This window comes from Indicator indicator, chromosome 26 (assembly GCF_027791375.1).
Source record: "Indicator indicator isolate 239-I01 chromosome 26, UM_Iind_1.1, whole genome shotgun sequence".
In the NCBI taxonomy this organism is placed as follows: domain Eukaryota; kingdom Metazoa; phylum Chordata; class Aves; order Piciformes; family Indicatoridae; genus Indicator; species Indicator indicator.
This window is the reverse complement of record NC_072035.1, coordinates 12,184,098-12,707,352: the sequence shown is the minus strand read 5'-3', so window position 1 is coordinate 12,707,352 and position 523,255 is coordinate 12,184,098. Positions and strand designations below refer to the sequence as shown.

The 523,255-nt window shown below is 44.4% G+C and overlaps 16 protein-coding genes and 2 non-coding genes across 23 annotated transcripts; 8 read left to right on the top strand and 10 right to left on the bottom strand.

Annotated features, from left to right (window-relative positions):
• Window positions 1-8,065: 8,065 nt before the first annotated feature.
• HSPB8 (heat shock protein family B (small) member 8) lies at window positions 8,066-11,518 on the top strand. Its single transcript, XM_054392756.1, has 3 exons — window positions 8,066-8,444; window positions 9,522-9,585; window positions 10,751-11,518. Exons 1-3 carry the CDS (start codon window positions 8,066-8,068, stop codon window positions 10,908-10,910), a joined length of 603 nt encoding a protein of 200 aa, XP_054248731.1. The 3' UTR covers window positions 10,911-11,518.
• A 92,487-nt stretch (window positions 11,519-104,005) lies between these two features.
• TMEM233 (transmembrane protein 233) lies at window positions 104,006-111,789 on the top strand. The gene is made up of 3 exons (XM_054392570.1): window positions 104,006-104,194; window positions 111,232-111,366; window positions 111,706-111,789. The coding sequence occupies exons 1-3, from the start codon at window positions 104,006-104,008 to the stop codon at window positions 111,787-111,789; spliced, it is 408 nt and encodes a 135-aa protein (XP_054248545.1).
• A 15,102-nt stretch (window positions 111,790-126,891) lies between these two features.
• On the top strand, window positions 126,892-135,653 carry PRKAB1 (protein kinase AMP-activated non-catalytic subunit beta 1). The gene is made up of 8 exons (XM_054392677.1): window positions 126,892-126,907; window positions 128,371-128,545; window positions 130,007-130,173; window positions 131,885-131,978; window positions 132,908-133,022; window positions 134,283-134,416; window positions 134,897-134,965; window positions 135,048-135,653. The coding sequence occupies exons 2-8, from the start codon at window positions 128,381-128,383 to the stop codon at window positions 135,123-135,125; spliced, it is 822 nt and encodes a 273-aa protein (XP_054248652.1). The 5' UTR covers window positions 126,892-126,907; window positions 128,371-128,380; the 3' UTR covers window positions 135,126-135,653.
• Window positions 135,654-141,777: 6,124 nt separating this feature from the next.
• CIT (citron rho-interacting serine/threonine kinase) lies at window positions 141,778-211,150 on the bottom strand. 2 transcript variants are annotated; one of them, XM_054392506.1, is made up of 47 exons: window positions 211,055-211,150; window positions 210,164-210,305; window positions 208,772-208,947; window positions 207,328-207,429; window positions 206,979-207,121; window positions 205,967-206,060; window positions 205,170-205,373; window positions 204,109-204,262; window positions 197,049-197,229; window positions 189,586-189,691; window positions 188,563-188,706; window positions 187,095-187,214; window positions 183,393-183,563; window positions 183,072-183,125; window positions 182,507-182,560; window positions 181,211-181,351; window positions 180,703-180,828; window positions 177,657-177,752; window positions 175,855-175,971; window positions 175,302-175,411; window positions 172,173-172,347; window positions 170,561-170,758; window positions 168,315-168,368; window positions 159,999-160,196; window positions 159,321-159,514; window positions 158,678-158,813; window positions 158,158-158,262; window positions 156,662-156,802; window positions 156,364-156,471; window positions 155,501-155,663; window positions 155,091-155,255; window positions 153,729-153,866; window positions 153,271-153,451; window positions 152,983-153,074; window positions 152,576-152,680; window positions 151,534-151,703; window positions 150,376-150,456; window positions 150,051-150,186; window positions 148,840-148,979; window positions 147,886-147,978; window positions 145,564-145,672; window positions 145,310-145,438; window positions 144,418-144,498; window positions 143,738-143,816; window positions 143,435-143,626; window positions 142,299-142,602; window positions 141,778-141,801 (listed from the first exon to the last, which is right to left on the bottom strand). In XM_054392506.1, the coding sequence occupies exons 1-47, from the start codon at window positions 211,148-211,150 to the stop codon at window positions 141,778-141,780; spliced, it is 6,222 nt and encodes a 2,073-aa protein (XP_054248481.1). The 2 variants fall into 2 exon arrangements, with proteins under 2 accessions (XP_054248481.1, XP_054248482.1); XM_054392507.1 differs by lacking the exon at window positions 180,703-180,828.
• A 20,474-nt stretch (window positions 211,151-231,624) lies between these two features.
• On the top strand, window positions 231,625-279,429 carry BICDL1 (BICD family like cargo adaptor 1). Its single transcript, XM_054392802.1, has 11 exons — window positions 231,625-232,065; window positions 236,830-237,045; window positions 263,401-263,517; window positions 264,199-264,210; window positions 265,554-265,700; window positions 266,667-266,846; window positions 267,172-267,390; window positions 268,908-269,051; window positions 272,169-272,299; window positions 274,630-274,750; window positions 279,229-279,429. The coding sequence occupies exons 1-11, from the start codon at window positions 231,724-231,726 to the stop codon at window positions 279,427-279,429; spliced, it is 1,830 nt and encodes a 609-aa protein (XP_054248777.1). The 5' UTR covers window positions 231,625-231,723.
• Window positions 279,430-285,089: 5,660 nt separating this feature from the next.
• RAB35 (RAB35, member RAS oncogene family) lies at window positions 285,090-299,387 on the bottom strand. Its single transcript, XM_054392468.1, has 6 exons — window positions 299,297-299,387; window positions 295,517-295,567; window positions 294,667-294,790; window positions 287,803-287,927; window positions 287,585-287,709; window positions 285,090-287,038 (listed from the first exon to the last, which is right to left on the bottom strand). The coding sequence occupies exons 1-6, from the start codon at window positions 299,346-299,348 to the stop codon at window positions 286,910-286,912; spliced, it is 606 nt and encodes a 201-aa protein (XP_054248443.1). The 5' UTR covers window positions 299,349-299,387; the 3' UTR covers window positions 285,090-286,909.
• A 6,238-nt stretch (window positions 299,388-305,625) lies between these two features.
• On the bottom strand, window positions 305,626-348,968 carry GCN1 (GCN1 activator of EIF2AK4). Its single transcript, XM_054392996.1, has 58 exons — window positions 348,951-348,968; window positions 346,373-346,475; window positions 345,710-345,773; window positions 345,024-345,155; window positions 343,794-343,902; window positions 343,000-343,098; window positions 342,786-342,920; window positions 342,229-342,297; window positions 342,036-342,144; window positions 341,509-341,583; window positions 341,122-341,250; window positions 340,856-340,906; window positions 340,364-340,462; window positions 339,944-340,117; window positions 338,317-338,469; window positions 337,481-337,573; window positions 335,842-335,917; window positions 335,511-335,670; window positions 334,446-334,635; window positions 334,207-334,331; window positions 333,719-333,897; window positions 333,456-333,549; window positions 332,592-332,705; window positions 332,198-332,396; window positions 331,541-331,696; window positions 328,145-328,326; window positions 327,815-327,895; window positions 326,787-326,930; window positions 325,985-326,112; window positions 325,637-325,826; window positions 325,191-325,261; window positions 324,229-324,394; window positions 323,123-323,317; window positions 322,687-322,933; window positions 321,944-322,065; window positions 321,527-321,641; window positions 320,886-321,065; window positions 320,338-320,558; window positions 319,554-319,622; window positions 319,266-319,404; window positions 318,944-319,140; window positions 318,455-318,597; window positions 317,581-317,698; window positions 317,208-317,423; window positions 316,744-316,908; window positions 316,164-316,325; window positions 315,614-315,706; window positions 315,238-315,381; window positions 314,032-314,301; window positions 313,651-313,764; window positions 312,922-313,152; window positions 312,165-312,358; window positions 311,493-311,607; window positions 310,292-310,388; window positions 309,246-309,394; window positions 308,575-308,679; window positions 306,878-307,096; window positions 305,626-306,296 (listed from the first exon to the last, which is right to left on the bottom strand). Exons 1-58 carry the CDS (start codon window positions 348,966-348,968, stop codon window positions 306,171-306,173), a joined length of 8,013 nt encoding a protein of 2,670 aa, XP_054248971.1. The 3' UTR covers window positions 305,626-306,170.
• A 354-nt stretch (window positions 348,969-349,322) lies between these two features.
• Window positions 349,323-352,559, bottom strand: RPLP0 (ribosomal protein lateral stalk subunit P0). The gene is made up of 8 exons (XM_054392618.1): window positions 352,540-352,559; window positions 352,233-352,336; window positions 351,603-351,778; window positions 351,418-351,505; window positions 351,005-351,151; window positions 350,392-350,577; window positions 349,913-350,053; window positions 349,323-349,547 (listed from the first exon to the last, which is right to left on the bottom strand). Exons 2-8 carry the CDS (start codon window positions 352,284-352,286, stop codon window positions 349,383-349,385), a joined length of 957 nt encoding a protein of 318 aa, XP_054248593.1. The 5' UTR covers window positions 352,287-352,336; window positions 352,540-352,559; the 3' UTR covers window positions 349,323-349,382.
• A 3,570-nt stretch (window positions 352,560-356,129) lies between these two features.
• PXN (paxillin) lies at window positions 356,130-400,146 on the bottom strand. The gene is made up of 11 exons (XM_054392490.1): window positions 400,117-400,146; window positions 374,560-374,786; window positions 373,959-374,074; window positions 371,931-372,070; window positions 371,391-371,592; window positions 370,747-370,882; window positions 360,481-360,651; window positions 359,961-360,134; window positions 359,333-359,414; window positions 358,846-358,994; window positions 356,130-356,483 (listed from the first exon to the last, which is right to left on the bottom strand). Exons 1-11 carry the CDS (start codon window positions 400,127-400,129, stop codon window positions 356,217-356,219), a joined length of 1,677 nt encoding a protein of 558 aa, XP_054248465.1. The 5' UTR covers window positions 400,130-400,146; the 3' UTR covers window positions 356,130-356,216.
• Window positions 400,147-404,543: 4,397 nt separating this feature from the next.
• On the bottom strand, window positions 404,544-404,684 carry LOC128975909 (U4 spliceosomal RNA). The gene has a single exon (XR_008489364.1). It is a non-coding gene; the product is annotated as a U4 spliceosomal RNA (small nuclear RNA).
• A 638-nt stretch (window positions 404,685-405,322) lies between these two features.
• Window positions 405,323-405,463, bottom strand: LOC128975907 (U4 spliceosomal RNA). The gene has a single exon (XR_008489362.1). It is a non-coding gene; the product is annotated as a U4 spliceosomal RNA (small nuclear RNA).
• A 4,534-nt stretch (window positions 405,464-409,997) lies between these two features.
• On the top strand, window positions 409,998-412,787 carry SIRT4 (sirtuin 4). Its single transcript, XM_054392797.1, has 3 exons — window positions 409,998-410,497; window positions 411,177-411,471; window positions 412,623-412,787. The coding sequence occupies exons 1-3, from the start codon at window positions 409,998-410,000 to the stop codon at window positions 412,785-412,787; spliced, it is 960 nt and encodes a 319-aa protein (XP_054248772.1).
• Window positions 412,788-420,259: 7,472 nt separating this feature from the next.
• Window positions 420,260-422,214, bottom strand: PLA2G1B (phospholipase A2 group IB). Of its 2 annotated transcripts, none has more exons than XM_054392836.1 (4): window positions 422,181-422,214; window positions 421,854-422,013; window positions 420,991-421,118; window positions 420,260-420,381 (listed from the first exon to the last, which is right to left on the bottom strand). In XM_054392836.1, the coding sequence occupies exons 1-4, from the start codon at window positions 422,212-422,214 to the stop codon at window positions 420,260-420,262; spliced, it is 444 nt and encodes a 147-aa protein (XP_054248811.1). The 2 variants fall into 2 exon arrangements, with proteins under 2 accessions (XP_054248811.1, XP_054248812.1); XM_054392837.1 differs by having other exon boundaries at window positions 421,854-422,010.
• A 5,591-nt stretch (window positions 422,215-427,805) lies between these two features.
• Window positions 427,806-455,413, bottom strand: MSI1 (musashi RNA binding protein 1). 4 transcript variants are annotated; one of them, XM_054392561.1, is made up of 14 exons: window positions 455,355-455,413; window positions 455,042-455,082; window positions 454,823-454,904; window positions 454,625-454,709; window positions 449,946-449,987; window positions 448,101-448,193; window positions 437,401-437,449; window positions 435,352-435,434; window positions 434,590-434,707; window positions 432,913-432,993; window positions 431,580-431,636; window positions 428,626-428,694; window positions 428,346-428,500; window positions 427,806-427,847 (listed from the first exon to the last, which is right to left on the bottom strand). In XM_054392561.1, exons 1-14 carry the CDS (start codon window positions 455,411-455,413, stop codon window positions 427,806-427,808), a joined length of 1,056 nt encoding a protein of 351 aa, XP_054248536.1. The 4 variants fall into 4 exon arrangements, with proteins under 4 accessions (XP_054248536.1, XP_054248535.1, XP_054248538.1 ...); XM_054392560.1 differs by having other exon boundaries at window positions 428,346-428,561; window positions 428,639-428,694; XM_054392563.1 differs by lacking the exon at window positions 431,580-431,636.
• A 47,588-nt stretch (window positions 455,414-503,001) lies between these two features.
• On the top strand, window positions 503,002-504,374 carry LOC128975739 (cytochrome c oxidase subunit 6A1, mitochondrial). The gene is made up of 3 exons (XM_054392761.1): window positions 503,002-503,142; window positions 503,484-503,623; window positions 504,111-504,374. Exons 1-3 carry the CDS (start codon window positions 503,040-503,042, stop codon window positions 504,195-504,197), a joined length of 330 nt encoding a protein of 109 aa, XP_054248736.1. The 5' UTR covers window positions 503,002-503,039; the 3' UTR covers window positions 504,198-504,374.
• A 1,791-nt stretch (window positions 504,375-506,165) lies between these two features.
• TRIAP1 (TP53 regulated inhibitor of apoptosis 1) lies at window positions 506,166-507,563 on the bottom strand. The gene is made up of 2 exons (XM_054392800.1): window positions 507,417-507,563; window positions 506,166-506,841 (listed from the first exon to the last, which is right to left on the bottom strand). The coding sequence occupies exons 1-2, from the start codon at window positions 507,561-507,563 to the stop codon at window positions 506,758-506,760; spliced, it is 231 nt and encodes a 76-aa protein (XP_054248775.1). The 3' UTR covers window positions 506,166-506,757.
• A 127-nt stretch (window positions 507,564-507,690) lies between these two features.
• On the top strand, window positions 507,691-510,130 carry GATC (glutamyl-tRNA amidotransferase subunit C). The gene is made up of 4 exons (XM_054392569.1): window positions 507,691-507,876; window positions 508,239-508,405; window positions 508,805-508,908; window positions 509,320-510,130. The coding sequence occupies exons 1-4, from the start codon at window positions 507,691-507,693 to the stop codon at window positions 509,373-509,375; spliced, it is 513 nt and encodes a 170-aa protein (XP_054248544.1). The 3' UTR covers window positions 509,376-510,130.
• A 5,034-nt stretch (window positions 510,131-515,164) lies between these two features.
• Window positions 515,165-517,409, top strand: LOC128975634 (dynein light chain 1, cytoplasmic). Its single transcript, XM_054392616.1, has 3 exons — window positions 515,165-515,191; window positions 515,870-516,012; window positions 517,121-517,409. Exons 2-3 carry the CDS (start codon window positions 515,881-515,883, stop codon window positions 517,256-517,258), a joined length of 270 nt encoding a protein of 89 aa, XP_054248591.1. The 5' UTR covers window positions 515,165-515,191; window positions 515,870-515,880; the 3' UTR covers window positions 517,259-517,409.
• Window positions 517,410-523,255: the final 5,846 nt, after the last annotated feature.

Here is a 523,255-nt window from a genome sequence, read left to right as displayed (position 1 = left end):
AATTCCTGGGAAACAAAATGGCCATTCCCACTCTTTCTCCCACCCTTTCCTACTGGGCATGCATCATCTCTCACAGGGTGGTTTCCTCTCCTCCTCAGCTTGCAAACGAACTGCTGAGGGCTGAAGCAGTTGTGGGGCTAGTGGGATATGTGGCAGAGGGGAGCAGGTGCTGTAGTGTGCTCTAAGGGACAGACCACAGTGTGGGAGATGGGGCCATGGGGTTCCCTTCTTGGAGGAACCCCCTTGCAGTTGGGGTTTAGGTTTATCTAAAGGGAGCCTTGCCCTTGGAATGCAGTGCTGGTGGGACTCTAAGGAGATGTGAAGATAGCCCAGCAGTGGGGTGGTGAGAACACACGAGGTTCAAAGGGCATTGCACAAGTGAGGGGACCCCAATGCCTCTTCCTCACAACAGGCAGAGGTTTTAAGAGGTGCCAGGAAGATTTCAGGATCTCCTTGGGACCCTGAGGCTCCCCCGAGGCAGGATCAGCAGCCCCATGGTGGGGGAGGACAGAGCAGTGCAGGGGCACTCAAGGGGCCCCTCGCTAATTGCCTGTTTTCCCGAGGAGCCGCAGGCAGCGGCAGGAGGGCCCTGCCTGCCCGGGCAGCCCTGGGCCCTGGGGTTTTGTTTCCCTGCCAGCCCAGCTGCCTGCGCAACTGCTGTGTTTTGCAGGGCAACAAAGGCTTCTCCCAGCACAGGCTGGGCTGGTGCTGAGGAGCTTCTGTCTCTTACAACACCTGGGTGCATAGAGACGCTAATTTGGGCTTAAGACTTCCCGCCCTCCCTTTTTCCATCCCCTCCCCTTCCATTCTGCATGATTATTAACAAGTTTGGGCTTAATGAGTCAAGGAGGTGTGTCACTTCAGCGTCACAGAAAAGGGCTGAGCGGAGCCAGCCTTTGCTGGAGGAGGAGAGGGGGTAGAAAGAAGTGCAACCCCCTCCCCAGAGAGGAGTTACTGATAGTCCCCCAGCCGCACTGGCAGCAGGTGAAGGGCCAAGCAGGGGAAGGCCAGGTGGATCTGGTGTTCTGGTGGGGCTGGATGATCACCTTGGCAAGCACACAGACCTGTTAGCTGTGGGAAGGTACTGCAGCACAGGGTGTATTTACTACCTGAGTGGTAGAAGGGGAAGTTTTATGCCAGGGGTCCTCGTTTCCCAGTATCTTTCCTACTGCTCATCCCCCTTGTCCTGTGCCTTCAACCCCCAAACCCCATCCTTTTCCCAGTCACCCTTCCCCTGCCTTGCTATCTGCAGGTAATGTGAGGATGAGGATGGCTGAGGCAGAGAGCTGGGCACTGGTGTGGTCAGTGGCTTGGTGGGGACATGTGTCTGTCTCCTGAGAGGCCACTTTCTAGTTCACAGAAAAAACATTCCTGGTAAGGCTGAGCAAATGCTTCAGGGCTGTGGCTGAGGGATCAAAGATGGGATGGTCTTGCAGTGGGGTGCCTCTGCCTTCCCTCCTGCACTGGCCCTGGCAGTGGCCCCTTGGCCATCTTCTGCAGTGAACTCCCTTCCTGTAAAGGGCTGAAAACCTCACACTTCTTCCCCAAAGAGTCTCTCCTAGTTTGATGATGAAATGCCCTCTCCTTCTGCTCACCCCTGAAGACCCAAAGGCAGCAATGGGAGCCCAAACTCCAGGTTTGAGTAGCCTGCTGCCCCTGACCAGCCCCAAACACACACAAGCATCTGTAGCAAGGAAGCAGGGAGCTGGGAGGTCAAACACTAGGCAAGAAAAGATTTGAGCAACTGGTGTAAATACCAAACTCAACACTGACTTGAGTTCCTGGTGGCTGGGGACAGATGACCAAAGCACCACACCAGGGTCAGCAACACCCACCAACCATGGGACAGGAGATGACTCTGGGGGCTGCATGGGGTTGGTGGCAGCTCTCATACCCATCCAGTGGCTCCAATGACTGCCTCTGCCTGTACAGTCCACAGCAGCTACACACTCCTGGGTTTTCCCAAGCAGACTTGTGTTGGAGCAAACCTCCTGGTTTATTTATTTATTTATTATTTATTTTTATCCTATTTTTAATTGTATGTCAGAATGGATGCAGGTGGTCACTGTTACCAGTATTTATTTATTTCTAATTATTATTATTAATGGATGATTTTTTTTACCATTAATTTATTTTTGGATCTCTTTGTTTGTTTGAATGTATCTATGCCACTGTTGTCATGTAGAGGTCTACAGTGCTGACCCTTCTCAGTGAGGGTGGCTGGAGGAGTGATGGTCACTCCTGCTGGTCACTCCTGCTGCCAGCATGTCCCGTTGTCTGCGCTCTCCAGAGCAGGGAGGAGAGTGTGTGACGGACAGAGGGGTGCAGGACAGAGATGTTCGTCTGTTTTCATGTTAAAAACTAGGAGTTCTCATTAGATTCGTGAAGGTGCACGATGGACATGACCACAGAAACAGGTCTGGGACCTCACGGAGGTGACGCCGCGGATCTGCTGGCCGAGCAGCCGGCTGTTTGCGGTGCTGCGAGGGGAAGTCTCACCCTCGGGCCGTGCTCTCGCCGGCCAGGAGCCAGCTGGCCAGCGCCGCTGTTTCCCTTGGCTCGGCAGGCAGCGCACAACCCGAAACCGAGCAGCTCTGCGGAGGCACCGCTGGTTTCCCTGGGAGGATGCCGTCGCTAGGGCTCCCCTGCCCTGTTTATCGCCACGTGGTGACCCACCCATGGAAAAAGCAGAGAAATGAGACCGTGAGAGAGTGATCCGTGCTGAGGAGGCTTGCAAAATCCAGCCTCTGGTGACAGGACCTAACCAAGTCTCTCTCTCTGTGTCTATGTACATGAGCACAGGAACTTCCCTCAGTGGTGATATTTATTTTTTAACTTATTTAAGGCTTTGAGTACAACCTGGAACATCACCCTCCTGTCAGTGAGTTTCCATCAGTTTGCAAGAAGCCCATAAGCTTTTCTGTCTCTGTGCCTTTTTGCCACTGCTTCTTTTTGTTTGTTTTTGTTCCATGTTGTTTTGCTCATTTACTGCTTTTAAGGACTTTTGCCCCATGTCTGTTACCTCACATTGCTGCTGGTGCTCTGCAAAGAGCAGCCTTTAGCTAGTGAAAAGGCAACCTGGTCATTCTGGTGCTGGCAAACATGGTCTTTCCCACCCGTGATTTTGTTTCCATCCTGCAGACACCCCGGTTGCTTTTCCCTGGCAAAGAGCATGTCACAGTACCTGCTCCCAAATGTCCCCCTGACCCTTGAGTCATACCATTGGCTTTCCCCATTCCCTGGATCTGCCTTGGCTCTGGGTTTGTCACACTGAGCAAGGCAAAGGGAAGGGGTATTTCAAAGCTCTGTGGAGTTCCTTCCAGTCCTTCACAGGTTACAGCACTTGCTTTATGTTGCTTTATGTGGACCACAACTTTTCTCGGTGCTTTTGTTGTTTTGGGGGACTGAACTTGTACCAAATTTGTCTGCAACAGCCAATCCCTGTTATTTTGCTATGCACTGTACATATGTTGAACAGGCTGAGAGGACTTAGCCTCTATTTAATATTTATTTCTTCTATTTATTGAGCATTACTTTTTAAAAAAGCTGTTTGGGTCTTGCTGTTGGGTCCATGAAGGTGAGAGCCTCTGAAGTGTTGCTATATACATTGGAAAGAGGTTGTCAGATAGGTGAATTACTCAGGCTGGCACCTGCTGGCATGGAGGCATCTGACAGACAAATCAGACTCATTTGGAGCTCAACCACCAGTGGTTTAGGCCTGAACCTCCTTTAGATGGAGATGAAAAGGCAAGGGAAAATCCTTCAGCTTCTGGGACCAGCTTCTGCTGACAAATCAAAACCCCCTGGAAAGGTGCTGGGCGTTCAGAGGTGACAGGCCAGCTGTGGTGGAGGAATAAATCTGCTCCTCCTCCTCCATGCTATGTAGAGCTGCTAGGATTGCCAGAGATCCCCAGAGATCTCTGATCTCTCACCACTGACCCACTCTGGGCTTTCAGTGGTTACTGGGGGACATGGAGACTTACTGCTCTTTCATCAATGTGAGAAAGAGGTGAGTGTTTAAGTGAGTTGCTGTGGTCTCTGCTAGGAAGCAAGAATGTCCACCCTGCCCCATCCTGAGACCCTCATCCTCGTGCCATGTCCTACTTGGCCCCCTTCCTTGGGCTTTTTGCCAGAACCAGTAGCTTTGCCCAAATACAAGCTTGGGAAAGGTGACCAGGCCAGGCCAGGGGAGATCTCTCCTGTCATCTCTGACAGGAGCCAGAGCTTGCTGCAGGCATCTTAGCATGGGGTGTGCTAGAAATCATGACCTGCTCATGCTCTCCACCAATGCCGTAGCCATTGTCCTCTTCACCTGAATGGGAGGTGTTGGTGTTCTGTGGGCAGAGGTTCCCAGAGGGTGGGCAGAGGGTGGATGTGAATCTGGTGTTGGCAGACAAGTGCCACAGAGTGGCAGGGAACTGCAGGGTGCTGAGCCTTGGGGATGTGTTTGAGAAAGGGTTCAGGTGCCTAAGTGCAGGCGTTGCCCTTGGCCAGCAGGGCTGTATTACCTCTGCAGCAGAGAGTAACTCACTCTTGTGACTCCTGCTGCTACCTGGAAGTTTGCACATGACCAGAAGGGTCTCCAAAGCACTGGTACCTCCACTGTTGTAGCAACAGCTTCATCATCAGCTGTTGAGCTGTTGCCTAGAGAACAACACCCCCGAACGTCACCAGCCCAGGGGCAGCTCTCCACCTTCCAAACCCAGGAAATGAGAAAGTTTAGAACAAAAGCCAAGGCATGAGCAAAGCAGCAAGGGAAATGGTGTCTCAGTTTTCTCCACTCTGGATCGAATCCTCACCAAATGACACAGGCAGATCTGTTGGTTTGACTTGGTTGTAAAACTCCCTTTGCTCTCCATCCTGTATTCTTTAGTCTTCCTGGGGTGTTTGAGTTGTTAGCCTGGATAGAAAAGGGTTCCAATAAAGTTCGGGCAGTATTTCCTTCTCATACAGCCTTCTTTGTCATGTTCCTTTTGGGTCTGGCTGCATGTGGTGGGATATTTTGGGTTGTTTCAGCTGCTCCACAGGGAAGGGCATGTGCCTCTGCTCCCAGCTGCCAAGGCCTGGCTCCTCAGGGCACTGGCTGAAACGAAAAAAGATGTGGGCCAGTATTTCTGGCAACTGTCCTTTCCCTGCTGGGCTGGGCTTTCGCTGCCATTTGCCAGGCAGTTTGGATCCCCCTGTCCTGCTCAGGCATGGGTAGCTCAAGCCAGATATGTGGACACCTCACCGTGGAGGTCACCACTTGGGCTCACCAGTGCTTTCCTTGGGGACATGCCCTTCCCTGCCTGCAGAGCCCTCATGCCAAACCCTGCATGGTGCTCCCGCATCACAGGGGCCTGCTGTGCTTATCTCCTCTGCTGTCTCTACAGGAGCCAGGGTGATCCCTTGTGAGTAACTGGGTGGTGAGGATTCTCCAGCACCCCAGATCATATCCCTCAGCCTGGGGGTGCTCTCTTGGACTGTCTGAAAAACTCCACAGTGGGACAGTAGCACTGGATCAGGTCCCCATGCTGTTCCCAGCAGGGCTCAGGACCCAGGAAGGGCCTGGCTGCAGCATGGACAGATCCTGGGGACACAGGGTGGCATCCCCAGGTCAGTCAGAGGAGAAGAGAGGCTGAGAGGCTGCTTGGTGCTCCCCAGAGCTGATGTTGTGGGGCCAGCTCCACAGTGGGAGGCAGCTGGGAGATGTGGAGTGACAACAGGAGCTAAATTGGGATGGCCCAGAGAGGGTGAGAGCTGGCAGGAGAGGACGTGTGACTAATGGGGATAAACAAGGCGACAGGGAAGATTCCTGGCTGGGGAGGGAGGATGGCCCAGAGCTATGCAGGGAAATGCAGACTGGAGATGTTGGGAGGCTCCTGGAAACATGGCAGGATTGTGGGGCTGCCCAAAACCTCTTCAGGGCTTGTGCCACTCTCCCTATGGGCCAGTGTTTGCCTGAACAGGTGCTGGGTGCTGGGTTGATCCTGCTTCCCAGCCAAAGCAACAGGTGCCCAGGTGACCTCAGGCTTGGTACGTGGCATTGTCCCACAGGACACACTGCTGTCACCTCTGGGCAGCAGGAGCCATTGGGGGGACAGAGGCAGCCAGGCAGGACAAGTGGACAGAGGGAGATTAGGGAGATGCTCTGCCACTCCACTGGCAGCTGCCTCCCTGCACCCAGGGGTGCTCAGCAAGCACCTGGGCCCTCCCCAGACATCTCCAGGGAGACCCACACGACGCCCAGCTGTCTTCACACATGGTGAGAGGTAAAGGAACTGAGCAGAGGGAGCAGCCCTGCCCCATACCAAGAAGAGGCAGCTCCTTCCCCCAGCGATGCCACATCAGAGCAGTGTGATTAATGCTGCCAGAGTGACCAGTGGCTGAATTGCTGCTCGGCCTGTGCTGCATACAAGTCTTCCTGCTGTAATTAGTTCCATCAAGTCTATTAGAAAAATTGCAGATGCTGAGGAGAGGGAGCATGAGGCAGAGCCAGAAGGGAAGATGCAGCACGAGGAAGTGGTCCCGCAGCAAACACAACCCTCATGAAAGTCATCCCATCCCCCGGCACATCCCATCCCCCGGCACATTTCATTCTCCAGCACATCCCACCGTCCAGCCAAGACGTGCCTGGACCAGCTCCATGGGGAGCCCCTCATGGCCTCCAGCCACTCGCTGCTCACATGGTCACGGCTGTGTCGGGCGGGTGGATGCTCGCTGGGGGCTCAGCCTCCGTCGCCGCCTCGCCTCTTCCCACGGCGCGCTGCCCGCTCCCCGCTCCCCGCACTGCCCTGTAATTAGCTCCGCCGCCGCGCGGCTGTGATTACCGCCTCGCCCTGCCCGCTCTCCGTGATTGCGGCAGGGCTGGGGCATGCAGTGGGGCGAGGAGGAGGAGGCAGAGGCTGAGCGGTGCTGTGAGGATCCTGCCTGCCTGCCTGCTGCCCGGGGTCCATCTGCTAGAAAGTAGTTAGGGGACATTTCTCCAGGCCGGTAAAGGTGGCTGAGGAAGTAGGGCTGGAGAAGGACATTCCTTTTATCATGGCCTTCCTCCTGCATCCCACAGTCCCACTCACACCCGAGATTTGTGGGCAGCCCCAGGTGGTGGAGATGCTCCATGTTCCTGGCCACAAAAGGGTTCTGTACCCTGCCCCAGAATCCCTCAAACACCCACCTGTGGGGTCCATTTGCCCTCACAGTGCTGATCTAGGGGTGCCCCCAGTGACCCATTTCCCAGTACAGTGGGCTGTTTGGTGGCAGGGACACATAGCTTTACAGTGAGGGGAGCGGCATGGCCCAGGGTATTTTTAACAGGTGACACCGGGGTGAAAGCAGCCGACCCTGAGCCTGGGGTCTATTTTGAGCGAGTGGACTGGGCGTAGGGTGGCAGGAGGGGGCAGCGGGGACCAGGGCAGCTGCCGAAGTGCCGAAGTGCCACGGCCCTGTGGCAGTCAGGATTCTCAGGCCAGTCGAAGAGGTCAGCTGCCACAGCCCAGATTCTCCACGGCTGTTTCATCCTCTCCAAAATACTCGGCTGACAGGGCAGGAATTGCAAAACACACCCCCCCTCCTCCCAAATCCATATAAATAGCACTCGCCCGACGGCTGGAAGGTTAGAGAAGTTTCTCGGCTCCAAGCTCAGGCATTTATTGCAGCTTTCAGCCAGGAGCAGCAGGGAAAGTTACACATAAAGTGCCGGGGAGCAAGAGGGGAGAGAGAAGCTTTTTCATCTTGGGATATTTTATTATTTATTTTTTTCTCTCTCTTGTGCTGAGAAGTTTTATTTTCCTCTCCCCGGTCCCTGGGATCCTAGCCAGACAGGAAGCGTTTTCTCACGGCCAGCGAGCTCCCTCCGTCCTTCCTGCGGCTCCCAGTGATTCAGCTCTGAATTGATTTTCTCCGTCATCCTTCACCTGGTGCTGAGAAGGAAAGGACCACTCCCGCAGCACCCACCAGCAGCCGCACAACCGCATCCCGCCCGGGGTGGATGCTCCCCAGGGAAGTTCACAGCCAGGAGCGGCCACACAGAGGCTGAGGCTCTGTGGGAGAACCCCAGAGACACACTCGGACCCCTCCAAAGGAAGCCATGGCCGACAGCCAGATGCCTTTCTCCTGCCATTACCCCGGCAGGCGCAGTGTCCGCGACCCTTTCCGGGAGCCCGGCTTGACCTCGCGCCTGCTGGACGATGACTTCGGCATCTCACCCTTCCCCGGGGACCTGACGGCGGACTGGCCTGACTGGGCTCGGCCCCGGCTCACCACCACCTGGCCGGGTCCCCTGCGCTCTGGCATGACCCGCGCCTCCACCATGGCCCCCAGCTATGGCACCCGCTTCGGGGGGTACCCCGAGAGCCGCAGCCCCGCGCCCTTTCCCCGCGAGCCCTGGAAGGTGTGCGTCAACGTGCACAGCTTCAAACCTGAGGAGCTGACGGTCAAAACGAAGGATGGCTACGTCGAAGTGTCAGGTCAGAGCAAGGGGGAGGAGGAGGATGGGGCATGAAAAGCAGCCAGGCCTGCTCAGCCTGTGCTGGCTCAAGAAACTGCTGTAAAATGCAAAAATGCCCTTTATTTTGAGCTTGGGAACAGGGCGAAGCCTAAAGCAGGGCTTCAGGACAGATCCATGGGCAGTTTGGGGGTGCTGCTGGGGGATCTGGCTCACAAGCCATAGTGGTTTGCTGCAAAAAGGAAAAGGACAAGCTTCCTTTGGGGTAAATCTCCCAGCTTTCTGCCCAAGCTAGCGAGGGAGGCACTGCTACGGGCAGCAGCACCCTGCAGTGAGCTGCCAAGAGGGGCCCCAGCTTGGCTCGGGTAACAGGGTGAGGCTGGCATCAAGGGAGATTCCCTTTAAAGGGGCCAAGAGAGAGACAACTTTGGTGCTTAGAAGTGGGGGGCAGCTGCCCTGCATCCCCCACTTCAGTCCAGCCCAGAAAGGCCCCAGCCTGGGCACATGCTGGCCAGAAGCACTTCCCTAAAACTTCAGTTAATGGTGTGGATGGTGGGTGCAGGGTGCACCGTATCTGGGGTGCCCACAGACACCCAGCCCCAGGCATCCCTTTGGCCTGGCAGCAACATTGTCCCCAGGGGAGGAACATGGCATGGCCTTGAGTATTTATTTGGGGTACATGGTATCAGATTGAGGGGGTCTGGGCAATGACTAGCGTGGTTTTAACTTCAGAGGTCCTCCAGGCACAGGGACCCCAGTCTGACGGTGCAGTGAGTGTGGCCCAGCCTGAGCAGAGGGACAAGGGCAAACAATGTCACCTCCAAAGGTTTTATTAGGGCTGGAGGCTTTTTCTTAAGCCCCAGCTCTTGTGGGCCAGTGAGACCCAAGGCTCTGACTAGGAGTATGGGTGCTCTGTGTCCACCATTTCCTTCCCCACATAGAAGAGGCTCCCTGATCCTTCTCCAGAGAGAAGGATTTGCACTGGGGAAAGGAAACATCTCCTGTGCAAATTGTCATGTTGGGTTTTGTTGTTGTTTATTGGGGGAAAAAAATAACCTCCTGGTGAGGTGGTGATGTGGGGTATTGCCCTTCCCTGCAGGCAAACACGAGGAGCAGCAGGTGGAAGGAGGGATCGTCTCCAAGAACTTCACCAAGAAAATCCAGTAGGTACCAGTCAGCCCTGGAGTGTTCCCCTGCTGAAAAGGCTGGGGCATGGAGGGGCTGCCACATCCCCTTGAGCAGCATCCAAATGTCACCAGCCTGCTGTGGGACCCTGTCCCTGTGACTGTGCAGGGATGGCACTGGCAGCAAAGGGCTGAGCTTTGCCAGTCCCCATGCCCCAGCTCATATATGCAGAGACTCCTGCACCTGTGGTCACCCCAAAATTTGCCCTTTTGCAGCACACAACTGGCTGGTTGGGACCACATGGTGATTTCCCAAGGGAGGCCTTTATCTGGGTATACTTTGCCGGCCTCTTCCAGGCCTGGGGCTGTGATTTGAGCCAGCTGGGGTGCAGGGAGCAGGAGGGGTGTGAGGAGCTGCACTCCGAGTGCCAGCACATCCCCGGGGCACAGCAGGGCACCACGGGCTGACACCATCACCAGCCCCGAAATCCATCCCCGTGCCTGAATGCGTGTGAGCTATGCGGGTGATGTCAGTCAGATCCCTATCGCGTTGACTCACCGCCGTGGCTCACTTTGGCAGCAATAACAACGGGCCGGGGCTGGCAGGGAAGGCAGGTCCCAAGGCGGGCAAGCTCCAGCCGCGGTGCTGCGCACATGTTTGGGGCAGGCCCCCAGCCACAGGGCTTGCAGGGTTTGCAGGGAGAAGCAGCCCAGGACATGGGAAGAGTTTCCTCAGGTGGCAGCTTTGCTTTTGCATCCTGAAGGAGCCCTGTACATCCCAACTCCCACAGGGTCGCTGGGGCTCGGCACTCCTGCTCGGCAGCCGGCAGCTGCGGCGGCTCCTTTTACGGGCAAGGCCTGCGGCTGCCGCGGAGGGCGATGATTTACTCCGGCTCTGCCGCAGCCTGGGCAGCGCAAGCGGCGGGTGACATCCCGTCAAACACATCTGCCGCGGAGATTAAACAGAGCCCGGAGGGGCCAGGCCGGCCAGGAAGCTGCTTTAAATATCCCCCGCACATTCCCAGGCACTACAGAAATGACGCAGGCTTTGCTGAGCCCCGCGGGGCTGCTGGCTCAGTATCGGTGGTTCCCCCCACGGGGGGTCCTGTGTGGCTTCCCAAGGGTCAATGTCCACCAGGGATGTGGCATGTTCTGAGCCTGGTCTCAGCTCCTAAACCGTGTCACCTTTCCTTCTCCCCTGCAGGCTGCCTTACGAGGTGGACCCCATCACGGTCTTCGCCTCCTTGTCACCAGAGGGTCTGCTGATCATCGAGGCACCCCAGATCCCTCCCTACCAGCAGTATGGTGAGGGTGGCTGTGGCAGTGAGATCCCCGTTGAGAGCCAAGAGGCCACCTGTGCCTGAGCGTCCACCCACATCCCTTCTGCACCCCAGCATCCCTCCTCCCTTCTCCCTGCTCCCCTTGGATCCCCACTCCCCAGTCCCGTGCAGCGTGGCATCCAACGAGGGTGATGGGTGCTGCTCGCAGGGACGGCATCACTTGCCACCCCACGGGAGCCCAGCTGAGAGCTGGGGTATGTGTGCAGAGTGCTGGGCCACCATCCTTGAGGGCTTGTAGCTGCCTGAGGTGCCAGTAGAGATGTTGTGCCCATGAGGCTGAGCAGAACGGATGTTCTCATGATGGCTATTTTCTGTGCTGAGTTGCTCAGATGGGATATTTATAACAATAGCAGAAAAGGGCCCTTTTTTTCTCTAGATCTGAGGTGGAATCCCATAGCCCTGTGCCTTTTCCTCCTCCGTGGGTTGGGCTTTTTTTAAGCTACATCTCTGCAAAGGACACACGTCCGGCAGCGGAGCTTGACGGCACAGCCTCTGTCCTGAGAAACGCAAACTGTCCGCGTGTTTTGAACATTCGGGTTTGGGTGGTTTTTTTTTCTTGTTTTGTGTTTGTTTTGTTTTGTTTTTTTCCAAAGACAATTTGTGCTTTTACTTGTCAGACCTGAGGAATAAAACCCAGTCGATGTTCTTAGCCTCTGCTTGTCTCAGCTGAGCCTGGTGGGGTGGGCAGCAGGGAAGAGGGGAGATGCCACTGTATGCCCCCTCCTAGCTGTGCACAGGGTCCTTCCCATGGGGGAAGGAGAAGAGAGTTAACTGGGGATGCTTGCACTGCTGGGTGGCTGAAGCATTTGCTTGAACCTTTTCTGCAGCTTATAAATGCCAAGTCCCAGCTAACACTGTGCCAGGGAAGCACTGAGCCTGGCAAGGACTATGGGCTTATCCTTTCCTTACTCACTTGAGGGGATGCAAATATTTTTTTTCTGCTTGGAGATGCTCAATGAGCCTCTGAGGTGGGAAAGTTGGGCTTGTACCATCCCCATTTCCATCTCAACCTGGCAGCTCCCCACCAGCAGCTCTCCCAGGAAGCACTTCCCATATAATACCCCTTGGATGTACCAGCAAATGGTTTGTGCTGGGCTCTGAACAAAGCCTTAGAACCATGCCCAAGGGTGAAGCACAGGATAAGATTTGTTAACATGCCCCAGTGCCTGGTCAGCAAAGATGAGGTGCTGATGGGAGGCAGGAGTTTTTCCACTGATCTGTGGGCACCTGGACCAGGCACCCAGTTTTCCATGTCACCAGGATCTCAGAGTTAAAAATAACCCCTCACATGCTCTGCTCTGGCTCATTCAGGATGTGGTTACCAACAACAGCCCATCACATGCTGTAAACCCCAGCACCCGGGGTTTACAGAACTGGCACCTGTACTCCAGGTCACAGAGAGGAACCTGGGAGCTCTCACCTCGGATTTATAGTATTATGTTTAATTTTCAGTGGTTGTTACAGAGCCTGGAGCCCCAGGTGTGCTGACCGCCCCTACAGCCCACAGCAGGAGCCAGCCTGGGCTCAGCCCTTACAGCTCTGCTAGGCTTGGCCATGAGCACCATAATTTTTATGAATAAAATCCTTAAAATCTAATACGATCACCAGGATGGAAAGTGAAAAATCATGAGTCACAGCTCCAGCCCCATGTCCTTCTGCCACGTGAATGTGCCATGTCCTCAAGGGTGCCACCTCTCCAGCACAAACTGTCCCTCCTCTTCCTCATGCCTTCAAATAATTTTTTTTTCCAGTATTTTGAAAAAAACATCCCCAAGCCCAATTTTGTCCCCAGCACCCAATTCCCCTAAAGCACTTTTCATGGGAAGGACCCCAGGTGAAGTGTCCATGGAGCACTCACCCTCAGGCTCCAGCACCCTATAATGAGTGTCTGGATGTGCCCTCCCAGCAACCCTGACCTTTCATCCAATGAGCTGAAGATGACAGCTCCCCAAGCAGGGCTGCAGCTGCAGGGAACTAGCTGCAACTCTGCTGGGGCTGTTGGGGGAAATGAGCCACATCTGAGTCCCTCTCCCACCCCAGGCTATATAATGAGGTCCCAGGCTGCAGTTACACCAGTGCTGGAGTAAAGGGAACCTCAGGCTCAACCCTGGGGCTTCACTGTAGGTAAGAGCTGCTGCAGCTGGATGATGGCTCCCAGCTTTGATCCTGCAGTTTCAGAGAGGATTATTTATTTTTTTTTAAATAATTTTCTGGTTTATTTGGTTCTGCTTTCTGATTAATTCCTTCACAACATCTTACAAAGACGCATTAGCAATTCTTTCTGGGTAGCTGAGGCTGCCATTGGCATTTAGTGTTGTGGACCTCTCGTACATGCAGTGTGTTGGACCTGTGGAGCCAGCAGCTTCTTAAGCTATTTGATTGTCTGGAGGATCATGTACTAATGGATTAACTGTAAGTGCAGATCTGCTTGTTTTTTAAAGCCATAACCTGATCACTGAAGTGAAAGATGAGTAGTTCCTACTGGTGTTCCTGCAAATGGAAAAATACATTTGGAAACACTGGGGTACTTCCGTCTCACCATCTCCCCCTGTGCCTGTGGGGGATGGGGTGGGAAATGTGCATTTCTGGGGTGCTGGGGTGCTGCAGAGCTGGTGCCAGTGGGGAGTGGGAGCTGTCTGCCCATCCTCAGCCTGTGTGTGATGTAGCAGCTTGAAGCCATTAGACTCCTAACACATCACTCTCATGGCCACACCACCAATTACACCACATTTCATGGGTTTATGGCAATTAGACTGCACAGGCTGGTGTCACAACACATTATGGGTTATAGCTTCATATTGGCTCTAGCAGGGAGCTGCCATGTGCAGGACATGGCTGTGGCTGGGAAGGAGCAGGCTTCCTGCAGATATGACCCTGGGGCTGGCTGAGGGTGCTTGGGAGGTTGTGGTTTGGAACCCCTGTCACACATGGGAGAAGGGGCAGGATTGTTTTCATCAGCAATGCTGATCAGGGTGGTTTTCTTCCCCCTCTACTCTGCATTGGTGAGGCCTCACATGGAGTACTGTGTCTAGTTCTGGGCACCCCAGCTCAAGAAGGACAAAGAACTACTGGAGGGAGTCCAGGTCAGGGTCACTAAGATGATTAGGGACTGGAGCATCTCTCATATGAGGAAAGTCTGAGAGACATGGGGCTGTTTAGCTTGGACAAGAGGAAGCCAAGGGGGGATCTGATCAATGCTTACAATTATCTAAGCAAGATGGGGCCAGGCTCTTCTCAGTGATGCCCGGTGACTGACAAGAGGTAATGGGCACAAACTTGAACATAGGAAGTTACATCTAAACATGAGGAGCAACTTCTTCGAGGGTGGCAGAACACCCAGAGAGATGGCGGAGTCTCCATCTATGGAGACTTTCAAGGCCTGCCTGGATGTGTGGCCTAATGTGGGTGATCCTGCTCTGGCAAAAGGATGGGACCTGGTCTTCAGAGGTCCCTTCGAACCCCTACCATTCTGTTTCAGTTCTGTGACTCTGAATGTCTCTCACATGGGGCACCTCTCCACTGCTGCTGCTTGAATCCTTTCAGGCTCCCTTATTTCTCCTTCTGGAGCAGTGCTAGACTTTTAAATATCCAAATCATTCAAGGTCAAGTGACTTTTCCTGCTGAAGGAGGTAGAGGAGCCATCCTAGCAATGTCTTTCCAATCCTGCTCTAGGAGTAATGTTGCTGTCAGCACAAGGCTGTGCCCTGGCCAAGGAGGGGACGGGAGCAGGTGTTTGAAACATTTAAATTTTTAGCTTCTAAGAAGTCAGGTCTGATAAAGTAGACAACCACATCTGAAAGGGGCTGGTATAGTTAAGTAGTCAGATGCTGAGCAATTTGCAATAGGCCCCTTGTTGCCACCTGTGCCAGCACTGCACAGGCAGCAGCCAGAACAGTGGGGACTGTGCCTGCTCCAGAGACAGGAGATGCTGGGATTGAGGATAAACTTGGGAATCCAGTAGCTCTTGATGCATCTCAGGAACATGAGCTTTCAAGCTTGGCTCTAAACCCCAGCATAGCTCTCCTGGGTAGCCGAAGGGAAATGGGGGTGGTTCGTGCAGCCTTTTTGGCTTGGGAAAGGTTTTCCTAGCATCTTTGCAGCCGTGACCCCTCCTGCAGCAGAAGTGGTGCAGACACGGAGCTGGGATGGGCTGCTGGGCAGGGCTCGGTGCTGGGAGTGCAGTACCGTGAGATAACGGGCTGCGTCATGGGAAACCGGCCTCGGGGGACCTGCTGCTGAACCAGCCGCTGCAGATGGGCTGAAGGACACGAGGAGATAAGGATAAGGTCACCCAAGCCCCGGGAGAGCTCTCTGGACGGCTCGGCAGTGCGCGGCTCAAGCAGCAGGACGCTCGGTTTGCAGGAGGCTGAATAAACCTCTCAGCTGTGTCCTGCCGTCTGTCCTGAGCCGCTGAGGAAGTCACGGGTGCTCCACCAGCACCACCAGCCCTCAGCAAGGCAGGGCCAAGGGCTACTGGGGCTGAGCAGGTTCTGAGCACTAGTTTACACCCCAGCAGGGCCGGGCTGGGTGAGCACGTGGCTCCTTGCAGGGCACCAGCTCCCAGCCTGTCCCAGAGGATTTATTTTCCTAAAATGGAAGCAAAAGCTGAATTGATTTATTTTGGTTGGCAGCATGCAGAGCAGGGTAAATAATCCCCAAGAAGCTCTAGAGCTGTCCAGATACACCAGACATCTCCAGAGTTCTGGTTTCTTCTCCTGGAAGAACTGGGTTGGTCCTATTTTCTGACTCCCCATCTCCTGTGGCAGGAGCTGGCTTGTGCCTGGGCAGAGCCATGGCTGGAGGCTGTCACAGTAGCTCTCAAAGCTGTATCTGGCTCTGCTCTGGACAAGCATCATTCTTACATCCATGTGTGCCCCATGGCTCACCCCAGAGAAATGCCCTTGCTATCTCTCACTTGCTCCTGGCACGTTGTTAGATCATTGCAGGGTCCTCAGGTGGCCACAGAGACCCTTTTGTTGGCTGAGGAGGATGTTGGTGCCTTCCAGTTGCTCTAGGAGCCTCTCTGCAGAGCTCTGAGCCATGTGTGCTGCATGAGTGTGCAGGAGCTCAGCCTGTTCTTCTCCAGTGTCCTCTTCCTCAGTCCCCCATGCTGCAGCCCTCCCCTGAGCCCCTCCAAGTGATGTGCACCTCTCCAGGCTCTCACTTGGCAGCTGGTTCTTATTCCTACAGATGATCTGTCTGGGCTTGCCCAGGGGACCTCATCCAACACTTCTGGATGTTTTTCCTTCCCAGAAGCCTCTGGAGCATTCCTGGTTCCCCGAGGGTTCCTCACTAATTCTCACACAAACCCAGGCCCCTTCAGTACAAGCCAGTCCCTCTTCCCCAGGGAAAAGTCCCTTCCTGTAACCATCGAAGTGGTCTTCCACTGAAGTCAAGGCCATTTGGGGGTTTCATGTATCTCTTTGGGAGTTTCTATTCTGTTGGAGATTTTGGTTTGCTGCTGTTTTGGTCTCTGGTTGCAATGCAAATCTCACTTGCTTTACTCTGGATGTCTCCAATGATAAGATTTTGCCACATGATGGCCATGGGGACAGAGAAGCAAGAACTTTCATTTTCTCTAATGAAAAAACCCAATGTCATAGAAATAATCTACCCTGACCAGACAGCCTTTTGGTCTCTCTCTTAAGCCAGACTGGGAATTTTGGCAAGAGCTCCTGGCCATGAAATGGCACAGCCACCCTGGGGTATAGACCAAGAACATCCTGAAACTTTGACAATCACAGCAGAGTGGAAGAGAGGCCTCCATAGATGGAGCAGTGTTGATGGGGTGTTAAGCATTGTGTCTTGAATGCTTCTGCCCATCTTTGGGGGGATCTGAGTGTGTTTTGAAGCTCAAGCTGGTGAGCCCCACCAGCAGCATGAGCTCTCATGGGTGAACAGTGTGTGTTCACCGTGGCATTAAGCACCAGTTACCCCTTCATGGAGCTGTAGGTGCCTCTGAGCACCATAACATCTCACAGCCACGAGTTCCTTCCTCAAAGAATGAGCTGCAGTGGGGGGGAGGAAACTCTTCTACTACTCATTTTCTTTTGTCAGTCTTTAAAGGTAGTTGCAAATGTTGTTGGTAATTAAAGGCCATCTTGCCATTTGGATGATGCTCCCAGCCAGGGGCTCCCCAGCAAACCCATCCTGGAAGGGAGGAAAATTTCTTCTTCATTTTCTTCTATCATATTGCACAAAAAAAAAAAAATCTTCCTATCCAAGGCAGCCTTGGAAACCTCTCCTTATTAAAAGACCTCCTTGAAACATATTACAGCAGCTGAGGAGGGTGGTTATGAAGCACAAAAAGGCTGCAGAAGAGCTCATTAAAACAATAAATTACAACTAATTAGAATAAATCAAGCTAAATCATCTCCAGCGTGAAGGTAAAATGAGGTGTGAGTGAGTGTTTTTAATAAGGCTGCTGCTAATCCCAGGCTCCTCTTTAAAGTGATGCTGAGTCCTGCCACAGAGATGATCCCACTGCTGGGATCGGGGTGGAAAAGAGACCCGGACAAAAGCAAGGGGGAAGTGGGGCTAATGAGATTTTTAATTGTTTCCCAACCTGAGCTGCCTGTCCCTAATTGCAGTGGGTTTGGGGATAGTGCAGCATCCACCATGGCTCACAGAGGGGTGAGCTTGGATTTGCTCAGTTTGGGTTTTTTTTTCCTCTTTGATTTGTGATGTACAGCAGGGCTGAGGGGTTCTGTTCCTCTCTCGTATCGCTTCATCATGCCCAGCCACAGCTAAACGACTTCTTTCATAATTAGCAGTGAGATCATCACAACTGCCTTGGCTCAGAGTCATTTCTCCTCTGGGCTCTAAAGGGCTGCTCAAAACAAGAGAGAGGAGGGAGGTGCAGGGGGAGGCAGTGGGATGGGTGCCCTGCCTGCACCCAGGCAGCAGCAGAGACAGGTGCTGGAGTGGGACACTTCAGGGACACCTTGGATCCCTGCTCCCCCCCTGCAGCTGAGGGAGGTTTGGGAGATCTCACTGTACTCCTTGATACCTTTAACACTCGAGCCAAAGGTCTGAAGAAGCAAAGGACAGGAGCACCAGCAGGATGCTGGGAAAAACCTTCTGTGATGTGTTAAATGCCCACGTAGGACATAATTGACCAGAAGGTTTTTGAGCTGCTAAAACAAAATGTCTTCTGCTGAAAGGATTGAATTGATTCTGAAAGCACCTGGAGGTAGGCTCAGCTCCCAGTCCAGAGCCAGCACTGGTGCCATGGCCAGGGTCAGCAGAGATGCTGCTGAGACACCATAGCCTGAGCCTTCCTGGCTGCTGCTTCCCTCGAAGGGATGAGCATTGCTGCCAGTGCTGGAGAAATGTATTGGTTTCATTAAGCTTAAATGATTAGCTCCAGGCCTTGATAATGACACTTAATGGATCTAATATTTTTTTGGCGATTATGCTGTTGTATATAGTGGTGTCTATCATTAATAACCTTCTTTAAACCTCCTTGCTTTCACTGTCACTAATTATATTCAAGCCCTTCTTATGCCTAAGCCCAATTAGCTGCCTATAAAGAGGCTTTACCCCATGAAGAATGCCTGGCTGTGCTGGGAGGCAGACACTGATGTCTTAGGTTGCTGGGCAGGAAGTTGTCTGGATTTGGCTGCAGGAGTCATAGACCAGATCCCACAGGGTGGTCAGGGCAGCTGTGATGGGTGCTGCTTTCTGCAGGAGGTGGTCCAGGGCAGTCCACTCTGTACAAAACTCTTTTCCCACTCACCCCTGAGTTTTGCAAGGGTGTTAACACCAGCTCAAGTTGCTCCCTGTCTTGGGTTTTGTCAGCTATTCATGTCCAAAGGGAGATGATGGGCAGTAGGTGAGGACAGTGGAGTCAAACACTGTTGACTGTTTTTCCCAGGGAGTGATAAGGAATGCATCAAGGATTCAGAGTTTGCTCAGGGAAAGTATGTGTAAGCTGAGGACTCACCTGCTGTTGCTAGATCAGACCCATGAGCTCCCTATGCTGGATGCAGCCAGGTGGAACAAGGAGCACTTTCACCATCTCCAAGCTTTCCTGAAACTTGCTGTCACCTTTGGGAGCTGCGACCAGGCTTGGCTGCTTCTCTGCTCCTCCTCATCCATGCCTCCTTCCCATCCCTCTGCGAGTTGATTAATCCATTAGGATTAACCTCTCTTTAACTCCTTGATTAGCTGCATTTAAAACCTCCATTTGTTTTCCTTTTTACATCAAGCCAGAGCCAAAAAAAGAGGCCAATTTGCAGCACTACTGATTCACTGCAATTTCTGGGAATCAGGGCGAGCACGGGGAAGGCGTGCTCAGCATTCCAACTCCTCCCCAGCAGGAGCCAGCTCTGGGAAGAGCACCATGGACCCAGCATCCACCTCACTTCCCAGGGATGGTTGTTGATGGTATCAGTGCAAACCAGGAAGATGCATCCTGCGTTTCAGAACTGAAAATATACCCTGGGGAAACTGAGGCCCTCATGAAGTGTCATGTGTGGGGTAGCAAGGCTGATCCTCAGCTCTTAAGTGTTCTTCTGGTCCTTCAGGGACAGCCATTTCTCTGCTGCAAATGACCTTGACTTCTCTGAACTGCACACAGCAGGAATTACTCAAGGTTGGACTGCATGCTTGAAGATCACACGGGGTGGTAGGGTCATGGTTTGGGCTCCTACAGGCCTGACTTGCCAGGAGTAGGAGCAGCACTTTCCTGGCTTTAATCCCAGCTCTGCACCCTATGGCTTCACCCCCTGGGGGAGAAATGAGTGCAGCTCTGCTAGCACACCCTGCCCCTACATGGGGAGGAGCAGCCAGTCCCATCCCTAGCTGGACACAGCTCATCCCCTTGATGAACTGGCTGCTCCAGAGTCACTCCTGCCACATTTATGTGATCATTAAGCTGTAAGGCAACTGACATTAACCACTTGCTGACCTGTGCTAACCTTTAATTCATCCTTCAGTCACTTCCTCTGGCTGTGAATCAATGTCTGAGAACCCAGAGGCAGTCGATGGGGGGGCTGGAGGGGCCAGCACATCAGGACACATAGATGCTCTGCCTCTTCCTGTGCTGAGGAGGGACAGGGCCAAACAGCTTGCACGGGGCTGCAGAAATGGGCTGAGCTGTGTATCTGTTGGTTGTAAGAGGTTTGTCCCATGATGAGGGAATCTATTTGTGTGAGCAAGCATTGAGGCTTTGGTCCAGAGCTCAGCAAACCCTAGAGCTGGGGTCTGGGGTATACTTCTCACCTGGCTAATGGCTGGGACCAAGAGCTGGGGGTCTCCTCTGGAGCCAGGGCACTGAAGGAGATGGCTTGTGCTGGTACCAAAGCCTCTGACCTATGGAGGTGTAGTTTGGGGTTGGCTGCTGGCAGGGAGCAGCTTTCTCTGGGGGTGTGTAAGAAAGGCTGAGTGCAGCTGGGACATCACTTGAGCCCTTCTCTTTCAGGCTGCCAACATATAAGACATTTCTAAAGACCTCTGATATTTTTCTAAGGTTTTGGAGTGGCTCAAGATGTTTCTAAACTCTTTTGGGGCATACAAGTGGGAAATACAAGTCACAAACATATGGACCTAGGTGCATCCATATGCAATAGCCTGTGGGTTTGAGTGCTTGGACAAACTGGTTCAGAGCTCTGCAAGGGAATCTTCTTCCCATTGCTGAAGTAAAATAAGGCAAAACCAAACAGAGAGTTTTGCCTCCTGGGACTGCAGCACCCGAATCTGAGCTCCTCTGCATGGGTGGTGTTGGAACTGGGGAAGTCTTTTGGGAGCCATCTGTAAGCTGTCAAAATATATTATAAGCTGCAGTTGAGGTTTAAAAAGCTTCACATTGATGCACAATTTGGGGAAAGCATCTTGCATTTCCATAGCTGTACAACAAGATTTTCTGAAATTGCAATGATATGAGAAAATGTCTTTTAAAGTGGCACCCAGATGGCAGGGGGAAATGGTGTTGTTTGAATTTTCTTCTGATAAATTGAAGCTAAAGGGATGTTAAACATTTTATAGGTTTTTTCCCTGATTCCACCACCTGCTACTGAAATGACACAGGAGGAGTCATCAAAAGGAGCAAGTGAGATCCTTATGGTGCATCACTTAGGAAATGGCCTCATCTCCATCCTGCATCTGATGGTAATGAACATGGAGAGGTCCTGAATCTGGCAGAGTCAGGTCTGGGCTCCTCGCTCCTCCTCCACGGAGGTTGAGGTGTACGTGGGGAGCAGAAGGGGTTGAAGGATTCAGGTTCCTTGTGGCCTTTGCATGGCCATGCTGTGAGCCTGGAGTGATGGGGAGAGGCTGTTGGATCCTGCAGAGTGACAGCTCTGAGGGTGTGTGCTCCTCAGGATCAGCCCCAGAGGAAGCCTCCCCATAAAATTAGAGCCCAAGTCACAGAATCACAGAATGGTGGGGGTTGGAAGGGACCTCTAGAGGTCATCTAGTCCAACCTCCCTGCTAAAGCAGGTTCACCTAGACCAGGTTATAATGATGCAGGCAATATTTGTGCTAACAAAGCTCCCCAGCCACTCCCTAGGAAGGTGGCTCTCAGGCCTGGGATTTGTTGCTGGGGCAGAGGTTGCCCAAACTTATTTCTAAGGAAAGAGAAGGAGATGTAGGCAAACCCCAGATGTCAGAGCTCAGCCTTGGGATCTGCAGCACGAGCAAGGTGCAACAACTGGAGATGTAATTCTCCTTGGAAAGTCATCTGATGTAGGATGCAGAGGCCCCCCCTAGTTGCAAGAACAGAACATTTGGCTCTAAATCACCCTAACACCAGCATGCCCTGAGTCATGCTGCTTGAGGGACAGGCTCCTGGGGACAGACGATAATAGTAATACACCTTGGCTTTGAGACAACACTGCACAGCCCCCCACCCCAGGCTCACTCTGAGGGGCACCAGGCACTTCCCTCACAGATTTTATTTCTTTTCCTTGCTCCTTGGCATCCACAAGCAGCATTTTCACTCCTGAGCTAAATCTGTCACTTTGTCTTGTAGCGGCTGCCAGGTTTTGAGACGCTGGCAACTTGCGAAAGCAGCAAGAGGACAAATGCCAATAGTTACACAGCCTCCTTTACTCAGAGAAGCAGAACAGGCCTTTGTGGCTTTTTGTTTTTGTTTTGAAAGTAAAATGAACGTGTTTACCCAGTGGTTTACTTAAGCTGTTAGTCATGGCAAAAGAAACGTGTGCGGGCTGGTTTGTCTCCTCTGACAGGTCTCACTTCCCCAGGGTGGGCTGGGGTGCTCAGAGGGTGAGCAATAGCAGCAAATATGCAAGCCTTGGTTGTGTTGCCTCCCAGGAAGATGATCTGGGGGTGATGGGTGAGTGGCCCTGGGGCTCCAGGGAAGCCTTTCCCTGCTCCATCAGTGTCAGCAAACACTGATATGGCAAGCAGCCCCAGTGCCTGGGTACCATCTGCACCCAGAGTCTTCTGACCCTCTGCTGGGTCAGCAACTGCTGCTGCTGCTTCCAACTCCATTCAAGCCTGGGGCATGTGGGACAGCCCCTTCAGCCCACCTGTAGGCAAGCTTTTTGCAGTCTACTTAAAAAAAAAAATCTTTCCAGTGTCATCAGATTCATTAAAGCAGATGGGTCCATCCGGCAGGCAGGGTGACACTCTCAATGGCTGGTGAGATCTCTCTGTGCTTAATACAAAATGGAGGTCACTGGGGGGAGAGTGTTGCTGCGGGTTTTTTTTCCAGCACACAGAGCATTTCGCAGCTGGGAGCTGGCTTGAGTTTTGGGAAGAGATCCTGGGTGAGATCCCAGCCGTTATTTCAGTGGACTGAGCCCGCAGGGAGTACCTGCTCAGCAGCAGCGTGGGCTTTCCGACACCCAGCAGAGCTGCAGAAAGCCACGAGGGCTGAGGCTAGATATTTTTAAACAACCTTGGCTGGGCAAGCTTTGCCAGAGCTCTGCCTTTTCCTGTTATCTCTTCCTGCAATTATGGAATGATTCAGTGGCAGCTGTCCTGTGGTTTAATGCAAGAAGCTTCCTGCAGGTACAGTGTGTGTAGCACACAGCCGGGTTCCCTGGGACCACACACCACTGTCTTGTGTTATCTCAGCTAGAGGTGTTCAGCAAATACTCCAAATCTTCCCTTTAAACACCAGGTTGTTTTGGAGGGGGGTACTCATGTTATCTATTATACTCCCAAACCCAGATAATAATAGTAATACCATTTGGTGGAGTGCTGTTAATGCAACAAGGCTGTCACTTGTCACCACGAATGTGGCAGCCTATTAAAAAAAAAGTCAAAACAAGGCTGGCAGGAGCCAGGCTGAGCACATTGCCCTCGCTGCTGGGGTTCTGTGAGCATGATCGTGTTTCCCCCACACCACAGCCACCGAGGATGTTCTGTACTGCAGAGCTATGCTGGCTTGGCTGGTGAAGCCCATGATGTGCTCACTAGCAGGGCAGCAGTGATGTCCCACCATGCTGTGGCTTGTAGGGACACCAACAGCACTGCCCCAGGTCTCATGTTCATGGGACATCTTGGTTTCAGCAGAGATGCTTGCCCTGTGTTGGGCTGAGCCTGCCCTTGCTGCCTGCCTCACTGCCTGAGCTCACCCCCTACCAAATCCACATGCTGCTTTGAGACTGGTCTTGCCCAGTGGATCCTGTTGGAGTCAGTGGGTGCTAAATGCATCCTGTGGGATGTGCAGGGTGCAGGAGGAGATGCAGCTGTGTGAGCCCTTTGGCTGCTCACCCCACAGATGAGCAGACGCTGCAGTTCCCTGATGCCTAGGCTAAGCCAAGGTCTCACAGCCCAGGCAACATTGGCTTGTGGCTGGCAGTAGCAGCTACTCATGCTTCTCTTCCCTTTTTCCTTTAAAAAAGATATTTCAAGCATAAAAGCAACGTGAAGGCAAGCACTTAAACATCTGTAAATGTTTTGTGATTGTAATAAGGGTATGAGAAGGTTTCTGTAGGAATTCATCTCCACTGAATTTGCTCCTCAGAGAGACACAAACTTTCCCGTGTCACAAAAGTCTCTTGAGTTTTACTCTTGAGGGATTGCAGCACAAACCCTCAGTCGACACTTCCCCCCAAGTTGCCACCCTGTCCACTGGGAGCTTCAACACCCTGTGCATAAGAGGATGCTCACTGCATCCACAAGAGCCAAGGCAAACCCCTCAAACCTCAGCAACCTCAGCGTTTTCTTTTCATAACAGAACGGAGAACGGAAAGCTCTGCAGAAGTGAAATGTCTCTCTCAAATCATCAGGTTATTTTTTACGTGATCTATATTTTCTTGTGTGTGTGTAAATACCTCCCCCACACACATACTTTGATCTCAAGGAGTGAAATAAAAATAGCTGGCAATTGAAAGGGGAGCAGGCGAGGGGGTGGCTGCGCTTTTTGGAAGAATCTCTTCAAGGCTGGGAAACAGCAAAGCCATGGTGATAACGTGAGCTGACAAAACCTCAGCTTCTCCAGGGCTGTGAGGAACGGTGCTAATGAAAGAGATCTTAATGACTTTCCCTCTACATTTCAATTTATTCTGACAAGCTGCAGCCAGGAGCGCACTCAGTGTTGCACTTGAGGAAGTTTTGACAAGCTCCGAGGAGCTCGCTGCGTGCGTGCTGGGAATTGCTGCTTGGGGGCTCGGCAAAACAATCTGCACCTGCTGGGATGGCATGGAGGGATGTCCTGCCTCTCCAGGATGACAGCAGTGCCCTCTTTGACCTCTCCAGCCATGGAGCCTGGATGATTTCCCATGACAAGCCACACTGCTCTCCCCAGCCCTCCTGCTCTGCAAGCCTGAGCTGGGTGAGTCGCAGAGGGGCATGCTGCATGGTACTGGAGAAGAAGAACGTGCTGCAGCTTGATACAGATGTTGTACACGCTCTTATTTCATTTTTTCTCCCCCTGTAAGTAGGACAGCAGAAAGGAGAGATTTCTGAGAGCTTGAGCTCTGCAAAAAGGGGATGAAATTTCCCTTGGGAATGCAAAACGAGGAGGGTTATGTGATCTGGCAAAGCCCTGCACAACCCAGAGCCTCATGTGTCCCAGCTTAGGATCATTTATCACCATTGCTTCTCTTATTATTTTTAATGGTAACAAAAGGAGGGTTATGAAATACTTTGCTGTGGGTAGTTGCATGGCTGAGTGGTGGCATGAAGGGGACACAGTGATTGCTGGAGTGTTTGTGCAGGGACGGGACATGACCAGTGCCCATTGTGGCATTGGAGGTCAAACTGCACCAGCTGAACTTGGCTGAAACACAGCCCTCAGAAATAAAACCATCAGGTCTAATAATACCCAGGCTGCAACCCACTCCCAACAAGCCTCTGCCAGCTGCTGCAGCTGGCTGGGACAGAATGGTGTCACAAGCCACCGAGACACAGTGTTGTGCAAAGTCACTGTCCCAGTCCTGGCTGGTGGAGGCCAGGTCTTGTGGAACACACAAGTTCCCTCTCCCAGCGCTCCCTTAGGGGCCCTGTAGGGGTGGGAGAAACCTAGGTCAGCATGAGCAAAGCTGCCTCCTCCTCCACTTTGGGGAAGAGCTGGGGGGATTTCCAAATGCCTCTGCTTGGCAGCTAATCCCCAACTGTCCCAGTAACATGCTGGAAGTCAATCTGAAGAAAGCTCAAGGCATGTGTCCCTGTAAATTGTATTGCTGGTTGTCTTCCCCCTGTACAGCATCTCTCAGCTGCTGACAATGTCCAATTCATTAATTCCCAGCAAGGCTGATGCTGGATGACGGTGGGAGATGATGTGTCAAGAAAAGCTGAACAAATTATCATTCTTTTTTTCTTGTAACCTTCCTGGCTCCCATGACACCTGTGCTGTGATCTGCCACAGCTAGCATGGGGACTTGAACTACCCCCAAATGGCTTCTGCAAGTACTTGTCCCTTCGGTGCTCCACGCACAGGCCTGTGCACTGGGGCAGCTCACAGGTAACGTCTGGCAGAGGCTCGCTGGGTTTGCAGCCAGCTCCTGGGGGGTTGGCAATGTCCCATGGGCATCTTGCTGAGCAAGTTCCTGGCAGCCACAGAGGCGGGACTGCATGGTGAGGGGCAGCATGGCCATTGGTAGAAGAGCATTGTCCTGCTGCATGTTCTGTGTATTTGCTTGGTGCATTAAATTTCAGAGCTGCTTTTGATCTGGAGCAGGTCAGGCTATGGCCAAGCCGCCAGGCGCAGTTTGGGTGGTGGCCTCTCCCTCTTGGTGGTTAGAGCTGTTCCCTCTGTACAAAGTTGTCGGCCTTGCAAATTGAAGTAATTTAGGGTTTTGTTGTTTTTTTTTTTTTTTTGCAAAACCCCTCATTCTCAGCAACACTTTATCCCATGGCAAAGGGTGAAGCTCTGACATGGGGAGGAACTCGAGTGGCAGGCTGGTTTCATCTGTTTCAGGGAGTGGCAGCAGCCCCTCTCCTCACCCACATTGCATCAGTGCTGTGAAGAGACTTCTGACTGAAATGGTGTGTGCCCACAGCTCCTCTGAGTCATGCTTGTTAGCAGAGAGCTTGTAACTCTTCATTTTTTTCAAGTACAAAAGTCTTTGGAAAAGGGCATTAAATAAAACACTTGACTGAGGTCCCAGTGGTGACTAATTCCCATGGTACGCCCCACTCCAGCATTGATCCTGCTGAGCTCACTGCAGGCTGGGGGGTTTGCAGGGAGCCTTGCCAGCAGAGGAGCAAGGAAAAAGCTGAATGTTGCATGAGAAGAGCTCAAAAGGGAAAGGCATGAGCTGTGGTGGTGACACAGTGGGGGCAAGCTCCAGTGTGCTCCTCCTGGTGCTGCCATTCCCTGGGGAATGCTTTAGTGTGAGCTGCGTGCTCGGTCTGAAGCAGGGGTACAGCCCAAAGCATGAGGTGTATCAAAACCTAAGGCTTCTGCCCAAACATTGCTGGAAAGGTTGGAGGAGGGAAAAATTGCTCTCTATGGGAGAGCTGGCATGGGATTTTTTTCTGCCCCAGCTGGGACAGTCTCTGTCAAGGAGATGGCAGCTTGGAGGACTCCAGCAAGGTAAATCTGTATTTGTAAACACGCTGTCTCCCACCAAATAAAAGCTGGCAAACCCAGAGCTCTGCTGAACAATTAACCCTCCCAAGAACTCCCCTTGAGCACTCTGTGAATACCCAGACCACACCAAAATGCCTGGGATGTGGCAGCAACGCTGGGGAGAACCTGTAACCCCCCAAGAATAACATTGCTGAACCACAGGCCCCAGCAAACCTTCCCTGTGGGTCCCTTTGGGCCTGGAGGAGATGGATGAGTGCAGATCTCCCCAGGGCCAGCACAAAACTCTTGCTGGGACAGATCTTGCCACACAGCCTGGGCCAAGTGCTGCTGTTGCTCCATGCCAGATGGCATTGCATGGCCAGCTCTACAAAACAGCCCTGCCTTTGTTTGCTGCTTGGGTACCAGTTGAAAACACGACCCTTGTAGGGGACTCCTGCAAGATGAAGCAGCTCTTCCCCAGCTTTGCTCTCCCCCTTTTTACTTCAAAAGCCCCTGGAGCTGCAAAGCAGGAGGCAGCCTGCATGCACCGACGAGATGGCTGCAGGACTGGGCATAACTAATTAGAGTCTCTATAAAATTACATCTATTTCCACAGACGGGAAGCTGCTTCCCCTTTTTATGGCTGCTTCAGTTAATTAGTTATCTCAGAGGTTGCATTTGCATTCCCAGCTTTGTGAAATACCCTTTTGTTAACTACTTTTCATATATTTTTATGAAGTCGGCCACTGAAACGGACTCATTTATCTCACCAGTGACAGGCTGAGAGGCTTGCCCAGAGCTGCGTGCCAGATGCTGGGATTGTAAAGTAATGTTTGGCTTGTCTGGTGTTTGGAAAGGAGACAGAAGGTGCAGGGCTGTGAAAGGAAAGTCCCAAGCTGCTAAAGCCAAGGTCTGGTTCTTGACAACATCTACAATAATGTCCGGCCCGTTGCTTTTGGGCAGCTTGCAGGAGTTGGAAAGGATGGTCGAGTTGGAAAGGATGGTCTTGTTGTCAGCCCTGGGCTTGGATGTCTCCATCCTCATCTGATGGGTGTGGAGTGTAAGCATTCAACCTCCTCAAGCTTCATTTACTGCAACCCTCTCTAGCAACACTGGATTCATGTGTGTCCCTGTGGGCAGGGAAGGCTTCTGGGGAGGCCCTGGAGTGCTTGGGGACATCCAAAACTGCCTCTTCAGGCATGCTGCACGTTTATCTTCCATTAGTGACATCATGAGCAAGAGCAATCGATCACTGTTGTTATTGCTAGGAAATGTTTGAAAAATCACTGTTTCCTCTGCAGCAACCAGGGCTGTTGTTGGTTGGCTGTTTTTCAGGCACATTTCCACCATGAGCTGTGGAAAAAGCTGGATAACTGCAAAGTACAATGCAACAGATTTCCTTACTCCTGGCAGCACAGCTGCCTTCTCCCTCTGCAAGGCTCTGCAAATGCTCAAAGCCACCCAGTGTGCTCAGGTGTGTGCTGCCATATGGGTGTGGGGGGATAAAACCTTGCCAGGCCACTGTTTAGGGAGCATGTGGGATGCCCAGGGATGTTATTGGAGGTGATATTTCCATTTGCGATCCCCTTGCACATATTGCTCAAGGTGCTGCTAGTCTCCCTGCTGCTCCACACCTGCAAAGCATGAACATTGCTGAATGCCCAAAATGGGGCAGAACAATGGGGCATGTGCTGCTGGTAGTGCTGGATTTGTGCTTTCAGCAGGCTTTGGAGCTTTATGCATTGTGGTCCGCTGGCCTGGGACACAAATACCTATGCCAGGGGACAGGAATGAGTGGGTCTGGCTGCCCCAGGGTATTTTGCAGGGACCCCTAAGGGAAATTATGTGGAGAAAAGGGCATTCTACCATGGGTTCAGCCATCCCTCCATTCCAGGAGAAGTGGTGACAAGAAACTATTCCTTTAAACTCCAACTTTGAAAATTCAGATCACAGCCCAATTGTTGGGGGGAGGGAAATAAAGTCCAGAATACGTAAATCTCTCTATTTTCTGCACCACTGAGTTTGTATTGGCCTGTTAGTTGACGCACCTCAAGGTATCCACTGGGATGCAACTATTATACATCCAAACTGTCACAAATGGAAACGCTGCTTTGAAAGACAAAGGGTAATTTATTGAGAAAAGGGTGTCATTTAGGTGGAAGGACAGAAAGAAGAGAGCCAGTTGCTGCAGAACTGCCAAAAGAAAATACCAGATCTGCTGATAGTCAGGGAACAGCTTTGAATTTCCAAGGCTGCCCTTGAGGGATAAGAAAATAAAAGCTAAGGACACACACACACACACAAAAAAAAGAAGTCTTAAATACACTGACAGCAGAAACCTGAAGGATCACAGTGAAAGATGGGACTTTCTCCTCTCTAACAATAAGCAAGAAAAAGATAGGAATGTAATTTGTAAAAGCTGTTAAATTGCCACCAAAAATGTAAGCTGGATGGAGAAATGACACAGAAGGAGAAAAGAAACAAATGCATACTTGTTGTTCCTGGATTATTGCTTGAAAATGGGGCTAGACAATGAGCAGGGTAGAGGAGAAATGAAGTTGAGGAAGGGGTAGAGCTGGGAGAACCCACCTGGCTGGGTGACTGGAGCTGATCACCATGATAACTTTACCTGTGAGACTCTGTGAGAGGAAGTGGGTTTGTGTGTCTCCAAAACTTCAAGCCTATAGAACCATCTTTTTTGTTTGTTTCTGAATAATACATCATCCATTTCTGTCTTGCTGGGAGCTTTTATACATGGAAATGGCAATAAGGAGCCAGGCTTGCTTCTCTCTGCGCTCAGGGCTCCAGAAGGAACTTCTTGCTAGGAAGGAGTTTCCAGGATGGGTTCTCAGTGACAAACTTTGGGGGAAAAGTTTGCAAACAGCCTGGAAAAATGTGTGATGGGCTTGTGAAGAACAGCCAGGGTGAAAAGACTCAGATTGCATTGGGTAGGAAGGGATGCTCAAAGGTCATCTTACCCAACCACCCTCCCGTCAGCAGGGACATCTCCTACTAGATCAGGTTGCCCAAGACCACATCAATCTGGAATGTCTCCAGGGATGGGGCCTCAACCACATCCCTGGGCAGCCTGTTCCAATATTTACCACTCTCATTGCAAAGACCTTGCCCCAAGCTGCTCATGGGGTGCAGGTACCCATGCCAGTCGGACGGGGAAGCTGGGTTCAAGAAGATGGGTGGGGGCACCAGGAGAGATGGGGTGTCCCCTCTGGGCCCTTCCCAGTCCAACTAGCCCCTGAGCATCTTGACAAAGCCAAATAACACTTTGGTTAATTCAAGGCCATTAAAAAATGGATCCACCATGGAAGCAGAGTGTGTTTCGGGCACAGCTCCAAAGCATTACAGCATTAAAGGCTGCAGGGTGGGGGAAAGCTCTCACATGCCCACCCTGATCTTCAGCAGCACGCTGCAGCATCTGGACTGACTCGAGTTAAATTACGAGAGGGTGCTGAGGGTGACATATCTCATCTGACATCCTCCCTTCTAGGACCTGGAGCTCCTGGCAGGTCTCAACCTGCTGCCACTAAAGGTCGAGCTGATGATTCTTCAGGTGCAAACCCATCAGCAAAACCAATCAAGCACCATTTTCTGATGCAAAAGCTGTGGCTCTAGGAGCACATTTTTAGGCATGAAAGTGGCTTCAAAATGCCACTTTGATATTTTACACCTGGTGATTGTCTAGCAGATATTTCCCTTAAGTCCCTGGAGCTGAAACCCTTGTGCTAGATGAGATGTCACCATTTGTATTTGGGAAGTCTCTGAAATTGGTTCTTTTCTAAATGTTTTAGTTGAAAACATGCTCATATGCCCAGGTACAACAAAAGCAGGGCTGTCATTACTAAATCGTGATATTTCTTGTGGCTATCTCAAACACTGGGTGCAGGAATATTTCTTTTCAGCTTGAAACATCCATGATTAACATGAAAAGTATCAAAAATTGTATTTCCAGCTCCACTATTGAGCATGTCTGTATGCAAGCACCTCTGGCACAGCTGCATGGCTAGGAAGTTTCTCCTGAAAAACAAAGCAGTGCAAGACAAGGAGTTTTGAGGAGCAATTCAGCTCGCAGAAGATATAAAGCTGAGGAGGAAAATGAGGTGGGGTGAGGGAACCTTCCCAGGTGCAAATGTGCCCCATGTCCTCCTAAAGCCCTGGGGCTGTGCAGCCCCACAGGCCTCCTCATGCTGCAGCTTCCTGCTTCTGCCCTCTCATGTTTGGTCGTCATTCTAAATCAAAAGCTGTAATTGTACAGAAGTGTTGGACAGATAAAAATGCAGGGAAATAATAGCAAGGGTGACTTTTTTTCAGGGTTGATAGGAAAGGTGGGGAGGAGGGAAGGAGGAGGTATTTCCAGATACCCCATCCCTTTAGAGAGCTCAGAGGATTCAAATGGTTGGAGTGATCTTGACAGGCTAAAAACCCAATCTGCTGGAAATCATATACCTCAAATAATGTGCTATTGCTGCTGATTGTCCATGTATTTTAAGGCTGAATAGATACAGTATTAAATTCATCTCGAGCTCTCATTTGCCATCAGTTACTGCTTGTTTGACAAGGTTTGAGTGAAATTTGAAAGGCTTTTACTGCAAACGGTTGTAGGAGGAATGAGATTTGATGGGTTTTCTCCAGGGCTGAGCAGAATCTGCCTGAGGCCCTCATGTGCCAGGGGGCTGGGGTTGTTCGGGCATGCACCCCAAGCTGCCCTGTGAGGGGAGAAGCCAAGGGCTATAGATAGTTAATTGTAATACTGATGAGTGTTAACCTTCACTGTTACAATGACATTCAGGTCTCCTGCTTCCCAGTACTTTAACCACTGAGCCTTCCCACAATTTTAGGAAGTTTTAAGGTTTTATTTATTGAAAGGCACAAGTTTTAGTGTCCCTTAAGCTCAGGTGAACAATTTAGCTTGTCCCTCAGCTGAAAGACAGGTGAAAAGAAAATCCATCTCCATAGAATTGTTTTGGTTGGAAAAGACCTTTGAGATCATTGAGTCCAACCATTAATGAAGAACATAGAAACTGGCGATGTCCTTGAAGAAACCTCAAGCTAGCTGCTGCCTTCTGGTGACCCCCAGTGTGGGTTTTGCAAGAAGAATCCCTTTGCAACTCTCACTCTGGCACCCCAGGGCTGAAGCAAGGCTAGGGTGGCACAGCCACACCACTGCACAGCCTCATCTCTAAGGGCAAGCCAGCAACCTTGTGGGCATAGGGCACCCATGCATGAACTCTCCTGCAAGTCTGGAGAACAGGTGGCTTCAAGTTACACCAAGGGAAGCTCAGGTTGGGTAGTAGGAAGAATTTTGTCCCTGAAAGGGTTATCAGGCATTGCAACAGCTTGCCTAGGGAGGTGGTGGAGTTCCCAGCCCTGGAGGTTTTAGAGTTGTGTAGATGTGGTGTTGATATGGCACTTGTCAGTGTTAGGCTAATGATTGGACTTGTTGATCTTAAAGGTCTTTTCCAATCTAGACAATTCTGTGATTCTGTAGCAGGTCCTATGGGGAGCAGCTAAGGGAAACTGGGACTGTTTAGTCTGGAGAAAAACAAAAACAAAATAAACAAAAACCCCAACAACCAACCGACCAAAACCAAAGAGACACAGGGGAGACCTCACTGCTCTCTACAACTCCCTGAAAGGTGGTTGGTGTGAGGTGGGGGTCGGTCTCTTCTCCCTAGTAGCAAGTGATAGGACGCGAGGAAATGACCTCAAGTCGCACCAGAGGAGGCTTCGGTTGCACATTAGAGGAAGCCTCTGCACTGAAAAAGTTCTCAGACACCAGAACAGGCTCCACAGGGAGGTGGTTGAATTCCCATCCCTGAAGGTGTTTCAAAGAAGCAGAGGTGCTGAGGGTGCTTTAGCACCAGACTTGGCAGGGTTACATAACGGTTGGACTCGACGATCTTAAAACTCTTCTCCAACCGAAACGACTCCATGAGTCTATGACTGCAACTACAGCTCCCCGCGCAGGCGCGAGGGTTCCCTGGCAACGCAGGGGACGCGCGGCCGGGCTGGGCCGACAGGGTCAGGGTCGGGCGGCGCTAGGCGGGAAGGCGCCGTCCCCTGAGGAGTTGAGCAGCGGGCCCGGGGCTTGGGGAACGAAGTAGGGGGAGCTGAGGCTGGTCCCCAGAGTTTGGGCGTTGGCAGGCCCTTGAGTGAGGAATGCGGGCAGGGGAGGTTGTGCTGCTGCTAAAAATAGGTGTAAGGGACGTTTACCCTTCAGAGGGAAGCGCTCTGGGTGTTTCCCGAGGGACTGCTTAGGTTTTAGGTGTCCCGGCCCCTTCAGGATTTAGTTCTGTTGTTTGAAGGGCTGCTAAGAGGAATGAGACTTCAGGTGGTGTTAGGTAGCAGCAGGTTCTCCTGCTGGGCTACCCTGTAGAAAATTGACAAGGCTTGTTTCAGAGTTTGGGCAGCAGACTGGGAAACTAGAGCTTTTAATAACCTGAGGAGTATAGCTATCAAGATTGCCGTTCTAGAACAATGCCAGCATCTAAAAACAGCAGAGCTGAGGCAAATGCAGATAGGAGCAAGAAACTCAAGGCACCTGTGGTATCAGATCCACCTAAGACCAGCAGAATGAAGCTGCAGGGAGCCATTAAAGTGTTGAATCCTCGACATTTTGTATGCATTCAGGCTTTGCCTGACTCTGCTCAGAGGGATGGAAAGGTCTTGGCCAGAACCAGAACAATTTACAGAAGCAGTGGACCTCCAAGAGAACAAGTGTTCTGGGAAGACTATCGTAGGAGGCAAAAGCAACTCACTCAGGGACACTTCACCCCCACTGGGAAGCCTTACCAGGAGCTTGGTGAGGTTCTCTACGCAGACCCGAGGAAACTCACCCTCTACGCTCTGGGGCAGCTCACAGAGGTAGGCCTGGCTTTCCTGGTTTTGCTTTAAATAGGTAAAGCAAGGAGGCTTCTAGGTACAGCACAATCCCCTGTTTCCCAGGAAAGGAATCATGATTTCTGTTTAAAGAGCTGTTTGAAACAGTATTCCCTGCCTTCCTGTGCATAGTCACCGTCTGATGTATAGTGTTTGATGACTGCACAGAGTGTTTGTTGTTAAAGCGGCGCTGCTTTGGTGTGTGTGTTGTGGTTTGGGAGCTGGCTTTTGAAACGGATCTCTAATGTTCTCAATGAGAGTGCTAAATGGAGCAGAGACAATAGCAGGCTAATGAATGAAAAGGAAAACATGAGATAATGAGAATGTGCTTAAGGGAGAATACTCAGGGAAAAGTAACAAGTTGTGAAAATAGAAGGAGGGAAAAGATGAGTTAGAAAGCAGAAGTGACTAATGGTGGCAGTTAAGGGATGGGTAAAAATCTCAAACGTTGAGCACAAGAATGGTATAGAAAGTAAAGTGTTTGTAATACAACTCTCATAAGCAGGGATGGCTTTGGAGGTAGTGGATTAATTATTTTGTGGTTTACTTTGCACCTGTACTGGGCTTCAGGAAGGTGTAAGAGGATTAGCCAGGAGTGTCTGTGATTTTGTGTGGCTATTATTTCCCAGTTTCCTTAAGCACTGCATACTACTAACTTCATGGGTCTTCAACTGTCTCAAGTTGCTTTTAATTTTTGAACTGTTTAAAGTCACATTTAAGTCACTCTTCAATCATCAAACCACAGAGACAAGAGCTCTGACACCAGCTCTCAGTATTCTGCCATTTGTTTTCTTTTCCTCAATGCTGTTGGCTCCCACAAGGACATCTGAAGCTCTCTGGATTTTCTGTGCCATTTGGTGCAGAGAGCAGCTTCCCTCCTGGAAGCAGAGCAAAGTCTCCAGCCTATCTGTATCATCAGTCTGCATGACTTTAAGCCTACACTTTGCTGTGAGCTTTCTCATGGAGTGCCCAAGGGGTAGTCTCTGACAGTGGCAGCAGAAGCAAGTGTGGTTATCATCCAAGGTAGGCAGAAAAGATTCTGTCCACCCACCACTTAATTTTCTGCTCTGATTGTGTGTGTTGCATTCAGAGCTCATAGTTCTACATCAAATATTTTAAGCTCTATGTAGTCAATAGGTGGTGGCATTTACTTTGTGTACATACTACTAGAAGTAGCATCTTGCTCACTGTCTTCATTCAGAGGCTTGTTTCTGTAAATTGGTCCATGTCCAGCAAGTGTTGCCAGTGTAATTTCTAAACCATCTTTCCTTCTGAATATTAGAAGTTGCTTTAGCAATGATTTTTCTGCTGCAGATATGCTATTTAACATTGTGACAATCCTGACAGTGTTGGTTTATTTGTGGTGGTGGTTGCTTTAATGTTGAAAAATTACGTCAGCTTCTTAACCTGACCAAATTGAAAGTATACAACTTACACAGAAAATAAACTCTATGTAGGCCACACAATGTGTGGTTGTGGCTTATTCTTTAGATTCCTGAAGCAAGCAGAGGGGATGTAGTCACACTTGAAGTTCCTTTTTGTAGCTGAAAGCACTGCATAGTTATGAAAATCTCAGACTAATCAGGTTTAACTTCTGACAACAAGCCTGACCTGTCTTCTGCTTCCCTCCATCCTCACAAACTGGGGAAGGCCCATGGATTTTGTGCTGCTCTTGCACCAGCTCTCACTATTTAAGCTGCCAGTTTGCTCTGCAGAAATCTGTGTTTTTCTGAGATATTACAACAGAAATGTATTTCTATAGCCTAATTTTAAAAATGCTTTGTATTACCTGTATTTTTGCTTTGAGTTATTTACGCTATTCGAAGTCACACTTAGCAGTCCCCATAGTATTTTGAATAACTGAAAGACTGTCAATACTGGATATATCTAATTGTAGGTGTCTGAGAATATAACATCCCTGGTAGTGAAACCCATGATCTCTGATTAATGCATTTGCACTCATTTGTGCTTTCTGAGTTAGTATTTACTTCTGCTGATGATTTGTAATGATGAATGACAGTAAAATGTGTCAACAGCAAGATGATAAAAGCCCCGTGAACTCAACAGGACTCAAGTATACAAATATCTAACAGAAAAATGCTACTTTCTAAACTGATATTATTAACACCCCCAGATTTTAAGAGCTAAAAACATTTGAGTAAGTATGCTGGAATGGTTATACAAAATTATATGGGCATAGCATATTCTATGTAATAATTGCACCTTTAGGATGCTTTTTTGTATACTTGATTGCAGCAGATGAGTTCAGAAAAGCTTGTGTTCGGGGATGCTTTTTTGTATCATTAAGTAAATTCTACATCTGAAAATACAGATCTGATGCTGGACTGTTGTCACTGTTGTGCTGGAACTGCTGGTCTGTGGTCATGCAGAGAATGTGGGCATCTGCCTTACAGGGAAACACTAAGTAAAGCTGGACCAATGTAATGGAAGAATTACATTCCGCTACAAACCCCACGGACAAAATAAACCCCATTCAAACTACTAGCAGTACTGGTGAGGGATGGGGGAAACTCAGGAAGTGTAGCATTTGTGGTTAATAAAACCCTCAACCAAACAACAGCCTCTCCCTACAAAACCCCACGAACCAACCCCCAGTAAGGAGTAGGGTTTTACCCATCCCATATGGTCTTATCCAAACATAACTGAGTGGCCAGCTTTCACAGCAGTGTGGATTTTGTGACCCTTTATGTGGCTTTAGAGTGCCAGTTATCCCAACTTCTATCCCCAGCAGTGTCTCAGTGTTTTCAGATGTGCTCCGTGTGGTGGCTTTCTATGTGTGCTACCTGCTCCCTGCCACTGGCTTTACGAGAAGAATCCTGAGAAGTTGAATGAGCCATGTATTTTAACCACAGCAGCTACACCAAGCATCTTCCCAAGGGATTTCAGGTTCATGTCTTTTCAAAAGGGGGGTGAGAGAGGAGGCTCCCTTTGGGATTGCCTTGTTCTGTGTTGTGTTAATACCAGTCCATACCCATACCATGAAACCGAGCCCTTCAAGATTCCATTACAGAGTTGGAAGTTACTTTGTTCGGTCAGAGGCTTTTTTCCCCTCTCTCAAAGGTCAGGTGCGTGTTGCAGACAGCACCAATTCATTGAAAGTCAAAGAATGTAGCTACCCAGACAGTATTTTTTATTTCCTAAGTGTGCAGAGCCATGTGTTAAAGGTCTCTTTCTTATTCCTTAATGTAACACTGCATGGTGATGTTAGTCACCTTCTATCATGTTTATATGGCTTCTTTCCCTTAATAGCTATGACAAATTCATTTGCAAACCCTCTGAGATAGCTTGTTTGTATAAAAGAAAGGTGGCTTTTCTGAGCAAGCCTTAAAACAATTCAAGTACAAAAAATCTTGAGTATTATTAGTGTTAAAGCCTGCTCTGTACTGGTCACAAAATTCTGTTCTGTAATTCTCTGCTGTGGGTAAGTGGGTCACTAGATAAGATTGACAACAGCATCAGCAATGAAAGGTTTTAAGCTGGAAACCAGAGAAGAAAGCGGGGCAGCTTCTTTCAAGAGAAATGACACTGATGTTATTTGTTATTGCTGCAGTTAAAGATCTGTCAAGGTTTCCAATTTGAGTCCTCGCTTTCCAGAAGACTAAAACCATGTATTTCAAGACAGACTTTAAAATGCAAATAACTTTTTTCCTGCCCAGCTGTTTGATGTGAAGGTCAGTCGTAATTACTTGTTTTCCTGCTCTTCCCAGAATAATATTAGTGGTAGGTTGTCTTCCTAGTTTCTCTAAAATGGAGGAACTGGCTAGGCCAGACTGCACAGGAGTGGTGACATTCATAATGCTTTCCAACTTGATTAACTAATACTGTCATTGATCAGCCCCAATCTCACACCTGCATCTAAGAAGAGCTATTCCTGAGCAATTATTTACAAAAATAAACAGCTTTATTATGGATTTAGAAGAAACTTCAGAAGTACTTTGAAACTTCCTATTTGAAGAATGTGACGTTTCAACAAAATGCAAGTGAGAAAGAGGAGAGCACAATAGTTCTTTAACTACTCACCTGGCTTTGAAAGTGAAAAGCTACAAAATACTTTCTGGAGTACATTTTCCCATATTAGTTATATAAGATAGGACATAAGAGCGAGTTATCATTGGGCTGGCATTCAGAAGTGCCAAAGCAACGAGAGGGGTGTTCAGACTCAAGTGTCTCTTGGAGTATTTTGGTAGATTGTTGTCTGGTGAAACCAGACTCTCCCTCATCTTTCTGCTGCTTGCTGGAGACAGTTTCCAAGTCTTTTTTGCTAAATGCTTGAGTATCTCTTTAACCATTAAAAACACATATTGGCAGCATGGAATTAAGATCTGGGAGATGTGCTTTGTTTGCAAGGGCTAATTCATATTTAATTTGAGGTTGGTTGGTTTTTTTTTCTTGCTTGTACTGTTTTGCCAGGCTCTTCGTGTCATGACAGTCTGTCAGCTCAGGAATTAGTGTTTATATGGGTTGGTGTTCTGGACAGAAAAGGGAACAGGGACAGAAACAGGAAGGGTGCAGAAGAGATTGTAGCAGTGGGAGTCATGCTTTCAGCTTCCCCAATGATCCGAATTTATCTTGTTTGAGCATTTCTGATGGAAAATTGGGAGTGAAGATACAAAGCACAACATTTTTTTCTTTTATTTTTTTAAGCTGTGATCGCAGTGTGTGACCCCATATGAAAACTGGGGTGAAAATGAAAAGCTTCTGCAAACCCCAGGTTGCCTTTACCCTTCTATTGAATAGCTATACAGATTGTGTCATGGCTTGCATTATCTTGGTTATCTCTTGCAGATCATGAAAAAAATACATTTCCTGAGTGCAATACACTTAAAAGTGAGAAACTTCCGATTTTCAAAAAATTACTTCCTTCTTGTTTTGCTTTTTCTTGTTTTCTAAAGTCACAACTATTGGCAGCTGGCCATAAGCCTACATGCTAGAAATGCTCCAGGATAGGGGAGACACAAACAGGTCATGCAAGAAAAGTCAGTAGCTGGAAACCTGCTCTTTATCAATTAATCATAGTTATCCCCTTGCTATTGCCAAAACATATTAGTGATGTTAAATGCAGTTCATGTAACACAAGAGAAGCAGGTGCAAGCACAGTGACACTGTGATCACCATATCAGAGTTCATAGTGTCACACTGTAAGACAGATTCCACTGCTCATTATGGAAATGAAAGGGTGCATCATTCTGTGCCTCTGCAGCCTGGCTGGGTGCATGCTAAGGAATGTCTGACAGACTTTGTCAGCAGTGTGTGATGCCTCCTTTTGAAAGCCTACCACACCTGGGTATGCAGGTATGCCTGACTTAGGTTTCCATGGAGATTTCTTGTACCTAATTAACAGTTTCTCTTTGGCTAACATTCTCTAGTTTCCTTATCCTGCTTTTAATAGGTAAAAGGGTGTTTGGGGGTGTCTGTTGGGTTGGTGTGGGTTTTTTGTGTGTATGGCTTGGGTTTTTTGGGTTTGTTCTTTTTTTTTTTTCTCTGTTAAAAGTTGTTAGGTGTTTGGGTTTTCCTTCTTTCTGGAGTGGCCATACAGGGAAGTAGCCATTCTGCTCTGAGTGTGGGGTAGAACTGATTGGGGGTGTTACACCAATGACTTTTCCTACAAGCTTCATAACCTCTGTCAATAACTTGGTGTGCAAGCTCTCAGCATGGTGATCATCAGGGAAGACAGAATTCATGCACATTAACCCTCTGAGGTGGCATCTTTGCTTCACTTACCGTGATGAAAGCTGAGGCACGCTTGCAGCTTTCACCAGGGTCACCACTAGCAGCAAGCAGGGGAGTCTCTGGTTATAGCTATCATATGGATAATGTCAACTTCCAGTAAATAGAATGAGTTGCTCACATGTTTTTTTAATTGTCTTGTCTTCTATAGCCTTTAATGAAGTTAAAGTGCAAGCATAACACTACACTTCTTTTTTTAAAAAAATAGTAAAAGATTAATTTCTTGTACCAAAAGACAAACTCAGAACATGTTTAGAAACAGCCTCATGGCATCTCTCTTTTATATAGGTGACTTTCTTCTCACCCATCCAAGGAGGCCCTGACCCACCAGACATTTGCAGTGTAATGATTGCGTGCCATTATATTGCTGCTTTTATGAACATGTTATTAAATGTTAGTAAGCCTGAATGCATAAGGTTTGGGGGCAGATTAGAAACTGGTGAATAAGCAGACTGTGGATAATTTGGCTGTGAAATAGCAGCACAGGGTATAGCTGCAGGTGACTGAACTGGTGGTCTGGAGCAGTCTGCTACATGAGAGTGGCACTGAAAGGAGTAATGGAATGAAAGATAAAGAGGAGCTGTGAAGTGAGGTGATAGATAATACTGTCATCACAGAACCAGAACAGCACAAATATGCAATAAAGAAAGTTCAACTTTAGACATATTTTATTAAATTTGGATATATGCCTAAACTGCAAGAGCAGATAGTTGTCTGCCTCCTTCTGTTGGTTTTACTAATGAAGCTCATTTCCCTGTGTTAGCCTGAACCATAAATATGTTTCCTTTAACTTGGGTTTAATTTTAAAGAGTCCTTACAAAACATTTGAAAAATGTCAGTCACACCATTATTGATGAACTCAAATTCTTACTTGCACCTGTCCATGGTCAAAACAGGGTAATATTACATCATCCTGCAGCAATTCTAAGAGGAAACCAACGCTGCCAACCAAGTATTTGAGGTTATTTAGCAGGCATAGTGAAGCTGTTGTTTATGCAGAAGTTCTAAAGTTTTTATTCTTTTCTTAGATCTACTCTGTCACTGTAGGCATGTGTCTGCTGGAAATACTTGGCTATATTAGAAGAGCAGCAGTCCTTCAGTGCTGCAGTAGCTGGGTTTATTACTGTTAGCTATAACATTTAAGCATTCATATACTCAGAGTTTTGCTGAAGTGTTTCTCTTCATGGCCTGTGAGACTGACAATGATTACCTTTCTTGTACCTTTGGAGAAAGTCACTTAGAAAGTGAACTGTCCTAGCTAATTGCCTATGCAAAGTATAAACCTGGCATTTAAATTAAGAACTTTCTGATCCTGAGCTCTTGGGTTTTCCTGCAGGTGTTCTTGCTTTGTCTTTTAGAGTGTGAAATAAAAATAGTGATGTAAACGAGGCTAGAGATAGGGCAGGTGTTCACAGAACTGTTTTTAAGATCTGACTTTCTTAATTTGGTTCAGTGTTAGTTTTACTTTCTAAGATGAATATTAAATGTCAGGTGGTACTCCTGACCTGAGACTAACTACATGAAAATGTTATGTTCTATAAAAATGATTGCTAAATTAGTTTGACAGATCTCCAGAGGAGCAGCTAACCAGTAAGGTCCACAAAATCTTCATGCTATGAGGTTCAAAATAGTCTAATCAATATTGAAAGTTCAATTTCTATTCTGAAAGGCTGGATCTGTAATGAATGAAAGGAAGCATATAAAATGTAATAATGCATTGTTATTAAGAGTTTAGTAAACTTGCCAAATGTCAGGCTGCCGATACAGTCATGGTGTGTTACACTTCTGTGATTACAGCTTGAGCTGGCACTGCAGAGAATTGCATAGCTCACCTAGCTTTGAGAATCAATCTGCAGTATCGTGCCTGGGGCAGGACTGCCTTACAAAGGTTGCACTTTACAGTGAATATTCAAAACATTACATTTTAAGCAGGTTTCATGTTTGCTTCTCTTAAATCATGCATACAAATACTCTGCAGGTTACACAATGAAATAGACTTTTCCTTGTATTTGAAGAACCTGGTGTTCCCCTGGCTGCCGGGTGGCTGGTAAATGACTTTTGATAACAGAAGATGTTTTGCCAAATGGCTCCTTTGGAGAGACAATGAGGAAAAAAACACTGTGTTGATGTTTGACTGAAAATGCTGTGTAAGAAATAAAATGCTTGTTACTGTTTATGAGTATGATCAGTTTACAACTTGTGCTGGACAGCAAGGTTAACACTCCTTGTAATTCATAGAAGAATTTCTGGTTCCTGTTCTTTTGTATCACTCTGACAGCACAAAGGAATGTTAATGCTGATCTTAGCAGACGCTGGTGGATTTCTCTAATGTCATGTTCAATAGAGTTAATGTATGCAGAAATGTAAGAAAATGTTTCAGGTGGGAAAGCCAAGTTCTTCTGCGTCATGGGACTTAGGAACCTCTCAGTGAATGTGATCACTAATAGGAAGCAGTAGATATTTAATTAGGGGTGCAGGGCAACATGAGCAATGTGGAGATTTTTGTATTCATATGAAGGAAAAAAAATTATCAGAACTGATGTAGAAATGCAGGAGTAGATCTGTAGGTAGGTTGGGTTGTTTTTAGGAAGAGTAATGTATTTATAGATTAGTTTTACTCCAAATGATGCCAAAAGAACTTTGCAGACTGAATGTGGAGGTCATATTATTCCCTGGTTAACTGTGGTCAACAGACCAGAGCAATACTACCTGAGAGCTTAGGACAGAAAGTGATGACAACTAATGAATCCACTGAAAAAGGAGACCTGAACTTCAGTGAGCAGGGAGCAATTGAAGCAAGTTGAATTTTAGCCAGCAGGCTGCCTTCATCCTCTAAACACTGCATGGCAGAGGAGGAATCTTCCTTCTCATACAGAAAATAACAATTGCAGGGCAAGTTGATCTGTATGCAAGAACTTTGAAACCTGTTTTTAAATAGACAGGCAAAGTGAATGAAAGCATTCAGCACTGAGGGGCAAAAAGCGTAATAATTAAAGGTTACGTTTGACTTGCAGAAGGAAAACCATTTGTGTAGAACCAGATTCGTAGGGTTTTGCTTTTCTTGAGACTAGAATAATGTGTCTTAAATTGCAAGCAGTAGAAGGCAGCGCATTCCATGGCTAGAGCAGGTTTTCATTATTCATGAAATGCCTATAGAAAAACCACTGAATGCACAACAGCAATGGGGGGAGGGCTGTAAGCAGGGAGAGGGAGAACATAATGGAATGTTGCTGCATTCATTGTAGTATAATGTGACCTTGCCATTAAATTAACATTATGCTGTTTGCACAGAAGGAGAGCTAAGATATAAAGTATTTTGGGGGGACAATAGCCAAGTTAATTAGACAGCTATATAACTGTCAGTCTTTACATGAAGAGCTTGAAAGCAAGGCATGGGGGGGGGAAGGGAGTTGGTATCTATAATGTTAGTTTGGATTCTTTTAATTTGGAAAATTAGTTATTTGTGTTATTTGTGAAAACTAGGCTGTGACATTGTTTTCAGCCTGGACTGCTGTAGTATTGTATTAAGAGGGAAGTTCTAACTTAATTCCTCAATGACTTACTGATTAAAAGTTTGTGTCCCCTCTGCCAATCTAAGCAAGTATAAATGACAGATTCAACAGCCTTTATTGGTGTGGGTGGAATACTCAGATGTTTTGTATGCCTGTCTATCAACCTCAGGGAAGTAATCGTGGAGTAAGGCACAATTCTTCAAGTGAAATACTGCTAGATTTTTGTTCTGCAAAAATTTTACTTCCTACACACCTGCACAATTTCATTTAAGGGTCAAAAGATGCTTCATAAAGCAATTGTGATGTATTTAAATTTGTAATCGCTCATTCATACACCACATCTATTACAAATCTTACCTTTTAGAAAGATTCTTGACTTTTTAGTAACTTTCCTTATTCATAAAATGTAAACTCTAGCTGTATTACACTGGGCTTCAGAAAACAATCCGTATGCTTGAAATAACCCTAAGACCTTTGCAGTCTCCTTATTTGTATTTTCTGCTGCAGTTAAAATTGCAATAGGTTACAGAACCCACTGAAGCCTCGGGCCAATCCTAGTCACTGTGAGTGCACCCTGCTGTGTCTTTGGCCTTGAGCTAATGCCTGTAGCACTTCTGGGAGGGTGAAATCACGTCATTCCTCATCAGTTAGAGCAGTCCTTGGACTGCAGTACTGCAGTCTCAAATGTGTTTGCTTGAATAGTGTTTGCCTCTGTGCTTCATTTCTCTCTTGCAGGTACAACCAATGGTTTGCAGTGATCAGATAACCTCATTTGTCTTGCACACTGAGGATCCCAATCTATCCAGGATTCCTAGGTGGCATCATTTGGTCCCACTGTGTGTCTTGAACTCTGTTTCATTTGATTCCTCTCTTTCCCCTCAAAGTCATTCTTCAAGCACTTGGTCCCAGGGGAGCTATTTAATTTAAGAATAAATTCTTTTCTTTCATAACTATGGCCTAAAAATAAAAGGCAAACATTACCTTTTTCACTGGTGAGTTAATGGCAGAAAGTCAAACCTGTCACGTCTGACAGTTTTAGAATGAGGCTTATACATATGGATAAATTCCCCCTTGCCATTAGGCTGATACCTTGTGTATTTGTGATCCTGTCTGACCCCAGCTGCAAGGTGCTACCAATCATCTTCACCTGTGGTCTGCCAGCTGGCTGTGTTGGATGTGTCAGGCTGAGACACAATACTACAGGTAGTGAATATTATCTTGTGGAACCTATGTGCAAAACACTCCCTGCTAGAAATCATACCTGAGATCCCAGCAGCAGTGTTCCCCTCCTGTCTCATAACTATGCCAGACAAATGCCTGAGTAGAGGAGAGTAAGAAGTAGTAAAGGTCTAGAGGTCTGCTCGTTAGTGACTCCTAGACCTACAATGGTAATTCTAATGATATTGGTAGGGCTGTTGGCTGGCTGGCAAAGAATAGTGTGACTGTCATTGGTTCACAAGGGCCAAGTGTGACAACTTTAAGCCACAACATAGTGGCAGTTTGCTGCTGACATATTTGTGCAGAGAATGGGCTGAAAGAGATAGATTGTGATCCATCTACAACATAAAAGCAGCCTAAATGTAGGACTGATTTTACTCCCTTCCTAAACGATTCCCAAAGCTAGTATTTACTACTCCGTTTAGTGTTGACTGGTTATGCCAGAGCTAGAATTTCATTCAGTGCTTTTATTACATTGACAAAATAATTGAAAATCTATAACAACTGTCTTATAATTAAACCCCAAATATTTTCTGGTATAATTTCATGGTGATGGTTTTAAAAACTTGGAAACCGATCTTCCTCCAGTTCTGAAGCCATTTTCCAAAGTGAGCAGATTGTTCAAATAAAGGATCTGTTCAGCTGTATGGACAAAACCTGTTCTCTGAGGAAGCTTCTCAAATATGTAGGACCAACACAGTATTAGCTTAGAGTACATGATTAAAATATTGTCCTTTGTGCTGCTCTCTCATTCATACTTTCTGTCTTAAAGTTATATATTTATGCATTCAAGAAACTAAGAGCCTTTGTGCTGTGAGAGAAACACATTTAACCTTTCTGCTAAAATCTGCAGCACGTGATAGAATCACAGAATCAGTCAGGGTTGGAAGGGACCACAAGGATCATCCAGTTCCAACCCCCCTGCCATGGGCAGGGACACCTCACACTACATCAGGCTGGCCAGAGCCTCATCCAGCCTGGCCTTAAACACCCCCAGGGATGGGGCCTCAACCACCTCCCTGGACAACCCATTCCAGGCTCTCACCACTCTCATGGGGAAGAACTTCCTCACATCCAGCCTGAATCTCCCCACTTCCAGCTTTATTCCATTCCCCTAGTCCTATCACTACCTGATAGCCTAAAAAGTCCCTCCCCAGCTTTCTTGTAGGCCCCCTTCAGATACTGGAAGGCCACAATAGGTGGCCACAGATAGGTTATCTACAGATCTCTACCATATACTGCTTCTGGTGTTTTGTTTTGTGGGGGTTTTGTTTGTTTGTTTGTGGGGTGGGGTTTTTTTGTTTGGGTTTTGGTTGGTTGGTTGGGGTTTTTGTGTTTTGGGGCTTTTTTGTTATTAGGTTACCCTGAAATGTTAGAAATTAATTCCTGGAGTCAGTGTCAGCTAAACTGACAGTGGATCAAAGCTGTGAGACAAATTGCTCATTACAGTTGAGGGAGCTGACTCCTCTGTGCAGACAGCTGTGCCATCACTGGAGGCTTCTTGGGCACTTCACCTGTAAGCTCTGCCTCCACAAATGCTGCCATTGCTAGTGAAGCTCATAGCTGGATCTCTGCAAAATGAGCTCATTTCATTCTCCCATCAGAAGCATTACCCTGTCTTGGAATCATTATTTGTTTGGTTAGGTTTGTTTCTTGTCACCCTGTTTAGAGCTTGTGTCACTATGCAACAGCCTGAACTATAAACAATGATGTTAATCCATGAAAAATGAGAAATTAAACCTTGGCAGGATCCTAGTGATCCCTATCCAGGTTCACTGGATGAAAGCTTTTATTCTTTTCCTGGGTTTTTCTGAAAGTTCAGCAGCACAGAATCTGTTCAACTTTGCTATCTGACCATCAGAAGTCACACTTGTTGACAGTGAGCTCACTTCAGCTTTTAATGAAAGCAGATAAAAACAGATTAAAAGATAACCCAACAAACCCTTTCCAAAATGTCGCTTTGCCATTTCCATTAGCTCATCAGAAATGTCTAAATTCTTCCCCTTTAAGAAAGCTGTGTTTGTCTTTTTTCTTTCAGGAATTTCACTTTCAGGTGTTTTGCTAAGTTACTGCTAGCTTGTATTAGTTAGGTGAGACCTGAATCAGTGCATGGCAATAATTGGCAAGGCAGAGCAAGATGGCTGTGGAAGAGAGAGGCTTTTGGAGGGCGGCTTTCCAGCACCTATTGGCTTTAACAGCAAATTGTATCAATGTTCATCTTTGTGCTGTTTTACTCTGAGGTCAGCTGGAAGACACTATTGCTTGCAAACAGTGATTTAATGACAGTATGACGTACAGCCTTAAAACTAATGGAATACAAAATAGGAACTCAAAACAAAGACAGTGCTTAAGGAGAATGGATCGCAGATGTATTGCAGTCTGTGTGTGCAGCTGGCACGGCTGTCACAAACCCTGCTGAAAATAGCTGTCCTGTGGAAAGCTGGGGCTTATTCCCTTCTTTGTGTATCAGACGTTAACAATCTGGATGGAACTTCTTTCACAAGAAGTGGAGAGTGGTTGCTAAATATTAATACTTTCTACTTTAAGTCAGATAAAATGGTATTTGGCTTTATTTGCAGATAACCTAGTCAAAGCTTCACTAACATGCTAGCTAACTTAACCAGCCTACGCTAGGTACAAATAAGGGGGATGTGTGCATAGTGTGAACTATGAATGGATAACAAAAAAGAATATTTTTCAGTATGTTAAATCCAAAACCCGTGCAGAGCTGTTTGCTAGATCCTTGTTGTGGATATAAGGGGTGTTTTGGACTCTGTATCAGCATTAAAGCATAGTCTGTAATCTTGCATAAACCAGCCACTAAAATCCTTTTCTTGACATGTTCATCCGTCTCATGTTTATCATGGGTGAAGGTGGTGCCAGCCAGTCCGTGGATGCGCATTCGTTCTGCTGTTGCATTGTGGGTCACATTCGTCCCTGTCAAAACAGGAGTTTGGTTAGGATCAGTATTCCAGCAGGGAACTGGACCCTGTAACAAAGATATGCTTGAGAGAAATTAAATGGTGGTTCAGAATTTGATTTCCTTTTTGTTTGCAGACTTTGTCTTTGCAGTTTGCCTGAGGAGAATGTGCATTTATACAGCAACCATTATATACTCTTTTTTTTCCTTTTCATTCAGTGTTATTATAAAATATTTTAATATACAGTTAAGCATTTTAATTATCTTAGTCTTCAACTTGCGTCTAAAAACACATCTTTGTTTTAGGGAAGCAACAGGAGTGGCTGTCTTGAAAATAGCAATGTAACTGTCAGTCCCATATTGTGACGTGCATGTGCTGAAAAGATGACTTCTTTAGGGCTGGCAGATGCACTCTGTTCATTTTACAGGTCATTAAATTTCTCATTACACAAAGTCATTCATCTGAGTTTTTAAAATATGATTTAGAATATCCAAAAGATTAGTAGACAGTGTGCAAGACAAATGCAGAAGTTTAAATTTTGAAAGACAAAACATAATTTGAACAAATGATGGATAAATTCCATAATGATCCTGCTGTATTATTCCCATTGTCTAGCTACACCATATGGAAGGTTACTTTCTGACCTTAGATATATCACTGCATGCAGAGTGACACCAAATAAAACTCCTGTATTTGTCAGTCTGTTTAGAGATTCTGATTAATCTCTGCTCTTAGAGGAGAGAATGTAGCAGTAATTTGTGCACTAGGATATTATCTATCTTGATGTGGCTAGGAAACTGCATCCTTCTAAAAATGCTTTCAAGTGCTGTGATGATGGAAGAGAATAACTGTCACTGAACTTTTCTATCATTTCTTTGCAGAAATCTGGTTTTCCTAATCACTGAGGTTTAGTTGTCTTTGGAAGAAAACCTTTCCTCCCTCCCTCCTCCCTGAACTGGGTGGGATGTTTGTTTGTCAAAAGCTTGAGATCTGCAGATAACAGCTGCCACTTGAAAAATGGTTAGTTTTAGTAAGTGTTTGACCTGAGTAATAATTCGTTTGGATTTCATACTTAGCAGAGCTCTCCTCTGCAGAAGTTCTCCTAGGAAAGCCATAGATGGGAGGAAGTGATGTTTCATCAGCTGAGCTTTCTGTTAATATTGGCTTTCCATTTATTTTCTTCCACAGAAACCTGAGTCCCAGAATAACAATATTGAGTGCCATTAGTGAGCTGGGAAGATACAAATGAATCAATTGCTCTAACAAGTTCAGGCTTAACCTTTCCCTATACATTCAACATTCTCTTCTCCAAACAATATTGCTGTCAAGCCTTTCCAACACCTTCAGGCTGCTATTACATGAGGTTTAGATATTACTCAGCAAAAAACAAAGCTATGAAGCAGAGCACATTAGCTTTAGCATTTATCCTAAGCCTCACACACTGCTATTTCACTAGAATGTGCCATAGTCCCACAGCTAATTCTAGATTATCCATACGAGTTGTCCAGAAATGAGATTCTGAACAGATTCTTAAGCTTTTTTCAGACATTTAAATAAAGTAAGTATAATCTTTCACACTGATTACTATGCTAAACTTTATAGCTTCTTATGAAACCAGGTATATGGACCAAATTAATCGTCTACTGCAACAGGGCTTTGGTGTATGTATGTTGATGTGATTGCATGCTTTTTAGTTTAGTTCCAAGTAAATAAAAAGATCTGTAATTGGAGAAGTCCAGGACGGATTTTGTCCTGAATAGGCAATCCTTAGGTTTCAGCATAGGAAGAACGTTACTCGCTAAGAGCTCTTTTAAAGTTTTGCTGTGGAGGTGGTTCAGGAATGTCTGTTCTTTTTTACTTTGCCAAGGTGTAAAGCCTAGGATGGAAAGTAAGATTATTTTTTTTTCTTCCCCTGATGTCCTGTGAGTGTAAAAATACAAGCGAAAATCACCATGGCTATTCCAGTTATTCACAGCTGTGAATCATGGAAAAACACGTTGCAGCATATTCCTTGTAAGCAAATAGGTTCTTGCAATCTGTAATGACAATCTCCTGGACTGCTTTATATCTCTGTTGATAACAAGTCTAGTTCATGAGTTCTCCCCACATTTATTCTACCATCATCTGAGAGTACTCCATTTTAATCATGAATGAGTGCATTTTATACCACTTTTAGTACCTTATATCAAAAGAAATGTTTGACTGTAAAGTTTGAAGTTTTGAGCAACCAGTGTCAAAGAGCACTGGAAACCAAAACACTTAATCAAAATCATGTGGTTTTCCATAGTATTTCCCAGGCTCCCTTGGTGATGCCCATGCTCTTTAAGAACTGTTTCTGAATATCACCTTGGCCTTATGTGCAGAACATGAACCACTTCTAGATCTGCCTGCCAGATATTGCAACTCAGTCCATTATGAGGTTTCTAGCAGCTCATTGTTATATCAGATGGTTTTCAGACTTCGACTTGGTACTTTCTAGACTGAGACTTTCTAGAAATACATACTGGGCAGACATAAAGCTACCTCATGAGGAGCTGAACATCCACTAACTTGACTCTAACTACCAGGAACATTCTCTAAGCCCTTTCTATTTTTTAGTTTGTTGTTGTTTTTGTTTGTTTGTTTGTTTGTTTGATTTGTTGGGGTATTTTGTTGTTTTGGGTTTGTTTTGGTTTGGGCTTTTGGAGGTTTGTTTTGGTTTGTTGACTTTTTGTGGGGGGTTTGGTGGTTGTGTTTTGGGGTTTTTTGTTTGGTTGTTTTTTTAATACTCAAATACAGGTAGATGGCAATGAATTCCAATAAACCTTACTAACATAAGTTATGAGGTGTTCCGAGACATCAATAAAGCAAAATTACCCACATAAAGCTCATAAACCTCTAGTTTCTTACACAAAAGAAGCTTTCTAAAAGAAGTTATGAATGTAACTGTCTTGGAGTTTGACATAGAAACACTTGGGACTGATCCACTGTGCAATTCTATTCACGAGGCCAAGCTGGAGTTGCTTATGCCTTCCCAGTTCCTTCCAGAGGTGAGTTTAACCCTAATTAGTTGCTCATTCTACCGATGGTTTTCCTGTCCCGATATGCCAAGCAAGAAGATTTACTGTTTCTTAAGATCAGTGGAGTTCTGAGATCTAGTTTGTTTGAAGTAGCATCCTTTAGAAAGCACAGCCAGCTCTTTCCTGCAAGTCTGGCATACTTGGCCAGCTGTTATTTGAGAAAATGGTGCCAGGAAGCCTGTCATATTGTGGGTTTTAATATGTTTTTCTGTGTTGTTGGGGTTTAAGATGCTTTTAGAACTTCTGAAAAATGCTCGCTTAACAGTCTTTGTGGAATGAGCTGTTCTGTTTATCAACAAAACCAGGAGGAGTGGTGCATCTTTGCTCCCAGGACCTCTCAGAGAATGCATTTTGTTGGGAATGGATGAGGTGATGGCTAATGGTATTGGCCCCAAAACCTCTTACTTGCTAAGTGGGATACAGCAACTTATAAGAAAGAAAAAAACAAAACCAAACCCAAAAAAAGCTGACTCCAAAGACAGACTCGTTTACCTCAGGCTATAGAGCGTATCTCACTGCATTGTCTGCATTATGTTGTCACTTGACATTTTTTTCCATTGTAGGTCTGACAGTGAAATAGGAAGCAGCTATCTTTCTGAGATATTTACTTTTTTCTGGGCCAGTGATGGTACTTTTAGTAGAAGTCAGCTCCATTCCACTAAATGTAAAATGCACTTTAAAAAGTGCATGTCTGCACTTTTTAAAGACCTATTCAAAAGCTGTAAGACATGTATTCCTGGGGGGGGGGGGGGGGGGGAGATTGGGTTGTAATATTGAATTTTCAGTAATATTGAAATTCTAGCTAATGTGACTGTGGTTTTAGAGATCAAAGGTACTATGTTTGCTAGAGTGATCCTTCGTCACCATCCTGTCTCTTCTGTCTCGCTGTGCAGAGGTTACACATAATCGGTGTTGGCAGGACTGGAATGACACTGCCCTGTGTGAAGGGCTTGCTCTGCATGTGAATTTAAGGTACAAGCTGGGCAGGAGAGGACAGAAAGAATTAGATATTGCTAGGGAAGCAGTGTATCTCAAAGGCGCTTTAAAAATCAGTGAGATATTGCCATCTTCCTAAATCACCTAATTTCTTTACCTTTGACCATTTGTTTTTAAGGCCTCTAGTTTTGCTAATTCTAAATGTATTTCTGTGAAATATTCAAGCTATTCAGACACACAAAGTGGTGTGAAGACTATTACGAGTGGTTTGGCTTCTCAGCTAGTTTAGCATTTGCAGTCCTTTGCCAGCTGAAGTAACTTCTGACTAAGGGCCTATGAGAGAGAATCATAGAATTGTCTGAGTTGGAAGTGACCTGCAAAGGTCATCTAGTCCAACCTCCTCTGAGTTAAGCAGGGGCATCCTCAACTATATTAGGTTGCCCAGACCCCTGTCAAGCCTCACCTTGGAAGCAGAACAATATCCTAGAAAAATTAGTGGTTAGCTACAGGTTGCCTTGATACTGCTTCCTTTGTGCTAGTTTCTACTAGACAATAGAATTTCATCTCGTGCTCAATCAGGTCTGCTGTGTAGCAGGATAAAGCAGATAATCACTGTCAGACACCCTGGGGAGAGTTCTCTAATGGGTCAGTTGAGCCAATCATCTCAGCATGTTTGCTATGAATCTGGATGAGGAATTCTGAGAATGGGAAATGCTTGCTCTTCTTCCCTCCAAGAACAAATCCAAGATAAGGTCACATAAGAGTGAAATTTCTTTTACTCAGTCCATAAAATAAATAGATCGTCCTGCTCACAAAGAAATGCCAAGACTTTTAAAGGAACTCTTTGAAACTGAAGATCTCAAGGTCTATGAGGAGTTGTGATAAGACAGAGAAAAAGGCAGAGGGCAATGTGTCAACAGCACATCTGAAATCCACTTTAACTTCAGTGCTCTGCATCTGCGTGAAGAACTGTTTTGGAATGTTAAACTGAAACATGGCTGAGGAGAAAGGAGGAAGTTCAGAAATTTGTCTCCTTTAACCTTCTTCAGTGACAGTGACAAATGCTGTAAGATTCAGTCAGGCTGTGGGAGGAGATCTGGGACTTCCCAACTAAGATGTAAGCTTTTGGCTTCACAGACCAGTCTTCACTTTCCTGCTCTTTCTCTATACGTTGTATGTGACCAGGGACAAGTCACTTATCTTCATTCTTCATATATCCGAAGAGGATAATATCACACTCCTACCTGGCAAGAATGTTGTGAGGATTAATGTCTTAAAGGTGGTGAACTGCTGAACTACTGTAGTGATGGGGGCCATGTGAGCATTACAGACAGGCTTTGGAATCTTCCCTGCTACTGGATGATGTTGTAGCCCCTGTAGTCCCTCCATTTCTGCCTAGCCAGAAGATTGGCTCATCCATCACACTGAGAGCCAGCCGTGCTTAGCTACACATTTGTGACCTCCAGATGTATTTACTACTCGTATCTGGGAATAAAGCCAAAGGAGAGGTAAGATCTTGCTCCGCTTTAATAACAAACTGACAAGAATAAGTGCTGTGCCTTAAACTTAAATAATTCCTACAGTGGTTTTTAGTAAATAAAAGCCGGCATGGGAATAACATAGAAGATCAGAGGAAAACAAGAGCTCTTGGGGTTTGGTGTTCTGAGTTTGGGTTTTTTTTTTCTGATCCCTAACTAATAACAAGACAACTCAACATTCAACCAACATAGTGAAGAGTTACACCTTCACAGCTGAAAAGAGTGAGCAGCAACCAAACCCAACCAGTAACTTCTGTATGCACTGCTTGTTTATTTAACTAATATCCTTCTTCCTTTTTTGTCTTGGTTTGAGTTTCTTTGTTTTTGTAAGAGAAGTTCATTGGTTGTTCTTAACACAGCTGTGTTTTAGTTTTGTGGTAATTTTCAGCTTTGGTGTTTTGTCCTCTACCAGGTGGCAGCCATCATGCTTTTTTATTCCATGGGGTTTATTGATTTGGTCAAAAGTAATTAAAGAGATAATTTGTTCTCAATTACATTTCCTTGAATTTCCTGAGGCTGGTAACTCTGCTCTCCAGCTGTGTCTGCCCCTTTCCCTCCCCTCCCCCCCTCTTCTCAAATTAACTTTATTTTCACTGTGAAATAAACCAGAATAGCATGTTCTTCTTTTGTTTGTAGCTTTGGGATTGAATAGTGACTCTGTGCTGTAGCAGATATCGATCTGATAATTTTGTTAGGTACTCCTGCCTTGGTTCATGAACTTTCATGGTTTTAGCATAGCATTCCAATGAGAAAGCAAGCAGAAGAAACTAAATTTTGGGGGGTGTTTATAGCTGTTTCTGCTTTCCGAGTCTTCTTTGTACCTCAAGGGTTCCTTCCAGCACTTTTGTAATCTGTTTTAAACTCTACTAAACGCACAAAGGAAGGGAGCAATATGGTGCAAAAGGATTTACTTCTTTCAGTTTAACACAGCTTACATTCATTTCTTGTAGAATGGGGGTTTAAGTGACCCAAAATGTCTTTGAGGCTTTTCTTCTGAAAGAGATTTGGCAAGAACATTTGTAGTTTTGATTTAAGTAGAGAAAAATACCTAGGAAGCATTAGCTAAGGCTAAGTAATAGTATCATTGCCAGGATGCAACCAAAAATGTGAATAAAAGGCTTTGTGAGTGTTGCATGTACCTGAATTACTGTTACATTCACAGAATCAATAAGGATAGAAAAGACCTCAAGGATCATCAAAGTCCAACCTGTCACCCAAGACCTCATGACTACTAAACCATGTCACCAAGTGCCATATTGCCCAGTAAATGGCAGAAAAGGAAGTCAGAAATATAAGCAGTATGGAGAGATGTAATTCAGAAGTAATAACATTTTTTGATGGCTTATTTGCATTGACTTCCAAGGATACATTTCAACATTCTCAAATTGTTTGAGTGAGCAGAGTTTATGGAGACTGTAAATATGGCAGCTCAAATAATGAAGTCGCTTAAGGGGTTAAAAATAACTGTAGGGTAAATGCAATGACCACAATGGTATTGCAACCAAGATTAATTGCATCCAGTTATTTTACAAATCTTACCAAGCTAATTAGAATTAAGTAAATAGTCATTGGAGACAAGAAAATAAACATAATTTCCCAAGGAATATGAGAAACAGAAGAAATCATTCAAATAAAGAATACCAAACTATTCAAGCTGGTTTTCTTAAGAAAACACCAGGTTTTCTGCACACAGGTTTTCCATCACTATAATATCTGGATACTTCATAGAAGCTAATGAAAGAGGAGTGTTATTTTTTCCCATTTCAGACACAGGGCGTAGGGACACAATGAGATCTGGGGTTTGTACTAAAATTCATTGTAGTCAAGGAGAAAAAGGCTTCTGCTAGCTGGGATAAGGTGTTAAATGTTTTATTTAGGATGTCAGAGGAAATTTCTGACAGAGGTGAAATTGAATCTACTTATTTCAAATCTCATTCTCATGCTTTCACTAGCAGACAACCTTTCTCTCGCTTTTCAGCTGTCTCCTTCCATTTTCCTGATATGTCTATATTGACAGTAATGTGTTCACTGGAGTGCAGATGGAGACCTAACAGGACTGGAACTCCCTCACTCATTAAAACTACCCGTGGTAAAACAGTGGGATGAGTGCCCCTGTCCATCGATATCAGGAGTGTTTCTGAGCAGAGACCAAGAATGGAAGCTGCCGCAACAGCTCTTATCAAGAGCTCCCCTTGGCAACAGAGATTCTCAACTGCAAAGTGCTTTGCATTATTGATATGGTACAGTACAAGCTTAACAAATCATGTGTCTTTGATACTGAGATATATCTGCAGATTTAGATGTGGGTGGGGGATTTTGGTTTTTTTTTTTTTAAAGCTGAAACACTAGAATAGCATTACTCAAAGGAATCTTAATTTTCTGCAATATATTCCTAATGAAGCCCTTTGCTTCCATGACTCTTCCATTTAATTGAAAATTCTCTTTTGGGCCTGATGCCTGTTCATGTTCCCACATTCTAGTGAAGGGCAGAAAGGGTCATCATTTGAGCAGCAGCAGTGAAAGAAGAAATAGGGAAATAAACCCTCTAGAGTACCTGGCTAGAATAGTGCCTGTAAAATTCAACATTTAGAATCCCACCTGCAGAACAGCAGCAGTCACCACCCTGTGGTGCTTCACTAAAGCTTTTGAGACAGGTCTGGAAAATTAAAAATTCTATTTCACCAGGTTTATCCTGGATGACTAAATGTTGGCTTGTGATGAGGTTGTGCTGCTTTATTCCCATCCAAACACATTTGCCATTTGCAAATGTAATGTTCCTATTCAAGTGATGTATGAGAAGGAAGAAGAGTGCAATAGGTGTGTCAGTCTGCTGGGTTTGACAATACCGTAACAATGAAATGAGTTAACCATAATGACAAAACTTCATGAGCTGCAAATGAAATGGGTTCTCTCACCAGCTTAAGTAAAACAAAGAAAACATACAGCCTAACAGCACAGTTCTCCAGCTATAGCTACAACATACACCACCAACTTGGGCTATTTCCATAAAAAGATCTGGAGAAGAAAGCTGGAAATTCTCAAAACTTGCACAACGGCATCTGCAAAGATGACAGGCATGTGAAATGGAGACAGCATTTAATAAAAGGAAGGATTTGCCAAAGCTGAACATTTTTTTAAATCTCCAGAATTATTTAGAAGTGGAACTATTTGGGAATTGTTAGGATGAATTCTAGAGTCATCAGGTGGTGGTTCTCAACTGAAATGTGCTATTCAAAAGAATTTGTTCATCCAAAAATACATTAACAGCCTTAAGTTTTCTTTCTAAGGATGAGGAGGATACACAAAGAGCTGTCTGAGGCAATAAGCAGGAATGCCAGGGCTTCCTGTGTGCCACCAACCACCTCTGGCAGCCCTGAAAATGTCTCCTCCAGGTCCACATGAGCGGAGCTATAGACAATGAGATGGCATCGAGCTCCACCTACTGCAGTACTGCTGTAGTTCACCTACAGCTGCTGGAGGTGAGCTCACGAAAAATTACTGTAACCATTTCCCTGGAAAACTTTTGTGTCATTTCCTCATGTGCTCTTACTTTAAGCTGATGTTTCATATATTTTTTTGTTGTTTGTTTGTTTTTTAAAATTTGGTTCTTACATGTGGAGTTGTACGAGATTTTTGTTACTTTACTATAATGAGAGCAGGAAATTATCACTGAAACAGGCCTTTGATGGTTTAAAGCAAATTAACTGAACTATAATGAAAGTCTTCATAAGCTGAAAACACTGGGAAAAAAACCCCAACACTCAAATTCCAAAGACTGTTCCAATTATTATATATTGCTGAGTTTAACAAAGTAGACATATCACCAGTATTGTTTCCTCTCAGGTTTTTATATCTGCACTGCAAATTAAAAAGAGAGAGCTCTGCTGTTTTGCAATTATGTACTGCTACCATTTTAAGCTCAGACTGCACCTTTTCAATACAAGACATTGTAATGAAAGATAATGTAGAAAAGGAAGCTATTCCCTTCTGCTTTCTGAGATAAGGCTCATTGAATCACATTATCAGTGCCTGAGTGGAGAGTGTGCTGTATGTGTTACCTCCTTCCCTGAGCAGTTTTGCCAAGGTTAGGTAGGTTCACAGCTCTTTCCTTTCCTCATGAGCTGGTAGGTAGGATACTGGGAAATGTTGCACTTGAGAAAAGTCTTCTTCAGTGCTCTGTGGAATTAGATGCTTGAATTTCATATGGCTAAATGGCTCCAGAGTCTGTACCAGCGATTGCTGTACTAGTGCTTTTAAAGCCATTGAAACCTTCAGGCTACATTCCACCACTCTTCCTTCCTCTGAGTACTAAGTTATTGAGAGATACTCAATTGAATTTATCATACCATTGAAGGTATCACCAGCTGTAAAAGCAATAGTACTTGGCTGTTCTGTAGTGTCAGGAGCAAAGCTGACTGGAAAGTCTGCTGTTCCTGGATTTGTAAGATGCTTCTGCTCCAAGTTCAAATCACATTTCCTCTAGCTTTGCCAAATATTGAAGAAGAAATTTATGTAATGATAAACATTTAATTTTTATTTTCTCTACAGTTTGGTGTAACAGACTCTCCATACTGAACTTGTACTCATCCCCAGTAATCTCTGATGAGCACTGTGATAGGTGCCCACTCAGGCTGTAAAATGATTCCTCTCCTGTTTGGTGGGTGAATGAGGCTTTCTTAGTCACTGAGGGGCTTTCAGGATCACTGGTAGCTCTGAAAGATTTGTACTCCTGAGCATTGTCATTTTACCATGTCTCTGCTGACCAGTCTTGGTGAAATACACCTCAATTGCACCAAATACCATAGCCTTCAGGTTTCTCTTTGACATTTTGTTAGTTCATCCTTGCACTCTGGCTGCGGAAAATCTTTTTTCTGTTCCAGATACTTTGCTCTTAGTACCCTTTCTGGGTTTGGGTTTGCTACCCATTCCTGCATAATTTTCTGCTTGTCTGTGGCTTGCCTCAGTCATTATATTAGAGCACTGGTGTTTGCAGTTATCCAGTGAGTGAAGACACTGTTCCTTACACTTCAAACCTCTGTTCTTCTGAAATATTACATAGAGACATAAATTAGGAAATATTTTTGTGCCTTCTCCAAGATTCCAACAAGCAGAATGATCTGCTTTTAATTTTTTCTTCTTTTTTTTTTAACTTGACTATTTCCAGGCTTTGCTGCATTTTGCAAAAGCCACGCAACAAGGATTTAATCCTCAGCTCTGAGTCTGCTCTGCAGCCTGTTGTACCTCAGCTCTACCCTAACTGCACAGGTGTGACTTGCTAGGGCCTCCAGCTTGGTTTTGCTTTGCCTGGAATTGATAAATGAGCTCTTTGATCTAAAACTAGCTCAGAAAGGAATTACTGTTTTCATATCCTTTTAGCCTGAGTACAATACACTGAGTCATCTAAAGTCTTTTATTAATCTGCCTATACAGTGTTTTTAATCAGAGGGAATAATGTCTTGCTTCCAGTTGAATAAACTGATAGCTGAAGGAGTTCTAAAGTGTGCTTGTGTTTGACTTCAGGGCTTTGTTTGAGTCTGTGCCTTCCTTGAGGGTGAAAGCACAGACCCAAGAGTAGTGGTCTATCACAGTGTGTATCTTCAGGCAAGAGCAATTACAGGTAAGTAATTTCCTATCCATGATTTTGGAAATTGGATTTTCTTTTTATGTTAGACACAGTAACTTATATATAACGGTCTTCCAAGAGCAAAGTTTGATTTTTATTTTTTTTTTTAAGCATTTCAAGTATAGCAATTCAGAAAGCATGTTTGCATTTTGCACAGTAGGTTGTCAGCTGGTACTTCATATGAAAATCGATGTGCTACAATTACTAAAGGACATTTGAAGTTTTTGTATGATAGACTGCCATTAATCTTGCTTTAATTTAAATCTCTGGAGGAAAACTAATTTGCACTACTTAAATTTGAAAATTATGACTGTATGGGTAACCAGCTGTATTTCAAAGATGTTTATATAGATTCTTAACTTTTTAGGCTGTGCAGGAAAAGGCTGTGCAGGAAAAACCATCTGAAGAAGTGGCTGAGGTTACCTCTAGGAAGTATTCCTCCAACTCAGAGGTGAGATTGCTAGTGAAGCCATGATTTGAGATGGAGTTAAAGAAGGCAACAAACAGACCTCATGTTTTAATTATTCATCTAGGTATCTGTTCCCTGAATTTAAGGTTTAAAGCCTTCTTCTGACTGGTGGGTTTATCTCGTAAACATCCTTCTGAAGGTACTGATAAAAAATGACTGATGAGCTGTAGGGTTCCATTATAATTTGGTAAAAACAGTGTTCTGAAAATTCAGTTTAGCTGTGCTAGTTATTCCATGTGTCAATTCTAGAAGACTGACCATTGAACTATATTACAGTTTAGCCCAGAAATGGTTAATACACTCCAAATTACTTTATTTCCAAAATTTGTATTTTATTAAAGTGTACATTGAAGATGAAGGAGATCTTCCTTTGGGTGTTGGAACCCATGTACACACAGGCATGCACAGTAGTAAGTCTTGTTTACATGCTTGCAAAATGACACAGTGCTGTCCTAGATGACCTCAGAGAATATTTAGTGATTCAAACTGAACCCTGTGACTGCACAAACCATCTCTATGCTAAGAGGCTCTTAATTAATACTGTAATATTTCTTTTCAATTTGATCCCTTTCAGTCTGATCCACCAGAAAAAGCAAAGAGACTCTCCTCATTCAGAGAAACAGGAGAGGAGCTGAGGACTCTGAGTGACGCTCTCGCTCGCTCAAGGTGAGGGAATCCAGAGCACAGAAATGGGCCACTTGAAGGTGTCTTTGATTCTGTGGTGGCAGCAGGTGGATTATAGGCAAAATAATCAACTGTACTATCAGCTTAGAAAAGATAGTTTACAATTCTTCCTTGATAGGCTTTATATGTACTCAAAATGTTAATGCAGTATGAGGAATGATTGTTTGAAAGCTCTGACTATATCAATACTGTGTTTTATATAAAAATGATTTTACTTCCCTGCAGTCTTTTGCATGACACTGTGCTGGGCCAACGTTTGTTAATACAGGAGTAAAAAATGAGCAATGTTAGGACATACAATGGCCACTATGTGATAGAAAATATAGTGAAAGATAGAAAATAGTGAAAATATCTACAACACCTGCATGGATTCATTTGGATATACATCTTGAGGCTTGGGCAGATGCTGACATGGAGAGAATAGACTTTTTGCCCTTTATCTGATGTGTAGTGAGATGTTGTAGCATGACATAGATTTGGGATCCTATATATACAGCAACCATTGTTTTATGGGACTGACCATGGGAAGTAGCTGGCTGTGCATGCTTTTCCATCAGTGTGTCTTCTATTGCCATAACAATAATAAACATCATAAACTTCTGTCTCAGCAGGGCATTTCTTATGGACTCATTTAAACAAAACGAAAACCAGGGAGGCCTGTTTTTTGCACGTTGGCAATACACTTCAGCAAAGAGTGCTCTTCCATTTAGGCATTCCTACTCTTAAATGTACTCGGGTTGTGTTGTCACCCATGTTTCACTGTTGTCCCTGCAGGTGCTGCTTAAATTGACAAGACTGAGGCTTCACTATGCTTTTCTGTGGCAATCACACATTCTGATTGCACTCCAAACATGCCTTCAGAGATCATTCATTCGATTTGCTCAGGATTAGCTTAAACAGTTGCTAAACTGCACAATAAGCCCTGCAGTAGGTGACTCTAGGGTTTTTGCAATTTTCTTGGAACCTTCTCGTTTTCTTGATGTGAGTTAAACTAAGAAATGAGATTCATTTGCAACTGAAACAGCAAGCAGTACTACAAAAAGATGATTTACATCTGGCAAGGTTTAGTTGCAGCCTGATGCAAATAAAAGTGATAAATTACCACTGCCAGCCCCAGCAGGGTACCGATTACACAAGTGTTTACAAGGTTCCTAGACTTTAAGTCTTTGAAGAGTGTTTACTTGATAAAAATCATTGAATTAAAGCAAGCATCAATAAGATAGGCATCCATATAAAAATAATCAGGTTAAGTCTGAGGAAAATATGTCAGTCAAGAGGGCACTTGATGTTCTATTAGCATCATATATTGAAGGCAAATTAGGCTCCTGCATTGTCTGGCTGAGGTAGTAACTGCATAGAACTCCAGAAAATTAGAGAAAAGTAGCTTCTTTGCATGTAGTACTGTAGAGGAATCCAAACTTTACATTTCACACTAAAGGAGTGGTTTTAATATTCCCAAATTTTTCTGCAGGATCAGTTTCTACATTTTATTCTAGTTACTTGTGGTAACATTCAATCCCACATTCTTCCTTTTTATCTTTCTCTGCTCCCCATGATTACTGTTGTTCATTTCATTAATTTACTTCTCATGAAATCCCTTGAAAAACTTGGTCAAAAATAGTAATAAACTCCAAGCAAAATAGTAAGTGCTGTGTGCTTTGAAGGCTGGGTAAGCCATGTGAGTAAAGCATAACTTGATTTTGCCACAAATACACTGTTGGTTGTGTTTGACTGTCCATGTTCATTGTTCCTTGCTAAACTTCAGTGGGATCATTGTCTCAAGGTCAAGTTAAAGTTCTTTTGATGATAACCTGCCACAGATTAGTTTACTTCTTCCTTGTGAGTTGCAGGTGCTTTTGGTTACTTTACATTCTTTGTTATCAGATGAGTAGAACAAAAAACACTTGCAGTGTTCTGTCAGATGAAAACTACCATTACCGTTGGTACTAAAAGGATTGATCTTTTAAGAGGTTAGCAACTAGATTTGTAGACTTTTGGATGAAGGAAGCTGGGCCACTCATTTCATTACAATTTATGGTTTGCATAAATGAAGTGTCAAGTTATTGATCCTAACTCTTGGCTGAGCAGCTAACTTCTATGTACCTTTGTGCAAATCACTTCACCCCTCTGCTGCTCTCAAGTAAATTGTAAATTAGAAACTAGGCAATGCATCTGAACTCAACTTACTGCATAAACATAGAGCTTGTGAATTGATACGGGTGTCAGAGTTTGAATGAGGGTTGCTGTTGTTACTGAAAGGAAAAAACAATTTTTTTTATTTATTTGGGTTTTTTACATATATGGCAGACTTTTCTTATAATTGCAATTAAAAAAAAATCATTAAATTTATTCCCACTATGTTTTAATCATAACTTTGATAAATCTTACAATGCCTAGCACTCAAGTATATGCAAGAATTGCCTTCCTCCTCTCTGCGAAACTACTAGGTATTAGGTGGATAAATATTACTTATCACCAGTAAATTATGAAAGTCAAATCGGGGATGTAAGGTTAATCATTGGAACAGCTACAATTGGAACTCAGGTGTCTCCATTAAGTAAATGCCTTACTTATCCTTCTAGACCTCAGTGATGCCTCTGTTTGTCTCATTTTGGGTTTTATTTTCAAAATTGGCCTACTCACAGGCTGCAGGAAAAGATTTAAGAGATCCAGCCCATTACTCTGGGTGAGTGAAGTTGTTTCCTTTAACCGATGAAGTGTTTAGACTAGCTTACTTTTAACTGAAGACATTTCTGTTTCCTGTACCACGTTATGATAAATGCAGATTTGCCTTCCACTGAATTTTTAATGGAAATGCAATCTGAGAAATTATATTAAATGTAGATTTTTAGTGATGTGAATAGATTCGATCCTAATGTGTTTTGATGTCGTATTTTTTTCTCTCTGAGTGATTAAAACCACAGATTGTAGTTTTTCATCACTCTCACCTCTGAAGCTGAGGGGACAAATAAGATTATATTCCTTTACATACATTATCAGCAGAATTGTCTGTTACATCCTGATCACTTGTACCTGCACCATACTTGTAGAGAACACTGACATTGTGCAATTTTTCTTAAATATCTAACCTGGCTCACAGAATCCTTTTTATCACTGATGTGAAAGATGGAAAGAACCCAACTCCGCTTTAATACCCCAAGCAGAGTTTGAAGTGCCAGTAAGTAAAAATAATACCTGCCTGTTAAAACGTCTCCAATTCTGCCATCTTATTCTAGTCCCACAAATTTAATTTGCAGTCAAAACTCTGAAAAAGCTTCACTTGCTTTCATGTGCCTGGCTGGAAATATTCAACTGAAACAGAGACAAGGTGAAGAAAGGGAAGACTCTTTTGCAGTAGGCAGGTCAATGCCTGTTTACTTTTTGCATTTACTGAGCAGTAATTTTTAATTTTTTTTTTTTTTTTAGATCATGTTTAGTATGGTGAGGGATTAGTTAAAGCTGCTTTAGTACACTCAGGAGGAATGTCCTTTTTGATCTTGTGTAGGCAGTGATCACTTTAATAATAGTTTCTGGAAAGCCCTGTTGTCCGAATAAACGCTCAGATGAAGTTTACCTGTCCAATCTTGTAATACCAAACATTCTTTATGCTGTTATCTGAGTACTGATCCTGTAACACAATAGAATGGTTCTGTTTACTGTGGCAATTAAATCATGAATCCCACATACATTATTTAAGAAGAAAACTATTACATGAGCTATAATGGCCGTGGAGAAATTTGCTTGAGAAAAATAATTTTTTTAAATATGAATTTTTCCTATTGCTTTCTGAAAGGTACAGTAGCCAAATGACCCAGGATGTAGAAAAATATTCAACAGACTTAACTGGAAATCAAAGGTATACCTTAACTGTTTTTTAAATTTGTATTGTGCTGTGTAAGCCTGGAAATTTTGTAAGTGTCATTGTATGACCTTTTAATACTGGAAACGTGCTAGCCTTTTATCTAGGGTGATTGTATGATGTTACTTTGACTAAATATACATGTAGAAGAATGGTTAAGAAGAACAAAGACATCAAACCCACAGATTTTTTTAACCAGATACTGAGATGTGAAGTTGCAGGAAAAGACGATTTCAAGTGAGAATGACTGCTCTGCTGGTTTGGACCAAAGGATGTGTTAGCAATACTTCTTAGTAACAATTTCAAACTATGGAAAATGAACTTTTTTTTTAGATTAAAATAAAGCAGAATGGAAAATGAAAGAAAGAAAGAAGAAAACTTGTTTTCTTCTCCAGGACAGCAACTTTTAATTTCAATTACAGCAGTCAGGCTAGCAAAGCAGCATACTAATACAGGGAGTCAGTGAATACAAATGACCTTTGTGGATTTGGTTTTTGCTGCTTTTCCACCTCCTGATTGAAAAGGAACACCCAGCAGTTGTCTTAATTGGACGTTAATTGATACATATTCACAGGAAGCAGTGCCTGTGATCTTGCAGCTTGTTTGTATGAAAGACTGTAATGGAAAAAACTGTGAGGAAGGTTTTAATGATCACAGTGTCGTAGCACAGCAGTATGAATTTTAAAATTATCTCCAAAATGTTTGAAGAGTCATTACTAGAACAGACTTAGCTGCATTCATAAAGCTTTACTATTCTACCTTACACATTCAAAGCATAATTACACTGAAGACAAACCTTATAATTATGACCTCATACCTCCTCTCAGTAACATTGTCTGATATTTTCTTGAGTCCTCGTGATGATATAAGAGAGGATGATGACAGAACACAGAGCTTGCTCAAACTACTCATCTTTCAAAACTATCAGTTGCTGATCCCAGGTATAAAGTCATAGCAGCTCTTCCCTCCTGATGAGTTGTGCCCAGTCACTTTAGGGAGTCACTCATCAGCTCTCAGATGCCATTTTACTTAAATGCAGCATTAAAATATAGGAAGGAATTTGCTTAACTTTGTGCAGCATAAAATGCAAAACCATGTGGGAAATGTCTAGATAATGATCATTCCTCTTCCTTTGTAGATCAATATATCTTATTTCCTGTGGAGGTTGCCCATGTAGTCAAAAAGCATCTCTGACTTGACTAAGTACTTCCCAATGTTAGATTCTGTTGGTGGAATACAGTATGGCAGAAAAGTCAACAGCTTTGTCCTTGAACATTCAAATATCTTTACCTTTGAGCTAAGAGTTATGTTCTCATTTCTATTCTTACTAAAATTAACAAATGCAAGAAGCACAGCCCCTTTGAAATGACATTCACCTCTGAGGGAGAATGTTTCTGATTGCTTTGTTCCAATCATGGGATTGGAAATGGGATCCAGAAGTAATGTTAAATAACCCACATTTGAATGAGAACCAAGAAAGTAGAAGTCTTTATAACTAACAAATTGTAGCAAGATGTAGCAACAACTAGACAGCAAAAGAGATTACCAAAGCCTTAGAAGCTCATAGTTATTAATCTCTAAAAGCAGGTTGCTGTAAATCACTTCCATAGACTGACTCAGCCCACCAAGTATGTACTGGAAATACTCCTGTTCTTAAACATCACAACAGAAACTAACACTTAAAAATAAGCACATTGCTTCAACGAGACTACTGAAAATACTCATTGTGTAAAAATGAGGTAGGAAAGGTGATAGAACCTGGAAACTGCAGTGACAGTTATCCAAGCGTAGGTGCCTGTGTCAAAATGACAAGTTGTCATCCCCAGCAGATGATGTCTGGTACTCCACAGATGTGAGCTGGGAGCTCAAAGGGGAAGTGTCCCTGCCATTCCATGAGCCAGTCAAGCCTTTACTTGCACAAAGGGCATGCTAAACCTCTGTGTTGCTTTTCCCATATCTTGAAGAAAATGGTTCCTGTGCATTATTTAACTACTCTGCTAGTTAAATCAAACTAAATGTCAAACTGCTGGCAGTTTAACAGTACTCAACTGGCTGCTTTTTATGTTTTAAATTAGAAAATGGAATGCTCTTTAAAATGGTTCAAGTTTCCTGAAGGCAGATCTCTAAAAGTCACTCTGCATGCAGAAAGCCCAGCCTCTACTAATGCATTCTTTATGCCTGCAACAACACTTAGACTGACTATACCCAAGAGCACTTTCTTCTACTTCTTTTCCTGCTGGTGGCTGTGTAGCTGAAGTTAATACAAAACCATTTAAATTTTGTGATAGAAATGGCAGTTCCTACCTCAAGATTTTATGGCAAGAAATGTGTTATATTTGTAGTTTTAGTTATGACCTTGTTTGTCCTTACCTGGAAATCTATACCAATACATGCAGACTAATAGGTGCCCTGGGAGGTAGTTGAAGCCCCATCCCTGGAGGTATTCAAGGTGAGGCTTTACAGGGCTCTGGGCAACCTGATCTAGTTGAGGATGCCCCTGCTGAGTGCAGAGGGGGTTGAACTAGATGACCTGTGGAAGTTACTTCCAAGCCAGACCATTCTGTGATTCTGTAAAAAAGATGTTAGTGTTTAGAGATGATGATAAACTGGCATTCCTTAATGCATACAGTTTACTGGATGATACAGGGGAGCCTGTAAAAGAAGGGAGGAGAGGCAAGGCAGAGTTAAGCCAAGAAGAGGCTGAGGCATTCCTAAGTGAGAAGGTGAAATGTTTATCTGCCAATATTAGTTTCCAGTGTGTTTAATACTTCATAATGTCAGTTGCTTGGAAACCAGTGGTTTGTGCCCTTTTGCAGCTTGGCAGAAATCACTCTAATTGGCATGTTTCTAGCACTGTCAATGCTGGCAGTTTGCAGTATTTTTTTTTTTTTTTTTTAAATCCAGAAGCTAAAATTTTCTATTACCTGAATGATGACTTGTATTAATTAAACAGCAATCACAGGCAAAGACAGCTATTTAAATATATGGATGTGTGAATCATTATCTCTATCATCAATCACTAAAAGACTGCTATTCCCAACAACATTTCTGCCTTCCCAGACTACTCATTTGAGTCTCAAATCTCCTTTCCTTTTGTACAAATATGTTTATCTTTGAAATGCCATAAGTGGAAATAGATTTTACTTATTAGATTTTTCCTATCTAGCTAAACACAGCAGTCTAATCCCGTGTATTAGGATACAAAAATGACACGTTGTCACTGAAGGTTTGAACAAAGCTAACATTTAAAATAGTTTTTCCATTATTTAGTAGTAAAATGTCATTGCTCTGTAGAAATATCTTTGTGGTAAGGCAAGACATTAGATTGTGGGGAGAGTTCTATATTCACATGAAAATCTTGACTACCCAGCATTGTTTCCTGGTAGAGGACCAGGGACCTCAGTGAAGTTCCACTTAAGCAGTGAATTTTTCAGTGAACAATATGAGCGTGAAGTTCTTATTGTACATTCTTACAGTCAAAAATAGCCCAGAAATATTTTTTTTTCATTGAAGTTTTAGTAATAGTTTCTTAACAGCTTTTGGAGAAGAATTTAAAGTAACAGCTTGAAATCTCACAGATTTATTTTTCTGCCCTTTATCAGTACAAAGCTGTATTCTCTGTGCTGCTCTAGAAGTCCTTCTGCCACTCACCTTTGTTTAGGTACCTCTCTAGCAACACCAAGAACTGGAAACCTAAATATGCCTAGCCCAAAGAAAACTTTTGTCTGAGGACCAGCAGGACTGGGAGTTACAGCATGGCACAAGTGGAGGGGTTTTGTGTGCATGTGCTTGTGTTCTGGGACTTCTTAAAAGAGAAAATGCTGCCCTCTATTCTTTCTAGGTTGAGAGTACATCTGCAACTAAAAATAAGCCTTTTTTTTTTCTTCTTTTCTGGACCTCCAGATAGCCAAATACTTTTGTGCTTCTTGGATAACCTCTCCTGATTTCCCAAATAGAGATTCTGCCTCATTTAACAGTGGAAGCAGCATCTTCTGTATTCTAATGTTCTAATGTCTCTGTAGTTAATTGAAAACCACTCTGAGACATCTTTAGCTATTCAGTAAGACAATAATACAGTCACCTGGTGACATCTTTTATAACAGCATGGGGGGCTGTTTTGACTTTTGAACATCCTTATTTCCTGCTGCACAACCTTCTGTGAAAATACCACAAAATTACTCATGTCTTATTTTAACTTTGTTTCTTGACTGGCTTCATGGTCAGATTTTCGTGTGACAATGTGCATCTTTCCATTATGTAGATCTCAGTTTTGGTTTTGTTGGTTTGTTTTTGGTTTTGTTGGATTTTTTTTTTAAGTAGACATTTGAGTACAGAAATTTTTACTCAGCTGCAGGAGAACATGGGAATCTAGACCTCAAAAATGTGGATGTTTCAGATTGTTGTTGCGATGTATTTGACTACTCAAGACTGATGTTGATGTGGCACTACTTTTGTTCCTTTCCAGAATGGTTAATGCTTCGGTATGGTAAATGATCACATATACCTGAGTTTCTGTGGCTTAGTAGCTACATTTAATAGATTTTCATGTTGTTATTGTCTGGTCTTCACTGAATTTAAGACCAGATGTATGAATATTTACCCATTTGGTTCTTACTGTGTAATTACTCAGCCATTAAACAGGTGTAGGAACCAGTGTGTTCCTGATTCTCCATTGTTTTATGTGTATGTTTGCATCTCTAACATGGCTGTAAACACTATCAAACTGGAATTTGTAATTAATTTGCACTAGCACCTACCTATTAATTGTGAATACTTGGAAGGTTTTTCTCATCTGCTTGCTAAGCTTTCAGGATATGACTCAAATGCAGAGCTCAATATGAAGACTTGCTAGCTTCCATCACTCAGGAAATGTGTGAAATAGTCTTAATGTAAATAAATTTGAAACATATTGGCATAGACCATGATGCTGAATGTAAGGCACCAAAGAACTGAGAGGAACAGTCAGCAGCTCCAGTATTCACTGATAAGAGAACAGAACAGATTCTCCACTAGGATAAATCAGTATCAGTGTTGGCAATTTACAAGAAATGCGGTTTGCTCTCCTATAGTTCTGTGTGTGCCTTTCAAATAAGAAAAGCACTGTGTGTATATGGATTTTCTTTTATCTTGGCGTTTCCTGCTGGTTCACAATTATTAGCTAGTTAGGTGGTACAGCACCTTGTCAGAAAGGATAAGAATTACTGCAGTAACAGCTGAGATGGAGTCTGGTGTGTCTTAATGTGCATACACAGAACATAGTATTCTGGGGGACTGGACTGGTAAAAATAAGTGTTCTATTCCAACTGAAGTAATGTTTAATCAACTGAAATCCAATGAAAACGCAGGCACTAACACTTGTGCTCCTACAGAGATTAGTGTAGTAATCTTAATAGCTTCAGCTTGTCAGAACATCCATTTTATTAGGTGTTCAAAAAGACAGACCCTCCAGTACCACAGTCCCCCTAAAACAGGGCAAGGGCAAAGATTTCAAGTTTAATGCCAATGAAACAGGCTTGCTGCTCTCACCATTTCCTTCAGTGGATATTTATTTGAGTTCTTCAGGAGCCAAATACTCATCAGCCTCATTTGAGATCTGCAATGGGATCACAGCTCATAATGGCATGGCTACAAATAAAGCCAAGTGTTCCTTTACAAGAATTATACTGGCCTTTAATTCACAGGTTCAGTCTGTAGTGTTCAGAATCCAGCTTAGCTGTATTTACTGTAGTTTCAAAGTTATTGCCTCCTGTGCTTTCTGGTTTATAAAGAAATGGGTTGTTGTTTGTATCGCTTTCTATGCTGTAGAAAATATTTACTCAAAATGCTCTTAAGTGGTTGTGTGCATAAAACTGTACTTGCTTTTCACCTGGGAAGCCTTAGTTCATACTCAGGTTGTCACTGGTACAGCAAGTTAAGCAGTTGATGCTTGCCTTGCAGCATCCTCAGCAGGATCTGGCCTTGTGCCCGCAGAGGAGCTTTTTCTGGTCTAGTCAGGGAGTTGTTGCAGATGCAGACTGAAATGCTTTTATGAAAATAAAGGAAATGACATTTAGAAAACCTGTGCTCTTAGTGGCTTTCAGAGCAATGCCAGGTTGGTTTTGCTTATGTTTACAAATGGCTATAAACCTCTGGAAAAAGCTGAATTCTTTCTGTGTAGCATCTGGGGCAGGAGATGTTCTGTCATCAGCTTTATTCATATAAAGCTTGAATCCATTAACGTAAGGAAATTGAATAAGCCATTTATGAAACTGTGGCTAACAATTGGCATGATCAGAGAAATATGGATATAGTTGTTTGATAGATACATAGTCACTTTATTTTCAGCTCACACTTTTTGTTCACCATGATCATAATATAATGCTCAGCCTTAGACTAGAGAGTCAAGTTGGTAGAAGCCGACTGCAGCGTCTGTGCACCTCAGGGACTGGGGCAGAGGGAGATTAGCAGGAAGAGATAATGAGACTGAAGCACCTGGGTAACACCCCCTATTGCACTCAATACAGTTCCTCAGCAGAGCAACAGCCACATGGGTGTGCAGCCTTCTGCCCATCTTTCTAGCAGTTCTGGTCAGGCTGAGCAAGGATTTGGCATCGTGTTCAGGAGTAAACCATTTCCCACTGAATTTGTTTATGTACAAAGTTGGATGTGAGGTAGTTGACTGCAAAATTTGATCTGTTGGGACAAATACATCTTCAGTATGATTCCTTTCAAATTTAGTGGAGATGAACCAATGTACTTAAGCTGTATCTAAACAGAAGGTAAAAAACCCTGGTAAATATCTACCTTGTCTTTACTCTGATACAAAGGTTTCTGACATTATTATTATAGCTTCTTAATGTTTTTCTAGCACCTAAATTATAATTAAGACAAATTTTTGACTTATGTTTATTTTTGCAAGTCATTTCTTACTCCAAGTAAGACACCAAGAGTCTTAAACCTTAGCAGTAAAAATTCAGTTCCTCAACGCTTTGATGGACATGTATTACAATTAACTGATGATCTCAAGTCCCTAAAGGATATAAAAGTAATTTAATAAGTATATCATTATATCAAGCACTAAAAATACACTTGTTTCTGTATGTGTAAAGCACTGCTAGGTCACTTCTTTGCACGTCATTGACCCCTATCTATATCTACACTATTTCATTTCTGTGGTAAAAGTATTCTGTTATTACTGCTCAGGAAACTCTTCTAATGTTCATGCTGATAAAGATTTTAACTTAGAAAAATAAGACAAATCCTTTTGCCTGAATGGCATTTGAAAATCTGTGTTGTGACTGCAGCTGACTGAAGCTCAATGACTCTAAGAAACGTATTCCAAATTTAATCTCAATTACATTTGCATTTTAATAAATTACTCTCACCTACTTGTCAAATCAACAACCCAGCTCAATTTATTAAGTTACTTTGTAAACAGGGTATTGTTATGCCAGAGTTTAAATGGAGAACTATTTGTTGTCCTATTCCAGCAATATACTATTAATTTACAGTGTAGAAAAGTACATTGGTCACCTCCGTATTTTCTGTTTGGCTTTATTTTACTGATTTCCTGCTACTTTGCGGTGAGGGTGACGGAACACTGGAGTAGGCTGCCCAGAGAGGCTGTGGAATCTCTTTCTCTGGAGACTTTCAAAACCCACCTGGATACATTCCTGTGTGCCCTGCCCTAGGTGATCCTGCCCTGGCAGAGGGGTTGGACTTAATGGTCTCTGGAAGTCACTTCCAACCGCTAACATTCTGTGATTCTGTGAAGAGTCCATAGACCTTTAAAGTCATTCATAAATATCCCAGAAATACATCTGTGGAACTATGAGAAGATTTTTTTTTTTTTTTTTGCTGTTGTTGTTTAAATCAGGTAGCTATTATGGCTTTTTTCATATGCTTAATTTTTGTTAATTTAATTTTATTTCTTTTTCCATACTTGGAGACTGTAGAGCTGCTTTTCGTAATACCTGGGTCTTCAAGGAACTCTTAAGACTAAAAACGTTCACTCACAATCATGTGTGATGTTTTCTAATCCATTGGATACATGAGAGTGAATGCTGAATTTGGTATACACATTAAAGCCTTCTGTATTAGATAACCTAAAGAAAAGCACTGAATGTACTTATCAGTTGTGCATCTTACCCCAATACTACTGGTTATGGCTGTTAGTATCAAAGAACTGTTATCATTATCTATGTCTCCCACTTGTCTTTGATTCATGTAACAACCTATTCACTATTTGTGGCACTATAAAACACAGCTACAGCAGGGGGGTTGATCTTTAAGAAGGAATTCTGCATTTACTTCAGTGCATACAGAAATGTAGCAAAAGCACTCTAAAGGGGAGGAAGTATTTTTACGCACAAATATCTTGATAGCTGACAGAAAAGAGAGAGAAAACTACTGGAAAAAGGCATTAAGCAAGAATTTGAGGCCACTAAATGATTTCTAGTGTTCAAAGAAGTGTGTTATGGAGAATACTAGGTTCTTATGAAAAACAGGGACATCTTTTCTTTTCTCTTTTATTTTCTTCCTAAAGTTAGTATAGAAATACCCAGCAGACAAATTATCTACATGAACTGAAAAATTTTTAGGTTTATGTTTGTAACTAGTGGATTAAAAAATTATGTCAACAAATACAAAACCCAATCCCCCAAACTATTAAAAAAGGCAAGTGCTTTTTTATGAAGGGAAGCAAGGAGGGAGTAAACTACTCCTCTTGAGACTAGTGAATTTGGTGCCTGAAATTTGCACCCTCTGTGACTTTCAGGTACTTTAATACATGTCTAGTAAGAAAAGAGAGTTATTTCTTGTCAGTAAAATGAATGAAGCCCAGCTTTCAAGCCTAGATTGTGTTTGAGAGAATCAATACAGCCTGATGACACTTGATTCTAAAGTCAGCAGCACATTAACTTAAAGGGATGTGGCCTCTGTCTGGATAGTCTGACTCGGATCAGCTGCTGCATTCTTGCTAACATTTTAATCAAAGGCTTTAGAGTAATTGAGTGCCATTTCCCTTTCACCTTTTCTTCTTTTTTTTTTTTTTAACCTCTGTTACCCTCCTGCAGAAGTAGGTATGGTTTCTTCCTTATTTTCTTCTCCTGCAGTTCAACCCTGCCTGTTGTCTTCAGCTCACTCGCAGGCTTCACTGGCACCTTCCTTTTACTAACAATGCAACCTTCTGACAGCAACTGGAATTTAGCAGCTAACAGGTAGCTTCAGGGCAGCTCCTGTCAGGCTGTGACAAGTGAGTTAAGACAGTGAGGGGCCCAGTGGTCAGTTGGCTGCTCTAAATTAGAATTAGTTTTAAAATCAAGTAGTGGACAAAGTGATGATGAGTTCAAGACATCCAGAAGTTAACCTGTGTGGTGCTGAAAGGGAAAGCTCTCCCAGTTCATGCTGGGGAATTGTTGTCCTTTGTTGTCATATTGTGGAAGGAAATACTAATGTTGGATTCTTGAGTATTGAAGAATGTGAAATCTCTGTTAAAAATTAAATTGGTGGGTAACAGTGAAATTCATTAGTGTGTCTTCAGTATAGTGACCAACTTGGGATGACTTTTGGCAGGCGTCACATCAATTCCATGAAGCAAGGTGGAGAATACTTTCATATACTTCGCCAAGAATCAGCTGAGAGGAAGAATGTGGTGGAAGAAGCCCAGCAGGCTCAGGGCATGAGAATTGAATTCCAGACACCCAAATCCACCTCTGATGCAGAGGACTCAGAGAAAGAAACGGCCATGTAAGTCAGCTCAGAGGGCTTTTGGTGGTCTGAGGGCAGAGGTTTTATAAAAGGACAATTTCCAGTTTCTGTCATTTCTTGGTATTGAGGCAGAATATCACTGCTTGTGTGAACTAGAGAGAGAAAATGCTTAAAATCTGGGTGAGCAGCTGTAAACTTACTTAAAGCATGGAAAAAAATCCTTGAAGTGCTGTTTAAAAAGGAGAAGTTTAGAAGGCAGAAGGTTAGTGAACACAGGGGAAGTTTCATGGCCAACTGAGAACTGATTCTCTGAGGAGAAACAGGAGGCCTGGTGAGTTTTTGTGACATACTTTTGTTCCCACAGTGGGATCACAGCATTAAGAATAAAAAAGATTTGCATTCAGCAGAATAAGCAGTTTAGCTTGCAGAGTGGATTTCTTTGCTAGCTCAGACCTACCTTCTTCAGGTTTTCTCTCCCTTTGGTCATTGTCATCTTCAGTCCTTTGGCTCATGCTGATCTTTTCAGTGCATCTCTAATGCCTGTGGTAACGCTGTAATTGTCTTCCGTTTGTCAACCCTCATGAGGTGATGGGATGATTAAATACTTGCTCAGCAGGACAGAGTAGCTATTCTAGAGGTTACACACCTTTGGTGCCTTATTGCATCAAGAACTCATCCGTCTCTAACAGTCTCTTCTCATCAATTTGCTGTCTTTTTTCACTCCCAGGTACCAGCTTCCTTTCATTCACCTTTTTTTTGTGTGAACTGACTCTCAACATGGAAAATTCAGTCTCCAGAGTCATCTGAGATACAATCACACCCTAGTCATAAAGGAGGACAACAATATATAGCCATGATAAGAAAATAAGAAATAAAACTTCTCCTGTTAGTGTGAAGCCCAGACTAAAAAGCAATCAAGTAGCACAGACAGGCAGAGAGATTCTGAAAAGTATATATACTATAGTAACATTCAGCATTTTAAAATGTCACTAACTGAATAGCTAGAAAAAGTGAGAAAGGAAAGAGAGTATTACTGAGAGATAATACTATGGAAGGAGAAAAGGTATTGAGGTATTCGTGAATTTTGGAATCCTGGACTCTGTTTGCATCATCTAAAACTTTCTCCTTACTTAAGTCACCTACAGCTGTGCTACTTAAGTGGCACTACAAAACACTTTGATCTTAGGTTAATGAAGGCCACATGAATATTTTAGGTTAAAACGATTATTTAATTAAAAAAATTATATATAATTTGAATAAGAGCCTCTATGAAAGCTTTTTTAAACTCCATGCTTATTATTCTTTTTGATATGTAGCTGTTCTGTCTACCCAGAACTCAGCTAATATACCTTTATTGCAGACAAATAATGTGTTACATATATGGAAAATAACATTGTCTTCATTATCATGACCATTCAAGTTATTGAAGTAATTTATCCTCTTCTGTAAGGAAAAGCTTTTCCCTTCAGCAAGGCTGACCTCAGAAGTTTTAATATTTGTCTTTTCTTTATGAAGTTTACTTGCATGGGCAGAATTCTCTTCATTTAGTCACAGCTTCTCTTACCAGTAAAAGAGCTTTTAGTGGTGCAGAGTATACCAGGCCTGTGGGTGAATACTGACAAAGCCACTTTAATCCTTCACCTGCACCAGGATTTTTACCAGCTGTAATAATTCATTTCAAAATCTTAAAACTAACCTAAAAATCTACTCTAGCAACAATTGCTAATATTAACTAGTAGTATAAATATGCAAGTAGAAATAGTACCATATTTATGAAGTGCCATAAACTTATTAGAAATAAATATTAATTATATATCCTGGATAAATATGAACACCAGGCTTGTAATATTAATAAATTACAACAAATGCAGTAAGTAACAAATTTAGAAACGTATCTAAATTGTTTGGGGTTTTATTTAATGTAAGGAGGAGAAGAGAGAGTATGGTGATGTTAACACAATAAACAGTTCTATCAGCAATGTCTTCATTTCACATGCCCCTGTTTTTAACTTCAGTCTTTGTCCTTTCCCACAGCTGCTCCCTAAAAGAAGGTAACCAACTGACGCTGTTAGGGATGAAGAAGGTGACCTTACGCACTTTTACTTCTGTTCATAGCAGTGTCTTGATTCCGAGCCCCACTGGAGCAAAAAGGTGTGTTTGAAGGCAGATTTATGTCCTGCCCTCCTTGGTAGCACATATGCAAAATTCACAGCAACGCAGACCTGTAACACATATACCTAGAGAGATATGAGAGCACTGAGCACAACACCAAGTCCATTGAAAATGTGACATCCCAAAATATGCTCAGGATTCACAGTTATGCATCAATGTTACAAAAGCCTCAAGAGGTGTCTACAACTCTCTGGGACAGCTAAAAACATCATCTGCTTAGAGTTTCAGTTTGTTTCCTCGACTCCAGAGTGTAACACATTTGTTTCTTCTCTCTGCAGTGAACATCTTTTCCGACAGCTGTGTGCCATCCACTGGCTTTTGGAAGCTTTGACTCTGGAACCCAACAGCTCGATGCATTCCATATTCACCTGCTGGAATTCAAAGTCAGTGTGGAAAGCATGACAGTTGGTGGAATGAGGAGTTTGAGATATTTTGTCTTTTATATATTGTTGTTTCTCTTCTTTCAAGTGATAACTGAGTGAAATGTCATTAATTCTGTGCCACTCACTGTAAACAAATTTTGCATCAACTTTGCCCCTATGCAGTCAGCATGAGTTGTGCAGTCAAATACATAGCACAGCATTGTTCTCTGTTACTGCAGCTTGCAGAACCAGGAGAAAACTCTGAGCTATCCCAAGCAAATTGTGTTTTCTTTCCTTTTTCTCTTTTGGTTAATAATTATGCAAATTAAATGCATGTAGTAATAGATGTATGTGCATTCCCACAGTCATCCCTTGGAGGGTTAGCCCAGTGAACTCAACAGAAATTCCATATACATTGTAATTAGAGAACAAAGCAGGTATTAAATGACACTTAGTAGCTGCATTTATTCTGTCAGTTACATATGACAGGATGGGTACTTGTAAAAGATGTATTGCTTCTGAACTTTTATACTGTTAAAAGTAAATATTAATTTAAGATTCCAACATTTTTAGTCAATGTAATTATGTTGACATAACATGTATTTAAATTATTCATGAGTGTTTGATAAAGCAGTGAACAGTTTATGCTCTGATTTGCAGGGCAGAGCTCTTCAGAGCTGTTCTATTCTTTCTCTGTATTCACAGTGAAGGCAAACTATGCCTATTTATAACAGAAGTGACAGTGTAGCATTATATAGAATTAGCCTGACAAATTGAAGGGGACAATCAGTCAAAAGTGTATTGTGGATGAGTTTTCACCCCTTTACGTGTGAGGTGCAAATAGACTGGGATAAAAGAAACAGTTTGTGAGTTTCACAGACACAGGCTGACAGAAAAGTATAAATCCATAAAGCTTTGGATTAATTTCTAGGTCCCGAAGTAGTGTAATCTCGTGTTGTATACATCCTACTCTTCTCTGTTGCTGTCTCTAACCATCACTCATAGAATCATAGACTGGGTTGGATTGGAAGGGACCTTAAAGATCATTTACTTCCAGCCCCCTGCCATGGTCAGGGACACCTTCCACTATACCAAGTTGCTCGAAGACCCACCCAACCTGGCCTTGAAAAACTCCATAGAAGTGAAGAACTTCTTCCTTAAATCTAACCTAAACCTACCCTCTTTCAGTTTAAATCCATCAACCCTTGCCATATGACTACAAGCCCTTGTAAAAAGTCCTTTTCCAGCTTTCATGAAGGCTATGAGGTCTCCCCTAGAGCCTTGCCTTCTCTAGGCTGAACAATTCCAGTTCTCTCGTCCTGTCTTTGTAAGAGAGGCTCTCCAGCCCTTTGATCGTCTTCGTGGCACTCCTCTGGACTTGCTCCAACAGGACCATGTCCTTTTTATGCTGGGAGCCTCAAAGCTGAATGGTCTAGAGAGTCACACAAGAGCAGAGGGACAGAATCACGTCCCACAACCTGCTGGCCGTGCTTCTATTGATGCTGCCAAGGATACAGTTGGTTTTCTGGGCTGCAAGCACACATTGCTGGGTGGCTTCTCATCAACACACACCTCCTCCAAGTCCTTCTCTACAGAGTGGCTCTCAATCCATGGTCCAACATGATGTAACATTTTAAGTTTCAGACCTGTCTAGGTCTTCATTTAACCAACAGCATGGAAAAAGCAAACTTGTATGAACCTGCTGTCACTTCTATCCATAAAATCTTGCTGTGTTGGATGAAATTGTTCAGTGCTTGCACAGAGGAAGCTGAGAGCATCACCTGGCCCAGTATGTGCATGGTAGTTAGTAGAATGACTGTGTTTCTTTAGGTTCTTCTTCACTTCTGACTCTAACTTGCTGATGGCTTCTACACCCTGCATTACTTTTCCATTTCTTATGAGCAAGACACACATCACAGTAGTGGTCAGCTGCCTTTTACTCTCTACTGCATTTATTAAAAGAACTTATGATAAAAGCAAGACTGTCAAAAATGGAAAACTAATTAAGTTGTTTTCACTTAGGGACCCTGGTGGCTGTAAAAAAACAGTGGAAGAAATAGAAGAAGAAAAGTTAGCAAAATGCATGCAGGAGCTCTTTATTACAAGCACAAAGGTAACTTCATTGTCAGTTTCTTCCCTGGGACCTAATCCAACTTCCCAAGCTTTTGTTTTGTTGCTTAATTGAACTCAACGATACCACATTTTCTGCTCTGGCTCTTGTAACTGCAGACTATTTGTCTCCCTAGGTTTTGAAGAATCACTATTTGATACTAGGCAATAGGAAGAACAGTAGGTAGCTGATTGAAACTGTGGCTTGACCTGAGTGCTAAGTACTGATGTGGGAAAAGTTTAATACTCAGCTAAAACAAAACTAGCCTCTTGTTTGCAGTTGCCCCTTTTTTTATGACCCAGAGCCACGTAGCAGTACTTGTTCACACAAACAGGTCTTTTTCAGTCCAGTGGGGATTTCAGACTGGTATCCTGGATGTCTTATTCTAGTAAGTTCCAGCCATGGTTTGTTTGGTTGCCTTTTTACACAGAATTTAAAGCTAAACTCAGAAACTATTGCTGAATGTTGAGGCCTTTAAAGAAAGCAAGATTCACTTGCCACATTTGAAACAAGCCAAGGAAAGGAGAAAACAAGCAATTCAAATGCAAGCCTTTTAAAATAAAAATAAAGTTAATACCAGAGAGGAAACTGAACACTAGAATATTATCTGTAACATTTGCTAACTAAATTCTGAAATCACAGAAAGACTTTTCTTTTTGGAACTGTTGAAATAACCAGAGGAAAATGGGGAATGAGTGATGCTTAGGAGTATAATCAGGAGAACTCAATAAAGAACCAGTGGATTTCTCAGACTGTAGGTTGATCTTCAGCAGTCTGCTAAAGCTTTTATTTCTTTTTGTCCCCTGTAAGGCAAAATTAAACAAGGTTTGTGAAGTGCTTTTAGAACCCCAGGTGAGGCACTCTTAGAAATATGAGCTGTTGTTACATGCAGGCTATTTGCTCTTATTTGTCAACACCTGCAGCTCTTACCCTCATGACATAATAAAGTGATTCAATAAAAGATTCCTGATGGGAAAGAAGCAGCAAAAGTTGTGAAACTTTTAAAAGACAAAGATTGTGGATTTATGCAAACACTCTGCCTTCTGTTAGCAAACAGAGAGGGAAAGTCAGCAAGTCTCATAAATAACAGAGCTGTTTCTAAAGATGAGGCTTTCTGATTTTTTCCATACAATTTTAGCAGTTCTCTAAAGTCAGGTCCAAAGCAACATGAGCTGAAGAAACCAAAGTGCACGTCAGTCTTGATGTGTCTTTTAGCATTTACATTGCTGAGACTTTTTTTTTCTTCCTCTTTGTATTAATCACAAATCCCTTTCATTTATATTAATACTACTTGAAGACTGCTTTTCATATTCGGTGTGAAACTTCTCATGGAAATACCAGGTTCCTCCAGGGGCTCTTGCTTTATAATACATATTGTTCTGATTATCAGTCCTACACAATTCAGTCTTCAGTTTTACATTCCTGACACAGGAAATTCATTTGATAGGTTTTTGGGTCCTGGGAGGAGACCCAAGCATTTATCAAACCATTTTGACCTACTCTTTTCTGTGCATGAGGAAGTTCCTCTGTTACCAACACTCTGCAGCTGCAGTGTTATTCACTTACTCACTTACAAAACAGCTTAATCTGTTTGCATTAATGCTAGGGCAGAGGAGTATTGAAGAAAGATACCAAAATGAAGGAGGTAGGTCCTACTCAAGAAATCACTAGCTTGATTGAAGCCACTAGAAGAAAATATATGAAGTTACAGTAGGATCAGAAGGATCTAATATTAGAATAGTTACAGAAATATGATTCTTCATTGTCAAATTGCTATAGAAACACCCTCTTTTTCTGTATTTTTTTTTTCTTTGTACAGAAACGCACCTGGAAAGCACAGTGCATTCTGCTTGCCAGGAAGATAAACAAGACATCTACACCAGGTATCTCTCAGATTAGCAGTCTGTCGTCTCTCCAGGGTCAAACCCCTCGTGGAAGCGAAACTTCCATTGCAGTTTTCTCTGAAGACAATAGCAAGATTAATTTGGCTTCATCTGATGCTGTGAGTGAGTCAGCACAAGCTAAAGAACAGCCATCTCTTTTCCCCTGTAAGTTACCTTTCTTGACTGCCAATATCAAATGGATTTGCTTTGGGTGTTACTAGGGAGAACCTACATCAAAGACACTGCTAGATGCAGTAGTGGATTTCTCTCAAGGCACATGGCACTTTGTACAAGTCTCTGTACCCTCCTTGGTAGCAAATTTGTTTAAAGACAATATAATCCCATGTGAATATTAAGGAAGAGTTAAGTAAGATCTTCAGTTACAGCAGTGGCATATTCAGGCATCCTTCACATCTATAAGGTCCAAAAGGTGGTGAAAACAGTGAAGCTGTTCTCTGCCATAACCAACTGATCCACTGAATATCTGTAACTAGAGGGGTTCTGTTTAACTTAGATTTCCTATTCCATGGTCCTCATACTGATCTAACAGTGACTATCTGCACTTGATATACCTGACAGAATATCTCATTAGCTCTGCAATGCATTTGTGTACAGAGCTAGATAATATTAACTTTTTTCCCTTTCTTCCAAGTAAAGCTGGGTCAGAAAAACACGTTAGCATTTAGTGCTGCTTATTACCTTTTAATTGACATTTATATTCTCATTATTAGGCTGATAGCATGCTGTGCTAGACTCTAAATTTCCCTTTAGGAATGAGCTGTTGGGAGTCATTTAGGATAGTTCTGTGAATGTTCAGTAGCTATCAAACAGGCAGAATGAAGTGGAAGACACAGCAGAAAACATTTTATGCAAAAATACAAATATTTGGTGTGTGCTTCTTCAGTACCAGTCATTCCAGTTCAGACAGGCTGGTATCAGAAGTAGGAAAGTTTAATGGAAAAAAGGTGATGGGGTATGTTAGAGATAGAGAACATCTTCCAGATAAGGAGCAGTTAAATAGACTAGGGCTCTTCAGTGCAGAAAAGAAATGGCTGAACACAAGGTTATGACAGATCTCAGTAACATCGTGAAGTGCATGGGGAAAAAAAAGGTGATTAGAGAGTGGTTATTCACAAGTTCCCCTGACACTAGATTTATGACCCACCAAATTAAATTATCTGGCAGAAAATTTAAAGCAGTGGGAAGTGTTTTTATGCAGTACATGATTAAACTTGGGAATTCATCGTTACAATATATTACTGGAGGTATATTCAAGTCTAGATGCAATTTAAATCAATAGCAGTAAAAACAATTAATTGCTCTTAACTGTAAAGAAATGGACACATTCTCTGGGTCTGAAAGATCTCTAGGTTCATGCTGCCAGAAGCTAGCTGGATATATAGGGAAGTTTGCACTAGTATCACAACCTAACCTATACAGCTGCTGCTGTCCATGCCTTCCATCACAGATGAATGAGAGTAGTGGAGAATTCGAAGCTGTAATTTCAATCAGTTTGTTTACAAATGTAGGTTAACAATTGGTTTATGTGTGAGATGAGATTGGAAAATAATCTTGAGAGCTGTAACAGCTGGGAGCCTGTGTTTGCTGTGGGGCATAAATCTCCTGTGGTATGTGTGATGTATGGGAAGTATGTTCGGTTCAAACTCTGGAACAACATTTATCGCATGATTGCCTGTGATTTCAGGGGACTGGCCTGAGTTACCCGTCTGGTTCTCTTGAGGATTATATTCCTAGCCCTAAAAAATACGGGAAGCTAGTTTCTGCAGGGCAGTTCTGTAGCAAAGATTGAATTTTGTAATGAGTTCTGAAGCTGCCAGAATCATGTTTAATCCAGGATTTTGATTACAGAATGCTTCATGGACAAATCAGAAATGGATTACAAGTACAGCTGTATACCCTACGTTCACAAAGCTTCGTGTAACTCATACAGGCATAATTTTGAGAGCACAGACAACCCTAACCCCCATGTGTACATCTATATGCTGCAGACATGAGAAGGAGATTCTGTAGCAGGTAGTAGATTCAGCTGAGTGTAACTCTTACAGGGAAAAAAAAAAAGATTTCTTTTAAGGAAAGACTTCATATCTCAATAGAAAGCCTTTTTTTTTCCAACTGTAATTTAGATGCTGCTGTTTGGGGACTGCTGCTGTGGAATGTCTGCTTATACAACTTTGATTTTTTCAGTGCTGCTGGCTGATTGAGGAGCTAGACCTAAAGTTTAAATGTTACATCATGTTGACAAAGGTAAATGCGGAAGCTGCAGTCCTTGTAGCTGTGGTTACAACAGCAGGTCACTGGTGAGGTAGCCTCATTTATCATTCAGTCACCAGCTAATCAAAGGCTTTACAAAGCAGATTATGTCCTGAGCTTGCTTCCTTCACCACATTTTAAAACATTCTCTTTTTGTGCAGACAGAGACTATATGATCTAAATGTAAAGTTAAGCCTCATTTTTTATGGTTCCTGTGTCATGAGGAGGTGGAGCTTAATATTTCAAAAATATTATGAATGTGGACAAGCTCAAGTATTTGTTTTCCCAGTATCTCCAAATGGAGAATTGGAACAGGTCCTAATGCTGCAAAATGGAGAGCAGAGAGTTATTGCACCCTCTGTTTCTGTTGATCAACCAAAAAAATGAGCTCTATCTTCATGGCATTAGTCCTTATTTGCTTCCTGTCATCTGCCTCCAGAATCTGCCCACAGGACTGCTTTCTGCACTACTTTTCAACTGGTTCTTGCAGAAAATACCAAACACAACCACTGCTTAGTATGGCCCTCCTCCCCCAAAACATCATCTGCGGAGTCTGTGAGTTTCAGATATCCAGCCACTCACTTTGCACAAGTGGTAACCAGAAATAGAAAAGACTGGGCTCTTCTAAGGAGGGTTCTGACACTGCATGCCAAGAACAGAGACTCTCTGCCCATATTGATGTCAGGTTCCAGACCCTGGGGGGTCAGCCTGTGCGTTCAAACTGCTCTAGAAGGTCCAGTAGTGTGCCAGCACCTTACAGGCTTGCACTGAGGGTAGTAAAGGTCACAGGGGAGCCATCATTAGAACCAATCAATGCCAGAACATAGGAATTTCTGACTGAGACCTTGGCACTCTTGACACTCACCTGGCCACAGCTAATAGAGGATCTTCATTATAAGCATAATGCTTAAAATTCTAGCCCATTAGCTGGTGCACAGCAACTTGTTTCATCCATGCCTTGCATTTATAAATTCACAGTATTATATTCAAGTCTGTACTTCTAACAAAAGTTAATCCCTAAAAATAGCTTGTGCTGCTATTTAACACAGTCAGCATTCAGAAGTCATTTTTATTACACTGTGTGTGGTATTTCACTAAAATGTAGGAAAAAGGCCTTTTGAATTCAGAGATTAAAACTTCAAGGTGTTGAGTGCTTAGTAAAATGTCACTTATTACCATGTAGGACGTGGTGAGCACCTCAGAGGATGACTTAGAGTTTGATAGCTGACACTGGGATTTTTAATAACAAGAGTGACAGTTGTTTTACTGCATGAGTGATTGGAAGGAATAATGCAGAGAAAATGGCTGCCTCAGTGTTTCTCCAGGGATTTGACATCAAAGCAGGAATGAAACAGTAGTGGGAAAGAAAACAAAGATGTGGATTTGAAGGAAAATGGTGAGTTAAATAGGCTTTCCAGGTATTCAAGGGAGAGGAGGATATAAGCATTCTCACTACAGTGGCAGGCTGAGAGAGAGTAAAGGCTGTTATTAGTGTAAGACCTGCTCAGAGGTGGATAATCTGGAGTATGATATTATGCTATAGGCAATGCCTGAAGTTTTAGTGGATACTTATAAGGAGGCAGAGAGGTAATCAGGAACCTGTTGATGTTAAATGCATTAAATTCCATATGCCATTTAAAAGAAGAATGGCAAAGTGATATGGTAGACTTAGAAATTCAGAAGACTTGACAGTTTATGCCAGTAGAATGCTGACAGCATAGCACAGGAACTGAAAATAGACTTTTTGCATAGTTCAAATCTACCTCTTTTTTTTTTTTTAGTGTTCCACTTTTATAAGCATCTAATGGAAAAATATGTACTATCTTCTACTTGATAGAGGTTTTTTTCACAGCTGGAAGAACAAAGCTTATATTTTCAAAAGGGATTAATGAATTGGGTGCTTTCATATTTGGGTACCTATCTTGAAATCTCTTTCAAAAGCTGGGCTTTTCTGAAGAAACTTGAACTTTTATTAACACTAAATAACATATTTCTTTGGGGTGTCTCTTTCAGGCCAGCATTTATGGCATCCCCTCTGCAAGGAAGAGAGGAATGCACTATTCAGTTGGCGTGTTTTTACAGATTTGTTTGTTTGTTTGTTTTGTTATCAGCCTTGCAGAAAACGATCCAGATAACACATGAAGCCATGTCCAAAGATTGCCATAAACGAGGAGAGATGGTTAAGAAGACTGGACTGCAGCGGTATGTTACCCAGTGGGTTTCAGACTATCTAGGAGAAGCAGCTCATCAGGACACTTTGTTTGGTTTGGTTTGGTTTGGTTTTTTCTTTTTGTTTTCCCCCAAACAACTACAATCAGCATTCAGTGAATTCAGATGATGTTTATGTTTGTTGGCACAGGTGGCAGAATAGCTCATTTTATCACTGTGCAGACAGTATGTATTTTCTGAAAAGCCATCCTATGAATCTTGCCTTTTAACACAGAAGAGATTTTTCTGACTTATTCTGTAGAATTGTTTTCATTTCTACCCTTGCATTTTTCAGTAGTCTCTCTATAACAATTCCAGCTAAGCTTACATTTGATGTGTTTCCCTCATTACTCACCTCTGTGGTTGTTTCCACAACTGTAAGATCAACATAACAAACCATTCCTACAATTAGATTTTGCTGAAGCATTTTTCACCTTGAGCTGAGGTGAAGGGAAATTAATCTTATACCTGGATAGCTCCAGCAAGTCTGCAATATTAACTGTGTTTTATCAGCACCTGCAGAATGTATCATGTTCTGGAGAAGGCATTATGTACACTATTTCAGACCTTGCTGTGTCTTGCAGTGGGCTGCCAGTGGCTCAGAAGAACTACAGAGTAAATAAGGATGAAGAAGGGAAGCAGAAGCCCATAAGGTAAGGGCACAAATCAGATTTTTGAAGCACATTGTATGGTGTATAAACTCAAGTCTATGTGTGAAAGGCATTTGGCATGCAAATATCAAAAAGCATTTTATTACATGAGACCAAAGCCAGCCAGTGAAACCTTGCAGCATATTTAGTGCATTTCAGTGCAATGTGAGGGCACTTTCCTGGAAGAATGGGACTGGAAAGATGGTAACAATTCAAATGTAATTATTTCATAAATTTGATTAATTAAAAACCCCTGTAAATGATACTACATTTGGATTTTTACTGAGAATAAGGAGATCTCAAAATTTACATGGGCTGACATCGTTATATGTTCTGAGCAACGTAGGTGCTTGCCACAAAATGTTTACCACAAGGAGCTAATTCCAGTTTTCTGTGTTGTTTTCGTCACAGCTGCCACATCAGCTCCTTCATTAAAAGCAAATCGAACTTGTGTGCTGATCTGAGGCAAAAGTTCACAGCAGTGCATGAAGAAGCAGCTTCTTATTTACATGATACCCTGGTAAGACTTGAGAGGTAGGAAGAGACTGTTTTCTGTATACTCTTAAAGCACTGCACACCTTGTTTCCAACCTTTCAAAGATGCATTCATATTGGGTTATATTAAGAATATATGGATGATGATAGAAAGTTTTATGAGTGTCTACAAAAAAATGTAGTACAGGTTAAATATTTATAGCAGTGTTTTGGGGTATTTCTGAACTATTTTCCTGGAGATAGTTTTGCTAAGACATTGGATACACTTACTTTAGACATTGTAGTCCTTTTCACCCAAAGAGAGAACAGTAAGTTTAGCCCACAGGCAGTCTGTCTTACTGTCTTGTGTTTCCAGTTCAGAGATCACTCTATGTTACTTTGACTCTTCTCCTAGTAACAGTTGCAATGTCCCCTCTCAAGGCCTTTTCCCAGATCGGTGATGTTTCTACCTTGTTGAGGAACCAAAGCCTGTCATCCTGTTCCTTCCACCCACATCACACACGTCGCATTCATCTGTGATGTTTGTGCAAATTCTTTTTTCTCTGTAAGCATCAGACCTGAGATCCTGCCCTGCACTGCTGTTCTGAAGGTTGTTATAGGCATAGTTTTCTTTCACCTTCTCACTTTCTTCTTTCCATTCTTCTGTTCCGTTTTGTACATAGATTTTGTTTGTCCCCAGAGCTTTCCTTACCTGGACCTGGGTCCTTGTTTTCTTCCCTAAGCAGCTGCTGTGACTGCAGAAGGAGCTAATAATTCCAGCATCCTGCAGTAAGAAGGACAAATCAGATGAAAACTTACTACTTGCAGCTATTTTACCTTTCTCCATACAGCCAAACAAGCATATTCTATCTGATCAGCATTTGGAGCTGAAACCTCAGTTTGGCAGGATACAGCATAAATAATTTATTGAAAAGAAAAGCAGATGTTTGTTTGTGTTATAACACAGTAGTTCTTTTTGCAGGATTGCATACATGAGCCCAGTATCTGTGTCAAAATTCTCGCTCAAGTCACTCTGTTCCACCTCTCTTCTGCCATATTTTAAATATCATCTCACTCTAAAACACTGCACAGTGTTCTCTTTGGTTTCAAGCAGTAGATATATGATAGAAAGTGGAGGTTGACTTTCGGTTTAAATGCTTCAATTATGAAGTTTATTTCTTTCCAACAGCCTAGAGTTAATATAAAACATAAACACTTTTTAATCTGTTTGTAGAAATATGAATGCATACAGAACACTGCAGAAGCAAAAGATGTTACTGGTGTACACAGACTGAACATGCAGTGTGTCCTTCACATTCATTGTTTTCTGCCTTGCCTAGTATGTGACCTGTTAACTATGCAGAATTATGGTCATGTTTGAAACACAGCTCTAACTTTGATGTTGTGATTTTTTTGGTTTTGTTTTGTTTTGGTTTTTTTTGTTTGTTTTTTTTTGTTTTGTTTTTTTGTAGGAGGCAGGAAGAACGATGCTATCAAAAATACCAGGCTTTGAAAGAATTGAAGTGTTTCAGAAAAGACATGGAAAGAATGAGACAGCTGAGCATGAGAGACAAAAGAGAACGTGAGGAAGATGGACTAAACTGGTGAGGAGGCATGGAAACCCTCAGTTCAAATGAGATGGTCAGGGTCATAGAATCCTGTCTTTGGTACAAAAAGCTTGCTTTCTTTCAGTTTTGTTTTGTTTTCTCCACAGAGCAATATATCACTAGAAACCATTGGATCAGTTGCTGGAAATGCAGGCTTTTCAAACTGTTAGCAACAAAAATACAGATATAATCTCTAAGAGCAGATCTCAGCCTGCTCAGCAAATAGATTAATTAGAAACAGCATGAAAGGAGCTAACAGAGAGTTCCTTTCCAGTGATGTCAGGCAAAAAGCACTGAGTCTTTGCATTCACACACCCTCCCCAGAGTGCTGCTTTACAGGAGGCTTCTTCCAGCAGGAACTGTGTAAAACACTGTACCGCAAAGATGATAGATACTGTATGAAAATTAGATGGGTTAGACTCAACTCTTTACTGAACTGAACATTCCCAGTACTAAAGCTGATGGCACAGGGGACTTTGGCTCTAGCTGCCTATACACATTAAAAAGAAAAATTTCCCTGCCTTTGTTTGAGCTGCACATGGATTATACTGCAACACTTACAAGGGCAAGTGTAATCACCTATATACTTCCCAGTATATTGCTCATGCAATTCTGCAGATTACTAGTAGTTTATGTTTGAAAGGATATTAGCTATATCCATTGATCAGCTTCCAGATACACACTAGAAATAGCCTACTGGAATAGCTCAGCAAGCTCACAGTGTGTTCTCTACTGCCCTGTCTGTGAGAACTTCTTGGACACGGGACTGTAGAGTATTCAAACTACATGGAAGGTTTTTTTTTTCCAACCTACTCTCTTTTGCTTTCCTTGCTAGTGAGCCTTCTGTCCTTCATCATCTGAGATAACAAAAAGTCCATTTCCAATATCAGGTCCAAAATGCAGGCGGGCTGGGAGACATAAACCACATATCAGTCATGCATTAATAAATACACCTAATCTTGGCCTGCCAAGCAGAACTAGATTTAACATGTATGTTTGGCTGTTAATTGTCAAACATAAGTGTTTCAGCTGTCCCCCAAATTTACAATTCAACATGTAAATAAGTTCTGGCACTGGAGTAGATGTGATTTTGCTTTTATATTTATAGTTCTGCTAGAGGAAGCCTTAATTTGGGAAAAGTGCTGTCAGTATAAAGGAGACCATGCTATTATGGCTTTTTACTTTTTCCCTCTGCAAGAACAGCACTGCTGCCCTTCATAGTGAGGGAACTGTCTCGTTTTGACTGTACCAGCACAGTTAGATGAGCCATAGCTTTCTGTGCCAGGCCTGTTCTGCAAAGCACCATCCATGAGAGGCATGAAGAGTGAAATCTCTGACAAGGCTGGACAACCCCCTTGTGGAGATACAAGTCATGAGAGAGATTGCTTTCATCATACCTCTTGTTTCATTTACAACAGGGCTGTTTTTATCCAATACTCTTGCAAACACTGGCTTGCCAAGAAAGCTGAATCACAGCAGAAACACTTCAGTAGTATATGCTGTCAGTCTACTTTTCTCATCTCTCTCACACAGTGAGAAAACTAAAAAATAGTATAAAATATGAACACTGCAATGTAAGAGTATGCTAAGCACAGCTTCCTTTCTCAAACAAAATATTGTAATGCATGGGTGGGTTATAAAAGGCCTGTGATACAGATATGGTATCCTGGGTAATCTAGCCAGTGTTAATGAGTTGGCTATGTACCAACAGTGTACTAATGAGTGTAGAACTGGCCACAGTGAAGACAGCATCCTACATGTTTCCTTTTCATCTGGTTTAAATAAGAAATTCCTCCCCCCTCTCCTGCTGTCCCAGAAACATGTATCCTAAATTGTAGGGAGGCAGCACTTCCCACTGATGTGTTTCCCAAGCCTCACCCCTTTGCAATGAAAGCTCCAGCACACCCCAGTCATGCACAGTAATAGTAGTTTTGGAACATCAGTCTCCAGGACTGTCAAAGCAGCACTACAGAATTTATACAGAACATTAAAAACAAAGGCAGTCTTTTCACAAGAGTTTTATTTTTATTGTAATGTGTAATTCTCCTGAATCTCTGTATTCAGAGTGAAATGGTAAAGACTGTGTGTAACACTGCACTTAGACCAGAGAGATTTATTTCATCACATAGAGAGAGAAGAATGATGATAGCAGAGGGAAAAGGGATAGTAAAGAGAATCAGAAAGCGTGTCAGATCAGGCACTGATTGCACTGGAAAATCCATAGAGGCTAAAAATAATAAATAGAGAAAAGATAAAGAGGACAAATCTGTAGTAAAAATGGAAACATTTGTTAGGATTTTATTATTTCCTTTCATACTCAAGTTTATCGTCCAAAATTTAAATGAACAACAAAGATGCATCCTTGCAAAGGGAATTGGTGCACAAGTCCAATAAAGTAAAGCTCTTCTGCATTATTCACTCAGAATTACGCTGAATATTGCATTCTCCAGAGAGCCACTTTTTCTGTCAAAGTTATGGAGGTGGTGAAGTGGCAGAAATGCCAGGCAAACCCAGAGTTATTAATCAGATCTGCATTTGTTCCCACGGCTTCTCTTTTATTGCTGTTCTTCTCTCTGTTAAAGGTTTCCTGTATTACTTGCCAGGCTCCCAGAGTCTGTTAAGAGTGACCATAAAGTACAGAAAATCTTAAAGAAACTTGAAAAATATGGCAAGACTCCTGGATTGAAAATTCATCCAGACACCTTTCTTAAGGTTCTGGCTGACCTGCAGGTGTGGGAGCTGTGTTGTCCAGAAATTGCTGCAGCTGTGGAGGTGAGATGATTCCAGGTTTTGATGCTTTGTGTGATGAGGGTGAGGAGAATAGGAATCTATGGGTGAAATTCATACAGTGGAAAGTGACCAGATGAAATCATTTAGGATCTCATTAAATGTCTTAAGATGCTACTGTTCATCTTTTATGAGGCACTTTGAACTCCTCAAAAGAAAGATGTTATGACAAGCATTGGATTATTAATCAGTATCATTTTATTATGTCATTGTTGATTTATTTACTTCAACAATGAAAGTGACATCTGTCATAATTTGTCAGGGCACTTGAAAAGAAACATTAGCTTGTGCCCTGAAAAGGCCTGTCATTCCCAGTAGTTACATCCATGAGCTGTTCAAGTAATGTGTTACATCACTCACCTAAGAACTGTGCAGATATCTTTTTGTTTTGCTTTAGCAACGTTAAAAAATAGCTGCTTCTCGAGATCTTAAGTTGGACTCAGCTCTTGTAATTCTTCTCCTTCTGCCAATTGCTTATAAGACACAAGAAAGGGAAGAAAACACACTCAGAATGTACACTGCTATGTTGGCTAAACAGGTACCTAGCTTACAAAAAATGGCAACGGTGCCACCTTGTGTCTCTAGCTCTCATCACAGTTGTTTCCCTTAATCTGCAAGACCAACAGAAACCTGAGAGGCTGCAGGTTACAGCACACCTTACATAAATCGAGTGTTAGCATGCCTTACAAAGGCAAAGGTTTAACACCCAACGTGTCCAGGTCACACACCTGTGTTTGCTGAGTGTCTTAGGAAACCTGCCCAGTTGTCTTGTGCCCTTATTCACATAGTTGCTAACCAGAGAAGGCAGCCTTGCCCTAATGCTCAATGTCTCTGTTCCTTGCTGGGTTTAGGTCTGATTTTTTGCTATTTGCTTTCCATCCCCTTTACATTTTGATCTCTCGTATTAGAGAAAAACACATTAGCATAGCTGAATCTCCTGTCTGCTTATGTATACATCTTTCAACAGCCACAGAGGAGAAGGACCTTGGTGGTCATTCTGACTGGAATAGATAAAGGAAACTGTCACATTTTAGAAGCAATAAAAGCATCACTGAATATGACCTGGCTGATACTGACAGTAATTCCAGACAAAATTCTTATTTAACTTCAAGTTGCTTTAATGTATACACTGCAGTGGTAGGTGGAAGACAGCTGCAAGTGTAAAACACAGAGACTCAACTTGGAAGGATTCAGGATATAAATTGCAATAAAGATGATAGAGTTTTCCTTTTACTTCAGTTTAGAGCATACCCATCTGTTCTGAAAGTTGCATTAAAAGCATTTGGAGGATATAAAGCACTGTACCAACTGTTTGCAAATGCCATTACATTTGTTTTGTTGTCACAATGGTCATTTTTTCCCCATGTTATCTCCATCTTACACATAAATCAAAAATTCAGGAAAGAACCTTCTTGTGTTTCAGTTTGTACGTGAAAGTATTGTGCAGATGCCAGAAGAGGACTTCAACGAGTGGTTCCAGGCAAGAGTACCCCACCTCAGTGCCCAGTCCTTCACCATTTAATCAGCTAGATGAGGTGGTTTTCCAGCTACAGCTGTCTTCAAGTGGAAAACTACTGCCTGTTGGATCTGGCTCAAGGAAGACTAGAGAAGAGGAGCTAACTGACTGGCCACTCCTGTGCAACTGAAATTTGTCCTTCTACAGTGCACCATAGAAAATAAAAGCTAAATACTGTCCCTCCTTCCTGTATGATGTCTTGGACACACCATCGTATTTCACCCCCAACTAACCATGTAGGATGAATTTCTAATCCCAGGTCAGGTCATTTCTTCAGACATTCATCTAATAATACCTCCAGTACAACAGCTATCCACTCAGTGCAGATACAATGATTTCCAAAACTAAATGGCCTTGTCCCTGTTTGCTCTTTATTTTAGCTCTTCTCTATAAATAATATCCCAAGCACAGGGTAGTTATAAGCTTAAAGACATTTCTTATTTTACATTAATCCTTTTTTGTAATTCAGATGATTTATTTTTGCATTGAGTTTATTCTGTGGTTATTATGTGATTATGGATTAATTCTTGCCTCATTAAAATCTATATTGAATACCAAAGCATCCTTAGATGCATTTTTCAGGTTTTCACCTGAAGGTGTTTTCCTCTGATTGCTCCAGCATGTTTTTGCCATTACTGTGCTGCTAACAGTATGATGACAGCCCTGAACTCACAGACAGGGATAAAGACATGACCTTTGTGAACCTGTCTGGCCTTAAGTGTGTATTCCATAGTGGGTCAAAATTGCTGGGTGGTGGAATCAGTGATGCAGTGACCTTCTAAGCTGATGATGGTAATGAGCTGCTTGCCAGCCTGTCAAAGCTTCCAGAGGACCTATTTCAATGGGAGAAATGCTGTTGACTCTTCAGCTGCAATGAGGGGAAACAATGCCTGCTTAGGGTCCAGGTGAGTACAGTGGCCATTGGCATGTAAAATGTTAATAATGGATAGCTTTATTTTGTCCCCTCCTCACTATCCAGAGACAGATGTTTTTAAAAGAAAGGAGCCAAGAACACAGATTTCTTTGACTTACAGCTATGAGATAAAGGTAAGCTCCTGAAGTTCTGTTGTGCTCCCACTTTTATGTGGTGATAAACTAGCATTGGTACAGCTAGCAAAGCCATTATTTTCCTCTCTCCATGATTTTCTTTGACTGCTTCTCAAAATCCAGTGACAAACTTCCCTCCAAAACTCTTAGGACTGCTCTAGTGCCCAGTGAAATTAGTGGCAGTGCCTCTGCCACATCAGCAGCGTGAGGTCTCATTCTGACCTGTGAGACCGCAACTCCACTCTTCATTGTGTCCTTCCATTCCTTTCAACTTCCTTGCAGCACTCTGAGTCTTGAGAAACCCCAGTTCTGCTGTTCCTTTGGAATCATTTCCCCATGATCCGAGTCAAACTTCATTGTCAGTGCTGTTGTCTTACCCAGTGTCAAACAAAAACAAATCTTGGAGCTTGGGAGTTCCTGGTTGAACTGTGGAAACCTTCATCTTGATCCTTCCTCACTAGATGGAACTACAGAAATAAGATTGTGAGAATTAAGAAATGGAAACAATGGAGCCTGTCCTCATCTGGAGGACAGAAGACGTGCTGCCAAAATCAAAACTTGATCCCAAAATCAAAATTTGATCCCACCCAAGCATATGACCTAATGTGCCTGCCTGTAAGATGAGATGATTGTGTCCAATGTAATAAGCTAATGTCTTGGGCAGCTCTTTTTGCTCCCAAAGCAGAATACCAATACTGAATGTTAGGATTCTCCAGTGTTGTGAGGTGATGAAATATGTATGTTTTGTTTGACAGTGGCTCTTCTCTCTCCTATTGCCACCAGGTAACAAAAGGGACTCCTCCTCTGAAAAGAAAATGGACTCTCTTCCAGCACCAGCCTAATGAAAAAAGTTCTGCATCTTTGAGGCAGAGAAAAGCTCCTCTGGAACAAAACAGCATGTACAATTTTGCTGCTTCCTGACAAACCTAAGTTTCTTCAGGCAAGTTCCTCAATTCAAGTGTTTGTTTGCTGGGTTAAATGACCAAAACAATGCAAAGTGGCTAGAGATCCATACCCAGATAAAAGAAGGCTTAGAGAGTTTAAAATTCTGGGGTTTTCCCTGCGGTTATCTTAAATTCACCTAAATGCTGCCATGAACAATCTCACAATCTATGACTTGCTTCAGCAGACCCCTTGCAAGGTAGGTTCATGGTAACCCATTTAACACCTTGGAGATAGATGCACCGAGAGCCCAAGCAATTTACTAAAGGTTAGCAGAGTGTGTTAGAGATGCATGGATTGGTGTTCTGTCTGCTCACCCTGCCTCCCATTCTGTTCTGGTCCTTTACAGTTTCAGCTAACAGGCCAGTCATTCATGAATTCCATTAGCCAAAACAAACCATGCAAGCTTGGGTTGGTTGCTTGCTTCATGCACTGGAGGGATGCTTGTGGGGTTCAGACATTGAACTCACAGAGAATCCCGTTTCCTGCTGTCTGATGTGTTCCCAGTGTCCTCCAAACCCCACTCTCCTCAGATCACACCTCTGTGAAACTGAGATCAGAACGTTTTCCTGGGTCTCACCAGGAGTAAGAGGCAGAAAGTTACTCTTGCCTGAGAATTGTTTGGATATTAGGCTGGCAATGTTACAGGAAAACTCATCAACTAAAATAGGAAGTAATGCCTCTTTCACCATTCACCCTTCCCTTCCACTTCACAAGTGTTCTGAAACTGTTGTCTCTACTCTCTTTTTGTAGGAAAGCTTTCACCCTGGTAGAAAATAAGCCAACCATCCTATTATATCAACAGCAATACTCCTGCTGCAGTGGCTTATAAATAGGGAGGCTAAAATAAACATCTCTATCTTTCTTGGAGATAGATTGATTTATTGTAAATAAATATCACACATCATAGGGGTGTTCAGAAATCAGGGTACATCTTCCTAATTGGGATTTCAGCTTTATGTATCACCACACTCTTCTGCTGTCTGGTAAATTAATGGCACCATGCCAACATGTTAAAGAGATGCAGCTATATTTGGGCTCACACATTAATAACAGCAACTCCTTTTGCTGCATTTTAATAAATATTGCTTTTGTAGCATTGCAGAAGATAAAAGCTCAGGCTAACAAACCCCAGGATATTTGGGACCAGCTCCAGCTCCTATTAAGGTCAATGGAAAGGTTCTTATCCACCCTGTTGAATATTGATTTCTATGAAATCAGAATAGGTTGTTATGGCAAGTGCAACAACTGATCTTGTAACCAGCCAGTTAATCTTTTATTCAAGGCACTAACTGAGTGGTTTTACTCGTGCTTTTTGCTATGCATAAAGCCTACACAAAGCAAAAACAAACAAAAAAAAAACCCAAACCCTACTTCCCAATAGGAAAGCTGACCAACCACCAAAAGAGTCTATCCTCCTCCTGAAAAAGATCATAAACAGCTGACCATCACAAGAAGCTAGAAGGACACATCAGGGCCTGACACACCTCGAAGCTGCCATTTCTTGTATTCTTAATCATCTGTCATTGACCAATGTCAAAGATGAGATGGAGATGAATTTTGTTTTACTCAAAGCTTGGTAGTTTATGACAAAATTAGAGACTAAAGGAATTAGCTAGAACTGTTGGTTAACAGTGCAACACACCAGTGTCACTGTAGCATGTTTTATTTATCTATTGTTATTTATTGTTATTTATCTACTGTTAACTTATATAAATAAGTTGTATTTATCTATTCATAAGGTTAACAGGAAGCAGAGAGGATATTCATTCAGGACTCCTTTCAACAGTGAGAAGGAAGGAATGCTCTTTTGTGCCATGCTAGAAGGGCAGGGAAGTGGCAGCATTCACTACACAACCAGCACCAAGTTCCATGTTTTGAGGATGCCACCACAGCTGACTGTGACTCTCCTCCTCTTTGTGGTAAGTGGCCATTTCCATAACGAAGTGCAGTCTTAAGGAATAAAAGGCAGATACTAGACTTTTCTGCAGTCAGGAAGGGAAATAAAGGATATATTCCACTGTGAGAGAAAGAATTTACCCTTGCACAAATCAAAGTAACTCTTTCCCATCAAAATATGCCCCCTGGAGGAGCTGGCATACTACAGCTACACAATCTCCTGTGTAGCTGGAGTGCTGACTACTGCATCAGCCCCATACAATTACACACTTTTCAATGGTGTTAGTCCTGATTAACAATGCCAGCCTTCAAGATTATGATTTTCTATTGTTAAACTAGACTTTTGCAGTGCACTTCACAGGGACAAGAGTAGATCCTAAAGCAGGAAAAAGTTGGAGGTGGGGGAGGGGAGAAAAAGCCTTTTCTCTTTAACACGTCTCTCCTTTTTTTTTTTCTCCCCCCCTCCCTGGCAAATGATTGTTTCTTTTCTCTTTGATTTATGTAGCTTTTTATTAGGGTGGCTATGTTTTAGTACATTACGTTGTAAATTACACCCAACTATCTATGATGGATTTAGTCATTGGGCTATAAATTGCAGTGGATTTTTAAAAGAACCCATCATGGTTGACAACTGGAGCATCTAATTTATTTCTAGTGCCAGATTACTGTAACAGTCATCAAAACATTGTCTTGCACAGCTTATTAGAACATTTCTCAGAATGTTCTAACAAATACTTGCCTTTGGTTCTTCAAACCATGTTTACAAAGTAGGGCAAGTTGCAAATAAGGAAAATACATATGGTCTGCAATGAAAACTTTGCAGAAAAAGTGTGGAGGGAAGATTACAATGTTGGAAAAGAGGAAGAACTGTGACCCATATAATCTAAGTGGCTGAGATAAAAATGACCAAAAAGCAAGCTTTTGCCATTGGTAAAAAAGACTTGATTACTGCTAGCTTATAAAATGAATCCAGGATATGAGCATGGGCTGAAGGAATATTGTGCAACTCTTTTTAAAGCCCTCTCCAGATCCACAAGAGATGAACCAGATTTTCCCGTGGATGAAGTGTAGAAAGAAAATGCTGGGATTACTAAACAAAACAATCATTTGGTATGAAAACTGTGTGGGGATGAGCAGTATGCAGTCAGATTCCTCAGTCACAGGCAAGGACCATTAGCTAGCTAGTCTTTCTGTAGAATTACAGTCACCTCCATAGCAAATGGGGATGAGAAGCTCTTCACCCACACAGAAATCCAGAGCCCAGTTCATATATTGTGGATTGTCACCATTTCTGGAGAAGTTCTCTTGTGTGTTAACTGTAGAGGGGGCTAAGAGAAATCACCTGGCCAGAGATGTGTAGCTAAAGCTCAATTTTCTGAGTATCCCTCCTTCAAGGAGCATTTTTTCTGTGGTAGTATTGCACCTGGATTTTTGACACCATGGAGCACCTCATGGCAGTTCTTTCCCAAAACAGAATATTTGCCCAATATCAGTCCAATGTGTTGGTGGCTACTCCATTAGTAGCTGTATCTGTACTACAACTTGACATCATAGAACAAAAGTGGACACTGAGTTTATACATTTGAACAGGTTGGGGTTTTTTTAAACAATGTTAAAAGTAATGTTTAAATTAGGTAGAAGAATCATGTCCTGTTATGTCTACAGCCAGATTCCTTTCGTATCCCAGAAACAGTGTCTCAGTGGCTTTTTTCCCATTAAATGGTCTCCTGAAGTAATAGTTAAATGAGTTCTGGGCCACATTCACCAATGCACCCTAGGCCACTGCAATTACACTAAAATAAAGCTGGAGTGGCATTGATCAGTGAGATCCAAATTTGATAACGTTTCTAATTACTGTATTTGGGAATCCTTAATGAAAGAAGAGGACATGTGTATTTGTGTGAAAGAATGAGAGATGGTTCCTATGGGATGATACACAATGAAAAAGTGCTAAGTATATTAATTATTGATAAAACAATTAGTATTCAGCTTATCCCACAAGCTCAGATCAGAGTCCAGATCCAAACTTTCTCTAATGGGTGCACTTAGACTTTTGGCTCAGGCCTACTTGTAGCATAACTGACCCAGTCCAACCACGGAACAAAACACACAGCCAGGCCTGTGGTTTGCTCTTGTAGGTGTTGTGTGAAGCTGGAGGTGATCTGGAGAAATCTAGGAAGAGATTCCAGACTGCCTGTGGGGTGAGTGAGAACTGATTAGATTCCTTGTCTGCATCAAATGCCTTAAGAGAATATGAAATAATATTAAATGATCCTGAAGTGCTTTCACAAGCATTTTAACTTACGAAAATTACTCAAAACAGCAATTTTCAGTTATTTGCTAGTACCAATTAGTCTGCAATTTCTTTGATAATACAAATACCACTAAAGTTGCAAAACTTGTTCAAATTCATAAACTAACAGGTCTGTCTCAGAATATTATCTCTCTTTAGTCAAAGAGCACGTCCCAGTCCCTGATCACTCAAAATTAACAGAGCAATGCTGCTCTTGGTCTTTGCCTAGCTGTGAAACAGCAGGTGTCAACCAACATGCAAGTGTACCAGCTGCACCCAGTCATCCACTGTTCCAGACAGGCCCATAGTATCCAGGGACAAGCCCACCTGAGGAATAGCCCCCTGCCCCAAGAAGAAAGGTAGTGAGGACATGTAAGGCATATACAATAAATTCCTTCATTAGTGAAGTCTTGAATGGTTTGGTTTGGTTTGTTTTGTGAGGGCTCTAAAACTGCTTCTATTCCGCACAGCCTAAATCTAGCTTTTCAAGCATGCTACAGAAGGCAGCTGCTAAAACACTTCTTACCACTGCAATGGACTCAAAATGTGCTTTAGAAGTTACTTATAAACAAAATTTCTGCCTGGGATTCATCTCCCCTACCCTCTAATCCCAAGGTATGCAAGTTTACTTCTGGTTCATTCTCCTCCACATGCATCCTAAAGGAAATTTGATTTAGCTGAGCTGTGATGCTCTGTTTTCAGGTGGTTAAAGTGAGGTAAGATAAATCTTGCTCTTTCAGTGCTACAAAAGGACTGCTACAACAGACTGTCTTGTCAGTCACATGGAGAAAAACTTCCAAGAACATGAACTCATTTGCAGGGAAAAGAAACACTGAGATAAAACAAGGTCTCTTCACAGCATATCACAGGTCACTCAGCACTGAACAGATGCCCGTTGCTGTCTGAGCTAGCGTAACATGTTGATACGTGACTAAATCAGGCAGGTCAGGAGTCAGGAGGTAGAATGGAAAAGGATAGATCATTAAAAACATCTGAAGACACCCTCTGATGTTTAAACACTAGCAGGCTTGCAGTCAGCTTATTCATTGGCTTCAACTGATGATAGTACTTTAGAAGGTTATCAGTGAATGAAAAAAACAATTTCAGACTGTGAAGGAAACTTTTCATTTTTGTCTGAACATTCCCCTCTTCACATATTTATTTACCATGAGGAATTTACCAGAGTTAACGGTTCACCATGGATGTTTGCAAAGCCACAGCTCACAGTTACATTCCACAGTGAGAAAATAAGAGCATACAGCTACAAGGGTAAAACTGCAATGTTAAGTTTAAGAATGGCATTTTTCTCACAACACCTATTGCAACATCAGCATCCACTGATCCCAGTGGCAGAATAATGCATCAGCCCCACAGACACTGCTGTCTCAGCAATACCCATGGAAATACAATGGCAAAATGAGTCCTGATCCATCATTTTTAAGGAAGGGAACATGCATCCTTCTTGCCATTACACTCTTTACTATTTAATACGCCACATATTTAATATGTGTTCTGCCCACTTCAAAAGCAGAAAAATGAGACATGCCCCTCCTGTGCCCTAACTGGTTATATACTAAAAGAAAGAATGACAGTGATATGGAACAGAGTGAGGGAAAGGTCTAAATTAATTATTGAAGTGTAATGTAATGCAACTATATTAAAGTTGGGGATGGGGGAGGAAAGCAGCCAACAAGAATTTTGCCTTTGATTCCTGAATGTTTATGTTTACTTATGGCAGATAGACTTCTTAATTCAACATTTGCTGCTAGCAAGTTATAAAGAAATCTGTGTCATACAAGCAGCTATTGGAGGGGAATGATTCCATGTCTGACTGTTATGTTTCTTTTCTGAGAATTATTTCTTTTCTGTAAGTTGTCTCTGTCTCCTTTATAAGTCCACCCATTACTGTGCCTCCCATGAGAAAACACCTCCAACATTAGTTCTGTAACTTACTGACTACGGTATTCAGTTAAATAATACAGCAGCTCCCTGCCCTAGGAAAAATATAACTGTGTGAATGTTTAATGTGTATGAAAAATAGTGAACTACCTATCTGATTCAACAGCATAAATTAATAACACCTTTGCTAGGTTCCCACTGAATCAACTGAAATTTAAGGGCCTTCAAGTAAGCTGTTTCTGTCTTCTGGATAAAGGGGGTTTCGTTTGTCATTATCCAGCATGACCTGAACTGAATTTATGAACTGTCAACAGAAAAACTTTCAAAGCCAGAAGCAACTGTCTCTATGATAGCTTATTACAACAGTTTCCTTTGTGTAATGTTGACAGAGAGTTTGATCTAAATATTCATTTTGAATCACTAAATGATAGGTAAAAATAAGGAGCCTTAAGCAGCCTCCCAAATCTATCCCTCCTCACTACTTTTCATGGTTAAATAAGTTTAGTGCTTTCAACACGCCTGTACAAATTTACTTCTATCTACAAGCTCCACTATACAAACAATATAATCACCCAAACAGCAGCCAGGAGATACCTAAACAACTAAACCCAAAAGTATAATGTCTACTTTCTAAAGCCTGCCAGTAAACCTTCATGATGTAGCTGTGTTGAAATTAACACAACAAATTGCTAGAGATTTCTTTCATTTTGCACTTCTTGAAACTGTAATTAACTTGCATCCCTTATTAGTATTGCTTAATCATTTGCCATCCCTCTTTTAGTTATTAACATAATCTCCATTTTTATCCATTTTTTTTTCTGCCATCACACTGAGGCTCCTTCTTTATTCCTTGTTCTGAGTCCAGGACGAAATGTTACACTGACATAAACATTCTGCATTTGTAATAAGAAGTTTCCTAGGAGCCAACCATATAAGGTCAGAACTTCTGTCCAAAGCTAACTGCAAGACAGAATCAAATTATGACTTCTCTCTTAACAGATAAGCACCAGGCATATAGTTCTGATACAAAACTTGAAAATTCCAAACTGTTGGAGGTATGTGGGTTTAACCTCAAAAAGATGAAAAAAAGTATAGAATGTTTTCTGCACTTGAAGTTCAGGCAGAAGTGAAGACAGCTCACCTCAGTTCACTATAAATAGAGGCTTCTAAGCAAAGACCTAACAGTGCAATGCAAATTTGGACACTGAGCTGTACAAAACGTACAGAAGAAAGGACTGATTTAGCAGTAAGCCTGGTTTGCTTAAAGCAAAGAAGAAAAGTTGGAGACTATGGAGACACTGGTTCACATGGCATTGCTGACTGGGAATGGACATGGAGTCATTTCCCTCCAATAGCTGCTTTGGGAATGCAGATTTCTCTATAATTTGCCAGCAACAGGAACCAACTACGCCATTCTGTCTTTGTTGCTTCATAGCTGTGGTCTCTGAGTTTGAGAAGTGTTGCTAATTAGGCTGACAGTCATGAGAACGAAGAGCAAGCAGAGTAGGGATGTTCCCATCTACTTGTCAAGACCAGAATGGCTAGATACAGAATTATCTTTAAAAATAAAAGGGCTGGGGGAGTTTTCCCTTGCTTCCCTATAGAGGAGCAAACTGAAATAGTGCTGTTCAGAATGTGGGAGGCCTCCATCCAATCCTGTGTGTCCCATCTCCAGAAGATCCCCTTTTGAGGGGGGGGGAGAGTCAGAGCACTGCGCTAGATGACAGAAGTAAGGCCACTTTGGTGACAGACTGCCACATTGTTCCAGCAAGAACTGTGATCTGGAAATGCCTCTCTCACCTCACACTGAGCTGAGGAAGCCAAGCCCAACTGACCAGTCTCTCAGGCCAGTACAAGGTCCCACCAGCTCCTTCTGACATGACTCTACACTTGAGAGGAGTTCATAGTGCTCAGGATTTGCAGAGACCCTGCTCTCCTCGTGCTGTGGAGAACCAGTGAGGATGCTTCTTGTATCATGATGTCTGGGTGTATGTGTCAGTCCCAAACTACAGCTTCTGTTTTTTCTGTGGCTTTTGTGTGTGCAAACACTGGAACTTCTTTCCAGAACAACTGTGAGCCATGCACATACCTTTGAGGAGAGTCCCACCAGTGAAGTGTGGTGAAGAGACCATATTCTGCCTTACAACAAATCCTGTCAAGCTTTGGCACCCCTTGAAATCAGGGGAAGATGACCTTTAAAAAAAAAAAAAAAAAAGTCTTGAAACCATCATCTCTCTAGCCCATCTGCTTTGGCCAATCATAAGCCATTTACCCAGCATCTTGTCCTACTCCTATCACTGGGAAGATCTCCACTCTGTACGGAGCGATCAGTTTCTTTTTCAAGACTCAGCTTGAAGTGCAAGGTTGTAAGCAAGAATGTTGGGTACTCTGACTCATTCTCTTGGAGGGCTATTTTTGTGATTGTTCTCCATGCAACTACATCTTAAAACTCTCAGTTAATGTTCTTAATTTTCACAGTTTTCTGCTGAGCCATCTCAGCACTGTGTTTCTTCCCTCTGCGGTAAGAACTTTTCCCAGGTTCTGAGAAATATAACTGCCCTCCATCACTGTAGGCTGTGAAACCAAAATGTTGGCTCGATATCTCAGTTTTCTTTACTTCCGTAAATGGCTACAAGTTGGTGCCATTTAAAATTTAATCAGTCTTGTCCTGACAGGATATACTTCTTGGATTTTAACCCATCTTCTAGATAAAACAAACCACTAAATTCAGCGAGGGTAACTGCCTCATGACAGAACCTTCGTCTCAAGAACCTCTTAATGAGCTCTCATTATCACAAATTGCCCTGAATATCTGTAATATCTTTGGTAACTCCACACATCTCACCACTTCCTGTCTCCTGCTTTCTTTGCAATCCATTAACAACCCTTAGCAGCCTCGTTTGAACAATTAAACTTTACTGTTTCTAGAAATGCACAAGGAACCCCAGGCTCTACTGCTAGCTCTGTGACTTTGAGAGACCTAGGAAAGGATTCACGTACTCCAACTTAACAGAGCCTGGAGTCCTCTGAGAAAGATTTGGTGCAGGCTGTTGACCTGTGTGACTGGTAAGTCTGCCAGTCTCTGAATCATCCTCTTGGAGATCCCCCATAGAGGCACTTTGACTGTCTGACCTTAGACAGTAAGAATCTACATGCTTTCAAGTTTCAAGTCTCCCTGGCTCATCTCTGCACACAACTTTGCCTTTGCTATAGAGCTAATGTGCCAGCAGCTTTGTATTGTACTTATGTTCAACACAAATGACTCAAGCTGCCCCATGTGAACTGGACGTTCTTGTGCACATGCCTGGTAATAGGTTCTTATTTACCTGTGGGTGTTTGAACTACAGACAAACTCAAGCTCATTCAGCCATTACAGTGTTTTCCTGAAAGTGTTCTCATGGATTAAAGGCTTGAATGCCCCTGGAAGATGCTGATCCCTTGCAGGGAGTACATCCATGGTCTCCATCCCTACTGAAATCAATTCTTAAAGTAATTGTGTGGTGTGATGTGAACTGTTTCCTGAGCTTGTCTGGTGACTGTGTTTAAAGTCCCCTGAGAGCAAACATATCAGATTTTACAGCCTCATAGAGCTTGTGCCTGCATGCTAATGGGTACATTGGCAAGCAGCTGTAACTTGGTATTTCTTACTCTTCCGTAAAGATACAGAACCTTTCTTTTGACATTTGGATAGATCAGTAGACTCTTATTCCACATTATATTCCAGGCATACAGCTGAGAGATGATTAATGTCTATGAAAGTAAAAATATTGCGCCTATATTTCTTATGTCCTTACTGTGATGACTGTGTTTTATCTTGTAGGATGACACCAGAAACTGGAAGCTGTGGCTCCACTCAAGTCAATTGTAAAACTCCCCATGATAAAAGCAGTCCATTCATAAAGCTCTGAACACCCCTCACTGCTTTCTGGAACTTTAATTATTGAAAGCCCATCAGGGGAAGCCAGCCAGAGCAAAATACCAGCTCCAATCTTCATCTGATCAGAAGGTCCTCCATTCTCCTGATGCTCCATGCAGGTAGAAAGTTCTTTTTTCTTATATCACATGGCAGAAACAGAACCAGTTCCTCTCTGGGTGCAGTCTGTCATACTTTTCCTCACCAACTTCAAAACTATGATGGAAGCAGAACATTATTTATTTGGTTTGTGGTTTATTTCTATATGGGGGTTTTTGGAAATGATAAAGATTCATTTCCTTGTTCCTCTTCGTCCATCCCCCAAAGCAGATTTCACCTTTATGTTCAGTAAGGACTGAATCACTTGCTAAAATCTGGCCAAAATTCTCTGGGCCCGAGCCACCACAATGCTTTAAGCCGGTTGTTTTCTACCAATCTTGAAGGTTTTTGCTAAGTCTGGCAGATAATTTGCGTTAGGAGATAGTTGCTGAGGAAGTGGCTGACACGGGGAATGGGAGTGAAGAGCACAGAGAAGTTCTCTCCGGGGCAACGCACACTCAGTTAAAGTCGTTTAACTGCAAACAGTTTAAAAGCTTCCGAGACCCCCAGAACAGCCGAAGGAGCCGTGGCTCCAGACCCGCCGTGCCAGAGGCAGGGGAAGCTGCTGGGGGCCAGGACAGGGGCAGCCGGGGAGGCCCGCTCCCCTTCCCCCCGCTGCCCCCCGGCTCGTCTCCAGCCAGCGGCAGCCGAGACACGGCGCTGGAAACCCTCAACGGCGTTCGTTTGCGTGTCTCTTTTCCCTTTCCTCCCGTGAATTCGCATTCAGCAGAAGGGGCGCTGCCGGTCCCAGCCCCCCCACCCCGCCCCGCAGCACTGCCGGTGCAGTCCCGGGGAGGCGCCCCGCCGTGCCGTGCCGGGCGGCTCCCTTGGCTCGGCGCCGCGCCGGGTCACGCCTGCCCGGTGCGCGGCGCTGGGCTCTTCCAGCCGCCCGCCGCGCCGCACCGCAGCCCCATGTCCGCGCTCCCCCCCGGTACCGACATCAAGAGGGCTCTGGATAACAGCCCCGAGACCAACATCGAAGATGAGTTGCCCGACGGACCGCCGCAGCCGCGGCCCAAGAACTACCTGCTCCTCAGCATCCTCTCCTGCTTCTGTCCCGCCTATCCCGTCAACATCGTCGCCTTCGTTTTTGCAGTCATGGTGAGTAGCTCCCCGCCGAGTCCCCAGGCGACCTTCGCCTTGGGGTTGAGCGTTCGGTGGAACGACCTCCTGCTCCCCGCACCGGCCGGGCTGCAGCTGCCGCGCTCCCACCCGCGACTCGCAGGAGCAAAGCGGGGCTGAAGGAGCTGTCAGGGTAATGGACATCCTTTTAACTTGTCCCGGGCGGCTGTGGGGAAAGCTTGGCGAAGCAGCGAGCCCTGGAGCATCAGCAGCCACAGTGTGTCCACTTAGCAGAGGATACAAGCTGTGAGGGCAGTTCAAATTTTCAGTATCAGGGAGATAAATTTGTTACATCAACAGACTGAAGTGGATACAGTAGCTCCATGTGAAAGTGGTAGTTGAGGGGCAGAAGCCAGATTTGCAACAAAGCAGATGTGGTTTCTACTTCAACTAGTTAAATATGACAGAAGTGCCTTTTTTTCCCAGTAAACAGGTTCTTTAGCCTGTACTACTTGCTAGAATAATACACGCAATAATGATTGTAGATTGTTAGCAAAAAACCCATACAAAATTGTGTATTGAGTACATTGAGAGAACAGCCTCACTCCTGCTACCTGACATTGTTTTGTATAGTCCTGTTAATAATAATCCAGCAGCCCTGTTAATTGCAAAAAGACTGTTAGAAGGCAATCTTCTCTGAATCAAAAGTTGCAGTCAGATCCAGACTTTTCTAATAGCATCCATGATCAGTAATATTGCAACATATTTCTGTTGTTTAGGAGCTGAAAAGGGTTTAAAACATGTAGTGTAGTTTCATCCTTTTCTCTGACAGCCAGGCTGAAAAGGTAAGTAAAAATATAATTGTTTCTTTTGCAATTAGGTATAAGAATAATTATCTATATCTAAAATACACTAAAGCACACCTTTTAAAACTAGGAAGATTGTTCAGAAATCACACTTGACTATTGGGATAAATACTTAAGGTTGAAAAATTACTTAAAGGAGCTATTCCAAAGCCATCTTCACAGCCTTCACAAGTATTAGCTGTCACTTTCTTTTTTTATGTTTGTTTGTTGTTAACTTCACAATATGCTTTTTTCTTTGATTGAGAAGATTTGGTTCTGCTGTGGTACTGAGAATCCTTTCTGTCTGTGGACACTTAGGGTGCTATATAAAGTAATGAGAGCTGATGATCTGGGGCTGTGAGCATCTGTTCACTCTGACAGTCCTTTCACCAAAGCAATAGGGCTGCACAGAAGTTAACTGTCAAGGGCAGAATTTGGCCTCTAAAGATTTTTACACCCCATATGGAGAAATCTACACCTACGCCCTAGGTGAAGTTCAGTCAGGCTTTTGGAGTCGGGCTTAAGTAACTGTCACCAGGGGATAGGTAGAAACCAGGGTGGGAAGAGCACTTCCTGAATGCTAAACAGTCTGTGCAGGTCTCAGCTGCCCAGTCCCCTAAAGGAGGGAGACAAAAACCAAATCAATAAAGTCCACTGTATGCAAATCCCTTCTGTTTCAATATTGTTCTTACCTAAAACCTCTCCTTGCCCATGAAAATAACATCCAACTTCTTTTCTATAGCCTGACTCCCCTGCAGTTTAGGTCTGCAGCCTTTAATTGCTCCATTAATATCAACCCCAGGTTCTGGCATTTTAACCTATGCTGGTTTTATTTCTGCTTCTGCTGGGATCTACATCTTCTCTCTCTTTCCTCAGCTTGTTTCCTAGACTTGATAAGGGTTAACACTGAGGTTCAAGAGAGGGCTTTTTATTTTCTTACAGAAGATGCCTTTGTAGCCTGCAAAACTTGCCTGAGGTCTTGTGTCAGAAAACATGAAGACCCATAAAACTGTTCTGCATAAACTTCCTCTGCCTAGCATGGGTCTGGAGGGAAACATCCTGTTGGCTTCTAGAGTGGCATGGTTCAGCACCCTGTTAGCTTGTGTCATGTCCTCCTTAAGCGCTCTGAATTCAGACAATGATTCCACTCTAAAAGTAGAGTTCTAACACACCCCCCAATTAAATGACAGATATGTCTTCAGTCTCTTCTGCTGCCCCATTTACAACTCCAGCACTAGTTTCCTCACTTCTTTCTCACCTTTGGGGGCACAAGCCTTCCCATTTCAGATCTTACCTCCTAGGCTATATTTTTAGAATCAACCTCTTCCAAGTTCTCCCTTTTGCAGTAATAACCTATTCTTGTTCCTTACCTCCTTTGTGAAAGAGAGCTCTTTCTCATGATAAGTGTAAGAGGATAGCGAGTAGGATGGAGAGATTTAATGGCATCATCATGTTGATACAGTGGCATTACAAGAGCAGCCCCCTCAAACTAGCCTCTGGTCACTTGCAGGTGTGAGGATTGCTTGGTATTTTTAGCCAATGGAGATCTGAATTCCTCATGGTCCTGGCCAGGATTCCTGGCTGCAGGATTACTGTTTTCCTCAGTACTCTTCTGCAGTTCCAACCAGATGCCATCAGTTCTCCTGCTTCCTGTTGCTTTCAGCAGCTATGTCATGTTGTGGTACCATTAGCTGGCTCTCTCAACCTCAGAGGTGCTTCACTCAGACTCTCTCTATTCTGTCTCATGTAGGTGAAACCACAGGCATTGGGGCAGGAGCACAGGGTGCAGGTACCAAGTCAGGATGCTGATAAGACAGAAGAGACTTCTCTGGTGGAAGGCAGTGTGCCACTGAGCTCTTTGGCTCCTTATCTGCAGTGGTGTCTTTTCTCCCTCTTGTGTACCCAGAGAACGCTGATCTGGCAGTGAATTGCCAGTTGTATCTGAGAGTCGGCTCTGGTGAACTGGCTGTATCTGACTCATGGAATCAGAGCTAGAAGGATGCTGAGGGACAACTCAAAAAATTAATCATATATATCTAACACCAGCACTGAGGTCTGATAGTTGAACAAACTTTCATGGCCATTTCTAGTACAGCACCTTTGTTTATCTTTATTTCAAAGATCTGTATGTCAGACTAGTCATCTAATTCCATAGTAGCAACTAATTTTATCAGTAGCAACTTCAAAACAGACTCTTAAAAGCTGTTTCTCCCTGATTGTTTGCTCCTAACTCCCTCTTTATGTTGACACATTTCTGTTTAATCATTTGCATGTTTCAAACAACATATGTGGTCAAGCTGTGACAATCTTGGCTCATCTGCCTCTGACAGTAACAAGTTATTCAACTGCATTTGTTACTCTTGGATTCAGATGTCTTGTCCATGTATTAGTTTCCCTCTGCAGACACAAGCAGCAAGAGAGTGGTAGAACAAAGAGTAAAACTTCCTTTCTGAGGGCGTCACCTCTTCTATTTGAGATCCCAACGAGCATGTTGGCTTTGGTCATGTCAATGACTTAGCACAGTGACCAGTGTTCCTGTACAGTTATACTTCTCTTTATGTAGAAAGTTTATTTGGAAGACTTTTTTATTATTTATACAACTCTTTTAAAGTAGCTCGTAGATACTTAGACATCTAACATCATACAGAAAAGCCTGCCTTTACTTCAGGGGTATTAAACAAAACTCAGCAGCTGTTCTTAAGCACTTTTGCATGGTCCTTATTTTTGCAAACTGGTAAGCTTTTCCTCTGCAACATCACTTTCACTCTGTCCCCAGAGACGCAGAAGTCCAGGGCTTGTTTGCATGCCACTGTACAGCCTGCAGAGCAAACTCCCCTCATAGTGTCCTGCTCATCAACTGCCAGCCCCATTTGGTTAAAAGTAGACATCAAGCCTGGTTCTGAATTGCTCTCTGAGTGGTGTCCCCCCCCATCCTTTTCTCTTTCCCTGTAAGTTGTGCTCATAGTGAGGAGTCATAGTGAGCCAGCATGTCTCATTCTTCCTTTGCTCTGAACTGGAGTGTCTCATTGTCAGGGAGAGCCAGATAAGGTTTGTCACAGCCTGGCTCATGGAAAACCTAGAAAATGTTGATCTGAGAACCTCAGTCTGGTCTGCCTAGATTTGTAAGAGATGTAGAGCAGGATTTCTGAAGTCATTCAGTATTCTTTCTGCTTTTGCCAACAGTACCTTGAGAATGTGAAACAGAAAATGCACATTAAAAGGGATTAATAGTTTGTAGCTAATTCAGCAAATTTCTGTTCATATGAGGTTAAATCACTTCATTGTTAAACTGAGAATATTTTTTATAAATAGATGTGTGTGAACCTGATGAAGTCACTGAGGTTGCTCAAGTAAATAAGCAGCTGCAGAACTCTGGCTTTAATTTAGTTTATGACTTCATAGTGAGCGAGGTAGCAGAAACCTGAGAAATCGTATGGTATTAGGGTGAAAATGACTGAAACTTAAAAGCTGGACAGGCCAAATGTAGAACACTTGCTGTGTTCTGTATACATTGCCTAGCTCCTGGAAATTAACAGATGTAACATTTAAGACTTTGACAGTTAATGTTGTCCATCTAAGGTGGTAAACTGGAAACTTCATTCAAGGGCCCTTTGAAGCAGGTGGAAGTAAATTAATTTCAAAGAGCTTTGCATCAGACCCCAACCACTCCCCCAAACCTCTTATTTTTCCTTGAATGCTGTTTATGCCATTTAATTTAAACCTCTTAATAAAGAAACTTGTCTCCTTCCTGTCTCTCCCAAATCCTCTTATCATTAATGCTATTTTCCCTCTCTTCATCATGACATTATTTATTGAAGTGCACAGAGTGAATTATTTATTCAGGACTTGCAGAAATCACATGGACATTCTCCAGACTTCCTAAATACCTTAGTAAAATTGCACAGAAATGCAGGCAGTGCTGCCAAGTGTTACTTACAAATGTCTCAGTCTTGAGACCACGTGGGGGGAACTGAGTCTAGGGTGTTTGCAGGACTACTCTCTAGATGTCATGCAAAGTGAGCTCTTTGCTGGATGGGAAGGGCAAAGTCAGGGCTGGGGTGTTAGTGACGTTTCTCTGTGTTTCTCTATATACCCACACTCACATTTGTAGTTGCTACCAGAAGCAGCAGGAAAAATCAGCTTCCTCAAGACCAATCCAAGCCATGTTTCTCTGATATGATTTCTTTCTATGTACCTTCCCAAATGTATTTTGACCAAACCTCAGAAAGATCTTCTTCTGTAGACAGGACTGCTGAAAACCATGGAGTAACTTAGGTGAGAAGAACTCTGCCAGCCACCCTTTGTAATAGGAGGCCACACCAGTGGAGAAGCAGAGGTGACATCACCTTATTTATGTGTTTGTGTCTGTCTCTCATTCCCATCTCTTCCACTTTCTCCTCTATATCCTTTAAGTCCACTACCCAGCCTCAAAAAAATTTGACAGCAGAGCGTAGGTAATTGCAATATTCTTTAGGGAAATGAAACAGAGAAATGTTTAGGTATGTAGGCTTCCAGGAAGAAAAGAAATGTATCAGTACTCTCTTTAAGGGCAAGAGTGCATCAGCAGCTCAGCCTTTCTTAAGACACCAGAGAATAAAGTACCTGCACTTACCCTTGAGATGCAGTTCCAGCAATACAGGCTTCATTGCTTTGGGACTGTCTTGGCACGAGCAACCTTACTGCAGTGCTAACAGCAAGGCTGCATCTAAGCCATTAACTTCTGTGTGCTCACTAATCGACAGAACACACACAGATAATGTCCCTAATTATTTTTATGCTCAGTCTACAACAAGACTTATATCCTCTGAAGTTCATTCCTTTCCTGCTCTCCACAGTCTCAGATCTTCTGTTGAATTAGCCACTCTGTCTTTGCTACAAAAAGTGATTCAGAACTAAAGCACTTTTTTGTAATAGCTGATTCCCAAGGAATTGTGCTGAGATAGCTCAATAGTGCAATCTGATAAAGAAATCTGGACTCGGTATCATAGCTTATGAACTCAAACTCTCCTATCTTACAAAATAGTTCTCAGTAATAATGCTCCTTCTAAAAGTTCTTTGATAGCATCTTATTCTTGGGAAGAAGTTGTTACAAACTTTACCAGACTCATATTCTAGAATACTTCAGTGCTCCTTCACTGAATCTTTCCTTTTAAAAAAATCTGGTCTGGTTAAACCAAAAATTAAGTCAGAAAAACCCTCACAGTCTGACTCACAAAAGACCTGAAGATCAGAGTGGTCCTATCACACTTTGCAATCTCTGTATGTAATGAATACAAAACACCTGCCAAATCATGGGTGGCTAGAGATAAACTCAAATATGTTGAGGTAATATCTGTATGTCTGATGCATACCACAGGATGTGTACAATAATAATTATCAGTGTGCTCCAAAAATTCAAGGGGACAGAATTTCAAGCCCACAAAGATGGCATTCAGAAGTTTTGTTCAGATAATATAGATTTGTCTTTTTACCACCATCAGCAAACTACCTACTACTTCTTCAAACTTTGTTTGGAACCGGCTGCCTAGGGAAGTGATACAATCACCATCCGTGGAGGTGTTCAAGAAATGTGTGGACATGGCACTTTCAGACATGGTTTAATGGCCATGGTGGTGTTAGGTTGATGGTTGGACTCAATGATCTTACAGGTCTTTTCCAACTGAAAAAAATTCTATGATTCCACATTTTGAAAAGTGAAATGCTGGAAAAAAAAAAAAAAACAAACAAGTAAGCTTTTTATAAGAAGTTTTCCTGAGGCTTTCTGTGAAAATGCAGCCTAGTTGTGCTCCTTTCCATGCTTGTGATCCTACAAAACACGAGCATTTATTTCACTGGTCATGAAGTGGCCAACTAACAGTTCATGTATACAGTCTTTGCAGAGGTAAAAGCTACTGTTAAATGAAGGTAGGTGGATTAGAGCTGGTTTGACAGCTTTTATGGTGATGTGGTCAAGAAAACTCACCATATGAACGGAGCCTTACCACTGACAATAAGAGAGTTGTAACTGCAATGAAATGTACTGACAATGATCAGAGTAGAAGACTGCCCTGCCTGCTCACCTTGGACTGCTCGTAGTGGATGTTTACTTCTAAAAGGCAAGTGACCATTCACTGAAGTCCTTTCTACAGCACCTAAGTGTAGAGCTCACTTAGTTCAAAGCAGTCCTTTTGGTTTGGGTACAGATTTCTGTGAATTAAAAAAAGTCACAAGCTCTCTGTTTTCCTTCCCCAGGCTTTAAACAGTTACAATCAAGGAGATATAGAAGGGTCAAAAAGACTGGGTCGCAATGCGCTCTGGGTGGCTGTGGCGTCAATTATCATTGGTCTTGTCGTCATTGGAATCTATTGCGCAGTTCATTTCACAACGGTAAGCAAAACGCTGCTAGTTATGATGCAAGCAGTTCTGCTCTGTGCCCAAGCTTCAGAATGTAAAGCTAAAGACTGTAACAACTATCTACTGATGTTAAAATTGAGAGATGCATGCATGTTTGCCAAAAGAGCGATTCTTGCTTCTTTTGCAATTTAGAAATTCTGTTGTCTGTGGTTAAATGCAAACGAGTGTGCCTTAGCAGCAGTGGTTTTTCTAGAAACTCTTGTAGCTCCCATAGGATTTTCCAATTCAGGCCAGATGCTTTTTGGGTTTTTTTTCCTGACCATCAGTTTCACTATCTGCTAGATCATATACATAGAGAATTTGAGATTTCAGGTAACAGAGTCCCCAAGTGCCACTTTTCACTCTCATAATCTGTTCAATGTATCTTCAGCAATCAATTACTATTTTATTGTTTGATATTCAGATGAACATAACTATATCAAAAGTGACCACAAATGTAATTTTGACCTGGCTTCCTGTGAGGTAAGGTATTTCACTCTCCATGCCATGTAACTGATTTTGGACACCTGGAACAACAGTGGAGCAACTCAACAAATTAATCTCTATATACACAGTGTTTGCCCAGGTGGATTATAAACTGGTCTGGACAAGAGGACAAAAGTAATTAGGATATTGATATCTGTTCTTAAGGTTGTGCAACAATGTGTTCTTTTCCCCATAGTAATATGCAAGTCCCAGTAAAATTTAGTTTGCTTTATTGTTAGCTGGTTTGTTTGCAGAATCTTTGTGTGCTGTACAAACGTATGTATAACCTATAAACAGAGATCATCTCATCCACCACTGAAATGCAAATGTCTCCAGGGAGCAGAGTGGAGTAGCTGGTTCAACATGCAAGACACTGTCAGGCAAAAACTTGGAGTACCCCACACTGAACTGCAGGGAAGGTAGTGGAGATGGGGGTCCGTTTCTGTAGCTATTAGTGGATGGTGCCACAGAATCCAAAGCTTACTGTATATCCCTTAATTTCCCATGCATTTTGCAAACATTGAATCTCTTTGGTTCAGCTTGTGTTTGGTTTGCTCAGCTCTCACAGACTGAAAACCAAGTCACCTCAGGCAGGATGTGCCAAGTCTTGTAATTGACAGCAGCAATAAATTCCTCTGCTTGCCTCTACCACCTTACTCATCATTTCTCAGACAAGGATAGCAGCTCAGTATTTTTTTTTTTAAGTAGGAGGAAAGAAGGGCACCACGAGGAGTGGCAGACAACACTGACCTGAAGCATTCACATTAACTAGGGCATGCTACCTATGTCTAGTTGCAGTCAGCATTTCACTTCTGCTACAGTAGGACCATGTGTGCTGAATGTGCCTGCTTCTTTGTGCCCACTGTCAGCTATTGGTGGTACTTAGCACTTCACATATACCTAGTATTTGTAAGCACCTTCTCCCTCTCCTACCCTCAAGGAAGTAAGCATCAGTAAATCAGTATAATACAACTTCATAGTGTTTTCTTAAGTTCTGTCTTTCAAGGATTTTTAAAATCAGTTCAGTGCTTTTTTCAAGAGAAAAATCTCTTGTGTTAGATGGAAACATGGCCAGATGCCTGGCAACCCTCACCACACTGCTGGGATATCAATTTCTGTATTTCTATGGAAACAAGTCATTCTTGGCCAACTGTTACTTAGAGTCTGGTGAGGACTCAAGGTTTACTGGATTCTCCCTGCACTCTGACTTTTCAATCTTTGTACTACTTTTCTCCATCTCACCTGTCACCCTCCAAAGAGCCTGTGCTTCTAGGAAAGTGTATGATGGCAGCAACAATCTTCTTTATTCTTCTGATGTGAGAATGAGTGAATAGGGGCACTTAACTGGCCTTTGCACCCTCTGTGCCTACCCAAGTCCCCATTATTGCCTTACTCTTGGACATTTATATTTCATACTAAAGTGCCTTTGAGTTTGACATGCCACCAGTGTGGATGGCATGGCGTGACCCATGCAGTTCTCTCACCCCCATTTGTATCCTGGTCATGGATATTTAATGACAGTCACTTTGCACTCTGCTAATGTGAAGTGATTGTAAATTACCTGTATTCTAACTTTACTATATATGCTTCAGTGTTAGTAAGGTAGTACAAAATAGCCTTAACAGAATCATGTGACAGTCAGTCTTGTAACTAATTTGGTTACCATTAGGCATAGAACTGATGCTTCCATGACCTGCACATGCATTTCTCCTGGAAGTTAGGCTTCAGCAATACATATGAAAAGCTTGACTCTTCCAGGATTCATTATTGTGGTGTTTATCCACATGAAATTCATCAGCTACCATATTATCCGGTTGCTGACAGTCCTGTGACTTCTTTTGATCTTCAAAGGATAACAAGTCTCACTGCAAATTACCATCAGGAGTACAACCTTTTATTCTCCTCCTATGTTCTTATGTATCTCTCCCTAGAGCTTATTGCTTACTATTCTGCCATCCCGTTTCTAATCTGTTAGTCCTTTATCTGTTCTCCCATGACTGCTAGAGCTTCTCATAGAGGGTGCTACTTGAGTATTCATAAAGCCTCTGATAAATTTCACTAGCTCATTCTGATTTATCTATGCTCCTGCTGATGGTACCAAAGATGCAAGGTGTAATGAGTTTGAGCGCTGGATGCGCCTTGGGACTTCCTCCACAGCATCCCAAGTCGGAGCTTCTCAAAAGCAACAAACCTGAGACATCCAAGTCAGGTTGGCAGGAGGGAGTTTCTGTAAGTTGTTATACAACGTTTCCTCTTGGTACAGAAACTTGGTTCAGGCTCACCTGGCTCTGAAGTCTTTTAACCTTCTCCCATGGGGCTGGGTTACACATGTACTGGAAGATCTGCAGGCCAAGAAGGACCCTATTGCATCCTGCCAAAAGTCACAAACTTCAGGCCTTCCCCTTCATGGAAGTCTCCATTCAGCTCTTTTCAAGTGTGGTCTTCAGTTGTTCACTCTTTGCTTTGTACAGGTCAGGCACTCTCCTCTGCAGAGTCTCTGTGAAGACCTTGTTGGTCTCCTGTTTGTACCCTGATGATCTGCAGTCTGCTCTTCTCCTCCTTAAGCCCTTATCCCTGGAGACACAGTGCTCCAGACAGAGTACAACTCTCACCAGACAGGCCTTCAACATCTCAGCCCCAAAGACAGGCAGCGGTCAGTCCCCATAGCTGCAACCTGGACAGCTGCATTCTCTTTCTGAAGCTCCATCTTGGTCAAGGCTTCCAATATGCCAAGCAGTTGCTCCAAGTAGTTTTGGGGTGAGTGCTCTGTGGCCTACCACCACCACTGTTACACAGTCCCAAGCAGTCCTTTGCTGCCTTCAACAGTTTCTATGTTTCCTTCTGTGCAAGCTCACAACTTAATTGCTAAAAACCCTCTTTGCCACTTCTGAGCATCTCTCATTGAAAACACTGTGAATTGAGTCCTGAAACATTTCTTCATCTGGATGCAGATTCCTTCAGCATTCACTGGAAAGTGATTTCCTTTCTATGAATTTCTAGAAGACCAATTCAATGAGGTCAGTGCCTAGCATGCTGAATTTCAGTAGCCTCTGATCATCAAAACCACATAGAATCATAGAATCAGTCAGGGTTGGAAGGGACCACAAGGATCATGTAGTTCCAACCCCCCTGCCATGGGCAGGGACACCTCACACTAGATCATGCCTATTAAAAATTCCAACCAAAGTTGCCATTTGTTCCCACATCTCCTCTTCTGGCTTTTCAGTACCCAAACCTACTATACATACCATCTGTGCTATAAGTATAGTTGAGGAGGACTCCCATGGTACTCCACATACCTCAGCCCGGAGAAAAATGTTTAGTCAGGGGTGTTGAGGGTAGAAATGGTTGAAGCTGCTGAGAGATGAAGTGCAAGAAATTCCTGCTTTGAACAAACAGTGACATTATACCCCTGATAATACCCCCAGTTAAACCCACAATAATACTGGTAGACTTGGGAAGAGGGAAGACTTTCACTTCTCAGAAAATTCCCACCCCTGAGCCATGAGCTTCATTCCATGACTTCTTTGGTTCATTCAGTTGCAGACCAACAGTAGCACAGGAATAACAGCAGGTGCCACCTACATCTGTGTGGAAGAATCAGCCTTGACTTTGTATTTGGAAGATTTACTAAGTGCTATGCCAGCTTGGGGCTTCTGCTGCTGCCTCGGAGAGCCTCATTTGTCTTTAACACTGGCATGTTATCTTTAGCAAACATGTATTAAGATATTTAGTGATACATATATAAATACATGCACACACATATGTATATATATATATATCCTGGAACAGGGCTCACCAACACTTGGGAGCTGTCTACCTTCTGTGGTCATGACCCAGAATGCAAGCAAAGGGAAGATGTTGCTTGCATCACTGGAGTTAACCCAGCAATAAAACTCATCTGTCTTCATCAATGTAAACTGGTGTGTTCCTCATTATGCTGAGGAATCACTGAGGGTCAGGCTGTGGTGTGTGCTGAATCAGGGCTGTTCCTCATTCCACAGTAGGCCAAATTTGTTTACTCCATTCTGTAACATGGACTCTCTCCTGTCAGCTTCTCCTCCACTCCTACCCCACCAGTCCTTAACATGGAATTAATTTTCACTGCTTGCTTGGATGATACTTAAACTGGTATTGGTGTCACCACTGTGTCTAGCCCTGCACATGTGCCCACAGGCATGTTGTCCATCAGGAAGTGCAGTGAGAAAAGGAACATATTTGTCTTCCATAAGGAGATATCGCTACAAACTGGAACAGTGCAGAGCTGTGTGCCATAACCTGTGTGTGGCCTTAATTGTCGCTAATATTCCCAGTTAGAGAGTGAATGGCAAGATAGGTAGTGACAGGGGACACTCAGCTGCAAGCCAAATCCTGAATCCTGCCTCTAGTTCTGACGCCCTTGTCTTAAGAAAGATATGTTACATACACAAAAAGAGAGAGACCGCAGTGTATGAAAAAAACCTTTATATGTGGACAGACAAAACAGCCACAATCTCTTTGGCTTGGAAAAGAACGACTTAGGAATCTAAGGCAGTGAAATAAAGAGTGAAACAAAGAGGTACTGCTCCGTGTGATGTACAATGCAGCTGTTGGACTTATTCTTTCTGGTTGCTGTGGATACAAAAAATATAAAAGATTTGAAACAGCAATGAGTGAAGTTACCAGAAAAATCTTAAATGCAAAGATGCAGATATAATCTCGGGCTCAGAAAGATGCAGATTTCCAGAGCAGGAGGACAGAAAAGGGAGAAATATCACCCTGAACATAGCAAAGGGAGAAATACCACCCTGGACATAGTAAAGGGAGAAATATCACCCTTGTTCCATTGCTAGGTTTGCTGCACAACCTGTTAGTACTCTGAAACAGTCTGCAGCTTCTTACAGCACATACGTTTTTAGACTCTCTAGTGTCTGAGTGACACTTGGCAACGCTGCTCAGGGCAGAAGTAGAGCTCACACAAGTTTGGTTTTTTTCCCAAGTGGGCCACAAAGTGTATTATATAAAATCCATGCCTTTTGTGCACCTCACTGGTTCTCTTCAGTCTAGGCCAATGGGAGTGAGTCAAGTAGAAACACAGAGAACTAGTAAGAGATATGAGAGTGAAGTAAAGACAGAAGTTTTTCTTTAGAGCTCTGATTGAGCCACAGTTTTGGTATGAGGAAAGGTAGCCAAAGCACTGAAGGGAAGGAATACAAAAAACTCCCATCAACAGACCAGTGTCCTACACCTGTAATTCATGTCATAAGTTCATTGTCTATTTGGAACCTCAGGGCCACAGGCAGGGTAATGACTGACATTGGGGAGGGTAATTGTGTTCCTTGACTCTGGAATTTCATGCAAACCATTATGATATTTTAATGCTTTTGTAGTGTGAATTTCTAACCCCTTCTATAACCTCACTTGAGCTAGAACTTCACCCCAGGGAAGCTACAGAAATACCACCTGTCAGCAAGGCTTCAAAGGAAGACAGACAGACAGGCTGTACAGAAAGTATTGGTTTATACTGTTTCATAATCAGTAGATTCTTAATTCAAGCATATGTGCAGTAATGCAGCATTGGTAATTACTGGGAGAAGGAAAAGGAGTAAGCTTTTAGTCTGGTCACTTAGAAATAATTATTCAAAGGAAAAGACATGCAGAATTATTTTTAACATCTCTGCTGTCCTCTTTCTGAGACCATTGCAGACATTTCACTGACTCTCTCAGAGACAGAATAAACTGAGTGCCAGTAAAATGACCAGAACTACACAGCCAGCCTGCAGATCTTTACACTGCCACTCCTGTCCTCTGTGCCTCACCACAGGAAAAAAGTCAAGGAACACTACCTGCCTTTCACTGCAGGGACTGATCTGCCAGTAACTGGCACACACCCTTGTCTTTTACCCACATTAATTCTTGGTTCCTTCTGCTGCTTTTCTATCAGTAAGGGCCCTGACTTGATACTCTACTTCTTTTTACTGGATTTGTAAAAATGTAAGAGCTGCAAGTCCTCCGTCTGCGTATCAAAGGTGTTTGGTCATCTTCGAGGCTGAGTAGTGGTCAGTAGATGCCCAGAGGCAATGCGATTACATTTCCTTGTAATTCCATGAGCTTCATTTCCTCAGCAAACCACATTAAAAATTCTGGCCCAGTTGTTTCATTTGTGCATGGAGGAAATGTCCCCACAATAGGTTCTGCCCACTGGAGTCCTGAGTAGCATCCAAGAGAGAGTCAACAAAAGAGTTATGCTCTCTGCAGGATATAGTTACTGTTTAGTGCTTCATGTCCTAAATCCCTCTTTAAGGAGCTGCTGAAAGGTAGAAGGTATTTCCAACACCAGCAGAGAGCCTAGCACCCAGGGCCAAGCCAGTGAGATCAGTACACCTATGGGTAATGTCCGAAACCTCCTTCCAACACAAGAATTCGAGGGATCTTTCCTAATGCAGAAGCATAAGAGGGATTACTGAGTGTTTTTTAAACAGCAGTTATGTCTTGCTGTTGTATTTACTGAGCTTTTGTATTTACTACTGCTGAAAGTATTGTTTGTGGCTGTTGTATGCACCACTTCAAGGAAGCAGAGATGCTGTTGGCCTCATGAATCTTTGTCAAATCAGAGCCCATTGTATTGGCTTAGGTAACCCAGTTAAAAATTGAGTTCAGATTGACAGATGACCAGTGCCATTAGAAGCTTAGCTCTTTGATTTCAAACTGTATTGAACCACTAATCTAGAGGAATGTTTGTTAAGAGAACAAGTGCTACTAATGTGGCATAATGTATCCATTAGATCTGTAGGATTAATAATTTAAACTCACAAGGCAAACTCTCTCTCTTTTTCCTCCTTTAAAAATACATATTTCTGTGTCCTTGCAGCATGCTATCTGAAGACCAGGACTGCACTTGGAGGATATCATGTAAATCTCAAGAGGGAATAAAGAAGAAGAGAAGGGAAACCCTTAATTCCAGACTGTTAGATCTGACCCTACAAGTCTGCAGAGGCATGTTGCTGGTGGATGAACTGATAGTCCAGTTAGTTAATCAGCATGGCGTGACCAGGTTTTCAAAATTATTTATTTACAAGAAATCTCAGTGTAAAGCAGCACTTTCTCTTTTACCCTAATGTATAATGAGATCTTACCCTAATGACTTAATTTTCTTTCTCATTTACATGGAATGTATGCTGGATCCATGATGTTCCCTGGCCAGACAAAGCCAACCTACCTAGACTGTTGATAGTGTGCAATGTCAGATCTGATGCACAGCTCGCTGAAGCTAGTAGAACAACTCCTGTTGCCTCCAGTGGGTTTTGGATCAGGCCATTAAGGATTTTTTTATTACTTTAAAATAGTCTCTACATAACACAGTCGTAACCACGGGTTTGTGATCTTATCCTGATATGTGATGTTATAATGCCGTGGGCGTACTCTGACTCAGCAGCTGCTTTCTTCTGTCATCCTCAGCTTTCAGGTCTTTGCCTTGGATTTTTAACCACCTGGGACCGATTTCAATCACCTAATTATTAAGAGACACTCTTCTTCCATAACATCCATATTTATTTTTGTTTTGTTGTCTTTCATTGTTGAACTCCCTTGACTTAGCTCCAGTCCTGAATTCGATTTGCACTGATCATATTTTCCTCTTTAAAAGTCATGTATGTAAAAAGTTCCATTTTTTTTTATCTGACAAAAGATCTTTTTAAATAGATGTTCTTCTTCATCCCTTTGTTATCTAGCAAGTCATCTAGTTTCACTGTGTTCTGCTTTGCTCATGCCTTTTTTGTTTATCCTCTCATCTTGCTATGAATAGTCTATAAATCACTGCAGTTAGAGATGGACAGACTTCTACACCCTTACAGAGTCACTTGCTGATCCTAATATATCACTCAGTGGACAGCCAAAGGTTACAGAATCTGCCTCTAAATTACTGCAGTTTCTTGGTACCTTATGAAAATTTAGCATGGGACAGCTGATTTTTATTATCTGAACACATTTTTTAAAAATATCTTTGTTTTGTCACACCAATATTCCATGTTAAAAGGAGTAAGCTCTGGTAAGCATTAAGACAGATGGCTACATCTTCAGCAGTCGTTGCTCTATTTGCTTTAATTGTCACTACATCTTCAAGCAAGCTATGCCAAATTGCACTTACTCTTCTTGCACTGACATACATCTGGACTGACTACCCAGAAATGCATGGGAGTTTTGCAGGTGCAAGTGAGAAAAGCATTATGCCTGGCAGGAGTCCAACTACCTATTTAAAAAAAAAAAAAATCATCTCTCAGAAACCTTTACCTGTTAAAACATATGCCTGAAAGTAGCATGTATTTTCTGTGCCTTGATATTAGACTTCAGACGTGCTTTTTTGCTGTTCTTTCTGCCAAATTCTGTTTTTCTCATTGAAGTCAGTGAAGCATCACCTATCCTTAATGACTCCAGTATAAAACTTCATGAACACTGGTGAAATCAGTTGATTTCTTCAACTCTTACACTGATTGAATTTGTCCAAATGGAAATCTTGCCACTGATTTTGATGATCTCAAGAATTGGCTGTTCTGTGAACTCCTCTTTGGTTTTTGAATACTCTTTCAATGGTCTGATATGTCTTGTGGGACTTTTAGTAGCTTGCCTTATTATCAGATACGATAGAACTGTCATTGAGAAGTGGAATAAAATTACTTTTAATTCATGTCCATTCTGTTATGTGGGAAGTGTCTTTCCTAAGTTTTGTTGCCTCCTCTATTTTAAAGAGTAATATCCCATTTTCTAACACCTTGCACAGTTTCAGAATAAAATGAATCAGAGCAAAAGCAGGATTTCTGGTCTACAAAATACTCTACAAGCAGTTTGTACTGTAGCTACTACATCCAGAAGTTGCTATCAGTTAATGCTCAAAATATCAGCAAGGTAGGCTCTTGCCTGCATTTTCAAAATAGCATCCAGAAAGAGTGTTGAAGCCTTTTCAAAATGGGCCCTCAGTGATCTCTTTGAGGCTTTCCTATCAGGAGGTGAAAGTGGTCGAATGACATCACCAAAGGAGGTCTCTCAGCAGGTAGCACAGGTCAGAATTGCTGGTGTCAAAGTAAACACCATCGGATTGCTGTAGTAAGTTTTCTACATCAGTGCACCAAAAATCAAGCTCTGTACAGAAGTTTTCATCTTTCTGCAAAATACTAAAGTCCAATACTGTAAACCAAATTACAGCTAGTGGTGGAAGAGGGGAGAAAGACTTCCAAAGTTACTTGGACACTAGAGAGCAGGGATAGGCAACTTGAAGTATGGTTTGTAAGTGCCTAACAAGGATTCAGATCAATAGGAGCTAGACGCCTGACTTGTTCAGATGCTTTTGAAAACCATACTGGAAATTTAACTTGCATCTTAATGCTCATAAATATCTTTGAAGTCTTGCTCTTAATATAATTGAGAATTGAGCCATTGTATCTTCAGTGCTTCTGAAGATAAATGTTGCTACCTTACAGTGCTATTGATTGGTATAAAAATAAAGGCTTTATATTAAACCACTTAATGTGACAGAGAGGGGAAAATGCAGCAATTCCTCTAATGTCCTTTAGTGCTTCTATGTCATAGGTAATCTTACTTTTGCTTTACTAATGTTCTCTTCATTTATTTATGTTTACATAAATTTTCAACTATGTTTGATAAAAGCAGTCAAACCCAGCTTGTGCTGGAAATGAATGTGGCCCTTGCACAACCAAACCATTCTGCTGTAGGTATGACAGACCTATACAAAGGAAGGCAGGAAGCTAAATGGACAGGGAAGCTAAATGACATCTGACTGCCCAAATCAGCAAGACCCATGGTGACAGCAGTGGGTGCTGAAGGCAGAATGTGGTTGTCTGACTGAGGAATTAGTGCTTGCTGAAGACCTGTCATATATATGTGCTAAATAATGTTACTTCATTAAAGGGGGGGTGAAGGGAACAGTAAAATATATTTCAGCTCAACATCTGTGTCCCAGGCAGGTGAACAGAATCTTCCTAGCACAAAGCTATTCCAGGCTTCCTTTTTTTTTGATGCAGTCCTCCTGCATGCTGAAGACACCAACTAATGCCTGAGGTCCAGCTCCCTTTTCCTTCCTGCATGTGTTACAGGCAGAGACAGATGGAAACTTGAAATTGCTGGCCTCAGCTCCTGGATCATGTTAGCATCTTTCGCTTCTTACAGGGCAGCTGCATTCTGCAAAACAGCAGTGTGCACGTATCTTGATATGTAACCCTAGAAGAAGGCTTCTAAATATAAGAGGAGTTTCTTTGCTGCTCTATGAAGGGGGTCAGCCAGACTCTTAAACAGCCTGTGGTGTATGTTTCATGAGATTGCACAGCAAAAAAACAAAATGAAGGGGACGATATTGAAATTAAAGTCTTAGGGTGTTTCTCTGTAGGCACACCCAGGAGTTTACAGCTTGTAACTTTGAGATCAGCACTGGCTCTTCAATTTTTGTGGTTGCAACTACAATCCATGAACGGTGTGGCTTAAGGCTCCAGAAGCTGTTGCTTTTGTACCTGATATCTTTTGATATGTGCCACAGTGAGAACTCTTTTCTGCCTCTCAGCCTGGTTGTATTTAATTGCTACCAGAGTGTCCATCACTTTCAGAATCAGTCCAGATGCATCAGCTGGAACAGCATGGAAGCTTCATTCTCTAGGCTCGTTTCCTTACCTGGGCCCTCACTTTGTCTGCCAGTCATTTAAGATGGATGTTTTTACAGCTTTGCATTAGTAAGGGAGAGACTGGGTCATCCTTGGCTGCCCAGGGAGGTGGTGGAGTCACCATCCCTGAAGTTTTCAAAACATGTGTAGACATGGCACTCTGGGACATGGTTTAGTGGGTATAATGTTGGTTTGGATGGTTTGACTTTATGATCTCAGAGGTGTTTTCCAGCATTGATGATTCTCTGATTTTACAGTCTTCCCAGTGAGTTTTTACCTTGTGCTCATTGTGTGTGCACACAAGCACAAGAGGATGCATTTGAAGGCTGGGATTCCCCAAGGCAAATCAGACTTTCATTCCTGATAATGGGGTAAATTAAGAGGAAATTGAGTAGATGTGGAACCTATCCAGACTTTGGTGGAGATACATCCAGGCAAAGTAAGAGCCATCAGAAGGCCTGTGCAAGGTGGTCTGCATGGCTGCTGCCTAACCTGCAGCTTTTCTGAGACTGAGCCCTCAGTTTTTCACGGGCAGTACCTTCAGACTGAAGTAATACATGAATGTTGATTTCCTCTTACTATTTTCTCATCTCCAATCTCATTTTTAACTAGCAGGTCTCTGAAGGTGTGCAGTGTTATGCTGGAGCAGAGGAGTTGAGAAGGGATGCAGTGGTCTGTGAGTAATTTTTATGTGGACTCACAATTTTCCGTTTCCCAAGGACAACGGCATGTTCTGCATGCACAGCAATGGCATCTGCCCCTGAAATGTGAGTGAGCCTTTGAGGAGGCTGCCCAACTTCCTCTGCAGCCTGGCAAAATGGGCTAAATTCAGAAGGCACCTAAAAGGAGGGGGAGGGCATTTGGAAACAGATCCAACTACCAATGTAAAGATGAAGGAACTAACTTGGCAGCCCAATGCAGAAAGCTATAGTAAGAAATTTAACCAGAAGGTTTCTGCAGTTAAATTTATCCTCTCTTGAGCTCTAGAATAAGTTCTGCTGCTGCTACCACCACATAACTCACTCTCCACAGTACAGAAGCTGTAAGAAGCACTTGTTCCTGTGTCCTTTGTAACATGATTTATGGCATGTCTTAATTTGATCTACCAGCTCATGACTGAGGGTGGCTCTTCTAGTTTTGTTATATCTAGCTGAAGGGCTGAGTCAGCTTCCACCTTCACTTGCAAAGACTTCTCTTTTGGATAAATAAGCTTGCATCATGTCAAGGAAAAAGAGCATTGCCAGATATCAACTGATTCATCAGGACTTTAAACTGCACAGTCTGAGACTTTAGGCCACTATATTTATTTTTCAACACATACTGTGGTGTAAGAGAAGAGGAAACTCACCGAAATGTATACCACCAGAGCAATGGTAATCATGAGCTGTGGGACCCTCATGGACACATATCTCAACCAGCGTTCAACAGGGTCTTAAGTGCCAATTCCTGGAGATAATCCAAACAGTGAAAATGCAGTCCTGGCCTAGAGCACAAGTGGTTGGTGAGTGCCATCCCTTCCTTGGGGCCAGCACAACAGTTTAGTTTGACTTTTTTTGTTTGGTTTGTAAGACCATTCTTCACCCCATTTAATCAAAGACAGATGTTCCCCTAACAGGTCTCTCCTGACCTCAGCTGTATCCTATTTGGTCCTTACTTTCTATAAAACTGAGTCAGCTGATGACCACAGATGGTAAGTGATACCTCCAAAGGGGCAGAGTGACTCAGTAGTAAAGATGTCATTTCACTTGACTTCTCAACCTGTACAGCACTGAAAGTGCTCTGTCATGGTTGGTAGAACTTTGATAAAGTCTGCTGAGTCTTATGATCTTAGAAGCCAAGAATCAAGATGTCTTAAAGTTAATTTCTGAGGCAGATGCTCTGTGTGGGCTTTAATAGTCAGGCCAGGGACAGTTCACGTTTATTTAAGAAGGTGGATGTGAGATGGGGAAACAGGAACTGACGTTTGCTTGTGGCTAGTGACATGGTAAATAACACAGAGACCATGTGGCTCCTCAAATTCTGCAGGTGTTTTGCAAGTATCTCCTTTTTAAAACCTCACACTGCAGTTCTGAATTTGTATTGAACTAAAAGATTTTGCAATAGTCACCCAACCTAGCATCACCTTCCTTTGGCTGAAGGAAAGCTAATAGATAAAGACAAAAGTGATCAAGAGGCTTCTTGAAGATCATGCTGGCAGTTAGTGTCAGAGGCAAGAAGGAGATTTTTATGGAATTGTCTCCTTCTCAGTGAAAATGCTATTCTTGGACATCCCCCCCCAAAGCATAAGGCATGTATGCAGCTAAACAGCTAAGGAAGAAATGCTTCTGGTACCAATGCCAGGAGCACTTAGCAAGGGCTGAGCCCAAGTGCCCTGTTGCTGTGTCCCCTCTGTGAGAGAGCTGGCAGTTCAGAAAAGTAGAGAGAGTTGTCATGATCAATTATTTAATTGGCAAGTGACACCTCTGACATTCTCACTAGGGAAGTTAACCAGGAACCTCACTGGTGATACATGGAAGCAGGTGAACTAGCTCCCCATCTGTTACATCCTCATCTGGCAGTAAGAAGGTTAAGACATACATAAAGGGGCAGGGGTAGAAAAGATATTTTGTAGTCTTCCTTTGGAATATGGAGGCTGGTCCCAGAGGGAGTGAAAGAAGGTGACTTTCTATGCACGTTTCAGAGAAGGGAAGGAGGCAAAAAGTCATTAATGCTATTAAAGGGAGGAGCAAACCCCCAGAGTTCCAGAAAAATCAGTGACTAAATGAGCTGTGCCAGGTCCTCGTGGTGTGTCTTTAACTAATCTTTGGCTTCCCACGTCTCCTGCATTAACAGCTGCGAGGGAATTGGGCTCCCACTCAGGCTGATAGGGGAAAACAAGACTCCAGTGCATGTGAGGACCACAAGCAGAGACATGCCCATGAGGAGGCATGATGATTTAGTGTGCAGCAGTGGTAAGTCCCCATGTAAGACTTGTTGCTCATGGCGTAATGCCATCCAGCCCTCATAATTCATAGGGACGTGGCACTTCACAAAATGAGTTACAGGCTCCAAGCCTGTTCTACACCCACCTGTCACGACTGACAGTGAGGGGAGATAAGAATTAGGGTGGAAGAGGCAGCAGTCAAGTGAAGCCCAGCCACCAAGAGGTTGAGATGCTTGTGTTCATTGCTTCGTTCCTGTTCACAGGCCAGTAACTCCCCACAGTTTTGGAATGTATCACACCAGGGATAGATGGTTCATCCCTGAACCGGGAGGAACCATCACACTTTAATACCAGAACTTTAAACTGATTAATGCTTGGACCCACCACAGACTAGTTCCCATAGCCTGTTGAGAACAAAACAATGGAGTTTGGAGACTGCTAAGCCATGTGAAATACCAGAATAGCAGCTGTATTTTATAGCAGGGTGACTGTTCAGCAGGGGCTGGGGAAGAGCTGCCCACACACATTCCCTTGCCACCCTCCAGCAGGCTGTCCCGTGCCAAGTATCCCACCCGTGACAGATAGACTAGAAGCAGCTGTTCCTCAAAACATGCTGCCAGAGCCAGGCAGGCACTGCCAGTGAGGCACAGTGCATCTATCTCAGCAGAATTCTGCCCACAACTAACAGCCTGGCACAGGGGTACGCTTCAGTTTGGTAGGAATTCTTCTGTTTGCAGGTTGCTTCGACTGGTTAAGAAAAACACTCGGCAATTTCCTTGTAAAGAGAGGTGCCGAGCCAGGAACCTGCAGAGCTCCCAACTTCACACCTCTTAGAAAAGTAGAAGAAAGACAGTGACAGCTGACGACAAGCAAAGGGTAAAAAGAGACAGTATAATTGGGAATGTGTTATAGGAATGTGTTAAAGAAATAGATGAGTGTAATTTAATTTGGGAAACAGTAGTTAAGGACTTAAATTTCCATGTGTGCTTCCTCAGGGGAGAAAGCCCTGTGCTGGTGGCTCACAGGCTCCTCTGACCTGTGTCCAGCACCCATTCTCCTGCCTTTGCCCTAGTTTCACGAAGAGGAAAATGCATTCGGTGTCAGTTTCCAGCGTTCTGGTGTTCACTCAGCTGCAGTTCCTCTGCAGGTCCAAAACTTCCTCGTAGTGGCCGCTTGGAGAAAGCAGCTCCGAGGGCAGGTAAAGAGCCACGGCGCTTCGCTCAGGCTTCCGACACCACATAACTACTGTGGCACAGCCCTGATGATCCCGTCGCGGCAGGGCCTGGCCGCAGGGGCTGACGCAGGCTCTCCGGCCCCACCAGTGACGCTCTTTAGCCGCTGCAGGGCCCGCGGCCGCCTGCTCGCAGCGGAACCTGTGGGCCGGGCTCGGGTTCCCTCCGGGGCTCATACCGGGTGTCGGCGGCCGGAAGCGGAAGCACGCCGGCAGCGGTGGAGGGACCGCGGCGGGCTCTGGCGGCAGCAGGTGGGTTCCGGCGGCGGGACAGGCTGAGCGGTGTAGGGGCCTCCGGGGCAGCCGGCCAGGAACGAGGCCAGGTGGAGAGGAGGGGACCGGGTGGTCGCAATAGGGACGGTGGGGCCGGGCCGGGTTGCTGTGAGGGCGGCGGGTGTGGTGCGCCCGGTGCCTTGGGGGTGCCCCTCGGGGTTCGCAGACCGTGCGAGGAGCGAGGAGTCCCGGTGCGCGGGGATGCCGCTGTGCCGTGCGGGTGTAGCCCCGGGCACCTTTGTAAGCGCTGCTGCTCGCTTGCCCGGGGAGCCATGCCGGCTGCCGGTGTGCTCGGCCGGAGAGGGCAGGCGGCTGGCAGGGGGAGCGTCTGCCCGGCTGCCAGGTCGCGGCGTGAATCGACCTTGGTGGATACAGTATGGGGGTGTGCTGAGGAGAGCTCCGGCGGCTCTTCGGTTTCGTTCTGGCCTGCTCGGAGCCTGGCTCACAGAATCAGCTGTTTAATGAGGATACAGAACGCTTAAAACTGTTGCAATTTCACATAGCCAGTTAACGATAAATTAGTTATTTACTTAAGCCATGCAGGCTGAGACAGGTTTCAGGTTGTGACTGAGCTGAGGTCTGCATGATTGGAAGTTGGGCAGTGTCTGTAACTTGAGTTTACAGGAGCCAGGGTAATATCTTGTACAGGTAGTTGTACCCTGCTGGGCACTCTGCAGGGCCCCGTTTGTGCCATTGCAAGGCCTTCTTAGTACAGGGTTCCACACAGACCCCTTGGCCACCTCTAAGTTGCTGTTCTTCCCCTGTAAGCACTCTTTCAGCTAAGATGTGGCATGTGCATCCAGTCCCTTCCTTTCAGCCTGTGGATGTGGCCACATGGGTTGTGGAGTGAAGTGTTGTGTTTCTTCCACAGCAGGCCTCTGCCTCTCCCAGAGAAAAGCAGAGCATGAAGGAAGAAGAGCATTAGTGGGACTGTGCTGTTTGTGCTTTAGAGCACAAGGATCCTCACCAGGCTGCCACCTCCACTAACTTTTTATTTTCTAGCGAAGTCACATTTCTAGTAGGCTGCTTTTGAAGCATTCTGCCAGAAAGTTTTTACTGATGTTTCAACTGCTATGGCAGAACATTATACACATGGATGCTCAGAAGAGAGAAGAACAAGCACTTAGTTTGGGAAGACAGAGTACCAGTGTGCTGCAGTAACAGATACCTGCTCATTTGACTTTTGGAGCAGCTGAGTCCTGCAGAGGTGCTAGGATATTGGTAGTAGCACATTCTGAAGAACAACTCAAATTTGCCATTTAGTGTCTTTGTTCTGAGTGCAATATCATTTTAAGATGCTACCATTTTGGGTTAATCAAGTTTCTTAGATGCTTCAGCTCAGAAAGAGAGCCCAGGTCTACCAATAGAGCCTGCTTTCCTGCCTACTGGTGTTGTGGCTTCAAAAATATGTGTGCTAATCTGGTTTTTAATTGTGCTTTTAGGTCCTTAAAAATGGGGAACACAAGCAGTGAGCGAGCTGGGCTGGAGCGTCATGGCCATAAGACATCCCGAGGGGACACCTCGGGAGGAGCCATCAGTACAAAAGAGGGTGACAGACCAAAGATCTTAATGGACAGTCCTGAAGATGCAGATTTGTTCCATTCAGAGGAAATGAAGGTATTGCTGGTTTGTTCTCCTGACATGATGAGTTGGAAATGTTCTCCAGTTGGGGTGCTGGTCACAGCTTGCAGTAGTTCTGTCACTGAGCTTATGCAGAAGAGGTCAAGAAGGGCATTAGTATCCTGGGGTGCATTGAGGAGAGTGTGTCCAGCAGATCAAGGAAGGTTCTCCTCCCCCTCTGCTCTGCCCTAGTGAGGGCCCATCTGGAATATTGCATCCAGTTCTGGGCTCCCCAGTTCAAGAGGGACAGGGATCTGCTGGAAAGAGTTGCAGTGGAGGGCTACAGGGATGATGAAGGGACTGGAGCACTGCCTTATGAGGAAAGGCTGAGACACCTGGGGGCTGTTTAGTCTGGAGAGAAGACTGAGAGGAGATCTAATAAATGTAATAAATATTTGAGGGCTGGGTGTCAGAAAGGAAGGGACAGCCTCAGCTCACTTTTGCCCTGTGATAGGATGAGGGGTAATGGATATAAACTACAGCACAAGAAGTTCCACCTCAACATGAGGCAAAACTTCTTTACTGTGAGGGTCATAGAGCAGTGAACAGGCTTCCCAGAGAGATTGTGAAGTCTCCTTCTCTGGACACTTTCAACACCCATCTGGATTCTGTGTTCCTGCTCTGGCAGGGGGGTTGGACTCAAAAGATCTCCAGAGGTCCCTTCCAGCTCCTAACATCCTGTGATCCCTGCTTCCCATGCTTAGGAAAGACAGCACATTGATATTCAGACAGAGTGAGTGAACTGTTATGGCTTCCAGCAAGGATTCATTGTACAGAAACTAAATGTACCTGACTCAGAGCTCTTCCACAGTTCTAGGTACAGTGCCCCAGCTTCCTTTGATCCTTCCTGCTCTTGCAGTTATCAGTGACGTTTTACCTGTCTATAATTTTCCATATTAAAAGGCCTCAGAGGTGTTTTGCTCATCATTAGATGGATTGTTAGAAACATCTTGCTGTGCATCATGTTTCATAAGAATATCCTAGCAGAAAATGACACTTAGATGATGACTGTTGGACAGCTGTTTTCTCACAGGTGACTCAAAATCATTCTGCTAACTACAAATGTTGTGCCTGTGGTATTTGCATAATCTAAATGCTTCTTAAGTCTATTTCTTAGTTATCTTTCTCTCTCCTAGTGTATTTTGAAAACTCATGAGCTCAAGTCAATTTCTTTTGAACCTAATTTAGGCTGGAGGGGTTCTCAATGTCTTTTGAACCTCATTTAGGCTGGGGGGTGTTATTTTACCTTATACTCTTTCTGCAGATTTGGAGGACTTTAATGTCTTTGCAGAATCTATGTAAATGAACTTGTGAACAGCATCTGGAAATGCACAGTTTCTGATCTCTGTCTGACAAATATCATTTCTAGACTTACATCAAGCCTGAGCTCAAAAGTGCCTTCAGTGAAATAAGGGTTATGTCTGCCAGGAAAGAATTCCCTTTGAATTGTGCTTGTAGGCTCCGTTGGATAAAGAAGAGTTTCTAGCTTGGCAGCAAGATCTGGAGGTGAATGATAAAACCCCCACTCAAGCTCGACCAACAGTCTTTCGCTGGACTGGAGGAGGAAAAGAAGTTTTTTTATCTGGATCCTTCAACAACTGGAGTAAAATTCCTCTGACAAGGAGGTAATAGACTGCTGCTGCTCTCTTGGGAGCATTCCCCATAGACTGGGAATGGTTAGGGCAGTGAGAAAGGTGGTCTGTTGATGGATTGGTGTCATGCCTGGATTTACTACTGTCCTGCTTCTCTCCTCAAGCCCTTAGTGGGAAGGTGACTTTATGATTCTTGGACAGTGCAGGAAGGAAGTTGAGCTGTGTGTCAGTTTTGAAGGGGTGATTCGTTCACTGGGCACCATGCATGAATGAGCAGGAACAATCTTCCTGTAGAGTCTGGGGTAGAGTCAGGGTATGTAAGGTGAAGCTGGTTTTAAGCAGAGTGTCTCTGATGGCCCATGTACTTTCTTGCCATATTGGCTTTTGCCCACCTCGAAGGGTCCAAATTCTGCTGAGGAAACAGAGCCTGGGATGCCTGCTGCCAACACATGAATGAGAAAACAGGTCTGTGCTAAGGTACCAAGTGCTTTTTCCTTCCAGAGTGCTCTGGAGCTCTGTTAATGCTGTACCTAAGTGTTTCATTTAGACCAATGCTTTTCCAAAAAGTCAAGACTTAATGGATGGCAGAGCCTGAACTTTGCTGTTGCCCTGAGGCCTGCTCTCTGCCACAGGAGATTGGTCTGCTGCCAGTTTCTGGTGTTTCTCATCTCAGTGAGTGGCTGCCTGCGTTGTCATTGTTGCAGAAGTGTCTTAGTTTCTTAGGAGGCTGGGGGGAGGAGTGTGATGGCCTGGTGAAAGGGGTATGGAAGGGTTGTTCTGTGCATGAACAATGTGAAATAAGTTATTGAGACTGGAGCTGGTGGAAAGGCCAGAGGAGCATCAGTGTATCACTGTCACACTCTGAGTAGGAAGCCTGGGAGATGGGAAATGGTGAAATGAATCTGGAAGCAGGACAAAAATATCTCTTTGCCAAGAAATTAAAAAAAAAAAAAAAAAAGACAGGTCTGTGTCTTGTCAGCTTAGGTATGCTGGGAAAGGAGCTGCTTGGACCCTCTTGGAGGCTGGATAAAATCATCTCACTGAATCAAATATGCTTCAGTAGAAAAGTTCATTATTCCAAACTGTGATCTGTGGTATCATGCTTGTGCTCCTTCCCTTAGAGGAAGTAGAGATTCACGGAGATATTGATACTGTTTGGCCTGTTTGAACTATTCACATAGCATCAACTCTTTCTCAGCTGCTTTGAGATGCTGGTAAAGACTTCTGAAGAATAAAGAAGTTCACAGCACAGGAGTGTCAGAATTACCAAGCAGCAGCTATTCAGACTCAAAGTATCTTGGGAGTATTGAGTTGCAGCTTTTATCCTCTAGCCATTGTTTGTTCATTTATTAGCATTTGTGAAATGCAATTTCTGGTGGCAGGGAGATGGGAGTAAGCTGATCTTGTTCCATTAACAGGAGTCTGTCAGATAAAATGAGGTCTTGCAGCCTAACCAGTAACATGAAGATGTGAGGCAGACTTTACAAAAGCTCAGTGCTGATTCCTTGGTGTCAGGAGTGTGGATGCTGGTTTTGAACATGTAGGGACTTACTGCGACAGAGGCAATGATCATTGCCAGTAACCTTAGTTTGATTCTTCACTTTTAGATTGCAGGAGATGCTCTGAAATGCTCTCTTTGAGTTTCTGCATGCTAAGCAGGGCTGTATTCTGTGTCACAATGTTTGTCACAGCCCATCAACTTTTTAGAATGTTTCAAGGGCTGATTGTTTGTCTTAAATTCCAGTCACAACAACTTTGTGGCAATCCTGGACCTGCCAGAAGGAGAGCACCAGTACAAGTTCTTTGTGGACGGGCAGTGGACACATGATCCTTCAGAGGTAATGTTTTCTTCAGCCTCACTGTGTGTGTTCCTTGAGGCATCTGAAGAGGAGAACCTGGCATTTGTCTACCAGTAGCTGGCCTTTCAGAGAGGAGGTTCACAACAGAAACTGACTGGTTTAGCTGGTAAGAAAGACATTTCTGATCCCTGCTGGCCTCAAAGGACAGGAGGGCTTGGAGCAAACAGGTGACAGGATCTCCCAGGTATTGGTTTATCAGAGGCAGTGAACTTTTTTTTTATCCAGTGCCAAAGTGTCTTTTGAAGCCCTGTAGCATTGCTGACAGCCCAGATCTCTGAGCTGGACTTGCTGTCTGTGCCAGAATGATGCTGTTGCTGCTCTATATTTTCATAGTCCAGTAATGGTGCCAAAATCTACCGAGCCTTTTCTTTCTCCTCGGCTATGAAAAGAGCTTTAACCACAGCCTGCCCAGCAGCCCCTGTCTGCTTTAGAAATCCTCACAGCTGCTGGTTCCAGTCTCCTTGCTGTCTTGGCAAACTTTGCAGAATCTCACAGAATTTACCTTGCAATAAACGGAGTTTTTTGAACCCCCTGCCATGGACTCCAGTCTTAGCTTCGGTAGTGAGTCAACAATACCAACCACACCTGGTCCTACCCCAGGCCTGATCTTAGCCTGGCTCTGAAAGCCCTGTAGAAGCTACAAGTAAATCTTAGCCCCTTTTGTTGTCACTGTTAGCTTTACCCACACCTGATCCTAAGACTTTGAGTGCTGCTCCAACTGACATGCACCCTCTAAGCCCTGCACTTGCTCTTAATCTAACACTGAGCAGCAATCAGCTCTTTTCGTATCTGGTGCTAGCATGTTTTAAAAGCAAATGGCCTTCCTGCTAAAGCTGATGGGGTTTTGAGAATCCAATAGTCCTGCAAGGTTTTTTTTATTCTGACTTTTGCTTCTTGCTTCTTCCCAGCCAGTAGTAACCAGCCAGCTAGGCACCATCAACAACATTATACAGGTGAAGAAAACTGACTTTGAAGTATTCGACGCTTTGATGGTGGACTCCCAGAAATGTTCAGACATGTCTGGTATGAGCTTACTGCTAATTTTATATCACACTTTTTAGAGCTGTTAAAAATTCCACCTTCCTTTTCAGCTGGAGTTAAAGCTCCAGTATAGATTAATCCCTGCTTTAGTCAGGCCTGTGGGCACATGCAGGAATCACGATGCACAAAGGAAAAACGTGGAATGCATAAAATAGGAGGCCTCAGAGACCTGAGAGAGAGCAACACAGGTTACTGTTGATTTGATTAGGAGGAAACCATGGAGCTTAACAGCTGTTTGGTTGCCTGTGCAGTGTGAGGTGGCTGGATTTGGTGCACTCAGTGGTGGTTCAGTCTCTGCCTTACAACTTCAGACTGATGCTGACAGCCTTTTTCTGCTGAGGAGATGGCTTGAGGAGATGAGAAGTTGCATGTTTAGAGGCAGAAATTAGACACATCTTAGTAGTGCTAACACAGGTGCAGGAATATGTTGTATCCTCTCAGTTATCAAAATTATATTTTTCCCTTAAGTTTCATATCTTAGTGTAACAGGAGAGAGGTGGGATTTAGCTTGAGTCATCTCTGAGATCAGTCTTGCCACCTGGTCTGTGTAGACCTTTGTAGGGATGGAGACCACAGTTGAAACAGTACCTTAGATATCCCCCAGAAGACATGTCCGTTGAATCTGAGGCAGAGGTGCTTTTGGCTGGGTTTTGCTCTATGCAGCTTTCCCTTGGAGAAAGTCTTTTTGGAGGGGGTCTGTGATGTGTGAGAGTTGGATGCTGCAAGAAGCCAGAAGGAGATTCTAGTAGGTGCTTCCCTTCCACACTCTGTAACAATCTTTGATTTGTCTTGCTTTAGACTCTGAAGAGTCTTTTCATTATCCTATTTATTTATTATATCCTATCTATTTATTATGGGAGCAATCCCTGCCTTTTGTGTGTGCTGTGTGTTTAGTGCTTCCTTGGAGGTTTACAGTGAAGTGTTTGCTGGAGAAGTGCTGGGCAGGGATGACAGTGAAGTTCTGGGATGCCGTAGGGTCCTCAGAACTTCCACCTCACATGTCTTCCTAGCTAGTCTGAAGTCAGACAGATTTTGGGCATCCTAGGTCACCTTTTGGGCAGTGACTGATCCTCTGCCTCTGCCTCAGCTGCTGCAGTTCTTGTACTTAGGTGCCATTGACTTCTATTTGCCACATGTTTCTGGATGTGACAATCAGCTTGGAGTAATGATGACAATATACCTATAAAGAGCAGATGTTCTTACAGGCTGTTTAAGAATAAATATTTCACCTCTTCCTGGCAGAGCTGTCAAGTTCACCTCCAGGACCATACCACCAGGAGCCCTATGTGTGTAAGGCAGAGGAGCGCTTTAAGTCACCACCTATTCTTCCTCCCCACCTGCTGCAGGTCATCCTGAACAAGGACACAGGCATTTCTGTGAGTACATTCCTTTGTTCTGCTGAATAACAGCCTTGAGGGTGTGAACAGATCAGGGGCAAATCTGGGTACAGAGGGCAGGCAAAGGAAAGCTTTGGAGTAGTTACTGTTAGTGCTTTCCTTAATGCATCTGCCCAGGTGGGTTGAGCTGAACTGAATTTATTTTTCTACTTGATTCAAAATTGAAAACTAGCTGGCTGCTTTACTCCCAGCAGCCCTACTCTGCCCCCTGCAGCACTGTTAAGATGTCAGCAGCACATCAGAAATCACTGAGGTGTGTTTCAGGATGACAGTGAGGCTGCAGAGGGGTTCACCCTGCAGGGATCTTGGTCTGCGTTTGTGGTGGGGCTCAGCACAAGCAGCAGTGTGATGTATCCAAGGGCATGGCTAGTTACAGACAGTGTTTATCACCCATCAGCTGAGATGAGCAGACTGAGAGCTCTGCTGCTTTCACACTGTCTCACTTTCTCCCTTTTCCAGTGTGATCCTGCTCTACTCCCTGAACCCAACCACGTCATGTTGAACCACCTCTACGCACTTTCTATCAAGGTGAGAGGCCAGGGGATGTTCTTCACCCTTGTAGCTTTTAGCTAACCGTGTCAAGTGCTCACTTGTTTTCCATCTCCTGTAGGATGGAGTGATGGTGCTTAGTGCTACACATCGCTACAAGAAGAAGTATGTGACTACTTTGCTCTACAAGCCAATATGAGCATCATAGTAGCTTGTGACCAATCGTTCTGCGCCAGTGCAGTCTCAGAAAAAAACCTTTCTCTTAACCAAATGTACTTCTGCTCTGTGCTGTAGCAAAGGAATTCTGATTTCACATTGTTTCTGAGACTTCCTGATTTTCCTAGATTTGCCTTATTCCCCCAGTCCCACCTTGGAAGTTCTCAGAGATGGCAGCTTTGTGGCAAAGGCATCAGTGCCTGTTGTCAGCTCAGGTGAAAAACCACCAGTTTAGTTAGGCTGAAAAACGTGAGGGTGGCAACAGAGCAAAGACCTTCAGCAGCAAGGCCACTGCAAGTGGTCAGCAAGCCAGCCCAAAGTCTAGGAAGTTCAGGATTTTTGTGGAATCTTACTTGAGCTCAACACTCAGCACCAGCCAGCCTGTCACTGCTTTCCTGACTCATCAAACGCAATTATTTCAGTAGCAAGCTCCAAGCCTGGGGCACTGAAATAAGTGTGACTGTTGAGGATCCATTCCTAGCAGCCTTTGCGGGGTGAAATCAGCGACACAATCACCCACAAGCTCGTTTGTATTTTACAGTAGCCTGGGTGCACTGTTTCTGCTGTGAGCAGCTCTGTATTTTTTTTTCTCTTCATGAGAACTGAAATACAACTTTTTCCCCTGTGGAATTTCTGGTAAAGACAATTGTTTTTAATGGCTGGAGTCTCTGTAAATCATAAGTGTGTCTGGCAGTAATCTGCTTTTTGAAACCAGCATCTCTTGTTGTCACTGATAAGTCCTTCCTTAAGATGGGCTCAGTAGCTGTAAGGAAACCAAAGTGCTCAGGTTAGGGATTAGTTCTACAGTGACAGCCTGCGGGTGACCAAGTCACCTGTGTCCCAGTGGCCAACTCACCCCTTGGCATGAACAGCAGCAGTGTGCTGGACACAGCAGTGCCGTGCCCTCCCGCACCCCAGGGATGGAGCTGGGCCTGGCTCCAGGCTGCAGGGCTGGCTGTGGGTGGACAACACCTGGTGCCCCTGCAGCCAGGGCTGTGGGGATCTGCCACTTTGTGCTCTGTTTGTGTTTGCTGAGAGATGGTAGCTACACCAGGCTGCCTGTACCTGGTACTCTCAGCCTGTTTTATCCCAAAACAAATGCAATGTTAATGCAAAACTGCTGCCAGTGTGCCTTGGGCCTGCCCTGGTGGAATCAGCTTGGGAGGTGACCCACAGAGTCCTTCCCTCTATTTTTTTTTTTTTTTTTTTAATGCCTGAGAGTGCCAGTGACTGTGCCAATGACAACCAGCACCCTCTGTGGGGAAGAGCAGCAGGTTGGACAAACCAGTGAGGAGTCTGAGCAGGGAGCACTGCAGCAGGCAGCGGTCAGTAGAACCAGCCCCAGTGGAAGGGTGGTTTGCCATCCTCAGATCTGTTCACCAGCCCTGTTGCAATACCCTGAGTAGCTGCATAGATCTGGGTCTAGTGCAATGGTTTTCTCTGAAAACTCTTTCTTCATTCTGTGCTATGGATAGGATTTGGTATTCTGAGATACAGAATTGCTTTTGTTTTCAGCCTCTTTAGAAACAAATAAAATGTTTTCAAGAAAAGTCAGTGACTTGCTTTGTTACTGCTCTTCCCATCTTCAGTGACCTCTGCTTCCTCAATTTGTTTCCTGTTTGTAACTGTGCTTGTCTGATTGAGGTTTTCTGCTTTGGTGAATTTCATTCATAGGTGAAAGCTTTTCATTCACTGATGCAGCTTGAAACACATTTTTGTCTGCTTGTGGTTAGTCACCCTAGAAGATGAGGCTTACTTCTGATGTGAAATTTACAGGCAGAACAGGAGTCCAGTTGCTTTCAATCTCCAGCCAACAGTTCCTTGGGGCTGTAAAGCTTGGCACAGGCCTTAAGCCTCTGCTGGCTTCTCTTCGTTCCAGCTGCTTTTCCTGCAGGCCTTTTCTTCCAAGCCTTTCTCTTGGGCAGCCTGGGGTTGGATGTGGCTGTGCGTGGTGTCAGGCACAGGTGTGTTGGTGGAACAGGCTGTGCAGTGTTAGTTAGCACCTGGAACTGCTGACTGGGGAGGAAGGTGGGGAGGAGGCTCAGTGCTGGGCAGCAGGGAGTGCAGGAACCCTGTGTGCTTCACTGAGAGTGTGGAGGTTACTTTGTGAGCTGGCTGTGTCAGGGCAGAAAACAAAGCTACATCAGTAGCAGGAAGGAGAGCAGGTTGGAGAGTTGCAGTTAACCAACAGGATTGCTTTGGCTGGAGTGGAGTCGCTCAGTGACAGCAGCTGGGAGTTCGTGTGCAGGAGGATCTGCAGGGTGCCAGATAGAGCTCACAGGCTATGGAACCACAGAAGGAGAGGTCTTTGGTCAGAACTGAGGCTGCTCAGTAGGAAAAGTGTCAGCAGATGAAAGGCAAATGGTGGAAGGTGATTTTTTTTGTTTTTTTTTTTTTTCATCTGTGTTCAAAGAAATGCAGCCAGATGTCATGCAGTGAGGCCTGTGAAACACTTCAGTGCCAGTAGGGCAATGTTACCACAAGTTTCTTATTTGAATTACCTGGAATTAATTTTTTTTTGCTAGACACAAAGAGGAACTCAGAGGTAGCTTAGTAAGTTTGGTTTGGTGTTTTTTTTTTTTCCAGTTGCAAAACAGACTTTTTCACAAGGGAATGACTGAAGCTGAAACTTTGGAGATACAGAGCCCAGGAAGGGGCAGTATTGATGGACTTGTGTGGCGTATTATCTTCAGTTCCCACAGACTTGGGTTCACTAGTTCTTTCTATAAGCCATGTGGATTTTTCTCCAGTTGCATATGTGCCTGACTCACTGCCTGCAGGCTTTTCATCAATGCTGCTGTGATGGAACCACAGGACAGCACTAATTATTTGACAGAAAGTGCTTTCTTCTTGCTTAACTCACAGCCGTGTCTCAGAGGCAGAGGGGGCTGCAGCCAGCACTGCAGCATTCGTTTGTGCAGCCCCAAAGCCTCAGAAAGCAGGGTGAGGAGCCCAGACTTTGTGCCCTGCTGCTCAGGAGAGTAATTAACGAGTAATTAACACAGTGATCACTTCCACCTGTCTACTATTGGGGTGAGTGAGTGCAGCTGCTGTCCAGGGGCCTCTCCCAGGCAGCGGATGTGGCCAAGGTGTGGTGTTCCCTACCACCTGTGGCCTCAAACAGCATCTCCCAGGAGCCATAACCAGCCTCCAGGTAAGCTACGGCCCCTCAGCCCCCAGATCCTTTCACTTCAGCAGGCACCCAGGAGTGCTGGCTGCCTGGAAGGAAGAAGAGGTAGGCTGGTGGGTTTGCTGGGGGATGGGTTTGGGGGTATTGAGGAGGAGGGGAAGTCTTTTTGTCTTATTTTTCACTAGGTTGTTTCCTGCTTGAGAGGTGAATGAATTTGGTTAATTAGACACTGTTCCATTAGTGTAAGGGGATGAATCAAATCCCTCCAAAGGCAAAAGCTGGATCAAGAGTTGAGTTATTAGCTCACTTACATTCCCCACCCACAGCTCACGGTCTGTGCAGTTAGTTTAGTCCTGGCTGTTGCTAGGTGCACCCTTTTTTTTTCTTTTTTAAGGTAGATGCAGAGACTTTTGTTCGTCACTCTGGGCCCCCTACAGCACAGCTAACAGGGGCTCCCTGCTCTCCCCAGTCCCCTGAATTCCCACAGCGTGTGGTGCTCAGGCTCTAAGAGTGGATTTGTGCAAGGTTCTTGGGAATCAAAAGGCTCAATAAATACTTTCTTTCTTTTTGTTTTACTCCACCAGTTTCTGGATTATTTTAGTTTTGTTACAATTCTGATCATGCATCATAGGACTGCAACAATGAGCTTAAATAAGTATTCTTTGTGCACAGTAAAAGAGAAATAAAGGAACACTGAACAAGTTAGCATTTCATCATATACATCAGATAGTAGGCACAAGAGATAAACCAAGCAGCTTGGGTTTCATGTAGAGCATTTTCATGAAGAATGTCATGTAGACCAAAATGTAAGACCCACCCCCACAGCCTCCAACAAGCCCTTTATCAGGGGTAAGGGGGTGGGGATGTGCACAGAACCAAAAACACTCAACAGTAGGAGAACAAATTAAGTTACTGGAGGCAGTAGTGTGAATATTAAAAACCTCTTCCTGTGAAAGAATACTTCAGACCCTGTAAAAACTGGTTCAGTTAAAAATAGATGTATTTACATTTAAGTCTGATCTAGCAAGTTTTTCCCAGCAGGTGTAAGTTTAAGATGTACAGGAACTCTGCAGGTTGTACTCGGTCTGCCTGGGTTTGTCACTGTTGGTTTTCATAGTTGCAGCTATCAGGCCTTAATAAAAGCACCAGCATGTTACAGCGATGGGATGAGGAACTGGCTCCATCCGCTTTGCCACCAGTCCACTGCTGGGATAAATCCCAAACCTGTCATTAGATCACACTGTTGGTGAGCAAGATGTTTGGTTTTTCCAGCTCTGTGGGTCATGTACCAGGGCGAGATTGTTGTCCCAGATACATGTCTCTCACCTCTACCCCTCTCACTACTTGGGTACGTGAGGGCAGAATTTAGCTGCTCTAGTAGAGTATTTGGACACCTGTTGTAGTCCATGTGTACATGCTTTGTTCTTGTGCAGCCACTTATGCTATTTGTTGTGGGCATAATGACTAGTGAATGCTAAATACCATCAGGGTTGGCTCTTTGGTAGGCTCTAACACCTCTAGATTAAGCAGCCTCTCCCTAACACTAGGGGTGGTGGGATGGCTCAGGGTTACTCTAAGAGAAGGAAGCATCCATGTCACCATGCCAGTCAAGATAGTTATTTGTTTTATTTGGTTATTGTTCAACAACAAAGTTCAATACTTTCCAGGTGGAGCTTTGAACTGTCCCTCTGGTTCCCTCCCTTGTCAATAATAAAAAGGTAACGAAGAAAAATCCTGTACTTTTAGAGAGCTAAAACCTCATTTATGCTAACAAGCTTCAGTTGCAATTTAATGTTACAATATTTCTTCATGGGAGCGAGGAGGACTAAGCTGAGGCCCCTCCAGTGTCTGAAGATGGCTGTCCACAACCACCATTAAACCAAAAAGCTAAGTGTTGAAAAACACACAGTTTACAATAAAAAAGTAGAAACCAATTCAATTCCCTTTTGTTACGAATATAAAGATTCTTGTAAATATGTACAGTCCTTTGAGCTATTTCTATAGCAGGAAGCATTTCACAAACAAGACACAAGAGATACACTTCCAGGACTCAACAAGCCTGTTTCTGAGGTCTTTGAAGATCTTCCATGAGATGCAAAGATTTAAAGACTGATCTCAGTGACCTTTCAAAATATTCAGACCAGGAGACAAAAACTTTCAGCAAATTTCCTGCCAAATCATCTGAGCTAAAATAACCCAACAGACAAGGGAACAGAATATGATACTCATGAAACTCGCCAAAGGACACTGACAAGGCAGTGGAGTGGTGATGAAAAAGTTTCTAGGACAGGTTAGCATAGGCTGGCGAGGGACTAGCAGACGTTTAAGTGTTGCCAAGGTAAGATTGGATGCAGTTTTGCTCTTTCCAGTTGTAAAGAACATGGTGGTTCACTTCGTTGCTATTGCAGACTGAATGGTCAAAACCTGCTTTGAAAATCATTTGCTCTCTGCCTCATGTTCACAGCAAAGAGAATAGGAAGCAAGAAAAGGCTGGAGGTCAGACAGGCAGCAGCAAGGCGAAGGTGGCAGTACCCACAGACGCTGGTCACTGTGAGTGTCCTCTTGTGCCATGGCACCTGGTGCTTATTGTAGGACAGGTTACAGACCACAGGCAGAGACCGCCCTGGGCTGCTCCTCTGTCAGGACTGCGGTCAGTGCTGAGAGAACACAAGCCTGGCTGTAACTCTTGTCATAGAATAAGGCTCCTTAACTCTTCCTTGCCAAATTTCCAGAGTAATTAACAGCTATTTTGCAGCGTAATCTAAAGGTTTCAGTTAATTTACAAGTGAGGTACAATACACTACTCAGCAAAGCAACCTAAAAGGAGAGAGCAGCCAGTGATGGTGCAGCAGCATGCAGTGAACTGTCATGCAGAAGACCTGGATAAAGTCTTACACCCCAGTAACTTATAGGTAATGCACTTTGTCTCGGGGCCATGGGCTCGTTCAAAGCAGGGTTCTTCCCTCCCCATCAGAGCTGCTCTAGAGCAATTTGAGTGAGAACGAAATAACTTTCAGAAGTGGCAGGTGAACACACTAATCAGAAGTAATTTTTCTTGTGTTCTGTAGAGAACATCCAATCACACCTTCTCTTGAGACTCACTCACCTTGGCCCTTCTCTTTCCAGGCCACAAGGGATTCCCAGCACATCTCACAACTATGATCTGCTAAGGGGTGCTAACCACAGAAAAGACCTGGGGTGGGACTCCAGTCCCGCTTACTTTCCTTGATGAACTACTAGGGACTAAAGTGAATATAAAAAGTTCATGAACTGCTTGAAAGAGTAACAGTAGTACAAAGTGCAAAAACAGGAGTGCAGGAAAGTGCAGAGAAATTAACTGAGATGCCAACAATCTTCAGAAGCGTCACCCTCCTGCCACGGAGTGAGCTGTGGCCCAGCAGTGCTGCGTTGGTAGCTGGGCAGCAGGCTTGGGGAGTGCATATACTCAGTGTATTTCCTTTTTTTTTCCTGCAGGTCAAGATGAGTAACTTTGCCTAGCTGAGACTTACACTGAGGACTGGTCCCAGACCTGGCAGGGAGATAAAACAAGAGTTACACATCACACGTATTTTTCTCACACATGCAGAGGTGCCAGCAGCAGCATTACTCATCTGCTGCTGCTGACCCAGCACCCTTTGCCTGCCCACTTGTAGGGCAGAACTCTCAAACCACCGGCAAAGGCAAGCACAAGCAGCATCACTCCCAGCACAGCAGGCTCCCAGCTTCCTTTCTCCAGACACTGCCCCCTTCAAATCCTCACTAACTTGATTGCTACTGGTAAAGGCACTTTTGCTTTCAGGTCTGGAGGATGTGATCCTGTTCCAGAGTGAAGCTGCTTTTGCAGTTGCAGAACTGGCACAAGGGAAGGTGTTCGCAGGGCCAGTGAGCTACACCCTACATGCTGGGGCTCAGTGGAAGTCGGGGGACAGGATCTGAGATTTCCTTTGCTCTTGTACTTCACAGTGGCACCAGTCCTTGCACAGCTTTTCCTGAGAACAAAAAGTGCTCTGCAGGCTCCTGACTTACCTTATTGACTTGAGCAATAGGCGTTCTAGCCCCGCTCACAGGCATTCGCCCTCGGCTGCTCTCATCGAACAGTCTCCCAGGGGACCTCTCTCTGCGGGTGCTCAGAAGCCGGCCTGGAGACTTCTCCCTCTCCAGGGGTCGCCCAGGTGACTTGTCCCTCCGCAGCTCCGTCCTGCCCTCGCGGTACCGGTGTGGTGTGCTTGGTTCTCGAGGGTGGCTTGGGCCTTCGGGTGGTCCTGGGCTGGACGCTACGCGCTTGGTGATGTGCTCGTTGTATGTAGGGGGGCCTCTCTTGTTCGGGCTGCTGTCATTCAAAAATAATGGACGCGAACCGCTGAGCGACAAAAACCTCACGTCATTTTCTGTTACAGAATTGTAACTGCCCCCAAACACCCAGCAGTGTTCAGGTGAAAAGCACCAGACCTCCCTCAGCCAAGACAGAAAGAGCAAAGGTGTGCTGGTAGCTGAGTGTCCGTCACATCAGCCAAGTGCCTCAGTGGATCGCTAGCTAAGGCTCTGTAACAGAGCTGGCAGCTCCCCACTGGCACACTGCAGCAGCACACACCTGGTGTGGGCCTTTTCACACACAAACTCTTCAGTACCTCTAGAATGCTCAGGGCCAGGTTAGGATGAACTATGACCCTCAGTTTCTCCATTTCCAGTGTGCTACCAACCCCAGAACTGATTCAACTGTCTGAAGTATCGCTGTTCTGCTGAGCAGAACAAGAGCATTTCACTCCTTCCCACTGCCAACTCCCTAAGCCATGCTCATAATTTAAGAGGAAGGGGCTTTTGCTTTAGACATTGTTTCAGTCAATGTCTAAATGTTTAGTGTTCTATCAGCAGTATCTAAGCTCACCCAGCTTTGAAGTCACCGCTACACCCCAATGTAAAAGTGGCTGAAGGCCACAAAGCATTTGTGGAGGAGATTACCCAGATATTCCTACAGAGTTCAAGTTTCTTTCCCTTTGGGTTTTGAAGCACCAGTGACGCTGCTCTCTGTCCCATTCCAGCAATCGGCTGATGCCAGCCTCCATTTCCAAGAATGGAACAAAGGCATCCCACAACACGGAGGGAAAAGCCATTTAGAGCTTTATGAGACACACAGGAACCATAATACACTGAATTCATTGTACCTGCGTGTAGCAGAGGATCCTCTGTGGTGCTGCTGCTGCTGCTCATTGTTGGTCTCCTTCACTAGGTTGCCCTTACAGCAGATCACCCTTAATTTGTCTTGGTAGGAGGAGGCCAAGTAGATTGCTCCAGATGAAATTGCAGGCCCTAGGTACCGTGGATTTGGTATCTCCAAGTGGGCTCGTGCAGGAGTTCTGGGTAAAATTGCAGAACAAGTCTTTACAATGACCACAGGGTACCTTTTCCTGGCAAGGACACAACTCCTCCAGCACACACTGTTCAAAGCAATCAAGAGAACAACTCACCCTAGAGAAGCTCGTGCCTGAATCTCGATGACTTCCAGGGAATTGAAGTGGGTCACAAACAGATAGGGCTCCCTGTAGGCTGGAGGAGCACCACAAAGGCAGGAAAAACACAACATAAAATTCTCTGTTTAAAAACTTCTGAAAAACACCAGTGAGCAGCACAGAGCCTCACAGCCCCAGGAGAAAAGGAGGGAACATTTTCTGTAATGAGGCACAGACACTGTAACTAGGGAGGGAGATGCAAGCTGAAAGAATTGTTGCTTTGAAACGATCTCAAGAATTTGACTAACCAAAGTATCATGAAAAAGGCATTAAAACCTGACTGTTAAATGAACAGAATCCCATTAGGCTGTGGGAACCACACTGACATTATAAATTCTTGACTACTTCAGAAACCTCCAAGCATCATTAAAAATTCCACTGGCCAGTTTAGTTGCTGCCAAGCCAGAAAATATTAAGGAAATGAAACTGGGGTTTAGTTTTCCTCAGCGCTTCCAAAGGTTTTCCATTTCCATTTATTTATTATTTACATCTTAAATCATGGGGAAATCTCCACAGTTTCTGACAGTCAGGAGAGGAAAGAGGAAATGGAAGTGCTGAGTGAAGAATATTCACCCCACAGGGGTGCTTCCTGCTTTCAGTAATTGCCATAATCCAAGTGAATTTCCCTCAGCACCTACCAAAAGCTAAGGGCAGGCGATTCCATTTCAGGTCGTCTGTCCTACTGCGTCTTCCATAGGAATCCACAAAGACACCAAACTCTGCCAAGAAAAGTCACAGCATGTCATGAGCATGCACCTTCATTCCTTTGGTTTTGAAAGGACAAAGGCAACCTGGGCTCATTAGCAGCAGCAGGGTGCTCACTATGCTGCAAATCCCTGAGTGCCATGAATTATTTAACTGATGTGGAATTGTGTAGATGTGGGAGTACCTTCTGGACCAAGAGCTCCTGCATTTCTAGGTGTCTCTCTAGCTGTTTGGGGAAGATTCTTTAATCTACAGCTTGGGAAGACTACAGGACTCCTACTGCTACTCACTCAACACTACTGGTAGTGGGCTTTTCAAGACTGCATTTCCCTGACACAATCCCAGGGGGCCAACAAAGGCAGCTAAATGAAAAAAACTGATACCCTCTTTTATGTCATCACAAGATTAAAAAGTCTCAGCTGCCTGTATGGAAGCCAGACAAGAAAGCTGAAGATTGGAAACCCTGAAGGTTTTATCAGGATAATCCAGCACCTGTTGGCACAGCCACTGCAATCCCTTCCTTCCAGGCACAGATGCCTACACCTGGCAACTGAGCTGCAGGCTCAGGGAGCTTTTAAGCCAGGAGTGAGCTGACCAAAAGCCTCTCAGCAGGCAAGATCAGAAAGTGCTATTTTAGCGCTGGTGTCTTCTGCATCTGCTGCTTGAACCAGCAGCCACAGCTCTTCAGGGCTTTTAGATTCACAGGCTTCAACAACTCTTTGTTACAGGAGCTACAAAGTCAACTCTCTTCAGTTCTCCTTTACAACAGTACTTGGGTACCTTCTGATGGTTCGTGTACCGGAGAGAACCATGCCACAGACCTACCATGGAAACACAGCAGATACTCCTCCCTCTGCCCTGCTGGGTTCACTTGGATGATACTGATTGGAAAACTGTTGGTGGAAGCAGCGAACACAGCAGAGGCCAAAGTATGGTCATTTTTATCCAGAAACTCTGCAAAGAGAATGGAGTACAACAGCTCCATCAGCACCAATGCTTTTTCATAAACTGCTCTAGAAAAGCCCCACCCAAAGAATCTGTGGAGTCACACAGTGTGTTCCTCAGGAGGTGCCTCCTACCCTCCAGCGTGTACTGCTTCATCTCAATCTCATAGAACTTGTTGGTTCCAATGATGATGCTGTAAGTGGTCAGATGGATACAGCTGCAAGGCTCAGAGGTTTCAATCTCCTGGAAAAGAGGAAAGTACAGACCACCATCAGTTCCCTGTAACAGCTTTTACCTGTTCTGAAGGGTTATGTTTTGCACACTTGTCTGTATACAAGGGAGACACAACAAGATCAAAGTCACCAACAGTCTCTAAAGCACATGGAAAAGTACTCTTTGCTAGAAGAAAAAGGTTTGTTGTGTTGGAAGTGATACTTGCTTGAAATATAGATCTGCCTATCAACTCAACTCCAGGTGTGAGCCCTGGTAAGAACCTCTTCCTTTTGGAAGAATACACTATTCTGGAAGATATCCTTCTGCTCGGTAGCTCAGGGGTTTCTGGAGCAGCAGGGAGTGGGTTCTTTATGCTATGTCACAGCCATGCCAATGACTGCTTGCCTGAACAGTGTCTGGAGAGGACACTGACCAGGACTGAGCAGTTAAATAACAGACTTGTCACAAGGAAGTCAACCAGTCAGAGCTGCCCCAGCTCCAGAGCAGCTGTGCTAGAGCAATCACTACCTAGCCTGCACATCACCAGGAATCAGGGCAGCTGCAAGACAGACAGAGAGAATCCTAAGATAACTGCAGTAGGATTGAACCCAGTCAAGTCCCAAACTCTTTGTAACCCACAAAACAAAACTCTTGTCTGTCACTGATATTGTTCCAGCAAAAGTCCACTCCCTAAGGCACCTCTGCTCTTAATATGCTTCAAAACTAGCTTGATGGCTCCTTAAGCAAAAAAATTCAAACACAACCTTCTTCCTCTTCTGTACAACGTAACACAGAGATGTTGTCCACCAAGATCTGAACAGGGAGGATAGCTCTGCACATTAGCCTCACACCCCTCACAGATCCCCAGACCTCCTGAGGACAAGATTCCTTGCATCATTCCTAGTTTATCTGGAAATTCAGTTGGCAGAATGGAAGAGCATATTCTGAGCTTGCTGCCATTTTGTTAGGATCTAAACTGATGGTCTGGATCAGTGCAGATAAGGAAAACCTGCTTCAAGAACACACCTTTGCATGTAAACCCTTGTCAAGGCACTTGGTGCCATGGAGGTGAGTGGCAGCACAAACAGTGTACAGCAACTGCACCTCTTCAGTGTCTCTGCTGGCTGCAGCTCCATTGTGGGCAAGAGCTGCTATCAGATAAAAGCTCAGAGGTATTCCAGGTTTGTGGCATCCACATTGTTTGTGCCAAGATCTCCATCAAACACGTCTTTACTTTCAAGGAGTCCAGCATCTGAATGAGTGTGCTGACTCTGCTTCCTTACAGCAGCACCAGGGGAGCAGACAAACTGAACTGGTGCCTTCAGAGCAACCTGCAGAAGCTCACAGAGAGATGCAGCTTGGCCTGAACATCCCTTAGTTTGTGAACTGGAGAGGACATGAGTTGCTGGGTACCAGCCCATTTTAAAGCAGGCAGCGTTCTCTCTGTTCTGAGGAAAGCTCCCTGTTACCACTTTGGGTTTTTTTCCTATGTATGAGCATGTAACATTTATTCATGGCAATTCACTGGACTTGTCCTTGAGGGGAGCAGTGAGTGAGGTACTCAGAGTAGCATCTGCCTGCAGCTGGCTCTTTGAAGAAGAGCTGCAGCCCTTCTGCTTTTCATACCCACATATGGCAGGACGAAGTAGTGTGTGTACCAGTACAGTACTGGTCTTTGGGGGTAGGCAGGGTTAGCTATAGAAGAGTTGTACACACAGCTCTGCACACAAGATCCAGGTCTCACTGCCTTGTTTGCTGGCCAGGAGAAAGTACACATCTGTCAGAGTAAGTATGGGAAACAGCTGCTTCATCCTGGGATGCAAATAATACCAAACACCCCTTGACTTTCACTGGTACAGTAAACAAATTCAGACACCCATTTCTTCCTTCATTGCAAAGAAGAGAGAAGTCATCTCTTAGGAGTTTCTCCAAAGACAACAGAGGAAAGGGAACACTTAAGAAGTGCTTAAGAAGTAAACAAGTGAGGGTATGATTACAGCTGAGTCCAGCATCTCAAAATTCATCACAGTTCTGTTCTGCACCTCCCCAAATATGCCACCTCTTATTAAAGGAAATTGCTGCCTACTCCAGCTTTAGTCAGCACAACGCTGCAATTTGTTATCATTTTAACTGGCAAACAAATGTTCTCACGCAAGCAAGAAGGTTAAGATGTTTGTTCCAAAGCCAAGTCTTAGAGCAGTGTGTGAATTCCCTTCGCTGCTGAAGGGCACTGCTAAGCTTACCTTTCTGATACAGAACTTGCTCAAGCTCTCATTGTAGCGCAGAACAACCACTTTGTTAGGCATGGCTGCACAGATACAAAGACTGTTCTCAACCTGTAAAGAAGATCACAGTAGAGTGACACAGAGAGAATTCTAATGCTGAGCCTGTGGAGCAGAGCTAAGCACCTTGTGCCACAAAAAAAGAACTTTGCAGAGATAAGTACATTTTTAATAGGGTAGTTACTGTGAATTAGTGAAATAATCGAAAGCCTCTTCACGTTCTCAAAAAAGAATGCAAATTTTAACTGCTTCTGTGATTTCTTTTATGCTTGAAAGAAGTTAATAAAAAATTAGGAGGTGTTCCATAGAAAAACGTTTTATTAAAAGGGATAAAAAATTCCAATGGGTTATGTCTATGTTTTAAGCCCTCAAATGGTTATCTTAAACGTTGCCTTGAACTGAATGATGTTCAGTTTGTTATCAAAGCAGTCTGTAGAAGTAATGTTAATGAGAATTTTTACTTTGGCTTAACTGTTCCCTACTGAAACTAGGGATTTATGTAAATATCAAGAGTCACCAAGTGACGCAAACACTTCAGTAGATTTGCCATCCTGGGAGCTGTCATGTGACATTCAAGAGCAAAGAGTGGATGGAATTCACTGATTATAAATCTCAAAATGCAAGTCAGCTGTGAGGAAGCAGTTAACATGCTATGCTGTACTACTTAGCATGTAGCAGTTTAAGCTAGATCATCAGCATCTCATCCTGACTGGATTTATTCATATCAGCAGTAGGTCCTCCCCCCATTGTGTCCAGCTCAACCTCACTTTAGCCTCTACTCTTTTCATTTGAAGATTAAAACAAGAATATAGACCTTGGATTTGTTGCCAGTGAAATGGAGATGCTGGTTTGGTTAGTATTATACTCAGTGCAGTCTAAAGGGTGGTCTCAGGGCATGAGGGAGCTGTATCCTACCTTGCCAGCAGCAAAAAGGTGACATCCTTTGACAGCCTCAAAGACATTTGGTGAGACATCAGGCTGGGCTGGGAGGTGAGACTGGGCTAGAGATTGCTTCACTTTCTTTACATCAACAAGACACAGAGCCCTTTCCTCTCCTGGAAATAAAAATGGTTACATTTTGTTAAGGGAAAACTCCCTATTCTCTACAAAGGTCTGTTCTGTTACCTAAGCAGCAGCTTATCATGACAGGCTGTTGCTGTGGTAACAGTCACAAGGTACCATCTAGAATCTATTCCATATTATTCCTATTAAAAATGAAACAGAAAACTTACAAAAAACCAACTACACAGTACAGGCAGTAAACCCAATGGGAGAACAACCATTTTCTCCATGCATTATTAGTGTTGCTAAGGTCTAGAAGATCTCAGTAACAGTGACCTCACTAGGACACTAATCATAATCAGGCAGGAAGTTTTATTTTACCCTTCAGAAAGTCTTAAAGCAAAAGCTGCCTCAGCCTCTCTGTGCCAACAGAACCAGTAAAGGATTTCTAAGAGGTGCCCTAACAAATTGCATTACAGACCCAGCCTAATTCCTCTCAGAAGTTTAGTCATACAGCAACAGCCTGCTCCTAATTTTGTGTGAGATTTTATTTTTCCAATTGCTTTTTTCTCTACCACCCTAAAACTAATAATGCATGGACAGCTTAAATCTTAGCAAGGGGAAAAATGCAGAAGAGAACAAGAGACAGAATTTGTTTTCCACTCCCTACAAATGTCATACAGGCACTTGATAATTTGGGCTTTCAGATGAAGATACACCCTAATGTTCAGCATGCCTACATTAGTGTAGGAAGGAATATCTCTGGAAAACCACAGATGGAGAGATTAAAGCTGGTGCCACAGTGATTAGGGAGAGAGAAGCTCTCTGATCAGCTCAACACTTTTTGAACTGACAACTAACCCCTAAGCTGGAAATGTTTTGTCTCTGGTTCTCTGAAGGTTTAACCAAGCCTTCATTCATATATTCATTTACAAGATGGCCTCAGATGACACCCTGTAAAGCACAGTTTGCTGCTCCCTGACAATACACTGATGAAAAGAGAGGCAGAAAAGCCCATCATGAATCCAGAGGGAAGCCCAGCCCTCCGTCACAGCAGCACTCCTTGCAGTGCAAAGCCGTTACCACACATTTGCTGCAGCACAAACACTAACACATTTCCCTACCTGCTATCATGAGTAGCTTCTCCAGATCCTTGATGAGGTGAATTTGGAAGACAGCTCCCATTCCTGGGATGTGCGTTAAGGAATTCTTCAGTACATTCAGGGCATAGAGACCTTCTTCTGCACCCACCAGTACTACCTACAGTGACAACAGGAGAACAATAGCACTGCATGAGGAGAACAAAGAATGCTCCAACAGCAAACATGGACATTACTGTTTACCAGCAAAGAGGAAACCCAACCAAACTACACCTCTTGCCATTAAGACACCACTCCCATGAATGAAATACCCAGCACTCTGAAAAGCCCAGCAGAACATTATCTTTACCTGGTCACTGAAGGGCATTGTGCAATTTATATCCAGACGGTCTTCACCCTCCAGCTTCAGCAGGGAGTTTCCAAGCAACTTCTGCAAATGATAAGAAGATATTTTGTTTGTTGAGTTAATCTTTATCTCTTTCTCTATTGATATTTTAACAATGTAAGGTCATCACTTAAAGACAGGCAAAAAGCTTGGCACAGACTTTCTCAGAAAGGAAAGAGTTGCAGGGATACTTCCTACAAAAGAATCAGTAAACTTTTATCTACCTGAAACACAAATCAGGCAAACTGATCTGCATTAACCTAGACTCAGAGAGAACCTATTGCTGTCCCTATCCATTCCTCTTCTTCATGTCTCCTGCAACGGAGCAGTGACAATTTCCCAGAGGAAGGATTAAAAACAGTGCAAAGGTTGGTGGGAGCATGTCTTTTTCTCAGAGGCAAAAGGAATGCCAGCATGAGAAAAGAGAGGATTTCCTGCCAGTTAGGTACTCCCTACCTCCAGAGCTAACAGTCTAATACACAATGCCGTAGAACCAAAGCTGCCTTTATCAGAACACAGTGCAACAATGATGAAAGAGGATATCCAAAACCAAACCTCAGACAGAATAAAACATAAAACTAAAAAAAACAAAACAAAACAAAAAAACACCAAAAAAACCCCAACCCCACGCACCCTCCCCCAAAGAAACAAAACCCCCAACTCCATAAGAATGGGAGAGGAGAGAGATTTTTGCTTGTTTCTTTTGAGGTTTGCCCATTCCACATGGTAAGTACATTGTAATATTGGACTTGGTCTAGTTGATTGCTTAGGGCTGGGTGATCAGTTGGACTGGATGATCTTGGAGGTCTCTTCCAACCTGGTTGATTCTATGATTCTAAACCAGGTCCTAACTGCTCTTTCTTCCTTTTCTGCTTGCTGGAACTAGAGAGATACAATTTTGGGACCCTCTTGCTGCACTCCCCCAGTCCAAAGCAGAGTGCTGCAATATAAAGCATCAGCCTCACAATGAAGTTATTCTTGGTACTCCTATCATAACTCACAAGGCGGAAGTAATAACTTACCTCTGGTCACACCTCTGTATGTCAATTACCGAAAACATATTTTTCACAACTCTGCTCCCTCCCAGAATATTTTATTATTAAATGAAACTTTTATACTCACAGCATCAGCCTCAGCTTTTTCTCTGGAAACTCTCCCACCTGCCACTACTGATTCCAGTGCTGTGACCCAGCGCTGTTTGTCAGGGAAGCTGGGTGCTAACAGGTAGAGTGTTCTACCAGGCCAGCAAGTGGTGTGTGGATGAGACTCCAATTTTAGGATATATGGCACATCTGAGATGTTATATAGATAGAATAAGACTTAGATTAGTTTTTGGTATATTGTCAGTGGACTTAACATCAACACCTTTCAGCCTCATTGGAGAGAAATTGTATTTATCATGATGTGTTACCATGGCAATTTCTACACAGGCTGCTCCTTTACAGATCCTGCCCAGTCTAGCTACTTTAAGCTAAATATTAGCTGGATGTATGCAATCCATACAGGCAATGCAGTCTTTACTAAATAAAAATAATAATTTCCTGCCTTTTTACTAAAAGAGAAAGAAATTCCATTGTGAAAAAATAAAAGTACAAGAACAGCCATTTGACTAAAGTTTTCCCTGTACTGTTCAGGAAAAAAAAAATCTGTAAAAACTGCTTATGGAAACCTTTGTTTTTAACAATCTGCATCCTTTAATGTTGAAGTCAAGACATACATCATCTTTCATCAGTTCTATTCATTACATACAAATCAAAACATCAACATTTTTTCATAATAAGAGACTGTACACACCCCACAGTATTTCTAAGGTAATGATTTTCTGCTTAGAGCACAATGGTGGCATGAATTATGACACTTCACACTTGATAGAGCATTGAGAGACTGAAATAAACCGAGTGCTTTTAAGTGTGTTACAGAACTCTTCCAGTTTACTTCCACTTGGCTCGATGATTCAATAACTCAGAGTTCAGCTACCACGACACAAGTAAAGCCTGTGTGTAACCAGATCTAGATGACTACTATTCACCTAATTCAAATAGAGGTAACCTCGAGATTACACAGTTACAGAGTAAGTTAAAGGAAGGAAATTCTGTTCAAGCAGAATGCCACTGACAGCCAGACAGAGGAAATCCACTCGACCTCATCTACGTAAGATTCTCACCTGTCTTTGCTGTATTGGTAAGCTCAGTAGCTCCTACAGCTCCATGCACAGTTACATCACCATCGGGAAGGCAAAGCTCAAACTCCTCCAGAGGCCGTTGTCCAGCTGCAGAGAGAGGGGGAAGACAGATTAAGGAAAAAAAAAAAAAACAACCAACCAAAAACCAACCAAGTAGCAAGAAAGTAACTGTGATAGCAAAATGGAGTGGATATACATGGGATGTTTCACAGCTGGGCTGTTACAACATAACAGCTAATAAAACAACATTGCCTTATTACAGAATATTTAGCCATATTAGAATATTAGGTATAGCCACAGCAAACAGTAACAATCTCTAAGCCTCTCAAATCACCAAAGGGTAGCTGAAGATTTTTAAAAAAATGTTCTTCCTAGAAATGCTAAGGTACCTTCTCTTGCTTCTGCATCATAAATGAGCACTTTGGTTCCTTCCAGGACAATATACTTCCTGTCCCAGCCCTGCTGCCCACGTTTATTATTCCTGAGGAAAATAAGCACAAAGCCACATTGTATTTTCTGCTTGGATTCAGAATAAAAGCAGCAATGCAACTCCTAGAAAGAAACTTCAGTGGCAGTAACTGCAAAGGGCACATATTGATTATCACAGCATAAGAGCCAGGATAATATAAGGAACTATTCCAAGTATTTCAACACCTGACATAGCATCATGTTTATACCTTGGCACCTTCATCCATCCCTCAAGACGCAGACTGCTGCTTGGCTCCTTCAGCTGCAGACCAGGAGAATTCATTTTATCCCGGCAGAAAGCTTCAGAGAAGTGTGTGGCGTATTCTGCTGGCAGTCCACAAGTAGCTGGCAAGCAAGTTGAGCATTTTGGGTGACACATCACCTGGCATTCTGACAAGAGGACAGAGAAAAACTTCTGTTAAATGACAAAAATTCACGACACAGCTGCCTCAACTTCTAACACACAAAACCCCAGGCTTTTCCAAGAATCTCCTCCTAGTCCGAGCCCATCAGACGTTTCCTGGCGTGGAATGTTTGCACCAACTAGTTTCAAAGTCTTCATGCTGGGACTTTCCTTCAGCTTTCACTGAAAATCTGTTCTAGCTGGCTGATGTTTTGTTGTCCCACCTGCCATAAGGGACACCTGATGCACACGCTCTGCCCTCACCGAGACACTTGGAGGCTTGCCGGCCGAAGTGCACGGTATCCAGGCACACGGCACACTTGGTCGCCCTCATGTTCAGCCCCACGTTGAAGCGGTGTGGGATGTTGTGGTGCATTCGCTCCTTCAGGCGTCGGCTGTACTCTGCAAAGCACAGAATTCGTTACTGGGATGAGAACGCTGATAGGGATGAAGAATCATAGCAGGGAATTGGCATTTTAAGGACAAGGTAATAAAAAGTGACTCCGTCTCTCTGTTGAAGCCTGGCGGAACGTAGGCACTGTTTTCCTTTGCAGTCTGTAAACCTCAAGCTACATCATTGCCACCTCAGTAATTGCCTTATACAGATGCACAGAATGTGCTGCTTGAGAGCAGACTGTGGAACTGAAGTGGCAAATGTTTGGTGTACCAAGAGTATGTCAATCAAACCATCTTGAGTTCCAGTCTGCACTCAGCTCCAGTTCTTAGCATGTGCTAGCTAAACTAATCTCTCAATTTTGCTTACAGCTAACAAACCTTTCAACACCTTTACTGCTGTAATCAATACACAGCAGGCCTTTCTCATACAGCCTTCCTGCTAACCATCAGTGCCAGCATATCTTAGAGCACACCAAAAATCCCTCTTAGTGGATCTACATCAAGAAAAGTTCATCCTTCAAGGCATGGTCTTCTACTAAGGAATATGATTCTCTTCCCTGTTCATGATCTGCCTCTGAGGACGTCTCCTCATGCCAATGTTACCCATCCTCACAGCACCCTGTGCCACCCCAGCTATATGTGATGGCTGGACTAGTTTCTGGGTTCTAGCTTTTTCCAGCTAAAGGCCAGAGGTTTTAGTTTAGGGTCTCAGGGTCCAACAATCACTCTGGAATACTGGTTAGCTAAGAATAAATGAGCAGAGTGCTCAACCCTTGAACTTTTTTCTGATGATATCCTCACAGATAAGGAAGTGTATTCCCTTTTTTTCTAGCTAATAGTTTATTCACATCATCTTTGACGTAGTATCTTCCTTTCAGGCCTAACTAAAGGTTTTTTCCCTTTAGAAAAGTCTTGATATAATCTTTCTGCTTAGCAGAACAAGTCTGCATTTTAAACAAGTGAAAATGTTAACTGCTAAGGAAACATCCATAAATCCCTTTGGTCAACGCGGAGTAGTACAGAAAACGTATTCCTTTGAAAAAAAAAAAATAAAACATGCTCTTAAAGCAACTCAGATTAATAATTGTCCAAATTAAATTCTATAATCCAAAGAATTTTAAAATAAAACTTACCATCTAATATTCTTACAAAGGAAAAAAAAAAATAAAAGATATAACATTGTAATAGTAGACAGAAAAATGATAACAGAGAAGTTCACCAAGAACCTACCCTCTGGTGTGGAGGTCTCCTTCCTGCGACTGGAGGGTGGAGCTAGCAAACTGATTGGAGTAGGCTGGTGCTCTGGGGAGCGGACTATGGCAGACATGATGATCTGCTGCCTGGCTGTGGCTGGAGTAGATGGATGAGGGTGGTCTGATATTTTCCGATGAGCAGCTATAGACGAGATAAATGCCACCCATTAACATCACCAGCATGAAACACACATTCACAGCAGTGGTTCTGTGTAACCACTCAATGGTTACCACCCACAGAAAAAGGTGTAGCTTTATAGCACCTTCACAGCAGCAGGTAAGAATTTAAACAAGGTGTTACTGCTCTAGTGGCACACAATTAAAGGCACGTTTATAGACCAAGAACTTGTGCCTCCTTCCAGATTCAGCTTTTCTGTTAACCCCTACCTTCTTCACGAGCAGATCTGAGTTCAATGCGTGTTTTCTGTAGAGCCTCCTCCAGCTCAGCAGAACGAGCCTTCTCCTTCTCCAGTGCCACTTTCAGCTCATTGTATTGCAGGGGAACCTGTGTGGGTAAAGAAGGGTCCTCTTTCCGCCGACTAAACAGGCCCTAGCAACAGAAACACACAGACAACTCCTAACTCCTAGTAAAAGATGGCTTAAACTAGGCAAAGTGAAACTAGCTAGTGGCAGTCCGGCCAGAGGGCCTAATGGCAATTCTGAGATGAATGGATTTTTAGTTTATATTGGCACTGGAGAGAAAAATGCTGAGATATGGGTTAAAGAGGGACGTACATTACCTGTCAGTACTCACACCTTGAGTTTCCAAAAGCATCTAAACAGAGGATCTCAAAAGAGGTGGTTAAAATTAAGTTTCTTAATTCAAAATGACAGAATGGCTTATGATGAAGATGTGACACGAGTCACACCGCCTGCCTAATCAGTCCTATGCTGCAACTACAAGACAGCCACAGTATGTCCATATACACACAGACATACTTACCACTAAAAAAACCCCAAACCAAAAAGCGTGGTTAAAATTCTGTATTCCCACAGCCTCACTGAGGTATAGCTAATGGGTTGTAACCTAAGTATAGCAGGAACAACAAAATACTGGGAAAGCCACAAAAGAAACCAAAACAAAAAAAAAAAAACAACCACATTCTGCCTAGTGAAGTTTGTGTTTAGCAACTCAAAAAGCTTAAATGAGGACACAAAGAAAGATAAAACAGAGTATTATGAATACACAGAACATAACTAATCACAAAACCAGCATTTCATTCCATGCCTCTCAAACCTTTTTCACCCACCTTTTTCTTTTTTGCTGGTTGGTCCATCTTTGCCTGCAGGAAATCAATGAGTTTGGTTTGCTGAGAAATAGTGCCCTCCATTTTCACTTTCTCATGGGAATAAAGAACCTGTGAACCACACATACAAGAAATTCCATCTTACTACAAGAAACAGATAACTTAATAGCAGAACAGAGCTAAAACAACAGCTTAAGCAAAGTGTCACACAGAAACAGTAGATCTCATCCTAAAGCCCCACAGCAAACTGGGTTTTAAGACAGGGAGCGTGCAGTCCTGCCCGCTGCTTCCTCACCCTCACCTGAATGTTTTCCAGCTGATACTCAAGGTCACTTCTTTCAGTCTTCAGAAGATCTGCTCGATCTAGAGCCTCTTGCAGACCTTGAGTTAGACGGAAGATGTGATTTTTCTGTAGGTCCATTTGCTGCTGCAGCTTTGCCTGCTGTTAACAGGAAAACAAAGGCCAGTGTTGTTTGCTTGTTCTTAAAACAAAGCTATTAAAATATCATCCTTCTTTGTAAAATAAGCATCACTGCACAACTTAGAAGTGACAAAACAATTCTTTAATTGTTTTAAAAGCTGGAAAATGACAACATTCTAGAAGCTTTCCTTCCTTTCAGAACACATCATGACTAAACAAGCATTTCTGAGTAGTGTGTTCCTATTAATCCATAGCAACACCATTTCTTTCGACTGCATGTTCAAGTTTTTGGCCTCTAAGCATTTAAAATCTTGTAATTTTTAATTACTGCACCTAGGTGAAGAATTTCTTGATGCCATTTTCTCAAGCTCTCTCTACAATAACCAGAAGCCTTCCTTCCTATAAACCAGGATAAACTTCTTCCTTTACAGTGACATCAGGCAAGTAAAATTACACCCAATTGTTTATATCTTTGTCTCCAACTTAACAGAAAAGGGCACATGACAACTACTCCTAGTTCAGGTTTTATACTTTCTTGATGCGAAAGTCCTTGAGTGTGAAAACCATGAACACTCATGTGTTACAAAGCAAGAGCCAGAAATCTTTCACTTTGATGTATAATGGAGTTCTTGGCTCTGGGATAACTTGTCAGTACCTGAAGTACACCACAAAGTCTAATTGCCATTTCTAATTGCCTGTAAGCAATTAGAATGCCTGTAAGCATCCCTCCCCTGAAATCCTCCTCTGCAACCTGTGCCCCACTACCCAACTCTGGCTGCCTGTGTTCAGTGTCTCACTGTTAGGGTGCAGGTAACCTTGGCTCGGACTGTAATGATTCAAGCTCAATTATGGGAAAAGAGCTGCAAGAGGCCTCCCCTGTGGCCTCCACTCATGCCCCCTTAGCACACTGGCCCCAGAGCTGGTTTTAAGTTATAGTCCTTGCACATGGTCTGGTCAGAGCTATGTTGTAAAAATGCTGTGCCTGGGCATGGACCTTGCCTTGCAAACCTGAGCTAGAAAGTGCCTTATCACTGTAGGCTTCTATATGGATGAACCTGCTGGCCTTTACCAAACTCACTCTGCTCTTCTCGTTCAGGTATTGTGGCTCTGTGTCCACTGGCTGCAAGGTCCCTGTCCTTGCCTGAGATGCTGTCACCCTTGGCTCCTAGCTCACCTTCCCTTGGGCAGCAGTTTACTGCTCTCTGACATGGCTGCACACTTCACAAAGCTTTAAGTAAAATCGTGACCTCCAACTTTATAAATCTCCCCAGTTACACAGAAGAAAGATGGATGTGTAACACTGCTTATCACACAACTTCCCCCTCTCAAGATGTGGATTCTTCTTCTGAAGTTATAACAGGAATTTCCAAGGTTACCTCCTCCAGAAGCCTCTGCTTGAGCTCCCTTTCTGTCTCGAGCTTCTGTTGTAAACTGCGTGCATTCATCTCCAACATAGCATGCTTCTTCTCCAGGTCATTGAGCTAGGCAGGTGGGAGAGATGGTCAGAATGACACTGAACACTAAAAAAACATAGCATTCCACAAGCGCAAAATCCAACATCCAAGCACAAACTAAAGAAAAATTGTACAATTATCCTTTACTTACAATAAGGAGGAAAACCAACAAAACAACATTTTTGGAATGCCATTGCTCAAATGCAGATATAAAGTTATTGAAGGATTTTACTGTACACTCCAGGCATCAGAGACTGCCTTCTGCTTTAGTCTTTTTCAAAAGGAAATCCAGGGTCTTTGGCTTCAAGACAGAATTCTATTCTATGACATCCAGCCTTTTCTCTATCTTCAAAAAGCTGCTCAAGGCCACACTTCTACAAGCAATAAGCTCTAAAAAAGTATCTATTCTAATTATGAAAGTCTAGGGTTGAAAGTTACTTACCTTATCAGAAAGGCTCTCAGCTTTGAGTTTTTGTTCCTTCAGTGCTTGCTGGAGGGCTAGAATCTCTGCCTTGTGTTCTTTGACAGCTAGTTCTACCACCTGGCGAGATTCAGTAATACGCTGATCTGCTCTCACTCTGCATTAAAATGGAAGACAAATGTTATCTAACTCCTTTCTGGGCTTGACCTCTTCCTAGCATGCTGTAGCATCAGTAACTCTTTCAGTGGTTTGCCTCAAACTCAAGATGTTACTTTACATAGCCAGACTGTTTGCTGCAACACTTTTCTATTACATAACCCTGTCCCTGCCCCTGATAGAACTATGGCCTCAAAATTCTGAGACCCCACAGGAACAGTTAGGAGCAAAGACTATTTTTCAACATAATAAAGTAGAAGACACTAAATGAAGACATTTCTAAGTTGCAATGATAAATACCACTCCCCATGAATCGCTCACTCTCAAAGAAACAAAAGGAACAGTATCACTGCTGAATGACTATTAACTAATAAACCATTTTTAGAACTACCTCCCAAGAATTTATATTTAGTTCCAACTCCCATATCCTATTCTAAATATAGGCTTTGTACTATCTTCTATAGAGCATTTTCATAAAAGTTAATAAAATAAGGAGGGGGAAAGAGACCTGCTCTGTTTCTCAGTATCCAGCATCCTCTGCAACTCTCTAACTCGACATTCAAACTGGGACTTCTCATCCCCTAGAACATTTCTCCATGCTTCCCACTGACGCTCTTTCTCCAAGAGTTCATCATTCAGGGCCTCCAAGTCCATTACTTGCTCTTCCAGCATCGTACATGTTGTCTTCAAGGCCTCCATAGTCTAAAAATAAATCCTCCTATCAATTCTCACATCCCACATCAAGCGTGCACTTTAAGCTTCAGCCTTACCATTTAAATTACAGTACATGCAAATTGGCAGCAAACATAAGCTGGTAAATCACAACCCATTTATTTCAAGGCTTCCATACATTCACTTGTGATTGCTGTTAATGTCAGTTCTAGCTCATTATGAAAATTTTGAAATTTCCAGGGTCACAACATTAAAGTGATTAATTCTAAATTACAGTATCTTCAGAGTGCAGAATTTCTAAATAAAACTGCAGGAAAACAGAATGGGAAACACCAAAACTCTTCGTTCACTCAGCTGCTCCAGGATGAAAGGCTTAATTGAAAAATGGTTTAAGCCATTGTCCATGGAAGTATATTCACTCCCTAGAGGTTTCCAGGTTAAAAAGAATTTCTACCTTTCAGATAATCAGCCAGCTATCACAAAGAGATTGCCATCCAGACTGATAAAGCCTTACCTGTTTCTGACTGGTAAGCTGCATCTCTCTCTCAGTGATCTCCCGACGGAGATGGTCAACCTCACTTCGCAACTGCACCACCTCATCGTTGGCCCCTGAGGCCTCATCAAGTTGTTTGGACAGGAAGAAATTCTGATTGTTCAGTTCTGCATTGTCTTCAGTGAGCTGGTTCAGCTGCTCTTCCAAATCTGTAATCACCTAGGAAGAAAAATAAATTAGATTACATGTCAGTGAGTACAGACATTTGAAGAAGTGTTCTTCCCTCAGAGCCATTTATTGCCAAGCAAAGAGAGAACCTGACCCAAGGAGACAACCTGGCCTTTAGTTTTCCAAATTTAAACAAAAGCAATATGGTAGATTTTATGCACAGGAGTGTACCTCAGTTAGGAAGAGAGTTTTGTTTCTTAAAGAAAACAGCTTGACTTTTTTGATTTGGTTTAGAGTATAAATATGCTGTAATGCAATTTATTGTCCAAGAGAGAACTGGCACATCTAAAGCAGTGGATCGGGAGCCAGGAGTTCTGGTTGTGTTCTCAGACCTGCTGCTGACTTAGTGTGCCTCTGCCAAGAGCACTTTACCTTTTTTTGACCAAATTTCCCCTTAAGTAGAATAAGAATAATACCCCAGAAGGGCTTTCAAAGGTGACATTTAAGAACACTGAACAGGAGGTGCAATGGAGGCAGTATAGTCTGAGGAATCTGCCTACCAGTTGTTTATACGGCTGTATGTAACCCTGTGTGTAACCAGGGAAAAGAGAAAAATGTTAAGAGATACATTCCATCAAAGTAACAGGGTTCTGGAACAGCGTTATGGATGACAGCACAGGATATATGAAGAAAGAAAAAAGTGTGGCAACAACAGACTAACAAAATCACTGAAAAGCAAAGACTCAGCAAGGACAACAGCTTTGCCTTTAACAAAGTGGAAGCGTCCACTGTTCCACCAGAAGAGCATTATACTGCGTCTATTATTATCCTGTACTACCACCATCCTGCTTTAAACTGTGCTCTTCCTCAATGTAAAGAAAAATATGAGTGGTAGGTAGGCCATTTCCACAGTCCTATTTGATTTTTATGAATGAAAGGCCATGAACACTGGATGAATGAATGCACAAACACCTGTAACTCCACCTCACTCAAAGCCACCATCATCACAACATAAGAAACCTCAGTATAATCTTGAAATAACCTTCCTCAAAAGAATTTCAGAAACCTATCAACTCTATACAATTCACATTCGACTTTTACAGGCATTTTTGCCTAGATGCTAAAGAAAAGTGAATAAGATACTTCACTAAATGGGAAAAATTTAAATCCCAGAGCACAGTTGGCATCCCATTCAAATTTAAATGTTCCGATTTCCCACACAAGCCAAGGACTTAAATATCTAAAGCAGCAGAGCATAGAGCACACAGCTCTTCTCAGCTATCTGGAAAGATGACAACCATTTCTGTTTGAAGCATCTGAAACACGTATTTTGGCAGCCTTTTGCCATCCCTCTCCTAGACCTAAATTAACAGTGCCTGGTTTTTAAACCGTCAGCAGAAAAAGCCCCACTGACATTACACCCTGCTGGGTGAAAGGGAGTTCCTGCTTCCCATATGCTCAGGGTCAAAATGATTCATACTCGAAAACACAACATTTCTAATGAAAATCTGATTGTGTGGTAGTGTTTCTTGAGCACTCTCACTGCCCTGTTCAAAACACACATTTTATTCTGTGTGGTATATGTCAAGGTTCCAAAGAGCACAGACTGTATCCTAAGTATGTGTTAGCGTCTGTATTGCTGTGGGGATAAGAACTTAGAAATGTATTTATACAAACAAACAGGAACAAAACAACATTTGTTTTCACACTGTTTTACCCACCACTCTTGCAAGTCACATCTGAGATTCCACTGCCAGATAGAGAAAATAATCTCTATTTTTCTTCTATTTGTTTTTATCAGCGCATTGCTAAGCAGTTTAAGTTACACCGTATACATCCATGGTTTCAGCCACATATCATTTTCTTTATTAATACAAGTACTTCCTATCAAAATTATTAAACTAGTTTTGAAATACAAGAAAGCAGTGATGAGGGAAACACAAAACGGATAAAGTGACATGCAAAGTTATGTATCAAACTCCTTAATTTGTTTTAACACTGGCTGTGTTTCAAGCTGATTTTATCCCCTTAAGAGCCAGCACTTCAGCTTCCATTAGCCTTTATTCTGTGTTCTGAGAGTTTGACTTCTTTCCCTGAATATAACTAAAATTAAACCAGATAATTTTATATTTCACTGTTACATATTATCTAGGAGGATATTTCTGGAACACTTGAGGCAAATAACAAAGCAGTTAAGAAAGAAGGGTTCCAGAAGAAGTGACATGATCTCCTTTCTTGAATATTTTCCTACCAGTATATTTGTTAACAAAGCCAAAATGGCTTGAATGCCAGATATATTGTAAGTTTATGTATTATAAGTAGATTGACAGATTTATCTCTTTTTAAAAGAGAGAAAATCAGTTCTTCTCAGTACAATTTTCCATTTTTCATAGGGAAAGTGGAAATTTGTTAGCAAAGTCAACATTTGAAAGTTCTCTGCAGCTATGTATAACCAAACAGGATTACAGAGTTTGGAAATACTACAAACCCTAAAAAGTAACAGGAAACAATGGCATACAACATTGGGACATGGTAGAATATAAATGTCTGTCCTGGGAACCAAGAAGAAAGAAAAGACAGATCAAAACCCCACATGTGAAAGGAGATGTTGTCTTAGGCATGCATACATACATACAACCTATGCCAGAATCCTGTACCTGAAAAGAGTTAATAGCTTCTGGTATTTTTCTTTCCAGTTAAGGAAATCTCCAGGCAAAAAAAATTAAAAATAAAAATTAAAAAAATCCAAGCAAACCAATCAACCAACCCTGAGCTATTCTGGAGCTAAATCTTAAGTATGTTAAAGGAAAGTCTGTAAGAAAATAGATTTTATCTTTTATGATTACAAAATATGATTACAAAAATCTTCAAATTCCAATTTTATAAAACAACCAAACACTTGAAAGCTTGGAAAAGCAATTTCAGACAATCTAGGCAGCCACTGCAGCATCACTCAGAGCAACTGGAATTTTCCCTTCAATCTATGCACATCTTCATCAAACTAACCCATAAAATAGATCCCATCTAACTCCACCACACTAATCTTGGCAGATTGTTCACACTCCATGCCACGTCTAAGTGCTCAACTTATCTTTATACTGATACAGAAGACTGTATCTCATTTTTAAATATTACAGAGCAACCCAAGCACAACCCTTCAGCAAAAGTGACCAGATCCAGCACAATTCCCTCCCCACTGCAGAGTTTGAGTAAAGCAAGGAGTTTCTGCTGTGAGATCAGGCAGATTCACAGCTATTACTACCTGGTCCTGCAAACTTTCCAGGCATGGATCACAAACTGAGTACCACCAAGTAAGTTCAGGGCCGAGATGCTTGCTTTTGCAAAATGTACAAAATTTAATCTGTATGCTCCACATATCAAAACCACAAGGAAAATGATAAGAAGAAAGAGAAAAGAAAGCAGATTGCAAATACTATTAACTGCATCTTGCAAACTGCTCCATTCCTTCATGAGGATGTCTCAGATGCAACCAACAAACATACAGGAAAATGGTAGGACACAGCAAGGTAAATTTCTGCTGTCTGCAGCATGTGTTTTTAGAGATAAAGCAATTTTTGGTACAACCTTAATTCAGACTTCCAGGCCAAAGCACACTATCACTCTATCCATTTCCACTTCTCCCCACTCCCATGAATCTTCACTAGAAAGCCTGCTGTCAGAAGTAACTAGGAAAAAAAGAAAAATGTCTCTCTCAGCCCCAAATTGTGAGGAGGAAGCAGGCATCGGACTTGCTTCATCTTAACCTACTCACATTTAGATCCAAGAGACAAGCTTTCCTAGCAGAGAAAGACCAGGCACTGCAGTGGAGCAGAATGCCAAGTCTCTTAAGGAACACATCCACAGCTAGAGACCAGCCTTGTATCTCCACCTGTCTGATCAATACAGAACAATGAACTCCTCACTTTCTTCCCCTGTCCACACCTGTGATGTAACAGAGATCTCAGTCTCCAAACACTCATCATGGCTTAGCTTGAGGGTCATTGCTCTTGTCAGTAGCTGCAGAGTGGTAGGATACTGCAGCCTGCATTCCTCTCCTTCCCACACCAGCCCCTTATCAAAACATACAGTCCTTTATGTACTCCTTTATCCTAGTTCCCAGGTGAGCTGCCACAGGCAGCCAGGAGCCTCATCCTCAAATGATGATGATGATGTTATTGTCCACAGGGAATGTCCCATTAGCCCCTTTCACAGTAACACCTCATCAACATCCTAGAAGACTCTGATTTTTTCCTCAGGCTACAAAAACTACAAAGCTCCATATTTGCCTATAACCAACATCTGCCATCACATTTTCTGTCACATGAGAATCAGGGATAATTCCTCCCACCCAGCAACCAGTTTTTTGGTTCTGTTGGGTTTTTTCCCCTTTTTTTACAAATTTAGTAAAGCCAAATGAAAGTTTTTGCCTGGGTATTAGCCTTGTTACAGTGGGCAAGATCCCTTTACTCTGCAATACAATTTTAACACCAAAGCATGTAACATCTTTAGATGCAATTTTGGAAGTTCTCAAGAACACAGATTATTCTTGTATGCCAACTCATTGAGGCAATGTGGAAGCAGGGTCTTAAACTGAAGTCAGCAGGACTTCATGCATGACTAAAATTATACACGTGCCTATGGCCTTGCAGATATAATGTCTCAATATCCAATCTCATAGACAAGTGCAGAATCAATCCTGTTAATGATTAAGACAGGAATACAAGATGATGACAAAAGAACCTAAAACAGGGGAGATAAACCTTGTTTTATTGGAGACATCTTGAACAAACTGAAATGCAACATCCAATTAGTATTAAGAAATGCCCCTCTGCTTGCTAGAGTAAAAGCAACAGCCTGTAGCTGAAAGAAACTAGAAAATTCAGATGGTAGCTCTCTGGACTAGCAATAGTATTTTTATCAGCTGACTGTAAATTCTTTTAAAGATTCTTTGCTTTCAAATTTATAGACTTTACCACTCTCCTACTGAATCTTTTCTTTCTGGAACAATTCTATTATTTAGAAAACTCAGCTGCATTTTTAACTTCAAAGATGCTGATGCTCCAACAAGCCACAATTATGAGCAGTTGGAAACAACTGACAAACACTGACATTTTCCTCATTTAGAAAGTTACTTTTATTTCTGGGTCTTCTTCTGATTGCCTAGAAAATATTCTTATAACTCAAATGGATTATATTTTTGATAGAATAATTCTTTAATGTAGGGAACAAGAGATTTGCTGGATGAGCTTATCACTGTGATAAGTTCATAATAAAATATTGCTCTTTGTGTGTACCCACATGCTTCTGTGTGCACATACAGCAAGTACTGCAGTTTACAGATTTTATTGTTAATTATGTATCCTATTATTTCTTGTACAATTGAGAGACTGGGAAAGCAAAAGCCAGCATCCTCCCTTTGATCCCCAGAAGTAAGAGACAGATGTCACAAGATGAAACTACGCAAAGTTATCAGAGCAACAGAATATAAATTCACAAACAAGGCAGAAATTACAACCAACAAGACAGTGATGGGCTCTATGTATGCACCCCAAAACACAGCCAATTTAGAATGAACAAACAGAAGAAGCTAAGGAATGTCTATTTAAGAGACTTCAGCAAAAGGAAGGACAGGAGTGTAATGAGTGTACAAGGAAAGCAGACACAAGCTTGAGGTGTAAGCCTTCCCTACAATTGGAAGCTGTGTACTTTGTGAATCTAAAGAAACTGAATAAATACCAAAGAAAGCAGATTCATTATTTTATCTTTTGAGTACTATGGAAGTACTGAAGTAATTCAATCTTCCAAACATTTTTTTTCCTCTCTAATCTTATTTTCATAATTCATATACTGTTTAGGGCTTCTCAGTAAGATTAAATAAAAAATAATTCCAGTGTTCGCCAGACTAGTTCAAGGAGTTTGTTTCAGCTTAAAAAGGATATCTTAAAAACTTGCTAAGAGAATAAACCTACTCGTTGTCATGCTCCACACAGAGCAGCATGTTACAATTATTCCCTAAGTGTTATCTTATTTTAAAAGGCATATGAATTCTAATCACCTTCAAGAAGACTCACATGGTCATCAAAAAGCAAAGCCTACATCACACTGACCACAAGCAGACAAAAATGAGGCTGAAGCATCTGGTGAAGGCACCATAATAAACAGTCCCTGATCCCTCAGAAGATCACAGAATGGTCAGGGCTGGAAGGGACCTCCAGAGACTGAGTCCAACTTCCCTGCCAAAGCAGAATCACCTAGGGCAGGTCACACAAGAATACATTCAGATGGATCTTGGAAGTCTCCTGATGCCACAACCTCTCTGGGCAGCCTGCTCCACAGCTCTGGTGCACTCAGAGTAAAGAAGTTTTTCGTCATGCCGAGGTGGAACTTCTTGTGTTCCAGTTTGGATCTGTTGCCCCTCATCCTATAACAGGAGACCACTGAAAAGAGACTGGCCCCTTCTTCTTGACATCCACCCTTCAGATATTTATAGACATTATTAAGATACTCTCTCAGCCTTCTCTTCTCCAGACTAAACAGTCCCAAGTCTCCCAGCCTTTCCTTATAGGAGAGATCTTCTAGTCCCTAAGACAGCCCTGTCTTTTCTCTCAGTGCTCCTCAGTAGACAGGATGGGCAGTTAGAACTACTCATAACAGAGAACAAGAAAGTTTCTGTCCATGCATTCTCCTGGACTAGAACAAGAATGTATGATGAACATGCATTATTCATTAAGGAACTGTTTAATTAATTTCTTATTGACAAGGATATCCCACTTATCCCACTGAAGGGCCTTACAAAGCCCAACACTTAGAAATCCCTTCATGCAGAACCTTTGAAACTCTCAACATTCTTGAGACATTATGGGTCACTCTTCAATGCTGGAGATTGTTTACTACACTTGCAGTGCCAAAGTGCTACTACATGATGAGTTACAACCTCTGAGAGGCAGCCTACCAGGCAGTGAAAGGAAGCTACAACCACAACTGGTTTTTGCCTGTATGGAGTTCAGATCAGCATTTCCACAGAAAGCTGTGGTTCTGTATGAAGGGTAAGATGCTGCAAAAGAAGACAGCTAAGGATACAAGATAGATGATAGCATACATGGAGTTAGAGGATCTAGATAAACAAAGGAGGAAACAAAAAGTAGAGTTTCTTGAGCAGGATTTCTTTTAGATAGACGTTAACACACTTTGGCAAGCTCTGCTTACCAAACAGAAGAGAGTAATCCCCTAGCTTTGTGCTCAAGAGCAACTGAGGAAAAGAAAATTCTCTCTCATCATAAAAATGTATTTTTCAGAGACGAAAATTTATATATTAGACACTTAGTCCTACAGCATGAAATAAAAAAGTCTGAGGAAATCACTAGAAGTAGGGAAACAATCCAGATTTAAAAAGCAGCAATTAAGCTCTAATTAGAGGGTGATGTTAAGGAGAAAAAGCTTAGAAAGATCAGCAGTCAATGCTGATAGAGAGGATTGTGGTCCTCTTGTAATTTGTGTCATTGGAAGACAGATGCTCTGCCTCTCCATCAAGCCTAAGTCTGAAGATAGTGTTAATCTGCAAGAATCCCTATTGATTGACAAAGCTTTGTACACCTGTCCTGGATTGATGAAAGCAATCTAAAAACACATCACAAGATCTCAAGCAACAGAAGGTGTAGACTAAGATCCTAGAGTCCTCTCTGCTCCTTGAGCAGATGACTATGTGTCAATTATTTGGAACCACATTTCTCACCACTTCTAACACTTTTAAAGTCCTCCTTAAAATGCAAAGTAGCATGAAGGCTCTTCCAGTCTGGCCTAGATCTACAATGCAGCTCAGGATTTGGACAGGTAGATCTTTTCTCCTTGTGAGCAGAAAAGATCTTCGCCTACAATATTTTTTTGCAGCTGCTACACCATTCTTACTAGCTGCACTGCAATGAGAAATTTTAATTTACTTTCTTCTCCAAAAAGAAGAACAGCATCGATTTCATGATCAGACTAAAACCTCAAAATTGAGGTTTACCTGAAACCTAAAAGAAATGAAATCCAATCAGTCTAGCTCCTACTAACACCTTGAAGGCAGAAGTCCACATTAGGAACTAGTGTCATCAAGGATTAAATAAGTGAATAGTTTGTTTCCTTATCCTTAATTTCAAAAGAATTCAATGATCTGTATTTAATACTCACTGTGCAGCTATTACGAAGGGCTTCAAATTTACGCTGGATTTCATCTCTATGTGCCTAAAGGAGGTAAGAAGTTAATCATCAATTTTTCATACATTAGAATTCGAATCCAACAGCTGTTGCTAAACAAACTGCAGAACAATCTACCAGCAAGCAAAGTTTGGAAGGCAGATGCTGCAGGCTATGAAAGCACTCTGTAGTGGCAAAGAACTGATTAGCAAAAGTCACATCCTACTTAATCAAAATGCACTCACACTCCCAGTTCAGAACTGCTTTAGATAAATGTACAAACTCAAGAACTGAATGATATAAAAAGGTTCCATCAGAAATGGTCACCAGAAGACATATGGATTCTATGTTAAGTTTGTACATTCTTGACATTTAAAATTTGAGTTGGTTTTACCTCCATATCCAGATTGGTTATTTCAAGTAAAATAAATACTGCACACAATTTATTGCTTGCAAAGAAAAAGTGTATCAAAGCATTATGCAAGCTATCCCAAACAGCTCTGCCCATCTAGCTGAACCCTACCAGAGAGTACCATTTAATCCTGAGCCTCTCTAAAATGCAGTGATGAAACATAACAATCGATTCTTTGGAAGACAGCATCCAAAGTATGGAAAAGTGCAAACACTCATTTTAAAGAATGCAGTATTGCATGCACCATTTTATTTCCTCATTTACAAGCAAAGCATGACAAAGCAAAAGTTCTTGTTTCAGCCTCATGGCCCCTCTCAAAATTCATCAAACTGATTTAGCAAGTGTCTCATGTCATATGCTGTCTGGAAATTTAACAATTGAAAAGGTTAATGCTCTAGTGCATCCAGCCATCTTTTTTCATTCAGCATATTTTCCTTAGAGCCAAGAGACTAAACAGGAAAAAACTGTTTGGCAGAAGTCAAACATGAGAGCTAAAAAGCTATCTTACCACAACAGGCAATGTAACAAATAAAACAGTATATTAAAAAGTCAGAAGTACTCCCAAGCCCACCAAACTGGACTCTCTTACACCAGCTGGTCCAAAAACACTACCACTTTACCAAGGTAGCTGAAGCAACAACTGAGAGAACACAGGTCATAAATATTTACTTGTTTCACTGGTGGTACAGGGTAAAGATAGCAAGCACATCACCATCCCATTGGCAGTGATGTTAGCTGTTAGGCAAATCTTGCAGCTGGGAGGGGACTGCCTCAATTTTGAGCAAAAACTGAAACTGATGCCATGTTCTATTCAGTTATTCTTAAGCCTCGATGTTGCTGTACTCTCCCAGCACATACCCACTTCAGAACAACTCTGAGTGGGCAGCTCTCCCATTCACCTACCCAAAGCAGCAACATCATACAAGCACCTATCTGAGCTGAGGCCACCATCCCTTACCAAATATAACAATGGCAGACATACTCAAAGCAGTTTTTTAACCAAATGCCACTGGAGCAGGAGAATGCACATTTTCAACACTTCAAAATAACTGGATTTGAAGGTCATTGAAGACTAACATGGCAGCAGGTCATATACTTCTCCACCCTCTCCCCCCACAGCCCTGGGCATCTTTTGTGAAGGAAATATTTCTCAGAATCAAGGCTTTGAAGGCTTCTTTTTGTACTCAAGAGACAGCAACCAGCAGCATATAATTTAGAATTCCATTTACTGGGGGGAGGGGAAGGGAAGAGGCAGGAATTGAACTTTTTTTCTTTTGTATCATTCACACACCTCACCAGATACTGCAAGACACATGTGACAAGTTCTAATGAAATAAGCACTGGAATAAAATTATGTGCTAACAATAGTATTTTCCTAGGAATTTGTTTGGGTGGGGTTTTTCCCCACCCTGAATAAGTATCTTCAAAGCAGGATAACTGATAGGGAAAAAAAATAATCAGAAAATTTATGATCACCAAGTACTTTCAAACTCATGAGGTATTATTTAAAGAAGTAAATCACTGAGTAAAACTTCTAACAATAACAATTTCATATGCAACTTTTGCCTCATTGAAAAAGTAAGACTGTTCTGACAAGCAATCAGTTTTAGCAGCAATGAAACAATACTAGGAAGCATTCATCTGGTTAAAGATAACAAGACAGACAAAATTTGACATTTTAGCCACTCCTGCCTCTATCACAATTCATACCCTGTTCCGAAAAATCAAAAATTAAAGTGTATCGATTCATGTTGACCTCACTATGAAACAGGCACCTACACAATTCTGATCTGTGTATGTAGCTCATACAATGAATTTTAGGGCTCACCGTGAGAGCTTGAATCTCCTCCTCTGCTTCAGCTGTGGTCTCCTCTAGTTCAGTTTTGGCTTCCCGGAGCTGGTTCTCCAGGGCTGTCCGTGCAGCCTGCAGTCCAGTAATTTGAGATTCCCGCTCCTGGAGCGTCAGCTGCAATTCTGTCAACTGCCTCTTCAGTTCCAGCTTTTGTTCTTCATGCTCTAGACTAACCTGAAGAAAGAAAAAGTTGCATTCAATATAAGTTACTAACAAAGAAAATATAGGCAATGTAATCTCATTTTAGACCTCATTTAAAAGGTGCCATTGCCATGTCTATCCCAAAAATCATATCCTGACAGATTGCTTAAGTCACTGAAGTCAAGAATGCAGGTTTGTCTACTAGCTAAAAAACTACTCACTTGCTTTGAGAAAGGTTAAAAGAAACCTGGCATTTTGAAACGAGTTTCAGAACAACAGTTCCAGCTGTGACTACGATATCGCATCTCAAATGATGTAAAAAGTGTAAAAGGGGAAGTAGTTTGTGATGAACTTTCTTCACTGACATTGAGAATCTTTAAGCATCCTTATTTAGGAATCTTGAGGCATAAACATCAATATTAATCTTTCTGTGTATGTAAATATTACATTTTGCAAATGACTTTTATTTTTCCTTCAGATTCTTTTCAAAGAAACAGACCAGATCACCTGGCTCTGGGTTTATTTGAATGGCTTCTGTTGAAGGTTTTCTTGAGGCATACTCAGGGATAAACATGTCACTTCCAGAAATGGATGAGCAATGAACAAGCAGAGAATACATCTCACTGCTCAATATCCATTCCAAACCTTAGCACCTTCTTCAGGCTGTCTGCTATCCCAAGTGAATCTGTTTGTTGTGCTGTAGATGGGCCTGACAGACATCTTACACTGGTTCCCGACCAAGTTCCGGTCAAACAAGGACATGTGTTGGTTGTCCATCCCTGTTAGCTAAAGACAAGACTTCAGTCTTCACTGAAAATTAGTGGAGTGAGACTGGAGAATGTAAAAGAAGATTGGAAGTGGATCCGGGCAAGTTGATACAAAACTAAAAATGAAGCACAGCTCACAAATCTTTTAAAATGCATACTTTCATATCCCTGTTAGGTTCCCTGTCCAGAAAACTTCTGAAAAGAGCATGTGAAGGAACAGGTCTCCTGTTTTCTTACAGCAATTCCGTTCTGTCCTTTGCTTTCGATTCTGTGGACTCTAAGGCTGTGATAAAGCTGGTCATTGTACAAACTAAGCTCTTCCTCTCTACTCTATACACACTGTAGCTGGGTAATATTAAATTGTGCAAGAGAACATAAATATGATTCTGAGAAAGCAAGATGATATAAAAGCTCAGATTCAGTTAGATCTAAGAATGACAAACCCTTAATACTTCCTTTTGTAATGAGCCATTTTCAACTTTTTGTTTTTTACTCTTAGGAAAAAAAAAAAAGTACTGCTAGACCAGACTAAATTAATGCACCTTAAAATATTGGTTTTTGTTTGGTTTTTTTTTATGACATGCAGAACTAAAATAGTTTAATTCTATTTCTCATTGTAACACTCAAAACAGAGTACAATCAAGTAAGTTTGTTTGCAGGGATTAATCCCAAGTTTTCACCTCTCGCAGCCTAGTCTCTAACTCCAGCAGGCGGTTCTTGTCAGTGTGATCTTGGTGACTCATCTTTTCCAATTGTTCTTCTAATTTTCGATTCTGGGCCTCTAACTTTCCAGCCTGTGTTTCCAAGTAGAACTTCTGTTGCCTTAGTTCTGAAATCATCTCCTCTTGGGCTTTCCTGGAAGGAGAAAAACACAACATAATAATCCCAAAATGTTCTTAACAGGTGTCCTTTCACTGGGGTGAAGGCAGGAAGAAGATACTACAAGTTTCCTGTCAAGTACAATAGTTAGGCTCATAGGTACCTCTCAACAAAAAACCCCAAGCAAATGAAAAATAAAAAAACCCACCCCCAAAAGTCAGCTTTTTACTCCCATTTACTAGTGTATTCATCAACATATGCCCAGAGGACTAGAAGCCTGTTTGCAAATAGCACAGAAAGATGAATCCTGCACAGTCATCTATGACAACATTTAAGATAGATAGTTTATTCTTCACATTTCACCAATTCCTTGTTACATCTTTTTCTCCACAGGAAATATAAATCCTAAGAAAGATGTTTTCACATAACATATTTCCATGAGGTAGGAGAAACTCTGTGGTTTTGGGGGGAATATTGTGTTGTTGGTTGTTTTGTTTGAGTTTAAGCTGTAATGGACCTAGAACTTGACCTACACTGTGGTAAAGCTTTGTTGCCTCTGATCAAAGTCTTAATCTACAAAGTGAAAAAAAATAATTACTTGTGCTCATAAGGATTTTGAGAGCTGGCAACAATCACTAGCATAAGAATTTGAACTTGATACTCTCATAAAAATAAAAAAAAAAAAGAGAGAGAAAAAATTAAAAATTTCTTTCTACATTATTTACAATTCCTGGAATCACTTTATCATGCATTGGAAATTTCTGCCTCATAGTGTGCTTTCTACTTAGAAGTCTCACAAAGCTCTACATATATTAATGAATTAATATTTTAAGAGGTTCACTGCAAGATAAGCTGTTATTAATCCTGTCCCGGAGAAATTATGTGGGTTGCTCAAGATCAAATAGGAAGACTTAACAAAACTAAAAATAGAACGTAAGTCTTCTGACTCACATTTCTGTGCATTGCATGCAAACCCACCTTTTCACCCTTTCTCTACAGATTATTGCCAACCAGAACTGTCAAATGGTGTTATTGCATTTCCTGCTGTTTACTGGGCTATCTTCTCTGGAGCCTGATAATCACTGCTTTCCTCAGATACTGATGGAACAAAAGCTAGTAGAGTTCCCCTCTCCTCTGAAGGGTTTAATCACTAGCTCTCCTCTTCAAACATGCTCAGATTAGCTGTAGCTTTTGTGGCTTCAAAATACAGTCCAACAACAGATTTATGCATTTTCACCACCACAATTCACAAAATAAGTACAAATTCATCAGCTATGTGCATGCATAACAAAGCCATTTTCTCCTAAAATATTGGTAATTCTTTACTATCTTCTACCAATCCTGCAAAATTAGTTTTTGAAGATAAGTCTCTCAATAATCTATTCTAAATCCTATATAAAAACATTATTATGGGTTTTTTTTCATGTTTTCTATGGATCTCCAGTCAAGTGTCCTGCCTTCAGAGAATGCATCTAGCTCAGCTAAGTTCTCATGCTCATTTCAGCACCAAAGACTGACACTAGACCTTGCATATGCTTTCAGGTACAGTCAAGACAATACTTCTGGTTTATTTCATTCTAAAGGCAAATTCTGGCTTTTGCTGCCTCAACAGACTTCCTGGGTGATTAACTGGAGGTCATCTGGAGCATAAAGCAACACAATTAAATTTATTACTTATTTTATCATCACTTATATTATCACTTATTTCTGTGAATAATTTTGGTTGATCAGGCTAAAATAACTTGCCAGATATTTGAAATACAGCAAAAATGGGAACCATTACATACCTGGAGGCATAATCACCAATGAAAAGGGGAAAAAGGCAAACCAGCTCTTTGTCAAAATTCATCCTTGCTTCATTCTATTCAATATTACAGGTGAATCTATCCAAGTGCTTCCCAGAGATGTTGCCTGACATTGCATCCAGAAGCTGACAGACACTGAAAACCTGTCTGCAGGCAGCCAATCTCTGACCCCAGTGAGATCACACACTACTTGAGCCCTACCTTGCAGGACATAACTCAGGTTTTTAACTACACTTGAAGTAGAATGGCTCCAATACGTTTACACGGAAAAAACATCATTACTTGGACAAGGAATCTCAGCTAAAATCAAAACAGAGAAAGTTCAGACAGACAAAAAGATCTGACACAGAAGTCTTCCTCTCTGTCAAACAAATAAGGCTTCACAAAACAAGTTGCTGATTGCACAGAGATTCAGGATGACATTAGATCTTGACCAGTAGTATACTTCCAAAATACTAAACTATGATACTGGTCATTGACATGAAATCAAGACAGACTGAAGCCAAGAAGGCAATACAGATATATGCAAGTGCTGTCTGGACTAGGGAAGAAACAAAATGCATGGAAGCAGTATTCTGAAGTTGAGGTATCTCCTACTCCACATTAGTTCTGCCCAAAGTATCTCACTCTTGCAATCAGCAATTCAAAAACATGCAGAAAGCTTCTAAAAAAAAACAAAACAAACTATTTTCTTACTTGTCTATTTCCCCACCAAGGAAGGATAGAATGTTTAATGTTTAAAAAAAGGTGTTATAAAGGTGTTTTATGTTTTCAACTTCAATGTCATGTAATTGTCACAGGAATCAAGGACAATTTCAATCTAGTAGCAATACATATGTTCCAAAAAGGAATACAGGCTTCTCCAGAGGTGTTTCAGACACTGAAATTAAAATTGTTAGTATTCATTTAACATGCTTGGAAAAAACCTGCACAAAGCACCAGCCACTAGAAAGGCTCCAAAGTAAACACTGTAATGCAAACCAATTTTCCTAGTCACGTTTGAGGAAACATGAGCCACTCAGTGAACCACAACTATGTGGAAAACAAGAATTATTTTTACATCACTGAAAAACAAGCAGGGAGCACAGGAGGCCTGCAAAAAAAGAACCACTTTTCCATTAAGAGAACAGATCTTTCTGAAAACTGTTCAGTAGTGACCAGTAGGAGACCAGCAGCGGTACTTACATGTTCCTCTGGGTAAAAAGGCTGCTATTTGCTGCCAGTTTGTTGGCCTCAGACAGTTCCACTATTCTCTGCTCCAGTGACCTAATCTTCGAATCCATTGCATTGATCATCTGAAACACAGCAATGTGCCTTTGAGACTGCACCACAGAAGTGATTATAAAAAAAAAAGTTTAAAAAAAGAAAAGACTTCACTTTTCCCAGAAACAGAAAAAGAAAAGAACAATTGAATGGCTAAAGGAGCACCACAGATGATATTACTGCAGCTATTTTCAGCTGCATTAATATTAGGAGAAGCAACCAATATATTATCAGTGCACAAAAATCAGTGTTATACAGCAAGCTATGCGCCTGCTTTTAAGGAGATATTCTTGAAGACACTTTGGATTGGGAAAAAAAAAAAAATCAAATACTAATTTTGAAAGACATATCAGTGGATTTTCTTCAAAACAGCTCAGCAGCACTACAAAACCTCAAGCAAGATTATCTTGCCTGAAATCAGAGTTGAGGGAAGCTACTCTTAAAATTGTTTCATTTCCAGGTCAACCAAACATACCGCCTTCTGTTCAGCCAGGACTTTGCACTTCTCACGTGCTTCCTCTTCATGTCTTCTGAGCATATTCTCAAGTGCTTCCTTATCTGCAAGATCTTTCTTCATCTGATTTTCCAACACCTAAATTAAGACATTTCTTTTGTCTAAATTATATGTGTTTCACTGGGCAAAGGACAAGCAGAAAGAAAACCATCAAGAAAGACAGAAATTTTTTTTAAGACATTGATCATATCTCAAACAAAATTAAACCCAAGATGTAACTGCATGAAATCCATGGAAGAGCAAACTTGAAAAATGAGCACTCCCTCAGTTACATCTGAAGACTAGAATTTAATGATAGAATTTTATCAAGATATGAAGATACACAGATTTTTTTTTTTTAATTGCTATTTCAAGTCATATAAACTGTGTTCAAGTAATACTCCAGATTAAGGCAAAAGAGAACAGAAAAACTCTCAACATATATTGTAGAGGAAGTAAGGAAGTGCACATCCTTTGGCTGCCCTACCAATATGGCCCAGAAGTAATCTGTTTGTTCTGGTAGCATGCACAAGAATAGAGACTTCATGAATTCTTCAAGTCAGAGACACCAAATGAAATGGATAGATTAAAGACTTTTCTTTGTATTCATTAGGAACAGGACTAAAGTAATTAGAACCCTTTTTTTTTTTTTTTAAAGAAATGCAGATTGTGTCTCTATGCATGTGCAAAGCCTCAAATCAGTTGTTGAAGTGGAGGCCATTTCTTTCAAAAAAAGTTTTCAAAGGCACAAAGTCTGGACACCACAGGATATTTGTTACTGTTCCAGTTACACATATCCCATGTACTCTTTCATGTCTTTGAATCTCTCACCTGGCTGTATGATTCCTCCTACTAAACCCTGTACATGTCTTCATAATACACTGGTTCTCTTTGATTCTTTCCCCCCCCCCCCCCCATCTCTATCCTCTTTTCCAGTTTTTATGCCACCATTCCTTTCCCAACATCTAACTCTGTCCTACTTGCTTTGTATCACTCTTCTCATTACTTATTACCACACGCTCTGGTACACCAGGAAACCTTTACTTCTCTTTTGTCCTTCATATTTCTCCCATAGAAATTTCCTCTCTCCTCTTAAACACTACATCCTCTCACATTTAAGATAAAACATAGAATTAATGCACCAGATAAAGATTGATGAAAACAGAATGTGTAGTAGAAATAAAGATTCTTATAAAATGCATTTACTGGCTGACGTACCGCAGGTTCTTCAGAACAATCTTTGACCAGTGCACATACACCTATTTCCCAGCTTGTTTTTCCTAATCTTAGATGGTGTCTATGATTCTATTTCTGTTTGTTAAAGTCTCATGCTATACTGGAAAAGACAAAAACAAAGTGGGTGGTTTCTGTGGCTCCTTGGCAGATGTTACAGTTCCAAGAAGATGGAATTTCAGAAACACTCTAGTATTTGCTGAATTTAAAACTTGCAGGTAGGCTGTGTGAATACTCAAGGAAAATCACCAGTAGGAACTGAAAGCTTTATCAGGATGTGAGATCCAATAGCATTAAGTATTTTTTAGCCTGCAATGGTCAAGTTATAATTAACACCTGACTTCAAATGGCACCTGTTTTAATGCAGTACTAAAGGCAATTAAGGTACAATGGCATGGACTAAAAGAAAAACTTATTGATTTCACTAAGCTCTCTGAACATTTCAGCAGTGGTAAAAAAGAAGGTAACTCATAGAGCCTAAAGGCAACTGCTTTTCCCTGAACTCATTCTAACCACAAAAAGCTTGTAGGAAGATGGTAAGATATTTTTACTTTGAGTTTTTCCTCATAGAATTGTTCCTTCTGTTTCAGCTGCAACTCCAGATGTTGTGCTGCGATCTGAGCCTCACGATGCTTTTCTTCCAGCTCCTAAAAGCAGCAGAGATTCATAATCAGACACAAAAAATAGTAGGTGATGTGTGTATGTGATACGCAGATATCAAACGTTCATTCATTCTCTTTTTTAAGGCTTCACACTATAAAAATCCCAAGACCAGGGCCACTGCAGTAAAACCATATTAGGGGAGCTGCACATTATCAGTTTTAAGCTTTGCATACTGCTGCTGACCCATCGAATGCAGAGCAGATACACTGCTACTAACAAAGATTTCTGCTTCCACAACAGGAATCGCCATTTTCCTGTAAAACATTCCCAAAGATGGGCCAAGGACGTTTTGTGAAAAAAAGCAGTTATAAACACTTCATAGCTGCAGTGGCATCACAGGAAATTCAGATCTATTTTTAACAAGGTCTCTCACTTGTTTTCTCACAGATGACCTCAATAACGGGGCACTGCTGTCTATGCTTTTCATTCTACATTCATAGAGTGGGAATACGATTTACTTTGCTATACTTCTCAGATGAATATTGCCAGAATACTTATAAATTGCTTGGATGCAATGTGCATGGCAGAACATATCAGGGTATTTTTAACTTTTTTACTTCACATCAGCTAGCTCAAGCCATGCACAGTAAGGACTTGGACAATTTTGTACATCTTCGGCTAGCTATTTCTACTGTCTGACTATAGCATTTAGGATCTATCTACAGTCACCTTCCAACGGGACACCTTGCAAGAGTTGAGCTTAGAACTTCATGCTCATTTGTTCTCACATTTGCCATTTCAACAACTTCCTTAGAACAAGAGGCAGATCCAGGCCTGTCATTCACTACCACTGGGCTGACTCTTGCATAGACAAGTTCAGGTTTTGGGATGCACCAAGTTCTTCTGTCTGCCTTCATTACTGCAGAGGACAGCAAAGCTTCCTGATATTTCTCCTTTAGCTCCCTTCTGATCCTCCTTGTCTTGAAAACATAGAAAGACTTTTGTGTTTCAGTAATTGCAATAGATCTCTTTTTCCAAAAGGGAGAATCAAAGTGGAGGTTCACTAAAAGTAGGTCATCTACAGTGCCTAGTACCCGACACTTCTTGCAAGGAATGGAGATTGCTGCTTTTTGCAATTGAAATATGTCTCCCAGCAACAAGAGGGACAACTCACCTCCCCCAGAAGCCCACACATTTCAGGTCCTGGCAGAGAATCAGACAACCAGATCAGCAGCAGCTTCAAAGCTACCAGCATCAGACTGCTCATATTGTAGCAGAAACTTCACCAGTCTCTGCAGTGGCACTTAACAGGCAGTATGGGCTTAAAAAGGTCGCACTTACCATTCTCTATGTAGCACTAACTTTGTTATTGACATCATAGCAATGATCTACACTTTCAAGCAGTAGTATCTTCTCTAACTTGTCTCTTACTTCTGAAGTACCTGCTGATCTGCCTGTAGAGAACTGATCCTCAGGTTCTGCTAGATGAGCATAGTGAAGCCAATTTCCACCTTATTCTATGTAATAATTCTGTATCTTCAGCTCCTTTCCTACCTTTCTATACTTCCTATACCGGGAAAAGTCAAAAGTCTTTGAAGAGGTCAGCTTGAGGGAACAAACAGGGTAGAAGTGAAGAAAAAAGAAAAATGTGCTCCCAGATTTTAGCTGCAAGGGATTATGGAAGACTCTGTAAGATTATTTCTTCAATGCCTATTTGACTTTTTTATAAAAATACTTCTATGTCTCTCCAATATTCTGTCAGAACTCCATGGAAACTATAAGAGGAGCTAAACATGTCTTATGGTGTAAAACAATTAGTCGATATTTCTGCATTCCCTTCCAATTTATCCTCCATATGTAATCCAAACCAAGCAACAATCCCCAAATACACACAAGAGGCTTACGAAACAATGTGAACTTCTACAGCATTTCTAAACATAAAGCTGGCTCTGTGCCCAGCAAAACCATAGTCTCCCGCTTACCATGCACTCATGTTATCAAAACAATTTCAAAGAAAGAGCACTACTGAAGAACTGATTCTGCCTTTTCTTGGAGAGTGCTCAGCCAATCTGATGCCAAAGTCCAGGAGCAATCAAGGACTTGTCCATGTTAGGCTAATGATTGGACTCAATGATCTTCAAGATCTTTTCCAATCTAGGCAATTCTGTATTTCTGTGACACTGAACTATTAGGCAGAACAAGTGTGGGTCATCTGCTGACTCCAAATAAAAGTTATTTATATACTTCCATTTGGCCTTCCTCACGTGTGTCTATGCCTAGGATTGCTACCAAAAAAATGCAATCTTTTTCCCTTGTCAAATTGGCAACACAGAAACAGAATTAATGAGAACTGCAAAATTAATTTAATTATTCCACTATAAAACTATGTTTCCAGGAAGCAAAAGTATTAAAAACACCCACTGCTTGGGTCACTGCAGACTGACGTACCAACTCACTAGAAAGTTTGGTTTAATAAGGAAAGAAACAAGAGATTGCCAACAGAGAAGGTACGTGGGTGAAAATGGATTCCTGACAAATAGTATCTTTGGAGAAAAACAGTTTAGATGACTAATTTCTCTCTGCTTCAAAACGTAAGCATTCCAAGTACATCTGACCTCCAAATTCCTTTGCAATTTAGTTTAAAAGGCAAATGTTAATATTTTTATTGTTGCAGTACTCAGTGCTGAGAATGTTTGACTTCTGAAAATATACTTAGGCAATTAAATATTACTGATTTGACTTGAAAGTGCTCCCAACTGAGACAACCAGAATTTTAAAGTAGTATTAAGACTAAAGGTACAAGAGTGAGCTTGTACCTATAGCTGCAAATAGTACTTGAGCACTTAAGCTTTCACCAGTATCGCTGGTGCAAGAAACAAATCCCTCTATTCAATCTTTCCCACCTTATTCAATGCAATTCTATGTCTTCTGTTCCCTTTCTAGCCCTTCCTTACAAACTCTTACTCTTTATCTTTCATTTTCACCTCTGCTCACCAGAATTTTTTCTGCCATCTGTTGAATCTGTTGAGATTTGGTTTGAATATCTTCCTTCAGACGATTCTCTCTTCGTTCCACAGTCTCTAATCTCTTCACTTGATTCTCCAGAGAATGGCGCCGTTCCTGTAGAGCAATTATTAACTGCTGTTAGGCTTAACCAGCTCTGCATTAGCACAAAGCAATGAGTAGTTTCCAGAAAAAGTCAGCTGAAGAAGTCAATATATGGTTGTTTCTTGTATTTTAAATCCTCATCATGCCTCAAATCTCTTAAGCTCAATAAGGGATGTGGTTACATGTCCTTATTGACTCCTTGCTGAAAAGAAAAAGCTTCTCTGTTTTCTTCAAAGAAATATATGCTTTCTAATTAAAAACAGATTAATATCTAACACCAGTTTCCCATGACTAGTTACTATAGGAATACAGACTGTACACAGTTCTCCAGATGAGGGATTCCAAACAGAGACACATTCCAATAACCAATTTACTCTAGACATTCTCCATTCACCTCTGCTTCAAGCAATTTCTTCTTCATGCTTTCATTAGAATCCTCCCGATTCTGCAGTTTCTCTAACTCCTTCTCAGCTCTTTCTTTTGCTTGACGGATATTCTGAAGAAGTTCAGTTGCCTCTGAGCTAGCTTTCACAGCCTAAGGGTATTACAAGAAAAACACATACACAAAAACTGGCTATGTGAAAAGTTCAGGACCTTGAGATAGACAACATTCTGAGTAAAACTGCTACACAACTTTGGCCTGAAAGTCTAAACTTAAGCCATCTTACAAATACATGCAGGAACCCTAATCCTACTTTCTGTTAAATAATTATTTTCTGTTTCAAAAACAAAACAACAAAAAAAAAAAAAAAAAAAGAAAAAAAAAGAAAAAAAAACACCACACCACAAACCCAGGAGATCTACATGTTTGTCTTGGTGCACTGCAAGTTACTAATTGTCTTCAGGTACTGAAAGCAAATCTAATCCCAAATTCAGCTCTTGGAAACAACTCACAAAATACCCTTACTAAAACACTGAAAGGAGAAAAGGGGAGGGGAGATTAAAACATGACTGGTTTGACATATTAGAAGCACTTTTCCTACACTGCTTTGGCCTCCTATTAATGTTCTAGATCACTAACCCTTGAAGAAGCTCTCTCTTCTCTATCAGGTCTCAAGTTTGAAAATCTGTGTTAGTGAATTTGTATGAAAACCCTTTTCTTTGCTGCTGGAAGATCCCAGTAAGAGTTTTCCCACTGCTCTCACAGTGCCTTAAGTAACAGACTGACCACAACCACAAACACCAGATGTTATGCACTTGCCTTCAGCTTCCATTGCTAAGATAAGGTAATTCTGTTGTGAAACCTTAGGATTCAACCTTTTTACTGTGGAATATTTAACTGGGAAGTGATTTTGCATGTAAAGCAGAGTATATTGGGAAACTAAACCAAGGCCAAGACATATTTTACCAATGAGCTAAAAGTATCAGAACCTTGTCTACAGAAGCAAGGGTTCCATGCACTGCACAGGGCATACCCAAAGTGGCCTTTTAAATTAGGGTTTCTCTACACTACTCCAGTTCTGACTCAGCTCCATTTGTAAAAATAAACACTGTTGACATGCCTCAAGAGCTGAAAGCATACTGAGAACACCAATGATTTCAGATACCAGTTCCCACCCCTTTTTCCTTATCATCCTCCATGCTATGACTAATTCCATTTTTGAGGATAAAACAAAGTGCATCCCTCCTCTGCATTAAGGTTTCACTGGAAAATCTTGTGGAAAATTCACTTTCATTACCCAGACATTACCTTTGTCAGCTTTTCCTGCAGCTCCTGGATTTTGGCCTGCTGCTCTGTATTGATCTACGGTTAAATAAAAAGATGAGTGGAAAAGAGTGCTCTAAAACCAGATATGAAAAAACATTCTCTGCTTATGATACCAGATTTATTTTAATTCACTTCCCCAAAATTTTTGTGTCTCCCCTATAAATTCCAACATACCAAAATGCTCCTTGGCAAATCTACACCCATTTTACTAACTTCTGGTTAGGCATACTCAGAATTCTTTTTTATTTTTTCATTTGCTGTTTACTTATAAAAGAAAACCCTTATGTGTCACTAACTTAACTCCAAACTCAGTTCACACATAATACCTGTCATTGCCTAGCTTCTGAACACAATGCATTAAGACCAGGATATCCAGACACAGCTTTATATCAAATCAGTGAACTGCACCAGGAAAATAATGTTTTAAAAACAAAATAGGGAAGCATGTGAGGCTGTGCATGATACTGCCTAGTCAAAGACACCCTTAGTTTCTGTTCATAGCATGAAAGACCCAGAAAGCAAACTCCAGAACACTGAAGGAGCCTACCTTCTCCAACTTGGAATACAACTCCCCTGCTTCATTTTTTCCTTGATCTTTTACCTGTAACTTAAATATAAAATATATAAAAGTCTCGGGAAAAGTTGCAGCACACTGGTCTTTTATCCAGACATCACCTCATGCAATTTAAACACAAGCAGTTCTACACTGTATAAATTATATTACTTCAAGGGTACAATTGAAAGACATTTTGTATTAATTGTACAAACCAGGCTAATCCTTAGAGGACACACACACGACTTGTCTGTGCAAAACAGCACTAGAAATTCCAGCAAGCAGTAACCCCCTTTCCCATGAAGCCTAAACTACCTTTTGCAATTTGTTGTGACTTTCAGCAGCTTTACGTTTGAATTCTTCAGCTGCCAGTCGGGACTCTCTCAACTCCGACTCATAAAGATCGCTCCGCCTGCGAGCTGATATAAGATCCTCTTCCAACTGATTCATCATCAACCTCATTTCTTCTACTTGAGCTTGATACTCCTATAGTTGTGATGCAAGGGAAGGAGAAGGTATTGCATTTTAGAGGCAACATGGGAAATACAGCAGATCCCAGAATACTGATTGCAGGCAAGAGGCACATTAAGAATATGTGGAAGAAAAGCAAATGTACAAAATATAACAGTAAGAGCTAAATAAAATAACACATCCATGGTGTTCTGGTTTGAGTCTTGCCATTTTCAAGTCAATACTTCATAAGTCAAAACAATTTTTTTGAGAGTTGCTTCACTGCAGAAACATATACATACATCTACACACAAATGATAAAAACTACTTACATTTCTAATTTCTGAATCAGAAATGTGTCTTTGAGTTGATGTCTCTACTAAATGCCCAGATGCTCCCTCAAGATATATTTTCTCAGGTTGATAACATGACAATTACCACAGATCTGCACAGCTTGGGTAAAAGGAAAGAAGGAGAAGCAGAAGGGTAGCATACTGTGGCTTCTAGCCATCAGTTACTTTCTCTTGACAGAGTTAAAAAGAATCATACTGCTCTATATGGGAAACAACCTAAAATCAAATACTTAGAAAAACTGTCTCAAAATCACATTGCCCATAGAAGCTATTTGCCTGTATAGGCCAAAATAATGATTCCCCATGCAGGTCACTACAAGATAGGGCATTTGGATGGGGAAGGTGGAAGAAGAAAAGAACATTTGAGTTGTCTATCTCACTGAGGCTGAATACACAAACTGAGACTAGCTCATGAGATTGCTTCTTGTATCTTCACTGGAAAAACAATTTAATTAAGCTTATTTAGCATTTACTAAGTTCTGTAAATACACATTATATAAATTACTCAAAAAAAAAAACACAAAACCCAAAATCAAGGTATTTTTTTATGAAGCTGAGAACAAGTAGAAAACATGCACATCAAGAGCTAGGAAAAAAAGATTATGAAGGGCTGACAGTGGGGGAGTCTGTCTTTCTTTTCATTTTAATATCTTACAATGTGCCAAACTACCCCCATATTCAAAAGAGTAACTGTCTCGTGACAAAATCATGTTTGTCATCCCTCCCTCCAGTCAGGCATCTGTCTTAAGTTTGACAAATGATTGCATGAAGACTGACCCTAATGTCAGCCTGTGATTCTCCAGCAACGTGGAGAACTTATACAGATACTTAGAGAAGCTGGGCCTGTAAGAGATTGCTTTAGTAGCCATTATGGGGACCATGGCAAAATGGCTCTGTGGTTTGTAATTCCCAGATTGGCTCTCCAGTTTGTAAGGCAGATGGGGGACCTAACTTTCCAGTTAGTCTCTCTGTGGATGACCTTATGTTCTTGCTGGAAAGAACTACAGCGTTTTTACAAAATGTGAGCATACATTAACTCAAATATTAATTTCATACAAATATATTTGTGAAGAAAAAAAGACAGAATGCTTTGAAGGAATACATGTTGTGCTCAGAAATCATAATTTGCTAAGAATGCCCAATATATTTGGCTTTTATATCAACAAACACTTGACCGAAGAATTACAGGTACGACTATGGCAGCCACTGTGAAAATAAGTATTTGGGAAGGGAGGAGAATGGGGAGGGAGAAAAGAAGAAAGAAGAGGAGATAATTAGTAATATTTCAGATTTTGCTGTTTCTTCATGTTTTCAAGACTACCCTTACATAAATCTTGTGGTCAGGCCAGATGAACAAGCCACATCACTCAAGGCAGCACAGAATAATACCTCTTGCGTATGCATTGCTCAGTTTAAAAGCTATCCAGATGTACTTAAGCACATATTAACGGACAGGCAAAGCTCAGGGCATACACCTGCAGCAAATCACATCAGGGTAGCTACAATACAAGTAAACGGGCCTCTTAAAAACTATGGATTCTGATTTGTTGCAAGTTCGTCCATTCAGATGGGTCTTCATCAAGGTAAGATCAGAATGCAGGCTTAGTTAAAATTAAACAAAACCAAACAGAAAACACACACGCACCAAACCAAAACAAAAATAAAACAAACAAACAAAAAATATCCAAACAAACACAAACCCAGCATGCTCTTCTATTCAAGTTGCACCTACAGTCTTGCCTTAAAAATGCCTAACTATTAGGTTTTGAAAGTTCTGATTTGTTGTTAGTTTTACTTGTTCTCTCTCACGGTTCAGGTTTTCAGCAGCAAAATCAAAGAACTCTTCCACCTCTCCACCCAGTTCTCTCTGACTTAGAAGTAATGATTCAAGTCTTTAATGGCTAAGATCCACCTGCTGGTATGAGTCAGCAAAACCATCTCTGCACATCATGTTTTGGTGTTCTTCCATGTGGGTTTCAAATAGCTTGAGGACCACCCCAGATATGAAAGCCTGCAGGATGTTCCAGATTCGTTTGTTGACTTAAGCAGCAGTTTTATGCCATCATGAATCTTCTCAAGCCAAATTAAGAGATTATGGGATAAAATACTTAATTAAAAATTAGTTGCATTATTTTTCCCTCTGTTACATGCATCTGTACTTCCTAAGAATCTACTGATATTTACCATTACCAAAAATCTTCAACATTTCAGTATTTAAAGCAACATTGCTAAGAAAGCACCAGAACACAGAGGAATGAGCTGTAGATCCCTTGTGTTACATAAAACAGCCATTCAGAAGAATGCTGTAGAGGTCTACGGAGGCCTGCTACATCCACAGGGTTGTTTTTGCATTTCATTACTTTTTACATAAGAGCTGTTCACGTCTGGAGAATTATTACCAAGGTTTCTGGGCTTCCTTCCTTCTCAAACACTATGAAATTAGTCAGTTAGTGTTTGTAAAGTGCTTTTGAAGGTGAAAAACAATAGATAATTGCAAAGAATTGTTTAAATGCCATAACAAATTCCAATTTCTTTTACAATATGTTCCTATTAATTCATAAAATTGAATGGGTTCTCTCTTGCAGACCATTTTAAATCCTAAAAATGTCTACATTTGTCACCATATTTTCATTTCATTTTGACTTTCTTTTTTTTCCTTATGAACAACTGTATAGATTGATGAATTTTAAGTGTTCTTCTGGAGGAAAAAAATTATGAACACCTACTTTGCAAATAGATTAAATTAGGAACAGTTAGGCAATACAGATACTGTGCAATTTAAATGGCCAGATAAGATGAAGGGGGAAAAAAAAAAAAAAAAAAAAAAGGACACAGACCAGAATTAAGGCTGGCTATGTCCTCTGCAGGTGAAGATGCATTAACTTACTGTGACATTTGTACAACTTGCCCATTTAAAATGCATAGTTCCTTTCTAATGGAGGATATTACTGAAGTATTGCAGCTTTCTTCCAAGCTGATCTTATAGATAAAGTACATTCAAAACTCAGAAAAGAAAAACTTCAAGTTTGGAGTTCATGCTTATTGCAACATACGCTAAAGTGCAAATTTGTTGCTTTCCACGTTGCTTAAGAAACCAAATGAAAACACACAGCCTGGGAGTCACCACAGCCTACCATTGTGAAACGTAATCCTGGCAACAGAGCTAGAATATGCCAAGAATGCCTATGTGTAGACAGCCACTCTGCTGGTATACCTGTTCTTTGATCTCTTGCAGTTTTCGGCTTTGCTCTCTGATATCATGAAGTAGCTGTAGTGCCTTATCATCTTCCTGAGACACCTCCATCCGTGCCTGCTCCAGGCTTCGCTTTAAGCTCTGCAGAAAGCAAAATGTTCAATACACAGTCTTTGATTTTTCAGATGGCTGTATAGTAAAGATCTTTAGCTATGCAAATGCCTCCTTGATGGCAGTGGAGCATCAGGGGGAAAAAGAAAAAAAAAAATTAAAAAAAAAATCAAGGCACCAGTGATGGAACCCTAAAGAAATTCATGGCCAGAGCTGCTTCTGTCTGGATAGAGGCAGCCCATTTTACAAACAGCTTACTACATGTAAATCTTAGTTCAAATCTCTACTTCCTCACATCAGCTTTAGAGACAAAAACCAAACAGAGATGACAAAAGGCATCCATTATTGACAGCATTTATCTATATTTTATCTAGCACTATTAATTCACAACCTAGATACAATCCTTCAATTTCATGTTACTAACAAGCCTATTCATTTTTCTTGTTGCTGTTAGGTGAGTTAAATCCTTTAATCATTACTAAACTTCTACAAAGAACAGAAGAGGTGCTTCTGTATGTGAACACACACCTTACCTGCAAATTCTGACAGACTAGTGGTCCTGTTATCAAGTGTATATTACTCTTCCAAAGAAAGACACAAACTGAACTTCATCTATTTACCTAGCAGCATTTGGTATAGGGAAATCAATCAGTCCCATTTTAAGATCTGCTTCCCAACAAACCTACCCATCAGACATGTTTTTCAATCCTCAGAATATTATCTGGAATTTTGCTCTTGGTAAGGAAACAGAGTATTACATCCAACTGAAAATACAGTGACTATTAACTAGAATGAAAATATCCTCTCTGGAATTTTGCCAGGACAACTGGGCAGACATGCCAACTCCCATGAAAAATGTCAAATGGTCTTGGAAGATATGGGGTTTTAAGGCCTCATTTTTATATTCTACCTAAAAAACAGCACCTGTTCTAGCACCATCCCTGGATTATGCTGGGGAACTGAATCAGTCTGAACTCAGATGGAGGCAACACCATTTTTTCCCCATCTTATTTGTCCTTGAAGATTTCTGTGTAAGTACTGACTAGGCCCCATCTTCTTCTGGCTAAGAAACTTGCAAGAAGTCAAACCCAAGCATGTCCTAGCACAGCCAGTAAGACAAACATCACAAATAGCTTCAGCAAGACCAGGACAGTAGTTACTCCTGTATGTTCTAAGCACATGACCATAAAACAAAGTTCGAATAGAACTATCAAGCAAGCCTCTGCAAACAATTTAGGGCTCCACGTTCAACAGATATCCTCTCACAATGATTTTTTTCTCTCCATCAAGTATCCCACTGAAACCATGATGGAAGAGAAAGGCAAAGACCACCAGATTTCAGGCCTCCAGAGCTGAAAGGACTGGTGTAGGGGCTCACACTGCATTCTGTGATATAGGTGGCCAGGTCCTGCTCCAGGAGGGATCGCTGGGTTTCAGAGGCTTTCAGTTCCACCTCCTTTTGGCTAAGCACAGCCTCCACCTCTGACACTCTCCGGTGCAACCGCGTCATTTCCTGCTCCATCTGCAATAAATATTAAGAGGTTATAAAGGGGGCTTCAAAAGCTTTGTTAACTGCTACTCTCAGAGCTCTTTGTATGGAATTTGTCTCCAAGAGACTTCTAGCTATGTTTCTCCAAATGGTGTTTAAATTCCAATACCATTGTCTCTGCTCCAGGAATGCACAGTTCTTCTTAAGGACAAGTAGTAAGTCTAAGTCACCCCATTCATTCAAGCTGCTTGTTCATATTCAGTCATTCTTCGAACCCCAGTTAGCAAAGAAGACACAATCATTTTTCACCTGACTTGCAGAGATGGGTCACTTTAACCTTATCCCAAATCCATGCTGGGCCAGAAGATGGTTTCCCCCCATCTCCTTGTCAGGAGCAAATGGTCAAATCCAGAATAGAGCAGGGAAAAAAGTAACTCAACTCTCATAAAAGTCTCAAACAATCAGTAAGTTTTAAAAGACTCCACTGGGTTCCCGTAACTGGAGCACAGCAACTGTTACAAGACGTTCACCATAACCAGTGATGTGACAACAGTTATGCAAGTAGAAGCTGATGAGTTAGGAAGAGAACCTCAGAGCAGTACTGCTGTAATTGTGCGTATGATGAAGAGGCTGGGCCTGCAGGAAGAAGCAGGAAGAAGCAGTCGTCTGTGTCACGCTGAGAAAAGGACTGTTTAAAATCCAGAGCCGCTTCTTGTTAAGATAAAAGTATCTAGAGCAAGAGGAGGGCCTAAATTCATCTCCCTTTGTATTGGACAGGAAGCCACCTCACTGAAGGAAAAGCACTTTGCCCACCACGAGTCTGGATGATCAGCAGCATCTGACAGATCCCTGGACATAGAGTGGTTGCAGATTCCTGGAGCAATGGAGATGGCCAATCGCATAAATAAATACCTTGTGACACTTGTCCTGAGCTTCTTGGAGTTCTTTGCTCTTGAGAAGAAGTTTCTTTTCCATGGAGCTGACCTTGGCTGGAGAATCCACACTTGAAAAAACAGATCTAAAAGGGCAAAGCCAAACAGCACATCAATATAGGCAAAAGGTAGAAGCATTTATGTAACCTTGGTAAACTCATTGGGTACTTACTTTTACCAGGATAAAGGAAAGGTGCAGCAATTACAGTCTAACAGCCATCATTTCAGATCAAACATAGCACAAAGCCTGATGACATTATATCCTTATTAAATAATCCATGTGTACTTCTAGTTACAACATTCATATTTTCCATCAGCGACTTTTATGTGAGAATGCAAAACAATACATCACAGCAACGTTTTTGCACAGCTTGTAGGGATTCATAAGTGGAACAAAAAGAAAGCTTAACATAGCCATTTGGAAAGAGAACTTTGCAGAGAATTGCTTTTTATTTTGTACTTTAAACAGGTTTTGAAATTATCAAAGTACAAAAGCCCTAAAAACTTTAACTTGTCATAATGTATGCCACAGGAAAAAGAATTTCATATCCTTAGTTACCTTTTGTGAATCAAAATTGAACAGATACTTTCCTAACCCAATTCATATGATCCCTACAAACGCAATCAATATCAATATGATTAGTCACACTGCAGAACTTCAGAGTTCCACTTGTAAGTAATTTATTTTTTTCCACAAAACACAATTTCACTCTACTACTCAAAACAATTTGAGTCCAGAAACCTGGGAAAAATATTTACATTCCCTTTAGCTTTTTCTCTAACCGGGACTCAATGTTTAAGGAGTTTACCTTTTCTGTTAGTCTAAATTCTTTCTAGAAAAGGATAGGAAGCCACTCAATGTTATGAAGCATATTTTTAGTGCTTTGCAGTCTTAAATATGTAATTTGCAACCAAAAAATTAAGTGCACACATCAAAACATAATTTTAAAAATCACATTCTCCCTCACATAAAATGATTCAAACTAGATATTTAAGCAGTTAATGATGGAACCAGTGTTAAGTGATAGATGAAAACACAGCAGTACAATGAAGGTGCTAATAAAAGATCATACAGTCTGCCCACACATTGCTTTCTGCTTCTCCTGGCCACAGTTTGGTATGCAGCCAGTTATCCCCATGGAGAGAAATGAGCTTTGAGCAGCTCTCTGCATATAGCCATACACCCACACACAGCAGCACAGTCTCTTCTTAACACCAAGGAAAGTTTGATTCCATCACCACCATTTTCTGAGAAAAATCTACTCTTTAATCCAAATAGATATGCAGGATATTCACACACACAAAAAGAGAGACATTTTTAAAATGGCAATGCTGCACAGCAATATATCTGAATCAAAACAGATATTCAGAACCATCACCTTAAGCAATCATTAGGAAACACTGTTTTGGTATTAGCAAACAAACAGAGCAAACTCTACTAATTGTGCTTTGAAAGGTCAAATACTAATATTTGTTCAGAAATTTGATGTGAAAAAACTCAAACTAAAGAATTCCGCATGTGAACAATACAGATAACATCAGGACTTAATAAACAAAACGTTAAAAGTGAATGCTTCTGTAAAACATTCCTTTAGTCCTGGTCCAATTAATCTGATCCATCAGATCATCGTATCTGCAAATCAATTTATAAAGCATGTCTGTACTCCTACAGAGAAGAGGCAACCATCTGAGAAAGCTGCATATTAAATCCCCTAACAGCTGGGTGTACAAACAAGGCTAAAAATGAATAGTTCAGAAAAGCAGTCTAAAAATACAAATTAAAGCTCACATTAACTAAAAAAGACACTAAGGAATCTGCTTTAAAATGTTAATCAAATATATGTAAATAGCTGCAAATGTGTACTGAGACAAGTCTGAAAATCATTTTATAATAAACATTGAGCTTCACAGGCTGAACTATACTGGCTAAAGCTGGAAAGCCCTTTTTTTATTAAAGTTTCAGCATTAGCCATTACCTTTTTTTATTATTTCCAAACCTAACACATCACCTAAGAAAAGTCAAGTCAGTTCTCACAGACCTGGTTTTATTTCCTCCTTCTAGTTCACCTTACTAAATGGGTTAATTTTATTATTTTCGCTTATTTATTTTATTTGCTATTGCAAGAACGGGAGCCTAATATTACAGGCACCATTTTGCATTTCAAAAACTTCTAGCAAGCCAGCTTAACAGATCCATACACACGGCAACAGAGCAGGGGTGGGGTGATGGGATGGGACAGGTCGCAAGGAGACTCACACTGACCAAAGTTTGAATTTCCTTAGGAGACTGTAGAGGGAGCTGCTCCTCAGAGTTGGCGTCAGTTTTGTAAGGAAGGAGAAGGCTACAAACTAGAATTCCAAGCTTTCCTCCTCATCCCTATCCAAAGGGAGGAAGAAATTACTTTAAAATATATGTCCTCGACACGAGTGTTTTCCTGACAGGGAAACAGTACATCTTATCCCCAAGTGAAGCTGATTTCAGTTAGCACAGGCCACACAGTTTTTAAGAGACATCCTTTTCCCAGCAATTCTTTCCTATGTACAAATTATATTAGAAAAACTTCATGAGCATCCATCAACCTTCAAAATATCAGAAAGGGAGCAGAGAGGAAATCAAGAGAAATGGAATACTGGCTAATCTAATAAGCCTTGTCATGGTGATATAAGCTCTCAACACAGCATGACAACGTAGAAAATGCCCACATTTGCTGGGGTACTTACATTCTTCCTCAGTCAGCATCATCTCAGAAATTAAACACATACAATCCAACATCAAAAGCCATGATGTAAAGCTATCATTCAGGTTGGTACCATCTCAGAATATGTCATTTATTTAAGTGCTACATCTGGATCAATTCTCTTAGCTCAACAAAACAGTTTGTTGTCTCCTCTGAAGCATGAAGAAAAGATTAACAAAGATAACCAGCATACATCAACAAGAAAATTGCAATAAAGGATTTAAAAACACCAAAGTCAGGTCTGTAGTACCAAGCACTGATAGCACTAGCTGTGCCAGTTTGCTTTCCTAGGCAGCACCGCCTGCTTGACTAATAAGTTAACTTACAGCTGACTATCTAGTGATTTCACAGCTAGATCAGCAACAGCCTCACCCAGCACAACTACCAGAAATGGTGCTAGTTGTGTAAAAGCTCCTCCAATCTTAGCATGGCTGAGATGAAGAAGAAGTATTTGGATAGGAAAAGCTGTAAGATGGATGTGGGGTACTGAACTTGTATCTTAACCACTCTCATGCATCATACCTCATACCTTCCTTTGTCCTTTCGTGCCACTCTCATAAACGCCCAACTCACCTGTGCTTCTTCATTCTCACAACGATTGACACCATCTGTCCTAATCCTGGCCCCCACACAACATGCCTATAATCTCATCCCCCGTCCCTCATGCTCTATTCTTTTTAGCATTATACTCATCTGTACTTTCCGCCCCCTCGTAAATGCTTGCTCAGGCCTAAAAAAAACCCAACCAAAACCAAACAGTGATACCATCATCAATCTGTGAATAGAGCGAGCTGAAGCAAAGCATATTTTTGGTATGCCCATCCTGTGCTTCCTCTTTAATCTATCGTTGGTGAAACAGTTTACCAGAACTCAACAAACCATTGGAAGAAATCAATAGTCCCCCTTTTTGGAAGGCTGGCCCGTTTTAACTCATAATATTTTACTGAACCATAAAAGGCCTCCAAGATTATCAAGTCCTACCACTGACCCAACACCACCATGGCCATTAAACCATGTCCTGAAGTGCCAAGTCCACACGCTTTTTTAACACCTCCAGGGACAATGACTCCACCTCCCTGGGCAGCCTGTTCCAATGCCTGACCTCTCTAGCAAGAAAGAAATTTTTCTTAATCTCCAACCTAAACCTCACAAACTCTGATGATTTTTTAAGATATCTTGGAAAATACCACATAGGAACTGACAGAAAACACCTGGAGCATCTACAAAAGCCTCACAGATCACAATTCAAGTGTTGCTAGGATTGCATTTATTATTTTGATAGATAAGTAAGGAAAAAAAAAAACCTGTATCAGCAACTGGGATTAGGTATTAGCCCCACTGCCAGCGTTGACTGTGGATATCTCTCTAGGTTCTAGTTTAGAAGGTGTCTTGTATTAACATAAGTTTTGTATCGTAAGTAGTCAGGCCCTTTTAACTTCTTACTCCAGTCTAAGAGGACAGAGGCAGGAGAAATTTACATTCTACACTTTTTTTTTTTTAATTAGGTGTTAATTTTTTTATTAGCTATTTTGGTATATTTTATTAGACATGTATTTTTATTCATCATTTCAGTAGCCTTGGATTTAATAATGCATCTTATGCCTTAGGGCTTCTGCTAGTCCCATGCAAAGGACAAGAACAACGTTCTTTCACCATTTGATGAATATTTCTGGCATCTAAGGGTTTTTCTCACTTGTTCTAAGCACTGGAGACCAGCCACAATTAGGGACAGAAAGTAAGATAGGGCTGGATTTTAATGGAATTAAACTCTCAGTTGCCTGTTATCTTGTCACAGTCACACACTTGCAGCCAAACCAGCAGCCAGATTTGTAGTCAGAAAGGCATTTCTCCTTCAAATTGAGAATTCGGAGGCCATGATGGGAGAAGGAGTTAGTTGGTCCTTCTCTGAAGCCTGATCCCAATTCTTAGAATCATATAAAAGAGATTTATTTAACAATCACTTTGCTAGCACAGGAACCTATGACATAAGCAATACCCTTGATTTCTCCTAATTGCTTCCTATGACATGTTATTGTCAAGCCTTTTACTCTTCTGTTAAATCTTACATATGTATAGGGTACCAAATCCTTCCCAGAGCTCACGATATGGAGCAACATATGGAACACACTAATTCAGTGGACCCCTCTGAACTGCATACCAACTACACAATTTCTGGCAACAGGTCTAAGTGACTTAGGTAAACCCTTCTAATCCCAAGAGGCTGGATGAGGAGAATGGAAAACAGAACAACTTATTTTATCTTTCTGCACAATTTTTTTTAACTGCTTTTTCTCTGACATACTTGAAATTCCTACCTCAGCTACGGCTTCCTAGTGTCCAGTGAACAGTGAAGGGCAAGAGTATAAGTCTAAACTTCACAGCTTGACAGCCCATGGATTATAAAAGCAATGCAAGTTTCAAGGACCTTGTTAACAGCACTCTGCAGCTGCCTGGCCTAACTATGAGCAGCACTAGAGCCATTAGAGCTATCATGCTGCAGACACAGGAAAACAGATCTGCATCACTTAGCAACCATAAAGGTTAGACTTTAGGAGAAAAGATTAAGAAGAAAAATTCTTGACTGATAAACTTGATGACTTAGGACCTTGCAGAGAGGACACCCCAAGATTCACAACAGATAAGCTGAACCCCAATTTACTGTTCTCTTCCCCATCTAGAATTTGATATTCAAGCTAGAAGGGACAGAAACAGCACTTTGCTTCTGCAAGTAAAACAAACAACATACAATATTTCATAAGTAAGAAGTTAGCTTTATGATCCAGTGTTGCAGTGATACTGAGAATAAACTAGTCACTGCATTATTTAAATACAGATATTTTTCAAGTCTCCATACACTCCTTGTCATATTTAAATAACCTTCTTGGAACAAAATGCTACTGCTAAAAATATCAACGTGCATTTATCAAGATCTTATTCAAAAAAGAAGAAAACTGTAAGATTATTTTGGGGGAAATTGAACATATGATGTCTTTCTGATGCAGCTCAGGAAAAATCAGGCCACACCAAGTAGAAATTTTACTTAAGTCAGAATTTCTCCTGGGCACATTAATCTCTATTCTCTTGCTGTAGCCTTTTACGTCTATTACCAACATTCAAATATCACTTCAATATGCATTTTCAGTAGTAGCTCCACAAAGAAAGCAGATTAATCCTTCCGCTCCACTTGTATTGCTTCTCAGCCTTCAGCCTCCAGCAGTTACACCTCTGTTCCTCAGACTTTACCTCACACTCCTCTCCAGTTCTAATCCTGGGCCCCAATTACATATACATTTTTGCCATACATGTACAGTCACTGTTAAGCCTCTTCTGCCTGTTACATGAATAGTCATGTAGCCTTGATCAATGGGCTGCAGTTCCCAAGGCAGAAAAGATAACACCCTAAGTAAGTTATTTCACTTCTAAATCAAGATAGATTTTAACCCAGGTATCTACAGATACAACATTCCATTTTTGTAATTCTGATGAGAGTATTAGATCATGTCACCAAAAGAATGCTTTTTTTTTTTTTATTTGTTAGGTCCTTTGCTTTCCTTCCTCTTCCATCATAAAAGCAACTCTGCTAATATGGGACAGTCAAAGACTCCCTTTTTATTACTAGCATAACCATCATATAACCTTGATTCACAGCGTGGGCAAGATCAAAGATGTCAACAGTATCACCAGATTTGGTTACACACCTACCACAGAGCAACTATCACAACCGATATGACAAAAAAAATGCAAACTTGATTAAGACAGGTTGACAACGAAGTCCCTTAAGGGAACTAACTAGCATCAGTGATCGATGGTTGACACAAAAACACAGTGCCTTAGTGCATTGAGTCACTAACCCAGCTAAAGCCATTGCATTCCTGAGAGGCCTCATGATTCTGAGGTAAGGACTTCTCAACTTAATGTACTGCACTAATACTTTTTCAATAGCTCTGTCATAAGAAACTAACCACCCTCCACAACAAATGATTTATACCACACCATTCAGGTTCTTCTTTTTCTCCAGCTCCATTCCCTCAGAAAACATGTTCTCTTTCCACTGAACATCATTTTTCTAGATCTTTACTGCCCTCCACAACCACACACCCTGCGTACTTCATCTGAATCTCCAGTCTCTTAACGCTCAATACAGCAATGCCCAGTCTTCCTATTTAACTTGACCCAATGGCACACAGTCAGTTGCCATGAAGCTCCTTCTCTTGTTCACTGACCCATAACTGCACATTTCCAGATTAGCAAAGCCCCATTTCTGTGGATCACTGATTCAGCCCCACACATTCCCAGCACTTGGTGCCTACTCTCTGACCCAATAAAATAACACCCCCCCTCTCTTCCATCTCCAAACTCCTCAGCATTCTCTTTCAGGCATCTGCAATACCCAAAATGCAATCACCTGCTTGTTACTGTTAACTGAGAAGTAGTTAACAGTAACAACTTATTCAAAGTAATTGAACAACAATTTTAACAACAACTGCTTTAGAATCAATCTTTCTATCATCTTCCCTCCTTCTTATCCCAGAAATAATCACAGAATGGTAGGACATGTACAAGCCACAGCAGCAACAGATAAAGCCAGAATCTGGCAGCTTCCCTAAAACAGAGTACTGGGCAGTTAAAACAGCTTTTTCCTCACCGTAACAAACCTTCACATTTTTCAATGGTCCTATCCACCTAAGCAATAATTCTTACTTACTCTGATCTGAGGATCCCTAATGCCTTGATGAATGAAAACCCCACAAACGGCAAATCTTCACCAGAGAAGCCTGCTGGGTTCAGCTGCCGCGTAGAGGATAAAACCCGCGAATTCTTCTCTGGTTCATCAAAATTTGAGGTGTCATCATCAGACTTGAGAGTAGGAACGAAGGGGGGAGGAGCTGGTGGAAAAAGCAAGAAGAAAAGGCAAAATTCAGCTACAGTTCACTCTGCAACAGTCCCACTCATTCAGTGCTTGCAATGGCACTGCAGCTCCTGCTTTTAATCTTGCTAACACAAGCAGACTGAGCTGCTGCTCGCAAATCGTATTACAGCAACAAGAGATTAACCCTTAAGATACCAACATGGCTACCACTCTGCAGGCAGAATGTCTCCCACACTGATTAAACTGGGGTTTAGGCTGGTGATTTGAGACTGTTGTTTTCTGGAGGGGTTTTTTTCAGGTTAGAGTGAGGGGTTTTTTTAAAACACATAGAGTCAAATCAAAGCACTAGACTAAGATAATCATTATTGTAAAATAACTTAAAATAATTCAGTTCTGATTCATCTAGAAAATATCTCCAACCTATCCAAGTAGTGACACTATATGAGAATGTAGCTTGATCCTTTGCTAGTCAGCTAAGGGATATATCTATCTTTTTGAGTATCACCAGGAACCTTCCCAGTATGGGCTTCTAATCAGCTGCAAGCTGGTCTTTCTCATGGAATATTCTAACATAGTTGCTAGAAGCTAAATGGTGTTTAGGCAGGGAAGAGATATCAGTAAGATTTTATTTCTCTACAAAGGCTTGCTAAAGATCTGGAACTCTTGTCGGACAGCACTGCAGTCTGGCTCTGATACAATCAGCTACGAAGAGAGGTATAAATAGCAAAAATTACAATGTATTTCTCACTATAATTTCTAAATTGGTACCACTTAACTTGTTAAGCAGTTATTTAATTTCAGCTGATTTTCTCTTGTTTGCTTCAGTTTAATTAACCAAGAGAACAAAAGAACAAGTTCTTCTCAATGATGTGCAGCACCCGAGCTACCTGCTGGCTTGGCTACGTGTGTGCAAGGAATGAATGCAGAAGCCTGCTGTGCAATCCCTACCTCATTAAATCACGTTTTCTAAGGATTTTTTTATTTATTTACTTCGTCACTCAGGTCCTCGCTCACCACAAATCCACTAATCTCTTTTTTTTTTTTTTTTGCTCTGTAAAGGTAACAGCTCTTCAGTCAGCAACTAGAACACAGCCCATTGTCACAAGCTGATGGAAGTGTAGTGTGCTAAAACCGTTACCATGGATCCAGTATAGGTCTCCTGTAGCTGATGAGGATTGAAGAACGGGGAACAAACATTACAACCCCTGCAGTGCAGGCTCCCTGCTCCTCACTCTCTGCATTCTCGGAGTTTAACCCTACCTGCCTGCATTCGTGACAGATGCTGATGCTTATCTGACTGACACGGGCAGAATGAGTCACGGCTGGAGTTTGCTAGCTCCCTCTAGGTTGCCAAAGCCTTTCACAGACCACTTTTTAACTCTTCATTCTCAAGGCAAATATATTCTTAAGCTACCTATCAGATCAGCATTAATAGCCGAAAAAAAAAAAAAGGTAACCTGTCTGTAGAAACTGCCAAATCACAACTACACACGCAGGCTTTGTTAGCAGCTCCCCAAGGAGATGTTATGATGCTGCTCCCAAGCAGGGAAGTGAGAAGAAATTCCATGAAGATAGGATGCTGCTCACGTACAGTTCCAAGTACATTAGAATGAGATAAATGGGGGAAATACACAAATTAAATAGGTTCTGTAGTAAGCAGTTTTACTTACTGGCTCCAGAACATTTTCTATCAATATCAGGAATTTATTAATTTCTGATCTTTTATTGGTTATAATTTCTATCCAATATAATGCTGACATTTATGTACTGTAAACATGATTTTGGAATATAGATTGATTGATCTGTTTGGGGCTTTTTTTAATCACTTAATGTCAGCATAACGTCCAGCTGCACTTCTACATGCTCTTAACGATTAAAAACAGAGAAGCCACAGAAAGCAGTTTAAATATATCTTCTTTAGGGCAAATATAAGCCCAAAGATAAGGTTAATTCATAGCAGAGGAGAATAAGTTCAGGTAATAATATTTTTTCATTTAGGACCTCTGCTGAAAGAACTTTGCATGTCCTCTTAAAGGAAGGGGTTGCTCTGGGGTTTTTAAGATTGTCTTTGAAGATGGATTCTGTCTATGAGGTAAAGTAATACAGAAAACTATTCTCTTCATCTGGGGAAGTCTAGCATCTTTCTTAAAGAGGTAACAAAAACCCAGCTCTGTTAGATAATCCTCAGTGACAGATAACTTCATCTTTGAGAGAGAGATCTAGTGCCTGACTTTTCACCAGAAATTAGCTAAGAAGATCTTAAGAGTCATCTTCCAAACCTTGCAGTTAAAAAGGAAGTCATTCCCCCATCAACAATAAAAATTCCTAGTCAAACCACATGCATAAAAGAAAATATAATTTGAATATGCCTAAGATCAGCATGCACATAAAAAGATGAAAAGCACTGAATAGGGGAACAATGGATGCAAAAAGATAAAACTGAATGCGAGACAGAGCAAACCTTTGGGGCTGATGGGAAACTAGTTTAAAGAACACTGCATTTTACACTACAGTTGCTGCTAATGTTTAATAAAAGATGTTAACAAAGAAGAGAAATTGTGAACACTGAATTAAAAATCAATGAAAAAATCATGTGCCCTGTTTTGTGTGCATTGAAAATCGTAACTAACAGTCCAAACACTCTGCAACTTTGCAGTATAACCTTATTACAATATTTGCTTCAAGAAACAGCAGCAACTAAAAAGAAAACTTGGGAACAATAATCATTCAACAAAACACCTCTAGATACAAGTAGTTCTGAACTGTCAACAGTGACTGAAAATGAGAAGCAGAATTTCTGGAGAAATTTCAGGACACTCTCTTAGGAGTAAGAGGGAGTATATTTAAAGAAAAAAAAAAAAAAAAAAAGCAGCTAGATCACTATGTCTGATTTTGTCAATTACTTAGTAGCCTCTTTGTACTCCTTTTGTTCCTAAAATAAAGGAGTCCTTTGTCCGATGTCCAAAATATCTACAGAATAAACAGAGTAGTCTTGTAAAAGCAAGATAAGAGACAAGCAATGCTGCTCTCAAGTGTGGCTCACATGGTGACATAATCTCTGGTTAAATTATCATTTCTTGCTTCAAATCAGAAGGCTGTCACATAACTATAGCATTTTGAGAAAAGATGGAGATTGGTGAATGCAAATACATTGATGTGCTTAACAATTGCTTCTTTAAAGGGAAGAATCCTTTAGTGGAGGTCAAGATAAGCCTCTGGGAGCTAACTGCTAAAACCATGTCTTCCCATCTGACAAGGTGAAAAATTTGCACTTTTTTCAGGCTCACTCAAAAGGCTGGCAAAGCTATTACTCCATAAGACAGTAAACCCAATGCTTCCACTAGTACAAACCGGTCAGGTATAGAGACCTCTTTTTGCCTCCTATATGCTACAAACAAATGTACATGTTCTGTTTGCCATGTAGAGAAACGCATGTTTTAAAAAAGCCAATTGCTTGCCTAGATACCTCCCCACTTGTGGAAGGATGCAACCCTCTTCCATCTGTTCCAAAGAGTGGCTTTTAGAGGAAAAGGGGGTGTTGTAAGTTGCTAAGTTTAAAAAAAAAAAAAAAAAGATAAAGCCACCACACAAACCCTGTGGTTCTTGAACCAGTTTATCCTCAAGACTAGATACAGACTAGATGTCTCTTATGGAAAGAAAGTTTTTTTCCTTTTTGAACTATGCACTAGTGGGGGTATTTATGAGCAGGTCAAGAAATACTGCCTTAATTGGGTCTTTCCAGCCTTTCCAAATAGTTTTATGCAAATTCATAAAAAGATGCTGCATTTCCCCTGGGACTGTGAAAGTCTTAACTGAAATACAAAATGTACAGAAAACACAGAACATTTAAGAATAAGGATCTGTCTTTTCTTATCTATATATGCTTTCTGAGGAAAAGCATCCGCACAGCCTTTCTAAGTAGGTTAGGCACTACTCTTCAAGCTTTAGAAGGTTTATTTGAGTGAAGAGTTATGGTAGAAAACCAGCAAATCCAATTGATGTACTTTAAGGATGTTTTCTCTATGATCACTTTTGTAAAAGCCATTACACTAGTTCTCAGCAAGCTACAAAATATTAACATCTTTGTGGTTCTGTCACAACAATGATCCAACATATACATTAATATTAATAAAAGTCATCTTTCAGCTGACATGAAAGTGATCTCCATTTAGAGGAACAAGTCAACACCTTTTTCTGCAGGCAAGTACTTAAATGAAACATTACAACATTCAACTGTGGGCATACTGAATGACAGCTTTGGGTTCATAAGGATAAGGGAAAGCCTCGGACTTCAGAACAAAGAGCTTTGGGTTCCTATGTGTTCAATAGATTTTAGATACCTATCAAGTATTCAAATAGATCTGTTATCAACTTTCCAGTTATAATCCTTATCATTTCAGTGAAACACAAAGTAAATAAATTCCAAAACACTTTCAGAACATTCTGTCAAGTAAATCAGCCCAACCTTTCAATGTTTTGTTTTCCTTTGTTTGGGGGAGTGTGGTGGCGTCTGTTTTGGGCGAAGTTTTTATAGAAACTTTAGAAGTCATTAAATAGAAATCCACAAATAGAGAGTAGAATCTATAAATATACTTCAGTGCAATACTCCAAGGAAAGGGAAAATTACCTGTTGAGACAGATTCAGTTAAACCTAACCTTAGGTTTAATGGTTGGATTCTGTAACTAAGAGCTGCTTTGACAGACACATGCTACTTGAACCCAAGGAAGTTGGGAGCTTTTTTTAGAAGAAACTACCTTTTGGGAAGGAGTTTGCTGAAAAGTCAAGTGTTTCATAGGTTACCATAACAACAAAATGTAACACTGAAAAACTCCTTAATGACACATTCTTAACCAAAATCGGTGCATTAAAAATGGTTATCCTGGAGCTCCCAGCATGATAAACACCTGCAAGGCAAGTGAAGCAATTTTTTCCCCTACCTTTCTCAATCTGAAATAGAAACATCACTGCTTCTACAGAATAGAGGAAAAGTCTGACTGCTGACACAGAATTTAACGCTCATAGATTCATAGAATCGGTTAGATTGGAAAGGACCTTTAAGATCACCAAGTCCAGCATTTGATACCCTAAAAATCTGCGACCAGATTAATTTGTGGGAGTGAGATTCTTTAAATCTAAATCCTGTGGCCTCTTCCAGCACTTACTAGTTTCCTCATTTCCTCAGGCTGCTATTGCTCCAGTTTAAACACCACTATCAGTGGAGGTCAAGATAAGAAAGAAACCTTTAGCTTTTAGATAGCCTGGGTCAAACCTGACAAGAGTTTTGACTAGAACAACAGTGGCACTGCCCTGAATAAACCAGCAAATGGAGAACCACTGCAGAGAGCAAAGCTATAGGTGATACATCGAATCTGCTACTAAAAGCAGGAAGACTGCTGTGTTTTGTGCTAGTTACAGTGAGGTTTTATGAAGTATGAGACGTAACAACTAACTCAGGGGTCAAAATGCATGAATCTTCACAGCAGGTAGGTCCGGATATTACAGGGAATGATGCAATCCACTGGCCAGCTGCAGGCAGAAATGTGATTTTTTTTTTTTTTTTTTTTGTAAAACCATGACTGATTATTCCAGCACTCTAACAACATCAGGGCTGCCTACCAGCTTGTCCATCAGTATCACCATTGTCACTTGAAATGGCAAAACAGTCAATCAACTCATGCGGTTGTGTGTATGCAGGACAGGCAATTGCCAAGGAAACACCAGAACATATGCTCACATGCTATTTCTTTCCAGATCAGAGATAATATGATGCAAATGCAATATAAAAATTTCAGAAATGAAACTGGTGGCTTAGGCAGGGCTCTAGGGAAAGAAGGAGAGAGAGGTGAAGTCTGGGAAATGCATGTTAAAAGGATGAGAGAGACTCAAGGCTCAATGGCTCTCAAAGGGGAGAAACAATGGAATTTAACAGAACAGCAGCTCCACAAGTTCAAAATTAATGAATCAACAGAAAAGTGAGTAAACATTCTGTGGAGCTGACAGATGAAGTGCTTAGATAGTCATCAAAAGTAGAAGCACTGGCTTAGCAATTTATCATAGAAAATGGAGCACAATCATTGCTCTTACAGCATATTTGATAAAGAATATAAGGCAGACATGTTCCTTGCTCAGATAATCTCACAGTCCAAATAATTTAAAATACTATCCAACACAAGTCAGACACTATACATAGATCACTCGTGATCTGTGAAATATTTGGTTTTGCCATGAAGCTAATGCCTCAATACTTTCAAATACTATATTTCACTGCTCCCACAGTATTATAAACAATTTTCTGCATAGAAAAGTATATGCTTCACTGGTTTTATTCCAATCTTACTGGAATGAATATATTTTTGACAGAAAAACTAGTCATATTAGCCACATTAATTTTGAAAAACTCCATGCCCCTATAACTGCTGATATTTTATCACCTATAGGAGCTACAAAAAAATAAACAAAATCAATCTTAAATGAAGTTGGATCACAAGCACTGAAAAAGAAAGCAGAAGATACAACAAAAAATAATGAGACGAAGCCAAAATTAAGCAAACTGAAGAGGAAAAGGCCTGAAAGAACATACTGATGCATTTTAATATGAGGAAGGCCATGGGAAGAAACATTTTGAGTTTCAGTCTAGTGATTGCAGCAGTATGGCAATTGCATCAGAAATTTATATGGCAGTGTATCAAATTTCATTTTGCCTCAAAATTTTCACCTGAGAGATTTAACATATCCTATCTAAAAACCAAAATGAATTGTTTCTTTTAAAAACACAGGCCCTGTTTCATTAATAACATTATTCAGCTGAAACACATGTAAATACTCACATTGTAAAACTGAATTCCTGTTTCTTTGGGTAACATTAGTTAACAAATACAGTATTATTCTACTCACAGTTACGGATATTATTCCAGTCAATTTTAGAAAAAAATGGATGGCAGCAGAGCCCTTCATAACCCAGCCTTTCCTTCTGTCCAGAAAGCAGGCTTTGGATCAGGTCAAGAAATTCCTTACTAACTTTCACATCCTCTGGAAACTTCAGGAATCTCTGCATTAGAAAGAACAGGATTTCTGCTCAGTAGGAAAACAGTCCCAGAACAGTATGATTAAGTTCCATTATTCAGAGATACATCAGGCACAAAGGATAAATATTTATGGCACGCAAATAAAAGTATTGTTCATTTTTTTCCAGATAGGCTTTTATATGCGTTTACTGCAGTAGAGATAAGAACAAAGGAACAACAGTTCTCCACCAGATAAATGGTAATTCCAGATCACCATCTTACATTGAACAATGGCCAATGACATACACAAATGGAGGAGTAAAACAAAGCACTTCCCCAGAAAATTCTCCCAAATATCCACAGATTTCTGGCTTTGGGTTTTCTAAACTAGAGATGAGGTCTTCGTATTTGCCAGATCTCGATAGATTCTTCTGTGAAATTTTCTAGTCACTCCTTGAAGATATATAAACACTCAGTAGCTCCAAACTTAGGGCAAAGAGCTCCTCAGCATGAGAATGTGCTATAATAAGTGTCCTTTGGTCTGTACTATAGTTAGTGTTGGCTATTTTAATTTGATATTCCTAATTTCCATAAAAGACAATATAACAGATATCTCTTCTTTGTTCTCTTCCTCCCAGATACACTTTTTTTTTTCTTTCCTATCAACTTTTTTGACTGTTACTAAAAACATGCTGTAACTATTGCTGCCTAAGATGGACAGCTAGATCTTTTTTAAATTCAGGCACTGCAGATGGTTATTTTTAGACACCTGCTACAAAAAATAACTGGGTATCTACAATAAAAAGATATATAAAACCAGTATAAAGCATATTATCTAAATATTTTATGAACATGACATAGTAAGAGATCCGCAAGCTTATTTTCTAAAGTGTAAAAACAATCTTTAGGTACAACAGTTTTCCTCAGGAGCATGGAAGGAGTTCTCTCTACCTGGAAGTTCATAATGTTATTGAAAGTTTTTGCTGAAGTCCCTTCGGCAAAAGGAGTTTTTCCATAAATCATTTCATAGGCAATGACTCCTAGGGACCACCAGTCGCATTCTGGACCATAAGAAGCTTTCCCATCCCCATTCAACCCCATTAACATTTCTGGTGCCATGTAGTCAGGTGTGCCAACAGGTAGCTTGGCATTTACCTAGAAGCAAAAGTACAACACGTGAAATTACAGCACTTCCTGTTCGCTGTGGTCTGGGTAATAAAATACATCAGTTTCCTTTTTTTTTAAATGAGACAATTTTCAGTGAATTTTAAGTAAGTAATTTTAAGCAAGGCTGTTAAGCAAAAAGTGCAAGGTTAAGGAAACTGATAATAAACAAACAAAAAGCAAGCTATTTTGGTGTAAAAAGAGGCAAATTATCAGAGCTGACTGTTACTACAAAGCACAAACAGCTAAAGTAGAAAAGCAGCACTCTAAAAAGCAGAGAAATACTGAACACTGAGGTTTTAAGCAGTATATATACACTCTAGCACTATGCATACTCCAGCACTACTGCTTCAACTGGAATAGGGACATCATAGCTGAAACCTCAAAAATAATCAAATTTAGACATAAATACTCCCTGTCCTCTTTCCATCCTGTGTCACCCCTACGTCCTTACCCTGCATTTGTGATTGGCAAAGTACTGGTTTTTGAACTAAGTAAAATCAAGGAACAGATAAAGTTAGTTTTCCATTTGTGACTGGACTATCCAAACAAGCCCTAGACAAAGTTTAAATCCACATGATTACCATCTTGTTTACTGTCATTTTGGCAGCTGACCCAAAGTCCACCAGTTTGATGTGCCCAGTTCGGTCAATAAGGACATTCTCTGGTTTGATATCTCTGTAAGCAAGAAGAAAGTGATCAACACCTTTCCATACCACTCCCCACTGTCACAGTCAGATGACAGGATATCCCTGCTCAGCTACACTAATCTGTGTGCTCAGCTGAATAAAACCTCAATAAGTGTGAGTCTTATTTCCAAGCAAATATGGAAGTAGTAAAGTTCCCACTATCATGGAACATTAGTAATTATTGACATAAGATGGAAGGAGAAGATGGATTTGTACCCTGACTATGCTGTAACTAAGCTACAGTGAAGTATTATGTCGCTTTCGTCCCAGATTTCCCCACAACTTCTGTACACCTTTCAAATCCAGGCAGCTACCTTGCACTAAAAGGCCACAGCCTATGCTCTGAGTGCAGCCACTGCAGTTTCTCAGAACATAAAAATACTTCATAACATTCCCAAAGCCTCAGAATGGGATATATTTATTAAAAACCAGTATGATTTGAAAACGCACACAGTAACAGCCTTCAAGCCTTGAGATGATCTGTAGAAAACTCTGTGATATTTAACTACTCCAACATCCTCTACTGCCCTGTCCACCAATCAGCACACAAGCTTTTACAGTTACACTAATTTCCCAGACTACTTGGTCCTAAAAAGCAACAATCTCTGAAAAAGATTTTAATTTTTTATAATGCAACATTCAGGCCTCCTTTTCACTAAGCCTCCAGAAAATACATGTAACAATCCTTTCTTGATGTTAGTTTGAACTTTACATCAAAGTTAATGCCTTTAGCTACAATTATAGTTGCAGTCTGATTAATTTTCTAATTTTCTCTTCCAATGCAGCATGTGAAATACTGTCTGAAAGAGAAAAGAGTATAAAAACCCCAAGAATGCACCATTACAAAACACTTTCTGGAATGATAGTGATCAAATGCTACTTGAAATGCAACATCATTTTTACCTACCTGTGTACATAACCCATCTGATGGACACTGTGAATGGCTAAAACCAACTCTGCAAGATAAAACTGCACCATACTCTCATCTAGTTGATCCTCATATCGGTTTAAGAGTGACAGCAAGTCCCCTCCAGGCTGATACTCCATAACCTACATGTAATTTTAAAGGAACAGATATAGCTCACATATACAAAAGATACTTCATTCAACTTTTCCATATTACACTGGGCACATATCAAACAGTGGCACGTAACACAGGAAGATTTACTGAAGATGAGCTGATTTCAACCACCACATTGCTCTTCAACCTAACAATGGCAACAGTGTTCAAAAGAGGAGAAAAGACCAGACATTACCAAGTAGAGATTTTTCTTGTCTTGAAATGCATATTGTAACTGTGGAATCCATGGACTGGTGCTCTGAGATAATATACTCCGTTCTTCCTCAAAAAATGACACCTACATAAAAAGGAAGTGTTCAGTTACACCATGGTGAAGATGAGTTAGAATCCCCTAGTTTCAGAAAGATTTGAAACTGTGCCAAAGGCACTCATCACCAAAAAAATTACACAGGAAATATTAAATGCTATTGCTTTGTGATGTGCACCTTTAAAAAAAGCAATTTTACATCTCTGTGTTTTCAGCTAACCTTCCACCTTCTGCTGTCTAGCTTGCTTTCAGCTGAATAGTCCCTGCAGCAAAGGCCAGCTTCCCTTTCAAACTGGTGAAGCATCCACCAGTCTGGAGGGCACTCTTAGCTGACCTCATCTGGACTGGCTCTAATAAAACAAAGCTGATCTCAAAAAGAATCAGACAAGCAAAAAAAGAAGCTAGAGCAATGATGGGGTAGCATCTTAGAGCTAATTCAGTAATACATTCAGTGTAGCATATTCAAATACAAGGCTTTCTTGAAATCATCCTCTAGCAACTATTTAATTATTCAGATGTGCAGCCAGACAATAAGACAATAATTTTATTACAGAGATACTGCAAGTTCATTTAAATCAACATTCTCTGTTTTCACTGAACTACAGTCAGCAAGACTGAGGAAGTGTCATATTGAGGATATTATCATATTCTTTGCTTTCTTGTCAACCAACGCCATAGCAAGAGTCATTTCAGTTTATCTTCATTTCTGATAGCCACAAACAATGCTAAGGGATCCCAGAAGCAACCTGAATGCACTATATTTGGGAAAGACTGATGCAGATATTGCTGTACAAATCCACAAGGTCTTTTCACAGAGTATCTCTGTCCTACTTGTCATCTCACATCAGTAAAACATTAACTTCTGTTTATCACCAAACTATACCAACATCTATTACCCTTTTTTTTTTAAGTTTTCAAGTAACACATTTCTTGAGCTAGTGAGAGGCTCTCCATAAAAATCCAGAAACCAGTTTGCCTTCACACTCACTCTCAACATTCTACATCACTCCTTAAAATAAAATTAAAAAAACCCCAAACCTTAATGAATAGATTGCCTAAAAACTGAAGCCATCCTCAAGCTGATCAATACTGATCCAATGTTTTCTTCATTTGTTTTCTTCTTGCCTTACAATCAGATGGTAAGTTCTTTAAGACAAGGGCCTTTTTTTGTTTTGAATGGCACCTCACCCAACAGATTTATAGTCTGGCTTTTAAACATGCAAAACTACATACAAACCTATTACTTCACTGAAACATAAAATGATCCTTCTTGAGATACATTTTTAACTTAATTCAAATAGTAGTGACAAAAAAAAACGTTCAACAAATTGTAACTTGTTATTCTACCATCATAGCAGAAAAATATACATACATGCTCCTGTGCCAACAAGGACTCCTTGCTCATCACCTTCATAGCATATACATCACCAGTAACTTTCTCTCTTACTACTTTTACTTCTCCAAAGTGACCACAGCCAACCACACTCTTTACTTCAAAATCCTTCACACTGGGTTGCAGTTCCCTCAGTTCAGCTATAGTTTCTGCATCTATAAAAATAAGATACTTGTTTCTACATTAGCCAAGTGGCATTTCAGAACAAGCACAACATCAAATATGAAGAATAAAACAAACAGAAAAAAAAATTAGCTCCAGGCTCTCAAGAAATGTTAAATCATTCAAGAATATGCTTCTTAAAAAAACAACAGTGTGTGCACAAGAAATAGGAAAGGCTGTGTTAATGCGGAGTTAAGGCTGAAATATGACACATGCAAAAGAATCCGGAAATGTTAAGACGGTTCCCATAGTAACCATAACTGTCCCATTCATAACATCATAGGCTGACAGCCTCTTTTGTTTTCTAATTCCTCTCCAACCATCCCTTACCAATACAAAGTGCACTCTGGAAGGGCTTTACCCAGACAAGCTCTCTGAGCCAAGCGGCAGGGTTTTCTCCTCTGCCTGTGGGAGGCACTAGTCTATTGTCTAACAAATAACCATTCACGTTTCAGAGGCACTTCAAGCTTCTCCTGGATTAGTTTCAGCCAGCATGCACTGTGATAATCAGTTGCTTATGGTAGATCGTTCTAAAAATTCCTTAGACTAGCAGATGAGTGCACTAATAACATGCAGAAGTAGTTGAACTATCACAGAGAGCGTGATAAGTTACTTTTAACCAAGTGCCTTTCTAGTATATCTTAATAGAAAAAAAGATGAACCTTTGTTTTAACTTTCCCCAAAAGGAATCTGAGCACATTATCAGTAAAATATTTACTCTATCAGACATTACCTTTCCAAAGCAAAAAATTACTATTTCTGAGCTACACATGCAAAATTCAGACAACACATGAAATTCAAAAGATTACTGAAAGAGCCAAGGATTATCAAGTTTCTTTTTGAGAATTGTTTTTCTCATACCTTCAGTCACTGTCCTGCTCTCAACTTCTGACATCCCTCTGCTGTGCATACAGCTTTGTTGTATTTGCAGTATTCAGACACTTTTAAAGACAGGGTCTCCTCAAGCATACAGCACAGATTACAAAGGATGCACATTCAAACCACAGCACTTCAAGAGCCACTTGCATTTGACTTTTGTGGACATGAATAAACTCTTACCAAGGCTGCCAAGATCCCCTTTGCAATATTGAGTCTGCCCACAAAAAGTCAGATGCTCAAACTCTTCGGTTACAGACATTGATGAGTCAAAGCAACTAAAGCATTATTTAAACATTCATGACACCTGAAAACCAGTATAAATAAACTTACATTTCTTGACAAAGTTGGCAACATGTTTAATTTTCATTAAAGCGGGGTTTCTGCATTCTTCAAAAAGAACGAATAAAGAATCGAGAATGCCTTCTCGGGAGAGAGGGGACATCTGCTGTTGAGTCACAAAGAGTGGCTTCCCCTGGAAAAAAAAAAAGAAGCATCAGCAGATGGAGTCTCCAACAACAATGAAAAGCCTTAAATCAATAACATATGTACCAAGTAGATTAATTTTTAAATTACTACTTCGGAAATTAGACAAATTACATAGAAGCGTGAGGTAAATAAATAAATCCGCTATGTCTGTCTGCAATAGCTGTCACAGGTATTTTACTTTTAGACAAGGCAATCCTCTAAAGACTGTTAACACTCAAATCACAGCTTTCCTGAATCTACATCCTACTGATGACTCTGATCTGACTGGCTTTTTTCTTGACATTGTACCATGTGTTTTTTTCATGGTACAAATAAATAGTCTAAGCAATCGTTATCAATATTAGCTCTAGAAGGAAAAGCTGAAGCTCAGATGGCCAAACAGCAGCTGGTTAGGTAAATATATCTCATGACAAATCCTCAGCTACATCACCCATGGAAAAAAACACAGATTACAGGACAGTGCATGCAAACGTTTCATCTTTACTTGGGAAAATCCACTTGGGCTAAAACACAGATGCACCTAAACCTAAGGTCAGGTACTATCCACTGAACTACGTGCAAACCAGCTACACACTTTGAACTGTAAGTTATTCCCTTCTTTTGCTCCTCCTCGAAAGAGCCACACAGGCACACTTTGAGCATCCACACAAACAAGCAATAAGGTATTTTGATACGCTGGGTACAGGCACTGATGCATCCCGCTAATCAGTCAATCGCAAGCCAGACACTCTTTACCTGATAGAGCAAATTTAGCCGAGAAATTCGGCTGGTGATGGGTTCCATTGGTCCTGCCTCTACCGGATTTCGGGTACCGCATTTAAACTTTAACATCTTTACAGACTATCGTCTATAAAAGATCACCTGAAAAAGAGAACAGAGACTTTCAAGCAAAAGCATGGGTGACTTTAAACAAGAAAGGGGGATAAGACGGATTATAAATTAAGCAATATTTGTATTTCGTCGGAGACAGAATTTATTAAGATTAGCTGAGACGTCTGAGTGTCACAGCAATTAACGTGCTTGGGGAAAGGGAATCGCTGCAGATCGAAAAAAAACCCTGACGGTGCACAGCCCACCTGACGGTGCACAGCCCACCTGACGGTGCACAGCCCACCTGACGGTGCACAGCCCACCTGACGGTGCACAGCCCACCTGACGGTGCTGCCACACGCGAAGCCAGAGCCTATGCTCCCGCAGCCGCGGCTCCGGACTCCCCTCAGTGCCGGTGGCCTCCAGCCATCCCACAACCCCCTGCGCCGCACTCCCCACCTGCCGTCCCACTTTACCGCCATCCAGGTTTGAACGCAGCGAAAGGCGTACCCCAGTCGCCATCACTTCCGCTGACGCGCACTACGCGCCCCGGCCTCGGCGAATCCCGAGACGGACCCAGCGGAAGCGCAGCCGGCGAAAGCCGCAGCCTCCCTAGAGGAGGGGCTGAGGCCCCTGGGGATGTCATTGGTGCGCCACGCCCCGGGGTGGGCCGGTAACGGTTTCTAACCGTCCCTTTGGCGGTGTTTGTGGCGTGCTTGCTGCCGAGAGGTTGGGCGGCTTGGAGCTGCTGCGCGCAGCTGCTAGCTCTCTCACTCGGGATCCGTTAGGGGGCCAGCAAGGGGCCGTTCTTGCCCGGCTGTGGCGGGGAGATGGAAGAGGTGAAGGGGAAGACAGAGCAGAACCCTCGCAGCCGTCAGCCGGGCATGAGCAGTGCCAGGTCGCGGCTGTGGGTACTGCTGTGTTGTGTGGCTGAAGCGCAGTCTGCTCTCGGGGATTTGTCCTGCAAAGTGAGCACCACTTTTCCTGTGCTTTACCTCCTCTTTGCCAAGTGCTAAAAGGCCAAAATGACTCATTCTTAATAGTTCTGACTGGAGCCGGTTCAACCGTAGACTAGATGTCATAGTTGGCAGCTGCTAACTGCCAGGTAGGGCAGCCAGAGGGGAAATAAAAATGTTTTCAGAAGCTTTAAATCTTCCTGTAAAATGCGTATTTGACTTCTATGTCCGAATTTATTTATATTTTCTTTAGTGATAGGCATGGTCATTTTATTCTTGTGTAAGGCAGTTAGCTTCCAAGTGAAGCACTGGTGAAAACGTTCCACCTCGGCACCCCCTCCAAAGTGCCTACGTGCGCCATCCATCAAAATGCCAAGTGGAGAGCAGCATGACCTTGTTTAACAATGGAGCAGTGCAGTGATGCCGGTGGAGAGCATCAGCATGAAGCATTGCTGCTATCTGCAAACATCACAGTTATGCAAAACACGGGACGCTATCACAAAATGCAGCTCATTTTTACATAGTGTCTTGGCAGGATTGAAGCTGGTAACAGAATTCTAGGTGATGAGGTTCCTTAAAAATAATCATGCTGCTGTATAGTGACATAAAACAAGATGTTATGCTATCCAACAATCATTTTAATTATGCTAATACTGGCTTGGCATCTAGCTGATAAAGTAATGCACTGATGGATTTACTGATTCGTGACTTAATACAAATCATTTTACAGATGTGTGCTTCCTTCCACCTCTTGATCCCCCTGGAACACTGACATATTTTCAGTGTATTTCTTGTCTCAAACTTACACATCCGGGTTCATTTCAAGTTACTAAGTTTTTAAAATCTAATTTATTGCCCACCACCTGCACTGTCAATTTGCTTTTTGGATTCCATTCAGGATGCTGTCATTGTTTATGTCTCATCCACAAGGATGAGGCACAGGAGAGATCAGCACTTAAGGGCAATAAAAAGATTCCTTTTCATAAACTGGTCAATTTTTGTTCTACCACATTAGTAGAATACAACATCCTGCCTTGATATTTGGAACCTTACCATGTCTTAAGAGTACTCTGTCCTAGGCTTTGGACAAGCCTTATTGTCTGCCATTCAAACTAAGAGAAGAACTTTAGGCTCCTCTGTTTTTCCCTTTCTCCAGCCTACCTTCTCCAGCACAAATGCCATTAGCCTCCTCTCTTTCAACTGCTAAAAGCACTGATAAATGTCTGCACTGTTTCTAATGACAGTTGGGAAACTAATCACCAGTTGGGAAACTAATCACCAGTTGGGAAATTACCCTGTCTGTATACTATAGATCTAGCAAATGAGGGGAAACAGAAGAGCTGGGTTCTCTCTCTGATAGCCCATTTCCACCTTGTGTTCAAATAACAAGGCGTGGCTGATTCCCTCTCTGCTGGATGGTGTATAACAGCTGATCCACAAACTGAATGAGGAGAAGGGTCATTAAAGGTTCCCTCTCATCCACATTAGGCTACCTTCTCCCTTCTAAAACGTGAACATTACCTCTGGCTCTCCCACACAATACCTTATGTTTGACCAGCCAGGTGAGCTGCTTGGCTAACAAGTCTGCCTGAGTTGGGCTACTGGCCTCTCAACTGCCCAGTGGGTTCAACAAAGATAGGAGTTTAGTTGCTATGGTTTTTATGTTTATAACTTAATTTTTGCAAATAAAGATTTCTTCTTTGTGTGCTGTTGAGTGCTTGCAAGTAAGAAAGCTGGCTGTTGAAAGCATTGTTTGGGACAGGTACAGCTTTCCTCCTAATTTATGTGAGGGCTCAGGTTACAGAAGTTCCCTTGAAGGAGGCCTTTAAACATATTTTGCAAGAGGCAGCTATGTGGGAAAGGATCACTTACTGTTTTTGTCTTCTTTGCTGCTGTGTAAAAGACTCATGTAAAGAATTTCTACCAGCACAATGAAATAGTAGCATAACAATACAGCTGCACCAGAAGTGTTACAAACATTAAGAAGTTGAAGCAGCAGATGGAGGGAGTAGAGGAGAGAGGGGAAAAGATGTACAGTTTCAGTGATAAAACCTCAGTAGCCATTAATGAAGTCTCAGGTAAAAATTATAAGTACCTTTTCAGAAGAAAACATGTAGCATTTTTCTTTAAATTGGGGATCTGAAGTCTTCAGAATAAAAGTGATGATTCCTTCATACTTCTGATATTTTTATCAAAAGCAATCATAGTACACTAGTTCTTTGTCTTTATAATGGTCAGATTTTATATTCTCAATCTTGACAGCTGCTGCTGCAGATGACCTCACTTAACTTGAAGATCATCAGCAGACCTGCAATTGTACAAAACAAAGACTTATTTCCTCCTATTAAATTAATAGGCCACTCAAAAGCATAACAGAATATAATTGCTCTGTGATTTTTTCCTAACCAGGTCCCAGTATGGTGCTTGACATGTTTTGACATCTCACCCTGCATTGAATTGGTTACCATCTGTTTGGCATTGTTTTATTATAAGAGTAGGGGTTTCCCTTTATTTCTTTGGCCAAAATTCTCCTCCGTCATGCTGTTGATAGTGTGCCAAGGTGACCATGTAACACCCTTTAAGCTTGCTTGGGGTCTAAGACACTAAATAAATTTAAAACTAAAGATCACGCATCAGGTATGCCAATTTTTTTGCCAAGAACCTAGCACTCAGATTCTCATCCAAACTGGCATTGCCATATTTTGTAATGGACAGAGAGATGCCAAATCCACCCCTCACCCCCCAACATCATCTGGCTGTGAACTTTTGTATTTACAGCAGCATCAGTCTTAAAGATCTTCATCTTTGGTACACCAAGACATCGGTGACTGCTCCCAGGATGCAAACTTCCTGAGATTTACATATAGCTAGAAACACCTAACAGCTATTTAAGTATTCTAAAGTTTCATTTTCTTTCTGCTTACCCTGGGAGAAGGGTTGCAGAGTGGTCTTTTCCCAAAAAAGCCTTGTACTATCACAGTTTTAAGAGCTAAGCATGACCAAGAAGCTCCTAATTTTTGTCCTACTTTGGAAATATCTTCAGTTCTGTTGTTTTCAAATTTTAATCTCTTAATTTGGACTAGTAGCAGTTTGTAATCTAGGCTTCCAGAGTATATGGGCCCCAGAAATAAATTGTGGTTTTCAGCATTTCTTCTGTTGAATGGCTGGCCTTTACCATAGTTAATCTATGTGCATATGAAAACAAAATTATCCCTTACCAGCTTTGTCCCTTTCTCTAACTCACTGGTATTTAAAAGATCTTGTCATAACCAAGCTCTTCCTTGTTTTTCCTAGCCCTAACCCTGATCATAGCTGGGTTACACTGTGTATCAAAATAAAGGGTTCCACTTGGCTGACTCAACCCATTATCACTAACCCTTGCTGATAGTAGCTCTTGCCATTGCTTAATGAGACCTAAATAATCCTTAGATCTTAAGCACATTTTTTTCCACTTTTTTTTCCCCAAACTACCACAAAATACCCACCTTAGATGTAATAGTCATGTATGCTGCTATGGGGCTAGAAGTATTTGGACAATACATGTTCAGGAATAAGCATTATGGAAGAGGTAAGTAAATTCCTTTTCAGAGAAAGATATGAAGGCAAAGAGAAATAATCACCAGGAGAACAATTATATTGTCTTTCTTCTGCAGTAATTTCCTCCTCAATTTTTTTGAAAAAGACCACTGTGCAACCATTCTCCTAGCGTAAGCAGAAAGGAAATGAGACTTTCAAAGACCTAAATGGCTGTTAGGTGACTTCAGTAGATGTTAAGTTCAGAGCTATATCTGATCATATTCTTCAAGGTTATTTTAATTGAGATATTAAAGGCCTTTTTTGCTTATACTAGCAATATGCTAGTAATAGTATTATATAAGTGCTAATGTTCACTGCAGGAGTGTTATACATTGCTTTTATCTTCCTTACATTTGCAGAAGTAAAATCCATTACAACAGTGTTTTAAATGCACATGGGAGCTTTCCTGTTAGATACATATTATAAATACAAAGCCATCACCTATCTTCATTTATTTCTAACAATGCAAACAGACATGTGATGTGCTTCAGACCTAACCCCAGCTCTGAGACTCCCTCATTCCAGCACACGCTGCTCCATGACTACATGTGTTTTCCTACAGCCATATGTTGAATTTCTCTGTAAACCATGTTAAATTTCTGGTGTTACCAAAATGAAATGGTAACTGAATTGAGCCACTAATAATCTTTTTTTTTTTTTTTTTAATGTCTGAACTGAGCATTTAACCACAATTTATCCTAAAACAAATACCTCAGTTCTCTCTGGAGAAATAATGTGCAAATGGTCTTTCATGTGTCTCAGCTTCAGGCTTCCTTTGTGATATCACAGGAACACCTCTGATATCACAAAAATTGTTTTAGAGAAAGCAATTTATAAAACCTCATGATCTGTCAAGACATATGAATATTGATGTGTTCACATTAACATCTCCTGGAGCAACTGAAAACTAAATTTGTCATGACTTAATGGGAATTATATATTGCAGAGCAACAAGTGACAGGAACTTAATTAAAGCTAAATTGATAAAGTATCTGAGCAACTATAATGAACGTATTTGTTTTAAATGTAGCTGAAGAAGCATTTGTATGTTTTCATTGACGACGGAAGGGAAGCAATCTTGAACTCTGCTTTAGAAAATAAAACCTAGAATGAGACAGGCACAGCTTAGTATCAGGAAATTGCTCTGGAATTTAGATACTGCAATCATGTAAAATGGCCATATCAAATTGTATTTTACCTACACTCCAAAAAAGGGTATAAACTGAGATACCTCTATAGTGAAGATACCAAATTCATTTGAGAGCACAATTAAAACTTACTGATAGAGTTTAATCTTGGTCCTAGGATGAATGAATTCTAGATGTTCACAGGAGGACTTATTTTTTTTTGCCTTAAATCCACAAATCCACAGGAAAGACACCCTTCAGTGTACTACAATAATAATTTCCTTGCTTGGGGCTTTGATTTGTCATCAGCACTTCCTTACCATGTGCTGGAATTCTATTTAGAAACCTGGCATTCCCCACTCCCTGTGGGCTGCTGAACACTGTATCCTGATTTGTGGTGAATGAATTTCTGATTCAATCCCATCCATGCACTATATTTGGAAACTGGAAATCTGACCATCATCAAGGGAAAGTGCCTAAAAAGATTAATTCTCTCTTAATTTAAGTAGTAGGCTCTTAGCTGAACTCTGTTCCTGAGATCAGCCAGAAACAGAAATGTGCCAGACAGACATCTCCCTGTCCAACACTGATGAGTAGCAGGGCCGTGCATACCTATAAATCTCTTTGGCTGACTTCCAGAAAGGTGTAAGATGTGAATTAATTTAGGAGTTAGATGGATGGCATTGAAAGATACTCACATGTCACTTTACCATTGTGATTTGGGGGAGAACAGTTCTAGCTTGTTTGGAGTTTTCTGGAATAAATAAGGTTAGTTTGATGTTGAAACTGCACCATGTAACAAAAAAGCAGGCAGCCTTCTGGGGAGGAAAACATCACTAAATCAGTTTTCCACTTGAGTGGAAAATATTCCCTTTTTTGGTAGTTTGTTTGGGGTGGTTTTTTTAATAGGTCGGTTCAATGCCAGTTGAAAACTAAAGTCAGTCAGGAAGAACCTGCTCATATCAAAAACACACACTGAGGCAGTCGCTCCAGTTGCCTCTGCTATAGAAGTCCTTGGGATGTATCAGGTGTTTTCCTGCAGCCCTGCCTTGGCTGGCAGATGTAGCTACGCTGTGCTACAGAGTTCCAAGATTTGTTATCGAAAAGCAAAGTCAAGTCACTCGCTCTTACTACGGTTTAGTAAAACAAATGCTGTCAGACTGAAGCATCAAAATTAAGTATTAAAATGGATTAAACAAAATGCACCTGTTAAAATTATGTAAGCTCTTTTTAAAAAAGCACCACTTTTTACTAACTGTGGTGAATTAAGATATGGAGGTGGACTGGGCTTCTTCATATAACTGAACTTAAAGGACACTGTCTTTTTTTTTTTGGTCTTTTTTTTTTTTTAGATTTATTCCAAAAATCCCAGTAAACAATGATCTGTGCACCACAGCCTTATATGCATTGGTGGCAAGAGTGAATAAGGTAGAAAAGAACAACAGTAGCACTTTGTTCAGCATGTAAGTAAAAGCATCAGATGAGGCAGTGACAGCTTTCATGTAGGACTCTTCCAGGTAAGACAAAAAGAAATTTCAATATGTTTCCCTGTCTATTTTTTAATTTGGAATCACGATTTTGGTCCTTTACAGATTTAAGATGTTCCTGCTCTGAGTGGGTGTGCTCATTCCTGTCTTGAAGAACTCGGCAATGACAGCCTACATGTTACTTTATTTAATTCTTCTAGAATTAGTTCCATACTGTTTGCTTGGAGGCCAAGGAATATTTTACAGTGATTATTGTGGGATTCTGATTTTTAAACAGCTTTTCCATGTTAAGAATTGTGATGAATATGTGATTAAGAGATAACACTGACAAACAGCAAAGTAACTTCATGTTCATATAGAAATTAAATTAAAATTTCTGGCTGTCCAGAGGTCCCTGCATAGTTAAATTGCTCTTTTTGGAGCATGGTTCACCATTCCTGATGGCGATTGGCCTGACTCACATCGTTTTCTTACACTTACAATATCTTTGCTTCTTTGGGAAGAAAAGGCTACAAACCCTCTATATTCTTTCTCAATTAAAAAAAAAAAAAAAAAAAAGGAAAAAGAGTGGTGGGAGGTTGTTGCAATGATGCAGTTCCTGGTCTGCCAAGGAATTGCATTTAGCCATTTTTAGCTAAAGGCTGGATGCTACAATACTTGAAAGAGGAGCAGAAGTGTCCGTGGAATGAGCATCTTCTGAAACAAAGGGTTAAAAACACTTTTCTTTTTTTTCCCTGTGTTTTTAAAGTACTGCAAATGGACTTCAAGTTTTTAAAATCACTTTTTTAATAAGAAGTGGGTTTATGCTACTGTTTTGAATTCTCCTATAAGTGAATGAATTACGTAAGTACTCTGGTAGAATATGTTCTACTTTCTGCTCTTCCATCACTCAGCTTTCCTCAGTCTTGTGCATTGATTCTCAGATGCAGCATTTACGAATTGTGCCAGTGGATGAAAAGAGATAACAACAATACTGTCTTGGGAACAAAGATAGAGATGCAGACTTGTTGGGGTACAGTAGGTATTGCAATTCTTAAACCTTTTAAACATAAGGCAGAAAGCTTTTCATATCAAACAATTATCAGAAAGAGCCTAACAGACAACCTCATAATGGGAAAAAAAAAGAAAAAAGCTAAGTACTTGCTATTTGCTAATAATGTTTCTAAAGCAGAACACCAGCTATCATTTAAAATCCTCCAGAAGACAGTAGTAAAAGCAGTGGAAGAGGCTAGCTGGGTTCTGCATCATCTCAATCCAGCAAGAACAGATACTAGGAAATAAAGACTTTGTAGAATACAGAATGCTGAAATAAAAAATTATCTGCACGCAGTCTCCACAGCTTGTTGCATCTCTGTCTTCTCTATATTATCCTGGGTTTCATTCTGATGGCTCTCAGTACCCCAACATTAAAAGATCATCTAATTCCTGTGAATAAGAAGAGCTATTTCTTTCTTGAAATAGGCTTTCAAGATCCTACTGTTTTTCTGTTTTATCAAGCTGTGATTCTTCAGCATCAACCAGGCACAGACAGGCAATGCTGACAGCGGTGTTTAACAGCTGTGTAGAGTCTGCTAAAGGATAACTATGCTAGAATGGGGCATCCCACATTATATGTAACCTCTTGGGACAAAAATGTCATCTCAGCATTCAGAAGCATCCAACAAAGAGCTGATACAAGGTATTTTAAAAATCATGAGGGTGCAGGTACAAGCCTGTCCTCACCACCCTGTCCTCAATTGTCCATCTGTGGGTTGAGCAGCAGGACACATAGCTCCCACAGCATGACTCTGGAGTACCAATACATCAGAAAATGGCAACTGCTTTTGTAAGGGGCAATTTCTGCCCAAGCTGCTTATAAATTGTATGTTGCTAGTAGATTGATGCTCTCTTGCTTCATCTGCACTGTGCTTTGTGCCAAAACCATAAGACTGCAGGATTTCAATCGTAAAGAAGAAAATAATCAATAAGCCTGGGCAGCTTGTGACGCTTAGTGACAGATTTTCACTGCCTATATGGCTGTATTTTAATCTAGACCAAAACAGTTAATACCACACTTGCATGCAAAAAGAAGTCATCTGCTTTTTATCTAATGTGTAATTCAATAATTCCTATAATTGATCTTCATTGACAGTTTATGCAATCTCACTCACACACACTGCACATACTGTGCTTCCTGACACAATTCCCAGCATAGACTATGATATTTCAACAGAGGAAGCTTGTTAAATCAGGTCAAACAAAATAAAGAATCAAAATCCTCTGCAAGCCCTTGCAGCTGTCTGTCTTTTCACCTTCCTGTCTTTTCCCCTCACTGCCAGCGCTCCCCTCCCCCATCCCCCAAAAAGGGGAAAAAAAAAAAAACCACAGAAAAAAAAGAATCTCAACTATTGGTGGTTTTTGTCATGGGTTAAACATAGAAAAAAACCAGTTCTGTTAAATATTGATAAGCTTCAGAAGAGAAATATATCATGATCTTTTCCCTAGATGCCGGACTATTACTGTTGATCAGATAAAACTGCCAGTAGTTACTGTTTCCACATGGTGTCCCTGGAAGCGCCATATATATTCTAATGATCTGCTGAACTAAAAGAAACCTGAATCAATTTGCAAGTGATGAGACACTGTTTCTGAGGTAGGCCAATAAAGGACATTTTCTCTGATAGACAAAGGAACACCAAAATTATGGAGGTGATAATAGATCTTCAGGTGTCTGAAAGAGTGATAGGTGATTTCAGAGAAACACAAACAAGAGATGCATTTTCCATTTACAATTATTAAAAAAAAATAAAAGAGGAACATAATGTTTCTGGTTTATAAACACAATCACTTGCCTAGCCAGCACTCTCCAGCTATTTCAAATGACTTATTTTCCAAAGAACTGATAAACAGGGAGTTTAGCAAACTGATAACTAAAGTACACAATAAACCATAGCAAAAAGCCAGACAAAGTTAAACAGAAGCATGATAAAATCCTAGACACAAAAGGCTGGAAGACCATTTTCAGGGCATATGCCAACACGGGGGACCCTTGGTTTAATTTTCTATAAATAGAACTAAAACTCCAGCTTTTTAAACACAGCATTATTTGAAGGTCAGAGCAAGGCACTTTTCCAGAGTTGTGTGTTCTTTTATTACAGGTTCTCTTTCCAACTGTATGACCTTATTCTATAGTAGCTGTGCAAATGATTCTCATAAATAACCCCTTCACCCACAAGCCCTCATCAACTGGGAGTAGGCTCTTGTGCTAACTACTGACTGTGCTGCTGAATGATTTCCAATTTCAGATGGCCATAACACTTCAGGTCAGTTTGCTACACCTTACTGAGCTTGTAAGTCATCAGGAGAAAAAGGGAAGCAACCAAGGGTGATACACGTACAGACAATAAAAATCACAGTAGTCTGCACTTACCATTCACAACCACAGCAAGTTTCTAGGGCGGCCTCTGCACAGAATAGGAATCTTGGTGCGCTCTGAAGAATAAGACAGTATTTCATGAGCTCTGCAGATGTATCATTTCATATGGAAGCACCTTCAGAGTAACTTCTGAAACACTAACCAAACAAAAACACTTGAAGGGCAAACCCATAAATATTTCAGTTCTTTGTATATAGTTTACTCCTTTAGAGTTAAAAAATGGAGTAAAGCTGGTGCAGCATCTATCTCACCTGTCATTGATCCTGAATAGCACACAGCTGACCCAGGGAGTAGCACTGATTACCAGTTCCAGGCCAGGCTGTCTAGCACAGCCAAACCACAGCCTCTTTTGGGAAGAGATTCAGTAGTGCTTTGGAAGGTGGCTGCTTCCTCTCTTTTGGCCAGTGCTAAAACTTCTTCACTTCAATGCAAATTTGGGGAATTAATATTCCTCTATCTGTACAATGTCTTTGAATCAAAACAGTGAGGGAAAATATTAAAAAGGAATTAAATTCTTCACATAAGACTGTATCTGACATGAATTTAAAAGAGGATGATTTAAACAGGCAAAAATATACATTCATTTAAACTAAAATGTTCTTTTAATAGTAAAGTGTTTCTTAAAGAAACCAGATACCCAAATATGAAGGAAAATTATACAAGCTAGCCCATAGCACTGAAACAATACATGTAAGAAGACTTTTGATGACTCTTCTCTTCCTGCACAACAAGGCTGTTTTCATGTGGTTCAAAAGATCTTGTCAGGCAAAGGTCTGAAAGCTTTAGAAAACAACCTGATCTCCAAGAGAGAGGAGAATCACAGTCCAAAGCATGACAGGTATGAAAGGGCAATCAGCCAAACTGAGCCCTGCTGGAAAGGCTGAATTGCTCTAGAATTTTATCACAGTCCCTGCATCTGAGATGAAAGGCCGTCAAAGAAGCGAATGCACATGCAATCTCCGTATCATTTTACAGCTGCAGGTCAAAGTATTCATCAGTCCTAATGAATAATATTTGGCTCATGTTTGTCACATATCTGGTTTGCCATGTTGCAGGTTACACTGCTTTCACAGACCCCATGGGGGAAGCTGACAGGGAACTCAGATCAAGGCTGCACTAAGCATTCATAAATGTCCTTCTTGATGAGACTGACCTTGCCTGGCCTTGGCTGGCATGAAATGCTGTAAAGCAGCAGTTAAATATGGGAAGCAAGAATAGAAGATACTCTGTTAAGGTAACACTCATACGTGAAATGCACCCCCATATAGATTATATGTGGGTGAATATTAGATTTAAGCAGTTAATTGAATCCTGAACGTGTTATTGACAACAATGGTCTAAGCATTTCCCAGAAAATCTAGAAGTAAGCAAAGCAGTAATGTCGGAAGGGGAAGACAGAAAGACAAAGGAAACTTCTAATCTTAAGGTTTATTTTTAGGCCATATATTGAATGAAGGTTTGCCTTTTCCAGAACACCCACACACGTGCAGCAAAGCAAAGATTCTGATGAATGTGATACTCGGAGTATCACAACTTTCTCTATGCTTCTTTTTTTCATGTAATGTAGTTAGTTAATTAGATCTCCTTGGATCAATCAACGAATTATTGCTTCAAAAGACATTATGATATGATGAGAGTGCCTCACAGCAATTAAACACTTTGATTTTTCTGTCCTAACATATTTACAGCTACTGTGAATTGGGCCCTCCAAGCATGAATAAAGAAATACTTTCTTAAATTACAAGCACAATTTATCTCACCATTTAAAAAATTATCAGTACAATTACTGTAATATGGATTTATCCTCTCCCCTTCTATTCATTTTCATATTTTCTATATGTATTATGTTTTGATCTCAGGCTTTTTGGAACACTGACCTTCTCTCTTGCTCTTCTTCTGTTCAGCTGTTTTAATACTGTCACAGTTACACGTGTGACTTCTGCTGTGTTACAGCGTCTCCTTTCTTCATCCTCAGGAGTCTGTCTCAAAAACCAAAGAAGTGTAGTCATGACAGAAAGATACTAACAGGATCTCTTTTATTTTCCTCTTGTGACTTGGCTCTTGAAGAGAAATTGTGATCTAAGGGTTCAGACTGTAGGTCACAACTTCAACATGAGATTTGTGTATGACCTGGCATTGGGGGCTGTTGGCTGTTTACTGCCTTGGCTTCTCTTCACCCCTATGGGAAAGGGGGACAGTGATTACAGGACAGTGTTCCCCCCAGACTTACCTTATTATAGTTTCTATGAAGAGCTTTGGACTCCTTGGAGAGCAGAGAGTATGGGAAGAGATGGCATGTAATTTTTGGAAATATCTGGTTTTGCTGCCTCTCCAAAAACAGGTAACATTGCATGTGTGCTATTGAGAGATCTTTGTACAAGGTCTTACAGACGTGTTTTTAAGCTAGTAGAAAAGCAGGCAAATAAAAGAAACTTTCCAAATTGTGCTTCTGTTAGTTATACAAGTTCCCAAATGGAGGAAAAAAATGTTTGTTTGTTTTCAGCAGTGTAAATGATGGAGAATAATTTACTTTTTAATCTTAAAGGGCATTTGCCAGATGAGAAAGACCTGACCTCTTGTATAGGAAGTTCTGCAGTTGTCTTCCCAGCAGGATAATGCAGTCTGCAGGTAATTAACAACAGAAACCAATAACCATCATTCAACAGGATGTCTTAGCTATTATTTGGCAATTCTTTTTCTCTTGAAAACCCTTATACATTAATCTTCACTTTAAATGGAAATTACTCATAGCAAGTTTTATTTCATTGTGAACTGTTCTCGTACAGCGCTATGCAACCACATTTGTTAAAAAAAAAAAACGCAAACCACAATCCCTTTTGCTGCCAGCCAAGGCTGACATGCCCTCTTACAAAGTCTGAAGGGTTGAATTTGAATGTGCTACCTGTTATGTGGGCAGCAGACCCCAGGGAGATGAGACACCAGTCTGGCAACTCTGCATGCTGTGAAGTGGAAAGGTACTGACAAATAAGGGGATTTAGAAGCCAGCAACTAGAATGAGAAGACACAGGATTTTCATTTTTCTGCAGAAATTAAGACCTGGCTATTTTAATTACAACCCCCTGGCTCAGACGGGGAAACAAATTATCATCTGGAAGTTCTTTTGTACTACTTGCAGTGCTCCCCACAGCCAGGGTGGCAGAGGAAAGACAGATTTCCAAGCATTTTCCAGAGCCAAGAGGAGAGGTTTCTGCTTCAGACCACCCTGGAGAGCCACTTTTTCTAGGACCTGAGGGGCTGATGTCTCTGTGGAGCCCCTGTCTTGTGGTATTCACAGACATTGCCCAGAGGACTGTTTCTCATGAGCATTCATTCAGTATTTAGTCAATATTAAGAAGCCATACCTGAGTTTTCCATCTTGAACTGATATGGGCAAGGTGAAAACCAAGGACATTTCCAAATACAATCCTGCTACCAGAACACACACTGGTAGACATCTACCCCTGCCTGCCCCTGCCTGGCCTCTGCATCCAGGTAGCAAAAGGATCAGGCATTTAACCACAGGATGAAGATGAACATGTATAAGATGACAATGCTCTTTTAGGAACTGAACTGCTTACGGTTTGAAAGCATGAAAAAGCAAAAGGAAGCTGGGGAATAGTACTGACTAACTCATGCTAACATAAGGTCCCTCAACCATACAGAATGAGCGTCAGTTAACTGGGAGCAACTTAATTACTTCTGTTTAATGGTTTCCCACCTACAGGTAATTCATGCTCTTGAAAAGCACTGAAGAAACAGCTCTGGGATGAAAGGCTACTGCCAATGGGTGCTGCAGAAACTTTCTGAAAGCTTCTATGCTGCACATGTCCAGGATGCCTCCCTCTGGGCAACACTGTCTGGCTCCTAATGGTGTGACAGTTCAGGCTCTGTGATTTTTTTTTTTCCCCAGTAAATAAGGGGTTCTCTTCACACCAGGTGAAAGGGTAGGTTTTGTCTGAACAAAATACTCCAACCCCAAAACCCTTTAAGCATATGAATTTCTTTATCTTAAGGCAAAAATCTAACAGTAGATGAGAAGGAAACTCGGTTGCGCACACAGCCTCTCTGAAATGTTCAAATGATTGAACAGAAGCAAGAAGTTCTTGTATCAGATTATCAATCTCTCACAGTGTCCAGCCCCTTATAAATCTTGATTTCAAACACAAAAGGATATAACCCTCCTGCCGCATGCAGCATTGTCCACAGCGCAGCCAGGGCAAGGCTCATGAGCCCTGCAGGTGGGACAGACATGTTCCTCAAATCCAGCAAGGCCAGCATGGGGGTCACCTAAACACAGGCAGCAACAAACTCATATCCACACATTCTGTAGTGAGGGACAACTGACCAGATCCTGCACAGATGCCAAGGTGTTGGTATTTGCATCAAACCGCTAATAGACCCTAAGGATTAGTAATGACACAACTAAATATAAAATTAATTTTAAAACTGTTATCCTATACTTTTTACTTTAAACCTCCTTGTTCCCAAGAAGTGATTCAGGCCTCTCTTCAGATAATTTATAGACTATCAGTTTCCATAACAACATAATTGCTCAATGAAGCAAAAATACCTGGCAGAGTTGCCATTATCATGGAATAATTGACCGCAACAGTGAGTGAAGGAGGCTGCATTAAACTAGAATTACTTCATGTCAACACACCAAATTATAATCCAATAGTACTGGATCAAAGACCATTGTTTCTAACCTGAGTCATTACAAATCACAGCATACCCATAAGAAGCAGAACAAGATGACGGTGAAAAAATATTTTTCCCCCAAAAAAAGCACAATGTCCAATCATTTAATGGTTGCAGAACAGCATAGTCAACACCATGACAGTAATGGTTTCCTGTAAAATACAAGAGAGAACAACTCAGTTTGTGTCTTCACATGAGCAAAGGCACAGGCTACTTTTTTCAACAGGAGTGTTTGTTCCACAAAGTCTTCTCAAATATTGTTATGTTGTAAGATCCAAGAGGGAATAACATACACCCACTGCTAAAAACACCGTGATTCAAAAAAACACAAACCAAACCAAACCAAAAGGACAGCCCTAGTCTAGATGTGTATCTACATCTACCCATGAAAACATTACATCTTTACTCTTTCTGTGGCCTGCAGATATGCTCACGCCTAGCACCTCTTGCACAGCCTCTTCCCAGGTCTCCTCTAGACTTGTTGTGCTTACCATGTCACCAGGACATTTTTTGTTTCTTTGCAGCTTCCCCAGCTGAGAAATCTTGAAGCAATGAGAAGTGATACACCAGCTGTTCTGAGAAGCCTGTGTCTGTAACAATACTGAAGGCATTTGATGGGAATCTCTGCAGCTAGCACAAGAGTATGTGAGGATGGGATCCCTCCTGGACTGTTGGAGGATTGTCCCAGTGAGAAGGAGGCTGCTTGGGCCCTGTCTCTGTCCAGAGTGTACGTGGAGCATGATAAGTCAAGAAGGAGCCCTAGGTGCAAAGTAGTGCGTATGTCATATTGTGAAACAAAGTCAAATTGCTGGTGTGGTACCCCAAACAAAGCAGACTGGCCTGAAATATTGGCCATGCAACTCCACTAGCTCCAGAGTAGGTCTGCTTGTTGCCAGCACTGTCAGCTTAGCTCTGGAGAGACTGTTAGGACAAGCTTCCAAACTTCACACCTCGAAGAGACAAAAAGCTGTAATACAAAATATTTACATCTCACACTCATAGGTGTCTCAGCATGATGCTCAGTTGCGCCATATAACAAGTCAAAACTATTACCCTATTCTTTTCCCTTTGCATCCTTTGTTCCTTACAGGCAGGCAGCAGGGTGAGCACATCATGGTGTTGGCTCTGTCCTTTGGCAGTGCTGAGTCACCCAAGCCATCCCTTAGCAGGGAAAGGATTTTTCACAACTTCAATGTTTTGAGTGACCTTGGTGGATGAATGTTTTTCTGCTCTAACTGACATCATATTGATAACCTTGGGAAACACCAAACTTGCTAGAAAAGGTGTGGTGATCTTGAGCCTTGGGAAGAATCAGGATGGTCTTTTATTTTACTACATGTTGCTTGGCTAACACTCATAACAGCTTTCCTTTCCTTCTGTTTAACCAGAAATTTCTGTTCTGTTCTCCCTTACCAACGTCTGCAAATATACTTTCCCATCTTGTATGTCCACTCCCTAGCACCAGGGAAAACCTGGGCACACACATACCAAATCGCTTTGTACATTAACAGAAACAAAAAAAGGTCACACATGAGTCTTATCTCTGGCTTTGCAGTTCTGGCCTGCTTCAGATGCAAGGCACGTATTTTCTTTAATTATTCATTTATGTAACTGCAAACTCTGAGCAAACTCTCTTAGTCTACCTGCACCTCTTGCTGCTCATCTTGCAGCAGCAGGAGGCTGGGGTACACTGCAACACAGGAGTACACAAACAACCAGAGTAACTACAACATTTGTCAGAAAATAAAGTGCAGTAAAGCAAAGAGAAAAATAAAGCAATTAATCATTCAAAAAGACGAGAGAGGGAGAAGACAGCAAAAGAAACCTGATAGCTTGTGCTGCCTCTCCTGGAAGACTGTCAGTCTACTGACAGGAAGATTAAGGATGCTGATGGGAATTCCTCTCTCACCACAGTCATCTTAAAAGCACAGGACAATAATCTACTTATACAGGTCTGGCTGTGGCCTTCCCACAACTCATATTTTTCTCTCCTTATTCTAAATTAAAAAAAGGATGCTCCCTCACAGTGCTTGTTTTCTGAGTGCTGCCCTCACAGCTGAGGAGAAAGTATTGATTGAAGCACTTGGACATTTATTGGATTTGCAGCTTTTCTGATGTGTGAAAAATGTTCTGTCATTCTTAACTCGTACAGTCCTACAAAATCCAGTATTTGCTGGTGTAACCACCACAGGTCCAGACCCTCTGCCACACTTTCTTTCTGAAGAGACCCACCAAGTGAAATCTCCAGAAAGCAGAAAACTCATTTCAGAGCATTGATTTTAATGATATACTTCACACTGAGCTCAGAGAGCCTGCACAGCATGGAGTTCATCTATCCTTGACCTCTGAGGAGGACAGCATGCATTGCCATATCCATAGCTTAGCTGGATTGCCTGCTTCAGTTGCTCCTTTAGGAACCTGTGTAGCAGAGTGAGTTGCACTGGCAGATCACCCTGAACACCTCTTCCAGTTCAGTTCCCCAACTATACCCCATGGGTAATCATGGAATGCAGAAAGGCAAGAAGGGAAAAATACTTAATGACAAAGTCAGTGCTGTCCTTTCTCCCCATACAAGACAGAACTTTTTGCTACTTGCTTTTCTTTTACAGCCCTGTAGGTTTGTCACCTGAGCAAGAAAAGAATGATTGCTCCTCTTACACCAGTGCTTTATTTTCACCTCTGTTTCCTTATACCACAGAGAAGGCTTTCATATGTCCTGGACAAGGTGACATTTTTGTGCTATGTAATGATGGCCCTTGCATCAGTCACTTGCTCTTGGTTCTCACAGTGTGCTTGAATCAGTCTGCTCTTTAGGCATTTTCAGAAAGGGTCATCCCTCTGGTGATCTCCATGCTGAAAGATGATTTGTGTTGTACACACAGGAACCTTCTGTGCTGCAAGATCATCAGCTCCTGAAATGCCTGACCTAAATCTCCACAAGAACTGCCCATTATTTGCAGTTCTTTGGATCTGAGTTATTTGGATTTGAGCAGTGCAATTAAAAAAATCCCTCATGTTTGACTCATTTCACTGAACAACTCCATTTTTGTTAGGCTGAGATTCTCCAGAGAACATAACCAAGCCTAACTAGGGAAAGAAGAGCAGACATGGGAGTCCAATATCCATCTATGGCCAGCAACTGTCCTAGCTCTCAGCTGAAATACATTTTAGGATCTTTATATGTAACAGATATTTTCTTGGGATAACACATCCACGATAAAATACTAGTAAAGTAACATACAAAGGAGTTTTTAAAAAGCAATTACCAAATATGTTTCTAAAATGTTAAATCAGTAATTAAATTCACAGGACAACAGGTTGTTTTTGAAGTGAAAGTTAATACCAGGCCATGCTGTGAACAAAGCTTTAATCCAAGGCTGCTCTGGATAACACTGTTATGTTTTGCAGTCAGTAGGCTCCAAATGAGCATTAAGCTTGTATAGATGCCTGACCGAGATGGTGACACATCTACAACACCGCACTGATAGAGATGTGCTTTTTCTCTCCATTCAGGGAATAGTTTTTTTCCATCCCTATCCTAACAGCTGCAGCTATGGGTTTTGGTTTAGGCTTTGCCTGGGGGATTAAAACTATCTCAGTATAATCTATTTTTATTTTATACACCAAAAGAAGCATTAGAGATGAAAATTAATGCCACAATGGATTTCATTAATCGCACCAGAAGGCTTGGTATGCTGTAGTAGGCACTTACAGCAGAAGGTTCTCACAATCAGTTTAAATATTAAACACCCTCCTGTGTTTAAACAGCAATAATCAAATCGGTGGAAACACAGGTCCTGCATCAGGGTGGGGGATTCGTTTAAAAGGGTCAATACTGTTCAAATAATCTCACCTTGTGGCGAGTCCTGCTTTCCCGCAACAGAAAGTGTCAGTTGATTGCAAGGACAAAAGGTCCAACAAAAGCAGTTCCTGGGGGAATTGCCATGAGATAAAGAAGTCATCACAAACCAAAAAGAAATCACAGCCCTAATAGCTAACAGTCACCATTGTGGAACAGGTGCTGCCAGGCAACATGGCATGGGGTACTAGGCCTGGACCTTGGAGAGCATTAACTGACACTGCCAGAAAAAGAGCCAAGTATTGTCAGGTTGTGCTAGCTGGGTTGGTGGGGTGTATCCCCACAAAAGGTTACATCCCAGAGACAGATGGCCAGAGTGCATTCCCACAACCGATGCTGTAACTGTTATGAATAATCATCAGTTCTAGTCGAGTGAACTAGTGAAAAGGTCTAGTGAAAGGCAGGAGCCAGCCCTGCTAGAAAACTGCATCAGCCATCAACTGTCCCAGCCAAAAACATCCTTGGATAGATGTGTGGATAGATGTGGGCAGCTGTATATGGGTGGACATGATCTAAATGAGTCTTCTGTAGGAGGAAGGAAAGCAAACCCATGGAATAAGAGTCTAAAGAAAAAAGCTGTAAAATTCATCATTTCTTTCTACAGAATGTGTGAGTCAAAAGCACATATTTCTTAAAAATGTTTTTGTTCAATCATTATTAAAGACTTGCTTGAAATTAAAGCATACTCTGAGGAAACACAGTCTTAGCAAATGTGGCAATATACAATTTTTATCCACCTTAATCTGCCTCAGCCTGCCTCCAGTGGCAAGAAGGAAACAGACGCCTGGATCTAAGGGAGGAAAAAGCCATCAAATTCAAAACTGAAAAACCAGCCAGTCCTACCTCCAGCAGAGTCTCCTCCCAGAGAGGAACGTGCTATCAGTAGAATTGACTACAACTCCCAACAACCACTAAGGCTGCTTTTAAAATAGATTTTATCCGGGAACATCCTAAACAGTCTGAAATTGAAAGCAAGCCCCAGTGGCTGTTGGAAGCTGTAGTCAGCTCTCCAGGGATGAAGTATTGAGCAGAAAGGTCCTGAGAACTACTCTCATAATCAAAAGAGCCCAGCTAGAGATCTGGAGGAGCAGGCAGCAAGCGGGCTGAAAGCGCTGTGCCCCGTTATAGGTGCCAAGCTCCCTCCTTGGGTTTTACAGGACATCCCAGGTTTTGGGGCGAATCTTGGCCTGGGCCTGCAGCAGAGACGGTGAGACCTGACCGCAGCAGGCGCTTCCCGCTGGACCCGTGCACAGTCGAGAAGCACAAGCCGCCCTACACAAACCCACCGCGTCCCCCTGGCCGTGCTCCGAGCAACCCCGGCCCTGCGCGGATGAGCGCGGTGCGCGGGCGCTGCCGCCGGCGGGGACCGACGCCGGGGGGCGGGGGCCGGGGGCGGCGGCGCTCCCCGCCCAGCAGCCGCAGCCGCGGGCCGAGCGCGGGGGGCGCAGCGGAGCGGCGGCGGCGGCGCGCAGGGCCATGTCGGCGCCGTGCCTGCGCCTGCCCGCCGCCGGGTCAGCACCGGCGGAGGCGGACAGCGCCGGCGGCATGGAGCCGCCCGCCGCCGCCGCCGGGGCCGCCGCGGCCGCCGCCCTGGAGCTAGCCCTGGAGGAGGAGCTGGCGCTGCTGGCCGCCGCCGGGGAACCTCCGGAGCCGCCGCCCGCCGCCGCCGTCCGCGACCCCGAGCTGCTCTCGCTGATCCGGCAGAAGGAGAAGGACCTGGTGTTGGCGGCGCGGCTGGGCAAGGCGCTGCTGGAACGCAACCAGGACATGAGCCGCCAGTACGAGAGGATGCACAAGGAGCTCACCGACAAACTGGAGGTGAGGCCCCGCCGTTCTCCTTCCTCTTTCCCCTGGCTCGGAGCCCTCCGCAAGGGCCCCTGATCCGGGGCCGCGGCCCCCGGGAGACCCGCGGTCTCTCCCCGCGGGAAGCAGCCCCTTCCCCGACAAATCACGGGGCCTGCCGGGCAGCGCACGGAGCTCCCTCTGGCCGTGATAAGGAAGATGGGGTTTAAGAAAACCCTCTTCGGCCTAGGGGAGGCAAATCTGCTGTGCTTTCTCCTCCCGGACTGCGATCCGGTGTACTGGCCTGGGGACGGGCGGCAGCACATCGCTCTCAGAGGGTCCTGTGGCTGGCGTTTTGCCCCAGGACCCAGGTACCACCTGAGCGAGCAGACGTGCACTGTGCTCAGCTACTCTCGTCACGGAAATGCCTCGGAAGTTAAATTTTTACAGCAGGTACCGAGCTACAGAACATATGTAACGCTTATGCTTAAGCTGCTGCAGCTAAGGCATTAGGCATGGCAGGAGATAAGCCCTAATGGTATGACTGGTAGCTGATTGCTCTCAAAAATACCTACAGGTATCTGGGGAGAACCGTGTGCCAGAAACTCAGTGGGTTGAGCTATTTATTGATTTTAAGGATGAAACAGAGCTATTACAAAGAAAAAGACTTGTGCAGGCAGCTTCTTTTGGAGCAGCTCTCCTGGAGGACTATGTAAGGGAACCACTATTAGCCCCACTCTTGGAATGTTAATTCTCCTGGCAAGTGATACCGCTTAGAAGGCTAAGGAAAAGTGTTTCTCACCTTTCTGGACAGGCTTTGAACAGTGCTGGATTAACACTTACATTTCAAGTCACACCCCTAGACCAGATCCTTCTGCAAAGTCTTGCATATTCCTCTGTTACCTTCCTCACAGATTTACATTTCTCAAGTTGAAGGGGATTTGTGAAATTATTGTATGGCCTTTGTTCTCCTGACAAAATTCCTCGCTTTACCTGAGTTGATCCCTTCCTCTTAGCAGGGAAATCTCTCTGCATGTACTACTCTGATAGAAACAATCGTGAAGGTGACATTCAGTCATACTGTTGTTTAGGGGCACTATATATGAGGTTAGAATTTCACAGAGTATTAAAATTTGCCCGACTGAACGTTTTCAGGTTGATCTTTAAGCAAGAACAGACGTATGTGGTGACGTGCTGACGTGATTTTCCCAATGAGTTGGAGTAGAACCTTTCCTGCCCTTAAAGGAAAAATGTACTAGTTTAGGTACTAGCTGAGCTGCCTGTTGGGGAGTTTGAGAGTCGCAAATGCCACTTACTGTTCGCAAAATATAACGATGAGGGGAAAAACATGACCTCATAGCATTTAAAATAACATCCCAAATGTTTACCTCTGCTCTCACAGGCCCACTCAGAAGTTGAATGAAGGGATGGTAAACACAACCAGTTGTTTACATCTTTCCATCCTGTTACTATTGCTCTAACTTTCCAGTTGAATAGCAGTTCGCTATTTTTCAGGCTACCCATCTGATAGGAGTCAGGTTTATCTGCTTAAGGGTCAGATATTTTCCACTACTTTTGGCAGGTCTAAGACAGTGCTACTTTCAGACACACCAAAAAAAAAAAAAAAATCAAATTTGAACATTAATCTCTTACAGCACAGCCTGATAATCCAGGTCTTTGCAGATTAAATGTTGGCCACCCTCTATTGCCACTGAAGTGAACAAAATTTCACAATAAGCTTTTCAGTTTCAGATGAACAGGGAGGAAGGACCCTCATCTGTTGCCTCCAACCCTATGCTGAGAACTTGCTGACAATTACTATAAGCAGTCTCAGATGAAATCCGTGATGAGAATTGCACCTAATAGTGATGTTAAAGTAACATTTAGGAGATGAGATTTGTATCCCATTTAACAGTTCAAAGTTGGTTACAAGAGCCCAGTGAAGCCCCTCCATTTCTCAACAGCCAGTGCGCTGGGCTGCTTCTCAGTTGTATTGCCTCAAGGCTAAATATGTTCTAGTTTTTGGGTTTGTTACTGAAGTGCAGCAATCCTGCCATACTCCTAACTCTAGCAACTCTTTCACTTCACAGCCTGACCATGGAGCTGAAGGCCTGCAATAAATTTTGCTATATGATCCTAGACTGCATTATCCTCTGTAAGGGATTAAAACAGGTAATAGCTCTGGTCCTCTGACATAGAAAAGCTTGCTGTATCCAAGCACTTTACAGTATGAACCCTCTTTATCAGCTGAGAAACTCCCCCTTGCTCTCATCTCTAAATGAGGACCAGCCCAGTTCAGTTAAGTTGAAGATAGGTTGTTTTCAGAAGAAAATATCTTCTAGAAAGCAGTTCTGTGTAAAAATCAGTAAGCAGCTGGTGGACAGAGAGACACTCAGAAAATAAAAAACTCCCCTACTGGGGGCAGGATCACACAATGTTGGGGTTGGAAGGGACCTCCAGAGATCACTGAGTCCAACAACCCTGCCAGAGCAGGACCATATAAATGTATAATCTAGTGTGCATCACACAGGACTGCATCCAGACAAGTCTTGAAACTCTCTGGAGAAGGAGACTCCACAACCTCTCTAGGAAGCCTGTCTTCACTACATGCAAAAAAAAAAAAAAAAAAACAAACCAAAAAAACCCGCTGTCCAGGTCTGCAGCTGTGAAGGTGCTGGGGTGAGGGCAGGCAAGGGGAGAAAGCTGTTGGAAGAGGAAGCATCAGCGTGTCCCACCTGGTTTATCTTCCCTCTTTGCAACAGCCTCTCAGTGCCCCACTGGTTCTGGTTTCTCCATCCCAGCAGAATAAACCTGATATTTTATGCTACCCTCCAACTCCAACCTGTGTGATGGCCATTTATTTGAGCTCTTTGTAGTGTAGCTTTTCTTTTGCAGTAAAAAACTGAAGGGGCTTTAAAATTATTGACAATTCTTATTCTAATTTAGAGTGGCCTCTAAATCACATTTGAGTATGTCTGGGGAACTTCAGCTGCAGTGCTGCTCTTCAGCATGCTGAAGTTTCATCTTCCATTTAGAGAAGGCCCTGCATCTGTCCAAATGTTGCCTAGCAGTGAATGAGACAGAGCTATGAAAGACATTTTTTTTCAGTGTGCTGCTAAAAGTGAAATTGTGGCTGCTCCAGCCACACTTGGGCTACAAATGATTTCTGTGCGGTGGTTGTCAGGGGCCTGGTGCTGGGATTTCATGCTGACCTATGGCATTAATGTTGGTAATACTTAGCTCTCATTTGCAAGGAGTGCTCACTGTTCTACTGTCTGAAACATAGGAAGATACTTTTGCTTTTGGCCACTGTTTTTAGTCAGCCTTCCTTCACAATTGAGAGTTTTCCAGAAAGTCCTGGATTTGTAGGAGTTGGAAGGACACAAGCAGAGTGCACAGGAAAGAATTTGCAGATAAGATTGAGGAAGAGAAAAACATGCATCTTCTGCAGAGTAAGGGGTGGAAGGCTGGTGATAAAGCAAGCCAGAGGGCTGCTCGAGAAGTGCTTTGACATTCAGACCTGCTCAGGAAGGTGGCAAAGACTCTGCAAAGGGAAGCTGTGTGTCATTGGCAGCAGGCACCCAGGGGAAACAGCCACCTCATAGCCTGTGTTTCTGAAAAAGCAATAAAAAAAGCACTTCACATAAATGCAGTGCAATTTTCTTTTCCTCCTAGTAGATTTATTTTCCCCTCCTGCGGTAAGTGCCATGGGGATTGCTCACTGGGGGATGAAACCCTAGGAAAACAGGCAAGTCCTACCAGTGCTGGGCCCAGTAGGTTTCTGTTCTTTGGTAACACATATACCTAAAAAGCTGGTGAATCCAACAGAGAGTAGCAGCAGGTTATTCTTGGGGACAGAACAAAGAAAGGGCTCCTGCTCTCCAGGTTTCCCTTCTAATCTTGGGACACACCCATGTTCTCAGTCTGTGACTGTTCTGCAAGTATCCACGTGGCTTCAGTTACCAGGGGAAATTCAAGCTCAGAGTTGAGTTTCTTTCAAACGGGTACACCATACACCTGTGTTGACCTGATTTGCAGTTCTGTTTCAGGCAAGCCCTTATTTCTCTGAGCCTGTAAATCATGCAAAAGTTCCACCAGATTCATGCTGTCCCTTATTTTCCAACTGGTCCTAAGAGCAGCAGAGTCCAGAACTGAGAGTGGTCTAGAAAACCAGCAACCCAGAACATGCATGTAATAATGTCTATAGAAAATATTTTATTGCGTCCATTGCCATTCCAGAGCAAACTGCATCACACAATAGAGTTACTGTGCACTATCAAACTACCAGACAACTAATTAGGTCAGGAATAGAAGGAGCAAATTGGATAGATGATTCAGCTGTTGTTCATAAGACCCATATGACAAGATGCCTCATCTAGATTCCTCATCAGCAGTAAGGACACGGTTTGTGTAGTGTTGACTATAAAGACAATTTTTAGACGAATTTTGCCACTGCCCACAGAAATACTACTGTGGAGTTAAGCTAGGCTCTGCTAAATCAATTGCCCTGCCTGACCTATATATTCCACCTATTGACATGCAGCCTGCTTTACTCTTGGCAGTTTTTTTGGTAAAAATTCAATGTGCTGATCTAAGGACAGGCCAATTGCTGAAAATGGAAAGCAAGTTTAGTGCCAGTAACCTGCCCTGACATGGGATTGGTACCTTCACAGCACTGTCATGCTCTACTGACATTCTATTTCCTGAACAAAAGAGTCAGCCTTCTTGAAGAATAGAGGAGGAAAAGGAGACAGCATTCATTTTTATCCTTTCTAACCTCTTCTTTCCCCTGTTATCTAGCATCTAGAACAAGAGAAACATGAACTAAGGAGGCGATTTGAGAACAAAGAAGGAGAATGGGAAGGAAGGGTGTCTGAACTGGAAAGTGATGTGAAGCAGCTGCAGGATGAGCTGGAGAGGCAGCAGGTTCACCTGCGTGAAGCCGACCGTGAGAAGACACGAGCAGTCCAGGAACTCTCCGAACAGAACCAAAGACTACTGGACCAGCTCAACAGGGTGAGTCACCAAGGCATGGCGAGGGCAGGTACCCAAGCTGCCTTGGTCATGGCAAAGGCTCACAGATCTGTTGAAAAACCACCTTTCAGTCAAATGAGCAAGAAAGCTTCCTCATTGAAGGGAAAAAAATATGATTTGGCATCTAGTCAGATCACACAGGTGTCCTTATAAAACATACTGCCTTTAAACTGAATTTTACACCTTTAGGAAGTGCTACATTTCACTGGCAAAACAGTTGTGTTTCTGGGTTGAGTGGTCATTTACTGCATAGATCTTTCTCTTCACTGTTTTTGTATCCAAGCAGACTTAGAAAATCAGTTTCTAATGTACAAATAGGCTGAGCAATTGTAGCACACAAGGAAAAGACTGGTCTGTGAAAGTGAGGTGAAAGACTTCTTGCTGGCCTCTCTTTTTTGACATACATGGGCTATAATGTTGAAGATGGTGTGTCCCTGCAGGTAACTTTGCCATGGTGTGAGAACCTACTGAAATTCCTCAGATGGCATGTTTCAGCAAAGAGCTTAACTTGTCTCTGAATGAAATAGGATTTATAGTGAGGCTGCTACAATCAGCCTAATTGACTGAATACTTTCAGCATGGCTTTCTTTCTGACAGCAATAGGCTTAACAGTTTCTGCCTCCTCTCCCCAGAAGTTAACCTGTCTGCTAGAGTTAAGAACCTTGGTTTTTTTCTCCCCACTGGACAGGTAGTACAAACCATAAATTTAATGCTTGAGAGCACAGTTACTCCACCAGATGAAAGCATTTTCTTCTTACTAGCTGTTTATCCCCAAAAGAACAAAGAACAAAATCACAGACCACAGACTCATGCTGAAGAGGACCATCTAATGTTGTAAGAGCATAATTCAAACTAGATTGTCAGGGGTGAGCCTCTGGGGCTGGCAGTGATTGCCCATGGAAGAGTCAAAATCTTGATTATAGCACTAGCACCAGAAGATTTTGAAATGGACCAAGTGCACAGATTTCTTCATCTGTTTTCACTCAATCTGGGTATGGAGTTTTCCTGCGCCTTTGAAGAGTAGGTCTTGGGTATAACACTCAATACTGGCACCTGAAGAAGTCATTGCTTGTTCTGCTGTAGATATTCTTGTCAAACACTAAAAAAGCCACTTAAACTGTGGATTTCTTTTTAAACTGACTTAAAACAAAACAGAACCAAAACAAACAACCAAAAAAACCCAACCACCAAACAGCTTTCTTAACTCAGGAACACTGCTAAAGCAATATCTCAAATGTTGAAGAAGAGTTAGTGAAGATCTTTAACCCCTTCTCTGGACAGAGCATATTTCCCATACAACATAGATGAGAGATTCCACCCAAACCCTTGCAGACATCTTGTGTGGTCTCAGATTTCTTATCCAGGGCTAAGAACTTGGGTCCCACCAGATTTGGTGACCCTCAATGATTTTCTGTGCATGCATGATTTCCATCACTGGCTGGGAAAAGTAACATGGTCCTGGTATAAACACAAACGGAACGATCAGTCTAGAAGATAGGAGAGGAAAAGCAGACAGCTTGCTTTGGGCTTTAAATCGCATGGGATTATCCTCACGTGACACTTGTGCTGCAGGAGCCTCTCACAGCCCAGATGCTCAGGGAGCTGCTCAAGTAAGCCTTGTGCAAAGAAACCAGTAAGTTGCATCTACCAGCATGCAAGGTCTGGGCATGGGCTTTGTTCCGTTAGCTCACTATTACTGCCAGAAATAGTCTTCATCCATTCGGTTCATAGTGCCACATCCTGGAAAAAGTCATCTTGGTGCTGCCCTCCCTGCTCCAGCCCAGTTCCCAGCTTGGAGGACTGCTGTTCTCCAGTGCAGACAAGGCAGACTGATAGATACAGCTTATGCTTGCTGAGGAATGATTCAGCGCTCATTGAGTTTGTCACCTGGCAAAAAAATTGCTGGTAACTCAAATATCACAGAGGTGTAAACAGTCTTCCTGGAATCATGAGAATCTGGGCAAATCCAAACAAGGTTGGGAACAGTCTGTCGTTCACCCAGGGCTCATTACTCACATAAAGCTGAGGCTTGTTAAAATCTCAGCATTATATTAGCACTTGATTACTGGGTGCTTAGTGTTCCACATCTGCTGCTCCACTGTGCAATCACAGTCTTATTTGTCTGGTCTCTTATTCTGAAGAGGTTATACATGTAATCCTTGAGGCAGTGGTAGTGCTTAAACCCTGCACCCACATAGTTTTGAATCCTGTTGCTACTTAGACTTTCAACAAACAGAAGGGACAAGTACAGCTGCATGGTGTGCTTGCCTGCAGCCATATTTCCACAGGCTGGAGTCTTACCAGGGATTGTGAGCTGAGCACAGAGAGCGAAAACCTTACAAAGAAGCACTGTTACCACTTCTGTGACCTTTGGGGTGGTCTTGGTTCTGTGTTTTGCACCTGCATTTTGTGTCACAGTGTGGGGTTTGGAAGGAGTGGGTTATGAGAAGTCTGGGAAATGCAAAGAAAGTCTTATTCAGAGCCTCAACTCTGCCCTGTCCAACACTGTATATCCCACTCACAGGAAAGACAACTTGCTCTCTGGTCTGAGTCATTCTACACTAGTAGGTACTAGCTCTTTAAATTTTAATTTCTACGTTTTTAAGCAATTAACACCTCGTGGCCCAATTTCACAGCACTTGAGCATCTCTCTCCTGAGGAAGGTATTCCCTTGGCACCAAGCCCTATATGTGAAATTACAGTCTCAGCCTCATGGGCTACCAGCTCACATGGTCCTGCTTGCTCCTTCAGGAGTCCCTGGGCTTCAGCCCCTTTTACCTCAAAGCAGAGCAGCAAGCCCCTACCTACCTAATCCTACCCCTCTCCTCCTTCCTGCTGCTGTGATATTCTTTCACCATCTAATTAAGCTTTAAGTCTTTTTTTTTAACCCTGCCTTCCCCAGAGATGAAAGGCCAACCCAAGCACATACTCTGTGTCTAAGCCTGGCATAAATACTAACCAACCAAGCATGCAGTCCTGCACACCCACACAAAGACAGCAAGGGGACCTGGAGAGCTCTGTCTTGAGATTAAAGCATGGGACTGAAAATATCCATCCTCAGTTCTGGCAAAAACTGATAAGAAAAACTCGACGATAGGGATTTTAAGTCTGTTCCGGTCTCTAGAAGTGGGGATAAGTGTCTTGCCTCAGAGTTGCTAAGAGGCTAAAATAAGGTCTGTAAAATGATTTGAGGTCTTCAAATGAGATGGTGATATAGGAGAACTTTAAATATCTAATAATAGTAAGTAGGCTATAAGGAACTTTGCCTCCTCTTGAAATACAGCCTTTGGTGTGGTTCTCTGCTTTAAGCAGAATGGAGATACTACCTGGGGCTATAGCAGTATTAAACCATGAGGAAATTAGGTGGGCTGTACTGGGAGCTCATAGTGAAAGACATGGTTCAGATGCCAAAGATCAGATTTAAGATCTTCACACTAACCTTATTTTTTTTTTAATTTGTTAGTGATGATTAAAGTCCCTTCTGCATGGTGATTTGATTTCCCTCCCCCTACCTCAGTACAGCAAAGCCTGTAGTAGCTTTCAACAGCTTGTCCACAGCAAGCTAAATGCCATTTTACCGAGGAGAACTGCAGAGGACACTGCAAGCAGTATGCCAGGGTACACACCACTCACCATAATGGCTCAAAGATAAAGTAGAGGAGTCAAAGTACAGATTTGATGAGAAAATCAAGGCTTGGGAATTATTACGTGTTCTGTTTCCAGCTCCTTCAGTCTCTCCCATCTGTTTCAATTCCACATTTGGAAAAAGCATCCTATGCTTTCTGTCCCCTTATGTTATAAAATCTGGGGAGAGTGGGTATAGGGAAAGGTCTTACATGTGCCCACAGAACCTAACACAGCAAGAGTCCAGTCCCCACCTTTGGGCTTCTAGGAGCTACTAATGCAAATAATAACAAGCAGCCCTTTTCCTATAATGAGGCAACATATTACTACTTTGTCAGGAAGTGAATGAAGAGAGACTTTCACACTGTTTCTAAGTGGCTTCACCAGATGGCTTTCCCACACATTTCCTGCTACCAAGCTCTGGGCTCCTGTAGCTGTTTGCTGCCTGTAGCTTGGGTGAGGATGCATCCTCCCCAGTTCAGTTTGGTTTCTTTTATGGTACATAGAGCATAAGGAAGTAATTTTACAATGTCAAGCTCAGGTAGTTTTTGCAATAAAAATCTCTTTTCAGTGGCAGGAAGAAGCGTGTCTTCTTGCACCACTGAAATGGCTCTTTGTGTTTAGAGAGGAGTGCTCAGCTGCCACGGTGTCCCTCAAAGGGGCCCTCAATCACCAAGTTCTTATATTCACTCATCATCTAGTGCCAACATACTGCTACAAAGAATGAGGTGTTCCAGTCAGTCCCTCTGGTACAGCAAGAAAATGATCAGTCAGCCCACAACTCTCCAAAGGAGGTTTTATTTGCTAGCCACAAAACCTTTCTTCCAGCAATATTTCAGTTGAAGGAGTTTTGTTTCTAACTTCACACTTTAACGTCCAACAGAGCTTCAGAGGACTGGCAGGCACTGCCTGGATTTGATTTGAAAGAAATAGGTTTTGAGTCAAGAATGAGCTGACCATATTGTATTCCCTTTCCCAATGACTTTTACTTTCAATACATCCTTTTTTGGTTAACAACACATTTAAAGGAGAGGCAACTCTGTTGTCAGTTATTGATTTGAAGAGATTTTACTGAATGGTTGGCTGTTGGATCAATCAACATAAGAACAATGTTGGTTTGAGGAAATCCAGACTGTTTTAGAAAGTGCCTGGAACAAGTGTACTGGGCAAGATTCACCACTTTTGCCATGCCAGAGATCTATAGCCATTATGTTACGAGCTAGCCTGTCTTTAATTCTTTATTTTATCTGTACAGATGCTTAATACAAGCCTCCTTATGTTTCTTGTTTATTCAGTTGTTTCCTGCAGCCCAGCAGGGTGTTTTGGGAAACACCACCATGCTTAGCACAGAGGCAAGTAAGTCAGCCTGAATTTAAGTACTACTTCAAGGAGTTTATTTTTAAATAGAAGGGGATCCTGAGTGGACCTAGGCTCAAGAAGACTTGCTTTTTACTAGCTCCACATTTCAAGGTGCAGATCAATCACTACACTGAATTCTTTCATACAAATTCTCTACTTTTTGCTATGACTCAAAGTGTTTACTGGACCTATTGAATAAGAAGTAGCTGATTCTAAGGAACTCCATACTGAGCTACCAAGTAACACATGGAGTTCTGCATAGCAAATCTAGAGCTGCATCACCTCTGAGCAGTCTGAATTCAATGGCAGGGGGCAGGGAACGACTACAGGAGAAAAGGCACCATCCCTTCTTGCTGAAGGTACTGAAGTACCTGCCTTTCATGGCAGCTTAGGTAGAGATGCTCAGTCTTTAGGGGCAGGCAGACAGCCCCTCCAGCATTGCTCTGTGCCTAGCAGAAGGCATATTTGTGTTACATGTGGTGTAGCAAGGGGATAGCAGATACCAGGACAAGAGATCCAAACAAACACTGAGGCCAGCAAACCTCCCATTATCATCAAGCACCCTCCTGCTCTCTGCCCCTCTGGAGTATCAGCAGATCCCAGCACCATGTAACCAGATCCCAAATCACCAAGGGAATATGATCAGTGCACATGAAGAAAAAGCTCCTTCTCACCAGCTACTTCTCTAGCAGGGAACACTTGTTAATAATTCAGCTTCATGCCACATCAGGACTGGAGTGCTGAGGCTTTCTATGCCAAAGCAGTAAATATAGGATGTGCCTGCAGCTGCGTGTTCTCGCCTGCAAAGTCCCTCAATAAAATGATTCAGTGCGCTAGAAGGTAATGAAGAAACATCTTGAGGTCACTCCTGAGAGATACTCACCCACCATCCATCTGGAGGAAGGGAGAAAGGCAGGGAGAAAGGCTCAATCCTCTGCTGAGAGTCTGGCCAAGCTTTGCAGCACCAGTTAACCTCATTTCAGGGCACTCAGAGCTTCCAAAGCCAAATAGAAGACACTAAGGCATAAGACATATCCAGACACTAAGGCATAAATGCAGCAAACACTAAAGAAAATATCAGTAAAGATGGGAGGGAGACACACCCCTACAGTGTTTGCCCAAAGATTTTGCACTGACCCACTTAATGTAAGATTTTTATCTTTTGGTTTAAATACCAGTGAGCAGTGAGGGCATGGGTAGAAAGCTGTACAGAGGGGCACTCTGATACTGAACAACAGAGCAAAGCCCTCCCTAAGAGAAGGGTTGAAAAATGACTATAAGGTTTAAAAAGTATGTTGCTATTAAGGCAGGAAATCCCTACTTTTGGGAAAAAGGATAGCATCCAGCAGTCCCAGGGGCTGGGTGGGACCCTCATCCCCCCTGGTCAGTGAAGCAGGTACCCCAACATCCCCAAGGTCCCCTTGCTGGTTGCTAGGTGACAGCACAGCACGGCCCCAGCTGGTGATGTTGCTGTGGCAACCGGCTGTGATTTCTCTGCTTGTAATGCCATGGCAGTCAGCGGACACGCAGGGAGACGCACTTATGACGTCCGAGGCAGGCAGAGGCCTGTCTGCCACCCCCGCGGGCTTGGCTCACTGCCGGGACGTGTCCCTACCATCCACCGCTTCATCCCACACCCCCTCCTGCTCACGGTGATTTTTCCCCCAGGAATCACTGAGGAATCTCCCATCCCAAGGCAGCCTGGTGTCCACACCACCCACAATGAGGTTCAGAGATGGGGATAGGTAATGGGTTTTCTTTCCTCAGCAAAGAGTGCTCCTTGTGAGCAGGTCCATCAGCCTGCACAAGGGTGACTCTGCCAGGGCCTGGATCCATGCATCTGCCCCTGAGTCCAGTTCAGGGAGCAGCACCACATAAACTATTATCTGCAGAGCCACATAACCTCTGCGCTGTGTGGCTTGTGCATCCTCAGAACCTTGTGGTGCCTGGATGGAGCAGCAGAGGCTGACCCCATGAGACATCCCCAGAGCCCGGACCTCTCCCCCCACACCCTGGGCAACACATCAACCAGGAATGAGCATCCAGAGCCCTGTCTAGGACAGATATACCCAAGTATTAAGTACCTGGTAGGCAGCCATACACTGCTCTTCCTGCACTTCAGCTGAGCCCAGTTTACAGCCCAGCTTTCACATCTAGCAAGTGGTTCTGGAAGAGATTTTGAATGTTTCTGCTAGGCTTCTGCCTTGAGACATCAGCAGCACCACTAAGCTGTGAACATTTGAAAGCAGGAATCCAAACTGAAACTGAAGTTGAACTTGTTCTGGGTGGGGAAAAAAAAAAATCTGAATGAGTCCCTTCCTCCCCTCTTGCACTGCACTAGAAATTTCAAGTGACTATTGTTCCAGTCCAGGTCTTTATATGAATTCTTTTATTAAGCAGTACTCAGAGATAGGAACATGTGGGCAGAAGAGATTTTTTTCAAAGTATTTCTGCTTATTCACACTTGCTCTAAACACATCCTCCAGGAGATTCTAGAAAGTAGGACACAGAAGGTGTTTGCATCCGGCCACTGCATTACTAGCTGGTAGCAGAGCTAAACATGACTGAAGGCTTTCCAAATATATACATAAGAAAACACAATTAAAAGCATTGGATCTTTAAAGAGCCATTCTGGGTTATGAAGTTCACACACCTTATAATGAAAGCAAGATTACTTTTACTAAATGCAGTTTAGTAGACAGTAGCTCAAGAGGGAGGTGTCTTCGACACTGGGGATGTTTTCCAGCTGTGCTCTGATTACCCATGAAATCATAGAGGCCCCTTGCAAAACAGCCTAAAGCTTAATCAACATTTAGTTTAGAATGGCACTTGGCAAAACCCAGTTTATTTTAAGCATGGATAGAGGATCAGCCAGACTCTCTTGCTGACTTCTAATGGATGCCTCAATGTAATACAGAGCTAGCTTATGCTTGACAATGCCACCCCTAGGAATGGCAAATGCCAGCATAGGTGGGAACATGAAGCTGTCTGTAGGTGAGAGTACAATAGGAAACAACCGGCAGATGAGGACATAAATCAAGTGTGCTACATGACAAAGCGATTAGGGTAAGAGGTAAGTAGGCCAAGAGAGCACTCCATTTGGAGGAGATACAGGTTGCCCTAAGAATTCATTAGGTATCCTTCTGTGAGGCTTGGCTGTGTAGCTGCACATTTGCATCAGATTTCCTTCATGGACATGATCCCTTTCAGTGTCTGGGGAGGTGGGGGACTGGCAAGATCAAAAGTGTGGGAAACATCTCCATTACCATTCTCACCATCTTCTAATTATTCTTCCCTGGAAGGCAGAATTATAACCGAGTTTAAACTATCCCTTGCTTGGATTGTTTAAGATGGTTTATGATTTTACCAAGATTAGCAGAGTAATGCAGATGTGTAATAAATGTGGGGCTGTTGCAGAACAGTTAGAAGATCTGGGGATATACATGTACCTAAAGCACCCAGCTCACTCAAATCGCCCTTAAATACCATTTACTAGTTCCACTGTGCAGTTCACCCGATCTTAAAAAAAAAAAAAACAAAAACAAAAAGAAAAAAAGTATTGTGTTTTGTCTTCCTTGTTTCCCCACCCCTTTTGCCCCTCAGTCTTTGTTCCCTCCTGGGTACATCTCAAAAATCAATTGAAGCTTAAGTTCTCACCAGCCTCAGGCCGGTAGTTGCCTCTGCAGTTTTGTTCCTGAAGCTGATGTGAGACCATGTTATCCCTCAGTTCCTTTGGGGTTAGCTTGACTTCCACTTTCAGTAAACCAAGAGGAGAACATTTAGCCTTACTTGCCATTTTTGTTCTCTATATCCTTGGAAGCTTGTTCCTGAATCCACTTCCAGACTTGGCACAGTTTCATAGTAACAGGGGTACTCTTAAGAAAGCTCTTCCATTTGGCAACTCTTTAGCATAAGTTGCTCATGTTTATTTGTTGAGCAAAGCACCATTGTGTTTGCTTGCCTACAAGCTCAGATCAAGGGAAACTGAAGTCTTCTGCAACTCAAGTAAAGATTTGTTGCTGACACCAGGGCCATGAGGCAGGTACAACCCTCAAGACTTGCTAGAGGCAAGGGTCAATACTTTCAGAAGAGAACCATAGGCCCAGTAGCTTTTGCAGGTGAAGCGTTTCAGGACCAAGTAAATACATAAAAGTTTTAACAAAAAGGGACCTTTTGGAGAAGCAGAGTCCTCCTTTGGTTCTTTACTTGGCTAGCAAGTGTTTTGCATAGGTTTTATTGCATCACAAGAGAACTGAGACACAGAGACTAGGCAGTGATTGTCAGTGTAGCTCTACAAACAAGATCCTAGTAAAGGAAAAAAATCTCCTCCCTGCTTAAACAGACTGTAAAGAGCTTGAGCTTTTCATCTTAAAAAATGGAGGTGAATTTGGTGGCAGGGAGGTTGTTTTTGTTTTGAAAGTTTGGATTAGGAATTTAGTGAATATCCCATACTGGAAGTGTACTATCCCAGGAAAATGTTACTAGGGTAGACATTACATTGTTACAGAGTTTAAGCTTTATTCTCCATATCCCTTACATAAAGGATAATGTGTATAAGTTGCAGGATAGGAACTAGATTAGATATTAAGAAAAACAATTCAGCTGTCAGGTTAGCTGAGTAAAACACAAGGCCCAAAGATGTGACAAGATCTCCATCACAGGAAGCTTTCAAGAAGTGGCCAGGTAGTCACCAGTTGAGCAGGACTGGCCAGCTTTTGACTTGGCATGGAAAGAACTAAACGAAGTAGAATATGAAAGAGGCCTTCTGAGGTTTCTCTCTCTTTTTCGCAGGCAAGACTTTCAGTAACATCAGGTCAAGTCTTCCTGCTATTTATGAATATTGAAGGAAAGAGGTAGAGAAGCCTGAGGGAATACTAACAAGAAGTGATCTCTAAGGCTTTGCAACAGACTCGCATTCTACAGAGGCATGATATAACTGAGGGGTGGAAACAAATGTAAACGGGGACCATTCAGAGGTTTGCTTGAATGTGAGCTCTTGAACAGACTCAGATCTTGGGACAATCACACTTGCCAGCTGATTTATGTTTAGCTGAAACCAATTGAGAAAGCCTGAAATGGCCGTATTTGTTCAAATGAGATTGTTTGCAGAATTTAGCAGTGTGATATTTGTCCAAATAACATCTATTGATCAGCTATGAAGTTGCAGAGGGATTTGCTAACTCAAATTGTTTCTGTAGTTCTTGCCTATAATCCAGAGAGATTTATTCCCTAGGCTTTACTGGATGATGTATTTCACTTTGTGCACAAATTCTTCCTAAATGTTCCCTTCCCTCTCCACCTTAGTACAAGGAACTTCACATATTACTGAAGACTAATAAAGACTAATAAATATTCACAGCTTTAAGAGCTCAAGGCAAATGCTCATGAAATTGATGATTTCATTAATACTACCTCATCTGGGGCATTTCTATGATGGAAGCACTGGTGCTATAGGCAGACTCCCTCACCCTGCAGAGCTGCAGTAAAGGAAGGGTCTCCCAGCCTTGGACTGCTTTATCAGCCTTTTTTTGCAAGAAGCTACCATCTCCCAGATCTGCTGATCTACCCCATCTGAGTCAAGACAAGCTGTTCCCAAGTGTGTATTCTCCTTTTCCACTGCTCCCTCTGGGCTGAGCTTGTTCTTCCATACCACAAAAACAAGCCAGCTGAGTCTGAACAGGTTGCATAGTGGCTTTTTGGGCTGTCTTGTCTTGAGTCAGATGAATAAGAGGTTGCTTGGTACCCTCCTTGCGCATGGAGCCCATGCTGGGCACAGACCCCAAAACAAGCAGATAGAGAATGGTGCATTAAGAGCAGGACTGGAGACAGGCAGAAACATGGCTCACAAGCAATTTGCTTGGCTGGATGGAATAGGCCAAGCACCATTTTACTTGGAATCCCTTGAAGGGGAGAGCAGGTATCACTGCAGAAACCTTTACTGTGATTGTAGCCACTGATTTGTACAATCTGAAACAATTCCTCAAAGCCCACCTATAGAGCATTAACAGGTTGATTTATTTCATTTAAAGAGGCCTCCTCCCTTCTAGGCATTATCCAACCTAGCAGCTCAGAGCTGCTTACTGAGATTAACCCTCATACCACGAGACACAGCCCATCAGCTGCAGGCTGGGTCTCAGCAATTCCTTCCTTTCAAAGGACTCATTTGCATCAGACTTTGAAAACTTGGGAAATTCCTTCTGTCTTCCCATCCTTCATAATCCTCCATCAAAAATAGTACCACAGACTAAGAAGGTCAAGTTTAGGGAGAGGGAAGGAGACTGCAGCCTTTCTCCCTTCATTATAGGTCAATGCCTCACATGGTAAGATTTGCCCAATGTGGAACAGTCCCAGACCACACAGCCTTAGTGCTCCTGGTCCCAGACATAGGCCTCCTCCATCAATCTCTGCCCACTCTCATGGCCAGGGAGCACATGGTCAAAAAGTATTTTGCTACATGAAGCAGATGATGCAGTAGCCTTCCCAAGCATGAACTTGTTCAGATGAGGATATTAGCTCTCCTGCTTCATTTAATCTCCCTAAGCAGAGCTGTAGGCCACTCCAGGTCAGAGAAAAAGGCCTAATCTGACCCAAAATGCCTGTTCAGATCCACATTCCAAGTAGTCTGTGATGTTAACCCTTCCCACAGTACTGGGAATGTGACAAACTCCCAGAACCAGTCAGCTGTGGTGCAACAGCTCTCACCCTGGGGACAGGGCAGGAGGAAACAGCTGGCTAGACTGGAAAACCATTACCAAAGCACACATCATCTATGTCCATATATACATTATACACCCCTTCCACTCTTCCTTCCTCTCACATGACTTGACATACATACTGATAGTATTTCAAGCACATGAAGAGGACAGTTTTCGTGAAGGCTGTGTCAGCACCAACGACTGAAATGGCTTATTTATACTTAGACAGTCTGCTGATGTCTGCTCGTGCACCGGAAAAGCCTTGTCTGCCCCTTTGCACAACAGTGGGTGAGGCCACTGCAGGGTGAGATGGAAGCATCAAGGCCAAGTTGCTGCTGCTTTAATATCACAGGGAATTTTTTTGCTTGTGTACCAACAGTCTTCCATATTCACCACAGATGAGGCAATACTTCAAAGGCACTCTAATCCACCAGCATCATTAGGCAAATGTCCATAAATACCCTTCTCACATATCTTGTCTTGCTGAGATTATCCTTGTCTCCTTGGAAACTGTCAGATGATGTATAATGCTAGCAGGGATTAACCCCAGTGAGCCTTATAACCCTTGTGTAAATTCCTGCTCTATGAAGAGACCTGGCCAAATAGTCTCCTTCCCCAGTAAGTGTTGCCATAAACAATATTAAATCCAAGAACCTTTCAGTAAACTTGAGTAAGGATAAAAATTAATACAGAGCTTGATAAGTGGTATCATTTGTCTTGCCCTCCAAACAAGTGCATTTCAGACTTGTGGATATACTTGGCATTTCAGCAGCCTGACAAGTAAAGCTGTCTTTTGAATCAGTCCTTAAGAGAAGGCTTCTGCTGAAAAGTTGGGCTCTAATATCTTTAGCTCCTTTGTCCCTTGGTGCCAGTGGGGATCACACTGGGAAATTCCAAATCCCTGCAAGAGCTTAACAAACTCATGGTATGCTTTAACCTATTAATTTCTGCAAACTAACCTGGATTCTAGTTAACATGTGCATGCTGTGTCTGACACCAGTTGTCCTTTCTGCCTCTGAGCAAGCAGCTACAGGCTGCACCCTCATGCCTCACTCCTCACCACTGCTCAGACATGACCAAAGCATCACGTCAAGGTACAGCCCAAACACCACAAGCTTTCTGCAAGCGGAGCATTTCTCATCTGGCAACGAAGAAATTGTTTGTCTCTTGGGACCCCATTTAGCCTGCCTGGGCACACAGAGCAGACTTTTGCCACATCACACAGATGAGACCTGTCCCCTTGTAGGAAATGCAGAATAAGCCAGTGCAGGCAGTCAGGCAGCACTGCATTATATGCAAGTGTTAAGGGTTGAAGTGTGTAAGTGATAGCAAACAGCCTGTGGAGCACAAGTGACATGTTTAAACTACTTGCTCTTTCTTCAGTCCATTTGAATCTTTATAATGTCCTAGCTTGGTGAGATCTGCTGTAATTCAACAGGGAAAAAAAAAACACAAACAAACCAAACCAGACAAACAAACCAACCAACCACAAATCTGAGTGAAGCCAAGAAAAGGAAGCTAGAAGAAGCACCAGCAGCAAAACCCAGACCAGACACACTGCAGCATTTCTGTAATTAAGCAAACAAATCTCTGGCACAGCATCGTGTCTATGTATGAATTCAACAATGTGCCACAGCTGATACCTATATTAGACTAATCAAGTAGAGAGAGCTGAGAGAAAAGGGAAAAAGGCCTCCAAGATTGTGGCAGGAGGTAGGTCACCAAAGAGCCAAGCCTTAGGGAAGCCAATGTAGGCAAGCTACTGACACGCAAAAGAAAATCCAGGTCTTGGCACAAGCTGGTTAGCAATGATGTGAAAATTTCCTTGCATGCTCTATGGACCTGTTTGCTCCCCAGCCATCTGCCAGCTTCAGTGCACACCTCATCACGTGGGAGACAGGAGGGAGAAAGAGAGGCTTAAAAAAGGTCATTTTTAGCACAGATAGGATAATAGCCTTCCTGACACTCACATGCCAACATACTCACAGAAATTCTAAGTAACACCATTTAGACACTCTTGCACACAGCAAGCACTCAGTAGATTTAGTATTGCTACTGCAGGCTTCTGCATATTGAAAATTCAGCTACAGCAGCAGGATTAATAAAAACTGCTGGGAGCTGGATGCCATGATCTCTTCTGGCATTGATCACGTTATTCTTGTTTTCAGGCAGCAAGAGGAAGAGAAAGTTAATCACTTAGAGGCAGCAATGCCAAGGAAGATCCCAGGTTAAAAATCCTTCTGTAGTAGCATAAGAATTGGAGCAGCAGATCAGCCCATGCTCAAGTGCAGCATAATCCACACATACTCAGGCAAGGCTGCCCTGTCTTCTGCAGACAAAGCAAGAAAGAAAAACACAAGTGGAAAGCAATGAGAGTGGCCACAGTCAAAGCCTGAGCACATTCCAACAGGGCTTTCAAAATGAAGCATGCTCCAAAAACCCAGTAACTCGTCAGGGAGACTTTGAAGCCACAAAATTTTGTGGTGTTTAACTTGGTGTACTGCATATGGTCTCCTTCTATGTAGTTAGGACCAGAAAGCACATAGAAAGGGTACAGGTCTCTCATCACTCCTGACAGTTCCTTAAAAGCACCAGAGCCAGAAACAACATTTCCTCACCCTCTCCCCTGTCTCTCAAAGGACATCCATAGACCTTTACACACTGCCCCTCCAAGACAAATCACTGAGGGTGAAATGCAGGATTTTGGTGAAAGAGAGAAGCATGGTTCCCTTTCACTGGTTTTGACAGCTTTATCAAGGATGCTACTTCTTTCCAGACTAAGTCTCAGGCATCAACCCCTCAGCCACCAGGGAAAACACATCTTCTCTCAACATCAAACACACAGGAAAGGCTCTTAATTCTTACAGCATCTGTCAGTACAATGTTTTCCAGTCTAAGAACTCATGCAGTGCTTACAGATCTCCAAACCCCAGTGCTGGTTTGCAGGCAGCCTCATGGCTTGGTTGCTCCCTCAGTCCTCATGACTGCCTGGCACCTTCTCCTTGCTGCACATCCCAGCCCAAGCTCACTGCAAGCTTGGGCTGTGTCTGCATGGAGCCATGCAGTGCCAAAAATACCCACAGCTCGAATGATTCTTATACCTTCAAACAGCATCTCAGACTGGGGGAAAGGGCTTTTGATTCAGTGACTCTCGACCTACATTTCCACAAGCTTGGCTGTAGGTGCAAGTCTGATGATAGCAGGTGTGTGCCAAATTTGCTGCCCACAACCAAGCACAGAATCTTTGGCTGTGACTTTTTCAGTGGACACTAGTTCACATGCAGTTACTCTAACAGCTGTTGGGATGCTGCTGCAGTGGGTTTTTCCTCTTCTGCCAGCACTGCACCCCTCCTCCACAAGAAAAATAAGTAAATATAGGAAGGGTTTGTGACTGAGGTGTCTTCATCCATGCAGAATCATCCATGCTATACTTTAAGTGATATTCACAGATACACCAAAACCTGAAACTCATACAGAGAGGGGCTCTTTCCAGTCTCTGACAATGATACACCTGGAAGAACATACTACATGTTACACACCATCCTACAGTATGTGCTGCACCCACATTGTCTTTCAGCTAAGTTTGCTTTCTGCATCTACCTGCTTTATTTTTTTTATTTCCAAGCACAGATTTTTGTAGGACTTAAAGTACCAAAATGCCAGTGAGTTTGCCAAAAGCTGTTATTTAAATAAATTAATGCAAGAACATTTTAAAAGCTAGATTGTATGAAGACAAAGGTTCCAAGAGGAGATACACATTCTTGTTTCTGGACCCTCCCATCATCCAGGGACCCTGGCCACAGCAATGCCCATGCACTCTCTTCAGGAGAGGCTGACACATCCGTTAGAAGCTCTGGCCACTTAGAGAAGTACTCAGCAGCTTCACAAAAGCTGGGTGTTCAGAAAACTTATCCTCAACTTGAAATGCACCTGCTGTGGCCTAATTTAGCCTCTCTGGCTCATGCTAGAAGTTACTGTTACATATTTGCCACCACATTGTGCTACTGAGGTGCAGACTGCTCTGAAGGCCAAGACCCTGCTGCGAGATCTAGAATTTAGAGACCTAATCCCCTTAGTGCCACATCTGTGGCTCTGCACAAAAAGGTAAACAAGTGCTTCTTCATTCAAGCATCTGCTGCACTGAGTCATAAGCTGAACCTTGGTGGAAACAGAGCAAAGCTGAGCTAAGAGGAGACAAGCATTCATGTAAAAAGTATAGATCAAGTATTTTTAAGTAAAATGTTACCTATCAGCTCCAGAGCAATCCTTCAAGAAAGCAGATTTGGACCTTTTTATTTAAGTATTACAATTGTGACATGCTTCCATGTGGCTTTTTTTTTTTTCCCCAAACTTTGTGATTCTTCATGGAACTCACCTTCCATTTATGACCCTACTGTACCTATCAGTGATAAAAACATTTAGTGAAGAGAAAGCTCTAACAGAATAGTTTGAAGATGGAGTTCCCATCCTGGACAATATTCACTATAGGGTTTTAGCTTCCTTATTTTTCTGCATAAAGCAGCCATAAGTTTTACTGCATCAGCTATGAGAAATAAGCCTTCTGCACAGAACATCTTCTATCTTGCTTTAGTCAAGCCAAACTCTCCCCAAGACAAAGACTTCTTAATTAATCAGGCTGTGAAAGAAATGAGCCAAAACATCAATATTGTTTTTAAGAAACGGCCTGATGGAAGGTATTTGGAGTCAGACTTGGCAGGGATTTAAAAGCTAATAAAACATGTCCCAGGTCAAACCTACCTTAAGGTTTAAATATACAGCTCCATGTTAGGAAAGGCAGACTTCAGATAGGAAGAGAGAAAACCTGAGAGAGATTTATATATTTTAAGCCAACTCCTTGGATTTTGCCCCATGTTTTTTGGTATCCACTCATTTCACATACTGGAGTGGACACCAGTGTTTTCACACACTCAGACATGTTTGTGAGTCCAAGCTTGAGCATCAGGCCTACACAGAGGAAAGCTTTTGGTTTGCATATTACTACTAAATCCTAAAAGAGTATATTCTGAGCATAACAAGGTATATAGATGAAGATTTCAAGAGCAGACAGAACTGCTAGTCTACCATCCTGTATGAGATATTCCCAGTAGAACTCAGTTAATTTCCTTTGAAATAAAGGAGATAGAGTGCATAAAGCCAGAGTAAGAGTCTGCAAGAAGCTTAATTATTGTCTCCTGCTTACAGCCACAGAGTTTGAACACCTTGAGGTTTAAAGTCTTAGAGTAGAACAATTTAATAAAAAAAAAAAAATTAAGAATGGAGATTTACTGTTCTGACTTCTGGCTACCAGGGGAAGATATCAAAGCCTCTCAGAGCAGGAGGGTGTTTCACATTTTGCTTTACCTCCACCACCATAAGCTTCTGCTTCTATTTTCAAAAGTTTTTAATGACCAGGTTAAGTCTTCATGTTTCCAGTTCAGCTGTTTCCAAACTAGTTAGGTTTTGTATTTCATTCGGCTATCATCTGACCCACACTTACAGCTCACTAGAAATTTACTGGACAAAATACTTTGTGTCCTTTAGCTCCAGTCAAAAAAGTCAGACTGAGCTCAAAAAATCTGAATTAAAAACCCACATCAAAGTTAACTTGACCAAAATTCTCTATTGAGATAAAATATGCCATTTGTCAGGGAAAGATAGCTTATTCATGGAAATCAGGCATTAGAAATGCATTAGACATTATCTAGGAGAATAGGCTGCTGAACTTGCCAATGCAAAACACAGACCATCCAGCTTTCCATCTGCTAGGCCAAGGCAAAACTTCAGACACTGCAGTCTCACACACAGGCATCGGGGGACAACAGAATTTTTAACCTGAACAAACTGCACCCAAGCTGTGCTCCACCAGAGCTAATGTGGTTCCTCTCAGCTCCACTTGAACATCACCAGACTTGATCAGCCATAAACATTTTGTTTCCATTTGCAAACTGGTAACTAGAGAGAAGCAACTGCTTCTTCCAAGGTCACATGCCCCATCCACACAGAACTAGAAGAGCCTGCTAGGCATGTTTTAGTACCCTATCCCTTCTCAACAGCCAAGAATCAAATCACCACCAAAAAGCCCCACATTCACCTCTCCGTTTGGAACCCTACCGCAGACACCAGCCTTGGGAACCACTGTGCAAAGATGCCTTATCTCCCACATTTTGGGAAGCAGTATTTGCATACAGAGAGCAAGACCCACTTTGTGCACTACTTAGCATTGTGTGTCCTCCAGGCACATTTTGTCCTCCAAGCTATCTCCAGTGCTAATTTATTGCAGCATTCAAAGCTTCAGGCCTCCGGCAGTCCCTCCCACAGGAAACAGGCTGACTCATTTTTCCACACTGTATTTTCCACAAGAGCTAAATGCTTAGGTCAAGAATAAACCACAAAAAAAAAAAAAAAGGAGGCTCGTGTTTAAGCACCTCCTAAAGCGTGCACAACCCACATCCACTTCTGAAGCTATTTCTTTCATTCAAACAATGAACCTAGAGATGTTGCACCCAGCTAGAGTTGCCTCCACATGGCACACAACTGTCTGCTCTTGCTGTAAACAGCAGTTCCTATTCCTGAAAGATTATTTAGCTTGAGGAAACGTTTCATCCCCAAAAACAGGCCATCCAGCTTCAGGCTGAGCAGGTTCAAGTTCTGTGTAAGTTTCCACCAGGGAAATAAACATCTCCACTCTAACAACACTTACCTGGACAGGTACAAGCCTAGCCTCGCATAGGAAAAAGGCTCCCACCTCCTCCCTGGTCTCCCTTATAATAGCCAACACCCCACTGGCCTCTACCTCGCAGGTGTGAGGCATCTGCACTGATGTGGCATTAACTCATTGCTTACTACAAAAGCCCACAACATGACTGGAGAGTGTTAAGAGAAAACTACTCACATAGTTGGTTTGTTTTATTTAAAAAAATCAGATAAATAGAAGTGAGGTCAAAGGACATGCTAAGCATTTCCAACTTGTCCTACAAAAGGGAAGGAAAAAGATCTGCAGAAAAGCACTTTCACACAAGCAATACAGTAATTTCAAAAACATCACAACTGCTGAAGTAATGTAGATCTTAGTCTAAAATGCCACTGTTGTCCTTTGTCTCACAGAATCCTCTCAGACTGAGTTTAGTGCTACAGCCGTGAGGCTTTTCCCATCAGTAATGTGTCCAGAGCCTGATGCTTCTAAGAGAGTAATTCCAGTGTTGCTTCTCCATGACTCATGTCTTGCTTTGGCAATTAAGGATCCTCATCCTTTAGATGCTTGATTCCTTTTTTTCTTGACAGGTCCATTTTGTGCTACAAAAATGCTCATTTGTTTCTTCTCATGTCCACCTGCTCTGTTGTTAGTATAGAACTCTCTCTCCCCACCCCTTTACCCCTCCCCCAAGCAGTCTGGCTGGTCTGTGCTCTACAGTGTCAGCCTGTTTCCTACTGAAGGGAAGGCTCATAAGCCTGTATGGTTCTAGCAAAGGAGGTCAGGCAGTGCCACAAAAATCAAACCTTTCTGCCTAATCAGATATGGATGTATTGAATCCTCTGAATAAAATGAAAGGAGAAGACCTGCAGACCATTTCAGGCATCTGAGTGTGAAAGTGTGTGTGTTACAAAGGCACCAAATGCCAGATACAAAATAATTTGCCCAAACTGCACTGAAAAAGGTGACAGCGTGCCACATCCAGCTTGCCATTTAACATAGGTGCATGGTTTCAGTGCCAAGACCCCAGTGAGGGCAGCTCAGGCTGGATGCTGCATGTCCAGATCCTGGCCAGCTCACAAATCTTACCTAAATGAAGCAGCAATCTGCTGGGGGGGTCAAAACCAAGAACAACAGTGAGGAGTGGGCTGATGGGTGCTATGGCAGTCTGCAGAGATGGTTCCTGAGCAGAAAGAAATGTGTGTTAGGATGTAAATCTTACGTGAAAAAGCCAAGCAGATATACCCACTCCAGCTGCTGGTATTTAATCCACCTGCCAGTCTGCTTATAGCTACTGGATATATAATAGGTAATACATAGCCCTATCCCAGCACTTTTACAGTCTTAAAACTACATTTTTCTTTCCAAAAAATATCCCATGGGATCAATGTTAATGGTCTCTGTTGGATATTTACAGCCAAAATATTTTGGAAGTGTTGCAAGTTTCCTGAATTTGCGTTTCCCCACAGAACTTCTCCGGGCAGTGACAGCTCTCACACCAGGACTAGGCTGCTGCATGTTTTCTGCAGTTAAATTTCCTTCATCTGGGCAGGAGCAGAGCAAAGGATGAGGCAAGGAAAGAAGGGTTCAGCCCTTCTCATCGTTTGGCAGAGATGGGGACAATGTTGGCCCCAGCCATGATGCACAACACTCTCCTGCTCCAGTGTTCTGCACTGCACGGGGGACTGGTGGGAAGAAGCCCTCTGGAAAAGGCTTAGCCAGGAGCCCCTCCTCCTCCTTCTCCAACCCTTCTGCTTACAGAGCTGTTTCTTACACTTTTTACCTCACTTGTCACAGCCAGACCGCGTTTTGTCCTTTCTGAAGAAGGTTTTTCCACAGGTGACACTGGTGTCGCTGAGGGGCTCAGCTGTGCTCTGCAGGGTAGCTGCTGCGGAGCTGGCTGGAATCAGCTGTGTCCGGCACAGGACAGCCCTGGCCTCGCCTCAGAGAGATCCCTGCAGCCCCGCAGCCAGCACCTGACAATAAATTCCGCCCCTCGCCTCAGTGAGATGTGTATTTAACAACTGTCATTAGAATATGCGCTCCTTGAAAGGCCTTCACAAACTTCCCTGATGACGTCCACCACAACAAACCACCTCACACCGAAATGGAAACAGCGTCCTCACAACAGGGTAAAGGAGGCAATGCACCGTCAGTGCAGCTCCACCCCTCCTGCCTTCACCTCTTTACCACAACAAAAAATCCCCGCTATTAACCCACTCCCTGGCAACAGACAGTCCTAGCTTTGCCTGTGACATCTCAGAGTCACTGTTTTTACATCAGATTCCCCTAAAGGTACGTGATCTCCCTTGACCCATGAGCTTTTCACCTTATTTTCTACGTTTCCTTGAGTGGATGGGACACTGTCTGGCCAACCACCACAGTGCCATTGCTCTTAGAATCATAGAATCATAGAATCATAGAATCATAGAATCAGTCAGGGTTGGAAGGGACCACAAGGATCATCCAGTTCCAACCCCCCTGCCATGGGCAGGGACACCTCACACTACATCAGGCTGGCCAGAGCCTCATCCAGCCTGGCCTTAAACACCTCCAGGGATGGGGCCTCAACCACCTCCCTGGACAACCCATTCCAGGCTCTCATCACTCTCATGGGGAAGAACTTCTTCCTCACATCCAGCCTGAATCTCCACACTTCCAGCTTTATTCCATTCCCCCCAGTCCTACCACTACCTGATAGCCTAAAAAGTCCCTCCCCAGCTTTCTTGTAGCCCCCTTCAGATACTGGAAGGCCACAAGAAGGTCACCTCGGAGCCTTCTCTTCTCCAGACTGAACAGCCCCAACTCTTTCAGTCTGTCGTCATAGGAGAGGTGCTCCAGCCCTCTGCTCATCCTGCTGGCCCTTCTCTGGACACCTTCCAGCATGTCCATATCCCTCTTGTAATAGGGGCTCCAGAACTGGACACAGTACTCCAGCCCAGGCTTCTCATCCCCCAGCACCCCCAAGTCCTTTTCTTCAGGGCTGCTTTCTAGCCAGTCACTGCCCAGCCTGGATTTGTGCTTGGGATTGCATTTTTAAAAATTTCTAAATTAAACATGATTATCTTAATTGCTGATTTACTGCTTGTTAGTTATTTTCAACTTTCTGGTTAATAATACTGCACACATGCTGTGGCATCACCATATCAGGCCTGAGGGTGCCACATCCCAGGGGCCATCTCACAGGGAATCCCTCCTCTGTGCACATAAATCAGCAAACGTAAATTGAAGCCCACAAAAGGTGATGAACAGTGAGTACCACTATTATGTAAGCACTTTCCTGGATAGAATAATGCTTTGGATAACAATTTAAAGTTGACATGAAGTAAAAGCTTTGGTACAAAGTTCTCAAAGATTCCCTAATCAGGCAACCTCCACGTATGCAAAATATTGCTGGTGCTTATGGTACCAGTGTGCCAAGGGCTGGAAAGTAGCCATGGCTTCACCTTTTAACATGGTTCAGCCTGGAAAAACCAGGTTTACCACCAGCAGCAGCAGGCACTGGGGTGCCAGAGTGCCAGCTGCGGTGGCAGAGCAGCAATCCCAATACCCTTGGTCTCATTATTCCACCAGAAGATGTTTGTTGTTTTCTCCTTTGCTTGCATTTTAGTAGCCAAGTGTATTTTCCTCCCAGAGATCTGGGAGTCCAGGAACCTGAGGCCAAGGAGGCAGCAATTAGTAGTTTGAAGTGTTAATGGTACAACAGTGGGAATGGGGAGTCCCTTGAACTCAACTATTAGCAAATTAATAAAAGGGGTAACACGCTCTCCTGAGTGTTACAGATTTAGCACTAATTAGGACTCCTCTTTCTTAGCTATTTTAGGCAAGAAAATCTTCAGTATTCATTGTTAAACTTGAATCATCATGTTTGTAGAAGTAAATCATAGGGAAACATTGGTTTCTTCATGCAGCTACAGTCTATTAAACTTTTTCCATTCTCCTTTCCTTTCTGGCATGACTTATAGCTGAATATTTAGCAAATCTTCCCCCAAAAGCGTGTTTTCTTTGGATGAGACTAACCTACAGGCCATTTATTTCTCACAATCTATCCCAAGCATTTCAAAGACCCCTCTTCACTGAAGTATCAGTACTCCAATTAATTTATTTAATTTATTTATTGCTCATACATTCCAGATGTTAAACCTCATGGGGTTATTGTAACTCATAAACCATATTTTCCTGCCAAATATCTACACAGTTTTGTGTGTTTTAGCACTTCAGAATTAATCATGAGAGAAACTCAGTCAGGTTTGCAATGAAAAAAAAAAGGCACTTAATTAGAGCAGAGGCCAAAATGTCCTCCTGCTCTTCCTTTCATCTTGCACTGCCCAAATCTCATCTAAACCTTGCCTGAAGTCCAGAAAACAAATCTCACAGTTGATTGAATAGATCTAATTGTGTATTGATGTCTATGCTTTTGCAAATATGTTTCAAACTTTGCCTGGTGGCTGTGTTGGCTGATTTGTCTATACCCAGGAAATTAATTCTTTCTTAACTACAGAGCAAAGCTATGATATTGGGTGATATATGTCTGCCTTTCTACAAAGAATATTATTTCTCTCTAGCAAAATCAATGCATTGTTTAAATGACTGGTGTAACCAGAAATGGTTTTAGCTTTTAATGTTTAGGAAAAACACTGATTGTGAGAAGAGAAAGCACTGCAGTTTGCGTAATGAGAGTAGAACCAAACTGAGGCAGAAGAAACTCAATTTCAAATCAAGCCATAGCTTATTTGAGAAGAAAAGGGAAAATGTAGATATAAGGTTACATCTTCTGATGACACTAAGTAGAAGAGGATGTTCAAAGTAATCAGTAGCTGGCTCATGTTTTAAAACACATACACAACACATGCACACATGTACCGCAAGTAGACACCATATGAAGACACAAAGTCTGACAAATACTGAACACTGTCAAAGTGTCTTTCCATAAAGTAATGCAAATCGACATTAAAATCTAGATTTTTTTTATGATCGACTAGAAAGGGTAGTTCAGCAGCGGTATTAATAACCTTTGAAAAAAATGTGGCATAAAAAAGGGGGGTTCCATGACCAGAGTTCACCTCAGAGGACTTTGTTGCATGACTGTGAAAAAGAAAATGTTTGCAAAGGTATCAACCATTTCCCTATCTCAAACTTTTTCTCATACTCCCACAGAGAGAAAGAATAATAATACAGTCATTTTTTGTTTACTTTTGTTAAACAGCTGGTCAGAGAGAGCATTCTGCACTGTATGACACTAAAGAAAGTATTCCTTTTCATTTACTGCATGAGATACCTAGGCTGTGAATGGTGTACACTGATATTTCATTGTAGCATCTTGTCTGCTAGTGGTAAGTGGATCCTTTATTCCCTCCATGGTGTGCTATAACTGCAGGAATAAGATGTGTGAGTGTGTAAGCTGAGCAGCAAGTAGATAAATTCCAAGTGATGATTTAAAGCTGGTGAATACAAACCTTGCGGTCCTGCCAGCAGTCTAGGACCAGAAAGGACCTTTGAGGTCAATTAATTTCCCTTCTGTTGTAGGAAGCCCTCAGAAAGAAACTGTGAGATAAAATGATCCAGCCCCTTTGTAAAAAAAATATTTTGCTACCATTTCTCCTACTGTAATGGTGCAGGAGGAAGAATTCTGCTGCACCTCCTTGGAAATGTAGAAATCTTCCTATTCTCAGCCTTAATATACTCTTATCCAGTTTATTCACATCATTTTTTCTGCCAAAATTATGCTACTGCTTAAATAGTGCTTCTCCCTTCTGTGTGCTTATCCATGATTTATTTATAGGGAGTCCTCTCTCAGCATTCATTGCATGAGATAAAATAAGCCATCCTTTTTCAGTCTCCTTTCATATAACAGACTTCCCACAATCTGAATCACTCTTGCAACCAATCCCTTCACCTGCTCCAGTCTCAGCATGGAGACCAGAACTAGGAACAGCAGCTATATATTGTTGTGCCAGGGATTTTTACAATGCCATTAACACTCCCTTGTTTCTTACTGCTGTATTGTACATTTATGCTCTCTGTACATAGAACCATTCTAGTGCATAAATTATGTTATACGGTTAACTATCACATACTGGTGTCTCATCTCATCTAATACCACCTGTGCTCCTTAGGAGTGTGGTCAGCATCTTGGAGGCAAAATCCTTTGGTGTTTTTCATCTGCTGCTTTTCCATCTTTGATAGCTCCTGCAGAGTATTTCAGCATGAAGATGTTTCAGCAGTCTTTACAAAAGCAAGTGAATCATTTGAAAAAAAGCACAATCCATCCATCTTCTTTAGTGTCACCAATTAATAGCTACTGAGGATGCTTTTAAATCTATGGCTGCTTAAGGGAAGAAAGATAACCAATTCCTTCCTGTAGTGCTGTGCAATCATTATATTTTGTGTACTCTGCCTGTGCAAGGAAGCTTTATTAAATAAATGAGGTGAAGGTGATACTTAAAGGCCTCTGATGTGAAGCTTTAGAGGAGGGGAAAAGATCACTTATGCTAATCCAGGATAAGAAGGAAACTAAAAACCAACTGGTAGACAAGATTATTTCTTATTGTTGGAAACTATTTATCATTCTAGAAGACAGTTGTCTGAACTTGGCTGATTTGGGTGGTCATGCTTCTGTCTTCTGCTGTCCCTACAAACAAGCAGCGTTGGGGCAACTACATTTTCCTCCACTTGATGGAAGTGGAACAGCCTTTTCCCTCTTGCTTCTGATTTGGATTATTATGCTGGAGACTGCAAAATAAGGAGACAGTTTTAAGAAGGATTAGTGTTGCCTTTGTGGGCAGCTCAGGCTGGGTCTGTGTGCTCATTCCTCAGGCTACAAGCTACTAGAGCAAAGTCTTTGCTCCCTTTGGAGAAACTGCTGCCTTGGGCACCCAGTCAGCCAGTGTCATATCCTGACCCCCATTTGCCAGACATAACATTGCACTCCCAAACCTGCCCACAGCGGCTGACCCAAATGTCTCCATCCCTCCCTCCCATCTCTCCTCTCTATCCAAGGTGTTGTGGCTGCTGATGGCATGTGCCTTTAGACATATGGCTGTGCCTGTGCCCCGAGCAGGATGGCAATGCCACATCTTGAGGGGGATCAATTCACTTCCCACTAATCTGCTGGAGAGGGGAAGTCTGTGCCTAAGTGTAATGGAACCTGATGGAAGCTAATTAAATATAGAACCATCCATTTGTGCTGTCTCATTAGGGATTTGTCATAAAAACCTTATGTTCTCTTACAAGCCTAAACAAGTGTGTTCACCATGTAAAAATCAGCCATAAAGATATCTGGAGAACAGTTAGCACATCTAAGCTGTCACTGATGCAGGCTGTCTGCAGCCTGGATCCTCCAGGTAGCAATGATCTTTCCACTGTCCTCAAAACACCCCTCAAAAATGGGGCATCCCTCCTCCAAAATGGGAAAGAGGGACAATCCCAGCGATCCCGCATTGACAGTCAAGTGGAGCAGATGCTTCTCTCTCTGGCCCTGACAGGAGCCAGAAATCAGAAGCAAAGAGCACTTGGGTTTTTTCAGAGCTATGCCAAAGATGTTCAGAGATTTTAAAAGTGTAAATTTAATAGCAATGTTGCCTGGGGTCAAAGGAGATTGCCTCCCCTCTGCCTTTGTGAGTGGCCTGGTCTCCTCAGCCCTGGTCAGGCTACTATTCTCGAGGGAAAATAAATTCCCTGTAGGGCATGGGAGTCCTCATGCTATTTTGCAATGGAAGAAAGTTATGGGCTGTGTCCTTCTGGCTGCCCCAAGGGAAAATCAGCATGCTCTAAATGGCTGCTCTCCTCAATGTCTGTCCAGGATGAGCTTTTCCCTCACCCAACCTGTGCAGGTTTCAGAGTTTCTGCCAAAACTAGGACTTGGGGGAAGTAATATCAGGGCAGATCTTCCCATGGGTAGGAGGAGATAACTGCTTTCTGTCTACTGAACGACCCCCTGGGGTAATGCCAGCTGGTGTCTCCTTGCAGGCATCGGAGGTGGAGCGGCAGCTCTCCCTGCAGGTCCACACCCTGCGGGAGGACTTTCGGGAGAAGAACTCCTCCAGCAGCCAACACATTGTGCGGCTAGAGAGTCTCCAGGCTGAGGTGAGTCACCTGCGCTCGGTCTCAGCCCTTCGAAAGGGGGATAGGGCTGTCTGAACATCTACAGCAAACCCCTCTGAACTGAGTAAACAAAACCTGCTGCTTGGAGAAAACAAAGAGAAGATGGAAGCCGTGGGGCAAAGTGAGGATTTCTGTGGCAATCGAGGGCTGGCTGGTGTGGCACAGGCCCAGCGTCCACTGCTGCTTTGAGTACAAACACACATGCAAAATAAACAGAGGAGAGGGATCTTCCAGGAGCTAAATGATGGCTGTGCTCTGGTAGGGCTGTTGCCCAGTGCAAACGAAACTCCAGGGAATGTTGGGAAGGCCTGCAAGGGTATTTTTACAATTTCTCATGATTGCAAAGCAGAAATTCTCTCCTGCTTCTGAGCCATGTACCTGGGAAAGCAAGGAGGCCTTGCTTGTTTTAGCTCTGGTGCATTAGCAGGAATGATATTGCCTTCCTTCCTTTTCCCTTCTTTTCCCTGACTGGGGCTATTGAGGGCCATGTAGGCAGGAACTGGATGGGTAGAACATATCCAGCTCTGCTACCCAACCGCATTTTAATTATAAGCTGTTTGGAAGGGCTTTTCCTAAAATCTCTCAATTTCTTCTTTTCTCCTGCTCCCACCTGCTCCCTGCTGGTCCCTCGCCTTTTCTTCCCTTCCCCTCGGTGTGGAGCAGCAGGTCCTTGAAGTAAGTATGGAGGCTCGGAAGGGTTTTGCCTGTGCATCCATTGCTGTTATCATGCATGCCTGTTGCTGTGCATGCTTCACATTGCCTCTTCACTACCTTCCTGTTTCTTGCTTTCCAAATTCCTTTCCTCAATGCCCTTCCCAGGGCCCATGGCAGAGCAATGTTTTTTTCTATTACATGGTCATTCACAGGGTTTTCATTCCTGGTTAGGATACCAAATATGAACTGTTAATACAATCTCTGTATTATACCTTTTATTTTTCTGGCACCCCTTTTGCCCTACCCACACAAATCATGGTGGTGGTGGGAAGAGATATCTTAGAAACCATTAGTCACCTAAAAGCAGCTTTCTAATACCTACAGCAGCCTTTATCCTGTTAGAAATAGCAAGTCCACACACTTTGCTGATATTCCTTCATGCAGACAAATCTTTCAAGCAGCCTGGAAAGCAACAACCTCCCACAGAGACCAAGAAAGCAGCAGGAAGCTACTGAATTTGCTTATGGTCCATGAATTGAAAGCAGGCCCTAGGGAACATTTAGGGTTATACTGGACTGGTAAATGGGACACCAAATCCCCAGAGGTCCTATATATACTAAACTGGGAAAAGGCTCCGTTTTCTTGACTAAACAAGAAGTGACCTTGGCTAGTGCTGATTCATCCTGTGTACGGTTCCCAGCTAACTGAATCACAGAGGTTTTCCTTGGCATATTGTCCCTCTTCACCTGAAATCACTGCCCTTGACGACTGAAAGAAATGAACCAATCACTGGGAAACTAAAAATAAGCATGGCACAGAAAGGAGTCTTCATGGGTGAAAAGAGAAAAAAATCCCTGGTGAGGACCTGGTGAACAAGCAGCAATTAAGGAAAGTGAATGGGCAGCACTGTGGCACAGCCCTGTGGGGATCAGAATCCTGCAGGCTCATCCTTCGTCTCCAGCACCCATACAGGAGAAAATGCCACCATGCTCAGTCAGGGACCATTCAGGAAAAGTAACTAAAAAGTACCCTAAAATTTGCAAGAATGGGCAAAACAGACGGTGGGCAGGAATGGTCTCTGCTTAATCCATTTGGACGTTTCAGCCTTCTCCCTGGCCTCCCACCAATGCACACTCAGTCGCTTTGGAGCTGCCCCTGCAGCCTGGGGAAGGAGGAGTTTCCTCTCAGAGCCTTTCTAAGCTTTAAACATCACACAGAGATACAGTTTCTCTCATACAGGTACAGAATATGTACATGTATAGTGTTGCTTTCTGCTGTTTCATTTTTCTCTTGGGAATGTGATTTCCCTCCTCTCTGCTACCTGGAAAGTGTGGGGTCCAACACCACCTCTCTTTCCTCCACAGATCAAAATGCTGACAGACAGGAAGCGGGAGCTGGAGCATCGCCTTAGTGCCATGATGGAGGAGAATGACCTGCTCCAGGGAACCGTGGAGGAGCTGCAGGACCGAGTCCTCATCCTGGAGAGACAAAGCCATGACAAGGATCTGCAGGTGAGGAGGCAGCAATGGGCAGGGAAGAAGTTGTAAATCAAGTAGAAGATGTGGTTTGGCCAGGAAGATAATCAGGAGCTGGGAGACAAAACAACTGGAAAGGTGAAAAGGCTCATGTAAGCACGGCAGCGAGCAAGCTCTTGGGTGTTCCCCATAGAGACAGGTAACAGGAGCCACAGAGGACATCTTAATAGCAAAGAGCAGCTTGCGGGGGAGATCTGACCAAGGGAGTGGGACAGGCTGCTGGGGAAATGAGCTAAATGTAAAAAGAAGCAGAGAGCTCTGGTTGCAGCTGATTTTACTTAATTTTTTAAGGGTAGATTTGGCTTCAGAAGGAGCTTCTTTAGACACTGATGTCCCAGAGGGTAGTAACGGGCCTCATGGCTCAGATGGTTTCCCAACAAGCCCCATGATGTTTGCAGCTGGGTATCACCAAACCAATCCCTGGAGAACAATTTGGCACCTCTGTGGCTTCAGGCATCTTAGTAGAGAGGAAGATTTTTACATTTCTCTTCTGTGGGTTGATAACCATTGGATGCTCAGCTCTCCAAAAGAGCCCTCAATCTTTTTTTTCCCCACCCTTTTAAAAAAAAATATATATTTCTATTTATATATGTGTATAGATTTTTTAAAATCAGTTTCCTTCTGTGTTGTTTTAAGCTGGGTTTTTTGTGAAGGTGTTGGGACTTGGGTCAATGTTCCTCATTTTAGTGCTGATTAACCTGCTATTTTTATCTCTCAGAATATTCTGGAGTCTAAACAATGTCTAATGACATTTGGAGATCATTAAGCTCCAATAAATAGCAACAGCCAAGAGTACTTTCCTCCTGGCTGGAAACCCCTTTCATGACATTCATTCCTCCCTATCAGCTCCTTCACAAACCAAGAGATTCATCCAGTCCATATCACCTCCACTATTATTTTTTTTCCTGCTTCTTTGACAAATTCCTTGATTTTTTTCTCAAGTTGCACCAAAGCCAGCTGGAGCTCCAGGAGGTGCGTCTGTCTTACCGGCAGCTGCAGGGCAAGGTAGAAGAGCTCAGTGAGGAGAGAAGCCTCCAACACTTCAACACAACCAGCACATCCCTGCTGTCTGAAATAGAGCAGAGCATGGAGGCAGAGGAGCTGGAACAAGAACGAGAACAGGTATTTGCCCTCTGGCCCCTGGGAAAGCCCATGGACCTCTATCACTAGCCCCATCACTCACCTATAACCAGGGAGTTTAATGCATTTGATCTGGATTTGGAGCTGAACCAAGAACCAGGAAAGTGGGGTTGTGGTCTCGGCTCTGATATCAAGACTCTTTTGACCATACGAAAGTACATCTCTATCTGTTTCAAAACCAACATAGCAAGCTAGACAAATATTTTTGAGGCCTGGCAATCGCATAGAAAGAAGATTCACTTCACCATAGAAAGAAGATCTCCATGGTCTTGATGTCCCAGGCTAATGTCAAGCTTTCTTGTTCCAGCTGAGGCTGCAGCTCTGGGAAGCATATTGCCAAGTGCGGTATCTCTGCTCACATCTCAGAGGAAATGACAGCGCAGACTCAGCAGTCTCTACAGACTCCTCCATGGATGAGTCTTCAGAAACCTCATCAGCCAAAGATGTCCCAGCTGGTAGTCTACGGGCAGCTCTAAGTGAGCTGAAAAGACTGATACAAAATGTGCTGGATGGGGCAGACTCCACGGTAAGTTGGTGGCACAGAGAGGCCTTGTCTTGTGCATGTTCCCTTGCCCAGGTGACAGAGCTTGCTGCAGATTTCTGCTGGATCCTGAAGTCCCCAAACTCCAAGAAAACCTCTGTAACTTACAGAGATGGACTGTCAAACTGCACAGCCTGCTCCATGTGTCTCAAATGGCAAGCTAAGAGCTATGCCAGCTTATGGGGTTGCAGCTCGCAGTGGTCAGGCTACTGTTAGCCTCAAGTTCGTGCGACAGTCATTGGACTGGGAGACATTCTGCATCATTACTGAAAGGAGGCTTGCTTTGGAATTTGCAGTAAGTTAAGAGTGATAGCGTGGCAATACTGAGAGCATTATACATCACAGATCAGTTATCTCTCTTGGGACTTTCCTAAGTGGATTATATTAGCAAAGGTATCACAAAAACACTGGAATGGGTGGGTTCTGCCCCTGTGAATTGACACTGGGTGCAAATGTCTTGGCAAGGCTGCCAGACTCAAACCCATGGACAGGTGAGGTTTTGCTGGCACAAGATGGTGTCTGTGGTGTATGGTCCTGATCGTGCTGGGGAAGAGGGGGTGGCATCCACAGAAGTGCAAAATTACGAGAAAACACCTCAAATTTGGCAGTGTCTCAAATCAGGCTTAGTACCATCACCCACAAGCTGGCTGCATGGCCAGCCAGGATGGCTGATTTGAGATGCCATGGTGAGGAAAATGGTGCAGACCTGCATGGGAGTGCTCACCCTCATTCCAGTACCTATAGCAGGTGGTAAGAAGGCTTAGAATAGAGATGAGGTTGTATTTGTTAAATAAAAAACAGTCCTGCAAAAGGTCCAGAAACATGGAGACTAGCCATACAAGTGGTCAGTGGATCTCTGTAAATGTGATTTATCACAAGATCACAGGATGTTAGGGATTGGAAGGGACCTCTAGAGATCTTTGAGTCCAACCCCCCTGTCAGAGAGGAACCATGTAATCTAGCATAGGTCACACAGGAATGCATCCAGATGGGTCCTGAAAGTGTCTAGAGAAGGAGACTCCACAACCTCTCTGGGGAGCCTGTTCCAGTGCTCTGTGACCCTTACAGTAAAGAAGTTCTTCCTCATGTTGAGGTGGAACTTCCTGTGCTGTAGTTTGCATCCATTGTCCCTTGTCCTATCACAGGGAGCAAGTGAGCAGAAGCTGTCCCTTCCTTCCTGACACCCAGCCCTCAGATATTTATATACATTTATTAGAGCCCCTCTCAGTCTTCTCCTCTCCAGACTAAAAGCCCCAGGTCTCTCAGCCTTTCTTGATAAGGCACATGATTTATGCTGCATGCTCTTTTCACCGTGTGTAGAAGCACTGTCTGGCTGAACCTGTTTCCACTGGACATGGAAACAAATCTGAAACTCAACAAAAGTCATGTTCAGCCTTTCTTCTTCCTTGTCAAGTACACCCCCTCCCAAAACCAGTACCAAATTAATGCAGTTGGCTTTTTAAAAGTGACCCCTGAGCAAGAGATTTCTCTCCCGCTCTCAGAGCTCCCGACGAAGCGACGACGACACCTTAGAGGAGCAGATCAGGAGAACGAGTGAGGATTCACGAGCCCTGAGGGAATTAATGGACGGAGAACGGGGGAAACTGAGGCAGAGTTTGGAGGAGCTGCAGCGACTGCACAGCCAGGTTAGCAATTCCCACACTTTATATGTGGTCTTGTAACACCAATGTTCATCTTCCAAGACATGCCTTCCATAGAAGAGATCAACATGATAAATAACCCAGGAGGATTTGGGCCAAACCCAGTTGTGGTTGAATGATGGAGGCAATGTTAAACCCAGTGCAGAGGCTTCATGCATTTAGGATCAGAGTTTTTGACAAGTCGTCTGTGACCTATCCCAGACATCATCTCAAGCAGTCAAGCTTCTTTTAAACCTTTACTGCAATTTGCTTTTCAGCCAACCTGTCTTGCTTAAGCTCTCTCTAGCAAAAGGCCCCAAAGTACAGGACTGCTTGATATAGAATACTGGAAACCTACAGGTATCCATTCTGACCTGTCTTGCTCACACTAAGCCCTTGTGAAGGGTATATGTAGCCACCAGACAGACAAAAAAGTGCTGCTTTGCTATGTATGGTGCAAGATTCACCCCCTTTCACAGCAGCATCACAAAACCCTCAATGCACACCTAAAGAATCTTAATCACGGCCATCCTGGCACCATGCATCACCCCAAGGCCAACAGGGACAGGCTAAGAAATCTTGACCGCAACAAGTGATCAATCCCTGAAAACACCACACCCAAAGCACAGAATCGCACAGCATCTGTGTCTGAGGTTTCATGCCAAAAGCAGCAAATGGAGAACAGGCCGTCAAGGAGATGCTCTGCAATCCCTGTCTCTGTGGGATGTGTATCCAAGTGCTCAAAGGGATTTGGAGGCTGCAGCAGAAGCAGCCTTTGGCACAAGCAGCACCAACTGCACTGGAGCAGGGAGTGGGGTTTACACCCTTGCCTGGTCTTGACAGCCTTTTGACATACCCTTTGAAGGAGAGAAAACACATCCCTGTTCAGAAAGCCAGCACAACTTGGGGGCTGTCAGCCTTGTGTAGGGATATGGCAGCTACCCTTCTACCATGGGGGCAAAGTAAAGAGTGAGAGCACCATTAAATAACCCCTGGCAGTAATGGCTGCATGGATGGGAAGTAGACTTGTTGGCAAAGCACCTAACCAGAGGCAGACTGCAATGAGGGAGCAGCTCTAGCACCTGTCCTTACCTGAAGACTGCTCCTCTCAGCAGTGTGACCACCACAAGAGATATCTTCAAGGGCTCAAACTAGGGCCCCTAGGCAGACACGAGCTCAGACACTCTCTGGCTGTGCTGCCAGAGACCATTAGAGGCTTATTCACAGGTTTAGAGTGACCATCTGTACAGCAGCCTGCTTGTCTGGATGAAGCATCTCCTTACCACTGCTCCCAGGCACAAGAGGCCTTGAGAGAACACCAGGAGGGAGCAGCACTTGGTTGTTTTCTGCTCTGGCTGGTCTCTGGAAACTCCCAAGCCAGGAGGGACTGGAGGACCCACTCTGGATGGCAAGTCTAGACCCTGTCTCTGCTTTTGGGGGACCCCTGGCTACCAAAGCTCTGACTATTTAGGGAGCAACAGCAGTTCTACTTTCTTCTCACACCTCTGTGTTATATGGAGAAACATGGGGCATAACTACAAATGAAGCAGACATTGCTCTGAGAGAAGCCCTCTACCCTCATGCAGCAAGTACACATCTCCTGCAGCTTTTGCTGATAACCCAGCCTCACACTTGCTCAAGGCTAATAATTATCCCCACCTCCCCCAGGAGACAACACTGTCATCAGTTCAGTAATAAAGAAAATCAATACATGTGGGAATCTGGTCTACCCAGGGCAGCAGTGCTTTGCTGCCCTCACATCCCTCTGTGCTGTCACAGGTATTGATACAATAAAAGGGGAAGGAGGAGTCCTACATGGCTTTTGCAACCTTATAGCACCACACACATTCATTGCTCCTACCTGAGAGCAAGGTGAGTTACTGGAGACAGGACTTGCCTACACTGGACAGCAGTGTCATGCTTTCTGCCTTGTCTGTTTCCTTCCATCTGTGGCATCCCATTCTTACCTGAAACAGATAAAAACATTTTAAACCCCAGACCAATCTCCAAATGCAGTTTTTTGGGCCTCTTGCTCCACCATCCTCTGGGATTGCAGCAGAAGTGCTCAACACCTTTCACATAGCTCTCACTACTGCTCTTCATCATGTCCCTGCTCTGAGATGCACCCTGTGCTGGGCTGCAGGAGAGCACAGCTCAGGCAGAGCTCCCTGGTTCCCTGGCAGCCCAAGCACAGGGTGGAGAGCCTCAGCACAGACAGGGTGTGCTCACACCCTCCTCCCGCCTCGACCCAAGCAGATCCTCCCACGCCCTTGATGAGATGAGCCCTTTTTGACTGCCTGCCCTCTATTTAAAGATTTCTTTGAGGATTCAAGCACTGCTGAGCTGCATTTAGTGACAGGAGGTGGCTCAAATGCTGGAAGGATTTCCAGGTGGTGGAGTAGCGTAACAGAGCATGTGTATGCCCTAGACAAAGAAATTAAACGTGTATGAAATATTGCAAAGCTGTGCTAATGCAATCCTTGCATGATTTCACACCCTGTTAACTCAGTCTGCATGGGACCATAATGATAGATCATTTCTCAAAATATTTAAGGCTCTGCACATATTTTAAAGTCTAACTAAAATTGTAAGATGTGCCAGTAACACCTTGCATAGCATGAAAGAGGATTTTCACATCCTTTGTCTCAGCTTCATACTACTTCAAAAGACATAATAGCCCCCTCAAAAAAAATCTTATTTGCTGCTAAATGATATTTTCAATAATTTAGCCCTGAAAAGATCAGAATATAGCAGGCAGAATCAGAGGATGCATGCAGAAGACAATCTGCTTGGAGAGGGGCAATATTCACAGTGTCAGCAAAGTTGCAGGTGGGTCCTGCCCTGCATGGCTGCACAGCTGTTAGTGCTGTTGCTGCATGTTACTGAGGCCATCTGGTGACCTGTCTTACTCAGACCTGCACTGCTAGCATCCTGTGGTGAGCTGGCACATTTCATGGGGGGTGCACCAGGACTAATAGCCCCCTCCCAGCACACACCACTTCTCTGACAAGCAGGGGAGCTCAGCCTCCAGGTTGGCCCATGTGGCTTTTTCCCCCTACCTGCCCCTACTCATGATGAATTTGTCTGAGCAACCCTGGGTTCCTGCCCTCCCTGTGCTCACAGGTCACACTGCTGAGCGTGGAAATGACGACGCTGAAGGAGGAACGGGACCGACTGCGAGGCGCTGCTGAAGACAAGGAGACAAGTGAGCAGCTCCTGCAAGCCATCAGGGACCGAGACGAGGCCATTGCCAAGTAAGTGGTATGAACAGCCAAAGCCAGGCTGGGTTATCACTTATGGAAGGCCTTAGCAGGAGATGTCTCCAGGACTGGATTCTCCACAAATTTCAGTAGCTCTTGCAAAGCAGTAGCAGTGGAGTGAGTCTTCGCTTTGATAACATTGGGAAATGCTGCCAGCAGCTTGGGAGTAGGGCAAGAGATGCCAATTTCCAGAGCTGCCCCATGGCAGGACTGGGGACATTTAAGAGGATGCTTTGAACCATATTTGTACCATCCCTAGTGCTGGTCTGAGTCACAGCAAGGAACAGAGGTCTTCAGGGAGTGAAATGGCAGGTCAGCCTTATCTCTCATACTTCTTTTGCTCTTCCAGACACTCAGACATGCTTTTCTGCCCATTCCCATTACAGCCCTTCCTGGGCTTCTTCCCTAAATTATTTCTCTGGTCATTCACTCTCATTTCCTGTTTCAGGGTCTCTAGTCCTATAATTCCCTATTTTTCCCTTCAGGATTTTCCCACTTTTTTCACTGTTTTTTTTCCCCTTCCTCATCATAGACCTGTGTTACCCCATGCACAGCTTCCCCAGCTCTCTGCTTGGGCTTGCCACACTGCCCTGAGCACTCTTCAACCTGAGGAGGGGGCCAGAAACCTTCACCCCCATGTGCTCTAGATAGAAAGGGTACATCTGATAATCTATTCAATAGGCAGATGGGCCAGGACAGCACCAGCCCAACTCTTTGTGAAAATGACTAGTACTCAAGCCCTCAGCAAGAGGAGGAGCACAAAAGCATTGCACCTCTGAGGATATGGCAAGCCAAATCAGCGTGCACAATCCCTTCATCTTTTAAGTGACCTGATCATCTGCACTGCTCTCGTCTGGGTAGCCAGCTACCAAATTCCCATTGCTCTCCTCTGTAACACCTCCATCTGTTGGCAAAAATCAGGAGCATCCCAGCTGCACTGCTGGGTGCAGAGAGGTGGTTCTGACATTTCCGGTGCGTGTGGGTTGCTGGTTCTGCTGTGGCTATGGCAACACACTGCCGCCATGATAAATCCCCCAGTAATACTCAAGCAGCATTGGAAAACTTCACAACAAGGGCTGTTTAAGGTGCCCAAACCCACAGCCAGGAGTGGAAGGGTACAGCTTCTCCACAGCATTAATGACCCTGCTGGGACAAAGCTCTAATATTTACAGCCAACTGTCCTGCAGTGACAGAAGCCCAGAGAAAGGTGGATGTGACAAGTGTGCATGGGTGAGTGGTGGGTGATTAATGAGCAGAAAGTGGTTGCAAGTGAAAGCAGACAAGAGCGTCTTGTTGCTGGAAATTAAAGCATTCCCCACAGGCTGAGCTGCCTGGGAGGCTCGTGATATGCTTCCCACCTTGCACCTCAAGGGTTAAGCCACTTTCATTGAAGCCCTCCCAAAAACAAGCCCTAACTCTGAACAGAAATGAAATCACTGCCTGATTTCTGGCATGGAAAATTTTTAGCTTGAAGCTGAAGTTTGGCAGCACAGGAAGCAATAGGAAGATAGGATCCTGTAACAGGAGATGTTAAACAACTGCTACCTGGAATATAAACATGAATTCCCAAGCTGCTTTTCTGCAGGTGAGCACAAGGGAGCTATTAGGAGGTGATGAATTAGCTAGAGTTAATAAAATGCAATTAATTCTCCTGAAAATGCTTGCAAGGAAAGATGGTTCCCAGCAAGCCATGATACAGTTTTCCATCACACAACAGTTAATTGAAAACTTAAGGTTTGAGCTCACCTGTGTGCTCCCAGCATGGTGAGCAGCATTCCCCAGCTTTGGCAGCTTTGGAAATGGCTCCTTCCTAAAGGACAATTCCTTTCCACTAGCCAGTAGCAGCTAGAACATCTCAGCCACTGAGCACTCAGGGCCCTTTGGGCAACTTATCCATGGTATCACATGCTCCATGGCCACCAATATCTGGAAGGAAACACAGAAGCAGCATTCCCAAGGGTCAGCGTAACCCCATTGAAACTGTGAGTTTTCCTTAAAGCATAACATTTAATTCCGATATTCTTAACAGTGTTGTTCTTCAGAAGCATATGCTGTGATAAACTTTCTTCCTTCACTTCTTCCTTTGTGTATTCTTCATAATGTGCTTACCAGAAATCTGCTGGGCTTACATTAATGATGTCCATAGTTCTGTCCTGCTCTTTAGATTAATAGTGTCCAGAATTCAGTGGAGGTGAACAGCTTAGAATTTAGGGACTTGCCAGTGAAAGAAATTGTTGACTTCTCCTCAAGGATATGTTTAATACTTCCTGGGGAAAAAAAAAAAAAAGGAAGTCACATGCCCAAATTTCCCTCTCTCCCCCCAGGAAGAACGCAGTGGAGGTGGAGCTGGCCAAGTGCAAGATCGACATGATGTCCCTCAACAGCCAGCTGCTGGATGCCATCCAGCAGAAGGTGAACCTCTCGCAGCAGCTGGAAGCCTGGCAGGTGAGCAGCCCCCAGTCACAACAGGGCAGGGACTGTATGGCACACAGCAGGCACCTTTGGATGACTTTTTCCCCCTCCCTGTGGGTTTGCTGTGGTCTCATCCAAACCATCCATAGATAGGAGCATTTGCTTTTGGCTTCACAGGAACCAGTGATGCACTGGTGCTCAGGGTGGGTTAAACACAGCCCTTCTCTGCTCAAAGCCTTTCACCTGTGAGCTTTTAATTAGTTATGTAGGAATACCCTGTGAAAATGGAGAAACAAACCAGATCTCATGGCTGCGTGTGGCAGAGTAACCTGCTTTTGCCTGGGGAGGGAAGATGTCCGTGCAGGAGACATCCCTGTGCAGGTGTGCCCTGGGGACATGTGGGCACAGCACATCCTTGCATTTCTATAATGGAGCAGAAAGGTGGGAGGCAGAGGCTGTGGTGATTGTTTTGTGGTACAGCAGCACTGTTTTCAGCAGCTCAGAAGATCCAGCAAGATGAAGCTAAACCACAGCTCTCCACCAAGGTAAAAAAAACCAAACCCGCAGGAGTCCAGCAGCTGCCCTGGAGATTCTCTACATGGGCCCTATAAGGAAAACTCATGTGAAGGCAGAGAGCCCTTGAGAGCAGACAAAGCTGCTGCTTCTGCAAACTAGCACCAAGGGAGGGCTACTTTAATCGGAAACAAGCAGGCACAAGAGAAAAGGTCTGGGACAGTTACAGTAATTTGTTGCAGATGGTGCAAGACCCTGACTCTACAAACAATAAGCCTGACCAGTAGAAACCTCTCCCATACAACCTTGCTCCTGTTTCAACTCCACTGTGTTTTCGTTTCTCTCTTTTTTTTCTTTTCTTCTTTTCTTTCTCCTGCTTACAGTTTGCTTCCTCAGGGCTTTTTACTATCTGGCTCCTTTGGTTTCTGATCTAGTGGCCTTTCTCAGTTCCTGTACCAACAGCTTTAGTCGTACACCCCTCCTGCCTTTGAGGTGAGCTCCCCACACCCTTGCCAAACACCACCATCTCCTCACCTGCTCCATTCACTGCCACTACCACCCTCATTTGTGTCTATCCTCACTATCACCTGGCAAGAGGGGCCAGTGGGGAGTCTCCATCACCCACAGATATTCTGCACACACACCCTCCTCAGCCCAGCACCGGGCCAGGGCACAAGGGACAGCTTTCTGTACTTCTCATGGTGAGGTTGTATCCTCCCCAGGTCACCATGGGGAAAGCCAGGCTGAGGTACACATATCGTTAGCCTTCTGTATCCAGCATATCTAGCCTCTAGAAAACTCCTTGAAATACAGACTGAGATTTTACTTCTCAGCCTCATTACCTAGTAAGTGACATTCAGTGCTCTGCATAAGAGCTGTCTGTATTCAAGTTCTGTTTCAGTTTGGATGAGTGGTGTAAATTTAAGACCTGCTTACTAGTACATTCAGCATTTAGTGCTGGAATATCCCCAGATTAGGATTTTAATTACAGGCATTTCCTTTCTCACTTCACACTATGTCCTCCAATTGCAGCAGTATGGTGACCCCAACCCTGTTCACATCAGCTTTCTGAGATGAGGATCAGGCCTACTAGCACTGCAGAAAGTTGTCTCCAACATACTGACTTGAATTGTTATAACACAGTAGCAAAAGAGTTTTCAAGCACCTAGCATCCCCAGAACAGAAGCTCAACCACAGAGGCACAAAACCAGTCAGGTAATTTATGGGTTTTAGGGACTGTTTTGTCTGACAAAATGGGAGATGAGATTCTCTGCTTTAGCTGGGCATAAATGGAGGCTTTAAGCTGTTAAAATTTGCTCTTGCACACTTCTAGTCTGCACTTTACCAAGGACCATCAACAAGATGCCAGGTCCATGAGGATGAGCAGAGGGCTGGAGCACCTCTCCTATGGAGACAGAGTGAGAGAGTTTGGGCTATTCAGTCTGGAGAAGAGAAGGCTCCAAGGAGACCTTATTGTGGCCTTCCAGTGTCTTAAGGAGGCCTACAAGAAAGCTGGGGAGGGACTTTTTAGGGTGTCAGGTAGTGATAGGACTAGGGGGAATAGAACAAAAATAGAAATGAGTAGATTCAGAATGGATGTTAGGAAGAAATTCTTCACCATGAGGGTGGTGAGGCAATGGAACAGGTTGCCCAGGGAGGTGGTGGAAGCCTCATCCCTGGAGGTTTTTAAGGCCAGGCTGGAGGTGGCTCTGAGCAACCTGCTGTAGTGTGAGGCCCATGGCAAGGGGGGTTGGAACTAGATGATCCTTGGGGTCCCTTCCAACCCTAACAATTTTATGATTCTGTAAGCACATAATCATGTATAAAATATGCCATAAGCAAAATCCCACACACCCAAGCCTAGCACAGGAGTGGATGTGCACCTCATCCTTGTGCCTAATCTGACCCCCACTGCTGTTCATCATTATCTGACTGGAGGCAGGGTCAGGCATTACTGGGAGCAGAGAAGGAGTATGCGGCAGACTTGGAAGTGAAGACGGCTGCTCCTCTGAAAGGAGAGCTCTGTGGTTTCAGTGCAATAGCAACAAGGGCACTCCTAGTTTAGAAAATGCTGTGCTGCCAGCAGAGAGCTGCAGCCTGTGTGGCCACAGCCACCAGCCTCTGAGGTCACCTAGAGGAGCTCCAACCCTTATCTCACACGAGGGATCCCAGCTCCAGCTCACAAAGAGGTTACATGGTGTTTGGAACCTCCTTCAGACTCACCCTTTCTGCAAAGAGCAGATATTCCCTTCCTGGAACACCCAGTGCACAGGGGTACCAAATTATCCAGTTTTATGGGACCACTTCATCAGATAGGTCTCATGCTGCTGGTGTTTGCCCTCCCTCTGCATCCCCAGACATTCCTGAGCCCCTGCCCACGGCAGAGACCACAGCTTTGCCCCAGCCTTACTGCATACATCTACCCCAAATCTCCACAGCTAAGTGCTGTGGTCTCTGATTCATGCTTTGGACAGACAGGACCCAAATGCAATGCCCTACTAATACTACTGTATTTTTATATATAATATATAATTTTTTGTATGTATCTATACATATATATAAATCATACTCATCCCTTGTTATGTGGTTAACCAAGGACACAGATCTGCCATGCTGGAGCCTAGGTGCCTATGCTATTTGCTAGAAGAGGTGCCTTCAAAATCCAAGTTCTAATCCAAGTGTCCACATTTTCATATGGCAGCTTCACCTCTGGAAACTCGTTTCACCTTTATGCTGATGTTTACTTTAACTTCTTCAACTCTCCCTCTGCCTTTCCCCTTTCTTGCCCTGCTCTAAAATGATCCAAAGCTTCTTTAGTCCATGTAGCGCTGCACCCCCCCTGCTCTCTCAGTGAAAGTTCCCATAATAAATTCAGGTCCAGGCTATCAATCCTTTTCCATGCAGAAAAGGCTGCAACAAGAGATTGGCCATCATTCAGGTTTCCAGTACAAGCTGGCTGGTTTTATTCCACATTAACTACAGAGCAGCTGGGGCACCCACTGGGCAATGGCAGCATCTCCCTTTCTATTTCAATGCTGTCCCTGTCCTGCACAAGGTGCAAGCAACTCCCCTCACTGCAGCCCATCCAGAGTGTCTTTGTTCTCACCAGGTAGTGCCCTCGGTCCAGTTCAGGGACCAAACCTCCAGAGAACATTTCTCCTGTGGGTCTAGTCTGTGTACACATTTTCACTTAGCTACAGTTTGAATATGCAATTCTAGCAGAAATAATGCCTCTGAAGATCTAAAATTTGTGGAACTAATAGTCGGGTTTTCAAGGAACACAATTAGCACGTCAGTAGCAGCAACAGATACAACTAATTACTTTGTGTAGAGCAATTTCCCAGTGCTGTGCAAACATGGATGAAACCAGAGGGTTCCTGGTACCTGTAATAAACCACAGTGCAGCTGTTAATGCCAGGCTGGCAGTCAGAGAGCTCCCACAACTGTCTTGGCTCTAGGGGAAGGAACTGGTCTAAGGGACAAGCACAGTTCTCTTTGGTAAGTCTGGTGCAAAACCTTGTGGGGTCTGGTGGGCCCATGCCTGGCCCCAGCCCCTCTGGTCCTGGCAGCACATTCCCTGGAGAATGCCCTATTACTTCTGGCATTTGCTTTCAGCTGTGTTTGTTCTTTCTGGTTATTTCTCCCTGCTGTAACAGAGGAGACATCTGCAGGAGGGGACATCTGCAAGCTGCAGACAGCAGAAAAAACACAGTTTAGGAGTGTCACAGTGTCCCAGGCAGGCGAGATGCTCCTCTGTGAGACCACCTGAGCAATTTATCACTTAAATTGTGATTTGCATTCCTTCCTCACTAAAAAGGCTCACAGCATAAGCAAGGCTGGGCCTGCTGCTAGGTGGGGAGTTAACACCTGTCCCCAGCCCTGTCATCCCTCCTCCATCTCATCACAGCATGTTTCACCTCCATTTCAGCTGTGTCCCGCGGGAGCTCCCTCTCAACATCAGCTGCTACTAACAGCCCTCTCCTCTCCCTCCTCCACAGGATGACATGCACAGGGTCATTGACCAGCAGCTGATGGACAAACACCCGAAGGAATGGAGCCAGCTTGCTTATTCCTTCTCCAGTGGCTACGGCACCAAGCGGAGTGCCAGACCCTCCCCCGTGCTCAGGCCGGAGCCGCAGGGGGACGAGCCTGCTGGGGCAGAAGGGAACCGTCTCTTTTCCTTTTTCAAGAAAAATTGATTTGAAAAAGAGAAACCTCTCCAACAGTTCCTGCTTCAAGATGGAGAGTGGGGCAGCTGCCCAGCTTGCTGAGGGACCCAAGTCTGATCCAATAAGAAAAAAGAAGGGGGCAAAGGAGTTAACCTTTCAGACTCTGCACTATTTACACTACACCTGGTCTGAACCAAATGTTTACATGAACTGGAGATTTGCAAATTGACAATGTGATACTAACAGAAAAACCTTTTCTTATTCTTTAAGTGAAGTGATAAACTTCAGGGTATATTTTAGGAGCTCTGACAAAGTCCAGTTTCTGCTGTGAAGAATAATCTGATTGTATTAAAAGCATTCTCATGCTGGAGAAGGAAATCAGCAGCCCTGAGACAAAGCAATGCAGGGGATTGAGAATGGCCATCATAGCAAGCACAGGAGGAAGAAGAGGGCTGAATGAAAGAGGAGAGAGGGGAGCTGTACCACTCTCCAGTCCTGGCAGCTTCATCCATCCCACTGAGACTGGAGTTGCTCTGGCCCCAGCACTGCCATGTTTTGCCAAGCATAGCATTCTCCATGGTGGAAGTTGAGCCCTCACTGCAGATCCTGCCTGGGATCCATCTCCCCTGCAGCTCTGCATAGCTGCTAACCCCTTGCTGAGAATCCAGGCTCCTTGCAGATCTGGGCAGTGTAAAGTGGCTGATGTTACTGTCTCCTCTAGCTCCCTCCTGTTACAGAGATAGAGATAAGAGTTGCAGAATCTGTAGTTGCATAGGATGTTAAGGATTTCTCCCCAGGAGACTGACCATCTACAACAGATTACAAACTGGATGAGAGTTGTGGATGTTCAGTCCCGGAGCACCTACTGTCCATCCAATGGCCAAAGGTAGTTGTGGAGCTTCCGCAAGTCACACGCCTTCCCCCAAAGCCACGTACTCCTGCAGAACAGAGAAAGAAACCTGTCATTTTCACTGGCACACTGAAAGCCTAACAGTTCACTGAAAGCCTAACTGCAATGATATCAATAGGTCTTTGATGCTGGATTGGCAGACCTGATCCTCAGAAAGCACGCAGGCATTTGCCTTCACTAAAGCCAAAAGCAATTAGTATATCTGCAAAGCTCTGGAAATTCTGCAGCTTTCTCTGCCCCACAGTTACATTAGGTATGGCCTGATGAAAATGATGAGTATTTGTCCCTTCCTGTGGGTTATTTACACCTCAGCCCTTCAGCAAGCAGGCAGCCACATCTCCTTTTGACTGAAGAGGATCAGAGCCTGCTTTTCTGCAAGCATGACTTGATCAAGAGGAAGGAATGTAGCGTATTTGCTGTATGCACACAGTGGTGCTGGAAATCCTGCAATACTTAAGTAGGGATCTTCCCTATGCACTGGATGGGCACCTTACAGCTCTTCTCTTCAACACAGTCTACCATCATAAACCAGCAAGGAGCACCAACCTAGGCTCAGAGATGTCCTGCTGTCATGCAATTTCCACACATTCTCCAGCTCGCAATACCCACAGGCCATAATTTGTTTCCCCATTGCTTTAAAGAGACTACCACCTACACTGTCCCACAGGAAACAGAGCTAGGTACACATTCAGCTCTGCCCTGCTCAGCAACTTAGGTGCTAAAACACCATCCTACAGGGAGCTGCTATTCTCTGCTCACTATTTACAGCAACAAACTTTCTGCTAGAATTAGGTATCAAACACCTTCTTCAAAGAAGCAGGTAAGAGATTGGTGGCTTGAGTTTATTTTATTACTCAACTTATCTATATGATACAACATCCATAATACCTCAGTACATGTATCCTTTCTGCCCACAAAGATTTGAGCATTCCCATATTTCCTTGTTAGCATGAAACTACCACACTGGTATGAAATCATCTTGCACTGAGGTAGCTCCACGTTGCAAGGACCAGAGTACTCTGGGATTGAAAACGATGGTAAAAAGCTGAGCAGCAAAACCCATTAACTTGAAAGCAATGAAACTTGGGCTGCAGATCCTGCTCCAGGAAATGATTGGGTGAAGCACCACCAATACAGTTTGATGATGCTTACAGGGAAAGGAATCTAGAGTCTCACAGGCAAGGAAAGAAACTGAACCTTGGCTTCTCCTTTCTCAGCAGTGCGCACTGTTGAATATCTGCTTGTAGCCACCTGTGCAAGTGAACAAAAGGGACTTACTGCAGTGCCAAGTGCGCTCGCAGGCTGGCAAGACCTCACCCCCATCTCACCTGTGTTGTGACCCTCGATAGTGCAGACATGAGGCACATGCTCAGCATCCCCTGCTGTCAGGACTCAGTTACACCCATATGCATTAGCAGTGATACCTGCAAAATGAGGTGGGGGTTTATGGATGCCAGCGATACCTGGAACACTTGTCCCATACGCTGTTTGAAAGCGATGCTCTGCTTATTGTGGAAGAGCCATCTGAACATCCTCACACAGCTTTTTTCTGCTGTCAGTTGCCCCTTCCTAAACCCAAACAGCTCTCTTCAAGCCACATGCCCAGCTGTGTGGGTCTCTACCCTCATGAGGATGTATGGATGAATGGATGCAATCCTAAGGCATGGGCCTTAAGTTATCCAATGAAGATGCAGTAATGAGATGAAGAAAGGTGCCTTCTGCTTCAGGTTTGCTGAAAACGACTCATTCAGTTGCAGGGGTAGGCAACTGAAATGTGCAGCACTTCATTTAAGGAGGAACCTACCTTAATCCCATTGCAATTTTATTTAGATGGTGGTGGAAGAGATTGCAAGAGGAAAGTCAGAATGTTCTAAGGTGCCAGTTGGGTATGGTTTCTTAAAACTAGTCCCTTAACCCTAAAGACTTAGTTGCACTACTAAACCCAATTCTCTTGTATTTCTGGGTTTAATGAACTGGACAACACACCAAAGGAGACCTCCTTGTGCTGAGCTGCTACTCAACAGGAACAGAAACTGCCTTAACAAAGCAGCTAGGTTTTGTTGTTTTGTCTTCGAAAACCTCATCAATGCTGTGTTTTAACAAGATCCCGACTACTTCACCTGGAGCTGTCATTAAAACACTCATCTCCATCCTGTCATGGCCAGGGAGCCTGGAATCATCCTTGCAGTGCTGGGTTAGAAGACGCTCCACTTGTAATACTTCATGCTTCTAAGAGACACAGTATAAAGGACACATTGGCTCCAGTGAACAAGATGGAGGAAGCACTTTAGTCCAGCAGGTACTCAGGATCCCAGAGCAGATATAAGGAGTGGGATCAGCAGCTCTACAGACACCACTCACCCTTGCTTTTGAGACACTGGTAAATAAACCTGCTGCACAGTAGAGCTGCACAGTCACTGTTCAAATATTGCACAGGGAGGAGATGCCTGCTGAGATGAAGGTTACAAAGAACTTTTCCACAGTTAAGTAAGAGGTGACTGTTCAGGCAAATGGTTATTATGCTAGCCTAAGGGAAAAGGGACCCATCTCCCTTTAGTGAATGCTGCAGGGGACGTGACTGTAAAGAAGAAGTAACTAACAAGTAAGTGCAAAGGAAAGGCAAGTCAGTAGCACTTTATCCTCATACTAACATAGATCAACAACTTGCCATTGAGATGAACAATAGATCAATAAATGACAACGGGATCATTTTGCACAGAGAAGCAAGAAGTGAGGTTAGAGGCAGTGCTGCATGCACAAGGACTTGAGAGCTGCACGCACTTGTCCTGCTTAGAAAAGCAAATTCCAGCTATGCCTCTCCATCAGGCAAACCCCACTCAGCTAAAAGAGAAAGATTGCTTTAACCAAAAAGCCAAGAAAGGAGGTGTCTCAGTGCTGCAGCAATGATTCCCTTAGACTGAGAGGGGAAAAGCACACAGCAGGGACAAGCAGGAAGAATGTATCTATAGATATGTACATATACCACAGTGCTGTAATTTTTGTATGTAGCAGTAATGTAAATAAATGTATGGTTTTTATAAGATACCTATTATAAAAGTCTATAAAGGCATATTTTTAGTAAAACCAATGCTGTACTTCTTTTGTAAATAGTTCTCTTCAGAATAAACCAGATCATTTATATGATACCGTCTGGACTCTCAACTCACTGCTTATCTTGCCTAGCTGCAGAACAGCCTCATGTTTTGAACTGCCACCTTAACAGCATCCTTAGTACTTCATCTTCCCAACACAGCTACATAAAGCCCTTGCATGTGTTCAGGAGAGAATGGCTCTGGAGAAAGAATGTTTGAAGCTTTTGTATCTTCAGCCACTAAGGAAAATACAAAAGGCAAGCATGTAAATCTTCACCTTCCAGCCATCTGCTTTATTTTCTGGCCTTTATACAGAGGGATGTTCCAACTTCAACAAGGTTAGGCACAAAACACAGATGGCCCCAAAACACCTCCAGCTTGTGCCAGCTGCAGTTCGGACCATCTACAGGTCCTCAGGATTTCCCTCTACACAGTCATACCAGAATGACACTGACAGAAGAAAGCTTCCCACAGCAAGCTTTGATCACACTTCTGAAGCGAGGACTTGCCTTCAAGAGCCTGTGCACCAAGGGCAGGCAGGGGAAAGGGAACACCAAGGGCAACAAGCACAGCAACAGCTGCATAGTTCCTACACAGAAGGACAAACCTTCATTTCCTGCGAAAGGAGACTCCAGATGCTTTTTAATGAGCTCAGGGTATAACCCTTGTTCCCTTTAAGGAGAAGCTTTCAAAGCCTGCTCAAACACTCTGTGTTGAACAGGAAGATAAGAGATTATAGCAAGATCACGAGCATCTCACCTTCATGCAGAAATAAGGCTAGCAGTTCCAACATGCTTTTATTCACATTGAAAACTAGAATAGCAACTAAACATTTGAAAGCATTAACTGTGGTCTTGCCAAGATCCCCTCCCAGAAAAAAACCCAAACCTCTACCTACAACAGAAGAGCTCACCCCTGGCTTGCCACCCTCCACCTCCAGATGCTGGACAGCAGAGGAAACAGAGCCTCAAAAGAGATTTGGCAGCTTGTAACCTTTATTTTTAGTTTTTTTAAAATTATTTAAAAAGCATAATTAGAAACTTTCATTACAGAAATAATCCTAGCAAACCAGTTAGACATTCCATTGCTCAACATTTAGGAAACTTCACATCAGCACCACTAGAGACACAGTCCCCCACCCCTTCCAATTGAATAGTCAGTGGCAAGCACAGAGGTTGTAGAGGCTCCTCTCCAGCCAGCTCTAGGAAAAAATAGTAATAAAAAATCCTGCTTTAAGCCAGGAAATTGGACACCTGGATTGGCAAAGTTCAAACCGTGGCCACAAAGGCCTGGACTCAAAGAGGACCAATCTTCCCATACAAGAGAACACTCCAGGCTTGGGTGCACCATTTCCTCATTTTATTGCATCATTTCCAGTAAATTCAGACATTTTTCTTTACTTCTGCCTGTATAAAGTTACCCTCTCCTAGATCTGCACACACTCTACCACCAGAGTCCCAAAGTAACACAGCTGGACCCTTTAATCTGAGAGTGATAACCATCACAGCACAGTGTCATTGCAACGGGAAGGCTTTGAGGACTGACCCAGCCTCCTCCTTGGGCACACACCACATTCGACATCAGCCAGCAGACAGGATGGACTGGTGGGACTTCAACCGTCACTTTCCATAGCCGCTCAAGCCTTATAACGATCAGAGCTCACACCAGCAATAACATCCCAGCTCATTTTTGTTCTTGGGTTACCAATGAAAGATATGTGAAGAAAAGAGATGGGTGAAGGCAGCTGGATACATCCTCCCAGCACCTGAACTGATTAAAACCCCACGTGTTACACATTCATCGTTTGCATTTCTTTAAAAAGTCCTTAAAGTGATTGATTGTGATGTGATTGTATGATCAGGGCTCTTACCACAAGCCGTAACATCTAAAAAAATGCAGGCAAAATAAGTGACTAAAATTTAGCCTCTCCTGTGGGAAGGGGAGGAAAGGAGAGATGTGAGCTGATTCAAAGCTCATGGACACTGGTGAATCACATCCTACCCATCTAAGGCCAGTGATTCCATAGGGCCACTAACTGACCAGCTGAGTACGACCACCTTCACGGTCATACCCTCCATGCCTTTTAGTAACTTTAAGGAAAAATTCTTTTTTTTAATTATTATTTAGGCAATTATTCAGGTGCTGAGCATGTACTTTCAGCCCAGACATTTGATAATTTTAGTTACACACACATACACTCTCCACCTTTAACTACATCTACGCAGGCTGGTGAACTGAACCCTTGTCTTCCCAGACAGGCCATCAAGGGCCAGAAAAACGTTGCAGAGCATAACGAGACCAGTTTGTTTCCAAGGGTGATCCTCTACCACCACATAACCAAAGCAAGCAAGCTTTCCATTTCTTTACATTAAGTGGCAGTCCTCTTTTTTAACAGAAGAATTCTGGGAATGATCCTGCAGCAGCTTTCATATTCAAACATCAATCCAGAACAGCTCGATTTATTTTCATGCCTTTTCTCTCTCAAAAACACCAAAGTTCACATTCAAGTTCAAATCACCTATTTGTGGACAGGGCAATGAGGAGAAGTTTGGGTTTTTTGGCAGAATCACATGTTTTTTTTGTTGTTCTCAAAACAAATGGACCCTTGCTTAGGACCCTGGTAGAACCAGAAGCAGAGGCCAAAGGAGTTAAATTTTGCCTTTCTTTCTTTCTTTTTTCTTTTTTTTACAAAAAAAAGTTTTATCCAAATAAATCTCACTTCTGCAGGTCAGTTTGGTTTTCAGTATTTTGATACAAACTAAAGAAGAGCACAGGTACAGCTGGGCTGCAGCACGGGAAGGTGAAACACAAGGACCCAGCCACAAATGTGGATCATGGCAAACTGAAATCCAAGGCCCCAGCAGCAGCACCAGCTGCCAGCCCAGGGGCTGATGAAGTGAAACCCTAGGCTCCAGCAGCAACACCTGCAATCCTGGTACCTAGACAGACAAAGCTTGAGCCCCAGTAAAAGGCTGGAACTCCAGGTGAAGCTATAGGTCCCAGGGGCACCAGCTGCCATCCTGGAACCCAACAGAAATGAAGCCGGAGGCCCCCGGTAGCAGCTGCTGCCAGCCTGGGGCCAACTCCAATTAAGAACTTGGAACTATTTCTTTAAAAAGATGAACTCTGCAGTCCATGATTGGTTGACATTAAGAAGGCATAAGCCAAAGCGACAACAGGGAGGCGAGGCTGGTTAAAGCAATATACATTATATACAAACTCTTGGGTTAATTAGTCCACTTGGTAGGCAACGTCCTTCTTGTCTACAAGGCGCACTGGAATGAGCAGGGGAGGAGAGAAGGGCAAGATTCCATCCGATACCTTCTTGGCACTGAAGTGGTAAGGTGTCAGCGCCTCTTGATAGAAAACACGGAGAAAAAAATAATCTTTAAATAACGGCACAAAACTGAGAAAAGTCCTCCCAAAGCCTGCCCCAGTGGAATTGCCCGAGTCTAGCTGGAGGGGCTGATCTGTCTGAGAGCAGAGTCTCTGCAGCAGGGAAACGGCATTAGCAGCACCGCTTCTTCCTTTTACTGTTCTTCGTTAGCTTCACCACATCATTCTGTTGCTGCTGTTGCTGCTTTGCTAAGTTTTCTTTCTTTGCTCGCAGAACTAGCTCTGTAATGCAATTAAACATCTGCAAGAGAAACAAGCAAATTCAGACCACCCAGGAGCTCAGGCTAGCTTATGTGGGATGCTTGTTCAAAATAAGCACATTTCAAACAACTCCACTTTTATTTCAATAATGGTTCAGAGATCTTCCCAAACCCACTACGGGCCAAGCAGAAACCCAGCCCACTCCCCAGCTAAATCAGTAACACCTATATCCCCTTTCCCAAACCAGTGCATAAAACAGGTCTGTTTAGCATCTGAGGCCAGGAATGAAAATTGAGCAGTCCTACCTTCTAGAACATTCTCCCTACAGACAAGTCTTTCCTGAGACCTTGCCTAGTATGTCAGCACTGCAAAGCTAGGGAAAATGCAGTGTGGTCTCCTTCATTCCACTTCCCCAACTCTTCCAAACAGCTGGATGTCTCTTTTTTGACGTTTTACCTACTGACTCACAGCTTACACAAAGCATTTTATCTTTCCTCCTCAATAGGAAGAAAGTAATTGCTATTTTTTAATCTCAAATCACTATCCCTAAATCATTTTATCTACACTCTCCTGTGTATTACATTACCTCTTCCACGTTAATATTTTCTTTGGCGCTGGTCTCAAACAATTGGATCTCCATCTGCCCAGCAAATTTATAGGCATCTTCTGTTTCTACCACTTTCCGCTCTGGGTCATCATTCTTATTTCCCACTAAAAGAGGAAAGAAAAAAAAATTATTAGTTTGGTGCTTCATCAAATTAGCCTACTAAATGAGCTGATGTCAATCTCTGATTAGAAACTTACCTAGTATCCGGCAGACATCATCACAATTCTGATTAATTTCATGCAACCACCGTTTTACATTCACAAAAGATTCTGCGCTCGTTACATCGTAGACAACAATGACCCCATGTGTTCCTCTGTAATACCTATGGAGCAGGAAAAGGCAGTAACTGTTAGCTCAAGCTACGTATCACTTCCTCAGCTCTTTCACTTGGCTTCTACACCATTCATAACAAATCCCCACGTTACAGCAAATCAAATGCCCATATTTTCTTTCCACTGGTAGTCATTTAATTCTTTTACAACAGCTAGATTACGTGATTCCTCTAACCCTAACGAGTTCCCTGCTCATTTAGTCTAGACAAGCAGGTTTCAAAGTCCAAATAATGCTGTTTACTTCCTTGCTCAGGTTCTCAGACCTTCAGGGATGGACACTGTCTTCCAGCTACATCAGCAAAAGGCAGTGGCGTCCCCAGTACATCCTCAGACCTGGCTGGGAGGTGAACCTTTGCACTGTACAAGCCATATCAACTCTTTGCAGTCATTTTGTTATCTGCAAAAGATAACTGGCTCAAATTGCAGCAGGTCCAAATATACTCAACCTTCAGTCACAGTTCTCTCGAGCTCACAAAAAACTTCTGTCTTGTTGAATGACTGTGTTCTGATCACACCTTCCTACTCAACAGATCGACTCCATATGTGCATTCAACGCACTCTGCTACCTTTAGCCATTAAAAATAAGCTTCGTTTCAGTTTATGCCCATCAGTGTTGGGCAACCAGCACCTTTAAAAAATGATGAGCAATTCTGATATGCAGAAATAACACATGAATTCAAGTTCCAACATCATCACCTGCACAAGCCTTCTAAAGACAGACATGAGAATGGTTTTACAAAAAAAAAAAAAAAAAAAAAAAGAAAGAAAAGCAAGTTCCACCTTCTCAGTTTTCAGCCACAGTCACAGGGCTACCAGGTTATCTTCCCTACTGCAAATTAGGCAGGTAGTTGAAACACCTGACAGTGAGGACTTGGCCAGCATCTGGTTTTTGTATTTTGTGTAGCTTAATTCTTTCAGTTCCTCCTCTTTCTTATGATCAATATTAAGCTTTTTAATAAAACAAATTCCAGAATCCAGCACACCAAAGCCAGGGATTTTCCCTTCAATTCTGGCAGCATTTCTAGACCTTGACTTCTTACCACAAGCATCTCTTGCAGCACTCTCCCTTCCACTGCACTTTAGAGATGTGATCACACTGATCCTCTTTGATAGTTTATTCCAACTCAGAGAACACACCTCTGAACTTCAAAGCCTTTTACTCTAATTTAAAGGTGCTACCTTTTGGAAGACATCAATGCTGCAGCTCACCTCTGCCACTGATGCACTTGACCAAGCCAATACCTCTTCCGCACCTTTAGCCTCACCATGCCTTCTACAAGAGAAGCCATTTATAAACCATCAACATTATAAACCAGGCCTTTATAAATCATCAACAGGCTTCCATAGACAGGCACAGTTGACAGAGTGCACACATCTCCCTCCACCCCTTTCCTCTCATGATCACTTTGCAGTGACAGCCACCGATATTGATACTCCTCTCCAATACAATCTATACAGAAGCACGAGAGCCCACTTTCAGAACACAAATACCCTATTTTACCAGCAATTTATGCTGTACCTTCACTTTCCTTGGCAAGAACTAATCCAGGTAAGAATGACTCACTCCCAGGCCATAAGAGATCCTGCACTTTCTAGTCCATCACAATCAGTTCCTTTAATAGCTTTAGAACTTGTTACAGCGCTGCATTTCTGCTTTACTGTGTTACAAGCTCAACTTTATTTCATAACCTAGATCCTTTAGAGGAAAAAGTATTCCATAGCCTGAAGGTACAGGCTGCAAAAATAACCCATCCTCTCTTGATGCTAACAGGTACCGCACACTGGTTTTGATGAATATTGTGTGTGCTGGCATCAGAAAAAGAAAGCTCTCCAATCTCATGCACACACTATGTTTCTCTACATCTGAACAATAAACTCATTATCTTCAAACTCTACCCTGCCACCTAAGTCTTTTAATTTAGCCACCCTCAGGCTGACCTACCGCTTCTTCCCCAACAAGCATTACCTTTGTGAAGACACCACTCAGCCTTTAGAGAAACACAGTGGTTCAGCTACACCTACACAGAGCAGCTTCACTCTGCTGTGCACACCATAAACCATGCCTGGTATCCCAGTCATCCAAACCAGAGGACATGATAGAGCATCCTGCTGCTCCTACCTTGCCCACGCACCTAGGTTTTCTTCTAAGCAAAGCATATGATGTCGGGGAATAGAATAACATGCACCCTGCACAGACAGATCCCACTCCTGACACGTCGTCAGCACAGTTGTTGCTTGCTCCTAGCTAGGGATGAGGACTGTGGGCTGGACCATGCAGCACAGACCATTACGGCATTCAAAACTCTGCAGGAGCTGGGAGCTCCTGCCACAAAGCACTAATATTGTCAACCACCTCATCAGAAATACCTTCCTTTGTGCAAGACAGCAATCCCTAGCTCCTGATGAGTTCCTATCAGTATACACTGCTTCTATTTTTGGAAGGGAGAACTGTTTGGCACATCATTTTAGAAAGGTTGCCAGCCTTTCATCTACACTAAATTGTCACTTTCTCCACTGGCTGACTACCTGTTATCAGCCAGAGAGACAAGACCATGACTACCTTTGATTCTCTAACTCTTCAGCCCCTTAATACACATTTTTCTCAAAAAGCAAGTTATGCTATTTTCTGTCACGTTTTAGAGATGGCTTTGTGTTCTAGATAACTTGATAAGTTTAACAAGTACAGCAAAGATTCTCCAACCCCAAGCGCAGGACAGTACTAGAAAACAAAATCCAATTTGTCCAAACATCACATTTCAGAATCCTGCAGTGCAGAGCATTGCTTTTATAACAAGTTGTAGGCTCTGGCGAGTGAAGAACAGATGGGGCTTATGGCATTCAGGGAGGAGTAGGTGTAAGTTTTGTGCTTTTGGCAACTGAGAGGTAGTCAAGGCTTTGACACCAGGGAAAGGATGCCTTATCTTCTCCCATCCACATTTTAGGGAAGAGGGGGACCACAGAAATGAGAGCAGAAGAGAAATTTAAGTTCTCATCATCCCATTGAAAGACTGAATGACTGAAGATAGCTGTCCTCTATATGGTAGGTACACTCTGCCACGTACCCTACAAACCTCAAAAGCTACTACTCCTAATGATAAATAGTCATGAAATATGGGGGGGAGGAGGGGGAAGAAGTTATATAACAGTTACTCATTTTTAGAGTGTTCATGAAAATATCCTGTTGCAATGAGAGACAAGCAAACCTGACCTGTATATGCCCTTAGATGCTTGGCAGCTATCTTCCTTGTGGCTGGAAATGTTAGCTACATCTACAGGCTTTAACTTAGCTTTGGTGTGGAAAAGGCTTAGAAATGCCAATTTTAAGTTGAAGTAAACACAGTACCACTGTAGTTGTTTATTCTACCTATAGAATTACACTTAAAGAGACTGAAAAACATAAGCTTACTGCCTTTAAAACATTACCTATTAATACCAGAGACTTGATACAGAAAATCTTCAGAAGTGGCTAACCAAAATCCTCATGTCCTTCAACTACCTGCACTCTCCCCTCGCATCCCTGAAAACCACCCTTCTAAGCAGAAGGGAGCCTTTTGCCATTCACTGTGGTACTCCCCACTACAAGATACCAACAAGGAAGTTCTCAGATTTCCTCTAGTAAACGCTTCCCGAGATTAGCACCCAGAGTTAGAAGAACTGGTTTTACGAAGCATGACTGTAGCTAAACCAGATTTAGGAGAGACAGAGAATTGCTTATTGCATTAGTTCCAGAAAAAAACCATAACTGCCTAGCTTTAAAGACAAGTCATTGGTGAAACCCAATGTCTTTGTTAATATTTCACTGCTTTGTAGTGTACGTTTCCTTGCTTTTCAGTCCTCTAGAATTCTAACCAATCCCAGAGACTTCTAATAATCTGGTTTCACACTAATGGTTTTCAGGTTCCTGGAAACACACCTGTTGTCACAGGTCAGTTGACTGGTCTTTTGACCATCATATCTGGTTCACAAGATGCAGTGATTCTATCATCTCGAAAAGTTTATCCGTCTCTTGAGCACACCATTGCACACAGATGCAAGGCAGCAAGTCCCTCTGCTATCACTATTCATCCCGAGTTAGCATATGATGACTATTATCTAAAGCTTAAATCTTAACCCCAGTCCTGAATTGGGACAAAGCAGTCCTACCAGCAAGAGCAAATCAAGTACAGGAACTGGTTGTTCATGCATCTTAAGCATCGCTGCTAATACAGTTGAGTCCTGACATGCTAATTCTCTGGTGAATTTAAATCAAATTCAGAGTTTGGATGACATTCCTTGCCAACCAAGTTCACACAACTTGGCCTCTCCTCCCACTAGGCACCAGCTATCCCAGTATTTCCACATTTAATAGACAGTAAAAGCAGCTGCTGTCTTTTATACCTCCCAGTCTGAAATTCTGATCTACTTTATACATCCCCAGTTTCTGCAGAATACTCCATATCAACTTGATTTCTGTTAACAGTTTTATTCTGCTCTTTGGCTTCTGCAGCTATAGTGAAGCAAAAGCAAAACAGAACAACTTTTTCATGTCTCCTAGTTTGCCACTATTAACTTTCTACCACCTCTACCACTTTGCAGTTCTAGCTCTCCACAGCAGAACTTCCAACCTGTGACTATTATTACCAGATGGGCTCTAATTTCAGGCTTGCTTGCCAGGCTTGGCTCAACATCAATCTGAACTCTACCTTTAACTGTAAAGGGAGTTCCTGGCCTACAGTAATACTGAAGGAACACCTTTTTATATCCTTAACCTCAATCTAAACCTCAAACTAGTCCAAGGCTAGACAAAGACTACTGCACTGTTGACAGTGCACTTGCAACTCCACCCATGATCTGGTGGCCAAACCCTTTCGTAACTACCAGCATGGCAACTTCATTTGTCACTCAGATCAGAATAAGCAAATCAGTTGCAGCATTATTTTGCCAATAAAAATAAAAGACAGAACTATTTCTAAAATCCAGACCTTATTTCCTGTTTTTATAGCTGATATCTTTACATCCAGAGCACCTCTTGAAAAATATCAGTGAACGCTTGACAGTCACAGCCAGCTGAGTGAGCAGCAGGGCAATGACACGTAACCAGCATTCCCAGAGTGTTTTCCTCAACACTTGAAATCCCTTGGACTTGGGAACTTCTTTGCTTAAACCTGCACAAAATTAAAATCTTTCTTCCCTGACTATGGAAGATTCTGTAACTACTTTACCAGAGTTAAGGCAGAGAAACAGGGGCCTTCATTCTCCCTAGAGTAAAATACACTTCCCTTTGGAACAAAACTACACAAGAGAAAGTAGCAGCAAAGTTCAAACAGGTCATGGAACAAATGCCCTCAAACCATTTCAGTTTGTCCATTTTAAATGTTAATCAAACAAAAAACGTACACAAAACACTACTTGAAGTCCAATCTGCAGCTATTGCTGTTGACAAAAGGACGCCTCCTTTTCTGGTGTTCCCTGTCCCATGGCTTTCTGAACAAGCTGGCACCAGCCCTACAAACCAACGCTCATTAACGCAGCCCTGAGTTGTGGCAGGGAATCTGAAAACAGGAAGGCCATTTGCTGACTCAGCACTAATTGGGCAGCCTATGACTGGCCTCTGCACACAGCTGATGGGAGCCGCAGCGCTGCATTGCTGCCTCCCCACCACCACTTCCTGCCCCAAGCTGCCTGCAGCGCTGAAACAAGAAGTGATGTCACACACAGGAACCCTGCAAGAGGCAACTGAGTTTTTTCAAGCCAAACACTTAAGAAACAATGGAAGTAATCCAGTGATATCCGTAGAGGAGCACAGAGGAAAGGGGAGGTGCATGCATCAGGGTCACCTCTGCCATTTCTAGTTGTTTAGATGTAACACAGATGCAACCAATCTCTTTATTTTTATGTCTAAGTTAATCCATCGGCTGAAACCAATCCTCCTCTCAAAGGAGAGCCAAAAGAGAAGTCAGTCAGGAAAGACTAAGTGAAATGCTTTTCAAGAATTACTATTTTTTGCCAATACCCAAAGGAAACAAAAGTTTCGTTTCCAAGTGTATTTCTTCCTCTTCCCCTAGTGCCACAGTGAGCAGTCCCACCTTCACTGCAATCAGTTTACAAACACATGTTATTCTTAGTTCCCAGCGCTGCAGCTCTGGGTGTGGTTTCTCCACGAACAGGAAAAGCTGTGCACACGCTGTTCAAAAGGACAATGAGCACAAAACTGAACTGCAACCAAGGAAAAGGTTTACTTCATGTGGGCGTCCGCTTCAGCAGAACTCCACACAAAGACAGCTGATAAAACGCACTGGTCCTGAAAGACAACCAAGTATCTGAAATCCTAGTCCTCAGTCTCAAGCTTTTCTTTGTTATATGACGCTGACAGGGGCTGGAAACTCTGCACTTCTGCAGTACCTTCCATCAGAGGATGACTTTCTTGGACAGGTTTCAGAGATGAGTTTTCTACTATATGCAGAACAGCAAAATAACTCCATTTCTACCACTTAGAAACTAGCAGCAGAGGATGAGAGCAAGCCACCATGGAAATGCACAGAAGAGGAAGGAAATCTAGAATCCCATTTCTAAACTATCAACAGCCACACTATCAACACTGCTATCAGTTCCAAAGCAGCTAAGTCCCACTCTGCAGACCCCAAAGTTATCATAAGCTCATAACTGCAACATTAAAACATCTAAACCGTAACTCCTAAACTACAAGATCCATCCACAAAGCTACAGATCACAAAGCCCAGTGCCACTCACGTTGATGTAATAGTCCGGAAGCGCTCTTGTCCAGCTGTGTCCCAGATCTGTAGCTTCACCTTCTCCCCATTGATCTCAACTGTCCGGATTTTGAAATCCACTCCAATTGTGGTAATGTAGCTGCCTGGAGGGAACACATGGATAAGTGAAAATCTAAGACTTGTTTATTTTGGATGTCCCAAAGCACACTTCCGAATGCTGTTTGGCAGCTGCTCTCAGGCTGGACAGGGGAACAAGGTTCCCCTCAGCTGCTTATTGTTTAAAATGTCCTATCAGGTCATGCTGATTTGCATATTTTTATCTGCAGTGAACAGCTTTCTTCTAGCCATAAAACCAGTTCTCCCATACCACTCTTAACATTTAAAACTCAGTGTTACAAAACAAAATTATTCTTCTCTTGCAGTGGTAAGCACCCAAACACCTCAAGTACTGGACAGTGAAAGTTTCAAGGCTAAGCTTTGCTTTAAATGCTCATGCAACCATTTAATTTGAATGCAGACTAAAAGTTTCCTCCCAATAAATCAGTTATGTCACAAATGTAAGTGGTTTAACCACAATCTTCAATCAATTTAAATCCCAAATGGGTAATGGGAAGTCTGCACAATACAACATAAAAAACTTAAGCTATTTTTGGAACCATGTCAGTATTTAAATACTGTGGGACTTTCAGTCACAAGTGAAGATCAGACAGGATGGCTTGTATAAGCTTATACCAGGAGAAGCAAAGCTAGAAACATAATGTATTCCTAGTGCAGCTGTCAGTGGGCAAATGCAGAACAACTCCCTGCCAACCAGCAGCACAGGAGCAGACCTTGACCATTTCACTTACTGAAGTAAACAAAACACTCACCTGAGAATGTATTATCTGCAAAACGCAACAGCAAACTGCTCTTGCCCACACCTATGACAAAAAAAGACAGCAAGATCTTTGAATATAGTCATCTTGGGTGTCAGGTAACATAATTTTTCCTAGCCATTGCATTTTGACTCTAGCTAAGATAATTTTTCAGCTGATAATTTAGTACCATCCACTTTGACTATCCATTTCAGTACTCCCCTTGAAGATGTGGCCAAGCACTCTGCAGTCACTCTAAGACCTGGTAAGCTCCTTACAGCAGTACAGGTTATTTCTGTCCCCTCCTTCCTCCAGCCCTCAGCAAACCCTCAAACAGTAGCTTTTGAACTATGGTCAGTTCTAAGAGGTCATAAAGACTGATAGCTAAACACAAGTTTACAATCAGTAGCTCGTGTTTGCTAAGGGAAGATCCAAAAATGAGTATGTCATGATAATTAACAAGCACTCCAACCCTGCTCTAAACTACTCTATTGAATTCCATTTGCACATCACATCTAACACCACTGCCTACCTCCCATTCATCACAGCAGCAGAATTTGGACTACTTTGACAATCAGACTAGGGTTTGGTGCTATAAAGCTTGTGCTATCGGGGCAATGGTTTAACAGCAACCTAAACCAAACAGTGGAGTAGGAAACCATTGTTCTGTACTGCCATCCAAAACAGGCTTGTCCCACATCCAATGAGAACCTTTCTCATGTTGCACCTTCAGCCAAAATGCTCCACAAAACATTTCTCTAAGTGCTTTGAGCAGCACTTCACCCAGGTTTGCCTGAAGTGACTGTTTGCACCCTGATCACACCCTGTTACAGTGAAGCATTTTGTACAGTGCTTCAGACAAGAATCAGGAGAAGCTGATTCCTGCAGACCCAACCAAGGGAATCTGGGAACAGGAATGCCTCAAAGTTGTTATCTCTGCATAGCATCTCTGCTGCTAATGTCCCTCCTCTCCCTTCCCGCCAAGAAAAGAAGTTTGCCGTGGCATGAGGAGGAAATCCGTCTTCACCAGTGTGATTATCTATTAGATCTTTTCAGGTACAAATTATTTAAGATAATTATTTTGATGATGTATAACATACAAGCTCTTCTTAATATATCTGTGCAAAGACTATACAGAACTCCAACAGGTCACAGTTGCTGGCATATGAAGATAGCTACCAGGAAAAAAAAAAATTCCTAAAAAATCTGCATGATTCCAGTAAGCTAGATTTCCTTTGCAAAGTGTTCAAATCACCAGACATCTAGAGAAGCCATGCATGCTTCTCATTATTACAGTGCTTAAAAATATATATAATTAAAATTAAAAAACCCCAAAGTTACAGTGTGCCTACACTGAACACCTTTGAGCTCAAAAAGGTAGGAGAGCTGTTGCTGAACTTTAACATAGGACTGGGTAGTTAGTCAGAGCTAAAGCTCTGCAAAATACTAGTCAGGTAAGGAAAAAGTAAAAAAAAAGGTTTCAGCAAGCACCATGCTTCTTGATCAACAACCTCAGCCTCCAGCTTAGCAATAAGAAAGTAGATGCTGGAACCCACAGACTTGTCAGACCACACCACCTTCTCAAAACGTCAGCCAGCTTCTGGCTACACTGCAGAGCCTCATGGGCTGCACATGACCACTGCTTTGTGAGGCTGTCCACTGGTGCACAGCCATGGTCTTGTCACACTGCCCTCAGCACCAGGCAGCTCTGCAGATGAGAAACCTCCTAAACTCAGGAAGTTCTACATGCTCCCGATGACAACGATCTCACTAAACAAACACTGCCTCTGACCCACACTGCTCATGTATAGAGCAACCACACTCTTCATGACCCTCCACTTCCTACACAGAGTTATTTTGAAGATGCAAAAAAAGAAGGCTGGCAGGGCCTCTTTGCTTGTTAAAGACAGCAAAATAAAACAAAATTTTATGAAGGCCTACTGGCTTTGCAAAATCAAAACTGAAAGCACGTTTTTGTGCCTTATCAGTTAATAAACCCCCCAATCTTACTGAATGTAGAATGAATTAAAGAAGCACAAGTGAATTGAAGAAGCACACACACACCCCACCAATCATCTGTATTATTCTTAAATATTTGGCACAGCTGAGATCAGCAGCAGCTTTTCAAGATGACCTGTTCTAAAAACACACAAACCTACTACCCTCTTGACATATCTGCATACAGGGGAAAGCAGATGTGACATAATCATCTTACCCCGTATCAGTCCACTTCCTACTGCAAGGAGTAAACATCAATAAACAAGGCAAGCAAACTGTTTTTGTGGGAGCAGGGACAAAGCCTTCCAGTGGGGTTAGCAGAAACAAAATGAAAAAATCAATACTCCAGGTATATATTAAGGTTTAATTACAACAACAGAGAACCACAGGCAACTCAACAGTTCTCACAAGACGTTTTTTCTTCTCCCTAAACACAGCTAAGAAATTTCATTTAATTGTTCAAAAAGAGCAGAAGTCTTCCTCAGAGTTTTCAGCAGCCTGGTTATCTTGCCTGAACAGTTTTGAAACTCATCAGCAAGCAACAACAGTTACTGCTTTACTCAGAATGCAGCATTTGGATTTAATAATCCATAGGCTCTCGAAAGTGCCTTGGCTTTTAGGCTGTTTGGAAGCTGTTACTTTTTCTCCCTGTCTCTACTTCATGCAGCATGCAGACACAATTTAGTATAGAATAAAATATTTTTAACATACAGCTAAATCTACTGGAGGTGACAACTGCCAAGACTGTGCAACGTTACACTTTCACCCAAGAACCATGCCTCACTGCATGCAGGGACCTGCTGCCTTATGGACCACACCTCTGTTAAAAAAAGAAGGTGGATGCCATCTTCTCCAGCTTATGGAAATTAAACTGTAAGCTGGTGGAGTGTTACCAACACTGAACTGGACTGAAAGCAGGAATCATAGAATTGCCCCAGTCCAAATTCTTATGTATCTAGGCTAAAGGACCAGACACAGGCTGAGTTCACAAGCTTGTCTTCCTGAAGTTTCTGAAACTGCTGCAGAAATATGTACAGGTCTGAGTTAAAAAATCTGCAACTAACCTTTATCCATAACTATTCTAGGTATTTGCACCCTATGCCATAACTCTACAAAGCTTTTCAAGGACTGACTTTTAAAAAGTGACAAACTCCAAAACTGACACTTCAGGTTGAAGCACATAAGAGAGTCTTAAGGAATAATTAAGATAATGAGGCATATTAAAACACAGTAGTTGCCACACTGGAAACAGTGGTCCCTAGGGCTGAGGACTAGCCAGCCCTTCCCACCGACGCCTGATATTGCCTGTCAGAGGGGAAGGGAATTCTCTCCTCATCCCACCAAGAGATCAGTGGGTGCCCTCAGAACGTGAGGCTGCCAAAGCTGATGCTGGCAGGAACGCCGCTGCGGTCCGCACCGATACGTGCCTAATCTTTCTGTTCCTAAACCGAGCCAAGCTGTTTTCCATAATATCCTGTGGCAGTCAGTTCCGCAGGTTCATCAGATAAAACCTTCTGCAGCTCGAGCAAAGGCGCTCTCTCATTCAAAGCGGGTGGGTCCCCGGCGACCCGCCCGGGCAGAGCCCAGCGCCGCCGCACCGACAGCACAGCCCCGACGACGGCCACGACGGCCCCGCAGGTGCCCCGGGAGAGGGCCGCCCTCCCCGCCTTCCCCCGCTCCGCCCGGTCCAGCCCTGCCGTTGCCATCCTCAGGCCCCTCACGGCCCCGGCAGAGGCGAGGGGCGGCCACCCAGCCAGCGGCCTACCGCCACCCCCGGGCCGCGCCGCCAGCACTCACCACTGTCGCCGATGATGAGCAGCTTGAAGAGGTGATCGTAGTCCCTGGCCATGGCCGGGGCGGCGGGAGCGGCCGCAGGAGGCAAAGCCAACGGGGAGGGGGGGAGGGGGCGGCGGCTGCAGGCCGGATCCACTTCCCGAACAAACAGCCGGAACTGACAGCGCCGCCGCCGCGCCTGCGCGCCCCCGCCGCCGCCCGCGCCGCCAGCTGCGCCCGCGCGTCACTGCGCCTGCGCCCCGCCCGCCCTGCCCGCCCCGCGCTTGCGCTGGAGATGCACTGCCCTCCGCCTCCGCCGCGCGGCGCTCGTGGGCCACGCCTGCGCAGAAGGAGCGGCTGGTTCGGGGCGTCGCGCGGCTGAGCCGCTATGGCAGAGCTGTGAGGGACGGGCTGTGATGGACGGGCTGTGATGGACGGGCTATGAAGGGCTGTGAGGGACGGGCTGTGAGGGACGGGCTGTGAGGAACGGGCTGTGATCGACGCGCTGTGAGGGACGCGCTGTGATGGACGGGCTATGATGGACGGGCTATGATGGACGAGCTGTGAGGGACGGGCTGTGAGGGACGGGCTATGATGGACGGGCTGTGAGGGACGGGCTGTGAGGGACGGGCTGTGATGGACGCGCTGTGATGGACGGGCTGTGATGGACGGGCTATGATGGACGGGCTGTGAGGGACGGGCTGTGATGGACGGGCTGTGATGGACGGGCCGTGAGGGACGGGCCGTGATGGACGGGTTGTGAGGGACGGGCTGAGAGGGACGGGCCGTGATGGACGGGCTATGATGGACGGGCCGTGAGGGACGGGCCGTGATGGACGGGCTGTGATGGACGGGCCGTGAGGGACGGGCCGTGAGGGACGGGCTGAGAGGGACGGGCTGTGATGGACGGGCTATGATGGACGGGCCGTGATGGACGGGCTGTGAGGGACGGGCTATGATGGAGCTGTCGCTGTTTCTTCTCCTCCACTGCTAGCACTGCTTGCCCCTGTGCTGAGCTGCCTCCAGCAGGCAGCGGTGTGTCCACCTCAGCTTCCACAGGTGCTCGCATGAGGCCGGCAGACATGGCAGGAAGGCAGGCTGTCCCCAGGAAAGTACCAAAGGCATGAAGGAGGCGCAGCGGTATTGGGCACTGTTGGCCCCACTCCTGGGAAGGTTCAGGAGCAGACCACGATGGCTAGGAACGTGTTTTGCTTCTTCAAGAAGATGCCCATGCACCAGAATAGCAAGTTGCACAGCTACAGGGACAATTCCCATCAAAGCCCAACCTGCAGGTGAGGAAGCACACGGAAGAGACATAAGAAATGCTCAGGTGTGTCACCAGGCCTGGCAATTTAGGCCAGTCTGGACTTAGATTCATGGGGTTTTTAATCTGAAGATGTGCCTATGTATAGCTCAGGAAGGGCCTTTTCCTCACACATAAATGCAGCTATGCCTGGCACAGAGTTCAAACAGCACTCTTGATGATTGTCTTAAGGCACAATCTGTGTAATTTTTCTATCAGGTGCACAGATGTTGGCTGCACAAACTCGGTAAAACTATGACCACAGATAGGTGATATCCAATAGATAGGGGACACAAGAATGATAATTTTATTTTCTATTATTTTTCTGCAACAATATTTGTTCTCACTGGTACTTGAACTCCTGATACCAAACAATGCAGTGTTTTGGTACAGAATAGGTAAATTAGGGCTTTTTTCCCCAGTTAGGAAGGCTTTTCAGGACATATGTAAAAAAAGGCAATGTGCTAGGTATTGCACCTGTCTTACATTTTTAATTTAGCATAGATTCAAACCAAAATATGGACATGGTTATTTAATTCAGTTAATTTTTTAATTTTACAATTCATTGACACAACTATCTCATTAACATGCATTTGGCTTACAAGTGAGAAGAGGAGCTGTATTAACACTGAGAAACACAGACCCCTATGGTCAGCTGAGCCTATGAACAGGTGAAAGAAAGATGACAGAAGTCAAAACCAGGTAACTTAAAAATACCAATCCATAATGCTTTTTATAATTAAAATCTAATCAGTTGTTCTAAGGATACTTCTTTAAAGGGTAGGGTACACTTGCTTTGAGGGTCTTTTTGTGAGACCAAACACAAGTAAAGCTTGAAATGAGTGGATCATCACCACTGCAGACCATGTTGGTAACTCTGGGAGAGTCTTTATGTGCCAGAACAGGTTGTCCAGGGAGGTTGTGGAGTCTGACTCACTGGACAGTGCCCACAGCAACCTGTTCTGCACGACTGTGCTTTGCACACAGGAACTGGACTAGCCGAAATCTAGAGGTGTCTTCCAGCCACAACTGTGCTGTGAACTGTGAATGTTCCCTAGAGAAGGACAGATAGTTTTAAGCAGGGTTGCTTTTTCTCATAATACTGACTTGAAAGCTATAGGCTCTTTTCTCTGGATTTATACAATAGGGTTTGATGAAGAGTGCTACGAATACATTTTTAAGGCAATTGTCTCTACCTATTTCTACTTTCCAGTTTCTTCTGTATAGCATATGTTGTATGATTCTACAGTTCTATTCATCCAATTTGTATGCAGTTCATCTGGAAGCAAACCAACCCAGTATGGCTAAAATAGCATGTCTGGGTTGAAGAGAGTTTTTTTAGCACATAAAATTCTCTCTTCTAAATATGTCTCATCAACAATATGGCTAATGTCTGTGGGTTTAATTAAATCTTCCTCAATCTCAACCTTCAAAAAAGTATTCTAGCATTCTAGCATGTCGAGTCCCACAGGTGCTGAACTCCACTTAGATGACCTCCATCTCATATTCACTTTTCAGCTTGAGCACTTAAAGCACCACTCCCTGCAGCTCATTCTGTGTTATCCTCAAATCTATGATGTAGCTGAGGAGCAGGAGGAAGGCTGGGGTGTTACCAGATGTGCGTGAGTATCCTTTAATAGACACCCTGCCAGAAAAGGCTTTGCAGCTAGCCCAAACCTATCCTTGTCCTAAAGCAACCCCCGCCATGTATCACCCACCCATTAAAGCGCTTGGGCATCCCATCAAATAACCCAGAGCGTGCCCTGAGCATCAGGCTAGCTGAAGATGCTGCATGGCCTCAAAGAAAGCCCTTGAATCCAGCATATGAACCACCAGCTCAAACCCTAAATGACAGTAAATCCCGTTAGCGTATTTTTAAGTTCATGAAACCTCATCAAGTCAAAAGCATGAGGTGGTGTCATGTTACCTGATAACATGGACAGTACAAGCTGTGACTTACCTAAAAGAAAAAAAAAATCGAAGTATTTGAATGTTTTGTGCTTTCATATTTGTCTCTTTTCCAATGGAACTTTTAGCACCTTTTAAGTTTAAACGCCTCTCATAAATTATTTTTTGATCTTGAAATACACACACTCAGAGACACTTGCTTGACAGTTCAAAGATGTTTTACAGTCAGTTGGAGGGGAAAAATATCTTTTACTGACAATTGGTATTTTTAAGACGTGAAATGAGAAAAAAAATTAATTCTTTAATCTCCATGTTTGCACAATCAATTTATCAGATCTCATGTTGTGGCAAAAAATTATATGTGTTTTATCTCTGATGTATTATATTGCAGTGTGTAAAATAGTTGAGTGAAAAGGAGCTATCAAACCCCCAAATCCAGTGTTGTGCTGTAATTGAATCAGCATATTCTCAGCAAGGGCAAGTGAGCTCCTGTGTTTTACTCCTCCCTCTCAAAACTACGGAGTGCAGAAATTCAGCAGCTGTTTGGAAAGATGAATGAGTTCCCACTTGCTGCTACAGAAGGTGGAAATACAAATCATCCCAATACTCTTAATAAAAAAAGATCTTACTGGTTAACATTAGTAAGTAAATAGAGAAGGCTTTGCTTTAACTGGTAATTTTCTTTCAAGTTTATGTGAAGAATAAATTAGAACCCAAGACAAAACAGGCAAGCCAAGGTGCCCATGATCAAGAGCTCAAACAGCTGGTAGAAAGTTGGAATTTTTTTCTTCCTTCCTGCAATGATGCAGTGAGCAATTCCAATACCACCACTGAGCTCTTTGCCACGTTTAGTAGTTTTTGAATGGCGTAAAATTGAGTCAGTGCACACGTGTCTGCATTGCATAGTTTAACTGTTGTTCCTCCCTTATCCCCAGAAACAGCTAATTCATTATAGATTGAACTAATTCCAGTGCCTTGAGACTGCCAAATCCTTAAGAGCATTTGCTGAGCTTTCACTCTGATTATTACAAATTCAGCGCAAAATAGAGTTTTAAGATTTCTAAGTATTTTGGAAGGCAAAATCAGAATTAAAATCGCCTTCAGGATGCAGATAAATGTTACAAAATAAGTAGATAATAATTGCAGGTAGGCCAACTGGAAGGTACTGTGGTTCTGTAGAAATAGCCAACTGCATAAATACAAGATTGGAATTAAAGAGCCAAAGAGCAATTTTGTAGCTTGGCTTCACAGCTGATCACAAACTGAACACATCAACACCACTGTGCTGTTGGAGAAAGAGAACACGCAGCACTTGTGCTGGGATCAACAGCAGTGTGTCACATAGCAATTGGCAAGTCATGTTCTCCCTGAGGGAACCTTATCCAGCAGTGGCAAATAGAATGGAACGAGGAGAAAAGGTTGAGAGGCCTGAGACTGTTCAATCTTGAGAATAAAAGGCTGAGAGGGAGTCTTCTCAATGCTAAGAGAATGGGGCCAGGCTCTTCAGTGATGCCCAGTGATAGAACAGGAGGCAATGAGCACAAACTGGAAGATAGCAAGTTCCGCCTAAGCATAAGGAAAAATTTCTTTGCCATGAGGGTCACTGGGGCAGGCTGTCCAGAGAGGTCGTGGAGTCTCCTTCTCTGGAGAGAGACCTGCCTGGATGTTGTGATGCTGGGCAGCCTGCTGTGGGAGACCCTGCTTTAGCAGAGGGATCGGACAAGATGCTCCGCAGAGGTTCCTTCCAATTCTCACCATGCTGGGATTCTGTGAAATACAGAGGGCAGCAGCATAGGTTTAGAAAACAGGAAAATCTTGGAAAACACTTAGAAAAATCTAAACCTGTTTCCTCCAGGGGTGAGAACACTGAAATGATGACACAGTTGCTGAAAAAAATGAGCTGGTTTCAGGGTCCATAGGAACAAGACAAGCAGCAGTGGGCTCAGGTAGCAGCAAGGAAGATTATTTTTCTTACACAAGATAAGTTCTGACAGTCTGAAAAGTTTGTATCGTGAAATGGGGCATAGAGGTGTTACGGAATCCCCATCACACAATGCTATAAAAAAATAGCTACGTGAAGGTCAGTTAGGAATGGTTGAGCTGAGCCTCTTTTAGGTAAGGGGTAAACCAACCGATTTTCCCAATACTTGCAACAGCATTCCAGTGACTGCCACAGCAGATCCATATTCAACAGCCTACACCACAAGCTTGGGAGCTGACATAACATCAATCATATTTTGACAGGTTCTTGTATTTTTGACCAGAATGAAGCACAGCGCTCCCAAATATCTACTCCAGATTGTATCTTGCTGTTTTGATGCATTAGTACGGTGAAAATAAAATGTTTTTCTGTTTGCTGCTACTGCTAGAGCAATTGGCACATGGTTGTAGCAGAATGTGTGTTCCCATGTGGTTACATTTCATCCTCTCAAATTTTACGATGTGTGGTGGTGTGTTTCTCTCCTTTGTGATGGCCTGAGCCGTCCAGAATTACAAGCAAAGAAGATCTCCCCCCACACACCACCCATCCATTTGAAACAACAAATGTTAATGCTCTGGCTTCCCAGGTACAACTAGTTTCTGTGTAGTTTCATAAAGTGAGTAAGGCTCACCTATTGCTCTACACAGAATAAGAAGCGCATTTTTCCTTCTAAAAATCTGTATGTTCCAGGATGTTTTTTACTATTTCCATCAAGTGGTATAAAAGGTAATCAAAATACTTTTTTAAAAATCAGGTCTGTGTGGCCAGGTAAAATATTTTGTTCTTGGAGTAGTACAACTCCTTGACAAAAACAAACTGTTACGTTGTTAAGTGCCAAGTATCTTGTGAAGCCTTTGAAGATGTAAAAATAGAGGACCTGTCACAAGCTGAATAAGTAAAAAAACTGTCTGTAGTTAAAAATACTTTGGAAATTAATAGGAGTAATTACTCACAAGTCTCATTAAATGTCAGTTCTGAGTTGGTTTTAAACCCTTGCTTGCCTCAGTTCTGCAAAAGGTGTTTATAGATTACAGCACTACCCACTCTGCAACCTGTGTGCCCTAGAAAAAGCAGGGCCAGAAAGTAAATCATGGTTTTGTTGACAAATGAATTTGTAAAAAGAACAGTTTACACAAGAAGGATCAAAGTCAGAGCCTTTATTAAATGTTCCTTCTTTAAACAGTCTGGATTTAATCCCCCTTTCTCAGCTGTGATTCCTAAGGCTATCTTAAATACTTAGTTGTCCAGGGATTTTCGTCTTCAGAACCGTCACAAGCAGCAAGTTAGCAGTACACAAAAACAATACGCTTTAACTTCCACCGAGTTCTACTCCTGCCTCACAGGGTCTGTGGAAAAGACCAACAGTGCTGCTGGCGCTGCAGTTTTTGCACAGACCCTGGAAAGGAAACACGTGTCACCAGAGTTTGAGCCTGATGTGCCACAATTTCCCAGTATCGATTAGTATATCTGTTTCTTGCACGTTACCTATTTCAAAAAGGGGACCAAATTTTCAATTTTTAACTAACATGGGTCTAATTAAGGCTATTCTGGTATATGTGATACTAAAATACTCTCTGCGAGTCCTTTTCATGAAATCCCATCAGAATTAACATTTTCAAAAATGAAAACATTTAAAGTAAGTGTTGGAGTTGAAATGCTGATGCAGCGCTTGGTTCAGTGTTGCCTTTTCTTCTGGAGCTTTATTATCACGTCAGTATAGTGTCATCTATCTGTTCATCAGAGTCAGCCTGGCCAGCCAGTTTCTTCAGGGATCTCCTGCAGCTTTCGTTGAGAAGCTCCAAGCTGGCAGCATCTAGAATCTTGGACACTGACTGTGGGAGGAAGACAACACCCATTACCGATTCCTTATGACACACCATTCAAACTGATAATAAAGGTAAGTGCCTTACAGGCTTTTTTTATTTAAAAGTCTTTCAAAGGTACCAAAGTCCTTCATTTGTTTTTCTGATTCCAGACACAGGAACTATCCAAAAGCAGCTAAGACTTACAAAAGAGGTCTGGAAATGGATGGACGAAGTAGTCAATCCCAAATGACTCTTTCTAGCACCACTAATGCTGCAGTAGGACTACACAAGTGACAAAAGCACTAAAGTAGTTCAAGGAACTGCAGCAGAGTAAGGGCTTAAGGCATTTTTGAAAGCAAGGCTACCATGGTTAAACCTGGGAAGTATGTGAGATACTTCCATGTAGTAGTACTGCACCATGTCAGCATTGGTCATTTCCTTGAGGTTAGCATGACAATACTGATGAAGGCTTAAATGCAAACAGGAACATCCCACTCCATGTGTTTCACAAGAAACTACCAGCACCTCCCGAGGCTGAAGCACAACACTGAACCACGCCAATGTGACACAGCCTTTCACCAATGATGACATTTTCTGTTGTCTCATACCTCAAGCACTTCTTCACCCGCTCTCATCTTCAGAAGATTGACAATAGCTTGGTCGCTGTAGGCTCTCACACTGGTGTTTTTGTCCTTTGTGTTATCCAGAAGCGCTTTGAGAAGGGGTTTAATTGTCTGAGGATCCAGTGAGGGAAGATGGTTTTTATTTGCCCACCAAATCATCTTTTCTGCAACTAATTTTATGTCGCTGGATGAATTCTGAAGACACTAAAGGAGACAAAGATGGACTTAAATTCAGATGCACCAAGGACAGGTATTTAAAGCAGGAGTTTATCTTTTATCTAATACAAGTATTTTAGTAACAGGAAACCAAAGGGACCTCAGGGACACAAGAGACAAACTCGCTACCAACAAGTTTTTCTGAACTGTATGACAGTAAGGGAAGATAAACATTTTCAAAACAAAACCTCTAAAAATGTGGTTGCCAACATGCTCAGCTGTCTCAGGAAATGACAATGACCACTAAGTGCAGACAAAGCTGATGGTGTTAGCACCTCTGTAAAACACCCTAGTAGCCAACTCAGGCTGTGGTTGCAGTCAAACAGTGCATCTCAACAGTGGACTTCATTTTAAAATTAAATTAAAGCTTTGTATTTTTTTATCTAATCTCCACACATTCAAAACATGAAAGCTAATGTCTGAATGTCAGATGCATTGTTAATACTGTGATAAAGGTATTGTGACATTTTAATACAGTATTATTTTACAAATTGATATATAAATGTGAGATTTCAAACAAAAATTCTCCTTTGAAGAGTGGTGCCCTGCGTCGTGTCAACGTGCACACATTGTAGTTTCTCAAGTAAATTGAAAAGAAGTGCAAACACTGAAAGCGTAACACATTTGTACTTAAAGGTGACAGACAAAATCAAAAGCAGTTCTGCTTCAGCAATTCTCCTCACTCTATCTTCCTCTATCTTTTCTAAGATATTTAAAACATCCTGAGGTTCTCGTGTTCAAAATTTAGATTCTGGCTACCATGAGGGATGCTTTCATGGGGAGTAGGAGAGAGGGGAGGAAAAAAAAACGGCAGGGGGGATGGGGGACAAGCAAAATAAACCAAAAAAATCACACACTAAAAAAAGCCAGAATAAAGAAAGAAAGGAATTCTGAGGTAGAATATTCAAACAGATATGAATTGAAAAGGCATTAACTTCAGTACTCTCTTTTATCTGAGTCTTTCAGAACTAATCCCCTCTACAATAGTGGAATTCAAGTACTGCAGCAAAACCAGGCAAGGTGAGAGTTGGTATTCCATGCATTTCTAACAAAGATCCCTTGACCTTCAGCAACCGTAGAAAAGTGACAACTCCCCTCACGCTTCCCTGCTTCTCTGACAGCTGTTTGTTACTGCAAACAAAAAAGTGAATTCACAAGAATCAACCTGAAGTTTACCACAGCAAGATCAAAAGTCAGATTTCCATAACTGAGTAGGGATAGTGGTATTGTATCCACAACTGCAAAGCAGGCTGATAAAGTGATGCTGTCTGTACTTTGCCCCATAAAGAAATACCTAGATTTTCATGGATCAGGGGATTTAGAGCTTCTCAAGATAAGGCAACCAAGCTGCCAGTTTGCTTGCAAGGTTCCCATATAGACACTGATAAAGAAAACCACCCATGAGTTAGCTCAAATACATGGATCACATGAGAACACTACCAGATAGTTACCATAAAAAGTCTTACCTTAATAAAGAGGTTGGAAAGTTTTGGAGGCAGGTTCCCTCCTCCTTCCATGTGGTATTTCATGAGAAATCCCATCCCTCTGATACCACTCACTGCAATGGGAATCTTCAGCACAAAGACAAAAATGAGTATTACTACAGCAGAGTTCAACAGCCTTTATAACTAGGCTCATGGTCTGGTAAGCTTTTGTGGAAGGCTAAACCCAGCTTTCAAAAACACTGTAGCATGCAAAGCAGGAATACCTTGGGTTAATGTTGTTGGGCAATATGATGAAAATATCCTAATGCAGCTATAAGCCACATGGAGTAAAGGTGGCAGGCCTCACAGAGCCTCCACACTGCCTACACCAAATTACTCATTCAATCCTCAATTTAAAATCTTCCTCTTAAAATGAATTACTTGGATTTCTTGTAAACCTGGCCTGTGCATGAGAACTTCAATAGGGAAACAGAAGGGCAATTTACTCCCAGTGAAAGCTTTTATTTAATCTTCATCTTCACAGAGATCAGAATTCTCAAAACAGTCATGTAATTTCAGTTTAAAAACCACATCTAGCTGAGGGAGACTTCAGATTGCACTGGGGGTTTTTTGTTTGGTAAGACAGACAACCTATGGCAATACCTTTTAAAACCATTCCCAGCAGGCACTTGTCACAGAACTCACCCACTCACCCTGTCAGCAGTGGCATTGCTGAGGATCATCTCCTGGACACTGTTGTAGTATTTGGGGGAACACAACCTGCTAGGAGCAACGTTGACAGCCACAGAGAGAGCGAGGCTTCGCCCGTGTCTCACCATCCAGTCAATGCCTGAGACATCTGCTGCAAGTGACAGAAAAGAACAATAACATGGCTCCTGCTATCCAGTTTCTTCATCTAAGAAAACTTCTGTCAGTATGTCAGTTTGCTTCCATAAAATGAATTATAAGCAATGCTTTGCCTCCTCCACTCCTCCCACAAAGCCATCCGAATAGTGCTAAAACAACACCTTTACCAGACAGGAACTCCAAAGCCAGTGACTCTTCACTGTTCAACCTAGTTACTTCTGATGGTCTCAGTCACACAAGATCAGCCCCATAATGCTCAGTGCATGGAGGAACTTAGCATGAGAATTACACAACGTCTGACTAGAAAAACTGTACAAGTCATCTGTAGTTTGAAACCAGCTAACAGATTCCCTTTCTAGTGCCAAAAAGGACAGTAATCCTGTGGCACTCTCAACCACTATGAGCTCCTACAAAATTCATGCATTTATCTAACTTGGAAGCAAATTAGCTAACTCTCCAAAAGCATCTAAAGGCACCAGATACAGTCTGCAATTAGCAAAAGCTAATCTAAGATAAAGAGTGTCATTAAAAGAGGTGGAATGGCCCTCCTGTCTGCCCTGCCCGGCCATCCTGTCACCTCACGTCCTCTCAGTAGCACTAGCAATCACTTAGCCAGGTTGGTACTCTCATCAACTCATCTGCAAACAAATCCAACAAAAAAGTATGAATAACCCCAAATTACAACTACCTCCCTGTGATGCCCTGTGCACCAGGGGCATACAAATGAACAGCATCAGCAAAGAAAAGCACAAGAAAATCTAGAGTAGAGATTCAGGCTTAAGACAAAGAGGAATAACCTAAATAATTAGTCACCGAGTTTGCTAAATCAGTGGCTAAGACATTTTCCCCTGCTTTCAGAATCAGTTCAGTCACCATGAACAGCTTCACTTACCCAGCAAGTGCTGCTGGAGAACAGTACTGAGCTCCTCTTCAGACAGAAATGCACACAGCTCAGCTAGGCAGCCAGCCGAGGCCATGCGGGTGGCATCCTAGTGAGGAAAAGAAGAAAAGGGTAACACTGGGTAAGCTCAATGCACATCAGAGATAAGGAGGAGGAAGAGCAACTGAGAAAAGATGGTATGAGATAAAAAAATAAAGGGGGAAATAAATAGTAGTAGCAGTATTTCACTCCTACTACCTGTGGATTTCTGCCAGTTTGCAAATATATAATGGAACTTAAAGCCAGATCCAGTCAAAATGCCAGCAGAGGCTGAAGAATTACAGACCTTAGATAAATTATGATTAAATGGGAAAGTTGTAAAGCAAAAAGTGAATGTTTTAAAAAATGTGTTTAGATTCACAGTCTAGAAAGTGTTACTTCCAGCCATCTCTAGATGGGTTCTCTATCTCATAAACTCATGCTACTTTTCAAACCTCCAGGCTTTTGTTGTTCTGCCTTGCCTGTGTGACCATCCCAACACAGCTCCTCTCCACCCTGAAACTTCCTATCCAGTGGGAATTTTTCAATTCTGTTTCCAGCATGCCAACAAGTTGCATGTCTGCATGGCACCGATTAAGACATAAGGAAGAAATTATTAGATGATTAATTTTAATGTAACAAATGGTACCATTGCTATCTGCCACACACAGTAGACCTATATTAAGCTTGGAGAGCTCCTTGATCATTGGAGAAAAATCTGTCATTATCTGAAAAAACTGTCACACTAAATGATAAACCCCACCTGAGAGCCTACAAACACATCTACGTGCACAGTGAAGGTATTGCAGGTATTCGCCAAGATAAATGCAAATCCTGACTGCAGAGCTGCAGGTCAAACCCACATACATGGTTGCTAAGGAGACATTAAACTCAGGGATCTTCAGAATTTCCAGTAATTGGGCTGGAGATCTCCCAGTCCTTACACCTGAGTCCCAGCTAAACACACCACAAGACTCCAGCAAAATGGATTTTACAGACCAAATTCCATTTGGCGAGCGATGCCCATTATGTGCTTCTTCATATAAGTTTCTTTCCACTTTACCATATGCAATTTACCCCAGAAGTTTCTTTGGAAAATAATTCTGTTAGAAATTTCAGATTTTAAGTAAGACTATCTAGAGCAGGGATCCTTGGCAGCTGGCTGACACAGTACCTCATCGTGTCCCAGCATCCCCAGAAGCACAGTGCTGATATTCTTCCTAATTGCAGCATCTACTTTTGCACCAGCTCCTCGTGTTACAAACCGCAGAGCTTGCAGCATTGTGTCCCTAGAAGTGAGCACAGGGTACAGTCAGACACCAGCTCTCCCTGCCCTAAGGAAGAGATTGAACTCTGGACACCTGTCACAGTTTCTTACACAGCAGTGACACCAACACAGCTTGACAACCAGCCCTAATGGCTGATACTCTGCACTGCTGAAAATGAGAGTATTTCCACCTTGGCGTACTTGTGTCTGTCACAGTGTATTTTCTGACTATTCAAACATTAATAAAATTCTCAAATCAAGAAGTTAATTTCTTAGGGATCTGTGCACTTAGGATACAAGAGCAGCTGCACTACTTCAGGTCAGACTGACAACCAGTACAGTCTTGTACCTGAAAGTTGGCTGCAGTGGGGTGTATAGAAGGTTGCAGCAATGCTCCACACAATGCACTGTCACAGCTCAACTTCTGACCCAGGAAGTCCCTATCATCCACAATGCTTGATTAACAGTCAACTGCTTTCACCCTCAAGTAAACTTTCCTCTCAGAATTGGGGGTGTGGTCATCCACCTTTCTTTCATCCTTACCAAGCAAGGTTGTCCGAGGTATCACTTACAGCTTACCTGATGGCAGAGTCATCGCTGGAGCGAATTCCGTTGAGCAGCTCTGTGAAGAGAGGATCCACTTTCACGTGGATGACGATGAGTTTACCGAGAGCATCAGCAGCTTTGAGGCGAACGGCACGGTTTGAGTCTTGAAGAGCTTTAGTGAAGGTTGTTTGCAGCTGGGGCAAAAATGGTTTGAGGGCAATCTCAACCTACACCAGAGATGAAAGAAAGGAAGGTGGTGCAATCCAGTGTGAAATGGCTAGAACTCAAAGCCTGAGCATGGCCTCTTCTGCAGCAGACATCACACACAGCCCTTTTTCACATCTAACACTACTGAAATAGCAAAAACATGACACAGTATTTCAGATCTTCGTGCTGAGATACAAGGGTAACATTGCTGAAAAACTTTACCCTCATGAAGAGCCTTTTGCATACAGAGCACTAAATAAAAGCTCACCCTAGTTCAATGATGAACACAGGATGATCTTTGCATTTAGCAGTTCACAAAAATGGTGGACACAGGAGAGATTAATTACATGGTAGTTTTTGATCACCTGACAGTGGGATCAGCATTTAGCAGTATTTCCAAGAATCCCAGTGACTCAAGCTTTGCCCAGAAGCTGCTGGAGGAACACAATCCAATCACACTACCATTCCTAAATATCCAATCCACACTAGCAGACATCCAAGCTGCATTTACAGGAACAGCAACAGGTATCTCTGAAGGTTATGATGGAAAATGTTCACAAACCATAGTTACACTGAATTTTACCTTAGCAAGAAGAAGGCTTAATGTTTCAAGCAGAGCCACCTTGACATTCCAGCTGAACCGATCTCCCAAGATCCGAATAAGTGGCCCAGTAATGCTCACCACAGATGGTTTAAGAGCTTCAGCAGAAGTCAGCTTAATAACCAGCCCTAAGGCCTTTGCTGCCTCCTCCTTCTGCTCTGGATTACCAGTTAAAACACCTTCCCGCAACACCAGGAGGATGGAAGTCACTCCCTGTCATGAAACCAGATAAGAAAGCTTAGAAGCCAAGATGCAAAAATATATACCTTATTTTTGCTCCTGTTATGCATGAGATGCACAAACTTGGAGAGCTTCTCTCAATTTCCTGTTGACCTTCAGCTGCATGCTTCCACATTCACAGAGCTACTTTTATATGGTTTGATTTCATGCATCTACGCCTTCCTAAGCCAGTTGCTATGAGAAAAGTGGTAGCGGCTCAGGGAATTTCTAAACCAGAGAAATTTGGCACAGAAGTCTAGCTTTACTCCCCCACAAAACGCAGCCAGCAACCATGACTTACATGCATAACAGAATTGTCAAAGATCTTGTTACAAAAGGAATCTACTGTGGGGGTAACTCAAGAGCAGCAGTAACCTACAAAAGGTCTCTCCAACACACTGCCAAAATAATCGCTGCTTCAAACAGCTATAAAGTCTTATCGGTCAGCTGTCCCAAAAGGTGGGTGAAACCAGGCTCATTCTGATCCTTTACCTTCCTAGGAATGCAGAATCCTGGCACATGCTCGCCTTTGGCCTCATTCCCTACAATCCGGATATCCTTGTGCAGGTCCTCAATGAGAGCAAGCTGGTTCCCAGCATCTAATTTCTGCAGGAGAGAGGTGCAAGAGAAAAACGTGCCACTATGACAATCACTTATTTTTTGTACTTCTCAGGTGTGTCAAGATGCCTCCTTGTTTACAAAGTCAAGGTGTAAGAGTCAAGCCCATCTTACAATCCTCCAGTCTTTGCAGTGTTTGTAAATGTAATGTAGTTCAGAATCAAAACAGAAGGGTCACTTCAGGCACTATGTTACCAGCTAACCCCCTCTCCTTTCCAGGCTTTACCACTGTAACCTTTTTAAGCTGCCTCTCACCTTGGTGATGGAATTAAGCGCATCCCAGCTTTCATTCAGAACAACAGGGTTGGTGTCATTAAACAGACGTATCAAGCCTGAAACCAAGCTCCTGAGATGACCAGTGTAGTCTGCTTTTGTCTTGGAGCAGTAGATATTCAGAATGACAGCTGCTGCCTGTCTCATTCCCAGTTCAGGGCTGCGGGTAGCTTCTAGTAAATCTTCAGTTATAATTCTTTGTCCAACCTCATCTTCGACCGACAGGATTACAGACTGGCAGTTTGCCATTTCCTGAAGAGTCCAAATTCACTTTCCGTTAAGTCTCAAATAGAACAAAGCCACACTTAGCCCCAAGTTTCCCCCTGTTATTCACAGCATTGTCTCCTAAGAGGAATACTACAGCATATCCCACTTGCTAATTATTGCTTATTAGGTAGCTAGTCACACCACAGCTTGATTCAGTCCTGGACAGGCCTTATAACCAACTCTCAGAATTGAAGAAGTGACCAAACTCTGCAGAACTGGTTGCTGCACAGCAGCTGCACAAGGGCTAATTTACAAAACTCAGAGCACTCAGTCTCCCCATCCCACACAGCCGTCAAGAGACTGTGGGTCTTGTCAAGTACCATTTTTTGATGTAGGTAGTTTAATGCTGTGTGTCATAATTACAAGGATGTCTGTGGGTACAGAGATCTCCAGACAGACTTGGGGCTACAAGCTGAGCTAATGGGCATCCACAGCAGACAGGGCAGAGGACTCTGTCACTAAGAGTCCTGATTCACTAACTTACGTACATGCCTATCTGCAATCACAACTCCAGGACATCCTCTGGAGTCCATATACCACGTTTCAGAAGGCAGTACAGGAGGAGTGCTGCATGCAAAATAGGAGATTTCCTCCCTTCAGCCCTTTAATCTCTCAGTCTTCCACATCAAGAATAAATACAAAGTTAACTAGACACTCTGGCAGTTCTCCAAGAATAAGTGAACTGAGAATTGTATCTTGTTGCAGGCCAAAGAGACTTTTATATGGATACAAATAGATCCGGAAAGCATACATTTTTTGACTCACAATATGCCACCAGGCAAAAAGCCTCATCCTGAAGGAGCTAATGGACTGAATTAAAGCACGCAATCTGTGCATCTAGAGAACACAGACTGGGAAGTAAAGCTGAAGCTCTATCTTCAGGCAACCTGTCATAACAGAGAACTGAGCCCTGCTACTTGCCAATTGTTCTTCACTGGTCCCCAGCTTCTCTTTCAGGGCAGACATCATAGCAGGCAGGATGACACTCAAGTGCCTTGTCAGTGCATCCCCAGCCACTGATGATAGGAAAGCTAGCACACGGGTGTTCACAGGGGGAGCAGTCAGCTGAAAAAACCCAAAACAAACCAGAGTTTATTCAGAAGGAATCTGACTTCATCTACAACATGAAAAACAAAAGTATAAATGCATCACAACTCAAATGAGAATGTTTTGAGCATAAAATCAGAAGAAAATCCGAAATTATGCTCTTCCTTTTGACATATTCCTTCAAAGAAAATTGGTAGTAAGCAGAGGAAAAAGCTTAGTTCTGAAGTTTAAAATTTGTGTCTGACTGTACCTTTGGCACCAAATAAGGCAGCACCACACGGCTCTTGACAGCCATAACTTGTTTAAGACCATCCACAGCAAAGTCAGACGTCTCTTCATTATCCTACAGGGAACAAGAAAGATGCAAACTTCAAAGGTGGTTTGTGACACACCAAGCTAAACCCTATTTCAAGTAACAATTCACCATGTGAACATACAAACAACCCCACAAACCTTTTTATCAAAAAACACTCTCATGTTGTAGCAAAACCCCACATTCTTTCACAATTGTTCTGTCACATCAGAACAATTTTCTGCATCAGGAATGGTGGCCAGACAACTTCAGCAGGTGATGATAGCAATTCCCTAGTGCAGCCAGATGTAGTAATTCTTAGGCCTAGGTTTGAGGTACAAGATCTTCCCTGCAGATGGCCAGAATGACTCCATGGAGTCTTAACAGAGCTGCCATTCCCTGGGAGGTCTGCCACTGCAATCCTGCTTCCCCCCTTCAGGCTAATTATTCAAAACCTGTCCCACGTCATCATTAACCAAGTTGCTGACTGATTTTAAGCAATGTTTACCAGCTGCTTCAGCAAAAATGGCAGGATATCTTCAAGAGCTTGATGTCCAATTGTTGAGTGCAACTGTTCAAAAGTTTTAGCTGCAGCCTCTCGCACTTCTTCCAGAGGGTCGCAGAGTGCTTTTCGCACCGTAGGAACTAGGGACTCTGAGAAAAGCAGTACCTAAAGGTGCAGAGATGACACTGCAAAATCTTTAAAGTACAACAGACAGATGTATCTCAGTGAAGTAGCTTAAGGATGCAGAATTTGCACACGAGAAACTAAATTGCTGTTTGCTTGAAATATTTTGGGAGAAACCCAGAATTAATTAACACAAATATCTGCAATGTTCTAAGGCTAGATAGTGGATGATTTCTATTAGTGTAGCTCTCAGAAGTCAGAAATGTGCAATGTTGTAATGTACTGATAGACAAAAACGGAAACATTTGCCTGAACAGCAACTCAGGTTAGTTCTAAGCCCTGAATTCAGCCCACAAAACAGGTCCAGCACTAGTTGTATTGTTCTGTCTCAGCTGCAATACCTGCATCATAACACAGCTATCTGGAAAACCTGAGATTTCACCTTCCACGTGGAACTTACCGCATCCCTGCTGGTAGACTTCATTATCTCACTCAATCCAATGCAGACTCCTTGCCTCTCATCACTCTTGTCTGACCTCAGTCCATCCTCCAGAATGGGAATGATTTCAGGAAGGATCTTCTCTCCTAACTTTCGGACAAGGTCTCCTAATGTCCGTGCTGCAACCTGTCCCAAGAAAGGTACTGATTGACTGACCTCCTGTTTTGTAAAACTTATGAAATATACAAACAGTATGGACAGAGAAGTAGGAATGGAAACACCACTACGATAAATAACCATAGGGAAACAGCTGGACTGCCAGGGAAACAGTGGCCTTCAGCAAAGGGAGAACTCAGGCACACTCATGCTTAGTATGGTCAAATTAATGACAGCTTCGGGATGATTTCTAGAAAGGAATTTTCCTGTGTTCCTCAGGAATTACACAGTCACCTGCAGCACTGGGAGGGCATCAGTCAGTTTCTCACCGTTCGCTTATCCGCACAAGTACTGGCCAGGAATTTCAGCAGAAGCCCAAAGAGGGTTGGTAGAATCTCCCGCAGCGTGCGGGGAGTGTTGGAGACGACGATCTTCCAGACGTGCAGGGAGGCCTGGCGCACCACCAGCTGGGTGTCAGAGCGGCCCATGTACAGCCCTGCCAGCACCCTGTTCCTCCTCTCCACACCAAGAGCATTAATAATAGCCTGAAAAGAAACACCAATCGTATTATCCACTCCTGAAAAGTCTAAAAAGAACAAAATAAATGACTATTTAACGTTTTTCCAGCAGGCTTTCCATGATGATTTAAATAATATGAAAAGAAAGAAGCCCTAAAGGCACAACAGACAAGAACAGCTTTACCTTGTTTGACTGGGCTGTTCCAAAGTTGTCATCCTCTGAGGCAGTTTCTGTGGTCATTTTTCCAGTGACTCCTGAGATATGGAATAGAAGATCTCCAAGGAGCTGAACTGAGCTAAATCTGGCAACAGGAGCAAGTCAAGTGTTACGAACAGGGTATTCAGGCAGTACCTGTCCAGTATGACAGGACGTCAGAGACAGACGTGAGCAAACTGCAAGGCCAAGAGCTAGGTCAGGACTGAAATGCTGCACGGGCTGATGTGCAAGCTCAGTCTGCCCACCTGACTGAGAAGAAGCATGCTAAAGGGAAAGGGAAGGAATGAATCATAAACCGAAAAGGGCTGAGAATTCTGGTATGAAAGCAATCAATCAGGGAATAGCCTAGACTTTAAACAGGAACAAGACACGGCCAGTGTCTGACTGAGCCCAGAAGGCTAAGTGCACTCATCAGCTCTCAGGTGACAGAGGCCCTTTAGTACAACTGATTTTTGAGCAATTGCTATTAGATGTGAGTGCTCCACTGCCCATTTCCATACACAGAGAACAGTAACTTACTCAGTGTCTTGTAAAATGAAAAAAAAATGCCTAACAGCTAAATATTGCCACATCAACTGCCTTGGAAGCATGTTTCAGAGTCACTACCAGAATTAGTGATCTAGTAGGAATGCTTTGCAGGTAACAGGAAACCTGATCCACAGCTAACAGGGCTTTATAGGCTCCATGCTATAAGGCATCACATTCAAATCAGCAGAGAGACATTTGGTTGTGCTTCCCAGAAGGTCTCTGCATTTGCTTAAGGAGCAAGATAGAGTATAAATCACACCAGTTTTTCAACCATGGTAGAGAAACATCTGTGCACAAGGTGGTTATCCCTTACCTTATCCTCCACAAGTCATCAAAGAGGCCATCCTCAAGCTGTGGCAGCAGCAGTGCAATGGCAGTCTCTGCGTACATGCTGATGATTCTCTGGCCAGCGCGCAGAGCAGTGTCCCGCACAAACTCATTCTCATCTGCCAGGGCCTGAACAGAGACAGAAAAGGCTCTGTGAGGGCTGGGAGTTTTCAGCACTACACAAAAACAACAGGAGGAAAACAAAACAGTATTTTGTTTGTTCGGCTCTAAAAAGTACAAACTATGGAGTTGTGAATGCACAAAGGTGGTTTCAAGAAATCGCTGGTAACTACAAACGAAAGTAGCAAAATAACTTGGAAGAAATAAATTATAATTTTAATTTTTTTTTCAGTACTCCAGCAATGCTGGACAGATCTCTGTACATCCCACAATTACTGGAAATAATGCTTAAAATACTCTGGAGGTTTCTTTTTATCCTCTAATAAATAAAATTCTTCAGGCCTCTACTACATACCTTAAGGATACAAGGAATGATAGGACCAACATAGGGAGTAAACTTGTCTCCAAAGGTAATTGGCAGGTAGTTGAACATCATGATATAACCATCTCGTACATGTGGAGCAATATCCACTTTGCTGGCTGTAGCTACAATCTCTGGCATAAGTTTCTCCAGCTTTTCTACCCCCAGACCAGCCATAACTTCAGCCAGACCTGGGGAAAAACAAAACAAAACAAAACCAAACAAGGAACAGAGATGATATACACAAGGAATAGGCAGCTAATCTGAGTTAACAGGACAAAGTCTGAGCCCAGTATTGAGACACAACTGTCCCCACCTTGAGCAGCACCAGATCGATCCACTGAGCTCTGTTCATATGTCAGTGTCTCCATCAGCCATGGCAACAAATCCTCAAAGCACGACTCTCCCATACCCTTCACCATGGCTCCCAGTGCCTTTGCAGACACCGTACGAACCTGGGAGACAAGAGAAACAGAGATCTGCAAAACATCCAGTTAAAGTTACCAAGACAGAGGTGCCAGGCTGATTACAGCTCCATGGAAGAAAAGGACAAAGTCTCACCTAATGCACTGAAAGACAAACTGTGTTTGTACAAAAGACTTACTTCAGGTACAGGATCCAATAGAGATGCCTTCAGTCCAGGAGTCACACTGGGCAGGTAAGGAGCCAGATCCTGAAACAAAGAGGCCAGAGATTCAAAATGAGAAAGAAAGAAGTAACTTCACATAAAATGCAATCAGCCCCTTATTATTAGCAATCATCCATAACATCCTGAGAGTTTGATCAGTTGCTTTCACAATCCTGCAAATAAGCACACTGAACTGTTCTCCAAGTCCAAGAAACAACACCAGGTCTGTGCAGATCACTCCAAACCTTTTGGATGCTCACTCATAACCCAGCACTTTGTGTCTGTGGAAAATCCAACCCTCTTAACATTTATACAAGGTTTAAAGGTAGAGACTGTCAGCACTAAAATTAAACACAGATCTTTAGCCTACAGTGAGGGTCTACAAATACTTTTCAAACAAACCCTGGATCCATTTGTAAGCAGCTGGTCTGGGTTTCACTGGTATTGGCTTTGCTTGTCTGTTTGTTAAGGCATTTCATGTATGGTAAAAACGACAAGACTTTTTTGCAGGGATGAATCCAGTAACAACTAATGACCACAGGACAAAACTGACAGTCTTAAGCACCTGAGAACTGTCACTGTCTTTACAGCCATTATCTGTTCATTGACACACATTTATTTGAAGAAGCTGCATTACAGCTGCTGCTCTAATATTATCAAGGTACCTTAACAGCAAAATCCCAAATAAATTCTCTCTAGTGGTTGCTCTGTTATCTCCCACACAGTAAATACAGAATGCAGAGTGTTGTTAGCAGCCTACCTTCTGATCAGTCAGGGAGTACATGTTCCCAATGATCTGGGCAGCCATTTTCCTGGTGTCAGTGGAACGATCCTGAAAAGCTCTCTGAACAATCGGCATGATCAGCGCTAAGGATGGAGCGTCAATGAAATGGACAAATTTGGTATCCAGCAGAGTTTGCAGACACTTCTGGGTCTTTCTGGAGGGGTCAGTGAGAGCATCCAACAGAACTGGAGCAATTGCTGAGTGTTTAAAAAAAAAAAAGGGACAAAAAAAGATTTATTTGTATGTAAACCAAAATGTATCAGGGTGAGCTGGTGTCCTCTCATGAGATGTTTCAGATCCTTCTACAGCAACTAACAGCACAGGGACAGAGGAAACATTACGAACATCAGCTGACAAAATGGATAGGAGCATTTTAAAAGCCTTGAAGCTTTCATGTTACACTTTTCCAGGAGCAGTTTCATTTCTGCAGAAGTTTGGATTTAATCCTAAATGTTGTGAACATAAACCTTGCTATTATAAACCATGGGCATGTCAGGACATTAAGAGACTCAGATAGCTCTTACCAAGGATCTCTGGGTTCCTGATGACAGACCCAATCTGCCTGAGGGCTTGCTGACCTGCATTCTGCACCTTCACATGAGAATCTGTGAGCACTTCGGTGAGTTTTGGCACAATATTGGGTAAGCAGGAAGAGAGCTGTTTGGGAGCACAATAGGCCATAGCCCCCAGCAGTTCCACTGATCCTGTGCATGGTGTACACAAAGGAAAACAAACAAACAAACAAACAAAAATAGACAGCATTAAGAAGAGAACTGAGATGATCGGGTTTATCTCAAACGCACACCTACCAGTCAGAGAACACAGAATGGCTGAAATGTGTTAAGCCCCTTCAGAGACATTAAAAAATCTTTGTTGTTGTTGTTGTTTTTTTTTGGGGGGGATGGGGATGAAACTTCCAGCTTCTGGAGTTCTTTTAGAAAGAGGGGGTGGTAAAAAGCGTCCCTTTGAATTTGCTGGGGGAAAAATAGTTGCTCAAATGGGTCACGGAACTCATGTGTATCTCAAAAGCTCTAAGTTCTGCAGTCCCTTATGAGACAATAAACTATCAGGGTGAGCTGTAGGGATGAAGGAATAAACAAGTGGAATGACAGCAAAGGGAACTGTGGGTTACTCTCAATCACAGCAGTCAGATATTGGTCCCTACCAGCTTTAGTTCTCCAAGATTCCTCTTCTAGTGCTGCAAGAAGTGACGGCAAAACCAGCTTCACTCCATGAGTACTCAAATTGCTCATCACAGCTTTGGCACAGTCATCTGCAGCCTCCAAGGAGAAGAGAACATCTATTTAACAAGCTGTGTCACAACACAGTGTTTTTGTTCCCCAGAGACTCAATGGGAACAAAGCCTTCACGTAAAATAGTGTCCAAGTACAATGATGCAGCCAGCCAAGCAGCTTCTAACAGCCAATGAAATAAGATGCTTTCAGTTATGAAGAAGATCCAATTGTTATCAGTGGTATCTCAAGGGACAGGTCACCTTCTCAGTTTGCCTAGTTACACTCATACCCATTCCATTTTGGTTTTCTCTTAACACTCTATGTTCTCAGAAGTTTCAGGCATTTACCTCTCGCACGTACTGGTTCCCATCTCCAAAACAAAGCAGCAAGTGAGGAAGCACATGAACCACATATGGCTCAAAGAGCTTCCCAAGCATGCTGCAGAGCATCTCGAAGGCAAACAGAGCCCCTAAAGAAACAAAAAGGACAGTCTGAATAAAATACAACTTCATTTGAGAGGATGGCAAATGAAGATAAAATTTGCTAAATATCTTTAAAATTTCTCCCAAAGTACTCAAATCTCACAGTTTAAAGTCTCTTGCCTTCTTGCACTTGTGGCTAGTGCTGTGGTGGGCATTTCTGATGTCAGAAAGGACAAGAGGCATTAAAAACATGCAATAGTCCCCTGAGCCCTAGCTTAAGTGAGTAGAAATAAGACAGGGAATGTCCAGCAGCAAAAGAAACAAGTAGGCTGTGACAGCCCCTCTAGACCAGCTGGAGTTTGTATGGTCTACAGGGAGTGGGAGCCCCTCTGACACCACCTGCCTCTGAAGACAGGAGGGAGGGACACATGGGTATTGTCTAGAAACAGAAACTCTTCTTCTACCATCACATAAATAGCCATTTTAGAATGCTCTACACAATCAGTGGCCTCAGGACAGACACTTCCCATTTCTTTCTCTGCAAACTCTAGTAAAATAAATGCAGCCAAAGCAAGCACAGGGGTTCAGGTATCATTTGATCTGACTACAGTGGTAGTAGGTACAAGAGAAATACTAAGTATTTGGAAAGAAAAGCTTCTGTCTCTTACCCTCACGCCGACGGAAGTTCTTCTTGTCCTGGATAGCATCTGTCAGTGTGGTCATCATCTCCTGCTGCTTGAGGGAGAGGATGCCAAGGCCCTTCACCAAGCCTGCCAGCCCATAAGCCGCACCTTTGCGCTCAGCATACTTATCAGACTCTAAAAGCAGCTGCATTAGCTTCTGGATCATTCCTCCTGCATCTTCCTTAATTGCAGGCACCAGAGGTGGTAGACAGCTTGCCACTGACTCTTGAACCTGTAATACAATCCACCAGCTATCAGATCACAAACTATTCATCACCAGCATAACTTCCACCTAGACTGCGCCCACAATGGCAGTTTTCTGTTGCTGAAGCCATTTCTCATCTCTCTGACATCCCTAAAAGTATCATAATGTTAACCTGCCTCTTCATGGAAGCAGGGAACTCCTCCAAAAGGCACCCACCTGCTGAGATGGGGTGGACAAAGCTGCTATCAGTTTGCCAACAATTGGTTTCACTTTAGGGTCACTCTTATCCAGATGTTTGGCCAGTGAACCCATCAGAATGACCACACTTTGCCTGACGGCATCATAACTGGCATCATTAGGAGCATTTTTCAGGAATTCTTCAAACACTGGCAAGAGAGAGTTAACGTTGTCCTGAAAAACAAAACCACAGAACTTGCCACTGGAGTCCACTCAGAATGGGATTTGCTATGCTCAGTGGACTTGTTTGTTCTTCCCTGAGCCAACAAACCGAACAATCAGGCTGTATTTGCAGTTCATTTAACGTGTCACATCACATAAAACCTCGTGCCGTCCTGACAGACAACAAATATTTACTGCTAGAGAGAAGTTAGGTCTTAAAAATTATACCCTTCAAACTTGCCAGCACAATGTTCTGCCAGAATGTAAGCTACTAGACAAGACTGCTAGCCTAAACATCAGTGCCTGCTCTTCTGCTTCCTCCATTTGCAAAGAGAAGAAAGAAACAGAAGAATTAATATGAAAATACTCCAATTGTCTTGGCTTAACAGGAACGTAGAGGGCTGTCCAGACACACTGAGGAAATTGGAATCCGAGTGATTTACCCCCTGCACACCTCTCCCATCTAATCCTGCATGAGAAGGGCTAACAGTGAGAAGGATGGTCCTCAATTCCCTGAATAACTTCAGTTGTTCCTAGTTTACTTAAGCCAGCAATCAGCAAGCTTTCATGCTGTGCTTTGCATGAGGGATGGAAGAGAAATCTCACCTTCCCGGGATTAAAAGACCTGTGGTCTGATTTTACTTGTATTACTCTAGTTTTACATCACTTGAACTGCAGTTAATCCAGTGCTATTTTTTTATTGCAATGACAGGGGAAAATCACACTCTTAGACAACACTAGTCACTAACAGAACTACTCCAAAGGCACAAAAATTCCTGCTACACAAAGGTATTCAAGTATTACAAGTAAGAGTAATCTCTAAGAGAAAACAAACAAACAAACAAAACCCTATGGGCTCCAATGCAGTACTGACACCTTCATCCCACTTTTTTCCACTGCTAGAGAGAAGCCTTCAGACTTACTTTGCCATGAGTGTTGAGCGTTGAAAGAGCCGCATCCAACATGCACTTCCTGACTTCAGGACTGCGGTCATTCAGGGCATCTGGTACAAAAAACTGAAAGAGGGGCTTCACCTGAGAGCTGTCCAGATGCTGGGAGAGCTTATTGAGGGCCAAAGCAATGCCACACCTGTAAAGAGAGCAAGCTTGTGAGCTAACAGACTTTTGATAGAATTTGGTTGAGATCACAATCACATCTGCTATGAGTAGCACATTACAGACATTGAGAGAGAGAAGCACTACAAAACCAAAGAGCTTCAGAGCACCCAATCTCTGTGCGTTTCATTACTTAGCCCCACACTGCAGGCTCCCAGAAGGACAACAATGCTTCAGCAATAGAGTGAACTTTCATCCCAATTAAGCACTATAAATACTTGGGCCAACAAAGGCAGACATCAGGATCACTTTATCTACTGCTGAAATACAGCAGCTTTACACTAAGATACATCAGCACTAAAGAAGAGATCAGTTTAACACAGGTAGTGAACAGATGATCTCCAATTGAACCTGTACAGGGCATACAAGTAGACAAAAAGTAATTAGCCAAACTGGAACGTGTCCAGTTCATTAAGGTTCACGCTGCTGCTCTTGAAACAATCATTTGCCTGTACAGAGGGGGAAACACAGTCTGAGATAAGACAGTCTGAGAGGGAACAACTCTGTTCTTATCAGGACTGAGAGAAGATAGCATCCAATACTTTGATGGACTGAGAGACTTGCAGTTTGGCCTGGCCAGCCTGTTGCAGGGCACAAATACTCTCTACCAGAAGGAAGCATTCACCAGCAAGTGAATACAAATGCATATAGCTTGTTCCTTTAATATTCCCTTCTTTTTCCACTGCCTGAACTCCTAAATGAAAAAAAAATCTGGAACATCTCATCTGGATGCACAGGAAGTGATGAGATCAATCTGAAGATGACTGTACCTTGCTTCCCACTGGTCAGGCGGTGATTCAGATATCACTCGTCCCAAAGCATCCAAAACTGGAGGTGGCCTCTGGAAGAAGAAAACAATTTCATGAGAATGCCTTTTCCAAGGACACATATGCAGAGAATACTGTTAGCCACACCTGCAATGCCATTTTAGAGTACTGCACAGAGGTATGAAACCACCAGCAGAAGAGTTAAAAACAAGCAGAGAGCTAGAGTGGGCCCAAGAAGACTGCCCAGCCCCTGCTCTGCCCCAGTCCTCCCGTACTACCTACAGCGTATCTTCCACCTGTGCAACAGTGCCATTACTGACTGATAACTTGAGGCTTGAGGCAACAGCAGGCTTCATGCACATCCTCAAGACAGACAAAAGTGATTAATAGAAGATATCAAACATAGCATGAGCTTGTGGCTGTCAGTCCCTCAGAACAAGAGTACTCACATAGAGCTTCTCCTGGTAAATCTCCTTAAGTTTATTCATGACCTCTGCCGCTTGGTTTTGATACTGAGCTACAGCTCTGGAAAGGGCTTCAGCACCTGCTTGCCGCACTGCCTCTTCGTGGTAGATGACATCTTTGATCAGCAGAGAACAGAGGTCAGGCTGAAGCTCCAGACCCATGGACTCCCACAACCTGCAGCACACACAAAGTGTTGACAGATGATCATCCTTCAGCAGGAGAAGGTGCTGCGTTATGCAAATGTCAGGGGACAAAAGTCCCTCCCAGTGAGTTCCGTAGGTGAACAGAAGAGAGGTCCTACCACAGTCCAAGCAGCCAGGAAGAATTCTCACCTCTCTGCCAGCTTCTGGATCTCATCTTCCACATCAAACCTGACTACCCAAAGGCGACGCAGCAGATTCAGTCCATTCTTTTCATCGCTGTCTGGGGTTGGCAGAACCATTTGTAACTCCATCAGTCCCTGAATTAATTTACAGGAGAATCAGTGCAAGGATTTGATTTTAGAAACAGATATTTAAGACACTTAAAACCTTTGCAAAGTCAAGCTCTTGGTAGTTGGAAGTGTCAAAACCCACGTCTGCTTGTGCAGCACACTGCCTGTGCAGATCAAGAAGTCCCTGTTGCTAATAGGAGAGGTGGTGAAACTCAAGAATAGAGCTCCACGGGCAGGCTGCAGAGAGGCAGCTGGGCACTGGGTTGTGCTCGGGTGACTACAGACTTGTCTGCTTCTGAACACACAAGAGCCAGTTCAGGTGTGCCAAGCTGAAATGTGCGACAAAAAGGTGTGAAAAAAGCATCCTTGGGTTTTCTTTCTATTTTCCAAGAAGTGACTCAGTCTGAAGCCTCCCAAAAACATTGAGCACAGGAATTTTTTGACAACTTTTCTAGGGTTATGCTCCTTGAAATTGTAAATAGAGGGTGCTAAGTGTTAATAATTACACCTGTTTTAATAAAACAGAGGCATGGATAGACCTAGAGTACTCCTTTTCGCAAGATAAATCTAGCACAAAGAGCACTACTCAGAGCATTACTGTTCAGTACTACTCCTCCTGCAGACACTACCCAAAGACTAGCTGAAGCCCCTCCTCCTCAGTGTCAGGGAATATTCACCTCCCCAGAATGATCCCCACATACCCTGAGAGCTGCATCTCGAACATTCATGCAGGGAGACTGCAGGGCCTGCAGTAACACATCGATCTCCTCCTGCTCTGCATAGGCACAGCCGTCCTCCCCGCTGCTGCTTGTGCACAGGGTGGTCAGTGCATTGGAAGCCAAAACCTAAAATGTCATGAGGAAGTATTAGAGACTCCACCACTGCCTTCTGTTGCTGGGCACCTGGTCAAAGCAAGCGCAGGGCAGGAGCTGAGTGCTATCACAAGAGAATAAATTCTCAAAGAACAGTGACAAGGGTTCATGATCAAACCAAGAACTGATAGGTTCAGTCCAACCCTTTGCCATCTCATCCCTTAGAACAAACACTCAGGGACTGACTACTGAACTTCTTTGACAGAGGAAGGCCTTAGAGAAGGAATAAAATGCCTCTCTTCCTTATGGGGAGAGACTGAGGGAGCTGGGTCTCTTTAGTCTGGAGAGGAAGAGACTGAGGATTGACCCCATTCATGTTTATAAATAATGTCAAGAGTGAGTGCAGAAAGGATGAAGTCAGGTTCTTCTCAATGATGCCCAATGACAGGACAAGGGGCAATGGGTGGAAGTTGAGGCATAGGAAGTTCCACGGAAACATGAGGAAAAAACGTTTTCACTGTGAGGTTAACAGAACACGGGAGCAGGCTGCCCAGGGGGGTTGTGGAGTCTCCCTCTCTGGAGATACTTCAAAACCTGCCTGGATGTGTTCCTGTGTGATCTGCTCTGGGTGATCCTGCTCTGGCAGGGAGGTTGGACTGGATGATCTTTTGAGGTCCCTTCCAGCCCCCTAACATTCTGTGATTCTGTGAAAAACTGAAGAGTATGTTTGGTGCATTAAACCCTCAGGAAAAAAGATGCAGATATTTTAACCCAAGATAAATACCATAAGCATAGGAGAAAAACGGTAATGTACCACCAGCCTCAGAGACTTAAACAAGGTTGGAGTATTTCTCTCAGCTAGATGCTGGTGGAACTTAGGCAGAATCCTGACTGTGGTTATAAAGCCAAGGGCTCACCTGTAACCGTGGAGAACCTGTTCCAATCACCCGTGTCAGCAGAACCAGCATGTCCCTCCGGGGCAGCAATTCTGGGCCGTTCTGAAAGGTTGGGGGAGAGAAAGCTTTATGCCTGGTGACTCCTAAGTACCTCGTGTGTATGACATTCTTTATAAAAATCACAACCAAAACCTAGGGCTGGATGGGTAACCAAGACCTGTGACAGAGAACAGTCTTTCACTGTTAACTTGTACACTTAACCTGCTTTGTCCAGTTTACACGAGCTATTTCTTCTCATGCCTCATCTGAACAAGCTGCTGAAGGAGGCCATTTGATCCCCACAGGTCTCACCTCATCCACCAGCAAAGCCTGGCCATTTGCTGATGATCTCAGCTGAGCATGGACTGTAAGGATCTGTAGAATCTTGACCAGAAACTCCTCCTTGTCTTCACTGTCATGAGGTGTCTCAGTTATAACAGTCTTTAGGAGAGGAAAGACTAAGGAAAATGCTGGAGCTGATAATGGGGCAGCACCTGCAGAAAGGAAAAACAATCTTTTGAGCATAGCTGACCTTGTTGTATCCACAAATGTTCTAACTCTAAGCATGTTTTTGTTTTAAAGGATTGATTGGTAGAAAAGGTTCACTTTGGTAGCATGTAATGTATATAGCCAGCTTCAGCTTTATGTACCAACATGCTAAGTGACCCTAAGCATTTCTATGCCCCAGGACACTGAAGGACATTGTCTCCACACAGACAATCCTCAGGCTGTTCAAGGCAGCGCCCATAGCACTCTATCACTTTGCCACTTCACTTAGCAGCAACAGTATGGCCTCAACAGTTACATTTGGCTTTTCAGTGTTAGATTGATGATTAGACTTGATGACCTTAAGGGTCTTTTCCAATCTAAACGCCTGTATGATTCTATCTAATGTTGTTGTTGCTTGCTACACCAATGAGCTGACTTTAATTAAAGTCACATTAGGATTCCAAATTACTTCCAGTGCTTCAATGGTGTGATAATACACACACTAAATGAAATCTAAACAATTCAGTAGATTAAAGCAGACAGGCAAAACTGGGTTTTGTCTATCCTGGAAGAGGACACAAAATCAAATCGGTCACACAACCAAAGCTGAAATAAAAGCTGCTATGTAAAGTGCAGTAAGTTTGTGTGTACACTCTGAGAATTAAAATTAATTAAACTACAAAAAAAAAAAAATTGTGGTCAGTTTTACTTCTGAGCAGCAGGATCCACACAGGGGTCTGACAAAATGTAACTAATTCACTTTTAAAATTAATTTCTCCCAAAGTAGAGGGCCATTTGCCAGCTACATTCCCTTTATACACTTTCTATCAGTCTAGCTAATCTGTCATCAGCTGGATTCTTGAGAGTGAGTTTCCTCTAATTCTGCTGCAAGTCTCAACTCCCCCCACCTTGAAAAAAATAAAGGTTTGTGAATCCCCTTGTTATAGATTTTGATCCTTCCTTTTCAGAGGTGCTTGTTATAGGACATAAGAAATGCTTCTTTCAGTCCCTCCAGTTAGTCCAGTTAAACCCCAAGCACTAGACTAGGGAAAACATTTGCTTTCTATTTCTACATCCTGTGCTGTCTGAAAATGCCAGATCTTAAATTCCTAAGATGCAGACAGAGAGCACTGCAGATACAATACTGCAGTATTAGTCAGCTTATGTAGGACATGGATACTCCAAAAGTAGTTCAAGGCAGAAATATTAAATACCAAACACATGGTGAGCTCCTGACTATTTAACATGAACAGCTTAGGCAAAATCTCCTCCATTTCTGATGTGGGATTTTTCTTTCTCTTTGCTCAGTATCTGCTCACTTTAACACGTCTTGGGTTTGATTTTTGTAGATATTTTTAGGCTTAAGCAACTGTCCCTCTATGAACAGCAGGAAGAAGAAAGCTTTATCTGAGAAGATAAATATTCTATTAACAGAGTAGCTGGTACTGACCACTAGGAAAAAAGATTATAAAACATGTCTTGGCATTTCAGCAATGAATGATAAATCTTATCATCCACATTATACTGAGGTATGGTCTCTCTAAGGTCTTATGGCAACCTAAGAAACTAATCTCTCCTAAATAATACGACAAGACTACATTCCAAAGAACCCTGAAAATGAGGAAAACTCATTTGGGAATATAACATGACCTGTCCAACAAAGTGCTATGGAACCTACTTCCTTGCTCTTGTAGAAATTAAAACCAAAATCAGATATTCACTTATTTAAGCACTTGAAGGACAAGGGTTGACAGTACTTACACTACTTTCTGGAAATAAGACTGAAAATGGATTCAAATGTTAATGAATTTGCACTTACTATGGAAATAAATTGCACAGTGGGGACACTGAATTATCCCCAAGATGTTCAGCACTGAAGTGGTGCTCAACATGGTCAATTGCTGCTACTCAGCTGTGAAGATTACATGTGCCACAGTCACCACTGGGGCAAGGACCAAATGGAATCCTACATTTCCTTTGAAAAATTAGAAACCATCTACCACAGCAGCTTTTGATTGAGCTAGATGATGAGTAACTCCAAAGCCTGGGTGCACAGGGTGAATGGGAACAGGTAGTTACCTGATAAAACAAACGATACAAGTGGAGCAAACGTGCTCCTTTAAAAAGCACACTGCCCACAGTGCCCTCCCGGAACAGGCAGGAGGCTCTGCAGGAGCCTCTGGTTGTGAGCAAGGACAAGGGCTCACAAAAGCCAAAAGTGCCACAAGGGCCAGAAGTGCCACCAAGGCTGACTCGCCTCAGGCCAGCCATAAAAACTGACTCTGAAAAGAAAAATCAAAGGGTCACTGTTGTAGGTGACTCCCTGCTGAGGGCAGCGGAGGGCCCAGCATGCAGACCAAACCCACTACATAGAGAGGTCTGCTGTCTCCCTGGTGCCGGAGTAAAGGATGTTGTTCGTAAACTTCCCACCCTTGTGAGTCCTTCAGACTGGAACTAGATGATCCTTGAGGTCCCTTCCAATCCTAACAATTCTATGATTCTATCACTACTAAGCCTCCAAAGGCAGCAGACCCATCTTCCCTTCTTCTGTGCTGTTGTCTTCAAAGTGGTGGTAAAGGTACTTGCACTCCCCACCAGAGTCTAGAAGTGATCTAAACTCAGTGGAAGAAAAACAAACACAAAAAAAACCCCAAAACAAAACCCACAACAATCTATTCAAGAAAAAAGGTTCATTTTAACCCAGACCATATTGGTGCTTGCCTTTCCTGTTACAAAGCTGTAAAGAGCTGCTGCTTCTACAACTGTGCCAGAATAAAATATTCATGAACTGCAGCGCTACACAGCAAACACGCAGAGGCCACAGGCACTTCACTGCTGAGATCACAGATAACGAGCAATTATTTTGTCTTTCTACTTAGTCTCAATGAATCACTTATGCTAAGTGGTGTTGAAAGGTAGGAACTATCCCTGGCAAAGATGAGCCTTAATTTGACTACTATTGTTTCTCTAAGAACCATTTTAAGAAAAAAAAATTATACTGTTACTTCATTTTTTCACTTACTGTACTTGTATCATGTCTACCACTACAGAAAAAAAAAAAATCTGAAGGGTTTCCTATCTGTAAAGACTTGTTCTTTTTTTTTTTTTTTTGAAGTGAAGTCTCACCTATAAAACATCACACAAACCATTGAGATTACACAGCTCACAGAGTTCCTGGGGGATGTGTAGAACGTCAGAGTGCTCTACAGGGCTTTTTACCTGGCTCTCCCTTGCCTGTTCGACTGGGAATGGTATGGGCATGCAGCAAGCTAACAACTCTGTTCAGAGCAGTAGGCAGCTCCTCCTGACACCAGGACTCATCTAATTCACATTCTGGCTTCATCAGGCGCAGGGTCACATGGCTCACTAAAGTACCTGGTATGAAAGAACAAAGATTCCATGACAGGATTAAACCCAAACATTTGAGGGAAAAATTCCCCACGAACACAGAGGCAAGAACTGTAACAAAAGCTCTGGGCAAGAGCCCAGGCTGCACGAGGCACAGAGAAGGAAGCACAGCCCCGAGGTTATAAGGGACAGCTTGCTTCACACACAGAGATTTGAGTTACAGCCTCCAAACTACACAGGGCAGACAGGCCCACTGCAACCAATTATTATTGAGAGGTGGTCACAATGACTAGACAAATCCTTGTCTTTGGACGTCTAGTTCACTGCAGTCATCTTTCTAAGCACTGATCCACAGTGGTTTTTCCTCTTGGCTGTCTGCAGTACATGGTCATCACCCACAGCTTGTAAAAGCAAGGATTTTCACCACCCTGACATAAAAATAACGCACTCTGACCTTAGATGGTTGGACTTGATGATATTAAGGGTCTTTTCCAACCTAAACCACTCTGTGAAACTGCAAATACTAACCAAAGGTTTTCAGTCGAGCAGGCATGACACAGGAAGCTAAGGAAAGAAAAGGATCCTTAACCCTTGGAGCGGCCAAAGGTGATCGGAAAAGCGGCAAGAAGGAACCAATGAGGCCAGGGATGTACTGAGTTAGACCAGGAGGCTTTCTCTTTATAACAGTGTCCAGGAGTCCTAGGGCTGTTTCCAACTCATTATCAAGCTGCAAGAGAAGCAATTCAAAAGGCTGCCATGAAGACTGCATTGGGGAAAAATCAAGTCATTACACGTAATTTCTAATTCAATAGACAAATAGATTATTGCCAGATATTCTCTATGCTACTCCCATTTTCCTTTTATCACAATGACTTAGGTCATGGTTGCTACAGAGCTGACAGAAAATACCCTCAAAACTTACCTCCTTCAGCCGTTTTCTTATCTGAGACTCCCTTTCCAGCTGTGCATGCATCAGCTCCTTCTGTTTGCTAGTTAGTTGCACCTCATCTTTTATTCCTTTCTTCTTCTTTATTTCCTGCAGCAGAAATCCATGGACATTATCAACTGGGAACTATTAACATCATACCCTCAATCAGGCAGAAGAGAGTTGGACATATTTGGGGTTTAAGCAATTTACTTTTAAAATGGTTATCAAAATATTCTTCCAAGCACATCACTCTGAAGTGAAGACACATAATGGAAATCAGCAGGTTAACAAGACTTTAATGTCCCATTGGCAGCATAACATCAGCTTCTCCCAAATTTATATGGGTCACAAATTATTTGATATCATTAGGAAGATCTGTCCAGCTCTTTCTGTAGTGGAAGGGCACGTCATCCTTCCCAGAGCAAAGAGAACTCAACCTTTAATGAAAGAATGCACCAGTCAACCTCAAACGTTTCCTTCCTTTCACCAAATTCTTTTCCTCACCTACGTCCCTTGCTCTGGCCAGACTGAACAAGACTGCTGGCTGTTGACAAGATGGAAGTGCCCATTTAACAGCCCTAACTGAAAGAGTTACACCAGATACACTGGACAAGAGGTGAAGAGAAAAAACAGGCATTGCCAACCAGTAAGTGCAGTCATACACAAGTAGAATACCACATCAATTAATACAAACACAGGTGTAAGAGAAAAGAAACTGATGCATACAGACAACATTTAGGGGTTCAAAGAAGTTCATAGAATCTTTCCCAACAGTGTAGACACACCTGAAGCCATGCAACAAAACAGAGACAGCAGTGATGGTTCTGACAACCTGGTTTTCCTCTTCCCATAACTCACCTCCTTCAGCTCCAGCTCAATGATTTGTTCCTTGAAGGAATAAGCTTTGTTCTCCCTCTTCATGTTAGCCTTTTTCATACTATCCTGTTGAGCACTGAAAGGTAAAAGTAGGGAAAAAAATCAGCACTGCTCTGGACCGAGAGCACATAAATCCAGCAACTCCCATCCAAAAAGAGCATCTGACAAATCCACTCAGCCCCTGGCTAGATGCCAGCAGCAATCACTCCCTAGGTGCACAGAGAAAAGAAATGATCAAGTGTTACCTCTGTATTATAGATTTGTCATACAGTTCTCCCTCTGGTGTCTTCATGATGGCAAATTCCTCTCGTGTAACCTGGCACAGAGCCGGATTCTCCATTGATGCTGTGATAGTGCTGATGAGCTGTGGGAGCACTCTGCCAGGTGACAGCAGAGACAGAGATCCTACTGCATTCATAGATGACTATCAAGAAAACAAAGGATAAAAACATTAGTATCAGTGTTGCTTGAAATTGTCTCAAAAAAGTATGTCTTGTTGAGGCAGCCCAAGCCCTAACTCCTAATCCCTGAATTCTAAAACTCAACTTGATTGCTGGTGCACATTCTTGCTCCCTGACATCCCAGCTTCCTTTCACAAGAGACATTCTCTCTGAACCTGCTTTTTAGATAGATCTCCTTCTTATAGACTACTTACTACTTAACTCCTCCAGAAACCTCTTCTGTTCCGAAGCATCTCCCAAAACTTAGCACAGGGAAAGCAGATGTTAATCACCTGGTTCTCTGGAGTGTAGGCAGTGATCCTGGGTAATATGTCATTCAGGTGTTTGGTAATGAAGTCTTTGGGATCTATCTTCATCTTGATGAGGAGGGCTGGCCAAAGACCTGGTTGCACTGCCACTAGAAGAATAAATGAGCATAAAAAATACGAAGCAGACCGCTAATACAATGAACCAAAAAGGTAAGAAAAACCCATCCACTGGACATGAAACTGGTCTTAACCACTTCACTTACCTAGAGATGGATGATGGCTCACCAGCAGCATCTCCAGTGCCAGCTTTTCTGGCTCAAATGAGTCCACATCAAGCCCTGCCACACTTGAGATGACACAGAGTGCCTCAAGAAGGACGCGGGGAGGAATGTAAGACCTTCCCAGCTCCGACAGCTCTCCTGACTCCATCACCAGCACCTCATGAGGCAGAACCTGAGTGGACAACTTGTCATTAACACATCACACCAAGCCTTCCTGAGCCCTGAGCACTTCCACACAGGAACCCCATACTGAATACCAACAATCAGCTCCCTCTGCCAGTACCAAAACCAGGAAGTTTTCAAAGGGAAAAAGGGATACAGCATAACAGTGGAAACAAAGCACAGAGCTGTCAGTGGCCAAAAGACTAAGGAAGCAGGACAGCAATTGACTTGGCTAAAATAAAACCAAACCAATCATTTTTGGCAGAGGACTTTGGAAAAGGGTGACCCAGCTGGCTGGCAACAATAAGCTCAACTTCTGCAGCCTAATTTTACCCAGCATCTTTTCAAAAATACTGTGACATGGGCAGACTATTCACAAAGTTCCAGCCTTGGCACCCAGTTAGGGCAATAGTTATATATCCTGCTAGGGCACTGCTCTAACACACCCAGTAATACAGCACTCATTGTTTCTTTTTCTTATTTTCTTTTTATTTTTGGTAATAATTGCTACTAAAGTATTTATATTACGTTTGTATCAAATAGGCAGCACAGGCTGTAAGCCAGGCCCAAAGAACCAGGATGCCAAGAAAAGATCTAAGCACTTGGTCTTCCAGCAGGGATTAAATTTGGAATAAAATAATAGAAGAACATGGAAAACTACAGCTTCCTCCACAAATGACTTTGAATGCTCTGTCTTTTGTGTGTATAGGGAAGACAAGGCACACCACAGGCACTGCTACAGAAACATGCAAGTGGCATTCTAGATCATCTGGAAGTGAATCATCTTCCTCTGACGCTGTATGTCAAAACTAACAGCAAATCTAGGGCAGGGTGGTGATTGGCAGTACACACACTAAGCAGAGACTAGGCTGCTTGACTACTCACCTTATGAGAACTGAGAACCACTTTCAGTTCCTCCAAGAGCCCATAGGCCAGTTTGTACCCTCCCAGAGAGGACAAGAGCTTCTTAACTGTTTGGTGGGCCTGTCTTCGAACGTGCCAGGTCCGACTCAGCAGTACTGCAACAAGGGCACGGTGATACTGCCTGGAAATGGAGAAGTGAACAGGTTAGCAAAGGCAGCAGCACTGCAAACCAGCTGAACACAACAGCATGAAGTTCAACCTTTTGTGCACAGTCCCAAGCCCACCCTCTCCACTGCCCACATTAACATGCAGGGATCAGTCAGACTGGTGGCAGCCCCTGCACTCTACGTACTGAACTTTACTCTCAGGCAGCCGCTGTGCATGGTCCAGGAGAAGGCGCTCTGTCAGCTGCAGCACTGTACACATGGCTGAGGGGAAAGAGAAAGGTTGGAAATAGCATCAGACTTCTTAAGGAAACAAACAGCAAGTTGGAGACATTAAAATAGCTACTCAAACTGAGCCTCTACAAAATCTTCTCAGTGAAGCAAGGGATAAATCCAACTCAGATCTGCCAAGCCTGGAAACAGAACCGTGATTTCACAGAAATGTTATTAGCTGGATCCCAGCAGAATTTTCCTGACCACCATGTGTGACCTATTTCTGTCTAAATCCAAACCAAACAACAAACACCCTGCTTGCTGCACCTACTGTTAATTCCTGAGCCCTGAATTCATGCACAACTGCATAATGCTGTTTGAATAGCAGCCTTAGCATTTTACCTCATACCATCTTCCAAGCTTCAGCTGTCACTAAGCCCTTTGGTTTGTGTATCAGTGTTGAATGATATCATAAGAGCAGGAGCAGAAAGCCCTGAAACATGGGGTGGGTTATAGTTTGTATAAGGCAAGGGGGCTTGACATTCAAGGCATCAGACAGCCCGGGGATGTTAACCATGTCAACTGGATGGGTTTGCTTAAATAACCACTAACAAATCATGGCAATATTTAGTCTCATCATTACTATCATGACAATATTTAGTCTCAGCATTAGTTTTTGGATCTAACATCCTAAGGGAGCAACATAAAATCTTCCAAATCACGCTGTTTCAGGACATTTACAGACCCAGGAAGGAAAGTTAATAGATATACACACGCATTGCCTTCAGAAAACAGGGACTGCAGGAAGCAGGAAGGAAAGGAAAATGATCACAGAATTGTCAGGGTTGGCAGGGACCTCAAGGATCATCTAGTTCCAACCTCCCTGCCATGGGGCAGGATCACTGTCCACTAGAGATCAGGTTGCCCAGGAGCCACATCCAGCCTGTCCTTAAAAACATCCAGGGATGGGGCTTCCACCACCTCCCTGATGTGGTGATGCTATTTCCTGATTAGAAAACTTCACTTGTTCAAAGCTTTGCTCAAAAGATAAATGAATTCATTTCAGGGAAACAATTCAAGAACTCATTTTCAAAACTTTCAATTTAAAATGTAGTCAGTAATGTTTTCTGTCAGGCACACTCCATTTTTTTTTTCAATTAATCTTTAAACACAAGAGAACAGTGCATAAAGACACTAATTTACAACCCAATTGATTTCCTATATGTTATTACTCTTCCACCACATATCTTAAGACTTTTACTGATGAGTTTTCTTCTCCAGCCTTATTTTACTTTTTCCCATCTTAATGTTAGGTTTCTCCACATCTTTTTAGATTGCTGCAACTATTTCCCTACAAACTGGGACACCACAGCGATACATTTTGTATTGGAAAGAACTTTCACAGAATATACAAATTTGGAATTGCAAATGTTTTGATAACTCTGATTGATTAATAAATAAATCAATCCATTGTCAAGCTTAGATTACAAGTCCAGACACCCTTCTGAAAGAGCACACATATTTTAATGTGAAACTGGATCCTCCAAGGAGCACAGAACAGGGCTAACAGCAATATCAGTACTATGTAATAGCATTAGACAGCAACTAGTTTACCTTCCTCTGATGCAGACTGCAGGAACTTCTCAGATGTAAAAATCTGCTTTTTCTCATCCAGAATGAGCTGCCAGAAACCACTCAGTTTAGACTCTGACAGGAAAAGAACAGATGTCCATCAAGGATGTTTAAAAAATCAATCAGAACTCATCAGCATACATAAAATACAGTAGAATGCTGCCTTCTGAAATCACTTGTTACTTCTAGCTTTGTCTTCAGTTTTAAAGCCTCTCATCACCCTCTTGCAGAAGAACAAGCATGCCCAGAAACACCTGCTGCCAAAAATACATTTCTGTGGCTTAGACTTGTGAAGTCTGTTTCACTTTAATCTTTCACAGGACATGCCTTGCCAAAACTGAAAGAAAGGAGCAAAGTGATGTGTTGCCTTTGAACAGACAGAACACACCTGGCTTTTATATCCTGGCAGCTGTATCAGCTTAGACAGTTCTTGCAATATCCTCTAATGGAAGTTAGAATTCCAGGCCTCGTGCTTTTCACAGGTGGTTTCTAAAAATACTACCCAAATACCAAGCAAGTAATACTTGTAGTGCACCAGTCAAGACCCTAGTAAGGTCTGGGTGAATGTCTTCTGTCAGAATAAAGAAGAATGTTGTCCTAAGCAAATGGAAACTGAAATTTGCAAAGCCACAGAAGAATTCTTCACTGACATCACTGAGAGAGGTAGGAATAAATCCCTTGTTTGCAGGAAAGCAATGACTCTGTGCAGGACAGTACACAGATCAAGGGGCAGTATCTCATGCACATTGTCAAGAAAAAAACCATGAACCCTCAGAACCTGTTTGTATTGAATTCTGCTAGGTGTTCTCTGACCTTACCAGTTTGTCCCTCAACTGCTGACATCCTGCAGATCAACAAAGCTGCAGCAACTCCCTCAGTTACTATGGGAACCTGAGTACTTTGAGATGCTGCTTTTTCTACTGTCTGGATCAGCATTGGCAGCAAGTCCATCCCCTGCAATAACGTGTCACCTGAGGAGACAGAAAGAGCCCAGTTACAACACAGTCCTTCACACTTCACTCCACAAGGGTATCAATGGTCCCTCTGTTGTCATGAGACAAGGAAAGGAACCAGACACACAATGCAGAGACACTGAATCTCCCAGAGTATTTGCCAATCACTGCAATCATTAAACTATGAAAAGCTAGATAGCCACTTTAGGCCTTTCCTCATAGATAGACTTTCATCATAGAATGAACAGTCCTATCTCAATACCAGTTACTGTTCATGGGACACAAAACACTGATTCAGTTACAGTAAAGGGATTGGTTCAAATCACAGGAAGTTTGACTCTAGAGATTATGCTTCCTTTAGAGAGGAAAAGTAAATCCCTGGCAAGCCACAACCATCTGTTTCAACTTCAGACATTCACAAGTCAAGGAATCCCACTGATCTGTGACCCTCACTACCACAGAAACTGAGCTAGGTGTTCCTGTTATTTCCAGAAGCAACATCTCACACACCATACTGGGAAAGGAAACAAGAGACCTTGTGACTTTCTACGTTACCTGTTCACAATTAGTGTTTTAACCATAAATTCATAAGAATTAGAATCTCTATTTCCTTCATGTCCCAGCTGAATGCTTCACTGTCACTCATTCTTCTAGCAGTGAGTAAATTATTTTAGAGTGTAAGTATCTTGAGCCTTGATCCCCTGCACAGCTGCACACATCACACACAAGTAACCCCCCTTGCCTGCAGCAAGTATGAGCAACTTCAGGTTTGCCATAGTGATGACTCTGAAAGGACTGTCATCCTGGGATCCCCAATGATAGCACAGAAATTCCTCAGAGCTACTACAGAAAAATGTGGAACTCTAATTTTGCTTATACTGAGAAAGTGATGGCTAACCTCTGAAGTACACTCAGCTACTGGTATCTTAAGCAAGCTTTTGATTCACACTGCATCAGAAGCAGAGATCTCACATACAGGCATCAGAGGCTGATCACCAAAGTCAAAGGGGACAGGACCAGCAGATGCAAATCTCAAAAGGATCACCAAAGTTTAGAATTTCTTAAGATCTTAATTTCAAACACAGTATTTCTTTTTTTGTCTGTAATTTTTTAAAGGCTTCCAAGAGCCCAAGCCACAGAACAGGATCCCAGTGTGCTGGTGCTATATAGAACAAAGGCATGCTTTCTGAGCTAGAAACCTTAGTTTTAAGTGGAAGACAAAAATAAATCAATAAAAAAATATTTCAGGGCTACATGAATGACAGCAGGATGGGCAGTGACACTAGTTGTACCAGGAGACAAACCATCTTTATAAATGTGAAGCCAACGGAGTGTTTAAGAGAAATCTAAAGGAGGTCAGTGAACAGATACTGCCTTACAAAATCTTTCTTAATCCACACAGCTATCTACCCACATCAGGAGCTATCAAAGTTGATCACTCGTCTCTTAAACCACACAGTCAAGAGAGTTATTAAGAGCTGCACAGTTTTACCTTTGAAGGAGGCTAGCATGCACTGCAGATAGGCATGTCTCACAGCTGAAGTAGAGGTTTTAAGGCTGAAGGCTTTCTTTAGCCATTCTACCAGCTTCTTAGAAACTTCCGTGGTGAACCGAACACACCAAAGAGCCAGGACAGAGACTGCATGAACCAACGTGCCTTCGTGGACTAGGAAGCAACCCAGCTCATGTCAGTACAGCAATTGCATAAAACACAGAACAATACAACAGAAAGCAGGCTAACAATGTCAGGAGGAGGCAGGAAAAGAAATGCATGTGCTTCAAACTGTCTCCATAGGGCTGCTCATCAAAACAGGGCAAGAATCTAGATTTATCCTGAGTAACAGGCCATGTGAAAACCCTGCTCAGGACAAAAGCAGCTGAGGAAACCCTGAACAAAGGCATGAGGCCTCACCTTCTTGTTGCAGAAAAGGGATGAAGAGCTCAGCCACAGTTCCAGACAGAGCTTGGCTAGAGGATCCAGAAACCACATGGTGACTAAGGCTGCCAATCCCTGCAAGGACAGAAGTCTCTCATTAGCTCCCTAACTACCAGCACTTCTGCAAAACCTTAAAACAATCAAAAATGACCCTTCACATTGCAATCCTTGGTACATCTGCATGTCATATCCAACATGTATCAACACTGCAGGGCCTCCATCTTCACTTTTACTCACTATACAGTCACCATCTTCCTTGCATAAAACATTTTAGCCTACCAGCCAAGAATTTTCTTTGGATAGAAAGTCACAAATTGGGATGTGGCATCCAGCAATCTCCATGAGCCAACCACAGCCAATTTGGAAGTACAGGCAGAGAACCATAAAGGTGTAAGTACACATCCCTTTCGTTCAGGCTGTTGCTGAATTTCTTCCACCAGAGAAGCAGCTTTCATCTAGGATCCTCACCTGAAAGGACACTCATCTTCTGAGCAACAACTGTCAGTTTCCCTTCTGAGCCTGCCAACAAGAAACAGGGTGACAGCTGACTTACAGACAGGCAGCAGCTATGTGACACATCAAGAAACTTCCCTAAAATACACAACTTTGCCCCATTATCCCTGATTCAGGCTGAGCCACCCCCCGCCACACGGACAGATAAGCAAAACACACAAAACTCACTGAAGCTGGCAAACCTTTATTTGTCTCCACTGCTTATCCTACAATTTACTCACCCCCTAAGATGGCAAAAAGGTGTCTGCCCAGTGACTCCACAGCTGAAGGATCACTACACTGTCGAGCCAAGTTCTTTAATGCCACCACAGCTTCATCCATCAGCTGTGCACTGTTGGATTTCAGATGACCTAGAAAACAATGCACAAACTAAGAGCTCATCATGACAAAAAGAAAACGAGCAAGATAAGGACATATCTTGACATATGGCTTGGCTCAGCCTCTGGAACTGTCACATGAACTATTCCAGTTCCAAGTTATAGCATCATCCTCCCTCCCACATAAAATTAGCTCTTCAGTGGTAATAAAGGTGTTATAGGTACAGCCAGAAAATTGAAGAAAGTTTTATTCTGCATTCATCATTCCCTCCACAAGTTAAGAGCACTTACTGGCCAGTCCTTTCACAATGTCTAGAGCATACTGGCTGAGATCCAGGTTCACAGATACAAGCAAGCAGGAGATTGCTGAAGACAGAAGAGATAATGGCATATTATATTTTGTTAAGTAACTGGTTTTAGCATTTTAATACAACCTTCCTCACAGTTCACATCAAGAGTAGACAGGGTCAGTAAGGAGCGGGAAGCAAAAAAACCAGAAACCAAGACAAACAAAAACCAAACCCAAAACACTGAAATTGATGCACAATGAACAGATTAATTCAGGATTATTCTTAGCATTCAGCTGTGAAATTCTGTCCTCAGTGCAAACAGTAGCTATCACATACCCAGACACTTGGGATCACACCACAAAAGTTGCTTATCCACAGTCTAACCCTTAGATGTCAGATAACCCCACTGCCTGCACCCACAGGACCAAAAGCATAGTCCAGAGAGATGCAGTCCCCCAACAACTCCAGACCTCTGAGGAACAACTCTTCATGCTCTCTGACAGCAATGCAGAGGGGTGAGAGGCTCACTTTCAATGACGTTCTCAGGACTCCGCAGCAGGGACTTCTGCAGCGTTGGCAGCACCAGATCCTTGAATTCAGCGTGGGACATGTAGCGAAGCAGTGGGCAGCAGCTGTCCTGCAAAGGCAACCAATGCTCAGCACAGCAGCACACATTGCATGCAGGACAAAAGCAAACCAGCTCTGTAACAGTATGGCTCACCAGCACGTGCTTCTGAGGCTTTGTCTTGCTCATAAGGATGGTCTTCAGGTAGAAATCCAGAAGAGCACTCTTGAACATGCAGAAACACCAAATTACAGCTCCATCACAACCCATACACAGTTCCCTGCACACCACCAGGAAGCCAGGCTTGACACCCAACCCCATTCTCCTCTGGAAGGTCAGCTCTATCCACCAAGCAGCAGCTTTGCTTCTGTTCTCACATAAGACAGGCAAGCAGGGATCAGCGCTCTCTGCTCTACCTTCAGACCAGCACTCAAAATGCACAGAGGTCTCAACGCTGCCTTCCATTTCCACAAGAGGGGAGAAGGCAGAGGCTGCAGCGTTGCCTATCTACATAAATGCACAGGCCACACCAGAAAACCACATAACTGGCACCTCCTCTATGAATCTATCCCAGCTGGTTTAGTCAGAAGTGCAGGACTACTGAACCGACAGATAAGGAAACCAGAGGCAAAGGACACCAAGTCACCTGTTCAGCCCCACAAGGAGAAGTGATGATGGTGATCATCCAAACCCCAGCAGGGTGACAGATTTACCTTGTATCGTTTGACAACATTGATCTCTTTCTGGGCTGTGCAAAACTGCACCACAAGTCCCAGCATGGCGGCGTAACTCTGGTTTGGTTCAAGACCGAGTATGACAGATAGGTACTGATCCACCAGGTCTTGGTTCTGAAGAGAAAAAGAGCGAGACACATTAACACAATGGAGCCTAAAACAGCTACTGAATAAGGTCACTTCAGGGTTTCACCTCTTTCCACAGCCTGTTCAGTTTCTTCACAGCCCCATCCACCGCCTGCTTATGAGAACCTCCCAGGACTTCCAAAAGGAGCAAACACTGAACCTCCACCTGTCAAGGGAAACAGTTGAGAAAATCTTCAAGCATCTGCTTCTCAGAGAGCTCATATCAAACAAGATATGTAAGATGCCAGTTATAGCTGAATATGCTTAGGAAAAAGTCCTTAGGTCGTGTAAGTTCTTGCAACAAGCTGTCGTTGCTTTCATCTTACACACACCACTTTGCAGAACCATGCATAACAGTTTGGGAAACTCTGAAAACAGCCATTTACATCAGGTTACATCTCTTCTTAAAATGTGTCCCAACTCTGTGCCAAAGTGCTGAGAGCATGGTTGCGGGTTCAAGTTCTTAAAGTAGGTAAAAAGAAAGCAAAAAGCTATTTGACTGTATGAGACAGCATCACACGCAATCACTCCAAGGGAGACACATGCCATGCTGCAGTCCTTGGAGGAACCACTGGCACACCAAGCCTAGAAGAACTGGTATCCACCACAGTACACACAGCAGCTCTGCACAGGAGCAAGACAGCCCCACTCTCATGCTTTATACACCTCCTGCTTCTCCTGCAGAATGGGAGAGATCAACATTCACCAGAAAGCAAAAAAGATTGTCATGTAAACCTGGATTTTAACATGACCTTATCAGCTGCAATCAGATTTGCAATGTTTCAGCATCTTAAAAGACATTAGAAATACTTAAGTCCTTATTCTCCAAAGGGATGTTTCTTCAAACCAAAAGGAACCTACCAGTTTTTTCCATGTTTCTCCCTGTCTCTTGTCAGGTGTTGGAAAGACTGTGCGTACAAGCAGGCACGTCCAGGAGAGGGCCAGCAGAGCTGCAGATCCACTGCTCTTACTGTTGTACAAACAAGAGAAGGAGGTCAACCTACACTTCCCAGCATGCAACTTACACCTACTAGTCCATAACAGACTCATCTTCACCCAAATCAGAACACCACCCTGAAAGTGAGGTTGTTTCAGCACAGAAAAAATCAGCTAAAGCCTTAGCACTTAACCACAATCATTACTACTCAGAAGCTGTGTTCCAGCTCCTGTTTAACACTGTGAAATGAATGGCACAAAAGAGGCTAAATCTGGTATGCTAGGAATGAAAACTTTCAGAAGAAGAAAGATCATTCTAGGATCTTCCCAGTGGCATTACAGAAATGAGTTATATCTTTGCCAACTGAGAGTGCTCAAAAAGTGACTCAAGATTTCTCATCTGCTGCTTATCTTTACTGTCAGAGCTTCTCCCAAGCTCAGACTGCCAAATTGTTTCTCAGCTTACATTCCATCCTGGCACACCACAGAGTTTTGGTTTCTGCTATCTCACTTCCTCCCTCCACTTCAGGTATCAGATCCCACTTCACAGCTTCCTGAGGATCCTCACCCTATTTTGATCTCTACCTCAAAATGAAAGAGTGTAGAAAGTGTCCTCATGCACAAGGCCAGCCACTGTGACTGAAGGTTAAGTATCACTGCAAGCCTCTAAGCCAAGATCAGATACTCTTCTAAAAGCTACACTTCTGTTCAGCCATGAAGGCACTGCAGGACAGCACTCTGCAGCCTCTGTCAGCTGAATACCTTACCTCACCTTTTGAAACTACTGGTGTTCCCAGATGCTATCATAACAGAGCAGCAGTATGTTTTTCAGCTCAGCTTCAAACTCATTATCTTCCCATCTACAATAAGGTCTTGAATTCCACCAGTTGAACACCACATGGACAAAGAAATTCTTTTTGCTAGCAAAAAACTGTAACTCAGAACCAATCCACAAGCACTAATACAAAACCAGTCCAAACCAGTCCTGTTTTCACAGAAGACATGAAAGAGGCAAGAAAGGAACATCTGAATGGTCATTAACAGCTTTGTCTCTTAATGTGTTTAACACCCCTGGCAAGCAGCAGCAGGAGAATAATTCAGAACACAAAAGCAGCAACCTAGAACTGCTTCCACATAAAGTAAGTCACCCCGCACCTGGGAACTCCAGCCTTGCCACCAATCCCTGAAGACTGAAGTGACTGCAGCAGGTTTTTTGCTGTTGCATCTGGCTGGGATTCTGCAAGCTGCTGAAGTGCCAGCTGCAGGGCTCTGCGGGATGCTGCATCACTGGGATGAAAAATAGAACCTCATGAACATTGTAAATCATGCCAACATTACACATATTACTATCCTTGTATCACACAAAGGGCTCTGCTTTCTCATTTCAGCAGTTGAGCCAGCAGTTATTTTATCCTTGCTACTCCAAGAAGTGGAGAAGTTCCTGGCAGAGAACTCCATTCCCTTCCTCAACTGACAGAAGTTATGTTGAGGCTCTCCAGTGGGTTACAAAAGCAAACAGAGGTTCTGGACAGCCTTTCTACAACAGGCCACAATTTAATCCAATCTAGAAGGATTTAAAAGATATTTAGAAGATACCTTAGGTCTTGCTTCACAAGGGCATTCATTCTTGCAAGCTGAACCACAGGATGCAAATTAAAGGTGAAACACAAAGTAAGAGGTGTAAAAACTTCTTTGATGTCCTTGAGAGCCTTATGGCATCTTTCAGGAATCTATGGGACACTGCATGCTAACATTTCTTGATGTTCCATACCAGCTTAACTAATAAACACACAAACACTTACAGATCACACCATGCAGACTTGCCACTTCTCTCTACTCACCGGTATCGATGCAGAGTAAGGCAGAAGAGTTTGCAAAGGCCTTTCACTGCACCCTCTGGAAGATCTGTAACAGAATTGATTTCAAAGTATCTCTATGTAAATTGATGATTCAGTGTGAAATTAGGCAACATCTAAAAATATTTCTTGCAACGATCATAGTAAAAGTTCTTTTTTTTTTTTTACAGATTTGATGCACATTTTTTAAAATAATGTCAAAATTGCAACACAGTCATCTTCAGAAAAAGAGAGAAATAAAGGTGTGGGGTTTTTAATTTGCTTCAACTGTTCTATTAAAACTATCAGAAATCTTCCATACTTCCCCTCTCTCTACACAAATGCGTGTACATGGAAATACTCCAAGAATCATTAAAAAAGTAGGAAAAGAATTAGGAGTGAAACAGGCAACTGATGCACCAAGGAAAAACTAATCCACGTGATGCTACAGCTGCTAACTGGGAAAAGTACACATGGTAGTAAGTGGAGTTCTGTGCTACCCACAAAACCCATGCTTAGAGTTAATGCTGGAAGAAAGCACAAACTCCAAACACTGCCAGCCCCCTCCCTCAAAAAAACTACCCCTCAAGTCTCACACGACCTTTGAAACAAAACAGGTTAATGTTCTTCTCCACCCTGGCAACGAGAACAGAGTCCCAAAGCTTTTACCTTTCCCAGAAATGCATTTTCCCAGCTCACTGAGGATCTCCCTCCGTTCCTTCACGCTGGCTGTAGTTACTTTTACTGCAAATCGCTTCAGTGTATCAGAAATCTAAAACCACACACAGAGGAAAACTCATCAGACTGCCCTCACACCAACGCACAGCACACAAAACCAGGGCAAGCAAAACGTGTCATGTGCTGCCACACCACCTTAGTGACCACATATGAGCATCCCTGGCCTTATCTGTTGGGAAAAGGGTCACTGAGTATCACACACACAATGAAATTCAGACGACTTCCGCTGAAGGACAATGGCTCTGTTCATTAACCCGTGTCCCTGTCTCAGCACTTCAGCTCTGCATGATGCAAATGCTCCTCTAAAAGCAGGGTAGAGTAAGGGGCAAGACCAACAGCCCAGAGTACAGGACTTTTAAAAGCCAAAGAAGAAATACCTCAAGAAGTGTTATCTCCTAGAGCCCACGAATCGCCGAAGGGGCGCTTGTAACTGCAGATGACCCAGTTCTGACTGCAACCACTCACCCTGAAAAACTGACCTATGGCTCCAGGCTGTCCACAGCTGTGAAACTCTGTCCTCAGGTGCAGCAACACAATGAACTGCTCACCTTTGGTCTTTTCCAAAATTAACAGGCACGTTGCAGGGATTTTGCAAACTGGACCTGCCAGATTACAAAAGGCTGCCCCTTGCTATCAAACACCTTCCACGCACTATCAGTAGCGCCCAAGGTCACCCCAGCAAGAAGAAAAATTACATTACACAACTGAAGGTTTTCTCCATGCCTGTGCTATTGTGTGCCTGGATCTGCCAGTGGGAAGGGACCTGAGAGTGCTCATGGATTAACTCCTGCAGAGTTTTCAAGTGGTACCAAATTTTCAAGTGGTATCAAGACAGTGAGATACGCTGTCTAGAAAAACTAAAAAGATGCTGAAGTTCAGGGCAACCAGCTCGTAGAACCATTGAAACCATTTCCATGGACTTCCAAGTTTTGCAGGCTTTGCACATAAAAGACTCCATGTGGGTTAAACAGAGCTTGGCCAGGTCTATGTTCATAGTTTTCTCTCATTTACACAAGCCAAAACACAGATCTCCAGGGAAGGCTTTTAAAATTCACCTCTTAAACTGAGCAACTATAGATCTAAATAATAATCACCATCATATTTAGAAACATATCAAAATTGTTCCTTCCTTCTTCAGGCAAAAATCCACCACAAAGTAAGTCTAAACAGAGGAAACTTGGCAGTGGAGAAATGGCAACTGCCTTCATCCTCCTAAAGAGCTGCTTTCAGTGAAGCCTTTTTGCTGACACTAGTTACTTGGTATCTAGAGAGACCATCCACACCCCCTTGACCCTGTGACTGTCTCACACCCTGAGCTCTCTTGAAAACAGGCTGGATGCAGGGCTGCAGCTCTGAAAGGTGAGGTACAATTTGAACCCACGTAGTTACCATCAGAACTGACAGAACAAGCCACCATTAAAGAGCTCATCTTCTTCCAAACCTTTCAATTACATGAGTTCATCATATGCAAACTGAAACCAAGCTGCATTTCCTCATGCTGCTTAATCACAAGCGGGGAGATGTACAGACATGAAGAACACATTAAGACTATCCCAACAATCTAGAAAGGAAAAACATAAATTACACGTAACACTACAGGCCTCCCCAAGCAGCTCTGTGCCTTACACAAATGGCACAAACTATGACACTTGAGTCTCCACACGAGAGCTGCTGGGACAGGCTTCACCCATTTGCTTTTTCTTTTTATTAGGATGTGCCTTTAAGGTGTGTTACAAAGCCAGAACATGGACAATGCTGCTGAAAACAAACGTGGAGAATACAGGATTTGTACTAGTGTGGACCTGATCCTCATGGGGCTGGATTTGCCTTGAGAACAAGCACCAAGCTGCAGAAAAGAGCTCATCAAGGTTTAACAGGTGATCTCCAGCAGGCGAGAGCGGTCATACCGAGGCACGACACGCTCTGGGCTGCTGAGCTGGGCCAGCGCTCGGACTTTCCCAGGTGCTCCTGGTAGCCGCGGGGACGGCTATGGCTCCCCGCTGAGGAACTGCAAGCCCAGGGGAGAGCCGCCGTCCTGCCGAGACCGGCAGCCACAAATGGGACACAAACGGGGTGGATATGGCTTATGCCAGTCGCTCATCGGGAACTTATTTCGAGGCCGGGTGGGACACTCCCGAGCGCAGCAGCCGCCGTCCCCAGCAGCCGCTCTGAGAGCGACGGCTCAGACAGGGTTCCTCCACCGTCTCCGCTATGAAAAGACGCCAGCAGCAGAGCACACCTTCCCTTGTCCCAAGAACTGCAGCTCAGCGCCGGTGCGACCTCCCGACAGGCGGCTCCAGCGGGCAGCGCCGGCGCGGCCTTCCCGCCCCGGGCCGGGCAGGGCCGGCTGCCACGTCCCCCTCCAGCCGCGGGCGCAGGGCCGGACGCCGCAGGCCGGTCGAGAGAGCGCAGCACAGGGGGAGCAGAAGCGGGCGCGGCCCCAAGCAGCCACCCCTCACTACCGTAGACGGGCCGCGACCTCCGGGCCGTGGGCCCGTCCACCACTCACCTGCGTGTCGGCCGCCATGGCACCGCCTGTGACCCGGAAGCGGCAGCGGCTTCCGGTGCGGACAGCGCGGAAGCGGCTGGGCCCCGCCTGTCTCCATGGCGACAGCGCCGCGGCCCGGCCCGGCCCGCTGCGGTCCCACAGAGCGCCGCGCCGCAGCACCGCGGAACGCCTGAGCGCCGGGGAACGGCGACGGGCAGGCGGCGGCTCCCCTGCCCAGCCAAGCTGCAGCTCAGTCCAGCTCCAGCCGAGGCGTCTGCCGAGTACAGCAGGCCCCGAAGACCAAGCAGGGGAGCCCCTCTAGTTACACTTTTCCCAAGCCCCCAGCGATCTCGAGAATACAGCACCGATGCAGGGACACATGAAGATGTAAAAGAGCTTTTTATTTCTCTCTCTGGACCAACTCTGACACAAACAGACAGATGATGGCTGTGGTTAATCAAAGAGACCGAATCCCATGTCCTCGTCAGACTCCTCCGATTCCTCCTTTGCAGCCTCCTTTGCTGGAGCAGCAGCAGCAGCGGCAGCAGGTGCAGCTGCTTCAGCTACTACAGGCATGGCTGCCACAAAAGCAGAGGGGTCTGCCAGGAAGGCCTTCACCTGCAAAAGAAGAAAAAAAATAGAAGGTTAAACTCAAATGAAACAAACATTTTGAAGGACTGAACCCTTTGCTATCATGAAGGTAATGCTTCCAGCTTGCCAGAAGCATTTAGCAGATGCACTTAGCCCTGCCATGTATGAAGGATCAGACATTTCAGCTACACTCTAGTGTAGCAGCCCTAAGACAGGAACACCAGGTAACTCAGCTCTCTGCTGTGACAACATATGGAAGCGCCCTTGTTCAGGATCCAGTCCTCACACACAGGTGGGTACAAGTCCTTTCAAACTAGGTGACATCCAAGGTGTTTCTGTGACCTGATGGCACTTTTAACACCCCTCTTTGCAGCAGATCACTCTGCCATTACCTTTTCAGCCAGCGGGAAGGTGTAGTCGGTCTCCACTGCCACAGCCAGGACCCGCTTGTACCCATTGACGATGGAGTGGGGCACAGAAGCAATGGTCGGGTACCCAATCTGCAGGCAGATGCTGGCAACATTACGAACACCCTGTGAGGAGAGAGACTTATGTTTCTGTTCTCTGAGAAACAATCTGGACTAGAAACCATGGCAGATGATGGTGCATTTCTATACTGCCAACATAACAAGGGGCAGTGTGCAACGCACACATTTAATACAGCTCCAGTGAAATCAAGGATTCAAATGGCCTCAGATACTTCTGAAGTGGGCTCAGAAGAAAAAGCAACAAAAGATACTTCTTGACAGAATGCTTCTAGAGGGCCTTGTGGAAAACACCAGAGATGACAGTTCATTCTGGAGCAGTCCTGGCTGCCACAGCAGTGAGGCAGATAAGGTAGAACGTAACAGACAGGGGTTGTGGCACTCACCTCCAGGAAGCGCTTGTGCAAGGTCTCCTCAGTGATGTCCAGCACTTCAGGATTGTAAATGCTGCCATTGTCAAAGACCTGCTGGATGACCAACCCGAAAGAGAAGGGGGAGATGTTCAGCATGTTCAGCAGGGTGGCTTCACTGGCACCCACTTTGTCTCCGGTCCTGATGAGCTGCACATCACTCTGAGGAAATACAGGGGGAAGGAATGAATACGTGGCAAAGAAATCCAGACGCCTCGATGCAACAGGACACAAATGCTCATTTCCAATGGCAAGAGATGGAACTAAAAGAACAAATGAGCACAACAAAAACAGGCTCCAAATTCAGCTCCAAAAGCCGAGAAAACCTCAGACTACGCAAGCAAGCACATCTCAGCTAGGAGAAAGGCAGCACTCTTCCTGCATTAACTGCAGGTAGCTTTCCTTCGAGTTCCTCCAGCAGAGCTTAACCATCCCAAGCACAGCAGTCAGACTGCTGTGAGAGTATCTCAGCACTGACAGCATCTCAGCACTGACAGCAGTTTTGGCCTTTACAGTTCCATCAGATGCCACAGTCAGGGCTGTCCAGTCAAGGAAGAGCTTCAGCAACAGCAGCATGCTGCTCACTAACCAGAATTTCAATGGTCCCTCTGGAAATCTTTGTGGTGATGCCCAAGGCCTGGAAAAAGGAGGTCTTCTCAGGTCCAAGACCAGTGTTCTGGGCTGGCACAGTCACATCACAAGGAGCAATAGCACCAGCACGGGCAGCAGCTGGCACCTGGAGAAAGGGGAAACAAAGAGCTGAAGAATGCTCACCTCTCAGAGCTCTTAGGATGGCAATTAACTTCCTCCTGAAATGTTGCCCCAGGAGAGACATCACCCAGCACACACAAGTTATACAGAGGCTGAACGGGAGCAGTTTGGCTAAGACTGCAGAAGCCTAGTTACAAACCCTTGAAGACTCTTAATAATCAAGTATCCCCCATGCAGTTTCAGTTTTGTAACTACCAACTCAGAGACACAATGAAGGCTTATCCAACCTACTTTATTGGCCAGCAGCATGTCCCGGATCTCAGTCAGATCCTCCTTGGTGAAGACAAAGCCCACGTTTCCACGGATGTGAGGAAGCAGCCTGAAGGAAAGACGACAGCCTTCAGTTCTGCTTCTCAGACACCATCTCCTCCTCCCAGAGAGAGGATCCAGGAGGACATTCAGACAGCGTTACCCACTTTTCTAAGGCAGGGTTATTCTCCAGATGACCACGAATAGCTTTGCGCATCATCGTATTCTTCCCCATCAGCACAACAGCCTTCCCACGCAGGGACATGCGGATCTGCTGCATCTGCTTGGATCCCACATTGTCTGCTCCCACAATGAAACATTTTGGGTAATCATCCAGCAGTTGCTATAGCAGGGAAAACACTGTAACTATATAGAGCATTCTGAGCCGTCGACAGGTTAAAAAGTAAAAAAAATAATAATAAAATTTTAAATGTCAGAAGTTGTAGAGTGCTGAGCTCTGACTGATGTTGGGCGCAACACAAGGCTGCACCTTTTGCTCAGCTATCCAGTTAGATCCCTAAACAAGTTATCTCTGTAACCACTACTAAATTCTCCCTGGAGCCATAAACACGGTTTGCAGTATCTTAATCTCTTCTTATTGCCACATAACCGTTCCTCAGACAACTCATGGCACCCCCATCTCCTTTTTCAAAAGCTGCCCTCCCACAGACATATCACCCGATTCCCGCCGGACCGCTCTCTCCGGGCCGGGACCTCCCCCGGTCCCCGGACAGCGGCAACGCCCCACCAGGCCCGCGCCTCTAGGCCAGGTCGAAGGCCTCCGCGCCAATACTCACGATGATTTTCATAAAGTAGTTGGACTTCCACGTAGCCCTGTCTTCCCTGGGCATCGCGGCGGTGCTCCAAGGATCGCCCGGTGGGTTTAAAGACGAGCTGGGATCTGTCACAGAGAAGCGCGGCTCAAGCGGGTCCGCACCCTGGCCTTCATTTCACCCGCCTCCCCCCGCCCCGCAGCTCTACGCTCCCCGCCAAACAGTCTGGCCACGGCTCAGGACCCCGGGGACGCTCCGAGGACGCTTCGAGACTGGCCGAAACGCCTCGGCCCCCTCCAGGCCCGTGGGACGCGCCACGCCACACGCTCACCTCCACGAGGGCTCCGAGAAGGAAAGGCCGCGGCCTACGCCAACCTCCTTTTATAGTGCGGCTCACGCCCAATCACAGGGAGCCACTGCGCTGCCACGGCTCACCCCATTGGCTGCCCGCCCGCCTGTCAATCAGGACACGCCGCCGTTACCATTCAGCAGCGGAAGGAAGCGCAGGCGGTACTGCAGAGGCCGGGCTGCTTCAGAGGCTGGCTGAGTGCGCCCCTCCCCCTAGCGGACGGAGGACCGCACTGCGGCTGCGAACTCACCGCCGCCCCGCCGGGAAGCTGGGAACGAGGCGAGTGCCGGGACCGCAGGCTCCGCTTCCTCGGAGCAGCCCCAACCCCAGCACCCCCCGCGAGTTACCGCTAGAAAAAAAAGCCCAACACACGCGTGGGAATAACGGTAAAAATTTTATTAGCGTAACTGCAGGAATTGCAAATGGCACAAGAAAGCGGAATTAGAAGTTTACAAGGAGAAAAGAAATCAAATAACTGTCGACCCAGCGGAGCATCCCCCACAGCTCAGCCCGGACGTGACGGGTCTGACCTTGCCTAGGGGTAGCACTTGGTCCGGGGACAGGCCTTTAGACAGAGTCTCCCGAGAAGCAGCCCACTGCAGCGGTCCCTGCTCCAGCACCAGCCTCTCACACCCTGTCTCTCCCCACCCACCACCCTCCCAGGCCCCTCACCTAGCGCTGTGGTTGTGCTACCCTAAAACCTCAGCTGAAATCAAGTAACAGGCATTTAGAGCAGCAGTCACCAAAAGTCATTATTTGGCAGAGTAGTGTCCCAGCCTGTGAGAGAGCAGCTAAAGCCAGGATACGCTTAACACCTTGCTGAGGAGGTATGTGTTTAACAATCTTGGTTAAGCACCAAGATGAGCCTCCCCTTTAATGCTGTTCACCACCAGCACCTTCCATGGCATCCTGCACCCAGGGTTTTCTATGCCTGCCAGAAGAGTCACTTACACAAGCCTCAGCTAGCAGTGAGGTAGGTTAAAGACTCCCTGGACAGGGAAACTGAGGCACATGATTACACAGTTTGCAGCTGTCACACAACAAAGTGGTAGTGCCAGAAACATCTTCTCACCCCTCTCTGGCACTCGCAACACAACAGCTTTTCATTCTCTTAGCAGTAAGAAGCTGACCTTTTCAGCAAGATAAACACACGCAGCTTTGAAATGTCCATTTTAAGTCAAACTGATTTCAAAGATGGAAAAACAAATGCGTATGGTTCCTTCCCTCACAAATGCTCCAAGAACTGTGCTCAGCCCAGCTGACACAGCTACAGCTCTAGTGCTTACACAGCTCCCTTCGGTCTCACAACCACAAACTGAGGTTCATTTGTACAGGGAAACAGGTGAAAAAGTTGCAGTGACCCAAGCAGGGCAGTGAAGCACCATGGCGAGGTCAGATGGGACAGTAACCCACAGATTCCAGCCTAAGTTTGGGCTGGTTTCTGACACGGGTGCCCCCAGACCCCTAAGGCACATGCCAAGCTGAAAAGCACAACCAGATGTCAATGGTCATATTGCTGTAGTGCTCTGGAGAAGTGATTCCAAGCACCACTCCTGGAGCTTCCTGGAGCTGCTTTGGCTGATAAGACAGAACACTGTTGGATACCTCAACGTCGTATTTCACCTTCCATAGACCCTCCAGACAGAGACCTAAAAGTGCTTCAGCAAGCATGAACTGAGCCTCATAATAACCTCACAAATCCAGGCTAAACTGCCCCCATTTTACAGATGGGGAAACTGAGGCACGGTAAGGTTTAGTGACTGGCCCAAAAGTTACACAGCTAATCAGGAACAGAGTCTGTCTCTCCTGATTTCTTCTCCTTAATCAAGACCTTTCTTCCACAGGAGAAAAGGAATCTCTCCTCCAGTTAGCTCTATTCTGGTTTCATGTAACCGAAGACAAGAAACTGAGGGCAAAGGTCTGAGCTCTTCTCCTCCTGCAGCATCAGATTAAGACTCACTATAACATCCTGGAAGCTGAGGCTTTGGGAGAATGGCAGGTGATTCAAATACAGCAGTTTACAGGTTACAATAAAAACCAAAAAACACACTTTCAGGTGACTCAGAGGAGAGAGGAGAGGGGGAAAGGGGGATGGGGAGGCAAAAAAAAAAGCTATTCACAGTTCACCTGCCTGTGCTAGGAAAAAAAAAAAATAGAAGTCACATTCCCTTCCCCATAGATTCCAGCCCCTCCCAACCCACAATAAAAAGAAAATAATCAATGTTAGTTAGGCTTAACAAAGCGTTGAGGTTACAGATGCAGCAAACCAGCACAACTGGCACACTGTCTAGAACAGCACAGCTTGATATAAAAGTTGCTTTCTTAAAATCACTTCAAAACCAATTTCTGTATAAGAGGATTAAAAGTAAATTAGATATGAATTCAAAAAAATCAGTGTAGAAATCTACAGTTCTTATCAAAGGCAGGATACAGTATTCACTTTGATAGGAAAATTCCAAGTGTGTCACACACACCTGACCCAAGGGACTTGTTATACCAGTAACAGTCAATATAAAAGGTTATTGCTTTAGCATCTCTCAGTAGAACATGTTAACAAGAGCACAGAAAAGGGAAATACCAAGGGGCTGACTGGTCTCATTAGCAAAGAGAGGAAGAAAAAAGGATATAAAGTTTGGATTGTGTTGTTTTTTTTTTTCCTGGCTTCTTAAACCCCTCTGTTTTTCCCTGCTCTTGTGGCAGTTTCAGTCCCAATAAACACACACAAGTCACACTCACTTCTGACAGGGATGGATGGAAAAGGCTGTGTTCAAACTACTCTGCACCTGCTTTTAAAGGAGGGAGGATGCCTCTTCCCTGCTCCCAGGAGCAGCAGGCAAGAGGAGCAGATGCCCTGAGACAGCCTGGGTGCTGACAGAGGTGCCTGGTGCAGGGTGTCACCCACAGGAGTGCACATCACTGCTGAGGAGTGGTTGGGGCTTCCACCTCCTGCTCCAGTGTGTTGAGAAAAGGCAGGGAATAAACTAGGGAGTGGGGAGAAGAAAAAAAAACAAACCACCCCACACAGTAACACCTTGATTCCTTAAAAAGAAAAAAAAAAAGTAAGTGGTATCATCTCCTTACAGTGTAATGGAACTGGAGAGACCCTTGCAGGGTCTCAGCTGCCCGTGCTGATGCTCTGATCTCAGCAAGTCACACATGCCACGTGGCTCCAGTGAGCAGAGCCAAGGTAGCACCAAGATCACAGGGTGCCCTCACTGTGCTACTGCTCAGGCTGCAGGCATGCAGACAAAAGCCTGAGAAAGAGGTGTCAAAGCAGAAGGCTGTGTTGTCTGCAAGTGTCACGATTTGCTCAAGGAGCTGACACAGGCTGAAATAACTGTCAAAGGCTCCTTCTGCCAAGAGGGGGCTGGGGAGGATCTCCAGCTCAAGCTCAGCTGTCAGTCACACACACAGACACCCACACCACACCACAATGAGGGGACTCGCCTCTCTCTTCTGAGACACAGCAAGGGCATTTCCAGTTTAATGGTCCATCTCATCTCTGGATCTGCTGCCTCTCCATAGCAGCAGAAAGCACTTCCACCCCACCCCGCCCTCCTCCCCCCCGCCTGGTAAGGTTTCTAAATCACAGTAATGTTCAGAGAGACAGAACTGCCAAGGGGTGGCAGAAAGATGCTTAGCGCCCGTCTATGGTGGCTCTAACAGAAGAGCTTGAGGAAGCAGTTCTGGCAGTAGGGCTTGTCGTTCTGTTCTTTGAAGGTTCCTTTGTTGAGCTGCTTGAGGCAGAAGGCACAGACAAAGTGTTCGGGGTGAAACTTCTTGCCCATAGCAGTGATGCAGCGTCCTGTGATAGGCTTCTGGCAACCGGAGCAGAGCGAGCCGCGGCGCTCGTGGTAATGCACCTCGCAGTAGGGCTGCCCGTCATGCTCAAAGAAGCTGCCATTGATGAATGGGGTGAAACACTCCTGCAGGAGGATAAAGCAGAAGAGGACAGAATGTGTAAGAAGCCAGGCAGGCAGGCAGCTCCACAGCCTCCCCTGCTCTGTGGCACAGCCCAGCTGTAGCGTGAGCAGGGTGAACGGCTGCCTTCCAGCACCAGCATGTTGTTCAAAGAGCCAAACTCTGTCCATCAAGAAGAGGTGCCAAGGAAAGGCTGACAGACAGACAGATACAGACAGAAGCAAGGGAATTAACCATGCCCATTTCCTCACCTTGCTTCACTTGCACAATTAAAACACGATAAATGAGCTACCAGATGTGTCCAGTCAGGAGGAAGGACAACATCACTCCTTCCTCTCAAGATAGGAAACACTGTAGCACATTCTCCTTTTCCCCTTCAGGTTCCCCACAGTGTGGCAGGCAGAAGTGGAGACCAACGCTGACTTTCAAGCAATAAGAATCTCATGAATGTGGGGCTGGTTCCAACTAAGAAAATTAGGCACACTCATTTTCACAAGTGGTCTCTCCAGAATGGTTGGCATCACACAGGTACACTTTGGGCAGGACTGTCCTTCCTAAAACATCTCCACCAGGTCCGCACACATATCACCCCTGGGAGAAACTGCTGTCTGTTGTACAGCACTAATGATTTAGAATCATAGAATCAAGAAGGCTGGAAGAGACCTCAAAGATCGAGTCCAACCTGTCACCCTAAACCTCATGACTATCTAAACCATGGCACCAAGTGCCACGTCCAATCCCCTCTTGAACACCTCCAGGGATGGTGACTCCACCACCTCCCTGGGCAGCACATTCCAATGGCCAACCACTCTCTCTGTGAAGAACTTTCTCCTCACCTCCAGCCTAAACCTCCCCTGGTGCAGCTTGAGACTGTGTCCTCTTGTTCTGGTGCTGGTTGCCTGGGAGAAGAGACCAACCCCCTCCTGGCTACAACCTCCCTTCAGGTAGTTGTAGACAGCAATGAGGTGACCCCCGAGCCTTCTCTTCTCCAGGCTAAACAGTCCCAGCTCCCTCAGCCTCTCCTCACAGGACTTGTGCTCAAGGCCTCTCCCCAGCCTCGTTGCCCTTCTCTGGACATGCTCCAGCAGTTCAACATCTTTCCTAAACTGAGGGGCCCAGAACTGGACACAGGACTCAAGGTGTGGCCTAACCAGTGCTGTGTACAGGGGTACAATGACCTCCCTGCTCCTGCTGGCCACACTATTCCTGATGCAGGCCAGGATGCCATTGGCTCTCTTGGCCACCTGGGCACACTGCTGGCTCATGTTCAGGCGGCTGTCAACCAGTACCCCCAGGTCCCTTTCCACCTGGCTGCTCTCCAGCCACTCTGACCCCAGCCTGTAGCTCTGCATGGGGTTGTTGTGGCCAAAGTGCAGCACCCAGCACTTGGATTTGAGTCAGACAGGAGAAGAGGATACACCAGCTATATGCTTCTTAGCATCCAAATCACCTTATCAGTGTCAGGCAGCTGAGGATGCTATGCTTCAGAACCTGCAACTGAAGCACCCACTCTCCACATGGAAATGGGGCGACTTCTCTCCTTGTACAAGCAGCAAATAAAGGCAGCAAGATGTGGGGAGGGTCAAAGATACTGCTAGATTTACCAAACAGATCAGGCCCAGCAGCAAGGCCCAGAGGAGAAGTCAGACTTCCAGAATCCTGGTTTTGCTCAGCCCCAACACCATCCTCTTCCCCAGGGAGGACACACACTAGGGACCTCAACATACCAATCAAACAAACATCATGTAGAACCATGGACAGCTAAACACTCAGCAATCAGCAGCTGTGGTTTTGTTGCTTGTTCATGTCCCTTTCCTCCCCATGCTAGGAAACACTGTCTGATTTTGCTCATCTCTTGGGGCCTCTAAGAGTTAATATTTGCAAGGCTCTCTGAAAGAGTGCCAAGCATTTAATCTGCAGTATTCCTGTTTGTTATGCCTGTTGTATGGAGCCTGCCACTATTTCACTGACTTGCATGTTTGTCCGAACGAGGTCAGTCTCATTAGTTTACATTGTCAGATGGAGCATGGGAGGAAGATCCTCAAAATCTGATCGCTGAGGCAAGTGCTTAGAGAGAAGTTTAGCTTGTAATTATTTAAAGGTCACAGAAAATGTCTCTGTGTATCTATGAGCTGCTGCAGAAGCCCATAATTGCAGCTGGGAACAGAAAGAGAAAAGCAGCTAGAAAGTTTAATGTAAACAGGCAAAAAAACAAGAAGGTGTTTGATTGATGACATGTTTTTATCTCGTGGGGCTGTCTGCCTTTCAGTACCCCACAGATGCCTTTTCCTCATAAGGGACCAGAGGCTTGCAGGGTGGAAATGAGAAGGGTCTCACAGCAGCAGCAAAGGACCCTGGGTTTCTTACCCGACAGACAAAACATTCAGGGTGCCACAGGGTGTTCAAGGCAGAGATGTAGTTTTCCAGGATAGCTCGGGCACAGCCTCCACACTTGGGAGCAAACATATCAAAGTAGTCCTTGCGGCAGTAGGCTTTGCCATCCTTCTCATGAAATCCTGCAAGAGGAGAAGAGAGGTGGAGACCATCAGCTCCTGATCTTTACCTGTGACCAGCAAGCTCTGCAGGGTAACCAGCGTGGGTAGCATCATCCTTCCCCTCACTAACACACACAGCAGGTTCCTTGTTCTGCTGCCTTTCCTGGTCCATGTGCACACACACTCACCCTTCCTCTCCAGGGAGAAAAGAGGATTGCTGCTAGCATCCTTCCCCCATAAACAGCTATAGCCTTTGGAATCTGCATCTTCAGTAGTTCCCCTGCCACCTCCCAGGCTGTCCCCTAATAGCAGCTCTGCCTTACACACTTGTCAGCAGTTCAGGGAGGAGACTGCAATACCTTCAGGTCCAAAGAAAGCTCCACACTGGGCACAGAAAAAGTGTTCAGGGTGCCATGTCCTGTCCAAGGCTGTCACCACTTTCTGTTCAGAAGAAGACAAAGTGCAAGTCATGTAAATGATAACTGCAGCTTGGCGGTAAGGGGGAGCTGGATGGGGGGAAAGGCACATTAACATTGGTAATGACAACAGCATGCATTAAAATAGACTGTCCTTTAGAGAGCTTAGTCAACTCCCCCCTTCCTCTGGCTCATTCAGGCTTTGCCTGCACATGGTTTTTTTTACCCTAAAAGGATCTCAAGACACTGCTTCCCCCCTTACACAGGGCCCCACGCAGTTCTCAGGACCAGCACCAGTCCATGCTACAACAGGCCACCAATAGCCAAATGTTGAGGAATTATTACTGCAGTGATGAGGGTTCTGAAGGAACTTCAGTGAAGGTAAGAGGGACTAGCTCCTCTCATCAGTGTAAGAACTGACTGGGCCAAGCTGTTTCCCACTCAGGGCCAAGGCAAAGGGAAAGCAGAAGCCCCAAACCAGTATCTTGCACCTAGGACACATGGGTGGAGTTTTCAAACAGGCTTGCCTGCAGCACCTTGCCAGCACCCTTAATGCCCCCACGGAACTCACGTCAAGGATGGGCCCGTTGCAGTAGTAGCAGCGAGGGGAGAAGAGGTTGTGGTAGTCCTTCTCGCAGTAGGGCTGACCGTCTCGCTCAAAGAAGTTCCGTGACCCAATCTCCTCCTGGCAGTGGGTGCAGACGAAGTGCTCGGGGTGCCAGGTTTTCCCCATGGCTGTAACTACCTGTTAGGAAGACAAATTATGAAGGACAACTCTATCTCCCTCTCCCCTAGATCACAAGACAAGATACCAGCTCTGGAGGTCAGCAAGAATGACAAGTTCTACTACTCAAGTGAGCCCTGGACTGGGGTAGCATGAAAACTGAATTACCTATCATGTCAGGAGAGGGCAGTCCCTCAAGGGCAGGGTAGAGGTCACTGGAGGAGCTTACAGCGTACCTAGCCAGTGGATAAATAGAGTACTTCAGTTTCTCCAGCATCTCCAGTCTCTTCAGCCTCACGAAAAAGCCCTCCCCACTACTCCCAGCTGCAGCCCAAGATCCAGCAATGAGACAGCACCTTCAACTCACCTGCCCAGCAATAGGCTTCTTGCAGGCTCCGCAGACACCTTTGGCAACTGTAGCTACACCCAGCTTGTTCAGGTCAGACTGGAGACTTCCCAGCATGGTATCCAGCTGGCTGCCAGGCTTGGAGGTTGTGGATGGAGGGGAGCTGCTCCCAACTTTGCCCTGAGCCATGAACTGCAGGGAAGGGAAAACAAAGACTGTAAGGCAAGGGCTGCTGTGCTTACGAGCTAAATGTGCTGGTGCTGCCAGTGGCTCCTCTGTAGAGATGGGCTGGAGACTCTTAGGAAACAGCTACATTCTCTGCAGAAGTCAGGCAGAGCCAGGATCAAGGACACACACGTATTATGCCCATGCAGAGACCCTGGGATGTTTAACGGCAGAGCTGTGAACTGAGGATTTGATTTTTCATTCACTGAGCACACAGCAGAAGTCACCAGCACATCCCAAGCAGTCAGTACTGTGCTCTCTAAACCTCTGCCAAAAATCTCCCTTTACCTCATCAGTTCCTGGCCAGCTGACAAGGCAGACACCATGCAGAGGGCCCCTTCCCCTCGACCTCTATTTCTATGCTGTAGCTTGCTCTCAGTTGTCACTCTGTGATAGAGATCCCTCTCCTCTTCATCATTGCACCTCCCACTTGGCTAGAGCATCTTCTCCCTTCCCCTCCCTCCCTTTGCACCACTTCTGCCAAGTCTCCTTTGCCTCATCAGGTGGCTCTCATCCCAGGCCTGAGATCAGCAAGTGGAAGCAGGGAGGAATTATCTCCCCTCACACTGCCTGCTGTTTACCCACAGAGAGGGGACTGCACCCAGCGCAGAGCGCCAGCAGCCAGGGCTGCCACCTCTGTTGTTGGATAGCTGGGTTAAGATCCTTGTCTCAGAGGCTGTTTCTGAACCTCACACTATCACAGTACACATGGCAAGGAAAGGCTTCCCCGAGCATGTGGAGAAATTTTTTACTTGGGTTCATAACTTAAAGTTTATGATCATTGTGGCCACCAAAGCTGCCTTTGCAGGCAAACTGAAATAATGAAATACAAATTATTTCAGCTGACTTTGCACTGTAAGAGCTACCATCAGCTTTAGAGAGATCCAGAGAAGTCTCTCCCCGAGATGTTGGTTTGGTGCTCATTTTCTCTTGCAAAGAGGACAGATTACTCCAAACATAAAATCTACACTTGTGAACAACCCACCAGCCTGCTGCCAGCACAGCCAGGGAAGCAGGGACACACAAAAGGCTTCACAAGCTTGGCAGAACAGGACCTTCCAGCCATGGGAGGAGCTCTGCTCCCTGTCCTGCAGATGGTTGTACTTGGCTGGTTTACTCAATCACAAATCTTGGTTTCTACTCATTTGTGTAAGAACTCCCATGACACACATAATTTTAGTGTTCTCACACACAGATGTACACACACTCCTCACCAGCCTTTCTTTGCATGCAGCATCACTCCCAACAGAGCCTAACACATAGGTATTCCCCTCCTCTCTCCTCCAAACCATCCCATCACTTGCAGCCTCTCCTTGTCCAGCAGCACAGACCAGCACTGTCAGACCCCAACATCCTGAGCCTAAAGCCAACCCTTCACCACACAGCAGCTATTGGGCTACAGTGAATGTCTCCAGTGCACACCATGGGAGGAAGACTTCTCACAGGAAGGAGACAACAGACCTTTGGAAATAAAGCCAGGCCAGAGTCCCAGGACAAAGCCAGGGCTTCCTGCACAGCTCAGCAAGAGGAAAACGGCTGGGCCATGTCAAAAGAATCATACTGCTCTCACTCTAACCAGGGGCCTGTAGCAAGCAGGCAAGGCAGGCCCAAATGCCACACACAAACGATAAATGCCATCAGGAGAGAGGGATGAGATGAATCCAACATGGAGCCTCAGAGCACTTCACCCTTGTCTGTAAGGACCACATGCTCCTGCAAGCCACAGCTGACCTCAGTGCAGGCACAACCACCTGTGCTCCCTACAACCTCTAAGTGGCCTGGTGATGCAGTCTCCTTGACAGCTTACAGATGAGTCCCCACCTGGAAGAGGCTTGATACCACCTCTTGCAAGCAATGCCTGCTGTTTACAGAGGACACTCAGCACAGCTCCCAAGGAAATTTCTCATGCAAATACCCTTCAGATTATCACCTTTCACCCAGGAGATCAGGTTCGGTCAGGAGCTCTATGAGCAAACAACCATGCACTAAAGGACATCTGCAGCAACAGTGCTGGGAGCTCTTGGAGCAGATCCCAGCAGCACACTCATCCATCAGAAGAGCACACCATGCTTAGGAAACAGAAAGGAGGTCCTGCCTTGTCATGGATAGGGTGCCCAAGGGGCGTGTGAGCAGCCAGTAGATTGGCACTGTGCAGGAGAGGAGGAGCAGAGATCACCTGAAAAGCACAACAGTTTGAGATGCAGAGGAGTTTCCTTGCTCATTGCTTAAGAGCTGCCTCTACACACAGCATTGCACATCACTGCACTGCTCATACACATTAAGACTTCCCACTGCCCTGGAGCTATAGCTCTTCCCTGGCAGGAGATGCAGAACACAGCTCTTGCTCACACCACCTCCTTCCCAAAATCCACTTGCACTATGGACACCTATCTAATGGGCAAACACAGGTCAACTGCTGACCTGCTCCTTCCACTAACAAGAGGAGGCCATCCTTCACTGCCCCCTCTTCAAGAGAGATTGTGGCAGGGAGAGTTGCAGCCTTTGTTTCAGAGCTACTACCTTCATCTCAGAGTGAAATACAGTCCCTGCTGCACAAAGTGATGATCATCAGACAAGAACCACACACATCTCCTGCACAGACCTGTACTGTGCAGTGCTAGGCAGCTGGGAGAGTCTTCTCTCCTATCTAGCAGTTCAGTACCAGCCTTTACCTGACTTTGTGCCTACTTGAGCTACCAAGTTGGGAGTAGCTAGACTGGAAAACACTGCTAAGGAAAAAAAAAAAAAAAAAAAAAGAGAGAGAGAGAAGCCTGCCTGCATCTGTGGGAAGAAAGCATCATCTTCAGTCTGACAGCCAACAGAAACAACTGTCTTGGTGCTAAGGGTCCATGTCTGGGGAGAACAGGAGCGTCTAGGATCTTCAGGAGGGGTGCCCACAATAGAAAACTCATGGTAATCATCCTCAGAAGTTTCCCACTGGAAAAGAGGCTGGGGAGCCAAGGTGAGAGAAGAGGAGGAGGCTGGACTAGGAGCTGGGGTAGGTGGCACATGGGAAGGCTGAGGTGGGAGTGGAAAAAGAGGTGTAGGGCCAGAAAGATGAGAGTGAGCAGCATTAGCAAGAACTGTCTTTGCAGCTTCTTTGGAAGGCTGGAGAGGGGGAGAGGCTGAAACAGAGATCATCTTCCTTGAGGGGAGTGGGGATTCTGGAGGAAAAATAACCTAGAAAGACATAGAGGAAGAAAAAGAGGTGAATAAATTCGAAGAGGAACCAACAAGCACTTCCTGCAACAGGAAGGCTGGTTGTTACCACTATGTTTAAGGGGGAAAAGCAGCAAGAAAAATAAAGGAACTAATTAAAACATGCTTCTCTGTGTAGCTCAGGGAAGAACACCATCTTACACCCAGAACTTCCTGCACAGGGACAGGACTGGGGAGAACAAAGCATGTCTCTACAAGTGTAGTTTTTTAAATAATCCCCACACAGACATTTGCTGCTATCATATAGCAGCAGACTGCCCAGACAGGCACCAGCATCAACACCCTCAAATCCCACTCCAATTCTGAAACAAAAAGAACCAGGACCTGAGTGCCTGTTCACTTTTCAAGCCAGACAAAGGTGAGTCAAAAGAGTTAGTTCTTGATTTCATGTTGCTTAGGACACTCAGAAACTTAATCTGCACCTCCACACAATGCTATCTGCTCCGGGGACATGCTGGAATTTCCCAGTGCACATCCCTGCTTTCTACCTTCTCTACTTGCTGTCCACCATTCTGCTTTTCCCCCTGGGGCCTGGCAGTGATAATGACCCCCTCTGTCAGCCAGTCACCCTGGCTTTGCCACTTGTCCTGTTCCTGCTGAGCGATGCCCAGTCTGTCCTGCAGCTCTTCAATCACACGATCTTGGGACTCAGTCTTGTGAAATGTGGCAGGGCCTAGCTTACGCCTTGGAGAGAGGTCACGATACATGGGATGCACGTTGGCAGTCTCTTTTGTCCTCTTGATTAAAGATTTTATCTAAATGACAAAGGCAACAGTATCAGCAGAGAAGAGCAATGTCACGGCAAGCTCAGAGATGCAACAGCACTAACTCAAGCCATTAGTGACAACTGCGAGCAGGAAGAGTAATGACATTTATTCCACAATGCCAAAATTCCACTTGGCACAGCCCAGAAGGGTGACTCAGTGCAAGGAAAAACCCCGTAAGGATAATCACAGCAGCCAAAAATAACTATCTAGAAAAGGAAGGGAAAGATTAACAAGCAGGAAGCCAAGATAGGAGGTGCAGCATGACCACTCCACCGAGCATTAAAGAAACCTCAGCATCACAAGGACAGAGGAGCCTCTCTGTTTGTCCTTTACAGGCATAAGACTCTTGGTCAGAGATGTCTGGTACACAAAGTGTACTTTCAGTGCTGGAAGGAACACTCACAGCTCCAGCCGTGAGACCTAAAAAGGGTAACAGAGCAGAGGAGCTGCCATCCCAAGTCAAGGACATCCTCCAGTGGTGTGAAACAGCCCCTGAACTTGTGCTCTGAACCTTACCTCAGTAAGGGAATAAAAGTCCATTTCACAGTCCCTACAGACTGCCATGTTCTGTGCTGCTGACTGACATGCAGAAGTGACCACAAGATAAAGCAGATGATTTCAAAGCTCTGTGACATGCAGCTGTCATTATCAATGCTCAGAGCCTCGTGCTGTTAGTGTGGGTGAATCCAGGCACACTCACACCACACAAAATGTTAGTGTGTTGTCAAAAGAGTCCTAGCTAGGACTCGTCCTACTCCTACATTCATTCAGTGCCTGCCTGGCCTGACGCAGAAATCCTCTCAACGGGTGGTTTGGAGATGCATGGCAGATCCAACTCAGCTTTGCAAATGCTTTCAGGAGATTGTGGAGCAGCTGCAGAGCTCCTGAACTGCTCATTTTCCTGGTGTCCTCCAGCTTTGTTTGTGTTAACAGTGCTTGCCTTCTTCGGAGTTCTGTCTGTGCCCTGCCTCTCGATCGGATCAGGACAGCCATCTACCTGGGTTTCACTCAGTACTTCAGCTTTGAGCCCCTGTCCTTCCTCCACTGCAAAGCCCAGATGGGTTTTAGTGTCTGGGAAGACATCCTGCCGATCCACGGCCACAACAGAAGGTTCACACACAGGATTTAAAACACTGTTGTTCTTTGCATGTACCTCTGGCACACACGCAGGCAGCTCCAGGGCCCACAGCTCATCTAAAGCTATTTCCCCATCTCTGCTCTGGGAAGGAAGGGCTGAGTTGTCCCTGAATGCTCCCTTCTGATACAGTTCTTTAGGTATCTTCCCCTTGCCTTGACCATTTAAAGGGTTTGAAACTGGCACACTTGAGATTTTGGGGTCAGCTCTCTGCTCTTTCTTCTCAGTCTCTTTTGCCAAACCTTTCTTTAAGCCTTGTGCCTCCTCATGATCAGATCTACACAGAAGCTCCACACTGGAAGGTGGCACAGACTGGAAAGCATTTCTAGAAGAATCAGGCTTTCTGCTCAGCTGAACTAAGCTGCCAGAGGTCATCTGTATCCCACGAGTAGCAGAACCAGAAGAGACTCGTGGTGGGGGCACAGGGACCATTTCTGGCAAACTGGTCATATGTGGAGGAACAGGAGAATGCCCTGAAGTAGGCAGAACCATAGTGTTGCTGCCATCCTCAACGCAGAGGACTGCTGAGGGGGCAGATGTTGGCACTGCCAAGTCCCCACTGTGACTTGCAGAAGGGTGTTTAGAATGGGATAGCACTGGTAAGCTGTGAGGAGAGTTGGTGGAATCTGCATTTGCTGAACTGGGAACAGTTTCTAGGGAGGGTTCAGAAGTCAGAGACACAGTGGAACTAGTCTGCAAAAAGGAGACAGAATGAACAAGGACAGAAAAAGACAGAGGTAAGTAGCAGACAAAAAGCAAAGAATTAAGCATTATAATAATCATGACCTCCAAGTCAAAGAGCCATGTTGATCCAAAGCCTTACTTCCAAGAGTAAGGAAGGAAAATGAAGTATCAAAGAGCAGAATCAGTATGACACTGTGCTGATCTTCACATGAGATCACAAGAGATGAAGTTCTACAGCTGTCAAGATCCTTTTCCTATGCCCTTCTCCTGTGTTCACCTGCAGCTGTGATGGGGGCACGCAGTGGCCATTGGGAAGCCAGCTCCAAACCCAGGAATGTCTAGACTGTGAGGCAAGGTCACCTTAACTTACTCATAGTTAGACATGCAAATTTTACATTTCAAAGCTGAAAAAAAAAGTGATTAATGAAAAGAACAAAGCATGACATTTTCTTCTTGATACCCTAATAAAATGCTCCAGCTGGCTGAGCACATGGCAATGAAAACAAAGCTTCAGGGCATTCACAGCAAGAACAGATGACATGGGCTTTGTTCTATTCACATCACTAATCTCACCTTGGATGTGACACATACTGAATCTATATGAGCCTGTCAGTCACTCCATGCCCTTCTAAGCACTGCTTAGGTGGCTAGATTAGCCTCCTCCCCCTAGGCCAAAGACTCCAGATCTACACTGTAATAAAATCAGTAGTAATTTTGATCCAAGTACAACAAGAGCAACTGATACAGAGTTTGGGGTTTTCCTTGAATTACAGGGTCTTTTGAGAGCAAAAGATCGTGGGTCCTCCTTTCTTCATTTTCAGTCATTTCTGGCTAAAGTCCAGGAGGCAAATTGGCATTACTCCTTTCTCTTAAAAAGGAAAAATTATAAGTGGCTTGGACAAGTACATACAGCAGGTCAACCTAAAACAAATACTGAGCCCTCTCAGTTTCAAAACTTAGCCACAAAGGATTTCCAAATCTAAGGGCTATCAAGACCTGCTCTGACTTGGTCACATTTTCCAAAAGAACCTCTAGAAGTTAAGAACGTAAGTTCCTAAGCCCAGGAAAGGAATGTCAGTCACTACTTACCTTTCTGAGATACTTAACACAAATAAAAGGATAGAACTAATCAGAACATGCACAAAAATCTGCCAGTAGATGGAAGAGAGATACACCTTCATGTGACCTAAGATGCAACCATCCTGAGGGGTCAGGACATGTTTGCCAAGTCACAACAGTAGTATAACAGGGAGACCATGTTCCAAAAGGAAGAGCCACAATTCATTACAGATTGCTCCTCCCCTGGAAAAACACAGCAAGACCCGCACAGTCACAGGAGATGAAAAGGACTACAAGTACACTCAGTATTTAAAATGAGGGAACTGCCCAGTATTGCCCTCTCCCTGTATTTTGCCTAAGATGGTGTCACCTATAAAAGTAACCTAGGTTTATGCTGTGTTAACACCTAGCTTCCAGACTTCCTAAACTGAAGTCAGTCATTTTCAAGACAAGACTATCACTTTGCTCAAAAGTAATTACTTCCAGGCTATTAAAAACATACTAGCTCCAAAATAAATGCACTGGTTAAACACTCAGCAGTAACAGAACAGTTAAACACAAGGATCTAGCTTTGCAGTCAGCAGGCATCATGTTACACAGGAATGGCAGAGGTTGGGAACACAAGTGCATTAAGCAATCTCAGTGCCTGCTGACTGATGAGCCAGATAACCAAAATCAAATGGATTCTGTAAGTAAAAAGAATGAGCAACTCATTAAAGCGAGCAAGAGATGATAAAAGAGTAACTTATCAGTCTGTAACAGCACCTTTTACTCTGGGGTATGAGGGAAACTAAACATCAGTGCCTCCACTCCTCCCATCCCCATCTACTGCAACTTCTAGTTGTACCAGCTACCAGCTTCACCTAACTACACATCATACTTAGCTTTTCTGTCCTATTTCTTGCAACCACACATGGGGCTGGTACTCTTAATTGTAGCCTTTCATCTTTCACCTTTCCAAAGACTCCACTTCTCTCCCTTACATCCTGCCACTGGTACAGACCAGAGATCCCTTTTTACAGGCAAGTTAACACCACTAGTTGGCACAAATAGAGAAGGTAAAAACAAACAAGGACTGAAAGGAAAATGAAGCGACTTGGAGGACAGGAAAAAGGAAAGTTACTGTTTAAACAAGTCAATGACAATTTTAACAAAAGGAAGATGATCACAGAAACCGTGTCCCTTGTATTTCAGGAAGAAGGCTTGGACACAGATGAGATCAATGCCTAGCAAAAGTACTAAAGAACTAAGACCAAATTTTAGAGTTCTACTGCATTTCAGTTTGCTCTCAGAGCTCAACCAGAAAGTAAGCCAGGAACGCAGACAGCATTGCAGAAAGCAACTATCATGCAGGTTTCATTTGAGTTGCACAAAGATTCTAGTTTATTTTTTTCCCCCCAAACTGCAAACCATTTCAACAACCACACTTCGAAAATTCCTCTCCTTGTATTTGGCAAGGAAAACCTGTGCTGGGCAAGGTCATTCTCAGTTGCCAGGAGCTCACCTAGAAGCAAAAGCAGGTGGCAGCAACCACACCCTGTGCTTGTTTTCTGAGCCCCGATAAAGCAGCAGGGGTGAATGGTTCAAGCCCACAACATGCAAAAGAAGCAAGGTAGGGCAGGTGGGAACTCTGCTCCAGCTTCTCAACAGTGCAGTTTTCAACCAGACTGAACAGCTGCTTGTGGATATCCTACAATCCACCCTGGGACCTAATAAAGAGGGGAAAAAGGCAACACTAAAGTGTCAGTATTTGCAGTTGACTGAATACACACTACAGTAAGCCTAGAGAAAACAGTGAGTAACTCCCAGATTCTCACAAAATGAGGTACATGTGCCAGAACCAACAGGCTGAATTCAATTCCAGCAAGCAAATGGCAAGTGAAGGCCTGCAGATTATGCACGGTCACTGCTGGGTTCTGAAGTCACACACTTGGTCAAAACTCCAGGTATTGGAATGACCTCCATGAAACACATAGCACACAGAGTTCACAAGAATGGTGCAACAGACAGGTCAACATCAAAGCTGTCACTGATTGTGCTGTCTTCCTCTCCTCACAAAACATTCCTCAGCTCTGGCTGCCCTGCCTAAAGACGTGGTAGGAGGGAATGGAGTTCAGCACAGACAAGAAGCACCAAGCATCAGCAGTCTTCCATGAAGAAAATCCAGAGAATTAGGGACTTCCTTAGGCTTAGAAATCAGACTTGCATGTGCATGTAAGAAAGGGAAACCCAACAATGACAACGAAGGTAATATTTGCTTTCAAGATAGTATTTGCTTTCTCCACCTCTCATAAATTCAAGTGAGAAATTCAGTAAGGTTGAAAGCAGCTGAAAGAGAGAAGAGAAAATATTTTTCATTTTGCTATGGTGAGGGGGAAATTAAAAGCCATTTTCATAAAGTTTCATGAAAATAAGCTCCAAGCTAATCATCTTGTGCAAGAATGACAACATACCTACATGAATAAAGAACAAGTCAACTACATACACACACCAAGTGTTTCATACATCAAGATGACCACAAGCAAGTTACTTCTGAGCATCTCCTACTACGAGACTTCTATGTGCTATCTGTGACTGTTCCTTTCCAATGCAAGAGTCTGCTTTCCAAACAAGAGTCTGAACAGTATTTGCTATCCTCTGCCCCCACAAGAAGCTCAGATTTTAATCCCACTTTGAGGTGAATAAGAGACTGCTTTAAGATGGAAACCTTTGAAGTCTTCAGCTGTCTGATGCAAGGGCTTCAGTGCTCACAGCACATGCCTGGAAGATTCTCCCCAGGGAAACCACATCAGGGTAAAAATACCTCCGAAGAGAAGGGTCATCCCACAGAACAGAAGAGCCTGGTCTCTGTCAGTAAGCAGAGTGACATCTCATGCTCCCCTACTTCTTGTTAAGTACCCTGTACTGAGCAGTAACTAAGCTCATTATCTTTGGGAAACAGACAAACTGCAGAACCCAAGGAAAAAACAGATCCCAGAGCTGCCTTACACTGCCAGTGATGAGAATTTATAGCATTTGAGAACACCTACAGCCACAACCCCTACAGAAAGCACAAATACCACCACAAGAAGCTTCTCAGAGCAGCTCTGAGAGGCATTCTGGAGACGAAACAAGGTCAGCAGATACAGCTAACAGGAAAGAGAGGCTGGGGGATGGGAGGTAGACAGGATGATGTATTAAGTTGTCATGACAAGGTACCTTGAAGTCAGAGAGAGATGCCATCAGCTCATCCAGTTCTCGTGTAGCTGAAGAAGCAGATATCCGGGTCTGCTGCTGACTGGCGGTGACTCTCTGGGGGCTGCTCATCTCACCTTGGCTCACAGTGATTGCAGGGCTGGCATTAAAAAAAAAAAAATTAAGAAAGTGCATTTAAGCCTGGGAGAGCATTCCTAAGCTGAAAGTCCCACTGCTGCAAGCAAGCACAGCATGAGGAGTTTCATCAGCACTGCCCACCCTGGCCAGCCCTCCCCCAGCCCCAGCTTTCAGAGCACAGGCAGGCCCTGTCTCTCTGCCAAGTCTAACACAGTTACACACACAGCATCCATTAAGAAATGGACGATGACCAAACATTCATTTTGTCAGACAGTGTGTATTTGTGATCAGCTATAAATCTGAGTTTGAACACTCCACCTCTCATAGCATGACCTGTATTTTTTCATCCAGGAGTAGACAAAAGAGCAGCAACATCTTCATGCGGCTGCCTGATTTCTGACCTTTAGACAAAGCCTACCTTCCGCCTGTCACTCTCCTGCAGTATCTGCCCCTAGGTTACAGTCACTGCTCCCACAAGAGCCGACATGTCCCACCCTACCCACGTCAGCAACCACCAAAACACTACTCACACAGGACTTGGCACAGAGCTCTCCAGCTCATCCAGCAGGCTCTCCACACTGGGACGCACATCTTCAATCCCACGGGCACCATTTCGCTTTGGTTTTTCTTTTGTAGGGGGAGCAGCCTTCCCTCCCACAGAGCTGCTGCTCTCTGGGACAACATAGTGAGGTCCAGTCACACCAGGCAGCGAGGGGCTTCTGCTGGCCTCATCTTAAGAAAGGGGAGCAGAATAGATCCATTCAGACCCCTATGTCCATACATACAGACCAGAAACCTTGTGGGATATCCATCTTTGAGGATATTGGAAGCTTAACAGCACAAGGGCCTGAGCAACTTCTTCTAACTTTAGAACTTTAGTTAGAGCCAATTTTGAATCTGCTCTTGTTTTGAACAGTGTGCTATACCACAGCTCCCCAGAGATCCCACCCATGCTAAATGAATCTTTGATAAGGGGCTGGAGGGGTCTCCCTCAGTAAGGGGAAGAGAAAGCAGACTGCTATTTTTAGAATCAATCTACCACTCATACCAAACATCCTGCTCTTCCTTACCTGCTGGGAAGCCACTGGCAGGATTATGTTGAACAGCATTCAGTTCCAGAAGAAGTCTGTCCAGTTCTGAGAGGTTGCTGCCCAGAGAGGAACTGGTCATTGTGGGAGATGGCTCTGCAGACTTCTGCTTGTTCGGGAAACTAAAGATAAAAGGGAAGAGTGAAACTTCTATGTCAAGATACAGCAGAAGGACAGAGTGAAACTCGCAGTAGGTTCACAAAATTTACACATGTACTGTATTATTTTCCAGCTCTGGGAGAAAGATGTGTGCTTTGTGAAATGACTACAACACAGCCACTGCTTAGCCACATCTTCAGTTCTCATTTACAAAGAAACAGCATTGATGGGCAGGGCTTCAGGTTTCAGGAACATGTGTTGCACCGCCCTGCAGCAGAGTTAACTGTCTGCAGATGCAGGACACACAGAAGAGCATCCTAACCATTAGCTCACACACAGGAAAATGCCTTTTTTCTGCTGACATCACACCAAGCAGCAAAAACCTCCCCCCTGAAGCAAGGAAATGCAGGGCAGAAGAAAGAGACAAAGTACAAACCTCAAGCTATCAACAAAAACTAAAATGTAGCAAGTTACGTGGCTGCCTCTTACAACACTCACTCTTGCAACTCTCACTCACAAGGCCTCACTTTTCATGTCCTCAAACCTTTAATTTGGGGAGCTCTAACCAGTTTATAAGAAAGTAATTTGAAACTATTTTCCACTGTGTTAAAACACAAGCCTTGAAAAAAGTTTACCTGTACACAAGTGTGAATAAAACACTGGCTGCAACTATTGTTAATCCCTATAAGGAAGAATCCCTGCAAACTGTTTCAAAGCAAAACTTAACACCAATGTAGTGATTTTTATAGCCATTACACTGCAGTAACAGTCTTCCCATTGTTGATGTCAGGGAAATTATTTTTTCCTAGTTTTGCAAATGAATAAAGTAACTTCTAATGCTGGAGAGGTTCTAATTTTATCAAAAAAGATCCTTTCCAAATCCAAACTGGGAGCCTCTGTTTTGGGAACACTGCTACATTATGCTCAGGAGGTTAATACATAACGCAGGCTTTGGGATTCTTGACACCTGTAACTCCAGCAACCATTACAAAATTCCAGAAGGGCAATTATTATCTTTCTCCTCAGACTGGAAATAAAAGTAGTCTCCACAAAGGCAATCTGGAGGACAGCACACTTCAATCCTGACCCAACCATACAAGCTACAATTCACACCAGAACCATGTCATGCCAGACTCTTGCAGAGGAGGACTTAGGGCTGTAATTACCTCCATTTTGTACTAATTACATGCAGCCATCTGAAAACATTCCAATTACTGTCTCCATTGGTCCATCTCTGGATATGCCTGCCTCTACCCAGAATTAGTTCTGGCTGAAAGCATCTTCCTGCTCAGCAGAAAGAGGTAAGCATTGTTAGAACACCAGTGTCCATGTTGTCAAAAAGTACCCAGGACAGTGCACTGCAGAAGGCCATCAGAGATGAAGCTGACAGCCTCTTCCTCACTCACCCCAGTCAACAGAAAGCTCTGTGCTACTGTACAGGCTGCTCCTCCAAGCTCTCAGTGCAAGAGCAGCTGCCTTTGCAAGCATAAACTAGTTATCTATCACCTACTGAGGTTAAAGTTTTAGGAAGTTCAAATTCACATGAAAATTCAAGTCACTGCACATCCTGCTAGGCCACGAGTAACCAAGTTCCCTGGGATAACTGACTCAAAGGCCACTCACTTCTGTGCTGGGGGGATGGATTTGTCACTTGTCTCTGGATTATATCCTTCACAACACAACCCAGATCCTGTTCTGTCTGACAGAGCTTTAACCTCTTCTGCCGCCAGGTCAATGTCTGAAGTGAGCATGAAAGCTAGAGTGGCCCCTTACAAAAGAGGTAATCAAAACCTACACTAGGCAACATAATGGACACAGAGAGCAGTGTTTGTTTCCACTTATAGGTGACAGCTTGAGCCACAGCAGGCTCAAGCTGTGAGTCAGGCTTATCTCTTAACAGGGACAAGATACCTGTAGACGTGTTCCTCTTCACTGGCACGGGGAGAAGGAGAGCTGAGCCCGTCCCTAGGAGCAGAGGCACTGGAGCTTTTGGCACTAGAGCTGTATATAGGAGACTGGGACTGAGGCTGTGGAAATGAGATTTGCATTGGAAAGTGAGAATACAAAACAACTATGTACTGCATTGCAAGCCCACCATGGACAGGGCAGAACAAGGCCCAGCCAAAGTAAAACTACTCTGCTACATAGCCAAGCCAGCCTCTATCAGATGAGCTACACCAAGAACAACTGTTCTCTACTTGCTTCAGCTTTGCCTGAGTCTGTGCTGGAAACCCCCAGTCTGCTTTCCACAGGCCACATATAGATGACTAACTCTAATCTCATCACACTCCCATTTTGTCAGAACAAGGACGATGGGTTTCAAATTCTTTTTTACCACTTGCTCCAACTGGTTAGTTCTATTCAAAGCTCACCTCACCCCCATTTCCCCACTCTATTCATAGCTAAACTCATCCTCACCTCTTGCTATTTCCCTCTCTTCATCTACTTCCTTGAGAGGTACTGCACCAATGAAACAAGGAAGCACCCTCCCCACCTGCACACATTCACTTACTTGCTGGTGAACGTATCTGGATGCGTTGGGTTGCCACTGGTCTAAGGGGTCAATCACAGTGCCATTCAGGGCCTCACTGGAAGGTGGTGGGGGCACTGGAGGTGGCACAGCAATCTCCTGGTACGTGTGGTTTCCAGTTGGATAGGAGTAAGGTGTTTCCTCTGTTAGAAACACTGGCCGTTTGGAGATGTGCGAGGTGGTGGATTCCAGGTCTGCCAGTAAGGCGTCTGCAGGAAAGCCAAAACAAACATTCCAAATGAAAGGGACTGGACTACAGCTTTCCCTCTTTTGTCTCATTCAGGATATCTGTATCAGGTGGTCTTTGGGAAGACTTTTCATCCAGGATGATCTACTTAATGCCCTGAAAAGCATTACTGCAGCACAGTACTGAACAGTTTAATCAAACTTCCAGTACAAAGAAAGCACCAAGAGGCAGCAAAGCAGTCGGAAGTACTGTTTCAACCTCAGATTTCTAGGTCTCTGTCTTATCACTCAGCATCAGGGACCCACAGCCCCACTGCTCCCTGCACAACAGCAACCTAGGAGAAACCTGCCCAGCGATCAGCTGGCAACAGGATATTGACACAAACTAATTACAAGCACCACATCATCAGAGAGTCATTTACTGTGGCCGCAGGCACTGCTTTCTGCAGGAAACGATCTCGGGAGGGGTTTTCTCCCGAGTCTAAGGTAGTGAAAAAACCATGAAACTTTCAAATCAGTCCATCAGTGCAGCAGCAGTACATGTTTCAGTCTTCCTAACAGAAATCCCTCTCAGCACATCACACAAACAGTTAACTAGTTTCCAGAGGCTGCCAGGTGAAGCCATTTCTTCTCCTGGAAACAATTCTCAACTTGCTGGGTGGAGACTGCTCACAAATTCCTGAAGAGAAGTAAAAGTTCCACCACTAGAAACACCACCACTCATGCCAGGCAGAGGAACCCACGTCACACAGTAAGAACCTCTCAAAAAACACAAAGCAAGACAAATACTCTCCCTCAGAGATGGGGCCTGAAAAGGCATTCCCACTTCACCAGATTTCACCCTGCAAACTATCCTCTGCCCATTCCCAACCCTGCACTCCTCTGTGGTGACTCACAGGCAAATCCTGTCTTACTGGACCTTCTGTCCTGTGAAGCCACCCTGCAGAGCCCACTGCAGTCCCTGGTGGGGAAAACTCCAGTGAGCGCCTGCGGGTCAGCACTGCGCTTACTTACTAAAGAAAGTCTGACTGGCTGGGTGCCCAGCTTTCCACTGGGGCAGCAAGCTCTGCAGCACACCTCTTGAAGGCTGTTAGAGAGGAGCTGGTTCACTAGGGAGATCAGCACTCTCCATTAGAAGAGCATCATAACATACCTGGCAGGTCCCTTTGGAGATGTGGAATTCAGCCAGATAACAGTAATGTAACTTCAGCAGAATTAGGAGAGGAGGCTCTCAGAAACCCCCTGGATCTCCCTCTACTTCACACACACCCAGGCTGTCTCAGCTAGCAGGATCTGTCACACTCCTCCTGCACACAGCAGGTACTCCATTACCCAGGGTCTGGGGTGTGAGGGCTTGAGCAGAGCCATCCTGCAGTATCCTCCCCCTGGGTCACAAGGAGCACCAGAATAGCAACCAAGCAAGTGCTCAGGCTAATGGCTGCCGACCGGCTCTGAGAGGGCAGGCACCTGCCAGCTCAAAGCCACTTCCTGAGCCAAGCACACCACACATCAGCACTTAGCAACCCTTCAAGAAAATATGTTAAAGGGTCACATGGAGGACACTGTTATTGCATTACAAGACGAAGAAGGTGCTGGTTTTATATTCACTTTCTTCCACAAACTAAAGCATCACGAAAGAAAGGGGGGGGGGGGGCAAAAGTAATCCTGCCCTCAGAGAACAGAATACAGCCATTAGCAAATTAAATACTGCCTTAAATTAACTCTGTAAATGCTTCATTTAGTCAAAAAGATGCTCCAAATCACATAAGCCAAAGGCATCTTCCTAGAGGAGCCAAAATACCCCAGAAGCAGAGTCTCTGAAGGGATATGAGCTTTCTGCAGCTGGGGAAAAAAGGAACTTCATCTTCTTTTTAAGCAAAAGAACAGCTGGTGGATTCCAGAGCAAAAGACACATACCTCAAGGGAACTGGTGAAGAGCTGCAATTCCTTCAGCCAGGCAGGTCCTTGGAAGGTTGGAGGTTTCCTGCACACAACCTCCAAGAGAAGTGCTACCCGAGAAGGTGTGGTTTTTGCTTCTCCCCACCAATGACAAAGGCAAATCAAACTCCACCAGGAAGTGAAAATCCCATGAGAGTGTCAGGCTCCTCCAGCCCTGCAGAGGGGACCCAAATCATTTTTCCACCCTCCATCCCCAGCCCTCACTGCAGGACAGGCAGATGTAACCATCTTGCCACAAGATTCACCTCCTCGGCTCAGTCCTCTGCTGAATGAATCACCGGCCAGAAATCCACTGCTTTCCTAATGGTACTGAAGGGAGCTCACTAGGCTTACTGGCTTACTTCTACAAGTCTGCAGAAGAGGAGGGGTCTGGAAATACCAGAAGCACTCTGCCCACAGGTTGTGAAGGAGTTAAGGAGAAGACATTACGGTTTAATGATTAACTTCCCCCATACCCTCCCCCTTCCTGACTTGAGCAAACAAGGAACGGGAAGCAGAGGGAGGAGAAAAGGCTGGAGTGGAATCACTCGGTTACTCAAAGTGCACTTCAGCTTTACAACTGATACCAAAGCGGTTGCAGGAAGGCACCACCCCACTCGCAGCACACGAAAAGAAGCCAGGAGCAGCACACACCAGACTATGGATAGCAAAGAATCTATCCTCCTGCTTGCTTGCCCCCATGTTCTGCAAACTTTTCCTCACACCCCAGGTGCTCTCTCCAAGGTTACAGCCACGACAGAAAGAATCACAGAATGGTTTGAGTTGGAAGAAGCCTTGAAGACCACCTAGTTCCAACCCCCCCTGCCATGGACAGGCACACTTCTGCTCAAAGCCTCATCCAGACTGGTCTTAAACACTTCCAGGGATGAGGCAACCACAGCTTCTCCGGGTAACCTGTTCCAGTGCCTCATCACCCTCTTCCTAATGTCCAGTCTAAATCTACCCTGTTCTAGTTTCAAACCAATACCTCTTGTCCTATCACCACAGGCCCTTAAAAATAGTCCCTCTCCAGCCTTCCCAGAGGCCCCCTCCAGGTGCTGGAAGGTCACTATAAGGTCTCCCCAGTGTCTTCTCCAGGCTGAACAGACCCCAATCCCCAAATGCATCCATTCCAATTGCTGCTTCCAGCCACAAAAACTGTTCCCCAATCCAACCTCATCAGCAACCACAGTTCCCCTGCTGGACTGGGAAGTTGTGCCTGCTCAAAGGCTCCAAGGATGGCAGAAATGCCCTGGGGAGGGCAGGGTGAGAGTGGTAGTGGCACGGTGTCCATTCAGTCCACTCCACCTTGTGGGGCTTCACCCTGCAAGAGGGAAGCAGCTCTGTAACCCACAGGCACAGGCTGCAAATGGCTCCCTCAGAGGTCAACCCAAGGAGTTTCGCAGTCCAGAGATGCAACCACAGGGATTAATATTGTTTTCCATGCAACACCTCATCCCATGAGGTCCCAGAGCACTGTGCACTCACTTAGGATTTGTGCAACTTTTTAATGCTACCAGAAGACAATGTGAGAGAAGAGATGGGGCACAAGAGGGGAGATTTATTAATCGAAAAAAGATGCTTCACTCTCTATCCTTCTTTTGCAAAAGGGACCAGACAGCTGTAAGCTGTTGGTGAACTCTTAACCAAGATGCTGTGCCTTGTGCAGTACCACACAGTACAGGACTGAGTTCACCTCAGTGCCCACTCCTTAGAGTATTAAATACTTACATAGAAATATTATAGGTTCGATCGGTTTATTGGGTAATGAAGTGTTCCTTCCCAAGGCGCCTCCTGAGGGACAGTGCGGCAGGAGGCATAAATCAACCAGTTAGTCCCTCCCAAGCTGTAGGGAGCAGCTGACTGGATCATCCTCAGGCCCTGACGCAGATCAGGCCACACAACCAGCAGCCGTCAGAGGGCACCACTGCATCCTTACATGGACAGAAAGAGGAAACCCGGCAGCAACGGCTGACTTGGCAGTGACTTCACCTCTCTTGTTCATCCCAGCAGAGTCGGGAATCTGCCCCTATTTTAGGCACACTGAACCTTTCTGCTGGTGCCATACGTGCTGCACCTCTCCCCCAAGACGTGCATCTTCACACCATCCCATGCTGCACTTCAGGAGCTATTGCCCTGCACTCTGTGAATAACCACACGCACTGACCTCACCACAGCTTTACTGCTGCCACAAATACTCTGAAGTACTACAGACAGCTCTAGCAGGCTGAACCTCCCATGGATAAAAGATCAGAGATTCACCTGTCTCTAGATTTAACAGACAGGACTATACTAGATCATAAAGACATTGGTCCTCCACAGGATCACCTCTCTTCCTTCACTCTCTCTTCTCAAGAAGCTACTAACACAGCCCACAGACAAAATGGTAACTCAGACACGTGGATGGAGTGCAATCACACACTGCAGCTTGCAACGACTCAGAAGGGCTCAGCATACCCGCAGGCATAGGCTGTGCATAAAGAAATTCTTATTTTCCACTCCATTAACTGCATGCTGCTCAGTGTGGTGTGGAAAAGTAAGGGATACTCACTAAAACACCAGACACAGATACTCTTGCTTGTCGTCATTATGCTGGTGCAGTTGCATGCTGGTAAGACCCTGCCTGCCCACCGCAGCTCCGTACATCCCAGTGTGTGCACCCCTGGGTACTCCATGAGCTTGGGTAACTTGGCCAAGCACTTGGTAAAGCTGCAGGCAAGCATGAGACAGAGGCATAGAAGGACAGAGTCCTCCTCCCTCCTCTGGGCAGCCCAAGCATTACATGCTCAATTGAAATCACATTCAGGCCAGAGGGCTGCTCAAACCACATCCTCTCCAGTATGGGAGAACATTTGTGTTTGCATTCAAGTGGTTTTTCTACACAGGTTTTTCCTGTGGAGGAGGGACAGCTAAAGATTTATATCAAGGTTCATACCTTTACTGCTACAAAGCAGTCCAACACATCTGGAAGTCCAGGTACATAGTTTGCCCCTCCCTCCATTATCTCCTGTTTTCCAAAAATCGTTATTAAACTATGAAGTCCTTGGGATTCTGGTCTTCAGATCTCACACACAGCTCTGCACATACAGTAGGTATGTATGAGTGGCACTGCTTCAAGGTAGTTCCCAGCACCTGCCAAAGCTCTGCCAGTCATTGAGACAGCTTGAAACAGGAAGTCTCAAGCTGATGCCCAGTGCATTGAACTGCTCAGTAAAATTCCCTTTTACCATGAAAATCAGTGAGGTGAAAGAGCAGAGTAATAGCTTAGGGTTGAAGCTGCACTGTACAGAGTAATGATCCCGAGTTATCCACTGCACATTCCTGTGCTATCTCCCCTGCCCACACCTCTGTCAGGCCAAGGAACAGCTCACACATTCCTGGGGCTCCGGGGCAGGCTCCTTCGCCGTGGCTGCGTGTCAGCACTCGCTGTCCTGCAAACACACCATCCTCCAGCAGGAATGGGCTGCTTGCAGCTGCAGGGGCATTCTTCAGCTTCCCACATCCCAGGTTTGTCTGATAAACAGCAGGACAACCAGCCTGGGATCACAACACAGTTCTGAGGTACAGAACGGGAATGCATAATGTGGGTCCCCTTTGTACTGATGTGGGGGTATCAACCCCCTTTTCCTATAAATCTGAGCCACACTCAGCTCCCTTAAATACAGTGAAGATATAGAAGAAAAAAAAATATATATATTTACATGTATCTTCCCATATGTATCAAAACACATTTTGTTCACTCCCCTCCTCTTGTGCCTTCTGTGAATCTCAAAACCACTCCTGGCTGAAGATGGCACGGTGAAGCAGAACACACATCATGAACTAGTTCTGGAAAAACCTAAATGACAAGGCTTCAACAAATTCACATTTGCCAGCTGGCATAAACAGCTTTTCAATGCAAATTTTTCCTCAAGCAGTAAATAGTTTTCCACTATTCATAAGCAGTCTAGGATTTCTTTTTAAGTGCAGCAATTATGAGAAAGCTAAATTGCCTTTCTCTGTTGAGAAGTCTTCTGTGACTGTGTCCAGCATAACTCCAGCCTGTCCAAGGGCTAGAGAGACACAGCCTGCTCAGTCAGCTCAAAGATGACAAGATTAGTGCCAAAAGAGAGAAAGCTACCTCAGATTTCCATACACAGTTCATCTCTCCACACTGATGATTAAGCCATGCTGACACAGCAAACCAGAGCATTATCAATATATATTAAGTAGATCAAAAGAACAGTGGTCAAAATTTCTTTTACATCTCATCCACTGCTGGGGAGGAAATGAAGCGTAACTGGGGCAAGATACTTCAAATGCCTCAGATATCAGCCTTTCATTTTCAACAGCTGAAAGCCACATCTGCACATCCATCAAACCACATAGTGCCTTGTAGCTCTGCTGCTTGCATGGGACATCTGGTAACTTGAGAGACACTGGAGACAGGATTCTTCATCTAGCCACCACACAGAGCAAACATCTTCAATGTTCAGCCACAGAGTCACATCTCCCCCAGCATCTCTACTGCCACTTGTCCCTGACAGCCCAGACACAGCACGCTGGGTAATGAGAATGAGATATCTGAGCATAAACTACACTATTTCCCCTAATGCAGCTTCCCCAAGACCCTGGTTACCCAAATAACTAGAACTGCTACAGGTTTTCCTGGCTGAGGCAGCAGAAGATTCCCAGAAGACTGGCAAATGGAAATGAAAAGTAAGATAGCCGTAAGGGCAGGTCTAAATGAGGACATCTACTTTACATGGTAATTGCCTCATCCAGTGTAAGCTAAATTGCAGACTCCTCGTTTGCAGAATGACATTTCATTCTCCAAGCCCTTTTTTCTTAATCCCTGTAAGATGCTGAATTCAAATCCTTGATTTTTAATGTCCCCTGAACGAACGAGAAGAATTGCATCTCCAGAACTGAACCCTGAGCTTGCACTCATCTAAGCAGCCTCTTTGCACGACCCCTGAATCCAAACTTTCCAAAGTCTTCTCTCCCCCACCTCCAGAAGTAAATGCAACTCCAGCTCACATACAGGGAGACAGCTTGGGGCAGTAAACCAATCCCTGGCAAGACAGTTTTACATTGTGAGTAACTGCTGAGGAATGGGGAGCTTGGGTGTATTTATATTTATAATAAGTAGCCTTTCAAAAGAAACATCTGCAATGCTCTCCAAAAGCTGCATCAGTAAAGTCTTGGTGGAGCCCTGCTACAGGGCTTTTCACTGCCCTCCAGGTTTTAGCCTGGAAGGGGTGGGGAGCCCCAGAGAGCAACACTGACAAAAGGAATTCCCTTTTGAACAGCACTTTTGGCTTTGCTCATCAAAATGAATGAACATTATCAGAAATAGGAAAACCATGAAGAAGCAGGTGAATGTAGGCACTGAATTCCAGGTAAAAGAAATGCAATGCCAGGTTCTTAAGGCATTATATATTCTAATATTACATATTCTAATCAATGTTTTTAAATCCAAAAAAAGCTCAGAGATGACCAAAGCAATAAAATACAAAGACTATATTCAAAATGAGACCTTACAAATTCAAAGTGCAAGTAGATGCTCTTAAAATCCTTAAGTCCTCTGGTTTACATACACAGAAAGCATGTAAAATAGCTTGTCTTACTTTAGAAAACATTTTGAAAATGAGACATTTAAAAGTTTTCCAGTATCTTAAGAAGGTGGTTAGAACACAGAACATGTAACAACTCTCAGCTCTCTTGTGAGACTGGGACAGATTGTTATTTAAGATACAGAAAAATTCAAGGCACAAAAGTCATTTGCCAGACCTAACAACTGCTGGAGAACCAGTACAGAGCTGTCATTTGTCTTTTTACTTCATGTTGTCTAGACCTGCCTAGAGGAATTTCGGATGACATGGTCAAAAGAGATCACTCAGCTATTTCTTCAATGTATTCCAGTGACTGCTGTTTATTTCAAGTCTTGTGCTTTCTCCTTATCAAGGTATTGATGCAAGTCCTGCCTTGTGTCACTGCCTAATAAAAAGGATATCCAGATTAGCATCAATACATGACATAGTGAACTCCAATAGAAAACAACATCCATGAGATCCTTGAAGATTCTCTGCTCTTTGAAACCAATACTACCCCTCAGATCATGCATTTGTACACTGATTTACACAGCTGGGTGAACACTTCAGAGAAGCTGAACAGCAAAGGCAAACACCTAGTAGTTGTTATGCCCAGCTACACCCAGCCAAACTCGATGAGAATTCTCTCCATGACAGACAGAACTGCTTTCAACATCACGTGGAGGCAGCCACCACAAATCCTATCTATGCCAGAACACAAGAACAGACAGCCAAACCAGTTAGCTCTCCCCAGTACAGCAGCCCATGCACCCAGCTCTGACCACTATCAGCAAATGTCTAAACAAAGACAAGACGCTGCACTGTGAGATGTGGTCTCCATGATCTGCTGCAGCAATGATTGTGGCTTCCTGTCCCAACCACGGAGACCTAAACTGGAGACTTTATTCCAGAGCTTGTGGCCAACCAACTGGTCACAACTAACATGCACTACTGCTACCCCAAGCATGGGGTTGTAAAAGAGTGTGCAAATGCAGCCTGTTTAGAACAGCTTCAGTAACTTTATCACTGCACGTTTGGGGATGAAATGCAAACCCTGTGGCTGTAGCTTCAGCAGAGCTGACACCACCACACTCTGCCAGTGCCAGGGAAAGCTCCAGCAATCCCCCTTCCCCCAGCATGCAGACCCATGCTGCTGCTTGAAAACACCCTGCTGATCAACAGATGCCTTCTGAGCTAATGAACTTACCCAAAAGTTTGCCGGGTTGTTGGTTTATGGTTTTTTAGATTAAGTCATTACATCTTTTGGAAGCACAGCTCCAGTCACTCTATCATTTAAGCAGCTTTCAGAAAATGTTTTAGAGACCAATGCCAGAATTTACCCCTTGGCTGTGTAAGTGAAGTAAACTTCTGCTTCAAATGGGAAATACTGTACTTTTACTTCCAAAATTCAAGCCAGGACACAAATGGTAAAATCCAGCCCCATCCCACCATTAACTGAAAGAAATCACTCATCCTGTTGTATTCCCATAATTAATCTGCATCTCAGATGTAGACCAGAAAAACTGTAGCCTGAAAGGGGAGCAATCAGCAGATAGCACAGACTGAAATGCTCTCACGCTCCAGAGACATTCCTCACTACTACCAGCCACTTTCAGAGCCTACACTGACATTTTATTTTGGCTTTGCAGCCCCAGAACTGTAGCACCATCAGTAGGGCTGCACACTTTATGTACCCACTTGTGCCACCTCATTTGTGCACTCAGCTTTTGACAGAGACTACTCCTGACCATGAAACTTTGAGTACAAGTCCACTCTGTACACCACAACAACACAACAGAAGTCATCATGGGCACTCAGCACTTCCCCTGGATACCTCCAAGGGGCAGAAGGGCTGTTTGTATGTCTGTTGGAAAATCATCAAGGTCACTGAAAGGTCCTTCCTGGAACTGGCCACACCACTTTCTTTCAAATTAACACAAGCTGCAACCTCAGCAATGAAGAGGGTGCTGGGGTGCCAGCATGACCAGGGGTCAGCTTAGTTCCTCTGTAACCCAGCAACAAGGCTTTCAAGGGCACAGAGACATTCTGTAGGAAACCAGCTGACCAGTTTGCAGCTTGACACCAGTTGTCCCTGAGAATCACATCCTCATTCCTTAAGTGAGCATCTCAGACCCACCTCTTGTCATCTTTGATGTAACAGGCTGGGAAACCCTTTGACTGCTGGCTCCGTTCACAGCACCGAGTTGGCAGGAAGGTAACCTAACCTTACCCAGACCCACAGGGCATGGGATCATCAACACAGCATGTAGGCTGAGACATGCTGCAACTGCCTCAAAGATCTGAGTCAGCACCGTTTCCTGGAGGAAACAAGACAAATCCACAGTGCTCTCTGGCCTACAGTGCAGGCTATCTGAAGGAACCACAAAAGATTTTCCTGTAGGACCAGAATTTTTCCACTTAGCTCTACAGCACTAAATTAGACCCCAGCTCAAACTGGCTGAGAGAAATGAGACACCACCTACAAAATTAAAACACAGTCATCCTGCTTTCCTCCAGCTTCCTTAGAAAAAAAATTCATCCCCTTTCTGCTGCCTCAGAACACTGCATTAAATAGCTGAGATAACAGAAGTCAGGTTTCAGAGGACACAAAACTTCTTACATGGTCAGAGAGAATATTCCTCAGTATGTTACAGGTTTGCTGAGCATCCTCACACTGGAAGTGATTTGTGATTTAAATACCATCTCCTTTCAAAAGGAATGTACCTGATGCTCCAGAAAAGAAACATCATAAGGTTACCAGAACTATTTCCAAAGAAACTATGGTTTGAATAAATTTTGTTTGTTTTCAGCTGAAAAGCTGCTAAATCAAGTGTAGCCTTTTCACATTCTTCAAATTAGCCTAAGCTGTCCACTCCACTGCCACAGCTACTTTGTTCAGAAGCTGCCAACAGAAAACACAAGGAAGAACAAACTTTTACTGGCATCGAAGACCTACAGACAGCGTGGAGCAAAGCAAGGCCATACAAATCCAGCTTAAGTTGGCTGTTGTACTCTTCACATATTGCCTCCAAGAAGAATACTGGAACTTAGTAGCAGCACTGTGTCATCTCAGGTTTCAGAGCCTGCTCCCTCCCAAAGGTGTGTCCCCTCCTTATTTCCAGAAAGTGCTGGGGATGTTGGGAGGGAAGGGTTATTTCCTGCCGTATACAGCATCCTCTTTTTTATAGCATGGCTTTCTCCACACCAGAAGTGAAAAAAGGCATCTTATATTTACTTCCCTCTGTTTATAGTCCTGAGCAGCTAAGCCTCATGCCAGGAAAAAACACCCTATACTAAGACTTGCCACCTTAAACTGAATTCTTGTTCCAGCTTACTAAATAAATGTTTTCAGTTTCACAGCTACCAAAGGCTCTTGAGAACGCCAGATCCCCAGCCCCACCAGCCTGGAATGCCTCTGTACAGTGATTCATAGGCTGACGACCCACAGTTCTGTGGAGCTAAAAGAGAAAATCCCTTGCATGGTTTCTTTCCATCTAGATTCGCTGTACTCTCAAAACAAGTCCTGAACAACAGGAAACAACTGCCAAAGATGGGCTTAGTCAGAAAATTCTTTCACTGCTCTATGAACAATCTTCAGGAGGGTCAGGAAAAGTTTGTAAAGGGTTTGCAAATCATAGTTCCAGCACATCCTGTGACACAGCGTAGTAAGCTGAGCAAATCTCAACACTTGTACAACGTGTAAGAGCACAAAGTTCTGGTTTCCTGGACAGAGGAAATTGCACAAGGGAAGTCTGTGATACATAAAATGCTTCACACAGACCTAACCAGCCCTTACTTAGGACTTCAACTCATGACCTCGAGTGATTCAGACCACCATGACTTAAGTACTAATGCCCTCAGAGGACTGTCCCACCCAAAAGTTACATCAGTATTAGCAGAAGTCATTTTCAGCCACATTTTTCAGTCACAGCAGTTGACAGCTCCACACCCTAAACCCCACCATATTGTATTTGATATTGATATAACAGGCCATGTCCTCCAGCAGCTATAGGCAGTGAAGTCTGCAGCCACTGCACCTGAATTCTAACAAGGATCACAAACCAGAATCCTCACCCTAAAATTCACACTCCTTTGACAGCACACACAAAAAAAAAATCATCTACCTTTCAGAAAGGAGAACTGACCTACAGCCCAATATAACATGGCAAATCCATGTTATATCAGAATAGAAAGCAAGTCTGACTCTCAGGCCAGAACTAAAAATACTTAAGTTGGAATTTTGTAGTCTGAATCTGCAGCCTGCTATGAGCTCCACCTGCTACCAAGCCTTTTGTCAGAACCCTCTCCTTTTGGAAGCAAACAGCCTCGTGTTCCCATGGGCAGTTATAGTTAGCCCTCTCAAAGATTACGAGGAACAACAATTTGCACAAATTAGAGAGTCTCCCATTTCTCTCTCTCCCTGTGTGACAACTGCCAAATTGGAAACAGCTTTGGTCTTCAAGGAGGGTAAGCACAGTCTTTGACAGTCCTCTCCCAGAGCAGCTCTTCTTGTGCAAGAACTATTTCTGATCCCTGCCTGACAGCAGCTACATCTTCAGGCATTTCCTGGAAGCCTCAGACAAAAGCATCTGCAAATGGCTGACAGTGACCTAAGTGTCTCTGGGAGGGAGGCAAGGTGGCTCAGACAAAAGCAAGGGACATTAGCTCTGCTCAAGGACAGGGATGCTCAAACAGAACAAGAGTGAAATGGCATCCTGGCTGAATTTGGTGGAAGGAACAGATCGGGGTGAGTGTAAACATCTCACATGAGCAACTAAGCAGCTAACACCATCTCAGTTCTGACCCGTGCTGGATTTTGGCTAACAACCTAGGCAAAAAAATAAAGAAAGATAAATAAAACCATTATCCACCAATGCATTCACCTTTTTAGTCTTCTATTTATCCTTACATGCGCAAAATATTGTTAAGCCTCCCTCTGTATATCATAAGCATTTTTATTTGCTTCCCTCAGAAATTTTAGAAACTGAGATCGATGTTCAAAAAGGTCCAACTAGATCTGCTCTCCTCTGCCAAAACAAAACAAAAATTCATGAAAACCAAACAAGCAGCCACTGAACTGAGCCCTCAGGGACAACTTCCCAGCACCAAGGCCTCTGATCCAAATACCAATTCCCTTGTACTCCTACAGGAAGAGGGGCTCAGCCAAGCCAGCTATCTGAGGAACCAGACCCTTCCTGCTACATCAGCATGCAGCTACTCCGCAAGCACTAGGTCAAAACCCAGCTCATGCTGCCACTTGACAAACATCTAACAAATCTGTACAAAGGAGACCTCCATTAAACAAAGCAGAACCCAAGGATGGGTATAGAAACAGCAGGAAACAAGCCACTACAGATTTTTAAACTACAGCTCTGGTAAAGGCAATAAAGAGAAGCTCAAGGCTCTAGACATTTGCTCTCCATTGGCTGATGAGTCAGGCAAACACCAACAGAAATAGTACCCTGGGCAGTAAGAACACCACAGCACTGGGAAACTGTAGGATACAAGAAATTTCACCAGAGCAGACGCAACTCCAAGCCTGTGCTGTTCCCTCCTGGTCAGGTATGTCAGGCTGATGCCATATAATTAATATTTTGCCAAAAGTCAGTCTGCCTTCCTGGTGCAGCAAAAAAAAAATATTCCCTCTACCTATTATTCTTCCCTAGCAGTATACAGAGTTGCTAGGAAAGTCAGTCATCTGTCTCCTCCAGCAGACTAGCTTTCCTCCTTCAGCATGAAAGGTGACCTGGGCAGTTTGTTTTTATGCCCTTCTGGAAAAGACAGGCAGAGAATGGTAACAATTGTAAAGACAGCAGACCAGTGGAAAATGCTTCCATCATGTGTGTGCCAGACCCTGCTCAGCACTCGACTCCAGGACTTGGAGTACAAATGCCAGGAGCAGAGGCGTGGGACACCCAGCTACCACCAAGCAACCTTCTGAACATGCCCACTGAAATGAGGGTGGGCAAGAGCATTTCTTAAGCCATTGTATAACTGTCATTAGCAGCAGTAAGGTTACAACACATGCTGATCTGGTACTGGACAACTCTTTTGATCATCTTCTTAGCAGCAGCAAATCAGAACAGGGTGAACAGCAGTTGTCTTTGGGAAACAGTAACTCTTGTCTGTGTGTGCTCCAGAACCCTCAGGTGGAAAAGCCAAGCCTGTAATTTGACCACTTAAATGGACTCCTAACAACATCTGCAGAGCACTTACCATTTGGAGATCAGAAGTTGATGACTGCTGATTATAACTCATCTAGAGAAGTAAAACACATTACATCAGGATTTACATAAGAACAGAGCATGGGAGTTCCACTGGACAGTGAACACCATGGAGTGAAGGATAGAGTTTCACAGGATGCAGAAAGGCAAATTAACAGTTCACCACTGCCAAAAATGGAAAGGTTTTACTCCCTCTTCCAGACATGTGCTGCTGCCACTTAATTGTGTTGTCTCTGACTTTCACAAGATCCCTCTGTGAACCAGTTCAACACCTACCCAAAAAAACTCACTGCTTTCTTATGAGTTAGAAAATAGGTAAGCACAGCAGTCAGCAAGGAGGAAAGGGTAGAAAAAAAGCCAGATGAGAGAGCAGAAAAGGTGTAATTGAAAGGAAAGTCATCCCCTCTTTCAGCAGCAACAAGCCGTTATATTGACTCAACTAGCCTGCAGGACCAGCACATCAAATATCCCAGCATCTCACCTTTGCCACATTAATAACTATAATCAATAGTAAGATTGCTAAAGATTACCACAAGCCTATCCATCTGCATGGGTACAAATGCACAGTCAGAGACAAAAAGAGTGTCAGAGCTTGCACATTCTAAGTTTATTACCTCTGCCTTTTAGAAAGTAACAGAAACAGGAAAGCATGTAGACCCTATAACCAGTAAAGGGAAGGGTAAGACTTGCATGATTATGACAGACATGAAACTCATGGGAAGAAAAAAAAATAGCATCTTTTAAACAGTGGAAACCCTATCCAAGCAGCATAAATAGATCTGAATATAGACCCATCCAGGCAAAGTGCCAGTTACAAAATTTGAGACACACATAAAGATGATGAAATGAAGGACAGAAATACTAGTATAAATTCTAAGTTCATTAACAGCATTAGGAGTATGAATTTTGCCCAGGAGATGTAGAATGACCTGGCTACTAGCAAAAGGATTCCAGTAGTAAAGAGCAGAGACACTGAAGAGACACTGCAATCGTATCCATATTTAGTATGGTCTTATTGAGGCATTCCTACCCTGAAGGCTCTCAAATGGCACATCAGAATGCAGACTTGAGAGATTTTAGTCCTTGAAGAGAATATGTTTCATTAACTCCAGCAACCTCCCATTCAGTAAATAACAAGCTTATCTCCCAAGAGCATATAAATGCAAAGAACATGCAACAAATGCAAATCTATCCTTAAAAACCAAGGCGCCTCAAGTTTTAAAAGCCTGTGCTTATAAGGAGAAATAAAGACCCAGCAAATCTCCCCCAGATGCTGGGGATGCCAAATTAAAAGTTAATATATTGTGAAATAAATAAAGGCAAGTTAAAAAGACTTGTTGGCTTGATCTGCTAACCACTCTGAGGCAAGTTGGTTTCCTTTACTTAAAAAAAGTCAAATTATGTCAAATGTGGTGTGTGGTTTAACTGGCTTGTTAAAAATCTAATTACTAACAAAGTATTCTCAAAATGGTGGGGTTTTCTTTTTAAGAAGGTTTTTGGTTTTTTTTTGTTTCTGCATGGGTTTTCTCTGCAACAGAGAGTGGGAACAGACTTGGAAGAAACACCACACTCTTAATAAGCCAAAAAGTGTAAGTCATCACTAGCAACTGACTACACAAAGCACTGCCAAAAGCACAATGTAAACTCGGAGCAGAGCAAGGGGAAATGACAACAAAATATTTAACATTTTTCAGTCATGTGGATCTTAGTACTACTTATAGCTATAATAGGTAGAAAGTTTGAAAATAAAGCTTTCAATCTGATAAGCAGTCTACTGGATCTTAAAGATAACCCAAGTAATTACAGATAGTGGGCAAGGAACATCTTTAAAAAGAGTACAAAGGGCCAAGAAGCACATGGTTAAAAATCTAATAAAATCAGCTGCTGGGAATGAAAGGAGGACAATGTTCCAGAAATTAACATGGGAACTGGCCCCCCAGTCTTCTTTGAGAGAAGATGTGGGTGGCAACTTGACAGAGATTGCTGATGGCTCTACAGCTCTGGTTTTTCTACCATTGGTAGAAGAATGTGGCTCAGAGTTTCACAATGTCATGACAGAGGCCCACTGAAAGAAAAGAAATTGTTAAAGCCAGACAGAAAATTAACATTTTTAGAACTGGAATATATTGCAGCCAGTGGATGAAGAACAGCTGGAGAATGTTTAAGGTTTTCTTATCTCTTCCTATGGTGCAAAGGTAGATGAACTCTCACCTTACCTATGATCTAGCATCATGGCAGAAGGATTAGTCACAATTCCCTTGCTTATCATCAGCAAAAGGCATAGTGAAGATTTCTTTTTACCAAGAGCATTATTAATAAAGCAATTAAACACACGACAGATCTTTCATCTCAGTGCCCTACACAGAAATTGTTGGTTTACTACTACACAGAGGCAAATTTTATCGTATTAACCGAAGTCTGCTTTACTCACAAGAAAACCACAACTTAAAAAAAATAATAAACTCCAAAGACCAAAGGGAAAGTAGATTTTTGAGAGGTAAAGATGAGTAAGAGAAGCCAATCTCCAGCTCTGACCAAAAATGGAAATGCCAGCAATGCTGAAATAGAAGCAGCATGAGAACAAACTTCCCTTTCATAGGTACGTGAAATAAATCCTTCTTCAAATTACTTTCTAAAAAAGGGGGTTAGCATGATCTCCAACTGTGCCTCCACCAACCCTATGATAAAAGTCAACAATCATCTGAGATAACTGGAGAGATTATTTTGCACTAGTCTACAGAAGTCAAGATTCACAGCCCCTACATTTCTGCTTTGCTGACAATGAAGTTGACATTTTTGTCGCTCAACTCATCATATTCTTCCCTGCTCTACACTAACAGAGTGGAAAATAGATTCATTTTCCTATCAAGTACCCAGTTACATATGTATTTTATATGGGCATGTACCTCCTCACATCACTATCATCCCATCACTGCTGGGTACTTTAAAATTAAACTGATCCACTTCAAAACCACACTGACATTCACAACCCACAGAGAAACAGAGAGATCAGGCTCTTCCACACTAAATGTACAAAGACAATCTCTCACACAGCCACAGCAGTGCAACTGCCCCTTGCTGAGAACAATATTCCACTCCTATCTCTGAGACAAACCCAAGCCTAACTGCTTAAAGCAGCTGGAAAATAGACTAACTCAGACTCCTTCCCCCCTCCCCAAAATAGAAAATTAAAACATAGCTGTTTCTGCCAAGCAAGCACTGAATACACTGCATTCCATTTCATTAAAACAATTACTCAGAAGCCAGCCAAGAATTACATAAAGCTTCCTCCCTGCACCACCCCCAGTCCCTTCTCTTCAGCATTCCTCCCCAATGGCTTCCCAACTGGGCAAAGTCAGGATCACACCAGAGCTGTACAACTCTGGAGATCGTGGCACCACATGCCTCACATCACACTGGCTACTCCATCCCCCATGCAGCATCTTGCAAATCCAAGCAATGCAGCCCAAGGACTCCAGCAGATCCAGACAGTCTAGAAAGTCTCCACATTTCACACACAAGCCCTACCACAGGGATCTGCTTCATGTAGTTTTCTCCCTCACATTTAATGGTAAAGTAGCATCCAACAAATTAAGCCCTTAACCAACTCTTCCTACTCTTACAGATATATTAATCAAGACCTAACAGATTTGGTATCTCTAACTTACATGGGCAAGGCTTAATTGTAAGCCTGATACCAAGGCAGAAGGTGCTGGAGGCACCAGATTTAACCAATTAAGCAGTATGGGAACAGTACTTCAGGCCAACTGGGCTTGTGAGGCACTGCCCAAAGGAACTGCTCAGGGCAGACAAGCAGCAAATCTCAGATTAAGCACAAGCAGGATAAATTGAAAACTACAATTTTAAGATTATAAGAACCCGAGTGACAAATTCATCCCAAACTCCAGACAGCCACTTCACAGCTCCAGCCTGACTGACAGTGCTGAGCTCCTCACATTTCATAGCAGAAATAAAAGGCAGCTTCTTCTGGCCAACACAGCTCACCCACCCACAACACTGAGTTGGCCACTGATAAGAGATTTCATGACGTGGACGAAATGGCATTTCGTTCCCTCCCCCAGTGCTCCAGCTCTCTGCAGGGATCCTGTCTAACTGCTGGAGCTGCTCACAGCCAGGCAGAACAGTTCCAGCTGTGTATAAAGCTGCCTAACCAGACCTATACAGCCCAAGAAGTCTCCCACATAAAGCCATAATGAACAAGAGGGAGAGCTGCAAACTAGAAGTACTGCTGCTAGGCATCGAACTCTCGTGGACCACCTCTGCCCAAAAAGGGTCATGCTAGCAGCAATGAAAAAACCCAAGTCCTAAGGTAGCTGCTGAGAAATGGGGAGCTGCAGACACCACTGACAGACAAACAAGATGAGCAGTAGAGCCTATCTTATTGCAACTCATGGGGCACCAGTAATCTCAACTGCTGTGCAGTTAGTCCAACCCAGCTGCAATTAATGGCTCCAATGCAAAAGAAACCTTTTCAGAGAGAAGCCTTGAACTTGTTTAGAACTGTGAAAGAGGATAGAACAAAGGATTATTAAACCCCTAATCCATGGCAAATCATTTACAGCCCTCCTGCTCATGACCTTTTCTACTTCTGGCAGTTTTTGCTCCCTCCTGCTCTTAGAAAAACCCAGCCTAATCACAATCTTTGAACCACCACAAAGTTCCCTATAGCAGAAAGCAGTATTCTCTGCTCACCTTGCTCTTTGGGGATTGAAATAAAGCAAGATCCTATCAGCTGTCCAGACAGACACAGGATTAATTCTGTCTGCCATCTCAATTTTGTGACAAAAAACATGGGATTGCTTTATTCCTACAGACCCCATGCAGTTTGATTCATAGCTGAACCATGTAAAGCACAATTCCCCATGCAAAGTGTCATTCAGAAAGTTTATTCCCTGCAGTGCCACTTACTGTGTTTGATGTTCTTCACATCGTTTGCAAAATGTTAGATGTTTGAGCACATGCAATAATCAGTAAAATCAAATTAAAAAAAAGAAATCAAGCTACACTGCATGCTGCCAGACAAGACAGCAGCTCACCCAGCGAAGCCACCTACACCAAAGTTGCATGTGACAGTAAGAACAGTGAGAAGTGGCAAGATAAACTGAATTTGGAGACTTCAGACTACTTCACCATCATTTCAAAAACTTAAACTAAACATGTTCACAGCGTAGAGACAGCCCAGCAAAGAGGAGCCAAGCAATAACAATGCAGGCTGCCTCCCTCTGTGGCCTGCCATAAGTTCTCTTGGACCCTCAGCTTACAGTTGTCTCACACTGCTTAGACAAAATTCCCATGTTAGTAATTACTGTCTGCCACAAGAAAATGTTGCATTTATATCAGCAGAAAAAGAGCTTACCAGACTCATAAACAGCACAAACACACAACCTCAGGGACTCAAGTCCCTGTAACCAAAACACCAACACGAAACTTGTTCCCCAGCACTCCACTTGCCATTTCTTCTTCGTTTGCTTCATCAAAATTTAAAACCATACATCCACAGAAGAGAAAGCATGGATTGTCACACTAGTCAGTCAAGGGAGACTGTCCCCAGCTGGTTTCTTCTGCTCTTGGAGCCATTTGCAATGAGAATAAGCACAAATGGGGGAAAATAGCTAAGAGTGATATGAGAAAGCTGTCACCCACCTCCTATTTTTATAGTACAACTTTAGCACATGGCATTCTTTGAATGACTACATGATGCTCTGTGGTAAAGGGAAAGACTAGAGCAGAACTTCTGTGAGGGACTTGGAAGGGAAAGGAAATCTTTTCTCCCTTCTCACAGGCTGTCATAACAGAGGATAAAGAAAGGATGAGCAAACAGAAAAGCAGGGAGGGAACATTAAACAGGGCTGAGAACAGAATAGAAACTTACAAATCAAATTCAAACTTGCCATTGTAAGCTTTTCCAGCAACAGTGACCAGAAAAGCTTGAAAAGAGTCACTACTTTGCTATATTCAGCTGGAAGCTGTTCCAGAAACATGAAGATCTCACCAAGCATCAACCATAATTTGCAAGTAAGGAGCTATTTTCCTCATTTTGCAGATGGAGAAACAATATGCCTAAAGTCAGGACAAGCTTTTGAGGCTGTGGACAAACGGTTACCTTATGCTAGACCAAAGAGAAATCAGTTAAAAGAAGTGGCCTCACCTGCTCCCCAGTCTGCTGTCCATGTGGAAAAAAAAAAAATAGCTGGATCAGCAAGCTAATTCTTCTGAAAGCTAACTGCCCAGTAGTTATATTGGGGACACAAGGAAGTAGTAAAGGGCAGGGAACACCACACACCTTACAGCAGCCAGCAGTTAAATAAGGTTAAACCAATTTGAAATCACAACTTCCACTTTCTCTCCAATCCATTTAATTTCAGCCCAAAACGGAAAGGAATGGTGCCACTCCTTGCCTCCTCCACAGCACTGGATCTATGCAACTTGCCACAGGGCAAGACAGTTCAGCTTACGATCCAATTTGTTCAGTCTGGGGAAAAGGCCTGGTCTCCCAGAAGATCAGAAATTTGAACCTATTCACTCTCAAGCCTGATACTCAATAAATATGCAGAACACACACAAGAAATGGGGAAGCTGGAATCACTTTTTTTTTGGCTGCCATCTAGAACCGAATGAGATTTGAAGTGAGGTTTCACAAATGCTGAAACAAGAACAGGATCCAAAGGTCTCCACAGTTCCTATCTAGCATTTTTAAATATAACAGCCTAGCAGTCATGACAATCTGTATTTCCAGGGCTTGTTATTAAACCTAAGTTAGTTAGAACATGCTAAAGTGAGCAAGAGTCTCATTCCCAGAACTCCATCTTCTTATCACAGCCCAGGGAATCTTCCCACAGACAATGTCTCACTTTCAAACAGCTGGACTAGAAGAGCATCTTCATTAACAGCTTCCACACCAGACAAAAAGAGACACACAAGATCGGTACACAAAGGGAGGGAGGCGTAGTCTGAGGCACAGAGCAGGAAACTGGGACCAGAGACTCTATTCATTCACATTGATTTTCCACTAGCACAACACAACTGAATTCAGAATCTGTTCTGGCTGCCTCCAAAGCTGTAGTAGATCCTGGATATCACAATTAATGCATTAGTCTGGTTCAAACAGATTTGTTTTGTGGCCATGGACAGGCTTTTTCTCCTCCTCCTCCAGCTGCACAGATTTACTTTAAGGAACTTACATATGTCTGGTTTAGCAGTAGATCAGGAAAACAACTGATCTAACTAGAAACGATCCCTGCTTGTTCTGCTGCCTGACCTCGGAATTTTATCTGTCATTTCTGTGGTTTTGCAACTTGTTTCATATACTAAATACACTTCAAGGGGTAAGAGGTGAGGAAAAAAGGCTCCATGATTCCCTGGAAAAGAAAGAACAAGTAGATGAAGACGTGTGAGAAGTTGGCCGTTTCTTTCTCTAGTGGTAAAGATGGTGTCGAAGGATCGATTTTAACCAGGAGGGCAGCTGAACACTTGGGGTAAATTGACCTCTCCCAGCAAGGGACAAAGGAGCTAAAGACAGCACAGAGTCCAGCTTTTCCATGGAAATAGAGCAACAAGAAAAGACGCCTCTCTCTGCATCACACACTGCTCGAGGCAGAGGACTCCCTGTCTGAGTTGCTCAGGACAATGAAGTCCCTGTTTTACCAGGGGTCACAACAGCTAAGGAGCTGAAACAAGTCAGAACCCCATTGTGCAGAGTATTAGTTCTGTTTACAGTCTTCTCGCCCAGCAGCAGGAATGACTCAGAAACCTGAGCCAGTAGAAAGCCAAGGGACCAAATTACTTCACCAGTGTTTGCCCCCAATACCATTTCCTGGGCGTAGCTGACCACGAGCAATTTCACACTAAACTTTCAGTCAAATAAGACCAAAATCCACTGCGTATGACTTGCAAACTGAAGAACTGAATCAGAGACAGGCAAACATCCCTTTCAGAAGAGGGACAGGCAACACAGCCCTGCAGAGCACAGCAATTTTCCAAATGCTAGGACAGATGACAGATGGAAACACATGCACTCCCTTCCACACTCCCATGAAAAAATCAATGGCAAGATTGCTCCCTTTAAAGTCAGTCTTGAGAGGATTAAGCCCTAAAGAGAGGGTGGATTAGAGTTCCTAGAACAGAAAGAAACAACTTTCAAAGTCAAGTCTCTGGTGCCACTGAACTTTTGCACCCAGAATTCAGAAGCAATGTTGCTACACAAACCTTCTGCAAAAGGAAACTCCTTCTGGAAGGGAGCAAGCACACCTAAAGTAAGAAGCTTAGAGTCTAGTAAATATGTTCTCATTTAACAGAAATAACTTCTTTGTAAAACATCCTCTACAAGCTCTAGTGAATGCTGTTCTGTTTTTCACTGCAAAATCCAGTTTAAAGAAAAAAATCTGAAACATTTTAAAAATCAAAAAAAACAAACAAACACCAAACCCAAGCAGTAGAGAAGTGAGAATTTCAAAGCCATCAAAAGAAAGCTTCTAAAATCAACACCACTTCTAATTGGAGTTACCAAAGCTGAAAATAAATAAATAAATTTCACAGTAGTGTTTGCAAACAACCCATCAGAAAAGTCAAAATCAAGCAGTGTCTGACTAAAACAAGCGTAAAGCTTGCCTTCTCTTATTCGACTTCCAATAAAACAGACTACACTGATTGGGGTTCTTCATCTGAAACCAGCAGATCCTAATGGATCTGGCCACACTCAAAGTAGCTCCACAGAATCAAGAACAATTCAACATCCATATCAACATCAGTATCTCAAATTGTCTGAAACAAATACGTGGGGCTGGTCACTTCTGTGCTGAAGGCACAGCATGTAACAACACACTGCACTTTGGTAATCCCCTGAAAGGGGAGATAGACCTGAGTTAGGATTTTCATTCTTTAGGACAAAGTTTTACTCTCTGTGCCAATTTACAGCACTGCAGAATGGCAAATTCATTCAGCAAGCTTCCTGTCAAACTGCAAGCACATCCGCAAAACATGCTTCCTTAGAGAGGCTCCAGGAAGACAATCTGGACAAGTCTGGTCAGCTGCTTGAAGTCACCATCATCTCCTCCCCTCTTCCCACATGCTATTCTAGTTCACACCCAGACCCAGCACAGAGTGTCCTGTGCCACGGAGGCTCCCCCAGCTCAGTGGGGTGCACCAGTTCCGCCTGCAGAGCTCGAAACAGTTTCCTAAGTGAGCTGTGTGCTGTAACACCACTTCTTCAACACTGAGGGAGATAAAAAGGAAGAAAGTTCTTTTCAACTCCTACTGAATCTCCAAAGCAGCACGAATCCATTCTCATGTTTCATAACCTCTCCAGCCCAAGCAGCACGAAATTGAGATACTTCTGGCTCTCCATTTCACTATGTGCAAGTACACAGTGACCAACTCCATCAGCTCTAGGGAGCAGGAGATTATTGATAAATTCACAAAGTTAAGTGGGCTCTGTAAGCTGTTCCCTCATGTCCAGCAAGGGCCATCAGTCACTACTCATTTATGCACCACAGAGATTCAGAAACAGGGTATGGAAGCATCTAAGCTGACTTTACTTGACATCAGCTCTGAACCTTCAAGGCTTACTAGATCAGACTCAATTCTAAACTACATTTTGGGCCAAAAGTGGCCCTGGAAGCTACGTCCACATGGCATTCTGCCTGAACCAACAAGTCCTGCTGGACCAGCTTGACTCTGGACAGAGCAAGTGCAGACATCTGTATCCATGGCACAGTTAATCCATAACTCAGATAATCCACCCATAGATAATGAGGAAAGAAAAATAAACAGCTCTCACTTCAGTTCAAAAGTCTGACTTATTTCATTGTTGTATGCACCCCAAGGTGAATGGCTTCAGAAAAAACATGCGAACAATTTTGGGGCTAACTATTTACAGAGGGAGAATACCTGGTGTGCCTTTCCATGGTGAATTTTGCAAAGCAAAGCTTAGAGGGAGAAACGGTTCCACTTTTTTGTTCAACTGCCTATGATTAGATTAATCTGATCTTGTCCAGTCTAAAAGACTGCACAATAACTGAGAAAAACATGGTGTAATTAAGACTTGATGAAATGAAGTTGCTGAGACAAAAAGCTGTTTTAAAAACCAGATCACAACTTTTAACTTCTGGTTGTGCCAATACATTTAACACCTCGAGAACAAAAGAGACACAAAGACAGATTTTTTTTTCAGACTTTCTTTGCGGTTCACCTCTAAACCTCCTAGAGAAGAAGGAAAAATGTATTGAAATTGCAGAAGTCTATTCAGACAACTGGAAAGCAATGCTACCACTACTGAAGGAATGCAACAACTTCAGTGGGCACAGCACAGCTCCCATGGCTCCCTGAAGAGCATGTTGATGAGACACTGTGCTGGCCCTACACAATGCTATCTGTATGCTCACCTTGAGGGCCACTCAGCAAGTCAATACACAGCTGGGTGAATCCTGTTCTGACTAGCAATGCATTCCTGAACATGCTAGAAACATGTACCAAATCTCCAAAAGATAACCAGGCTGAGGGATATGGAGAGTGGTAAACAGAACTGTCTCCACTTAAACGATAAGTGTTGAGAAGAAGCTGCAATAGAAATTCGTTGTTTGCACTACCAGCTACTTCACCCGGGCAGAGGGTGAGGTTCCACACCCTAAGAGCAAGTCCTTCGTGGTGCACCTTTCACCAGAAGCCATGCAGCAGATGGACTCCTCGCCTCTTAAGTTTTATCATTAGTCCAATTCAAAGTCTGTTTTCTGAAGGTGTGACCACCAGCTTTATGCCAGCACTGCAATGTGAGCTTCCAGGTCCAGTAATAAAACTGCAATTTTCCTGTAGCATATCGTAACAGAACGTCTGGTTCCTATTAAAGGTAGGATGGAAGTAACGGATTGCAGCCCCTCCCCAGTGTCTGATTTAATCGGTTTCATAAGCGGAACTCAGCCACCCTAATGTCTCCCAGAGCATAAGGGATTTTGGCACACCTACCCCCTTTCCGGCTTGGTACCAAGGGAACTCAAAGTCTCTAGATCTTTCCAGTGAGACCAGTCCCCTGATGTTTCCCCGCTACACGATTTGGGAAGGTTTCGGCACATCTGGGAGAAGCCAAGGGAGGATCGGGACGAGCGGCACGTCGTGCCGGGGCAGGGCACCGCTCACCCCCGAGGGCTCCCCGGCTATCACTCTACACCCGTGAAAGTTAAAGATCTCGCTCAAGAAAAGGCTCGAGAGCCGGTGGCTGCGGCGGGGAAGGCAGTGTCTGCCGAGCCGCGACCATGCTCCACGCTGCTCCCGGGCCACGGTCCGAAGGGAGCCTCTCCCGGCCAGGGCAGCGCCCGGACGAACACCGGCGGCCCGGCCGGCGGGCGGGAGCGGGCGACGGCGGCCACAGAGCAGCCCAGCCAAGGGGCCTGGGGGGAAGCGCGAAACGGGCGGCGCGGGGAGGCGGGAGGGCCTGCGCGGTCCGCGGGGAGCGACACGTCCCCGGGCGCCGGCAGGCCCGGCCCGAGCCCCAGGGCGCGGAGCCGGCGCTGAGGGGCGCGGCGTGGCCGGGCGGGCGGCGGGGGCTGCCCGGGGCGCTGAGAGGCGGCGGCCCCCGCCGCGGGGAGTACGCGCGCCTCGGAACTCACCCAGGTCGTCCATGGTGCCGCCGTGCCCGATCCGCCACCGGTGCCGCCGCCCGCCTCAGCGCCTCGCAACTTTGCCGGCCCGCCCCCGCGCGCTCCCGCGCCCCGAGCGCGCCCCCGCCGCGCCGCGCCCGCCGGCTCTGCCCCCTGCCGGCGGCAGCGGGAGCGCTCCGCTTCCTGGGGCTGGCCGCCTTCCCCGGCACTGGTGCGCGGTCCCTGGGGCGGGAAAGCGCCCTGGGAAATGCCGGGCGGGGACAGCAGCACCCTGGGCAAAGCCTGCCCGGGTGAGGCCCCTCGCACTTCCCAGGCTGACAGTTCCCAGCCAGGGACGCAGCCCGAACCCCTATCCGGTCACTCGAGGAGCTGGAGCCTCCCCAGGGGCACAACCCCCAAGGGCTGCCATGCAGCCATGATAGGCTCGGCTGGGGGGCCAGGCTCGGCCGGGTGCTGCTGTCCTGCACACGGGGACAGGCTTTGAACAAATCGACATTTCTGAGCCTCAAGTGACTGACCCGATCCACGGGAAACCTTGGGCAGGTGAAACCTTTCCTGAACAATTTTCCATAAGCTGTTGCCACGAAAAGGAAAGTCACCAACTACTTCTGCTTTACTGTGTTTAAAAACCGTAAAAGCCCTTCTGGCTTTATCATGTGATGGTGCATGTGGAATCACCGCTTGCCACTTGCCTTTCCCTTCAAACCACTACCGATCCGTGCTCCAGCACAGCAAACTCCCTGCTCTTGTCCCAACCACAGAGGAGCTCCACCCTCCTCACAGCCAGTGTTCGCTCTGCCATCCAGCTCCGGCAAAGCCGACAGGGCAGTGAAATACAGCTGCTCAGCCCAAGCCTTCAATTTATAATCTGATGAGAGATACACTGAAAACTATCAGTGTGGGAACAGCTAGGGATCCAGGAAACACGACTCTTGTAGTGCTTTTCTTGACAAAATCACTACCGAGTCAGTGAATGCTCTCAGAACTGAACAGCACATGTCCTGTTGTCAAGCCAGGATTATGGGACTGTGTTTCCATAAAAACACAGAACATGAGGTCAGCTGCTAGCAATCCGTGATGCTTTATTTTTCACTCTCTAGACACAAACACACCCAGCTAGCACAATTCAACAGACTTCATTCTTTCCGGTGTTAAGACACACTATAATGAGAACCATCACTAAGGGGGCATGGAAATAGTCCCTGACAATGTTTGAATAATCAACAACCTTCAGGAAACTCATTCCGGGTTTTACTCCAAATCCAGGACTCCTCAGCAAATCACACCTTTACATAGATCTAGGCACAGTACAGATACAAGCAAAGGCATTCACCATGTGGTTTACTCTCGATACCATGGATCTCACCTGATACCCCCCTTTCTGATCTCTGAGCAAAATTTACAACCTTATTTGAAGCGACTGACACATTTTCTCAAGAGCTGTCACTGGCAGTACCATAATGACTTCAGGATATGTGTCTCCGGGTGGAACAACATAAGCCACCGGAGACTACTGGTAGTGTAGTGGACCTAAGGTCGTTACAAACATGTCCTTGCCTGTCCTTTCCTAGCAACACCTGACAGGCATCTGTCTTGCTTTGGGGTGTATTTTTACCCCTGCATAAACAAAGTGCCCACTGTGCTTGGCTCATATTGTAGCCTGATATGCAATTTTTATCCTCAGCTTCCTACAGTGTCCTTTGGGAGTCTGGAAGTTAGTGCAAACCAAGAAAGCTGTTTCTGTTCTGTCTCAGGGCTGAAATTAACATGTCATAGCACCAGCCAGGGTTGGACCCACAAAAAATAGGCTATGTCCAAGTTGCTCAGTGTTAGGAAGAAAAAAAAAAAATAAAAGAGGGGGAAAAAAAGCACTGCCTCTTTGCCCATCGCTCCAGCACTGCTACTAAAGTGTCAGTAGGGTGGAAAGACAGGGCTGTCACAGGAGTGATACAATCCTCCAGCAGTATGGCTTTTAGAAACAAGGTTATTCTCACTGCACTCCTCACAGCCAGCTGCTGTTCAGAACTGAATTCTTCACACACTAGTATCTCATACTTAAAATTGCCAGTCCTTAACCCTCCTGTGATAAAGAGCCTACAGACCTTAGTAAGGGCAGGTTAAACCCAAGCTGCGAAGACAACTGCTCAGTAGTGTGGGTTCAGGCTAAACTCACCCAAAATGCCTGTCCTTCTTCAACCTCCTGGTTTCTGGCCACCCACCTGCCCTCTGCCCACTGACTCACAAACACCTGCTTGCTGCTCCAACACCATTCTTACACAGCTGCCAGCTGCTAGCAGAAGCAGCTGCAGTTCCGCAATGATGGCCACCTCCAGCAAACTCCCACCAGAGCAGCATACCCAAGGCATGCCCATATGCTGCTGGGGAGACCGAGTGACTCTGAGAGCAGCTACATTAAAGGGGTTTCCTATCATGTGCCCTGTGATTAAGACTCTGTGACTCATCTTTCACAGAAGGTGTGACAAGAAGTTTTTGCCCCGATTCACAGCAGGGGAAATGGATCTGGGAGGTGGAAATAAAGCTAGGTAGTGAAGCAGTATCAAGCTAATGTTGGACTTCAGGACTTCCTGGCCCCACACAACCCAGGTGTTCAGAGTACTTGCTCAAGACATCTTTCCTTCTTGCCATAGCTTCATTTACCAGTTACAGACTAGCTCCATGGAAGGGTGGCTTAACCCCCTGACCTCCACACGCTTGACCCAGACTGGCTGAATTTACTGTCCACCTGCCACCCCCCAGGGCTGTTAATCTCAGATTGGCTGCCAAACAGATGAGCCATCCAAACTTATTCCATAACACCTCCTATGAGAAGCACCATTATTTACAGCAGACACTCTATGCCAGAGGAGAACAGATATGAAGCTACACTGATTTGTAAAGCATGTTTAGAGCTTACCAGTGCAGCTTGCAGAGAGGACTTGAAACTGCAGAGTGATGAGGATGACTTCATTGTAGCATGTGTCCTCAATGCTGTGCCACAAGGACATGATGCAAGGAGATGAAGCTCTTTCTTCAGGTGAATGCATAAGAGAAAAAATCTTGGCAGAGCTTTAGGTTTAAGGCAATGGCAGTAAATCTCAAGTTGTAACTTCCTGATCCAAGGTCCAATTTTGCACCTGTTAAAATGATCATTTCAGTAAAATGAACAGAGTTTCTAACATAAGATGACTTTACAGGGCAGAATGAAAACACCACAGCAGTGCATTATCATAGGCCGTTTTGGCAGAAGAGACAAGAAGCAATCAAGTGACAAAACCAATACTTATTAACACAGTTTATGTGAATCAAGCAATTACATGAAGTACATGACTGCAAACTATGTATACCTTTGCTATTTGTTAGTGCAGTGTCTTCTGCCACAGGGTAGAAGCATCCCTGTGCTTCAGGATTTGATTTCTCACTGATATTGCTAGCAGTGGAGTAGAAACGAGGGGAGCAAATGCAATCAGTGAGATTTCACTGTCACTATTTGGTCACTGTTATGCATAGTACCCCAGTATCGTTGAATATTAAAAATAAACTTGATAAGAGGGAACATTAATATTCACTACTAAGTTTTCTGCTACGAATTGTCTACAACAGCTGCCAGGCTCAGGGTCTTACCAGCAGGATAGGAGCATCTGTATGGCACACATGACCATAGAGAAAACTTCAGAGGTAGTCTGCAGTGTAACCTACATCTAATTCACACCAATTGACAGAGAGCAGCTGTTTCCAGCTCCAAAAGAGATTCAGCCCAGACGCTGCTGTGCAATGGTCACTAACCTTCCTCCATAAGATCTGCTTAGCTCATAAACAGAAGAACAGCTGCAAATTAGAAATGGATGAGGTCCACTGATATAATAGGATTTTACACCAAACTCAGCAGCTGCTTTTTTTCCAGAGTAAAGCTGTATGATTTCTTTGACACAATTAGGAGCGTTCTTTTAAAAGCAAGTGATGCCAACAGATATACATTGACAAACTCACATAAAATGGAGGTTGTGGGACTGCACTAGCTGCTTTTGGAGCAGTTCTGGAGCCAGTCAAACACGATTCAGACTTTGACCCTCCCCTCATTTGTTGCATAAACAGCACCCCTCTCTGTGCCACCTAAGCCACCGCCTTCGAGGTCAATCTCTTCAATGGATCCTCCTCGGCAAGAGCTACACGAGCAACGCTTCTCCGGTACCCGTCTTCCCCCGCTTGCATTTTCACGGACCGATTCCTCGTTCAGCAGCTTTAAAACAAAAAGGAAAGAAGGGAGCTTTTTGTGTAAACGCGCCCAAAACTTACTAGGCCATTCTGTCGGCAGAAACCAGCAGCGGCTGGAGACAACAAACACGCGTGTCCCTACAGAACCAACCTCTGTAATTTGCAGCTGAAACTTAACACCTCTAGTCTCCACTCAATCTTTTTTTTTTTACACTAAAATTCAGTCTCCGTAGAGACTGTCAAAAATTGCCAATGCCGACTATATTTCAAGTCGTCATGGCGGGGTATTGGGAAAAGTTTTCAATTAGCAATAATCGCGCCTCGGATTAACCTCATTGGCTACGATACTGCCACTGCGCAAAGCTAACCTTCTTCTCCCTCCGCCGCAGGCCCGAGCCCCGGGGCCGCCGCCTCAGTCGGGGCGAGCATCCCTCCGGTCCCCGTCACACTTACACATCCCCCGGCAGCAGTGCCCGCCCGCTGCCGTGCCCGCTTCCTCCGCTGCCAGGAACGGGGAGCACCGTTTTTCCTACTCGGCACCGTGTGGCGGGACTGCCGTGAAGCTTGCTGGGAATTAATATGCAAATTAGGCGAACATCACTTCGAGCTGCTCCCCCTGAATGGGGGACTGCCCACTGCTACCACACACCGCCAGCTCGTCCCGGGGGCGCCACAGCCTCTCCCGAGCCCCAGCCCAGCTCAAGTCATTCCCCGGGCAAGCCCCTCCCAGCCCCAGTCGTTTCCCGCCGAGATGCATCCCGAGTTGCTCCTCGGGGATCCTCGCTGAGCTCTAGCCTAGCCCAAGTCGTTTCTCAACCACCCCCAGTCGCTGCCTGGCCATCCCCGCTCAGCGTCAGCGCATCCCAAGTCACTTCTGATCATCCCCGCCGAGCTCCGGCCCGGCCCAAGCCGTTCCGCATGCATTCCTGCGAAACCCCACAGTCCGATCTCTCCCAGGCCCAGCCGCATCTCCCCTTATCTATTTTTTACCACACAAGCTCAGCCTCCAGAGAGGCTCTCAAAAATTGCCAATGCCGACTATATTTCAAGTCGTCATGGCGGGGTATTGGGAAAAGTTTTCAACTAGCAATAATCGCGCCTCGGATTAACCTCATTGGCTACGATACTGCCACTGCGCAAAGCTAACGTTCGCCTCCCCCCTCCCGGCCCCTCCGCCGGTGCCCCGCCGCTGCGGTCAGAGCGCGCTGGCGATTCCCCTCGAGCTCGCAACGTCAAGCGTCCCCCGCACCCTCCCCGCGCTGCCGGTTGTGCCGGCGCGGAGGTTTACCGAGGGGACGCAGAGCGGCGCGGCGGCGCGGCTCGCAGGGTGTGCCGGGAGAGCGCTATGGTAATGACCACCAGGTGTGGGGCTGCCCCGCCGCCCAGGGACTGATCTGTGCGGAGGGGATGGCCCAAAATCGCCTTTTTCAGACTCGGGATGGAGCGCAGGGGCGGGCTCTCTCGGGGTGCGCAGTGGTTTGCCGTGCCTGACTTGTCTCGCCGCCAAAGCAAAGTAGCCACCCAACGATGTGAAAACGTTTGAACGCTTAAAGCCTGCACCAACAGCTGCAAGACTCAACAATACACAGGAAGTGCCCGAACCTCCGTGGGCCCGGCCGGGCTCGGCTGGCACCGTGCACCGAGCACCGAGCCAGTGGGATGCAGTTTGTCCTTGGGATGGCAAGTGCCCTTGGTGTGTAAAAGAGAATCATTAAGGTTGGAAAAGCCCTCTAAGGTCGAGTCCAACCGTCAACCCAACATCATCATGCCCACTAAACAATGTCCCACAGTGCTATGTCTACATGTTTTTTTGAACACCTCCAGGGATGGCAACTCCCCCACTTCCCTGGCCAGTCTCTTTGAAGTGCCTCCCTGCTTCCCAACCACTCAGGAAGCAGGATCTGCTGGATCAACTGGGAAATGCTGGAAGAAATCTCTCCTATGTGAAGAGATGGTTACAGTCAGTGAGTTTCTGCAAAGCTGGGTCACACCGATCCATCAGCTCATTCCCAGAGCGAGGAGGTCACTCCAACCCAGCACTCTGCTCCCCGTCAGATTTCACCAGGTCAGCTCACCCAGCCAACAGAGACTCACCTCCAGCAAAGCAGTAACAGTCATGTCAAATAACCAACTGAGCCCAGGAAAGAGCTGGTGAACTCACAACTGGTGCAAGCCTTTTGGTAGCAAAGGATTCAATTCTGAAGTGGCTTAAGGTGGCTGACCACATCCTGGGAGAGATCCAGCCAAGATCCCAGGAATAACTGCAGTCTCATTTTTCATCCATGCCTCCTCTGCAAGCTGAACAGAGATCACTTGTCCCACACTGACGTTGTCTGGCTACACTAACTGCAGCCTAAGGGACCAGATTGTCATTATTTGTCCAATATTGCTGCCACAGGCCCCTTCCATATCTATTTCCCAAACATTTTCCCTGTCATCCCAAATGTGCTTAAACGATCATCAGGACTGCCAGAGAGGTCCATCTCTCCAAGGACCAAATGTAGGTACCAAAGGAAGAATACCAGAACAGAGCAAACCTATCAGCCCAATGTGCACTCTCAGCCTCCAACAATTCCCATCTCAGGGAATTCCTGGGCTAGAAGAGACGTCTTCAACAGCCTTCAGTGGATTTTTCTTCCACTATTTGTTTAGTCACATTTTAAGCCTAAAACCTGTATCAGCAAACCCACAATTTATAAGGATTAGCACCTACAATGCATTTTATCAAACTTATCACTTATATTTGTATCAAATAAAATCTGGCTTTCTTAGTGTGTGTTTCCTTCAGGGCAGCTCCGCAACATTTCGCGTTTTCAATTGGCCATGATCAGCGTCAGGGACTCGATTTTTTCCTCCTTTGCACCACGGGAACTGTAGTCTTTGTGCTCAGGGCTTAGCGGCTTCAGGAACTCCGTTACCCAGAGCACTCCTCTCCCGGAGGCCAGCCCCTTCCTCCCGCAGTGGGGTTCGGCACCATTATGAAGGGTAAGTGTTCAGCGTTGCTCACCTTGCCGCGCTTGTTAGATGCATTCGGTTCGGCGGTTACCCCCACGTCACTGTTACAGCAAAAGTGACGTGGATGTCGTGGTTGTCCCTCCGAATTTCTGCCTGTAAGCGTTTGTAGAAACCCGTGTATCTTCTACCTTGAACTTGTCAGATCTCTTGCTGTGGAGCATGGGGATGCGTCTTAAAAACAAAGCCTAGCCTTGGATCTCGGGAGGTACGTTTGCAGAGTTTCACTTGTTATTTATGGTGGTTGTTACTTTTTCATCTAAGCACTTTCATTTTACAAGCAGCTTTGCATTTCACAGAAAATCCTTTGTGTGTTTCTCCCCTACACTGTCCTACTTCCAAGCTTCACAGCAGATCTCCAATCGATCTGTTATTTTTGCTGCTGGGCTTAGCATTTTGTCCTCTTTCTTGTGGACCAACCCATATTAGATATCCATTTCATTTCCCCTCAGAGCATTTCCTTCTGAGATGGTAAGGGACAGGAATGGAGAATTTTCATCAGTTAAAGCCATTTAAATGCTGTCAGACTGTCTTAACAGCCTTTGGGGAGAATCATGCCACAAGTTACTCTCAAGGCAAATTACATGTTATTGGGAAAATTTGTCCTTTCTAATTAATTCATATGGAAAACTAAACCTCTTCAGAGGGAATGCCTGACGCAACTCCTGCTAAGCAGCAAAACAAGGCAAAAATCATTGCCAACAAAATCCACTGCTTAGATTTAAAAAGTAATTCAGTCTATGGAGGGAATTCAAATCTTCCCTGTAATTCAACTGGTGATGCCTTGAGAGTTGAAGATTAACTGAGATAAATCTAGCATCAGTTCAGTATCACAATACTTAAAGCTGAACATCCACATTTTACATGTATTTACACATTGCTCCATATACTGTAGGAACTGGTACTGAGACCAGGGACTTGAGGCAAATCAATTTAGAGGCAGCAGGACTCTAAAACCCATCCAGGCACTGAAGCTCAAGCCATCAAAAGTATTTAGGTGCCACTCTTTTAGACAAGCTCACCACCTGAACCACTCTGACTGCTTCAGAGCCCTTTCAGATCGCCACAGGCACTGCAAGCTTCCTGTAGGCAGCATGTAGGAACCTGCCCACATGCTTTCACCATTTGACACCTCCTTCAAACCACTGCTTGTAGCACCAGAAATGGATCTGTTCCAGCTGGATGATGACTCTCAGTGAGACCCAATCCATGAGGTGTCCTCCCAGTAATTTGTGATGGTGAAGGCAAAAGTGGGAGTGGGCTTGAATCTGCATCCAAGTGTCCCATATTATCAAGCAAGCCTTAAGCACCAGATTATCTGGGGCCTGTTGCAATCACTCTTTAGAGATCATCCCCTTCTGTCGGTAATTAAAGTCTTCCCTCCATCTTCCAGATCTTGTGCAAGCTTCCTTGCTATGAGAGATGTTGGGAGGGAAAAATACCAGACAGTCAATTTTCAGTACTGTTCCTATCAAAACCTTTTATGCTTTGTAGGCAAAACGAGAGAGAGGCCCAGAATCAATAATGAAATGGGGAAAGGAGAACTGCAGACTGCTAGAAAGACCAATCAAGACCAATCCAATCCACTACTATTACAACAGATTCTGCACACAATTCCAGGCTGCTTGTCAGCAGTCATCCTGCCTGTCCACAATGGGGCATGCCATTCGGAGCTACAGGCTTCCCAGGGGGGTTGTGGAGTCTTCTTCTCTGGAGACTTTCCAAACCCACCTGGATGCATTCCTGTGTGGACTACCCTAAGTGATCCTGCTCTGGCAGGGGGGTTGGAACTGATGATCTCTTGAGGTCAGTTCCAATCTCTGATATACTGTGATACTGTGATTCCTCCCCTAAAGCAGAATATCCCTCCCATTCCTACCTTTTGGGCATCTGTTTCTGCCCCACACACATCTGGGTGATCTCATCTCTCTCAGCATTGCCCATTGTTCCTTAAACCTCTCCACTAACTCTGGGGAGGTGACTCCCACAAAGGAATAGGTGCCAGTGACATTTAGGCAGTGTCCTAATAATCTTCAGCCCCATTTCAAGGTCTCTTCAGCACATCTTTATAAAAATTCATGACTAACTCCAGTCAAGGCTTTTATCCTGAAAAAACAAGGCTGTTTTCCTCTCCGTTCCCACAACATATGCAAAGGATAGGGTAAATAGAAAGGACTGACTTGGAGTGGGCAGAATGTTAAAGAAAGCAGAGCAAGGGTCTGTTCTGGAGAGGAACCAGCCAGCCAGTGCCTCTGAGGTAGGGTGCTTGGCCTTCCTGCTCTTTCTTCTCTGCCCTGCTGCACATACCTGGGAAGGACTTTGCATGCTCAGGACTTTGTGGTCTCTTTACAAGTTGTCTCAGGCAGCAGTCTTTCACACCAGGACAGAAAAGCAGGAGTACTGCAAATCAGGGGCACCAACTTTGTCCTTGTGCCTTCAGCAGTCCTCAGCATTGCCCCCTGTCAAAAGGACATACGAATGCTGTCCAAAATTGGTAGGCTTTAGTTAACATTTCCAAAATAATTTGCGTTTCTTTACTAAAAAGAAAAAAGAACAATGAATATGTATCGGCGTCATTTCCCAGAGAATCCCACGAAAACGTAGTCAAGGACATGTCCTTTGCTTTTTTACCTACCATGTATTCTGTTCTTGACTTTTAGCTGACCATGTTCTCTGCCAGGAAGCTGTCTGGAGTTTGCAGAGCCATCAGATTCCATCATTTCAGATCCCATTCTGTATCCAGACCCTCTCCAAACTTGACTTTTGTGCCAGCCAGTCTGCCTCCAGACCCTGCAAAAGTAGAGGAGCTGCAGCACTTTGTTTCTAACTCCAAGAGGCTTTTTGTCATGACTGGGGCTGGAATCTCGACCGAATCAGGGATCCCAGATTACCGCTCGGAAGGGGTCGGGCTGTACGCCAGGACAGACAGACGGCCTGTCCAGCACGCTGAGTTCGTTCGTAGCGCCAGCGCCCGGCAGCGCTACTGGGCAAGGAACTTTGTGGGCTGGCCCCAGTTCTCCTCCTACCAGCCAAACACAGCACATCTGGTACTCAGAGACTGGGAGAAACTGGGGAAACTGCACTGGCTGGTGACCCAGAATGTGGATGCCCTTCACACCAAAGCTGGGAGCCAGCGCATGACAGAACTACATGGCTGCACACACAGGTACTCTGATGGCAGGGGGAGGATGGTCAGTGCTCTGGGCTCTCGTTCAGGGTGACTGACAAGCAGGTGCAGTGTTGGCTACTGAGAAAGGAGGCAAACTGTCAGTGCTGTGTTCCTGGAGATGACGTGCCCAAAGGCGATGTTGGCCTGGGGTAGACAAAAAGATCACAAACCAGTGCTGTTCACAGCATAGTATTCAAGAGACATGAACACCACCCCACTGTTTGGGGTTCTTTTGGTGCATTACTTGGATCATTTTCCTTGGAGCCTGCATCAGTCAGAATTTTCCCTTTCCTTGCTATAGAAAATGCGCTCTTAGTGAAGAATACAAGGGATTCTGAGGATGCAAGGATTAGCCAGGACTAAGTAGAGTAGATAGTGTCAGAAATGCACAGGATGGGTGGACTGGAGAAGGGCCACTACAGCCTGGCTGTGATCGCTCAAAATTTCTAGATGGAAAAGCACAGCCTGAGCTGGGAGAGAGAGTTCAAAATGCTCCTGTAGAGCATTTCTACAAAGCAATGGTCAGAGGTAGAAAGACATTTCCTTGACCTGTACAATCTGGGAAATAAATGTGCGTAATGACAACAGACCTTCTAGGCCTTCTACAAACAAGTTACAGACTCTACATCTTCAGCTGACATGAAACTCTCCTTTAAGGCTTTGCTCTGAATTTCAGGGTTTTCTGCCTGGCCTGTGGAGACCAAATCCTGCGCTCTGAGCTTCAAGAGCACTTTGAAGCTTTGAATCCCACCTGGAAAGCTGAAGCATTCGGTGTGGCTCCAGATGGGGATGTCTTCCTGACAGATGAGCAGGTGTGTAATTTCCAAGTCCCAGCCTGCCGTAGATGTGGTGGAATCCTGAAGCCTGACGTGACATTCTTTGGAGACATGGTGAGCCAGGAGAAAGTGAATTTTGTGCACCAACGCCTGGCAGAATCAGACTCCATGCTGGTGGCAGGATCCTCTATGCAGGTAAGAAGGTCTTCCTCCCACACTGCATTCCTATTTCTGTGCTACTCTGCCTGCAACAATCCTTAGTCCCACACTGTAGGACTACTAATAGCTTGTGGATCAGAACAGCTTCTCCTGAGCTTCTTTGTATTTTATTTTTATGGGGATTGGAATCTGGCTTCACAGCCTGTTTGGGCTTCCCTGTCACTCTATTGCCAATCTACTTCATGCTGCTATAAATAACTCCATTCAGGCCTCTCTCTGCCTCTGTCTTCCATCAGTACACTGTGGCTTCACAGCTGCCCATAAAGCCAAGATATATCTGATAAAATTCAATCCTGCAGAGATCAACACTCCATATATTTTTTCCTTGAGTTTTTTAGCCTTTGGCATCTTTCTAGGCCTCACAGCACACTGTGTGGAATACCAGATTTTAGGACTTGTAAATCCTATCTGCACTGTCAATAAAAGAGCAGAAATACCTCTGCTTGCTACTTAGTATTGTCCTTTGTATCACAATGTGCTTTTCCAGTTATAGATAGGGTAAGGTAGTTTAGGAACACATTGTTTAACCTGAGGAAGCTTTTGGAACAACATTTGTATATGAGAAATGTTTCAAAGACCGAGTTCTATTGCATTTAAAATCCCTGCTCTAGCACCTCCCAGAATGAGATAAACCCAAGGCTGCCTAATTGTGATATTCTTGGCTTCAGGATACTGGAAACAGAATACAGGATACAGGATTCCTTGAGCTTGCAATTCTTAGGCTTATAATCCTTCATACAGGAATGATTGAAATACCTTAGGTTCATTCTTGTACTGCCTAAGCTGGGCCATGTGAGAACCATCAAAGTGGAAGCATTTAAGTACCTGTGATAACTAATAAAAACTGCTGCAGAGATTTACTGAAAGACAAGAACATTTCCCCTCAATTCACTGTGAAGTTTCCATTTCTATGAAACTGCAAATCCTTCACTGACAGAGGTTAAAAGCTGTTCTTTTCTGTGCACTCTTGAATGAAGACATTTCCTACCTGAATTCAGTGCAATTGCCTAACACAGCATGTACATACAACGCCCCCCTCCTACTGCCAACAGCAACTATTCCCCTTATTTTTGCAGCCCTTCTTTTGCCTAAGCTGACAGTAATTTCATCTTCTGGTTTCCCTGCAGGTATACTCTGGTTACAGGTTTGCTCTTGCTGCCCAGGAGAAGCAGCTGCCCATTGCAGTCCTTAACATTGGGCCCACAAGGCTGGATCACTTTGCATCCTTAAAACTGAACTCCCGCTGTGGAGAGCTGCTGCCTTTGATAGTGGTACATGATGCAACAAGCTGAGCTGCAGCAGCTCTTAAGAGTAAAACTGTTTCTGCAAGGTGAGTACCTTCCCAGGTCAGTCACCCTACAAGCTAAGAAGATGCATTCCCATCAGATGCTGAGAATGAGATGTGCTGACCAAAAATAGGTTCCCACAAAGTGCACCAAAACATGGCTATAAATTTTCATCTGTAACTGGTACACTCTGATGGGTCACAATACCATTTCCCATGATCGTAAGCAAAAAGCACACTAAGTGCTCCCAAAATGTGGGACAAGAGCAGCCATCAGACTTGGCAGTGTTGAGTTCCAAATCATTTGTCACAATCAGGACAGGAGACGGTCTGCAGATTCTGAGAACCTGATCAACACTGCTGCCTTTGCAAATGATGATTCCAAAGCTGTGCCTGGTTGAACCAATCCAGCTAATCCTAATCAAAACGCTGCTGTTTAAAATAATCAATTCCATCTATAAAGCATCTTCTTTCATCCACTCCTGCAGGATTCATCATCTCAAAAAAAAGGAAAACCTCAATCTAAGAGGCAGTTGTGAGATCCATACGTAGCCCCCATGACACCAGGAGGGGGCAGCAAGCCTCACACATGTCAGCCTGACCAGTTTTCTCCATTGAAACTATCTCCACTTACCAGGAAACAGGATAATAATGAAAAAAGTACTTTTCTGCCTTACCTTGCCATTGTAAGCAGTGCCTTTTCTTTTTATCCACTAGGACAGGATAATCAGACTACTGTATCTGAGAACAAAGCATCCATCTTATAGTTGTCCCCTGAGAAGAATGAGGGACAGGAATTTTGACCAAGGAACTCGAGGCAGTAGCACAGGAGGACGATGTGGAAACCCACCTTATCTGCTGGAGGATCCCATACTAACTAGTGAGCAACTGTGGAGTGTGCAAAGAGGAAAAGGAGGCAAGAGGAACTGCAGTTGTCACTTAAAAAAAGCAAAACAGAAGCTGAACAAGAATACTGCTCTTTATACTGCTCCTGTAAGAGATTATTTGAAAGCACAGACTAGAAGGCTGACATCTTCCAGTAAGGAGGGGAAATCACCATTTCTCTCAGCTGTCAGTTGACAATCTAAACTGCTTACTGTCATAATAGTAAGAAATTATATATTGCTGAGATGCCAGAGGAGTTATTTCAAGCTAATCTGACAGCACTGCTTTCAGTGCAGCTGCTACGTTTTCCAGAGTGTCTTTTTGAAGCTGTTATTTAATTAATGGATAGCTAAGTAGTAAATTAAAATTGTTTTACAAGACTGATACTATTTGCGTTGTAATTTCCTCCCTCTCCTACGATTTATTTAGGTACAGGCTCCATAGCCAGATTCATTTTTTCCATTGCAAAAATGCAGGATTACTAACAGTAATGCAGTAATTACTAACAGCTGATGAATTAAAAGAGAAACACAATTAAATCTGTACAATAGGTCTCCCTCAGGAGGTCATCTCTAGCTATTAATAGATGTAATTTTCTACACCCCTAACAGGAGGTCCTTCACTACTGGGTAACCATTTTTTGTTGATCCTTAGGGTGGTAACATAAGCCATATTAAACCATTTATGGAGTAAAAGGCATAATCTTGCCCAGACTAGAACACTAAATTTTTGACTGACCCTTCTGCATGAATCTACCACTCTCCTTCTGGCTATGAGGGAGATTAATTGTTGGGATCCTCCAAATCCCCCTGTCCTACTCACCACAGAACATGTCCTGTCTTAATATTTTGACAAGAACTGTAACAAGCATTCGGAAGCAAGGATGCCAGAGTCAGCTGCTGAAAGGTCGAATAATAAATCAAGGACAACTGACCACGTGATTCAAAGTTATTTTTTTCATTGTTGTTGATTCAAATCCATGCCAGGCAGGGGCAAGTAATGCATGTGACCCCAGCCTGAGAAAGGTATTTCACACAGTGTGCTCCAGTGAGGGCAACACAGACTGCAGATGGCCCAGAAGACTTGTGTCTGGTGAGCATGGCATAAGTGCAGCCTCCCACTCCTGCTCAGAACTGACTGTGGCTGCGGTGAGGCTCCTTGTATCTCTGCATATACCCCTTCTACAGTAAAGAAGCTGTGCCTGCAGGTAAGGAAAACTAGAGGTTATCACATGCGGGATAAGGCTGCCTTCTCACTGTGTCCCTCTGTTGCTTGGGGATAACAGCATTCAAGCTGAGACAAGAGGCAAGTGCTTTTTGATGTGTTTTTCACAGCTTAGCATGAAGGGGGAATAATAATCTCTACCTACTGAGTTGCACATGGCTGAACGGGTTGAAGACAGTTCTTAAAGCTCTGCCAGACTGATGTGGATTGGCCCTTTCAGTTAGAGGGATGTTTGGACCCAGGAAGTGCTGACCAAAGAGGAAAGCTTGTTTAAAGCGGCATGCTGAAACATGGGAGTCTTTGGCTGACTAAAATCATCCCAAAAAATCCAGGAAAAAAAGTTTCAGTCATGTCCTTCAAAGTGGAAGGTAAATGTCTTGAAAAGCAATTATTATGTTTCTCCTATAGAAACATGCAGATGCAGGAAGTGGTGATAAAAATAAAGATACACAAAACTGTATCCAGCAGCAAAACAGCTGATGTAGGGCAACATCTTCTAAAAAAGACCGCACAACAGCAAGCATCTTTCTGGTGCTTTCCCTGAGCTCCTTCTGCAATTCACACTGGCAGTTCCCATGGTGAGGAGCATTTGGGAGCAACAAGCCAGGTAGAAGGGGCTGGACCACTCCTCCCATCAGCACCCTCCAGTGACCAGAACCCAGTGAGACTGCACAGCCTTTCCTCTTCACCTATTCCATTTTACCCTCTGCTGAAGTAGTCCACTAAATACTCCCAGGCTGTTACCAAACCCACACCACCACTACTCTGCAGTTACAAAAACAAGACACTGCTTGTATGCTGCATTTAGCAGATGAATCATCTCACCCAGTTTACAGGAGAAGAGGTACAGCCACCCATAATGGAGAGGGAAGGCCTACTGGGATGCAGAACTGGAGTCAGCAGTAGTCGCCCTGCTGGTCACTGCAGCAACACTACTGATTAGTGTATTGGGGAAGGGAGCAGAAGTTCCCATCAGCAGCCTTTTACCCACATCCCACACACAGACACAGTGTGAGGGAAACGTGCTAGTCACAGGGAACAAATAGCTTGGGAGCTCACCTCATCCTCATTGCCAAAAGACAACAGCAGTTGAAAGAGGTAAGAATGCACAGCAGAGCAGTTAGATTGAGTGCATGTTTGGGTTCTTTCTGAACAGAAGTGTATGCAGTTCAGCTCAATGGGGCACCAGATGGCTGAGCATCTAAGCGTTTGCTTAGCAAGCCTCCACATCTAGCAGCCAGGTTCAAGGCCTGTCCTTGTACCCACTGTTGTAGGTCACTGGTAACACTCTCCACCTACATTCAGTTCTCCTCACATTATCTTGAAACCACTTCTCCCATCTACGAAACTAGGATAAATTGCCTGCTTTCCTCTGTACTGCAAATACCTCCTGTACAAACAACCATAGCAGAAACACTCTATCTGTGTACAGTGATATTGAACCTGCTCTTTTCAGGTAGCAAAACAGTGTCTGGCTCTGGGAGCAAGCACTGCCTGTTTTGGTAAACATGAGCAGTCTTACACAGTCCAGAAAGTCACTGAAAATGTCAGGGATAAGCTGGGTAAAGTTTCTGTGTTCCAGTCCTCAATAAACAGTCACTGCTCTCTCAAAAAAGTGTTCTGGGAGGCTTGTTCAGATCTCCATACTGCCTCTGTCTTTCCAAGGACCATCTGCACAATAAAAGAGGGTAAGAGAGGGGACATAGGTGGGTCCCCATTCCTACGCCACCAGCAAGAATCTTCTCATCCCATCAGTGAGCTAAGCCATGTAGACACAAGGCATGGCAGAGTTTGTGGGCAACTGTTTAGCTGCTTTTTTTCAGCTGATACCAGCAGAGCCACTGGCTTTGCAGGACTTTTGCACATCAGACTTCTCCATGTCTAGCAGGGTTGGCTGCTCCCAAAGTACAGCTTGGTGGCTACAGGAGATTACCGGAGCTGTGCACTCAGTGTCAGTAGCACAGTTCCTCACAGCAGGGCACACAGGTGCCAGTCAAATTGCTGCAGGCCAAAGACATACTCCATAGGAGCTGGGCCCACTGAAGGAGCAGGGAGATACCTTCAACAGTCCAGAGAGAGGAAAGAAGCAGGGGAAAGCAGCTCTGCAATAGCTGGCACATGAATCACATAGGATCTAATTTATTGCTCTGTGAGGGCCTTACCCCTGGTGACACCAAACTGCAGGAACAGTCGGTGCTGAACAGGAATAACTGTCTAACTTCTGTGCAGGCCACTGTATGGCCTGGAAAAAAACCCCAGGCATTCAGCTTGGAGCCAGAGCAGCAAATATGAAATAGGGACCTCAGTTCCTCTCCTGACGTAAAGGACTTTTGATACTGACTAGAGCAGCACTAAGTTCTCACTCCAGAAAGAAATTCCAATTAATATTCTATATTAAATGGGAAGGGTTTGCAATACCCTTCACTGGATGTGTTGTCTTCTGCATCTTGTCTTTGGAACACTCTATCAGTAAAAGATGCTTTCAAAATGGGTATTACTCACGAATGTTCCCTCCATCTGCTCCAACAGACATTTCTGTTCCAAGAAGATGCATATTCTTTATGTTTCTTATTTTCCGGGACAGCCAACCCCAGAGGCTACAGGATAGCCAAGAGGCACAGAGTGGATTCAAAGCAAAGAGGAAAACTTTGGTAGTGTTTCCCAGGGAACAGGGCACTGTTTGGAAGGATGACACCAGGGTGAATTCTCAGTCCTTTGATCAATCTAGAAGTCACACTGTGACATTCAGAAAGCCACTTTGCCTCTCTGCATCTGTTTTCTATAATGTAATAGATATAATACTGTGGCTCATGCCTTTTTGTAAAGACTTCTGAGGTGTACTGAGAAAAGGCATGGAAGAGATGGTAGGTAAACCGTATCATTGAGTGGTCAGGATCTAAACTGCAAGGTGAAAGGCAGAGTCAAGCCAGCTGGGGTTTAAAACCACAGTTCCATATACAGATACCTGCAATTCTGTGTGCAGCCCCCTGTCGTCTCGCTAAGGAAAGATACCAAATCACCACACTCTGCACTTTTCCCCCTCTGCATCACTAACTAGACAGTGGCAGAGAAGAAAAGCTGAGCCTGAGAGGAAGAACAACAGCACAAGTGTCTAATACTGGTCTCTGGGCCCAAACGGAAATTGAAATATGGTCATTAATACGAGCATAGTTCTTTGCTCTCTGCATGTCTCATCTCAGCTGGAGTGCTTTCTCTTTCATCTCTGCTGTGCCCACATAGTTAGAGTAATTCAGATCTCCCTGCAGATTCTGAAAAATCTTGGCCTAAAAAAACAACTAATAGGGAAAAGGAAGATAAGATGCCAAGACTCCACTTCTGCAGTGTAAGCTCACAGAGCCACCATCCCTCCAGCATCACACACCAGCTGCAATGGCTGGTGCTGTGTAGGGGTTCAGAGGTCCCATACTTGCTGAGCACAGGGCAACCTGTATTTCAGGTATTCTGTTTCTGGTCTTGGAACAGGAATAGAGATCAGCATGACAGATCTTCACACACTCTTTGCACTCCCATAAGCTGACAGTAAGTCAGTTCAAGTAATCACTGGCTAGCTCTTCAGACTTTCCACAACACTATTCAAAGCCCTAAAGAACAACTTTGCACAACCCCTTCAGCCTCCCCACCCATGGCATTTATGAGGGCCTGCCAGTCTACATTAGGTGGGAAGACTCTCTATGCATGGGCTTACTCGGGGGAAAAACTTACACCAGCAGTTTCTGAAATGTTTCCAACTGCACCCCAGCTCTTTTCCCTGTTTGTGATGATACAGCTCAAAAGCACAGTGTTTCTTCTAGATAATGCCAGTATTTTACTTTTTCCCTCTACAATGAGATTTATCATTTAGCACTACAAAGGGATTTCAGTAACATTTACATTTACTTAGGACCTTTACTGCTCTACAAACAGTAATTTCAGATTCAAAGCTAGTGTGAGAGGACAGGGGACTCATCTTGCACAGTATGAAGGAAGTGCATCCAGGATCCTGAGCATTTCTGTGAACAACCCCAAGAACTTGGTTTCAGAAGATTCATATATATACAAACACCCAAGAAAAAAATAAGCAATGAATATTGGTACAAAACTAGAACTCAGTGTATAGAGATGGGAGTATCCACCTGAGACACACATTTCTTAAAAATAAAAAAAATGCAATTCACCATCCTATCTCATCATTCTGGTACCCTCAAAGATCCAGTGACCTTCACAGGAAGGCATTGCAAGTACCATCAAGTAAGATATCAAGCCAACTTCTTCCATAAGTTTCTGCTTTCCCAGAGCCCTCTCACAGATCCTTAGGTTCTGCTCCATGTTTGAGTACAGCTCATGTAAGAATTGCTGAGTGTAGGACAAAGACTGCTCCTCAAAGTTTTCTAAGGGAATCAGCTCACAAAATGATATGCTGAGGGGATAGTTATCAAACTCATCCAAGATCTCCATTCTGTATCTGATTAAAAAGTGACAGGGCAGGATCTACACTCTCCTACAGCTGGTGGAAACAAGAGAGCTATTTTGTGGTGACAAACCAGGGCCTTCCTCCTGCCCTGTCAGCAAGCACAACATAAGCAGCCTCAGCAACAGGAGCTCACCAAAGGCCTCTGCCAATAAAACCACCTCTGTAACATGATAGCAACAAATCTGGGTAGAACCTTTAGCACAGGACCTTGTCAGGACAAGAAAATGGGCCAGAAACTGTCCCTCAGAGGGAATCCCTGCCCTCCCGTGGCTTACAGGGCAACTGTGCATCTCTCACTCCCTTAACTTTCCTGCCTTTCCCTCTCTTTAACTTCCAGGCACATGTTACCTCTTTCCCTACGCTTCTGAGCACGAACAGCCCTAGGTAGGGGAAGACTCCCCGCAGGCTACACACATAATCATCTCTCAGAGCAGTGAATGGGCAGACAAACAGCTGAAGCTCCTCATGCAGCCGTGCCCCGAGGGATGCACACGCACAAGAGGGGCAGCTGCGCTGCTAGCCAACGCTAGAGCGGTAGCCCGAGGAGCAGTGTCTCTCCTCCGTGCTCCCAGAGAAGACAAGACAGGACCAGCCTGAAGGGACCCACTCGTCCGCGGACACCCCCAGGCCGCCCTGAGGCCGCGGCTAGCGGCAGGGAGAGAGAGCGAGCGAAGCCGCGCCTCGCGCAGCCCCTCCCACCCGCGCGTGTCCGGGGACCAATCAAAGAACACGAGGGCTCCGCACGCGCCAGCAGGGTGGCAAAGGCTTCCCCAGGTTCCTCCCCGCCGCCCCCAATTCCTTCATCTGCGGAGGGAGCAGGCGGAGGCCGAGAAGGGTTTCGAACCGTTTATTAGTGACAGACGACAGGCCTCTCGCTGCCCCTAGGGGCAGGACGAGGCTTATTTGCAGTATTTCTCCGTGTCCAGCTTGTGGTACTGGGAATTGTAGGGTGCCTTGGCGAAGCACGTAGCAGCGATGCGGTCGCACTCGCAGATGAAGGCCTTGCAGTCGCTGTTTTTGCCTGGAGGAGAGAACAGGAGCAGTCAGACCCCGCACGCAGACCCTGCAGCTCCTCCAGCAAGCACAGCAGTAACTGCTGCCAGGGTGTTACCATTTCATGCTGCTGTCATCTGGGGTTCTTCCCACTAACCCTCCCGCCCAGAGCTGTGCACTTAGCCCAGCAATCTCCTTGCTCCTTCTATCCTTCCCTGCAGTTCTGTTTGCCAGCCTATTTGCTATATATCTCTTTTCCAGACCCTATGAAAGCTCCACCATTACATTAGAGACGTCTGGCAGAAGCTGTGTAGCTCTTCCTGGTAAGCATACTGATATTTTAAATGCCACCATTAAAGGAACTCCCAGCAAAGTACCACAGGGACTCACTCCTCTGGACAGGCGTCCCCCCGGTACTGCAATACCATATATCTTCATGAAGTTCACATTGTGTGCTATATGGAGAATACTGACTCTGGTGTCTGTATGAGGTGCCCCATTTCTAACAACCTGCCCTGAGTCAGGGTCTTGTACTGTGCCTTCCTGCAACAGAAGCATGGAATGCAGCACAGCCTCATTCTTTCAGAAAGGAGATGGGAGTAACATTTGAAGCGGAGTGGCATAGAAGTGGACGTACTGCTACATATAACCATCTTATTGGAGCAATGGAAGGAGTAGGACTCTGTGTAAGGGTTGTCCAAGATGTATTTGCATGATTCATGTTCCAATGCCAGGCCGTAGCAGTGATCATGTGCTTGACAGCACCTGTGAAACAAGAAAAGTCAGAAAACAGCAGAAACAGAAGCAGCTGACATGCAAGACACTTAAATATGCTAGCATTGCTTGGACAAGTCACTGAACAACAACAAAACAAACATATCCAGTGATAAGAGGTCAGAACACAAAGGACCTCAAAAGGACACAGTTTTTCCAGTTATGGTCCAAGAGGTACATGTGTACTTACTGAAGCATCTTTGCAGTTCTCAGCTGGGCCACAATAAAAGCAAAAGCCAGCATCTACCCTGTGTGCCTCATCAGTGCCCAGTAGCTGATGAGCTAACAGCTGACACAATTCACCGTATCTTGGCTACTAGCCTTGTGTGATCTCTAAATCACCCAAGTGACTTCTTAGCATTTTGCAGCTCAGTCTCCAGTGCAGCTGTGTTGACGGTCATGCTCTGGTCAGTGTGCACAGAACAGGTTTTAGGCTGACACATCACTGCTGCTGCTGCTGCAAAAAAATAGTACTGGAATGAGTCCAGTGTAGCTTCCACAGAAGAGAAAAACATTTCTTTGGCTTATATTTTAACTTAGTAACAAGGCATCACTGGCTGCTACACAGCCTTTTTCCTTCAACTGGTCTTTGAGAGAAAGCTTCCTTCACAGCAGTTGCAGAGTTTGTGAACGTTTACAGGCAGGGCCAGCTGAGACGAAGCTGATGCACAGAACCATGAAAGCACAAGCAAGGGAAGAAGTTTGTTAAAGCAGAGTCCTATAAACCTGTCAAGTTCATCCACTGGGGTCCCACTGCCTCCCAAGCCACAGTAGCAGCCGTAGTCAGCATATTGCAGCAGGGGCAAGCTGCTGGGGATGGTGCATTTGATCATTTTGCGGAGGGTCCACATGGCACGGGGTGTGGCATCAGTGCCAGCTATGCCTACTGAGAAGAGACACAGAGGTTAGATCTAGGCACGGTATTACCATCTCTTTCATGCTTTTTCTCAGTAGACTTCAGAATGCCTTACGAAAAGGCATGGGCCACAATCTGTTACATTATATCTATTACATTATAGAAAACAGAGAGAGGCTTAAGTGCCACCTACATACCAGACAGCAGGAAAAGCATGGCCAGGAACTTCATTTTGGAGATCTTGACAGAGAGACTGCTGCTGAAGAAAATGTGGCATTTTATAGAACAAGCTCACCTTCACATGTGTGAGATAAACAAGCCAGTATTTACATTACTAAATGCAGAATTCTTCCATCAGAGCCTGTGGGCAGCAGGTTGTGACATGACCAGGTGAAGGCCAGTAGAGTTAAATCTTTGAAAGCCAGAAAGGCAAATATTTGCTCTCTAGATTTTTGCTGTTAAAACCTTCTAATGCAAAGAGTGACTACTAGAAGCCAGCCTGAAAGGTCTGGACATTTTTAAAAAGGCTCTCCACTAGTGGTGGTAGTTATGTTGGAAATTGCTGGCACACAATTCATCCTACTAATACTCCCACCTATCATTAATCCAGTATCTCTCCATAGATTTTGCTTGCCTGATTCAGGGAAATAAGGTACAAGTTGTCCACTCACCCCAAATGACGTTTTGGTATGAGATGAACCGAGAAAAACTCAAGCTGTTTTTTACATTGAAGCCACAGAGAAGGTGGTACTACTGGGCAGGAAACCGGAGCCAAGCAACCTGGAAAGCCTCTGTATATGTCTTAAACAAGGAATAGTGTCTGATGTAACATGACCTTAAGGGAGTTATACTGGAAATTAACACATTTTAGGACCATAGAATGGCTTAGGTTGGAAAGGCATAATACAGCAGATTTCAGTAGCTTAGAAACAGGAGTTCTCATTCTCCAGCATCAAAGGAGAACCCAATTAGACCCCTTGGTTCTCTATGCCAAAGTATAAGGTGAGTTAGGAACTTTGAAATAAGATTTAAAAAACAGGTGAGAAAAAGCTTTCTGAGGTCAGCTGGGGTAAGTCCAAAACTCTGCACTCACATTTGGACCGCAGAGGCTCTTAACACTGAGGGCTACAGACTTGGCATTTTCATGCACTCAAGAGCTATCCTAGACTGCTCACTTTTTGATAATCAGACTGTCAGTGAGTTGATCTCTGAAGCACCAGCACCAGGCAAGCCTTTGATTTTGAAGCACAAAGGAGGCAGCAAAGCCCCTTTCTGCAACAGCCTAATAAACCAGAGTGCTTCTTCAGGAAACTCTGGGTTCACCACCCTTCAGTAGCTCCAAACGTATTTCTGTAAGGGATAATGAAGACATCTTCCTCCTCAGGGAGTCTGAAACTTGTGTCAGGGTACCCACAGTATACATAGACTGCTGACACACACATAGTATGCCTAGTTAAAAGTAGATACACTGACGGACAATCAGAACCATTCTAATTTTTTTGATTCTCTGGAATTCCTCACTCAAGGGCTAGCTAAAGCCAAACAGATGCCAAGTTACACTCAAGATTCTTCTGTCCCAATAGTGAGAATATTGAATGAACATTGAAGGCTGATGTAAAGGACAGTTTGTACCACAGTTAGTTCAGAAAAAATGGATTTAATCTTTTGGCCACAGATCAATCTGCTGACTTTCCCAAGTTTGCATTTACATGTTCTCTTTCTCCTTTGCTATTTTGGTCACCTTTAGTCTTTATTATCTGTTCTCTTATCTGTGAGCCACAAGACTGGGGTTCCTTTCTCCTCACATCTCAGTGTCTGATTCATCATTGATGCTGCGGCCTTTTAAAATCACAACTGAAAAATACTGTCCCATCTTATATTTCATTATTTTTAATTCAATGAGAGGATCACCAGGTGTGGGAAAGTCAGCATGTGAGCATTAAAAGCGTCTCATGAGAAAAATCCCAGCAGGGTAAAGATTATTCCACCAATGCGCTTTTTGTTTTTCTCTACCTCTGCTGCATACAAAGCTACTGGTCCTTGGTATGCTTGTGAGGATATCCCAGCTTATAACTGGTTCCAAAACTGATAGACTTGAGCCTTAACTATTTTTAATTCTCCTCTATAAATAATGACTTGCTGCACAATGTTCCCTGCTATTTCACACTGCTAGATTTCATCCGTCTCTTGCAGTATCATCTGTTAAGAACTTTCCTTCTCATCTCCACATTTTACTTTCTTAGATCTATCCTCTTTGGTCCACCAGAGTCATTGAATCCAGAGCACCTGAGCCAAACTACTAAGCACCACACCATCTCCTCCCTTCTTGAACCTCTGTAAAAACTCTAACACAGAGAAGAGACACAAAATATCTAATAAAGCCAGACCTGCCTCACATTATAAACTGGGCCACTGCCAAAGTCTGGAAGCAGAACATGGAGTCTGAGCCCTGCCTGGGGCTTTTATCCTAATGGCAGAATGTGACTCCTGCCAGGTCCAAGTTCACCTAAAATCTCTGTTCAAAACATCTCCCACCCTCAAATAATGACAGAGAAGGACAGTTTTCAAATAATTTATTAGGAATTTAAAACTGAAATCTGGAAAAAGGGTTACAGGTGTGGAGAGAACAAACATTGGAGTGTAATAACTTACTGGCTTAAAAACACAGCTTTATTTCTTTTTAAAAAAATGCCCACCCTGAAACCGGAGCCCCAGCCTCCAGGCAGTGGCAGCACTGGCCAGAGAGTGAATCACAGCCCAGCAGCAGCACAGCTGGCCTTGGATATCTGGGGGGGGCACAAAGCAGTTCAGCGCATACACCAAGAGGAAAGAAAGCGCTGTCTGCAGACCCAAATTTGAAGTATATAGAATAAAAATAAACCCAATAAAATGCAGCTCTTCTTTAATTAGGAAATATTTTAAAAAAACAGACATACAGACTCTTGTCTCAGTAACAAAAATTATTGCTTTGTGTTTTCAGTACTGATCTGTTAAGTACCCTCTTACCTAAACAGAACTCTCCAAACACATCACCCAGGTCAGGACAAGCTCTGGCAGATGGGGAGGGATGGAAGAGAGAAATGGCCCTGTGGGCACTGTGGCCCTCCTAGTCCTTTTCTAAACGTCCCCATCCCTTACAGGGGGCTCAGTTTGGGGGAAGAGAGGGAATGATTTTTAAAACTTAAGATGAAGCTGTTATTTCCCTGGGAAAAGAGTTTGGCTGCATCTTAATAAAAGGCTTAATCACCCCCCTTAACAAGGTCTTTGGTTCACTGAAATCCAGACCCAAACCTGCCCCCTGTACTCCTGTTGGAGGCTTCCCCTAGCAGGGTGCTTGCAGCAGGGGTCTGGACCATGCCAGGGGAAGCCCTGGCAGGTTCTGGAGAAAGAACCAGATCACCCCTGCACAGGACAACAGACCAATTCCCAGTCTTCAGAACACAGAGTAAAGCAAATGGGAAGCTGCAGTTCTATAATTCATATAATCCCTGAGAAGCCCTTAACCCGCCCCCAAGTCACCACCCTAATGCTTTTCTCCCCCATTAATGACTCCCCAACCCAGTACCCTGCCCTTCAGAGAACGACCACCCAAATCTCCCCCTGGCCCTGGCCGAACCCCCTTCTGATACCCTCGCCTCCAGAGGAGGTTCCCCTTTCCCAGGAAATCTTGACACAAGTGATAAGAGTTTGGAGAGTGAATTCCTTTCAAAGTAACCAAGACAAGCGATGGCGGTAAAGCCCTTGACCTAACGCAGAGCCAGAGGCCGGCACTACGGAGCCCAGTGATGGAGTCTGTACATCGAGCAATTGGAAGCAGCTTTAACCCGCTCAGCAAGCAGCCAATGGCTGGTACCTTCCACCCCCACCCCCCCACCCCCCTTTCATCTCATCAGAGGTCTTAAAATCTTACAGTAAAAGGTGTACAAAAAAAAGAACTGAGTCCTGTCAGGATTCTGCTGGAGAATATTGCTCACGCTTGCGGCACCAAGTCCAGGACCTGGAGCTGCTCCTTGGAGCCAGGCTGCAGGCAGCAGCCAGGTTCAGCTCACGATATTTACATATTATACAGGAGGAAAAAGAAAACCCCACGTAAAACTAAACCTAAGGAAAAAAAAATTCTTTCAGCTGTAAGGATAGTGTTTTTCACTTAGCAAAATATACATTTGTTTTGTTCCATAGCGATGTCCAACGTTTTCGGATCCTTGGAGTTTCACACTTTTCAAAGCCTCACATTTACAAAACAAAACAATTAAAAACAGTTTCTTTAAAAAAAATAGAAATACATCAGTTCCTCTCAGCCTTTTGCTCTCTTTCTGTGTCTTTCTTCCCTTCAGAACTGCATTCTTGTTACATACCGTGCTTTAAAAACACTGACGACAACAACAACAGAGTTGAAAATATTCAAAACAGTTTCAAAGCCAAATAAAAATACTCCTCAATAAAAACTACCTAACACAATCACAAAGCCAATTCATAAAATATGTCTACTAGCTCGGGAAGGAGCAAACAACAAAAAGAAGGGGTAGCCCCCCCCACAAAAAAGATAAAAAAATAAAATAAAAAATAAACCTAACAGCTAACAAAATAAATAAAAGAAGAATCAGTGGGCTGGGGGCAGGGAGGGGGAAAGCGTAAACCGTCGGTGGTTAGTAAGAAAGCGAGATGATCTCCTCGGGTTCAGTCCAGTGTGGTCTGGTCAAAGGGAGAGATCGGGGCAGGGCGGCAGGAGCCTGGCAGCCAGCCGGCAGTGTGCAGTTTGATTCAAGAAAAAGGTAACCTTGGCTCATCCCCCGAGGCTCACCAGATCTTCCAGCCGCTGTCCTCGGTTAGGTCACTGGGGAGTCTGTGGGACACAGCAGGGAAGGAAACGGACAGGTTTTAGAACAACCAACAGCTTTTCTCTTGGAGTTTCTTTCTGGTGTGATCTGATAGAAGTATTCGATACCCAAACCTGCCCCAGCACAGCCTTGCTCTGCATCTTGCTGGCACAGGAGGAGGCAGAGCAGAGATGCTTCCATCTTTAATGGGAGTGTGCAGGCCTGGGAAGCAAGGCCCCACATGCTGTGCAGGCTGCCTGCCCAGACCTGTGGCACTCCTGGCCCTGGAGGCCTGTGACATAGCAGGGTCCAGCTGTTTCTCCAGCACTTCACTCAGAGCAGCCCTGCCAGGCTGCCAGAGGCTCTTGTCTGGACACTTCCCTGCAAGTTTTTTCCCTCCTTTTTGAAAAGCTGAGTTATTCTTTATTTTAAGCCAGCTAATTTCAGCCACATTTGCAAAGCAAACAGAGACCATCCACCAGTTCTCTTAGGCCCATCCAAGCACCAGAAACAGAACTGAGCAGACAGATTGTCCTGCTTTTCTCCCAGGCAAGAGAGGAAAGATCTCACTCCACAGAGATAGTGGTCTCAGCAACAGTGAGAACAACCAGTTGCATGGAGGAGGCTTCTCTAGCCATGCAGGTGAGCCAAACTTGTTCTCAGGATCACCACTGGCTTGTGATTCTGGCCAACCCTGCAGACCTCTCCTCTCTCTGTCAGCACTCCTTTCACCTTCCTCTTTACACTCAGACACTACGTGATCCTTACACAGCACTTGCAACCTGGGGACCATAAAGTAGGAACTCAACTTCCCAAGCTCCTAGCACAGAACAAGAGCCCCAGGCTGGCCACAGGACTCCTCCCACAGGCTGGATCAGGCCAGCGAGCCTTCAGCAGCACCCACAGCTCCTGCCCAGAGCCCAAGCACAGAGGCCAGCTCAGAACTTCCTCTCATTACCCATTCAGGTGAAGTTCTCTTACCTCCTGCCTCCTTGGTCCCCAGCTTCAGTGATACCCATTGGTAAAAGCTGTTGCAATCAAGGGACCCTGTGAAGAAAAGAATTAAAACCTCACTCTTAAGCAAACAAAAGAGAAGCAAAGGAGAAGCACTACTACAACAAACTCATTTATAGCCCAAATGCTGGGAAAGTCAGTTTCAGCTGGAGGTGCCAGGTCTGAAGAGCACATCACCCTGCAGGACACTGTGTTGGGGTCAAGACGGGCTCTGGGAAAGTCTGGGCCGTATCAGAGAAAGGTCTGGAGATCAGGACCTTGAGTGGTGGCCAGAGAGAGCCAGCAACGCCCAGAGTTGGTGGCTCCAAGTGAACTGCTGCATGCTGCACCACCTATCTGTGGTCTGGCACTCAGAAGTGGCATGGCAGATACTGCAGCGAGTGTCATCTCTTAAGCAGAAAGCAGGCTGTGGGCTGACAGGGGTCTGCCCGCCACTGCTAACCTTCATCACCACATGCAGATGCAGTCCCTTCCCCTGGCCATGCCACTCTCCTTCCCCTCGCTGCGCAGAGCCCGACAGGGAACACTCACCCCTAGGCTGTGGCCAAAGCCAGTGCTCGGGGCTGGACTGGCAGCGCTGATGTAACTGCTGACCCCTGAGTCCTGGTTGGCAGCTCCATAAAGCTCTGCCATCGGCCCAGGGCTGGTGGTGCCCAGAAATCCACCGGTGCGACTGGGGGTGGAACCTACAGGAGGCAGCAAAACTACGTAGTGAAGATCCCAAAAATGCAACCCCGTCCCACCCCCCTCCCGATGCCCTTCGCAAACCTCTGTGACAGGACACTGATCTGGGGAGGAAAGTGGCAGTTACCTGTCCCTCGCACCACAGCTGCTGCAGCTGCTGCTGCCGCCATTGGTCCATATGCAGTGAGGGGGATTGCTGGAAAAGAAGGAAGAGGCATCTGAGGGGCACTGTACTACACAGGGACCTCCAACAGAAGCCTTCATTTCCCGCTGCAAAATACCAGGCCCACAGAGACATGGGCTTAGTGCATCACACAGGACAGCCGACGATGACAATAGGGACGGGTACAGCCCTGCATTTATTAGCATCCTTTTGCACAGCAAATGTCTGGGAAACTCACTGGCCATGCTCTGCTAAGCTCACCTCCCAGAGCAGCCAAAGGCACAACATGGAAGAGCTGAACCAGAAGAGGGCAATTTCAGATGTTTCCTGTTGCTACTTAGCTTGCTAGACGCAGTTAATCTGAAGCTACAGATCCAGATTTTGGCTCTATATGTGGAGAAGTGCAGCAGCTCAGGGGCAGCAGCTGACAGCTCAGCGTCCTGAGGCTCAGCCCCTCCTCTCTGTCCCTTGGTACTATTCTTGAATAACAACTTAATAGCCTCTTTCTCCCTATTCTCCGCTCTGCTTAAGGCACACCATCCTCCCCGCCCTGAGTTTTGTTCCTGAACTGCCCAAACCCTTACTGCTCATTGTAGAAGAACAAGAAACATATACCTAGGGAGCAGGGACTAGAAATGGCTTAATTAAAATAGTAAGTCTTAATTTATATGTAGCAGTTCTAATTCCCAACTCTACTGCCACAGGCATCCAGCCCTCAGGGCAGAAGGCATCTAGCCAGTATGCTTCTCTTTGCCCTTAAAATGACTGGGTCAGCATTTCATGCTTCAATGTGAAATTCACTGCGATTCTGTTTAGAGCACCATAAAAAGAGGTCAGAACAAATCAATCGCGTTAAGGCTGAAACCCAGACTAGCTTATAAAGGAATATTTAGTAGCAGGCACCAGCCTGTTTCAAGCCAACGTCATGCGAGGTTTATATTGGCCCTGGGCCAACAGCAGCATGTTGCTGCTTTGCATCATCCCCAAAAACACTGTTCTGGGGAGGAAGGCTGCTGGCAGCCACCCTCCTGCCCCACCATCATTTTAAGCCCCTGTCACACAGCTGAGGGAATACTGTTTCACTGTGAAAGGAGGCCAAGCTGTCTCAAGGAGCCTCCAGTTCTTTTTCCAGGAAAAGCCCATCTTGCCCTTTCTGTCTGTCTACTGAGACACCAAGTTCATGTTGTGATGACAAAACACCTGCATGTTATCTCCCTGCGTGCTGGAGCAATCATTCCTGCTTGTGCCATCCGCTCATCTCAGTTCCACTTGCCAAGCCCACAAAGCGCAGCCCACTTACACGCACGCTTCCACTTGAAGGCATAAGGGCCCTTGAGCCCTGCACAGCTCGCTGGGCCTTTGTAGGAACCAAGGGGGCCCTGCCCTCCATGGGACAAACTCCAGCCTATACATGGGAATCGCAGCTCTGGGCCTAGCCAAGAGGCTGCACAGTGGCTGTTTGACAGTAGGTAAGCGTAATGGGGAGGGAAGAATGCCACGATCCCCAGCTGGTGCTTCAGCTAGGCACTCAGGACTGTAAGCTAACATGGCACCCTGCCAGGCCTGCAGCATTAATAACTTCTTGTTGTACAGAGCTCTGGTGCACCCCAGCTGCCGATGACAGCCAGGCCTGGGGCAATTCACCTCCACTAGGAAAAGGCACAGTGCAGTCAAGGGGGACCTGAAGGGGAAAGCACTTTTGCCAAGTCATCAACATTCCTCTACAAACATTATGGGTTTTGCAGAAAAACACACATGTAAATAAACAACTGGACCCCATATCTCCTTTACTTGACAACCAAAAGGCTCAGAGTTGGGGGCTGGTGCTTATGCAGTTGCAGACATGGTGTCAGGAAAGGACTGTCTTAAGGGGGAGCTAGGATTTGGTCTCCCTCTACCTTCCTCAAGGCAGTTTGTTCACTGGTGTCTGCCAACCTCAGCATCCTCAGAAATGGAGAAGTCCTTGAGGATTGACAAGGTTCTGTGCCACAGAACCCTCCTTTCAAGCCTGCTGGTATTGATAATTCCAGGACAGCTTCTCAGGAAGCTTTTCCACACCCCCATTGTGGAGAGATTCAAACCCTGAAACAGGTGGAGGCAAGGAAGCACTGGAGGAGGAACACCACAGAAATGACATGGCACATGAGGAGCAGGGTGCTACACAAAGCTGCTTTGCTACAACAAAAACCATGGACACAACAGAGCTGGGGAAAACATGGCCATGGAAGGGAGAGTAGAAAGAAGGAACATCACCTAGAGAGAACACACTGCACACAACCCAGGGGCTGAGGATCCAGAGGGTATTTGCACTGTGAGGACACTGAGCCAGGACTAGCCTCTGGAGAATGGTCCTCTGCCCACCCCGTTCCATTCCACAGTACCCTACAAGTAGTGCAGGACATTGTAGAGTCCTACCACACTCACTTCTGCCCAGGTAGTACATGTGGGAGCAGCTGGGAAGCTGTACCACCTGGAGTAGGGAAATGGGATTAATCAGGAGTGCCCCCACACCCTTCCCCTCCTCCCCACACTCCAGGTCTCATCCTTGCAGCACCTCAGGTTATGGTCATTTGTAGACCCCTGAGAAGTCACCCTGCTCTCTGCAGTTTTCCAGGTCTGGTTTACACCCAGCCTGGGGCGAGGAGCTAAAACTGAGACAAGCAGCAGGAAACACCATCTAAGGATTACATGCCTTCATTTAGCATGACCTGCATTGCCCTTCTCAGAGGCAATACACATGGCTCTGATTGCCTCTTCATCTTTCCAGCCCCAGCTTTGGATGGAGCTCAGATGGAAGAGGAAATAAGGAACGTTTCCAGGCTAACTGTGCCAGGCTGTGGAGCAGTGACACCACTGGAACAGCCCAAAGCCCCCTTCTCCCCTTCAGCCTGTGAGTGTAGGAAACGAGTGGGACTGACCTGTGAGCTCAGGGAGGACGGGGGCACTCGGGAGAGGGGTCCGCTCTACACGGAACTCTAAAAACGAAATGCAAGACAGCTTAGGAACTCATCAAACGCCCCGAGGTAGACCCCGCAGAGAGACAGCAGCCAGGGTCTGCTGTGGGAGCAGCCTGCAGCCAGGCTGTGACCAGACCAGTGTCTTCTTTAAACTAATGTGTAACTGCTGCTGAAAGGTGCTGGACTCCTGCCCTGGACACTGAAAGCATCCTTTTGTCCTTAGAATAATACTTGCCAAGGCAGAACAAGTGCAAGCTTCACTGTGCAGCCTCAGGTCAGCCCTGGAACACCTCTCTGCAACCCATCCAAGCTGACCTCTCAGCTGCCATGCCAGTGGTTGCTCAGCATGTTCTGCACTCACTGAGGTATGGGTTTATGATGAGGCACTTGAAGCTACTACAAATGAGACCCATAAACTGGATTCATGGAGAGTTTCCAGACAGCTAGGAGGCAACAGCAGCTTTCAGCCACAGTCAGCCTGGGCTCGCCTCAGGCAAAGAAACTTCCCAGCCCCTAACATCAAGGCTTCATATATAAACCATCACACTGAAGGATGGAGTAAGGAAGGGATGCTCAGAGTTGCCACTTCTCTAGAAAATAGCAAGACAGTCTTTTTCTCTGAGTGTGCTCTGCCTTGTTCCCCAGCCTTGCAGAAAACAGGAGGGAGGAAGAGGCCACAGAAAGCTGTGAGCAGCTGCAGCACAGCAGGTTCCAGCCATTGATCGCACAATCCATGTTCTGAGCACATGGTGAGATTGGGAGCTAGAAACCACCCAGTTTGCTGAGGATCTGCAGCCCATCACCCCAGCAGATGCTTTCTGGAGGCCGTGAGTGGTCCAGGCACTGTTTAGAACGCAACTACAGTGTTGCAGGCACCTGTATTTTAGGTGCCAAGGAGTTCCATGGCTCACTGACAGGCCCATTTCAAAATTCTGTGCTACTTTCAGAATGGTGGCAACTCTTGTAAAGAGAGACAGACACACACAAAGGCAGCGAGACAGGAAGAGCTGCAGGGGCCCTTCTGTGTCACAGCAGCAGCCCTACGGAGGAGGCCAACATAAAGGGCGTTGGAGCAGCCTTGGGCTCTTCCTGCCACTGGAGTGTGAGGATAATCCTAATGAAGGACAGGCTGCTCCCACCTATTCCAGGGCTTCTCCCCTCCCCCTTCACATCCGTCTCCAATTTAAAGAAAGATCTAGCATGGGAATGGGGCAGAGCCTTGGTCACAGATCATGCCAGGGACTCCTATCACCTGAAGGCAGACAAAAAAACCAAGCAATGGAGTACCACTCACCAGGGAACTGGTAAGTATAGCCAGGTGCAATGCCAGTGTAACTTCGACTTGCGTAGGTGGCGGCTTGAAAGCCTGGGTAACCTGGGGGAAGAGAAGAGGGCTCTGTTACCACAAACTCACAGGGTCCATGTCCTCAGCGCCTGGCTGCTAACAAGCAGTGTGACTGCTGGTGTTAGAAAACAGGAACAGGGAAATAACAGAAACCCTGGGAAATTGCTGGGCAGAGTGCACAGTGCCAGCAAGTCTACAGAGAGTTTTAGCAGGCCTGTTTGACTTCTTCCTCACTCCAAACATGTAAGGACATGGAGGTTTCCTTCTCAGAAACTCATAGCTTTGTAGGACTAAGGCTTTCTGATGCATCAGCTGGATTTACAAATAGGAAATCGGGGAGCTGGGGGCTGAACAGCTCCGAATCATTTCGCACTGAAGCAGTGTCGAATGCAGGCAGAGTGCTTCTGCCTGGCACCAGGCAGGACAACTCCTGCCGTTCCCTGGGAAGCTGACCACCCCTACACAACAAGCTTGTGAGAACACAGGGCACTGACTCAGAGATGAATATTTGATGTGAGATCTCCCAAGACAAGAGTACGTGGATTTCCCAGTGACTCAGCTTGAGCTTTGCTGATTTAAAATTCAGATGGCTTAGGCAAAACTCAAACCCACAGGCTTTATTTATTTTCTTTCAATAAGTCAAGTGAAAACATTGGGGAAAAAAATGCCCTTTTTGGGGTTTTGTTCAGTGACTAACTGCTACTCGACAGGCTTAGCAAGGAGCGCCAGGCTGAGTACACCCTGTCCAGCAACACCAGCAATGATACTGAGCAAACAGTCTGCTCCTGGGTCAGCTCAGGCCTGGCTGGAGCAAACCTGAGAAGGGAGAGAAGCCAGGAACAGCAACTGTGCTAGAAGGATCATGCTTGGCTCTCAGATTCAGGCATGGGGTGTCTGCAACCCTGGAAGAGGAGGCTATAAAGGACTATTTTCTTTTTTCAATCTTTTATCTGAACAGATTTGCTTTAGAATCATTGACAGACATGTGACCCCAGCCTGCTTGTCACCAATTTCTCATTACGAGACAGTCCCATGATAAGTGTATATAATTTTCCTTGCAATATCAGATACTTGCTGTTCCTGAAAGGGAAGCAACAAAATGAGACAAAGCTCAGTTAGAACTTTAAGGGCATTTTTAGTGTCTTTAAACAACAGTGAGGATATTTCTATGGACCGCTGTTAAAAGTGGAAGCTTGGGGCCTCTTTAACCAACTAATTCATCAGAAAGACTGTAGAAGAGTGGGAGGAAGCTGCCTGGGCACAGATTACTCCACACTCGGTTCAGCTCTGTAGTTACATCCTACTCCACAAGAGGCATTAAAGATTTTCAGCCTCTACGGCACTGCAGGGCCAGTAATAGATCGTAGGGGGCCAGAGCTGCCCAGCACATGGCTGTGCCCGGTCATCTCCAGCTGTCGCAGGGCAGCAGTGACAAGTTTGCAGTTTTTCCAGGTGCCACCAGAGGGCAAGTTGTGATCGCAAACAGGTCCCAGCACCCCCCAGCATCCCCGGCCTTGGGAGCAAGGAGTGCTGCCCTTGGCCGCCCTGCCTGCTCTCAGAATAAAGCCTCTAAGCTGCTGCCTGGCACGGCAGGGAGCTGGGGAGGAGATCTGTCCTTGGGCTTACCCAGCATGCCGATCCCGAGCATGAAGGCATCCATCCCATAAGGCATGACTCGGGACCGCCCTCGTGCTGAGCCCGTGGGGGACATCACCTCCTTCGGCTGGGCTTTTTTACACTCCACCTGCCACAAGAAAGCAAGGACCAAGTTCAGCTACTATGGGCACAGTGCACTGACACAGTGCCTTGGCTGTATGCCAGGCAAGGCTGCTGGTGTGTGGCACTCCCTAGCCCTGGCAACCCTCAACAAGCCCATTCCTCTGTCCTCCCACAGTGTCCCTGCCTCTGGCCTGCATGCTGCCTGCCTTCCCTCTCGCACTGCAGGCACCAGCAGCAAGGACGTCAGAATTCATCTCCTATCTTTTCTCCTCCTGGTGCTGTCCTTGACGCTCTGCCTGGCCCTGCACCTGGGCCTAAAAGCTTAATTTTCCTCATTTCTGAATAAAAATAAACCCTGTCCCCTTCCAGGCCACCAAGAGGTTTCATATCACTTCAAAACCTCCAAATACCGCTCAATTCCTCATTGCAGTTAGCAACTCTTGAAAGCTCAGTAGTGTGCTGGTTCACCTCCACATTGTGAATTTCTCTCCCAAAGTGGCTGCTTTTGTTTCAGGGAAAAGACTAGGAATCCCAGTGTAGGGGAAGTGCATCAGGACCCAAGTTCCTGGCACCCTGCCCCTGTGCCACTGCCCTACTCTATCCCGTACCTCTGTCCCTTCTTCCCCAGCTTCTGCCCCTTCTTCCCCAGCTTCTGCCCCAGACACTCACCATTTTGTTGTTGATCTCATGGAAGTGGATTTCACACACTTTTTCTACAATGTCTTCACTTTCAAATGTGACAAACCCAAACCCTGAAGAAAAAACAAAACTCCTTGATCAGGTCAGAGCGCTGCACAGTTTGCACCCACCACTCCTATTCTTTTATTGCCAGGAGAAGAGAAGGATAGTACAATCAGCCCTTTCTCAAACAGCTGTCACTCATCTTCCCTCTGCAGCAAATCCTGCTTTCATCTACAAGAACAGGACCATCCCCTTATAGATTCCCCTTTCCTTCTCATCCTGTGCTTCCGACCCACTCTGAACTCAACTGCTCTCAAAACCAATTATTTAAAAAAAAAAAAACCCTTTGCTGTTTGCAAGGCAAACCACATGGCCAGCCACTGGGGGGGATCCCAGCAGACGCTCACACAAAGAGTTGATGGAGAAACCAACAGCTGCTTGCCAGGACATCACTATCCTTGCTAAACACACCCCACCAGCACTAACACCCTGCACATTTCCTTGGCAGTCACCGGGGCCTTGAACAAGCAGGCAGTATCAGCAACAGTCGCAGAGAGCAAGACACACAGAAAGCCATGTGCGAAGTTCCACCAAAGTAAGGTTAGTATCTGGGGTAAGACAGGACAGCATGTTCCTGGCCCCTGGCCCACCTCACACCTCCTTTCTCTCACCAACCCCTTTCCTGACAGTTTTGGCAATGACCAGTTTGAGTGGGCAGACTAAACTCCTCTAGGCTGGCTGCAGCCGCTTCCGGAAAACTGAGGCAGGTGGGAGGATGTCTTTAAGCCTGCCTTACAAGCAAGATGGGATTAAGCAGAGCTTTCCATTTTCCAGAAGTGGCCAATTCTATGGTGCTTTAAAATAACTTTTAAAAACAGATGAGGATCTGCTGCCAAGAACCCCACATTTTCTCCATACTGCCAGAAAAGTCTCTTCTTAAACTCCATCTGTCTGTGCCCAGGTAGTTTCACACCATTCACCTCAACAACCTCAAGGAGAGTTGCTTGGGAATTCAAAAACAAAACTCTGATGCCAACACAGTCCTGAGCTCCAGCAGGCTCCCATCAGGACTGCTGCACCCTGGGCAGAGCCCCTCACTGCCCACATCGTGCGGCAGCTCTCCTTGCTCCTTCTGAAACACCCAGCTCTTTAATTGGACTAGTAACTGGGAGGGACTCATGGAGGAATAGGGGTTAACACTTCTTCGCTTTTAAGATGAAGCTGGAACAACACCCAGGCCAGGCAATCAGAGTAGATTTAATGGCTTTAGAAAAAAGCAAAAACCTGAAGGGCACACAGTGTAACAAGAGCAGAAGGGAGTGTTCCCTCACTGATCTGGGGGCAGAGGTGCTTGGAAATGCTTCAAACAACACACAGATGGGAGAGTGGCCCAGCACGGGGCTGTTACTGGCCCTGATTTGGAAGAGGCCAAAGCTAAGTTTGAAGGTTAAAGTGTTGCCAGTAAACGTCTAAGCTGGTGCAATGCTAGTGGGGAGCCCTGCCACACCAGCAGGTAATGGGCCTGAAGACTCACCAGCAAAGCGGGAGGCAGGGACACCCACAGTGGGCTGGGTCCAGATAGTGCAGATATTACAGCCTTGCTCCTATCCTGAAGCCCGACTCCCACCAGCAAGACCCAGGTAAGAAAAGGTGACCTGGGAGGACAAGTAGGCTCTGGGCCGAGGAAGGGATGAGGAGCAGGTACTGTTCAGGCTCTCGTGTCAGCTTTCCCGGAGCTCAGATTACTTGGGACAAGGTAAGACACATTGCAGGCTGGAGCCACGGAGGTAAGTGGGCAGGGGAGGGGGCCCTCTCCTCTCACATATCTGCAGCTCGGCAAGTTTACAGCACAGGAAATGCACCGGACAAAAGCTCTCTGTGCTGCAAGGGATGCTGGTAAAGGATGCAGATGCAAAAGGATGGGGCAACTGGAGGCCAGATAAAGAGCAGCTGCGACCCACATCCCCTGCTGCTGGAATACTAACCCCTCCAAGAAAGGAGGCGAACCCTCTCTTACAGCTAGAAGACAGCTCTCACCTCGGTGTCGGTTGGTTGTCTTGTCGAACATCAGCATTGCGTCATCCACCTGCAAAGAGAAGGGCTCTGATCAGATTATTGCTGTTGCAATGAGCATTCTCTGACACAGTTGTGCAGAGCTTCCTGGACCTCCTGTCCCCAAGAAGGAAACATGCACATGCATACACACACACACACCAGCTACCACACCAGGCACTTCCCCAAGCCATAACCAGCACAGTCCCCCCACCAGCCCAGCCCGGGGCAGGTGCAAGACTGCTGAGGCCCCTCAGCCCGGCCGCTGGCAGCAAGAGACCCCGATTGTTTGCCTGCAGCTCCAGCCGGGGGGCAAGGAGCAGGGACAGCATTGTTCCCAAATCCCAGCCTCAAAGCAGAGGAGAATTTAGCGGGGGGCCGGGGGGGGAGAGGCAAAGCTGGAGAGGGGAGAGGAATAAGGGGCCTCCCAGCGACAGGGGAAGCAGAGGCCTCAGACAACAGAGCCTGCCTGGGAAAGCTGGGAAGCGCCCCTGCCCCCACCCCAGAGAAGCCTTTCCTCTAAGTGAGGTTTCCCACTGCTGGAGGCTGTAATTAGAGCAAATTTACTGCAAGGACTGAGCAGGGCTGCCTTCCCGGGGGGAGGGGTGGCCGGGTCCCATCCCCCAGCCGCCCCGGGGCTGCTCTCCTCCCCAGCCAGCACATCACTGCCTGCTGCCACTATTCCCGCATCTCCCCACGGGTGTTGGGTCGTTAGAGCCAGAGCTGCTCCGCTGGCCAGGCCGAGCAGGGTTAAAAAATACACTTCAATCCCCTCCGTGTAAGCCCCAGTGTAAACCTGTCCCACTGACCCATCCCTCCTCTCTAATACCACTGCCTTAATCCGATTATGAAACTGGACGTGCAAGTGCTCGGGGGAGGCAGCAGCAGACTCCGGCCAGCAGCTGCCCTGGCCCTCCTCCTCCTTCTCCTCCTCCATGTAAGACAACCGTTCCTCGAGCAGCAAACCCCACGCACCTCAGCTCTGCAGAAGGATTACCCCCTTTGCCTCATCCCCAAGAAGCATCTGTATTGCTGCCTTCTCCACAACGAGGGCAGAGTGCTGTCCATACCATGGCATGAGCCCTGGAGAGCCCATAGCCTCAGCCAGGGAATGGCGAAGGCTCCAAGCCTCAGGCCCCCACGACTAGATGGGGGTCCCCAGCTCCACCTCTGTGCCATGAGGATGGAAGGAGCCCTTGCTAATGTTTCCAGTGCTGTCATGAGTAGACAGAAATCATCTTTGGTGCCCTTGGGCTTGTCCAACACATCCACGCTGCAAGAGCAAGAGGTGACAACAGAAAACCTGGCTGCAGTTGCTCCAGCACTCTTCCTGTCCCAGGGCAATCTCCCTCAGCCAAGTCAACAAACAAAGAAACGTGCCAGGCGTTCAGTCAAAGCCATGGGGGATGTAAGACTTCACACAGACCCAAAGAAATTCTTCAGCAGCTTCCCAAGACATAGTCAAGGAGCTGGAAGCTAGTAGCAGTTCATCGTGCTGCCATTCCCCATCACTCCTCACTACTGCCCCAGCACCACTTCCCTTCGTGGTGCCAGCACAACTGTGATGTGCTGGAGGCAAGCCTGACAGGGCTTAAAAATATTTCAGAAGGTTTTAGTGCCTGATTTTGTTCATTTCTTAAGATAGATCAGGTCCTCCATCCAGTTCTCAAAAAGGCTGGGCACATAGCTGCCCTCTCCCCCACTGAACAGTGGGAGAAAGCTGTGTCAACAGCATGCTGCAGCAGTGCCACTCCCTAAGACTTCAGCTCAGGTAGCTGGAGCCCACAAACCCATCACACTGAGAGATAGGCATGAGAAAGGAAAACCCAATGGGGACAAACACAGCACAGATGCTGACTTGGTCTGTCCAAGTAGTCCCAGCAGTAACCTGTTTTTCACAGAGCCTGGAAAGCAGAAACAGCTGCAAGTGGCTAAGCCCAGCACACATCCACACAAAAACACCTCACAGCACTCCCATGGAGCTTAAGCACTGTGTGCCAGCAGGAAAGCAGCATCCTTCCTCTGCCTGAGCCTTTTTCTAAGTTTCTGCTGGTGCTTTAAGATCAAGTATCTGCCCAGCACCCCAAAATACCTTGTGAAAATGTATTTACAACAACACACACTCTTTTTGAAAGGTGTTTCCTGCCATGAACTACATCTAAGCTGGATAGGTATGTGTATATACACATCATATGTGAAACAGTCTAACCCCGTTCTCTCAACTCTAGGGTGCAAACTGTGTATAGCTACAACTAGTGGGTTTTATTGTCAACAAAATCTGTAAATGAGCATCTCCCTTTCTCCCTCCCAAGTGAGAAGAGTTGGGTGGTCTCAGACAGCATGCAGCCAGTGCCCTGAAGTAAAGCAGGTCCTGCAACCTGGGGAGGTACATAGTCATGGCATCATAGAATGGTTTAGGTTAGAAGAGACCTCCAAAACCATCCAGTTCCAAGCTCCACGCCATGGGACAGTTTCCACTAGATCAGATTGCTCAAAGCCCCATCCAATTGGGCCATGAAGTAGTGCTGGAGCCTACAGAGGCAAGAGGACAGGCTGCAGACCAGAGCACACCATGGAGAAGGGATAAAGGCCTCACCTGTGTCCACATGGAGCAGCCATTTCCAGCACCCTGCCCTGGAGATCCAGCCTTACACTAGACCCCTGCCAGCTCCTGCCATGACCTCCCCTGGTCTGGAGCTACGGGAGGGGATGGGGACCTCCGCAGGGTTCCCAGAGGCCCAGCACTACCCAAACACCCAGGCAGACCCTCGCAGGAAGCACTGACCGCTAAAGGGATCGAGGTATCATGACCGGCTCTCACCCCGGCAAGGGTGCATGGACCCCGCAAGCCACAACCAGGTGTGAGTGGCAGGCCCCGGCGGGCAGCTATTGTGGCGGCGAAGCGCAGCGCCGAGCTCTTCCCGGCTGGGCCGCGCCGGGCCCCAACAAAGGCGGCCGCCGGCGGGGCCGTCACCACGGCAACGCGGCCGCCAATGGCAGCTGCCGCCCGGATTAGAGCCGCGCACAAAGCCGCCCCGCTGCGCCGAGCCCGAGCCCGAGCCCGCGCCCGTCCCACCAGCGGCGGCGCCCTCACACGGCCCGCGGCCGGGCAGGGCCGGCGGGAGAGCAACAGCCACCGCCCGCCACGGCACAGCGACAGCGCGGAAACCAGCACAACCTAACCGCTGCCACGGCACGGCGACCGCCACACACCGAGTCTTCACGCAGCCAGACCCCTCCTGCACCGACGCTGTCCCACTCCTGGCCCTCCCGCCATCTTGCCTCACCGACAGCGGGGCAGGGCTGAGAGGGACAGAAGGGACACAGAGCCAGGGGTGTGGTGGTGCTTAGGATGGAGAAACAGGAATGTTTGGGAAAATGGCCAGGAAAGGGGTCTGGGCCCTCCAGCAAGACAGGAATGGAGGTGTCATCTCTAGCCAATCCCTGATGGTTGGCAAGTCAACTACTCAAGAACTGGATGTAGAAGTGTGTGGAAAACAGCATGTAAGAGTTTCAGAAACATGCTGAAGTTCATTTTTAATAGGGTGTGGAAATAATCTATAATCATAACTGTACTTTGACAATGGATTTTTCCTGGGTGAATTGTCTTTCACCCCATTCTCTCTCTCTCCGTTCCCCCCCCTCCTTTAAATAAATATTTGTTTCAATTCTTTAAACATACTCAAAAAAGCAGATCACTTTACTGGAAAATTGTTTACCTTAGTGGTCAAGGGCTGTCTCCCAGGAAACTTTCTAAGGTGCTGGTCCAGGCTGCAGTTATTCAATATCTTATGTTAAAAGTGCAAGGTTTGGTAATTTTTAGGAATTTTGTCCTTTGTGTTTAGCTGTGACAGTCAAAACCATCAAGCAAAAGAGAGGGGGTTCCAAAAGCAGTGACTCATGTGCACCCTTCCCACGGAACCCTACCACAGAAGACTATTTCCTTGAAGGTACTTGGCAGTTCAGAGGCGGTCTGAGCCTTACACCCTAGGTAATGGCTAACATCACTTCCTCCAAACTGTGTTTCCAGTGGCTCTCCCTAGCTTTCAGAAGCCAAATGAGAGTAGAAGAAAGAGGTTTGTCCCTGGGAACCCTCTAGGGATTTGCCACTGCTGAGACCTCCTGCAGGAGGGCAGCAAGCAGCACCTTTCTGAGAGGAGGAAACAGGCCCTTCTCAAATCAGCACCAGGTTTTGATGAGAGCAGTCTGGTGGTAACAAGAAGGGAACGTGAGATCAGAGACAGATTCCACCAAAGCAGCCCTAAGCCTAGACAGACTATTCAGGTGCACAAATATGAGGCATTTCATACCAAAAAGGAATGCAGTATAATCCACCTGCCCTTGACCAAAAGGCCTGATTTTTTTCAGTGGTTAAGTCCCACTCTACTATCATTCAATCTTCCAAGGACAGTCACAGGTGTCTGCAAAAGAGGAAGCCAATGACAGCCTCTGGCATATTAAACAAACAAACAAACAACACTTTCAACAAAAATTTGATGAGAAATGTTGGTTCACTTCCACATGGGTAGATCTTAGAGAAAGTTGTAAATATTCAAGCAAAGGCTTTGCAGAGACAGGCATATTCTATCTGAATAGCAACTAAAGATGGCTCAGCTGGTCCTAGAAAGAACCATGGCAACATAGTTGTAGAAAAATTGGGCAGAATTACAACTGCTGAGACAGCTTCAACAAGGGAAATATAAACCAAATTACCTAGAAACCACTTGGCCATCCTGTCAAGAGAGGGCATAAACAACCCTGTGAGCTTCTCTCAGCTGCTCAAATAGGACAGTGTGACTGAGGGGAGGAGGATGAACCAACCCTGAGCTCAGCTCCAAGAAGCAGGCATGCTGCACCTGCCCTGTGCCAGGAGGACCCTTCTTATCCTGTTCTGCAAAGCTATTCTCAAAACTCTGGGGCAAAGGGACAGGGCCTGCTATGTGCCACAGGAGAGCAGCACAGCCTGTCCAGGTGTTCCTGCCCACTCCTGCACTGCACCATGGGCACCTGGCAAATATCAAATGAACCACTGAATACCTGAATGACCATTAGTGCTACAGCATTTTTGGCTATCTGCCTACCAGATGCGGAGCACAGAGAACCCTTTGTTCCAGAGGCATTGTTACCAGAAGCCAAACTGCCTCCTGCCGCAAGAGAGGTGATCAGATTCCCCTTCTCCTTCCCTCCCCATCTGTTCATTGCAACCATGTTACGCGTGAGAATTTGCATAAATTGGCCTCTGATTTGTAGAGGAAAATTCAAAAATCCAGTTTGGAAAGCCACAGCAGCTTGACAAGTAGCTTTGATTCCAAAAATTTCCAGAGAGCAGCAGATTAGGGATTAATTAATTAACATTCTCCTGATCCAAAGCAAGGGAAACCATGTACACTGTAAGCACAGGAACAGTCTTCCTTTCAGAGAAATTCCCATCAGTATCTAAAAGTTCCCTTATTAGCCAGCAGGGAAAGCCCATTTCATATACCCAAGTCAGCCACACTATTTCCTGGCAGGTGTACACAAATATCCATTTGTGATAGCCACACAAACCCTCATGAAATCCAGCACCTCAGATACAGAAGTTTCCTCCTGGCTGGGACAGGACTCGAATCATTGCCCAAGTGAGAGCTCAGAACCTGTCCTAAGCAAATGGTCCTGAATTTGGTCTGAGTATTAGATAGCAGCCTAAAGGTCAAAATTCTCCTCAGACCTCAGCAGATCTTTTTCCTTGTTTGCTTCCAGGATATTTTTAGAGAGCAGATCTTTCTCTGGGCATGATCTGCCTCACAGAGAGGCTGAGCTTTCGTGACCGACTCATCCACACACGCAGATTACCTGCAGGCCCAGCGAGAGAGGCAGACTGTTTTTAAGCACTTTCTGAGCACCCTTGGAGCCGTAACTGATTAGTGACTCATGCAAAGACGTCATTGTGAATATATTTCTTGCACTTCTGCTTCACAAATGGAAAAGCACACAAAACCCCCATGAGTTCAAAAACCTGAATTAGGTCCAGGCCCCCATTTCTAGTTTCTGAAAAGATCAACTTCTAATGACAAAAAGGAGACTGGCTGCACCAAGTCAGAGCAGAAGTCCACATTGCCCAACACCCCCCAAGATATCAATCAACAACACACACCATTAGAAGAACATAAAGATAAGGAAAGGGTATGATGACAATTCCCAGAATGGAATCATAGAATCAATTTGGTTGGAAAAAGCCTTTAAGATCAAACTCAACCATTATCTAACTCTACCAAAACCACCATGCCCCTTACCACTGCATCTTTTTGTACTTCCACGCTATTTGTCATTTGGGGATTTCCTGAAGTCTAGAGAGTGCCTGTATTTAAAAGACCTTCCATGAATTTCTCCAATCATTTGGAGCCTATGCAAATTTTAGCAACTACATCCTGGGACAAAGATTTCACATCTTAGATAAGCTCCATGACAAAAGATCTTACTTGTTCAGAGCCTCCTCTCTTGTAATTGATTTGACTTTCTTTAGTGTAAAACTTTATCAAACCAACCCTTGAAAAAGAAAGATGATCTGAGTTTTTTCAGTTATGACATGAAACCAATAACCTTACTTACAGGATCAGAAACCAAACAGTCCAAAGAAATTACTCCAGTCAACAACCCCTTTTCTCCCCAAAATAATAATGCGGAGCATGTTCACACATGTTTAAGTAGAGGAGGAGGAAGCTGGGACTTGAGCTTCTCTGAAGTGAGGTATCCTTATACATGATGAGCAGATGACTGGCTATGCCTGAGGTGGTAGGTGCAAGATATCTTCCTCCTCTCTGTTTCAGGTTTCAGTGAGGGTGGTAGCCTGAATCTAGAGAGGCTGTTGAAATATTTCCATGTGCAGCCTAAAGATTTCTAACACATTCAACTTAAGCCAAGACTTAAGTCAATGCAGTTCTTTCCAGGACTTATGTCCTGCAACTGAAAACATAATGTCCTTTAGAAAGCATGTCCATAGCCTTAGCTTGCATCTCAGAGAGATTAGAGTTTTGGAGCCAGAGTGTTTCCTAGCAATCCCTCTATGTTCAAAGCCTTAGCAACTGCACCTGACAAGCCATAGCCAGCTTGAGAGCACTTCTCAGTCTCTCTGACTGTACTAAAAAAAAAAAAACACAAAACAAAACCCAACAACTTTGTATTTTCTTCCTCAGGAAAACAGCAGCCCATATTTTTCATTCAGAGTTTTGGAGAGGGAAAAAAAAAAGTTATTCTTCTTGATTCTGCTTTGAAGTAGAGAAACTCACACTGTATTTGGGATCCTCTTTGAAGCTTCACCTTTTCTGCCTATTTAAACCAAGTATTTTGATATGGAAGAACTGGGATGCCAGTCTCTCCCCTTCTTCCTTTATCCCTAAATAATACTCATGGATTTCCTCCTCACACATTTTCATTTTTTTTTCACCACTTCTGTTTTACAAGGCTGAGAGGTTTTGGATACAGCAAGGAAAGAAAACAAAACAAAAAATGGGAGAGCAAGCAGAAATGCCAAAATGAAAAACAAACGAACAAACAAACAAACAAAATCAGACTTGGGGAATTTTATCACAGTAAATGGGAAACTATTTCATCTCCAGGCCAACCAAACTGCCATTTTTTCTTGCTAAGGGACACACAAGGTGTGCTGCTCCTGACCCGAGATACACTGACACTAGCTGCCTTTGGTAAACTTGCAAACTGCAGCTCACGGATTTGGACTGCAGAGAACATTATGATAATCTAATTTGACCTCGTCTGTTCTACAGGCCATAGCACTTCCTCTCATAACTCTACAGCATGTGCAGGCTGTCTGGACTAAAATGTATTTTTCAAAAGTAATTTAAAGGCCTTAAGTGGTGGCAAATCTAACACACACTTAGGCTTGTGGCCTGAAGATAACCTTCACGCAAAACCCATTCAGCAATCTGCACTCCATTGTCCTCAAAAGCAGAGGATGATCTGTCCCTGATGCTGAGATCCACACCGAGCTTGCTACTGGATTCTCAAAGATTGACTAAAATCACTTCTGGGAACCTGGTTCCTTGATCTTAAGGAATCAAGACAGGATGACTTGGTACTCCCTACTCTCTCCTTTCTAGATCCTAAGCATCCCCATGCCTTTCTGGACAGGCAGGAGGAAAGAGGAGTGAATTTTCTCCTGTCAGATCCAAGAAAATTGTGGGGCCACTTAGAATAAGAGGAAACATAGACAAAACCATTTCCTCATAGTGTCAGTCCTCTAAGGAAATGCTTTAAAAAGGATATCCTTAATAATTCCTTCTCACACAGTCCCAATCCAATTCCAGATGTAGCACTGGTACAAATGACTTAGAAAATATTTTTTCAGACAGGCTTTTCAAAATGAGGATAACTGAAGCTTTACCACCTCTCAGTAAAAGATGCCATAAATTGTGGAGATGAAGAACAGAGTCAGGTGCCAAGAATACCTCTAAAAAAGGGATCCTAGGAGACCTCTGAAAGCTAGGAGGCCCCAGAGTGTCATAAACACCGAAAGAGCTTGTGTACCAAAACCATATTCTCCATGAGTCACATCTGCAATTCAAGGCAACAGGCTTTTCTTATCCTTAGAAACCACAGACCAGCAGGTTCAGAGCTCAGAACCCCAGAACTGATGGCCTTGTAAGCTTCCCCTTGAAACATGCTTTCCCACTGATCCTGCCCATCAGCCACATGGAACTACCCACTGGAGAGAATTTCTCAGGAAAAAATTCTCCTGGCCTTCAGTGAATGATCTGAGGTTTAGCCTAGGAGATGGTTACAAAGCAGGAAGGATGCTTTATACAAGAGCTCTGAGGAGTCTCTTCTCATTTGAAATGGACAGATTAGTCAGAAAACTGTCCTGAAAATGGAGAGTCAGTCTGACCAACCCTGACTTCTCCCCATGGAGACTCCCCAGAACCAAGAGACCAGCTGTCCCAGCCTCATGCAGATTTTGAGGGCCAGATGTTGTCCAGGATGCTGGTTCTTCAGAAACCTATCACACTGAGCTATGCAGAAGTCTCCCTCCTGCTCAGTCCCAAGGAAACAATCTGACACAACCAGTTCTTGCCAGACTCCTGACATCAGGGCACCTTCTTCCAGCACACGACCGTGGAGTAAGAGGAACACAACAGCAGAACACCCCGAAACAACTGGAAAGTGCTTCTCAAACTAGAGCACTAACTGCTTGTAGAGCAAATTAACACAGGTACACTTAAAAGGGGATTATGCCCAAATCATTTTGTTTTCCTATCAAACACATCCATCAGCAGCACAGAAGCATATGCAAGCCAAGCTAACAACCTTCAGACTACACAAACATCACCACCTTTAGTGGTGACACCTTCAGCTGCACTATGTAAAAGGCCTTGGGGTCATAAAAGAGTTTACTTATTTCTAATAGAAAAATCAAACTACAGAGCTAAGAAATAACAAACATGAGAGCATCTGACTACTTTTGCTGTTGCCACTTCCCCTTAGCATTGAACAGAAATACAAAGGAGCCCCACTTTGCAGCCATGACAGTGTTCCAGCACACGCAGATTTGACTTCAGTAGATGAACAAAGATACTGAGCAAACACCTGTGTCCAGACTTTCTGCCCAAAAGTTCTAATGATATGTCAAAATTAGTTACAAAACTTCCTTTCACCAATTAATATACCTTAATATAACATCACCCTTTTGCAGGATCTTTCAGATGAAAATTAATACCAAAGCCTTCATCCTTGACATGGTTCCCATGGTACTTTCCTCTATATCCATGATGCTATCAACAACATCTCAGCCAGATGACTGCAGGGAAACTATGCTCTTTCCACCCCTAGCCAGGCGGGAAGGTCCACCACAGCTACAGAATTCAACACTTTCTGACCCAAAGAGCAAAGCCGTGCACCACCCACAGCAGTGCAGCAGGCACTGTGCCCTGTCCCAGAGGTGACAACATCCAGCATTTGGGTACAAAAATGTCTTGGGATCCTTCAGTCTAATATTATCAAGATTGCTCCTGGGGATGCTCACATCCTCCTGACAACGGACTGAAGGGCCAAGAGTTAGGTCCCTTCTATCCTCTGATTCAGTCCTAACTCACAATTTGCACACCTGTCTGCCACTGATCACAGCACAAGCAACTTCTACCCACAGAAACCCACCCTTCCCTGGCACAGAAGAGCCAGGCCAACATAAGGGACAGCCATAATGCCAAACTTTCTTCAAAACTAACATCATCACCTGCTCAAGACTGAGCAGGAGAAGTTTCACAACCAAAAAGCTTGTTTTTAATAAAGGATTACCAAAGTATCAGTAACAATGCTTTCAGTTACAGGTTTGGTGCTGCAGCCACTCTGTCAAGAGCATCTACAAACCTTCCTCCAGCACTTGGGCAAAATACAAATCTGTGGGCCACATGAGGCCTCTGGATGGGGAAAAACTGGAAACCCAAGGAAATTCCATAGCCCAGATTCTACCAGCTCCAGGCACAAGCACAAACTCTTTGTTTCAAATCATCACAGGGCAGGAGTCACTGGCTGTAGCCCCTACAAAGGTAAGACCCAGCGCCTGTAACTGACCTTCAATCTACTTAATGCTGTGCAAAAGACTTACAAGCTCCTAATCCCACCTCCACAGTTCAGAAAACTCCTTTTTGCCCCAGATGCAACAGCTTTGATCCAGCATCACTCCAGGGACTTACCTTCCCAAACTGCTCAAAATATTGTTTCACATCCTCCACAGTAGTGTTCACAGACAGACCACCCACAAATATCTTCTTTGTTCGGGTCACCATCTGGAAAAAGGAAGGACAGGAATTCACCACATAAACCCAGAGCGAGCAGAGAACAAGACTCAAAAGGCCACTGACTGCCCTCCATTGCTGAGAAGTGCCTGCACCTTTTGCTGCAGCTGAGCTTCCACCTTCTTGAAGCCCTCTGGCCAAATCCGTCCCACGACAAACCTCAATTCATGCTCTCACCCTCATGCCACCCCATCATGCTTGCCAGCACCCAGCCACCACCTCAGCTCCTCCTTGGACTTCATATTACCAGCCTCTCCCCTCACTAACCTGCTGCCACTCCCTTGGCACCTTCACACCACCCTGAAGGTGCCAGCACAACTGTCCCCTCCCCAGCCCTCCAGCTCTTCCTGCAGCCCTGCCACTTTGCACAGCCAGCCTCCTCCAGGGTCCCTGGGAGATGCTGCTCTGCTTCCCAGAGTCAAAAGACAGGCAGGAGGCCTGCCAGCACAGGGAGGCTCCCCAGGCTTCACCCTCCTAGCTCACAAATTGCAAGGCATCCGGTCTTGCATGGAATAAGCCTCATTTCACACCCACTGCGCAGTCACTTAAGTGGAACCTGGTCAACTCCCAGTTACATCTCTTTTGCCTTTGCAAGAAGGCAAAGATCCCTCTGCCACTTGTCACTCATGCAGCTGGGACAAGGAAGAAAACTAACTACCCTGAGAGGGGCCATTGCTGCCAGGCTGAGGCACACCGACAGCCTTTGAACCAGCTCTCCAGCTGCATCCTCCCCTTAGCTGCTTGGCTACACCCCTGCTCTCAGAGGAACACATGGTCCTAATTACCCCAAGGAGCACAGGGCTAATCCGCAGCAATTCCCTGGCTTGGAGAGCAGCCCATTCTAACACTAAAGCACCTTCTGTCACCAAACTGCTTAATGGAATTAACCCAATTCCTACCATGTGCTTCCTGGCTCCAGTTACTCGGGATACCTGCTCACCAATTGTTCTCAGTGCCTGATCCCCGCTACTTCCCTCCCAGCACCAGTCTCCTCTTCCCTCTCTGATTCTCAGTACCACTTCTCCCCAGCTTTCTCTTACAACAGCTCTTGGAACAGAGACTCTAAACTTTAAAACTCCCATCCAAGAGCAAAGCTAAAGGGAGATCCAAAGTCTAAAGACAATCTCCAGCCTGCTGCTGGCTCTTCAGTTAAAAGTTTCTCGCTGCACGCCTGGAAATAGTTCCTGCAACTGTGCATTTTGAAGCCTCTCAATTTATCTCTTGTGGATAAAGTCCAACACCAAACTCCCTCTGCCTTTTCCAGTGCTGAAGCACACAAGGGCATTTCACAAAATTAAGTCCTTCTCTCTCTCCCATACACCTGTTGTACACACACATGCACACACAGGAGCCACCTTCCACCTCTATCACATCACAGCATGGAGCTGTTCTGTATCTCCCAAGGCCTGAAACTTATAGGCACTGGCCACAACCTCAGGAGGACTAAGTTCACCCTGGGCAGCATTTATTTCACCAGCTGTAACTAGTGCATCCTGAAGCATAACTGAGGGGCATCCCAGTTTCTCCAGTGGCATGCACAGTCCCAGCACTGCACTGGAAGCCTTATGCAAGCGCAGCATGTCACACTGGCAGTGCAGCACAGCAGCTCCTGCTCCAGGTGAGTCCTGAGCAAACATCAGGGAGCAACTCTATTGTGTGCACTGGCAACCTTGCAGCAAAGGACAAGATTCACCAGCATGAATTTTGCCCTTTGGGGTGGCAAGGGCTGCCCACAATGCTTACCTTGGGCTGTGCTCGGCGAGGGAATGCTACCTTCGGGTCAATCTGAAAGAGATGAGATAAAGAACCGGTGAATGTGCTTGTGCTGGATTCCTCCATACACACAGCTGCCTCTGCCCACATGGCACCTTGCTAAAAACCCAACGAGTCTACCCAAGGTGCATAAAATGAAGCTATTTGCTGACATCTTCCCTCTTGGTAAAGTGTAATCCAGGGTGACTACAAGTCCCAGCATGCAGTGGTCTTTCTCTGGCTGTGCACTGATCAGATGCACACGAGAGCTCATCACATGCTGGGATTAACGGGCTGGGCTTCACCCTCCCATTTGGCCTGCCCCTGGGTGCCCTGCATCACCAGCCTCATATTAAAAGTGCCACCTTCTGCCTTTCTGCTCTCCCCCTCTACTCTGCCTGTGTGTACAGAGCTCACCTGTGTAGAAACAGGACTGAAGAGAGGCAGCACACAAAAAGCCAAGCACTTCACCCCACAAAACACAAGGTGAAGAAATAAAAGAGCACAAATGAAAGCAAGGAGCCTAAAGCCCCTCAGGCTGCAGAGGCTGTGGCCACAGGGCAGCTTGCTGCCCCTCTCCCCAGGCTGCGCTGCACACAATGGCGCGATGTGTCCCCTCCCCGAGCTGAGTCCTCCATTGTGCCTGTTTAGCTTCTCTGTAAACCTGCTGCCGGCCAGAGCTGCTGTCCCCATGCTGCCATCCAGGTGCCGTGCGTTCTGCTGGGCTCAGCAGGGATGAGCGCGTGCCTGCATTGGCCTCACACCACCACAAAAGCCGGGACAGCACTAATGCAGCTGCAAGCCGAACGCCCACGAAGCCTCCTCTCCTCCTCAGCCACCATCTCTTTCTTTACAGCCTATTTTTACAGCAACTCCTGTAAAGTTACATCACATCAGGGATGATCCAGGCCTACAAATCAGCTTACAAAGACCTGTGGTAAAGGCAGGTCTGGCTGATCCCTGCACTTGGACAGGCTGCAGCTGGGAGGGCAGCTCAGAGCTTTGTCCCATCAGTCCAGCAGCTCAAATAGCCCAAAAGGAAGCTGTGTTTCTCCAGCTCGTCTACTGCTTTGTTCAGCTTTCCAGTCTGGCCACCCTCCCGTCCCACGTCCTTTCACTTGTCACACAGCCCTAGAGCTCAGCCTTCCGGTGCCCTTCCACCAGCTTCTCTCCCTGCCTTCCCCACCTCCATCCTGACTCACAGCCTACAACATAAATAAACTCAGCACGTAAGTAAACAGAGGCAAAAGTGAAGAGCACAAACTCAAAAATAAACCTCCCTCCCCAAGCTCCAATCACCAGCATATTAGCATACCCTCCAGTGTCTCCCTGGGGTATCTGAACCGTTCCTCCACTCCCCATGCACACACACAACCCTCCCACCCCGCTTCCTGGCTAGTGCAGACACCCACAGCGAATTCTGAGGACAGGGGACGGCAGGAGACCAGGAGGTTGATGGCAGATAATAAGCAAAAACAATAATCTACTGTCTTTTACTTCTCAGCCAGTGTCATTCAGCTCCTGCCAAGAAGATGCTTTCATACTCAGCAATGCTAAGCTCAGCCTCATTTTCTCATTACCCTGAGTGTGATCAACTGGGCAGAGATAACGTGTCCTCCTGGCTGGAGAGAGCAGGCAGTCATTTCACAAATTCTTCTGCACAACCAGCTATTGTTGTAGGTAGAGGGAGGCCAGGGTGACTGACTGCAGGGGCAGCCCTGAGAACACGCAGAGGGGAGCAAGTTCAGTGCTGGACTCAAGTTACTCGAACTGGACTGCACCTTGGTGGCTGGAGTCTTTCTAATTAAAGCAAAAGCACTGGTACCTTATTCCCTCATTTCTGGTGTTAAAACAAATAGCTGTGGAGGAGTTGTGTTTCAGTGTCACCCACTGACGTAATGGATCCTATTTACAAACCTAGATAGAAATCTGCTAAGTGTAAGAGCATTCAGAACTGCTCAGATTGTATCCGAAAAAGCGAAACCCTGAGAACAGACTGCAGCAAACAGAAGTCACTTGAGCACAAACTGCTTCCACTTCGCCTCGCAAGGCTTTGGGGATGACGAATCTCACTGATGTTACAGGTGTACCACTGAGCTGAATGGGCTCCTCAGCAATGCTCTTCAGGACATCCATGGCACAGTTTTGTAGCTCAGGTCAGGAAACTCCTGTATTAAGCTGGCTGGTATTGGCACCCCAAAGCAGGGAAAGGGTAGGTAAGGATCCACCAAACCTCAGGACTGGGTTTGGTCATTCATTACACCTCCATGGCTACCTGTCATCCATTGCTCTGTTCTGCCCAAGAGCCACAGATCACAAAAAACCCCAAACCCAACAAAAACTCCGTTAATAACAACAAAGAAACAAGAAGGTGACCCAGCAGCACCACCAAGCCCACTATTCCCAGAGCGCATAAAGGAACTCAGGGCAGCGGCCAGCTTCAGCTTTACAAAGTCACACAAATCTTTTACCTGAGACTGCAAAACCAATTCACATAGCAAGCATTTTCATAAATAATCCTGTAGGCTGCTGCTATCTAGCTTAAAAACAAAGAGGAGTCTGAAGAGCATAAGGTTTCCCCAGAGAATTGGGCCAATAGCCCCGGTTAGGGTAGAAAGAACTGGAATACAATAAAGCAACAAGTTGGGCAAACAACTGTCTATCAAGTGCTGCTTGCCAGGAGACACCAAGGCTCAAGAGAAGGCTGTCCTTCAGGACAGGGCCTTTTCCTGCAAAGTTTCATAAAACCCTAAATTAGGATTCAGATGAGTTTGTGTCATTTAACCCATGACTCACAGCAGAGCCTTTCAGCTCAGCAGGGCAGCAGAGGCTCAATGGAGTACCACAAGACCAACCCCTCACCAGGTAAAACATCCCAAAACATCCGACCCAGCTGAAAACCACACTAAATAAAAAATAAAAAGGAATGAAGAAGATCAAGGTTCCCAACAAAAGAAGGGCCCATTCTCTGTGTGGCGCCGGCGGGGCGAGTGGAGCAGATGCAGCAGGGAATTTCAATGGCTGGCCGGTCCCCATGCGCCCTGTGCCATGAGGCCCTTCTGTTCTCCTGCCGCCCATCCGCTCCTGCCCTGCCTGTCCCTCCCCGCCCTCCTGGGCTGCAGGGTGAGCTGCAGAGCAGCTTCGCACAGGCAGCAGCAGCAGTTCCCAGAGAAGAATGGAGACCGTGGGTTTCGGTGGACTCCTGGCACCAAAACACTTTCAGAACTAGAGTTACAGCAGTCATCCATCACTTGCCTTTCCAAGAAGGGTGTATGCTGGCCCACAGACTCATGATGGGACTAGCTGAGCAGACACCATGTTTACATAGGCTAGTAGGGAGAAAAAAAAAAAGGGGGTGGGGGAAAAGGCAGCCCAGGACCCATTTCAAAAGACTTCACCATAACCCTCCCCCAGAGCAAAACTCACTTTACATCACTCCTGAAAAGAGGAGGGCTGGGAGTCCTGGGGACCCAGCCTTGGCCAGGAAGGCTGGGGTAGGTTTAACTGGGAGCTCCCATGGGGAGGAAGGACCTGTGCACATCAAAGGGAGCGATCCAAGCAGTTAAACAGGAACAGACATAAATCTTGCTGCAACTCACGCCGTAAACCCTAAGAAAGGGGGTCTCGCTCTCCCACCCTCTCCCTTCTGCCAAGATAAAGGCTAGGATGCCTGAGCCACACGTTGCAAGAAATAAAGTTGCATATTTGGACTCCTCAGTAGTTCGTACCCAGAGCCAGAATATCTCCCCTCGCTGTGCCACCCCCTCACAGCCCCCACCACTCTCCCATCCCCACCCTCACCTTCACCCCAGGGCAGCAATAAGGAATTCAAGGGAAGGCAAGTCATTAAAACTAAAGAGAAGGGACCTCCCACTCAGACACCTCACCCCCACCCCCCAAAACATCTTGCACATCTTCTGTGAGCCACTGACTTACGAAAATGGACCAGTCATAATACAACACTGACCTAAGGAGCCACCGAAATCTTTCTGCTGGCCCAGCGAGGGTTCCTAATCAGCCCTCATTTGCAAGCGAGAGCCACAGCCACAGCCACTCTGAGAGGTCAGTGGTGGCTCACATGGGCGGGCGCTGACGACGCTCAGAGACAATAAAATCTCAAACCTTCATGACCGTTACAAAAACTTCACCAGGGGAAACCACGGGAGAGTCTCTGGGGCATGCAGCACGGAGGCTCTCTGCTGAGGGGAGGGTTCAGGCCACCATGGCTGGGGGGAGTAGGGCCTGGGTGCTAGGGAACAGCACCCCTGGGGAGGGAACAGTGCTCAACAGCAGTGGGGGAAAGGGGTTGTTCCCCTCTCCTCAAACACAGCCACATCCATTTCCTAATGTGAATCCTCACCCCAACCACGCTCAGGTGTCCCAGTTCCAAGAGGGCCACAATTCCTCCTTGGAGAGACCTTAAGATCAACGGGCAGGAGGAAAACCATCCCTAGAACCTGCAGACCCACACCAGCACATCAGCCCTGGATCAAAGGGTGGCAACTATGCTAGCCACCAGTGAGCAGGACACAGAAAAGACCGATTGATCCTTATCAGGAATCTATAGCTAGCAACCTCCAACTGGAAATCAAACACCGCAATAGCCGGCTGCTCCCCGCACGGCCGCTCCACCGGCAAATACACCCCTGAGATGAGAGAAGTCATCTCACCGTCTTGGAGTCCAGTTCATGTCTGGATTGGGCCAGGACCTTGTCGACGCCAGCCTGGTCCATGAACGTGACGAACCCGAAGCCCCTGAGCCCCGCAGCCCGGGCAGGAGAGGGGATGCGGAGAGAAGAGAGAAAGTTGGTTAAAGTGGCGGCCGGGCCGCGGCAGGGGCGAAGGGAGGCGCGGGCCCGGCCTCTCACCTGGATCTCTTTGTCAGCGGGTCCCGCATCACCAGGCACTCCTTCACCTCACCGAACTGGCTGAAGTACTCCCGCAAGCCCTCTGCAAGCACAGCGCCCACCGTGGGTGTCCCAGCCCGGCCCGGCCCCGCCGCCCCCGGCCGGGCTCGGCCCCGGCCCCGGCCCCGGCCCCGCCACCCCCGGCCCCAGCGGCAGGGGCGGGCCCGCCGCGGCGCTCACCTTGCGTGGTCTGCCAGCTCAGTCCCCCGATGAACATTTTGCTGCGGGAAGAAGGAGAGAGCCGTGAGCGGGGCCGCGCCGGGGGGCCGCGGCGCCCCGCGGGGGTGGTGGCGGCGGCAGCGAGGCCGGGCGGGGAGGGGAGGGCGCGGATCGGCCATGTTGGCAGCGGCACCGCCGCCGCCGCGCCTGCCCGGGCCGGGCGGCCGGGGCCGGGGGGAGGGGGCGGCCACGGCTGGGGCCGGGGCTAGTACCGCGGGGGGGGGAGGGAAGGGGGGGCGATGGAGGTGGCTGGGGGCGGCTGCCGCGGCGGTACCAGGGGTCGTGCGGAGAGTCCGGGGAGGCGAGGCCGGGCTGGCTACCGTCTGTCTCCATTCGGACCTCTTCTCCCTGCGAGGAGCGGCGCCGCACTCCCGGGGCAGATGAGCGCTGGAAAAGGGGCCGGACGGACAGGCCATGCTGCCCCCTCCCCCGACCCCTCTCCGCCGGGCGGGGAGGGAGCGAGGGAGGAGGGCCCGGCGGGCACAACCTGCCCGGCTCCTCCCACCCCCGCCGGCCCGCCGGCCGCCCTGCACATAAAACCCGCCGGCGGCGCCGGGGCCGAGTACCGGGAGCCGCGCCCGCACCGCGCTGGGGGAGCGCGCTTGGGCACAGTAGCGGCGGGAGCAGCCCAGGAACCCACGGTGGCTTTGTCCCCTGGCCACGCTGCCCGCACCTGCCCCGGAGCGGCGGACAAAGGGCAGCGGGTTCAGCCCCGCCGCGGCGGAGCAAGGCCAGACCCGGTGCGCTCGGGGTCTCTGCGGTGGACCCCGGACACCACCCCCACTCCCCGGTGTGCCAGTTGCCGAGCGGGCGCAGGCACCGGGAGGGTTAAAATCGACGCGGGATGGGCCCAAGGACTGGTCCTCGCCTCGCTCTCGCCTCTGCCCTCCCTACCGAGGGCGCGACCGAGGCTGCCCTTCTCGTCCAGGTACCCCAGCCAGGCAGCAGGGAGCTTCGGCGCCTGTATCCGAGGCGCCTTTCCGGAGTCCCGGCATCTCCGTGGCCCCTCGCAGCCCGCGAGGACGCTGTGGGGCTCAGAAGCTGCCCGGCCTCACCGCCGCCCGTTCTGCACAGCAGTGCCTGGGCTGCATCGGTTGGCGGGCCCCGAGCAAAGCCGCTGCCGGGCGCCGCGGCAGAGCCCCGGCAGCGCCAGGTTCGCACGGCCCAGCCTGCTCCCGTCTGCCCGTGGCTCAGCCGTGGGTTGTGGGGCTGGCCCTCAGGTCACTGTACAGCTTCTTGGCCGTTCAAACTGATGGAGTCGTGCCCAGCTCCAGCCTCTCTTCGTTGCCACACAAGTTCATCCACATGCTGATGGCTTCTGGAGCAGGTCTGTGCACTCTGCCTCTGCTCTTGGGCAACCCGGCCCGGGTGGCTGGAGGAGTTCAGCAAGGAGGAGATGGAGTGCTTGTGAAGATCGTCAATAAGTGTTGCAGCCTCTCCTGACTGCGCTGTGTATTGCTTTGAGGGAAGGCACTTGTTTGCATCTGATATATGAGAACAGTGCACAAAACAGTGACAGTTGCTGTGAACCCCTCTCACTGCAAGAGGGTATCACAGAGTCCCAGGTATGTGTCAATGTGCTGCCAAGTATTCCCCGAAGGCATCTCTAGCTTTAGTCCTTCCAGCACCAGTCTCCTCTATTCTCTTGCTGCCTAGAGTGAGGTATTGGCAGCTCTCAGGTCAGTGCCATCCTCATCTGACTTTTCTTCCTCTTCTCTCCTGACTGCATTTCCATGTGCCAGTACACCTCATCTCCCTCCTGGAGGGGAAACAGACACTTTTTTTTTTTTTTTTTTTTAACGACCCTTTGCAATGGTATCTTTCATTACATAGGCTTGGCCTGTGGCTGCAACTCTGAGTTAAATTCATCTTCTGCCTGTTAGCTTTGCCAAACCACCATTCACCCACTCCATTTCCTGAGCTGGGTCAGTGACACTGCTCTGTCTCCTGGCCCTGTACCTAGGCAACACACTTAACACCAGAGACTTGGTTGCCACCCCTGGGCACTGAGATACACAGCATCCCGGCTGTGGCCACAAAACAGCCCTAGCTCCCACTGCCACCAGACAAGGCTGAGCTGCTTCTCCAGAATAACTCACTCATCATTCCGCAGGGCTGAAGTCACCACTTTGGGTGGAGGTGCCCTGAGAGGCAGATGGGTGCTGAAGAGAAATATAAATAATGACTGCAGAGGTGGTACTGCAGCTGGCAGTGGCAGGGAAAGGCTGCATGACCTGTGAGAGCAGCAGTGCCGAGGCAGCACCCTGGCCATCTCCCCTTGTACATCCTGAGAAACCAGGAAAGTGACTGGGCTGTCAGAAAGCCACCGCTGCTGCCTGCCACGCTGCCCACGCTCACTGCTGCTTCACTGCCTCCTGGCACCTGCTCTCTCTGATTTGGATGGCAAATGCTCCAAAGGGTGAACCAACATTTTCAAGTCACATGGAACAGGTTTTATGCTCCATAATTACCCAACAGTACTAGAAAGACAAAAAGAAACAAGAGCTTGGTGTTGGGTATGTTAAAGGATAACATCTCTTGGTTCACTACCACTACATTGCTATAATTTTAAGTGCGTGTTATTTATAAGACAGATAAAGTAGGGCACTCTGAGGGGCAGTGTGAAAATGCTTCATTGTATCTTTTGGAGGGTTTTGCATTATGCTTAGTATTCTTTTTTCCCACCAAAATATTACTGGGGGAGGCAGAACAGGATCAATGTGAGTTAACATCTGTGAACATCATAGGAAAAAAAAAAAAGTGAGCCTTCAGGAATATCTGGATGAAGGATGTGGTTGGACTTGCATCACTGGGAATGACGCTGCACCATGTAACTTATTCCAAGGCCCTTTCCAAATCATACATGCAATATTTTGCATTTCCACCTTAAGACCCCAAAGTGCTTTGCAACTATCAATTCATTTATCTCTGTAACATGCAAGACAGTGGGTCTTGAAAAAAAATCCGTTGATTAGTGACAGTAGGAAGCTTTCCTCACAGAGGAGTAAATATATAAAACATTCCAGACCTTATGATTGGAAAGATGATCTGCCGAATATAAAATAATGCAGCGTTGTGTTCCTGGGGCTGCAGACAGACAGCTGTAGTGCCTCTGTGGCTGCTGCTGAGAGGTTGCCAAACACCAGCGAGATTAACAAAACTGCTCAGTTTTCTTGCTGCTATTCAGCATCTCGTGTGTGGTAGAGTGACACTATCAAAATCATGTCCACTTCCTGCTGAGGAGGATGATTGGCAAAGCTCTGCCCAGCACCAGTGGCAGACACTGGAGTTATTCATGGTGAGAGGGAGGTTCCAAAGAGTGGAGGTTAGGGGAGGAGCAGGCCAAAAGCCACCTCTTTTCCTCCCTCATCATATGAGGCTTAAGGAAAGACTGTGTCTTGGAGACCTGTCTCTGGCCAGGAGGTTTCAGCAGCTGGGTACTAGGAGAAGTTTCACTTTTCATTTAGTTTGGACAGTTGATAAACAAACTTGAACTGGAATTCATATAATTTTTGCATTATTTGTGTTTCGATGCTGCACACGCAAACCTGAAAGATATTAACTGCAGCTCGGCAGGCAGCCTGGGGGCAATGCCAATCCCTCCCTGGCAGCAGCTTCCAGTGTTGCTGTCGCCTGTTTGGAAGGGATGCTGACCCTCTGGAAAGGCTGATGGCAAAACCTCCCTGGTAGGCCATGCACAAGGCAGCCAGGGGTGCCTGCCTTGACGGGAACCCACTGCTCAGCCATCTCCTGTCTGGCAGTAGCTGGCCTGGGGCAAGAGTCAGGCACAGAAAAGAGCTATTTGGAAAAGTTTAATTATTTAGCCTCCACTCAGGTTGGGGGGACAGACAGAATCAGTCACGGGAAGAGTGGAATAGCTGCAAAGGCACTGAGGATTTCTTTGCTTCATGTAAGAAACCTCACAAAGCAAGATTTGCAATGGGAAAACAGATCACTGAAGAACAGGGAGGAGGAGAGAGATGAGAGGAACAGGGCTGTATGCAGGATAGGAAAAGAGAAACATAGGTGTGGGAGTATGAAGAATAAATAAAGACAATTGGCATAACTGGAAGAAGTGAGAGAGGAGGAGACCACTCCAATCACCATAAAGCACCAAGAGGGACTGGAGTCTCAGAACACAACATCAAGAAAACCTGTAGAGTAGTGAATCTCTATTCAGAATAAAGCAACAAAAGAGGAGAGGTCTCTGAAGGACAGTTGGAGAACACAGGCTTCCACTCACTGTCCTGGAAATGATGGCTAAGGGAAAAATCAGAGAGCCCTTCCTGCTATTCTCCCTCTCTACAAGCTCTAAAAACTACTACGTGTTGTCTAGTCTCCATGATCCTATCTAAATCTGTCCAGCAAATGAGGGAGGAAACACTGACTGCTCAGCTCCAACACTGGAACTGCTCTGTGCACAGAGAGCACCCAGCACCACACCAGCTTGAACCCTGCACAAGGGCCACCTCTATACAGCAGTCTGCAAAGGGATCCCCTCTCTGAAAAGAAGCTGAAAGCATTTTCACTTCCCATTATTTTTTTTCTTAATAAACAACCCAAGGATTGCATATAAAGTGACAGAAAGTAACAACACACTTGACAAACGAGACCTCTCTCCTCAAAGGTGCCCTGAGCTCCACCTTTACTCTAAACTCTTAGTTACCATTTGTCACAGACTTCCATCAGTCACTGCTTTCTGCTCCATCCTTGCTCCTACCTAACCTCTCTCCAGTCCTCACTCCAGCAACCCAAAGCACACTTTCCTAGAGCATCACTGCTAAGAGGCTCTTTACTAGCCAAGAAATGGAGCATTGCCTCCTGTTCTTCCCCTCCTCACCTGGAAGCTCGGAGCTTCTCATGAGGTGAAACAGAGGGATTCATTTCCCCACCATTAGATGAAAGAAATGAGGATGGATGCAGCAGAAATTCACCAGATGTGTTAGACTGTTTGAAAGGCTACGTCAATGACACTGTTCCTTATGCTCATTTGCTCCACTGGCACAGGAGGCTTAGATAAAGGTTAGATATAAGGAGAAACTTAGTGGCTATGAGGATAGGTAAAGATGGGAGCTGTTGACCAGGGAGGCCCAGGAATCCCCACCCATGAAGATTTTTTAGAATAAATTAAGAAATATAAGGTTGGTGTTAGATTCTCTTTTGTTCTTGCCTGTTGCAGAGGTGATCTCTGGGTACCATTTTTGGTCCTTAGTTTCTACAGTTTCTTCATGAGGAGAAAGGACAGAGGGAGATTGGAGTAAAGAAGGCAAAAGTGAGGGCTTGTCTGATAGAAAGGGGAATTCTGAGTGTGATCCAATGCATGAATGCAAGCTAGAGAAGAGGGCAGTAACACAGAGAACTTTAAAGGCTGTGGTCCATGGGCACATGTCAGGGCAAGGATCAGTGCAGCACAGGGCCAGGCTGCACCAGCCACTCAACAGGACTGGAGAAAAGGTCTGTGACTGAGTCAGACAAATAGGGGCAGCAGGAAAAGGTCTGTGTCAGGTTTGAGTGCATCAGCCAGCACAACAACTGCCAGGTATCTTAGACAAAACAGGGCTCTGCATTAACATTTGTGCAAAATATTAATGTTGTGTATTAAAAATAAAATCCTGTGTCCCAGTAGGATGCGGGGAGTAGGGTGGTGGTGGGAAGAACCTCCCCAAAGAGGACACCACACTTGAACACAGCTTTTGCAGTGTCTCCCTGCAGTGACACTGCTGGGTGCCTTACAGCCCAGTCTGTTGGCCTCCAGTAAGCAGCTTCTCAGGCAGGGCCTGGTAATGCTGCACTATCAGTTGATCTGCACATCCTCTGCAGGTCTGACGCATGTGTGAATTATTCATCCAGGGCTGAAGTCAGCACCATGTCAAGGACCTCTAAAATAGGCTTTAAAGATAGCCGAGTCCAAGGCAATGGAGGAGCAAGAGAAGAACAGGGCTCAGGGGAAGGAGGGCTGGATCCTCCACCGAGGTGCTTGCAGGAGGCAGAAAATCTGGGTGCTGGCACTGTCCCAGAGCAGCACCTAGAAAGAAGAGGCACTTACAGGAGCAAACAGAGAACTTTTGGCTCAACACAAAAACAGGAGCTGAGCAAGCAGAAGCTCTTTCTTCATCCCCTCTTTCAGGATATAATCGATTTCCTACCTCTGCTACAACAGTCACACTGGCTTTTAACTCTTCTATTTCTTCAAGACTTAATTTCTAATCTAAGATGACGGGACCTTTGCTCCATAAATCCCAACAGCACTTCTCAGAAAACAGCTTTATAGCATCCTGGTACTAGGAGGGGTGTAAAGTAACTGGGACTACACTGCTAAACTTACCAGCACAAAATTGAGAAGGTTTACAGATTATTTGGAGGAATGAGCAGAAAAGAGCATCTTTAAAATCCAGGGTGCATGCTGGAGGTCCTGCGACAGGAAAGGTTGAGACCAAGGCAAGCGCTCAGGACAGAAATACACCCTGTAAATCTTCTTAAGCAGCTCAGCCTGTCCTGGCTCCTCAAGGTTTTGCCAAGGTATTTTGTTTGTACTTGTCACATGACTTACATCAGGCATCACATCCTAATCAAGATGGACACCAGTGTCTTCCCAGGCAAAGCTGTCATCCTCAGATTGCAGGAGCAGCTTAGCTGCTTTGTACACGTAACCCCTGCCTGAGCCTCCTCCCTGCCCAACAGAAGAGGCAAGAGAGGCTGCCAGGGTGCACTTGGAGTCATTTCTGGTCTTCTCTTTGCTGTAGAATAGCCTACAGCAAGTCATAAATTCACCCAGTGGGGTGTTGCATGTAGAACTCCTGGTGCTCTGGGGCCAGGACTGGTATCCTCCAGAGAGGGAGGGTTTCCCCCTCTCCAGGCCACATCCTCGCTCAGGCTTACAGGCTCCTAACCCTTCCAGTCTAGGGAATGTGAAATGGGGCAGCATTACTAAAGATTCCAGCCACAGCAACTACACCAGCTCTTAGAAAGTTGACTTTGCAACTGGAAAAGGCTCGGAATCCATCCTTTGATACCAAGACATAGTGATACCCCTGCCCACAGACCCAGTGAGCTAACCTCTCACAAAAGGCGAGCTCTGATTCTGCACTGCTCACAGTCTAGTGGGAAATACTTTGCTCCTGCTGCTACTTGTCCATTCTTGCCCTTGTGTCTTTTGCTCACTTTTCACAGCCTTTAAGCATTTATCTTTTCACACCTTTGCCTGCTCTGGATTTCCCTCAAGGCTGATTTTGCTAGATCAGGGTTCTTATGCCATTTTCTTTTTCCTTTTACTTTGGTCCTATGCAGACCTTTACCACCCACCTCATGCCCATGCAGTTCCACATGCAGAAGTAAACTGAGTCACTGACCCTTTTCCCACGAGGAGCAAGAAGTGATTCACAAGCTGTATCCCTCAGAGCTCCCAGCTGGCTGGTGGCCAAAACTGCCACAACAGCTAAGGACCAGCTCCCTCCAAAGTAGCTGTCCAAGACATTCTTCAGCACAAAGCTGAGAGGCAAGCAACATGTAGATACTCTGTCAAAGTAGGGGGATGCAGAGAAGCAATAGGAAACCTCTCTCACAGTGGAAATTAACCATATATGTTGGAACCATCCCTTTATTAAAGTAGGAGTGACAGTAACTGCTGGAATTCAAAGTTTCTGTTGGATACATGTAGTAAAACAGGGAGCCTTAATGTTAAAAAAATAAACCAAAAAAAAACCCAACCAAACAAACAAAAAAACTCCAACAAAGTCACAACCTTAAGGCTCCTGCAAAAATTTAATCTAATTCCATGTTTTTAGGGTTTTAGTTCCATCTATCTGCCACATTCCTGATGGATCAATGAGCAGATTCTGCTCCCCGATTTGCAGGAATGCCCAGTGCAGCTCTGGAGACATCAGAAGAGAAGAGTCTCATGAGTTACACTGGAAATAGGAGGATCATACTCAAGCTTCTGACATCCTGACTCACTGGACTTGTAATCTGATTATACGGGTGTTTTTGGAAGCCCTGTGTAGTATGTCCTGCCCTGCTCCAGCATTTCGCCTCTGGGGATCACCAAGTCTGCTGCTTCACAGCACACTTGGGGTTTGGAAACTGCTCACTTGTGACGGATGGAAACACTGAGGCATCTTCCAAAACTGCCTGTCAATGCTGAGCATTTGAATCAAAACCAAGGAGATGCAGTAAATGTTCCTCTTTTCAAAGAAGGCCCAGGGAAGCTGTGGGCACACAGCATCTTCTGCCAAGTGAGCATGTGTGGTGTCTCAAGGTGCACAATGAAGATCTGTGTTTCTTTATACATAGTGGTGTAGGTGACTAGATCGAAAGTGTAACGCTCAGATAATCTGTACCCTCTCTGCTTTTAGCTGCAATAGCACCCTTTCCTCTGTTTACTGGCACTTTGCTAGACACCAAGAAAGCTAGTACGAGCATTTTCCTCTCCCATAAGTTCTTATGACTTCAAGTGTATTTAAAACAAATCACATTTTGGAGGGTGAATCTGAAAGAGCCTCTCTGGTGTTTGAAGAAACCTGGGGATAGAAGAGACATTTGCTGGGAGAGCAGCTCTGGAGCCGAGCGAGTTTTTGAAGTGGGAAAGCTCCTCTTACACACTCCTGCTAGTCAGAGAGAACATGCTCAACTTCATTGGTCATTCTGGAGCCCTGAAAGCAACACAGCGTCTGGTAAATACATTCCCATGTGCTGGGGGAACAAGGGATTGTGGGAGACAGTGTGAGATGGGGAGGGATTTACTGCAGAACAGAGACAAGAAAAATCAATGGAAGTTTGTTCAGCCTTGCTTCCCTTTAGGGTTTGTCGCTTTGGGTTTGTTTTTGTTTTAGTGAGGCTGCAGTAGAAGAAATTTTGGGGTTTTGTGCTTGTGTTGCTTTAAGGACAGGAATGATGGAAACGGAGGTATTTGATACCTTTGCTGTTAATTACAGTGCAAGCTCCCAGTGTCCTGACAATGCCCTTGTCCCTGACCTGGAGGGGCCTCACTGTCTCAGGGTCAGCTGTAATTTAGTTTTAGGTCAGACCTGGGACTCTCCTGCCAAACTAACTGCACTTTGTTTTGAAGTAGAAACCATTTACTAGCAAGTCTGAGACCATCAAACTCATTTCACTAACGAGAAACAGGAATAAAGTGCAGAGCCCCAGAGGATGAAGGTCAATGTTTGACACAAGGAGAGTTCAGCTACGCCACGAAGGAAGGGGCTGCTCTGCCCACCGAGCCTCACAACCGTGTGAGCTCAGACCTTCTGCTCTCTTCAATTGGGCATGTTTAATAAAAGAAACAAAACAAACCAAAAAAATATATAACACTAGGGACCAACTAAGCCATGCCAGTCCCCAAGAGGCAACGTTAGCCCCTCACCTTAGAAAGTTCACAGCACAGTTGCTGCATTTCATGGGAGGCTCAATAAAGAGAATGAGGCTCTTCAGTAAAGCTCATGAGTTGTTGGTGCTGTTCCTACCTCTTCTCACTGATTGGCTAGATGATTTGGGGCAAGAAAACTATTTTTCTACTTGAAAATTGAAGCTTTTCTTCCCTGCGTAAACAAAATATTTAAAAATGCTTTTAGGTCTTCAGAGAGAACGTGCTGAAGAAAACACAAAAGCTGTAAAGGGAAATACTTTTTAACTTCCTCTGAACAATCAGCACTCTCTAACTCACAGGGAATGAAGTATTTAGTATTTTTTTCAAACAGATTTTAATCTCATCTTCTTCTCCCACACTATATTCATGGACACATGTCACAATACCACAGAGCATTACCTGATATTAACTTGTGACTTGAAGAACTGTTCTTTACAACCAGTGAATTAACCCAAGAGCCCAGTGCATTTTCCTTGTGCTCAGAGTCCCTGCCTTTTTGCATCTACATAAACACAGCACTGGGCTTGCTAAGGCAAAACCTACCCAGAGCATGAATGTCTTTCTATTCTGCACACCAGTGCAACAAGAGGCCAGCCTGCTCTTTATGCCAATGGACTGAACAATTAAAGTTTTTTGACAGCAAAGGAAGGTTCTCTGTCCAAATCTACGAACACACAAACAAGACAGCCAAGTATAGACCCAAACATGCTCTTTGGGAACAGTAAAACATTCAGCTATAAATGCTGTCCACAGCTGAGGTTGGTGACCAGATGAAAGAGACCACAGATATAGCAAGAAAAAGGACTGATAAGGGATGTTCCATTCTTTCTCTCATAAAAGTTGACTAGAAGTTTGCAACACACCCTGATGTGTGTTAATGCTTGTTCACTGCCATGCTTGACAGCTGCAAGGCAGTGTGCTAGAAGGAATTACCAGCCCTACAGACTTCCAGATGAGTTCAAAATGTAACACCCCCCTTGTCAGACACTGCAGGTCCCTAACTACATGTGAACCCAAATCGCTCCTCTCACCATTGGTGCCTCTGCAAATAACAAACAGGCTTCCAAGAGCTCATCTTAATTGCCAGAGCACTCTTTGTGGGACAAGTCCCAGCTACCCAAGAGCCGTGTCCCTCCTCTGTGACTCATTGAGGAAGCCACGTGTTTCAGGAGCGATGCAACTGCCGTGTACCAGAACAAGGCTGTGGAGCAGAGCAGATAGCTTCCTTGGCAGCTGGCCCACAATGTTGCAGCTTGCTCCCAGAAGAGATTAGAGGGAGTAAAAAAACTCATTGCCATCAGAGCAGAGCTCTCAACCTGCTTCTACCAGAGATTTCTCGCAAGAGCAAAGAAATCCAAAAGTGTCTCTACAAATAGGAGGCTGCGGGAGCAGAGAGGAGATAACCCAGTTAATGTCATGCATACAGCTCTGCTAGCACAGATCACTGAAGGACAGGCAGAAGCTCTGAGCAGAGCCTGTTTTACACTGGGAAGATTACATGACCAGCATCTGGACAGAGAATCGCCTTCTATAGAAAGTCACCCAAACCCCAGATCTGCAGCTGCAAAGCTTTCAAGTGAGGTTTTTAAATTTGGAAGTTCAACAGCATGTAATATATTCCATCCTCCAGATGACCTTAGTCAAGCCCATTTTTTAATTTTCAAGGCACAACAGAGGACAGAAGCTACTCTCAGACTCTCAGCACCTCAAGACAGATGAAAGTACAAACTACTTGGACTCAGACTTTGTTCACTTTTGGACTCTCCTTGCTACCTCAGGTGTCACCACATCTGCATAATCCCTGCAGCAAAGGAAAGGAGGGGGTTTTCACGGGTTTCAAGCAAGACTGAGCTCTGCCTATAGACAAGGCAATTTTCTGTCTATACACAGAAGACTCTGTACAGACAAGCTTTTTCCCAAGGGCATAGCAGAGCCCCTTTTGGAGATGGCTTCCAAGGCTGGAACTCCTGTGCAGCAGGGCATGATGCAGGCTCACTCCCTAGACCAGCAGGATCCTGGGGACGGAGCCATAACGACCATGGTCTGCCCAGTCAACCGTACAGAGGTCATCTCCTGTCCTCTGCTCCACCATCACCGAGGCAGGGCTCTGCAAGGTGGAGCATGGAGCTCTGGGCAGGGCTGTGCGGGCGGCAGCCCAGCCTGGGAACTCAGGAGCAGCAGGGAAGGAGAGGATGCTGGAGTGGAAGTGATTTGAATTAGAACAAACTGGCTGCTGAATAGAAGCTTTTATTCCAGCATGGAGAAGGCTTTGTTAGTCAAGCACATGTGATGCACAAAAGCCTCCACTTGAATTCATTGAGTTTTAATTGGTTCTCAGGTGGGGGAGGAGATGGGTGTTAGGAATTAGGGATTCCTTAAAGAGGCAATATCATTAAATCTTAACGCCTCTTCCCTCTCACCCCCAGCTTCAGCTTAGGAGTCTGGCCTCATTCAATTGTCTTATGTTAGAGAATCAGAAAAACTGAGGGAACGAAAGGGTGGGAGGGGGAGTCACTAATAAAGCCTAAAGGGAGATCAATGAGTGAGGAGGGTGAGGGGCAGGAGAAAGAATGAAAAAAAAAGAAAGAGGCTGCTTGGGGAGAGGAGGGAGGTCACACAGGCAGGGAAGGCAGAAGAACCTCAAAGGAATGAGGGAAAGAGAATGATGCCATTCGAGCTGGGACTTTCTTTTCTTCCTGCATTCCTTCTTTTATTGAACACTTAAAACTTCACTTGGAGATCCTCTAGCTTGGCTCTTTGAGTCTGTGCTCCAAAATAACAGTTGATCACTACAAGGAAGGTGGCAGATCCTGGGGTGGGCATGGAGTGTGTGTGCACCGGGAATGACAGGAATAAGAGAAACCTACTTGGAAGGACTTCGCAAGAGCTGCTGCTTGTTTTGCCAAGCACAGCACATTTCAGACAGAAGTTTTGTTACTTTGAGCCTGCTGCAGACGTATCTGAATCAAGGTCCTTGTGAGTGGAAAAAAAAAAAACAAACCAGGGAGTAAACAGGAGCTAAGGAGATTTCACAGTCGGCATTGTAGGAGGTACAGCAACACTGCCCAGCTTACAAAATGGACTCTGGGTTCCTGCAAGCCAGTCCCTGACAGATAACTGCTACACTGTCATGGGGGACACACATCTCATGACTGCATTATGATTTCCATCAGTCCAATACATCACAGAAGAATGAATTAATGTGGTTTTACCTATTACATTTGGAATTTATGTAAGTGAATGACAGACCAAACACACTGTCAGCAAACACCAACTCAAATGCATTTTCTGTTAGAGTTCCCTACAGAAGAACACTGCTTCTATATTTAAGCCAGACAGTTTATCCTGTATAAAGCCATACACAGCAGATATTCTTTGCAGGAGTCACTGACTACTGTTTTGCCATAATTCTTCATTACAAAATTAGACTGCACAAGCTCTGCTTATACACAGCATGGCACTAATCTCCCCCAAAATAGGGGCACTGCGACCGAGTACGATATAGATTCAAATTGGAGGTCTCTGACTTCTGTTCAAAGATGGTGTGGGATGCTGTAAACAGCCACTCCCATGGTGGCTTCTGAGAGACTCTTATCCAAGTCACTTGCTGTGGTGTGAAATCTGAAGGGAACACAAGATCCACTCAGCTGTGGTATAGGGTAGTCCTCACATACCCATGGGTTATTCATGTATTTCAGAGCTTAGGGGGGAAAAAGAAAAACCAAACAAAGATCAGTGAATTCACCCATTCAAAGTGTCATAGGCTCCAGTTTTCCAATGAAAACTCCCTGAAATATGAGCTTAAGTATCACTTAGAAGTGACACAGAGACTCAAGTCTCATCTGATCCTTAACTCCAGCTAAAAGCAGACCTGGTCTCCACCTGGAAAAGGCATTTGTGAGCAGTGGGCCACAACAGTGCCTGGCACCATCTACAAGGGAAGCATTTAACCACACATGGAGAACATCACTTGCCTTGATTTTCAGTAATGCAAAGTTTACACTCTGACTCTGCCAAGCTGCCTATTGTCACTGCCTGACCAGTGACAACCCATGAGAGCCTTGCCCTACAGAAGCAGCAGGGCTTTCCTCCAAAAGGGGAGTCTGTCCTGGAAGGCTCATGTAGGAAAACACAAACAAAAAGCTCCACCAATTATGTTAGAAACACATTTTGTTTTCCCTTCTAAGTAATTTTCTTGTGTGCTTCAGTTCTCCTCATAGTGCACCTGTATTGCAGGTAGCATACACATTACAGACATTTATTTCATCTTTTATCTTTGGAGTTTGCATTAAGCCACGGGCATGATTTCAAATGATATCTGACTCACTTGAAGCCACCAGCTGTTCTTTAAGGCAGCATTTGTGAGTCTACCTTATTGTGCATAGTTCTAAATATGATCCCTGCCTCGCCAGGAAGCTGTGTGGCTCTGCAGAGGACTAAGCCTGGCACCGTTTCCTTCAACCCTGCATTCAGCCTTAGAGACAGCACAACTCCTGGGACTATCTTCCCAGTAACAGAACACAGCAAAAGGCTGTGAAGTAAGGATGGGCAAGGTCACACCTCCAAGGTTGTTCCCTATATTTATCCTAGACTTGTTGCCCTGGATGCATTTGCTCTCCTCCCAGCAGTTTTCTAGTAACAGCCTTTCCTGTAATTGTTTCCTTCTCTCTCAGATAGGTTCACTTTATCTTAATGCCTCAGTGCTGCAGTATTGTTTTTCCTGATACCACCTTGTTTCTCAACAGCCCCCTGTTTTGTAGCTTCCAATAGGGTCAGACCAAATGCCATTTGTGCCTTTGGAAAGAAAAATAATTAAAAATTTCAAACCTCCCAGTATGCTCAAATATCTTGTTGCTCTCCTACGTCTTTCTGTAAATGCCTTTGGTAGCTGGGATCCTCCTGCAACATTTTTCCTAGCAAGTATCATTTCTACAGCCTTTTGGTATGCGACAGCAGGCACTTCTGAACTGCTTCACTACACAAGCCACAGATTTGTCTGTCACAAACAGTGTCAGTTACCACAGCATCAAATTTGCTGTGTGCAGCAGGTCTCTTTAAGACTGCCATGAATTAAAAATTGTTTTGCTACCTCTTCTCAATGCCTGATGGAACAGGTTCCTCAGCAATAAGCAGTGGCTTTGGGGCAAAGTGTGACTGACACATCTGTATCAGCTATCCAGTTAATTTTATTCCCCACCTGTTTTGTTACATTAAACCTCAAGATGCTCACCATATTTCCTCCTTTCCAAGCAGCAGAGATAGCAAAGCCATCTTTTCAGCTCCAGAAGTAGTTTAGCTATGGCTGCTCCACCAATTAGACTGGATTTACCTCACAGGCGCTCCTGTAGCCAGGAGATCGCTCCTTTCTTTGCAAGCACTAACATCACACAACAATCAGAAGCAAAATTCAGCCCTAACATGGTATCTCTGCCAGTTTCAACAGGATCTCAACAGATATGTCCTGGGCCAAGCTACTGGTCAGGCAGAAGCTTTTACTTTCTGTTACCCTCCGTGAAAGGGCGGATTGATGTGGCTGCTCATCAAGAACTGTAATATGAAGATCACCTACAGCACAGGGCTTTACAAAGGTGGTCAGAATGCTTAGCAGAGACACGTGCTCTGCCCTCCTTGGAAGTCAATGATTTCTGCTCCAATGGATGAGCCCTTGCAATGACTTTGGAAGAACCCATACTTTGCTCTGTCGATGGCCACATCACTATCCTGTGCATAGCCCAAGAGTTTCCTGTGGCCTGCCCTGCAGTGAGACAGCTTGCAGCTTCCTGTGCTTCTTCACAGAATCATAGAATCAGTCAGGGTTGGAAGGGACCACAAGGATCAGCCAGTTCCAAACTCCCTGCCATGGGCAGGGATACCTTACACTACATCAGGCTGGCCAGAGCCTCATCCAGCCTGGCCTTAAACACCTCCAGGGATGGGGCCCCAACCACCTCCCTGGACAACCCATTCCAGGCTCTCACCACTCTCATGGGGAAGAACTTCTTCCTCACATCCAGCCTGAATCTCCCCACTTCCAGCTTTATTCCATTCCCCCCAGTCCTACCACTACCTGATAGCCTAAAAAGTCCCTCCCCAGCTTTCTTGTAGCCCCCTTCAGATATTGAAAGGCCACAATAAGGTCACCTCAGAGCCTTCTCTTCTCCAGACTGAACAGCCCCAACTCTTTCAGCCTGCCCTCATAGGAGAGGTGCTCCATCCCTCTGCTCATCCTGGTGGCCCTTCTCTGGACACGTTCATCTGAAGCTGCAGCCCCCCAGCAGACTTTACATGCAGGCTCCTTCCCCAGACCACCCCAGGGCTGTAGTTGCTGCAGGACTGGACATCAGAGCATTGGTCCCAAGGCCATATCCAGATCGGTGCAGGAGGAGAACAGAGCTGCACCAATGCTGGGTACCACACATTACAGAGACAGAATGAGGCTAGGATGACTAATGAGGGGAGCCAGCACTGCAGCTTTCCAGCCCAGTGCCTTCACAGGTTCCTGTGTGAGATGGAAATACTTGGCACATTTACTGGTGTAACACTGCACACTTACTGGTCCTTACCTCTGCACAAACTCACACCTCCATGGCCCTACCACCCAGCGGACCCTGCTTGGAAAGGCCTTTACAAACACAGATCAGTACTGATAAACAACACACAAGTTACACACTGTGAACTTCAGGGGAGTGCTCTGCTACCCCGGCATGCTTGCCCGTTGCTCCTAAACATGTTATTTCTCTGAATGAAATCAGTTCTCCAGCTCCTGTGTTGTGACAGGTAGGTAGATGAGGGGCACTGTGGCTTTAAGAAGGTCATTTCCACTGTCCTGCCGGTGTAATTAGCCTGCTAAAGAAAGGGCAGCGACTGGAAATTGGATTGAGTAAACCAGGCTTTAGCCGTAGGATGAAGGCAGAGTCCCAGGATTGTTATGTTAATCACCTGAGCTCAGCAGTCCCTGCCCTTCAAACCAGTACAAATCCAGCACATCTCTGCGAAGTAAACCCAGCCTCGCTCAGGCCCCAGCCACCCTAGGACATCTCTTTCCACCTCCCGGGATGCAGGGGCCACCTGGCACTAGGAGGGGATCCCCTGCCTGGCCACAGCCTCAGCCCGTGGTCACACAGCTCCCTGGATCCAGAGCGCTGGGTCCCAGCTGCCAGCAGGGCCAAGGCTAAATGGTGGCCACAGCTGACGCTGTGAGCTGATGGGCCAGGGCTGCTTTACACCAGCTGAGGATCCAGCCCCGGCCATGCTGAGTCAATAAGCACGTCTGAAAGCACAGAGTGCTTGCTGCTATTTCACCGATGAAAAGCAGCATGAAGAACAATAGGCCAGATTCGTATCCAGCATAACAAGGGCTGCAGACAGTGGAGCTCCAGGCGGTTCAGTCAGCTGCCAGCCCCTCTGCACAGACTGCACAAGCCCCCCATGTCCTTGCACCACCAGATCGTGATCAAGTCCAGCATCTTCAGAAACACAGCCACCAAGTCAATGCCAGGGGCAAGTCCTGGGCGACACACAGAAGGCGACAGTAGAGGGGATGGCCAAGTTAATGCCAGGGACAAGTACCGAGGGTCTCGCACAGCTCCCCCAGCCTGCCTCTGCACTCTCCTTAGAAGTACAGCCACCCTCTGCAAGAGATGTCACCTGCACCAGGCACACTGGCTTCACCTCCAGCACCAGCTGGTTGCAACACCAAAACAAGAAGTGCTGCACAAGCCAGCAGCAGTGGTGAGCTTGGCCCAAGGTGTCCTGTTTGCTGAAGGGACACATTTGTGGCACAGCCAGCACGAGCTGGCCATGAATTGCTCCCAGTCACAGCCGGCTGCCTGCTGCCTCCTGTTTTGTCCTCATTGCCTCTCTGCTCCACGGGAAAACAAGGCTGGAGTTTACCTCACTGCACTTTACTAGCTTGTGCCCCCTGGAAACGTGCCTTTTTGTCCCTTCTCTGCTCAGAAACTTCGGGCTAGCAGCCCTCACCACCACCACCCACCTTCTTTTTGAGGCAGGGACGCAAGCTGGCTATTGTCCCCTCCCCACTGCCTCTATTTTCTTAGGGCGAGCTCATGCCTCTCCCCCGCGTCGGGCCAGCTGGGGCTCCACGTTACCTCCCTTGTTCTTGGCACATTTTTTCACTGCGCCCCTGTGCTGCTGGGGAAGGGGGGAGAGGAGGAGGAGGATGGGAGGGCAGCGTCTGGCTCCGCACCCATCGCGCCGGATGGCATGGTTTTGGAGAGGCCTGGCTTAGTGAAGTTATTCAAGCCAACGGCAGCCTGGCAACCGGGCGGCCACAATGGGAGCGCAGGAGGAGGAATGTTTCCACATGCCTGATCAATGGGAGCAAGGGAGACAGCAAAGCAAACAGAAGCTGGGAAAGAGACACAAAGAGAAAGCAGCCTTTTCTCTGCTCAGTTCCTTTCATTTGTCACAGCTCTTTGTGCAGCTGATGACAACGGAGGCCCTTCGGAGGCTAGTTTTAGGGAGTTTGGTTTTTCTAATTAAATAAAACGCCGTGTCCTTTTTCTTCACTTGTCACCTTCCTGCGCACCAAAAAGCCCCAAGAGCAGCCCCATCTCACTCGAGCCTCCTGCCCATGCACCTCCTGGCAGCCCCGAGCACCCCTTTCTCCCAGGGAAGGCAAGAGGCACAACCACCCCCTGGCTCACTCCAAAGCCACTCTGGGCTGATGCAGTGCCCTGCCCAGGGGGGCAGGGGAGCCGAGCAGCACATGCCACCCCTGTGCCCCCCCCCGTCCCTGCTGCTCATTATGGGAATAAAGAGCCCAGCGAAGGACAACTTCTCTGGAGGTGGTGTGCTCCCCACAGCAGCTGCAGACGAGACCAACGGGCAACTTTCTATGGGAACGAGGCAGCATTCAAAATGGGGTTAGAGGAGAGTCGCCTTGGAAACTTGGACCGTTTCTGCTGAGGGGCTATGATTTCCCTCAGCAGGATCCCAGACAGAATTTACCTGGGAGCCAACTGTGGGACAAACTCCTGCAATCTGCAAAGCAGCTCCCCAGGGTGGGGATGCAGGCAAAGGAGGGGTTTCAGGACGGAGGCACCAGCTTGTTATTGCTGGGCTGCATGGTGACAAACAGCAGCTGAATCCAGTCCTGTTGCGTAACCAGTGCTGGGAACCCAAAGTTGTTTCCTCTGATTACTATGCAAGAGTACACAGCAACAGGCCTCCTCTGTGCAGGAGTTTACAGGAAAGGTCCTCCCTGGCTCTAAGGCAACACCAAGCAAATCAACAGGAGAGAGAATTTGGGGGTTAAAATTCACTGTACTGGGGCAGAGATTATTCTGTCTCTTAAAAAGTCTACCTGGATGTATGTAGTCCAGGAGAATAGAAAAAACTTCTGGTTGCTGAGGAACAGGAAGCAGGACACTTTCCTTCTCCACACCTCTACCAAAACACAGGCTTCCCCTCCTGCAAACAACTCCCCAAGTAGCCAGGGCTGCAGAAGCTCAGCTCCAGCTCTCTCAGTATCATGACTGCAGAAAGAGAATTAGTGATCCTGCAGGTGCCTCAGGAAGAGGGAATTTCAGTTATGAACATGGCACTGTTTGGTATCTCACCAGTCTGTTGCTCACAGGTTCAGGATGCAACCAAACTCTAAAGGGGAGCTCCGGCAATATGAGTCAGTGAATGCCAGTGTGAGCTCAAGGAAATGGAACAAAACTTGGATGTAGCACTGGTGCAATAGCACAGGAAAATTCCTGCCCCCTTCCAACAGCCAAACAGCTAAATACAAGCTTTTCCTAGCCAGATGTTTCAGGCCTCCCTGAAACAAGTTCTTTTACCAATACTGTTGCTATTCCAAGGACTTCTGCTGAGCTTGGGGATAAACCTCACAGCTCCTCAGTAGTCCTGTCCCTCAGTGGGGCTAATATTGGACAAGACATTTTGGCAGTCATGCTCTCAAGTGACAAGGATCAAGGATGTGCAGTCTCACCAGCTTCCAGTGTCACCCCATTTGAATTTCACTTCACACCTTGCATCTCCACCCAGTCCTCTCCTTTGAGGGTTCAGGCATGCCCCTGTTGTCTGGTCAAGTTAAAGAGGATCCCATGAGCCATTGTGAATGTAAGCTGAATTCCAGCAGTGTTGGGGTTTCCTCTGCTTCACCCTGGACACATGAAGGGGATAGCATGCTGCCTCAGTTTCCCTCCCATCCCAATAAGATCACATGTGACATTTTGCTGGGTAACGAAGTTTGTGAGGTGTCCGTATAACAATGTAAGTGCCTCCAAATAATGGTAATTACAGTTACTAAACAAGGGGATTCCACCATACCTCAAGTCTCCTTAACACCAAGTTGTTTGCTGCCATGTAATCAGCAAAGTCGCTTTTGGGAAGCGTCTCAATTTCCATATGGAGTATATCACTGCCATCCTGCAGTCCTATCTGGCTCTTCCAGTGCTCCTAGACATGTGCTAAGTGCCAGCCTGCAGCTGAATGAAGATCAGGAGCCTCCCCTCCCCAACTCCAGACTGAAAACTTATTCCACAGACATTACTTACTGCTTTAAAATTATTCTAGCCTTCCTTGAGCCTTCTTGTAAGGAAGGAGAAATACACTCTCACTCCTGCTCAAAGGATTGCTTTCATTGAGGCCTCTACAGATTTGTGATGGCAAGTATTTGACCTGCTTCAAAAATATTCATGAGACTCTCACATGCATTCAGTAAGGGCAGACAAGCAAAATCTTCAGCTCATGTTCTCCTGGTGTCTCAGGGTGCTGATGGCAATATACATTCTATTTACAATATATACCATATTGAGAATGAAACCTTGTCAGCTCTGGTGATGCCTTCTTTGACTCAAAAAAGCAATCTGGAAGTGATTGTGATTATTTCTCAGCAGATCAGGGGAAAAAAAAAAAAAACCTAACCACGTGCAAATATCTTTAAGTAACTGCCCTTTTCCCTGGCCTCAGTGAGAAGCTTCCAAGACAGGCCACAGGGAATGTTTGCACTGCACAAGAATACTGAGACACTTCCAGAGCCTGGGCTGTGCAGAACAGCAAAATGTGCTGCTCCCATACAGAAAAAAATAAATCTCAGGTATGAAGACTGCCAAGAGAGTCCTTTATTGTGTTCACTAAGCTCTGAAACAAGGGAATTGCTCTTCTTTACAAACTGCATTTGAAGTGTGATATGCATGGGACAAAACGAGCAGGACAAGCAGCGTTAACTCCCCACAACCAAGCACTGCAGAACGCTAACCAGTTACTGCTGACCTCCAGAAATGCTGCAGAGCTGCACAAGATGCAACATAAGTAGTCTTTTATAAAAGCCAAGTGCCCTTCTTTTTGACACCATTGCTGCAAGGCAAAGCAGTTCTCACATAGCTAGTGCTCTTCTTTCACTCTTGCACCTGCTGTGAGGACACTGGCCTGATAAGCAGCAGCACTCCAGAGCTCCCTGGTCTACCCCTCTCAACAAGACCCTTCTGTGCTGCCTATGGATTCATCTCAAGATAACATTCTTCAGTAGAAGGACAACCTGCTGATGGACACATGCAATTAGTAGCTTGCTGACAGGTGCCCTTTCAGCCTGTCTGTGGCCCTTTCTACTCAGGTAAAGCTGGCACAGTGATCCAGCCACCCATCCTTTGTTACAGCTCTATAAAGTGGAGGAAATAATTCAAAAAGTCTTAAAGGGAACCTCATGGTGGGAAGAGAAAATGTGGTAGGTATGCCAGAGCTGCGGGAAAAGCAGCATTTTATCACTGTGGAAACTGCTCCCACTACTGAATCAGTTAATGCTCGAGCTTTTTATCATTCTCCTTAGCACAGGGAATACCACAACAAGCCAAAAAGCTGCCACCTGCAAATACACAAACAAGTAAATCTCAGAAGGGAGAAGGGGTGGGGTGCAAAGAGCATCTGTTTCAGGAAATGCTGTGTTAATCCCAACTGAAAGGGGAACACTTCCTCTAATGTCCTTCTTTTCAGTCTTCTGACAACCCAACCCTGATGCAGACTGTGCACACGAGGCAACTGGGATGATGATGCTGCCCCTGCAACCTGCTGATGTGCTGCAAGGTACACAGTGCACACCACACCCAGTGACCAGATCTCCAAGCAGCCTGCTTACCTGACCTTGGCACAAGGGTCAACCCCCAGGGCAGGAGGAGAGAAGAAATCCTTTCAGGTATACCACCTCAGAGATTCTTGAGAACCTCCCCACTTATTCATGTCTCCGTCCCACCAGCACACGTAGGTCACAGCCTCCTAGAATTGTTCTCTGAATAAAAGTAAAAGCAAAGTGATTGCAACCCATTTTGATATGGATCAAGCAAAAGAACTTCATGTGGTTACAAGGACAGACTGTAAGTATTTGTAATATCCTCTTTCTCCCACAGATGCCTAATGCAAATCAGAGAAACCCACCCCTTTGGGTACATTCTCTTCATGGCCACAGCACACGTAAGTGCCAGAGACAAAGCACAAGGCAGATCCAACCCTGTTTCCTTCACCACTCGTGACCCTGACCTTGACCATTCACTTGGAATGCAGCTTTCAGAGATTGCTCCCACCGGTATTCCAGCTCACCCCTGTGCTCACAGATACATTACACAAAACACAGCTCAAACTTAACAACAAGGTAGTAGGTAACTGAAAACCAGCCATGCAGTCTCCCCTCAGCCTGACCCAGCCCACTCAGACATCTCTACAACACCTAGGAAAATGTTTTTTTAACCTTTTCTCACTTGCAGACCCTTTTAGGCTTTTGGGGAAATTCAGCTCACCAGAAATACACCACATTTCTCTTGTCAAAGCCTATCTAAGAACCCTCACAGGCTAGAGAAGCAGATGTCAAGCTAGGTCAACCAGGACAAGAAAAAAACCTACAATTCATTGTCTTTTACCTAGGAAAGAAACGTTCCTTGGTTCCAGTGAAAAACCTGTGACTTCCAGAGAGCTCAGGCACGCTGACTTCTGCAGCCCACCCCTCATTTTGCAGTGATCAGCCTGTGCAGTACAAGGGAAAACTCTCCTCTGGCTTGCATCTGACTTGGCTTGGGGTGGACCAAAGAGGAGACATGTGAGTGCTACCCATAACCTCTACTGGAATTAAAAAGCCGTTCATACAAAAGCTCTCAGTAGCCTTCTGTATCCTGCCAAGAGCCTATGACCAAGCACACAAGTGCCTTCCTAATGGCTCTGCAAATTCCCTTTTAGAAAGGCTGTAACAGCTGATCTCTGTTACACCACTTAGCACCTGATGAGCAGTAACTGGGAAGGGGATGCTTACAGGTGGTACAGCCATGTGCTTCCAGTACTGGGGGCCTGTCAGAAGCAGAGTCCTCCACAGATCTGGAGGGAAGTGGATTTCATCATCCTGAAATTCTGCCAGTACAGTGGGTCAGCCCTCTTCTTCATCATCACTCTGCCCTGCTGATTACAGGTAGTTGCCTCTAACTCCAGGAGCAGCAAAAGCTGCTGTCTCATTTCCTCTGTCATCTGCATTGTCGTAGCACTAAAAGCCATGTGAATCCAGAGAGTTAAATCCACTCACCGCTGCAATCCTGAAGTGTATACATCCTTCTGTCATACTAAAACTGCCACGCTAATGGTGCCCAGCAGCAAGTCCTCCATCCTGCCTGTTGGCCATTTGAAAATAGCTCTTTGTGATTCTCTGTCGAGCTAGAAGAGTTTGTCAGCTTGTCTCACACCCAATTTGGGGACATCGGTGTATAGAAAAGGCATCTCACAACACCCATCACAGAAGCAACCACAGGGCTGATCACTGAAACTGGCTACGGGATGTCTGCCCACAACTGGGAGAAGCTAATTTGAACCAGGGCAAGCTGTTGGGACTCAATAATTAACAAAGAATGTACCTGAAGCCAGTATATTAAGGGGTGAGAATTCATTTCAGGTCCAGAGAATTAAACCATTGTAATCAGAGAAAAAAAAATCTGAAGTAAAATCCTTGCATAGACCTTGACTATTCCCTCAGCAGGACGAACCTGATGACTAGTTGTTGTTTACAACGATAAGGTCAGAGGAAAGGCCATTTCCTCTCAACAATTGTCAGAAGGGATTAAAACCTGCATTCAGGCTTGCTTTGAACTAGCAGGTACTCCATTCCCCGATGGTATCAGGATCCATTCAGCGAGGTCTCAAGCAGCCTCCAGGGCATGTCTCCATAATGCCCCTATTGTGGAAATATGCAGGACTGCTTCCTGCATTCACTCTATCTTTATGAAGCTTTACCCTTGTGGTCTGATACCCAGGTCAGGAAGCAATCCTGCAATCACTGCTTAATTAGTCATTTCCCAAGTCTGCCTCAGTGCAGAGTGCTGCGGCTTGTCAGCTTCTGAAGAGGGAGGTTGGGAATCCGAAACATCACTACCAGATTGGGAAAGAAAAGTTGCTCGCAGGGATGGAGGCGCGTTTGTGTTGCAGCCCGGCACGCCGCACTCTCCATCGCCACTTTTTGTTTTGGTTTCTTTTTTGTTTTGTTTTGTTTTTTTCCCCCTCCGGATGAAGGGGCCATTGCACCTTCTGCAAGTCAAGACAAAAGCTGATTTATAACAAAAGTGGTTTTATTTTTGTTGATTTGTTGTTACGGGCCAGGCTTTGGTGGGCTTGGGCTTTGTTTTGTTTTTTTCCTTGAGAAATAGCGTCTTTGATACAAAGCACATACTTCAAGAGAGGTCTGTTCCAGGAATTCCAGTTGCATACTTTCCTTTGTGGCAGTGCTGAGCCTGAGAGGTTGGATACACGCAGCTTCAGCTTTTCCAAATGAGCTCACTGGAAGAGGTACTTCTTACCATACAGGAACCAATTTGAAAAGCATGAGAGTTACGTGGTATTAAAATATTTGTCTAGATAATGAGTGCTTGTGTGTGGAGGAATGTTAAAGGAAAAAACTATGTCTGTGGAACCCCAGCTGGTTTGAAAAACATGGTGGTTTTTATGCTCAACAAAATTAATGAGGTATTTCAGTAAGGCCATTTCTGGCGTTTTCAGTGTATTGGATGTTGCTGAGAAGAGGTTTTCAAAACAAAGAAGTATAATATTATATAAAAAGTTACATAAAGCAACATAAAATAACCTTTTTTTTCAGTTTAAAGACACTGAAATCAGAAGAACTGCTCTGATCAAAACAGCATTTTTCAGAGGTTTCACTTTGTAGGGAAGTTTGATTTAAACATGATTCATTATGGAAAGGGTTTGTGAAATCTCAACATTTCTCAGTAAAATGAGAACTTCTGTCTTTCTCTAGTTCCAGTTTCCTTTGCTGTAATGAAATAATTGGAAAAGTGCTGCTTGTGGTAATTTGCCTGTGACAGCAGGACAACCCTGCTTTTGATAAGTGAGTGTGATGCAGAAAAAAACGAATCAGAAGAATTAAAAATAAGATCAGTAATCCCACCAAGAAATTGACATAAATATCAAGAAACGATACTGGAACTCACAAAGACTGATAGGAGGAAAACTGACTCCAATGGGGAGTAGAACTGGAGAAGGAGTAACAGCATGAATTATTGTAGCTATTAGATGAGAAGTTACTGCTCTCTCCTTGGATCTAGCATGTAACTTCTTATAACCTTGGTCAAATCACATCCTGTAACATGCTGGATCAGTCTCTGCACTGGGTTATTGCACACTGCTTCCAGCAGCTCAGAGTGCAGGCAGAAAAAAAATGCATCTGCTACCAAAAATTGTGCAAGTATGCCCTCAGAAGGGTTTTCTCCTCTTTTTCTCACTAAGGCTATACTAACCCTGGCAACAGCCAAAGCCAGAACACACGGAGATGAGATAATGTCACCTGAGCATCCTTTCTCCTCAGACTCTTTTTGGTGTCTCAAGAAGACAAGTGGCATCTTCTCCATGCTCCTTTCCTCTGATTTCCTGACAGTTTCCCTTTCTGCAGCAATATATCTGGAATTACCTTCTGAGGTCTTCTATTACATGATCTTCCTATTAATCTGAAGTTTTTTGTAAAGTACCAAAACTCCATAAGAAACTATACTTTTAAGATCCACACTGATGAGAGAAAAATGCAGAAGAGAGCTGTGGAGAGAACTCAGGAACACCTGTGAGGTTATCTCCAGCCCCTCACTTGGAGGAACAAAAGCTCAGCACCCAGCATTACCATAGCACCAATAGCCATCAATAAATTGCTCTTGTGAGAAAAGAACAGATGTGGCAAAGATTGTTCCAGGGTCTATAGCAGACCACAGCCAAAGCAAAAGAGTCTAAATGTGCTGGGCTGGGATGGCAAGAGAAGTCACAACTGGGTTCCATCTAGGGGGAATTATTCTTACACTCGATTCATCAATTTATGGGCAAGAGATCCACAGGCAACACTGACTTGATTAAACAGAGCCATAATGACAGTGAGTGTAGGGAAGCACCCAGCCAAGTATGCAAACTAGCCTTCTCAGCCCAGAATAAAAGCTTTCTAACCAATAATTTCATGCTTTTATCTATACGATCATTAATACAGATACCAAACAATGCCAGCTCAACGTGGTGTCAAAGGCTCTGACAACCTCTAATTGATAATAAATAATTCAATTTCTGTCCCAATCCAAAACTGCTGAATCTTGGGACATGTTCCAAATAAATGATTAAAAAGAACTTTGAATGTAATTATATCTAACACAATTGGGGATATTGCCCAGATGAAATTTACAGCAACTATTCAAAGCTACAACATTTCAGTAATATTGGCAACTCTTTGTGCCTACTAGAAAATGAAATGTTCATTGCTCAGGCAGTGGCCCAGACTGTGTTGTATCCACAGCTGTATGCCAGCACCTCACCCAGGCCAACCCTGCCTCCCTGTGATGGTTTGAAACTGTCTTTTTAATTTTTCCTTGCAAAGTTCAGAACAGAGAAAGTGAAAGAATGTAAATAAGTCACTATTGGGTGTAAGAAAGCAAAATAACGATTGTTCTAAACACTTCCATTGGATAGATAGAAATGTTTAAGAACTATTACCCAAAACAAAGTAGGCACTCTGCACATTCTGCGTTCGGCAGTGGGGGCAGTTGCTGGGCTGTCTGGCTGCTGTTTCTTCTTCTCTTCTGGCTGAAGATAACACACTGACCTTGGCAGCTAAGTTAACAACTTTCTGCTCTAACTAAACTCTGCTTCTCTGTCCAGGGGGGTCTGGGGGGGAAGCTCCTGGGAGAGGGAGGCCCCTTTGGGAGGGTCCCCTTGGGGGGAAGCAAAGGGAGATCGGTTGTGCTTTTCTGTTGATTGTATATATTTGTAAATGTTGTGAATTTTGTATATTTGTACATATTCATTGCATTTCATCTGCTTGTAAATACAGCTTTTCATTTGCTTCCAGACTGGGCTAGCCTGGTTATTGTCGGTGGGGGGGGAATTTCAGCTCACACTGACACACTCCCACAGAGGTGCAGTCTTTCCCAAGAGCACTCAAGAAAATTTGGGAACAGGGTTTTGCCACAGCTAGATCTTTATTTTTTCTGTACATGTAGAGCTGGATCTTCTTTCTGATACAGCTGATGCTGCCCCTCCTTCAAAACTGCTTACCTTACAATTAACAAAAGTTTCCTAAGAAATGAACTCCCAGAGTTCCTGGAAGGAAACTAGGACAACGTGTTTCAGCAAGGAAAGTGACTATCAGCACAATCCCGAAGTGATGAATGCAGCATCTCAGAGGCACACTGATTGTTCCAAATTATTCCCAAATCCAAAGCCAGAAGCAACTCTGAACACTTATTAGTGAAAACACAGGACACATATTTACAAGAGTATCCTTATACAAGATTTGACTTCTACTTTCCCTCGCTTGTGTAAAACCTTGCTGAAATTTTGGTTTCTGCTCCTGCAAAACATCAGTGCTGACATTCACTTGTGTTTCTTTGGGTGCAAACTGTTTTGAATGCCAGTGTTTTCTTGGGAGAGCAGTGTACCTAACTGAGCTGAAGAAGTGGTGACTTAAGAATGCTGTGTGTACCTGGTAGAGTGGTCAGAGACAGCAGCCAGCCTGAATCAAAAGAGATCACTTGCAATGCCTGCAGGATCATGACAACATCTGAAAATAAAATAGCTCCATAATCTGGTGAAGTTCTCAACTGCCACATCCAGGTGAGACAGGCTTGCTTCTTCAAGAAAACAAACGTAAGGGAGAGAGGGGACAGAGGAGCACTCAGAAGGGTGTCTAGTCCTGGGCTAACCGGAGCTGCACTGCATGCCCTGTATCAGACAGGTATCCAACAGACCAGCTAGTCTCCAGCAGACCTGAAGGCACTGCAGTACCCTGAACAATGCCCAGTCAGGCACCTTCATATTAGTAGTCAGATGACAGAAAGAGACATTTATACCATTATTTGGAACAACCAATTACATTACCTAGGAAACAACAGATTTAACAGAGCTTATATCTGCAGCCTGAGATCTGCAGACCACTTAAGCATCTGCTTAGCTTGAAGGGAAAATGTGTCCTGTTGGAATCAGTGATTTATGGGACAAGCTCACAAAGCTGGAACCTCAATTCCTGATGGATATTCACTCTACTTTACCTACAGAAGAAAATTCCCTTAGAGGTGAGAAACAAACCAAATTACTCTGTACTGTGTATCTTCTTACACCAGATACTTTCTTTGAAGTATCTCCTACCAATTCCTATAGCAAAGAAGATGTTATATAAACCTACACTCAAGGCTAGTGGTGACAAATTAATAAGAAAGAGGAAACTCTGCTAGCATCCTTTAAAAAGGAAGAAAACTTCTAAACTACTACTAAGACCTAAGACAAGAAGCTCAACATGAGCTGTCAATGTGCACTTACAGCCCAGAAAGCCAACCAGATCCTGGGCTGCATCAGGAGGAGTGTGGCCAACAGGTTGAGGGAGGTGATTCTCCCCCTCTACTCCGCTCTGGTGAGAGCCCACCTGGAGTACTGCGTCCAGTTCTGGAGCCTCTATTACAAGAGGGATATGGACATGTTGGAAGGTGTCCAGAGAAGGGCCACAAGGATGATCAGAGGGCTGGAACTCCTCTCCTATGAGGGCAGGCTGAAAGAGTTGGGGCTGTTCAGTCTGGAGAAGAGAAGGCTCCGAGGTGACCTTCTTGTGGCCTTCCAGTATCTGAAGGGGGCTACAAGAAAGCTGGGGAGGGACTTTTTAGGCAATCAGGTAGTGATAGGACTGGGGGGAATGGAACAAAGCTGGAAGTGGGGAGATTCAGGCTGGACACGAGGAAGAAGTTCTTCCCCATGAGAGTGGTGAGAGCCTGGAATGGGTTGTGCAGGGAGGTGGTTGAGGCCCCATCCCTGGAGGTGTTTGCAGCCAGGCTGGATGTGGCTCTGGCCAGCCTGATGCAGTGTGAGGTGTCCCTGCCCATGGCAGGGGGGTTGGAACTGGATGATCCTTGTGGTCCCTTCCAACCCTGACTGATTCTATGATTCTATGACCTAGTATTTGAAGTAACTGGATCTTCTTTCACAGCAACATTCACTGTAAATGATAAGTTACATAAAATAAGTTCTATACAGTAGGTGTATGTATATAGGTAAATTATATAAAAGGGAAAGTGGCTAACAGAAGAATTAAGTATCAGAACATACAAGGACGTATTCCTTAGGCAATCTCAAATGCACACTAACCAAAGATTTCTCATGTCTCCAGAGCCTTGGTGAGGCTGATATTATTTTTTAAGAAACCCAGGGTAATGAAACAGTGGAACCCAGGCACAAAAATGCTGTAATGTCAGAAATAACTCTCTGGAAGTTGATGAGAGGACTGACTGAGCTCTGTGACCCTATAACATTTTCACTTAGTTTGTTCACCAAGTAACTTCACAATCGTTAATACACTGTGGTTAAACCACGTATCCATAGGAAATGTTTTCCCAACACCATGTTATGCAAAGTTCTTTAAATGGGAGCTTGCAGCAGTTCCTTCAGAAATTCCAATGGCAGAGTCCCTTTAGAAAGAGGAGAAGCCAGTGGCAATGTCAGGTCAATATCCTGATTACTCTCTGCATGCCTGCAGGTTGGAAAGGGCAGGAGATGACAGAACAGCTGCATGCTTCACCTCTAGAACACCAGGCAACACACCCCTGCTGGCAGCTCTTCTGCTGAACAGAAGGGGCAGCACTAGAAGACTTGATCTAACATCTCTAGTGCTAAAAAAGAATTTCTCTACTGAAAGAAACAAGAAGGAAAAACATTTCAGAGCTCCAAGAAGGGCCAAAAATAGGGTAAGATAGAAGCAGAAATGCAGAAGACATATTTAAAAGATGTCATCACCTCTTTAATGTGTTTTGTCTTCTCAGCTGTAAACACTCATAGTTGCTCCATTTGCACTGGTACAGAAGATGGGAAAAGGCTGAGTTTGGGGCTCCAGACATACTCTGAGGGCTGGGTAGCTGGCTCTAGCCTTCCTGAACAGACCCAGGGTGAATGCTGCTGAGGTGAACTCAGTTTAATAGGTTGCTACTTATAGGCTTAGACTGATTTACAGGTGTTTGCCCTGAAATATGACCGTCCATGTCACCACTGCTAATCCTCTCCCATCTCTGAAATCCTCCCACTTCAACTGATAGCTATTTTTGGAAAAGAAAACCACATCCATACCAAAAAGCAACCATGCTCTCTAAATCTCCTCCCACAGGAAGGGCAGCCTGACTATCACACCCGTGACAAGTTGTCTGCTACAGCACAACACCAGCCCCTCGGCTGCCTCTGTCACGGCGGGTGTCAGCCACCTGCATGCGACAGTAATAACAGGGATGTCACAGGGAGAACGCACACAGACCTCGCATCCTCCTCTCTTGCAGCCTGCTAGAAAACCTCCTGTTGGCAATGCAAAGTCTAGGAGGCAGAGCTGGGCTGCTTCCACTGCATCCAGGGGAGCAGTATTTTTCATCTTCCTCTGCTGAAGGCTTCTCTTTTGCTTGCTCTCTCAGGCTGGTGACCTCTTCTCTTCTCTGTGACTGAATTTCCATCTAGCTTGCATCCCAGTTTTGGATCCTGATACACTGATGGAGACTCAGCCTGATAGATCCAGCGGCCAGAGCACTGTGACACTGTACCTGGTGAATCGGTTTCTATTCCCTGCACATACTGCTCCAGCACCACGGTAATGATTTGCAGGCATACAAGAGAGCAAGGTTCACAGCCTAGCTATACTAAACAGAATTATCTTGGGATTGAAAGTAAATTTACAGAAGTAGATAACCTTTTTTTCCCTTAAGTAATATATCATATAGGTACTGACTGTGTTGCATTCATCTGTCTCTTAGCTTAGAGACTGCTTCTAGAAATCTACCACTCACAGTGAAATTCAGCTTTCAGGAGTTCAAGGGCATGCCAAGTCTCACATACTGAGCATAAGACCTGGCTGCTGTGCTTTGCTCCATACCCACAGAACCGAGACTTCAGCTATTTTGAAACATGACAACCCTGTTCCTCTGTCACTTCAGGATCTTCCCATGACAGATATGTTAGTTTGGCAGGTCACAGTGAGCTTCATATCTTTGAAGGTATCTGCACACACTGTGCCCTACCCATGTACCACAACCAGGAGAACTGCTCTTGGAAGGAGTAGCCTAGCGTTGGGCTCCCTATTGAAGAGCCTGAACAATGAATCCAGGTATCAGGATCTCAGTTAACATAAAGAGTTGGATGCATAGGCACAAGTCTCTCGTTTTTTAGCCCTAAAAAAAAAGTCCACAAAGGTCCTAGAGATTTTCACAGACTTTCCAAGCAAAAGCTAAACACGAAGCCAAACAGCACAAGCTAGAGACAGAGATAAAATTGGATGAAAGCCCACAGGGACTGTGAGTTTCATACCCAAAATGGCAGAGAAAGTTCATCTCTGTTCTAAGTCATATTGAAGCTCACAACACTACAGGAACAGTCTTGTCCAGAATTTCTCACTCACTACTCACTGCTACAGAACCAATACGTCCAGTAAAAGCTGATGATGGCTCTAAGTGCTGACATTGCAGGGATCCCATTCCCTGCAGCATAGAATACAAGGGACTCCTCACAGGCTTCAGGTTTCATCTCTACTTCTCCTATTGGCATTAGAAGAACTGCAATATTTTGAGGTATCTGAGTGCATGCTGACACACTGCAGACTACCCTTCAGTTTCTGTGGATGCTACCACTCTCCAAAAGTGTTCCTTGGGACAGAGAGCTGGACCTGTGCCTCCCATCTTTTTCTGATACAGCCTGCTTCTGTTGTTCTGGAGCTATGTGAGCACTTCTCTGTTCTTGCTTCTTTTTGCTCCAGCTCTGCACAGCAGTTACTTGTTAGTTCTCAGAATCCCAATTATTTAGGTCAAAAAGCTGGGTGAATCTGATGTGGTTTGTTTCACATAAAAAGAGTGAAATTGAAAACCACTTTATTCTTCTCAACTGAAATGCTGCATCCCTATTAATTCAGGTGTATAAATAACACTCTAATGCTGCATCAAGGGCTCTGCTGTGTGATTAAACCTGCCTCCCTGACCTGTAATTAGAAACTTTGTCTCTGAAAGGCAGTTTGAAGAGAGAAAAGGAGAAAAAGAGAGAAGGAACCGGCTCTCAGACCCAAGAATTTTGTTCTTAGTAAATTATTCTGAGTTTTTGAAAGCTGAGCTGGATTTCCATCTGCTGGCATTAAAGATCCAAAGGGAAGAAGAATTGGAGGATTCTCACAGCAGAACACAACAGTACAGAGCATGTGGCTGGAAACAAGTAGCCAGCTGAGAAGTTCACTGTGTCCTCTGCCCGTCCCTGCCCTGTTCAGCTGCTGCCTTTGCACGCATGGGCTTCCAACAGGTCTTACAGCAATGCAGAGTGACCCTCAACCAGAGTCCCACTGAGCTGGAGAGTCATGTGTTTAGGATATAACAAGAGAAGAAAACTCCCAAATTCCGTGAATGCTTTACCAAATACCAGCAGAATTGGAACACGCAATGGATACACAAACCAGTGATGGTCACAGGAACAACAGAGACCAGGCTGCACGGTCCCACATGAGTTACATATCATCTTTTCAAGACAATTAACTTAAAGATGGTTTAATGATTAAACTGCTCTTTTGCTCCAGGAGCAGTTAGACAGTACAGACCCCTGTACTATTAATGATGGTAGTCAGTTGCAACCCCAAGGGTGCACCTGATGTCATAAGGTGAACTTGTCCCTTGGAAGTGCAGAGATAGTAAATGTATTTTCCTCCTGGAGTCATAGTAAGAAAAACTACTATTCCTTCAGCCAATGTAGATTCATTTAAACAGAGAAAAAACAAATAGACCATTCCAACTTCTACAGTGGATGTCAGTAATCTTTCCTCCTTCCATAAATTGAGGTTAGAACAAGCTTTAGAGCACCAGATAACGAGAACTGGCCCCAAGATGAGAGGTCTCTGGCCTTGGGTATTTGGCAGCTGTTTCCAGAGTTCTGCTTGATTTCAGATCAGAGAGATTTTGTGATGTATTCCTCCTCTGGTTACACCTATAATCTTTGTGTTGAGGGTGTGACTGACATCATAGTTTTAGTCCTTTATGTTTTCAGGCTCAAGTTTGCAAAGCCTCACACTGGGGGAGTCGAGAGTCTGATAATTTTCTGCATAATAGCCTTTTTCTAGGAACTCACAAGGTCAATCCAGGGTTTCAGGGAAGCCATGTGAACTGAAACATCAGGTTTAAGGGGACACATGAGAGAGGAGAAACCTAACATTTGCATCTCAAGGGCCCTTTGGTCAGAACACCAGACCACATGAATTCTCCAATGCTTTATATTTTCTACTATGCTTTTCAACACACACAATTTTAAGACAATGAAGACACTAAGTGTACCTAAATATTGAATTGTTGATGGTGGAAATGTCTTTGTTCCAGGTTGCCCATCCCTGGAAGTTTTTAAGGTCAAGCTGGATGTGGTTCTCAGCAACTTGATCTAGTGTGAGGTGTCCCTGCCTATGGCAGGGGGGTTGGAACTAGATGATCCTTGAAGTCCCTTCCAACCCTGACAATTCTATGATTCTGAGCTGCCTAGGTTTGTAAACATGAGAGGTGCATAGCCACTGGAGACCACAACCCTGGTATGAGGGTGTGGACTCCATGAAACAAGAGAGTCCTTCAAACTCAATAACAACAACCTTAAGTAATCTTTTGTGTTTGTAATGTGGTAGAGTCCAAGTTTATCACGGAGCTGCCAGGACATAAATCTGATACAAACTACTTTGGATTAGATAGTGCAGAAGAAAGAGCTTTACAGGGGTATTGTGACAAGTTTCATGAACTTCTTAAAGAAACAGAACTTGGAAATACTAGCAGTGTTGTTAAGTTATTGCCTTGTGGGCTTGAACACTAAGCACTGAGAAAGGAAGAGGAAAAAAGCTAAAAGATGCAGAAAATAGAGCAGCTCTTGAAACTTGTATTAAGACGAGTTTGGTTTTCTATTGGAATTTTAAGACAGTTGTACTTAAAGCTGAGTCCTGTGAATCCAGCATGCTCTCTACCTTCCTCAAATGCAACCATGGGCTCTCCTCCCGGTGTTCTTACAAACCCTCAGAGTGAGTCCAGTATCACTTCACTACTCTTTCCTCGGAGGGTCTCTCATCTTTTAATATTGGTATGCAAGTTCATAAGCAAAAAGAGGTAGAAAGTACTAGGAATTTGTCATACCTCAGCTTCCAGAGACTACCTGCCATGGTACTTTCAGTAGCCCCTGATATGTACCAGAACAGAGAGGAAAAGGCTGTTTCAGCTGCTCTGCAGGAAACAAGTTCACAGTTAACTGCTTGTGTGGCTCTGCTCTAGCCTGCCTGAGTTACCAACCACTTTCACTGGCTTTCAGCAAGTCCTTTATCACCCAGACCCAGCCCACATGGTTTGAAACAGCCTTTCCCATGTGTCAATATCCCAATTACCCCTCCTCACTTTCAGCATCTCTGTCAGTGATAGCTGCTCAGTGGAGGTGGCTGGCCTGCCCTCCGTTTCTCATTTCTTGAGGGTAGTTCACTACCTACAGCTGTTCCTTTGAAGATTTTGCTCTCTCATACAGGGATTTACTCCATAAGCTGCACTCCTCCCCTGCACAAATGCCTCATATGCCACCTTTACAAATCTATCAGCTCCCCCTCCAACGCCTGGGGCACGTGTGTGCCTCCAGGCAGGCTGTGTATGGGTTGCTGCAATCCCAAGATTTTCCTCTTCAGGAATCCCTCATTCTCTGCTACAATAGCATTTTAATGCCCCATCTACTTCCTTTTCCCGAGTAAATGGGTTCCATAAAAGGGTCCTGTCAGGGTTTCTGTGCACATCTATATTACTGCTGTAGTGGGGTACCCTCAACTCCCTAATATCAGGGTTGCTGTGCATCGCTGTCCTTTTTCCTACTAACTTCAGATCGTCATTCTCCTCCAGTTCTGCAGAGGTTGCACACAAGCCCTGTATTTATCTGGCAGCAGATCTTTCATTGTGCTCACATGATAACTTTTCTAGAGTGATAGGCAGAGATGAGATAAAGGTATTGGTATGCGAGTGCTACCACCCAGTTGCTACATTTACGAACGCAGCAGTGTCTAAATTACTGCCATCCCCTATTTCCCCCTTTTTTCATTTCCTAGTATTTTCACAAATCAGTGGTGTTCTCTCTCCCAGTAATAATAGGAGGTCTCTGAAATTTTTGCAGTTGATTGGATGGAGCATTAAGAATTTGTCCTGTTTCATGAAGTCAGAAAAAACAATGTCCAGAAGAGCACACAGCCTCACAAGTTTAGCCTTACACATTATGAAAGTCGAAGGGAACCTTTCGCCATTCCAACCTTGAATTGAATGAGCCACAGTGGAATAACCCTCAGTTGGCCTTGGGAAAAAGAGGGTTCATGTGAGGTTTTCTTGGAGACATCCCAAGTGACTTCCAAATCTCAGAATAAAAGGGAAGGTGGATCCAATGTTTTGCATTATTTCCAACCTCCAGACTGAAATATGGTGCCTGACTGAAAAATTACTCTGAAGAAAAAAATAAAATAATTGTGTTCTACATCTATTAAACTTCAGTGAGTCTGAAGAACACCTTCCCTGTTCCTCAGCACAAATATTTTCCTAGCTTTCAGAATGCAGAGAGGATTCTGAAGATCACACTGAGCTTCTGTGCATCGACTGAGTCAGAAGGTGCCATTTCTACACAGCAGCTTTGCAAATATGATTAAAGGCTGAAGCACAATGCTGTGCTCCATGGGACATATCTGACCCACACACTGCCTTTTCAACTCTCTGCTTCTCCTAATCATCTACATTATGAGTGAATAGGAAGCAAACGTGTAAACAAGAACAGAAAAGATTGTTGCAAGTTCATTAATTCTGATCACTTAATAAGCTGTAAATTGAAGTGCATGAATTCCATTCTCTCGAACACCAGGATAAATTTGAAGAATCTCTATTGACTTGATTTACATTGATATGCATTAGAATAGTTTCTGGCACGTTCAAAATCAAAATAATTATTACAGCAACATTCAAGACCAGAAGGCACCTAGTTCCCATCAAGATAAGCAAATAAGGGCCAGACTTACAGAAGTAAAGGATTCACCAATGAAAAAAAAAAAATCTTAATTATTTTACAAAGGTGACACAGAGGCACAGCTATGGGGCCCATCCAATTTAGGGCTGCAGAACTGGCCTTGAGATACTTTGCATCTAACGAATGAGAGCACAGTGCTGTGCAAAAGAGCAACTGTCCTGCCTACTTGCTTCATACAGAAGGAAAAGATGAGCTGCATGCAAGGAGGCAGAACTATTTGAATCACTCTGTCAGGCCAGTGTGCAGAGCTCTTTGCTTATAGGTTCCCCCATGTGTCAGGAGGAATCCAGGATATCTTTCTATACAAAGGTGAGCATTGCTTTGGAATTCTTTACTCTGTTGTTAGGATGCCATCCGTAAATTCTTTTACCAGCTTTCTTAGAAGATAAACCACTTGGTTCCTTCCAAAGACCAGAAAGAATCCCCAACATCTTCATGGACACCTTAAGTTTCTGAAACGACAGAGAAAGGTATTGTGGTGGGAGAAGGAACCTGGGAAATCTCAAAAAAAAAAAAAATCGCTGGAGCTGCTCAGTTGCAATACCATGAAGCTGCCTCTATCTTCTGCTTCAAGGAAGTCCCAAGAAAGTAGATCTAAAGCGATGCCCTTGAAACATGCAGCTCTGCCTGAAAACGATCCGGCGCAATGTCTAGAGAGCTCCTCCTGCCGGCTGCTCTTTGGCGGTCCGAGCTCTTGCCAGCAGAACCCATTTTTGGTTTGTCTTTTCAAGACGCTGGAAATGAAGAGGCAAAGCTGACGCCTCATCTCTCTTATTTGTGTAGCAATAGACCAACATGATGCCACAGCGCCTCTCATATGGCTGCCCATTTGCTCTCTGATTTCTCAGACAGATGGAGATGCTGTGTCCAAAAGGCTGTGGTCAGTGCTCGGAGCAGGGCCATGCAGCAGCTGGGGAGCACCAGGAGCAAAGGTGAGCGGGGTTGAGAGTGAGGTCAGCAGTGGCAGGACCTCAGTGCAAAGACGAACAGTGGCAGGGTGGTCAGGCAAGAAGAGCAGAGTGGATCTGGCAACAGTAACCACATTGTGACAGACAAGCCCATAGAGATGAACCAGGTCTGAGGCCAAGTCACAAAGTCAAGTCAGGGTCAGGAAAGGTCCACATCCAGGCACAGACACACCTACTGCCAACCTCATACCAGGAGTGAGGACAAGGGAAGCTCTGTGCTGTGGCTCCCAAAGGAAGCAAGGAGGCCCCAGCAGGCTTCTCAGCTCTAGCTCTTTGGCACACAGCTCTATTCACAGCGCTCTGATTCCAGGTTACATTCTACCATACCAGGGCAAACCTTGAGCACAGGCAAACAAAGCTGCAGGACTGGGGGAAGAGGTTGCAGAGTAAGCTGGTGCACCCAGGGCACTGACAACACACTGCCCAACACAGTCAGTGCAGAATATCAAAATTATTTGATGTGCTGACAAAAGAACCTGGATACAAGCATGCCACAGGGGTTGGCAGTGTGAAAGCATGACTATCTGCATGTGAGACTGTTTCAGGGTCTGGTGAGGAATGACCTTTACAGGGGTCATTGTCTGCTTTTGTTTTGCCAGTGTGCTGGGAAACACTTCTTTCTAATCCAGAGTAAATTTAAAATTGCCACTGTGATGTAATGACAAAATTGCTCCAAGTTTTTCACCTATAATTTAAACCAGGAAACAAAACAAAACAAACCCCCAAACAAAACACACAAAAACCAAGCAAACAACCAAACAAATGTAAACTAATCCTGGCTTCTGTTAAAAAAAAAAATCCATCCACACCACATATTCCTCTGTGACGTTTCAACTGCTCAGTTCTTTGGTCAAGCCATGCCCCAGAAGAAGAAAGTAAGTGAGACATGCTGGCATCCCAGTTTCTGCCTCCTCACTGGTGACATCTGCCATAACCCTGGCTAGATCTCACAGGTATGTCCACCAGTCCAAGCTCCCAACCCTGCCTGCATGAGGACCTAAAACATCCTGAGGAGACAAAGCTCCTCAGTGGCAGGTGAGAACTATTTTCAAAAAAGGAGCTTCTCAGATCAACTGAGAGAAGACTAACCCTTTGGAAAAGGGTGACTGTGATTATCTTATTTAGTTACAACAGGAAAAATCCAAGACAGACTTAGAGGGGGAGGGAAACAATGTGAGGTGAGCATCCCAACAATGTTTCCAGCTGGGCTGACAACGATACACGATACACTGCTTAGATAAAGGTAGTCTGCACTGCAAAGGCTGCATGGCCACAGCAGAGAGCACCAGCCTACTGGAAAAAAAAAAGAAAACATTTTTTACCAGTATTGTTAAAAAAATCCATCTCCAGGTTATATAAGCTGCTTTGGAGAAAACTCACATTTACAAGAGGGACCCCTAATTTTGCTGAGATGGCCAGGGGTGTATTTTGTCTCTTTCTGTATAGAGTACTGAATGTATGCTGTACTGTTACTGAGTGTGGTTCCTCTGCCAAGCAATTGTATTCCTGTATGTTGTATTTCCAGTGTGAAAACTCTAATGAAACATTTTAAACCAAAGCTGTCTCCTTGGAGCTGCCTCTGACCTTCTTTTCCTCTGAATCTCCCTGCCAGGATGAATTCAGACCTAATGTCTGTTCCTCCCACCAGGCTTTTGGATATGTGACAATATCCTAGTCACTGGGAGCTGTGCCTGCTGGTGTCCATTGTCTTGTGTCCAGTTTGGGAGAGGGCTTTTAAGGAAAAGCCCAGAATGAAATTTATGAAGAGTCCAATGATTTACAGGAATGGCCAAACATGCAGATAGTTTCTGCACTCATTTAGCAGAAACTTGTGAGTCCTTAGCAATCAATTCACAAGGCTTCAGCACAGGAATGGTTCAAGGCTCAAGAAAAGGCTTTTAAAAGTTTGTTTGTTTGTTTTAATTAAATTTTAAATGAGGGTCCAATCTCAAAATGCTACAGCCATATGGATCAACTAGAGCTGTGATACTGGGCAAAGTGGAGGGGAACTGCCTACCAACCTGTCATGCAGGGCCTGTTGCATTCCCCCGCAGTTATGACAGGCACAAAAAGGAGAAACACTAGAGAGGAGCTGCTGGCTGTGCCCTGTGGAATGCCTCTGTTGATCAGTTCAGTGATGGGCATGGCATGGACGTGCAGTCTGACCACAGCCACTGCTGAGTACTGCCAAGCAGTCAGCAAGAGCAAAGCACAGCTGATGCAAGGCCCTGGATAATGCACCAGTGATGCTCATGGTATGGTGGGGCACTGCCAGAAGGAAGGCAAGTTATAGGTCTTATTTACAATCAGTCATAATCTGTGGGGACATTATATGCCCATTCCCCATAGCATCATCTGTCTCTGACTCCATGTGGTCACCTATTGCCTGCCCTGTATGGTTTAGGTACATGAGCAAATACACACCTTGCTAGAAATCTGTTTTCTCTGTTAACATCTCCTGCAATCACACTATAAACAGGGCACAAACCCCTCTGCAGATATCTATCCAATTCCCACATTAAATCAGCACCTTACTTGGGGAATGCCTTCATTTAAAGACCAACTACCTGCTAGGAATTCACAACTAGGCTTGAGCCCTTTGTCTACAAACTCTAAACCTTTCTTCCATCAGTGTTCTGCAATTTGCCAACCTCCTTTATGTCTCAGTTATGTCTGCACAATGTGAGGCAGGCAGACCCATGTCCCCACAAACAGAAAAGCTCCTCCAGCTCACAATAACTCAGCAGGCTTCTGTGATTTTCAGAGGCTGCATTACTGTGTGTCCATGTCTGCTGTCAAATTACTGCCTGGACACAGGCTCCATGGCTAACCTCAGCCCTATCCCAAACATGAAACTGTCCCTGAGCCCTCAGAAACATTCATCTTCTCTTGCAGTTCTTCTTACACAAAGTGGTGTAAATCTGGTTAATGCTTCTAGGAAATAAAGATCACACTTACCCCTCCAAAGGCAAGTTATAATTTTATGTAGTCTTTTTGCAACCTACTGAGAGTGGCTGTGCTCCATGGCAGGCATTTAAAACTCATCAAAACATCTGAACAGTCCTCCTGAGGTTTGTAAAGGAAAATGGAGGTAAAAATCATAAAACCCCAATCCTTCACACGTAGCAGAGGCTGAAAAATAAAGTCTAAATCTAGTTTATTTTTCTCTTTAGTACAAGTTCTGGCAGTCCCAGGACCATTCTAACTTCTAGCTGCTTGTCACAGCTGTAACCATGACAATTGCTAACAGCGCTTCTCCCAGCAGTGAGGAAGAGTACTGACCACAGTTACTCCAACCTTAGCTGCCTTCCCCTTAAACCCCTCACCCTGCCCTACTGTATCTGAAGCAGTGAAAAGACAATAATAACAGGAAGCTGTCCTCAGAGCTCCACAAATGGAACAGTTATTTTCACCTCCTGCCTTATTTTAAACACCTGCACATAGGGAAGCTGGCATGCACAGATCACACACAGACCTGCAATTGAAGCAAGATTTTCTCGAGTCATAGATGTTATGGACTGTAATTGTTGTTGTCTGTTTCAACCTTCTCCTCGAGGTGTCTCCACCTCCCATTGCAATGTCACAGCAAAAGAAGGTCCCTGGTGATCTGCAAAGAAGCAAAAGAGCAAGTGGCAAGACAGAACTGATATTGTTTATATAACATAAAATTAATTCTAAATCAACAACTCAGAGAAAGGAACCTTGTGGTGTAAAAAGATTTCACTGACAGACCCTGCTTCTAACAGCAAAATTTTGCACCCATGAAGCACTCCATCCACAATCCTCAAAATGCTTCAGGAAAAGGAATACAGTTCTGTTCTTCAGCTTTGTACAGGAAGAGTGGTGCAGAAGGCATTCTTAAGGCTTTCTCAAAGTAACTGACCTTTTACCACCAGAATGAAGAATAGAGGCCAGGCTGTTACTCAGTTAACGTGTGTTACTTTAGAGCAGCCCCTGGATTTACTCATTTCAGTGTAGGCTGGGTACAAAGGAGCACTAAAGCAGAAAGAAGCATGTGTTCTACACCAAGATTTTCCTTGTGGAATGGCAATAAGGATATCCTGCAGCCTCAGGTTTTCTATGCAGCCATAAAGCCTGCATCCTCTTGACTGTGCTGCTAGCCAAGATAACCCCCAATCCATATTCTGTGCCCAGTGTATGCTGCAGAAGGCAAAGATAACAAAGGCTGTGACAGAACTCCATCAGGGAAGTCCTTTTGGGCCCCATTTCCATCAGCTCATAAAAGGAACAGCCTGGACCCACATGCTGGGCTGTGCTAAGCCTGCTCCAGGCTGCAGCTCTTCATTTGCAAAAGAAATGACCCATTCATTTCTCACTGACCTCTGCAGACACTTCAGACTGCTGACCTCATCTGCCGATGGCCCCCACCACTGTGAGCCTCCTCAAACAGGTGCTCCAGGACTAAAACCTCTGCCTTCCCAGGCAAACTAAGACAGCTTCAGGAATCCTCTACCAGAGCTCTAGGGAGCTGTTTTGCACAGGCTGGGAATATTCAGCCTTCAAAGCATCCATCTCCTACCCAGAAAAGCAGAGGCCATATGAAAAGGAGATAGAGAGGAGAGGATGTGAATTAACTGAGTCAGCTGAAGCTAAAAAATACACTTGTGTGTGTGTGTGTGCACTTGACAATACAGATCTTTTCCCTACAACTACTGACAGCTGCACTTTGTAACAGCGTGTGGTTGTACAAGCAGGTCCTGCCGTTCCTGCAGGGAACAGAGTGGCTTGTGACTGGGGTGTGACTGGGGTGTGACTGGGGTGTTCCCGGCTCTGCAGCGCATTTCCGGATTCAGTTGTGTGTGAGTGGATGGAAGGTGACAATGCTGCTTCAGCAGGGGAATCCTGTGCTTGCATCCCATTCCAGGAAAGGGACACATCTCTTCAGACATGCTCATCGCCCACACTTACCTTGGCATTCGCAGCCTTATTACCCAGAGTATCAGCAACCCTTGTTGACTTTTGTTCTTAACAGCCCCATTCTAGAGATAAGATTACATCATTTCACAGCTAAGGTCATAAAGGCTTTCAGTGGCTGAACTGGGAATTCAGTGCTGGTTTTAAGTCCAAGTTCAGAGCTTTGCTCTAGACAATAACGTTTTCCTGCTTGGCAGAGAGGTGGGAGCTTTCAGGTCTAGAATACTGTGTTCCTCAGATGGAGTCACAGATAAACACAGTACAGGCTAACAATTTTTCAATAAAAGTGGCATAAAAATAAAGCAAACTAGGTCAGTTCTTCCACTGGTCTCCAAAGAACACCCAATTATCAGAATGAACATAACCATCTTTAATAAGTAAACTGGTTTGGAAGCTGAACTTTTTGTTCCCAGTGCCACACAGACACCAGCTCTTGCTACTGGCAGAAGAGGCCTGTGAATCAGAGCCCGAAGTCTGATGTGAGGGAAACTTGGGCATCTCAAGCTGCTTTCCCCAACAGAGAACAACCCTATTAGTTTGAGAAAGTCCCCTGCCTGCTTTCTCTCTGAGTAATTAAGAGTGAAATCCTCCTCTCAGTGACCCCAATGCTCTCAGCCTGGGCTGATTTACACATGAAAGGAACCCTCTGAGGGGCTTTCTCCCTTCCACATTCACAACTAGGCAGGACCTATAAATAAAACCTTTCTGAAAACAGAAGCTTTCAAAAAAGGTCTGTATATGTGCACAAATGTATGTGAGAGAAAGGGAATGGATGTGTGCACTTGAGAATGCCCGTGTGTTTGCATGCATATGTGAAGAGTGGGCGAGAAGAATGTGCATTCATACATCAGCCCAGTGCAAACAAGTGTAGTCAGCAAAGCAGCTACACGGCTTGTGCACAGGTAGTGGGAGCCCTTACAGCAGAGAGATGGCATGTCCAAGTTGCCTCCCAGCTAGCACCGTTCCAGGGGATGCTCACCTGAGTCAGCTGTCACTCGAGTTACACACGGAAAAAAGAGCAGAGCTAGACCCAGTGGTGCATATGAGAGCATGCTGGTGGTGCAGTTTCCCTCTACAGAGCAGCAAAGTGCTTGCAGAACAAAACACCAGTGTTACACACTGCTTTGGGTATAACGAGGTAGGCAACATAGACTCAGGTCTCACGGCATGTTTTCCAGGCCTTTGACAGAGAAGAGATTTTTAAAAGACTGCATCTTCTCAGCTACCCAGGAGAGAGAAAATAGTGGTGCATTTTCCAGAGCTGTAACTCTGAAAGAAATGTTTCGTTTGTTGGTCTGCAAAACCCCTCAAAGTTTGAAAAATAAACAATGAGACTGATCCCCTGAAAATGAAGGTCAGAAAATCCAAAAGACTCTGACTGCCTTTAGAGTAGCTTATAAACACAAAAACGCCTACGTATGAATCTGTGCTCTCCCTCCCCCGCTGCCCTGCCCACCCATGTGCCTGTGCAGTCAGGATATTCCCCTTCCATGAGGCTTGAGAAGGACCCTTCACAGCTTCCAGGAAACCGGCAGTTAGTGTGACCCTGCCCTAATACAAAACAGGTGACAGAGAGCTCTGATCCCAGCCGGGACAGACCACAGGGTTTTCAGAAAGAAGGTCCTGATCTGTCAGGCTTTGTCCCTGTAAGAGGACGCTTTTTAAGACCTGGCTACAACGTGATAATTTGAGAAGTGCAAAATTATTTTACTTCACTACTCTTGACCAGTGGAATCATTTGTTCACTGAAACTGTGTCGGTGCTCCACACAAACACCAGCAGCTGGGCTATACGTGCACTAGCACCACTGGAGCTGCACCGCTGCTTGGTGGGAGACTCCAGGGTGTGAGGTGGGGAGGCCAGAGGGGTGCAGCACCCTGCATCGTTCCGTCTTCATCACTGTTAATCACAGCTCTTAGATCTCTCCTCTACCCAATTCTTATGCAAACACTGAGAAGCATGCAGAAAAGCAGTACAAAGCCAGAGCCATAAGGAGTGCAAAGCCTCACAGAGGTGCACAAAGCAAAAATGTCTCTGCTGCTAGTTCAAAAAACTCTTCCCAGCTCCTTGCACTAGGCAGGAGTGTGTGAGCAGGGATGCAGAGCTCCCCTCCTACTGAGCTCGCAGTTAAAGCCCTCCCCCAGTTCCCAGGGTCTTCAAATGAAGATTTGCATAGTACTTCCAGATCATTCCCGAGAGAAGGGACAATGGCTCTCTCAACGCCCTCTTCCCCCCTCCCTCCCTCACTTACAAAGCTGATAAAGCCCTGGTGAAAAGGGGAACAAAGGATTTACAGATGGCAGAATATTGATTTCTGCAGTTCCAGGACAACAGGGAGAAGATGAAGAACCCCCCAGAAACTCTGTGAAGTTTGAGACGCAGACGCTATCTCTGCGGCACGGAATCGGCATTTGATAACGACAGTATCTGATGGCGGAAACGTTGCTATTCGAGAGGGATGAGCAGGTCCCTGAAAACTTGAAAATGCAGAAGAGATGAGATTACAGTGAAATCCCAGTGAGCATGCTTGCTGTCCCCACACCTCCCGAGCGGAGAGGCGCCTCCAGCGAAAGCAGTTTGCCACCAGGCGGGCCGGGCCGGCACTGCTCCGGGAGCCTGCGGCCCCGGCTGGCCAGACCCAGCGCTTTTACACAGCCCAGCGAGCCGCGCTGCTGTCCCTGCCTCCTGTTCCCCGCTGGCCACCACTGCAGCTGAAGAAAATAAGAAAAAGGTGAAAGACGAATCTTTGAGAAATGGCCTTTGACTCACAGCGGAACCTCCCTATCTCAAACATCACTAAGCTTTGGGGTCAATACCTGAAGGCTAAAGCTTCCTGCCTCCACAGGCATTTCTGTGCCCAGTAGATACAAACCCAAACTTTATTTCGTGCTACAAACATTAATTTTCAGCTTAGTGCATCAGCTCCACCTCTGCTGAACACCGTCTCACTGCAATCATTCAAATTTTGCCAAACTGAACAGTTACACGACCCGAAGTGTTCGAATCAGGTGCTGCAAAACCAACAGGGTAGCCAAGTGAGATTACAGTTCTGGCCTGACTGCCACCTGTCCCAGCACCACACTGAACACAGCCTTCTCTAAGTGCCACCAGCACTTATTCCCTGCCCCCTCCCACTTTCCTTGCTGTAGGTGCTGACTTTTAGCATTTCCACATTCAGAAGGTTGTCCCAGGCTACTGGATCTTTTGGAACAATGTACTTGTTGAAGCTTCCTCAAAAGGCTGGATTTAGGACTGCATTTATAAAGGTGACAAGCTAATTCAAGTGATATCCCCTCAAACAGGTCAACTTTGGGAAAACTTACACCAAGACCCGTCTGCAAGACAGCAGTGCAGACCAGTGAGTGCAGGAGGGTTCCCATGCCACAGGTCAATAACCCAGACAAGAGCTGTCTGTTCAGTCACTGGTATTTCTCCCACACCTTTGTGAAAACACATGCTGTCAGGATGAGTGCAATCACCACAGTGACAGCAGCTGTTACCTATTGCACAGTTAAACATACAGCTGTATCAAGACATCCTTCACAATGCCTTTCAATACACTTAGGTTTCTTCAAAGACCTGTCTTATCTCAACAAGAAGAAATTTTTCACAGGGACTCTTTTGTGCCTTCCTGCAATTACTCCCCAAGAAATAGTGAATCAGACCCATTAGAGTCCTGACACCTAACACAGAGATTAAACACGACTGTTTGGATCATAAAGCCGAAGAAAGGTCCATTTAAAATCAGCATAACTCAGATTGTAGTGAAACTGCCACCATACTGAGTTTCAGGGCAGACCTGAACCCCATTTCTCGCTGTCAACTGCCTGGAGCTCAATGGATGGAAGAAGAAACAAAGAACTTCTTTTAATGTTGGTCAGCTGTGCTGAGAGTGATCACTGCTACGTACTGCCCTCTGCCAGCATCTTCTAGACAGAGGAGTGAAGGGTTAGGGAAAAAACAAGGGAGAAACATACCTTGGTTGTTCTCACCTCCTACTGAACACCTGCACAGGATTTTCAGGCTACTGCAGCAGTACAGCTCACAAATTATTTTCACTTCAGGGAGTATCTTTCCTCATCCTAGATACAAGTTTGTTTCTTGTTTTGCAAATTTTTTTTTGGTTTTCTCTTCTTTGTAAATATTAGTGTCTGTTGCTTACTTGCAGTTCTTTTTGCTACAAACAAGGAGTTTTCTTTATGGAACTCCTCCTATAAACCCACCATAATTTACTTTAGGACACACAACTTAATCTTGTTTTCCTCAAATATTATACAAAGGAATTCTCCTATCTTCTGTTCCCAAGAAAATTCACACACAAATTCATTTTCAAATGTCAGATATTACGCATCTCCTAAGTCTGAATCTAAAGGATGTAGGTGGAGAAAGGCAAAAATCTACCTCCAATGTGTACAAAAACTTAATAACAGAATCATTAACATTGGAAAAGATCTCTAAGATCATCAAGTCCAGCCTTCTACCCAACCTCCATGACCACGTCACAATGTGCCACATCTACTTGTTTTTTGAACACCTCCAGGGATGGTGACTCCACCACCTCGCTGAGTGTTCCAATACCTGACTACTCTTGCAGTAAAGAAATTCTTCCTAATATCCAATTTAAACTTCCCCTGGCACAGCTTGAGGCCATTACCTCTTGTCCTGTTGTTACTTGGGAGAAGAGGCCAACGCATTACTCGACACAGAAGCTTCATTTCAAATGTATGCACTCTTGAAAGCACAGCTCTGACTTTTTCTACTTCCATTATGAGTTAATGACATAACATTCCCAATCTCATCCAGTGAAGCAGATGTGGGTGCACGCAGTGAGCTGCAGTGGTTTCAGAGCAGCACTGTACAAAACGTGTCACATCAATGAAGACTGTGGGTACACACAGCGCCACAAAGGAGTAACTTCTTTAAGTATGGAAGCAAGACTGTGTTAAAAATTGCTAAATGAAACAGTATGAATGCAAGTTACTGGAAGAGGTGGTTGTGATTTAAATAATGAAGATAACAGAGAAACCAAAAGTATTTGTTAACAAATAATTTGTTAAAAAATTTGTATTTTTTACACTGTAAAGATACAGTAAGCAATTGAGCAGGATTTTAATGTCAAGGTATGCTTCACAACAGCCTTCCAAGATCCTGGCCATCTTACCACCAGGCTCCAATAAAGAATAAAACAGGGTCTAGATATTTTCACATGATGATTTTATTTTTCAGATCTCGTGTTCACCCAAGTGATGCTATTATTTCAGCAGAATCATCTCAAGAATCCACATAATTAAAAACACATCAGTGGTTACAAAACTATATTTTATTACCATCTTTTTACTGTCATGATTGAAACAGTTTTTCTGTGCTAGTGATGGGATTGGTCCCCGTTGTGAAAAAGCCACATTAATATTACAGCTCTTCTCTACTGCTGAATAAAAGAAATACGGCTGTGGAATCACTTCACAGACAGGAAATTTTATAGAGGATAGGAGGGCTGTCTCCTAGGCCACCTACACTGAGCACAGCCTCCGTAACGCACAGCCATCCACAGCTGACGACAGCCCTCCTCAGCTTTCTCTGTCCACGACGCTACGTATGTTTCCTTCGGCTCTGCAGAGCGGTGTGACTACACAAGCCTCACCTAGTGCAGCCCTTCAATGAAGCTAGCACAAAGTACTGCCAGCCACTACAGCCACCCCACTGCAAATCCCTTTCTCTGCAGCCAAGCCTGACAGTCCCTAAGCACCTCCAGAGGCCCCTGCAGGGGACTGGGTTCCTTCACTCCGGCGCACGCCAGTCCCCTCACAACTGAAATATCCCCAGTGTTCTCCCACACCTCGCCTCTCCCCACAGCTCCAAAGCTGCCCAAAGCAGATTCGCCAAGCCCCTACCACCTTTATCTTCACCCCAACCCCTCATCCCCAAAATGGCGCCCCCCCTGCCCCTCCCCCCCGGTATGGACACACCACGCGCGACGTCACCAACGGCTCCCCCCACCCGCCCCGCACTGTCGGCGCACGCGCAGCACGGCGCCCGCAGCGCGCGACGCTCAAGGTCAGACTCGTGGCGGGAGCGCAGTGCGCGTGCTCGGGCGGCGGTACGCGCAGTGGCTGTGTCCCCTGCCGGCCACCGTCTGTTCCATTTCCGGTGGGCGCCCGGGGACGCTGAGGCAATGGCAGGGCTCGGAAGGGTCTCCCGGCTGCTGCTTGGTGCCGCCACCCCGCGCTCCCTGCCGGGGCGGAGCATGTCGGCTGTAGCCCATGAGGGTGGCGGAGGTATAACGGGGAGTGTAGGAGTGCGGGCGTAACTGGGCCTGCGGGCGGTGCACCGCTGCCCTTGACAGCCGCTGCCCTTTGCTTCTAGTAGGGCTGCGCCGCGAAACTGGGGCGCTCGGCAGGCCCTCGCGGATGGTGATGGGCTTCCCTGGGAGAGCTGCGGCTTGGACCGCGAGCCCAGGAGCCCCGCGCGATGGAGGACCTCTCCCCGTTATGCCCCATATGCTTTGGCATGGGACATGGACCATAATTCCTCATAGATTGCATATAACATGCTCTCGGGTCCCTAACACTAATAAGGTGGTAATTATTGTTCTATTTCATGTAATGCTTCCTACTAGCACGCCTGTGGAAGATGTTGACCTTCGTTGTGGCTCTGCCCGGCGTTGGTGTTTGCATGCTGAACTGCTACCTGAAGGCGAAGGAGGAGCACCAGAGACCTGAGTTCATTCCTTACACTCATCTCCGGATCAGAACCAAGGTACTTCCTCCTGCCCTTTTTTTTTTTTAAAGGCCCTTTTTTAACTCATGATTGCAGAGCTTCCTCAGAGAACTACAGCATCTCATTTTCTTGTCCATTATGTGAGGTGCTACATATGTAGCCATGATATTAACTCATGGCTTTGTTTCTGAGGCAGCATCAGAGTTCCTCACAGCTCAGATGAAGTACCCGTGGTATTCACAGGCCCTAAACTCACCGTAAGCTAATGCACATCTAAAACATAACAGAGGAGATCCCAAATTCTCAAAACTCTGGTTGCATAGTATAGCACAGTTGGTGTTTGAGCAGTTTGTTGTCTGGAGATGGTGGCTTCCTGCTAAGGTGGACTATTTTGCAACAGCCCAGGAACAGATGCCAACTTGCTTAACTTATTAGTCCATATGAGTCTGTCTTGTGTTGATGCCCTGTGCTATATAGACCATTCAGTTAGTTACCCCTGGCTTACTAATTTTGTTTCCCTCAACAGCGTTTTCCCTGGGGTGATGGCGTCAAAACTCTGTTCCACAACCCCCATGTTAATGCTCTTCCAACCGGTTATGAAGATGAAAACTAAGATCCTGACCACAGGCAGAACTTTGGCTCTTCCTGTCTTGGATCAGAATGCTGTGTGGGTGCCATCATTTAGGGAACTGTCATCTAAGAAACGACATTCCTTCTACAGTGAAGTTGAATGGTCTTGTGGCCTCTTGTCTGTGCTTGTGTAGAGGTCCTCTAAATAAACAACTCTGAACTTGAATTTAGGATATGACTTTTTTGTTAATCTGAGTCGTTATAGAAGTTCTTTAAAACATTGAGGCTTCCCACAGGATACAGTGTAGGAGCAGAGAGGTTTGACTGCCTGAATGTTAGTAATCCTGTATCTGATGACACTAACAGCAGAAACACACTCAGCACAGGGCGTTACTCAATTTATTAATTGTCTGGTTTAACTGATCACTGTAAACACACAACTTGCAGCAGGTGAACAGGTATCAGGCTAAATATTCTCCAATTACAACATTTATTATTAACAGTCATGAAGCTTTTAGAGAGGGAGTGGCAACAAAGATAATTAACCAAGCTCTGTGTGCTTCACAATGTTCATCTCTCAAACTTTCTACTCTGTTGTGTGTGTGTTGCTCACAACTTGTTTTTCATAAAGTGCCAGTCTGGTTGTACAAAGGCCTCATTACAGGTGTTAGAGGTGAAAATACAACTTCTGCTCCATTGGATACACCTGTATCACAGACTGTGTGAGAAGCTTATTAACCCAGAAAAGCTTAATTATCTTCCATAGTTAATGGACAACTCCAAAGCCCTGAGTTTATTCCAGTACAATATTGATTTTTCTTCTCTGCACATGAACCATTTTCCAATTCCTTCTGCAACTCCTTTTGCATGGTATGAAAGAGAGCCCCACGTCTTGACTGTCATCAATATGGTTTTGCAAAAGGAACAGCAGCAGCTGACTTGGTATCTTGCTGATGAAAGGAGTGGTGGATGGCAAGTGGAACTCCAAAATGGGTGCTGCAGGACACCTTTCTGCATGTTTCAACGCAATCTATTTCATCTATTTGCCAGTAAAATGACTGCTAAGACAAACTTTTCTGTGTTAACAGCATAGAACAAGGCACTAATGGGCACAGTTGGGTTTGAAGCTGACAAAACCACATTACGTTTATTCTTTCTCAAAGGTCATAGAAAAGCAACTGTTGAAAAAGAAAAAAGCTGTATACTTGAGAGTCCCCAAAATGCTATTTACTGTGCTCTTAGACCTTTCCCTTACCTTACTATCTTTCTTTACACCTGAGTGACCCAACAGTTTAAGGTTGAACAGTTGCTTTTCCAGTGCCACATGTAATCCCTGTACTGACACTGCACTAGCTGTCCTCACTGTAATTCTAGAACTAGGAATTTGATTTTCATCTCTAGGCCATAACATTTGTTACTCTTTCACCTGTGTTGGTGTAATAAGAGGGGACAGCTTTTCTTCATCCATGTATGAGGATCAACAGAAGTCTCCTCCCCTGCCACAGTGCTCACACGGCCACTGGACAGGGTGGATCCTGATCCCTTGTTTCTCTTGTAAACACTCTTTTTCTAGTCAATGCAGTGTAACAAGCCAGCACAAATATCTTTGCTTTGCTTTCCTGGGTGTAAGTACACAGAGTTCAGGAGCAACTTTGTGCTCAGGTAAGATCCCCAAGCAACAGCTGGGGCATTTAACACTATCAGCTGTCAAGCTCCAACCCAAATGTTGCCCTCATTCAACACAGGCTTCAACTACCACAAGCAGAAGTGTGGCAGTGACTGTGGCCAACCTAGTGCTTTGTGGAAAGTACAGCCAAGGCTGTACTCCACTTTCACTGCAGGAATAGATAATGCTCAAAAAGAGGGAATTCCAGTTCAGGATTGTTTCAGTACCTCAGACAAGTTCTGAAGAAATAGCCTCTGCACTGAAAGTGATCTTTTCAGCTTGTGCTGCAGGCCATCCCACCCCTCCTAGAAGTCACAATCAGATTCGACTGGACAGTTACTTACTTGAACAAAATAGAAGTTATATTTATTTCAGCTGAGTTACTGCAGGTCCAATAGAGTGCTTTTACACCACTTCTGCTCCAATACAAAGTGTTTTAGCCCCTCAGTATTCAGTATCATATAAAGCAAACTTCCACCAAAATTCAGCAGCATAGAGAAAAGACAACGTAAATCAACCTCCTTCATAGCCTTTTTAACAGTTTCAAGTGCTATATAAATAAGCAAGAAAAATCAGTCACAAAGCAACTACTGTGTCAGCCCAGTCTAGTAAGCATTCTCCCATTACAGAATACATTCAACAGGAAGTTAGTTCAAATGGCTTTTCACACAATTAGATGCTGAACCACCACCAAAATTCACCATAAATGAGGCAGGACTACCACATGATCCACATTTCCTTTTGTCCTTTCCCCACCCCCCTACCTTTTTTTTGTTTGTTTTGTTTTATGGTGGCCAATTGTTTTTACAAGCAGAGACTACTTGCTTCCCAGAAAGCAGCTTAAAAAAGGTTTGATCTGGGTTGCATACAGCTGCATGCCTGCTGATGTCATTTAGTCCAAAGGCCCAAATTAGTGACTCCATCCATCCAGGTGAGGTCAAGAGGAGTTTTCAGTTTTTCCTTTGTTTGGGCCCATAAACTCCAGGCCTTCAATGGGTATGTCCTTTTCCTTGATTGCTTTCTGAAAACAAAAAATTAAACTCAATACATCTTTATAGTGCTAAGTGATGTAATTTGTGGTACAAAACATGATCTAGAAAAAGTAGTCTGAAGAGTGGTTTGGATGAAGATTCAATGAAAGATGTTAACATAGAGACTGAGAACTCAGGCTGAGCTATGGCCCAGATCGTATCATGTGAACACTCTACAGCCTCTAAACCATCAGGCTTAGTGAGTTACATTAATGACATAAATATAGTATCAGACACCTATAAAATACTGTATGTCATGGCTGACTGAACCAGGAGACAAGTGAAAAGTCAGCGCACCATGGTGGGGTGCCAGCAGAGACTTCTCTTGGGGCTATCAGGAGAGCAGTACGAAAAATAACTCCGGTGGCAATACACTTGGGGCAGCAAGTGAACAGGAGTAAAAAAAAAAAGGAAGAGTGGCGTGAGGGTACTCGTGTGCCACAGCAGCGGCAGCAATCCGGTTAGTAGGAGCCGGCCGGTAGGCACCAACCCGGGTAACACAACCCAGGCATCGGGAACCGGCCCGCAGGTGCCACTCCGGGCAGCAGGAGCCGGCCGCACGCACCTGCACGCAGATCTGGTAGCGCTTGAAGAGCTGCCCGCAGGGGTCCCCGGAGCTCTCGCCTTTGAGGAATTTCTCGGCGAACCAGCGGTTGAAGCACTGGTCGTACTCACGCTTCAGCTCGGTGCAAGCCTCGCCCACGCTGTTCATCGCGGCGGCGACGGAGCGCCCGCACCGCGCCCCGTCCCCGCCCCGCACACGCCGGGCCAGGCGCGCCGCCGCTCTGACGCGCTTCCGGCGCGGATCGTGACGTACAGGGCGCCGGTGGGACGGCGCCATGCGGGAGATCGGTCTCGGCCGCTGGCTCCGCGCCGTGCCCCGCGTGACCCGGGGAGTCCGGGAGGGACGCCTGCCGCTGCGAGTCCCCCCTGCCCGGGCCGTGCTGATGGCGCCCGCCGCGTCCCCCGGCCCGGTCCCGCCTCGCCCGGCATGGCAGCACGGCGAGCAGCGCCCATCCCCGCAGGTAGGGCAGCGCCCGGGGAAAAGGGGAGGAGCGAGTGCTGCCCCGAAACGCCGCTCCGGGCCGTGTCTCCTGATAGCTCCGCTCTGCCAGCTCACCTCTGCCCTGGGCTGCGCTACAGGAAGAAGCGGCAGACCCGGTTTGCCCATGAATTAGACGGGAGACAACAAAAAAAAAAAAAAAAAGAAGAGTTCGAGCAAAGTTAGTTTTCCAAGAAAGTAGAAGAAATCAACAGGTCCTAGCAGGTGTAAACTCGGAGTCTTGCCATGTAACCATGGCAAGTTTGTATCTAAAGCTGGATGGCAGCACTATATTAAACTTGCTTACCTTTGCCTTTTTTTGTCCGTGTTTGTCTCTTTGTGCAGCAAACAGTGACGGTGGAAGTGCTTGATCACTTGGAGCACCTGGCCTTGGTCGATTTCCGTGATTCAGAGGGCATAGAGCGGCTGCAGAAAGCCATCCAGTTTGCTGATCAACTTCATGAAGTAAACACCGATGGCATAGAACCAATGGATTCAGTCTTGGAGGACAGGTAATGAATTGCATTCTTACCTGTTTATGTATTGAAATTGTACCTTTGTTTTTCTACAACCCCCCTGGGAATCGCCCTGAATTGGGTGCAAGGGATATTTGGTCTCTGTTTACAGAAAAGTCTTACCATGGTTCTGTGTGGAATAAATGTGTCATGGGCACCCATGATCCTTATGCGTAAGCATAGCAAGGATGAACTCCCCTTCGTGTGTTGTACTTGTCACTGAATTATTTGCACACACTGCTCCCCAAATATCTGTCAGTAGCATTCTTAGTTGCTTCATAATACTATACTGCTTGTCTTACTGCTTACTTAAGACCAAAACCAGATTTAGAACTAAGGCACACTTCCTACTTCATCAAATAGCTTACTGACAGGCTAATAATCTTTGTTCTTCAGGTGTCTGTATCTCAGAGATGATGATGTTACAGAAGGCAACTGCACGAAAGAGCTGATGAAAAATGCCAGAGAGAAAGTAGAGGAATATTTTGTAGCACCACCAGGTATTGTCTTGCTTATAAAAACCTCTTAATCTTGCTTGAATTAACTAACCTGAGGAATATAACCCACCAGAGCTGCATTTACTTTAGAAGTACCAGATAGCCATAAGGACATACTAAAATAAGTCATTATAGCCATCTATATAAAACAGACTGCAATCTCCCAGTCCAAAAGCAGTGCAGAAGCTAATGTTAAAGCAGTACAGAAGCTAATCTTACTCTAAAGATACAGCACATGTTGAACAATTATTTGCAAGGAGTCATACAGGTCTCAACTTTCTTTACTTCCTCAGGAAATTGAAGCTGCCTGTATATACTTAAAAGAAATTGGAGAAACACTTTTGTACTAAGACATACTACTTGTAAGGTAACTTAAAGTTGATCTCACACAACTTTCCTTTTGTTTTCTATCAGGCAACATCCCTTTACCAAAGCTTGAAGAACAAGACACTTTTCTGCAGGGCTCTTAGTGAAAACCCAGGACCCAAACAACCGCTTTGGTATTTTATTTGGGAAGCCAAGTTTTGTGCAATCACAGCTGGAATACCCTGGCATGTGTTTTGATCAAAAGAAGAGCACTTGCAAGACAATTTACGGAAGAAGGACAATGTAAGAAGTTTAGTAGTGCTACCGAAATATCCTATCTTTAGGATGCTAAGGCAGCATGACAGGTGACCTCAGTGCTTTTATTTAACAAAGTGAATTTGATGTTATTCTTAAAAATACTGAATAGCTTAAAGGCCCTAAAAAGAACTTCAAAAGGTAATGACAAAAAATTCCAGAAAAAAAAATCCCAAACAACGAAGTTTGTCAGGAAAAAAGAGAATTTAGAAGGCTGGTTTTGCTAGTTTCTCATCTGTAGCTCCTTTCTGCCTCTGATCCTGTCAGAAGTACCAAAGTCTAGTATGGAGAAGGAGTCCGTCACACTGCAGAGTATCAATGTGATGTATGGACAGAAGTTATCTTCATTATGGAAGAAAAGACACTTTGTGAAGATGATTCACTCAATTATTTTGCTTCTACTGAATATTTCCATTTTATCTTTTTTGCTCCATATCTGTATGGCCTACCGTCTATTTCCCACTTCATATTTTTATTCTCACTAATAAAATACTTGGGAGTTGTACATAATTGGAGAAAGTACTTTTCAAGCACAGGAGCAGGTGCTCTAAAGTAAATACGAATACCCTGATTCTCTTCCATGTTGCAGGCAGACATTGCTAGTAGGAAGGTAGCAACAGCTTTGTTAGATTAAACAGTGTGATTAGCAGATACTCCTCTGGATAGAGCTTCACCTTTGATCTGTTTCCAGCTCTAGTCTACAAACTCATGCAAGCATCCCCTCAGTATCACAATTTTACTAGCTGTAATTTGGTTGTAACTTTGACTTTAGATCTGAGAGTTGTAGAATCCACTCCTCAAACTCTGCAGATAATATCCTAGAAGTAAAATATCTTTGAGCACACATCTAGATGCTTGTCTTGCTGCTTAGTCCTGGTTTTGTCTTAGAAAGTTCCCATCTTGAGGAGAAAAGAGTCAACCATTGGGCTCAGCCTGCTGCCCTCATGTAGTAGTCATGTACCAGTACCTCAAATTCTGTAATGATACAACTGGGGCAAGCACCTGAGCCACCAGTTTCCAGATGGGGTGTTTGTCATAGAAAGCTCAGGCAGAGTAAAAGATGGTTGTAAAGATACAGCAAAGCACCAAGAATGAAATAAGCTGCCCTGACACTGCCTTACTGGCTCAGAGACCAGGAGACCATCACAGGATGAGGTCCTGTGCTTGCCAAATGAGGAAGACTGCTCTAGAAAATAAATGTCACTGTCATCTTGGCAGAGAACACTAAAGGTTCCTCTCAAAACCTCCCAACAGTCAGAGGCAAGAGAAGCCAAGGCTCACTGAGAGAGACTAGAGACCTGCTGAGAGAAGAACACTGCAGCAAACTACAACCAGATATTCTGGACCATTCACTTTCAGGACAAAGAATGCAGTAAAAACCTGAAAAACACTTATCTTCCTGGGTGATGACCTGTCCACATACAGATCTAAGAATCCATCATCATTTATTCCAATAACTCCATGCACTAGAAGATCATGACATGCTTAGCCACAGTGGAATTTTTCTCAGAAGTGCTAGAAAACACCTCTGATGTTGCTGTAATAGGTTACTGCTAACCACCAGTTCTGAGTTTGCTGTTAGGGCTCTTGAGAGCCTGACAGGAGAAGGAAAGAAGGCTCCTCCATGACTGTGCAGGCACATGCTTCCCCTCAGGGCAGAAACTCACCTCATGAGATAATAACTTGATGTCATCTAGCTTACAGAGTACATCTTCTCTATCTTTTTGCAGAGAAAAGCCATTACTCCCATCTTTCTGTACATCTGCATAATGAACACCACCAACTTGGTGCATGTGCCCCTTCAGGTCCTGCCAGCTGTCTGACAGAGGAACTCCTGAGTGTGGCCATAGTAACTATTTCTCCTATGAACTGCATCTTGCACATCTTTGCAAACAACAGGTAATACAAAGTAGAGGTTAATGATTGAAAAGGCCTACAGCTGTTTATGCTGGTATAAGAAATCACAGCTACTGGGCAGGAACCACTTTCACTCACTACCCTCAAAGGCTGCAAGTTTGGTAAGCTTTGAACTGTTTTTATTTTGGGTTTATGCCTTTTCCCCTCTTTTTTCTTTCCTGGAACTGTTTTGTTGGGTTTTTGGGTTTTGGTTTTGGTTTTGTTGGTGGTGTTTTGGTTTTTGATTGTTTTTTTCTTTTTGCATTTCTCTGTCAGGAAGAAGAAGTGAGAGCAATCACTTGCCCCACTCTTATTTGTGCAGTTACTTTGTTTAAGCTTCCATACATAATATAGACATATACCTGTTTACATATATACATATGCATAAAACACATTATGATACTTGAATTCCTTCAAAGGTGTTGAATTAAAGTCTCTATTTAACTCCACTAATCCCACTCTGCAAGGCTGTAACACTTTATTAGTGGTTTAGTCTCAGGCTTTCCAAGATTCAGAGCTTGCAAATACTGAAGCTTTAAAAATACAGGAGCTCAGCCTAGAAATGATGCATATATAAAGAATAATAAGGAAAGACCTCAAGTCACACAAGCATATTAGCAAAGAATTCCCAGGTTGAGAAATCTCCATTTTTATCTGTCCATCTTGGCCTCCTTTGACCATTAGAGAACATGGGCACAATGTTACTTACACAGAAAAAAAAGAAGAGGAATTTGCCATGGCTGCAGGAGCTTCCAACCAAATATATCATCAAGTAACTGTTTAAAAGCAACAACCAATTTGGACAAAGATCCCACATTCCCAAAACAACACTGGCTAAGCTTAAAACTGCCAGTTCCCTGCTATTGCCATACCCGGATGCTCCAGTGAGAGGCCAGGCTGCCTGATGCTTGTTCCCCACAGCCCAAACTGCATTCAAGGTTGAAAACACACATTTCTTTAATGAAGGGGTTTGTTGCAACTCCACCACTAATAAGGGAATTACAGCCCTGACTCAGACACCTGCACCCACCAAACAGAAACCCTGGCAGAAGCCAGATGAGCTGCCTGTGGGGCAGAACATGTTAGTGCCTCAGCCTGCCCTTGGCATGTCTCGTGGTGGATGCTGTACCCCACAGGATGGTGCAGAGCCTCACTGGGCCCTGGCTGCACCCTGAGGTGGGGATGAGAAACCCTTCATGGTGCCTATTCACCTGCTTTCACTGTGGGGACTTGACATGCAGGTGTGTCTGGATCTGGGTTAGATCTTCAGTGTTCTGCCACAATGCAGCTTATAAACCCTTGCAAGTGAATAAATATAGGTAAGGGTTCATGTAATAAAAACACTACATGTAAATTCCTTGTAGCTGCAGTGAGGTAAACAATATATGTTTGTGAAATAACTCATCTTCTCTCAGTGGTTAATAGATATGGCAAAAAGAAAAATAATAAATCTGATATGTTTTAAAAAAAAAAACAACACACACACAAAAAAAAAAACAAGCAAGAAAAAGAGGCCAGATTCTAAGATGATGTAAATGTGTCTGGTTTCCCTGGAGACCATGGAGATAACTTGACTTATACCTGCTAAGGTTTATCCAATACTCTGCAGATCTGTAACATAGAACGTTGTATTAGAAGCCCTAGCATATAGATTCTAGGCTTATAAAGAAAATTTCAAAGTGGAGATTAGTTTTATGGAAAAAAGAAAGTGGAAATTGTATTGCTAATAGTGATTATTCTGTGCTTTGATAGTAACTAGGAGCCCCAGGAAAAATCTCCGTTAGATACAGTGATACAGCACGACAGAGAGCAAAAAAAGGCCTCAGCTGAAAAGTGCTTACAATGTAACCTCCATCTGCCAGAGGAATCTGATAATATGCCTTATCCATTACCCAATATGCTTCCACACCTCCCCTACTCCAGCTATCATCTCCTGTGTATTTGTTCTGCCTTCCCCTGCGGCTTCGTCCTGAGGGAAATTATACTTTTATACTCTGTATTAACAAGAAAGGCTCTAATGTTCCTCTTTAAAGCCGTGTATCTCAGGCTTTAATGTTTCTCGTTAACGACGTGTATCTCACCCACGCTGACATTTCTTGCAGTCGTCATCACATCTGTTCCTTCAGCTAACCATTTCTTAATAAATGCACAAAAATTTGCCTGCAGCTACCAAACACAGCCACCTCCTTAGAGATTCATGGGTGTTTCTGAAGATGGTTAAATGGTTCAGTTCTGTCAGCACAAAACTGTCTTAAGTACTCAAAGAACCTTTGCAAGTGCTGCAGATATTAAACACAGTTCTGTAAATTAATTGCTTAGTGTGGCCATGAGACTACTCAAAGCTTCATCAAGTTGCTAGCAGACAAAGTATCTTATGCTCTTTTATCTGCTGCATTAAACCAGGTAAGTTGCCTCCATTTCATAACTTTCAGAGTTGTCCCTAACACATGCCAGACAGAAAGCAAAGCTGTGAATTGCATCTCTTCTAATTGGAATGCTAAAACCTGGGAGCTAAAGTCAGAAGTTACTTCTGAGATACTCCAGAGTCACAAAACTACATTATCCAGTTTTAATATTTTGGGGACAATATGTTCCTCTGACACTGCCTCAGAGCTTGCAAAAGCAAAAGGTTGCTTGCAGTTATGCTGCGTTTGCTAATATAAAAAACAGTTGCATTTTAAGTGAGACTGATTACTACTCTTGATTTTTTATTTCTACAAGGAAATGGAAGCCTCACCAACCACTGCTTGAACACCTGTTTTAAGTCATCCTGTGCTGTTCAGGTCGCCAGCTTGGAAGACTCAACAGCAATTTTCTATCTGCTAACCAGAGTATAAGGAGAAAGCAGCCCTGGGAGAGTGAAATGAACAAAACAGAGCACTGGGGATCTCCCAAAACATCTTGTTTCATTTAAAACAAAACCCAACCAACAAACCAAAACCAGTTAGAGCTGTCTTGATCATACTTGGTAAACACAGGTAAGATTAAGATTTCTATCACAGGTCACTTAGAAAAACAAGGAGAAATTAAAAACAGACATATGAACAAGAAAGATGATCAAGTGACATTTACAAGCATCCTTGTAAATGGGTGGGCTTTCGGTAAAGGGCACCTTACTGCAAGAGCTGTCCCAGCTCAATGAGAAACAAAGACCCATGGCAGAGATTACTGGGTTAAACTCGGTGCCTCTGTAGCCTGGGTTGGGGCCAGCAATAAAATGGCCTTTGGAGCCAAGCTCCCACCTGTGGAAAAGTGTTTTACAGAAGCTGGTGGACACCGGTAAAATCCATTTGAGAACGAGGTACTTTAAGGACGATGCATTTTGCATAGGATCACTAGAGAATGCCGGTGCCGAGAAGCTCGAGAGCCAGGGCTGGAGCCTTTCCATACACAGCTGAGAGCCACCTTCCCGCTCCCGACAGCAGACGCTCTGCCTGTCCCTGCAGCAGGGACCCGGGACAGCCCCGGAGGTCTCGCTCGGGCGGCCCCGGGCTGCGCCCCGGCGGCCCCGTCGCCATGGGAACGGAGGCGGCGCGAAGCATCCCGGTCTGAAAGAAAACGCCAGAGTAAAACCCCAGGAGAGCGCCGGGCTGCGGCCAATGAACGCTCGGGGGAGCGGTGGCGGTGACCAATGTCTGGCGGCCGGCGCACAGGAGGCGGAGCTGAGGGCTCTGGGAGGCGGCGCGGCGCGCACTGACTAGACGGCAGCGCCGCTCCGCTCCGCACAGCGTCGGTCCCGCAGTGTGGATCCCGCAGCGTCTGCAGCACGGTGAGGGAGCGGCGGAGAGCGGGCCACCGGGGGAGGGAGATCCCCGGGAGAGATCGACTGGGACTGGGGCCGGCCTGGGCATCGGCCGCCGTGCTTCAGCCTTACCGGTGCCCGGGCTATGCGCGTCGTTCTGTGCGGTGCGTGTCCCGTCGGCTGCCCCGTGCAATGGCCTTTAACCTAGCGCCCGCCTCTGTCTGTCTTCTCGCATCCCCGGCAGCTGCAGACGGGAGCCTTTCCGGTAATCCGCGGAGCTCTGAGCCCGTGGCGAGGGATGCCTGGCTTCATTCGGCACCCTCGGCATGAAAAGGTCGTCGGTGCCGGGTTCTGGAGCAGCTGCGCCCTCTCCTGGGCTCCCGGCCTGCGTCGGGTTATTGCCCAGCTGAAGAGGGGCCGGGACCAGCGGCGGTGTCCGGCGCGCACTTGAAACCGTTGCGGCGGTGCTTTGTGTTGCTCCGGTCGCTGGAGCGCTTGGCGAGCAGGTGCTTAATGCGCCCGGGCTTTAACCCAGTGCTCCTCCTTCTCTGGCACACCGGGCCGAACTGCTGCACAGCCTTGGCTGTGGGCACAGCACGGATCCTGAAACTTCGCTGGAGATGATGATCCCTGTGTGACTGCTTGGCAGGTGACCCTGGGAGGTAAATACTCCTGCAGCTTTGAATTCTCCCCTTCTTTGCTCAGTACAGGCAATCATGAGTGATCGAAAGGCAGTGATCAAGAATGCAGACATGTCAGAGGAGATGCAGCAAGACTCTGTGGAGTGTGCTACTCAGGCCTTGGAGAAATACAACATTGAGAAGGACATTGCTGCTCACATAAAGAAGGTAAATATTTGCTTGTAATGCCCTAGTGAAATCTCTATGCACATGAAAAATGAAGCAGGGAGAATGCTGCTGGGCAAGTAGCTCTAGAGAAACAAGTTCTAGAGACACTAGATAATCAAGCTGGATTTTCTCTGTAGGTGGATGTCCTTATGTTCCTTTCCTTACCCTTTGCATGGACTTTTCTAGGTCCTTCTGTTTTTCTTTCGCAGTACCTTCTACTCAAGCCTTTTCTGCCCCTGTCTTATTGTCCAGGTGCCAAGTGGCAACCAACTGTCCCTGTGGTTGATGAGCTGATACAAAACACAGGGGCTCTTTGGAGGCTATATTGGAAGTGGTAATAAATGTTGGTTTTTTTTTTTTTTTATCCCCACCACATGTAAGACAAACTGTTCATGCTAATGTAGAACAGATGGTCCATAGCTTACAGTTTGTCAGATTGTCTCTCTGCCTCCCACTGGGAGCTGATCAAGCTGCATATAGTTGAAGGGTTTGGTTGAGCAGAACCAAACTTTTGCACACCCTCACAAAGAGTCTCTTCAGCTGGCAGCTGTTAGATCCTGCAGTACATCACTGCTGCCTGCATTGTTTTATTCACAGTCACTTTGTAAACAGGAATTTATCTTGAAGTCATAGCAGACTGCTGAAGACAGTGTGGGGGAGGAACATAGTCTTGTGACTTGGTATTAAGGATGTGGCAGAGACCTTTCTGTAGAGTCCTTTCACTGTCCTTGTTGAAATGAAAACAGGTAATGAAATCAAAACAATGGCTTAATCTGTAGACATTCAGAAGAAGAGGTGAAGCTGTTACAAGTCACAGTTTGAGATCATGGTGTGACTTTTGGGGAAAAGTTACTTCTCCAAACATATGTTTTAAGCTTATTCTTGCTCAATTTGGAAGCACTTTTTTGGAGGGGTCTGACTCATCAGCAAGATGAGTTGCGAAGTAACAGATGATCCTTGCACTTGAGAGCATATGCTGCTCTGTAATTGCCTGCTTCCAAAAGTGGCACTTGTTAACAAGTGACATATCACTGCAAAGCCCACCCTCTTAGACAGTATTAGTGCAATTCTCACAAAAATGCTGAATTTCTGGTTCTCTCTTCTCTAGGAATTTGACAAGAAATACAATCCCACTTGGCACTGCATCGTGGGAAGGAACTTTGGCAGCTATGTGACTCATGAGACCAAGCACTTCATCTACTTCTACCTCGGCCAAGTCGCTATTCTTCTTTTCAAGTCTGGTTAGACCCATGGACTGTTACTGAACCTTGCACGTGTCTCAGGACTGCACACTAACTCCAAACAGCCTCCTACCTTCAGCCTTCCTGAGGAAGCAGACCTTGATCTTCAGGTCTTTTGTTGCATTGTTAATTGTCAGGGATTTTGCTGTGGCAGCCGGTATTTTCATTGTGGCTATAAAAAAAAAAAAAGGCAAAAATGTCTTCCTTGTATTTATTTTCTTTCAAAAGACGGTTTCTTTGCTAATAAAACTGTTGGAAGAAGTTTCTCCTTTAAGAGTTTTCTCTACCCTTCTGCCCTCTAGTGCTTGCATTGCCCTCTTTACTCCACTGTGAATGAAGAAGGAACCTTCCCACCTACATTTCCCTCCTCAAATCCACAGCATCTGAAGCCCAAACTAATCGATGCAGAGCTGGTTTATTTCACAAGCCTTCCATTTGCCTTTGAAAGAAGTTAAAGGATTTTCCCCATGATTCCTTTGAAGTCCACATGACAAAGATAATTTATGATAGCTTAATAAAAATCTAATAAACCCAAGTTACTTCTCACTGGTATGACGACCTGCTGACGCTTGGTAAAACAAGGAGGCATCTTAGTCAAAAGACTAGTCAGTCTGTTCCTGCATCCACACCACAGGTAACCGAATTTGATTTATTGGCATCACCCAGTTTTGGCCACATCCTTTATGTTGCATATGAAGAGAAATGCAAGTGCAAGAAATGCCAAGACAGTCACTCCATCTGCAGGTTTCTTGAGGGGAATAAAAGAGAGCTGACATTCTTCTGGGTCCGATTGCTGAACAAGTACCTGTTGCACAAGTTCTTAGAACTCTTCAAATATTGATAGACTTAAAATTGCATGGCTTTCATGTTCCTCAGGAAAATTACACTTCCTGTGTTTTGCTACATAGTAGACCCACCTTTTGAAACCCGAGTGAACAGCAACAATGCCCAAATTTAAATTTTGATAATCCAGTTTAAATAAGCCTGCACCTTCTATCACTGCCTTCAGCTCCTCCTGAAAAAGAACAGTTCCATCATTTTAACAACCTCAAGGCCAACTGCCTGATAGATTATGCTGGGACTATATTTTGTGTGTTGCAAATTCAGATAAATACTGTCTGATCTGAGGGGGAAAATGTTGGATGCTCCCCACATGATACTGGCAAGACTTCCAGTTGCCAGCAATAACCTCACCCAAAACAGGGATAACTTGGAAACTGTCCAGATCATAGAGTCTGCACAGACAGACGACGAGTGCAAACTAATACAAATTTCAAACCAACCCTCTCCAAAACAAGCTTATCTATCACCGTGTTATGGAGGCTGTATGTGATTTACAAGTGCACAGTGAGGCGGCCTCAGAGTGTCTCCATCTTATTCTGGCTGAGTACAAATTACAGAACCTTGAATTGGCATAAAGCATCACTATGTTCCCACCTGGAAAGAAGAGGGTTGCTGACACAACTAAATTCAAGGCAGAGAAATCCTCTTCCTGGTTTCAGCACACAATAGGCCTCCTGAGACAAAGCTGATGCAGTAAGTTTCATTTGTGTAGAACAGTGTCTGCCTATTATCATGCCACATGATGGCAACTCAGTGATGAACTGAGGGGACTACAGAAATTCTTGCTTAAGATTCTCCAATATTTACTTGTAGAGAAGCATCCCAAGACAAGTAAAAAAAGAAACCTCTCCAAACAACAAAACCAAAACAAACACTCTTGCTCTTATGTTGATAGATTTACACCAGGCTTTGTGTCAGAACTATGATGTCAGGTTTGCAATTTTTCTTTTTCAGTACTTTCAGTTAATGAATATTTACCAGCAGAGCTCTTATAATTACAGACTAAACCCAAAAGGGAGAAGGTGACTCAGCTACAAGAAACTGAAATTTTTTTTTTTAAATCAAAAGAAAAGATTTTACTCAACTGTGAGGCACACCCAAAGGATCAAACACTGGGTTTTGCACGAGCAACGTGTGAGAACAGGAAGGAAGGAGAGAGGAGAAGAAAATCTTTGGCTACTTTGAAAATTACATCCTTATACCCAAGCCAAAACACCTAAGAACCAAGACACAGTTCTATTTCCAACTGTGTGTTTTTTTCATACAAAAGCACATCAGAGTTGTATTCAAGAACCTCTGCAGGTTGTACACCTGCTTGGCTTCAACTCTCACGTTCTTAGGGGATAAGTGTAAACAGTACACATATGCGATGGGACCTCTGCAAAAGAATTGGAGGCTTAACTGTGTTTTGTGTCAGGTCTCCAAGGAGTTACACTACCAAACTGCTGTGTCCGTGAAGGGAAAAGAACCTGTGCTTCAGAAAGGTGCAGACAAGGCACTGTAAAAAGCCATCCACATTAAGAGAAGTTCAAAGGCATACAGTTCAAGGTGGTTTGGATCCAAACACTACATCTGCAGAAGGAGCACTACCAAGGTTGTCACACAGCCCTGCAAAACACAGACAGCTACTCCAGTTAGACAGGTGATCTAATCTATCTTCGCCCCCAAGACTGACATTCTGAAAGGACAGATATTGTTTAGAACAAAGGGTACTACTCTACTGCCAGCCAGACTAAAGATACTGAGCATGAGCAGGATGAACAAGCAGCCAGCTGCTTCCCACTCTCTGCTTTGGGAGTTGAGCTCTTAGTAGTGGATCCAAACATCTCACAATAGAGGAAGCTTTAGAGCATCCTTGGCTTCAGGCAGGAATTGAGCCCTAACTGAAGTACAGAAAAGCTGGGTTGTCCTGGGGGTAGCTTCTTGATGTAAGTTTAAAGGAAGTTCAATAGTCCGAACGTTACGAGGTTTGCCATTCTTGAAACTACTTTCCTTCCTAGGCTGCTACTAAGAGTATCAGTTGTTCATAGGTAATGTATGCTGCCAGATTGGAAGGCCAACATCCAATATGTTCCATTCTAGATATCACACACGTTGAACACTACCACCAAAAGAGTTCCCTGAATCCTGCTACCGTGAGTAGTGACAAAGAGTTAATGGCTCCACGCTCCCTCTTGTGTTGTCTGCAAGTATTGTCTTTAAAAGTCAGTATGGAAGAACACTGCAAGGAACACGTTTGGTTTTTTTACAAGAAGGATTAACTCTGTTTTAGTGAAAGAAGGCCCCAAGTTCTGATAAGCCTCATCACAGAACGCCACTAGGTTGATCAGGCAAGAGCTGCCCTTGGTAAAGTCGTATGACAAAGGAGTTTATTTGGCAGGGAAGTGAGGGAACCTCCTTTATCATTAATTTATTAATTGCTGATCCATTTAATTAGTCAAAATGTAGGCTTTTCCTTGAATATTCCATATACTACTTTGGGCTACTGCTTTTTTTTTTTCACAGGATGAGGATATGGAGAGTACATTTCAACAGCTACCTGCTCAGGTGTGTGCCAGTATGAACCCACCACAAACATTGAAAATGGTATGTCTAACAGATTAATACTTGCTGTATAGAGAAACTAGATTTTCAAGTAATCCATAATAAGAAAGTTAATTAATTTTGATAATTTGCAGAAATGTGCATTTTAGCTGTGTGTTGCAATCTGCTAATTATCTCCCAAGTAGAAGAGTGGACTTTTGTGCTTGGGCAAGGCACTTTGAATGTATAGAAACCTAGGCTTTAAAGGATTAGTGATATATTTACAATTCAATTGTTGAATGCGTATGTTTTGATGGATTCAAGTCACAAATGTTTAGTATTCAAGGAAAAATTCTTGTTTTAGAGACAGTTTAGAATGGTATTGTGCCAGTCATTACCAGATGTTAATTAGGAGAATTTTAAATAGTAGTGGAAGACAAAACTGGGGGCAGTGTCCTGTGGGAGGAGGTTCAAACATAATTAGATAGATCGAGAAACATTTGTTAGTCTTTCTACTTTTTCAGTCACAGAAAGGAGACTTGTATCCAACAACTGTAATTCTGTAGCAAGTCAAAACACTGAGGCTCTGCTTTACCTGGCTTCACGTAGTCATCCTGCTGTGTCTTCCTTTTAGCCAACCACAAGGAAGTGTCTCCATAAAAATGAGGAAGAATCTGGCTGCTCCTTCTCCATCATTTCAGAAAACCAGGTGAAATGAAAGGAATTTTTAATTGCAGCTTTTTTTTTTTTAATGGAAAGCAGAACTTTAATAAGAAAAATCTTAATAATGAAATTACTGTTTAAAATGCAATTGCTAAATAAAAGTACCTTGGTAAGACTGAAGTGACTGCTGTGTACACATGAGAACATGCACAAATGGTCATGTTCCCTCTCATCCAGCTGTCTGACTCAAGGAGAGCAACAGAAAATTTCGTTATTGCCTAAGAAGGAGTGATTCAGTAGTGTTGCTCTGCATCATGCATCTTCTGGTTAAAGGCATTTACTGTAAATGTATTTGGAAAGAATACAGCCTAATGTGTTATGGAATAGACCAGTGTCCGGTAGGAATGAAGGCATTTATGAGTTGGGTTTTCCCAGCTGAGTCTTCCCATTGCAGAGATTTTGAGTGCTTTATTTGATATTAACCATTGTTGATAACAAAATGGCCATTCTTGTACACTCATATTTTTCTTAAGAAACTGGATGGAAGAATGTCCATTGGCATCTGGATGAAAAGAACACTCCTGGTTGAAATCCACCCCAGATCCATGGGGTGACAGAACAGAAGAAATACCACCTGTCCTCTAGTGCCAGGCCCTCTCTGGTGCACACCAGTGAGTGATGGGCACATTCTCAGAGAGTTCTGGTACTTGGTGCTACTCAGCTGAAGTAAAAGGGAACACTCAGGTGCCATTTGCTACATATAAGAACCCTAAACGACTCAGAGTGTTTGGGCCAGATTTGTGATCTGGTTACTGCAAAACCAAATAACTTTGGGATTTGGTTTCCAGTGATCTTAGAGCATCATTGTTACAGATGAGAAGATCACAGAATCACAGAAACCTTCAGGTTGGAAAAGACCGTCAGGATCACCAAGTCCAACTGATAACCCTACTCTACAAAGTTCATCCCTAAACCATATTCCCAAGCACCACATCTAAATGACCTTTAAACACATCCAGGCTTGGTGACTCAACCACCTCCCTGGGCAGCACATTCCAATGCCTGACCACTCTTTCTGTGAATTTTTTTTTCCTACTGTCCTGTCTAAACCTGCCTAGTTGTAGCTTGAGGCCATTCCCTCTTGTTCTGCCACTAATTACCTGTGATAAGAGACCAGCCCCAGCCTCTCTACAATGTCCTTTCAGGTAGCTGTAGAGAGCAATGACATCTCCCCTCAGCCTCCTCTTTTCCAAACTAACCATCCCCAGCTCCTTCAGTTGTGCTTCATAAGATTTATCCTCCAGGCACTTCCCCAGCTTCCTTGCCCTCCTCTGCATTGGCTCCAGCACCTCCACATCTCTCCTGTATTGAGGGGCCCAAAACTGGACACAATACCAGAGCTAAGAACAAGGGGACAATCATCTCCTTGCTCCTGCTGGACACAGCATTCCTGATCCAAGCCAGGATGCCATTGGCTTTCTTGGCCACCTGGGCACACTGCTTGCCCATGTTTAGTTACTTGTCCATTAAAACCCCCAGGTCTCTCTCAGCCAGACAGCTTTCCAGCCACACTGCCCCAAGCCTGTAGTGTTGCTTGGGGTTGTTGTGACCCATGTGCAGGACCTGGCATTTGGCCTTGTTGAAGCTCATAAATAAATAATTCACTAACTACTGTTTACACTGCAAATTACCTGTAACTGGCCTTTAGATAGACATGGAAAACTTGTATGATTTATTCCTGTGGGGTTTTTTTACATCGCTCTAGTTTTAGACTACGTTTTATACTCTTTTGCTCGGATCCTTTCCCTGAGTCCTGATGAAGGCCTGCTTTCTAATGAAATCTTTGTTTTGATCTCACTCATTTGAAGTCAAACCTTTGCTCCAATGGACGTCTGTTCATCGTTCCATTGCAGAAAGCTTTCTGAAGTGTCAGACTCCTACAATTTTTCCAGGAAAGAGTAAGTCTGGGAGGT

What these genes read in the sequence shown, in the direction of transcription:
- HSPB8 (XM_054392756.1), top strand. Translation starts at nt 8,066, where the DNA reads ATGGCCGACAGCCAGATGCCTTTCTCCTGCCATTACCCCGGCAGGCGC. An exon ending in TGGCTACGTCGAAGTGTCAG is followed by an intron (nt 8,445 to 9,521) that starts GTCAGAGCAAGG and finishes CCTTCCCTGCAG; the next exon opens with GCAAACACGAGGAGCAGCAG. An exon ending in AACTTCACCAAGAAAATCCA is followed by an intron (nt 9,586 to 10,750) that starts GTAGGTACCAGT and finishes TCTCCCCTGCAG; the next exon opens with GCTGCCTTACGAGGTGGACC.
- TMEM233 (XM_054392570.1), top strand. Translation starts at nt 104,006, where the DNA reads ATGTCCGCGCTCCCCCCCGGTACCGACATCAAGAGGGCTCTGGATAAC. An exon ending in CCTTCGTTTTTGCAGTCATG is followed by an intron (nt 104,195 to 111,231) that starts GTGAGTAGCTCC and finishes TTCCTTCCCCAG; the next exon opens with GCTTTAAACAGTTACAATCA. An exon ending in GCGCAGTTCATTTCACAACG is followed by an intron (nt 111,367 to 111,705) that starts GTAAGCAAAACG and finishes TTGAGATTTCAG; the next exon opens with GTAACAGAGTCCCCAAGTGC.
- PRKAB1 (XM_054392677.1), top strand. Translation starts at nt 128,381, where the DNA reads ATGGGGAACACAAGCAGTGAGCGAGCTGGGCTGGAGCGTCATGGCCAT. An exon ending in AAAATTCCTCTGACAAGGAG is followed by an intron (nt 130,174 to 131,884) that starts GTAATAGACTGC and finishes CTTAAATTCCAG; the next exon opens with TCACAACAACTTTGTGGCAA. An exon ending in GAAATGTTCAGACATGTCTG is followed by an intron (nt 133,023 to 134,282) that starts GTATGAGCTTAC and finishes TCTTCCTGGCAG; the next exon opens with AGCTGTCAAGTTCACCTCCA.
- CIT (XM_054392506.1), bottom strand. Translation starts at nt 211,150, where the DNA reads ATGTTAAAGTTTAAATGCGGTACCCGAAATCCGGTAGAGGCAGGACCA. An exon ending in TCCTGGCTGAACAGAAGGCG is followed by an intron (nt 175,412 to 175,854) that starts GTATGTTTGGTT and finishes GCTGTGTTTCAG; the next exon opens with ATGATCAATGCAATGGATTC. An exon ending in AAAAAGCTGAGGCTGATGCT is followed by an intron (nt 150,457 to 151,533) that starts GTGAGTATAAAA and finishes TATCATTTGCAG; the next exon opens with AAGTTGCTTGGAAACTCCCT.
- BICDL1 (XM_054392802.1), top strand. Translation starts at nt 231,724, where the DNA reads ATGTCGGCGCCGTGCCTGCGCCTGCCCGCCGCCGGGTCAGCACCGGCG. An exon ending in TACTGGACCAGCTCAACAGG is followed by an intron (nt 237,046 to 263,400) that starts GTGAGTCACCAA and finishes GTCTCCTTGCAG; the next exon opens with GCATCGGAGGTGGAGCGGCA. An exon ending in CGAGACGAGGCCATTGCCAA is followed by an intron (nt 272,300 to 274,629) that starts GTAAGTGGTATG and finishes CTCTCCCCCCAG; the next exon opens with GAAGAACGCAGTGGAGGTGG.
- RAB35 (XM_054392468.1), bottom strand. Translation starts at nt 299,348, where the DNA reads ATGGCCAGGGACTACGATCACCTCTTCAAGCTGCTCATCATCGGCGAC. An exon ending in TGCAGATAATACATTCTCAG is followed by an intron (nt 294,791 to 295,516) that starts GTGAGTGTTTTG and finishes TGTTCCCTCCAG; the next exon opens with GCAGCTACATTACCACAATT. An exon ending in TTCCGGACTATTACATCAAC is followed by an intron (nt 287,928 to 294,666) that starts GTGAGTGGCACT and finishes CCTGCTCCATAG; the next exon opens with GTATTACAGAGGAACACATG.
- GCN1 (XM_054392996.1), bottom strand. An exon ending in AACAGGCAAGGGAGAGCCAG is followed by an intron (nt 328,327 to 331,540) that starts GTAAAAAGCCCT and finishes TCCTTTCTGCAG; the next exon opens with GTGCTGCCCCATTATCAGCT. An exon ending in ATCTTGGAGAACTAAAGCTG is followed by an intron (nt 321,066 to 321,526) that starts GTAGGGACCAAT and finishes CACCATGCACAG; the next exon opens with GATCAGTGGAACTGCTGGGG.
- RPLP0 (XM_054392618.1), bottom strand. Translation starts at nt 352,286, where the DNA reads ATGCCCAGGGAAGACAGGGCTACGTGGAAGTCCAACTACTTTATGAAA. An exon ending in AATAACCCTGCCTTAGAAAA is followed by an intron (nt 351,506 to 351,602) that starts GTGGGTAACGCT and finishes TCTTTCCTTCAG; the next exon opens with GCTGCTTCCTCACATCCGTG. An exon ending in CCTTCCCGCTGGCTGAAAAG is followed by an intron (nt 349,548 to 349,912) that starts GTAATGGCAGAG and finishes CTTCTTTTGCAG; the next exon opens with GTGAAGGCCTTCCTGGCAGA.
- PXN (XM_054392490.1), bottom strand. An exon ending in AGCTCTGTGCCAAGTCCTGT is followed by an intron (nt 370,883 to 371,390) that starts GTGAGTAGTGTT and finishes TTTTAATGCCAG; the next exon opens with CCCTGCAATCACTGTGAGCC. An exon ending in AGAAGCCTATTGCTGGGCAG is followed by an intron (nt 360,135 to 360,480) that starts GTGAGTTGAAGG and finishes TCTTCCTAACAG; the next exon opens with GTAGTTACAGCCATGGGGAA.
- SIRT4 (XM_054392797.1), top strand. Translation starts at nt 409,998, where the DNA reads ATGTTCTCTGCCAGGAAGCTGTCTGGAGTTTGCAGAGCCATCAGATTC. An exon ending in CTACATGGCTGCACACACAG is followed by an intron (nt 410,498 to 411,176) that starts GTACTCTGATGG and finishes TCTGAATTTCAG; the next exon opens with GGTTTTCTGCCTGGCCTGTG. An exon ending in TGGCAGGATCCTCTATGCAG is followed by an intron (nt 411,472 to 412,622) that starts GTAAGAAGGTCT and finishes GTTTCCCTGCAG; the next exon opens with GTATACTCTGGTTACAGGTT.
- PLA2G1B (XM_054392836.1), bottom strand. Translation starts at nt 422,214, where the DNA reads ATGAAGTTCCTGGCCATGCTTTTCCTGCTGTCTG. An exon ending in CATGCTTTTCCTGCTGTCTG is followed by an intron (nt 422,014 to 422,180) that starts GTATGTAGGTGG and finishes GTCTCTTCTCAG; the next exon opens with TAGGCATAGCTGGCACTGAT. An exon ending in CCAGTGGATGAACTTGACAG is followed by an intron (nt 421,119 to 421,853) that starts GTTTATAGGACT and finishes CTTGTTTCACAG; the next exon opens with GTGCTGTCAAGCACATGATC.
- MSI1 (XM_054392560.1), bottom strand. Translation starts at nt 455,413, where the DNA reads ATGGAGACAGACGGTAGCCAGCCCGGCCTCGCCTCCCCGGACTCTCCG. An exon ending in GACAACCAACCGACACCGAG is followed by an intron (nt 435,435 to 437,400) that starts GTGAGAGCTGTC and finishes TTTTTTCTTCAG; the next exon opens with GGTTTGGGTTTGTCACATTT. An exon ending in GCTTTGGCCACAGCCTAGGG is followed by an intron (nt 427,848 to 428,345) that starts GTGAGTGTTCCC and finishes TTTTCTTCACAG; the next exon opens with GGTCCCTTGATTGCAACAGC.
- LOC128975739 (XM_054392761.1), top strand. Translation starts at nt 503,040, where the DNA reads ATGGCAGGGCTCGGAAGGGTCTCCCGGCTGCTGCTTGGTGCCGCCACC. An exon ending in AGCCCATGAGGGTGGCGGAG is followed by an intron (nt 503,143 to 503,483) that starts GTATAACGGGGA and finishes GCTTCCTACTAG; the next exon opens with CACGCCTGTGGAAGATGTTG. An exon ending in ATCTCCGGATCAGAACCAAG is followed by an intron (nt 503,624 to 504,110) that starts GTACTTCCTCCT and finishes TTCCCTCAACAG; the next exon opens with CGTTTTCCCTGGGGTGATGG.
- TRIAP1 (XM_054392800.1), bottom strand. Translation starts at nt 507,563, where the DNA reads ATGAACAGCGTGGGCGAGGCTTGCACCGAGCTGAAGCGTGAGTACGAC. An exon ending in GCTACCAGATCTGCGTGCAG is followed by an intron (nt 506,842 to 507,416) that starts GTGCGTGCGGCC and finishes TTTTGTTTTCAG; the next exon opens with AAAGCAATCAAGGAAAAGGA.
- GATC (XM_054392569.1), top strand. Translation starts at nt 507,691, where the DNA reads ATGCGGGAGATCGGTCTCGGCCGCTGGCTCCGCGCCGTGCCCCGCGTG. An exon ending in AGCAGCGCCCATCCCCGCAG is followed by an intron (nt 507,877 to 508,238) that starts GTAGGGCAGCGC and finishes CTCTTTGTGCAG; the next exon opens with CAAACAGTGACGGTGGAAGT. An exon ending in GATTCAGTCTTGGAGGACAG is followed by an intron (nt 508,406 to 508,804) that starts GTAATGAATTGC and finishes TTTGTTCTTCAG; the next exon opens with GTGTCTGTATCTCAGAGATG.
- LOC128975634 (XM_054392616.1), top strand. Translation starts at nt 515,881, where the DNA reads ATGAGTGATCGAAAGGCAGTGATCAAGAATGCAGACATGTCAGAGGAG. An exon ending in TTGCTGCTCACATAAAGAAG is followed by an intron (nt 516,013 to 517,120) that starts GTAAATATTTGC and finishes TCTCTTCTCTAG; the next exon opens with GAATTTGACAAGAAATACAA.